We start from the raw sequence: 479,497 nt of genomic DNA, 5'->3' as shown, positions 1-479,497 counted from the left end.
TCTTTCTTTTTTTTTTTTTAAGATTTTATTTATTTATTAGAAACAGAGAGAGAGAGAGAGAGAGGCAGACACAAGCAGGCTCCATGCAGGGAACCAGATGTGGGACTTGATCCTGGGTCTCCATGATCACACCCTATGCTGAAGGCGGTGCTAAACCGCTAAGCCACCAGGGCTACCCTCATCCTTTCTTTTGATGTAACAGCCCTTTCACTGTGGCCGGAGAAGGCTAGAAGTCTGCCTACATAAGGAAGCTACACCTCCATGACTTAACCCATCAGCAAGGAATGAAGACAGAAATTGTAATTGCAAGTTGCCAGTGTCTCTCAGATTGTCCTCTGTTGATAGCCTGAAAAAGCACACCCAGCAGTAGAGATGGTTATGGGAACCCTCAAGGAAGTGCTGCCACAGCCTGAGTGAGGCTAGTCTTTTGCTTATTTTGCTCCAAGCTTGAACTTGGCTCCCTGCACAGAACCAATTAAAGAGCCCCTACCCTGACTTGGGAATGAAGCAGGAACTGCCTGGAAGGTGTCTTTTCACAGTGACCAGGCTACCCACAGTCCTCAGCAAGGCTCCTTGGGTCATCCAAGCCCTAAATGATACCCCCGCCTGAGGGCAAAGCCAACCCCCTGAAAAGAAGTCACGTGATCAGATTTGCATAATAGGAGGATGCTGTCTGAAGAATAGAGGCCAAAGGCAGGAAGGGAAAATGGGTTAAAATGGGATTGCAGGGGGCACCTGGGTGGCTCCGGAGGTTAGGTGTCTCTGCCTTTAGCTCAGGTCATGATTCTAGGGTCCTGGGATCAAGCCCTGCATCAGGATCCCTGCTCCACTGGGAGCATGCTGCTCTTCCTGCTTGTATTGGCTCTCTCTTTTCTGTGAAAAGAATAAATAAAATCTTTTTTAAAATGGGGTTGTAGGAGGCCCGAGGTAGAGCAGAGCTACTGAGGATGGAGACTAGTAAATGCAGTCCTAAGATATTTGGGAAGCTCTGGGCATCATGTGGGCCTAGGGGGGAGGAATCAAAGGCAATGTCCAGGTTTCTGGTTTAGGTAATGTGGTTGGTTAACTGTTAGAACTGTTATTCTAAGCCTTCCAACTTGGTGGCTTATAACAGTAATCTTGCAGTGTCCCTCACTTGTCAGCAGGGCAGCAGTGGGGAGGGAAGGGGGTGTCAGCTAATCTAGGTTAGGTTCCAGTGGAATGGCTCTGCTCTTCCCTTCATGGGACCAGCAGAGTACCCCAGGCATGCTATGCTCTTCTCATGGAAGCAATGACAAACCTGGACAGGTAGGGTAGGACAATGGCAAAGATGTGAGGCCTCCGAAGGCCTAGTTCAGAACTGGCATACTGCACTTCCTCCTCTGTGCCACCAGTCAAAGTCTCAGGGACAGCCAAAGTCAAATGGTGGGGATGAGGCCAGGGCAAGGGTGTGGATGCAGGGAGGGTAAGGAACTGAGGCCACTGATGCAATCTGCCACAGGCCACCACCAGATGGAGAGTGGTTCCATTCTCTGAGTTGGGAAACACGAGGGGAGAAGCAGCTGGGGGAGTGGGGAAGATGGGGAGCTTAGTCAGGACATAGTAGGTCTCAGGTACCTGAGGGATATCTGAGTGGAGACATTGAACAGACAGTTAGATACGTGACCCCCTACTCAAGAAAGAGCTCTGGACCAAAGACAATGATTTGTGAGTTATCAGCTCCCAATAGGAGTGGGCTACCTGGTGCAGAAAGGGCTCAGAGGGGGACAAATGGAGGCTACCAAAGGCCACTGGAAGGAACAAGTCAAAGATGAGGAAGAGATCATGAGAGAAGGGATTAGTGGAAGCTGATGGAAGACCCCTTCTGAGAGGCTCAACAGGATTAAATGCTACATGGGAACCTGTACCCTGGGTCAGCAGTAGGAGGCAGGTCATTGAAATATCAGCAAGAACAGACTCAGTGGAGCCTCTTGGGCCTTAGTTTTCCAGTACTTTCTAAAATTTGGCACTGTTTTTATGGTTCATTCATATTGCCGTAGGTATACCTAATTCTGTGGTTCCCAGAGGGTGGCCATGTGAACTGCTAATTTGAGGTAGTCCATAGCTCCAGCATTAGCTTGTGCTACATTCTTTTTTATAATATAATGTCATCTATTTTTGCAGAGCTGTGACATCAGCAGTTGTAGTGAGAAGCAAGTACTGCAGGGAAATCAGGGTGAAATAGAAGATAAAGACAGCATTATCCAATCCTATGCCAACATTTGAGAAGTTGGGCAGTGCTCAACAGGCACACACATCCTCTTAGTAGTTATTCTGGTTATTTAAGAATGAAGTGAAATATTATTTTCTCCTCCAACTTATGTGCATTATTTTCTTCAGATACTACTAAGTTGTTAGAACATACATATATATTAAGCTGTTTGGACCTAATTACCTATACACAGACTTGTTAGCCATTACTTTTGGCCTACAAGTTCCATGAACAAATTATTGAGATTCTAAGTGTGCTGTGTAGTGAGAACATTTGGGAACTCCTGATCTAGTTGTTTGCTTCTCACTGCTTCATCATACTCAGTAGTATGCCAACCCCACATTTTACAATCCAGGCTCCCAGTGAGTGACACTTGAGTGGAGTCGAGTTCCCTATTAATGCAAACAACACTGCACTAAACGTCCTCATCCATGGCCCTTTGGATGAGGATTTGGGGGATTCTATATGGAGGGAATTATGTGGGCTTATGTATCCAAGAGTAGGATTTCTATTATGTGTGCATAACTAGTTTGATTGGAGTGCTGGGTTCCTCCTAATGTTGGCTATGCCAATCTATGCCCCCAGCTAGAATGCACAAAGGTATCTCTAGCCCCTTATATAAAGTCCTTGGCATTTCCTCTGTGAAAACTGATTAAAGGAAACTCCATTTAGAATAAAGTGCAGAGGCCAGCAGGGGGAGCGCTCACACCCTACCGCCTGTCGATTGCAGACTCCCTAGATAGAGGAAGACCTTACCCTTGGCTACTACTTTAGCTACTGCTTTACTCTGCCAGCAGGAGGAGGAAGGCCTCTTCAGCAGCACCCCCAAGAGCCCAGCCAATGAGAGACAGCCACTACTCAGCCAATCAAAAGCCACTGTACTTCAAACTCCCAGTTTCCTCCACTGGGTTTTTGGTGTGTATCCTCCCCAACACCCCCGTTTCCTCTTTAAGAGTGGTTCTCTCCTGTGTTTTGCGGACTTACTTACGGGTTTTGTGGTAGCATAGTTGTTTCTGATTACAATTCTCTGCTATTCCCAAGTAAGCCCATTTTTCCTGATGAAATAACTGGCACTTTTATTTTTTTTAAGGTTAACACCATCCTTCTGATGTTTGCCAGTCTAATAAGTGAGGAGTGATTTGTTATTTTAATTTGCATTTCCCTCTTTACTGATGATTTTGAGCATCTCTTCATATATATACTGAGTATATATATATACTGAGCATCTCTTCATATATATATATATATATATATACACTCAGTAGACATTTGGGATTTCCTATTCAGTGACTTCCTGCTTGTGTCCTTTGTCCATTTTTCAGTTGAGCAAAGAACAGAAGGAGATTTTTTACTTTTTCTTGTGGATTTGCAGGAGTTTCTGACATTTCAAGGTATAAATCTGTGTCTTAGATGTTGCAGATCTTTTCCTCAATATGTCATATATCTTCTGCCTTTGTCCATCTTCCCTTTGTTGAGTGGAAATATTTAGTTTAAATATAATAAAATCCATTGATTTTTTTCGCCTTAGTGTCAAAGCTACTTGATCTTGTCAAAGCAGTATTACCCCACTTGCGGGCCACAGAACTATTATCTGACATTTTCTACAAAGATATCAGCCCACATTTTCTTCTGTAAGTACAGTCTTTGATTTTTGAATCGTGAGTTTCCTTTGATCTAGGTGTTTGTCAGCTGAATAAATTACATCATAACACAGAAATCCGTGAAAACTCATCAGTTTGAGGGGTAAACACTAGAGACAAGTGTTTCAGGAAAAGAAAAAACTTTTGATTTAGTACATATAATAATGAAATTCATTGTAACATAGGAAAATAGAGACAAGCTTAAATTCAAATCTGGTCTCCAATGAAACAGCACCAGAATATCTGTTCATTTTTTAAAGTTGGCAGCCACAACACAGATTTTTCTCCAAGTAAACATGGGATTTTTCTCAGAAATAAGCCTTTTTCTTTGCAAAAGTCCTGAAGAAAATATGCTTTCTTTCCAAAGATGCATTGTGTATAAATTCCAATATTTTATTTTTTTCATATAAAACTAGCAAACTAGTTTTTTATCCCACCCAGCCTAAATCTATGTTCATTAGTACTGAACTATTGAAATCATCCAGGCCTATGTATATTTTTCTAAATGAGTAGTTTTGAGAGACACCTGGGTGGCTCAGTGGTTGAGCATCTGCCTTCAGCTCAGGGTCTGATCCCCGGGGTCCTGGGATCGAGTCCCACATCAGGCTCCCTGCAGGAAGCCTGCTTCTCTCTCTGCCTAGGTCTCTGCCTCTCTCTGTGTGTGTCTCTCATGAATAAATAAATAAAATCTTTTCTAAAAAATCAGAAATTAGGGAATGAAAAAGACATTATAATTCAGGCTAATTTATTTTATCTGTCTGAAATTTTATAGATTCATCTTGGGATATGTTACCAGTTAAATAACTCTTCTGATTATATCAAAGGTAGTACAAATTCTTTGTAAGATGAGTGGAAAGCTGTTAGGAGGGAAAAGAAATATTTTGAACTATAGTCCCTAGCAGGGTAGATATCACAGAAATTTGTTTGTCAAAATTTGAAAGTGGGGAGTGATCCAGCCTCCAGTTTAATAAGTAACTGATTTAGCTGAGGTTAAGATTTTTTAAAGGCTGATTTTTGTGTTTATATCTGAAGAAAAGTTTGATGGACTTTGATGTTTAAGCAAATAGATTCTCAAGAGCCCTGAGGAGAAAAGTGCTTGTTTTCACCAGAGTATGGATATGCCTGCTGTTGATGTGTTTGTACTCACCTCAGAAACAAACTTGGGGGATGCCTGGTTGGCTCAGCGATTGAGTGTCTGCCTTCAGCTCAGGGCATGATCCTGGAGTCCTGGGATCGAGTCCCACGTCGGGCTCCCTGCATGAAGCCTGCTTCTCCCTCCGCCTGTGTCTCTGCCTCTCTGTCTCATGAATAAATAAATAAAATCTTAAAAAAAAAAAAAAAGCAAACTTGGCTTAGGAAAAAATTTTTGTATATATTTTTATTGGAGTTCGATTTGCCAACATATAGTATAACACCCAGTGCTCGTCCCGTTAAGTGCCCCCCTCAGTGCCTGTCACCCAGTCACCCCTTCCCCCCGCCCACCTCCCCTCCTACTACCGGTTTAGGAAAATTAAATGTAGGTGTGGATATCTTCCTTTTTTATGGTTTTTCTGCATTTGTGCCTTGGTGTCTGCCCTTCCCCACTCTGTGGGCATTTGAGGAAGATAATTAAATGTGTATATGTGAAAGAAAGGTCTGGAAAGATTAACTCAAGTAATCAACAATTATCTGTGAGAATGGGATTTTAAAAAAAAAAAGATTTATTTATTTATTTATTTATTTAAGAGAGAGGGAGAGAGAGAGAACTTGAGCAAGGGGGAGAGGGAGAAGCAGGCTCCCCACTGAGCAGGGAGGGCCCGACTTGAGGCTCCATCCCAGGGCCCCAGGATCATGACCTGAGCCAAAGTCAGATGCTCAGGCAGCTCAAGCGACTGAGCCACCCAGATGCCCTGTGAATAGGATTTAGAAACTGGTGTTTGGCAGGTCCCCTTTGTATTTTAATTACCTCTGTATTGTTGGGGATTTTTGGTGGGGGGTGTAGTTGATAAATTATCAAACTTTCAACCTTTCGGCTGAAAGAATTTTTTTAAAAAGAAAACAAAACAGCAATAATGGGGTATCTCAAGGTACTTAGGACTTTTAACTAGTTCTCTTAAATAATTATTGGTCAAAAAGGAAATAAAATCTTTTTTTTTAAATATGTGTAAGTTCCTTTTTTTTTTTTAAAGATTGTATTTATTTATTCATAGACACAGAGAGAGAGAGGCAGAGACACAGGCAGAGGGAGAGGGAGAAGCAGGCTCCATGCAGGGAGCAAGAAAATAGAAACATCTTCAGCAGAATCTTTGGGATTGACTCACAAGTGAATGCATATTCTTGAATGTTTTCATTAAAGAGTGAAAAGAAATTGACTCTATGTAGTGAGTACAATTGTGTGCCCCCCAAAATACAGTTAAAATTCTAACTCATAGTACCTGTGAGTGTAACCTTATTTGGAAATAAGATATTTGCAGATGTAATCAAGTTAAGATGACATCATACTAGATTAGGGCAAGTCCAAATCCAATGACCAGTGTTTTTATAAGAGGAGGGGAAGTTAGAAAGACACACAGAGGGGAGGAAGCCACATGAAGTCAGGCACAGATTGGAGAGTAGCATCTACAAGTCAAGAAGCCCCAAAGATTGCCAGCAAGCACCAGAGGGTTAGTTTGGCAAAAAATATACATGTTTTCCTAAGAAATGCTTAGTCTTACTCAAACCACTTTCTCTTTTTTATATCATTAAAATTGTAAAGGCTTTTTAATGGAGACCTTTGAAAATCCATGATAGAATGATATAATGAACCCCTATGGACCCATCACACAGCCCCCAAATCATCTACCCATGGCCCATCCTGCCCATGCACACCCCCCTGCTCATCATTTCCCCTACTTTATTATTATCTTGAAGCAATCCCAGATGTTACATCATTTCATCATTTATTTCTTTTAAGAACCAACTTTTTTACTTTTTAGATTTTTATTTATTTTGAGAGAGAGAGAGTGGAGGGGGACAGAGGGAGAGGGACAAGCAGACTCCATGCTGAGTGTGGAGTCTGACACGGGGCTCAGTCCTACAACCCTGAGATCATGACTTGACCCGAAACCAAGAGTTGGACCTCAACCAACCAAGCCACTCAGGTACCTTTCAGAAAACAGCCTTTTTGAAAAATAGCCACAATCCCATTATGAAACCAAAATTTAAAGTGATTTCCTATTATTTTCAATATTCAAATTTCCATTTGTTTGCAAATGCCATAAATATTTGTTTGAACCGGGACCCCAAAATGTGCACACACTGTGATCAGCTGATCCACCTTTTAGGGCTCCCTCTATCTGCAGGCTCTCCTTCCATCTTTTTTTTTCCCCTTGCAAATGATTCAATGCAGAAGATGGGTTGTTAGTTCCATGGGGTTTCTTATAATGTATATTTTAGTGAATGCACCCCTGGGGTGTCATTTAACATGTTCACCTGTTCACTGTCTTTCCTGTAAGTTGATAATTTTATTCCTAGAAACTTGATCACATGGAGGTGGGAACAAGAATGGAAAAACAGATCAGAACCCAGTGATATTTTGGGGGGAAGAGTCCATAGGTCTTGGAGACTTAAGTGGAAATACAAGGGTGACGAAGATGCTAAAGTGAGCTTCACTCACAGCCCCCAGCCCCACTTAGTGTCAGGGTGTAAGGATGTCCTGTGCTTTGAAGATGCTCCATCAGAGATCTTTCTTGTCTTTTCAAAAGCTTTATGTAATGTTGAGCTTTTAACATCTCTTAATGAAGTTTTGTATCCCTTCCTAAGGTCACTATCTTTGTGAATGTTGAAGTTTGAAGCCTTCTTCTCAGGGCTGTGCTCTTCCAGAAGTCCCCTAATAAAGACATTTCTTGGTGTTGTCCTCTGGTGACTGGCCAGCTCCTCTGTCTGGGTATCACTCTGGGCCTGGACTTGGAAAGGAGGCTTGCTCCTTGGCTAATTTGCTCCCAAGAACTTCACAGGTGGTGTGTAGGTGTGGACTGAAAACCTGCCTGGAAACCAGCTAGCTGTATCTTTCATTTCCTTTATTCATAGAGTTTTAAACTTTTCCTACAGGGACTTGTCTGCAACTATAATGAAGACATTTTAACATGCTTATCCCATTACTTGTCTCACTAGACTGGCTTGGGTGTCTAGCAGCTGCAGAATAGAAGTAGTGAGAGCACAGATGTTCTTGTACTTGATCTCAAAGAAAAACACTTTCAACATTTTAACACCAAGTACAATCTCTACTGCACAATCTAATATAGATACTGTATTGTTCAGGGTTCTCCAGAGAAACAAAACTAATAGGATGTATAGAGATATAGACAAGAGGAGATTTATTATTTATTTATTTATTACAGACACACAGGGAGAGAGAGAGGCAGAGACACAGGCAGAGGGAGAAGCAGGCTCCATGCAGGGAGCCCAATGTGGGACTCGATCTCCAGGATCTGGTCCCAGGCTGAAGGCAGCGCTAAACCGCTGAGCCACCCAAGCTGCCCAGAGAAGATTTAATATAGGAGTGGACTCCTAGGTCAGCCCCAGTGGTGCAGTGGTTTAGTGCCACCTGCAGCCTGGGGTGTGATCATGGAGACCTGGGATGAGTCCCGCCTCGGGCTCCCTGCATGGAGCCTGCTTCTCTCTCTACCTGTCTCTCTCTCTCTCTGAATACATAATTTTTTAAAAAAATCTTTAAAAAAAAAAAAGAATGGACTCCTATGGTTATGTAGGTCAAGAAGCCCCACCGTCAGCCACCTGCAAGCTGGAGGAGAACTAGGAAAGCTGGTGGTATAGTTCAGTCAAGTCTGAAGGCTGGAGGGTTGAAGAACTGTAATGTAAATCCCAATGTGGGTCTGAAGGCCAGAGAACCCAGAGTACCAATGTCAGAGAGCAGGAGAAGGTGGATGTCTCAGCTTAAGGAGAGAGAGTGAATTTGCCCTTCCTCCACCTTTTTGTTCTATTCCAGCACTCATTGGATTCAATGGTACCCACCCACAGTGGGGAGAGCCCTCTTTGCTTTACTAATTCACATGCTAAACTCATCTGGAAACACCTTCACAAACACACCTAGGAATAATGCTTTCGGGGGCGCCTGGGTGGCTCAGCGGTTGAGCATCTGCCTTCGGCTCAGGTTGTGATCCTGGGGTCCTGGGATCGAGTCCCACATGGGGCTTACTGCAGGGAGCCTGCTTCTTCCTCTGTCTATGTCCCTGCCTTTCTCTCTGTGTCTCTCATGAATAAATAAATAAAATACTAAAAAAAAAATAATAATAATGTTTTCAACAGCTCTCTGGGAATCCCTTACCACAGTCAAGTTGACACATTTTCCCAGATGCCCTCTCTCTCACATTCTTGAGTTTATACTAAGAGGTTTTTTTTTAAATTAATGCATATTAAATCTATAAATGATAGTTTTAAATTTTATTAATGTGCTCAAATATATTAATATATTTTTTTGAAGATTTTATTTATTTATTCATGAGAGACACACAGAGGCAGAGACACAGGCAGAGGGAGAAGGAGGCTGCCCAAGAGGAGCTCCATTCAGGACTAGATCCCGGACCCCAGGATCACAACCTGAGCCAAAGGCAGATGCTCAACCACTGAGCCACCCAGGTGCCCTATTAATCTATTTTTTTAAAAGACTTATTTGATGTAGGAGGGCATGAGTAGTGGGAAAGGGAGAGAAGCAGACTCCCTGCTGAGGGCAGAGTCTGATGCAGGCTCAATATGGGGCTTAATCCCAGGACCCTGAGATCATGACCTAAGCTGAAATCAAGGGTCAGCTGCTTATCCAACTGAGCCACCCAGGCACCCCACATATATTAGTCTATTTTATAAGGAGGTTAAGCCAATCTTGAGTTTCAGGAATAAATTTAACCTGGTCAAAATGTATTTTCATTTTTTCTATATTTTGTTAGATTTGGTTTGTAATCTATTGCTAAAATTTTTACATCTATGTTCATGAATGAGATTGAGGTGCAGTTTTCCTTTTCTAAATAGTCCTAAGTGGGGCAGTCTGGGTGGCTCAGTGGTTTAGCACTGCCTTCAGCCCAGGGTGTGATCCTGGAGACCTGGGATCAAGTCCCACGTCAGGCTTCCCGCATGGAGCCTGCTTCTCCCTCTGCCTGTGTCTCTGCCTCTCTCTCTGAGTGTCTGTCATGAATAAATAAACAAAATCTTTAAAATAAATAAATAAATAGTCCTAAGCTGTGTCCATGTTCTTATCAAGAATTTGCAAGCCTTGTAAATGAGTTCACAACTATTTTCTCTTTCACTGTCTTCCAGAAAATTTTATGTAACATTTACATTCCTTGATGAGTGGAACTTTCCCTTTTGTCTTTTTTCATTTAAAAAATTTTTTTTAATGTTTCTCCTCCTTGAGAATACTTTGCTGTTTTATAAGCATCATGCATATATATATATTTTATATTTCCAACATTATAGAAAAAGATAAATAAAATTTTAAAAAATATTTCCTTAAAACCTTCTTTTTTAAAAAAAGATTTTTTAAAAAAGATTTTATTTATTTGAGAGAGAAAGAGAGAAAGAACACAAGCAGGGGGAGAGGAAGAAGTAGGGAAACCGTCTCAGGACTCCATCCTAGGACTCCAGGATCACCACCTGAGCTGAAGGCAGATACCCAACCTACTGAGCGACCCAGGCACCCTCTTTAAAACCTTCTATCCAGTGGAAATCACACAACATTTTGATGAACATCCCTAAATGTATGAATACATGTCTAAATTTTATATAACTGGATGTACAACATGTGATTCTGTAAACTGCTTACTTCCCACAACATTATGTCACTGACACTGTCCACGTCAGGAAATACAGAACTTTATTATAAATTGTATCAGTTATTTAGTCTGAACTGTAATGTCTCCTAGTGATGACTTAAAGATTGTTTTTAAAAAGTGTGTTTTTAACGTAACAAAGCTGCAGTGAATATCCTTGTGTCCATGCATGTTCATGTTGGGGTAATGATCCCCTTGGAGTAAATCCTAGAAGAGGGATTACAAGTCCAAGGGTACACATATTTTAAATGTTTGCACATATTGCCAAATTGCCCTCCAGAAACGTTGCACAATTTGCTCCTGTCCAGGAGAGCACCTTGTTCTCTGCTTCTTCACCACTCTGACTTCTGCTAAACTTTCTTTTAAAAAACTAACCCTCCCTCTTGATATGTAAGTCATATGCCACACAATTAACCTATTTAGAGTATGCAGTTCCATGGATTTTAGTGTCTTCATGGAATTGTGCAATTAGTTTAGTTTTTACTTAAATTCCAGTTAGTTTACATACAATGCAATACTGGTTTCAGGTGTAGAATTTAGTGATTCAACACTTTCATACAACACTGAGTGCTCATCATAAGCACTCTCCTTAATCCCCATTGCCACAACCAATCCTGGAACATTTTCATCACCTGCCCAAAGAAATCCCATTCTTTATCCTTTCCCTTTTCCCCTTTTTCCCCAGCCCGTACCCTAGGAGACCACTAGTCTACTTTCTGACTGAGGATTTGCCTATTTCAGCCATTTAAAATAAATGGAATCATACAACATGTGGCCTTTTATGATGGATTTATTTCACTTAGCATACTGTTTTCAAAATGCATCCATGTTGTAGCAGGGTGAGTACTTTTTTTTTTAAGCCAAAAAAAATCTTTATCACATGTATTTACCACATTTTATTTATCCAGCTAATGGACATTTTATAAATATTTGAGTTGTTTCTACTTTCAGGCTCTTATTTGTAATGCTGCTGTGGATATTCCCACAGATTTTTGTGTGGGCGGATGCTTCATTTCTCTCGGGTATACACCCAGGAGGGGGATTGCAGGGCCACACGGTATATCCAAACATCAGTCCATGTCTGATCTTTTGAGGAGCTTCTTTCCCTTTTAATTCTTTTTTAAACTTTCTTTAAGATTGTATTTATTTGTTTGAGTGAGAGCATGAAAGGAGGAGTAGAGGGAGAAACAGACTCTCTGATGACAGGGAACCCACAGGGCTTGATCCCAGGACCCTGGGATCATGACCTGAGCCAAAGGCAGACAGTTAACCGAGTCACACAGGCACCCCTTCCTTCCCCTTCTAATTCTTAATACTGTTTATTTGTGTCCTCTCTCTCTCTCTAAAGAATTATTATGGGTAAAGATTTTTCCATTTGTCGCTGTAATTAATACTCTCAAATAACAAACTATCAGGCTTCTTTGCTTTTGTATTTCATTCATCTCTGCTCTTTATCATTTCATTCTTTATATATTTGATGGACATGTTTAATTATCCAATTTCTAACTTCTTACGTTGAAATACCTAACTCATTAATTTTCAACCTTTCCTGTTTCTTTTTTTTTTTCTTTTTTTAAATAGATTTTATTTATTTATTCATGAGAGACACACAGAGAGAGGCAGAGATACAGGCAGAGGGAGCAGCAGGCTCCCTGTGGGGAGCCTGATGTGGGACTTGATCCCAGGACCCCGGGGTCATGACCTGAAAGCAGATGTTGAACCACTGAACCACCCAGGTGCCCCAGCCTTTCCTGTTTCTTAAAAAGAAAAGTGTTAATACTCTAGCCACATGTGGCTAGTGGCTACTGTGTGAACAGCACACATGTAGAACATTGCCCAGAAGCTTCCACTAAACTGGTCTAGTTGAAAGGGTCTAGGAGCACAGCCTTAAATCTTTCAGAGTCTTAATAAAGAGTCTTAGAGTTGGTTGCATTTTTTACTTACTCTTGATCCTGTGGCCCACAAATTTGTATTTTAACAGGTATATTAGATAAATTCCTTGAGTGAGGTTCACTGACCTGTGTGGAAGTCACACATCCAAGCCCCATCTAAGCCAAGGTCCTTGGCTCCTGAGGCCCCATCCCCAGGACTAGCAGGTGTAGGGCACAGAGCATGGCCAGTGTCTATGGACCGAATGCCCCAGGCAGGGGCACCAGGAGGAGGCAGGCGCACTGCTGGGCTGGCTGTGTCAGGGGCCAAGCTGGGGCCTTGCCGGGCAGCTGGGGGCCGTGGAGGGGAGGAGGACGGAGCTTGGGGTGAGGGGTGGGGGGCGGGGGTGCCTGTCTGCAGCAGCTGGAGCTGACAGCCCCGTTCGTGCCTGCTCAGGTGAACGTGTCCTTCTCACTGTCCCTGGAGCTGCTCTCCTACCAGAAGCTGCCGGCTGACCAGATGCTGCCCGGGGTGGACATTCGGCAGCATGCCAGCGGGGAGAAAGAGATGGTGTTTACTCAGAGCCTGCTCCTGGAGTACGCCAACCACACCACTCAGGTGAGTCCCGGGCCCGCCCCACACCGAGGAGGGTGCAGCCGGGCCAGACTGTTCTCGGGGGTCAGAGGACAGACCCCGACGAGGTCTTCAGAAACAAGAGGAGCCCCGGCCCATGTCCTGAGGGCCCCGTCTGCCCTGGAAGAGGACCTTCCATGAGGTCCTTCCAAGAGGACCACACATGGAGAAAGGAGGATCATCTCTCCTTACGTACCTCAGCTCAGAAGCAGGTGAGGTACTGTAGGGTGGGAAACAGGGAAGGCTTCCTGGAGCAGGTGGCATGTGAAGTGTCCCAGCTGGAAAGTACGGGTGAGGAACAAAAAGGACTAGCCTCAGGGGTGGATTCCAGGGAAGCCAGAAGGAAGAATCCATTTGTGACCAGGCAGGCCCTCCAGCTTGGTCCTTGGGTGGCTGCTGGGGCCCAGAGGTGGGGTAGGCTGAGGCAGGGCCTGAGGGTAATGTGGGGGGACCGCCAGGAGCTAGGACCACTCAGCGCACAGATGGGGCCTGAGGCTAAGAGAAGAGGTGAGATGGGCCCCAGCAGAAGCAGGGGGCTGGGCCTTGGGGCCCCCACGGGATGGGGGAAGAGGAGGAGGAAAGAGGCCTGAGCAGGGAGCAGAAACCAGGGCTTGAACAGGGCAGGGGGTTGGGGGGAATCATTGGCCTCTTGATGGTCAAAGGCCTCATTGATCTCAAAGATGGCCACGTCCTTCACCGTCAGGGGGTGGCAGGGAGAGCAGAGGGCATCTTCTGGGCCCTTGATCTGCAGACCCCCACCAGCCTTGGTTTCAGCTGCTGGCGCCCAGCCCCCTTCTGCTCACCGAGGCGCTGCCCGTGGGCTCCCCAGAAGCTGCAGTACCTGGGGTCAGAGGGCCCCGTGTCCCTGAGACCCTGGCCTGGAGCCCAGCAGGAGTGGGCAGGGGCCCCACACCACAGGCTCTGTCCCCCTAGGTGGTGCCCCTGAGAGCCACCGTGGCCGTGCCCGAGCTGCAGCTCTCCACCAGCTGGGTGGACTTCGGGACCTGCTTGGTGAACCAGGAACGGGTCCGGGAGGTCTACCTCATGAACCTGAGCGGCTGTTGGAGCTACTGGGCTGTGCTGATGGGTAGGCTGGGCCTGCCCCCCACTTCCCGTGTAGGCTGGCACCTCGTGGGAGGCCCTGCAGAGAAGGCTGGTTCCCAAATCCCAAGTGATCCCAGGGTGGCCTTGCCTCATGGCCCTGGGCTAGACCCGAGGTGCACCCCTGGGATCCAGGGAGGGGCAGGGGGCTCTCTGGGTGGTGCATGAAGTGCCTCAGCTCCTGCGTGCTCCCTTCCCTCAGTGCAGGCCAGCAGGACCCGGACAAGGATCCTGCGGCCTTCATAATATCTATCATAATATCTCTAAACAGTGGGCTGCTGGAGGCACAACTGGTCAATGCACCCCCAACACCATCACCCTCTGGGCCCAGGTCCCCTCCCAAACCTCAGCCCCCACTCCCCATAGGAGCAATGAGCTATATGAGTCCCTTCTGGTAGTGGGACGTATGCTTGGTGAGAAGGCCTGCTTGGTGAGAAGGCTGTAGGGCCAAGCCTCCACCAGCTCGGAGACTCTGCTTCACACCCCAGTCCTAAGTTCCCAGAGCTAAGAAGCAGGTCTGCTGGGCAAGTGGCTGGACCAGACCACAAACTGAGGAACAGATGAGCTGGCACCTTAGACCTCCACTTACTCTGAACAGCTCTTGGGATGGAGGGACACCTTTCCAAAAGGGCAATATTTGATAAAATTTAAGATCCAGAGAAGAAAAAAATCCCAACTCCTAGAAAAAGAAAAATAGTAAGGCACTTCCTTAATCTGATTAAGGCTATCTACAATAAATTGATAACAAGCATCAGACTTTTTTTTTTTTAAGGATTTTATTTATTTATTCATGACAGACACAGAGAGAGAGAGAGGCAGACACACAGACAGAGGGAGAAGCAGGCTCCATGCAGGGAGCCTAATGTGGGACTCGATCCCGGGTTTCCAGGATCACACTCTGAGCTGAAGGCAGCGCTAAACTGCTGGGCCACCCAGGGCTTCCCGACTTTCTTTTTTTTATTAAATATTTTATTCATTTATTTGAGTGAGAGAGAGAGAGAGAGAGCGCACAATCGGGGTAAGGGGTAGAGGGAGAAGTAGACTCCCCACTGAGCAGGATTCTGATGCGGGACTTGATCCCAGGACCCTGGGATCATGACCTGAGCTGAAGGCAGACACTTAACCGACTGACCCACCCATGTGGCCCACAGACATCATACTTGTTGAATGCCTTCTCTAACATCAGGAGTAAGACAAGGATGCCTGCTCACACCACTTCTGTTCCATTTTATACTGGAAGAACTAGTTAAGATCTAATAAGACAAGAAAAAGAAATATAAGACATAAACATTGGAAAGGAAGAGACTATTTAATAATGCTGTGGATAGGGATCCCTGGGTGGCGCAGCGGTTTGGCGCCTGCCTTTGGCCCAGGGCGCGATCCTGGAGACCCGGGATCGAATCCCACATCGGGCTCCCGGTGCATGGAGCCTGCTTCTCCCTCCGCCTGTGTCTCTGCCTCTCTCTCTATCTCTCTGTGACTATCATAAATAAAAATAAAAAATAAAAAAAAATTAAAAATAATGCTGTGGATATAAATCTAATATACAAAAGTCAATGGCATTTCGATCTACTAGAAACTGATGGAAAATGAAATTAAAAGCAAAAACCAAAAGTAGTATTTATGATAGCTTAAAAAAATCAAGTACCCAAGGAAGAATAAAAACCATATGGGGCCCAAGAAAGAAAACTATAAAACTTTGCTGATGGGCTTTAAAGAAGGCCTAAATAAATGGAGAGATGATCTAGTATGTTCTTGGATTGGAAGACTCCGTATTGTAAATTGTTCTATAGATTCCTCCTACTCCCAGTCAGAACCCCAACATATGCTTTTCATTTTTGTTGTGCAACTTAATGAACTGGCTCTAGGGTCTACATGGAAGTGCAGAGGGCTGGGAGAAGCCTAGAAAAAAATTAGACATCCATATTTTTTTTTAATAAAAGGAACTGTAAAAAATTTTTGAGTGAAATGACAGACCAAAGAGAGAGAAGATATTTGCAACACATATAACTGACAACAGACTCATTAAGAACACATAACAGAGACACCTGGGTGGCTCAGCGGTTGAGCATCTGCCTTTGGCTCAGCGTGTGATCCTAGAATCCCGGGATCGAGTCCCACATTGGGCTTCCTGCATGGAGCCTGCTTCTCCCTCTGCCTCTCTCTCTCTGTCTCTCTCTCTCATGAATAAATAAATTCTTAAAAAAAAAAAAAAAAAGAACACATAACATCCTCCTGCAAACCTATACAAAGAACAGATAGCCTAATACAAAAATGAGCAAAAGACTTGACCAGGTATTTCAGAAAATAGGAAATCCAAGTGGCCAATAAATTTATCAAGAGATACTCAACCTCCTTAGGAATGAGAGAAACGTAAGCTTAAATGGAAGAGATAGCGTTATGCAACAAAAGATTGGGTAAGATTTCAAGTCTGAAAATGTAAAGCATTATCAAAGATGTGACACAGAAAACGTCTTTTACCTTGCCTTTGTTTTTTTTTTTTTTAATATTTTGTTTATTCGTTCATGAGGGACACATGAGAGAGGCAGAAACATAGGCAGAGGGAGAAGCAGGCTCCCTGTGGGGAGTCCAATGCAGGGACTCAATCCCGGGACCCCAGGATCATGCCCTGAGCCAAAGGCAGTTGCTCAACCACTGAGCCACCAGGCATCCCTCTTAACTTCCCTTTAAAAAGTGTAAATTGAAGCAACTCTTTTGGATGATGCATGGCCTGACATGTCAGGTTTTTTTTTTTACATGTCAGGGTTGAAGTGATATATACCCTATGACCCAGCAATCTCATTCTCAAGTAGAGCCTAGAGAAACGTGTTTCTGAGCTCCAGAACATAGTTACCAGAAAGCTCACAGAAGCTGTGTTAGTCCATTTGGACTGCTATAACAACATGCCATAGATCAGGTGGTTTATGAAAAGCAGAAATTTATTTCTCACAGCTCTGGAGGCTGGGAGTCCAAGGTGGCTGGGCGGCACCAACAGATTTGCTATCTGGAGAGGGGCTCTCCCCAGGTTGCCAAGGGCTGTCTTCTCAACTGTGCCCCCATGTGGTGGAAGGAAGAAGCCAGCCCTCAAGGACCTCTTTTAGAAGGGCATGAATCTCATTCATTTGTGCTTCACTCTCATGACACAATTACTTCCCAGAGGCCCCACCTCCTAATAACATCACCTTGGGCATTAAGTTTTCAACATGCTCTTCTTGGGGGATAAAAACATTGCTATACTTCATAGCATAGAAGTAGAATTATTCATGGCAGCACATCTCTCCCTTTTGGAGACAACCAAAATGTTTGTCACAACGAGAGTGGCTGAATAATACATTGTGGTCCATTCATAATAACGGAATTCTCTACAGCATACAAGTAAAGTTCTTACACTGCATCGGATTAATCTCAGAGTTGGAAGAAGCCAGATACAAGAATTTTTTTCTTTTTTTTTTTAATTTTTATTTATTTATGATAGTAACACAGAGAGAGAGAGAGAGAGGCAGAGACATAGGCAGAGGGAGAAGCAGGCTCCATGCACCGGGAGCCCGATGTGGGATTCGATCCCGGGTCTCCAGGATCGTGCCCTGGGCCAAAGGCAGGCGCCAAACCGCTGCGCCACCCAGGGATCCCCAGATACAAGAATTTGAACGGTGACTCCTCCTACCTGTTCAAAACCCCACAGAAGTAACCTATGTGGTCAGAAGGTGACTAGTTTCCTTGGAAGAAAGGAAGGTGGTTAGTGGGAGAGTCAGGAGGAAACCCTGAGATGCTTGCTATTAATCTTATCCATGTGGGTGATGGATTCCATGTGCTTTGTGATAATTCATAAAATGGAACATTAACTGATTTATGCATTTCTCTGCATGTTATTCAGTGAAGTTTCTAAGATTCTTTACTGGGTCCCAGGGCCTGACCCAAAGGTTTCTGGGTCTGGCTAATGGTTGAGGAGCCCTGGGCCCTATTTGGGGAAGCTCCCACACTAGCTGGGAAGGGGAGACTCACCCTAGGGGTAGTTGGGACTGTGAGCTGGATGTGGGGGCTTATTATCCTCAGGGCACTAGAGCTCAGAGGTCAGCCACGCTGGAGCCATCGGGGAAGGAACCCCCAAAGAGGAGTCTGAGATGAGTAATCCCCAAAGCCATGCTTATTTGTGAGTGGCAAAGAGAAAACTGAACGAGAAAGCTTTGGGCAATGATACAATTGGGAAAAATGATCAATATTCCTTTACATTCCATCCTTGACAGGTGCATATGATGGGGCTGAAGTCTTTGTAGCCTGCACATGAGCTGGAAGCCCACCACAGTAGCGGACGCCTGGGCAGAGGACGTGGGTGGTGTGGGCCCAGTCCTGCCCTTGCCCTCTCCCAGCCCTTACAGACACAATCACCGCCCCCCCTTCTATCCAGAGAGCTCCTCACCATGCCCAAGGTCAGCTAAGGATAGGAAGGACTCTAGGGAGACTGTTCGACCCACCCTCCTCCAGGCCTGGGTTTCTGGGCTCCCCAGACACAGTGAATTTTGACCTAGCCATCTCAAGTCCAACATGGCACCTTTATTGGAATGAATCACACACTAGGTCACCCAGGAGGGGCCATTTTTGGATCTCAAGGGCTGGCTTTGGAGCAGGACTGACCTGCCCCTCAGCTGGACTGGGCCTGGAATTCGTGGCCTGGAGTCCACAGCCCCATACCCAGCCACTCAGCTCCAACTCAGATCATCTGGGGGCCAGGCCCTCAGTTATTTAGTGGGTCTGTTTCCTCTCCTCTGCCCTGCAAAGACGCATCCTGCAAAGACACGTTGGAGAAGATGTCGAAGTCCGATTTCTGGATCATGGAATTGAGAATGGTGTTCTTTGTCACTTCGTCAGTCCCATCATCAACTACTGCTTCCTTGGTGAACAGTTCCTCAGCCATGTTCCTGAAGAAGCCATTTGAGAACAAGTCATGAGCTGCATCTTTAGGAGCTAACAAAAGCAGTAACTGCATTCCAGAGAGTGAGGCTTTTCCTTGCCTGACAGTCCCCAGCCAAGCTTTGTCATGCACTCATCAAGGACCCTCACCTCCAGGACTGGGCCTGTTCTAAATTCCCAACTGCATCCAGACCCTTCATGCTTCTGCATTTTTGGGGGTTATTCTTTCACATTTGCTGAGCACTTTTCATGTGCCAGACTTTGCACCAAGCTCTTTCTGTGGGCTTAATCCCGTCAAAAGCTCCACCACAGAGTCATGAGTCCAGTTGGAGTCCTCCTTGAGAAGCTGAGAGTTCAGGTAGGACAGGACAGGTACTCAGAGAGCTGTTCCCAGCCTGGCCGTGTGCTCTGGGCAGGAGAGCCCAGGGTATCTCCAGGGGCAGAACCCAGTCCAGACAGGTGGCCAGAGGGGGTTAAAGGAGAAAACCCAGCCCAGACTGGTCAGGACAGCCAAGAGGACAGAAGCTGGCAGAGGGCAGGCTACACATAGGAGATGTGTGGCAACATCCAAGAGAGCCGGGGAGACAGCTGTAGGCAGCCCTCGTGTCACAGGCCCATCTGGCAAATAGGCAGGGATGGACAGTGCCTGACTTACTCTCAGTGGCAAGGGCCTCACAAACCTACCTCATCTGCAGGGAGTAGTGCTCCAGGGTATCAGAGAGAGGCTGATCTTGCGTTTCTGGCAGCAGGGAGCAGAGAAACAAGGCCAGAAAGGCTGAGATGCAGCAGAGAAAGATGGGTAGGAAGGTGAGTTTCTGTTGGATGACCACCAGGGATGAGATGGCTCCAGCTGCCCAGGCCAGAGATACCAGCCCCAGACCTGTTGCCCTGGAAGGGGAGGTGAGAGTTCATCTAGGAGGCCTCCTGGGCCCAGAGGCTGGAGGAGGTAGGGTGGAAGCAGCAGCTCCCCAAACCTCACATGCTCCAGTCTCCAGCCTGTCCCGACTCACCACACGCTGGTGGAGCATTTGGCTCTCCCGTGATTCAGGGCAGGCAGTCATTTCTTCAGGGGCCTACTTCATGGATCAGGAGCAGGGGAAGCGGGAGCCACCCTGGCCAGGCGCTCCTCCCACCACCCCCCAACCCCAACCCCAGCTGCAGCTGGAGCCTCAGAGCAGCACAGACACACTCAGGCCTGCAGTGCAAGGCAGAGACTGCGATGAGACCTCTGGGTCCTGCCGTTTGCTGTCTGGCCTCCACTTGACTCTGCTGTCAGAAATAGGGCTAATGACAGCATTTGGGGGCACTTTTGTGAGGGTTAATGGGCTGATCCAGGGAAACCACTCTGCACGTGCCCATCACCAGGCGCATGGCCACTCTGAGTGCTGTGTGCATCTGGTTCCCAGGCTGTGCCCCTGCCACACCCTCACCCCGCCCCCACACCCCTGCCTGCCAGCCCACCTACCTGAGGACGGTGGGCAGGAGCTCTGCCGTGTAGATGAAGAACACTGAGGCCGAGGCCGCCAGGCTGAACTCTCCAAGCACAATCATCAAGACCATCATGGATTTCAGCTCTGTGGCCAGATAATGCGCAGCCCACCTGAGTCTGGGGTGGGGGACAAGGGACCCACCCATCTGCTCTCCCTCCATCTCTCCCAGAAGGCATCAGAACTGTCCTCCCTCACCACCTGGTCGGCTGGTCGGCAGACTCAGGCCCAGCCAGGCCAGAAGTTAGTACATCTGCATTGGGAGAGTTGCTAACCCCATGGCCCCTCAGCCCCCTTGCCTCTGCCTCCAGGCTCATTCCTGTCTTCCCCTACGCCATGGTCTGCTCATGGCCCTGCCACTGTCCCTCTTATCCTCTGCAAGGGGGACGGAAGCAGGGAAGTAAGTGTGCACAGGGGGCCAGAGGGTCCCAAGAGCCAGGATTCCCAACATTGGGCAGCCAGACACGCACATTGAGGGAAGAAAAGATCCAGGAAAGCCCATTCCTCAGACTTGGTGAAGCCCGGAGCAGGAACCCCTGCTCCCTGACTCAGAGCTGGAAGCTTGTAGCTGTTCCCTGATGAGCCTCTGCTGGCCCCTGCCCCTGCCCCACTCTGGCCCCAGCTTTTCTTGGCTCTGGGATGAAACCCCAGATCTAGTTGTACTTATTGGGGGTTCTATTCTTAGTTTTTCTCACACTTTTGAGAGATTTTTTTTTTAATTTTTATTTATTTATGATAGTCACAGAGAGAGAGAGAGGCAGAGACATAGGCGGAGGGAGAAGCAGGCTCCATGCACCGGGAGCCTGATATGGGATTCGATCCCGGGTCTCCAGGATCGCGCCCTGGGCCAAAGGCAGGCGCCAAACCGCTGCGCCACCCAGGGATCCTACTTTTGAGAGATTTAAACATTTCTGTTTGACTCAGTATAGGCCCACTTTTTACAAAAACTACCAAGCAACAGAAATTCAAGAATGCATTTGTTTCCCCATTTTGTGTTAGCCAGGCCACACTGCCAGCATCTGGGAGAGGAAGGGTCCTAGGCGAGATACACATAATTCCAGCCCTCAGAGAACAGGAGGGCTCCCCTGGAAGCAGACCCTGTACACAGCTTCCCCAGCCTGGCCCCAGCTGCTGAGGGGGCTCCTGTGGCTAGCAATTCTGAGCAAGCACTGACATCTTAATATCTGTATCCTCAGCCTGCCCTGTGACCTGGGGCATAGTCATTGTTCTAGGACTCTTTGGAATTTTGAAAATATTGCTGTGCCTGCACACCCTCTTCTCTTCCCCCTCCCCCAGTTTCCCTGTCTGGTTCTGAGCTGATGGGTACTGTGCCCTCCTGGGAAGGACAGGCCTCCATGAAAGAATGTCCCTGAGAGCTTAGCCCCCGTTACACTCAGTCTTCAGTGGGCAAGTTATTTTTTCCTGGTGACATTCCAGGTAACAGGCATCTCCCAATCAGAGGCCACAGATGAGAGGCAGGGCCTAGGATACCAGTTGAAGGACTATCTGTGGGCATCCGCTCACATTCAACCATCAGATCTGACGTGGGCTGGAAGAAGGCCACCCAAGGATTAATCCTTCTGGATAGCACCCCCTCCTCTTCCAGGTTTCTGAGAGCTTCCAGAGCCCAGTCTTGGGATTTCCCCTTGGGCAGGGCAGTGCTCCAGTGTCTGACACCAGCTCAGGAGGGCAGTAGGGCTGGGGGTGCAGGAGGCAGACTCCTAGGGCGTACGTTGGTAGGACAGGGCAGGAGGAAGGGGTCTAAGGAAGCAGGAAGGCTGGGGGTTGCCGAGGGGAGGGTGAGCCGTACCTGGGGGGAGGATGAGGATAAGCAAGCACATAAAGGAGCCTTGGAAGAGAGTCACGATCAAGCTCCATTTCCTCCCTATCTGCTCAAGGAGAAAGATGCAACACAGCCGGGCGGGCACCTCCATGAGGCCAGGAACCACTTGTGTGAGGTTGATGTTCACACCAAAATCCTTCAACTTGAGGCTCATTGTAAAATAGCTGTAACCGACAGTAAACCTGAAATAGAGCAGGAGAGGGACACTCAGAGAGAGAGAGAGAGAGAGAGAGAGAGAGAGAGAGAGAAATCAGGCCAGGAATAAAGACAGAAGCAGAGACAAGAGGAGCAGTGTGGGAACAGGAGACGGAAATAAGCCCAGAGCTCTGGGCCTGTAGTCCAGCCAGTGTCCTCGGGCCTTGCCCGTCCCCTCAGCAGAGCTCTCCATGCTCTGCTTGCAGTCCCGGCCGGCCAATCCCAGGTACTTACCACACACAGCCCATCACCAAGGTCACCTTGCGGAGGTGCCTGTTGTTATAGAAGTCCAGGACTGAGGCCTTAGTCACCTTCTTTCCGGGCAGCTGCAGCTACAGGATGAGCAGGACCAGCCAGAGGCAAGACCACAACCCCAGCTTGCTCGCTGCCCCCACCGGACCTCAAGGCCCACCCAACCCCGCAGTGCCAGCCTGGCCCCTGGCAGGGTCAAGTTTTGCTGTCACCATTCTCCTCAAGCAGTGGCCTGGGGACACCCTCTGGGCAGAGGTCCCACCAGAAAGGACGAGCGAGGAAGAGGCTCCTCCTCACCCCTGCGTGCAGGACCGAGGCCTCTTACCTTGTCCAGCAGACTTAAGGGAATGGTCTTCTCGTTCACACTGGCCGCATAGCACAGCACCCGCTTGGCTGCCTCCAGCTTGCCTTTCAGCATCAGCCACCGCGGGGACTCGGGCAGCATCCTGCACGACCCACCCGCTCTTACTCATCCTCCTAAGATGCCCCAGAGGTCTCCAGCACGACCAGACGGGGAGGTGGGAGGCCTTGACAGTGACCGGTACCTGCAAGGCGCCCCTGCCCCTGCCTGGCAGCAGCCACTCCGGGCCGCCCAGGGTCTCCGCCGGCCTGGCTGCCCCTGACCTGCAGCTGCTTCCCGCTCCCTCTTGGCGCTCTCTGCCTTGCCATCTCAGGGCACTCGGAGGGCACCACCCCCCATATCCACACGCTCTCTAAGAGCCCCATTCTCAGGGTTGGCACTGCTCCTGTTTCCTCTCTGTGTCCTAACAGCCTGGAGACCAGCAGGACCGCAGGGCCGACCCCAGGGCTGACCCCCTGCCCGGTGGACAGCAGTCCCCTCTGTCCCCCTCCTCCCCAGCCACATTGCCACTGGCTTTGACCTTGGAGTAACTCTGGTCCCTCAGTTCTTCTCGATTCTTCCTGGCTGTCAGAATCCACACAGGTGAACACTTAAAGAGCTTATTACAGCCAGGGATTGTGCCTGGGGCCCTTACTTACGAATCATCAGGTTTAATCCCTGCCCAACCCTGGACCTAGTATGATTATCCCCATTTTATTCCCAGACTCAGGGGGTCAGGGCTTGCCCAAGGTCACAGAGGCAGAGCTGGTACGGACCCCAGTGCCCTGATCAGGCACTCTTTATAAACTATGCCACTGTCCCCTGCTGACTTCTTGCACACCCACCCCCTGCCCAATCCAGGCCCGGCCTAAAGTCCATGGCCAGCCTTGTAAACATGTGCCCCTGACATGAGAGACAACTTCATTTTCTCTGCCTGTCTCTGCTCCTGCCCTTTGCGGCAGGGAATGGGGGGATGCGGGGGGCAGGGGAAGCAGACTCCCTGCCATCCTTCTCCATGGTAAGGCTGGGACACTCTCCTAAAGAAAGCCACCCAACACCCAACACCCAACTAGGGCTTTTTCAAAAAGATAAGATATTGAGCACATGCCCACTCTAAACTAGAGGAAAGAGAAAGGAGATCAAAAAAGAGAGCAGTGGAAGAAAGATTTAACAAAAATACACACAGCCCAGCAGAAGATGGAGGCAGGCTGGTGGCCACACGGCAAGGCATGGCATGTAACACCCCAGTCCTTAGATACGGGACTCCAGTTCCCTCTGTAGTTTGTTCCCAGAGCCTAGGGGAGGTCGAGGACAAACCAGGGAAGCCAAGTGGAAGTCCCCATGATGATGACAAGAGTCCCCCCTCCCAGCCCCACTTAGGAACAAAACAACCTGAGCCAGGCAGCTCCCTGACTTGAGGATCCCTCAAAGAAAAGGCTACCTGCCATCTGGTCACCTGATAGTAGTGGTTCGCAAAGTGGTCATCGGATCAGCAGCATCAGCATCACCTGGGAGCTTGTTAGAAATACAGATTCTGCTCTACTCCCAGTCCTGCTGATTGAGAATATCTGAGCGCAGGGCCTAGTCATTGATGTTTTCACCAGCCCCCATATGACTGATTCTGCTGCTCAAAGAAATCTGAGATTCATTGCCCGACAGGATAACCAGGCAGTCAGCTTCTGTTCAGTTTCCCACTAGTGTCTTAGTCACTTAGGGATGGAGGGATGCTCTTAGAGATGAAGGATGACCAAAAAAATCACCCAATAGTGGAAAACAAAATAAAGCAAGCAAACAAACAAACCAAACCCTCCTAGTGAAAAAGGGGCCAAAGTAATCAAGCAGGGAAAAAAAAAAATTACCCCAGAGGACACAAGTAATGTAGGGAACAAGAGGGGGAAAAAAAAAAAAAAAGCAAAAAAAAAAAAAAAACAAACTCTAACTTGTAGCCAAAATATTTGAGAATGTTTTTTTGCAATTTTATTGAACTTCTATACTAGAATTTCAAATGCTATTGAGAAAATAATAAAATCAGAGAATGAGGAAAAGCAGTGTAAGTGAACAGGACACGGAAATTTTGTCTCGGAATTTCAGCTGATGTCCCAAGGCTAGTAGCAATGACTGGTAACCTCACATTCTAAAGAGGGTTGTTACCACATTCAGGATAGGACCCACTAAAAACCAAAAGCCAAACAAAACAAAACAAAACAAAAAACATCCCAGCGGCCACCTCCTGCAACCATCCAGAGAGGCTAGAAATTTCCATTTTGTGGTAGTGAGACTGTCTTCTCCTCCCCAGGTTGCTCTCATCTATTCAAACCTGATTAAGGAGAAGGTCTTTGAGACAGAGAGTCTGCCCTCCCATTCTGCCTGGAGCTTACTGATTCAGAAACAAGGGGGTTGCCCTCTACTCCAGACAGTCATCTACGGGGAGAGTTAACTCAAATCCCCTCAAGTTGGAGGACCTATGCAAACCCAGAGATGGGGGGACCTCCCTCCCCTGCGTATGACCCGGCAGTAAGTTTGTGGGAGCCACCACAATGGCAGCTTGGGGGATGGGCATGATGAGAGTCTTTTTGGCCAAGTGGACCCTACTATCTTGAAATCACCCCACATGCTAGGGCAAGGAGACCTCTGCAGAGAGAGGCTATGGGGTAAACTGCTGGAGACAGCCTGGAGCATTAGAAAACACCAAGTGGACCCCTGAAGACCCACACATGGGCCCCAGAGGATCCTACAGAAGACACCGACCACCCATGACAGCGCCTGTTGCACACTTGTCTCTTTTCTCTGATGCCCTACTTCCTGCCTAGGACCTGGAAGATCAGAGCAGGTAGACAGAGGAGGAAGGGCAAAGATCAGAACACTAGCCCGACCCAGTTAGCCACCAGGGAGAAGCTGTGAACTGGATGTAAGATCAAGTTTAAAATTGGACTGGATTGGATTTTTTAATCCCTGAAAGTGAGTCCGAATTACAAAAATGAGACTTCTCTTTCAATTAAGAATGGCTATAAAGAGGAGTGCCTGGGTGGCTCAGTCAGTTAAACATCTGACTCTTGATTTCAGCTCAGGTCATGATCTTGGGGTCCTGGGAGCAAACCCCGCATCAAGCTCAGCACACAGTCTGCTTGAGATTCTCTCTCTCCCCCTCCTCCCACTTGTTTGCTCTCTCTCTCTCTCTCTCTCAAATAAATAAATAAATACAATCTTTTTGGGGAAAAAAAGAATGACTGTAAAGAGATGGAACCTGCCCAAGATATTGACAAGTGTCAGGGAAGGAACATCTGACAGGACAATTCTGCAGAAAAATGTGCCCCATTCAATGAGCCGTCTACTCACAGAAGGTAGAACTAAGAAGAAAGAGCTAAGAGTCCACAGAGTGATGGCTTTTAGGGAAGGAACTGGGGGCTGAGGGGAGCTGAAATTGTTGACTTATTTTTCACCACAGACCTTTTGCTATTCCTTACTTTAACAACATGCATCTATTGCTTTTAAAAACTTTTTAAGGTTAAGCCATGAAATGCCATTTCCTAGCTACATGGCAGAGTCATGCCACCTGGCATCAGGGAGCCCCCGGTACACACTTGGGAATGTTGACGACCGTCAAGGTGGTCCCCAGCTTTGGAATTTGGAAGGTCTTCAAGCCACCTATGTGCCCTCACTTCTTAAAGGGTAACCCCACCTCTTACAATCCATGTTGTGTATGGCAGCGCAGTGGGGAAAATTCAGAGGCTCTGGAGCCACAGAGGCTGAGCCAAATCCCAGGTCTGCCACTCTGTAGCTGTGTGGCCTTGGGCAAGTTATTTTGGTCTTCTGAAGCTTCAGTTCTCCCCTCATCCTCACCCCTTCAGCCCCCATGACATGAAAATCACATCCTTCTCTCAGTGTTGTAAAGATTAAGTGTGATGTCAAGGTGAAACCTGATCCCTTCTCCACACAGAACTGCCTGCCCCTTAATGGGGTGATTTCTGTCTCTTCTTCTCACTACCTTCTCTTCCCTCTCTCCCATCACCTGTCTTTTCCTAGCTTTGGAGTCTCAGGTTCCTGTCTGTGACCACCCCCCCCCAATTCAGAACACCACACAGCTTTCCCTGACTGCCTTTGCTGCCCAATCACGTTATTACTTCCCCTTGCCCACCTCAACTCAGCATGGTGAAAGAGTCATCTTCTAGAAGGCTCCATTTTCAGCCTCTCCTCTTTCCTCACTCCCCTGGACTCCACTGCAGCCACCTCAAGGTCAACAAGGCCAGTTGACTCTTCCCCAGCATCACCTTTCTTGCCTTCAACCCTGACTCTACCTTTCAACACCTTGCCTTCTGACTTTTCTGACTACTTTTTTGACATCTCTTCAAGTGTCTCCTCTGATGGGGATTAATGCTACGGTTCCAGAGGCTCTGCCCTGGGCTCTTTCTCATTTCATCCACATGCACTTTCTCCAAGCGAAAATTCCACCCACTCCACCCCTTCCAGGACCCTCCGGACTCCTCAGCATCCAGCCCATCAGACTCATCACTGCACACACCCTGTTTGCTCACCAGATGTAGGAGATGAGGGGGAACACGGGTGCCCCACCCACCAGAAACAGTAGCCGCCAGTGGGGAAGGATGTGGGCAAGTCCCGTCAAGAACATGACTCCCATAGAGAAAAAGCAGTGTTCCAGGATGATGGCGTGGGCCCGGTGCTGACCTACGAGCCACTCGGTGGCTGTGCAGAGGCCAAGAGGACAAAATCATGGTCAGCTTAGGATCCCCGGGGCTACCCTGCCACCCAGCCTTCTGAGATGCCCCACCCCAGCTTAGGACAGTTCAGCCTGGGTGAAGGTGCTTTTGCCCTAGGTTGACTTCTAAGCCAAGCAGAGTGCCTCTGGAACCCCAAGATATGCCTGAGGCCCATTGCCCGACCTCCCAACCATATGTATAGCCTCCAGTCCCTTCTCCACATGTCTGCTCCCTCTCAACACCTCTCGCCTGACCATGGGTCTCTCTTGCAGAGATGGCCCATTTTTGGGCACAACTCCTCACATGTGTCCTAACACATGGGGAGGCAGGGAGTCTGGGCCCCCATCTGTGTTTTCGGTGCCTCAGTGCTTTGGCTACCTAGGCCTAGGGCTCCATTGGAGAAGCCAGTTCCCTCCGACAAGCTCCAACAAGAAGTCTCTTGTCAGGGAACTCTAAGCTCACCAGGCCACAGAGGCTGAAAGCTGAATGAGTGCATGGGCACTTAGGGCTTTTGCATCCCACAGGCCTGGGATGAAATCCCAGCTCTTCCCTGTAACTGTTGTGTGGCCCTGAGCAAAGTGGTTAAACTTCGTGAGGCTCAAGTATCCTTCTCTGCTAAAGGGACAATAGAAGAGTACCTCCTGAAGACGGTGCTGTCACGAGGAAATGAGACAGTGTGTGTGTGTATATATATATATATTTAAGAGCAGCCAGGCCTTCTGAAGGGCTCAATGCATATAAGCCATGTGGGGGAACGGGGGTGGGGGGGTGGTCCTCAAGAGGAGAATGTGTAGAGTACAAGGGGGCTAGGATGGAAGATGAGGGGAGAAGGGCAGTCTGAGCAGATTCTCCAGCATCTCCAGGGCCCTGGGAGCGGAGGCTCCTCCCTCCGCGGCCGGCTTCGGACGGGGCTGCAACTCTACCAGCCCAGGGGGCTCCCCGTGGGTGGGCGCCACCCCTGCCCCACACCTGTGCCCGCGCGCCCGCGGCCTCACCCAAGCACACGCTGCTGATGGCGTAACACACCAAAGCCTGGGACACGACGAAGCGGAAGAGCAGGTACTGGTGAAAGGTGTTGACAAAGGCTGCGCCGAAGCCGAAGATGATCAGCCCCAGCAGCGACATCAGGATGGTGGGGTAGCGGCCCAGCCTGTGGGGTCCAAGTGAGGCTGCGCCAAGGGCGCCCACCGACCGCAGTGGCTGCCCAGCCCAGTCCTGGGGCGGTCCTGGGCCGTCCAGAGGCCTCCACAGTGTCGCTGCCCGCGCCCCCCCCCCCCCGCCCCCCAGTTTGAGGCTCTAGCTCTGAAGGCCCGCGAGGAGGAGCCAGGGGCTTCCAGGGACTAGAGGGAACTCCGGGACACTTACTTGTCACTTACGAACCCAAAGATGAGAGACCCTATTAGGAGGCCCGCCAGGAACATGGTCTGCACGCCTTCCATGTTCGACTCCTTGCCACACACCAAGTCAAACTGGGGGTTTTACGCGGGATTGGCTACAGGCCTCCACCCAGGGTCAGCCTCTGGGTCCAGAAACTGAGCCTACACCCCTGCCCCACCCCCTCAGGGTGGACCTTTAGGCAGAAGGGGCCTGGATAGGAAGCTAACTGCCGTGCAAAATGCCTCAGCTGTGACCTCTGCAACCCATCCTGCGTCTGGCAGACCCTGGGAATGAGGCCTGGAGAGAAGGGACCAGAGGCACAGGCCAAAATAGGGAATAGGTGGAGATCTAACTGAGCACAGGCTGGAATCACTGAAGACCCTTTTCCCAAATACGGATGTTGGGTCCCAGCCTAGAGATTCAAATTGGGCAGGTCTGTGCTGTGAAGGGCCCAGGTTACAGTTCTAGTTGAGAAACCCTGTAAGAGGTACCTGATGCAAGCCGCTTCTTTCCCTATTTTCTATCTTGTGAGAGTTCAGAGGGCAAAGCCACAACTACAGAGCAATTCCCTGGACAGATGGTAGAGCCTTTGCCTCTACACCCAAATCTATTCTAGCTTCCTGGCTAAGACAGGGGAGGCCAGGCCTAGACAGTTTCTGCCCTGGCTCTGCCTCTGCAGGGTCACCTTGAACAATTGTTCCCCTCCCGGAGCCTCAGTATTGCCACCTGTTCGGTGAGGGCACATCTCTGGGCTGTGGGGTAGCTATAAACAACTCAGGAGAATGCACACCTCATTGACGAGTGATCGCTTCTTGGTCTCAGGATAGATCCACCCATCTTGGCATGACACTGTGTAATTGAGGCCAAACTGGATAATAGAATCCAGATCCCAGGCCACGGGCAAGTACATGAGACATGTCTGGAAACTGCCATTGGGTTCTCGGGGCAGGGTCAGATTCAACTGCTCAGCTTCTGACAGGTTGGGGTCGATTGCCAGTATCCAGCTGGTATTGCAATAAGGCTTCTGGGCTGTGAACATGAAGATGTCAGCAAACATGAAGAAGGCCAGCAGGATGTTGGGGATGAAGGTGAGGACCACCAGCCTCCGCTGGAATGTGCCAAACTCCCCCACCACATGCAGGATACTGGCAAACTTGTCATCCTGCTGAGCTTCCATTGCCCTCAGTCTGCGTAACAGCATCTCCAGAGATGGGGAATGGAAGTGTTTTGGTACCTCAAGCTGGTTCGAGGTCTCGGAAGGATGGTGGTGTCTTTGCTTTACCTTGCAGTTGTTTTCTGTCGCCAACTATTGAAAGAAACGACACAGCTCAGACTCTGCTGACACCACTTCCCAGACGTCAGAGATGGGCATGGCAGCCACTAGTCGGAAATTTGGATTCTTGCCTTGATGTTCTCTGTGGTTCTCTCCTTTGTTTATGAAGTTTCTTAGTTAACATAATCTGTTCCCCATGGGCCCCACCCATCCCTAATTTTCAGTGCACTTAAGATTTTTTAAATGTTTTAGAAAATGCTATGTTTCCGTTGTCATGAATAAGTTCTGAGGAGCTTTGTCTTCCACAGCTTCCCCACAACTGAAAATCTGGTTACACAGATAAGCAGGCACTGCCAGTCTTGCAAAAGGTAAGAGAGAATCTCCAGGGAAAATTTCTCCAAGAAAACAAACACCCCACCACCACCACCACCAAATATCTGGATCAGGAGTAGCCAGAAAACTGAGGCCAAGATGGGTGGGTGACCACAGAAGTGGGGAACCAGGCCTGGAGCACCAAAATGGTAGAGGGGTGTAGAGCAACAAAGATCCTAACTGGAAAGGCAGGTAAGGGGGAGGAGGGGAGGAAGAAAGCGATACTGGCTGTAAGGATATGAAGCAGGTCAAGCAAAGGGTTTAAAATGAAAGGTTCTGAAAGTCCTAAGAAGGCAATCCATTCTGAGTCAATAGAAACAAAGACAGCTCCTGACTGCAGATGTTGGAACTGTCAGATACAGAGTATAGAACCACTATCATATAAACTTCTCAAAGACATCAAAGTTGTAATTACAAGATGAACTCACAACAAGAATAGGCAAAAAAGACATTTTTTAGAGGGAAGACACTGAACTTCTAGAAGAAATAGAAACACTGGGGAACCTAGGTGGCTCATTCAGTTGAGTGACTGACTCTTGGCTTTAGCTCAGGTCATGATCTCAGGGTTATGAGATTGAGCCTTGTGCCGGGCTCTGTGCTTAGTGTGGAGTCTGCTTGGAACTCTCTCTCCCCCTCGCCCCTGTTCTCTCCCTCTTTCTAAAATAAACAAATACATATTTTAAAAAAATGGAAACACTAAAAGGAAAAAAATATTAATCAGATTTGACACAGAGAATTACCAAACTGGAACACATAGCAGGAATGAGAAAGAGGCAGAGACTCTGGAGATATAAGGTTTACCATGCATCCTCCAACTGGAAGAGAAATGGAGAAATGGAGAAGCAAGATTTAAAGGGATAAAAACAAAGCATTTTCTAAAACTTGGAAAACATGATCCACAGACTCAGGAAGCAGCATATCCCAAGCAGTATCAATAAAAAAGAAACCTATGGCTACACACATTGTAATAAAGCTGCAGCACATCAGGGACAAAGATCTTCAAAAACATCTAGAAGACAGATCACTGACAAACAAGTGGTGTTCACACTCTTCTGTAAAGAAACAGAAGTTGAGAAGCAACAAGGAAATGAGAAAGAGTGAAAGTCTTGAGAAAAAGACAATAATAGCCAATCTAGAATTGTTGACTCAGCAAAATTATATGTCGAGAACTAGGGTAAAATAAAGATAGTTATAGCTAGTCAAAAATTAGGGAGCATTCATGTAAGAGATCTGATTAAATGGAGTTTCTAAAGAATAAGAAGGAGGAAAAGTATCTCAGGAGGACAGCCTCAGATGCAATAATGAGCAATCAAAAATGGTAAACATGTAAGTAAACTCAACTATTGATTGTATTAAATAATAAAAATCCTGTCCATTTGTGGAAAATAATAAAGATAAAATGATGGGCAACAATAATATCTGTCAGGAGGGGGACAATCTAAGCCAAAGTGTTGCTCAGAAACTCTTCTATTGGGGCATCTGGGTGGCGCAGTCAGTAAAGCGTCTGCCTAGGGCTCAGATCGAGATCCCAGGGTCCTGGGATTGAGACCCACATCAGGCACTCTGACCAGCAGGGAGCCTGCTTCCCCCTCTCCCTCTGCCTGCTGCTCCCCCTGCTTGTGCTCTCTCTTTCTCTGTTAAATAAATAAATAAAGTCTTAAAAAAAGAACCCTTTCTTTCTATTATTTGGGGTATATGACAGAGAAGGTACACTTGCATGATAGCATTTTAAGGACAACCATTCCAGTTGTCCAGTTCCATTCTCTACTATTAGAGAATAGTAGTGGGAAAACATAGACTGAAGGTAAAAACAAATACAAACCCTCAATCCAAAAGAAGCTAAGAGAAAAAATGAGAAGAAACAGAAAAAAGCAGATGACAATAATTGAGATTGGAGAAATGAGACACAGTATATTGATTATCACTAGTAAAAAGAGATGGTTGGATTGAGCCTTTTAATGATTGATTGATTTAGAGAGCAGGAGGAGGGGCAGACATAGAGGGAGAATCTCAAGCATGCTCCCCACGAGTGCAGAGCGTGATGTGGGGCTCCATCTCATAATCCTGAGATTATGATTTGAGCTGAAACCATGAGTTGGACACTTAACCAACTAAGCCACCCAGGTGCCCCACGTATTAAGCCTTTTAAAAGTTAAATTCATATATAGGGGCACCTGGGTGGCTCAGTCGGTTAAGCAGCTGCCCTTGGCTCAGGTCATGATCCTAGGGTCCTGGGATCCAGTTCCACATCGGGCTACTTGCTCCGAAGGGAGTCTGCTTGACCCTTTCTCCCTCTGCCCCTCCTCCTGCTCATGCTCTCTCTCTCTCAATTGAATAAATAAAATCTTAAAAAAAAGTTCTATTAGGCAAACATGCATCAAAGGAAAGCTTTTTTTAGCCATATTACTACTAGACAAAATAAAAAGATAAAGTATCATTCAGAATAAAGAGATTCATTATTTAAAGATAAAAGTTCAAGCACCTGGGTGACTCAGTCAGTTAAGCATCTGCCTTCACCTCAGGTCATGGTCCCAAGGTCCTGGGATGGAGGTCCCCATTGGGCTCCCTGCTTAGCAAGGAGTCTGCTTCTCCCTCTGTCCCTCACCTCACTTGTTCTCTCCCTTTCTTGCTTTCTCTAAATAAATAAATAAATAAATAAATAAAATCTTTATTAAAAAAGATAAAAATTCAGACACTAAAAATGTTAATTTTAAATATATATGAAGCTAAAACAAATGTATTCAAATATATAAAACAATAATGGGTACAACTAATAGGAGAAATTGACAGCTCCAATTTCATAATGAGAAATTTTAGTGCATCTTTTCCAAGAGGTCAAATATACAAAAACTTAGCAAAGATAAAATTATTTGAATAACACAATTAACAAGCTTTTTCTTTTTCTTTTTTTTTTTTTTAACAAGCTTTTTCTAATTACCCTTTGTAAAATTCTGCATCCAACACTAGAGAATACACATTTTTCTCATGCCTAGTTAGAGCGCTGGTAAAACTTCATCACATACCAGGCAATAATGCAAGCCTCAACAAATTTCAAAGAATAGTCAGAAATTAGCTTCTGACTCCCATGCAATTAAATTAGAAGTTGCTAACAGACGGCTTGATTTGTAATTCTTGTGAATTTTTCATGTATTTGTAATACAGTTATAGTTATTTGTCACAGTCTGCCTTCTGTCCTGAGATCTTTTGGTCTCCTAAATGATTTTTTTAAATGTTTGTATGTTAAAGTTTACTCTTTGCTTTGTAAAGTCCTAAGGGTTTTGACAAATGCAGAGGGTTGTGTATCCACTAGGACACCAGAGAATATCATACAAGAATTTCACTGCCCTAAAAAAGTTTCCTGTGTTCCACTTATTAAATCCTTCTCCCTCCTCTCACACCCCTGGCAACCCCTGGTCTTTTTACTATATATCTTACCTTTTCTAGAATGTTATATAGCTGGAATTATACAGTGTATAGATTTTCAGACTGGCTCCTTTCACTTAACAATATGCTAGGGTATTCCATAATTTTTCTTGGCTTGATAGCTCTTCAATCACTGAATAATATTCTACTGTATTCACTTTCCACAGGTTCCCCATTCACCTACTGGAGAACATCTTGGTCTTTTCCAGTGTTTGGCAATTATGAATAAAGCTGCTAAACATTTGCATGCAGGTTTTTTGTGTAAACATAGTTTTTTAATCCTTTGGGTAAATACCTAAGAACAAAGGTGCTAGATCACATGGTAAAACTATGTTTAGCTTTGTAAGGAACTGTCAAACTATCTTCCAAAGTGGCAAGCTGTACCATTTTCCAGTCCCATCAGCAATGAGTGAAAAGGCTTGTTTGCCTGCATCTTTACCAGCATTGGTGTTGTCACTTTATTGGATTTTAGTCATTTTTTTAAAAAGATAAATTTATTTATTTATTTATTTATTTATTTATTTATTTATTTATTTATTTTAGAGCAAGAATGAGTGAGAGAATGCATAAGCAGTGGAGAGGGGTAGAGGGACAGGGAGAAGCAACCTCCCTGCTGAAGAGGGAGTCCAATGTGGGATCGATCCCAGGACCCCAGGATCATGCCCTGAGTTGAAAGCAGATGCTCAACCACTTAACTACTCAGGCATCCCTCTTGCTGTATTTTTTATTGAGATTTGTATTGAACCTATAGGTCAGGTTGGGAGCAATTGACATCTTAATAATAATATTGGGTCTTCCAATCCATGAATGTGGAATATATATATATATATCTATATTTATATCTTTAAGTCTTATAAATATACATATTTATTTAAGATTAAAAAAAAACTTGTGAATACCCCAGAAGTTAAAAAAGATCATAACAGAAATTCTAATATATTTATAAATGAGTCATAATGAGTGAGTACATATTAAAAGTTGTGGGTGGTATAAAAGGTGGTACTCTGTGGGGGAATTTATAGCTTTAAGTACTTTGTAATAGAAAAAAAAACAAGGGATCCCTGGGTGGCGCAGCGGTTTGGCGCCTGCCTTTGGCCCAGGGCGCGATCCTGGAGACCCGGGATCGAGTCCCACGTCGGGCTCCCGGTGCATGGAGCCTGCTTCTCCCTCTGCCTGTGTCTCTGCCTCTCTCTCTCTCTCTCTGTGGCTATCATAAGTAAATAAAAATTTAAAAAAAAAAAAAAAAAAAGAAAAAGAAAAAAAACAAGATGCCTATAATAAAAAGTGGGGAAAAAAGAACAGTAGAATAAACCCAAATAAATAAAGGAAGAGATAATAAAGTTAAGGAAAATAAATAGAAATTTAAAAATATAATAAGAGAATCAACAAAGCCCAAAATTGTTCTTTAAGTAGATAAGTTAGACACACCCTGGTGAAATTAAACAAAAAATTTTAAAGCAGGAAGTACAATTAAGTCTTTTATATATGCAAAAAGAAATATAAATACATAGGAAGATTAAAAATACTAACTAAATGCTTACATCAACTTTATGTCAATGAATTTGAAAGATGAATTAAATTCTTATAACAGGGATCCCTGGGTGGCACAGCGGTTTAGCGCCTGCCTTTGGCCCAGGGCGCGATCCTGGAGACCCGGGATCGAATCCCATGTCGGGCTCCCGGTGCATGGAGCTTGCTTCTCCCTCTGCCTGTGTCTCTGTCTCTCTCTCTCTCTATTACTATCATAAATAAATAAAAAATTAGAAAAAAATTCTTATAACAAAATGAACCCAATAGACTCAAGAATAAATAGAAAGCCTTAAAAGTTCTACAATGATGAACAAAAAGAAAGCAGGAGCTTCTGGGTGGTTCAGTCGGTTAAGCATCCCACTCTTGATTTCAGCTCAGGTCATAATCTCGGGGTCTTGGGATCGAGCCCTGCATCAGGCTCTGTGCTCAATGGGGAGTCTGCTTGAGATTCTCTCTCCCTTTCCCTCTGCACCCCTCCCCATCTCTCTCTAAAAAAATAAAATGAAGGGATCCCTGGGTGGCGCAGCGGTTTGGCGTCTGCCTTTGGCCCAGGGCGCGATCCTGGAGACCCGGGATCGAATCCCACGTCGGGCTCCCGGTGCATGGAGCCTGCTTCTCCCTCTGCCTATGTCTCTGCCTCTCTCTCTCTCTCTCTCTTTGTGTGACTATCATAAAAAAAAAAATAAAATGAAAATAAATTATAAGAAAAAGAAAGAAAGAAATGAAAGCAGAGGTTAAGAACCTTTTCACAGAGAAAACACCAGACCCAAAATGTTCTATAGGAGGTCTACCAAACTTTTATGTAACAAATCATTCCAGTGTATACAAGTGTTTTTCAGGGAATAAGAAGAGAGAGAAACTTCCCAATCATTCTAACTTCAATAACAAAACTAGAGAACTATAGTACAACAATGGAAATTATAGATCCAGTTCATTCCTAAAAATAGATATAAAACCTCTAAGTAACAAAGTTAAAAAAATTTGATTGTGTGTAAAGAGGAAAAATATACCACAATCAAGTCAGTTTTAAACTAGGAATGCAAATAAATAAACAAACAAGCTAGGAAGGTAAAGATGGTTTACTATTAGAAAATACATAAATACTTAAATCTAATAGATTAAAAGAGAAAAGCCATATGATCATGCTTAGAGATGCAGAAAATTCATTTAATAAAATTCAACACTGATTCATGATTTTTAAATATCCTAGTAAAAATTGGAAATTCTTTGACCCAGTAAAGAGAATATACCTCCCTCCAAATATCCTAAAATGGGGAAACATTAGAATTATCCCCTTTAGGGATCCCTGGGTGGCGCAGTGGTTTCGCACCTGCCTTTGGCCCAGGGTGCGAACCTGGAGACCCGGGATCAAGTCCCACGTCGGGCTCCCGGTTCATGGAGCCTGCTTCTCCCTCTGCCTGTGTCTCTGCCTCTCTCTCTCTCTCTCTCTCTCACCGTGTCCCTATCATAAATAAATAAAAATTTTAAAAAATTATATATATATAAAAAAAGAATTATCCCCTTTAAAAATGAGAGAGAAGACAAAAGGGTCCATGGTCACCTGTTCAATATTATACTAGCACCCCGAGCCAGTGCAATGAGATAAAGAAAAATTAAAAGCATAAAGATTGGAAAGAAGAAAATAAAACCCCAAAGAATCTACAAATAATTAGAAACAATAGGAGAAATGAGCCAACTAACTGAGTATAATGTGAATATATAAAAGTCAACTACATACCTGTAAACCTAAAACCCTTTATTTTTTAAAGATTTTTTTATTCATTTGAGAGAGAGGGAGAGCACAAGCAAGAGGAGGGTCAGAAGAAGGGAGAGAAGCAGATTCCCTGCTGAGCAGGGAGCCTGATATGGGGCTCTATCCCAGGACCCTGGGATGACGCCCCCAGCTAAAGGCAGATGTTTAACCAACTGAGCCACCCAGGTGCCACATCAGTTTGTAAAAATAAACCTTTTTATTGGGAAAATGTTTGAGTTCACTTGAAATTAGAGAAATGCAAATTACAATACTAAGGTAACATTTTTTACCTATCAGATTGGCAAAAATTAAAAATTATGACAACACATTTTGTTGGTGAGACCATGAGGAAGCAAATTCCCATTGCTGATAGGAATGCAAACTGGCGCAAACCTTCTGAAGGACAATTTGGCAATACCTAATATGCAGGAGAGTTAACCCAGCTGCCCTGAGTTGCATAAATCTTGCACATTCTCATAGGACCTGCATGTGTGACTGGTCCTTGGCTGGCTTCTGGGAATTGAGCCCTGTGCTGCAAAGTGATAAGAGTATTTTGCATGCTTGGAACTTTGAACCACACAGTACTGGCCTATCTATGTGGCTTATGCCTCATCGGGAACATCTTCCTTCCTAAGGTCTGAAATTGAATAATGAAGTTCCAGTAACTGCAATTAATCAACAAGGTACTGGTTGCCTATGTGAACAACCCCCACCCTCCCACCTCCCCCCAGTAAAAACCCTCAACTCTCAGGCTCATGGAAGTTTCCCTGGCAAAAGACTTGATATATGTTGCTACTGTTCGTTGCTGGGGGAGTAAGGGTATCCTGTGTAATTCTCATGAAAGAGTACTATTGGAAGCTGGTGCCTGGTTCCCCCAGAGTCCACCCAATGCACCTTTCCCCTCTATTGACCTTGATTTGTATTCTTTAGCTGTAATACATTTTAGCTGTGATATAACAATTTCTGAGGCCTGTGAGTGCTTCTAGTGAATCTCAGAACCGGGGATGGTCTTGAAGACCACTGACACACTTGACAGAACTATATATGAACTTACTTTTTGACTCAGCAATCCCACTTCTAGGAATTTACCCTGATGATACACTTTTGACTATAAGAAATACATAGGCACAAGATTATTCACTGCAGCATTTATGGTATTGCAAAATATTAGGCACAACCTAAATGTCCATATATAGGAGAGTGGTTGAAAAAAGATGGTACATCTGTCTGATGGAATATTATGAAGCTATAAAAAAGGAGAAGGAAAATTTCTATGAACTGTTATGGAATGATTTCCAGGCCATACTGGTTAGTGAGAAAATCAATATGCTCAATAATATTTATAGTATGCTACTTTCCATATAATAAAGGGAGATTTAAGGTATATGCTCATTTGTGGAAAAAAATACAGGACAGGCAAGTCACAAGCTAATGAGACTGGTTATCTATGAAAGTGGGTGGAAAAGGGTAAATGGGAATAAAAGGATGAGGGGAAGCAATGCTTCTCTAAGTACAGCTTTTTGTATTCTGACCCTTAGAACCATACCATGTTTCACATACACTCCCCTCCTCAAATAAATAATGAAAATTAATCAGAATAAGGCAAAAATCCAAATGGCAAACCTAAGTGTTCTATAAATAAATGTCATAACCACACTGAAGGGGATGAGGAAGAAAAGAACTAGCTGAAGTAACTTTGAAAAATAATATGTTGCAGACATACTATAAAGCTGAAGGTAAGAATTTTACAAAAGAAGGGGGCACTTGGATGGTACAATGGTTGAGCACCACTGCAGCTCAGGTAGTGATCCTGGGGTACTGGGATCACCACATTGGGCTCCCTGCAGGAAGCCTGCTTCTTCCTCTGCCTATGTCTTCTGCCTCTCTCTGTGTCTTTCATGAATAAATAAATAAAATCTTTTTTTAAAAAGAATTGTATAAAAATGTATTCTAGTTAGTGCCACTATGTGTTACGGGGATATGAATTTGTAATTCTGAAGCTACTTTATATATACACTGGAGTTAGTTAAGCAAATAACTATATTGTAGATAATAAGAGCTAGGTATCTGTTAGAGAAAAAGAGTTACAGCCAAGGACAGGGGAAGACTAGAATGAAGATCATGGCATTGGATTGGAATCAAAGGTATCAGTGTGAACTCATGACTTCAGATACATATGGAGAGATAGAGATAGGCTGGATATATATCTTCTAGCCCTGCCCACTGAGATGGCCTACAAGCGGTGACATCTCATAGCAGTGATCACATCTAGTACTCAGATCTTGGTTTCTAAGTAAAAGAATGAAGGTTCTTTGAAGAAATGGTTGGTCCCAGGGCTGGAGCAGGAAAAAAGCAAGATGAGGGGGTGGGATGTTTTGTGCTGCCAGAAAGTAAGGAAGTGCCCCCTAAATGACAGGGGCATGTCAGAAAGACACAAAAGCCAACCAGAAGAAGTCCCCAACACCCAAACCTGGGACAACTTTAGCACAAAAATAGTGATAGTAATAAATTATAACACATAGATTAAATACACTGGAGTCTGTGCTGATGTAATAGTTGGAGAAAAGGGACATCTCTTCCTTACTGTACAATTCCACATTAATAATATAGAAGGAGGGTGCCCAGGTGGCTCAGTCTGTTAGATGTCTGCCTTCGGCTCAGGTCATGATCCAAGGTTGTGGGATTGAGACCCGCATCAAGCTTCCTGCTCAGTGAAGAGTCTGATTCTCCCTCTCCCCTCACCCCTGCTCGTTCTCTCTCTCTCTCTCTCAGTAAATAAAATCTTTTAAAAAATAATAATAATAATACAGAAGGAATGATGGAAATAGAAAAATCACCATTTGGCAAGCACCACAGTCATAATTGTTGCAGGCAAGAATCACTGATGGGTATATAAAACCAGAAGATGAGCATATGGAAGAAGGATATTTGCAGAGCTTCAGAGTATCTCCCTACAAGACTCTTATCGATTTCAAAGGGGAAAACAACTTTATAATGAAGAAACTTAGCAGACACCCCTTCAAACAATTGATCAATGTTAAAATCACTGGTAAAGGGTCATGTTGACATCAGGTATCCCTTGATATCATACACTGAGAAGGGTGCACCATCACTTCTTGCCCAAAATGCATAATGTTGATACAATCATGAGAAAATACCAAACAAATTTAGGGACATTCTACAAAATAACTAGTTAGAACTTTCCAAAAATGTCAAAACATGGAAGATGAAGCCTGAATTTTTCCAGATTGGAAGAGACAAGGAAGACAACTGAAGGTATTGTGGGACCAGTTCTGACACCAGGGAAGGAGTCAGGAGCAGCCCAGTCACTTGTAACCTACCAGCAAGCAGCTCCCCTGCCCAGAGATTAGGGGGTGTTGGGTGCCAATGGCTCTAGTGATTATGGCCTTCATAAGGTCTAGAATGAAGTCACAAACTTCTATTAGGTTGGGATCCTTGTCAGCTTTGGGCTCTTCATATGTACCAAGAGGAATAAAAGGAAAATTATGAAAGTACTCAGTGTGTGTCACTTACAGCAGAAACTTCATCAGAGCCCAACTTTTATGACATAATAAGCAAAATGCTTTTAAGATAGTACGTGGAAAAGTATCCCATACAGCCATAAAATCAAGCTAACAATATGCAGCTCTTCGTTGGAATGAAATCTCAGAAAATGAGCAATGTAAGTAATTGTTGTTAAACAACATGGTAGCAAATTCCTAAGTCTACTGAATCATGAATAGCATTTTTTTAAAAGATTTTATTTATTTATTCATGACAGGCACAGAGAGAAAGAGAGGGAGAGACACAGGCAGAGGGAGAAGCAGGCTCCATGCAGGGAGCCTGACATGGGACTCTATCCTGGGTCTCCAGGATCATACCCCAGGTTGAAGGCAGCGTCAAACCGCTAGGCCATCAGGGCTGCCCGTGAATAGCATTTTTAAAAAACTTCTGTCTCTATAAAATCATCAGTGACCTTCCCTCAATTTTTGTGTGTGTTTCATTTTGCTTTTTAAAATTGCAATGTCAGGGGTGCCTGGCCGGCTCAGTCGGTAGAGCATGCAATTCTCGATCTTGGGGTTGTGAGTTCAAGCCCCACATTGGGTGTAGAGCTTATTTTTTAAAAAATAATAAAAACAAATAAATAAAATTGTATTTCCAACTCATTTGTTATACAAATTTCTTAAATGGCTCACAAAGCAGGAACATAAAGAGTCTGCATATACCTGGGAAGATAGACTATAACAAGGGATGGGGATTTTCCCTTTGATTTCTTCAGGGTACAGTCCATCAGGAATAAAAACACATATTTGGAAGAGAGAATCTGGAGCTTACACCACTTTGATTTGAACATTTTTGCAAAACTAAAACACAAGCATCATTGGAATAACTTCCTCTTTGATTGTATTCTGTGATAAATGTACCAAGGATAACAGATTAATTATGTTCTTATTGCTGTTTCATTGAATTAACTATCTCTGCTTCTTTAGAACCTACCCAGTAGACTGTCTTTTCTGTAACATGAAGCCTATACACCTGTTAATTATGGAAGCTTTCTGTGGCTGGACTTTTCTCCCCTTAATTGTGTTCCCAAGAGCGTGCTTTTTTTTTTTTTTTTTTTTTTTTTTAAATCCCACAGTTTCACTTCCACCAGAAGAGTCTTCATAGGCTAATGTACTGGGGCCATTCTGGTGAATAAATGGACCCCTCTATATTGATTGGTGTTAGGAGCTTGCTTTTTGGTCATATGACTATCAGTGTTTACTATAACTGTCGGATTACTTATGCTTTTTTAGTATAATATGCAGTCCTGAAGACTCTCTTGTCCTGTACCATTTTGTACTGTACTTTAAAACGTCTTAACCTAATTTTTCATATTTATTGTAACAAAAGCTGGTTGGAGATGGTGGCAGGGAAGGTTGTCCATGTAACGGTCCAAGAATTAGTTTTTAAAACCAAACTATTCTTTATTTAAAGAGTTAGAGTTAATATTTCAAGCATTATTTCCTTTTCCTTTTAGAATTGTGATGTAAAGAATATAAATTTTTTTAAGCTTTTTTTTTTTTAATTCACTCATGAGAGACACACACACACAGAGGCAGAGACACAGGCAGAGGGAGAAGCAGGCTCCATACAGGGAGTCTGAGGTGGGACTTGATCCTGGGACTCCAGGATCACACCCTGGGCTGAAGGAGGCACTAAACCTCTGAGCCACCCAAGGATCCCCAGAATATAAATTTTAAATGAAGTTTGGGACCAAATAAAATCATTCAGGGAAATTGCATTTACTTTCAAAATTTAATTTTATGGTTCAAAAATATATCTGTGGTACAAGGTGAATTACGAAGTGATGGATGTGTTAATTGACTATATGGGGAATCATTTCACAATGTATGTGTATATCAAAGCACCATGATATACACTTTAAACATCTCATAATTTTATGTCAATTATAACTCAATAAAGCTAAAAATAAAAATATGGTTAAAAGGATTTTTATATTTCGTATATTTTACTAGAATAAAAAATGGTTCAAAAATATGTGCAAAGCCTGCATGGAAAATAATTATAAAACTTACAAAACTAAGGGGAGCTTGGGTGGCTCAGTCAGTTAAGACTCCAACTCTTGATTTCAGCTCAGGTTGCGATTTCAGGGTTATGAAATCAAGTCCCACCTGGGGCTTTGTGCTGGTTGTGGAGCCTGCTTAAGATTCTCTCTCCTGGCATCCCTGGGTGGCTCAGTGGTTTAGCGCCTGCCTTTGGCCCAGGGTGTGATCCTGGAGTCTCGGGATCGAGTCCCACGTCGGGTTCCCGGCATCTGCCTCCTCCTGTGTCTCTGCCTCTCTCTTTCTCTCTCTATGTCTATCATAAATAAATAAGTAAATCTTTAAAAAAAGATTCTCTCTCCTTCTGCCCCACCCTCCCCCTTAAAAAATAAAAACAACTGGGCAGCCTCGGTGGCTCAGGGGTTTAGCGCCGCCTTCAGCCCGGAGTGTGATCCTGGAGACCCGCCCTGGGATCGGGTCCAACGTCAGGCTCCCAGCATGGAGCCTGCTTCTCCTTCTGCCTGTGTCTCTGCTTCTCTCTCTCTCTCTCTCTCTCTCTCTCTCTCTCATGAATAAATAAATAAAATCTTAAAAAAAAAACTTATGAAAATATGTTGAAAAAGCAAAATACATGGAAAGAAAGCTAATGGTCACAGATGAAAGTTGTCAACTCTTCCCCATATTGATCTTTAGATTCAGTAGAATTCCAGTCAAAATCCAAAAGACACTTTTTGTGAAGTTTCTCAAGATGATTCCAAAATATGGAAGACTAGAAGGCATGAATACCTAAGAAAATTCTGAAGAATGATAGGGAGGAATGATTTGTCCTGCCAGATATTGAAATTTATTATAAAGTGACATTCATTAAAGGGACAGTGGTAACAGTTCAGGAATAGCTAAATAGAAAGCCCAGAAATAGATCTATGCAAACAAAAGTTTGGAAGGAAAGAGAGAGTAGCATGATGGATCAGAAATGGAAGAAATTAACACTGGAGTCCTGCCTTAGGCCATAAACAAAAATTCCAACCTTCTTAAGGACTTAAATTTCACTTTGAATAGAAAATATAAGGTATATATGTTTTACTTTTGGGTGAGGATTTTTTAACCACGACACAAAAGCTGTGCTGTTTTATGCTGACCATGAAGTTGTTAAATGATAAATCTGAATACTTAAAGATGAAAATTATAAAGTAAAAAAAACAAAACAAAACAAAACGAAGCCACAGCTGGGAGAGTATGTTTGCAAATGCATATTATTAGGGGGAATATGAGAATCAAGAATAAATAATGAGTCTCACAAATCAATAATAAAAAGACAATAGAAAACTAGATAAAAGACATGTAGTTCAGGAACAGAAAATTCCTATTGCCCACAAACATATGGACAAATGTTCAACCTCTTAATAATCAGGAAAACCTTTTAAAATCAGGAAAATGCAAATTAGGGCCATAATGAGATATTTACATAATGAGTCATTTGCTTAAGAAGACTTAGGAAGTCTGACAATACCATGTTTTAGAGAGGGTCATCTGGCAGGATTATTCACAATTTTACTTTGAAAACCAATCTCGCATTATCTTACACAGTTTAATATCTGTATACCTTATGAACCAGCAATTCTACTTCCAGGTATATACTCCGGAGAAACATGTTTATATAGGATGCAGGAATGGATACCAAAATGTTCATGATAACACACATCAAGTATGAAAAAAAAAAAGAGTATCAATGCCCATCAACAGAAGAATGGATAAAGTGTCGTGTATTTACACAATGGAATATAATATACTAATGAAAAATTAATAAATCTTAGCTACATCCATTAGGATTTGACTACTGCTGCTTTAAAGGTGGAGGGGGTCAGGAGCCAAGCAATATGGGCAGCCTGTAGAAAAGCTGGGAAAGATAAGAAAATGAATTCTCCCCTTGAGCCTCCAGAAAGGAACGCAGCCCATTTGACAGCTTGACTTCAGCCCAGTAAGAATCATTTTGGACTTCTGACCTCCAGAACTATAAGGTAACAAATTTGTGTTAAGCCACTATATTGGTGGTAACTTGTTACAGCGGCTATCAGAAACCAATACAGCATGTATGTGTGGAAGGTCGGAGGGGGTAGAGGTGGATAGAGATGTCCCGGTAGGGAGAGTTGCTCTCCCACAGGGATTTGGCTTTAAGGCCTGGAACCAGCTACACTAGCCCTCTCTTGCAGGGTCTCTTTCCATGTGCCCCTCACGGGGCCCTGCCAATCTACAAGGCTCTGGAGCACTTTCTTCCTCTACTAATCCCAAAGATCACCTGCCAGGAGGACAGCCCCCAGGCAGTTGGTTCTCAATGTACCAAAAAAAAAAAAAAAAAAGAGAGACTGAGGCCCAAAAAAGGAAAGGAAAGCCGGGAGCAGCACTTTGTCTGAGGGTGGCAAATGGCCAAGGGCCATACCTGAGAACTCACACTTCCTGTGAGGGCAGCCCGATCCTTCCCCAGACTTCTCATAGCTGAACAGGCCCCAGCAAGCTCCCGTCCACATCTGTACTGAGAACGCAGACCCACAATTGCCAGGTGTCATCATAATTGCCACCTTCCATACCCCCGCCCCAGTCCCTCCTCCCTGGAGATAGGACCACAAGCCAGAGCCAGGGCCCACCTGATCACCATCCAGCCCCAGCCAGACCCTGGGAAGCAGAACACTTGGTTCTATTGGTGACGGGGGATTAGTGTCACAATGGGACAGGGAGGTCCTTGGGGTGAGGAGGAATGGTGAGGAGCAGCATTCTATTCCAGGGGCACGTCCAGCCTCAGACCGTAGAGACAGAATGGGGCTAGGTGCTTTGGGGAGATCTCCACAGGCGCCAGCCCTAGGCCTCTGGGCAGATGGTTCTGGCACCTAGAGCACCTGCCGTCCCCATACCTTGGGGGAGGCTGTCTCACTTGCCCATCCCTGCGTCCCATGCCCAAAGGCAGGGGATGGGGAGGAGAGTCAGGGGAGCCCAGCTGCCCTCAGACTGAGAACAGAGGCAGAAGCAGAGTGGAGGCCTGAGAGTAGAGGTCTCAGATTCAGTGGTGGGAAGTTTGGGGAGCCGCCCTAGGATGATTTCTCCTTTCCCTGAAAGGAGGTAGGAGAAAGGGAGCTATGCAGAGCAAAGGGTAGGAAGAGCCTTGGTGGAGGTTGGCAAATCAGCTCACTAAAAAAAGCTGGCAGGAAGGCTGGGCACCGTAAAGCCCAGTGGAGACTGGTGGCCAGGAATTCATGGAAGAAGCCGGCCAGGGGTGTGACCCTGGCAGTGACCAGCAGTCTGGGGTGCAGGGAGCAGGAAGGCAGACAGTCAGGCTCATTGGCTGCCGTGGTTTTGCTAGCTGGGCGCAACCGGAGTGGCAGGGTTAGGGAGTAGGCTTTGGCAAGAGGGAGAGATAGTGTCTGGGTCTCAGTAGACATGGAAACTATGGCTTACATCTCTAATCGGAGCAGAGAGGCCGGAGGTGGAGAGAGAGTCCCAAAGTCAGCAGCCCAGGTGCCTCATTTAGACTGAGGATGGTACTATGGTGTGAACGTGTATCCCCCAAATTTATATATTGATATCCTAGCCCTCAACGTGATGGTATTTGGAGATGGGTCTTTGGGAGGTGATTCAGTTTAGAATGGGGTGCGTGAATTAGAGTGCTTCGTTTCTTGACTTACAAGCCAGGGATTGTTGAGATTTTGGAGGTGGGCATGTATTTTCCCAAGATGACAGCAGGAGCTGGGGTGGAAGGGGCAGCCCTTCCCTGGAAGGGAAGCAGGTAGTTTCAGGTGAATGAGGCAATGTGAGCTGGAAGTCAGGAAAAGGAGGTTTCTGCCAGAGGGAGGGGCCCCAGTGATAGAGCAGCAGCAGCAGCCAGGAGCAGGAGGCACTCAGGCCAAATGGGAAGAGCCCAGGGGCCCAGAGGAAGAGGCGGGAGACGGGCACCCTTCTGTGAAGGGCTGAAGACACAGGAGCTTCTTCTGGTTTTGTGGCAGTAGTTCGAGATGCAGAGGTGAGAGCATGGTACAGAGCCAGGTCAGGGAGAGAAGAGCAGGGCTCCCTAGGATTTGGACATTCACGTGGGGACACAGGCCACACAGTGCAGTGTCTTGGTCTCTGAGATCTCTCTGCGGAGGGCAGGCACGGAGCTGTGCCCCACCCCGGGGTGTAGTTTGGGGGTGGGGTACCGATCAGGTGTTCCCTCTTATTCTCTCCAGTCCATGGCCATCTCTCCATTGAATCATCTGATAAGATGATTCTGGTCAGCGTGTGCAGTTGAGCTCATGGTCATGATGCCCTGCCTTGTTTCTCTGCTCTTGCTTTTGCCCTCTTCCAACACATTCTACAGAGATAGGCTGACTTTTATAATACAGATCTTATCAGGGCCACTCCCTTGCTTAAAAAAAAAAAAAAAAAAGGACAATCTACTCCTCTAATTGCTCTGAGAACGAAGTTCAAAATTAAACCTGTGTGGACTGAGCGTGCCTTCTCAAGCTCCCAGAGCTCCAACTGGCTACGGCACATGCCTGTTACTGGTCTTCTCCCCAATGCACTTGTGCATCCCCTGCCTGCCTGCTCTTCATCTGACCTGGAGCTCCTTCTCCCCCCAGATACCTGTCCTTGTGGGGGGCCTTCAAGGCCAGGGAGGGGTGATTTAATAGCTGCAGATGAATTGTGTGTTTCTGGGTCCAGTATGCTCCCCAAGGTGGGGCAGTGGGTGAGTGGGACGGCAAGTGAGGCAAGCCCAGAGTGTGTAAGTCAGGGTCATGCTCCAGGACTCAGCCCTGAGATATGGGGGTGTGGGGTGGGGGTATGGGTTGACACTCCTTTCCTATCTCCTTGGACCTTGGGAGCAGACCAATACAGCCCTTTGCCTTTCACATTTGAGATTAGAATCCTTGAGAATTTGTATAGAGGGACCTATGAAATCATCCACTCTAAAATGGAAAGCCACGTAGCAGGCTCCTGTCGCTAAGGCCTGAGAGGTGAGCCCTGCGCTAGCCTCCATACAGCTAACCATAATGACTCCACTGCTAGTGTGTCTCCCAGATCGGGGCTTTTCTCTGATCAACAGTCTATGGAGAATTGCCATGGTCCAGGCTCTACTGGAAATGTCCTGGTCATGTCAGGCCCCCTTTGTCACGCTCCTCAGGGTAGGGTTAAAATCAGGCTTGCATATCTTCCCCACTCTGAGGTCTCAGGGTCTCAGCTGCTGCCTCCTGTCAGCAACTGCTAAAAGACAGACATTTCCCATTTAAACAAAACAAACCACAGGGCACTGAACACAAAGAAAAATCTTTCCCCCAACAGACCACAATCCCTAAAAAAAAAAAATTCCCGAAGACCTGCCCAAAGGCAATAAGTGAACCTTTGTATTTATGCTTGTGTCCTAACAGATCTGTTCAAGTCTCCTTATAGGAAAGGGAATCATTTTGCTTCAAAAGGATACGAGTGTCCACATTTAGAGAAAATGGCCTCTGGCTTTGAACTGGCTACTTTCCACGCAGGTTGTTTTCAAAGACAGGCTTAAGTTTAACCTGAGTGCCACACCATGCCACAAAAGACATTCAAGTGTCCCCAGTTGGTGACTTTAGCTTGGCATTCCATGATTGGGTACAAAGTAGGAAGCCAAATAGAACTTTTTCCCATCACTTCAAAGCGGAGTGTGTGAGTAATAAATACCCATGTATTTGGAAGAGGTGCTGGACACTTTCATGCCATATTCACAAAGACAGTGAAACTAGCCCATCACCTACCACCCCCTCCAGCCTCTAGAGGACAAGGTGAGTGGAAGAGAGGGTGGGAAGGTAAGACAAACTATGCAGAATGCAGTGCTGGGAGCAGGAGATGAAGAGGGGCCTGAGAGGTCAGTTGGGAGTATGTTGCTCAGATGCGGGAACAACCAGGGGTCCTGGGAGCACCAAAATGAGAGATCCACTGAAATGTCCCCATGGGAGAGCTAACTATTAGAAGCCTGCCAGGGTGCGCTCACTGATGATTAGCCAGTACAAGCTGCCAGCAGCTGCTCCCCCCTCCCCCAAGAGCCCTGCAGGAGCCAGAAGCCGAAGAGGAGGGGGAGAGGGAGGAGGGAGGCAAGGAGAGGCACACCCAACCTCCCAACCTTCTCTCTTTTCCTGCTGCTGGTCCCTGGGCCACACATTAGGTGTGAGCTGAGCATGGGGCAGGGGATGGAGGATCTTTGAAGAGAATGCAAGACTGAGCTTTGATGTGGAGGAGAGGGTGTCTTCTCTCAGCAGGATCAAATGTCTTGTGGGACCCCCTGATGTGATTTGGAGTTTGGGGCCAGAGAGTGAATGGCCAAGAAAGAATTCTTGAGATGTTTTTGGTGCAAAAAAAGGTGATTTTATTAAAGCACGGTGATAGGACCCATGGGCAGAAAGGGCTGCATTCTAAGTGTGGGGAGTGACTGATTATATAGGGTTTTTTTATCCTGTGGAGGAGAGAGGTGATGTTAGGGCTCCAGGAAATTGAGTCTATAGGTGTCTAGAGGTCTGTTTATTCTCAAGGTCGTGTTTTCTTTTTCTTTTTTTTTTAAATCAATTTATTTATTTTAGAGAGAGAGAGAGAGAGTCTCAAGCAGACTCCGTACTGAGCACAGAGCCTGATGTGGGGCTGATCTCACGATCTTGAGATCATGACTTTTTTTTTTTTAAAGATTTATTTACTTATTTATGACAGACATAAAGAGAGAGAGAGAGGCAGAGACACAGGCAGAGGGAGAAGCAGGCTCCATGCAGGGACCCCTACGTGGGACTTGATCCGGGGTCTCCAGGATCAGGCCCTGGACTGAAGGCAGCACTAAACTGCTGAGCCACCCAGGGATCCCCTGAGATCATGACTTGAGCAGAAATCAAGAGTCAGACGCCTAGCTGATGGCACCACCAGGACACCCCAAGATTGTGTTCTTGTAAATCATTAAGACAGTAAACAAACTGATGGAGTTTGATGTCCTTCAGGACTGTGATCTTTATCAGGTAACCATTTGTTTTTTTCCTTCCTTTGTTCTTGGGCATTCCTGAGTGCTTGAGAAATGTCACATATATCTCACTCCCATCTTGCAGGGGAGAGTGGTGTGCCTTGCCTTTTGTTATCTCATCATTTCCTTCCCCTGAACAATTTTGACACCTAAATCTTTAATGCTATTGAAGGCGCAAGGTCTCATCTTCTGTAGCTTCTTCCTGCTAAATAGGGATGTGGAGATGTCCCTACATATGAGTCAACACTGTTCAGCTAGGAAACGTAAGGGGAGTTTGGAAGGCAGAGACAGGGATGCCTGGGTGGCTCAGTGGTTGAGCATCTGCCTTTGGCTCAGGGCTTGATCCCAAGGCCCTGGGATTGAGTCCCACATTGGACTCCCCGCAGGGAGCCTGCTTCTCCCTCTGCCTACGTCTCTGCCTCTCTCACTATGTCTCTCATGAATAAATAAATTTTTTGTATATATTTTTTTATTGGAGTTCGATTTGCCAACATATAGCATAACACCCAGTGCTCATCCTGTCAAGTGCCCCCCTCAGTGCCAGTCATCCAGTCACCCCATCCCCCCACCAACTTTCCTTTCCCCTACCCTTTGTTCGTTTCCCAGAGTTAGGTGTCTCTCATGTTCTGTCACCCTCACTGATATTTCCCACTCATTTTCTCTCCTTTCCCCTTTATTCCTGTTCACAATTTTTTATATTCCCCAAATGAAAGAGACCATATAATGTTTGTCCTTCTCCGATTGACTTACTTCACTCAGCATAATACCCTCCAGTTCCATCCACGTTGAAGCAAATGGTGGGTATTTGTCGTTTCTAATGGCTGAGGAATATTCCATTGTATACACAGACCACATCTTCTTTATCCATTCATCTTTCGATGGACACCGAGGCTCCTTCCACAGTTTGACTACTGTGGACTTTGCTGCTAGAAACATCGGGGTGCAGGTGTCCCGGCGTTTCACTGCATCTGTATCTTTGGGGTAAATCCCCAGCAGTGCAATTGCTGGGTCGTAGGGCAGGTCTATTTTTAACTCTCTGAAGAACCTCCACACAGTTTTCCAGAGTGGCTGCACCAGTTCACATTCCCACCAACAGTGCAGGAGGGTTCCCCTTTCTCCACATCCTCTCCAACATTTGCGGTTTCCTGCCTTGTTAATTTATCCTATTCTCACTGGTGTGAGGTGGTATCTCATGGTGGTTTTGATTTGTATTTCCCTGATGGCAAGTGATGCAGAGCATTTTCTCATGTGCTTGTTGGCCATGTCCATGTCTTCCTCTGTGAGATTTCTGTTCCTGATCTTAGGGGAAAGGCTCCCAGTGCTTCCCTATTGAGAATGGTATTTGCTGTGGGCTTTTCGTAGATGGCTTTTAAGATGCTGAGGAATGTTCCCTCTATCCGTACACTCTGAAGAGTTTTGATCAGGAAGGATGCTGTGTTTTGTCAAATGCTTTCTCTGCATCTATTGAGAGGATCATATGGTTCTTGTTTTTTCTCTTGTTGATATGATCTATCACGCTGATTGCTTTAGAGTGTTGAACCAGCCTTGCATCCCGGGGATAAATCCCACTTGGTCATGGTGAATAATCTTCCTAATGTGCTGTTGGATCCTATTGGCTAGTATCTTGTTGAGAATTTTTGCATCTGTGTTCATCAGGGATATTGGTCTATAATTGTCCTTTTTGATGGGGTCTTTGTCTGGTTTTGGAATTAAGGTGATGCTGGCTTCATAGAACAAGTTTGGGAATATTCCATCCTTTTCTATCTTTCAGAACAGCTTTAGTGGAATAGGTATTGTTTCTTCTATAAACATTTGATAGAATTCCCCTAGGAAGCCATCTGGCCCTGGAGTTTTGTGTCTTCGGAGGTTTTTGATGATGGCTTCAATTTCCTCCCTGGTTATTTGCCTGTTCAGGTTTTCTATTTCTTCCTGTTCCAGTTTTGGTAGTTTGTGGTTTTCCAGAAATGTGTCCATTTCTTCTAGATTGCCTAATCTATTGGCATATAGCTGCTCATAATATGTTTTTAAAATTGTTTGTATTTCCTTGGTATTGTTGGTGATCTCTCCTTTTTCATTCGTGATTTTATAGAGTATTTCTTTTTTTTTGGTAGTCCTGTGACATTTTTATGATAATCTGGGATGTGTATACACAGCATTCTCTTTTAATAATGGCACATGTACCTCCTTGTGCTGCTGTTATGACATTCACAAAAGTACAAAGGCACATTAGTTTGTTCACTGTTGTCCTGTGAAGGAGGTACAGGTTTTATTCTAGATATACGAGTCCAGCAGAAGTGCCCCACTAGCTGTCCTGCAGTGAGAATACATAATATGACCTGAAATGGACCTTTCCATTTTGGATTTAAGTCCCCTGCTCTATCTATCTGACTTCCAATCTTTTAAATAAATCATGTCTCCTGGACTTACATGGGGTGAACTTGCAGTTATAGTTAAATCAGGCTTTGGGCCTGATACATGTGATCAGTATATTTATTAAGTAACTTATAATATAATATATAATAACTCAAAAGGTCTGAGTCCTAGAGATGGTTTTGAAGCATTCCTCATCCTGAGAAGTCCTGTTGGTAAGAGTGTAATCCAGTTTTCCTGGGCCTCTAGACTAAATTTAGAAAGCTGTTGCTTTGGAGTGCCTGAGTGGCTCAGTGCTTGAGCATCTGCCTTTGGCTCAGGTCATGATCCTGGAGTCCTAGGATCAAGCCCCTACATGGGGCTCCCTGCTTAGTGGGGAATATACTTCTCCCTCTCTCTGCATCAAATAAATAAATAAAACCTTAAAAAAAAAAAAAAAAGAAGAAGAAAGAAAGCTGTTGTTTTAAAGTATGGTTAGCTTTCTCTACCTTTCCAGAGGATTGTGGAGCCAGGTTGAATGTACAAAATATTTAATTTTTAAAGCTTGTGCTATTAGTGGAGTTATTTGCACAGTAAAACAAGGACTGTTGGGGCACCTGGGTGGCTCAGTTAGTTAAGTGTCTGCCTTTGGCTCAAGTTGTGATCCCAGGGCCTGGGATGGAGTCCCATTTCTAGTTCTCTGCTCAGCAGGGAATCTGCTTCTCCCTCGGCGCCCACCCCACCCCCCTCATGCTCTCTCTCTCAAATAAATAAATCTTAAAGAAAAACAAAACAAAACAAAACAAAACAAAAAAACCCAAGGACCATTGTTATTTTGAATGGATCGTGAAAGACCAAATCTAGGAATAATTTCTTGCAGCAAAACTTTGGTCACTTCTGTGGTTCTTTCAGTTTTACAAGAAAGGGCCTCTATCCATCCAGTGAAAGTATCAACAAACACTAGTAGGAATTCATAGCCTTTGCAAGGAGGCATTTGTGTGAAATCATGCTGTTAGTACTCTCCTGGATAAATTCCATGCCTTCAGACCGGTTTCAAAAGGGGAGGACAGGGCTGACTGTGCCATTTGGATTTACTTGTACATGAGCAATACAGGATTGGCAGACATTTTACTGTAGTTGTTAAATTTAATCCATCAAATATATTTTTAATTAAATGTTCTGAAGCACTTTGGCTCAAATGAGTAGCCTGGTGTAAACCCTGTACTACCTTACATTGGTTATTTTTGGGTCTAAAAATAATAATAAGCCAGTCCTGTGTATTTTTTTTTAATATCCTGATTCCTGGGCTAAGTGAATTTCTTGGTCTGAATAGACCGGAGTTATGTACTTTATTGGAGTTAAGACTGTAAGACTTAACATTTGTTTATTTTGTGCTGCCTGCTTGGCTACACAGTCTGTCGAACTGTTTCCTTTAGAGTCTTTTTTTTTTTTTTTTAAGATTTTATTTATTTATTCATGAGAGACACACAGAGAGGCAGAGACATAGGCAGGGGGAGAAGCAGGCTCCCTGCAGGGAGCCCAATGTGGGACTCAATCCCAGGGCCTAGGGATCAAGCCCTGAGCCAAAGGCAGATGCTCAACCACTGAGCCACCCAAGCTTCCCTGTTGCCTTTAGATTCTAAGGTCATATTCTTTTGAGGTCCTTGGAGGCGGATCATAGCTACCTCCTTAGGTAAGTGTACACCTCAAGAAGAGTAAGAATTTCAGGCCCATATTTGATTGGGGAGTTATGGCTTGATAATAATCCTCTTTCTTTCCAAATTGTCTCATGGGCATGTTGCACCAGAAAAGCATATTTAGAGTCAGTATAAACAATAATTTTGAGGCCTTTTGCCAATTGAAGAGCACAGGTAGGTATTATTAATTCAGGCTTTTGAGTAGAAGTATTCATTGGAGGCGTTTTTGCCTCAATGATTTTAGTTTAACTATAGCATATCTGACTTTTCTCTCTCCATACCCATGAAGCTACTGCCATCAGTAAACCAACAGTCGTCTATATTTTCAATAGGGGAATCTTTTATTTATTTATTTTTAAAGATTTTATTTATTTATTCATGAGAGACACAGAGAGCGAGGCAGAGACACAGGCAGAAGGAGAAGCAGACTCCCAGCGGGGAGCCTGTTGTGGGACTCCATCCCAGGGCCCTGGAATCATGACCTGAGCCAAAATCAGACTCTCAACCACTGAGCCACCCAGGCATCCCAATAGGGGAATATTTTAAATTTGATCTGCTGGAATAAATAAAATTGATAATCCCTGAGCAGTCATGTTCTAGCATAGAAGGATGATGGTCAGATGCAGGCATAAGTGTAGCCAGGTTTAGGGACGCCTGGGTAGCTCAGCAGTTGAGCGTCTGCCTTTGGCTCAGGGCATGATCCCGGAGTCAGGGGATCGAGTCCCATATCGGGCTCCCTGTGGGGAGCCTGCTTTTCCCTCTGCCTATGTCTCTCCTCTATGTGTCTCTCATGAATAAATAAAATCTCTAAAAGAAAGAAGTACAGCTAGCTTCAAATGTTGACAAGTTTAAGTACTATTTCAGGTCTGCCTAAAAGCATAGCCTGGTATTTAGTGAGTTAGCCTCCTGTCATCCATTGGTACCCTTTGGTCTCCAGAACACTTTGGACATGATGTAGAGTCATTACTGTCAAAGATTTTCCCATAGCAAGTTCAGAAGCTTCTTCTACCAGGAGGGCTATTGCAGCCACTGTTCAAAGACAAGCCAGCAACCCCTGTGCTATGTTATTGAGTTACTTTGAAAAATAGCCCATCAGTCGTGTTTCATTTCCTAATTTCAGGGCAAGAACTCCCGAAGCTCGTCCCTGTTTTTCTGCTATGTATAAAGTGAAAGGTTTTTCTAAATTTGGTAAAGCCAAAGCTGGGGCTAACAAAAGCTTTGCTTTTAATGTTTGAAAGGCTGTCTGCTGGGCTTTAGTCCAGAGTAAAGGTACTTCATCAAGGCCTTTAATTGAGTCATACAATGGTCTGGCTAAGAGCTCAAATCCAGGAATCCACAGGAGCAAAAACCTGTCCCACCTGGGAATATACAAGGGGTCCAGGATCTAATATAGCCTTTTTCCTGTCAGTAGACAGGGTACAGTGACCTGGTGTTACCTCATATCCCAAATATTGTACTTTCAGTTTAGATATTTGCACCTTATTAGGGGAGACATGGTACCCTCTGTCTGCCAGGAAACTAATTTATAGAACTGCCATTAATTTATAGAACTTGTTTTATGGAGCTAAGATTAGAATATCAACCACATTTTTTTTTAAGGATTTTATTTATTTGACACAGAGAGAGAGCACAAGTAGGCAGAGTGGCAGGCAGAGGGAGAGGGAGAAGCAGGCTCCCCACTGAGCAGGGAGCCTTGTGTGGACTTGATTCCAGGACCCTGAGATCATGACCTGAGCTGAAGGCAGATACTTAATCAACTGAGCCACCCAGTTGATAAGGCACCTTATCAACTACATATTAAACTGTAGTCCCGGGATCCCTGGGTGGCGCAGTGGTTTGGCGCCTGCCTTTGGCCCAGGGCATGATCCTGGAGACCCGGGATCGAATCCCATGTCGGGCTCCCGGTGCGTGGAGCCTGCTTCTCCCTCTGCCTATGTCTCTGCCTCTCTCTCTCTCTCTGTGACTATCATAAAATAAATTTAAAAAGATAAAAAAATAAAAAAAAAATAAACTGTAGTCCCTTGAGGCAGGGAAATATCGTGGAGGTCTTTGCTAAGCACAGCTGAACAAGTGAGGTTTGCCTCTAACTCCCTTCAGTAAGACTGTCCAAGTTCATGGAGTAGCATGTGGGAGAGGCCCATTCAAAGGCAAATAAATAGTGGCTCCCTTTACTTACTTGGAGGGATGCAAAAGAAGGTGTCTTTTTTTTAAAGAATTTATTTATTCATGAGAGACACAGAGAAAGAGGCAGAGACATAGGCAGAGGGAGAAGCAGAGGGAGAAGCAGAGGGAGAAGCAGGCTCCCTGCAGGGAGCCCCATGCAGGACTTGATCCCAGAACTCCAGGATGACGCCCTTAGCCGAAGGCAGATGTTCAACCACTGAACCACCCAGGCGTCCCAAGAAGGCATCTTTTAAGTCAAGTACTGTAAATCAGTTGCCATTACCAGGGGACCTGGGTGAGAATAGTATATGGATTTGGCACTTATGGGATGAATAGGTACAACGGCTTCATTTATAGCTCTTAGATCTTGTACCATTCAGTATTTCCCATTTGGCTTTTTTACCGGGAGAATTGGAGTGCTGTAAGGAGATTGACAAGGCTTTAAAATACCTTGTTTAGGAAACTTAGCAGTATGCAGTTGTAACCCAGCCTTTGCCTCAGGTTTTGAAGGGTACTATTTTTTATGAGGTATAGTAGTTGGGTCCTTTAAGGTCACTTTAACTGGTTGTGCTTTAAGAGCCCTTCCTGGGACATCATAATCCCAGACCTATGGGATTGACTTTCTTCCAGATATTAGAAGGGATGTCAGGATAAGGCTTTACTTCTCCAGGTTTTAAAGACACCAAGTCACCCCCTCCCTTTAAGAACAGATCTGCTTCCTAGTTTACACATGAAGTCTCGTCCAAATAATGAAGTGGGACAAAACTGAAGGACTACAAAAACATGAGTGATCAATTGACTTCTACAGGGTAGAATATTGTCTGGTGGCACATGTTAGTTTCTCTTCTCTGCCAATGATGGATCTTATGGCTGGAAAGACAAGTAAGGCCAGAATGCTGAATGAGAACAGAGCAAATGGCTCCTGTAGCAATAAGGAAATTGATAAACTCATCTTCTACATTCAGGTTAACTTGGGGCTCAAGCAGCTTGATATCAAAGCGAGCCTGACCAGCCTCAGGGCCCTGTCACACCAGATCCTCCGGTTCCTGCTCTTGGGTGGGGAGTTGGGTTCCTTTCTTCCTCTCTCTCTGGAGTTGAGGACAGTCTCTCTTCCAATGTCCTTTTTTCTGACAGACAGGACATGGCCCTGGTGGAGAGCCTTTGTTTGGACAGCCTTCACTCCAATGTCCAATTTGGCCACACCTGTAGTGCGGTGTCTTACCTGGTCCTGAGTATGATACGGACTTTTTTCTTCATGGTCCTAATTTAGGACCATGAAGTACCTGGTTGGTCCGGTGTTGTGGGGAATCTGCAAGAGCACCAACCAATAGTTGAGTCTGTACTTCAGCTCACTGGTCCTTTTCCTGCTGTAAGGCCATATCTCTATTATTAAAGACTCCAGTAGTGGGGCACCTGGGTGGCTCAGTCAGTTAAGCGTCTGCCTTAGCTTAGGTCATGATCCCAGGGTCCTGGGATGGAGCTCTGCATCAGGCTCCCTGCTCAGCAGGGAGTCTGCTTCTCCCTCTACCCCTCCCCCCTGCTTGTGCACTATCTCTCTCTCTCTCACTTGCTCACACACTCTCTCAAAAAAAATTAAAGACTCCAGTAGCTGCCTCTAATACTCAGTAGGTGGGGGTTTGAGGTCCCATTTTAGTCAGTTTTGGCATATGTGGGGCACCAACTGACTTATAAAGTGTATGGTTAGTATAGTTGTTCCCTCGGGTAAGATTGGGTCCAGATTTGTATATTTATGGATGGCTTCCATTAAACAACCCTGAAATAGAGCTGGATTCTCATTGGCTCCTTGAGTAACTTCCTGATTTTTATCAAAATGTATTGGTTTAGACAATACTTTATTTTTTCCTTCTACTAAACAGGCAATCATATGGTCTCACTTTTCCCTTTCCTGTCTATCTGCTTGGTAATTTCAGTGAGGTTCAGGATTAGAAATAGCAATGCCTCCTACCAGATAACGATCTCTATCTCTGGCTGCTAGTTCATCGGCAAATTCTCAAGTTCCTGCCCAGATATAGTTCTTTTCCTCAGGGGTGCAACAATGAGATAATATGAAGGATATATCTTTCCAGGTCAAATCAAACATAATAATTGTTAGAAGTTCCCAATAAATTTAGAAGGGTTTTCAGAATATTGTCTTATTGTTGTTTTATCTGAGCCAGGTCTGCCATGGAGAATGGGACGTGGACTTTGTGCCCGTTTCTCCATTGGCAACCTCTCCAAAAGGATGCAATCCAGATTTAGGTGGAAGTCCTAGAAGATAGGGAGTTCTGCTCCTGGTAAGTCCAGCTGGGCTAGGAGGAGAGGCATCTTGAGGTTTATAAGGAGGAGGGATAGTAATAGAGCCGGTGTTCTCTTTGTTTGGATTGGTCAGTGATTCCTCCAGTAGCCCAGATTTTTTAGGAGGAATGGGCCTACTTAGACAATCATCATCAAATATGTCCTGAGGGGAGGTTATTAAATTGATTGGTGGTTAGACACATTCTGCAAGAGGCCCTCAGGTTCAGATCCTAATTCAGGACCATGAAGGCCTGGCATAGGGTACCTCAATCCATATGCCCTGTTTTCTGCAGAAGAGATCTAATGGATAGATTGTATTGAAGTATAATGGGCCAGTTTTCCTCAATTCCTAAGGAGTACTGAGGCCATGCAATGTTATAGAAGATCAGTTTTCTCTTTCATAAATCTTGTAATACAAATTGATTCCAGTGGATTATAAGGCATCCCAAAGAATAATCCTTGGGGACTGAAGAAGATCCCATGTTCTTAGAAAAGTAGAAAAGTCCATTATCAAAAATTACCCCTTCCCATCTCCCAGGTAGTGTCCCACACAGGACATGTCAGAGGTTCCTGATGTCAGAGTGACCAGAGGCGTCCCTCTACAAAGTTGCTATGGACAGCACCTTGCCTCATAGGAGAGATACTGGCATTTCTTCCTGCTTCCCCATTGCATCCTAGGCTACGAATGGGTGCTGGTTAATGGACCAAAATGCCATGCCATGAAGAACCCACCATTTTTAATCCACGGAAAACACTAAGAAAAGTTTTACAAGGGGGAAATGACCCAATTTTGTAATTTAAGTAGTTAGTAGGGGACACTGACAGAATAAAGATAGAAATTCACCATGATCTAAGTGACATTCCAACAGGTGTGCTTCCCTAGGAAATGGTCCCCAGTTGTGTTTTAATCAAATTGGGTACTGGTTTCAGCCAGCTCTGAGCAGAGTTCTCGCAACCAAAAGCAGCTACACCAGAAATGTCTAGAGAATCACATTAGACCAATGAAGAGGAAACCTCACATGGCAGTCTTTCAACTGGCAGCCATCCTAGAGACTTCGGTGGCTGTCCTGTGCTGAAGAAAGATCACGTTGTATAAGGACAGAAACAAAGAGAAGGCATCAAGTTTTTGGGTCTTATTACCATTCTGACCAATGTACTAACTTCTAGCCAAAAGGCAATCTTTCTCCTCCCCATAGAGTAGCCACAGGCTAGAGGATTGCAGCCTCAGTAATGAATGTGAAAGTGTTCCAATAAGACAATACTCCTTGAAAAGCCCCTGAAATGAAAGTAAAGGGAGAGCAAGAAGAGGTATTCACTGGGTTTGCACAAGGCTCAGAGTCCAGATGAGAAGCCTCGAGCTGCAAACTGGGCACCAAAATGATATAATTTGGAGTTTGGGTCCAAGAGCAAGTGGACAAGAAAGAATTCTTGAGACGTTTTCAGTGCAAACAAAGGTGATTTTATTAAAGCACAGCAAGAGGACCTGTGGGCAGAAAAGGCTGAGGTCTAAGCATGAGGAATGACTGATTACATAGGGTTTCTTACCCAATGGAAGAATATGTGACATTACGGCTCCAGGAAATTGAGTCTATAGGTTTATATATAAACTATATAACTATAGTTACATGACCATTCTCCGGATTGTGCTTTTCTTGTAAAAACTGTGATCTTTTATCAGGTGACCATTTGCTTTTTCCTTCCTTCATTCTTGGGCAGTCCTGAGGGCCTGAGCAATGTCACAAATATCCCACTTTCATCTTTGGGGGAGGGGAGATGTGGAGTGTCAGTTTGTCTTTTGCCCTCTGCTTGCCTTTTATTGTCTCATTAGCCCCACCCAAGCCTGGCCCAGCCACTAGAAGGAACTACAACCTTCTCCTCATCCACAGCCTTATCTCTCACTGGCCTGGATAGATGTACACGGTAGCTTCAATTTTCTCTCCTTCTACTGCCACATCCTTGGAAAGGCTGTAAAGCATCTGCTCTGTTCTGAGCTTATCTGTTTTGAGAGCAGGGGGAGCCCAGATTGAGAAGAGCAGAGGAGCCATACTCTCACAAGAACAAGTAAAGCCCAAGATATACCTAAGATCCTACCCCAGAACTGGGCTTGGGAGTATGCTGGGGTGGGGAAGTTGATGAGAAGCAACGAGAAGAGAGAAGCCCACCCGGATGCCTAGGGACTAAGCAGCCAGTGGCTGGCATGGAGACCAGGCCAGGGTGTGCTGCCTCTATCTGTGAGGCCGGGCTTGTGGGCAGGCCCCAGGCTTTTCCAGGGGGTGTTCAGGTAGCTCGCTACTACTGCTACTCCAGCTCCAGAGACACAATCAGAAGTACGTACTGCTCACAAAAGTCACCCCTGGGCTGGAAGTGCTTTCTGAGGCCTCTGTTCCCTTTTCTGAAGGTGCTGACTCTGGAGGCCTAGAAGGAACAGGAGGCCATCACTGCCTGACCAGGAATTGAGCCCATGGCAGTATCCCTCACCACCCCTCCCCAGAGGAGGGGGATCTGGCCCCAAGCTTGTCAGATGTCGGTGGCTCCTCAGGGCCCCATATTGGCTTCCAGGCAACAATAGACACCGTGAGGTAGAGGCCTGGGCTTCAGAAAAAGCAAGTAGCTCACCGTGGGTGGGGCCCCTGGTCCAAGTCGCTGATGGTGTCCTTCAGGGGCTGGCCACGTGTCTCTGGCAGCAGGGCACAGAGTAAGCCTGCCCCAATGGGGAGGCTGCCATAGATGACCATAGGGAGGGCTGCCTGGTACTCGCCCAGCAGGATCACAAGAGGGGTAAGGATCCCTCCAATCCTTGAGAAGATGCCCATCAGCCCCATGCCCGTCTGCCTGGAGGAAAGTCAGTACAAGCTGAGCAGATCCAGCCAAGACTCCAGGCCACAGCTCCACCCCAGCTCTACCTTGGGAGAGCCCAGGCTCTCATTATGTCCCCACAGGCTCCCCAGGCTCACCCAGCCCAGTCAGCCTCTGTTCTCTGCTTCTGCACACTAACTGCTCATAGTCCAGCTGGGTGCCATGCTTCTTCCACCTCTAGGCTTTTCTGTTTGCTGCCTTCCTGCTCAGCCACCAAGTCTCAAGCAAAAGTCTGTACCTCCTGACTATCCCCTCAGCTCCCCACCTGAGTGGTGCTCTTCTCAACCATTCATTCTTAGACTTCCTCCATATTTCAGTCTTGACAAAGCCAGGGCATGACCTACTCCTATATCTGTCCTCCACTGCCTAGGATGACATGGGGATTATATCACTAGCTGCCCTGGACCCCACAAGCACTGCTGCCCCTGAGCCAGCCTCATAAGCTATCTATGGGATAGCAGTGAGGGCAGAGGCGGGATGGCCAAAATCAGGGTGTTGGGGCAGAGGAGCAGGAGCTGCCCAGCAGCCCTTACCGGATGATGGTGGGGAAGAGCTCAGCAGAGTACACGTAGGAGATGGTAAATCCAGAGGCCGTGGCAAATTTGCCCACCACGGCCAGCACGGTGACCACCACAGGCAGATCTAGTGGAGGATGCTGGTCAGCCAAGTGCAGGTAGACAGCCCCCTACCCTGGGTCCCACCCCTGCCCTGCCCTCCCAAACCCCCTGCTGCACCCAGACCCCAGGGCAGCCCTCACTCTTGGAAGGAATGCTATGGGCTTCTGGTAGCTTGCAGGGAGGTGGTTTGAGGGGTGAGGGTGTCGGAGAGCCAGGCCTGGTACCTGCTGGGACAAAGATGATGGCAATACACATGAGGCCACCCAGAACAAGACTGAGCATCTGACTCCACTTGCGGCCCAACCATTGCATCATGAAGATGCTGGAGTAGCGGGCGGGCACTTCAACAGCTCCGAAGATTAGCTGCGTCAGGTAGATATCCAGGCCAAAGTCACCGACTTGGAGGCTCAAGCCATAGTATCCCAGGCTGTCCACAAACCTACAAAGGGTCCAGGAATCCCTGTCACTGCTGGATGATGAGATACCATCGCTCGCAGGGAGAGCCTGCCAGAGAGGGAGTCACACAGCCCATCCCTGACAGTCACCATGCCCCAGCTCCTGACACACCAGAGACACATGCAGGAGCCTCAGGGAGGGGCATGGACCCTGGTGTACTCACCAGACATAGCAGAGGATCAGGGTCATCTTCCAGAGCTGGGGGTGTCTGAACAGATCCAAGGCATTGCCCGAGGGGCCTGTCTTCTCTGCAACCAGCTGGGGGGAAGATCACAGTGAGGGGCCAGGCAGAGTTCTGTGCAGGCCAGATTCAGGGGCAGGGCTGAGTTCAGCCTGTAAGAAGTACCTGGCTCAGGAGCTCTGGAGAGAGTTTCCGTTTGTTGACAGAGGCCACCTTCTGGATCACTTGTCTCGCCTCCTCTACCCTCCCCCGGGTCAGAAGCCACCGTGCTGATTCTGGCAGAGCCCTGCGTGTTGGAATGGCTGTGACATTGGAGCCCCTTACTCCCCCAGAGGTGGTCCCAGCTGTTTCAGGGCACACTGAACCCCATACCCCTTGTGCTTTGGAGTGTGCTGTGAGGTGAACGTTAGTGTTGCACTCCAACCTCAGCACAGCTAGCCGGGGAGTGGCTTGCTCCTGGGAACTACCTCCTTACCAGAAGTAGAAGAAGAGCAGCAAGACAGGTGCAGTGCCAGCCATTTGGAAATACCTCCAGTTTCGGATGCCATAGGCGAGTCCTGCCAGTGCCATCTCACCAACGGAGAAGGCGCACTGGGCCAGGACCACGGCTCGAGTCCTCCACGAGGGCCCCACCCACTCTGTAACTGTGTAAACAGATAGGCTGAGACTGGGCCAGCCCCTGCCCACCCCCTCCCTGTCACACCGTAGATCCCCCAGGGCAGCATGGGCCTCAGTCTCACTTGTGCATGGCCAGGTATGGGGGGGCAGGTACCTAACAAGCCTCCCCAAACGTGGCCAGCTCAGACCCCAAGGCCTTGCCTCATGCCTCATGGCTCAAGGCTTCAGGACCTAGACACTCACGTAGGGTCACATTGCTGAAGGTATACCCAGCGACAGCAGTGGCTACAGCAAAACGCAGGACCATGTAGAGCTCGAAGCTGGGCACAAAGGCTGTGCTCAGACCGAAGATGGCAAAGAGGAACAGCTGCACCAGGATAGTGGCCCTGCGGCCAATCCTAGAGTAACAAAGCAGGTTCATGAGGGAATCTCTTTGAGGAGAAGGAAGTAGGGGAGACCCAGCCCCACCCTGGGCTCTCTATCTGACAGAGGACATATGGCCCTGCCCTGGGAGCTCTATTTGAGGGAGAGGGGAACAGGGGCTCATCCTGGACACCAGGGAGGATCATGCGGGGTGGGAGTGGGGGAACCGTGCCAGGAACCTAGGAGCATGCCAGGTCAGGGCTGAGCTGGTCAATGTTCTTACCAGTCACAGAGAGGCCCAAAGATTAGAGACCCAGCAAGGAGCCCGGCCATGTACACAGACTGTGAGGTCTCCTTCAGGTGCTTCCGATCACAAACCAGGTTGAACTGAGGCAGACACAGGCAGATATGAACCAGGGGCCGCTGACGGCAAGTCCTACTTACAAACCTCTCAGGGCAGATGCTTGTGGTTCCCAAACTGTGTGCAAAGTCACCCCCAGGACACCAGAATAAATTCACGGAGCACAGAACAACACTTAACATTTTAAAGGGAAATATAGCAATACTCAACATCTGTCTGATATTACAAGAGCTACCAACTAAGGACAGTTCTGTTTCAACATGAGATCATGCTACATTCCTTCCAGCAATGTCATATCTATGTGAAGCTGTATTTTTGGCAGTTGTATTGACAAAAGAAGCAAGCACCATGTGGAGTGGAAAATATTCAAGGATGGAGAAGTTATGTAGCTCCCAATAGGTACATATATCCTATTAGTAGGAGATGTATTTATTTAAAAATAAAAATATTCTCTTTCAGTTTATGTGTATTATTTTTTTAAACAGCTAGTAAGTTTTTAGAACATAATTACTTAAGTTTTTTGGATCTAATTAGTTCATACATAAAACTGTTAGGTTTGTCTTTTGGGCTGAAGATGCCATGGTGAATTACTGACACAGGATACAAAGTTTGGGACTTCTGACATACCACTAATTGCTACTTCCTGACAAATGGGGCCTCTTCCCGACAGCCAGGGCACCCCTTGGACCTGCTTGGGCCTCTTCAAATTTTCTCATCTGGCTGCAAAATCTCCATGAAACTCTCATCATTCACAGGTGGGTGAGAATCCCAAGGAGCCCTCACACACTACTGGCAGAAGGAGATGGGGACAGAGGAACACACACATGGGTGCAAGTGCGTGAGGGCCCTCACTCTCATGCACACTCAGAAGTGGGGCAACCCACCTGGAGACTCACAGAGAGAACCTGACCCGTGGCCTGAGAAACTGAGTGGAGCAAATACGCGTGTCTGTATAACTCTGTACACGCCTATTGCAGGTGCACACATAGGAAGCACATGAGACTGATCCCCACCTCTGCTGATCTGCAGGCCCCTGGGGGAGTTCTGGGCCCTCTGCACACAGCTCACCTCCATGCTTCAATGTCTGTGGGGGGAACAGACACGTGAGTTCTCCTCCACAGCTTATGGAGATAGCTTCACGATGACTAATGCCTTTTGAGGGCTCATTCTATGTTGGGTAGTCTGCTAAATGCTTCACACGTGTTATCTAATTCTGACAACGATCCTTGATTTATTAGTACACCCTCCTGAGGGAGGAGAAGTAATGCACATTATCATAGGGCTCACTACTGGATGGCATTCCTTTTGTTCCAGAGAAGGACTGAAACAGAGTGAAAGCTAAGAGAATGGGGTGCCTGAGTGGCTCAGTTGGTTAAGCATCTGCCTTTGGCTCAGGTCATGATCTCAGGGTCCTGGGATTGAGTTCCACATCAGGCTCCCTGCTCAGTGGGGAGACTGCTTCTCCCTCTACCCTTTTCCCCTCCTTGTGCTCTCTCTCTCTCAAATAAATAAATAAAATCTAAAAAAATAATAATAATAAAAAGAAAGCTAAGAGGGCAGCCCGGGTGGTGCAGCAGTTTAGTGCCGCCTGCAGCCTGGGGTGTGATCCTGGAGACCTGGGATCGAATCCCACGTCGGGCTCCCACATGGAGCCTGCTTCTCCCTCTGCCTGTGTCTCTGCCTCTCTCTCTCTCTCTTTCTCTGTGTGTCTCTCATGAATAAATAAAATCTTGAAAAAGAAAGCTAAGAGAATATTTGCTGAATTAATCAGTAAATGAACTAATACAACTAGCCAACCATCATCAGTCAAAATAACTTTTAGCAAGAAATTAATCAGTCCAGGAGACATCATTGTGCTCATACTTCTGTCTCAAGAACAACTGTTAATTTTCAATAAGTGTCAAATGATTAACTGCTTGGCCCTGGGAATGAAGTGAGGCAAGACAGGGGATTTGAACTTATTCCACCCACTTCTAGTCTGTTTGGTTTTTGTGTAGCAACCACAGATTGCTTTTGGAGTTAGACACCCTTTAAAATAAATAATAAATAAAGGCCTGCTACTATCAGTCTTTGGAACCTGAACCAAGCAACTTTGTGTGACTCTGAGCCTGTTAATCCATCTGTTGCTGTCTTGGTTTCCCATGTGCAAAATGGGGATAAAATATACTACTTAGTGTTCCCCAATAGGATTAAAGGAATTAACACATGTAACATGCTTATTAGCACAGTGGCTGTCACACAGGAAGCCCTTGGTAAATGTTAGCTGAGCAGAGGGTGCACTGGCTCCATGCTTAAGAAACTCACAGCTGGTGGCAGACATCTCAGACACACTGGGCTGTAGTGCTCTGAAGGCCTGGGTGCCAATCCAAGGGAATCCCCCAAGGCTGGTGCCCCTATTCACTGGCCACCACTCACTACCTCCTTATAGTTTCTATACCCCTTATTTAAATAAATTGTCATTCTAACCCCATAAAAGCTCCTCATGCCCACTGTGCAGTCACAGAGAGCATGGCTTGGTGATATGCCAAGATGTGGTGATCGTGTTGCAGTTTGAACAGAGACAAGAGGCCTCTGCCCTTGGGATGCTAGCCATTAACCTCCCCAGCTGCAACACCCAGTGGATGGTTCTACCTGGGGCCTGCCACAGAGACATACAGAATCTCACCCCCATTCTTGGTAAACACCCATCACATCTCCTTCCTGTTACAAAAGCTTTGGTGGCTCCCTTTGGTCTCTAGGAGAGAGCCTCAATTCCTCTGCTCTGTATCTAAGATGGTTTAAAAGTCAGCTCTTGTCAGTTTCCCAACCTCTTTGTATGCCGACATTCCTTGAGCATGCCAAGCACTTTCATGCATCTAGTCCTAGAGATGGCTATTCTCTCTACTTACCCTTCCTTCCCATCCTTGCCCCTTCTTTGGTCCCAGGACAGATCACAGTATTGTTATTCACTTCAAGTCTATTTCCCTCCCTATATGTGGACAAGGCTGGGAGTCGTATTTTCTTTTACCAATGATGGGCACCCAGGAAATGCTGGGAGGTAGACTGAGAAGGAGAAATATACTCTGTTCTTTAAGAATACACAGCCTATATGGCAATGTGCTCTTTTCTTATCAAATTAGACCCATTTGAAGTTCAGTTTATGAAGCTGCTGGTTATAATAAGGAAAGTTGGGATGTCACCTCAAAGAGAGTCCCGTGGATTCGTGTTGCAGAGCCCCTCCTCATAGATGGGAAACATGTAGATCTCACACCAGGATGCCTGGGTGGCTCAGTAGTTGAGTGTCTGCCTTTGGCTCAGGGTGTGATCCCGGGGTCCTAGGATGGAGTCCCATATCGGGTTCCCCACAGGGAGCCTGCTTCTCTCTCTGCCTATGTCTCTGTCTCTCTCTATCTTGAATGAATGAATGAATGAATAAGAAATAAGAAAGAAAAAAGAAGAGAAAGAAAAAAGAAAAGAAAAGAAAAGAAAAGAAAAGAAAAGAAAAGAAAAGAAAAGAAAAGAAAAGAAAAGATCTCACACCAAAGTAGCCCTGGATGTGAAGTTGGAGTTATCATGTGATGCAGGACATAAAATACCAAAGGATGTACATTCTCTTGGGAACTGAGGTCCTTGGGAGGGTTAGAGCAGGAGAAGCATGGTAGGGAAGGGCAAGAGATCAACCACTTAACCCCAGTGCCAGCACACTCTAGGTTGATGATTAGAGACAAAGAGGGGAGCCCCAAATCCTCAGATAAGAATAAGGTGCCTCCCTCCTCTGACTGCTCCCTGTACAGTTAACACTCAGGGAGCTCTGGCTGAATAAAATGCACAACAGTACTGCACAGGGTGTGAATAGGGCTAGAGCTGTCTTCGTGCAGTCTGGAAATTTGCCTGGGCTTTAAGGATGATTATTTGGCCAGGTTGGCAGAGTTTGAGCACATGTGGAGGTAGGCACCCATAGCATCTGAGGACCAGTGGAGGCTGATCCTACCATGAGGGTGATTCTGGGGACATGGAGAGGCCAATGAGGACCAGACTGGGCTCTGTTTGGAGAGTTCCTAGGCTGCCTACACCACTGTGGGGCAGAATGAGGTGGAGGGTTAGGAGGAAGACAGACAGGACATATCTTCAGGCTGCAACAGTTCTGGGGTCACATTTTAAAAAGTGAATGCCTGGGGCACTTGTTTGGCTCAGTCAGTAGGGTGCACAACTCTTGATCTCAAGGTTGTGAGTTTGAGCCCCACATTGGGTGCAGGGATTACTTAAAAGTAAAAATATCTTTTAATAAATGTTAATGCCTCAAAACTGCATGGGATACCACTTCACACCAGTCAGAATGGCTAAAATTAACAAGTCAGGAAACGACAGATATTGGCAAGGATGTGGAGAAAGGGGAACCTTCTTATGCTATTGGTAGGAATGCAAGCTGGTGTAGCCCCTCTGGAAAACAGTATGGAGGTTCCTCAAAAAGTTGAAGATAGAGGTATCCTATGACCCAGCAAATGAACTACTGGGCATTTACCCTAAAGATACAAATGTAGTGAAATGAAGGGACACCTTTACCCCAATGTTTATAGCAGCAATGACCACAACAGCCAAATTATGGAAAGAGCCCAGATGTCCATCAACAGATAAATGGATAAAAAAGATGTGGTATATATATATATATACCAATGGAGTATTACTCAGCTATCAAAAAGAATGAAATCTTGCCATTTGCAGTGACGTGGATAGAACTAGAGGGTATTATATTAAGTGAAATAAGTCAGTCAAAGACAATTATCATATGATCTCACTCATGTGGAATTTAAGAAACAAAACAAAGGATCATAGGGGAAGAGAGGAAAAAATAAAACAAGATGAAATCAGAGAGGGAGACAAACCATAAGAGACTCTTGATCATAGGAAGCAAACTAAGTGTTGCTGGAGGGGAGAGGGTAGGGAGATGGGGTAACTAGGTGATAGACAGTGGGGCAAGTGATGTGGCATGTGATATGATGAGCACTGGGTGTTATATAAGACTGATGAATCACTGAACTCTATCTCTGAAACCAATAATATATGTTCACTAATAGAATTTAAATAATTTTTTAATTCAAAAATAATTTTTAAAAATAATAATAATTAGGGATGCCTGAGTGGCTCAGCAGTTCAGCGTCTGCCTTCGGCTTAAAGCATGATCCCAGGATCCGGGATCGAGTCCCATATTAGGCTCCTTGTGGGGAGCCTGCTTCTCCCTCTGCCTGTATCTCTGCCTCTCTCTCTCTCTCTCTGTCTCTCATGAAATAAATAAAATCTTTAAAATAATAATAATAATTAAAACATGCGAACACATTTGGTTAAAACACTGTCCTCTGAAAGCCTCTAAAAAGTAAATACTTTTTTACTCACAGGGGAAAAAAAAAAGAATGTTTAATCTCTGGACTCGATTCTCCTTTCCACAAAGGCTCAGTATTTGCCACCATCAAGGTGAGTTGTCCAGATCCTCCAGCAATGCCCACATCTCAGGATTCTGGACCATCTTTCTGTGCTCTTTCCTGCTCCTGTAGGGATCTGAATGGGAGCCCAACTTCCACAATCAGCTCATTAGGTTGCCGTGACCAAATCATCTCCCTACTTTGTGTCTCAGCCTCAGCTTCTGGGAAGCAGCAGGGTGGCCAGGATGCTTCCAGAGAGCCTTACTTGCTCTGTTGGCTGGAATGGGAATCTGTTTATTTGCCTAGATCCTTCCTAAGAAAATGAGTTTAGCAGAGCAAATGCTATTATCTGCAGGACAAGTCCTAGAGTCGGGGACATCCTTAGGCACCCTAGAGGGCAGGCAGGCATAGCCCTAGAGAGAGCAGCTGGTAGGCAGGAAACCCACATCAGACAAGCCAGAGGGCAGACAAGTGAATGGGCATACAGGAGGATAGGTAAGCAGGCTGACTGGTGCAGACTGAAAGACAAAAAGGCTAATGGAGAGACAGATGGGAACAATGGAAAGAGAGAAAGGCATAAAGACAGGAAAGCAGGAGGGGATAGGAAGAAAGGTAGGTAACTGGGCAGGCAGGCAGAGGGGAACGGACAAAAGGATGGGTAAATATGAACGGACAAATGGACAGACAGACCAGACAGAGAATATGGATAGATGGACCAACAGCCAGAGGACAAAGACAAAAGCAGGATGATTGGCAAAAACAAAAAAAAGGCACACCGATGGTCAGTCATTCAGGCTTGGGTGCTTAAGGGGAGAACACAGAAGGGGCAACACAAGCAGCTGAGGGCAGAGGGTCAGACAGCGTTGCTGACCAACCTCAAACAGGCAGACAGGCAGAAGGGCAGCCCTACCTCATTCTGTAGGGACAGGGGCCCATGTTCAGGATACTCCCAGCCTGCCTCGCAGGGCTGCGTCTCATTGAAGCGGTGGCTGAGAATGTCCTCCAGGCTGGCATTGTCAGGAGGAGGCCGGAACATGAGGCAGGGCTCAGGACTGCCTGCAGCATCCAGGGGCACACTCAGTGTCAGCTGCTCGGCAGCACTCAGGTTCAAAGCATGGTTCTTGACCCAGGCCACTGAGCAGTAGTGGGCCTCATCCTGGATCATAAAGACTTGGGCAAACATGTAGAAAGCACACAGGAAGTTGGGGATACTCAGCAGTATCAGCAGCCGTACTTGGAAGCGATTGAAGTCACCTATTTCGTCCAGGACCTGGACAAACTGAGCCATGTCTGCCGGTCAGCTTGGGGCCACCAAACAGCTCCACAGCTTGGCTTTGGGGCACTTGCTCTTGTGAGCAGTAATGACAGCTGTGTTAATATTTAATCCAGCCTTGCCTGGCCCAACCTGTCACACTTCAACTTCCTGGCTGTAGCCTGGGAAGGATGAAAAACTAGTCCACTCTGGTTTACAGAATCCAAGGATGCTTTATTGCTAGTATGATGGACAGAAACATTATAAGAAGTACCTTCTCAGGCCCAGCACAGGAACGAGCTTTAGCCAAATGTTAAATAGTGCATGAGCAGACCCCTCCAATAACAACATCCTAAACAAGTCACTCCTGGCTCAAATCCCTCCCATTACAATAGACTCCAAATTCTTTTTTTTTTTTTAATTTTTTTATTATTTATTTATGATAGTCATACAGAGAGAGAGAGGCAGAGACATAGGCAGAGGGAGAAGCAGGCTCCACGCACCGGGAGCCCAATGTGGGATTCGATCCCGGGTCTCCAGGATCGCGCCCTGGGCCAAAGGCAGGCGCCAAACCTCTGTGCCCCCCAGGGATCCCCTAGACTCCAAATTCTGAGAGTAGTTCCAACACTCAGAGGGACACAGAAGTCCCTTCTAGGGACCAGCCCACATTAGACAATGGGGGTAAGTCAGGAGAAGAGCAAGGACCCAGCCTGCATACTAACTTGGTCAGCAGCCCAATCTGGCCTCTTGATGCTGCTGATCTTATCTTTCTCCTAGGGGTCTCTGGGATGTGGTAAGGCAGCATGAAGGCCAAGAGACCTATCAAGGGCATAAATGCCTTTCCTTCTCAGTACCAAAGACAATCCAAGAGCACCCAACAATTACCAATGAGCCAAGAGTTGCATTTTGAGCCCTACTCTAATCAAGGAGGAAACCATTAACACATTCTCATGATAAGGAACACGCAAGTTGCTGAAAGGTAGCTTCAATCACAATAGGTAATTCAGTGATAACAGAGAAACACAGGACAAAGTCTCCCTCCACCACAACCTCACCTGTGGAAGCTGGAGTCAAGGTTCGGATGGGACGCCTGGTGGCTGGTAGGTCAGGATTCTTACAGGACTGGAGAATTATAGGACCTCTGAGAGGAGGAATCTCCCAAAGATTAAAAAGCCCCCATCCTTTTTACCCTGGAAGAGGTCTACTTGGAAGACCTGGAAGAGGTAGACCAAGGGCTTGGAAAGCATCTAGTTCAGTCATGGGAGATGGGGAATGTTAGGATTAAAGATGGCATTCAGGAAAAACACACATGTATGTGTGCGTGCACACACACGCACACATATTTGCCTGTGTGTGCATGGGGAAGCCTTCTCATCTGTGAATTTTGAACCATTTTAAGAGAGGCTGAGCAGTACAGGTGAAGGGAATTCAAGGAATCAAGGCCGTACAGAGCAGTTCTGGATATGACATGGCTATATCTAGCCCCTGGTCATCACAGCTGCTGGCTCCTTATTAGTCAGCCAGGATGCAGAGCAGGTCAAGGCAGGTCAGACTGTGAAGGGCAGAGGCAAGGCACCATGACCCTGCAAAAGAAGAGCACCTCCCTCTCTGCCCCATCCCAAGTTCCCTACCAGTCTCACCACTGTCCCCAGCTCTATCTTTTCTTCCTTACCCAGTTTTCTTGCATGTGTTTGTCCTCAGCATCAACCTCAATTGAACTAGCAAGAAAACAGATGCTGCTAGTGTCACTGCCCAATATGGTGTTCCCCTATTGGGAAAGAACAGAGATGGAGACAAAAGCCTGTCCTCAGTCTGAATCATCTTCTTACTCCAGTCAAGGAGAAGATTTTTGTTTCTTTGGCTCCAAGGTAGCCAAGGGAGCTGGAGCTAGTAGGCAGGAAGCTTGGGTTCTGCTACTGATTCACTGTGATCCTGAGTCTGTCCCTTGTTAAAAGAAAAAAAAGAAAATCAACTGAGTAGATTGAAAGATCTAATTGGCTTTACTCAATGATTCATGAATTGGGTAGTATCCCATCTAGCAAGTAGAAAGGAGCTCCAAGGAGCTGTACAAAGCAGAATTTTATAGGCAGAAAGGGCAGAAAACAGAAAATTTCTAGCAAAGAATGTATTGTTTCCAGTAAAGTTGCCTTCCTTTGGGGGAAGGTAGGAATCTATTAGGCAGATTACCTCACTAGTGCTGACCAGGTAATCCCATATTGACTGGTTAAAGATCACATTCCTGGGAGAGACTGAAATTACAATGAAGTCAGGTATTAAATCTCAGTTTGCTGACGTGGGGCTTAGCACAAGTGACTCCATTTTGAGCCTATTGTTTCTTTTCTTTCTTTCTTTCTTTCTTTCTTTCTTTCTTTCTTTCTTTTTTCTTTCTTTTCTTTTCTTTTTTTTTTTTTTTTTTTAACAATTCCTCCTTTTAATCAGACTCTAAGCTTAACCAAGAGATGTGATTAAAAATGTAAGGCATTAAGTGCCACTCTCAGCTACCATGCTATAGTTCTCACAGCTTTAACTTATCTTCTTTGTGACAGTCACTGGTCATGATATTTTTTGCTGAATCTCTGTAGTGTTCACAGATCAAAACTTCAGTTTCACATTTTTTTAGTTCATCTTTCTCTTTGGTCCTTTTTGACAGTCCAGTCTTAGGGAGATCATTTGTTTGGTGGTTAGTGGCTGCTAACATGCATTTACTTTTGAGAGAACACAGCATGCCAAGGAGACTACTATGATTATTGTAAGCACAATAATTCCCAATGTATGGAGTGCACTTCAGAGCCATGGTCCCCAAGACCCAAACCAATCAAAATCAAATAAGTAAAAAAAAGATCCTGTAGAAGGAGTCACCTTTTTAAGGCAAGTTGTTTGCTCAGTGATGGCGTATAACTGAGTTTTAACTTCCCCAGAAGTGCTAGTCTAGGTATAGCCTGTGGTGTTGGCCACAGCACAGTCACCTCATTGCTCAGCTAAAAGATAAAGGCTATCCTATTAGCAAGAACAACTTTGGCCATCAAGTCTAATGATCTTTGTTGGTAGCTATTGCTATGGAAGCAGATTCTATAATACTCTCCAGAGGTAAGGAGAGTTTCCTGATCATAGCCTCAGCTGAACCTATTCCTAACTAGGGGAAACAGGGACCTCCAAAGGAAGCATATCCTGAACAATGAAAGCCTCCAGGTAGGTCCTCACTAACTTGACAATGTAAATTCAGGGGAGTCAACCAGTGAGGTGTGTATTTGTGAACAGCTAGAGGCACTGCCCGGCTACACGCCAGCAATCTGGGCATCCCTAGGCCCATGGAGGATGATCACCACCACAGACAAAGATAAGTCCTGTTGGGCACAAACCACTCCTGCTAAGGCAGCACCACTGCTAGTATCATGGAGAGGTCAGAGCTTTTGATGACAAATCCAACAGTCTGCAAGGTTACCCCCCTTTCCAATGGCCAAGGAGATACAGATGATGGTGTTTTTTTTCCAGGCCAATGCTAGAGTAAGAGAAAGAAAAGAAGAAAGTGTTTCGCATTTAGTTAAACTAGGAAGTATTGATCTGGTGTCTTGGGTGGAAGCAGTCTACATTGATGTCAGCTACTTCTCTTCTTCATCGGTTTGATTTTGAGCACTTAGGTGGCCTGCAGTCCCTGGACCCTGAAAGAGCCCTTTTTAATTGAGAGATGTGGACCATGAGGTTCAATCCCTGAAGTCTGGCTGCCATCTGGGTAGTCAGGAGGACCTGTATCTATCCTCCCTCCCAAGGAGGTTCAAGTGCAGACTTTGCTCCCAGTAACTCCAAATCAGAAGGGTGGGAGAAACTGAAATGTTGGTTTGGAGAGCTGTAGCCAGATACCAGAGGAAATTAGAATTTAGTCTAGTTCACGTGTGTCTAACTAATCCTAAAGACAATTAACAGGACTAGAATCTAATATCTATATGGTACACATATAATTTTTCTCTCTACAATTACCTCCATTTTTTTTTACTAAAGATAATCACAATAAAACTAATATGCATTAAACTCAGCCTGATTGGGATCCCTGGGTGGCGCAGCGGTTTGGCGCCTGCCTTTGGCCCAGGGCACAATCCTGGAGACTCGGGATCGAATCCCACATCAGGCTCCTGGTGCATGGAGCCTGCTTCTCCCTCTGCCTGTGTCTCTGCCTCTCTCTCTCTCTCACTGTGTGCCTATCATAAATAAATAAATAAAAATTAAAAAAAAATTAAAAAAAAAACTCAGCCTGATTATTTATATAAGTGCAGTAAGAATAATGATTGGCCATATAAGCTCCTTTTACAAATTAATTAATTAATTGACTGACATCCAAGGGCCCCTATAAGCTCCTTTTAAAGACTACTTTGCTTAAACTATTTATAAGGAATTTCTATTGAACTCTTAAAAGCTTCTGAGGCAGGGCACCTGGGTGGCTCAGTTGGTTAAGCATTTGCCCTTTGACTCAGTTCATGATCCTTGGGTCCTGGGATGGAGCCCCACATCAGTGTCCTCAGTGGGGAGTCTGTTTCCCCCTCTCCCTCTGTTGTGCCCCACTGTTTGCACCCCCGTGCTCTCTCTCCCTCAGATAAATAAATAAAATCTTAAAAAACAAAAAAACTTCTGAGGCCAGAAAGCCAAGTCAAGGGCTCATGATTAGATTTTAGCTGCAATACCTATAGTTTGGGTGAATTCCTCCTTTCTTGAGGTCCCCAAAATATTTTGAGAATTCCAGGCCTTTTAAGAGATAACCTTCCTTACTCACCTGGTAAGACTGCCAGCAACCCTGTAAGTAGAGTACCTGGCTGATTTTTTCAAGGGGCTTCATTGGCTTCATAAAATCAACTTCATTTCCTTAAAGCTGTGGTCATTTCTGAGTCTATACATATCTCTCTCAAATATAACATTCCAGTCAAAGCTTTGGTAATATAGTCAATGTTTCAAATTATGTCCTGTTACAAGGAGACCAGATTCCTACTGAACTTATGCAAATAAAGAATTATATTAGTATGTTAAGAATACTCAAAAATTTCTGAATTCTGGAGGGACCAAAGAGGAAGAAAAAGTAAATGTTTCATCTTTATTTACACAGGTGTTCTTTACCAAGTAAGTCTTAGGTCGCTTAAAAGAAAAGGTTTCCTTAAATCTGGAAAAACAGAACACCAAGGACCAGCAATGTTTCAAACAAAAAGTCATAAAAAATTATAATTATCCTCCTCCATTCATTCAGACTCATGTAATTAATATCATTTTGCTTGAATCTAGTTTTTCCTTTAGTTCTGAAAATTCTAACCCAGTTCTGTTTTATGATCTTAAAGTTATCAGCAACTTGTGCTTTACAACATCCTTTCCCTGAATCTCCTTGAAGATAAAGCACTTTTTCTCACTTTTTCTTCTTTTTCCTTTTTTTAGAGAGAGAGTGCATACATGCACATGGGAATGTGGCAAGGGGAGAGAGAGAATCTCAAGCAGGCTTCAGGCTCAGTGTAGAACCCAACACATGGTCTGATCTCATGACCCGAGATCATGACCTGAGCCAAAGGCAAGAGTCAATACTTAACCAGCTGAACCACCCAGGCGCCCCAATGATGAAGCACTTTCGCGAGAACACTTTGGCAAAAGCATTTGGGTGAAGTGAAATAACTCTCTGTAAATGATAAAGACTTACAATGGCCATAAAGATCTGATGAGAGCTTATTATAATGGATCGACAAGGAAATTTGGTTATTTCTATGACATACATTTTAAGATAGTAACTATAATTACAACTGGTAACATTATACCAGGACATATAAGATTTCCAGGAATTTCACACAATTTCTGGAACACTTATATATAACTATACAAACACAACATAAAGAGGGCTTACTATTATTTCTTATTCGACAATACTTCTCATGTAATTTAACATAAAATAAACCTAATTTGTTTAACAACTCTCTTTTTATAAGTAGAGAGAGAAAAATCAATCTTTTTCTTTCTTCCTCCTTTCCTCTGTCCCTCCTTCCCTCTATCTCTATCCCTCTCTATTTCTTTTTCTTTCTTTCAAGTAACTGCACCAATGAGTGGCTTGAACCCATGATTCTTTTTTTTTTTTAATATTTTTATTTATTTATTCATGAGAGACACAGAGAGAGAGAGAGAGGGGGAGGCAGAGACACAGGCAGAGGGAGAAGCAGGCTCCATGCAGGGAGCCTGATATGGGACTCGATCCTGGGACTCCAGGATCAGGCCCTGGGCCAAAGGCAGACGCTAAACCGCTGAGCCACCAGGGAGTCCGAACCCATGATTCTGAAATGAATAATCACATGCTCCACTGACTGAGCCAGCCAAGGGCCCCAAGAACAAACCTTTTAAGATGTTCCAGAGGCCCTCTGAAATACCCCACAGTAAGTTAGAGGTTAAAAAAGACTTCATTGTGCATTTGATTTTTGGGAAGTTTGTCAGAAATATCAAAAGGTAGGCTCCGTGGTTGAGCAGATGTCTGCTTTTGGCTCAGGGTGTGATCCCAGGGTCCTGGGATCTAGTCCCGCATCAGGCTCTGTCTCTCATGAATAAATAAATAAAATCTTAAAAAAAAATAATAAAAGATTATAAAAACAGTTGGTCAAATAGGATCATAGTTCAGGGTGAAAGAATATTTAGTTATCTATTTAACCACAGTGATAATTAAAAACTTCACAGGCAAATACAGAAAGTTAAATAATTGTAAAACAAACTTTAGCTCCTTTAATAGAGAAGTCTCAGTTTTCTTAGGACTGAGAAGACTCAGTAATCAAAGATCTGATATGAAACACAAGAAATTATATCGACAAGACAAAATCTTTGTTTTCTAGGAAGATTACTTAAAGGTTAAAAAAAACTTTTATAATCACTTAAAAAGCAAAGAGTGTAGGAAAACTTTGTCCTTTTAAATTTTTTTTTTTAAGATTTTATTTCTTCATTCAAGACACAGAAAGAGGCAGAGACACAGGCAGAGAGAGAAGCAGTTTCCCTGTGGGGAGCCCAATGAGGGACTTGATCCCGGCACCCCGGGATCATATCTTGAGCCAAAGGCAGATGCCCAACTACTGAGCCACCCAGGTGCCCCTGTCCTTTTTTTTTTCTTTTTCTTTCTTTCTTTTCTTTCTTTCTTTCTTTCTTTCTTTCTTTCTTTCTTTCTTTCTTTCTTCTTTCTTTCTTTCTTTCTTTTGCTTTCTTTCTTTCTTTCTTTCTTCTCTTTCTTTCTTTCTTTCTTTTCTTTCTTTTTTTTTTTAAGATTTTATTTCAGAGAGAGAGATAGAGAGAGCATGAGCAGGGGGAGAAGCAGAGGGAGAGGGACAAGCAGACTCCCTGCTGATCCGGGAGCCTGAGGCAGGGCTCCATCCCAGGACTCTGGGATCACGACCTGAGCCAAAGACAGACGCTCAACCAATTAAGCCACCTAGGCAGCCTGAAACTTTGTCCTTTTAACAGAGATGAAACCAATTCTAACTTTATACCAATGTACTTTTAGATCCATCCCAATCTTAGTCAGTTGACCACACATAAAATTATTTTCCAAGATTTCTTTTCTATAAGCCTTCTGCCATTTTTCTTTCTTTCTTTTTTTTTTTTTTTCTCTTCTTCACATTTTGTCCTGTTTTTTCTTTCCTATTCTGGGTGACGAGGGGAGCTTAAATTTCAGGACGAAATTATTTTCTTTTCCCTCAACAAAAATTCATTTCCATTTCTCATAATTTCTCTTAGCAAAAACATACATCCTGCTTTCCTTGGATGCAGAAATTGTATAGGCCACTTTCAGGCAGCAGGTCAGGGAGAAGGGCCCACAGTGATCCCAACCCTCCGGCTAAATGCAAACAGGCCCAATAGGTGACTTGCCTCAAAATAGCCATAAGCCCTAGCTGACCAATGGGCTACTTACACTCAGACACAGGTACCAAAAAAGGGATATTCCATACATTCCCACTTTCTCACCTTCCCCCTTAACTATAGGTCCCCACTAGTGCCTTCAGGTAGACTCTGCTTTGCTCCTGTCCACTCCTCCTTTGTGAATCATTCAATAAACTACCTCCACTCTTCTGCCCCTGGTGAATTCTCTCACCATCCGCACCACCCAGCTTCCACAGGATCAGGTCGCCCCACAGAGATGTTTCCCTTATTATTTCTAGTAGTTTTAAATAATTGTGAATGGTCTGTTACTGGCAAATTTATAAATAGTTTTTATAATTTCTAGAAACACATGCTTTCTCATAGTTTATTTTTCAGTGTGACACAAAACATGTTTATCAATAGATCCAAATCTTTAATTCTTCTGTAAAAAGGAGCCAAAAGTGGATAAACCTATTTTCAGTAATGTTTTAGTATTTGATTTTATTTAGAGAGAATCTGGATATTCAATAATGAATTTGGCTTAACTCATTTAACTTGGCAAACCTTTATTAACTTATTTATTTATTTAGATTTCATTCATTTATCTGAGAGAGAAACAGAGAGTACAAGCATGGGGAGCAGCAGAGAGAAAGGGAGACCCAGGCTCCCTCAGCAGGAAACCTGATTCAGGGCTTTATCCCTAGACCCTGAGATCATGACCTGAGCTGAAGGCAGGTACTTAATCAACTGACCTATCTGGGTGCCCCCAAATAGCAAAACTTTAAAGTTTTGAGAAACCAAAATATTTTGGAAACTATCTGCTGAAAAGTTCCCTTAACAATTATGTTTAGATTACCTACAAAAACTTCACTGGACAGTAGACAAAGTCAGTCATCATATTAAGTGATTTTTCTGGCTGACAAATTTTGTAAGAAATAAATGAACTTATTTGATTAGCAAATACAGATAGAACAAAAGTATTATATTTAATGCTGATAACCGTAGAGATATGCCTGTTTTAATTAAACTAACAATCTTAAACCAGCTTTTATTTACTAAAGATTGATCCTAGATCACAGAACATGAAAAATATTTGGGTTAAGTTTTTATATTTCTAAGAGTTTTAGAAATCCTTATTTCATGTAAGTGCTTGATCTTCTTCAAGCCAATTAAATATGGCCTTTTGCAAATTAATTGTGGCAATGACATCTAGAGGTAGAAAATACCACACATCTACATAAACATATTAGACAGACACAGAGCTCTTAAAATATTCATCTTAAAAATTTAGCCATGAGTGTATGTGAACTAACTGGAATTAAAACAAAAACTTCAAAACGTTTTTTTAGCCACGAGATGGGTATAATAATGCAAAACTCACTAGCTTTTAATAGAAGAGTTGGAATAATTAGCTGCTTAGATGGTCAAAGCTCTTTCTGTTAATATTTGTGGAGAAGACACTTAAGATTTGTTTTTGTCCTTGACAAAGTGATCTCATGGAAGCTGTGGACTGTATTGGGCAAGAGTGCTTCTATAGCAGTTTGTATTTTTAAAGCCTCTCCCTTTTTAAAGTTTTTCTTCTGTTAAGAATTTCCTCCCTTAAGTTTGCATTTCAAGAAGATGGCCTAGATAAGAAGGATTCCTGGAGAAGACTTGGTAGAAATTTTACATCTCAAAGGTGGAAAGAATGCAAATTCCTCCAAGGACTTTTGCTCTGGGAGGCCAGAATTTTACAATACCTAGATATTTTTGGAGATGAATAGGCGAGGTTAATTGTTAAAAAGGACAAGTGGACCTTGAATTATTTCTAGAGCTACATTTCTGGTCTTGCAAAGATTTGTAGGTAAGTATACTTGCTTCTAATTCCTCAAATAATTGGGTTGTTGTCTGAATTATATTGAAAGACTGACACATCCACACACTATGTTGGAAGGTTCTTCTTTCTCTTTGGGTACATTTAGCTTAGAGAAGGCTTTAGAAAAAATCCTACCAAGCCCAGAATATTAGCTCCCAGTTTGGTCAAATTTTTAATTATAGAGTTATTAAATCTTTTCAAATATTTTAAGATTCAATTGAGATTTCTGGCAGTATTAAACAAGCCCATGAACCCAAGAGATGCACACAAAGGAGATACAAAAGATATTATCTTCACAAAATCTAGAGCTACTCCCAAACATCAAAAACCAAAGGCCTGATTTAGAAAGGGAAAACATGAAATTTTATTTTTGTCTACCAGGTACTACACACAGAGCTAGGCGGGGACTGACTTTGCTAAGAATTCTTTTAGCCACCTTCTGCCATTTTTCCCAGGATCCCATCTGTAGGTTTAGAGAGTATAGCTCTGGTATCCAGCAGATTTGGCCAGTTTTTCTTTTCCCTTTTTTTTTTTTTTTTTTTTTAGTATCTGATGGGCACCTGCTCCTATGTGCTGGCTGTGGGCAAGGTGCTTGACACTTCAAATATATATATATGTACTTATTTATACATATGTTTATACTTATATATTTATGTATTATTATTAATTAAAGCTAAGCCTTTGGGTCTCTCAGAACTGAACTGAACTTGGGAATTGTATGATATTTTAGTGTACCACATTAATTTTCTTGGGGTCAAAGGATGACCTAGTGTTAATGCAACCCATTCCATGACCAATCCTTCATAACATACGAGTCTTTGGGTTAGGTGGTAAGTGCTTTAGCAGCTTTTAAATGCTCAAACCATGCTCACCAATTTTTATAACATTTTGGCTTCTGAGATCCCCATTAGCAATACCCTTTTTCGACAGAAAACAAGACAAACAAATGTGTGCACCTTACCACAGCAGCAGTAACTAAGAGATATTACTGTGGCCTGGACAAGAGGAGGCCCTGTGTCCACTACCACCAATTCCCAAAGTGGAACTGGGGACTGGGGAAAGGACTGAACCAGCAGACCTCAAAGAATGGACACTATGGACTAATTCCAAACAAATGGGAAATGGCAGACTAAACTACCAGCAGTATCCCAATAAGTTTGTTACCTGGGGACAGAACCAAAGGCTGGGGTTTCCATACAAATAGGGAACTGTGGTCTAAACCAGCAGCTCCAAATGTGGGAACGACTGCAAAATCAATTTAACCATGAATTGGTTAAAGAGCAGAGCTCAGAACTGAGAGGAACTTACCCACAGCCTTTGGAAATCACGAGAAGGACAGAGAACTCAAAGGGTTTGTGAGTACCATGTGTTTCTCATGGTCTTCAAAGCTGTCCCCTCCAGTCCCACCACTTCTACCAAATCTGTTAAAAAAATAAAAATTTGACTGAGTAAATTTGAAATTCTAATTGGCTTTGGTAAATAATTCATGTATTAGCATCCCATCTAGCAAGTATAGGCATATTTCATTTTATTGTGCTTCACTGATCCTGTTCTTATTTTTATTGGTTTTTGGGGTTTTTGTTTACAAACTGAAGGTCTGTAGCAACCCTGCATTGAGCACGTCTATCAGCACCATTTTTCCAACACCATTTGTTCATGTCTTGTCTATATTTTTAAATTAAGATTATATATGTACTATTTATTTACTGTACTTTTTAAAAAAGACAATGCTAGTGCACAGTTAATAGACTACAACATAGTGTATACATAACTTTTATATGCACTGAGAAAACAACAATCCATCTGACTCCCTGTATTGTGATACTCACTTTATTGCAGTGGTCTAGAACCAAACCTGCATATCTCCAAAGTACAACCGTAGAAGGGAGCTTCAGAGATCTGTACAAAATGGAAAGCTTTTATAGGCAGAAGGGGGCAGAAAAAGGAAATTTCCAGCAGAGTGGATTATTTCTGGCAAGATCACCTTCCTTTGGGAAAAGGTGGGGGTCTACCAGGCAGATTACCTCACAACTGCTGATCACGTATTTCAGGATTGACTGGTTAAGGGTCACATTCCCAGGAGAGGCTGAAACTTCAACTATGTATTGCCTTGGTTTGCTGATGTAGACCTTAGCATACGTGACTCCATTTGGGCCTGTTTATTTGTTAACACCCTACTCCTCCTCTGGGCCTCAATTTCTCCATCTATGTAAAGGGAAAGCTTGAACTAGATGGTTTTTAAGGATTCCTCCATTTCTTGATGTGTAATACTAAAATAGATGATAAAACTCCTGACAGATGAGTGAGATGTAACCAAAGACCTTCCATAGTAGGAATTATGATTCCCAAATCTTGATATTAAGGTGCTGGATGCCACTGGCTTCACTTTACATTCCTTGTAATCTCAAATTTCTAGTTAACTTAATCCTTTTTGTAACTCCCACCCCTGATCCTAGCCACCATACCAAAGGCTCCTCATGAAGCTATAGGGCCCACAAACAGGTCTTTTCTTGGAGGAAGCCTTCCCAGGATCATTATCACTGTAGTAACCTTTCTTTAACCTGTGGCCTCACTGATGTGGGACTGTAAGTTCAATACACGCATGCACTGCTGGCCTTGGACTTCCCAATGCAGTCTAGTCACCCCTACCACCTTATGAAAGACTGTAGGATAGGACTAGGGTTGCCTCTGGCCCTTCAGGGAGAACTTATAGGCTATCTCCCTCCTCTTCTTCTCCTTATACCTGCCATCATTCAAGTGTACAACTAAGACTAAAGAGAGTGTAACAAGAGTTTTCAAGCCATCAGAGCAATTTAAGTGGAATGAACACACTCTCCTTATAGGAAGTGTTCAGGACAATCACTGGCAATCATCTGTCAATGGAGGAGAAGGTGGTGTTTGGGGATGGGGGGGTGGGGAGGGTGGAGCAGGAATAGGAAGTGGTCCTTGAAAATTCCCTATAGGAGTGTACTAGATGGTATCTCAAATCTCTCTCACATTTGAGAATTAATGATGCTAGTAAATAAAAACTGGAGGTAGGATTTCCAGTTTCTGGTCTTGTTCTAACAAGTAAAAAGCTGGACAAACTAAAAAAATCAACAAATCAACAGCTCTTCTTATAGATCCATCAGGGAAGTAAGGTCATAGAGCAAACTGCTGTCCCTAAAATTGGAGAGACAGGTAAACCAGATAATTAGAACTTACTGGAAAAGAAATTCATAAACAGAAACTTCTACAGGAACCAGTGTCAGAGTAGGAAAACCTGAATTGCAATTGACAAATTGCTGGAGGCTCAGAGTGGGTAAGTCTGAGAATTAAAAACTCTAAAGGGCCTGGGTGGCTCAGCTGGTTAAGTGTGGGTAAGTGTCTGACTTTGGCTCAGGTCATGATCCCAGGGTCCTGGGTTTGAGCCCCATGTGAGGCTTCCTGCTCAGTGGGGAGTCTGGTTCTCCCTCTCCTTTTGCCCTTCCCTGTACTCATGCTCTCTCTCTCTCAAATAAATAATTTAAAAAACCCCAAAAAACAGGGATCCCTGGGTGGCGCAGCGGTTTGGCGCCTGCCTTTGGCCCAAGGTGTGATCCTGGAGTCCCGGGATTGAGTCCCACGTCGGGCTCCTGGCATGGAGCCTGCTTCTCCCTCTGCCTGTGTCTCTGCCTCTTTCTCTCTCTCGCTGTGTCTATCATAAAAATAAATAAATAAATAAATAAATAAATAAATAAATAAATAAATCTTTAAAAAAAATAAAAATAAAAAAAATTAAAAACCCCAAAAAACAAAAACTCCACGGGGGAGAGTCCACACACTTTTGTAAGTTTACCTCCAGGAGCCCTTCCTGGTTCTCACCGTGAGTTATCCCAGAGAAGTCCTCTGTGCTTCCAGCAGTGGGAGGGGGAAAGTAACCATTTTGAAATGTGAGAGTATTCTGTACTTCTTAATAGGGCCTGCCCTCAAGAGAAACTTCTTGACCAGAGCTTAAACTATTGGGGTTCTTATCGGACTCTCACTAGCCACAAATCTAGCACCCATTAGCCTTCCACATGGTGAAAGGGAAATACCCAATTCCAGTCCTCTAGCCATCCTGTCCCACTTAAGGGAGGAGAGGAGACTGAGAAGAACTTCTGTAGTTCACAGCTGAGACACAGTCTCATTTTATTTATTTATTTTTTTTTAATTTTTTTAAAATTTTTATTTATTTATGATAGTCATACAGAGAGAGAGAGAGAGAGAGGCAGAGACACAGGCAGAGGGAGAAGCAGGCTCCATGCACCGGGAGCCTGATGTGGGATTCGATCCCGGGTCTCTAGGATCGCGCCCTGGGCCAAAGGCAGGCGCCAAACCGCTGCGCCACCCAGGGATCCCCACAGTCTCATTTTAAAACTGAGACCTAATCACAGGACCATAGAATGCTTCTTTTATCACTATAATTTATCACCACATCGCTAAAAGTCTATGTACTGGAATTCCTTTTACCCAGTACATCATGTTTGGGTCTCAAAAAAAGAAGTTACAATTCATACTGAAAGGCAAACACTCAGTTTGAAGAGACCTACCTAGTTGGCATCAGAACCAGATTCAGATATGGCAGGGACACTAGAATGTTTACACTATAAACTTTTAAAAATATATAAACATGCTAAGGACTCTAATGGAAAAAGTAGACAACATACAATAGCAGACAGGTACCGTAAGGAAAAAAATTAAAATTCTAACAACAACAACAACAGAAACATGAGTGATCAAAAACTGTGCAATGGAGGGACACCTGGGTGGCTCAGCAGCTGAGTGTCTGCCTTTGGCTCAGGTCATGATCCCGGGGTCCTGGAATTGAGTCCCGCATTGGGCTCCCTGTGAGGACCCTGCTTTTCGCTCTATGTCTCTGCCTCTCTGTGTCTCGAATGAATGAATGAATGAATGAATAAGTAAATACATAAATAAATAAAGTCTTTAAAAAAACAAACAAAAAATTGTGCAATAGAAATAATTCCTCTAACTGGGCTCATTAGACTGGACAAAGCTGATGAAAGATCCTTGAGCTTAAGAATATGTCAAGTAGGAACTTCCAAAACTCAAAAACAAAAGGGAAAAAAAGATGGGGAGGTGGGGACAGAACAGGAAATGTGAAGCAAGTACAAAGGTTGTAACATGGGCATAATGGGAAAACCAGATAGAAGAAAGAAAAGAAGAAATATTTGAAAGAATGACAGAGGGGATCCCTGGGTGGCACAGTGGTTTGGCGCCTGCCTTTGGCCCAGGGCGCGATCCTGGAGACCCGGGATCGAGTCCCACATCGGGCTCCCAGTGCATGGAGCCTGCTTCTCCCTCTGCCTGTGTCTCTGCCTCTCTCTCTCTCTCTGTGTGACTATCATAAATAAATAAAGAAAAAAAAATTAAAAAAAAAATGACAGAATTTCTCCAAATTAGTGGTCAGACACCAAACTACAGATCCAGAAAGATCAGAGAACACCAAGCAGGAGAAATGCCAGAACTACACCTGAGTATATTGTATTCAAATTGCAGAAAACCAAAGATAAAGAATAAATCTTGAAAGAAGACAGAGGGGAGGGGGAAAAAAACCCACCTCATATAGGAGCAAATATAAGAATTACATCAGAAACTTCTGACTTCTCAGAAACCATGCAAGCCATAAGAGAGTAGAATGAAATATTTAAAGTTTTGAGAGAAAAGACCACTAATCTAAAATTCTATGTCTTATGAAATTATCCTTCAAAAGTGAAGGATAAAAAAACGGAGGAAATTTGTTGCCAAGAGAACTTCTTTATAAGAAATATTAAACGAAGTTTTTCATATAGAGGGAAAATGATAAGGAGTCAGAAACTTGGAACTACATAAAGAAGAGCATCAGAGAGAGAATAAGTGAAGGTAAAACAAAGGCTTCTATTTTTCCTTTTCTCAGCTAATCTGATAACAATTTGTTCAATAATAATGATTGAAACTATAAGATTATCAATGCAAGTATGTATATATGTGTAAAAATACACTCATTGCCCTTGGGATTGTTCACCTATATATGGTGTGAACGACAATGATACAAATGATACAAAGAACAAAAGGGAGGAGTAGGATTATTTTGTTATTATGTGGTACTGATACTACCTTGGATGTTTTTTGAAAATGGACTTTGATTAATTTTAAATATATATCAAAAACCCTAGGGCAGCTACTTAAAAAAAAAAAAGTATAATTTATATACTCCTAAGAAGGGAAAGAAAATGACCATATAAACTCCACTAAAGGGGCTCATGGGTAGCTCAGTCAGTTGGGTATCTGACTTTTGGTTTTAGTTCAGGTTATGACCTCAGGGTCCTGGAACTGGCCTTGACTCTGGCTCCATGCTCAGCAGAGAGTCGGCTTGAGGATTTTCTCTCTCTAAAATAAAATAAAATAAAATAAAATAAAATAAAATAAAATAAAATAAAAATCTTAAAAAATATAAAAAGATAAAATTCTCAGTTAAAGCCACAAAACGCAGAAGGGAAGAAGACAAAAACAGGAATAAAGAACAAAGGCAAGAATAGAAAACACGTATGGTAGATACCAATCCAACCATCCAAGTAAAGACTTTAAATATTAATAGTGGTCTAATTTATCAAATAAAAAGAGATTGCCAGAGTGAAACAAAAAACAAGACTCAATTATATGTTGTCTATAAGAAAACCACTTTAAATATAAAGACACATATAGATTAAAAGTAAATGAATGGAAAAAGATATATCATACTAACCCACAATAAAGGAATAGTTGTATTAATTTCAGAAAGCAGACTTCAGAGCAAGGAAAGTCATTAGGGATGAGGAAAGCATTACATAATAATAAAGGGGTCAATACTCCAAGGAGAAAATTTTTTAAAAATTGAAGTATAATCAACATATAGGGTTATATTAGTTTCAGGAGTACAATATACTGATTCAACAATTCTATACATTACTCAGTGCTCATTAAGGTAAATTTAATCCTCTTCATCTATTTTACTCCCATTTCCTCCATCCACCTCCCCTCTGGTAGCCACTAGTTTGTTCTCTGTATGTAATATATGTTTATTTATATATTTTTAAAGACTTACTCATTTGACAGAGAGCATGCATTACAAGCAGGAGGAACTGCAGGAGAGGGAGCAGCAGACTCCCTGCCCAGCAGGGAGCCCAACTCCAGGCTTGATCCATGACACTGAAGGCAGATGCTAACTGACTGAGCTACCCAGGTGCCCCATATTCTCTGTATTTAAGAGTGGTCCTTTTTGTTGTTGTTCATCTGCTTTGTGTCTTAATTCCACATACAAATGAAATAGTATTTGTCTTTCTCTTATTTCACTCAGCATTATACTCTGTGGGATCATCCATATTTCTGCAAATGGCAAGATCTCATGCTTTTAAAAATTTTTTTAAAGATTTTATTTGAGAGAGAGAGAGAGTGTAAGCAGGGGGAGGGGGAGAGGGTGAAGCCAACTCCCTGCTGAGCAGGGAGCTGGAAGCAGGGCTCATGACTTGAGCTTAAGGCACACATTTAACCTACTGAGCCACCCAGGCACCTCAAGACCTCATGCCTTTTTATAGCTAAGTAACAGTCCATAGTATATATATATACACCACTTCTTCTTGTTCCTTTCATCTATATGGAAACTTGGGTTGCTTCCCTATCTTGGAAGTTATAATAAATATTCTTTTTTTTAAATAAATGTTCTAATAAACATAGAGTGCATGTATCTTTTCAAAATAATGTTTTCATTTTCTTTGGATATATATCCAGTTAGCAGAGTTACTGTATCATATGAGAATTCTATTTTTAATTATTTGAGGAACCTCAAAAAACTGGCTGCATCAGTTTGCATTCCCACGAACAGTGTGTGAAGATTCCTTTTTCTCCACCACCTCAACAACACTTGTTATTTGTCTCTTTGATTTTAGCCATTCTGACAGGTGTAAAGTAATAGCTCATTGTGGTTTTGATTTGCATTTCTCTAATGAGTGAGTTGAGCGTCTTTTCTCAAGTGTCTGTTGGCCATCTGTAGGTCTTTGAAAAAGTATCTATTCAGGTTCACTGTCCATTTATTTTTTTAAAGATTTTATTTATTTTTTACATGAGAGAGAGAGAGAGAGAAAGAGAGGCAGAGACATGGTCAAAGGGAGAAGCAGGTCTCCCTGCAGGGAGACCATGTGGGGCTTGATCCCAGGACCCCAGGATCACGACCTGAGCCAAAGGGCAGATGCTCAACCACTGAACCACCAGGTGACCACTGCCCATTCTTAAATAGGATTTCTTCAGTGTTAGTTGTATACATTGTATATTTTGGATATTAATCCCTTACCAAATATATCATTTGCAAATATCTTCTCCTGTTCAGTAGGTTGTCTTGTTTTGTTGATAGTTTCCCCCATGTAGAAAAGTCTTTTATTTAACTATAGTCCCAATAGCTTAATTTTGGTTTTGTTTCCCTTGCTTGAAGGAAGAGATTTAGAAAAATGTTTCCATGGCTGATGTCAAAGAAATTACTGCCTATGTTTTCCTTTGGGAGTTTTATGGTTTCAGGTCTCACATTTAGTTCTCTAATCCACTTTGAGTTTACTTTTCTGTTTGGTGTAAGAGGAGGTCTGGTTTTCACAGCACCATTTGTTAGAAGATTGTCTTTTCTCCATTGTATATTCTTGCCTTGTTTGTCATAGATTAATTGCCCATTTAAGTGTGGGTTTCTATCTAGGCTCTCTATTCTGCTCCTTAGATCTATGTCTCTATTTTTGTGCCAGAAGCATACTTTTGATTATTATAGCTTGGTAGTGTATTTTTAAATCTGGGATTATAGTACCTCCAGCTTTGTTCTTCTTTTTGGAGGTTCTTCTGTGGTTCCACATAAATCTTAGTATTATTCTAGTTCTGTGAAAAATGTTGGTATTTTGATAGGGATTGCACTAAATCTGTAGGTTGCTTTGAGTAGTATGGACATTTTAACAATATTGGTCCTTCTCATTCCTGAGCATGGATTATCTATCCATTTGTTCATGCCATCTTTAATTTCTTTCAATAATGTTCTATAGTTTTCAGAGTACAGGTCTTTCATATCCTTGCTTAAATTTATTCCTCAGCATTTTATTATTTTTGATGAAATTGTAAATGGGATTTCCTTCTTAATTTCTCTTTCGGCTACTTCATTATCAGTTAGGTTGTATGTTTCTAGGAATTTATTTCTTCTAGTCTGTCCAATTTGTTGACATATAATTTTTTATAACATTCTCTTACAATCCTTTTTATTCTGGTGGTGGTGGTGGTATTTCTTCTCTTTCATTTCTGATTTTATTTGAGTCCAAGAGGACAATTCCTAGTGTGTATTCATAAAAAACAGATGATCTAAATACATGAGACAAAAACTGATAGAACTGCAAGGAGAAATATATTAATCCACTATTATAGATAGAGACTTCAACATCCCTCTATCAGAAATGGACTGATCCAGCAGGCAGGTATTGGTAAGGACATGGTTGAAAACACCACGAATCAACTAGATCCAACTGACATTTATAGACTAACTTCATCCAACAACAGTAGAGTACACATTCTTAAGCTCACATAGAACATTTACTAAGATAGACTACATTTTGGGCCATAACTCACATTTTAAAGTTAAAAACTTAAACTTTTTTTTTTTAAGATTTTAATTATTTATTCATGAGAGACACAGAGGCAGAGACAGAGGCAGAGGGAGAAGCAGGTTCCCCACAGGGAGTGCAATGTGGGACTTGATCCCTAGACCCCAGAATCATAACCTGAGCCAAAGGCAGACGCTCAATCACTGAGCCACCCAGGTGTCCCAAAACTTAAAAAAAAAAAAAAAAAAAAAAATCATACAATGTCTTCTTTCAAACCACAATGGAATTAATCTAGAAATCAATAAGATGAAGACAGCTGAAATATCACAAAATACTTGGAGATTAAACAACATACTTCTCAAGAACACATGGACCCAAAAAGTAATCTCAAAAGTAATTTTAAAATATTTTGAATGAAATGAAAATATAACATACTACAATCAATGAGATGCCACAAAAGCAGTATTTAGAGTGAAATTTCTGGCACTGAAAAGAAGAAAAATCCAAAATCAGTAATTCTAAGCCTTAGGTAAGTAGAAAAAGGACAAATTAAATCCAAAAAAAGTAGAAAAGAAGTAAAAGAATTAGACAAATCAGTGAAATAGAAAACAGGAAAATAATAGAGAAAATCAATAAAAGCAAAAGCTGATTCTTTGAAAAGATCAATAAAATTGATAAGCCTCTAGTCAGTCTAAGAAAAAGAGAGAAAAGACAAAAATTACTAACATCAAAAATGAAAGAGTCATGATTACAGATCCAATGCACATTAAGATAATAACAAAGTAATACTATAAATAACTTTATGCTTACAGTTTTGATAACCTAGATGAAATGGACCAATTTCTTAAAGGACACAAGCTAAAGCTTACATAAGAAGAAATACACAATCTGAATAGGCCTGTATCAATTAAAGAAATTGAATCAACAATAATCTTCCAAAAAAGAAATCACAAGGCCCAAATCAATTCATTGATGAATTCTACCAAACATTTAAGAAATTATACCAATTCTCTACAATCCCTTCCAGAGGACAGAAACTGAGGAGATACTTCTTAACTCATTCTATGAAGCCAGCATTACCCTAAGAGCAAATTAAAGACACTGCAAAAAAACTAGAGAGCAAGATTTCTTATGAACAAAGATGCAAAAAACCTCAACAAAATATTAGTAAATGAAATCAAACAATGAAAAAAAAAAAAGGATTTATATCCCATGACCAAGTGGGATTTATCTCAGATATATGAACCTTGTTCAAAATGCAAAAATCAATTAATACAATCCATCACATCTACAGGCTAAAAAAGAAAAATCACATGCTGGAGAAAAAGCACCTGACAAAATTCAACACCCATTTGCTAACACTGTACTTAATGAGAAAATAGAAGCTTTTCCACTAAAATCAGGACCAAGACAAGAATATCCCCTCTCGCCACTGCTTTTCAACATCACATTAAATATCCCAACTAATGCAATACAAGAAAAGGAAATGAGGAGCACCTGGGTGACTAGTTGGTTGAGTATCCAACTCTTGATTTCGGCTCAGGGCATAATCTCAACATCAGGAGATTGAGCCCTGCATTGGGTTCTGTGCTCGGTGTGGAGTCCAGTCCACTTGAGATATTCATTCTCTTCCCCTCCCCCTACTCATGTATACTCTTTAATTGATAAATAAATCCTAAAAAAAAAGAAAAAGGAAAGGAAGGCATGTAGATTGGCAAGGAAGAAAGAAGTGGTCTTTGTTTGTAGATGACGTGATTATCCATCAGACAGACACTAGCATCTACTAGAAAACCTAAAAGAACTGAAAAAAATTAATTGACTTAATTTTAAGTGTTCCTCTCTTTCTCTGTGTTTCTCATGAATAAATTTAAAATTTTTTTAAAGATTTTATTTATTTATTCATGACAGACACAGAGAGAGAAAGAGGCAGAGACACAGGCAGAGGGAGAAGCAGGCTCCATGCAGGGAGTCTGATGTGGGACTCGATCTGGGGTCTCCAGGATCACACCCCGGGCTGAAGGTGGCGCTGGGCCCCTGGGCCACCAGGGCTGCCCTAAAAAAAAAAAAAATCTTAAAAAAAATAGACTATAAAGTTGTAGTAATCAAGAGAGTATAAAGAATAAACATATCAACGGAACAGAATATAAAGCCTAAAAATAGACTCATAGATTCAAGTGATCCTTGACCAAAGAGCAAAGGCAATTAAGACAATAGCAGAAAAACAGTGCTAGAACTGGACACGCAGAGGCAAAAAATAACTCTAGATACAGACTTTAAACTCTTCAAGAAAATTAACTCAAAATGGATCGAAGACTGCAGTCTAATATTCAAAACTATACAACTCTTAGAATATAACATAAGCAAATATCTAGATAACCTTGGGTGTGGTAAAGATTTCTTAAGATATACCACCAAAGACATGATCCATGAAAGAAATAACAGATAAGGTGGACTATATTAGGATTAAAATATGCTCTGGGGAAAAAAGGAAGACTGGAAAAAATATTTGCAAAGACATAAAAGACACACCTTGAAGATAATGGGTTCAAAATCACTGTAATAAAAGCAAACATTGCAATAAAGCCAATCAAATGACTGGTTTCCCACTGCATATAAAAGTTATGTTTACACTATGCAGTAATCCACTAAGTGTACAACAGCATTATGTTTAAACAATATACACACCTTAATTAAGAAATACTTTATTGACACACACAAAATGAGCAAATGCTGTTGAAAAAATGGTACCTGGAGGTGTGCTCAATGCAGGGTTGCCACACACTTCAATTTGCAAAAGGCTCAGTATCTGCAAAGCACAATAAAGTGAAGTGCAGTAGAATGAGGTATGCCTGTATCTAATAACGGACTTTTATACAAAATATACAAAGAACTCTTAAAACTCAACAATAAGAAAAGTCTTATTAAAAATGGGCAAAAATATAAATAAAAAAAATTAAAATGGGCAAAAGACTTGAACAGACACCCTTAAGTATACAGAAGGCAAATAAGCATATAAAAAGATGTTAGAGGTCATCTCAGTAAGGAATTGCAACTTAAAACAAGGTATCACTAAGCACCTGTTAGAATTGCCAAAGTCTTAAACACTGACACCACCAAATGGTGGCAAGGATGTAGAGCAACAGAAACTCTCCTTCACTGTGGAATGCAAAATAATAACAGCCACTTTAGAAGACAGCTGGTGGTTTCTTATAAAACTATGCTTTTACCCTACAATCCGTAATTGGGATCCTTGGCATTTACCAAAAGGAGTTAAAAACTCATATCCACACAGAACTCCCACATAGATGCTTATAGCAGCTTTATTCATAACTGTCAAAACTTGAAAGCAACCCATAGGTAAATGGATTAATAAACTCGTACATCAAACATAGAATATTCAGCACTAAAAAAGAAAAAAAAAGAGCTATTAAACCACACATACACACACACACAGAGGAGACCTTTAATTACATATTAGTAAGCAAAAGAAACCATTCTGAAAAGGCTACGTACTGCAGGAGTCTAACATGACACATAGGAAGAGGTAAAACTATATATGGAGACACTGAAAAGATGAGTGGTTGCCAAGGACTAAAAGGAAGGGAGACGGACAGGTGGAATACAGGGGATTTTAGGGTAGTGAAGCTATTTTATATAATGATGGATACATGTCACTATACATGTCTAAATCTATAGAATGTTCTACAGCCAAAAGTGAACCTGTATGTCAACTATTGTCTTTGGGTGATAATGACGTGTCAATGTAGGTTCATTGATTGAAACCAGTGTACCACTCTTGAGCAGGTTGTTGACAGTAGGGGAAGCTGTGCCTGTGTGGGGTCAAAGGGCGTATGGGAACTTTGTATAATTTCTGTTCAATTTCACTGTGAAACTAACACTGCTCTAAAAAATGAAGTCTATTTTTTTTAAAAGGGCAAAAAGTGTGGCGTAGATGAACTGATCCAAAGGAGCAATCCATGTACTGTGGCATGGAAAACTGCTAATATGAGGTACAGCTAAGGAATCAGGCCCTTGACACCTGATCTTGTTAGAGAATGGACAACGGAAAGGCTCTTTTTACTCTTGTCCTGCCACCTCCTCCAACACATACCACAAACACTTTTAAGTAACTAGCACCTCCTCTGTCCCCACAATAGTCCACTTTTTTTTAAACAAAGATTTTATTTATTTTAGAGCGAGGGACAGAGTACGTGAGTGGAGGGAGGGGCACAGGGAGAAAGAATCTCAAGTAGACTCCACTCTGTGTGGAGCCTGATGGGGTTCGACAAGGGGTCAATCTCAGGACCCTGACATTGTGACCTGAACCGAAATCAAGAGTAGGAATGCTTAACCAACTGAGCTACCCAAGTGCCCCAATCAGATTCCACTCTCACAACCTGCTTATCTTGAAATCAAATTCACGGGATCCCTGGGTGGCGCAGTGGTTTGGCGCCTGCCTTTGGCCCAGGGCGCGATCCTGGAGACCCGGGATCGAATCCCATGTTGGGCTCCCGGTGCATGGAGCCTGCTTCTCCCTCTGCCTGTGTCTCTGCCTCTCTCTCTCTCTCTGTGACTATCATAAATAAATAAAAAAAAAAAAATTAAAAAAAAAAATGAAATCCGATTCACTCAGATACAATGCTGTCAATGCCTGAGCTCTGAATTATAAGGATCCAGGAGCAGTCCCTCCCAGGAGGCCACCTTCAGGGAGATTACTTATCTGGGAGGTATAGGAATACAAAGGAGCCAGAATCTCACTTGAAACCCCACCATTTCAATATCAAAGACAAACAGGGACAAGGTCAGCCCTGCTCTGAATTTTCCAAAAGGGACCCCAACAGCTTGAGTCTGGCCTCTTTCCCCTATCCAACAGCATAAGCAGAATCAAACAGGAGGGCAGCCCCGGTTTAGCGCTGCCTGCAGCCCGGGGTGTGATCCTAGGGATCCTGGATCGAGTCCCACATCAGGCTTCCTGCATGGAGCCTGCTTCTCCCTCTGCCTGTGTCTCTGCCTCTCTCTTCGCTCTCTCATGAATAAATAAATAAATCTTAAAAAAAAAAAAAAAAAAAAAAAAAGAATCAAACAGGAAAGATCAGTACAAGGAGTCTCATGCCCTACCCTATGAAATTTCCCTGGCCATATCTTCTCTTTCCCTTTTGGGATTTCGGTTTCCCCATCTGTGCAATGGATTTAAGCTGTTCTAATAATTCGTAGATCAGTACACACAGTTTTTTTTTTTAATTTAGGTGCACTTTGGTTTTTGTCCATTCGTGTGAAAAATTAAGTTAGTAGTGACTCCTTGACCCACTCCTCACTGTTCCCCACCAGCAAGCACTGGAGTAAAGAATCCTTACACCGCCACAGACAATTTACTCTTTATTGATTAAAAATGAAGGAAACATGCAGCAAAATACAAAGTCAAAAAAAGGGAAGGGGGAGGTAAAATATTTTACATCTTCCATAATCTACCAGACATCATAGGAGAAACCTCCATTTATTGATACACCATTATTCTATCCTCAGATTATTAAATAGTATCAGCTGGCTCTAGGATTTGGTTCAAAACTTAAGCAAAAACCCCAAACAAATCCATCAGTCACTTAGAATAAGACCATACATTTCACAAATGACATTGGCACATGTTATCTTGTGCTAAATTAGTCTCTACCCCAAGGGACCTGGGGATCCTGGGGACCTAGAGACAGAGGTGCACCCTAAGCCACTGCTCCTGGAGAGAAGCAAGGTCGCTCACTAAGTCGCGTGCTGTCCAACCTGGGAAGTTTCTGTTCACGTATTTCCTCAGCATCACTGCTTAAGTCAGCACAGGGAGTCCACCATACATCACGCGGAAGAAGAAATAACACTGTGCTGGGGCTTGGTGTCTGGCTCCTAATTCCCAGCAGGGCAAAAGCTGAACTGAAAAGAAAAGAGAAAGCCCCAGCCCACTTCTATTGGCATGCCTGTTCCACTGCAGTTTAAGAGTGGCTGGCTGGAGAAACTGAACAGGGAAATGGGTTGCTGCTAACACCCAGCCTCGGCTCCAGACCACCTCCGAATAGAATGCTAGAACAGAATGATGCCATCACCCCTTGGATTTATCAATAAGTAGATGATGATAGCTTGCTTGAAACCAAAATATGGGCTCAAAGGTAAGCCACTAGTCCTGTGCCAAAGAGGATGCTATCTCTCTTTCACATCTTATTTCTACCTGCCTGCCCCCCCATTCCTCCTACTCTCGAAAGAAAGAAAGAAAGAAAGAAAGAAAGAAAGAAAGAAAGAAAGAAAGAAAGAAAGAAAGAAAGAAAAAGATAAATATTTTTCCAGCAAGCTAATCAGTCTTCTTTTCCCTCTCTAGGTTTGGCAGGCTCCTGATTTTTACCTACCCTGCTGGGACCCTGGACTTTGATCTTAGATCCTTTCATCTATTTTCCTTTCAATGGCCACCCCAAACCCATACCCCCTCCTCCTCCCCAACACCCACTCCTTACTCAGTATGCCTCTGCACCCAGGGAAGGGGAAGAAAGCTCAGGACTAAAACTACAAGCTTAGAATGAAACAAGAGTTGTGGGGAAAGCTTCCGGAGATGCTCCAAGAGAAAACTAGACAAAGCAATCTTGTTATTCACAGACCAACAGTGCTGGAAAGGGCTTTAGCAATTCTATAAGAGGCAGCTCTCCCCTTTCCGTGAGGCCAAAGCCCATCTTTGTGTGTCGTTTTAAGGCCAGATTGAGTGTCCCTTTCTTATACAAAAACTGTTCGGGCTACTTGCAGTTAGATGCTGACTGCAAAACAGTAGGAAAGAAAATCGGCCCCACCGATTACTCACATATTGCATTATGAGTGCTCTTTTTTAAACCCAAAGAATAATTTATATTATTTCTATAGAAAATCAAATGAACACTGTCTACTCATAAATCCTAAGTCAGGGCACATGTGGTTTCACTTTCCATCCTGGGTCAGGTTCAGCGCACAGAAGTGTGGACCCTCTCCAAAGGGTCAGTGCAGGAGAGGGGCGGAAGGCAGGCCTCGCTGGCCTGGTGAGTCTCCTTTATTGCTGTAGAAAGCTCAGCCTTGCATTTCCTCATGACGTGGAGGCCAGGCAAATTTTCATGGGAGGATTAAGGAGCAATTTTTCTTCAACTGAATTTTTAAGATCCGAGAATAAATTATTCCACAATGATATGAGTTGCAATTTTTCCTGTTCAAAACCACTGCTGGGGAAATTCACTTTTACACGCCATTACTTGGTGTTTTCACTAAAAACAGTCCAAAGTTCCATTCTGAAGGGTCTGATGGCTGAAGTTCGACTACAGTCAGATGTTTTGCACCAGCTGAAGTTAAGGCTAGCAACCCTTTCTGGAGGGAGTGATGAAGAGGGGTGCCTGAGAGCAGCTTCAGCAAAACGCTTAGAAACGAACAAAACAAGAACACAGTTTAGGCTGCCTCCTTCTGAGGCTGTGCTTTTTCCTAACAAAGGTTGCTAGAATTCACATCAGATTTAAAAAAAGAAAAAGAAAAAAAAATCACTAAATTAAATTCTCTGGGCTCCAGATAAACAATCAATTTTTAATTGCTACTTCAGTGGTAAAGAGATATCCCAATATGCCCACATCCTGTCAGGTGTGGGAGAACAGGCAAGATGAGGAAGCCCAATATAGCTGCTACTTTCCACCCAGCGCCACCATTGGAGTAAGGCAAGATGAGCTGACAGTTCTCCCTCCTGGGCTTGGAGGCACATTTCCTGTCTCAGATGGAGGAAGATAGGGAACATGTGCAGTTAAGTTTACTAACGGAACTCTTTGAAGGGATGCTGGCCACTGGTGATCCAACTTTTCTTTCTCTGTGGGAAAACGGGGGAATGATGGCAAGAACATAAAGAAAGACCTCTAAAGCTCCTAGCCGGGAGGTTTGTTGCTGGGTTCTTTGGCAGTAGTGGGTTTAGGCCAACAGAAGCAACAGAGATACGCATGTATGGAATCTCCTTAGGCCGCCTCTTCCAAGGCTGTGGTTTAGCTGATGCTGAGCTGGGCAAATCCTATTAGTTTACCATCATCAGGAATATCCGAGCCTTCAACACCAGATGCCTAAGAACCAAACAAAATGAGAAGCTGTGGTTATTTGTAAACAAAACTTCAGGTAGCAATTAAAACTGATATAAGGACTGTGGGAAGGAAAACAGTGGGATACAGGTCCCTGGGATACATAGAGGACACAGATGAAGTTGTCTCTTCCAGAAAAGTTGGGGGCTGAGTACAAAGCTGGAGTCAGACTGGCTAATACTCTCTCTTGAGAAGAGTCAAGGGCCTGGGGTAGGAAGCAAGCTTCCTGGGATGGAGAGAGAACGTGAGGTCACTCAAAAGGAGACATTGGCCTAGGGCCTTGGGGAAGCTAAATGAACACAATCCGCCATATTTTAATATTCTCATCACTCAGGGAATATAGAAGCTGGTCTGCAGAGGCTGCTGCTGTGTAAGAACAGTTTAATAAGAAGGAAGAGATGAGGGACGCCTGGGTGGCTCAGCGGTTGAGCGTCTGCCTTTGGCTCAGGGCATGATCCTGGAGTCCTGGGATAGAGTTCCACATCGGGGTCCCTGCATGAAGCCTGCTTCTCTCTCTGCCTATGTTTCTGCCTCTCTCTCTGTGTCTCTCATGAATAAATAAATAAAATCTTTAAAAAAAAAAAAAAAAAGAAGAGTACCAGTTTGAAAGTGACAGATCGATTTGACTGAGGTTCTTCCACAATTTTCTGCAAATTCGCTGCCACTGTAATCATACAAACAGAACATAATGAGAAACTAAGTAAGTCCACTTTCTATCATGTTTTAAAAACTTAAATGGTAGCTTAGAATGGTCTATGTTCAACCAAAATGGAAGCAGAAAGATAAATTACTCTGCAAACAAAAGTTATCTTTTAAATTCAACTCTAAGTAGCAAAAATAAATCTGGAATCATGATCAAAATAACTTTAAGATGCTGTACTAACTGGGGCAAGACACACAGGTGAAAGGGGGCACCTGGGTGGCTCAGTCGGTTACGTGTCTGCCTTCAACTCAGGTCACGATCTCAGGGTCCTGGGATCAAGCCCTGCATCTCACTGGGCTCCCTGTTCTGTGGGGAGCCTGCTTCTATCTCTCCCTCTGCCTGCCGCTCAACCTGCTTGGGTGATCTTTCTCTGTAAAATGAATAAATAAAATCTTAAAAAAAAAAAAAAAAAAAAAAAAAAAAAGACATATGAGAGGTAGGATTTGCCTACTCATGAGCCAGAAAGCCAAAAACTAGGAATGGGCAATCTGGCCTGCAGCTTCTTTCTAGTCTGGCTGTAGGCTAAGAATGGTTTAAAGACAACAGAGACAGGGACGCCTGGGTGGGTCAGTGGTTGAGTGTCTGCCTTTGGCTCAGGTCATGATCCTGGAGTCCCGGGATCGAGTTCCACATCAGGTTCCCTGCATGGAGCCTACTTCTCCCTCTGCCTACATCTCTGCCTCTCTCTCTGTCTCTCATGAATAAATTAATAAAATCTTAAAACAAACAAAAAAAAGACAACAGAGACAGTGTATGGCCCACAAAGCCTAAACTATTTACCATCTGGTTCTTTATAGAAAAATTTTGCTGACTGGCCCTACACAATGAGTTTTTCCCTTCAAATAACATGTACCCATGGCCCGACTGTGCCTTTTCTTACTTTCTGATTATTATAGAAATAAACCTCTAATGAATTTTGCTTACCTCTTAACTCTACAAGGGCTGAGCTTCACCCTCCAAAATGGATTAGATATGGCTAAGTTTAACTTGTAACACGTCATCAATTCTACTAGAGTTTCCCAGCTTTCACTTACTATCACTGGAAGTCACAAAGCAAACTCAAAAATGAGATTTTTCTATTTTTATGAGAAACTGTCTCCAATACCTATTATTTCAGTGAGGCCAAGACCATTCCAAGACCTGTGAGATCTGCTCAATGGAATCAAAGTCTGCTTCTCTAGGTCCTAAATACACAGACAAAGACACGGGGGCACAGGGCAGAGCACAAAGTAGTTACCTATTACTAAATCCCTTCCATCAACCAGGCCGGCAGAAATGAGTTCCTGAGAGACACCCTCTGCTGTATCTGCAAGGACAAAGAAGAAGGTGCTCCATTTCTTGTGCACGCATGTCACTGCTAACTCTTAGAGTGGTTGGTGGCACTGCCAAGCCCACAGTAGCTCCTAAATCCACAAAACCAAGGAGGCTGGTGGGGTCTTCCTCCCACAGAAAGGTTTCTCCAACCACTGGGCTTACCTCAAGTAGGAAATTCTCTTAGGTCTCTACCAATCAGATGACCAGTATCAGATGCTCACTGTAAAGATAACTTACAGCTGACAGTGATGCTTCAGAGGAAAGTCCCATTCTGAGGGCAGCCCTGGCCCCGAGCCACATCAGCTCTGAGATGTGATGGCGAGTATGCAACATCTCCAGGGCTAGTACACTGAAATGATTTCTTTTTTTTTTTTTTTTTTGGAATGATTTCTTTTCAAGTACATCTTGAAAGAAAAAAATTGTAATCTCTTCTCTTTGGAGATCATACCCCAAGTTTTTTGCTAAAGGCATTTTCTTTTTTATTCTGGTGGGCTTTTCTTCATATCTAGCAATTTTAGGTGCTACAATCTGATCAATGGTTGTAACAGAAATGAAAAGACAAGGACAGGGCATCCCTAACTGATCTAATCTCCAACTGACTCAGTGAGGCTGCTTCTTGAGGGCTGAGCCCTTGAAAGGAACAAGAGGACCTCTGGAGAGTGGATGAGTACACATCTGCACAGATGACCAGCGATTTGAATTAGTTTAAGATGAGACTCTTCCTGGTTTTAAACAGTGAAACAGATACACCTCTCCACATCTGCATCTGTTCTCTATCATACTCAGTCGCTGATGATACCAAAACAGCAGGAAGAATGAGCATGGCACACAGGACAAATGTACTGGCTGCTGGCCACCTCCCAAATCTGAATCCTGAGTAACAATGGCAACAAAGAAACAAGCCTCATCCCAGGGAGAAGTTCATGGCCAGAAACAATGCTTGATAGGACTCAGCTTTGGCCTGGGGAGAATAGCCGGGAAGTCTTACTTTTTCCTTGTCCTGTCATGGAGAAGGACAACCATATTCAGTGATGAGAGCGAGAACTCTGCACCCTGACAGGTGTAGATATGATTCCAGCTGTGTGAATGACAAGAAGTTACCTCCCCTATCTCTAAACCATGGTTTCAGCATCTATGCAATGGGGACATAATCTTCCTTAGGGGGCTATTCTGAGAATTTAATGAGATAGAAAGCTTAGCACAATGCCTGGCCTACTACAGCAGGTAGTAAATTACAGCTACATTCATTACTGTCTATATTATACTAGGTTTTAAAATGAGGTTAGTAGTAAATTGAATTTTTTATTTTATTCATATGTCACCCAAACCCTTTAAACCAGGAACATTTTCATCTTTTAAAAGCAAAATATATCTAAAGGACAAAAACATCACAATACATTTCATAAAATGATAAATTAGAAGTTATTTTGTTTTTAATGTTTTTGATACCTCACCTCTCCCAGGAGTGAACTCGAATCGAATATCATTTAGTTCTTTTTTTGAATTCCTACAAAAGAAAACAATGTGTAAAATAAATTTCTAGATTTATGCATATTGACTTTGCCAACATTTAATAGGAAAGAACTCAAGAAAGACCATTCTATTCCCACAGATCATATGATCTGTTCTATGAGCTCATATTTCAGGGCTCAAAGCAAACTACTAGGAGTGACCATCTAACTGTCATACAACCCTTTTAATTTATGTACTCTATTATTTATGTTCTCATAAATTACTCCGTAATTTATGTACTCTATATAATTTATGTACTCTATATTAATCAATATAAAACCTTGGTGCTAATGGGTAAAGGGAATTAAGAGTACATTTATTGTGATGAGCACCAAGTAATGAAATGAATTGCTGAATCACTGAATTGTACAACTGAAACTAATATAGCACTGTACGTTGATTACGGAAATAAATAAATAGGGAAAAAAAAACCACCAAAGCACAAACTAAGAAAAAACAAAACAAAACAAAAAGCCCTCATGAAAACAAAAACAAAAACAAAAACAAAAAGCCCTCATGCTTTTGAGGAGATTCTTATATGCCTACTCCCATCTTTAGTCCCTCTAAGATATCAAATAAACTAAGAGGAAAATGCATGAGCACAGGAAGGTATAATTAAAATGATACAGGATACGAAAGGGCTAGTATCCAAAATAATAAAAGAACTTATACAACTCAATACCAAAAAACCCCAAATAATCCAATTAAAAAATGGGCAGGATACATAAACATTTTTCCAAAGAAGACATCCAGATGGCCAACAGACACAGACACATGAAAACGTCACTCATCATTAGGGAAACACAAATCAAAATCAAATGAGATATCACCTAACTCTCATCACAATCAACAACACAAGAAACAACATGTGTTGGTGAGGACGTGGAGAAATAGAATCCTTGTACACTGTTGGTGGGAATGCAAACTGGTGCAGCCACTGTGGAAAACAGCATGGAAATTCCTCAAGAAGTTAAAAACAGAAATACCATATGATCCAGTAATCGCACAGTTGGATATTTACACAAAAAATACAAATACACTGATTCAAAGGAATACATGCACACCTTTTACTGCTGCATTATTACAATAGCCAAGATACAGAAGCAGCCCGAGTGTCCATCGACTGATGAATGATAAAGAAGATGCAGTATACACATACAATTGGATATTACTCAACCATAAGAAAGAATGAAATCTTGCCATTTGCTCCATGTGAATGGAGCCAGAGAGTATAATGCTAAAGGAAGTCACTCAAAGAAGGACAAGTATCATATGATTTCATTCACATGTGGAATTTAAGAAACAAAACAAATGAACAGAGGGGGAAAAAAAGAGATAAACCTAAAAATAGACTCTTAACTATTCAAACTGATGGTTAGCATAGGGGAGGTGGGAAGGCGGATGTGTGAAACGGGATGGGGATCAAGAGTACACTATGAACACTCAGTAATATACAGAATTGTTGAGTTATTGTATTGTACAACTGAAACACCGTAAGATAACTGGAATTAAATTATTTTAATACTGGAATTATATAGTAATAGTTAAAGAAGATCTGAGTTGTCTTAAGTGATAACTTTGTTTTATGAATAGAATGAGACCAAATTAGAATACAACAGCCATTGCTAATCTAACAAGAATGCTCTGCAATCTTAATCTAACTACCTGCAAAAGGAGAGGGTTAGAATGAGCAGATTGCCACCTATGGCACTTCCTGTGAGCAATCTGTCAGAGCCTTTCTATATGACCCCAGCAAGAACCACTGATTTAGAACATTTTCTGTAAAACAGAGAAACAGACCAATTATATCCTTAGAGGATTTTCCCTTCATCATTTTAAGAACAAGGCCTTAATATGATCTATCACAATCAGAAAGCACTCCACTCTTGGGTCAGATGATCTGAGAGCCCATGATATATGGTCAAAATTAAAGGTCTAATCTTCAGATAAGCCAACCAAGTGCTGTTCCCCTAAAAACTATTCCTCAATTACAGACCATACTCAATTACAGAACCTAAACTAGTTGTTTGGAAAAAATCATTAATGGAGAAACAGCTAAGAGAATGTGTACACTAGTTAACATCCAAGTCCTTGTGCTGTTGCTATTACTTCTTTTTTCTTTTTTTTTTAAAGATTTTATTTATTTATTTATTTTAGAAGGGGGGAGGAGCAAGAGAGAGAATGTTAAGCAGACTCCACTGAGTGTGGAGGCTGACATGGGACTTGATCTCACAGCCCTAATATCACGACCTGAGCCGAAACCAAGAGTCAGACACTCAACTGACTATGAGGACAACAGTATTGCATCCCTGCAATGCCCAGCCCTTGATACTGGACGGCAAAGAATCTTGCTGGTTACTCTCAGGCACAGACTATTAGAAAAAAGAGTCACTTTCAAAGAGAAAACAGCATATTTAGAGTATTCAAAAGGTAACCAGAAGGTGTTTACTTACCTTAATCTGAGTACTAGGCTGATTGGGATCTTGGTCTCTTGTGAGCCTGCTCCTGAAGGCAGAGTCTAAAAAAGCATCAAAAGGTATAAAGTCAGTGTATAAACTACTAAGCATGAGGTGACTAATGGTCATCAGCAGAGGAAACATCCACGTGGTAGCAATTTCTTCATCTCTCAGTGAGGACAGATCAGTTGCTGGGACATTTCTTGCTATGGTAGGATGCACTTCGAGGCAGCAATAAGAGATGTCAGCCTGAGTTAAGCACAATTAGAAAGAAAATTCTCAAACCCACATGAAATGCCATACAAGCTACATTTGTATTTTGTATTATTCAGATGCCTCTTTCCCTCTACAAGGGTGAAAAACAATATAGCTGTTTTTTTCCCTTTAAAAAATTCTGCCAGTGTATCATATAGCAATATACAAGGTAAGATCTAAACCAGCTGCCCCTTAGGAATCCACCTAGCCTGGAGGTCCCAAGTCTTTTAATGACTAAACTAATCCTCTCTGAAAAGTGTAAGGTATCCCTTGCTTCCTAGAGAATATACATTCTACTGAAGTTTTTTATAAAGTGAATCTAATCTTTCCATCAGTTTTCATAAGATAACTGTATCTTTCTGGATATGGTGGAAAGAAATGGGAAGCTTGCATTCGATAAAAAGGTGACATGAAGTCAACACCATGATTACCCAGAAGCTCTCAGAGCAGGTCTCCAAAGGCAGACCACCATCAGATTGCAAAAGAAAAAAATCAGAACTTCCATCTTTACCTCTTTCAGTCTAAAATGTTAGGGGGAAAAAATGAACTCTCTAATATTTAATAAATGAACAGACTCTGGAAACCTCACTCCAACCATGGAGCATAAGGTCACGTGATGCACACAGTATCTGGAGTTTCCAGAAGGACAACAGGGAGTGATTCACAGTGGGGTCATTATTCCCTTGACTGCTTTCAGTGTATGAGGATTTAATGATATTTGTGTGTGACAAATGATGTGCATTTATAGATATTCCATCACTTCAATAAAATCAACGCTCATAAAATTGACAAATATCTTAAAAAAAAAGAGTAATAAAAGAAAATCATGGATTGGAGATGTATTTATAATACAAGTGTAACTGAACAAAAAGGAAACAGAACTGACAATCCTAGTGTCAAGACGAACTTGGTCAGCTGCAGATGTAATACTGATCTCATAAAAAGTTGATGAGAATATCCCCAAATTTCTGATGTTTGGAATGTTTCCATCACTAACTTATCTTGCTGCTTGAAAACCTGTGTGATCCTTGAAAAGCTCTATTACCTGCATACAATGAAAACTGTGAGAAGAGAATTTCTAGTTTGTTTTAAACTCCACCACAACATCAGTTTCTGCTGTCTCCATCTACCCAGAAGGCCGACCATGAAAGTGCACTCCTGCTTTACCTGAGCAGTTTTTGCTGGCTCTGCCGGGGGTGGGGGAGAGACGGGAGTTGGTTGTGTAGGCATGTGCCCGGCTGGCTGAGGTAGATGAGCAGAAATTTGTTCTGGAACTTGGAGTAAAGTACCCACGGGATCAGTTGTTGAAAATAGCTGTAAAAAACCAGACAGTGCTGCTTTAGCTGAATGGAAAGGGAAGCAAGTCTGCTGACGGGCAAGGAGAGCCTCCCGGAGTGACATTTTCAAAGCAGTTTCTGTGTAGTGCACTGGCACACCTCTACCTCTCTTGAATATTATTTCAAATGGAAGCCAAATATTTCTACTAGGTTTTTTTGTTTATAACAACTTTTTTAAGGTGTAATTCATATCCCACTAAATTCATCCACTCTAAGTATCCAATTCAATGGTTTCTAGAAAACTTATACTTGTGCAAATATTACTACACTCTAACTTGAGAACATTTTCATCAACTCAGTTCTCTGGTGCCCATTTACATTTCACTTCTGCTGCCACACCCAGCCCTAGGCAGCCACTGATCTACATTCTGACTTCATCAGTTTGCCTTTTCTGGATCTTTCATATAAACAGAATGTATGCACTCTGTTGTATCTGGCTTATTTCACTTAGCACAGATTTTTCAAGTTCAGCCACACTAAAGCCCATATAACACTAGTTCACATATTTATTTCTAATTACATCTATTCTATTCACTTTGCCCAATAAAACAGCACCTCCAAGATACAGATTTAAGTAGTAATACTAAATTACAAAAGCTCCATTTTTCTGGGAACCTTCCATTACATAAAAAGAAAGACAATTAACCAGTGATACATTAACATATCTGACATGCTTTTCAAAACAGATGTGAAGCTTTATAACCAACACAGATATTTTATATATATATATTTAATTTTGTGTGTTTGAAATATTTTTATAAATATTAAGTATGTAATATAGGGGGAAAAAGACCGATGTTGAGTAAAAAGTCAAATTAAACATATTCAAAATTACAAATTGATGGGTAAAAATACTAAAATTTAGAGTTGAAAGAGAATAAAACTGAAAGGGCAACAAGAGAGGCTTAATAGCTGATATTATATAAACAAAATCAAGAGAAAAAGAAGTATAATTCTGTGTTCGTTTATATCACACAGAGGAAATAAAAAGTAACTCTGTAACTCTGGTTCTGGATTTTGAAAGAAAAACAGAATGTTAAGATTAATTTTGAAAATGTTAACATTGGGCAGCCCAGGTGGCTCAGCGGTTTAGCGCCGCCTTCAGCCCAGGGCCTGACCCTGGAGACCCGGCATCAAGTCCCACGTCAGGCTCCCTGCATGGAGCCTGCTTGTCCCTCTGCCTATGTCTCTGCCTCTCTCTTTCTCTCTCTCTCTGTGTGTCTCTCATGAATAAATAAAATCTTAAAAAACAACAACAAAAAGAAAATGTTAACATTAAGTATTAGCAATATTTCAAAAGAACAGTTTCCAAATTCCAGATACATAATTACCTATAATAAGAACAGAAAGGTTAAAGAAAACCAAGCAATGAACTGATATGGAGAAACTGGAACCCTGTGCAGTGCAGGTAGGAATAGAGAAGAGTGCAGCCACTGTGGAAAACAGTAAGATGATTCCTCAAAACATTAAAAATAGGGCAGCCCAGGTGGCTCAGTGGTTTAGCGCAGCCTTCAGCCCAGGGTGTGATCCTGGAGACCCGGGATCAAGTCCCATGTCAGGCTCCCTGCATGAAGCCTGCTTCTCCCTCTGCCTGTGTCCCTGCCTCTCTCTATATATATATCTCTCATGAATAAATAAAATCTTTTTTTAAATAAAAATTTATAAAAAAATAAAATAAAAATAGAATTGCTATATGACCTAGCAATTCCTTTCTGAGTACAGACCCCAAAGAACTGAAAGCAGGAACTCAAACAGATATTTATGCAGCCATGTTGAGAATGAAATTATTCACAACAGCCCAAAAGTGAAAGCAACCCAAGTGCTATCCAGTCAATGGATAAACAAATGTGGTAGATACAGACAGTGGAATATTATTCAGCCTCAAAAGGGGAGGAAGGAAGGAAATCTGACACATATTACATCGATGAACCCAGAGGACATTATGCTGGGAGAGATAAGCCAGTCACAAAAGACAAATATTATATGATTCCACTTACATGAGGTATACATAGAATAGTACAATTCAGAGATGGTAGAATGGTGGCTGCCAGGGGTTGGGGGAAGGAAAAAATGGGGTGATTGTTCACCTGGAGATGGTTGGTGGTGATGACTGCACAACAGTGTGAGTGTACTGGATGCCACTGAACTGTACTCTTAAACATGGTTAAGATGGTAACTTCCATGTTACATCTATTTCACTACAGATTTTTTTTTTTTTTTAGATTTTTTTTTTTAAAAAAGCTTTTATTTATTTGACAGAGAGAGCGCATGGGCTGGGGGGGGCAGCGCACAGAGGGAAAGAGAGAAGCTGACTTCCCACTACGCAGGGAGCCCAATACAGCTAGATCTCAGGACCCCTGGGGTTCATGACCTAAGCCTAAGGCAGATGCTTAACCCACTGAGACACTCAGTTGCTCCTTCACCCTAATTTCAAACATAACAAAGTAGTGAGGACAGAAGTGTATGAGGTGCCTGAGAGTCCATGTGGGGCTGCAATTAAGGCAAAAGGACAAGGAGATCACAAGAACAACTTTGAATTCTTTTTTTTTTTTTTTAAGATTTTATTTATTTATTCATAGAGACACACAGAGAGAGAGAGACAGAGACACAGGCAGAGGGAGAAGCAGGGTCCATGCAGAGAGCCTGATGTGGGACTTGATCCAGGGTCTCCAGGATCACACCCTGGGCTGCAGGCGGCGCTAAACCACTGTGTCACCGGGGCTGCCCACAACTTTGGATAATATGTAAAATGCCCTCTCCACTCAACTGTGGAGAAATTAAGAATTAGTCAAGACAGATTAAATTAGAGGAGAAATTAAGAATTAGTCAAGACAGATTAAATTAGAGTAAGAAATAATCTTAAATTCTCAGAAGATTACATAAAGAAGTTATTTCTTACACACACTTCATGTCTATCTCTGGTCAGCAGAGGCTACATTTGTATATGTGCTGCCGAAGGGAGCACAGCAGAGGCTACATTTGTTATCATCCTCATTCAGGGATGCAGATTGTGGTGGTAGGGGCAAGGGGGACCCAAGGAACAGAAGGGCTCCTTCTGTTCGCATTTCATTGCCCAAAGTAACTGCCATGGCCATGAGTAACGAGGGATAGGGAGATGCAATTCTACCATGAAACAAAAAAAGGAGCCAGAAATCTTAGCGAAACACAGTTCTGATAGAAGTTGTCAGATACGGGGCCTGTAAATATGCTGAAATACAGTTATTTATTTTCAGGCTTAAACAATACAATACACAAATCCTGTACATAATTGTGTGCAAAAATTTATATTGTATATTCCACAAATCAAGTGGAAAAAAATAGTACTTTTAAGCACAGGGCCAAAAACTGTGCTTGATTTAAGAGGGCGACTGATTTAAGAGGGCAAGGTATGTATCATTAAATCAAATACCGAGCTTGGAATGCAAGCTGCCAGAAGGAAGAATGTATTACAGGATGCATCCCCTGAAATGATTATTGTCTTCAGTGATGGTTATCTTCATTGTAAGGAGCATAAGGCAGGCCAACCTAACAGTTTAGCAGGATTCCCTATCACAAGAGGCAATAACTAAAGACAAGAATCTACATCATAAGAGAAACAATAGGGGGGAAAAACAAAAAGGAAAGATAGCATATGACAAATTCCTGGACTGATTAATGCAAAAAGACTACCTTTCACTTCAAGCTGCCCAAGACTTTAAGTCATAAAGTCAGGCAAGAAAGGAAGAAACAACTTTCTGGGTCTTTAGGTCAACTTTTAAAGTGAGTGCAATGGCACCAACTTACTGCAGAAATCCATTTAAACTTAGAATTGATACCCCTGATGAAATCTGAATGCTATAAATTCTCATTCCCATTTAGGCACATATAAAAAAAAAAAGTGCTTAACATTAAAGCAAAACAAAACAAAAGCACATAACCTTTAATGAATCAAAACCCACAACTACTTACCTCAGAATTTGATAATGATTCTTTCACTCTGGGAGACTAAAAGAAATACAAAAAATGCTTATTAACGTACAACTTAGGTTACTTGTAGTCAGTTCCAAACTGCACAGAATGTTGAAATGTAAGTAAACTCCATTTCATTTTGATCCATAAGTTAAGTCACTGGTAACTCTAGTGAAAGTTTTCTGGAAAAAGAAAATATCATGATACTATTGTATTTTTTGTCCAGGTAGCCTTTAATACATCAATGTCTTACAGTATTCTAAGAGTTCATAACTTGAGGTTTATAAGCAAACATAATGGGACTCAAGGCCTAAGTCCTCAGGCAGCAGGGAGGTCACATTCTTCAAAGTACAATTCTTTCTACTGATTATGAACATATTATATACATGAAATCTCACACTAAATATAAGCCTTCAAACTAATTATTCAGCACATCCTCAAAGCAGAGTAATTTGGGTTATGGGCTTTAATGGAGAACACTCTTCAGCCAAAATTGAAAAACCAGTTGTAATCTGCCATATGAAAATAGAATCTAAATTTATTTAGTAAATCAGAAGTAGTGGTTCTAGATATAGGCAACTGGAGAATACAACAACAACAAAAACCTCAACATATCTCTAAACAAATATCAATTTATGGTAAATTCTACTAAGCATAAATTTAGACTACTTAAAAGCTCAGCTTAGGTTTTTGTGAATTTTCATCACCATTTTATTAAGGAAATTCAAGATTCAAGTGATAGCTAGTAAATCACAGAGAGTATATGGCCAAATCAAAACCTTTTCTTTAAACTTAACATTTGGAAATAATTTCAAACATAGAAAAGTTATTAGAATAAGAATAGTACAAAGAACACAAGTATACCAGATTCACCCATAAAAGAATACCTTTTATTCTTATCTGCTTTACTATTTAGATGTTAATTTTCTCTTTTTAAATATATTTATTTCGCCAATCATATTTTTCCTGTACTGTTTGAGAATAAGTTGCATCTAACATAGCTGTTTTACCACTGAAGAGTCACTATGTATTTCTTAAGAACAGAGATATTCCCTTATATAACTTCATACTACTAAAGGTACCAACTTCAGTAAATTTCACAGTAATGTAAATTTTAAACATCTAGTGAAGGCATTTTCCAAATTCTCAGTATGCAGTAATTATTTTTCCCTTTGCAACTAATAGGCAATCTGTGGAGATTTGTAAGAATTGTAAACATCCTGTTCATCAAAATTCTCCCCTATACTTTGCATCCTCTGATGAACTAATCTTTATGACTGCTTTATCATGGCTATAAAATGATGATTTTCCACTCCAATACTCTTTCACACTTACCAGTCAGCACTGGTAATTTACTGTAATAATGAACTATAGTCCTTTCCCACCACTTATTTATCCACTTATTCATTTTTGGCATAGACTCATAAATCCCTATTTTTTAAAATGATTTGCAATTTATTACTGCACCTAATAATTTTGATAGTTAAATTCTCTCTAATTTGGTCAGTGGAAGCTCATTCAACTTGGCCCTTGTATTCTTTTTTTTTTTTTTTTTAAAGATTTTATTTATTTATTCATAGAGACACACAGAGAGAGAGAGAGAGAGAGAGAGAGGGAGAGAGAGAGAGAGGCAGAGGCACAGGCAGAGGGAGAAGCAGGCTCCCTGTGGAGAGCCCGACATGGGACTTGATCCAGGGTCTCCAGGATCAGGCCCTGGGCTGCAGGCGGCGCTAAACCACTGTGCCACCGGGGCTGCCCCAGCCCTTGTATTCTAAAATTATGATTTTTTAATAAAAAAACTTTTTAGACAAAAGAAGATACTCCCAATTCATCTTGAATTTTCCATATGTAAGCCCCAGGATCAGCCATTTCTCCAAGGAGTCCTAATTCTTTTAGTAGAGAATGACATTAAAGACTAAGACCTGAGCATAAATTGTGTTCACCGTTATTGTCTTCCTGATTCTCTGTATACCTGGTAATCTTTGATTAGATGCCAGATGCTGTGAATTTTACCTTGTTGCATGCTGATAATTTTGTATTGCTATAAATCTTCTTAAGCTTTGTTCTGGAATACAGTAAAGTTACTTAGAAATTGTTTAATCCTTTTGAATATTGCTTTATGAGTTGTTAGTTGGATCTGGAGCAGTGCTCAGCCTAGGATCATATGCTCCCCCACTACTTAGACCAGACCTTTCTAAGAACTCTACCCAATGTCTTGTGAATTATAGGCTTCTCCACTCTGGCTCTCTGTGAGTGTTGGATGCTGTTATCTAGTCTCAGGTGGTTTTCTCATATGTATTTCTTGAAGAGTATTCTGCTGAACACTCAAAAGGGAAGCTCTGTAGACTTCTAAGCTTCTCTCTGTGTGCAGCTATCTTCTCCATGGTACTTTACCTTATTGATTTTATCTGCCTCAGTCTCCTTGGACTCTTAGCCCTATTTCCTCAAGTCAGGAAAACATTCTTCAAGCTATAATGAAGGGAATAATCAAACAAACTGCTCCAGAACTGACATAAGTCTTAGAATGGGAAGAGTAAGAACTAAAATAGTTATTATAACTGTAACTATTACAGTTATCTTCAAGAAATAGAAACATGAAGATGTAAAAATGAACAAACACAAAATCAAACTTCTAAAATATTACAATGTCTGCAATATAAAATAGATTAAATGGGAATGACAGCAATTAGGCACTGCAGAAGAAAAAATGAACTTGAAAGCCAGCAGTAGAAAATGAAACTGAGTAAAAACAGAATTTTTAAAGAGTGAAAAAATCAGTGAACTGGCAATTTTAAGCAGCCTAGTATACAGGTTATTAGAGCCTTAAAGGTATGAAGGGCAGAAAAAAGTATTTGAAAATATAATAGCTAAAAAATGTCCCTATTTGATAAAAACTTAGAAACCCACAGATGCAAACTCAATAAATCCCAAGTACAAAAAACATGGTCAACAAACAAACCCAGGCATACCATAATCAAATTGCTCAATATCGTTCAAAAAGGAGTATCTTAAAAGCAGCCATGGTAAAAAGACATGGAACTTATAAAAGAACAAGACAAGGATGCCAGCAGACTTCTCAACAGAAACAATACAAACAAGAATTCGGGGAAACTTCTTTAAAATACTGAAAGAGGGATCCCTGGGTGGCGCAGCGGTTTGGCGCCTGCCTTTGGCCCGGGGCGCGATCCTGGAGACCCGGGATCGAATCCCACGTCGGGCTCCCGGTGCATGGAGCCTGCTTCTCCCTCTGCCTGTGTCTCTGCCTCTCTCTCTATCTCTCTGTGACTATCATAAATAAATAAAAATTAAAATAAAATACTGAAAGAAAAAAAAACCTAATTTAAGTCTATACCTACCAAACATATCTTTTCAAAACAAAGGTGAAATAAAGACATTTTCAGACCAAAAACCTCAAAGAAGTCACCACAAGTAGATCCACGCTACAAAAAAATGTGAAGGGAGGTTCTTCAGAAAAAAGAAAATGATATAAAAGATGGAAATGTGGATCTATAAGAATATTTATTATGAACATGTGCTGAATTTTGTCAAAGTTTTTTCAGAACATATGAAAGTAAGAATACGAAAATATATTTTCAGGCAGCCCGGGTGGCTCAGCGGTTTAGCGCCACCTTCAGCCCAGGGCTTGATCCTGGAGACCCGGGATGGATTCCCACATCAGGCTCCCTGCATGGGGCCTGCATTTCCCTCTGCCTGTGTCTCTGCCTCTCTCTCTCTCTCTCTCTCTGTCTCTCATGAATAAATAAAATCTTAAAAAAAAAAAAAAAAGTATGATTTTTCCTCTTGTTAGGTCTATTAGAGTCTGTCAAAGTTTTTTCAGAATGTATGAAAATAGGAATGGTATTTGTTTTCTCTTTAGGCCTATTAATATCACAAGATTTCCTAATATTGAACTATCCTTGCACCCCACCTCCTTGATTATACTGTATATTTTCAATATAATTCAATCTAGTTTTAAAAGAGTTTCCTCTTACAAACGAACTCATGTCATCAAAAATGGCTGTAACAATAACATAAGAGGGATGCCTGGATGGCTCAGCAAGTGAGCATCTGCCTTTGACCCAGGGCGTGATCCTGGAGTCCCAGGATCAAGTCCCACATCAGGTTCCTGCATGGAGCCTGCCTCTCTCTCTGCCAGTGTCTCTGTGTCTCTCATGAATAAACTAATAAAATCTTCAAGGAAAAAAAAAAGAATAACATAAGAAATACAGAAAGTTACTCATTCTGAGAACAAAGTACATAATTTTCAATGCTGTTTATACACCAGTGTGTCAGGTTATAGAAAAGCTACTATGAGTATTTCAGAACTACAAAATTTTAAATAAATTTTTCTTGCAGATAGCTAGGGGATAATAATCAGAATTGAAAATACTATAATTTATCTTCCCAAATATTACTTTTTGGCCAGAGAAAAAATTGTATCAACTCTTTCACAGGAGGCTAGAACTACAAGATTCATGTATCTCTGGCTTCCTCTGATTACTTTAAAGTAACATTACCAAAAAATCAATTTAAAGAGGAATCATATGAAAAAAGGAGAAAAGAAACCAGTCGTACATTTAATAAACTCGTATAGAAATGAATATTTATATTTGTTATCTTTTGAAGAACTTTTCAAAGTTAGACCATAATAAATTTTTGCCCATTTTCATTGACAAGGTCTTTACAAATTTAGCTCTGCAAAAAGACTAGACTCAGACTTCATCTGACAAGACCAACAAATATTCAGTGTTGATAAGCAAAGTCGTAAGTGCTATGGTAGAGCAGATCTTTGAAGCAGAGATATACCACCTACTCACCACTCATACCACAAAAAGGTTCTAGGCAGTCAAGGCTATGATGAATCTTAAACATTAATATTTCCCATATACATTTCTATTCCTGGGAATGAGTCCTATCAATCAACTTGAGGTATTAACTTTAGGCAAAAGTAATGGAAAAAAAAAATCAAAACAAGACCTTTGTCTTCACTGCTTATAGTGCGCGTATCCAGCATACACACACACACACACACACACACACACACACACACACACACACACACACCTCGCCTATCCAGGATATACCAACTAAAGAAAGGTATACTGTTCCTCTTCAGGTCAAAGGTTAGCAGTCTTCAGGGACTGTTTTTTTTGGCTTTTGAGTTCAGTGATCTCTTCTGCAATGTCTAATCAAGCCATTAATCTTATCCAGTGTATTCTCACCTCAGGCCTAGTAGGTTATATTTCTAGATTTTGCCATTTTTATATACTCTAAATATCATATTCAAAAAGATGTCAGTCTACTTTTCCATGTAGAATTAATTCCATGTAGAATTAAATGGGCTCTTACTGTTGATAACTTGAGGAAATTCTGTCACTATCTTATTTTTTATATTTTAGCTGGTTAAGCTGAACAGAACCAGAGAATATAGTATTATCTCAGAGGCTTCAGACAAAAAGAGCTCTATATTAAGCATACAGTTTAACAAGACTTACTCTGAGTTGTGAAATTGCTGCTTTCCCTTCCTCACTTTCTTCATCAAATTCATCATCACTCCACTCCCAGCCACCATCTTCTGTCTTATGAAGGCGGCCACTGGAACCTGGTACTCTCCGAACCTGTACATGGATGTCGATTATGGTAGTGTTTAATATTTGCTATATACACTATGTATATCTTTCACCCCTCACTTGCTCTCTGTGCTCCACTACCTGTCTTTACTCCAACCACTGACTTTCCCTATACTCTTGGACCCAAACATCATCCAAATCCTTATGTGAAGTCATAGGCCAAATCTTATTAATGGTTTCACATTCTGAGGTTTAAAATTTTTGTTAAAAACCTTAGCCCTCAAAATAAAACCAAGATAAAGAAGATTCTTTTTTTTTTTTTATTTTAAAAATCACAATTATACCTTCAGTTTCAAGAGTACTGTAGCTGTGTAAGTTTTTCATTTCGGCATACTCTTCTTCAATTTATATTTTTCTAAGTAATGTGTTCTAATTATTCCCCCTAGATTTTTTTGGTTTTAGGAACTATCTACTACTGGACTTCCAACTATGAAAGATGAGAACTTAATCCTATTATAAACCCCTCTGACTCTTTTCTCAAGATAAAGTGAAATTTTGGTTAAATCTATCTTTTTCAGTGTTTCCATGACATGATTATATAAATGAGATAATTAAGCCTAATTGTATAATTACCTTTCTTTCCTGTATAACTCTTGTTTCCAAGAATTAATATTTTTCTTATCTCTATGTACTTGTCATATTTAGCCTCCAATTCTCTCCCAGCTGTGTAAATCTCCTCTCACCACATCGCTATACTTTAGGTACTCATCAGGATTATCTTCTTGAGGAAGACCGTCACCCAAGCCTCCTGATCTGCTCCACCCTAGACTGGTTTCACACCAGATCTGGACTTCAGATCTCACTCTATCACCTGCCACATGACTCCCTCTTTCTCAGTTTAAGTACTTCCTCCATTAACATGGCATGTTAATTAAAGCCATGCATTTCTCAACTTTTCTTGATTCCAACCCACACTTCACTTATAGTTTGTCTGTTTTTTAAAAAAGGTCTAGGTTAGTAGAAATCACTTTCTTTCATAACATTGTATACAACTGCTTTGTTGTGACCAGACACACAGAGGAGCTACTAATGTCATTACAATTCCAATCTTGTCCATGATCTTTTCCCCTTCTCTGGAAGCTACAGGATCTTCTTTTTGCCTCTAGTATTCCAGCAATGTGCCTTAGTGCTGGCCCATTTCCATTCATTGTGCTACGTACTTGGGCTCTTTCAATCTGGAAATTCATGACTATCCTTTTTGGAAACTTCTCTTGAATTATTTCTTCAGTGACTTCCTTTCTTCTATTTTCTCCATTCTGCTTTTCTGGAACTTTTTACTCAAAGACTGAACTTTCTCAAATAATCCTCTAATGCTGCTGTCTTTTCTTTTCCTGTTCTCTATCTCTTGGCCTTTGGCTTTATTTTCTGGGAAATTTCCTCAGCTTCACCATATATCCTGTGTATTAACTATTTTCATTTCTTCTATAATGTTTCCTATTTCCAAGAGCTTTTTATTCATGGTGGTGTCAGTGTCTAAAAGCTCCTCTTTTTAAGTAATAGCTTTATTAAGATATAATTCATGTACCACATAATTGACCCATTTAAGGTACACATCATTTTTTAGTATATTCCAAGCTGTGAAACCATCTCCATAATTAAATCTAGGTCACTTTCATCACTCCTCCATACTGCAAAAAAATCCCAGACCCATTAGTAGTCACTGTCCATTTCTGTATAATACCAGTCCTGGGCAACCTCAAATCTACTTTATGTCTACACATTTGCCTATTCTGGACATTTCATATAAATAGAATCATATACTTTGTGGTCTTTTGTAACCAGTTTCTTATGATTAGCATAATGTTTTAAAGGTCCATCTATATTATGACATCTGTCAGTACTTCATTTCTTTTTATTGCTGAATAATATTCTATCTTATGGACGTGACATTTATGTATCTATTCATCCATAGATGGATAATCAGGTTGTTTTCACTTTTTAGTTATTATGAATAATGCTACTGGGAACATTCATGTACATATCTTTGTGTGTATGTTTCCAATTCTCCCACATATGCTGAGGAGTGGAATTGCTGGGTCATACGGCAGCTTTGTTTAGTTTTTTAGAAACCGCCAGACTACTTCTAAATGACTGTACCATTTCACACTTTTATCACTAGCATGTGATGGTTCCAATTTCTCTACATCTTTATCCCACTTGTTGTCTTTTTCTATTATAGTCCTCCTAATATGTCTTGATTGTTTTTTGTGTAGTGTGAAGAAAGGGCCAAATGTCACAACTCACTCTGGTAGCTACAAACAATGATTTAACAGTCTAGAATTAATTCATCAATTGTGTAACATACCTTTTCATTCTAGTAGACAGCAAACCTAGACATACTAGAGTAATTATATTTGCTGAATGAATATATCAAAGAATGCTAAAAGAAAGGATTGGAAAAAAGTGAGTAATACTAAGAAATTATTAACAAAGCATCACTTAACATATACTTTCAAAATGCAGAAGTAAGTAACCAATTTCCTAGGAAACCAGAGTTAAATCCCCATTTACCTTTTTAGCTCTTTCAGAAATAGTTGGTGCCCTCTGCAGTATTTTTTCTTGAAGAAATTCTTTATTCTGGAGAAGAAAAATAATTTTTTTTCTTACAAGTTTTACCAAACCAAAGAAACTGACACAGAAATATTCATTACAATTAAAGTAATTGTACATTACTACCACAGTTTCCCAATTTGGACAGAGCTTTAGTGTACTGAATGAACCAGGATCTATGAAAAGCTTGTTTTACCCTATATTCTTTGGGACCATGGTCCCACATTTCTAACTACGGTAAAATCCCACTTATCTGTTCTCTTTAGGAAATGAGATGTTTACTAATTCCGTAGTAAACCCTGAAATAAGAGTTCAGTATTTTTCAAAGATTATATTTATAATGGCAAAAGTTAATATGCATTGTCCCTGTTATAAATTTAACCTGATGTTTAAATTAATTTATATGAAAAATACATTTATTAATTCTAGAGCATGTATCTTAATTACCAAAAATTATACAGATAATGCCCCCAGCTTTTATTTGATCTACCATCACTTTTCCAAACATTATCATTTAAGAAAAAGCAACTTTGGGCAGTGAATCTAATTTAGGTAACTGAGGAGTATCACATGAACATAAAATCAAAAGTAAGAATTTCCTACCTTTGCTTTTTGGAAAAATTTGTGCCTTAACAGTTCTGCTGCTGTTGGCCTAAAACCAGAAAAGAATGTTTTAATAGTTAATTCAAGCGTAACTGTGGGTTTCCATCTTCAAAAATGAAAACATGATTTCTTGAGCAGCAAGAGAAAATCTCAGTGTTCTTCACTTTCCTTAACGGGCTAAAAAGCAAAAAGCAGGATAAACTAACTTGGTACAAGACACTGAGTAGAGAAGAAAACTCAAACAGAAATGCTGATTATAATTATTGTAGGTCCTTTGCAAAATTCATTAGTGAAATGTTTCTTTTGGAATCATGACTTCTTAGTGGCTTCCAAAATATTTGCTATTCTTTTCCCAAGAATATCATTTTTCAGGAAGACTAGATAATATTTACTTTAACAAGGCATAAAAATATATTTAACTTCACAAAGAGAAAGTGGACCAAATGAAGTCCTATGTCTCTTAACATATGCCTGCTTGCCATCCTTCAACTTCAAGAGACTCTAAAAGTAATGTATATATTCTCCCAAATGAATCTCAACTAAGTTTTTAACTCAAATGTACAATTGGAATAAAGGCATCATCACTGTCAAATGTACAAACTTTTAGTATGACTGAGGATAAAGAATAAACAATCCTACACTTAAGAGACTGGATCTGGTACACCGCACATCTACCACATAACCCTCTCTAAGGTTCTGTATTATCTGGTCAAGCCCCTGAAGGCAGTGGTTCTTAAACATGACTGCATTATAATAGCTAGGACTTTCAAGACAAATCCTGACATCCAGGCTATATCCTGTACCAATTAAAGCAGAATCTGTGGGGGAAAACCCATGCACTGGTAGTTTTGAAAACTCCTCGGGTGATGCTAATGGGCACTCATGCTGGAGAACCAGAGCCTCAGAGGATTACTGTACAGATTAAGAGAACAGATGTAAAAGTGTGATACAAATTCAAAGTAGACATTACCCTTCCTATTTTCTCATTCAGTCAGGATTTCATTATATTCAACAGTTTGTACAACATTGCTTTTTATGATTCATCCCTTTCTTCTAGGATCATTTCTTTCTTTCCAAAGAAAAATTTCTAGTTCTTGAAGTGATAAAATGTGGCTGGAAACTCAATTTTTGTCTGAAAAAATCTTGATTCCATAGTTATTCTTAAATAGTAGTTTGACTAGATGGAGAATTGTGGGTTAACAGTTATTTTCTCTCAGCATTGTTCCAGCATATTCTGGCCCCTAGGCCTTTTCTGTTATTACTAAGAAAGTGGCAGTCAGTCTAACCTGCTATTTTTCAGTAGGTAATCTGCCCCCGTAGCTTGCATTTAATTTAACACATGCTCTTTGCCTTTGTATCCAGTTTTGTGACCTGTGTACAAATGGAGAAAGGGAAATATTGCTTGGAATGCTGGGGGTGGGGTGGGGTGATTCTTTAATCTGAGGATATAGATATTTCATTAATTCTAGAAAATGCTCAGCCATTATTGCTTTTAATTTTGCTTCTCCCATTTTCTATCATCTCTCCTGTAAAGTCTATACATACATCTATATGTATAAACATGTGCGTGCACACACACTAAACCTTTCCATTCGATCCCCCATTCATCTTTCTTCTATATTTCCATTAACAAAAAATCTTTCTGTGTTGCATTCTGAGCAATTTCCTCAGTATACTGTAGTGTGATGAAGTTAAGAGCAGAAACTCTGTAGTTAAAACTGTATGGGTTGGAATTCTAGCTCCAACATTTATTAACTGTGTGACTTTGGGCAATGTCACATAACCTCTCTGTGACTCAGTTTCTTCATTTGTAAAACAGGAAATAACAGTGCCATCCTCATAGGTTCACTGTAAATATTAAATGAGATGATATATGTTGTGTTTATAAAAGTACTTGGTAACTTATCAGTAGTCAATAAATTACCTCTTTTTTGTTTTATTGGCTGTTCTGTTTAACAACCTACTGAAGTTGTTTTGTTTTTTTAACGTAGAAATGTTCTAAATAAGGTATAATTTTGGTTTACAAACTGGAAATAAGATGTTCTATAGCTTCTAGATATTTTTCTTTTATCTTTTTAAATAATTTTAGGCTTACAGAAGAGATACAAAGATAGTAGAGTTCCTATATACCTGTCACCAGCTTCCCTCAATGTTAACATTTTACATAACCATGGTATAATTATCAAAAAAGTTAACTAAAAATATTAACATTGCTACAGACTTTAAAACATTAATATTGGTACAATATTATAAACTACAGGCTTTATTTAGATTTCCCGAATTTTGCACTAATATCCTTTTTCTGCTCCAGGATCTAGCCATTTTACTTTTAGCCTTCATGTCTCCTTTATATCCTCCAATCTGTGAGACTTTCTCAGTCACCCCTTTCCTTACTCCTGAAGAGTGCTGTTAAGGGAGTTTATAGCACATTCCTCAATTTGGGTTTGTCTGATGTTTTCTCATTACAGACTGAAGTGAAAAATTTGGGGAAGGAATACCTCGGAGGTGATATGCCCTCTGCCTTTTATCATATCTGGGAGTATATAATCATCAGTTTGTCTTATTAGATGATGTTAAACTAGATCACTTGTGAAGGACGTGTCCGCCAGGTGTCTCCACGTTAAAGCTATTTTTCCTTTTTCATATTCTATTTATCAGAACACTAAGTCTAGTGTCAAGGGAATCTGCTAAGTTTTAAATTTTAGTTACTATCAGCTCCATTTGCTTTGCTTTTTAGTCATAGTCATATTATTCTTTTTTTATGGTTTTGATTTCCTCTATTAGGATTTTAATTATTTTAAACATACTTATAGTCTTTTCAGGTATCTTTGCATCATCCAAAGTTCTTGGAGCACTAATCCTTCTGCTTGCTGTGTCTGCTGATTCTAGTCTGCTATGTTTGCTGACTCTAGTCTGCTGTGTATTTTATAATTTCAGCTTGAGATCTATTCAGGGCATTACTTGCAGGAATCTCATCGATCTGGAATTTGGAACAATTCAAACTGTCCAGTTTTCTAATTGCTTCTGCCAGAAATAAAACTGACTTGGCAATAATTTTTTTTTATTCTTTAATTTGGTGGGTTCCTGGATAATATGGGTCATATAAATTCAGACTCTCAACTTATAGAATGTCCAGGTCAGAGGACTGGATTATTCAGGAGAGATTTGTGTTTTTGTGATGATGGTCACATATTTTTGTCTTCTGGTCTCTCCTTTTACTCAGAAGGCTGACTTGAAAAGGTGCTAGCCATAAACAGGGATCTCAGTTCAGAATCCCCATTGGCTACGGCCCAATATTTCATTTCCAGCCCCCATGTGGAAATTAGAAATCTAACCGAGCGTGTTATTAGAATGAAGAGTGTCCCAGTGAGGGTAGCTACGGGATTAGCTCATGGTATTTCTTCTCTGAGTTAGGTCTTCCTTATTATTTCTAGCACTCAAGGGCCTCCCTTTAATTGCAAGCTTATCTCTGGATTTGGTTTTGTAAATTTGACAAATTTATTCAGCATTTCTAGGTATTTGCAACAAAAGAATTGTTATTCTAGTCAATTAAGCAGAAGCAAAAGTGTTCCCTATCTTTTATTCCAATTTATTCAGAAATAGGAAAAAAGTTCTAACAGCAGAGGTTTGAACTTTGCTACCTGTTTTCTTACCCTTTTCAATATTTCCAACAGTAAATTCTGAAGCCTCATGAAATATACTAAAGACATGACTAAGGATGTCAAATAAAATATTTATTTTTGTTATCATTAGAGAAATCAAAATTTAAAAATTCTCAGTGCTAAAAAAATGAGTGAAATATATATGTGAAATAGAAAAATGAGATACAGTGGAAACAGCCCTAGCTAAGGAATCAGAAATTTTTTTTTATGAAGGTTTTATTTATTTATTCATGAGAGAGACAGAAAGAGAGGCAGAGACACAGGCAGAGAGGGAGGAGAAGCGGGCTTCATGCAAGGAGCCCAATGTGGGACTCGATCCCAGGAATCCAGGATCAGTCCCTGAGCCAGCTGTCAGGAGTTTTGGATTCAAGTCCCACCTCAATAACTGGTAGAGGTGGCTGACCTCAAAGATAAAACGCTGATTCAATGACTTCCTACATCTATTTGATTCTGTTTAATTCATAAAGATACATACCTTAGATTATCATATTTATTCACTTATTTGCCGTCCAATCTGTCTAGTGTTAACAAGTAAGTGCTTTGCATTTTTGGTCTACTCATTAAAATATCTTTCCAACAAGGCAATACATATGATTATTTGGCATTAGATATAACATTTGCTATGTGTATTTCTTTTATTATTAAAATTATAAACAGTATTAAAATAATTGCTTATGACTTTTAATACAAATTGAAAACAAGCCATCCCACTAACATGGGATTTTATTAACACAGAATTCACAACATATAAATTTAAAAAAAGTTAACCAGGGCAGCCTGGGTGGCTCAGCGGTTTAGCGCCACCTTCAGCCCAGGGCCTGATCCTGGAGTCCCGGGATCAAGTCCCACGTCAGGTCCCTGCATGGAGCCTGCTACTCCCTCTGTGTCTCTGCCTCTCTCTCTCAATCTCTCTCTCTCTCTCTGTTTCTTATGAATAAATAAATAAAATCTTAAAAAAAAATTAACCAGGAAACATGAATTTTAGAATATGCCATATACGGGATCCCTGGGTGGCGCAGCGGTTTGGCGCCTGCCTTTGGCCCAGGGCGCGATCCTGGAGACCCGGGATCGAATCCCACGTCGGGCTTCCAGTGCATGGAGCCTGCTTCTCCCTCTGCCTGTCTCTGCCTCTCTCTCTCTCTGTGACTATCATAAACAAAAATTTTTTAAAAAAATGTTAAAAAAAAAAGAATATGCCATATACTAAAAATAAGGGAGAAAGTAATTCATTCATTTCCAATCTAGTTGTAACAGTCTCTCTATATTTTTTCTAAAGTTTGTATTCAAGTAGATATAAATATATTTGAATACACACAAATAATTTACTTCACATGAATTTATGTATGTACTAGACTTCCCACAATGGTTTACAATATTAGATGAAGAGAAACATAAGCTTTAACTCATATTTTACCTTTTTTCCGGATCCTTTTGAAGGCACAATGAAATCATTTTCCTAAATGATTTTCCATATTTTTTCAGCATTTCTTTGTCTTGAACACCAGTTTCCAAAGAAGGAGGATCATTTTGTAGTGTCAGCATTAGAACCTGGAAGAATTTTCAATATAATATAAACTTCTGACAACTCAGTAAAGTATTGTGGCCAGAAGTCTTCATATAGACAGCCTCTCAACACATAAGCAGTTCACTACTGGACTAGTTATTGGAACACAGAGTTATTTGGATATTTTCCACACAAATAATATCCTACAGATAGCTGGCTTCCCAGGTGAAATGCCCACAAGGGCCCAACTGTATCAGCACTGAATGACCTTTAGTTAGAACCCTTTCTTCATGTCCTCTGTTTCCATTTTTATACTGCCAAACCATAAAAAAAAAGTTTAAATCACAACAAATATAAGAATAAAACTCAATCAAGTAATAAATAATAAAATAATAAAAATAAATAATAAATATATAAAGCCATAGCAAAATTAAAAATGTGATTTTGCTGATTTTATTTATTCATAGCTCTGTTTTAACGTGACCCCTTATAATCTGGCCTTCTCTTCCAGAACTCCTCAGCCCCTTTATCACAGAAATCACTGATGATGCCTAGGTAACAGCCTTTTTTAGTTCTCACTCCTCCTACCTTCTCTGAAGTAACTGACAATTTTGATTATTCTGTCCATCCTAAGTCTCTTCCTTCTTTTTGACTTTCATGGCAACATACTAGCTTGATGCAGGTAGGTATTAGTCATGAAGGTCATATTTATATAGTGGGATTTAGGGTGATTTTTTTATTCTGTGTGACTTTTTTATAAAAGCACAAGCCAATTTCCAAACACATAGTCAACAGTAAAGAATAAAAGGGAGCTGTAGTCAGAATTAATACATGCTTTTCAGATTCAATTTATATTTACTGAAATGATATCACTAAAGCATAGAGGTATTTCTCATTCTGAGCAAACAGGCTAACATGTATGTCTGGGCTACAATTACAGGACTCACTGCCTGCATATAAACCTCATTTCCTCCCCCAACTCCTTTTAAAAAATAAACCATTCCTTTAGCCTCAAAATAGCTTCCCACTTTACAGTTTTAAAAACTCATCCTTCTCAAATCCATTTATTCCTAGGAGCAGGCTCTGAAAAGAAACTGGGACATGAGCTAGGGTGGTATTTTGACTATGAAATTCACCTTCATTGGGGGATACTTATGATAAGGAGCCGCCCCTGTGGCCAGTTCAATTGCTGTGATCCCGAAACTCCAGATGTCAGCTTTGAAATCATAGCCTCGGACCTGTAAAGAACATAAAGATGTACATTATTTTTAAAACCCTAAAAGCACTTTAATTTAATTCAATTTATTTTTGTTAGTAATGTCTATACCCAATGTGGGGCTTGAACCCATGACCCTAAAATCAAGTGTAGAATGTCCTTCTGGCTGAGCCAGCAGGCACCTCTAAAAAGCACTTTTAAAAGGTACCTTCTAATATGTATCAAGAACCATGGAAGCATTCATAAGCTTTTTTTCTTTTTTAAGATTTATTTATTCATAATAGAGGCAGAGACACAGGCAGAGGGAGAAGCAGGCTCCACGCAAGGAGCCTGACGTGGGATTCGATCCCAGGTCTCCAGGATCACGTCCTGGGCTGAAGGCAGCGCTAAACCGCTAAGCCACCTGGGCTGCCCCATTCATAAGCTTTAAACCATGAAAATAATCTAGGTAAAAGCCAAAGGTACTTGATAACAGAAGAAAAAGGAAAAAGCAATCTGAATGAACATTCCCCAACAAAAGGGAAATTATTAAGTATGGAATATTCACTTAAATGTTATATAGTCAACTAAAAGCTATGTAAATGAATTTTATATGAAAATATGGAAAACCACTCATGATACAGCATTTATGAAGAAAAAAGAACACAAAATTCTTCACAAGTTTTGATACTTATTAGAGAAGTATATAATCTGTTTATTTTTTAGAAAAAGGATAGAACTAGAACATAATTATTAGGCAGTAGTGCTAAGTCTTTCGTTTTCCAAATTTTCTGATATGGTATTTTTTTTTTTTAATTTTTATTTATTTATGATAGTCACACACACACCGAGAGAGAGAGAGAGAGAGAGAGAGGCAGAGACATAGGCAGAGGGAGAAGCAGGCTCCATGCACCGGAAGCCCGACGTGGGATTCGATCCCGGGTCTCCAGGATCGCGCCCTGGGCCAAAGGCAGGCGCCAAACCGCTGCGCCACCCAGGGATCCCTCTGATATGGTATTATCACCTGAATTTTTATAAATGAAAAAGGATACAAGGGGTATGAATATTTTCAAAGTTGATGTGAAAATATTGCCAAATTTCTGTCCTTTTATACTGCCATAAAAACATTATAAAATTAAATATTTTCATTTTCTATTCTAAGCAACACAGAAGAAACAGGTAGGAGGAATGTATGGTTTGAGACCTGAAATTGAAGCTCCATATAATATGCTGCCTTGACATCTGGCAAAAGTAAGTGGGCCTCTAATGAACTAAATGCAAGTTCCCCTCCTCTCCCCAGTCTTCTAAGGATAAGGTCTCTTGCCCAACAACCCTGCTTATCAACTGGGCCAGGCCAGTAGCAGATTCCAGCTTGAGTAGCAGATTTCAGCTCCCTAACAGCCCTCAGAATTATTCAAACAAGCCAATCACCCTCACAAGGAATCTGGAAACCAAGAGGCACCTCACTCTCTTGATACTATAAAGGCTGTTTCCCATGGCAACTGTTTATTCACTTTCTTTCGGAGTGCAGCCCTCCGTGTGATGTGTAGTGTGCTCCTCCCTGCAGCTGTGTGTGTACGTGACTAATAAACTGCTGTCAGTCTCACCAGTCCGGTGTCAGGTGTTCAGCATCTGCAAAGTGGGAGTGCTTCCCACCAAAAGCATGAATACAGGTATTACATACAACAGAGTTAAAATTAAAAGTGAATTCAGTTCTCCATACTGACTTTGATATACTTAAAAGACATTTACGTAAAACGTCTATAGGAAGCTAGAAACCTCCATCTAGAGGCTTAGGAAATAAGACTGGCATGGATATAAGTTAGAAAACATAATAGGTGGGGGCCTCCTGGTTGGCTCAGTTAGTAGAGCATACAATTCTTGATCCTGGGGTTGTGGGTTCAAGCCCCACCTTGGGTACAGAGATCACTTAAAAATAAAAACTTTAGGTGGGGGTGCCTGGGTGGCTCAGTCAGTTAAGCATCCCAGTCTTGATTTTGGCTCAGGTGATGATCTCAGGGTCATGAGATCAAACCCTGCATTGGGCTCTGCACTGAGAGTCTGCTTATCCCTCTCCCTACCCCTCCATCCCTCTCCTGGCTCAGTCATGCTCCCTGTCTCAAATAAATAAAACCTTAAAAAAAATCTTTAGGGGGGCAGCCCCAGTGGCGCAGCAGTTTAGTGCTGCCTGCAGCCTAAGGCGTGATCCTGGAGACCCTGGATCGAGTCCCACGTCGGGCTTCCTGCATGGAGCCTGCTTCTCCCTCTGCCTGTGTCTCTGCCTCTCTCTCTCTCTCTCTCTCTCTCTGCAACTCTATGAATAAAAAAAAAAAAAATCTTTCGGGGCACCTGGCTGGCTCAGTTTGTAGAGCACACAACTCTCAATCTCAGGGTTGAGTTTAAGCCCCCCACTGCTGTGGAGCCTACTTAGAAACAAATGATTGAATGAGCGAGTGGATAAATCTTTAAAAAGAGGACACAAAAAACTAAAAAGAAAATATAATAGGTAGGAAGTAGAGATAAGACTAACTAGTGAGAGAAGAATTTAAGAACGAGGTCCAGGGAAATAAAAGGAAAGGCAGAAAAAAAGAGACACAACCTGGCTCGAGAGGTAGGGGAAGAATGAGGAAACTACACTAGGGAAGCTAAAACGTAAGTAAAGGTGGAAATGATCAACTATTTCAAATGACAAGAGAACACTGTTGACAAGGAATAAGATATAAGCACTGATTTGAGAATTAGCAGAGTTTCCGTAAGATGATTAGATGAGCAACATCCGACTGTAGTTGTTGGAGAACAAACGGGAAATGTGGTTGTGGGCAAAACTAGTCCTTCAAGAACCATAACAGTGAAACTACATGTACAAAGATTAGGTCATTTAATTTGTAACACGGAAACTATTAAACCAATCTTCATTTTATTATTCCTTAGATCATATGTGGCATAAATCTTTAGTTTCATATATCATTTGTAAAGAGCTACCGGTTTGTATTTCCCAAAGTTCCCAAAGTTAACCTTGCACTCATATCCTCTACTTTTCAAAGTTCCCATTAAGCCATTTGGCTTATACGAAAGATCTATGGTAGTACCTGCTTACGCCATCAAAAGAAATTGGAAGAGGATTTTCACTTTTACAAAAAAAGTGAAAATGACATTTGGTATTTGCTTTCTAGTCAGCTATTATAGAGGCAGTGCCCATACCGAGCAGTGAGACTGGTGTCACCCAGCTCCTTCCCAAGGAACTACACTCAGCATCAGGCCACCACAGCTTTCAACTGTGAGCATCTATGCTTTATCTCAATTTATTTCGTGTGTTCAATAGCAAGATACATTCTGTGGTATCAGAAAGGCCTAAATGAGGTTATTTTGTGGTCTGGGGATGCTATAAAATTTTTACAAATAAATTAGTGGTAATTGCTTCTTTGCTTTGTGCCATTTCAGCTTACAAAAGGTTTCACAGAATAAACTACTTTCCATCAGTAGGGGAACCTGTACACCAACCAAAAGCAGACACTACTCTGTTTTCCACCATTCTGCACAAAACCATACACCATTTAAAAAAGACAAAGTACCTGTTCCATAACTTCAGGTGCCATCCAGCAAGGAGTTCCAACAAAGGTCTTTCTCACTTTATTTCGGGTAATATCACCACCAGTTGCTAAAAAAGCACTAACCCCAAAGTCTGAAATAGATACAAGACCAAGGTATTAGAACTAACACAGATGGGTAGGAAAATGACATAGTTCTACATACAAACAACAAGACATTTTCTTTTTTCCACTGAAATTCTTGACTAAATTAAGGTCCTTCATTCCACTCTCCACCCTCACACATCACTATCTTAGTAGATTTTCCTCCTTGCTCCAATCCATTCTTATTAGCACCCTTCCAGACTAAAACTCTGTACCCATTACACAATAACTCCCAATTCTCCTTCTCCCCAGCCATTGGCAACCACCATTCTAGCTTTTTGCCTCTATGATTTTGAATACTCTAAGGACCTCATATAAGTAAAATCATACAGTATTATTTGTTTCTTGTAGCTGGGTTATTTTACTTAGCATAATGTCCTTGATGTTTATCCATCTAGTAGCATATTACAGAATTTGCTTCCTTTATAGGCCAAATACTATCCCATTGTATCAATTTTCCCAATACCACTTATTGAAGAGACTGTCCTTTCCCCATTGTATATTCTTCGCTATTTGTAAATAATACTGCTGTGATCATGCACATTTCTTTTTGAGTTAGTGTTTTCATTTTCCTTGAATACCCAGAAGTGGAATTACTAGATAATACAACAGACCTATTTTTAATTTTCTGAGGCACCTCCATATTGTTTTCCACTGGCTGCACCGATTTACATTCCCATGGACAGCACATAAGGTACTGGTTTTTCCACATCCTTGCTAATGCTTGTTGTTTCCAGTCTTTTTGGAATAGAATAACCATTCTAACAGGTGTGAGATGTTATCTCGATGTGTGTGAGGATCTCATTTGTATTTCCCTAGTAATTAATGATGTAGAACATCTTTTCAATTTATCTGTTGGCAATCTGTATGTCTTCTTTGGAGAAATGTCTATTCAGATCTTCTGCCCATTTCTTAAATGGATTTTTCAGTTTTTGATATTGGGTTGTACAAATTCTTTACGTATTTTGGATACCAGTCCCTTACCAGATATATGACTCACAAATATTTTTTCCCACTCAGTAGGATGCCTGTTCATTTTGTTGATTTTCTTTGCTGTGCAGATATTTAATTTGATACTCCTATTTGTTCATTTTTGCCTTAGTTACTTTTGCTTTTGGTGTCAGTTTCAAGACCTAGATCAAGGGGCCTGCCATCCATGTTCCCTAGGTATTTTATGATTTCATGTCTTACACTGAAGTCAATTTTTGCATATGATGTAAAATGGTGCTCTAGTTTCATTCTTTTATATGTGGTTGTTTAATCTTCCCAATATCATTTATTGAAAAGACTATCCTTTCCCCATTGTATACTTTTGACTCCTTTATGATAAATTGCTTGTTTGTGTGTGGGTTTGTATCTGGGTTTTCTAATCTGTACCACTGATCTATGTGAATGTTTTCATGCCAGTATTATATTGTTTAATTATTATAGCTTCACAAAATACTTTGAAATCAGGGAACATGATGCCTCCAGGTTTGTTCTTTCTCAACATTGCTTTGGCTCTTTGAGGTCTTTTACGGTTTAATCTCCAAATATTTGTAAATTTTCCCATTTTCTTCACATAAATTTCTAGTTTCATACCACTATAGAAAAAAATGCTTGTTTTGATTTCAGGCCTCTTAAATTTATTAAGACTTATTTTGTGGCCTAACATATGATCTGTCTTGAAAAATGTTCCATGTGTACTTGAGAAAAATGTGTATTCTGTTGCTTTGGGGATAGAATGTTTTATAAATGTATGTTAAGTCTATCTGATCTAACGTTATTGTTTATTTTTTTTTAATTTTTATTTATTTATGATAGTCACGCAGAGAGAGAGAGAGGCAGAGACATAGGCAGAGGGAGAAGCAGGCTCCATGCACCGGGAGCCCGACGTGGGATTCGATCCCGGGTCTCCAGGATCGCGCCCTGGGCCAAAGGCAGGCGCCAAACCGCTGCGCCATCCAGGGATCCCCTAACGTTATTGTTGAAAGCTGATGTTTCCTTCTTGATTTTCTGTCTAAATGATCTATCCACTGATTTAAATGGGAGTATTAAAGCCCCTTACTCTTACAGTATTACTGTTTATTTCTTCTGTTAGGTCTAATAATATTTACTTTATATAATTAGATGCTTCCATGTTGGGTGCAACAAATATTTACAGATGTTTTATCTTTTCAGACTGACCCCTTTATGAATATGTAATACCTTTCTCTATTTATGGTCTTTGTTCTAGAGTCTACTTTGTCTGATACATCTACTTGACTTGATACATACAAAAATCTGTGATTTTTGTCATTTAAATCTTCTCTTTTTCCCTAGTTCATCAAGGTAAAGGTTTGTCAATTTTGGTGATCTTTCAAAGAATCACCTCTCTACTGCTTTGCTTTGCTTTTTTTTTTTTTCCTACTGCTTTTCTAGTCTCTACTTCATTTCCTTTATCTCTTCTCCAAATTTTGTTATTTTCTTCCTTCTGTTAAGTGTTGGGTTTAGTTTTTCTAGTTCCTTAAGGCATAAAGTAAGATAGGTGGTTTGCTATCTTATTTTTTAAAGAAAGTGCCTCTAGCTATAAACTTGCCCTTTGGCAATACTTTTGCTATGACCCATAAGTTCTGATATATTGTGATTTTGTTTTCATTCATCTCTAAGTTTTTTTTAATTTCCCTTGTGAAACTTTCCTTTATCCATTGGTTGAGTGTGTGTTGTTTAATTTCTGCAAATATGTAAAATGTTTAGTCATCTGCTATTAATTTCTAACTATCCACAGCGGTCAGATAAAGTATTTTGTATCTTTTAAAGTAGTAGTATCTTTTCAATATATCTTTTAATAGTATCTTTTAAAATCTGTTGGGACTTGGGGTGCGTGGGTGGCCCAGTTGGTTAAGCAGTCAGCTCAGGTTATGATCTCATGATCCTCCTGGGATCAAGCCCAAACGTAGGGATCTACACTCAGCAAGGAGGAGTCTGCTCAGGATTCTCTCACTCCCTCTCCAACCCCCCCATGCACACTCTCTCTCTAAAATAAAGAAATAAATTTTAATAAAAATAAAATAAAATCTATTGGGACTTAATATGCAGTCTAACATGGTCTACACCATGTGTACTTGAAAAAAAGGTATATCTTAATCCTGTTGAGTTGTTAGCTTTAGGTGTGTAGTGTATTGTATTAAGTCTTTCATTTCCTTAATCCTGCCTGTTGTATCCATTTTTGTGAATGGAATATTGAAGTCTCCAACTACTAATGTGGAGCTATCTAGTTCTAGTTCTCCCTTCAGTTCTGTCAGTATTTCCTTCATATATTTTGTTGGTATGTTATTATGTGTACAAATAATAATTGTTATATCTTTTTGCTGTACTGAAACTTTATTAATAGGTAAAGTCTTTGTTTTGTAACCCTTTTTGACTTAAGGTTTATTTTCCCTGATATTAAAATAGCTACCTCTGTTCTCTTTTGGTTACTATTTGCATGGAATAACCTTTTGCCATCCTTTCACTCTCAATGTATTTGTATCTGGGATCTAAAGTGAGTCCCTTATAGACAGTATACAGTTGGATTAACTATTATGATCTGTTTTGCCAATCTCTGTCTTTTGATTGGAGAGTTAATCCATTTACATTTGAAGCAATTACTGATAAGGAAGGACTGACTTCTGTCATTGTCCTATTTGTTTCCCATATGTCTTATTGCTTTTTTGTCTCTCATTTCCTGCATTACTTTTCTGTTCAGTTGACATTTTGTTGTGAAATGCTTAGTTTTTTTTCTCATTTCTTTTTGTTTATATTCCATAACTATTTATTTTTTGGTTACTAGAAATTACATTTAGCATTCTAAAGTTATAACACTCTAATATGAATTTATACTAGCCTAGGAGATGTCTGGCTGGCTCAGTCAATACAGCCTGCAACTCTTGATCTCGGGGTCATGAGCTCAAGCCTCATGTTGGATATAGAGATCACTTAATTGAAAAAAAAAAAAAGTATTTTTTTCCAAAAAAATCTTGAATTTATAACAGCCTAACTTCAGTAACACAAAATCTCTTCTTTATAGCACTATTCCCACCCTTGCTGGTTACTCTCACAAAATTACATCTTAACACATTGTGTGCTCAAAACGATGAATTGATTAACTCTTAAGTTCATTGGTCTCTTAAGTAGCAAACGTATTTTGGATTTACAAACTAGTTAACAGTAATACTCTTTTTTTTTTTTTTTTTTTAGTAATGTAGTCATGTAGGAAAAAAGAAGTGAAGTCACAAACCACTGTTAAAATAATACGAGCTTTTATACATGCCCATGTATTTACCTTTATAAGATCTTTATTTCTTCAAACTGCATCAAGTTACTGTCTAGTATCCTTTTGTTCCACTTTGCAGGACTCCTGTGAGCACTTCTTGCAGGCATATCTATCAGAAACAAATTTCTTCAGCTTTTGTTTATCTGGCAATGTCTTGATTTATTCCTCACTTTCAAGGATAGTTTTACCAGATATAGGATTCTTAACTATGTTTTCTTTTACTGTTTGGAATACATTGGCCCACTGCCCTCTGGCCTCCAAAGTTTCCAATGAGACATCTGCTGACAGCCATATTGAGGATCCCTAGTATGTGATGAATCACTTCTATCTTCTTGCTTGTAAGATTCTTTTTCTTTGGCTTTCATAAGTTTGATTATAAAGTATCTCTGTAGATCACTTACAGCTCATCTTACTTGGAGATCACTGAGCTTCTTGGATATTTATATTCATATTTTCCATCAAGTTTCAACAGTTTACAGCCATTATTTATTCAAATATTCTCTACCCATTTCTCTCTCATCCTTCTGGAACTTCCCACATGTATATTGGTCTGCTTGATGGTGTCCAACAGGTCCCTTGAGCTCTGTTCACTTTTCTTCAATCTTTGTCCTTTCTTCCCTTAGACACTGTAATTTCCATTTTCCTGCCTTCAAATTCATCAATTCTTTTTTCAGCCAGTTCAAATCTGCATTTGCATCCTTCTAGTAAGCTTTTCACTTCATAATACAAACTACTGTACCTTTTAGCTCCAGAATCTTTTTTGTTCTTAGGTTCTTTTTCCTTATTGGTAGTTCCATTTTATCCATACTTGTTTTTTGAGTTTATTCATATCTTCCTTTAGTTTTGTTAGTAGATCTCTTATCAAAGTTTTTTCAGAGACCATTTTTATTATTCGTTTCCTTTGAATGGACTATACTTTACTGTTTCATTGAATACCCTGTGATTTTTTTTGTTGAAAATTGGACAACTGAGTCTAATGATGTGGTTCTTCTAGAAATCAGATTATCTCCCTCTCCCAAAGTTTGATGCTTTTTTTTGTTATTGTTTTTATTTTGGTTGTTATAGATTATTTCTGTGTCAAGCATCAGCCTGAAGTATAAGCAAGCTCTTCTTAGGACTTTTCTGCACCTTCTCCTGGCATATGCAATCATTTTCCAGTTTTCTCCACCAATGTAGTTATTTTTTAATGTCTGGCTCCAAAAATGGGAAGAAGAGAAAAATGAAGGGAAGGAAAAACAGGTGTTGCTCTATTAAGTCCCCTAGAGGGGAGGGAGTGCCACAAACAATGGTTGTCTGCCTCTTTATCTGTACCAATGTGATCAGAAGCAGCAATCAATGATCAGAGCACAGATCCATGATATTTGGAAGACAGGGTCCATTTTGCCCACTGTGGGTTCCAAAAGTTCTGTGTAAGTTGCTCCAAAAACAGGTGCCCAGCTGCCTGCCAGGAGACTGATGGCTGGGGGATATATAGCTCTGAGATTGACTGAAATTAACTGCAATTTATTTTCTAAGTCTTCTCCTAGATCTTACATACCTTCTGAGGAACTGCAAAATTATAGAACAGTTATATCAAACAGATTCTGCTGGTTTAGTTGTTGTCTAGCTGTGGAGAGATTCCAGGTGCTTTCCACTTCACCATCTTCCCAGAATCCTCTCTTCTTTAGTTTTTTGCCACTTGGGTTTACTTTTCTAAACAATATAGCATACTTGTGCTTGGTTTTGAACCTATATAAACGAATTCATATGCTATATATTCTATTTTAACTGTTTTCTTTCACCTTATCTTTTTATACCTTATTAATGCTTTTGAATGTAGTTGTAGTTCCATCTACATTCATCACTATATAGTATTCTAATACATATATTAACCACAATTTATTTATATTTATCCATTCTATTAATGAAGGATGTTGGACTGTTTCAAACTTTTAATGCTTATGAGCACTATGGCACATATAAGCATCATTTTCTCTAGGCCATACACCGAGAAGCCAAAGTTTTAGGGTATGCATACTTCAACTTAATATAGTGTTTGCACTAATTTATTCTCCCACTATAGGAATATGAGATTTTTCTTTGCTCTACAATGACACTAACAACTGTGGTGTCAGATGTTTTTGCCTATCAGCCAATATAACTTGGATCCCAATGTTATTTTACAAGCATACCTTGTTTTTTACTGCTTCACCTTACTTAGACTTCACAAATACTGTGTTTTTTAAAAACTGAAGGTCTATTGCAACCCTGCTTTAAACAAGTCTACTAGCACAATTTTTCCAACATTTGCTTCCTTCTTGTCTGTCACATTTTCATAACTCTTGCGATATTTCAAAATTTTTCATTATTATTGTTATTTGCTATGGTGATCTGTGATTAATGATTTTTTATGTTATTACTGTAATTGTTTTGGGGGCACCTCAAACCAGGCCCTTGTAAGATGGCAAACTTAATAAATGTTGTGTGTGTTTTAAATGCTCCACCAACCAGCCATTCTCCGATATCTTTCCCTCTCCTTCAGGCCTCCCTATCCCCTGACACACAACAATATTTAAATTAGGCCTTTTTTTCTTTAAAGATTTTATTTATTTTTTTAGGGCGCCTAGGTGGCTCAGTTGGTTAAGCACCTGCCTTCAGCTCAGGTCATGATCCCGGGGTTCTAGGATCAAACCCCGCATCAGGCTTCCTGCTCAGCAGACAGCCTGTTTCTCCTCACCCTCTGCCTGTACTCCCCTTACTGTGAGTGGTCTCTCTTTCTCTCTCAATCTCTGTCAAGTAAATAAGTAAATTAAAAAAAAAAAAAAAAGATTTTATTTCTTTTTTCAAGAGACACACAGAGAGAGAGGCAGAGACATAGGCAGAGGGAGAAGCAGGCTCCATGCAGGAAGCCCAATGTGGGACTTGAACTCGAGACCCAGGGATCACGCCTGAGCCACCCAGGTGTCCCTAAATTAGGCCAATTAAAAACCCTACAAGAGCCTCTGAGTGTTCATGTGAAAGGAAGAGTCATATAGTCTCTCTCTTTAAATCAAAAGCTAGAAATGATTAAGCTCAATAAGGAAGGCACGTTGAAAGCCAAAGTGGGCAAAAAGCTAGGCCTCTTGTACCAGTTAGGCAAGTTGTGAATGCAAAGGAAAAGTTCTTGAAGAAAATTAAAAATTCTACTCCAGTGAACATACGAATAAGAAAAGCAAAACAGCCTTATTGCTGATATGAAGAACGTCTTAGTGGTCTGGACAGAAAATGAAACCAGCCATTCCCTTATGCCAAAGCCTAATCCAGAGCAAGACCCTAATTCTCTTCAATGTTAGGAAGGCTGAGAGAGGTGAGGAAGCTGCAGAAGAAAAGCTCAAAGCCGGCAGAGGCTGGTTCATGAGGTTTAAGGAAAGAAGCCACCTCCATAATATAAAAGTGCATGGTGGAGCAGCAAGTGCTGATGTAGAAGCTGTAACAAGTTATCCAGAATATCTAACTAAGTTAATACATGAAAGTAGCTACACTAAACAACAGATTTTCAATGTAGACAAAACAGCCTTCTATTCGAAGAAGATGCCATCTTGGACTTTTTTAGCTAGAGAGGTCAATACCTAGCTTCAAAGGACATGCTGACCCTCATGTTTAGGGTTAATGCAGCTAGTGACTTTAAGCTGAAACCAATGTTCATTTACTAGTCCATAGATTCTAAGGCCCTTAAGAATAATGCATAATCTACTCTTCCTGTGCTCTGTAAATGGAAGAACAAAGCCTGAATGACAGCACGTCTGTTTACAACATAGGTTACTAAATATTTTCAGCCCACTGTTGAGATCTACTGCTTAGGGAAAAAAAAGATCCATTTCAAAATATTACTGCTCACTGGGGTGCCTGGGTGGCTCAGCTGGTTAAACATCCAACTCTTGGTTTTGACTCAAGTCATGATTTCAGGGTCATGAGATCGAGAACCATGTTGGGCTCTGCACTCAACACAGCATCAACTTTGAGATTCTCTCCCTCTCCCTCTGCCCATATGCACTCGCTCTAAAATAAAATCTTTAAAAAAATATTGACAATGACCTGGTCACCTAAGAGCTCTGAAGGAGTCGTACAATGAAATTAATATTGTTTTTATGCCTGCTAACACAGCATCCATTCTGCAGCTCATGAATCAAGGGGTAATTCTGACTTTTAAGTCTTATTACTTGGGATGCCTGGGTGGCTTAGTGGTTGAGCCTTCAGTTCAGGGCATGATCCTGGGGTCCTAGGATCTAGTCCCATATCAGGCTCCCCATGAAGAGCCTGCTTCTCCCTCTGCCTATGTCTCTGCCTCTCTGTCTCTCATGAATAAATAAAATCTTAAAAAATAAGTCTTATTATTTAATAAACACATTCTATAAGGCTAGTGATTCCTCTACTGATCTGGGCAAAATAAACTCAAAATCTTATGGAAAGAATTCACTCTTCAAGATGCCATTAAGAACATTCATGATTCATGAGAAGAGGTCAAAATATCACATTAACAGGAATTTGGAAGTAAGTGATTCCAACCCTCATGGACTTTGAGGGGTTCAAGACTTTAGTGGAGGACATAGCTACAGATGTGGTATAAATAGCAAGAGAACTAGAATTAGAAGTGGTCCCTGAATATGTGACTGAACTGCTGCAATCTTGTGATAAAACTTGAACAAATGAGGAGTTGCTTCTTATAGACGAGCAAAGAGTTTTCTAGAGATAGAATCTATTGCTGGTGAAGATGTGTGAAGATTATTGAAGTGACAACAAAGGATTTAGAATATTACATAAACCTAGTCGATAAAGCAAGATTTAAGAGGACTGCCTCCAATCTTGAAAGTTGTTCTTTTGTGGGTAAAACAGCACTGCATGCTACAGATAAATCATTTATAAAAAGAAGAGTCAACTGCTGTAGCAAATGCCATTGTTATTTTATTTTAAGAAACTGCTACAGCCACTTCAGCCATCAGCAGCTACTACCTTGATCAATGAGCAGCCATCAACATGGTGACAAGACCCTATGCCAACAAAAGGATTATGACTCACTGAGAGCTCAAAGGATGGTTGGCATGTTTTAGCAATAAAGTATTTTTAATTAAGGTATACTTTTTTTTTTTTTTTAAGAAATACTGCATTGTGCATTAAATAGGCTTTAGCATAGTGTAAACGTAACTTTTATGCACATCGGGAAACCAACAAATTCATTTGATTTGCCTTAAAGCAATATTGGTTTTACTGTGGTGGTCTGGAATCAAACCCACAATATCTCCGAGGTATGTCTGTACTAGGCACTTAACTGATTATTACTAAGGCTGAACGCCTTTTATTACATTTATGTTTTGATGTCTTCATTTGGGAAGTCTTCTCATTTTTTATCTGATTTTTCTTAATGAATTCTTCTAAATTTGAGCCCTACATCCATTATTCATGCTGCAAATATCTTCTCTATTCTGTGGTTTGTCTTTTTGCTTATTAATGATGATTAACCATTTGCCCCTCTTTCAATAAACAGAAACTGTGAATTTTATTTTATTTTTTTAAAGATTTTATTTATTCATGAGAGACACAGAGAGAGAGGCAGAGACACAGGCAGAGGGAGAAGCAGGCTCCATGCAGGGAACCCGATGTGGGACTCAATCCCAGGACCCCAGGATCATGCCCTGAGCCGAAGGCAGACACTCAACCACTGAGCCACCCAGGAGTCCCTAGAAGCTGTGAATTTTAAAAGAGCCAAATTTATCAATATTTTCTTTAATGCTAAAGCATTATGTGGCTTCATTAAAATACTTCCTAGGTTGAGACATGAAGGAAGATGTGCATCTAAATTATCCTCTAAAGCTGAAGAAGTAAGTTATGGTCTGGGTGATTATCTTCCTCCTGTCAAACACCTGACTGTCCCATTAGTGTGGGAGGGACCAAGCCAAGGCCTTCTCAGATGAGCGACTTACTCAACAATCCTGCTGTAAGGCCACTCTAGAGTCTCAGCCTGGAGGAGGGGTATTTCACCAGCATAGCCACCTCTGGCAGGCCTCGGACTTACCATATCTTATCCTCTACTGGATCTGGGCAAAGTAAACTGAAAACCTTCTGGAAAGAATTCACTATTCTAGATGCCATTGAGTGGCATAATTAATAAGATATCCTATCTTATCTCTTCGGCTCTGAATCTACCAAGTGTGCACTTGCACCTCTCAAATGCCTCCTCCTCACTGGCAAATACCCCAATCACCCCACGACAGAAGTAGCTCTGTATCACCTCTCTCACCAGATACTAAAGCATATTAATTTATAAACACAGTGAGGTTTCTTGACTACTTTTCCTTCAAAGGAAAGCAAAGACTGCTATGAGAACCCATAGAAGATGACTCCTGGGGGTAAGGAGTGATAACTGGAAGGTAATGACTAGTGGACAGAGAAAAATGTCTGAGATCAACAATGAAGGATAAATAGTGGAGGGTATCTTGAGAATCAGCAGGGATGTGCCAATATAGGCTGCTTGGCTAGACAGAGTCCAGGCACTAGAAGAGAAAACTGGCTCTGAAAACACAAAAGATAAGTAAGGTAGTTCTACCGACCATTAAATCAAAATAAAAAGAAATACTAATCATTACCTGCAATCTGTACTGAGCCATCTTCTCCAAGAAGAATATTTCCAGCTTTCACATCTCTTTAAGGAAAAAAAAAAGTTATACATTAAAAAACACCTATTCTTTGGAGTCACATAATTTAAGCAATTGTTTACTGTATTCACACAACACTGGCAATATTTAAATACTCTATTTTACATTAAGGAGAATTAAGGTCAATAGTAATTTTTTAAAAAATTTTAGTCACTTTTACTAGAATCTAAATATTAAAAACAGAAAGTTACAATAACAGATATCTTTTTACTATAAAATTCAGAAAATCCAAGATGATTAAATACTTGACTGGGATACCAATGGCCAAAGAATGTGACCCTTCATGTAACATCACCTAATTCCACTTTTTGAAATACACTGATTTTTTCTCTACATCCTAATACATGGTCAAAATTTTTAAATGGTCAGTATGGGTTAAAAACAGGGACTATTCTCTGCCTGAGGCATAAAAATAGATATAAATTATTCAAACATTCTTTTTATTTTTATTGGTAACTATTTATAATTCAAATAGGGCATGGACACATTCTTGTTATAAAAACCTAAACATCACTGAAAAGCCCTAAGTCCCTTTGACTACCATTCTGAAGCCTAGTATTCTCTTCAAAATTTTCAACTATTAACAGTCCAGTCAATAGAATATGTTCTTGTGACATATCTGGGCTCTTCTTCCAACATAAATGGTATCATGCTATCCAATCAAATCTACAACTTGTTTTTCTCATGCGACAATATGTTAGCAGTATCTGGCAAAATTTAAAACCCCTAAATCTCATGAGTAGCAAATCCACTTCTTAATAACCTAGAGAAACCCCTACATTGTACAAGGAATGTACAAGGAAACCACTACAGCATTGCTCATAATAATAAACCAAAAATGGTAACAACCTAGAAGGCCAACAGCAGCAGAAAGGTTGAACGAATTTTGTTATAGCTATAAAATGCAATAAGGTCAATCAACATGTTATACCCTGGAATACTGTCTAATACACACTACTAAGTGAACAAATCAAGTAAGAGGATAGTGCATTTTGTAGGACACCACTAATGTAAAATACACGCACACATACATACACACACACACACACACACACACACTCTTTCCACATATACCAAATGATAGCAATGAATGGTTCCTTCTTTGGAGAGGAATGGAATTGGAGTCAAGGGAAACTGTTTGAATATCTTGTGGAAATACAATAATGTATTTATTTTGCGATTAAAAATAAATATATAATTAAATAAACAAAAGAGAGCCAGTCTTTGAAGCTAGACAAGAAAGAAGAGCAAGGCTAGCTCATGGAGGAAGGCTTTGTCATGAAAAGGAACCAGGTTGTAAAAAGTACAACACTTCATCCTTTCCCTGTGTCTTTAGATATAACCATTACTTGGGGGGAGAAAAAACAACAATGGTTTCACAACTGTGTGTAGCAGGTTCACCAAACTACAGTATACAATACTTTTCCTGAATGCATACTGAAGCATAAGGTAATCATGTTACTCAGTATTCTTCACTGCTTATAAATCCAAGCAATTTACAGGACATTTCTCCCAGAAGTTGACTTAGAGTGGAGGCAGACTAAGTCTACTCTATTAACATAAAGTCTCTGACTCCAGATACTACAAGCAGGAGAAAACTGAGGAACTTCTCTTCCCTTGATGACAAAAACATCCAACTGAGTCAACCATGAACCTTTATATCATTAAGCTTATCTGAACCTTCATATCATTGAGCTTATCTGGAATGACACCAAAAACTCAAAATGTATAGTCAGTTCCTCATTTGTGTTTCTGCAGCAGCGTTAGCATAGACTACAAAAATACAATTATATTCTTGGAGCTGTCTCTTTCACCATAAGCTAAGATCTGGACCTGTACTTGAACAGATTCCTGTATCACCTGCACTTACTTAGCATTATGATTAGTATATAGGAAGCATCCCCCAGATATTCATCAAAAAGATTTAAATAAACAGACACAATCTTCCTCAAATCCTTTTCCAGGGATAAGTGGAATATTAAATTAAATGGATGAAAGTATAAATCCAACTAAATACCAAAATAAAACTGGACTATTCCCTTCTCACCATCCCAAACCTCAATTCCCACCTCCTAACTCTGCTGCAAATGTTAAGGTTATAAACTAATACACCTGCAGTCAAACAAGACAACCTAACTATTCAGTAACAGGAGATCAGTTAAACTGTGGTGTATCTATATAATGAAATACTATTCATAGGAATGAATATATAAGATAATGTGGAAAAACCACCAAACATATTAAGTGAAATAATATTATGTGTGTATATTGCAGTGTCTTTTTTTATTTTTAAGAAGAGAAAAGAATATGCATATAATGTGTTCATATTGGCATAAAATCTCTCCCAAAGGAGTCACAGGAAAATGGTAAGAAGTGATTCCCTTTACTGCCCTGGCCCCCACCCCGCCCCTGCTGTTGTTTGTGCTTTTGAAGAGTGTTAAATTATGGACGCCCCTCGGGGCCCTCCCTGTCCCCCAGGACCTCTTATATATACTAAAGTTCCCTGTTTTAAAAAAAAAAAAAAGTGATTCCCTTTAGACCAGGGTACTAGAGGTTCAGGAAAGAAACAAGATTTTTTAAAGAATATCTTATTTTTTTAGAACAGTTTTAGATTTACACAGGAAATGAGAAGATAGTGCAAAGGAGTTTCACTACACTTTACAGTTTCCACTGTTGTTAACATCTTACATTTGTATGGTACTTTTACTACATATAATGAGATCAGTACTGATGCATTAGTATTAAAGTCCACAATTTACTCAGAATTTTAAAAAGTTTTTTTATTTCATTTTTCTGTCCCAGGATTCCATTCAAGATTCTACAGTAAATCTAACTGTCTCCTTAGGTTCCTCTTTTCTGTGACCATTTTTTGACTTTCCTTGTTTTTGATGACCTTGACAGTTTTGAGGAGTAATGCTCAAATATTTTGTAGGATGTCCCTCTAGTGGAATTTTCCACAGAAGTAAAGTGCTATTTTCATCACATCATTATCAAGAGTACATGGCACCACATGATTTAGAACAGTTGATACTGACAGGACTTATTATACCATTTTGTGCTTTTTCAATTTTTAAGCCACATATGTATTATCTACTTAAAGCTTTTGGCTTTCATAAGTGAAGAGACTAATCCATTTTCAGTAGAGCCTGCACTCTGACTACTTTTCCTGATCAACAACTCAGATAATCAATTCCTGTTTCCTATTCGAAACCAAAGTACAGCGGTGCCTTGGTGGCTCAGTAGGTTGGTTAAGCATCTGACTCTTGATTTTGGCTCAGGTCATGATCTCAGGATCATGAAATCGAGCACCACACTGGCTTCCACACTTATAAGGGAGTCTGCTTGAGATTCTCTCCCTCTGCCCTTCCTCCACTCACACTTGCACATTCCCCTTCTCTCTCTAAAATAAATAAATAAATCTTTTTTAAAAAAGAAACAAACAAACCAAAGTGCAATCTGTAGAACAGCTTCCAGGAATAAAAGCAAAAGAGTAAAATGGCTCACTCACTGGACAATCAAACACACCAGCTTATCTTGGTATACAAGACAACTGATCTTTCAAGGAAAAGATTTGTAACTAAGTATATGCAAATCAATAGAGTCCTTAAGAACCCATTTTTTACCCTGCCACAAAGAATATCAAGTAACTCAGCAGTCCCAACAGTTAAATCCACCATCCACTCTTAAGTAAGAACAGTGAGTTTTGTTTTTCACAGCTTAATGCCATTTCTCACTATTGCACCAAAGTTACAAATTCCTTGTAAAATGAAAGAGTATCATAGACATGCTTGACTATTTCCTTAGTACACAGCACAAGTTACTGCCCATAACATTTGTATGACTCATCAATACGCAGTTTGTGGAAAACCTGAAAAAGTTCAAGACAAGCAATGAATCAAATGAAAGCTGGAAAATACACTAGGTTTAGGCATCTTAATCTGACTAGCCAACATTTCTGTTAGAGCTAAACTCTTTAAAGGGAAAAATATTGGCGTAGGTAGATACAGCGAGAAAAGAAGTCTAATTCAGAAACCTGTTCACCCTAGCTAAAACCTCTGAAGCCTTAGAGATTCAGCAGGAACACAGTGAAAATGTAGGAAAATTATCTGACTCGATCTACCAGGTTAACACACAAATGGACCTGAAATAAAGATGAGAAGTGGTAAAACCCACCAAAGAGATCCAGCTGCCCCCTAGTAACTCCCTAATCTGCTGAAGTCTCAGTATAGCTGAAAGCTCAGAGTGGTTGCTGCTAACATGTAAAGAGTGGTTCTCAGCCTTGGCTGCATTAGAATCACTTGGGGAGTTTTTAATAGTCCCAATGCCAATGCCTCATCTCTGACCAACTAAATAAATTTCTTGCAATGGATCCAGTAATCAGTACTTAAGTTTCCCAGATGATTCCAATAGGTAGCCAAGGTTGAGAGTCTCTGATTTAAAGTGTGAGACAGAGAAAGCATTCCACAACATGGCGAACTATGCATGGCAAACAGTCTTTCATCACTACTGCCCAGGACTTTGCTGCAAAACCCACCATTTCCCTGCTACAAAGAAGTACTGGATAAATTAGGAAGGGAAACCATCACATCGCTGAACATGAAATAAAGAAAAGGAAATCCTCAAGTTTCAGAAATGAAAGGGACACTTAAGAGCTGGAGCAGTAAGCCTTGGGAGAGAGAAGATGTACTGCTCCAAATGGCTAGGAAGCTCAAGTTTTAAAACTCACCTGCCTAAACAGAAAACATGGCACTTGACTAGTTTAAGGTTGAGAGTAGAATTGAGACCCTTTCATAAAACCAGGACCCTAAAAAGAATGGGCCACAGTGAAAGATATGTTTAGTAAAAGTAAGCTAGTATGGCCATATTAAAATAAGATGTAATTGGGGCACCTGGTTGGCTCAATCTGTTAAGCATCTGCCTTCAGCTCAAGTCATGAGCCCAGAGTCCCAGGATTGAGCCCTGCATTGAGCTCATGGGGCTCCCTGCTCAGTGGGAAGTCTCCTCCCTTTTGCCCTTTACCCCACCCATGCTATCTCTCTCTTTCTTAAGTAAATAAATAAAACCTTATTAAAAAAAAAAAAGATATAATTGTCTTTAATATAAAAGCATTTCTAGGAATGAAAAAAGCCATTATATAATTTTTAAAATAGGAATAATTCACCAGGAAGATAAGAATCCTGAAGGGGTCATTGGATTGCAGGGTTCCTTCTCACTAACCTCTGGCTTCCACTGTTCTGATAGGAAGTCAGCTCTCAATCATACACTGCTATTGATTTAGCTTGTTCTGTTCAGGCTGCTATAACAAAAATACCACAGACTGGGTGGCTTAAACAACCAACATTTATTTGTTGCAGTTCTGAGGGCTGGGAAGTCCAAGATCTAGGCAGTGGCAGATTTGGTATCTGGTGAAGGTCTACTTCCTGGTTCATAGGTGTAGGAGTGCTGACAATACTGACTCTATCTTTGGCCCTCCATTTTTGTCCAGATCTGCACAATGACCTCCCTCGGGGCCACATCCTCCAAGTTAATACATCCCCTGACCGGATGTGGGAAGAATCATTCTGATCTTCCCTAAAGTGCCACACACAGAAGGTACCATTTTAGATAACCACCCTTTGATATCACTCCTATGCTCTTCACACTATAAAAACTGTGAGTTAAGATTTGGACTGGATGAAGAATGGGGGCAGAGAATAGCTGCATAGCTGCCTGGATTGTCAGTCCATGGAATCCCCCTAATCAGTAAGTTACCCTGAATAAAACTGTACACAGTGTAGAGCAGCTGTGTAGTTTTTAGGTCTCAGAACACCTTCTCAGTGTGGAGGATACATTACTGACCCTCCTCTACCTTCTAAAAATATGTGACCATCTTTTCACTATGTCTTCACATGGCAGATGGAGCAAGGGAGTTTTCTGGGTTCTCTTTTATAAGGACAGTCACATTTATGAGGCACATTTATGTGCCACCCTTATGACTTAATCCCCTTCCAAAGGCCACCACCTAACACCATCACAATGGGGATTAGGTTTCAACATATGAATTCTGAGGAGACATAAACATTCAGTCTTTCCCACACCCCCTACAGGAGTTGTTTTCCAAATCTTGCATCTTTCAAGATCCTCTGTGTTTAGGCTTCAACAGTGTAACTATAGTGTGTCTACTCAGATCTCTCTGTATTTGTCTTCATCACCGTTCAGGATTTGGAAGTTTTGGAAGCCATTACTTCTTCCAGTATTTTTTCTGGCTCTTTTACTCATTTAACTAAATGAGAGCTGATATATATATATTTTGTGTTTGTTTGTTTTTTCAAAGTAGATGTTATGGTCATATGAAACTCAGCAGACTGAATTTCTGCCTAAACCTGATGTGAATCTATTCATTGCTTTCTAAAAAAAGACAGTGACATTAATGTGTATTTTGGGTTAATTTCCTTTAACTATACAAAATCTGTATATGTAAAGTTTTAGGATAAAGCACGTACTTTTGGGATCCCTGGGTGGCGCAGCGGTTTGGCGCCGGCCTTTGGACCAGGGCGCGATCCTGGAGACCCCGGATTGAATCCCACATCAGGTTCCCGGTGCATGGAGCCTGCCTTCTCCCTCTGCCTGTGTCTCTGCCTCTCTCTCTCTCTCTCTCTCTCTGTGACTATCATAAATAAATAAAAATTAAAAAAAAAAAAAGCATGTACTTTTATCTGTGTTCTGAAGTAAAAATTTTGATTTTTAAAATGGGGACCGGATTAAAAGATGACAACAAAGAGTATACTTAAAGAAGTAACCCCAGTGACAGATCTAAATTCTACTGAATTAGTAACAAAAAAAAAAATTCAACTAAAAAAAAAACAATTATACCAAGCTGCATGGATTAGCACAATCTTTATTTCCTAGCAGATTTTAGAAGCATACTGCCTAAATTCGGGACCCAACTATGTCACTAGGTGGGTGACTTTGGCTAATTACTTACTACTCTTTGCGTTGGTTTCCTCATCTGTAAAATGGGGATGAGAGAGTACCTACCTCATAAAATAACTATAAAGATTAAATAGGGTAACATACACGTCGCACTTAGAATACTATACAGCACATGGGTTTCAGTGTATGCTTATTATCTACACCAGAGGTGATCAAACATTTTCTTAAAGGACCAGAGAATAAATATTTTAGGCTTTGTAGGCCAGATGTTCTCTGTCACGGTTACTTTGTTTTTATGCTAAAGTAGACACAATCTGTAAATGAAAGGGCATGGCTGTTCTGTTGTGGATTTTACAAAAAAACAGACATCGGGCTGGATTTAACTGGTGGGCTATAGTTTGTCAATCCTTGATCTACATGGCTGCAGGAGATTGGTATTTTTCTCTCATAGAGTAGTTTGGCGTAAGTGACCTCAGTCCAGTATAGTGAACCCACAGAATCAGGGATGCAGGCTCCTTCTATTTCATTGTTCTACCATCTCTAAGTTCTTGCTACATTATTATCCAAGATGGCTTATCACCACATCCACATTTCATGGGAGGAAGAGGAAAATAGAGGTTATGCCACTTTCTATAAGTGGCGGTTCTCAGGACATCTGGCAATGTCTGGAGACATCTTTGGTTCTCACATTGGGTTGAGGGGGGTGCTCTTGGCATATAAGCCAGGAATGTTGCTAAATAGCTAAATATATCCTACAATGAACAGGAGCATTGTTCAGTCCAAATGTCAGCAGGACTGGGGATTGACAAAACCTATTAAGGGAACAACTCTGAAGTATTATACACTTTTTTTTCTCCTTATAGTAGCTAGAAACCAATTCATACAGTTGTATCTGGCTCTCATGGGAGGCTACAAAATGTTGCATTTCTTCTGGATGATCACATGCCTGGTAAAAATGTCATGTTTTTATAATTCAAAAAGAAGAAACACACTGGGAGCCAATTAACATTGCTAGTATCAAGGTATTTATCCATAGGGGTACTACAACCCAGCGGATGGGAATCCTGTTTTTCACGGCTCCTTTTCCTCTTGACAATAAAGGAAATACATTCCCAAATGTTTACTCTTTGGTCATACCCTTTTCTGTCATCTGTTAACACATTATTTTAATTAGAGACGAAATGACTGGATACAATTTGAGATGAAAAATCGTATTGTCTGAAGAATATGCCTTCAATGTTTCCAAGATTTCTAGTTTATTCATTACTTGTTAGTCAATTGTTCTCCTTCATAACCATAGAGAGAGATCATGTTTCTCTGTGAAGATGTAAGCTGGTTGGAAAATTTAGACAACAAACATTATTCATTTTTTCCTAGGGTAAGATACTTCTATAAATGGGCTGATTTCACTGGTATACATTTTAATTTCTTTAAAATGGTGCTATTCTCAGAATAACCTAACTAAAAATTTGTGTGTGTGTGTGTGTGTGTGTGTGTGTGTGTGTAGGAAATACCTTGCTTTTATTCCCTCCACATTATGATTATTCCTTAAAACCTCAGTTTTAGAACTTGATAGTTGTCTGATCTATAATCAGATACTTTTCCAGGCCTTTGCTTACCGATTTACTGAAGGATTAGGGTTAAGAAGGTGGTTTAAAAAAAAAAAAAAAAAGTATAACTGGGCAGCTCTGGTGGCTCAGCAGTTTAGCTCAGGATCCCGCCTTCAGTCCACAGCATGATCCTAGAGACCCGGGATCGAGTCCCGCGTCAGGCTCCCTGCATGGAGCCAGCTCCTCCCTCTACCTGTGTCTCTGCCTCTCTCTCTCTCTCTCTCTCTGTCTCTCATGAATAAATAAAATCTTAAAAAAAAAAAAAAGGTATAACTGACAAAATTGTAAAATATTTAAAGTATACAATGTGATGGTCTGATATATATATACACTGGGAAAGGATTCTCCCCATCAAATTAACACATCTATCGCCTCTCTTACTTTTTTTTTTTTTATGAGAACATTTAAGTTCTACTCTCTTAGCAGAATTTATTCATAACCGAGTTTACACCCTTTCATCAATTGCTCATTCCCTTGACCACCACCCCCCCCCAAGTCCATGGTAACCACTTTTCTACTATTTGTTTCTATGAATTCAACTTTTTATTTTTATTTTTTTTAAGATTCTACTAATAAGCAATACCATGCAGTATTTGTCATTCTCTGTCTGGCTTACTTCTCTTAGGATAATGCCTTCCAGGTTCATCTGTATTGTCAAAAAACCACAAGATTTCCTTCTTTCTTTTATGGCTGAAAAATAATCCACATCTTTATCCATTCATCCATTGATGGACACTTAGGTCATTTTCATAGCTTCGCTCTGAGACACTGATTTCACACTTCCTTTGAGTATATACCCAGAAGTGGAATTGCTGGATCATATGGTAATTCTATTTTTAATTTTTTTGAGGAACTTCCACACAGTTTCCCATAATGGCTATAGTAGTTTATGTTGCTATCACTGATATAAGAAAGTTCCCTTTTCTCCACATCCTCATCCAGGATCTGTTATCTCCTGTCTTTTTGAAAACAAATATCCTAACAGATATGAGGTACTTTACTGTGGTTCTGACTACATTTCCCCAAGGATTAGTGATGTTGAGAACATCTTCTTGTGTATTGGTTATTGGAGAAATGTCTATTTGAAGTCTTTGCCTATTTTTTGGTTAGCTTATTTGCAGTTTTCTGTCTCTGAGTTATAGGAGTTCCTTGTATATTTTGGATATTAACCCCCATCGGATAATGTGGTTTGCAAATATCTTCTCCTATTGCATAGGCTGCCTTTTCATTTTGTTGATGGTTTTCTTTGCTGTGAAGAAACTTTTTAGTTTGGTGCAGTCTCACTTGTTTAATTTTTCTTTTCTTGCCTTTGCTATTTGTGTCACATCCAAAAAATCTGTATTTCATGTATTTCTATTCTGATCTTTTTATTTACTTCCTTCTGCTAACTTGGGGCTTAGTTTATTCTTATTTTTCTTTTCTAGTTCCTTAAAGGTAGGTGATTTTTTAAGATTACCAATCTTGTGTCTTCCACCTTTTATCTGCCTTGTTTTTAACTGAGCATTTTACGTGATTACATTTTCCTCTCTTCTCAGCATATCAATTTTTTTTTAGCGGCTACCCTAGAGTTTGCTATAAACATTTACACTAATCTAAGTCCACTTTTTTTTTTCTAAGTCCACTTTTAAAGAGCACTATACAACTTCCCTGAGTTTTATTTTTTATTTATTTTTTAAAGATTTTATTTATTTATGAGAGACACACAGAGAGAGAGGCAGAGACATAGGCAGAGGGAGAAGCAGGCTCCATGCAGGAAGCTCAATGTGGGACTCGATCCCAGGATTCTGAGATCACTCCCTGAGCCCAAGGCAGATGCTCAACCGCTGAGCCACCCAGGTATCCCACCTGAGTTTTCTTTTAATCTCACATATCCTAGACATATCAACAGGAATAGATGACACACAAAAACAAAAACAGCTGCCAGAAAACCCTCCAAGCCTGCTCTCTGTGGCAAAAGGAGCAGGAAAGGGGCAACCTAGCACAAATTTAGCAAAGGATCCTATAGCTGGGGTTGCAGGCTGGCCCACAATGCCAAGAACCAGAGGCTTAAATGAAGAACCAAATGGGAAACTCCACCTCCCACCCACATACACTGCAACAGGTTAGGCCCATACTAATCACACCAGCAGCACCAAGAGCCCAGCCAGCATCTCCTAGCCCTCTACCCAGCTGCACACAGCAACCCAGGCTCAGTACTTCCTGGTCCTCCACACAGTGGCAAAGGCAACCCAGGCCCAGTTGTCTCCCAACTCCCTACTCAGTAGAGAAAGGTGGCTTAGGCAAATGCTTTCATCCCCCCAGATAATACCATAAGAGAATGAATGACAGCCCCACTGGCACCAAGTAGCCTGGCCCACAAAAGTGCTCCCAGACCCACAGGTACAGCATCTATCTCCTAGCAGCACCAGGCCTAGGGAGGTGCACTTTTGCTCTCAAGGATTATCAGCAGGGATTGAGCAGAGAACCCCAGGAGTGCCAAGTAAACAAAACAAACCAGAACAGCACTGTAAGGGCTCTAAAAGTCAAACCATCACTGGAACTACAGCCCACTAAAATCAACCAAGACTTACATACTAAACCAAACAGGGTAAATACCTACTAAAATACATATTTAAATGGGATCAAGAGTCTCCTAATACAATATCCAAAATATTCAGGATACAATTTAAAAACCACTCATCATACCAAGAACCAAGAAGAACTTTTTTTTTTTTTTTAAAGATTTTTTTTTATTTTATTTATTATTTATGTATTATAGTCACAGAGAGAGAGAGAGAGAGACAGGCAGAGACACAGGCAGAGGGAGAAGCAGGCTCCATGCACCGGGAGCCCGATGTGGGATTCGATCCCGGGTCTCCAGGATCGCGCCCTGGGCCAAAGGCAGGCGCCAAACCGCTGCGCCACCCAGGGATCCCCCAAGAAGAACTTTAATAAGAGAAGACCACTAACTGACATCAACACCGAAATGAATCAGATCTTGGAATTATCTTACAAGAATTTTAAAGCAGCCATTATAAAAATGCTTTAACATGTAATATTTGATTATCAAAACATGAAAAACAAAATCTCAGCAAAGAAATAAAAGCTATAAAAAAGAACCAAACTATCTAAACTATTACAATAACTGAAATAAAAACTTAGTGGATTCTGGAGCAGAATACAGAGGACAGAATCAGAACTTGAAAACAAATCAAGAAAATTTACTCAATCTGAACAGAGAAAAAAAAAAAAAGACAAAAATTGAGCTGAGCCTCAGGGCTTACAGTAACAATAGCAAAACAGGTAACATTTGCATGATCAAGGTCCCAGAAAAAGAGAAGGAAAAAATGGCAGAAAAAGTACCCAAAAACATAATGGCTGAAAACTCCCCAGATTTGGTGAAAGGCGAAATCCTACAAATTTGAGAAGTTTGGGAAACCCACACAGAATATACCTGAGGAAATTCACACCAAGACATCATAATTAAACTTGAGAAAACCAAAGACAGAAAAAATCTTGAAAGCAGTCATAGAAAAGTAACAATTAAAACACCAATTCAAGGACAGACTTTTCATCTGAAACCCTAGAGGCCAGAATTAAGTGGTACAGCATCTTTCAACTGCTGAGAGAAAAGCACTGTCAGTAGCAAATTCTTATATTCGGTGAGAATATCCTTCAGAATGACTGAAAAGACTGTCTGATATGAAGGAAAACCAAATCCAGGTTTTAAACAGATTGAGTAACATAGAATCCATCACCATTTGAATTCTTGTTATCTATATCCAGGGACTGAATAGATAGAGACAGCCAGGAATACCTGGACCATGAAATGATAACATAGCTTTTTACATTAAAAAAGAAAAAAAAGTGCCTTAATAAAAAGTTATTTTACAAAGAGCTTGTAATAATTTGAGAAAATACCCAAGGTCAAAACAAAACAAAATAAAACAAAAACAATAAAAGCAACTGACATTATGCATACAGTTTTGTTTTATATATTTCTGACAGGAAATTATGAATTTTTCCTGTTTTTTGTATTTTCCAATTTGACTCAAGTATTTGTTACTTTTTAAATATTTGCTAGCTGTGTAACTGGACCCTAACCACTTTAAAGAATGGGCTCAAGGAAATGATACAGCACAACTACTCCTGCAGTTTCCAAAAAAGAACAGTGTTGTCTTTTACATACCTGTGAATCTGTCCATTTTTATGCAGGTATTCCAACCCTTCCAGCACTTCTTTGAGTATTGTGGCAATGGTAGGTTCATCTAGGACTCCACTTTTGTGCTCCCCCTTTGCCACAATGTGCTTAATAATATCTAGAACAGAACCTGAAAACAGAAGACAAAATTTGCCATAAATTTTTGACTCAATATAATTCAGAGCCATTTTGAAATCAAACCACATGTAAGCCTTTTCATAAACTTAACTGTGTAGGAAAGGAAAAAATGGCAAATACAAGGAAATGCAGAAGTTTAAAGTTAATAATTTATTTTCTAAAACAGGAAGCAGCCTAACATCCAATTGCAGTGTAACACCAGCATTTCCTTTAGACTTTTTTTTTTTTTTAGATTTTTATTTATTTATTCACGAGAGACACCGAGAGAGAGGCAGAGATAGGCAGAGGGAGAAGCAGGCTCCACAAAGGGAGCCCGATGTGGGACTCGATCCCGGAACTCCAGGATCATGCCCTGAGCCAAAGGCAGACGTTCAACTACTGAGCCACCCAAGTGTCCCTCCTTTAGACTTTTAAAGTAAGAATTTGGAAAAAGTAGTAGAGGATTTTTAACCACATCTGAAGAATACCTAGGTAAACTATACCCATCAATAACACTTTAGTATATGATACCACAAAGTAATTTAGGTTTCCAACACTGGATCAGATTATGCAACATTCTACAAATAAACATAAAAATACAACTACAACACAGGTCAAATTACAGAAGAAATGCTTGGCAGGAAAAAGATCACATGTACATACAAACTACCTTAAGGGTTAAAATTATTCTTCAGGTTAATAATAATAAAATAGGTGAAGAAAAACATGAAAAGAATAAAAATGGCAGTTCTCTTTCAATAACAGCCCAGATGTATCATCACTCCCATTCTTCCCCAATCAGAAATAATGCTCTGACTAAAAATCGGGACAAAGAGAGGGAAGAGACACCTATGCAATAATTAAAATCATAGAACGTTGACTCCCATAACTAATTATTATAATCAAAACAAGTGTGCTAGAGATTGAGAAGATTTCTGGCAGAACAATGGCTCATAAAGATCACAAATCAAAACACAAACCAAAACATTGAAATTGTGCCAAGAAGTAGAATATAACATAAAGGGCACAGAAAGTATTGGAGTTCCATTTCTTGGCATAAGATCTCAATGATCAAGACTAAAGCTAAAACACACACTTGTTGAAAACCTGCCCTAGTAGGTGCTTTTATTTCGTACTTACAAGAAAAAATGTACTTCCAAATAGATGGAAAGAAGGATCTAGATGGAATCTTTCAAAATATACACATTTACTTCAGATCTCATTTGAAATCCACTAACTTGATAAACTTGATTTTTAAAAAAGGCATAAATCCAGGATGAAAATGAAAAACAAAGAAGATAAAGAAGAGAGACGACAATCATCTTTTGGAGGAAGGAAAACAAAAAGTTAACTGACTAAGCAGAGTAGAGCAATCTGCAACTCCAATGCCTGTGAAGGAGTGCTGCCAACTAGGAAACAATATCCCTATAGAGCACATTCTGCAAGGTCTACCTAAGAGGAAGTGAGAGGGGATTGAAGGAAAGTGCTGAAAACAAGAAAACTGGTTCAAAGTTCATATATCAAGGAAGAAGATACCCAGATTCCTCCCCCCTCTCTGAAAGCCAGGTCACTGCCACTCCCCAGGTCCTGCAGGAGACAGGCAATTTACTCTCTGGAGATAATGAATCAGGGAGGCTCCAGATTCCAAGTGGCATTTTAATATACATTATCACACTTTCCCTCTCTCTATTGCTGGGATTCACAAGACTGTGACTCACATAGGGAGAGCCCTAAAGGAGACATTTTGTTCTGCTTAGTTTAATCAATCACATATTAGTCCCCAAAGCAAAGTGACTATAACCAACAGGCCATATGTTTCATTCTTTTGAGAAATCCAGGCCACATAGGAACTGCTTAGTAAGAAGACATTTGTATAAATAAATGCCAACTGAATTACATATTTATAATGTAAAGAGTATCTAAAATAATGCAAAGGGAGACATTCCTAGTAGGAATTAAAAATACAATTTATCTCTTCAACAATTTGGCCATATTATATGCAAGATCTAGATCTAGGTACTATAAAATATATCAAGATACACATGGTATAACTGCTGACTTTCTGGGAACTTCCAGTCTGGTGGATCAAAAAAAAAAATGGAGCAATAGAGACGTAGAGCACATAGAAAGTTATTAGAGCTGTATTTTTGAAGAGTTTGAAGCAGGAATTCCTTTTTAAAATCTTAAAAGATTGGGGCAGCCCGGGTGGCTCAGCGGTTTAGTGCCACCTTCAGCCCAGGGCCTGATCTTGGGACCCAGGATCGAGTCCCCCATCAGGCTCCCTGCATGGAGCCTGCTTCTCCCTCTGCCTGTGTCTGTGCCTCTCTCTGTGTCTGTCATGAATAAATAAAATCTTTTTTAAAAAAAATCTTAAAAGATTGGTAAATGATTTCACATCATCAGTGATCAATAGAGAAATTAAAGCAGTGCACATCCCCAGTCTATGTCCAGGACAGACATTCTGAATAAGGTATTTAAGAAGTCCCTTTTAATATACAGTTTCTTTTCCATTTCAGTCTTCCAACAGTATAATTTTTATAGGTGGAAGGATAATTATGTCACAAAGACTTTTATTTTTAACTGAAAATCTTGGTCCTGGAAGGTACACATTTTTTCCCCTATGATTCCTCCAGCATTTTATAGCATCTAAAGTGATGATGGTGCTTACAATTGTCCTTCCTCAATTAATCAATTGCTTACAATTGTCCTTCCTAATGTAATCAAAATTACATAGAACTCTTCATATCAACTAAGAAATGTGAAAGTAAAACATGCTAAATAAAAGAAGACTGTAAAAAAAAAGAAGAAGACTGTAGATTATCACTAGATGATTCAATTAACACATAATAATGAGTAGAAATAATGAAGGAAAGTTATAACAGCACACACAGTCTTATGTCCTTGGGCACACAATCTGAAAGAAATATCCTACAGGGAAAATCAGTTCTCAAATTTTAACACATGGGATTAGTTGGCAAAATAGCTAAAAATGCAGATTTCCAGATCTTATAGACCGTCATTCCAAAGATCTAAGGTGAGCCCATGATGTATTTTAACACCCTCGACTCCCTGATAAACACTGTCCATTGATACCTAAGCATTTCTCAGAGTAAAAGAAGACTAGAAAATAAGAGGAAATGGGTACAAATTTGGAAACAAAGCAAAAAGTTAAAATGTAGACACCTATTCTAAAAGTCTATCTGATGTCTGCTTTCCTAGCCTATGGCACAAAACATTTTAAAAGCAATGCAAATCTATAACTGCACAAGAAAATTATTACTAAATATTAAAATAATATTGAAAAAGTGGCAAAACAGCTGCTGGTTAAAGACACTTGTTATGTCCCATGATTACAGCTCAAATAACTCAGCTGACATGTTCATTTCCTCAATTTATTTTATTTTATTTTGTTTTTTTTAGAAGAGTTTATTTATTCATGAGACACAGAGAGGCAGAGACAAAGGCAGAGAGAGAAGCAGGCTCCATACAAGGAGCCCAATGTGGGATTCGATCCTGGGACCCCAGGATCATACCCTGAGCCTATGGCAGATGCTCAACTGCTGAGCCACCCAGGCGCCCCTCCTCAATTTATTTTAATGAAAAAATACTCTTTGAGTCCATAATTAGCTCATTTTGGTTACTAGAATTTCTGCCAAGAAGCTTTAACCAGTACTTAGACACTGGGTTTTGTGTCTTCCTAAGCTGTGGAAGGTATCAAAGGGTACAAAATTTGCTTGGGCTGAGTATTCCATTTCAAACAGACATGCCCCTCCACTGTTGCTTGAACAACCAAAGCTGGTCACTATTATTATCAGATATTTTACCTGGGTCCTGCTTATATCAAAGAAGTTCTCATATTTTTTATGTCTTAGAAAATGACAAAGTTGAGAATGTCCCTAAACAACAAAATGCACTAAGACAGTGAATTTAAATTAGATTTCTGCATTGCCACAATTCATACCTCTGAGTCCTACAGGTAATTCTCTCTCTTCTCCTTTTAGAAGCTTTCTTAATTACTTTGATTTCTAAAACTCTTATATTGTAGTTTGGTGCTAATAAATTGCAGAAATAGCAATTTAGATCAGAACTGCTTCTCATTTCTGAAGATTAACTTCCTATGCTAATAAATTCCAATATTCGACATCAGAGTTTAATTCACACAGGAATATCACAGTTATAAGGAAGCAGTAAGAAATGACTATAATATTGACACACTGAATTAAACTTATTTTAACTATGATGTCCACCTGCTTGATAGGCATTGAGTGATAGTTCCAATTTAGTTTTCGATTTAATTAGCTTATTAAATTCTACATCAGGGCAGCCCGGGTGGCTCAGCGGTTTAGCACTGCCTTCAGCCCAGGGTGTGGTCCTGGGGACCTGGGATCGAGTCCCACGTCAGGCTCACTGCTTGGAATGGAGCCTGCTTCTCCCTCTGCCTGTGTCTCTCTCTCTCTGCGTTTCTCATGAATAAGTAAATAAAATCTTTTAAAAAATAATAATAATAGGGCAGTCCCGGTGGCGCAGTGGTTTGGCGCCGCCTGCAGCCTGGGGTGTGATCCTGGAGACCTGGGATCGAGTCCCACGTCGGGCTCCCAGCGTGGAGCCTGCTTCTTCCTCTGCCTGTGTCTCTGCCTCTCTCTGTGTCTATGAATAAATAAATAAATCTTAAAAAAATAATAATAATAATAATAAATTCTACATCAGTACAATGTTGTTAAATGAAAAATATGCTTCTGTTTTAAATATTCTGGTGAAAAAAGTTGATGTGAAAGTAGCCTAAACATAATTCTGTTAACTCTGGTTATTTACGTTATTTAATTACTCAAAGGGAGCCCCTGCTTATCAATGATCTCCTCTTCTCACTCTCTTGGCTCCAACTGTAAGCCCCCATCAGTTCACACCACACTAGTCCATCCTGCCTCTAGAACCTTCTCTGCGCAGTGTTCCCTCTATCTGGATCACTTCTCACATCTTCCCCTTGATACCACCTCCACCTCCCACTTCACCTGGCTAATTATTATTACCTATTCTTCAGGTCTCAGCTGAACATCACCTCCTGTGTTAAGCCCACTGCATCCATTCTCCCTCAATAAGGTTAAATTCTGGTACCTGTTCCCATGGCACCTGATACTTCTTCCTGGTCCTCTACAAATTTATAATTATTTAATTGTAACTTTTCTGTATTAGCTATAAGGCCCCTAAGAGCAAGGAACTAACAGTATGATTCACCAACGTATTGGTGATCTGTAAGTATTTAAAGAATGGAATTTTAATTGAGCTATAAACCTTGGCATGTTTCTCTGTATTTCAAAAACATTTTGAAGTTCTGCTTAGTTCTGGCTTTTGTTTTCTAATAAGTGCTTAATATATCTCTTCAGTTTAAATGTTTTCTCACTTCATAACTAAAACAGCAGGACTTCGTTTTCCTAAAACAAAAGATGTCAATTCTTTAATATTTTAAAAGGTTCAGATACAAGATTATGTTGACTCATAAAAATACAAGTAATTTTAAAAGAGTTAATGGCTGGAACATGTTTGAAAATTATCCTCCAGGAAATCTGCTGAGTACCAGGCTAGAAAAATTGGGCACTGTCCCAGGAAACCTAAGACAAGGAGGGGCAGAGAGGTACATTTAAAAGACACCCTGCCCAGCTATATGTCCTGCCTCTTCTAAGATCAGGATATATACTGCCTGAGAGAGAAACAGGGATTCTTTAAAAAAATACATATTCATTCTGCTTAGGAGTAGCAGAAAGGAGAGGCCAGTATACAGGTGTGGATGAAGGAATTAATAAGCAAGACAATGTATTCCTATTCATCAGAGGACTTTTTAGCAAAACATTAAAAAGTCTGTATTATATACATTTTTGTAAATTGCAAATAAAGAAAATTATGCTACAGGTGATCAATAACGAAAGATACAGTATTACCTAATATTCCCATATCTGTCCATACTGAAAGAACCATGCTTGACCACCATCTTGAAAGGTGGTTGGTGTTAGCAAGGATTCCAACCATCATATGAACAGGGCCTTTAACAAAGCCATCCAGTTTCTCCAGTGTGTCACTAATGGGATTGAAACAAAAAGGTGATTCTGGCTACACTGAAAAGCATCAAATAACAAGGGATTATTATTAATGGCTAAATTTCTTGTGCATCTACATGTCAGCACAATGATAGATGCCTAACATGTCACTTCATTTACTATACCCCAATACCCTAAAATACAGAAAGGTATCCCCATTTGACAGAAAAGTAATAGTTCAAAGAGTTTAAACAGTTTTGCCCAATGACATAAACCTGCTAAGTAGGAAAGATGGAATTTAATTCTAAAGCCTATGCTCTTTCCTTTATGGCCTCTCTGGGGAAGTAAGGTGTTAAATGAAGTATAATATTATCAATTCTAAAATGGAAAATCATGCTCCCACACAAAATACATATGCAAACAAAAACCAGGCAGCATAGTAATGGGAAGGTTGGGCAGTTCCATCACTAACTGGTCCTCCCAATCTTGCCACAAGATTCAAACCGATGCTTTAGCAAAATGTCTAATTTATTACATGACTTGGGCCTTCGGGCAACCATAACAAAATGTTCAATCTATACATGACAATGGTCTACTGTTGGCAATCAGCAATACTTACATTTCATTCTAAGGACTCAATCAGAAATAGCTATATAGATATTGCAGCATAAAGCACACCATAATTAATTATGTTAATATTGGGGACCAAAATTTTCTGTGTAGGAGAAAGAGGTTCAAGTATAATCTTAAGTTTTAAAAGTCTATAAAGTTAAACTTGAATTGGAAACATTAATTCCAGGGGATCCCTGGGTGGCTCAGCCTGCTTCTCCCTCTGCCTGTGGCTCTGCCTCTCTCTCTCTCTCTCTCTCTCTCTCTGTCTATCATGAACAAATAAATAAAATCTTTAAAACAAAAAAGTATTAATTCCAAATAATAATTTTTAATACACTGTATTTCCAAGTTCTTATCCTAAACATCCCCTCTATGATCTCTAGATACCTTTCGCCTACCAAAGAACATAACTCGTTAGAGTATTGGCTGATTCTGGGTCTGGGAAAACAATAAATGTGACCCTAGGAAATCCTGAACCAAACATAAAGTAACCAGACTTAATCGATTCATGTCAAGAGGACACAAGAGTAAGCTTAAAGGGAGACCCATTGACAAAATTTTGGACAATCTGAGCATCCAAAACATAGAGTAAAACTGACTGAAAGTCACAAATATATAAAATTCCTTGTGTCAGGCAGCCCAAGTGGCTGAGGGGTTTAGTGCTGCCTTCAGTCCAGGGCCTGATTCTGGAGACCCAGGATGGAGTCTCACATCAGGCTCCCTGCATGGAGTCCCGGAATCGAGTCCCACATCGGGCTCTCTGCATGGAGCCTGCCTCTCCCTCTGCCTGTGTCTCTGCCTCCCTCTCTCTCTCTCTCTCTCTCTCTCTGTCTCTCATGAATAAATAAAATATTAAAAAATTCCTTGTGTCTATATAATGACATTATTAAAAAATGAGAGCCTTATCCAACAGGAAAAAGGAAAAACAAAAAACAACAACAACAACAAAACCCTAATTCACCACCACCATTGGTGAATATTCAATCAACTTTTTACTCTGAAAATCAGTACTTAAAAAAAAGAATCAATTATTTATCTTGCATTTTTAGTAGGAATTACAATACAGATTAACCAAAGAACCCCAGTTAAAGAGGTAAAGTTCCAGAAGAATGCTAGTTTATAAATGTAAAAGAATGGATGCAGTAAGAAAAGTCACCATTCTGCAACCCTTGACAGAATAACTGATTCAAACAAGGATTCTGAATGTATGCTAAAATCATTAAATGAAAGACTTAGGTGGGAAACTAGATATAGTGCCAAAGTATCACCACCTCACAGATTCTCTGCTAGCTGCAAAGGGAAAAAAAGTCCACCTTTCCATGGTGAGGCCTGGCTGTCAAAACCATACACAATCAAAAAGAATGTCATCATTAAAGATATAACAAGAGAACAAACACTTCCTGGTGTGATGCACTATGAACACACAGCATCACCCACAAAACACTTTCCTCAAATTTTTAACTTAAATCTAATCAAACCTTTAGGTTCAATTTTCAATTTGCAAGAAAGAGAGAAATACGAATCAAGTTAAATGCCACCAGGAAGAATAAGCAGATAAATTCAAAATGCGGGTCATTGTACAGGACAGTTATTCTCAGACCCTTCAGACCAGAACCTTTAACAAGTTTCTGTCATGGAACAGAGGAAGCTGGAGGGAATCATCACAGATTAAGAGAAACTTAACAGTCATGACAATAAAAAAAAAAAAAAAAGTCATGACAATCAAATATAATATGTGAAATCTGTCTCAGATCATACATTAGCATCTTTAGCAGATACTATATTTTCAGTATCTCCCCAAATGCAAATGTCCATGAACACCAAACCAGAATAAAAAAAGAATATTTTTAGTAACTTTCCAGCCAATGGAAGTTAGCATTTCATTGTACTCTACTCACCTCCACTTAGCAACTTCATGACTAGCCACAGCTCATCTTTTACCACAAAAGACGTGTAGTAAGACACAATATTAGGATGATGGCACTGACTCATGGCTTGAATTTCTTTCTACGAAGACGAGAAAACACAATAATTAATTAAATGCAAGACTAAAACAATTCTAAAAGTTAGTGAATTCAGATTTGAAAGTCCTAAGACTATATTCCAACCTTTGTGAGATTTCCATGGCTCTGATCCTTTCGAGAGCAGTCAAACCAAAAAACCTCTCAGTATCCCTCAGTCTATTCTGACTGCTCATTCCACTCATAAAATCTTTGAAACCAGAAACATGCACTATTCATCACAGCCTTACATTGCACCACAGAGGCCTCCACTAGGACACATGTTTTTCTTTCACAGAGCTCTTAAAAAATTCTCTTGGGAAATCTGGTTTTACAGCCACAGAGGATAATTACTAATAAACAGAGGGTGGTTTTTGTTTTTGTTTTTCCTTGCTAGTCTTAAAGGGTCTTTATTTCTTTTTTTTTTTAATTTTTTTTTTAATTTTTATTTATTTATGATAGTCACACAGAGAGAGAGAGAGAGAGGCAGAGAGTCACAGGTAGAGGGAGAAGCAGGCTCCATGCACCGGGAGCCCGACGTGGGATTCGATCCCGGGTCTCCAGGATCGCGCCCTGGGCCAAAGGCAGGCGCCAAACCGCTGCGCCACCCAGGGATCCCCCAAAGGGTCTTTATTTCCTTTTTAAATTTTATCTGTTTCAGAAAGAAATAATGAGAGAGGGAGGGGCAAACGAAGAGGAAGAGGAAGAGAGAAAATCTCCAGCTGACTCCACATTGAGTGGAGATCAGTGACCTGAGAACATGACCTGAACACCCAAATGCCCCATTTTATTCTTTTTTTAATTTACTTTTATTATTGAAATATAGTTGACATACAATGTTGTATTGGTTTTAAGAATATAACACAGTGAGGGTCGAGAGCAGAGGCCAAACTCGGGATCTGACAAGATGGCCGGGCTGCCCCGCAGGATTATCAAGGAAACCCAGCGTTTGCTGGCAGAACCAGTTCCTGGCATTAAAGCAGAACCAGATGAGAGCAATGCCCGTTATTTTCATGTGGTCATTGCTGGCCCCCAGGATTCCCCCTTTGAGGGAGGGACTTTTAAACTGGAACTATTCCTTCCAGAAGAATACCCGATGGCAGCCCCTAAAGTACGTTTCATGACCAAAATTTATCATCCTAATGTAGACAAGTTGGGAAGAATATGTTTAGATATTTTGAAAGATAAGTGGTCCCCAGCAGTGCAGATCCGCACAGTTCTGCTATCGATCCAGGCTTTGTTAAGTGCTCCCAATCCAGATGATCCGTTAGCAAATGACGTAGCGGTGCAGTGGAAGACCAACGAAGCCCAAGCCATAGAAACAGCTAGAGCATGGACTAGGCTATATGCCATGAATAATATTTAAAATCGATCTGATCATCAAGTGTGCATCACTTCTCCTGTTCTGCCAAGACTTCTTCCTTTTTTGTTTGCATTTAATGGACACAGTCTTAGAAACATTACAGAATAAAAGCCCAGACATCTTCAGTCCTTTGGTGATTAAATGCACATTAGCAAATCTACGTCTTAACCTGATTCACTGTTGTAAAGCATGAGCAGAGGCTAGAAGTACCATCTGGATTGTTGTGAAACGTTTAAAAGCAGTGGCCCCTCTCTGCTTTTATTCATTTCCCCCATCATGGTTTAAGTATAAAGCACTGTGAATGAAGGTAGTTGTCAGGGTTAGCTGCAGGGGTGTGGGTGTTTTCCTTTATTATTATTTTTGAGGGGGAGAGGTAGTTTTATTTTAATTTTATGGGCTCCTTTCCCCCTTTTTATGGTGATCTAATTGCATCGGTTAAAAGCAGCTAACCAGTTCTTTAGAATATGCTCTCTAGCCAAGTCTAACTTTATTTAGACGCTGTAGATGGACAAGCTTGATTGTTTGAACCAAAATGGGAACATTAAACAAACATCACAGCCCTCTCTAATAACATTGTGACTTTGCTGTCAAGTGTAGAATCCTTCCTTCAAGAAAAAGCTTGTGACCATTTTGTACGGCTTGTCTGGAAACATCTGTAAATCTTATGTTTTAGTAAAATATTTTTTGTTATTCTAAAAAAAAAAAGGAATATAACGTAATTAGACAATTCCATATATTACTGCTCACCACAAGTGTAGTCACCTGATCTGTCACCATACATTATTATAATATTATTGACTATATTTCCCATACTGTACTCTTCATCTTTGTGGCTTTCATATTTTATAACTGAAAGTTTCTATCGCTTAACATCCTATATCTGTCTCGCCCATCTCCCCAGCCCACAGCAATGAGATTGTTCTCTGTATTTAATAGTCTGTTTTTCATTTGTTCACTTGTTTTGTTTCTTAGATTCCACATGTAAGGAAATCGTATGTATTTGTCTTTATCTTACTTCATTTAGTGTAATATCCTCTAGGCCCATCCATATTGTCACAAATTGCAAGATTCCATTCTTTTTATGGCCGAGTAGCATCTCACTGTTTGTGTAAAATCACATCTTTTTACCTATTCATCTAGAGATGGACACTTGTGTTGTCTCCATACCTTGACTATGGCAATAAACATAAAGGTGCAAGTATTTTTCAAATTAGTGTTTTCATTTTCTTTGGGTAAATACCCAGTACTAGAATTAATTACTGGATCATATGGTAATTCTAGTTTTAATTTTTTGAGGTGCCTCCAAACTGTTTTCTGTAGCGGTTACACCAATTTACATTCCCACCAACAGTGCACAAAGGTTCTCTTTTCTCCACATCCTTGCCAACACTTGTTATTTCTTGCCTTTCTTATTTTAGCCATTCTGACAGGTGTGAGATGATACCTCACTGTGGTTTTGGTTTTCGTTTCCCTGATGATGGGTGACGTTGAGCATCGTTTCATGTGTCTGTTGGCCATCTGGATGTCTTCTTTGGAAGAATGTCTATTCAGGGAAAGGGTGCTTTTTGGTTTATGGGTTTTGTTTTATTTTTAAAATATGGTTTCTTCCCATTTTGGTGCAATAATGAACAATTCTCATTCTAATGAGAAATATCCTGAAATAGCAAGGTCATACACTAAATCCAAAGTAAAAACCTGAGCTCCCTCTAAGCTTACTCTACTTCAGGTTATGAATTTAAATTGTTAAGTATGATATAAGGACTTATAGAACCCCGAGTGATCTGGGCCCTGCTTATCTCTCTAGTCTTTTTTTTTTTTAAGATTTTATTTATTTATTCACTAGAGACAGAGACAGAGAGAGAGGCAGAGACATAAACAGGCTTCCTGCAGGAACCCGATGCACGACTTGATCCCCGGACCTGGGATCATGCCCTGAGCCAAAGGCAGACAGACATTCAACTGCTGAGCCACCCAGGCATCCGTATCTCTCTAGTCTCAATCCTACTTCCTCATTGACCCTATCCCAATATACCGACTACAATCAGGCCACAGTAAACCTCATGTGAGCATGCTTCCTCTAATCATGGATATTTAATGCTGTTGTTCTCTCTGCCTTGATACTTCCCTCATTATTTTACCCTGGCTAAAAATGCTAATTCTTCCTTCTGATCTAACAAAAATATCATTTCCACCAGCTCTGCAAGCTAGGTGTCTCTTGGTTTCCAAACTCTCTGTGTATCTCTTTACATCATGGCACATATGTACTGGCTAGTACCTTGGGTACTTAGTGATCTGTCCCTCCCTGGTGGACTGAGAACTCCATAAAGGCAAGTACTTAAAAGTGGATCCCTAAATGCAAGCTAGTGGATATTACACACACACACACACACACACACACACACACACACACCCTGAACTATATTACTCAGTCATAAAAAACAAAGACATCTTGCCATTTTCAACAACATGGATGGACTTAGAGGGTATAATGCTAAGTGAGATAAGTCAGAGGAAGACAAATACCATATGATTTCACTCCTATCTGGAATTTAAGAAATAAAACAAAGAAAATAGACAAAATGCCAGACTCTTAAATACAGAGAACAAATTGGTGGTTGCCAGAGGGAAGTGTGTGTGTGTGTGTGTGTGTGTGTGTATGAAACAGATGAAGTGAATTAAGAGTACACTTATCATGATGAGCACCGAGTAATACACAGAATTGCTGAATCACTATACTGTACAGCTGAAACTGACGTAACACTATATGTTAACTGTACTTGAATTTTAAAAAGCCATGAAAAAAAAAGTGATTCCCTAAACACTGCAGAACATATCATATTATACTGCAATTGTTTATTTTTCTGCAGCCTTCATAAAACTTTAAGCTCAGTGAAAGTTAAGACTCTGTATTGCTGGCACTTATCACTGTGCCTGGCACACAGTACACCTTCAGTAAATATTTACTGAATGAACTAAATCCTATAGTACTTTATACAATTTTTACTTATTCAAGTACTGTACTTGCCACCCTAATGACCTTGGTATTTGTACAGTAAAAATCAATTGTATAAAAGTTGCCCATGATCTCTGATTCAAAAGCACTGCTCCATGAATGTTAGTTTTTCCTTTCTCTTCTTTTATTTGAATATTAAGTTCCTTCATAGCAAGGATTTTGTCATATGCATTTTTGCAACCTCCAAAGTCACCAGCATAGTCTTCTATGGTAAAAACTGTAAAACTAAAGTAAGCACTTCCCTATTGACATAGTCACACAAGATTAAGAGAGATACGAGAAGTATATATGAGAGGGAATATATAGGACAACATGTATTGCCAATGAGTAGTAAAGATGGTAAATATTACAAGAATTCATTGGAAAGAACAGTAATAGGTAGCAAGAAGTCCTCTAAGGGGCAGGTGGAAACCAGGTTTAGTTCTATAGGACATGGGGAAATTACAGCAGTGTAAAGTGAAAGGCACACATAATTATTAAAAAAAAATAGATTAAATATGCAAGACATATTTTAGGACGAAATGAGTAAACCTGTCTAGAGTAAGTGGTTCATGCTTTCAACAGATATCGACCAACTGCTTACTCTGTGCCAGGCACAGTGCTAGGTGTTTGTCTACAATGGTAAACCCTCAAGAAACTTACAGTCTAGTGAAGAAGTTAGACAAATATTAATTTGACAACAAACAATGATAAGCAGCTGGATAGGAGAAGTACCAGATACTACATGATTTCACTGGAGAAGAAAATTATCAGAAAATAGGACTGATAATCAAGGAAGGCTTCCTTTAAGAAGTTTTACTACACTCACACAGGAAAGGTAAGTAGGCATTATGAGTTTGACCGTTTAATCACATGGGACCATATCATAAAGGACCATGTTAACTGTATTCAAAAATTTAGGCTTCATCCTAAAAGCAAAGGGAAGGCATCAAAGGTTTAATATATATATATATTTCATAAAAATCATTATGGCTGCAAATATAGAAAATAAATGAGAGAAGACAAGAGTACATAATGTTGAAGGCTGTTGCTATGACCTGGGTGAGAGATGATGGTGGCCTGAAAAATGATAACTAGTTATTCAGTTTGGATAATCACACTGTGGTCATGTTATTGTTAGGAGAAGATGGGTGAACAGCATACGGGAACTTTCTGTATTTCTTTTGCAACTCTTCTAGAAGTTTAAAACTACCTCAAAATAGTTTTAAGAAAATATGTAGCAATATGAATGGAAAGAAAAGAAGGAATCAAGAGGTATACTGAAGAAGCAGAAACCACAGGACTTGGAGCCAACTGGATGGGGGAGGGGAGACAGAAGTTAACAATTCACACACAGAGCTGGAGTCAAACTGTCCAATGTCTTAAAAGTGAAGGTAAGGGTTTTTAGCTCTACTCTGAGAGGCGGGACCACAAAGGATCTTCTAATAGGAGACTATCAGAGAACCATCAAATTCAAAAATTGAAAGGGCCTTAAATAATTTCTTTCCTTCTCTTCTATTCCTTTAAAGGTGGGGGATGGAAAAGGGTTCCTTTATCTTAACTCCCACTGGAGTTATCCTTTTCCCTTTCCTTTGAGAAGCAAAAATGCATAAGTGCTATATTCACTCTGAATCAAATTTCCCAGTAGGCCCCCCCACATCCAAGTTAATTCTACCCCTCCTACTGAAAGCACTTTCTTGAAAGTCCTGTTACCTGATGCTGCCTGAGCTTTGATATGGACTTCTCTGTTCTCCACCTGAAGCTTTCTCAAGTGTTACTGAATGATGACTTTTCATTCTTTCCTAGAACTCACTCATCTTGGTTCCTAACACTTACTCCTGGTTTTCTAATTACTCCCAACGCAAGCAGTTTTCCTCCACTTTACACCATTCAATCAGTCTTCAAGTAATGTTAATTTACTCATTCATTCATACAGACTGAACACAATAAAGTCCCTGCCTTCATGGAATGTTCATTCTGAAACAAACAATTCTTCCATCTATAAAATATCACTGTCACTGCCTGAGTTTAGAGTCTTAACTCTTTGTGTGGCCTCATCCTTTAAACCATGGGTTACAAAAGCCACATGGGCCACGACAGAAGTAGATAAAGTTAGAAACAGACTAAGTAGATAAAGTTAGAAACAGAAAATCAGAGTGCATTCCACATAATATAATGAAGAATTGTTTTATGAGGGACGCCTGGGTGGCTCAGTGGTTGAGCATCTGACTTTGGCTCAGGGCATGCTACTGGGTCCAGGACTGAGTCCCACATCAGGCTCCCTGCATGGAGCCTGCTTCTCCCTCTATGTCTCTGCCTCTCTCTCTTTCTCTGTGTCTCTCATGAATAAATAAATAAAATCTTAAAAAAAAAAAAAAAAAAGAATTGTTTCATGAAAATGTTTCGGTTACATTTGTATTTATGAATATATACATAAAAATGAATACTTTCCTAACTCTAAATCCCTGCCTGGTAAGGTTTCTATCTCTGGTTCAAAGCATCTTCAATCCTGCTGGGCCAGAACACAAATATCTCTACAGAGGCCTCCATCTTTGTAACTAGGAGCACACCTCCTCCTACTTCCCGGTACTTAGTATCTCTCCTAGGCGCATGTGACGCTCAACCTTGTACAGGAAACAACAAACTTTTCAACTAGATTGTGAGCCTTCAGGTAGAAGGAAAGACATATTAATTAAGCCTCCTCATATTCCCTTCAGCTCTCTGTCCAATGAATCTAGTCCTAGAATCTACCAGAGAAGAGAAAAACCTCAGAACACTGCTTAGTGTGCCTGTGAGTAACATCTCTGGAAAAAATAAATGTAGTAGTAAGCTTTGACAGCTGATTTTCCCATCACACTTTTAGCAAAGGTTGTCAGACAAGAAAACATTTTGACAAGAGAAAGGAGCAATATACTGCCTCCTCACTACTAACTGTCACACAGGATACACACCTAGAACCTAGTTCACATTAGCACCCTTTCTACATTATAGCAGAGACCATTTTGAAAAAAAAAAAAAAAATTTAAAATCACAATCCCACAAGTTTGGTATGTTGATCTAATAGATTTTCTAAGATAAATGAAACGGTTTCTTATCTGGGAAACAGAGCCCTTCTCACTCAGACCTCAGGTGCCTGGCACTATAAACACCATAAAAAACACATAAAAACACCATAAAAAAAACACCATCCAGACTTCTTTATATTCCCAATGTTTCTTCAGACTTCTGTGGGATCAGGGATCCCTAGGTGGCTCAGCAGTTTAGCACCTGCCTTCGGCCCAGGGCTGCCCGAGCCAGGGCCTTTTAAAACATATTCCAGGGCCACCTGGGTGGCTCAGCAGCTAAGTGTCTGCCTTTGCTCAGGTCAGGATCCCAGAGTCCCAGGATGGAGCCCCCACATCAGGCTCCCTGCTCAGCAGAGAGTCTGCTTCTTTCTCTCCCTTTGCCCCTCCCCCTGCTTGTGCTCTCAAATAAATTGATGAAATCTTCAAAACAAATTTTTTTAAATAAAACATATTCCATTTGACCAGGTATCACAATTGCATGATACTAGTTTAAGGAAAGAGAAAAGTAAAGAAGTAAATGATAAAAACAGGAAAAAGTCCAATACGAGAAATAGGTTATAAATAAAATGTGGCTTCCCTATGCAACAGAATACTACACATACTGAAAGGCATGTTAATTCATATTTATAGACACAGAAAGAATTCGATAAATTTTTCAATGAAAACAATGATTACATTATCATAAAAATACAATTTAAATTGCACAATCTTAAAGACTATATAGCAAGTGCAAATCTCAGAATGAGAGGATTCCAACTAATTTTTTTCTATTTACCTGGATTTTTATAAATTTTACAATAAACTTTACTTAATGAGCAAATCACAATACGTTTTATAAGAAAAGTAATAAAAAATTTCAAGTTATTTCCCACTCTAACATGAATATACAGAGGAGTATATTTCTCCACATAAGAAATATGAGATGTGCGTACCAGGAGTTCATCCATGCTAGTTTGACATTTCTCAAGGTTTATCCGTTTGATTGCCACTTTCTCCTTCTTAGGGGCACAATATGCTGCTTGGACCACAGCCGTTGCTCCACTCCCTAAAGATAAATACATAAATAAGTAAATAAATAGATATATAGATAAGAACATGATATTTCTAATTCCCACACAATTTATTTTATTATTATTATTTTTTTTAATTCCCACACAATTTAAACAAGAAAATAATTCAGGGTGCCTGAGTGTCTCAATCAGTTGTGACTGACTCCTGATTTCAGCTCAGGTTCTGATCTCAGGGTCATAGGACTGAGCCCTGCATCCATGCTCAACACAGAGCCCTCTTAAGATTTCTCTCCCCCACCCCCTCACTCTCAGCTCATGCACATGCTCTCTCTAAAAAGAAAAATAGATAATAAAATAAAATAAACAAGAGAATAATTCTTATCTTGTTCCTACACTCAACAAAAGATAATACCCTAAAAAGTAGGGTGTAAGGGTGTCTGGGTGGCTCAGTGGGTTAAGCATCTGCCTTCTGCTCAAGTCATGATCCCAGAGTCTTGGGATAGAGCGAGCCCCCCCGCCCTCCCCCCCTCCCGCCGCTGCATCAGGCTCTGTGCTCAACAGACTGCCTGCTAATCTTTTAGCACACTAATGCCCTTTCCCTCTGCAGCTCCCCCTGCTTGTTCTCACTCTCTGTATCAAATAAACAAATAAAATGTTTTTTTAAATGGTGGGACAGGGCAGCTCGGGTGGCTCAGCAGTTTAGTGCCGCCTTCCGCCCAGGGCATGATCCTGGAGACCCGGGATGGAGTCCCACATCAGGCTCCCTGCATGAAGCCTGTTTCTCCCTCTGCCTCTCTCTCTCTCTGTGTGTGTGTGTGTGTCTCATGAATAAATAAATAAGATCTTAAAAAAAAAAAAAAGTAGTTAACAGGCAGAGAAAAGGAAAGCTTATCATGCCAAAAAAAATACACAGTATTGTCCTTAAATGTCCATTTCCCCCAATTTACGAGTCATATTATTATGTATTGTTACCAGAAGTAATTTCCATTTCTATCTCTGTAGAAGCCACTTTTAGGCAAACCGCCTTGAGCAATGGAATGCAGAAAGGGCCCATAGTAACCCACAGACCCACATCAAAATATCCATAGGCTCTAACTAACCAATGGGCTACTTACTTACATCTGTCTCTTTGTTTCTGTGTCTCACTCTGTGTGTGTGTATGTGTATGTTTGTCTGCCTGTCTCTCCACCTCCCACCTTCCCTCTGTCTCTCTCCTTTCCCTCCCTTTCTGTCCTGCCGCTCCTTTGCGATGTTTTCAATAAACTTCTATCTCCTCTCTCCTTTGTTCTGCCTGCACCACTGGCTTCTATCCCGTTGTTGCCCCACATTTGGGGGCCTCCATCAGACTGAGAGCAAGAAATACCACACCATCCACACCATCTTAAAACGAAATATTCAAATCTTCCAGAAGGTTTCTGGATTTCTAAGAAATTTCAGAAATTTCTTTCTAGGAAAGAAAAAAGCCTGGTAATTTTGAAATCACTTTCAAGTTACAAGTCAACTTACACGAACACGAGAATATGGTACCAAAAAAAGACAATCTTAAACATGAACTAAGAGGTTACCTTTGTTTATACAGTCTAACAGTGAAATATGTTTTAAAAAGTCAGGCTCAGACATCATGGTAATTTCCATTTACTCTTTGTAATTATCACTTACTTCAGTGTTAAAATTATTTCATTAATTATTTATTGTTCTTATATATTCTCTCAAATATTTACTTTAAAAATAAAAACATACAAGCTACAATAGCTAACACTTTGTAATACACAGTTTTCAATTTTAAAAATCTCTTCACAAAACCATAGCAAGATAACATTTCACATCCACCAGGATGGCTGTAATCAAAAAGACAGACAATAACAAGTGTTGGTAAGGATGTGGAGAAACTGGAACCCTCCTGCATTGCTGGTGGGACTACAATAACATACTTGCTTCAGAAGAGTCTGACAGTGCCTCAAAATGTTAAGCACAGATTACCACACAACCCAGCACTTCAACTCCTAGGTATATACCCAAGAAAATAAAAAAAATGTATACATAAATAATTTCACACAAACATTCACTGCAGTATTATCTGTAAAAGCCAAAAAGTGGAAACAACCCAAATGTCCATCAATTGAGGAATAGAGTAAGAAAATGTGGTATATCCATACACTGGTAATACTATTTGGCAATAAAAAGAAATGACTATTAATACATGCTATGACATGGATGAACCTTGAAAACACGCTAATAGGCCAGACACAAAAGGCCATATATGGCATTGATATACAGAACAAAGGCAAAAGAAAATAAATTGAACTTCCTTATAACTGACAGCCTATTGACAAGTACTTGAGACAGAGTGACCTTCATCAAGGAATTTAACTGCCTCAGTGTTAATACTTTGCTAGAGGCAAAAGGCAACCTTAGCTTGCCATTAGCCTGAATTCCAGGATCCTGTAAAAATCCCTTTGGAAACTTCTTCTATCTCTACCCACCCATCCAAGATATGTTAGCAGTCATCATCCAAGCATATGGCCCACTGATACACATCTGAAGAGTCTCATGACTAAGATTTTACTAGACAGCAGTAAATAACATTTTCCTAACAACAACAGCTAGCCCCTCCAGGTCCCGGAAACCTTGCTTCCAAATTCTTTACAGACTTATGCTGCCCCCCTCCCAACTTGAAAATACATAATCAGTCACTCCTCACACCACCGGTGCAGCTCTTTCTGCCCAGAGTCCTGTCCCCAGGCGTTAATAAAACCACCCTTTTTGGCACCAAAGATGTCTCAAGAATTCTTTCTTGACCATTCACTCCCAGACCCCAACATTTCACATCAGTATGACTCTATTTATGTACAATGTCCAGACCAGGCAGATCCATACATGCAGACAGTAAACTAGAGGTTGCCAGAGACTAGAGGAAGAGGGGAAGTAGGGAGTGCAGCTAATGGATATGGAGTTTCCAGAGATATGAAAATGTTCTGGAGGGATCCCTGGGTGGCGCAGCGGTTTAGGGCCTGCCTTTGGCCCAGGGCGCGATCCTGGAGACCCGGGATCGAATCCCACGTCGGGCTCCCAGTGCATGGAGCCTGCTTCTCCCTCTGCCTATGTCTCTGCCTCTCTCTCTCTCTCTGTGACTATCATAAATAAATAAAAGTTAACAAAAAAATTTAAAAAAAAAAAGTTTAAAAAGAAAAAAAAGAAAATGTTCTGGAATTAAACATTGATGATGGGGTTCCACAACTCTGTGAATACACTGAATTGCACACTTTAAAAGGGCAATTTATGTTCATAGTATGTGAATTATATCCCAATAAAGCTGTTACTAAAAACATTTCTTCAAGTAGGACGTCAGATTTCTAATAGTATAAATGTGCTACAGATTAAAATTTGAAAATAATTTACATATACAATTATATAATTCGAGAATTTGTTACATTGAAAACTTTGAAAAGTCCTTGATCAAAGCCATAGATATACAACCAGGCAACACTGACATGGATAAACCCAAATCACAATTATAACAAACTAAGCAAAAACTCTGTACAAAGCTCATGTCATGCAAAATTCAAAATGAAATCCAATATTCAAGGACACATTTGCCATTCAACAACATTATCCAATAGTGTACTTGGATTATTTTGACAATAGTTTAGGACCACTAACACATTCATTGATAAGTGATCCAATAGATTACTACTGAAATAGTTTGCAGTTTGCTTTTTTGGTGAACTCCCTTTGTTTTGCACGAGTAGGACAGAATTAGGCAGAACAGTAGTGGCTTGGCATTAACTGTTCCTTTCTCATCCTCTTTCCAAGTTCTTTCTGCATGGAATCCCTTTAGAAAACTCTAACAACTCTCTTGTCTTCAGTGAGAGGCTGCTGCCCTACTCTGGGAAGCCCCAAAGGAAGGAACCCAATCATGAAGGTCCAGATCTGTCGGCTGAGAGGCTTTCTTAAGTCACAAAAAACACAATGAGGCCTCCACAGGGTACCTTTGGTCCTAGAAAACAGATGTCTTCTAGTATGTAAATGTATTCCTCGATGTTTTATCATTTTAATTTTTGCAAATGTGCTAGCTACCTAGTGGTAGCTTTTAAACCAGTGTTTTGTTTTGTTTTTTAATATTTTATTTATTCATTCATGAGAGACACATTAGACATAGGCAGAGGGAGAAGCAGGCTCCCTATGGAGAGCCCCTTGTGGGACTCAATCCCAGGACCCTGACCTGAGCCAAAGGCAGACACCTAACCACTGAGCCACGTAGGCATCCCTTTAAACCAGTATTAAGTCAGTTACTGTATCCCTGGATGATCAAGCACTGATTATTTATTTTATATATATACAAAATCTGAAATACTAGCTTTAAGCACACTAATGTCATATCATACATAAACCAAAGCTGTGCTGGCATTAAAAACAGACAGCAATTTGGGGTTGTTATTAATTCCTAGTCATTATTAAACACAGAATTAGAGGCACCCCCGGTGGCGCAGTCTGCATCCCGGGGTGTGATCCTGGAGACCCAGGATCGAGTCCCACATCAGGAGACTGTTTCCTGCATGGAGCCTGCTTCTCCCTCTGCCTGTGTCTCTGCCTCTCTTTGCTCTCTCTGAATGAATAAATAAATAAATCTTAAATAAAAAAAATAAAATAAATAATAAAATAAAATAAAATAAAATAAAATAAAATAAAAAAATAAAATAAAATAAAATAAAATAAAATAAATAAAATAAAATAAACACAGAATTAATTTCACTAATAATGAACACTAACCCTAGGTATTATCAATCATAATTGTCTACATACTAAAGTACCTTCTTCTACACAAAAAGTCACTCATTTAATAAACAAATATCCCTAGAAACAAGATGTGATTTAACAAATTGCCAAAGTCACCAGCATCTCCCACATTTAATGATAAAGAGAGACTTGCAGGCTCCAGTTGTTCCATGCTAACAATAAATCACTTTCATTGATCTTCATGTTTTCTTCCCCAAACACCAAAACATTATTCAGCAATCAAAAAATATTTTAAAGTTGTAACATAAAGGTGTGTATGGTAATGCAGTAACTCAATACACAACACCACTAATTCAGAATACCAATCATGTTCTATCCTTCATTAGAAAAACTTTCACAGAAAATAACAATTAATAATGTGAATAAGAGGATAGGGAAGAATATCTTTATAATGTCTTTATAATCATTTTAACTATTCACCAATTTTTTTTTTTAAATTTTTATTTATTTATGATAGTCACAGAGAGAGAGAGAGAGGCGCGGAGACACAGGCAGAGGGAGAAGCAGGCTCCATGCACCGGGAGCCTGATGTGGGATTCGATCCCGGGTCTCCAGGATCGCGCCCTGGGCCAAAGGCAGGCGCCAAACCGCTGCGCCACCCAGGGATCCCTATTCACCAATTTTTAATAAGACTTTGAAAACATACGATTAGAGATACAAATTTTGGAGTCCCTGGATGGTTCAATTGGTAGAGCATGAGACTCAAACTCAGAGTCCTGAGTTGGAGCCCCACATTAGGCATGGAGCCTACTTAAAATAAAAATAAAATAAAGATTTTTATTTAAAAGATTGAGGGACATCTGGGTGGCTTAGTGGTTGAGCGGCTGCCTCTGGCTCAGCGTGATCCCAGGGTCCTGGGATTGGGTCCTGGGTCGAGCTCCTCACAGGGAGCCTGCTTCTCCCTCTGCCTAGTCTCTGCCTCTTTGTGTCCTTCATGAATAAATAAATAAAATCTTAAAAAAAAAAAAAATTGAAAGATACAAATTTTTTAAATATTCCTCTTTTTAAAGCATGTTTCTTTATGAGGAATTTTCAAACTACAAGTCATTTTCAGAGTTTCAACCATCATTTTCTTGGAGTAAAAAGAGTAAAATAGAAAAAACATCAGTATGCATGGCACATAGTAAAAGCAAATGTTATTTTGTAAAACATTTACTTCAGTATAAATACACATGCAAATTGTAAAAGAGATCTCTCAGGAATGGTTTAGTGAAAAGTATAAAAGCTACTGCTGTAATGCCCTCTACTAATGGGCTAGTAAGAATAATAATATAATGGAAAATGGAAACCAATTTCCAATAAAACATCCTAATTCAGAGTTTCAAAAACTTAACACAGCTGTGTATCCTCCATGCACCTAGGTCCCAGTTCTTCCACTCTTCTGTCCTCTCCTAGTGAGCTCTTAAAACTGCAGTCTTAACATACATGCATAAATACAGAATGCATTAAATATACAAAAATATGAGATTTTTCCTGAAATTCCTCAAATTGGGTAACTTCATCTCTCAAGACAGAAAAGGAGATGCCCAAAGGAGGACTAAAAAAATTATTGGTCTCTGACCACTTTACTAGACTCAGAAACTTAAAAAAGAAAGTTAAAAATGGATATTATTCCTGTGAGAAAAATAAATACATAAACCAAATCAGTTAAAGATAATTTCCTCCAAATTTTGGCCAGACATCATTATAGCAGATACATATTCGAAAGATTTTAAATGTTATTTAGTATGGTTTTACATTCACTAAAGAGTACCCAGACTCTTCATTTTGAAAGATGATTAAGGCACTGTCACCTGAATCAAGGAAAAATATAAGGAAATAACAATTTTGAACAACCTTTTCTCTTGTCAGCATCACACTGAAAATTAAAGCTTCTAGAACTGGTGAAACAGCTGTTAAGAATAGTCAACATCATAAAAATCATGCTATTCTCTCTATACAAAAAAAGATGAAAATAAAGACACAATGCCATATGCTTTGAGTAATTATTCACACAGCCTGATGGTTTTGTAATGAATCATCTCTGTCCCCTGTTCACTCTGGTAATCTCTCATCTCAAAGGATGGTAACTCCATCCTTCCGGATGCTCCAGCCAAAATTCTTAGAATCTTTTCACATCTAATCCAATGGCAACTCTCTAACTCCAAAACATGTTATACCCAGCAACCTGATTACTTCTCACCAACTCCAGTGCTACCTCTCTCCACTGGATAAACTCTCCTTCCAGGGGCACCTGGGTGGCTCAGTGGTTGAGAGTCTGCCTTTGGCTCAGGTCTGGATCCCAAGGTCCTGGGATAGAGTCCCACATCAGGCTCCCATCAGGGAGCCTGTGTCTCTGCCTCTCTCTCTGTCTCTCTCATGAATAAATAAAATCTAGATAAATAAATAAACTCTCCTTCCACCCTTACAAAACTATTCTCTACATAGCAGCCTGCGTTATCCCTTTAAAACACAGTCATAATAATCCTCTGCTTAAAATCCTGCAATGATTTTCATTCTCACTCAAACCAAAACCCAAGTACCCACAACGACTTACAAGACTTCATCCCATCTTATGGTCAGAACCACACAACCCCACCACCTTACTTTTCTGATCTCTTCTCCTGTGTGCCTCTTCACCCCATCTCACTGCTCCAGCCACACCTGCCTCCTATTCCTTAATCACATGAGCATGCTTCCATTCCAATTTAGAGCCTTCACCTCTCCCTCTGTCTGGAATAAGCTTCCTGCAGATAACCACAATCTTCATTTTTTTCACCTCCTTCAGGTCTTTTCTCAAATGTCTCTTCTTGGGCAGCCCCCGTGGCGCAGCGGTTTAGCGCCGCCTGCAGCCCAGGGCGTGATCCTGGAGACCCCAGATGGAGTCCCACCTCAGGCTCTCTGTATGGTGCCTGCTTCTCCCTCTGCCTGTGTCTCTGCCTCTCTCTCTCTCTCTCTCTCTCTCTCTCTGTCTCTATGAATAAATAAATAAAATCTTAAAAAAAAAAAATCAAATGTCTCTTCTTTCGCTTTCCCTGACCTATTTAAAACTCACTTCCAGGGGCGCCTGGCTGGCTCAGTGGGTGGGGCTCACTACTCTTGATTTTGGCTCACATCAAGGTCTCAGGGTTCTGGGACTGAGCCTCGCATTGGGCTCCACACTCAGTGTAGAGTCTACTTGAGACTCCCTCTTCTCCCTCCCACTCTCTCTCTAATAAATCTTTAAATTTTTTTTTAAAAAAATTCACCTCTATCCCTAGCAGTCTCCAACTCCTTTCTCTGTTTTATTTTTGTCCTTTATCACCACTAGATCATAAACTCTATAAAAGCAGGGATTTCTGTCTGCTTCACTGACATATCCCTAGCATCCAGAACAGTACCTGGAGCATAGCAGAAGTTCAATAAATATTTGCTGAAAAGACAAATCAACCGAGCAGTGACATACATTTTCAAGGAAAAAAATTACTCATTCAAGGCAGAGCAAACACAAATATGGCCCAGTCTTCACGGGCATAAGCTATGAACTCATTATTACCATCATGAGCATTAACATCTATTGAACGCTTATTCTGTGTGCCAAGTACTATACTGAGCACTTTCTTTACTTCCATTTTATTTTGTTTTTTATCTAAGACAATAATAATTACAAAAATAAGACTTAGGTCATAAACTAGTCAGGTGCAGAGTAGAGACTAGAAACCAGAACTACATGATGACTCAACACCATGCTCTTAACTGGTAAGCAACTACTTCTTTAGATTAAAGCTAACATTTATTAACTGCTTGCTATGGTTAAATTATTTACTTGTAATGTATTATTTAACTATTTTCATTTTTTAAAAAAACCACCAAGGCCAACATTTTTAGTTGCCTATCCAACATACAATTTTCCCTTCATCTTTAACAAGAGAAGTTTGATTTATTCTGTTTTAAGTACTAATGTGCCCAGCTTAAAAAGTTTTATTTCATAGCCTCTCTTGCAAATGGCCAAATTACATGGTTCTGGCCAATAAACTAGAAATGGAAGTCACTGAATAAGGCTTCCAGGAAAGAAAGTTCTTTGAAAAGGTGCCAACTCAGTCATCATGTGCCTCTGTCCTTTTGCCATATTCTTCCAGCCTGGAACACAAGAATGAGGCTAGGTGTAGAACAACTACATTACAACTATAAGAATGGCAGTTACATGTTAAGTGCAGTGAAGTAAAAACTAGGAGACTGGATGGTTAATTAGGGCATATAGGTGGCCACTCCAGTTACAGAAGGGAAAAAAGGTACCTTATTAGGACACTATAATTTGTTTTCCATTACATGCAGCCAAATGCAATCCCTAACTGATACAGCCCTATGAGGTTGTTAATCCAATGCTGGCCTTTACTGATAATATCACCATAGCTAAGTCTCCTGACCAGGGGGAGAAAATACACTAACCATTCAACATCATTCTATTGATAAAGTATGATGTCTTTCACATTTACGGAGGGGCTGGAGGTGGAATCCTGGAATCTGTACTTGAAAACCACTACTTTAGATATCAAAATGTGTGGCTAATGAACAATTAATAAAAATAATAAAGGAAAGGGAAGAGGATCCCTGGGTGGCTCAGCAGTTTAGTGCCTGCCTTCGGCCCAGGGCATGATCCTGGAGTCCCGGGATCGAGTCCCACATCGGGCTCCCTGCATGGAGCCTGCTTCTCCCTCTGCCTATCTCTCTCTCTCTTTCTGTGTCTCTCACGAATAAATAAATAAAATCTTAAAAAAAAAAAAAAAAAAAAAAGGAGAGGGAAAAGTAGAGAATAAAGCTAATTGAGTTTGTCTTCACCAAAGTGTCAAAGCTGGATAAATCACACCTTATTAAAAACAGATCTTAAATAACAATTTTCAAAACCTAATCCAAGGTAAACAGTGAGTATTTATGGAGACTTTCCAAGATGTAGGAAAATAAAAGATAAAAGGCACATGGCACAGCCCACACCAAATTGTTTTCTCTATCTGCCATCATATCATATCCTTGACAATGTCAAGGCCTTATGTAGCTATACTACCATGTCCACCATAAATCCTGAAATCCATCTAAACTTTAATAAGATCTAGAAAGAAAAAAAGGGGCAGTGATGTTCCATTAAATATTACAACAGATTCTAAGTATTTAAGTGTTATAAGATTTCAAATCATACAGTATTTCATATTTCATGGTAATACCAAAACATAAGGAGAAGAAAAAGAGATAATGAAAGTCATTATGTTAAGGAACATTCAATGCAGGGGTGCCAGCATGGCTCAGCTGGTTGAGTGAGTGGTTGAGGATCTGCCTTCAGTTAAGGTCATCATCCCAGCGTCCTGGGATGGAGCCCTACACCAAGCCCCGTATCGGGCTCCCTGCTCATTGGGGAGCCTGTTTCTCCCTCTGCCTCTGCCACTCTCCCTGCTAGTGCTGTCTCACACTCTAATATATAAATATAAAATCTTATAAACAACAACAACAAAAAAAAGGTGCATTCAATGCAAACTAAACATTTTCTCCACACAATTACACTTAATCTACATAAGAGCCCCAATGTTATAGGTAACACTACCTCCATTTTTTAGACAAAAAGCAGACACTAAAACCAGTTATATAAATTGCCTAAGATCACATAGCTAATAAAAGGAAAAGCCAGGGTTTGAATCCAGGTCAGCACAACTCTAAGACCATACTCTTCCAGCTGTTTCAACACATGTCATACAGTACAACACCTGATTATAAATTCTAATACGGTAATAATGGTTAGGATGGAGCTCAAAAACACTGAGAGGTGAATTAGTGATAGTGAAAATACTACTAACATCTTTCACAAGTAATTATACTTAAAGAACTTCAAATCTTGCCAAAGCGTGCTTCAGATGATATAATTCTTTAAAAGGAAGTCCTTTGAATTCCCAATCTGTATGCTTTTATGTTCCAGGAAGGGAATTTTTCTTTTCTCTATAGGATTTTGTCAGAAAGAGAGAAAACAAAATAGAATGTGAAAAACAACTAACCCTACAAATATTTAAGGATTTTATTTATTTTAGAGAAAGAGAGAGCGAGAGAGAGAGCGGGGATTGGGGGGGCTGGGGGGGGGTCTTGAGGAAGGGTAAGAGAGAAACCCACACAGACTGAGCTCTGAGTGCAGAGTCTGAAGCAGAGCTCCGTTCCATGACCCTGAGATCAGACCTCAGCCAGAACCAAGAGTCTGATGCTCAACAGACTGCATTCCAGGCTTCTCAACCTTACAAATATTATAGGCTAAGCAGCAGGTGAAAAAAAAAAATTACATATCAAAAAATGCAAGTACTTTGATCAGAAAGGAGGCATCAATTAACCACTGCTTTAAAATACAATTCTTTGAAAACAGAAAATTCAAATGATCCTCCAAACCTTTATTTTCTGAGCTCCAATCATTTGATTCTCAGAAAAAATTAAGTGTAATTTGAAAAATCACAAAGATTCATTTTGATGATTATAGCTTACTAGAAAACATTGTATTCCAAACATTTCAGCATGGAAGCAAATTCAGAATAAGTCTACACCACTTTGTTGAGGCTGGGTACTTATAATAAGCTATAATTCAAGGAAAAACATTTTCCCCCCTCCCTCCTGGGAGGATGGGTGAAAGAAGACACAAGGCGTGGAATGGAAGGATGTTAGGAACTTTAGTGAACTTACAAATGAGAGGGAGACATTCAAAATTTACCAAACAGGAGACACAAAAGAAAAATTCGGGGCATCTAGGTGGCTCAGTCGGTTAAGCATTTGCCTTCAGCTCAGGTCATGAACTCAGAGTCCTGGAATCGAGCCCCCTCATTGGGCTCTCCACTCAGCGGTGAGTCTGTTTCTCCCTCTTCCTCTGTGATCTCTCTCACTTTCACTCTCCCTCAAATAAATAAAATCTTTAAAAAAAATAAAAGAAGAAAAATCTATATCCAAAAGGGTCACCTTCAAAATATCTATTAGATTTTTCATTGTAAGGATATTCCCCCTAATTAATTTCACTTAAACCTTCAAAATTTCCCTTAGACCATGACCACTATCGTCCATTTAATATATAAAAACCAATCAAATTCCTACATAGAAACAAGGATACTGAATTAGGCAGCAGGAGAGTAGAACACAGGTATTCGCTGTGCCACTAATTAGCTCTACGATTTTAGACAGTCATTTTATCTTTTTATGCTTCAGTGTCTTCATCTGTGAAACAAGATGGTCATCTCATCTCACACCATACATTAAAAAATGAACTCATAATGTACTGGAGGCCAAAATTTAAGAGCTAAAACTGTTAACACTTGGAAGAAAATACGGGAAAGAAAATCTTTGTGATGTTGGATTAGTAAAGATTTCTTAGTTAAGCCATCAAAAAAGCACAATCAGTAAAAGGAAAAAGTAATAAATTAAACTTTATCAAAATTCAAAACTTTCTGGCCTTGAAAGTCACCATTAAGAAAATGAAAAGACAAGCTAGGGACCAGGATAAAAATATCTGAAATCATCTATCAGGTGAAGGACTGACCATCAAACGAACACATCATACACATACATACACACACACACACACACACACACACACCCTTTAACTTAGTAAGAAAACAACCCAGGGGCAACCCAATGGGCAAAACATTTGAATAGATATTTCACCAAAGGAGATATATGAAAAGCTAATTAATAAGCACATGACAAGATGCTCACCATCATTAGTCATTAAAGAAATGCAAAATAGAACCACCAGATACCACTTCAGACCCACCAGGATGGCTATAATCAAAGACAACAAATGCTGACAAAGATAAATAGGAACTCTCATACATGGCTGGTGGGAATGCAAAATGATTTTGAAAAGGCTTGTCAATTTCTTAAAAAGTTAATCATAAATTTACCATGTGACCCAGAAATTCCACTCAAGGAAAATGAAACATGTTCACATGGAAGATTTGATGAGTGAATGTTCATAACAGCATCATTCCAAATAGCCAAAAAGCAAAAACGACCCAATGTCCATCATGTGGTGTCCAATAAAAAGGAATAATGTATTGATATAGGCTACAACGTTGGTGAACTTCAGAAAATATTATGCCAAGTCAAAGAAACCAATGAAAGGATCACGTATTATATGATTATATTTACATGAAATACCCAGAAAAGGCAAATCTATAGAGACAGAAAGTAGATTTGTAGTTGCCTGAGGCAGGGGGTGGGAACAGGGAGTGACTGCAAATGGACATGAGGCATCTTTTTGGAATGATGGAAATGTTCTAAAATTGGATTGTGGGGATGATTGAACAACTCTGTAAATTTACAAAAAAATTATACACTTAATTATACAATTATACACTTAATACAGGTGATTTTGTGGTATATAAATTATAACCCAGTAAAATTGTTTTTACAAATGAAAAAATATCATGCTAAGTGAAAGAAGCCAAACACAAAAGACAATATGTTATTATGATGTCATGTATATTAAGTGTCCAGAAAAGGCAAATCTATAGAGACAGAAAGATTTGTGGTTGCCTGGGGTTGGGAGTGGGAACAGCGATTAACTGTTAACAAGCACAAGGATCTTACTGGGTGATGAAAATATTCTAAACCTGGATTATGCTGGCTGGGACACAGCACAGTAAATTTACTAAAAAACACTGAATTTTATACTTAAAAATGGGTGAATTTTATAGCACTAAATTATACCTCAGTAAAGTTAATTTTAAAAATAAGATGGTGGGGATCCCTGGGTGGCGCAGCGGTTTGGCGCCTGCCTTTGGCCCAGGGCGCGATCCTGGAGACCCGGGATCGAATCCCACATCAGGCTCCCGGTGCATGGAGCCTGCTTCTCCCTCCGCCTGTGTCTCTGCCTCTCTCTCTCTCTCTGTGACTATCATAAATAAATAAAAAATTTAAAAAAATAAAAATAAAAATAAATAAAAATAAAAATAAGATGGTGAAGGGCTGCCTGGGTGGCTCAGGCAGTTAAGATCTGCCTTCAGTTCAGGTCATGATCCCAGGGTCCTGGGATGGAACTCCGTGCATGGTCAGGTTCCCTTCTCAGCAAAGAGCCTGCTTCTCCCCCCTCCTTCTGCCCCTCACCTCAGCTCCTGTGCTCTTGCTCTATCTCAAATAAATAAATGAAATATTTTAAAATAAATAAATAAAAATAAGATGGTCAAATCACATTAAGTCCTTAACCTTTTACCTATGGCCCACCTTAAGATGAAAACTAACCCTATCCCTGAGGACTGAGACTCCCTTTTGCCCACTCACAGACACCCTACTTGCTTGAGGATAACAAATTAATAAATCTCTAAAATCTCTAGAACCCTAGAGCCAATAAATCTCTAAAATCTCTAGAGCCATCTTAACTACTAGGCATAAAAAAGGACCACAGAAAGATGTATACCGTACCAGAAAGGAAGGCAAAATTCCTCTTCTAAAACAATGACAGAGATCCTCCTCCTTTACTTTTCAGACATCATTTTCAAATCTCTCACTTAATTTCTTCCTCATAGGATACTGACTGAGGGACTGAGAAACCATCAAGACAGAGACCTAGCTAGCTGTCTTTAGAAACAACCGGTATATGTCGAACACCCAGCAAGGACACTGGGTATGACGTGGCATAAGGAAAAAGATGTGATTTCTTTCAGATAAAACTTAGCCCAGATTTGTTTTGAAACAAGAGGCAAAAAAAGGAAAAAAAAGATATGATAAAGTTTCCCTAAAATACAGACACACTGCAATAAACACACCTCTGAGACAGCTACAGTTTTCAGCCAGTCTTTGTCATAAAACTAATTATAGGACAGGATGCTGATCTAGCAGAGCAGACAATCTCCTTCCTCCCATACAGAGGGGTCTGCTCATGTCAGTTAGACCGAGCTTCTGTGTAGCTAAACCCACCCCCTTTTGATTTCTAAAGTCACTGGATTATTGTTGTCCAACAAATACTCCCCTCATCCCAAGCCTCCGCCCTCCCCCAATCCCTGTGCCTAAGAATTACAATCCACATTTGTGCAAGTTTTGGTCCCTGCCAACTGGTATTCCGGGCCCTCAAAACCACTCCACACACAGCAGCCAGATCCGTCAAATAATGCTGCCTCTGCCTGAAGCCCTCCAATACACTCAAAATTCTAAAATCCTTACCATGCCTGCGAAGATCCCCCTTCTCCCCTTGCCAGTTTTCCAACAGGTCCTGAAACACATCAAGCTCTTTCCCTCCTCAGGACCTTTGCACTTCCTCATCCCTCGGCAGGGAAAAACCTGCCCTGGAACCCTAAGACTGCTTTTCATCCTTCCGCGCTCCTCTTAAATGTCAACGCCTCAGAAAAGGAATTTTCCTTGAAATCACCCTAACTAGGTCTCCAGGTCACTCGCTATCAGAACATCTTGTTTGTTTCCTCCCTAGCACTTGCCAAACCTTGCAATTCCTTCTATTTGTCTAGTTATTCAATGCCTACCTCCCTGACTAGAAAGTCAGTCTCCAACAGTGGGAAGTTGTGTCTACGCAGCGCGGAGCCCGGTACCTTCAGCTGCATCTAGAGAGGATCTCCAGCTCCCCCAGCTCCACCCCGGCAACGTTTGGCACTTGGTGAGCACTTAGGTGTTGTCACACCCGCGCGGGAATGCACTAAAACCCCCTACAGACGATCCCCAAAATAGGTAGCTGTGCCCACAACCCCAACAGCCCCCTTTCTCGCACAGCCTCCTAAAGGCCTGTCCTGTGCCCGCACTTTTCTTCCCCTCCCAGACCCGTCCATCGGAGGCTCCGGTTCAAATATCTGTCACTGCCCAGATCTCCCCCGAGCCCCTCCAGCCCCTCCAACCTCAGCCCACCAGCCTCACCGGCGCGCTGCACACACCCGGAGCCTCCCCGCGCTCCCGCGGGTCCTCGCGTCCCCCCCGCCTCCCTCGGCGGCGCCAGCTCTCACCGATCACCTCCTGCAGCTCGTAATCGTCCCTGTTGATGGACCAGGGCAGGGCGCTCGAGTCCTCGGACATGACGGCGGCGCGGCTCGCGATCCTCCCTCAAACTCGCTGACCTCTCTCTCGTCTCCTCGCCGCGCCTCCCCCACCCCCACCCCCAACCGCCGCCGCCGCCGCCGCCGCTGCCGCGCCGCCGCGCCCCCACCAACCGCCTCGGGAACAGCCACGGGTCGGACGGCGTCTGGGCGCGGGGTGACCGCGCGGCAGAGCGGCGGGGGCTCGAAGCTCCGGCGGACCTCGCCCACTGCTCCCCGGCGGCCGGCACTCCTCGCCCGGCCCAGGTCCCGGCCTCGGCCTCCGCTGCAGCAGCTACAGGGTATTCGCCTGGGCCCAACCCCTCCGTCCCGCCCTCAACCCCAGCCCCACGCACGGGCCAAACTTTCCCTTCTCCCTCCACCTGCCGACACGCAGCGCGCTGACGTCACCGCGCCGGGCAGGCCCAGCCGTGGCCCCGCCTCCGGCCGCCATCTCAAGTGTGGCTGTACAGGCAACCGAGCAGGCAACCGAGCTAGCAAGAATCCCGTGAAGGTAGAAGGTGACCGTGGGAGGGAATAAATGGTTAGGGAGAAGTTCAGAGAGGGTATCGGAAAGCCAGAGGAGAGCTAAAGTAGACCAAGACAGTAGCCACACCAATCATGGCGACCGAACGACGACCGAGCGGAGGGGGCGGAGCCGTTCCTGGCGGCTGGGGCACGTTGCCGTCTCCGTCGTCTCATTGATTGGTTTGTTTGAGAAGGAATCGGAAAGGCAATGGGTGGGTGTGGACGTCAGTCAAAGTTAATCCCTCCTCCGGACTCTCGGCGCGCTTCTCAGCGCCGGGGCCGCTTCAGAATCGCCGGTGCCTTGGTCGCTTTGCCCTTCTCTGCCGGGTGATGTCACGGCGTCACCGTCACACCCTCGAGACGTGCCACCGGCTCGTCCGGGTGTGGAGAAGCTGCCCGGCGCAGCTGGGTGGGGTAGCCTTGGGGTGTGGACAACCGCCTGCTGGAATGAAAGGCCTTGAGCTGTGGGACGGAACGGAGCTGGGAGCTTGCCACTTGACGACGCTGTGTTCAAGGCGGAAGCGCTCCCCGCAGCGTCTGTCGCCGCCCCCGGGTCACGTTGTTGCGCAGGGAGGGGGCTCTCGTCCATGCTCAAGTGAGCACCTGCCTTGCGGAGCCTCGAGACGTTGGGCTTTTTCTCCTGCCGCAGCTTGGGTCCATGGGGCTCGGCGTCGTTGCAAGGGTCTTGACTTCTGTGTGACCTCACTAAACCTGAGTTTTCTTGGGTTGGCCACTCAGGTCGGTTGGGGAAACTCCTGAGGTGAAAATTGAACGCTCTTGGCAAAGTGGAAAAAAGCATCAGCGAGAACTGGGCCAGGTGCTGAGGCGGCTCCGTCTTGAAGGTCCTTGCGGCCGGCAGTGGTCCTTAAGGGAGACCGAGCTCCGCCGAGGCCCTGGGGGGCCCCGTGCTGAGCTCTGCTGGGAGGTGGGCAGCTGCCCACAGAGCAGAAGCCGACTGGGAGCGGCGGGAGGGTCTCCACCTGCTTGGTGGAAGAGGTGCCGTTGGTACCAGGCCCTGCAATCGTCCCCCGATTTCAGCGGGCGGAGACCGAAGAGAGGCCGTTTCCGGAGTTGGAAAGCAGAACACCGGCCTCGCTGTAGAAATTGGTTTCGGTCATGACCACGAACGCCTTCGCTGCCATATCTTGCCTGCCTTTTTGCAGGGAGAGGAGGGATGAGGAGCAAATATGTCAGACAGGAGCTAAACAGCTGACGGTAAAGAGTAGAGATCTCAAGGTTTGTACCAATAGAAAAATCCGTAGAGATTGTTAACCTGGGCTGGTTAGCCTGCAGGGACCAGGACAGACCTCAGAAGTTGTGTACGTTTTTGTTTGTTTGCTTGTTTTACTCCCTTGAAATTCTATGCAGGATAGTATATACTTCAGGGAGAGATTTTTTTTAAGAAATTATTATTCTTTTTAAAGATTTTATTCACTTATTCATGAGACAGAGAGAGAGAGGCAGAGGGAGAAGCAGGCTCCACGCAGGGAGCCCGACGCCGACAAGGGACTTGGTCCCGGGACTCCAGGCTCACGCCCTGGGCCGGAGGCAGGTGCTAAACCGCTGAGCCACCTGGGCTGCCCTAGGGAGAGATTTTGACCACCATGGAAAGTAGCTACTAACCTAATAGTGAAAATTAGTGTATTAATTGACCCACATTCTTGGTGGGCAGGGAGGGCCACTCTACATTCATTAATGGGTTTTCTGCCTTCTGCACACACACACACACACACACACACACACAGCTTCATGGTGTAGTTGAGCCGGGATACGCTCTGGTCATTTTATTTTGCCTGTCTTTAGAGCTTTCTTCATGTGGCCTGATAGAGGTTAAGACTCCCATGTTTTTAATAGCAGGGAATTGGTGGCTGTTTGAGCCCAGGAGCCAAACCTCAACCTCTTTCTCAACTTCTGGAGTATCTTTCATGTGAGAGTGCTGTCGTAAACACCGAGTGTACAGCGGTAAACAAAGTGACTTAGTTCCTGTTTTCATGGAGCTTATAATTTGGTAGAGAAACAGTAAACAACCAAGCAGATACATAGATAAATATGTTATAAAGCATCATGTAGAAAAGACCAGTACAGATCTCCAACTTATGATGGGGTTATGTCCCAACAAACCCATCATAAATTGAAAATACTGTGAGCACTAGCCTGGGAAAAGATCCAAATTCAAAATTTGAAGTACAAGTTTACTGAATGTGTATTAGTTTCGTACCATCATAGAGTCTAAAAATTGTAAGTCAGACCATTATGAATCAGATCCATCTGTATACTGTGCTAGAGGATACTGGAGGAGTTTGGAGAACACCCTCTATGAGAAAACAGGAAGCCAGCGGTGCAGAGAATAGTTAAAACAGGTGAAAGGGGTTTGAGGCACTTTTGAAGCTATTAAAATGATACTTTCATTCCTGTTAGGCTGCTGGTCCTAGTATATGGCTCCCTCAGTAATCTTTTGGAGGATGGGGAGTGGGAGGAGGGAGAGAAGTTAGGGTGATTCTGGAAGCCTGGTCCTAATACCAAAATTTCACCAAATCCTACCTACATTTCTTGAAAGTATGACGTATTTTCCTAGGGAGGGAGATCTTACTTTTCCAGACATTTACAAAGAAGTCCTTGTCTGAGTTTTGGTTTCTCCCAAAATCAAGCACTGAAACCAGGATTTGGATGCAAATAGTTTATTTAGGAGGTGCTAAGAGGCACTCTGATGACAGGAAGGAAAGCCATTAAAGGATGAATTAATGAGGGGTTCCTGTGTGGGCTCAGTCACACTGTGAAATGAGAAACTGGAACACACCCCCAGAATTTTCCTCCAAAGAGTCAAGGTAGCCACCCACCACATCCTTTCCCTCTTAGAGTGTTAATGCTCCTGTACTTCTACTCAGTTCAGTGCTGGGGAAACATTCTCCTAAAGTCAGAGAATGCATTCAGGCAACAGACATAGGCAATCTTCCTCATGTACTAGAATGCTCTGAAAGCAAACTCCAGAGTAAGCCCAAAGAGTATAGACAGCATCTACGACCCAAAACTTGAGAATTGCTACTTGGACTGAGAAACCTAGAGGGAAGGTATATTCATGCTTCCCCTTCTTTCTTGCCTTCGAGCAGCTTACTTGCATTGTGTTCTGCTTTTTTAGCACCTGTAGGATAGAGGAAAAAGGACTAACTTTAGGACTAGCGATGCCTTGAAGTGGTAACTACAGTTTTAATAATTCAAGTTTTATAGGCTCCTTCAATTAAATAAAAATGTTGAAGTCTAGAAATTTGTGTGTATCCTATATAAATAACCTGAATAAAGAAAAGCACAATTTTGGGACACCTGAGTGGCTCAGCAGTTAAGCATCTGCCTTCGGCCCTAGAGTCCCAGGATCGAGTCCCGCATCAGGCTTCCTACCTGGAATCTGCTTCTCTCTCTGCCTGTGTCTCTGCCTCTCTCTGCGTGTCTCTCCTGAATAAATAAATAAAATCTTTAAAAAAAAATAAAAGAAAAGCACAATTTTATGTATTTGTTATAAAGCAGTTTTCTTGGGGCATCTAGGTGGGTCAGTGGTGGAACATCTGCCTTTGGCTCAGGTCATAATCCTGGGGTCCTGGGATCAAGTCCCACAGCAGGCTCCAAGCAGGGAGGTCTATGATGTAGATCTCTGATTACGTCTCTCTGTCTCTCATGAATAAATAAATCTTTAAAAAAGTAAACCAGTTTTCTCAGCAGTTCCATGTCAGTGTCAGAACCAACTGTAGATTGCTAGAACCTGCCCCCCTCATCTTGAGTCCGTTATCACACGTTACATGTGGTATAACATTATCTGCTGTTTGGAGAGGGGACAACACTCATACCTTACGTAGTTGTACTTCCTCCCTTGTGCCTGGAACAGTACTCCACATAGGCACATATTTCAGGTGTCATGTTGAATAAATAGATGGAGCATGAGAGTACAGGAGACTTCTACAAAGTAGGAGTATGGGACCTGGTGAGAAGCTGGTATCTTGGTAAACCCAGGAAATAAATGTTCAAGAGGACAGGCACTCAGAACCTGTAAGAAATAGGTAGGTGCAAAGGTTACCGTAGGAAAAAAAAAAAAATCAGTCTGTGCAGAAAGGAGAATCTCAGCATTAAGCTGGATTCTGAGCCAGAGAGTAGTTCGAGGTTCACCCAGACTGGCACAATGCTGCCAACTTGATAAGTTCAAGCCAAATTAACCAGAAGATGGGAAATACCTCACTGAGGTGGAGCAGGTTCCTAGGGACCTGCTCCATTTCAAACATTACTCTTAAGGGTTTAATATGTCTAAAAACCTACCTCATCAGGTTGTTTATCATAGCATCATTGTAATAGGGAAAAACTGGAAACAATCTACATGTCAATAGAAGATTGGCAATTGCTTGTGTATATTAATGTGAAACATTTCAGGATACCTAAGAAAAGTGTGTGTTTTAATTAATGCTAGCTAAAATTACAACCCCAGAAGTTGGCTGGTTTAACCCAAAAGCTTATTTCTCACCTAAAGTCCCTAGTACCTCTTCATCAAGCAGAGAATCTAAGATTTTTGGCTTCTGATGTCTTGAGGCACTATCTTCTAGGGCCTCCTTGGAGTCCTCCAGTGGACTCTCAGCATTCAGCCAGCTGGTAGGCTAAGAGAAAACCACAAAAGGTGGCGAACACTGGAAATTGTGTCTGTTACTTTCTTCCATGTTGTGTTGATCAGACCTGATTATCTGACCCCAACCTAGGTCAAGGAAACCAGAACATGACTTCCTGTGTGCTCAAGGAAGAAGAAATGGGAATGGTCAGCATCTGGCCAATCTGTATTGAAACTGCTAACTTTTTTTTTTTAAATCCTTATTTATTTATGATAGTCACAGAGAGAGAGAGAGAGGCAGAGACACAGGCAGAGGGAGAAGCAGGCTCCATGCACCGGGAGCCCGATGTGGGATTCGATCCCAGGTCTCCAGGATCGTGCCCTGGGCCAAAGGCAGGCGCCAAACCGCTGCGCCACCCAGGGATCCCTGAAACTGCTAACTTTGATTGCCTCTGAGCCAGTGCTACTGACTTGCTGAGGAAGAGGAGTAAGAAGAATATGCTCTTGTACACGTTAGATTTTATAAACCCAAATATTACTTGTGTTCAAAAAAAATTTTTTAAAGAGGAGACCATGAAACTGTGGGTCATTCATACTGTAAAATATTATACAGCATTTAGAATGAAGTACATCTATGCATACTGGAATGGGATAATCTAATTAGATAAACAAGCAAGTTGTAGATAAATTAGATTTCAGCACTACTTAGTTTGGGCTACCATAACAAATTACCATAGACTGCTTGTTTAAACAGCAAATATCTTTTTCTCACAGTTCTGGAGTCTGGGAAGTCTAAGATCAAGATGCTGGCTGATCTGTTGTCTGGTGAGAGCCCTCTTCCTAGCTTGTAGGTGGCCATCTTTTCATTACATCCTTGTAGGACAGAGAGCAGGAGCAAGCCCTAATCCCATTTATGAGGGCTCCACCCTTCTGACCTAATTACCTTCAGAAAGTAATCCTAATAGCATGTTCCAGGTAAGGATTTCAGTATATGAATTTGGGGGAGATACACACATTCAGTCCATAATGTGCATGTATGCAAATGTATAGAGTAAGGTATGGGAGATGTTTGGAGGTGCAACACACATTAGTTTTATGTGTGTTGTTTTAACTATAAGAACAAAAAACAGGGACACCTGGGTGGCTCAGTGGTTGGGCGTCAGCCTTCCACTCAGGGTGTGATCCCGATCCAGGGATCAGGCCCCGCATCGGGCTCCCTGCAAGGAGCCTGCTTCTCCCTCTGTCTCCCTCCCTCCCTCTTTGTCTGTGTCTCTCATGAATAAATAAATAAATAAAATCTTAAAAAAAAAAAAAACATTCCAGTAATTTATAGCACTAACAAAGTAAATTCTTAAAGTAGTTCATTAAGATTGATTCCACATGGGCAGCCTGGGGGGCTCAGCGGTTTAGCGCTGCCTTCAGCCCAGGGCCTGATACTGGAGACCCAGGATTGAGTCCCATGTTGGGCTCCCTGCATGGAGCCTGCTTCTCCCTCTGCCTGTGTCTCTGTCTCTCTCTGTGTGTCTCTCATGAATACATAAATAAAATCTTAAAAAAAAAAAAAAAAAAGATTGATTCCACAACAGTATTTTAGGAGCTCGAAAATATAAACCCCAGCTGCATTAGTAACCAAGAAAATGCAAATTAAAACTAAAATTAGATTCCATTTCACCCTCACCAGATGGGGAAATTTTAAAAGCCAGATAATACCAAGTGTTGGCCAAGATGAAGCACAGCAGAAATTCAGACTTTGCTAGTTAGAACATCACTTGGTGCAACCTCTTTGGAAAGCAGGTTGGTATTACCTAGTAAATAGAAACTGTGCTTCCCCTGCAGTCCAACAGTTCCACTCCTTGGTATATATCCTAAGTAAACTCTTGAACATATATTCCAAGTAATATATATAAAAATATATCAGTATGCTTATAATAACTAAAGGAAGCCACCCAAATGGAATGTAAAAACATCCACAGAAAAATGTACTTATTACAGCTATTTAAAAAACTCAGATGAATCTCCAAAACAATAGAAACAAAATAACAGGAGAATACATACACTATGATTGTACTCACAAAAAGGTCGAAAGTAGGCACAGTTGAATAAGCTTTTCTGTATTCAATACCTAAGAAGAGCAAGGAAACAAAAAAATCCAGTTTGGTGATTGGCTCAAGGGAAAGGAGAGGGATGCCACCCGGATCAGGCCCACAGAAGACTTCCAAGATTTGGGTTACAAGTGCCCAATTATGGGGCCCCTGGGTGGCTCATTCGGTTAAGTGTCTGCCTTCAGCTCAGGTCATGATATCAGGATCCTGAGATCAAGTCCTGCTCCTCAGGCTCTCTGCTCAGCGAGGAGTCTGTTTGTCCCTCTCCCTCTGCCTATTCATGCTTGTGCACTCGCTCGCTCTCTCTCTGAGATAAAATCTTTCTAAAAATTTTTTTTAAAAAAGTTCAATTATTTGTATATGTTTATGTGTTCTTTTAAAGTATATTTCATAATATAAAGTTTGTTTTCTCATATCTCAGGTGGTACTAATGTTGCTGGTACCCCATAATCTGTTCTTTCAAACTGAGGGGACCTCTAACACTCTTCAACCAGGTTTCATTACGCCTCCCTTGGCCAAACCAGTCCTCTTTCCAGGGATGCCACTTTTCTCCACCTGTCCAAGTCTTCTTCTTTTTTTTTTTTTTTTTTTAAGATTTTATTCATTCATTCATTAAAGATACAGAGAGACAGGGAGAAGACATAGGCAGAGGGAAAAGCAGGCTCCATGGAGAAAGCCCGATGTGGGACTCGATCCTGGTATTTCAGGGTCATGTCCTGGGCCAAAGGCAGATGCTCAACCACTGAGCCACGCAAGCATCCCACCACCTGTACAAGTCTTGCTGGCTCTGTCAGTCTCAGCCAATGGCCCACCTTCACTCACCCCCTGCTGTGAATGCTTTGAGATTGTTCTAGGCCTAAGGGAAGTACACTTTCCACCTCACCCAAACCATTTCTGGGCACTGAGCCTACAGTGCCATGGACCTACAGTCTTCTCTTTTTGTGATTATTCTGTATTTCAAATTAGGTTGTGAGTCACCAATTAGGGGCAAGGAATACCCTCTCACTAGAAAGAAAGTAAAGGATTTTGGGGTTTGGTATTTTGTTTTGCCTTTTTGCCCACCTTAAACTCTGCCAGCATGATGATAATTTAGAAATTCGTGAAGAGCCACATTTCTCTCCTTTCTGGGAAAATTTGCAAAAAGGTACGTGCCACTTACTTCTCAACCTCAGGCAGGGATTCCAGAATCTTGGAGGGTGACTGTAATTTATAAAAGCATTTAAAAATACAGGTATCTCTCACTAAACTCAGGAACCTAATACTCATTTATCTTCTCATAACTTGGTATCCCTCCCTCTCTGAATTCAGGAACTGAATAGATGCAGACAGCCTGGAACTTAATGCCTAGTTTCCTAATATAAATTCAGATAAAAAGCCCAATAAAAACTTTATAGCAACAATTAGATTTAAGTGCTTATAATGTGCCAGACAACATGCTAAAGGATATATAGTTAGTAAAATAGCCTTGTGAGGTTTTTATGCCAGTTTTACAGATGAGGAAATAAACTCGAAGTTTGAGGAACTTGCCTCCAGAAATTCCTGGAAATGCCTAGCACAGTACCTGCCTTGTTGTAAGTGCTCAGTAAGCGATAGCTATCATTTATTACTTGGTAGGAAGAGAGCAAAAAAGTATTATGGGATGGAGGTTGCGCAGCAGTGCCTGCTGTCTGTCTGACCCAGGTCTGCTTACTCAGGAAAAAAAAAACAACAAAAAAACAAAACAGGTTTCTACCACCGTGAGCATGATGTCATTCACACCATACCACTGCTGCTGCCCTGCAGCTCATGGCACTGCCTCATTTCCTATTGCAAAATCTGATGAAGGAAATGAAGGCTTTCTCTTTGATTCTTAGTAAATTGTGAAGGTTCATTGCCTTGAGCACCCAAACTGAAAAAATGAATTAGGGTTTCATGTCTACCAAACTAGGCCCCCAACTGACTGGACATTGAGTTGGAAAATTCAGGACTTAAGAAATGGGGATGGGGTGCCTGGGTGGCTCAGATCATAAATCCAGGGTTCTGGGATTGAGCCCCATGTCAAGCTCGCAGGGAGCCTGCTTCTCCCTCTCCCTCTGCCTGCCACTCCTCCTGCTTGTGCTGACTCTGTCAAATTTAAAAATCCTTAAAAAAAAAAAAAAAAAATAGGGGAAAAAGTGCCCTATCAAATGCAGTGCCTGGACATTTGTGAACCATTCTCCATATGCACAGCTGTGAACAGTCTGCCTAAAGAGGAAATTGCCTTCCATCATCCAAAGGGACCTGGATCCCAGAACTAGTGTTAATTCCCTGGTGAAGGGCAGTGGATCATGACAGAGGGAGAGCTCCCTGCGAGTTTAGAGCAGTCTACACTCTAAGCACCCCATCTAGGAGACAGAGAAGGTGTTATTCTACTATTAACAGACTCTTCTGGTTCAGTCTTTTGGGGCTAACTTGATCTTTCTTAGGTAAGTGCTAGCCCAATTAGCCACCCCTCACTTCTTCACGCCATCTCCCATAGAGCATCTAGTTGGACATGAAGATAATACAGCCCACCTTATATAGAATTACATAAAGGTGTTCTACAGTATGCCCTGCCCAAAAATTTAATCCACCCAAATTCTAGAGAAAAAAATAGAGATTTGGTAGCATTGTGGTAACTATTACAGAATAGTTGATGTTCTCATGGGCCTTCATATGTGCCAGGTAAGCCTTGGGGAACAGCCTGAAAGCAGGGAAACAAATAGGAACTAACTCCCAAGTATTGCAAAAACACCCACTGGTCTTCAGAAAGTAAAGCTGTACAGACTATGCTGCAGCTAGGAAAAACAAAAAAAACAAAAAAACCTTAGTAAGGAGTTGTGGAATTTACTTATAAATGTGCATATGGTATGTTACTAACATTTCACCTGGCAGGGAGACCTTGGAAGGAAGCAAATTTGGAGTGCCAAGAACCCCTTGGAGTGTCCTGGAGAAGCAGGTGCATATGCAAGGGCACATACAAATATGGCATTCTTCTAGATTAAGTAAACCAGGCTGTAGGAAATGTACTGCCAGGAGAGCATGCCCACAGATTGCCTGGGGGTAAGGGAGCAGATCTTAGTGCCATCACCCCAATGTAGAAAGGATAGAAAGGAATTTGCACTCTGAATATTTGAAAAAGAGAAGTGGGCAAACCTGAGGGTAGTAGAGTAGAACCAGCAACTAGGATGCTTGCACAAAGCATCCCTGCAAAGTAGAGTGTCTTAACCTTTTAACAGGTAAAATTCAAGGGATAGACCATCAATATAATTGTCCTTGGAGGGCCCTAGTTCACCGTTGTCCTGCAGCCTTCATATCAAAAGCCATGCCTAATTCACTCAGAGCATGGTGCTCCTTCCCTACTGTAGGGATGAAACCCCACCTACCTGTGATATCCAGACCATGAGGGTCACTGCCCTAGAAAAAAGGAAGAGGAAATGAAAGTCACACTTGTGTTTTCCAACCTGCAGGGATGTGGAGAGGAGAAACAGAAGAGGGAAAGAAAGGAGGGCAGGAAGGCTTCAGGGTTCTCACTTTCCCCTATCTATCCTCCCCAATCCATCCAGATCTTGACCAGGGGAAGCTACAGAAGGCAAATATGGAGACTATGAAGAACCCAAAAACATCAGAGACTTGTGGACCACTTCCTCAGGTATGGCATGAGGGAGGCTGCCTGTAGGCTTAGGCGAAGCCTTGCACTTGGCTTTGCATCATGTCCAAAATACTGAAGGAACAATAGTGTAGCAATGATGGAGGGCAGAATCTAGGCCAGTGAAAACCAGGATAACATACCCAGTCCCTTACAGCCTATACTTGTTCTGCAGGAGATCAAAAGCTTCCCTCTTCCTCATGAAGGCATGAGGAAGTACCGTAGAGGCTTGCACAGAGAACCGAAATGAAAATCCTGCAGAGGTAGGACTTTGTGGCACAAGGCAAATGTTGGGACCATGGACTTCAGCTCTGGGTGCTTGCATCACACTCCAAAGACCAGATTAGACGCACTGCATCTCAGCCGATAATTATAGAACTCAGAAATCAGACCCAGTATTTCATGACAGAACCAGAGGACAGTACAAGGACTTGCTCACAGGGATCCAAGGCAACTCTTTCCTCCTACCACACAGATATGAGTGTGCCTTTCCTTTCCCATACTCCCAGATACCATCCTGAAAAGATGAAGGGGAAGGGGAAAGAGAAGCAGCATTTACTTAAGAGAGACCGAGTTCTAGGGTGGTGGAAGGGGAGGAGGGCTGGGGGTGGGGGTGATTCAGTGACGGGCACTGAGGGGGGCACTTGACGGGATGAGCCCTGGGTGTTATTCTGTATGTTGGTAAATTGAACACCAATAAAAAATAAATTTATTATTAAAAAAAAAAGAGAGAGAGAGAGACCGAGTTACCCCCAAAGACACTGTTTGAACGAAACTAATCCCATCTGTTATTTACTGGCAGATCTAAATCTCCCCTCCACATCCAGCAGGGCATGGGCTTATGAGAAGTGTTAGATTATAGAAAACAAGAAACTCCATTGTCTCTGCACCTCCAACTTACAGGGTGAGTAAACATGCATCCCTGCTTTAACTTTTCCTGTGCTTTATACTATAGGGCAGGCATATAGTGTCCACGTACAGTCGGCCCTTCAGTCAAGCTAGATAGACCCTGACCACTAGCAGTGCACCAGGAAATGGAGGCCTTTGTGACAGGAGCAGCAGTGATCCAAGGCAAAGCATGGGTGCCACATTCCACAGCAAAATGGACAGGACCCACAGTAGAGTGAAGAGGAGACCAGGAGCAGACATCATGGGACTGTGGTTGGATAAACTCTGCAGGGGGCTTGCAACAAACCCATTTTCTAGATTAGGACCTCCTGGTTGCTAGTGCCAGAAAACCCAACTGCATTAGGCTGCTTGCATTCCTACCACAACAATAGCAAAAATAAAAATGTTTCTTTCTGACACAAAAGTCTGAGTATAAGCAGTCCTATGCTAATAGTTCAGTGTCCTACTGCCAAGGTCCCAGGCCCTTCCCATTTTGTGTCTACCATCCTCAACTTGCAGCTCTTAGCTCCCATAATCACATTCCTACAGCATGAAGAGGGAAAGTAGAGGGCACACACTTTTCTGTTAAGGTTATGAACAAAGTTGCACATATATCTTCCTCTTCCATCCTAATGCCCAAAACAGTCACATGGCCACACCCAGGGTCTCAGTTAGCTATGCCCACAAACATGCTATGTTACAAACAACCACAAAATACCAGTGGCAGCCAACAGTAAGCATTAATTCCTTGTTCACCTGTCTACAGGTGTTTGGCTAGTCTGTGTTGGATTCAGCTGGGTATGGCTCCGTACAGCTTGGGTTCAGATCTGTTCCATATCTCTCATTCTCTTGCCACCAGCAAGCTTCCCAGGCCATGTGATCCTCATAGTAATGACTTTCATGGTAATAACAACATGCATGCCTTGGGAAGTCATGTACATAGGTTAGAAGCTATGTGGAGAAGGTTGCCTTAGAACAGGATTGGTCACCTGGCACAGGTCTGAACCGTTTTACTTACCTGTCCAGAATCAGAATGGCAAGATGAAGGTCTGAGCCCACCAATTTCCCCAGCACATTTATTTATTTAAATATTATTTATTTATTTATTTATTTTTAAGATTTTGTCTATTTATTCATTAGAATACACAGAGAGGAGAGAGAGGCAGAGGGAGAAGCAGGTTCCATGTAGGGAGCCCGAAGTGGGACTTGATCCCGGGTCTCCAGGATCACAGCCTGGGCTGAAAGCGGCGCTAAACCACTGAGCCACCCAGGCTGCCCCCTCACCAGTACATTTAAAGCCTTTGCTTGGATCATGTCTGCTAACATCCCATCCCAACATAACACAAGTCGCATACCCAAGCTCAACATCAGTGGAGCAGGAAGTATATTCTCATGAAGAGGAGAGGAGGGAGGGAATCAATGCCTTTTATTTTTTTTGAATCAATGCCTTTTAAATGATAATCTAGTCTATGGTCTTCAGCAGGGTGTTCATATTAACAAGAGGATCATGCCCATCCTTATCCCTTTTTCCCAAAGCCATGCATTCTGGCTATGGGGGAGATGGCGTCAAAGACTGACTGCTGATTATTAAGGCTTATAAACTAAGACTTAAACAGGCAAACCCACTGTTCTACCAAACTAGCTCTTTCTGGGTGATAGGACATATGGTAAGTCCTGGAATTCTAAAAATGTGAGGCCACTTGTCCCAGTTGATTTGCCATAAAAAATGTCCCTTTGATGGAAGCAGCATCCTGTGAGATAATATGGCAATGGATAAGGCATTTTGCAAGTCCATAAACTGGTGGTGCTAGAAGAAATGCTGCAGGCAGGGGAGGCATATCCATACCCATGCTATGTGTCTACTCCTATAAAGGCAAATAGCTTTCCCCAGCATGTTGAAAGGGGTTCAGTAACTGGGTGTCTGGCTGGTTCTTGTAGCACTGGTGCCATTTCTGGGCTCAACAAAGCTTCTGAATAGATAAGTGGGGCATTCAGCAGCAGTACTCAGGGAAATGTATAGCACTAAATGTCTTATATTACAGAGGAAGAACAGAACAGTCAAAAATCAATGACCTCAGCCTCCATCTTAATAAATTGAAAAAAAAAAAAAAGAGTAATTTGAACTCAAAAGGAACAGAAGAAAAGAAATAATGACCACAGTGGAAATTCAGTGAAATACTAAGCAAAAAAGAGAGTAAAATCAATGAAACTACAACTTGATTCTTTGAGGAAAAAAAAAAAGTCTCTACAATTGTTAAACTGGTAGTCAGACTGATCAGGAAAAAGTATAGAAAACACAAATTACCAAGATCAGGAATGACTGAGGTGACATCACCACAGTTTTTACAGATATTGAAAGGATAATTTAGAAATATCATGAACAACTTAAATGTCAGTAAGTTTAACAAATGAAACGAATGCATTTCTTGAAACACAAAACAAACTGCCAAATCTCATTTATGAAGAAATAGATAACCTGCATAGAGTTATTAAAATTATTTATATTTAATTATTTATATAAAATTTATTTATATATTTTTGTATTTATATAAAATTATATATAATATATATATAATTATTTACATTTATATTTATTTATATTTAAATATTTTATTTATTCATGAGAGGCACAGAGCAGTGGGGTGGGGCGAGGGGATCGATACATAGTTCAAAGGGAAAACAGACTCTTCATAGGAGTCCCCAATGTGGGACTAGATCCCCAGACCCCAGAATCATGCCCTGAGCTGCCAAAGGCAGACACTCTACTGGTGAGCCACCCAGTAATCCCCAAATTTTTAAATTTGTAGTTAAAATCCTCCCTGACACACAAAAAAAATGTTGGCAGTAGCCAGGTCAGCTTGGGGAGGGCAAGTCTATGTTGAGCCCATCACTGTCTCCTTTCCTGCTACTATGGCCACTTTGTAAATGGGTCTATTGACCAAGCACCAGAGAATCTGAGGAAGAGGCCATCTTATGTCCACAGGTTGGGTCATCTTGTCCTCCTGATTATTGAGAGTCTTATCTACAACAGAGACCCTTGGATGAACATTTATGTGGAACATGAATATCTTTATACTTTGTGGATGGCAAGAAGTCCATGTTTCACTTGACGATCTTGTTCTTTATAAATTCCTGACCAGCGGGCTAGCCTTTAAGTCACTACCGACAAGTCAGGTTAGATCTGTCATTAGCTGGATTTGCAACAGAGTACTGCTCACTGGAGAATGTCCCTTCACTACAAGCTTTTGGAACCACTCCAGAGTGGGCTGTGGCACAACACTTTTGGCTGCTTCTGGAAAAGAAGCCTGTGCTTTCTTTTCCTCCATTAACTGACCTTATCTGTTTCTCTGGAGGGCATAGGCAGAAGAATGTTGGAGGAGATGTAGTCAGGCAATGGCATTGGATACCAGGGAAATCAGATAGTTCACTATGCCTTTGGATCTGCCCAGGACATACACATTTCTATGTTATAATGGCAGGCTGATATGCCTTTCCAATTGTATGGCTCACTAGACTAAATAATACACAGTTTGTGATAAGTACTTCAGGTTGGTTGAATCTCCTCACGTCTTTATCCTTTATTACCTGTGCTTTATCCCATGCTACTGCCAGTGATAATTTGCTTATTTATGATGACACTGCATGTTATGGATTGCCAGGGCTCCATTTCACCAAAATAAGGAGATTCCATGTCCTCCTCATATACATAAGCAACTCAATTCTGGAATCCTTTATTTTTTCAACAATTTTATATATTATGCAGTGCTCACCACAGTAAGTGGAGTTACCATCTGTCACCGTATGGTTTTATTACAATATTATTGACTGTATTCCCTATATGTACTTTTCATCTCCATGACTTATTTACTTTATAACTGAACATTTGTACCTCTTAATCCTCTTCATCTATTTCACCCATCCTCCCACCCACTTCCCCTCTGGCAACCACTAGTTTGTCCTCTGCATTTATGAGTCTGTTTCTGTTTTTTGTTTGCTTTTTTATGTATATATTTTTTAGATTTCATGTATAAATGAAATTATATGGTATTTGTCTTTCTCTAGCTGATGTATTTCACTTAGCATAGTACCCTCTAGGTCTATCCATGTTGTCACAAATGGCAAGATCTCATTATTTGTTGTGTCTGAGAAATAGTCCATTGTTTATATATATTCATACTACATCTTCTTTATCCACGGAATCCTATTTAAGACCACTCCTGTTACTAATTATTGTACTAGTCAGGTCTGAAAAGGAAATAAATGGCACACTCAAAATGGATACCTTGAGAAGAATTTGGCCAAAGAGCTTTTTGCAGAGTCATGGTCAGGGGATAGGGAAACCAAAAGAAATGTGTAATAGTCCAGGATTCGCAATGTTGGGAGCAAACAGCCCTAGGCCATGACAGAGCAGGGAGACAGAAGACTATCAGAACCAGAGAAGGTAAGTGAAGGAAAGTACCAGAAAGTAGCTATCAAAGTAGCCTTTGATGGGAAGTTTGCCCTTAACAAGCTCATAAGAAGGGAGGTAAGCAAATAAATACCCTAACTTCCATCTCTTCCTACTCTCTGATCTCCTGCTGATACCTCCCACTGGCCAAGCCCAACAGAAAACCAGAGGGCAAAGGGAGCCTATTGATGTAATTCTTGAAGGTCAATACCCTGAGGCACTGAGCCTGGTAGAGAACAAGGGGAGGAGAGGTGGAGGAGGAGACAGATAACTAACTCGCATGCAACCCAAACACGTTTATTTTTTTTTTAAGATTTGATTTATTTATTCATGATAGACACATAAAGAGAGAGGCAGAGACACAGACAGAGGGAGAACCAGGCTCCCAGCAAGGAGCCCGATGTGGGACTCGATCCCAGGACCCCAGGATCACACCCTGAGCCAAAGGCAGATGCTCCATCGCTGAGCCACCCAGGCATCCCACAACCCAAACAAGTTTAAACAAGCAGGTAATGTACTGGCTCACATATCTGAGAAGTCAAGCTGTAAGGCTTGAATCAGAGCCTCAAATGAGATCATCAGTACCTGATTTTCCTCCATTCACAGGCTTCATATACAGGCAGGCTCTCCCATTGTGCTCCAGAATGGCTCCAGAAATACACAGCCTTTTTTATTCAAACACAGTGGAATCTATCAAAGGATTCATTGGTCTCATTGACTCTCGTTGGGTCACATGAAATGCCTGACCTAACAACCATAGCGCTCAGCACTGAGGAGAAGTGCTGCTTGACTTAGATCCCTGTCTGGAGTTAGGACTGAGTGAAATCGTGGCACGGAAATTCGATGACTAGGAGGAATGTTGATGTTGCATTGCCAAAACATTTGTACCCTTTATCTCTCTTCCCCAATGTATGAGGCAGATCCATAGGTACAATTTTTTGTACCTATGGATCACCAGGGAATCCTATTAAAGTACAGAATCTGATGAATTATGTCTTGAGTGGTGCCTGGGATTCCTTATTTCTAACACATGATGTCAATGCTACTGATCCAGGGACCACACTTTGAGTAGCAAGGTTCTATAGCTACATAGTCCAATATGGTAGCTACCAGCTGCGTGTGTGGCTATTGAGCATTTGAAATGTGGCTAGTTTAAGTGAAGATGTGCTATAAGTGTATATACGTGCTAGATTTTGAGGACTTAATATGAAAACTAGTTAAAAATCTCATCAATAGTTTTTATATAGAATACATGTTAAAACGATATTTTAGACATATTGGGTTAAATAAAATGTATTTTAAAGTTAATTTCACCTATTTCTTTTTAGTTTTTTAACATAGTTACTGGAGAATTTTTTTTAAAATTTTTATTTATGATAGTCACACAGAGAGAGAGAGAGGCAGAGACACAGGCAGAGGGAGAAGCAGGCTCCATGCACCGGGAGCCCGACGTGGGATTCGATCCCGAGTCTCCAGGATCGCGCCCTGAGCCAAAGGCAGGCGCCAAACCGCTGTGCCACCCAGGGATCCCCATTACTGGAGAATTTAAAAATACATGGCTTGTGGCTTGTATGTTTCTGTTGGATAGTGCTAGTCTAGAGTAAGGTAATGAAGTGCATGAGTGGTAGTTTTTAAACATGTTCATCTTCAGGGTGCCTGCGTTGCTCAAGCATCTGCCTTCAGCTTGGGTCATGATCCCAGGGTCCTAGAATAGATTTCCATTTCAGGCTGCCTGTTCAGTGGAGAGTTGGCTTGTTCCTCTCTGTCTGCTCCTCCTCCCTGCTCATTCTCTCTCTCTCTCTCTCTCTGAAATAAATAATAAAATATTTTTAAAACCCCACATTCATTTTCACTTATGGATACTCAATCAGAAGAACCTAATACAGCAGGGACCACATGAGACTTGCCTCATGGGTCCCTGCACTTGGCCCACTTCTAAGACCTCAGGACCTCAGAGTTAGGTAGTTACAGGCTATAGTAATGCATAAGTTTAGGATAGGGGTCACCTGAATGAGCCTGGTGAGGTTTGAGGAGATTCTGGGGATCCCAGAATTGCTCCCTCCCAACTAGCAGTCACTTCAACTAGCAGTCACTTCATTTCTCATTTTTTCTTTTTCTTTTTTTTTTTTTTAAGATTTAATTTATTTATTCACAACAGACACAGAGAAAGACAGAGGCAGAGACACAGGCAGAGGGAGAAGCAGGCTCCATGCAGGGAGCCTGACGTGGGACTATTTCTCATTTTTTATGCAGTTGTCTGAGGCAAAAATTACCACAGTGCTTATCAAACTTCCCTGATCTGTCCTGCACACAACCACTAGATTAATCTCTACACTCTGGTTTAGCCCTTTCCTGCACAGACACATGCACTCAGTTGTAGTCTACATTCCAAGGGCTCCCTACTGAACCCACCAACGCACCAGCCTCCTTTCTTACTTTCCCCAACTAAATTATTCCCTTACTGCTTGGATCTGTGGCCAACAATTCCACCTTTCTTTTTTTTTTTTTTTTTTTTTAATATTTACTTATTCATGAGAGACAGAGAGAGAGAGAGCGAGAGAGAGGCAGAGACACAGGCAGAGCGAGAAGCAGGCTCCATGCAGGGAGCCTGATGTGGGACTTGATCCTGGGTCTCCAGGATCACGCCCTGGGCTAAAGGCAGCGCTAAACCGCTGAGCCACCCAGGCTGCTCATATTAAAGCTTATTAAAGAGAGTGAATCCTAAGAGTTCTCATCACAAGGAAAAAAACTCTTTTTTTTTAATCTATATGAGATGATGGATGCCAACTGAACTTACTGTGGTAATCATTCACAATGCATGTAGGTCAATTCATTATGCTGTATACCTTAAACTTACATAGTGCTATGTATGCCAACTACATCTCAATGAAACGGGGGAAAAACAGGATGGAAAATTAAGCTTAATCATTGTGCAATTTTTTTTTACTTCATTTTTATGTTAAATTTTTTAAAAACTTTGATCTTGAGATAATTTTAGATTCTCAGGAAGTTGCAAGAAGAGTACAGGGTAGTTTTTGTTTTTTTTTTTTTTTTTTTTTTAATTTTTATTTTATTTATTTATGATAGGCACACAGTGAGAGAGAGAGAGAGAGGCAGAGACATAGGCAGAGGGAGAAGCAGGCTCCATGCACCGGGAGCCCGACGTGGGATTCGATCCCGGGTCTCCAGGATCGCGCCCTGGGCCAAAGGCAGGCGCCAAACCGCTGCGCCACCCAGGGATCCCCTTTTTTTTTTTTTTTTTTTTTTTTTTTTTTTTTTTTCAGGGTAGTTTTTGAACCTCTCATACAATTTCCCCCAATGGATACATCTTAAGTAACTGTGATACAATGTCAAACCAGGAACTTGACATCAGTACAATGTGTGTGTACAGTCCTTTGCCTCTTTATCACATGTGGAGACCTGTGCAACCACCAGTACAATCTGGATACAAAACTCTTACCTTCAAGATCTCCTTTGGCTACCTTTTTATAGACTACCCACTCCCAGTTCCCAGCTCCTAACACCTGATTAATCTATTCTCCATTTCTATAATTTTAGTCATTTTGAGTAGAATTTCATTTTGATTTATTGACAGTGTTTGGAGAGTATTTCTTTGTATAGATATTTATTAAGTACTCAGGATAATATTGTATGTATATAATTTATCTCAAGTTTACTTGTGTTGACATTGCCAGTTTTAATGCGGTGTCAAAAGTTTCTTCCTTTCAAGTCCCTTTACCTTTCTCTGTTGATAAATAACAGTCTTAATAGTTTCTCTACATAAATTGAGAATCACATCAGACAATGCATGAGTGTGTGGGACAGGGGACTCTACACTGGATCTGTGATCTTTTAAGGAAAGAGGAAATCATAGAGACCACAGAGTCCTCCTCCTGGTCAGCCATCACTTCATTTCTCCTATTCATTGTGCAGTTGCTTGAAGGAGAAATTCTAACCATACTTACCAACTTCCCTAATTTAGCCTGCATACAACTGCTAATGCTTTGCTTAAACCATCAGCTGTCATTTAGAAAACTCAAACGGGGAAGGAAAGCGTATTATATTAACTTATTTTTACACTTCTTCCTTCTTGATATTCCAATATTCTAATTTTTTAGTCATTTAATTTCTCTTTCAAAAATTCCCTATAGCTACTTTTTAAGGGTAGGTCTGCTGTTGACAAATTCTTATTGTTTTTCTTCATCTGAGACTGTCGTCACGTCCTTTTCATTCCTGATTCTCACTGGATATAGGATTTTGAGTTGACAGGTCTTTTCTTTCAGCACGTGGAAATCGTGCAAAAAGAAAGGAAAGGAAAGGAAAGGAAAGGAAAGGAAAGGAAAGGAAAGGAAAGGAAAGGAAAGGAAAGGAAAGGAAAGGAAAGGAAAGGAAATACTGTGTCACTTTCTTTCTCTGACCTCTGAAGCTTCCAATGGAAATTTGATGTCATTCAAATAGGGACAGTATCATTTTTCCCTGGCTGCTTTCATGATTTTTTTCTTTGTCTTTATTTTTCAGAAGTTTGACTATGATCTATCTTGGCATGGATTTGGAGGGGAGTGTCTTGTTTGGGATTTGATCAGCTTCTTGAATCTGTAGGTTTAGGTCTTTTGCTATATTTGGAAATATATTCAGCCACATTTATTTGAATACTTTTAAAATTCCACCTTCTCTCTCTACTTTGGGGATTCCAGTTGACGTGTGGAGCAAAGGCAAAGGAAATTTACATAAAATTAAATCTCCCTATGACTTACAGCTCATTAACAAGTGCTTGGGATGCAAATATTAGATGTTTTCTTAAAGTCCCACAAATTCCTGAGATACTGTTGATATTTTTTCAATCTATTCTCTGTTGTTCAGAGTGGGTGATTTCTATTATTCTATCTTCAAGTTCACTGAATCTTTCCTTTGTCCTTTCCATTTTACTACATCCAAGTGGATGAATTTACCTTCATCCAATGAAGTTTTTTTTTTCTCACTTTTTTTCAGTTTAAAATTTTCAAATTAGTCCTTCATTTCTTTTATTGCTTTATCAAGAATATTTTTTTGTTTGTTTGTTTGTTTGAAGTGTTAGTCTAGAGGGACAACGAGATGGCAGCAGAGATGGTGGAACTCCATAAGCAAAGCTTGCTGAACTAAAGCAGGAATGTCTTGCTCATGGTTTGGAGATTAAGGGAATAAAACAAGATTTTATCAACAGGCTCCAGGCATATTTTGAAAGCAAAGCCAGAGCTAGGGCTCATCTAGGAAAGCACTCAGAGATTTGGTTTGAATCTCTCTTAAATCTTCAGAAAGTCTGAAGATGATGAGAAGCTGAGAAAGAGGAAGGAACGATTTGGGAGACAGGCAACGAAGAGGAATAGGGCAGAGTGCTTTGGGATTGCCTGATGAAAAGCTCTTCACACTTTCTGTTCTTCAGTGGTTTCCATCTATGACTCTTCTTGGTCGTATATATACCTAAGTGCACAGTCCTGTGCCTGCCTCACCATGAGAGAGCATGGACCCGGGTACATCCAGGAACTCCAGCAGCAATTTCACTCATTGCTCTACCAATTTTAAGGTTGTTCTTGTGTTGTTGTTGTTGTTGTTGCTGTTTTTAGAGAGAGTGCGTGCATGTGTGTGAGGGGATGCAAGTTGCAGGGGGAGAGGGAGGGAGAACATTAAGGAGTTTCCACACTCAGCATGGAGCCCGACATGGGGCTTGATCTCAAGAGTTGGAAACTCAACTGACTGAGCCACCCAGGAGCCCTTTTTTTTAAATTATTTTTTTTTATTGGAGTTCAATTTGCCAACATATAGCATAACACCCAGTGCTCATCCCACCAAGTGCCCACCCCAGTGCCCACCACCCAGTCACCCCCACCCTCCACCCACCTCCTTTTCTACCACCCCTTGTTTGTTTCCCAGAGTTAGGAGTCTCTCATGTTCTGTCCCAGGAGCCCTTTGTATTGCTGTTTTCTAATCATTATTTTGCTTGTTCATAAAAAACAAATAGAAAACGAAGTGCATTTGTAATTGCTCATTGAAACATTTTTACAATGGCTGCTTTAAAATCCTTGTCAGGTAATTTCAACATCTGTGTCAACATCTGTGTTAGCATCAGTGAGATTGTCTTTTCTTTCTTGAGATTTTCCTGGTTCTTGGTATAAAGAATGATATTTCTGTCCTGAAAAATTTGAATACTATGAGGCTCTGGATCTTATTTCAACCTTCTGTTTTAGAAAGCCTTCTCAGTGCTCTTAGATGGAGGTCGAAGTTCAGGTTCCCCTGGGAAGTGGGGATGGGGGGGTACCTAGTTACTGCTGGGCCTCCGCTGATACCACCCTGGCTGGAGGGGAAAGGATGCCTCATTCCTTCCCCCCTTGTGGCCTCCACTGACATGATGGAGCACATGGCTGCTGGCAGTGGTGAAAATCCAGACTCTCCACTGAGCCTCTTCTGACACCACCCTGGCAGGCAGGAGAAGTCTGGGCTTGGCTGGCAGGGTATAGTTGGTATTGCAGTTTTTCTTGTCCTTTAGCTTGAGAGAGCAAGCCTTTTTTCTCCCCAGTCTGTACCAATTAATTTCTGGGTTGCTGGCTTCTCCAGTACTCAGTCAGAGCTATATGAGACAGAAAGAAAGCCCGGGGAATCGTCACCATGTCATTCTGTGGGTCCCCAGGACCCTAGCCAGTCTGTCTTTTTCTCTCCATCTTTCAGAATCTCCTTATTTTGTTTTATTATATATGAAATCCAAGGTTTAGGTTTTTTTTTTAACTGTACTTAACAGAGGGAATAGGGAAATGTGTGTTTACTCCATATTTTCTCAGAACCAAAAGTCCCCAGGGCCTTTTAGACCATTTATTCTGCATGATCTGGCACAGAGCCGCCAGTGGGACAAAGTTCCCCTGAATTGATGGTGAACTCCCCTCTCACCCACCTGCCTACCAGCACAATAGTCCAATGTGTTCTGCTCTGTGACTCTGAGTTCACCTTCTAGAATTTGAAGTCATTCTAGCCTGGTTTGAACAGGCATACTCCAGTTTTCCACCCCTTGCCACTTCTCAGCGCCACAGCCCAGAATTCTATGTCAACCAGAGGTCCTAAAGAGGTTGCTCCTGCATTGTTTGTGGGAAAGAACTGTATTCATGTCTTCCTGGCTTGGCTAAAGAGCCATGGTGCCCCTTTGCTATGAAGCAAGGCTTTCAGCGTGGCTGCCAGGGAGTCATGGCACTTCTTCCTTTGTCCAGGGTCAGTAGGTCTGGTCCTTCTGACTCGAATGCCATGCCATTCATGAAAGTCCCTTTTAAGATAAAGTTACAGAAAAAAATTTGCGCTAAAGAAAACATTTTTTTAAAAGATTTTATTTATTTATTCGTGAGAGACACACTCAGAGAGAGAGAGAGGCAGAGACACAGGCAGAGGGAGAAGCAGGCTCCACACAGGGAACCTGATGTGGGACTTGATCCTGGAACTCCAGGTACTAAACTGCTGAGCTGAGCCACCCAGGGATCCCCTGAAAGAAAATATTTTTGGTATACTTTTTTGAATCTCAAAATTAACAGATAATTTTTTAAAGCCAATTGTCAGGGCAGCCCCGGTGGCTTAGTGGTTTAGTGCCACCTTCCGCCAGGGGCGTGATCCTGGAGACCCGGGATCAAGTCCCATGTCAGGCTCCCTGTATGGAGCCTGCTTCTCCCTCTCTGTCTCGGTCAATCTCTCTCTCTCTGTCTCTCATGAATAAATAAAGATCTTTAAAAAATAAATAAAAATAAAATCAATTGTCGGAGATGAGCTTTTCAGACGTCTGAAAATATATTATCCAATTTCCCCTCCACTTCCCTGACCAGGTGAGAAAAGATTATTTTTTGTTTCAGTCATTCCTAATTAATGATTTTAAAAGACCCACCTTAGGGAGATGCAGCAAGGGAGACAGCTGTCCAAGTGGAGTAGCAACAACACTTGTACCTTTAAACTTAACGCATCTTTTAATTATCAAAAATTTTAAACACACAAGAATAAGAGAAAAGTGAACTTATTTAATAACTATTGTATGGTCTCATTTGCTTTATATATTCCTTATTTTTTTTCTCTCAATTTACTCAAGTATTTAAAAATCCCAGGTATCACTTATTTCATGTCAATATGCTTCAGATTTGGACTCTTTAAACAAATTTGGACATTTCCTTATGTAACTGCAATGCTATTATCACATCTTAAAAAATAGTGACCATTCTTTAGCATCATCGTATACCCAGATTTCCCCAAGTGTCCCAAAGATGTCTTTTTTTTTTTTTTAGGGGCAAAATATACATAAAATGTACCATCTTAGCTTTTTTTTAAGTATACAGTTCAGCAATGTTAAGTACACCTGCATTTTCCTACAACCAATCTCCAGAACATTTTTCCTTATGCAAAACTGAAACCATGTACCTGTTAAACAATGACTTTCCATTCTCTCCTCCCCTTGGGCTCTGGAAACCCCCATTCTATCTTCTCTCTATAAATTTGGCTATTTTAGATACCTCACATAATGGAATTATCTTTTTGCCACTGGTTTATTTCACTTGGCATAATGTCCTCAATGTTCATTCTTATTGCAGCATATGTTAGAATTTCATTTCTTTTTAAGCATGAATACTATTCCTGGGACCCCTGGGTGGCTCAGTCGGTTAAGTGTCTGCCTTTGGTTCATGTCATGATCTCAGAGTTCCAGGATCAAGTCCCATATCAAGCTCCCTGCTCAGCAAGGAGTCTGCGTCTCCCTCTGACCCTCCCCCATCTCGTACTTTCTCTCTCTCTCAAATAAAAATCCTTTAAAAAAAGGTTGAATAGTATTCCACTGTGTGTATACTACATTCTGCTTATCCATGCATATGTCAAGGGGTATTTAGGTTGCTTACACAGTTTTGTTGATGGGAATAACACTGCTATAAATATGCATATACATATCTCTTGAAGACCCTGCTTTCAGTTCTTTTGGGTATATACTGAGAAGTAGAATTGCTGGATCATATGATACTTCTGTCAGTTTTTTGAGAAAGTGCTGAACCATTTTTCCATAGCAACTCTAACATGTTACATTCCCACCTAGAGTGTATAGGGCTCCAAGTTTTCCACATCCTTGCTAACTCTTGTTATTTTCTGGCATTGTTTTATTGATGGTAGGCAATCTAATGGGTATGATATAGTATTGCGTGTGTGTGTTTATGTGTGTGTATGTTTGTGGTGGGGGGAGGTGTGGAGGAAGAGGGAGAGAGAATCTTAAGCAGGCTCCACACCCAGCGCAGAACCCAACAAGGGGCTGGATCTCACAACCCTGAGATCATGACCAGAGCTGAAATCAAGAGTTGGACACCTAGCCGACTGAGCCACCCAGGCATCCCTTGATGTGGTTTTGATTTGCATTTTCCTGATGATTAGGGAAGTTGAACATCTTTTCCTCTATTTATTTGCCATTTGTATATTTCCTTTGGAGAAATGTCTGTCCAAGTCCCATGTTTTAATTGTGTTATATTTCTTTTTTGTTGAGTTGTAGGAGTTCTGGATATAACCTATCAGTTTTATGACCCAAGAATGTCTTTTTACAATTGGTCTGTTTGAACCAGGATCCAGCATAGTCACCCTATATTATATATATTTTATTGTATAATCTGGAGGAAATCCTTCTCATTGTTTTCCCCTTGTCATTGACTTGTGGCAGATTTCATGTCCATAGGCATGTAGATTCTTGTCTACATGTGTAGTATTTTAACTTTGCTGCTGCCCTCCAAAATTTTCTGCTTTTGTCTTTGATAATTTCAGCAGTGAATTTCCCCTCTTGAAAAATGAGGGTTTCTCAGCCAAAGGTTCCTAGAGGACTACACTCAAGATGAGAAGAGGTGGGCAGCCCAGGTGGCTCAGTGGTTTAGCGCCGCTTCAGCCCAGGGCATGATCCTGGAGACCCAGGATCGAGTCCCACGTCGGGCTCCCTGCATGGAGCCTGCTTCTCCCTCTGCCTGTGTCTCTGCCTCTGTGTGTGTGTGTCTCATGAATAAATAAAATCTAAAGATGAGAAGAGGAAGTTTTCTTGGTATCTGGAAAACCCACCTATATGGAAGTGGGCATTGGTGGAAGGAATGTAGGAGAGCTGTGAGGTTCAGATGGGAGTGAAGTGAGCACATTCAGGTCACCAGCCCGGCCTGAACGAATGGAATTGTTTCCCATGACTCTACTGGTGTTACCCAGAGAAACCCCTCACCCAACCCCATGACCAGGAATCAACCCAAAAACTAGTAGATCCTAGGGGACTCTTTCGGGACCACACTGAGGCTCTGCTGCCCTGGGGACACTGGAGAAGGAAGTTCTGTCTCAGAGCTGCCCTGCATACATGGAGCCTTTCTAGGAGTCCCTGAGAGCACAGGGGCAAGGCTGGGGAGCCTCCAGAATTCAGGAAGCTCAGGGGTCAGGAATGGTAACAGAGAGACTATTGAGTGAAAAGCTATGGTCACTGATAATGTCTGGGCCCTCTAAAAGATCGCTAGAGCTATCTCTTAGATTAGAATTATCACTGATTTTTAAAAATAATATATTTTCTAAATTTTCTTCAGTGAATAATAAAAAATCTGTTTAAGAATAGATCAAAACCAGGGCACCTGGCTGGTTCAGTCAGTAGAGCATGCAACTCTTGATCTCGGTCAGGGTTTTAAGTTCAAATCCCATGCTAAGTGTAGAGGTAAAAATAAAATCTTTAGGGATGCCTGGGTGGCTCAGTTAGCTAAGCATCCAACTATTGATTTTGCCTGGGGTCATGATCTCTGGGTTAAAAGATCCAGCCCCATGTTGAGCTCCATGCTGGATGTGGAGCCTGCTTGAAATTCCCTCTCACCCTCTCTCTCTGCACTCCCCACACGTGTGTATGCTTGTTCTCTCTCTCTCTCTCTCTCTCTCTAAAAAAAAAAAAAAAAAAAAAAAAAAACTTAAAAAAATAAAAGTTCTAATAGATCAAAATCTTCAGGATTAACACAGATAGCTTAAGGATGACCATTATTGATAACAGAGTTCTCCAGAGATCTGTGGGCTGGAATGGAAGTTCTCCAGACTTTTCTTAGAGCCTAGAAGGGCTGGGCAAGGACCCAGAAACATGGCACAACCCAAAGGAGGCCACACCTGGCAGAGGGGAGCAGTCTCCCCAGAGTCTGGAACTGAGGCCACTATTCCTGGTTTCACCTGCAGCCCTGGTGAGGCCTGGGACCTGTGAGGAGGCCCAGCTCTCAGCAAGCCCCTGACAAACCCACTGGAGCCTACCCAAGGGGCCAATTTCTCTTACCCAGGAGAGCCTTATCCCAGGTTCCTGCTTCCAAACTCCCAGACACAAATGAAACCTGCTATTCCAAAAGTAGAGAACTCTTTATTATAAACCCAGGATGCAGAAGACAAATAACAAACATAGGCATATCTCAGCTCTTTTTGGAATTTTCACAATGCATACAAAATAGGTATGAAAGATACTTTTTTGAAATTGTTTAAAAATATTATATTCCCCCATATCAAAGTGGGGATAAGTGCACGGTTAGCAAAGTGCTTTGTCAAGATCATACAGAGAGGGGCCTCCAGTCCCTCCCCAGACCCTGAGAAAAGGTAACTTGCCCCCAGCCCTGGCTGGGTGTAAAGTAGAAAAGACACATTTTCTATTAGATTTAGGGTCCTGGGGTCTGCCCTGGGACAGAGATATGAGACCATGACATTTTCTCCCCTGAGAAGAGCTTGAAGATAACAAGCATACAGACCCCCTGGGAGGGAAGAACTGCGGCTGCAGCTTTCTTGCTATGCGAGTTCAAGCAGCTCTCTTTCTTGCTCTGGTTCGCTGAAGGCACAAATGCTGGCATGTTGGGTTCTTTCCAGAGTTTGGTTTCAATGAAGAGGGGAAAAGAGAGAAAAGGAATACAAGCATGTCCCACCTTTGTCCAAGGTTAAGCCCATCGATAGTGATTCAAACATAGCTACTGCCAGTTCTGCCCACCCTACTTGGTTGTCAAATGGAGAAACTGAGGCTTAATATGTGTGGCCAGGTCAGGGCTGCTTCCACGGTCCTCTTAGTCCCAGCTGGCTCTGGACTTCATGGTCTTGGCTGACAACCTAGCATGTGGACATGCCACTTAATAGCTACTGGTTCCACAAAGGACATGACATGCCATGTCCCAGCTAGGTACAGTGGCTACAGATGTCTGCAGACTTGGCATCTCCAGGAATGAAGAGGCAAGTGGAGCACAGCTTACCCCAACCACTGCAGGAGGAAGCAGGGGCAGAAGTGCATGTAGAGGCTGAGAGATAGACACACACCCACCCAGGGTCCCAGGGCAGTCTTCAGGGCAGGGACAGGGCCTTGGCGAGGCGAGTCCAGAACCAGGACTTGGTGCAGGGGTTGGTGTAGTCACAGACAGTGATGAACCGCAGGATACTGGGGAACTCTTTCTTCATTGCCTTGTACTTGATGGGGATCAGTCGCTTCTGATGGGCACCTGCAAGTCATGGATCAGAGCTGGCACCAGGCCCTCACTCCACAGTAGGTGGGGGATAAGTCCCCAGCCCAGGGGTTAACCACAGCTCTCCCCCCAGCTAAGCACCCCTGGCACACATTCACCCATGCAGAGGGGACACTCACGTGCACACACACACTCAGGAACCTACAGGACTTCCTTGATGCTACATCCATGGCCCTTGGTGAGGGACGGATGGCATCCCAAGGTCCTCTCTGCCCCCTGACCCCCACCTGTGGCAAAGGCAGCACTTACCTGGAGAGAGACTGAGTGCAAACTTAGTCTGGAAGTCACATTCCCTGCTTTGCAGGTAATCATCAGAGACAACCACTACCATCCGGCGGCACCTGAGGGAGAGTGGGCAGGCTGCAGGCACTGTGGCAACCTAGCATACACCACCACCTCCCCAGCCGCCCTCCAGGCCCCAGGGAATGGCCTCAGCAGGAGTCCACTGTGCCCAGGCTAGACAGGGCCCAGCTGGGAGAATCCCAGCATCTGGATCTCTTGGGCAGGGCTTTGTGTACCCACCCATTTGCCCCCTGGCCACTTAGCCAACCTCTTCTCAATGAGCTCGCTGGCAATGGACCAGACACAGGTGCCAGGCAGGACATCACGATCAGACACACACAACTTCAGCCGATAGTTTGTCTGTTCCAGCTGCCGGATCATTTCCTGAACAAACTGGATATCGCTGGGGCAGTAGCAGATGAAGGCATCAAAACGCTCAGGCATTTGCCCTGGGTGCAGAGCACAAGGGTGACATCAAAGCTCTACAGGGGAGGAGCCCCGCCAGGAACCCCCAGCCTAGGTAATCCTGGTCCTGACTATACCTATCCTGAGATGACACTAAGAGCAAGTGCCCTTCCTAGGAGAGGAAAGATGAGTGTCTCTCTCCCCACCCTGTCACCCTGGGGCCAAGCCCTGGGTTGACCATGAGGCAGACACATTTCATGAGTCTCATACCAGCTCAGAGGTAGGATTATAATTATTCTCATTTCTTAGGTGAGGAAATGGAGAGATCAATCAGAGAGATTAAGAGACTTGCCCAAGGGGCCAACAGCCTACCTGCTTTCAAAATCTGCTCTTATTTATTTATTTTTTTAAATCTATGCTCTTAACAATATCCTAGAGTTCACCTGTCACACCTGGGGAGTGAGATTGGGTCCTTACCTGAGGGATCATCAAGCATGGTGATGCCCCCTCGCTCTGGTGTCCGTGGGTCACTGCTGTCAACAGCAGGCACCTGTAAGGGCTTCTCAGACTCCTCCTGCTGCTGTTTCAGAATATACTTTTGGCAGTCCTCCTCTGTGGAGAAGAGAGGGTGTGGCAGACTCCCCAGGTTTCCCCATGCCTTTGCGCACAGTTGCGACCCATCCCTTGTTCCACCCCCTTAACTGGGTTGTGCTCCGGGGCTTTTCCAGAGCACTGGTGCCATTCACAGCTCAACAGCTCTGAAGAGCTGAGTTCCCATATGGCTCCGACCATCCCAAAGGGATGTCATTGGTGTTCTGGTCATCTGTGAAGTCATTATGGTCAGGCTTGTGTCTTTCTGTCCCTTTGTCCTGACCGCCCTTCCTAGAACGCCCGAGAGTACAACCCAAGGTCTGCTTTTTCTAGGACCCATGGCTGATGGAAGCAGGAGACCGGCATGCAAGAAGGGCTCAGGAGACCCAGTGGTTATGTGCAGTGAGGGCAGAGGCCCCGACCAAGCAAGATGCATCACTCTGTGGGCCACTGTCCTATACCTATGCGTGCATATTCTGTGCCGGTGAGCGGCAGGTAAGGGTGCATTTCCCAGGGACCTGAGGTTTCCGGGACTGTAGATTTTGCTCTACTGGAAGTAGCCCTGACATCCCCACAGAGGACCCTGATTCTGACTCCTGGCTCTACTACACGAAAGCCTCTGCCTGTTTTCCTCCGTTCTCTGCCTCTGTCCAGCCTTCCCCTCCTTTCTCAGTATCACCCCACTGGAAGAGGGAACTGGTCTCACGGGGTGGTACCCCCTCAGCAGGGTGCCTTCAGCGCCCCACCCCACCCCACCCCAGGCAGAACAGGAGGTTCTCTCCAGGGCAGGTTAGATGCTGAGGCTGGCGAAGGTCAGCCCCCTCCCCCTCATCCCCGAGGTACGAGGAACGAGGCCCGGAAGCGCGTGTCCTCACCGATGCTGGGCCCCAGCTCCACCAACACGTCGTCTCGGCCCAGCTTGGTGAGCAGCTCAAGCAGGCGGCCCACCGAGGCGCCAGGGCGTCCCTGCCAGTCGTCCAGCAGCTTGCCCGTGGGGTCGGCGTGCATCTCCAGGTGCCGGATCTCCAGGTACTCGAAGCCCATCTCCTCGGCCAGCGCGGTCCAGTCGGCCGCCACCTGCGTGCGCACGTTCAGGAACAGAGACAGGCGGCGGCGCACTCGCACGTTGAGAGCAGCCAGGGGCAGGGAGGCCTTGGGGCAGGCCGGGGAGGCGGACCCCGCGCTGGAGCCCTCGGCCGCCATGGCCCGACGCCGGGGGCCGCAGCGCTGTCTTCGGGTCGCGGCCCGCGCTTCCTCCTTCCTCCGCCGCCGCCGCCCCGCCCCCGGCCCCGCCTCGCCCCGCCCCGCCCCGCCTCGCCCCGCCGGTTTCTGTTTCCGAGAAGCCCCGCCCCGCCCCGCCCCGGCAGATGTGCGAAGGGCGGGGACCGGTGCCCCCTCGGATACGGGAACCGGGGACCTGGACCGCAATTCCTGTCCTCCGGGGGCTAGAGCCGTGGCAGGGCCGGGGGCCCGGGGGGAGGGGGCGTCATCACAGGATCCTCCCTTGGGACTTGTAGGAACTCGGGGCCCTAGTCTTTGGGAACTAGTGAAATCACATCCTTTCCGTTGGGGACCTGGGGCGTTCATACCGTACTGCCCTCGAGGATGGCGGGGAGGCGGCAAAGGAGGAGACGTCACCCCCACCCCCAACACCCATCCCTGGATCTCTGGGGAAGGCACAATCCAGAGGTGAGGTGGGAAAGAGCGATACTACCTTCTGCAGTGTGAGGCATGCCAGCCCTGCCTTTGAAAGGTGGGAAACCCTCTGGGGTTGGGGGTAACAGGGCACCCTAATCTTTGGTGTCTAGGAGAAACCCAGTAGTGTTTTCTGGGGTCTAGGGAAACACATTACCATTGGGAGTCAAGGGGGCATCTGGCCTTGCTCTTTAGGGTTGTGGGGGTGGGAGGTTGGGAAACACAGTCCTGACCTAAGGAGCTCTGGTCTTTCATTCTGTAGGTATTTATTGATCACCTACTAAATGTCCAGCATGTTGCAGTCACTCCAGATACAAGGTCCCTCCCTGCCCTGGTGGAGACTCCAGCCTAGTGTGGAGGTGGGGACTAATTAAATAAACCCAAACTACTGTAAAATTGGTAAGAAGTGCATGGTACTCTCCCTAGATAGGCGGTTTGTCACTTCTCTGCAACTTTATACATCCTCATGCCGCACCAGAGTCCGCAATTCCCTCCGTGTTCTCTAAAAGAGAGCACATTTGCATCAGGGTAAGGCTCTGGGGCCTCTAATAAACATGTAAGCCCCCCAGCTTGGGTACTGAGATCCAGGAGACACAGAGAAGACCAAGAAGGGGGAAGAGGAATTAAGAGTCCCCGCCTCCTTCCCAAGGAGGAAGCCGTTGGCAGGAAGGGGGTGGCAGTTGGAGCAGAAGGGGACTGGCAGTGTCCTCTTCTTAGGTTTGGTAGCATGTGGTGGGCATAGTTATAGAGAAAATAGACCTGGCAATGGCCGACTTTATTTCAAGATACTGAAAGAGCTACTCAGGGCTTGGGTGGCTCAGTCAGTTGAGCTTCTGACTTGGTTTCAACTCAGGGCCAGGAGGTCAAGCCCCAGAGGGGATCGTGCTCATTGTGAAACCGGCTTAAGTTTCTCTCCCTCCCCCTTTGCCACTCCCCCAGCTCTTGCACTGGAGCTCTCCCTCTCTCTCTCTCAAATAAATAGTTTATTATTTGAGAGAGGGGAGAAAGCCAGAGGGCACGAGTGGGGGGGGGGGGACTCCCCACTGAGCAAGGAGCCCTATGCAGGGCTTGATCTCCTGACCCAAGGATCATGACCTGAGCTGAAGGCAGACGCTCAACCGACTAAGCCACCCAGGCGCCCCAATATGTAAAATCTTTTTTATAAAAGGGGTGGAGAGCGCCTGGGTAGTTCAGTCGGTTGAGTGTCTGCCTTCTGCTGAGGTCATGATGTCAGGGCCTTCTAAACAGGCAGAACGTGCTTGCGGGGCGGGGGGGGGGGGGGGGAAGTGGGGGGGGGGAGATGCTCCAGGGATGGAGCCCCCGCCCCCACAGGGTTTCTTGCTGAGTGGGGAGCATGTTTCTCCCTCTCCTCTGCCTCTCCCCCAGTTTGTGCTGTCTCTGCTCTCTCTTTCTGCCAAATAAAATCCTAAAAAAATAAAAAAGATGGGCAGCCCCGGTGGCTCAGCGGTTTAGCGCCGCCTTCAGCCCGGGGCGTGATCCTGGAGACAGGGGATCGAGTCCCGCGTCGGGCTCCCTGCATGGAGCCTGCTTCTCCCTCTAACTGTGTCTCTGCCTCTCTCTATGTCTCTAACAAATAAAATCTTTTAAAAAAAAAGAAAGGAAAAGATATCGAAAGGACTGTTCAGTAGGCAGGACTGTTCGGTGGAAGGGTTTCCTGCCTGCATTTCTGGGCGGGGCTTCGGAAGGGTCTACCTCCTGGTTGGCCTCCTTAGCGCGACCTGGAGGGGAAAAGACCCCCTCCACGGAAAGGCGAGCCCTGCTTTAGGGGACTTGGTTAGAGGCCGGGCAGGGGGCACCCGAGGTACGCACGCCGCCTGCTTGGCTGAGCTGGGACGCGCGAGACTTGGAGGCGGGGCTGGGGGCGGGGCGGGGCGCCCCGGCCGAGTGGCTTCCGCGCCTGCGCGGCGGCGGTCTGTGAGCGTCTGCGCAGTTCCGGAGGGCGAAGGGCACTGCTGGGCCGCGACGCGAGATGCGGAGGCTGCAGGTGGTGCTGGGCCACCTGAGCGGCCAGCCCCCCTCGGATGGGGCGCCGGCGCCGCAGGCCGCGCGGTGCTTGGGCGGCGCTCCGCGGGGGTCGGCCGACGACGTGGTGGTGGTGCACGGGCGGCGCACGGCCATCGGCCGAGGGGGCCGCGGCGGCTTCAAGGTGAGGCCCCAGGCTCCGGGCGCCGGCGGGGAGCCCACGGGCCGGACCTGGCTGGGGCCTGGCCCCTCGAGTCGGAGGCGGCTCCGCGCGCGAGCTGTGGCCGCCGCGTCTCTGGGGTGGGCTGGGAGCGGGGCTCCTGGAACCCGGTGCGCTGCCGGGGAGCTCACGGTGTCCGCGCCTCCCGCTGCAGGACACCACCCCCGACGAGCTTCTGTCGGCTGTGATGACCGCGGTTCTGCAGGACGTCAGGCTGAGCCCCGCGCAGCTGGGGGATATCTGCGTGGGTGAGCACACTGCCCAGGCCCTGGGCTCGGCCCTCCTCGCCCTCCCAGACACCTCCTCACCCATCAGGCACCTTCCAGGTGCTTTCACGGAGGAGAATGTCTAGGAACCCCATGCGTGAATCTTTAGGCCACGTCCTACCCCTCCCGCCACCTCCAGGCACCTTCTGCCCCCCTCCCCACCCTTTCCCGCAAGCACGTTCTGCCTGTTTAGAAAGCAGCGCTCTCCGTGACATTCGGACACCCAAGCTGTTGGCACAGGGGTTTGCGGACACCGTAGGAGACAGGAGCCAGGGGTCTCTACTCACCCTGCCTGTGCCACCACAGAACAGACGGACCACCAAAAACCATGTAGTTTAGCCCCTCACGGATGGAAACACTAGGTCTTGGGAAATTTGCAGAGATTGGACCTGAATCCAGGGCCTCTTGACGTTCAGTCCAACCCTTTACCTCTACCACTACTCCTCTAGCCTGGAAACAACAGAACATGGCCAGACTCCCATCAAGTAGGTGCCACCCCTAGGTTGGGAATCACTGGTTCCACCTCTGAAATGCCATCAGGACTTGGCTGAGGATACTCAGAGCGGTGTGCATTTTCAGAAATTCATTTTCCTAAGTCGTAAGACCTGCTTGTTTGACTGCAAGCTTTGCATTGCAGTCTTCTTTTTGTGTTTCCTTTATAGGCAGGCAGCCAGGCCACTGTACCTTGATTTGGGAAAGCCGGGTGCATGGCAAGGGAGCTTGTGACTCTCGGGGACTGGGTTGATTTGTATGACCAGGATGAACTGCTGTATGACTGGCTCTTTGAAATTCCAGAGCCCCGAGGGAGCCTGCTGAGGGCATGTGTTATTGAAGAAAGTTCTGGAATGTACCCTTTCTAGTATTCACAACTCTACCTTAGTGCCTAGAACACTATCGGGCACTGAATGAAAGTTTGTTGTCCACAGGAAATGTGCTTCAGCCAGGGGCGGGAGCAATCATGGCCCGAATTGCTCAGTTTCTGAGGTAAACTTTCCTACTTCTAGCTGTGGGTTGGCCATTTTGACTCTTGGGCAGTCCTAGGCCCCAGGAAACCCAGCCTATGAGTGGAAGAGGGTCAGGTTGGACACCAGACCTGTATGCAGCCAGGATTTTTGGCACCATTCTCTTGTGGACACTACCTTTCCCCTACTTTGGCATTGTCTTTTTTTTTTCTTTTTTTTAAAGTAATCTCTATGTCCTGTGTGGAGCTTGAACTAGAACCCCGAGATCAGCTCTACCAACTGAGCCAGCCAGGTGCCCCTCCCCTACTTTGAAGGAAGGTTGCATTATCAGCGCTGAGCCAGGACAAACAGGGCCTTTGCAACTAGAGCAAAAGCTTTCTCTGGTTTGATGATTCAAAGTCAGCTTGTTGCTTTACCTTTGGTAAATATGGACTCTATCCCCTTTTGCCCAGCAATAACCAGGAGGGCACACTGAAAAGTGACTTTGAGCTTTTAAAATTTGGTAGAGCAAACTGAGATATCCAAGGCATTAGCATATCAGCAGAGACTTGGGGATGTGGCCCAACCCTGGAGTGAAGGGTAGCCCAGGAGGCGCCCTGGTAAATTTGCTGTCCTAAAACAAGGGAGGAGTTCTTAAATTACTGTCAGGTATAGGTTTAAGAACCACTTAAATCTATATACTCCCTGCTTCCTGAAGAAGAAATAATAGGAATTTTAGCCAGTGAAGGAATAGGGAAACTGACCAAACCTCTAGGGACCAGTAGAGGTTCAGACTGCTTAGCCTGAAGTTCAAGGACTCTCTCGATCTGGCTCCAGATTTAGCTTCCAGCCTTATCTAAGGTAGTAACTAGGTAGTAAGGAGGAAGGAGACCTGGGAAGGGTTACACAGGCTGCATGGACTAGGAGGGCTTGAACTAGGACCTGAGAGGCCTTCAGCAGAGCCTGACCTGGGCACTAGCTCATGGGTTGCCAACCCTGGCTGCATACCAGAATCACCAGAACATATTCACCCCCGCTGAGGTTCTGGGTCCATGGTCTGGGGAGGGCCTGGGAATTCTCTCAGGGTTTTTTGTACCCCTGGTTAGGGCAGGTTACATCAGGAGGGGTAGCCCCACCAGCTTCTAGGACTGGGACCAGTGTGGGAACCTAGGGGAACACACCCAAACAAAGGATGTTAGAATACTTGTACCTATCAGGGGTTCTTTGTCCAGCTGGACAAAGGCCTTCCAGAGAGAGTGGAAACATCAAGGGTTAGCCATATGGTTACTAGTAAGGCTGACGGTTTCTGGCCTTATGCCTGAGACTTGTTTTGTTCTGGTTCTCTGTCCCAGGAACAGATCCTGTTCTGTTTTTTGGAAGAAACGAATGTATAGTTTTCCTTTTTTTTAATCTTCAAAGGGAGAGAAAGAAGGATTCCTGTGGTCCAGCCAGCTTTCCTTGCCTTTGAGCTGTTCTTGACCTTGCTTGAGGAGAATCACAGGAGGAAACAGCATGTGTTTGTGGGGCCCTGTGGAGCAAGTGCCCGCAGAGATGGGGTCTTCCCAGTATGGATCTGGCCTGGAGTAGGGACAGGGCTACTGGTTTGTTCCCCTGGTTTTTGCACACCTTGAGGGGGCAGTCCTATTGACCAGGAGCATAGGCCTGTTTTCCATGAGAGCCTGGTAGAGGAGAGGGGGCTGACTGTGATCTCACTTTGTTTCAGTGACATCCCAGAGACTGTGCCTTTGTCCACTGTCAATAGACAGTGTTCATCTGGGCTCCAGGCATTGGCCAACATAGCTGGTAAGTTTTGGCGGGGTGGGTGCCCACTGCTACTGCCTGGCCTTGGTCCTGGCTCCATGGCTTTGGGTCAGAAAGGTCACTGTCTGCTGGGCAAGCAATAAGGATTTCTGAGAGGACTCTCTGGGGCCACAGAGTGAAGGAGAGCTCCTTGCCACTGCACTCAGCCTTTTCGGACACCTGGACCTGGGGCTGAGTCCGGTTTAGAGACCAGGAGGGGAAGACATGCCTCTGTTTCCAGAACAGGTAGACGCTGATAAAGAATGTTTATGAAATGCTTTTGTTGCAGGTGGCATCAGAAATGGGTCTTATGACATTGGCATGGCTTGTGGGTAAGAATTTCTTTCTGCCAGAGCTTACTAACTTCTAACAACAAAACTAATTGTCATGTCCTGAGTTCTCAGAGACCGTGATTACAGGTTTCTCCCCTGGCTCTTTTAGGCAGCTTAGAAGTAGCCCCCAGCTCTGAGTGCTCGGGAATTCCTCACATCTCTCAGCACTAGTAGGGAAAGGGAATTGGCTTTTAAAACCTTGCTTTCTTGGAAATTTGTCAGCCTGGAAAATGCAAGTATTTTGAGAAAATATAGCCCTTGGGTTTCCTTCTGTTGTCCTTGTTGATTTCTGATGCTAGTGAGACATTGCAGGTTTGGTTCCCTAAAGCCAGGGACAGTTGCCTAATATATAACTTGTCTGTTCATTTACGGGGCTATCAGTCCCCTTGTCCCTCTCCTTGTTACCAAGGTGGAAACTTGAAGCTGCCTGCTGGGCTCTGAGGGGCATGGTCAGATCTGTGGTTTGCTCACTGTCAGCTGTGGCTCTGTCTTCAACTGTAAAGCCACAAAAGGCGTAGTAGGCAGTGCCTCTGGGGAGGGGACAGACCCTGAGGCCCAGTCTGGTGTGGGCATCTGTTGTGGGGAGGCAGGCCCAGCCTAGGCTCTGGCAGGCTCTGTGAGGTGAGTGCCCCAGGGTTTTGACACCTTCTCTCTGCCTTTCATTTCCTCTTTGTAGCTTTTTTTTTTTTTAATATTTATTTATTTATTTATTTATTTATTTATTTATTTATTTATTTATTCATGAGAGACCCAGAGAGAGAGGCAGAGACATAGGCAGAGGGAGAAGCAGGCTCCCGGCGGGGACTGGATCCCAGGACTCTGGGATCATGCCCTGAGCCAAAGGCAGACAACCACTGAGCCACCAAGGCGTTCCCTGTAGCATTTCTTGATTGGAGTGTTGTTGGGCCGCCTCGGGGCTGTGCTGCCTAGCACTGTGTTTGTCCATAAAGCCAGAGACCACACTGCAGAGCCTTCTGCCAGGGAAGAGCCCCTGCCAGTCTCCCCTTTGATTTCTCTCATGTTCCTTACTTGAGGAGGGAGAGGTGTGGGTTACTTGAAGAGTAGGCTGGAGCCTTCAAGTTCTTTAGAGGGCACCTGAGTCCCCAGGCAGGTTAAAGATTATGTTTCTAGAGTATTGAGGGTTTGGGCCAGGACTGTCTCCTATAGGCTTTGATCATGAAGAACAGCCCAGGACATCCTGGTTGGGAGTGGGCTCTGGGGCCAGACACCTAAATTTGGATCCCTGCTGAGTGACTATGGACGAGCTACTCAGCTCTCTGGGTCTCAGTGTCCTCATTTATAAAATAGGGATAGCTACCTCAGTTCTGTTAAAGTTGATAAAACTAAATGGAGTAATAGCAGCAGCCACCACACTGGGACATAGGTCATGTGACCGACACTGTTGAAAGCTCTCTAATATCTGACAAGATTTTCAAATAGTACAGGGTATGTGAAAAGAATTCAAAATTACATGTTATTCCTTGAGGCCTTATGTTCCTGTATCCCCTTGAGGATCTTTTTTTTAAAGATTTATTTGAGAGAGAGTGAGTGAGTGAGCAGGTATATGCATGTGTGCCCCAGCTGCAGGGGAGGAGCAGGGGGAAAATGAAAGAGAAACCCAAGCAGACTCTGCACTGAGCTTGGTGCTGGCACACACAAGGAACAATGGCAGCTGTGTGCCTGAGGTGATGATCTGAGCTGAAACCCAGAGTCGGAATGTTTAACTGACTCTGCCACCCAGGCACCCTGCCTTGAAGCAGATCACAGTTTAGATTACAGCTCTAAACTGTGGTCTTGCCTTCCTCTGAGCTCCCAGCACCTCCTGGTCAGTGCAGGTCAGATGCCCTATGATCTATGGCTTTTAAGATATTTGGCTCTTCTACCCTCTGAACCTGTGGTGTCTGAGGGCAGGGCCCAGGCCTCCTGGATGTGCTTCCCCCCACTAGGCAGCTTTCCTTGGGAACTACTGATTGGCTGGCTACAGGAGCATTTGTGTTAGGGAAGCATAGCCTTGCTTGGGAGTGTGGACTATGTGGACTCCCTGGGAGTGCTTTGTCCTGGGGTGGAGGTGACCTCAGCCACCCTGCACCTCCAGCTCTGCCCTGCTGGCCAGTGCCCTGCCCAGGGTTCCCAGATGGTCTGCTGGATTTCCCAGGGCCCCCTGACTATTTCCCAGCACTTGCCAGCTGCACAGCTATCCCTTGGGGGTGCCCTGAGAGTGACTCCCTCCTCTACTGCCTCCTCAGGGTAGAGTCCATGTCCCTGGCTGACAGAGGAAACCCTGGAAATATTACTTCACGCTTGGTGGAGAAGAAGAAGGCCAGAGATTGCCTGATTCCTATGGGGTGAGTGTGTCCCCTCAGCTCCCTTCCTGGCCGGGAGCAGAAGCACAGACTTGGATCATCTTGTGGCATCTGGCCTTTGGGCTTGTTCTGCTTTGATGGGACATGGGGATGGGATCTGGCTGCTCCCGACTTCCCTTTCTTGAGGCTTCCAGGTCCTCTGCACCTCTAGGTTTCCAGCCATGGCCCAGCCTGTCATTTCCACCCTGAGGAGCCAGTCGCACAGGGAACAATGGCAGCTGTGCGCCAAAGCCTAGGAGGCTTAGAAACATGGGAGTGGAAGGGCTTTGAATTGGAACATACTAGTGAGGGAGCTTGGGCCCTCAGATGCAACATCACAGTGCCTTGCATTTGCTCAGTGCCATTGCTCTGCAGCCAACATCACTGAGCCTCTGGGCCATCCTCCCCATAAGCAGAGAGTCCTGGCTTCCCTGAATGTGAGATTGAGGCTCCTCTCAGAGAGGGGCAGTGTCCTGGTTGCATCCACATCCAGGAACCCTGTCTCCCAGGGAAGCCTCTAAAGCCAGAGCCCAGGTTGGAAGGCCTACCTGTGGCTCTGGGTTTCCAGTGTGAGGACAGGCTCTCTTCACAACAGAAAGCCTGTAGATAGCCTTCCCAGGGGCCTATGGGGACCCTGCTCTCCCCACACCAGAGTAGCTTTCCTCACGGCATAGGAGTAACCAATTAGTGTCCCCAGCTGTTCCCTCATCTGCCCCGCTGCTGGGCTGGTCTTTCTGGCATACAAGCTTCTTAGGGTCCGGCCAACCCTGCTTCCTCCCTCTCTGCCCCCACACTCCATCCTGAGTCATCTATCTCCGTGGCCTGGACTGGCCCTCCTGGTCTCTACCTACAGCTACAGGGACCCAGAGTTGGAGGCACAGCTATGCAGCCTGGCCCAGGCCCCAAGGCTGTTTGGTATGTCCCCACAGTGTGCTGGTTTTGTTTTAGGATAACTTCAGAGAATGTAGCTGAGAGATTTGGCATTTCACGGGAGAAGCAGGATACTTTTGCCCTGGCTTCCCAGCAAAAGTGAGTGCTGTTTGGGATAGGGTCTCTAAGGGGCGGGATTAAGTGGCCTCAGGTGGAGCTGCCCTTAGGCTACAGGTGGGCAGTGAGTGGTTTCCAAGCCTAACTGCAGTCTCCCTCCAGGAGGGAGAGGTGGGCAGGGACTGGGGAAGTGCTGGAAGCGCGTTGATAGCTCTTCCATGTCCTATCACTGTCTGTTTACCCTGAATGTCTCCTTAGCTGGGCTTCTTTTTCCCCATCTATTCATGAGATGTAACAAGAGTCAGGACTCTTCTCTGATTGTCTGTGGTTTGGCGATTAGATATGGCAGCCCTAGGCTTCTCTGGATAGCCTGGATCATGGGGCCTGCACTGCTGGGGACCCTGGCATCCCAGCTTCTGGACCCCTCTTGGGTCTGGGTAGCATTAGAAGACCCCCCGGGGCTCAGGCCTCTGGACATGGGCAGGCTGAGGTTGGCCAGCCCCAAATGCCCAGCGGACAGGGACAAAAGAAAGGATTGGGCTTCTCAGAGGCAGTGGTTCTTAGACCCTTGGGGTTAAGGAAGCATTTGAAAATTTGCTGAAAACTATGGAATCTTCGCCAGGGGAAATCCCTGGGCACTGACATCTTACATATAAGTGCAAGGATCATCTTAATGCTTTTGTACTGTTTAAATACTAAGATTCATTAAGTAATTTAGTGTCTATCATTTTAAATGAGTAGAACCCGGGGAATAGTTGAAATTGAGCCATTGGGATGGAACAGACAAGTTGGTAGAACCCAGCACAAATGTTCCTGGGGCTGTATGTTCAGTTTGGCCCAGAGAACTGAGCAGGCTCAGTTCCTCTTGGGTGAAGGGCTCACCACATCTAAATCTCCCCCTTCCTTCAAGGTTGGGATTGGCCAGGATTTGAAAATAGGAGGTTGATGGTGAAGAAGGCCCATGAGGCCTCAGCTTCCCACTCCCAGGCTGGGGGAGAAGGGCCCACAGCAGCCCCTTAGAGCTCCCCCAAGGCAAGCATGTCCCCCTGTTTAGCAGCCTGAGAACGTGGTGCGTCTGCCCCTGGAAGGAAGGGACCCCTGGAAGGAAGGGAACCCCAAGGGAGCCTGAGCCTGGCTGTCCATGGTGCTGGCAGGGCGGCCAGAGCCCAGAGCAAGGGCTGTTTCCAAGCTGAGATTGTGCCTGTGACCACGACGGTCCATGATGACAAGGGCGCCGAGAGGACCATCACCGTGGCCCAGGATGAGGGTATCCGCCCCAACACCACCATGGAGGGCCTGGCCAAACTGAAGCCTGCCTTCAAGCAGGGCGGCTCTACCACAGCTGGTGAGACTGGGCTGGGGGAGGGGCAGGAGGGGCTGCGTCCATCCCCCGGGTTCTCTGGGAGCCTGGAGCCCCCAGGCACGGTGAACAGGTGGACCACCTCCGCCCTGCTCCAGGGCACCCTAACCCCCGCTGTTTGCCTCTAGGAAACTCTAGTCAGGTGAGCGATGGGGCAGCTGCCCTCCTGCTGGCGCGAAGGTCCAAGGCAGAAGAGTTGGGCCTTCCCGTCCTTGGGGTCCTGAGGTCCTATGCGGTGGTTGGGGTCCCACCTGACATCATGGGCATTGGGCCAGCCTATGCCATCCCTGTAGCTTTGCAAAAAGCAGGTAAGGTGGTTCGTTCACAATCTATATCTGTATCCCACTCCTGCCTCGTGCTGTTACCAGTGGGGTGGGGGAGGTCATGTGAATGCTGCAGAGGGAAGGTGGGTCAGGCTAGCACCCCTACCCCAAGCCCTTCCTGACCTTACAGCTGGGACCCTTGTGGATTTGCCTTGAGGCCATGGATAGGATGGGCCCCTGGGGAGACAGAGTCCTACCAGGGGTCCACTGGGTCAGCTCAGGTCTTTCCCCCGTGCCCACAGGGCTGACGGTAAAGGATGTGGACATCTTTGAGATCAATGAGGCCTTTGCAAGCCAGGTAAGCTTTTCTTTCTCACTGTTGCCTGGGCCTTGGAGAGCCGAGTTGGAGCCTATGGGCACGTGGTACGGGGTGGGGGGAACTTTAGCTGATGCTCTGCCTCCTTTCAGGCTGTCTACTGTGTGGAGAAGCTAGGACTCCCCCTCGAGAAGGTGAACCCTCTGGGGGGTGCAGTGGCCTTGGGTCACCCATTGGGCTGTACTGGAGCTCGACAGGTCATCACGCTTCTCAATGAGCTGAAGCGCCGTGGGAAGAGGTAAGGCTGGCTGGCTGTGGGGGTGTTCTGTGGGGTGCCCAAGCCAGGGTAGTTGAGGGGGAAGCACACATGCACACACTCAGCTGAAGACACGGGGCCATTACCCCTGTTTTCCCTGGGGACCAGCGAGGGTGGCACCCTGGTCTGCACCAAGTACCTGCCACCCTGAGTGTGGGCTTAGGTGGGCAGTCTGGGAACCGTATGCCCAGAGATCTGGGGAGAGCTCGGTGGTGAGGCCTTGGCTGGGTGAAGGTACCAAGGGCAAACACAGTCTTGCTTCCACAGGGCGTACGGGGTGGTGTCCATGTGCATCGGGACCGGGATGGGAGCTGCTGCTGTCTTTGAATACCCTGGAAACTGAGTGAGGCCCCGGGCTAGGGGCGCTCCCTGGCTCTGCTCTGGTGGTGGCTCTGCTCATGTGGCGGCGCTGGGACTAACAAGAGCACTGGTGACACAGTACAGGAGTGGCTGAGGTACAGAGCTGCCCTCTGCCAGGTCACCCAGGCCACTGTGTAAGTCCTGGGAGTGAGGAATGCAGCAGACAGTAAATATGTATTCTCATCTTGGTGGCTACAGTTTTTCCCAACGGCCAGTTCTGGCTGTCACTGGTCTTGCCTCTGGCCCAGCTCGGTGCTTGGGCAGAGAGCGCTGTAAGGGAGTCCCTTCCGGCCCATGAGCTGCTTGGAGGTCTTCAGCATGCACCCCTGCACAGCAAACCTGTTGCTTAGCTCTGGGTCATGTTTTATTTCCAAAGCTGGAGGGCTGAGGGCAGAGCCTCAGAGCTGGTGGAGTGACATGTATCTCTCATCATAAGAGCCTCGGCCCCGGAGCCGTAGGGTGCAGGCCTTCTCTCCAAGCATACCTTCCACCACCAGCGTGGACTCATACAGCTCACTGCTCCTATAGGGAGTAGGGGTCAGTTACCAAGGGGACCCTGGGCCAGGACCTCTGGCTTACAGGCAAGGCTGGGAGGGGCTGGTACCTGGCAGTGAAGAAAACTTGGAGGGTAATGGTATTTGGGGGCGCATTGACCAGTCGTGCCTCCAGCAGCCCACTGTTTGGAGATACCCTGAAGGCTGCAAGGTCCTTATCTGGGTCCTGCTGGCCTATACCGAGGGAAGGGGGCACACAGGAGCCTGGGCAGCTCCATGCGTTCCCCCCACCCTTACCCCACCTCATCCCAGGGGTGCACCTCGAGTCTGGCCCAGGGCCATGAGGCAAGGCCACCCTGGGATCACTTGGGATTTGGGAACCAGCCTTCTCTGCAGGGCCTCCCACGAGGTGCCAGCCTACACGGGAAGTGGGGGGCAGGCCCAGCCTACCCATCAGCACAGCCCAGTAGCTCCGACAGCCGCTCAGGTTCATGAGGTAGACCTCCCGGACCCGTTCCTGGTTCACAAAGCAGGTCCCGAAGTCCACCCAGCTGGTGGAGAGCTGCAGCTCGGGCACGGCCACGGTGGCTCTCAGGGGCACCACCTAGGGGGACAGAGCCTGTGGTGTGGGGCCCCTGCCCACTCCTGCTGGGCTCCAGGCCAGGGTCTCAGGGACACGGGGCCCTCTGACCCCAGGTACTGCAGCTTCTGGGGAGCCCACGGGCAGCGCCTCGGTGAGCAGAAGGGGGCTGGGCGCCAGCAGCTGAAACCAAGGCTGGTGGGGGTCTGCAGATCAAGGGCCCAGAAGATGCCCTCTGCTCTCCCTGCCACCCCCTGATGGTGAAGGACGTGGCCATCTTTGAGATCAATGAGGCCTTTGACCATCAAGAGGCCAGTGATTCCCCCCAACCCCCTACCCTGTTCAAGCCCTGGTTTCTGCTCCCTGCTCAGGCCTCTTTCCTCCTCCTCTTCCCCCATCCTGTGGGGGCCCCAAGGCCCAGCCCCCTGCTCCTGCTGGGCCCCATCTCACCTCTTCTCTTAGCCTCAGGCCCCACCTGTGCGCTGAGTGGTCCTAGCTCCTGGCGGTCCCCCCACATCACCCTCAGGCCCTGCCTCAGCCTACCCCACCCCTGGGCCCCAGCAGCCACCCAAGGACCAAGCTGGAGGGCCTGCCTGGTCACAAATGGATTCTTCCTTCTGGCTTCCCTGGAATCCACCCCTGAGGCTAGTCCTTTTTGTTCCTCACCTGTACTTTCCAGCTGGGACACTTCACATGCCACCTGCTCCAGGAAGCCTTCCCTGTTTCCCACCCTACAGTACCTCACCTGGTTCTGAGCTGAGGTAGGTAAGGAGAGATGATCCTCCTTTCTCCATGTGTGGTCCTCTTGGAAGGACCTCATGGAAGGTCCTCTTCCAGGGCAGACAGGGCCCTCAGGACATGGGCCGGGGCTCCTCTTGTTTCTGAAGACCTCGTCGGGGTCTGTCCTCTGACCCCCGAGAACAGTCTGGCCCGGCTGCACCCTCCTCGGTGTGGGGCGGGCCCGGGACTCACCTGAGTGGTGTGGTTGGCGTACTCCAGGAGCAGGCTCTGAGTAAACACCATCTCTTTCTCCCCGCTGGCATGCTGCCGAATGTCCACCCCGGGCAGCATCTGGTCAGCCGGCAGCTTCTGGTAGGAGAGCAGCTCCAGGGACAGTGAGAAGGACACGTTCACCTGAGCAGGCATGAACGGGGCTGTCAGCTCCAGCTGCTGCAGACAGGCACTCCCGCCCCCCACCCCTCACCCCAAGCTCCGTCCTCCCCTCTACGGCCCCTAGCTGCCCGGCAAGGCCCCAGCTTGGCCCCTGACACAGCCAGCCCAGCAGTGCGCCTGCCTCCTCCTGGTGCCCCTGCCTGGGGCATTCGGGCCATAGACACTGGCCGTGCTCTGTGCCCTGCACCTACTAGTCCTGGGGATGGGGCCTCAGGAGCCAAGGACCTTGGAGGAGACCACAGGAGCCTGGGCGGCTCTGTGTGTGGCTCCATGCGCAGCCCCCGACCTTACATGCAAACCACCCCTTACCCCTTGGCAGGACCAGGGCTATGGGTATGGGATGAAGAGTATGGAGAGGTGGAGTCTGAGGAGGGGTGGCAACAGGGTGTGGGGGCTGGCTGGTCAGAGAGGGGCCAGGGAGGAGGATGCCAAGGCCTGCTTGGGCAAAGGGTGGGAGGCAGTGGTATTTGCAGAGATAAAATGCTCCCACCAAGAGTGGAGGCACAGGTGTAGGCAGGACAATGGAGAATTGAGTTTGGGTTCCAATTCTGGTCAGGACTAGATGCCTGGGTTCCTTCAGTGCACGGAGGGTCAGGGGTGGTACTGTTACGAGATGTTTTCTCTCTGAGAGCCCTGCGGCTCCCTGAGGCACTTTAAGAGGACCTTTACTTGGTGACAGTGTGTAGTTTCGTGGGCGCTCTGGTAGAAGAGGACTTTGGGCTGTGCTTTGGGGCTGTCCCTCAGTTTACCTCTGAAGAAGGGAGCAAGTGCTAAGTGAGCCGAGGGGGCCCATCCTCCTTTCTTTTGTAGATGTTTCCTCCTTCCATGGTGAGGTCCTTGGAGGAGTCTGTCACCTAGTACAGCATCTAGCACATGGTAGACACTCAGTATGCCTGTACCAAAGTGCACTTTTTGGAAGAGAGGATGTGACTGCTCACTGAAGCTCTGGAAGTGGATGACAGGAGAGTGTGCAGTGTCTGGATGCAAATGTCTGTACAAGTGCATGAGGGTAATGGGCACATGTCTGTACATGCCTGCATATGTGTGAGAGGAAGGTGACCTCTGGCCCAAGTGACTGCCTGCAGCGCACCTCCCAACTGACCAGCATATTTTCCTGGGGGTGGAGCACCAGCTGCTTGCTAGCCTTGGCAGGCTCTTCCTCACACCCTTGTTCTCGGCCAGGGCCAGGAGCTCTGCGGCTGCGGCTGGCCCCTTCTTGAGAAACAGAGAAGGGCCTGGAGACCAGGAGTTGGAAGTACTGTGGGATCTCTGTGGTGTTGGTCAGCTTCAGGTGGTGGGTGGTCATCAACTCACTCAGCACCTGGGTGGTGACAGATATTGGGGGGTGGGGCTGGGGATGCATCTCTCCCCTCCTGGAGCCCATGGCTCTGGGGTAGAGGACCCAGACCATAGGAGGCCTCATGGAGATATCTGAGGTCCAGGTAGATTGGCAGGGGGTGGGCAGCACACTCACCCCAGTACAGGGCTGCTCGGGGATGAGGTCACTGGCCTGGTGCCGGAACTCCACACCACCACCATAATCCAGCTCCATGCTTAGCCTGTCAGCAATGAGCATGGCTGGGCCCCGAGGGCCTTCTGGCAGTCCCACTTGGCTCATCTGGCCCTAGCCAGCCTTTGCCTGGGCTCACCTGCTGGCTTCTCCCAGTCCCATCCCAGCCCCAGCCTCCCAGAGCAAAGGTGCTCCCCACGAGGGGGTAATGGGAAGCCCAGGCAACTCACTGTGCGGGCCTCACGTAGCCACACAGGTCCAGCCTCAGGGGTCCTGCGGCAAAGTCCTGCAGGCGGTGCCTCCTACCTGGAAGCTCTCGTTCTGCCTGCGGAGCCCAAGCCCCATCACTGGCGGTCCCTGAGCTGATGGGGCAGCCCACCACCCAGGAGAGGCAGTGGTTGTCACCCCACTTGGGCCAGGAGGGCTCACCTCGTCATCCAAGCTCATGAAGCCCAGGGCATAGCCGACACACTCCACCTTGTGCAGGACTTCAGGGCCAAGGACCATAGGTGTGTAGGAGATGGAGATGGTGCTGCTGCCCCCCGTGGGAACCACCTGGCACAGACAGCAGCCTCATTACTGCCCCATGCCTACCCGCAGTGGACTCTTGGCAAAGCAGCTCCCAGCCCCGCCCCACTCACCACCTGCTTGGGGCTGATGCAGTACAGGTGGTCAGCGGGCACCCCATCATGCTCCCGCAGAACGACGGAGATGATCTTCTGCGAGGCTCTGTCACTGCCCTCGGCCTGTCATCAGGGAGTTGCTGAGGCTCACGAGGCTCAGGGCTCACTGGCCCCAACTCAGCAGCCAACCTGCCCTGCCCCTCCATCCCTGCTCACAGACTGGGCAGCTTCATGGCTGGAGTCTGACGTGTTAGAGGGGCTTGAGGACCAGAAGGAACTGCTGCTCTCAGGGGTCTCTGGGCACGAGAGGTCATTCCCAGCTTGGTCCCGCAGTGGGAAAGGTGGCCCATAAAACACCAGCAGCTCCAGCAGCCGGTCCTCTCTGTCTTCCGGAGTGTAGGTTTCCCAGTCCAGGCGGATGTCTGCGGCAGGGTGGTGAGGGCTGAGGTGGGGGCAGGTGAATTGTCCCTGGACACCCCCTCCCTGCAACTCCTGCCGTTGCCTATTCTCCCACACTCAGGGTAGAGGGGGGCCTCGCCCCCTCCCTAATGCCACTTCCAGACAATTCTTGAGAAACATCTACAGGTATGCCAGCTGTCTCTATCAGCCCTACCATGTGGATCACAGGAGCAGGCCTTCACATCCAAATGCACCCCTCCCAGTACTTGGGGCTCCCCCTACAGCCACCCCAGGCCCTCTGGCCCCTCTCCGTACCTGTTCCCCTCCATCCATCAGCTCCCACTGCACTCACTTCCTTCCCCAGCTGAGCTAGTCGACCCTATCATATCAACCTCTGTCTTGCCAGGATTCTCCTCTCCCTTTACCCCATCCTACCCACCTGGCAAAACCTAACCTGGAGAGCTGAACCGACCTTGGTCCCGCTGTTGTGCCTTCTGTGCTGACACCTACCTTGCCTTCCAGGCACTGGGCTGCTGGCCCAGTTCACCTCCCAAAAGCCCCCAAATCAAGATGGCCCTGAAGTCCCATCCTGACACCCCTTCTGTCAGCAGGCATTTATGCCATCCCCCTTTCCTCCCACCTCTCAGGGGCCAGCATGCCCCGTTTCCCCTCCCCTAGCTGCTTCCAGTAGCACTGAGGCAAAACCAGGTCTCCCCGCCTTGAACAAGTTTCCCTCTGCCAGACAACATTCCCAGTAGCACTTCTCCCTCCACGGCATGCTTGTAACCCTGTGCACCATCGCCTCCCCCACTGTGCTCTCAGCCACTCCCTAGCTAACATCTGACTTGTGGCTAGACCTGCGGGAGACCTGGTGAACAGGGGCACAACACTGAGCTCGTATTTCTTCAAGTTATGACCTCGGCACCTGCCTCTTACACCCACCACATCCCCTTCTCCAGGGCCACCAGTGACCTCCATCCCCCAAAGTTACGTCAAGACACAGAAATAATACATGTGATGAGCCCCGAGGACAGAAGGGAACCACCAAAAGAAAGGAAGGTAGAAGAGAAATTCCAAGTTGAAGGGCAAAGATGAGATTTAGTTCTCAAATGCATCTAAAAACAGCAGCTTAGAAGTGAAACTGCTGGAAGCACCAGATTATTCTTTTTAAGCTTTTGTTTTTCAATCTCTACACCCAATGTGGGGCTCAAACTTACAACCCCAAGATCAAGAGGTGCACACTCTGCTAAGCCCACCAGGTGCCCCTGGGGATGCCAGGAGATCATGATACAGCTGATAGAGGAGAGCAGCGAGTTCCCTGCCCCTTTCCTAACTGCCCAGACCTCATGGGCCCACGGAGCAGGGTCACAGGAGCGCTAGCACTCCCCGCTGCACATTCCGTACAGTCACCAAGGAGCTTAGAGCCCTACAGGCTGGCTCAGGCCTGGAGGTCCAGTGTCTAGAGGCCTTAAACACTCTTCCACCTCCAGACTGCCAAAGCTCTTACTGTGGCCCCGATACTCTTCCCATACGCTCCCCTAGGCCCTACTGGTCCATCATCCCTCCGGGATGCCCCTCCACAGGGGAGCCTGTGCCCTACACCATGTGATCCTCCAGCAGCTCCTCCTCAGTGCACTCAACCTGTGGGCAGCCCACAGCCCTGTCTGTACCCATATCAGCACAGGATCCTCTCAGGAGAGACCCCACTGTCCTGTTCCCCCAGCAACTTGCAGAGCACCTGGCTCTAGCTCCGGGAGTGCTGGCCGGAGGGATGAGAATGGGTGGCCCCTGCCAGTGTCTGTCCTTATGCAAAGTGAGCCTGAGAGAACAGAGCATTTGTGACCCCACAGACTGGGAGGACCCAGGGTTGGCCAAGGGCCAGTCCTGTCCTCATGCATGGAATTAGCTATCTCTGACAACCCCCAACAAGCTGGCTGCTCCTCCCTTGGCCCTCAAGGGCCTCCCTCAGTAACCACAGGCCAACTGGACTCCTGCATCATGGGCCTGTGGGCCATCAGCTTCCTGCAGCCCCGTCGTCCCTCCCAGCTTGACCCACCACAGGGCACAATGTGTCTAGAGCCCCAGTCTGTCTTGTGAGCCTCTCACCACAGGGGCTGGAGTTATTCAAGCGAAGGACCCGGGTGACTGTGTCTCCTCCGGAGACCTGGGTGCCGAACCTGGAGGCAGGAGACCAGGTTCAGCACCGCCACAACCAGCACACATGTTGCGGGCAGGGCTGCTTGACAGAGGCTGGACGGGCTCAGGCAGGGAGGAGGCCCCCAGTGATCCATCCTGAAGTCACGAAGACAGGGCAGGAGGCCTTCCCTGTGCAGTGCCTGGTGAGCTATGACCCAGGGCTGCTCGGTACCCTGCTAGCACCCACTCCCCGCACCCCCCACCCCACCCCGCCAGCTCTATACCATCACCTATATAGGACAGATCCCAGCTTGTGGTATGTGGGGCCCCAGGCCTGGCACTGACCTCAGGCCACACTGACTACTTGCTACTTTTATCCCCCCAAAGATGTGCAGAGAACATACATGTCCTCTGAGGCCTCACTCCTCCGGGGCAGCCCTGTCCTGGGGCGTTCTTGCTGGGTGGCACCAAGGCCAGTTGGAGAGCAACAAGGTCAGCATGGGCAGCCAGGCTGGAGGCCAGAGGGTTTCAAGGGTTAGAAGATGAGGCCAGTGGGGTCACCTGATGATAGGCTCCTTCTGCAACTGGTCAGTGGTATAGTAGGTGGTCCTCTGGGAGCTGATGGGGCAGCCTACCACTGCCATATGCACCGGGATGACTGCTGGTGGCAGGTCTCCCACCTATAGATGCACACCAATCCTCTGTCACTCTGGTCCCCTGCTGCCATGGCATTCCCTGGCTCCCCGTCCCCTCCATTTAAGGCTTTCCCTCCTCCAATATGACAATGTACATAGTTCATCCCCCGTACTAAACTAGGAACTCCTTGTTGGATCATCTGTTGTGATTTGTCCCTGTATCCTCCACAGTCCAGGGGACCACATGGGAACCCATGCATAGCAGGTGTCTACTTCACATTGAATGAGTGAGGGAAGGACCAATGGGAGAGCAAGGGGATGCACCAACGGCTAGGTGACAATATAGCTCTGGGAGTCTATTCCTGCTTCTCCGGTCACTGCCCCTCCAAGTCTCAAGTCCTGGCCCCAGGAGACAGCCTATCAGGTTCTCTGCCCTCCTCTGTGTGCCCAGCCTCATGGGACCCTATGGGAAAAGCCATGGAAGGTTCTGCTCACAAAGACCCCTTCTGCCTGGATCCCTGTGGTTGCTGTGGCTGCAAATGCCTGTCCCAAGCTCAAGGGCCATGTCTCCCAGCTCAGAGAGATTTGAGAGGCTGAGGGCCAGGAGGTGGAGGAGAGAGGGCCAGAGGGCAAGACCAGGCTCAGGCTATCTATTCTTACCGTGCAGATGAGGTTGTCCCAGTACTCGCCCCACATGTTGGCATAGCCTGTGATGTCGATGCTCAGCTGTTGGTGGGCCCCCAGTGTGCCCTGGGAAATGTGGGGAAAGAAGGCAGCTCCTTTCCCATGTGACAACATGCTTTCCATAAAATCTAGGGCATAACCAGAAATGGGGATTCAGGATTCCAGGGCAGGAATGAGGTCCAAACCCTCAGAAGTTAGCAAAGCACCATGCGGGACAAGCTGCTGCACAGCCTCTCCTTGGTCTGGCTAGACAGACTCTCCTCCTGGGAACCCAGAATCCAGTAGGCAGCCTCCCTCTGCTCTCAGGGGCCAGGCCCCAGCAGAAGCCCTCCCTTCTGAGCCACTACCCATCCCAAATCAAAACCAGGCCCTGTGCATGGGCTGTATGCCTTAGCCAGGAGATGGCCTCATTCCAAAAAGGGGACGCTGTCAGGCAGAGGGCCATGGCCATCTCAGAGGTCTTGCTAGAGAACACATTGAAATGGGCTCTGTGGTCAGGATCCCCTCCCTGCAGCAGGCGGCCCACAACCGGAGAAGGCCCCAGGAAACCTGGCTGTGGCCCACCCTGGGGCTCTTACTCAGCTGCTCTCGCTTGGCCAAGTGTTCTCGAATCCGAGACGTCTTCAGCAGGGCAGGGGGCATGTTGGGGCTTTACCAGACAGGACACAGAAACAGCATCAAGGCATCAGGCTGTTCCATAGAACTGAGCCACATCTCTCAGCAACTAGCATCCTCCAGGTCCCAGTGGAGGAAGGTGGCTCCCCATGTTCCTCCCAGGGGAGAGGTCAGGTCTATTCACCCCCCTCTCTGGTCTTGGCAACCTGCTACACTCCCATCACTCAAAGCACCCCAGCTACAGGCCACCCTCCAGCCCAGGGATTGCCTTCCATGAAACGCAGAGGTTGCTGGGCTAGGGACCTCTTATCCCCAGGCTCTGTGCCCTGTTGGCTCCAGACACAAATGCAGCCCAGACTCCTCATCTCTTGCTCAGCCTTCTGCAAAAGGCCATTTCCAGTCTTTCCTGCTGACAACTGCCCAGCATCGAGTGTCCACTCACTTTCCTGGAGTGGGAAAGTTAATGGCTTACAAACCATGAGTTCCCCGCCACCCACGGCAGTGGTTTTTAAGCTGGGCTCTCCTGCCTTAGTAGACTAAGTGGTGCGGTGTTTGCTATGGTGTGCTGGTAAATTGCCAATTTTTGTGGTGGAAATACTTTCCCCATGGCTGAGTTCTAGATATAGCTTTGCAGAATGCCTCCCTGCCACATCTCTGCCCACGCAGCTCCCTCTGCTGCCAGGAGCTTCTCCCTCACGCACTGGCCTGAACACTGCCTCATCTCCCAGAAGCCCTCCCCGTTGCCATGACCCCAGACTCTCCGAAAGGCCCCCTCAGAGTCTGGGAGGTGGGCAGGGGTGCCGTTTCTCTACATCACTCCATGTGTACTTGTGAAAACACACCTTTAAACAGCCTCTGGCCACCTAAGCCACACATATGCTTAGTAGGGCAAACCCACCTGGCAACTTCCTCCCTGGGAACTGCCCCTGAAAGAAACCAGACTTACAGGCTGGGTTTCTGGTTCAGGCTGTTCTGGGGGCTCCCAAAGTACTCAAACTTGAGGGTGAAAGGTGTCTGTATCGGGGAGTGATTGGTCAGGATGAGCTGGCAGTTCATGCGGGTCCTCAGAGGCACCTTCGAGCCGAAGTCAAGGCGGAGCTCCTCCAGGTGGCCCGGCCACAGCGCTGTGCTGGGAACACTGCCCCGAGCCCAGGGGCACGAAGTTAGACACCTCCCTTGGCCCTGCCCAGTGAGCCCACAAGGGGAGGACTGTGAGAGTTGCCTTTATGCTATGCTCCATCCTTAGACTGCCTCCCATTAAGCTGCCTCCCCACAGACACCTCCTCCTTGTCAGCTCATGACGCCAAGAGGGGCCTCAACCACAAACTCTCCCTGCCCAGGGGTGACTGACCTGTCCACAGGTGCTGGGCCTTGTGTGGGAAAGCCCAAGCTGTCTACAGCCCTGCCCCCTGCATCTCCTACAGCCTGGACACCATACCTCCAAGTGTGTGGGGAAAGACCACACAGAGGGCAGGGTTTGGGTGGAGAGACCTGCTCCCAGAGAGGTTACTGCGGCCTCTCTTGGCTGTAGGAATCAGCTGGGAATCTCCTGACTGACAACAACAGTGCAGTGCAGTCCTTTGTATGGTCATCTCAGCCCTTAGGCCCTGGTCCCAGCCCTGGGCTCACCTGCTGTCAGAGCCCTCCATAGAGATGGCAATAGCCACTTGCAGTCCCTGGGGCTTCCCAGAAATGCCCAGAACCAGTGGATCCGTCATGCCAGACACGGTACAAGGGAGGGCCAGATCACTCAGCTCTTCCTATAAGAAAGCCCACCAGGGGAGCATCACTACATGTAAGTCCCAGGACTGAGCCTCAGATGGTCTAGCATCTGAGCGTAGCACAGGTGGTAGCTGTGGGGCATTCAGCACAAAGGCCTTGCCCTCTGTCTAGTCTTGTCTCTGTGGAAGGGCTCCCTAGTCCCTCCAGTGAGCCGCCATCCACAGGTCCAGTCTGACATCCCAAACCCTGGCCCCTTCCTCAGGGTCCCTGGTTGAGTCTGCTCCAAATATCTGTGCACACCCCCCATGAAGGCAGACCCCTCAAAGTGGGCCTCTGGAGAAGCTGTGTACTTATTCTACTGAAGCTGTTCCCACAGAAAGCAAGTCCTTCCTGAGTGAGATCTGCTCTGGGCCTGGGGCCATCTGCCTATCACCCTAGAGCTCAGACCCAGCTGAGAACAAAGTGTACTGTCCCCAGGTTTGCCAGGGATAAATGGGACTGGGTCTGCAAGTCTCCCCAAGGAAGAAGTCTCTTATCCCACAAGAACCACAAGCAGATAGCAGCAACCCCCAACCAAGTCCTGATGGCTTTCCTGTGGGCTGTGCCAGGGAGCAGCTGTGCCCTTCTTCAGGGAAGGTGGCCACTGGCTAGCCTCTCCCCGTAGCACCCAGCACAGGCCCAGAGGGGAGGGGTGAAGCTGGTGCCGAAGCTAGACACAACCAATGAGCACTCAGGCCGGCTCCAGGCTTCCTGACCTTGTATCCCTAGAGAGCAGGCCTAACAGGAATGGGGACCCCAGACCCAAATGCAAGAAATCTCTTGCCCTCTGATAGGAGTGGGGTTTGAGGGGACCTCCGTGCTGGTACAGACAGCTACGGGGAGTCTTCTAGTCCCTCAGGCCTCCTCACCACCCTACTCACCTCAGTATGAGCAGTCAGCTCCAGGTTGAGCTGGCGCTCCTCACTGGGACCCAGTGTGCCACGTCGAGGGGAGACCTTTGCTGTGCAGACACTTGCTTGGTGCCCCAGCAGCTGGCAGACATATGGGTATGCAGGCCTGTTGTCACATGCCGGGTTCCCAGCATGGACCACACGGTGCTCAGCACTGGGGCATGCTCTGCCAGAGGCTGGCAGTCTGAGGGCCCGCAGAAGGACCAGAAGGGCTGGGCGCTCACTGGTGGGGGTAATCTACTGGGCCCTTCTCCTCACCTTCCCAACCCTCAGTGGACCTCACACCTGTCAGGAGTTGCCTGTACTGAACAAGCTGCCCTGGGAGGCCTAGGGTGATGGGAAGCAGAAGGCAGCTGCCTCTGATGCCCAGGACATGGCTCCACCTCCCATGGCACACATAATAAGCTCCACATCAGCTCTAGCTGGGCTCAAAACAGCTGTGTGGACCAGTCATGGACTACACCAGTGGGGAGCCCTAGCTGTGTGCACTCCTTCTTGGGAGGAGAAAAGGCAAGGAAAAACCAGATCAGATGTGCTGCTTCTTCAAGGAGCCCAGCATTTCTGAGCATCGTGGGGCAAGGGGCAGGCTGCGGGAGAGAGGTGAGCCTCTGTTATGGGGAGCAACAACCCTCTCCACATGGGCCTCTGGTGCTGAGGGCTGCAGACCCAGTGCCCAACAGTGCAGGCTCACTCACCTTGCTCCAGTGGAATCGGGTAGGCAGGAGAGTGCCATTGATGAGTGTAATGGTTGCCTTGGCAGGCACACCAAGGTACAGGTTCCTGACTTCCACATGGCTGTTTTGCAGGTACACATAGGGCTCCTGTACCTCAGCATACACAGGAAGGTAGCTGAAACACAAAGAAATAACAGCTACAAAACCATCCCTATTTGTAGATGACATTTTGTTCTGTGTGGAAAATCCCAAGGAATCTATATTTTAAAAACTCCTTAAAAAACAGTAACGACAGGGACACCTGGGTGGCTCAGCGGTTGAGCGCCTGGCTTTGGCCCAGGGCGTGATCCAGGAGTCCTGGGATTGAGTCCCACATCAGGCTTCCTGCATGGAGCCAGCTTCTCTCTCTGCCTGTGTCTCTGCCTCTCTCTCTGTGTCTCTCATGAATAAATAAAATCTTAAACAAACAAACAAAAAACCAGTAACAACAACTACAACAACCTCCCACAGCTAATGAATCAGAAAAGTTACAAGGTACAAAATGTGAAAACAAATTGCATTTTTTAAAAATTTTATTTATTTATTCATGAGAGACACACACACAGAGAGAGAGAGAGAGAGAGAGAGAGAGAGGGGGGCAGAGACACAGGCAGAGGAGAAGCAGGCTCCATGTAGGGACAGGGAGCCTGATGCGGGACTGGATCCCGGGACTCCAGGATCATGCCCTGGGCCAAAGGCAGGCGCTAAACCGCTGGGCCACCCACGAATCACATTTTTTATTTAACAGTGAACCTGTGGATATAGAAGTTAAAAATACAATACTATTTATAATTGCTCAGAAAAACTGAAATACTTAGATATAAATCTAATAAAACCTGTACATGAATTCAGCAAGATGTGGGATATAAGATCAATAAACAGTTCTATAAACTAGCAATGAATACTCATAAAATGAAAGTAAGAAAATCATTCCATTTCCAAAAGCATCAAAAAAGATACTTAGGAATAACTTTAAGAAAAGAAGTACAAGGTTTATACACTGAAAATGATAAAAACATCATCAAAAGAAATGAAAACAGACCTAAATAAATGGAAAGAAATTTCATGTTCACAGATAGTAAGACTTAATATGGTTAAGGTGAATATACTCCCCTCATTGACCTACAGATCCAATACACTCCCTAGTAAAATCCCAGCTGTTTGCCATAATTGATAAACTGATCCTAGAACTCATGAAAATTCTAAGGACCCCAAATAGCCGAAACAATTCTGAAAAAGAAAAACAAAGTTGGAGAGTTCATATTTCCTGATTCCAGAACTTACTACAAAGCCAGAGTAATCAAGAAAATGTGGTACTTGCAAAAGAATAATTGTATAGATCAATGGAACAGAATTGACAGCCTATAAATAAACCTTCATGCATATAGTCAATTGATTATTTTGTAAGATTTTACTTTTTTAAAGTAATCTCTACACCCAGCATGGGGCTTGAATTTACAACCCTGAGATTGAGTCACATGCTCTACTGACTGAGCCAGCCAGGCACCTCTAATTGATTCTGACAATTGATTTTGACAAGGGTGCCAAGACAAGTCAATGGATAAAGAACAGTGTTCTTTAAAAATGGTGCTGAGGGCCCCTTGGGTGGCTCAGTCCATTGAGCAACTCTTGATTTCAGCTGAGGTCATGATCTCAGGATCCTGGGATTGAGCCCAGTGGGGAGTCTGCTTGACTGCTCACATGCTCACTGCATGTGCTGCTCACAGGCTCACTCTCTCTCTCAAATAAATAAATAAATATATATTTTTTTAAATGGTGCTGGAACAACTGGTTATCTGCATAGAAAAGAATGAAGCTGGATCCCTTTCTCACACCATATACAAAAATTAGCTCAAAACAGATCAGAGACCAAACTGTATGAGCCCAGACCTCAAAACTCTTAGAAGATCTTTGTGACATGAGATTAAGTAATGGTTTTTTTAGGTATAACCTTGAAAGGACAAGATATCAAAGAGAAAAATAAAGTGGACTTCATGGAAATTATAAATTTTTATGCTTTGCAGTACATCATCAAGGAAGTGAAAAGACAATCCTCAGAATGGGAGAAAGTATTTGAAAAATCATATGTCTAGTAAGAGATTTATATCCAGAATATATAAAGAACACTTACAACTCCATAATAAAAAAAAAAGACAACCTTATTTTTAAAAAGTGGGCAAAGATCTTAATGGACAGTTCTCCAAAGAAGACAAACAAATGGCCAATAAACACATGAAAGATGCATAACATCATTTGTCATCAGGAAAAAAATAAACCAAATCCTCAATGAAATATCACTTTGCACACACTGGGATGACTACCATTGAAAGATCTCAAGGATGTGGATAAGCAGGTCAACAGGGTGGAGAAGGATGGAGAGTGGGTCAGGATTGGCCACTGTTACACTTGCACCATTATATTTTATCACATACCATTTGTGGAAAACTGTACGTAAAGAATAAAAGAGGTAAATATAAAGCTGTTCTAATGAGAATAAAAAAAGAAGAATGGATCAGATCAACTGACTAAACAGTACAAACTACTAAAAATCTCTGGCGAAGAAGGCCCTGCAGAGCTCCCCTAACAGAAGGAGGGGCCTCATGGGCAGAAGTGGGCCATAGAGAAAGGGCAGAAGAGTTAACTGAAGGCTGCTCAGAGGTGAGCGTGGCCAGTTCAGGGCTCAATGCCTGAGCTCACTGCACAGCACACTTCACACCGCACCACAACACAGCAACACACCAACACGCCAGAAGGCCAAGCTGTGGCACCCCTGCTGAGGAATGTGGGTGTGGGGCTGCCCAGAGGTCAGGGCGGATCCTGCAGTAACACTGGGACTCTCAACTATCACCTAGGGAAAACAACCAGAGAGATCCATGTCCTTTATCCCTATTTACAAATGAGGGAATGCAAAGATTTCAGTAGCTGGCCAGTGGGGGGGTCCTCTACTGTTAGCCTTGGCTGCCTTCCCCAGAAGGGCCTTCCTTCTCCTGGATGCGGGTGGCTGGGTACAGAGGGTGCTCACAGACACATGCACTTCACTCCCCGGAAGAGCAGTGCTCTCCACACCTACACCCACTTCCTCAGGAACTTAGACCGCCAGCTCCTCTTGTCAGTCGGCTTCCTCTCCCACTCCAAGACAGGAACCAGCTGCCAAGGGATTACTGAATGTTGAAGAAAATCTGAAGGAGAAGAAGCTCAACCAAATGTGAGGAAACAAAAATGAGTTTCCTCGGGGGAATCAGAGACGCTGCTGCATCCGTCAGACAATGACGGATTCCTATAAAAAGGGAACCATCTGAGAACAAAAAGCTTAAAATTAAAAAAATATGATTGCCTGGGAGGCTCACTGGTTGAGCATCTGCCTTCCGCTCAGGGTGTGATTTGGGGGTCCTGGGATGAGTCCTGCATTGGGCTCCCTGTAGGGAGCCTGCTTCTCCCTCTGTCTGTGTCTCTGCCTTGCTCTGTGTCCTCATGAATCAATAAATCAAATCTAAATAATATTAATAAAATAAAAATATGATTGTCAAAAGAAGGGCAGCCACCAAAGACCAAAGGAGTGCCCTGCAAGGCCCAAGGACATCTCCCTGAAGAAGCAGCACAAATGCCGAGATGGAAAACCTGGGGAAAATGGTGAAACTCCCACAGGACAGATCCAGCAGGCCTGCCCTGGGCCGCGGTGGCCACTGTCATTGTCTGGCCAACCTTCCCACCAGCTGCTTCTGGAGGCAGACCCTCCCCCTGGGGCACAGGCAGGAGGGGAGGGCGGCACGTGACCTGGAGAAGCCCACTCTGGAGAAAGGCAGTTTCATCCCTGCCCCCAACCCCCAAGGTTGTTAGGCTGGGAGCATGTGAGCCTGGAGCCCTAAGCAGGCCCCCTCCCCTGAAGGCCCCTGCCAATGGGGGTGGGGAGCAGAGAGGCTCACAGAGAAGGGCAGTTGGAGGTGGGGCGGGGGTGAGGGAAGGAGAAAGAGAATGAAAGAGACCCAGAAAAGCAGCCCTGGGAAAAGGCTGGACTCAGCAGGGCAGGGCTGCCCAGTTACAGGAGCCACAGGAGTCCTGTTTTGCCTGAGTTGATTGCATCCATGTCTCCATCACGTACAACTGGAAACATTCTGATTCACACTCGGTCCGTAAAGAACAGCAGAGATAGGAAAGGAAGTAGGCAGGCTTAATAAAAGGCATTCCCCACCCCCCCAAGAAGAAAGACTTCACCTTAGGATTTCAGGCCACAAGATGCCACATAGGACAGGTGAGGAAGATGCACACTGAAACCCGTGCTGGTTCCGCGGAGAAACCCTTTCAGGACCCTGGTGGTACTACCCCCCCACCCTCCCCCACCCCTTCCCCACGCCTACCCCCTTCCTCCCTCCCCTGGGAGACTGTGAGACTGTAGGGTAATGGGCACTCTCATACGCTGGAGGTGGAAATATAAAATTGCAGTCTTTTTGGAGGATAAATCAAGGAGGATAAATCTAGGAAGTAAGTGTTTTTATAACAAAATACCAAGTGTATGCAGAAATGACTATTAAACCCAGCTACATCATAAAGGATATACACAGTTTGAAAAATAATAAAAAGAAAAAAAAAAGATAAAAAGAAAAAAAAAGAAAAATAATAAAAAGAATACCTGTGTGTTATCCTCACCCAGCTTAAGAAAATGAATATTATACTTCAAAATAATTTGGGAAGGGATGAAGGATATGAATGGAACAATGTTTGCAGAGATTTGATAATTATTGAAGGTAGGTGATGGGTATGTGGGGGCTCATTGTACTATTCTATTTTTATGTACTATTCTATTTTTATATATGTAAGACATTTTCCACAAGAAAGAAAAAAAGGAAGGCAGGAAGGAAGGGAGGGAGGGAGGAAGAAAAGGAATAGCACCGATAACCTTCGAAACCTCCAGTGTGTACCTTCCCAGAAATCAGTGGTATTTGCTCATTTAAATGTGTCACGACTGGGGAGCCTCGGTGGCTCAGCAGTTGAGCACCTGCCTTCGGCTCAGGGTGTGATCCTGGGGTCCTGCGATCAAGTCCACATCAGGCTCCCTACATGGAACCTGCTGCTCCCTCTGCCTGTGTCTCTGCCTCTGTCTCTGTGTCTCTCATGAACACATAAAATCTTTAAAAAATAAATAAATGAATAAATAAGTAAGTGTAAGTAAGTCACAATTTTTGGTGCCCACTCTCCTGTTGACCATCCTTGGTTGTTCCCAGTTTTCCACAGCTGTGAACAATCTGTTGATGAGCATCCCCTGTGAGTGCCCAGCTCCCAGTGCACATGTGCCACATTTCTCGAAGGGCTGATGCTGGGTCCCAGGGAATGCACACAGCTCACTTTACTGAGTAACACAAAGTGCTGCTGAAAGTGATTGTACTAATTTATAATCCTTTACACACAAACTTGAAGGATATACCCTATGATATTACCAGTGAATTTTATCTGGCTAATGGATTTTCTTTTCTGTAACTTCCAAATTTTATAGAACAAACACATTCCAATATCTTTAAATTCTTTAATGTCTATAAGCACTTAGCGACATACAGCATCACTATATTGTGAAGAGGCATAACGTGAGCTGTACTGGCTCCCCACGGCCTGTCTTACCTCCAGGTCCCGTTTACCACCTCCAGCTCTAGGACGGTCTGCAGACGCTGGCACTGCTTGGCCTCCAAAGTGATGTTCACTCTGCACTCCCCCAGAGGGTGAATCTGGCCGCTAGAGGGCTCAATGTCGAAGGGAGACACCTGATTTAGAGGTCAATCCAGGGGAATGAGGAGAGAGGACACTTGGAATTGCAGAACTGGTGGTTGGCCCAACCAGGGTCCCCCCAAAGCTGCCCCAGCACTTCAAAGAGCTGCCAGGATGCAGGAAAAGCAAGCAGGGAGAGCAAGGGTCTCAGGAATAAGAGGACAACTGGTCTCTGGGACACTTGGGTGGCTCAGTGGTTGAACATCTGCCTGTGGCTCAGGGTGTGATTCCAGGGTTCTGGGATCAAGTCCTGCATCAGGCTCCTTGCAGGAACCCCACTTCTTCCTCTGCCTATGTCTCTGCCTCTCTGTGTTTCTCATGAATACATAAAAATCTTAAAACAACAACAACAAAACAACAAAACCCTGGTCTCTAAATAAAGGAGAGGGTCCCTACGCACTGGCCCAGATCTGAGAGGTAAAGGGCAGAGGGAGTGCCCCAGAGGACAGGGGGAGTCACACTGGGGGCAGGCTCAGTGGCTCTGAGAGGTCTGCCCAGCCCCACAAACAGGCATGAGTCAGGACCCTGAGGGCTCTAAGTAAGGAAAACCACCAAGTCACCAGATGGGGGAAGGGTGAAGCTTCCACGACCACAGCACACATACATCCCCACTGCCCACCATTGCTCACTGCAGGCTTGAACACTTAGCCTCTATACCAGGCACAGGAAGGAGAGAGGAAAGGCAAAAGCTTAGGAAGAAGAATGCACCTGGGACCGGGACTCTCTACACCCCTCTTCCTGCCCTGAGACAAAGAGCAGTGGTATGAGGGAAGGGCCCCAGGGCCCCACTCCCTGGTGAGGGTGTCATTGTACACAAGGAAAGGTCACACCCAGGGGAGATGCTATCCCCTCTTTGGTCTCTTTATTCTAGGAGGCTGAGGGTGCCAGGCACCTGCCTGGAGGGCGTCCTGCCTACCCGTGCGGGCCTGCCCTCTCCTAGCCCCCTGCCACCTCCCACCCATGCTGCCATGCTGGCCAGATCAGGTCCAGAGTGCTAGTCTTGGGCTTTGCACTCTCTTGCTTCTGACAGTTCACCTCCCTGGCACTGGTGAGATGGATGGGCTCACCTAACTCTCAGCAAAAGTGGCTCAGGTGCTCAAGTCTGGGCCCCAAACTCTGGTAGTAAAGACAAGCCCTTTTGCTTTCCTTGGCCTTTGCTCCGCTTATGTGCCCCACTGGGAGCCCTGGGGGATGTTGTAGGCCAGGACTGGGTCTCTAGGACCCTGACATATGCACATCTAACCAACCCCGGATCCCAGCACTGTTTTTTGAGAGTTCAAAAGAACAGAGTAGGGCAGCCCCAGTGGCTCAGTGGTTTAGCACCACCTTCAGCCCAGGGTGTGATCCTGGAGACCCGGAATGGAGTCCCATGTCAGGCTCCCTGCATGGAGCCTGCTCCTCCCTCTGCCTCTCTCTCTCTCTCTGTCTCTCATGAATAAATAAATAAAATCTTAAAAACAAAACAAAAGAACAGAGTACAGAGAACCATAGAGACAGGATTCAAAGCAGCTTCAATTAAGACATAAATCTTAATATACTATGAAATTGACAGTTACTTCAATTATAAAATTCTGTCATTCTTCACCATGGGAGAAAAACCCGGATTGGGAATCAGAGAACTGGGATCTAATGATTCCACCACCCACTAGCTGGGTGACCCTGAGGAAGCCATTGGCCCTCTCTGTCTCTATCTGGCAAGAAGGGTGGCTGTAGTTCCAGAGTGCCTAGGGCAGGGGACCAGGGTATGGGGAGAGGCAGGATGGGGCAGGGGGCATCTACTAGGGCATCTCTCGGTGGCCAGAGCAGTCACACTTTATTATCGATCTTGAGCTTCTGCCTAAGGTTTCATTTGAAGAAAAGCCTCCTGCTTAAGATACAGATACGACCATGTCCCTGCCCTATCTTCCATGGTTCCTGAATCCAAGTGGGTAGGCCGATGAGGCTTGATGGACAGTGCTAAACTCCAAGCCTGTGTAACAGGACACTTGGCAATGGTTCTGGGCAATGGTGTAGATAATCTGATGAAGATGGTCACAACTTCTAAGTATGATCTGAGTGCCTGGCTGGAGAAATGAGGCTGTTGCCTAAAGGACATGGTTGGTCAAGTGAAAATGCAAAGTCCTGGAGAAAGGGAACGCCCACTGGTAGAAAAGATGGGTGTGCAGCTGCACCTGTCTTTCCTGGGCTTCTGAGTATGGAAGGAGAGAGCGGCAGTGTTCTGTCCCAGACGGTAAGTGGGCAAGCAAGAGGAGGACGTTGGCAGGAAGCAGCCGGGGGGGGGGTGCTTTCACCACACAGACCTAGTCAGAGCCTCCCATGGGCAATAATGACCTAAGGCAGCTCCCAAGAGGCCACAGCTGCCATGTGTATGGAGAGTGGAGGTGGCCAGCGGTGATTTACAGCTAACCGCCAGCAGGTAGGGAGTAATTGATGTGCCACTTGCTCTAGTTTTGCTCTTAATCACACATCGTATTTAAATGTGACGATGATGATAATACTTAACCACTTTTAGTATTTTCTATTTTTATAGGAAGAAAGAAAGAGCTAGTTGAGTGGAAATGAATCTTGGTTCTGTGTTCTGAGCCCTTCAGTTTGGGCCGCAAGCCCATGCCCAAGTGCCACCTGGTGGCAGGTGCACACCCTGCAAACACAGTCCCTGGGAGGATGGGAACCTTGGGGGAGAGTGCTGAGGGCCTGACCCTCCCCCAGAGGCCTGGGAGCTTTCCACCCACTCCGCTGCCTATTTTCTTCTTATCTTCTCTATCAGGCTGCTCTGACAGAGGGAGAAACCCATGTCTTCCTTCCATATCAGATGGTGGAGAAAGGAACAGGAAAATCCAGTCCAGGGATAAGTTCTGCTGTAGAGAGGACCCCAAGTACCTCAGAGATGGGGAGAACTGGGGACACTGCTAGGCAAGAGTCACCAGGCAGGCTCTTCCTCTCCAGCCTCAATGCTCTGAAAGCACCGTGGGTAAATTGGCTCGTGGGGGGAGGGGTGGCATCCCCAGAGACTGTGGTACCCAACTTACATCCTCATGCCTCTCTTGGAGGTAGACTGGGCTCTCCTTCATGCACCACGTGGCCGGGAGCTGGCTGATGTTCTGGATCTGGATGGAGTTGGTAGCTTTCTGCCCCAGGCGCAGCAAACCAAACTGAAGGGCTGAGACACTGATGACCAGGGCGGGACCCTGACACACCCAGAGGGGCCTGTCACTGGGCTGCCATGGGAGCAAACTCTGAGCCCTACCCCTGCCACCTTTCTGGCCAACCCAGTTGCCCAGCCCCCCTGACGGCACCTTAAAGGCCGCCTCAATGTGTAACACCACTGGCGAGGGGGAGTTTTGGATTTCACACAGCAGGTCCTGGCTTACTGGGCCAGGGACGCCCCCCGTGAAGCTCAACTCAAAATCCTCCACCTCATTGGGCTCTGGAAGAGAGGAGGAGGTGAGCTGGAGAGAGGGAGGAAGGCAGTTCTCCACTCTGGCCTTCACTGACTTTTCATCCATCACATGTGCCAGGCTGCAACTGGAGCTGACCCCAGGAGCCCCTGAAACCCCTGTCTAGACCCCCTCACCTCTCAGGCCTCCCTCCCCAGCCAGCCCCAAGAGGTCACAACCCCCACCCCCACCCCGCCCTGTCCCTGAAGTACCTATGGTTCCCGCACAGGGTTCCACTTCAATGATGTGGCAGTCACTGATCTTCCCCCACAGGTATCTGATGGGGGATTTGCTGTTGTTCCACATCTGCAAGACACGCCCCGATCCCGGCTCCCAGGCACTGCCTCTGTACACACACATCTGTGCCCACCGAAGGACTGCAGGGCTGTTGGCCCCCGACGGGTCCTCCCAACACCCTTCCAGCTAATTCTTGGCCAACAGCATCAGAGGATGCTGGGGAGCTGGTAAAATGAGAGTCGTGCCCAGGCTACCATGTGTGCATACCAAGTCAGTTTCAGGAGCCCTGGGGACAGTGGCTGCCATCTGCCCTTCCAGCCACGTCCTCCCTATACTCATGTCAAGTTCAGCACACTCAGGGCCGGGGAGAGACCATAGTGTACCTTAAAATCTTTCTTTACATTTATGCCAACGTAGTTCTCCCCAGGGATGATGAGGGCATATGGTTCTAAGAGAAGCTGGAAGGGTTCCACTGAGCCTTTCACCTCGATTTCCAGGACAATCACGTCATCCACAGAGAAGGACGAATCCTTCAGGTTTTCCAATTCCAAGCTGAAGACAAACCCACTGTGAGATAAGAGCCAACACAGCCCGGAGTATGGCCCCATGTGGCCCTCCCCTCTGTCCCTTATCTGTGGTCTTATGAAAAGAAAGCACTCCCCCACCCGCAGCTCCTAAGCACCCACAAATCAGAGGCATCAGCCAACCAAACAGTGATGAATGACCACAGCTGTGACAGTACTGGGATGGGGCCCTGGCCCGCCACCTCCCAGGACAACGCAGTAATGGTGCCCAGCCTGGGGTCTCCACACGATGCTGACTGGAGACCCAGCCTGACAGTCTGTCCGGGGAAGAGCTGGTGGAGATGCCTCCAATGGGGCACAAGCTCCCCGCCTCAGTCACCACCGCCCGGGGCCCCAGGCTGGCTGCCCAGCGCGAACACTGAGTGGAGCCCGGTGAGTGGTTCCCCACTGCTGAGCCCTCCGGGCCTAGGTGCCAGGGCAAGGCAGAAGCGCTCCCTCACGTGGAAGCCTGCTGGGGGCCAGGGGCCTCATCTGCTCCTTGCTGTGGCCGTCACCGGTATCCCCCGGGGGGAGGCAGGCCCTGCTGTGCACCCCTCATAGAGGGCCCAGTCCCCACTCACCTCAGGGGCTCTGGGACTTCCTCTAGCACCATCTGGAGCACACTGTGAAAATCCCTCAGCTGCAAGACAAACACAGCACCCTGAAAACAGGCTGCGCTCCTGTCAGGCTGCTCTGGAGAAGATGGGAGCCATAGCTGGAGTTCCTTCCCTCCCTGGCCTCGCTGCCAGAGAGGTGCGGCTTCCCTGCTACCGCCCGGCCCCATCCTAAGGAAAGAGGGTGGCCTGCCAGGACGGGAGCCAGGACTCACGGTGTGGGGGCCGCTGCAGTCTCAAGACTGCCATTCTTGCCTCAGCCAGGCCTGAGTGGACAGGAAGGAGAGGATCTCGGGACCCTGATACTGCCTCTCAGCAGTGCCCCCTCCTTTTTTTAAAAATATTTTCTTTATTTATTCATGAGTGACACAGAAAGAGAGAGGCAGAGACACAGGCAGGGGGAGAAGCAGGCTCCATGCAGGGAGCCCATTGGGGGACTTGATCCCAGGCGCCTGGGATCATGACCCGAGCCAAAGCCAGATGTTCAACCGCTGAGCCACCCAGGCGTCCCTCCGCAGTGCCCCTGACCATGGGAAGCACCACACCCTCCCAGGTTGGCCCGGCCCTGGGATGCTGGCTAAAGAGGCAGAGAAGCTCTGGAGGGCCCCAGAGGACCCCCTCCCACCCAGCTCCCATTCCTCTCATGTTGCATAGAGGGCCTCGTGCTGGAGCCCACCATGTAAACCCAGCCCTTGGCACCCACACCTCACTCTCTGGGGGCTGCTAGGGGCCGAGCAGAGATGGTCCTGTCACCCACACAGTGGAAATACAGGAGACACCAGAGCCCAGGAAGCAAGCCCAGGGTCTGGGGCAGACAAGGTGCGTGCATGCTCAGGACCAGGCGGAAGAGGCTGCTTTGACCTCCAGCCCCACACTTAGCTAAGTGCTGGCCTTGGAGGATGCCAGGATCTCGTCAGGCTCAGCTGTGGCTTCAGGGTCACTACAGAACAAGGATGGTGGGTGGGGATGGGGGGTGAAAGTCACCCAATCACACGTGACTATTGGATGGCATCATGTTTACCTCATGAGGAGAAAAGGTGAGGATGAACTCATGGTCCGTGTGTGGGCCGAGAACCCCCCTTTCAGGTAGGATGGAGAAGGCCGTCTCCCTGTCAGGGTGGTACTTGAGGCTGTCCAGGCTGTAGGTTTCTCCAGGCATTAGGGACTGCAGATTGGGCTTCATGATCTGCCAGTGGAAGGCCAGCTCCACATGCCTGTGGGGGCAGTGGATGGCCCAGTTTTGCCAGGACCAGTCTTCTGCCCCCCTGCCTGGCGGGGCCCCCCTCCAGCAGTGAGCAGAAAAAGACCCAGGGACAGGAAGTGGGGGAGCACGTGGGTCACGGAGTGCACACTGGAGACCTCCTAAGGGAGCTTCCCTCTCCCCACTACAGCAGTTGCGGGTTGGAGCCACAGTGACTCAGGGAAACTGATAACTAAACACAGGGAATCAGGCTCTGTTTTTTGTTTTTGTTTTTGTTTTTGTTTTTTAATGAGAAAGAGGCAGAGACATAGGCAGAGGGAGAAGCAAGCTCCATGCAGGGAGCCCGATGCAGGACTCAATCCCAGGACCCCGGGATCACGCCCTAAGTTGAAGGCAGATGCTCCAACCACTGAGCCACCCAGGCGTCCTCATGCTCTAACTATTAAGGTGCAGCTACCCGGAAAATTTTCTGCAGTGTCTCCTACCATGTGAGAGTTCCAAAGATCTGCCCCACGGACTCCTCGCTCTACCCTCTACCAGCCTCCATCCCTCCAGCTCTGGCCTCGTGGGACAGCTCTGTCCAGGAGGGTATGTGCCCACTGGCTCCCAACAGAGCACTAACAACTCCATGGTGGTGGGGAGGCGGGACTCCCGCATGCTGCTGGTGGGGAGGGACAGCAGATGAGGACCACTCATCCCCTCAGGTGACAGAACCGTGTACAGCCTGGGGTCACCAGGGAAGCCTGGCTGGGAGGCTCCCTGAGGTCTGTGCTAGCGTAACGGCGGTGCTCCCAGGATGGGCAGGAAATAAACAGCAGCAGGACCGAACCCGCTGGTCACAATCTGTCTGATCTTGGAACTCGGGTGGCTTTCCCTCATGGGCAGGGCAAGACCTCTCTGCAAAACTATTGTGGACTGAGGATACTCCAGGATGATCTAGAACAACATTGTCCAATATGACAGACTTCAGTCATGGAAATGTCACATATCTGCTCTGTCCAAAATGACAGTCACTAGCTACACATGTGGCTAATTCTTAAAAAGTGACTGGTGCCACTGAAAAAGTGAGATTAATTTTAATTTCAACTGACTTCAATTGAAACAGTCACATGTGGCTACATGATGGACATTGCAAATCTGGATTCTTCCATCCTGTGCCCAGATTCCTTCCTGGCCCTTGGAAGGAACCTCTCCCGCTTCACTGAGAATTCTGGGCCAGGTGAGGAAGGAGAAAGGGTGCATGTTGGAGGGTCCAGCACAGGGGTCACTCACGTAGCATTTCTAATAATCAGTTGTTTTCCAGCTGTGGATCGAAGGTTCTCAGGCTCAAAGCGTATGAAGTGCTGGGCTGTTAAGTCTGTGAGCTCTCCAGGCTCCGGATGACTTTCTTCACCAGAAATATAGATCAGATCCAAAGCAACCAGCTGCCCGATTCCTGACACAGTAAGATGGTAAAGTTTCACCGGGGCTAAAATCAGGACTCTGTGGCCAAAGGTTGTCACAGGACCCATGCCACTGTCCATATGCAACTGGCCTTGATCATGACCCCAGGAATGGTACACAAGAGGGGGGCAGGGGGCCATCAGCATACAGATCCTGTACCCATACCTTCCCAGACTAAAGACATGATTTTGATAACCTGGCACATAACTGGCATGCAGTTAATGCTTGCTGGGTGAATTTGGATGGATGGATGGAAGGAAGGAAGGAAGGAAGGAAGGAAGGAAGGAAGGAAGGAAGGAAAGAGATGGATGGATGTAAGGAATGAATGAATGAATGAATGAATGAACAAACAAGGGCATCTTGGGGAAATCCAGCAGGATGGCCCTTCTAGCTCCACAGAACCTGGGGTGCCTCTGGTCATTTATATGTAAGTCTCTGGCAATTCCCCAAAGGAGACTGAGGTGAGTTTCAAAATGAAATATCAAACACTTTACCCCAGGTTTCCATCTGTCTCTCACTAGAAGGTTCCTTGGGATTGTCCCAAAGTCCACACTGGTTTGGGTCTCCAATGTCTTACCAGAGCAGCAGGCCCCATGCTAGACCCCGAGCCTGGAGGCTGCAGCACCCACTCAGTGTGCCCCCTGACACAGGGTGGGCACAGCTGTGCCACAGTCAATGCTAGAGTCAGGGTACCGGCCCACCCTGGCCCCAGGCCTGGGAGCACACACAAGCCCACCTACGGTCACCAGCTCCTTTATCTGGCAGTTGTCACACACAACGATGAAGGTCTGTTCTGCCTTTTCTAGGCTCGTTGGGAGGAACAAAACCTAGTGGAGAGAAGGGTTCCCCTGTTACCTCCCATTAAGGGGCTGACCCCTCCTCCTCTCACACCTTCTACCCTTGTTCTCACTTCTCTCCTCCCTCCCTGCTGCCTGGCACCCCCTGCCACCCCCCTCGCCTTCTCCTTAAGGCCAGTGGGTTCTGCCAAGGTTCCGGCCCAGACCAATGCAGGAAGCATGTTGAAACGGATGAAGAAAATGTTCACAGAGACTGAGATACAAACAGCTCTCAGACACATGAAAATTTGTTTAACCTCATTCACAATAGAAGAAATGTAAATGAAAACCACCCAGAAGTAGTTTTCACTCTTCTTTCTGGCAAACAACAGAAAGCCAGCAATCATAAATGTAATGACAAGATATCTGAATTTTCTTCAAAATAATCTGGAGGGGAAGGGTGGTTTGGCTGGAAGAGATGGAGGGGCATAGATGCAATGAGATTGGCCAAGAATTGATAAACGTTGATTGTGTGCTGTGGACACAAGTGAGCATTAAACTAGCCTCTCCATTTTTGTATCTGCTTTAAAATATGCATGACAATGGTTTTCTTTTTTCTTTTCTTTTCTTTTTTCTTTTCTCTTCTTTCTTCTTTCTTTCTTTCTTTCTTTCTTTCTTTCTTTCTTTCTTTCTTTCTTTCTTTCTTTCTCAGTTTTTCCTTTAGCTTTGATAACACATCATATTGGCAAGGGTGTGAGGAAACAGGCACCCTGCCATATCTGCATGGTGGGGATTTTGGCAATGCATAGCAGTTCTGGCCAGCAGAGACCCCCGAGTCAGTGAATCCTCTCCAAGGACTGTAACCTGCCGGTAGACTCATGGTTGGACAGAGTGATGTATGTAGTCGCCGAAATGGCAGAGGTCAGAAAGAATCTTCATGGCCATCAGGAGGGGACAGCTGACCTGAGTTATGGTTCACTCATGTAGTGGGATACTACACAGCTGTGACAAGTATGAGAAGGCTCTTCAGGATAGAGCAGAACAGTGAGTGGGAAGAACAGAGTACAGGTTGGGCAACGATATATGGGAAGGAAAAGGAGAAGCAAAGGAAAGAAAGCGCTCACACAGTTGTTCATCAAGCATCGGGTATCTCTGGCAGGGTGGCCAGAGACCTGGTGGGGCTGTGGCCTCCGGGTGGCTGAAGAACTTCAGTGTTTTGATTTTTAATTATGTGAATTTGTTTCTTACTTGGAAATATGACTGCATTTTATTTATTTATTTTTTATTTATTTTTAAATTTTTATTTATTTATGATAGTCACAGAGAGAGAGAGAGAGGCAGAGACACAGGCAGAGGGAGAAGCAGGCTCCATGCACCAGGAGCCCGACGTGGGATTCGATCCCGGGTCTCCAGGATCGCGCCCTGGGCCAAAGGCAGGTGCCAAACCGCTGCACCACCCAGGGATCCCTATGACTGCATTTTAAAACAAACTCCAAACAATCAACAAAATACACAAGGAATGCCAAGGGAAAAGCCTCCCCTGGACTCCTCATTGTTCCCCCAAAAGTCCTGCTGCTACTCCCCTCTTCCTTTCCGTGGGGATCACAGGAGGATGCGGTGGGGTGGGGGTGTCCTGGCCTCGGCAGGGGTGCCCAGCCTCAATTACTTAAAGCCACAGCACAAGGTACTAACGAGGCCTGGACCAGGCAAGAGGACCCAAGCCACCTCCTAGCAGCAGGTGAGGTCTGACAAAGCCCTCCAATGCCCTGAATTGGCTTCATCCCAACCCCCAAGGGCCAGGTTCTTATCAGGGATCAGATCAGCATGGACATGAACAAGATGGCATCACTCCAGGACTCCCGGACGTCCATCAGGTGCTTGAAACTGGAAAGCAGTTGATAAAAGAAGCCCTCCTTTTCACTATGGCAAGCAGCTTACATCAGTGGGCCTCAAACTTTGCTGCACATCTGCAGAGCTTTGAAAATCCTATGTCTCAGGGCAGCCTGGTTGGCTCAGCGGTTTAGCACCGCCTTCAGCCCAGGGCATGATCCTGGGGGTCCCGGGATCGAGTCCCATGTCGGGGTCCTGCATGGAGCCTGTTTCTCCCTCTGCCTGTGTCTCTGCCTTTCTCTCTCTGTGTGTGTGTCTCAGGAATAAATAAATAAATAAAAATCTTAAAAAAAAATCCTATGTCTCAGGCAAACCCCAGACCCATTAACAAAACCTCAGGACTGGCAGCCAAGCCAGTGTACATTTGCAAGTTTCTCAGGAGGCTGCAATAGGTAGCTAGGTTTGAAAACCCACTCTCTGGTTCTTGGCTCTCTACCTGCTGACATGGTGTAGTCCAAATCCCCTTCCCCAGAAACTAAACAGCTTTCACTCTTGAATGTCAGTGCCTTCTCCAAAGGCCAGCAGGGAAGGCCATATATGCTTGCAGCACCCAGTATGATTCCTAGACACAGGGGGTCAGGCGGTGGGGAGTCAGGGAGGGTGAGGGTGTGGAGCAGAAGGGCAGGGAGATATCACCGTTTCTCACAGACTATGCTGGGCACCCGTGAGCAGGTGTGATGAGCCAAAGGGACCACTAAAAGAAGCTGGTTAGGAAAGGAAAACCCCAAAGCCAGCAGATTTCAACTCTGGGAGCTTTTGCAGAGGTTCAGAGAAAGGCAAAGGAAGGAAGGCCTTCAGGTTTTGCTGGCCATATAACTGAGGAGAAAAGAGGAAAGAGGATGAAGCCACTATCATCCCCCAGGCACTGGATCTGGTGTCCAAGAGAGAGCAAAGAACCATGGGAAGATCCTGGAGGCAGCTAAGATGGGAGGGCCTCCCAGACTAACAGCATGGGCAAGCGGCATTTAGGGATCATGATGGAAAGACTAGGGCTATCTGCACTTGCTTTGTAAGAGGGGTCATGAGACAGTCAAATGAGCTCACCCTACCCAGTGTAAGAGGCCATTCTAGAATGGGAATGGATATTCAGGTCACGTAAACCAGAGGCAAATGGCCTCATGCAAGCAGTTGAGGAAATAGCCGTGACCAGCTGTGACAAGGAGAAACTGTACGTCACATCTAATTACCTACCTCCATACATATGGCCTGCCCAGGAGCCAGCTCAAACACCGAAGGTAGGATTCCAAAAGGAGGTTGCTCAACGAAGCCAATGGTTGCAACAGCCTTAAAGAAAAGCGGAGATTACACAAGAGCGTGGAAGAGGTTGTAAAATCCAGTGCTTGATGACATACTTCTCTCCTCCAAACACCTCTTTTGCTATCTGAAGGATCCTGAGGGTCAGCCAGGACACTACCAGTGAAGAAACTGAGGCTTGCCCATTCCGCAAGGACTCCCTCCACTTTCCGTGGGCATCTGAAGGCTGGCAGGGCACCAGTGAAGAGCTGAGCTCTGGTAGGAGGTGGAAGGAACAGCACTGATGCATGCTTCCAACATGAGGCAGAAGCGTGATAGGAGGCCTTGTCCAGCAGGTAGGCTCCCAAAGTATAGTCCTTTCCCCACCACAGCGCCCTGGGTGGCTGCTGCCAGCTTATGTGTCTGCCTCCATCTCTGAGCCACCCACCCACCCTGCCCAACCTCTAAGCCCCAGAGTCAGGGGTGGGGGTGGGGGAGCTGCCAAGTTGCTGGCAAAGGAAGCCATCCCTGCACCCTGGGGACACAAACCCACACCTACAGGATCCTGGCAGGTAACAGAAGGGAGTGAAACGTGTGTCTTGGCACATGCAGTCCTCTGGATCTATCACCGATTTCCCGGAGACACAGTTACAGAGAAATATTATTTGAAAAATCACAGTGTGAGCACGCAATCCATAGTGCCAGTGCTCCATTCCAGCCAACAGGCCACGGTAAATCCGGGCCCAGCACTGCACATCTTCCAATCTTTTTTTTTCTGTCTTTTTTTTTTTTTTTTTAAGATTTTCATTTTTTTAAAAGTAATCTCTATATCCAACATGGGGCCCAAACTCATGAGCTCGAGATCAAGAGTCACATGCTCTACCGACCGAGCCAGCCAGGCAGGGCCCCTCCAATTTTTCAGGAACTGGAAATGCATATTTTAGGTGAAATCTCTCTATGTTGTCTCAAAAAATGATTTTAGGGGCACCTGGGGGGCTCAGTGGTTGAGTGTCTGCCTTTGGCTCAGGGTGTGATCCTGGGGTCCTAGGATCGAGTCCCACATCGCCACAGGGAGCCTGCCTCTCCCTCTGCCTTATCTCTGCCTTTCTCTGTGTCTCCCATGAATAAATAAAATCTTTAAAAAGATTATTTAAGCACTCTACCAAATAAATATGCACACAGGATTCAGCCAAAGAGCTGCCAACTTAGGGCCTTGGCTCTATGAAAACATTTTAATGACTGAATGAATAAATGCAGTGACACTTGAGCCAGACTAGGAAGGATAAGGGAGGTGATACAACATGCCCGGGTGACACAGGTGGCATAACAAGAACTACAGTGCTGGTCTCCATACATGGTTGATATGGCAGCTGGGAGAGAGTCACACAAATCTTTTCTCTGCGTGTTTCCCCTCACAGGTGTACTCTAGGACATCCCTCATGGGATGGGGGTGGAGGGATTTCCTTTGATGGATTTGCTCTTGCTCCAGGTAGTGGTCTGTGATCACTCACCCTGAAACTTGGTGGTGGCCAGCTCTTTTTGGGCATAATGCAGAATTTGCCAACACTGAAGCCCACGTTTTTGCAGATGAATCTGGTTATCTTCATTCCCCCAATGAGGCAGTAACCACAATCCAACACTGGCGACACTGAAGCCATAAGAAAAGATGCCCAACGGAAATGACGTGTCGCTCTGAATAGTCCCTATTGCCCTTGTTCACCTGAGGTCCAGCCAGAGGTCAGAGCATCTGTGGAAGAACACAGGGCCTCCGGGCCAGCACCCAGAGCAAAGCAGATGGAAGGGGACATGCCCTGACCTCTGTACCCATATGGCAGCCACTGATCTCCATGCACTGCTGGCTAGAATGACAGGAGTCTGTGCTCACTATTGACTCGGACCTCAGCCAGGGCCACACAGCATGGTCCTGGTGGTGGTGGGTCAGAGTCCTAACCTGCAGCCTGTGCCCAGCTGAAGAGGCTTACTGCTAATGAGGGAGCCCAGCCAAAGCCAGCTTCCCCAAAGAAGCCACCCACATAGCCACAGAGGTGACATCTACTGAGGGCCCCAAGGCACCCCTTCCCCAGCTCAGTGTGACACAGGCCCCCTTGGGGATCTGGGAGCCAGTGAAGCCTGTGCTGGGGCTCACTAGGCTGCTGGGCTCCTTTCCTACTCTGTGTAATTCTGAGTCAACCTCCACTGGGAAGTCAGACAGTTGGGGCCTGACATCGGGGAAGGCTGTATGGGAACTGTTAGTCTTTGCAGGGACTCGTCAACCTGGACTTCCTGTCCAGGGAAGGCAGAGCACACACTCACGTGTCAGCACTGGGGGTGGCCTCCGGGCCTGCAAGGGGATTAGGAGTGTGTGAGCTGATTGGGTCTCCACTAAAATAAAATCATCAAAGTCTCCAAGGCAGTCGGGAAAAAACTGGACAGTGTACTGGCAGGTCATCCCAGGGGCCACCATTCCACCTTTTCCTGGGAACATCCCTGCACATGACAAAAGCAGCAGATGAGGACCTGAGGCCCCGCCAGCCACCAGGACTCACACTCCAATACGACAGATGGCAAGCAGAGACCCCATCACAGCTGGGCTGCTGCAAGGCCACACTGCTGGCAGAACTACCAGGCTGTGCAAGGGGAATGGGCTGCTAGAGCAGGAGTCCAGGTGAAAACACCAGGGCCCGGGGCAGGTGGGAGGGATATGGTCCATCTGGAAGACTTAGGTGAGGCCATGCCTGGCCTGATGGCTCAGAATTTATTTTGTGGACAGCAGAGAGCCATTTGAGCTTCTGAGCATGGCTGGGGAGGGGAAGGACAGGGCTATTCTTCAGAATATTCAGAGCTATTCTTGGAAAAAGCACTGTGTCACGGAAGCTGGAAGGCTGGCTGGGAAGCCACCACAACGAGTTAAGTGAGGAACGAGGACGGCCTGACTGGATGCAGTGGCAGCACGGAGGGTGAGCAGAGGGCAGAGAGCAGGGCCTGGAGGGGGTGACTGGAGAAGGGGGCTGGCAGGACTCAGAGACACCCCAGGACGATGGCTGGGAGGTGGGCAGGCTATTGGCAGAGCACGAGGGCCCCAGGGACTGTGAAAAGAAATGTAGGCCCAGGCTCATCTGACAGTCAGGTGGGCCTGTGCCAGGAGCAAGCCCAACATACAATTTTGAGGTGGTCCACATCCCGCGAGGCTGACTCACCCAATCCCAGAGCGAAGTACGGCGTGGAGGGCGGGATGACTCGCAGGTAGCGGCTGGTTGCGGTGGTGTTCTGCAGGGAGATCACCATCTGCCCAAAGGTCAAGGGGAGCTCTTTTAGACGGCCGCACGCATGGCCAAGTGATTTGAAACCCAGATTGACTACATAATATGGAAAGTGCTACCCACTTTAGAGGTGCCAAAGAGTGAGTCTGGGCTGGGGATGGGCACATGGGGATTTATTATGCGACCTTATGGATCATAGATTCTATTTGCAAAAACTAAAATGCAAGGTGAATGTAAGGTGGGAATAGACCTGACTTATGCTTTGTCCTCTTTAAAACCAGACCTACTGTTGAGCACCTGCCATGTGCCCCCTCAACCTCACAGTAACCAGGAAAAGGTGGGCACTATCTCTATTTTACCCCCAAAGAAGCTGAAGTTCAAAGAGGTACCCTAACTAGTAAGTAACAGTCTTGAGGTTTGAGCCCAGGACATCTGGCTCCAAAATCCTGCCACCCGGCCTCTTACTTGTTGACTTCTTCCCATGCCCCCAGTCAAGAGGTGCTGGTGGGCACCTATACGACAGGGTTGTAATTGGGCCTTCCTCGACCACTCCACCCATCCAACTCCCATTAAACCCTGCCTCTACTCTCTTCTCAGACTGGGAGATCCCGGGGGGCAAGGCCTGGAACTCACACACTGCTAACCCCCACCCCCACTCCGCACAGCACCTAACACAAAAGAGGAGCTCAGTATATGACCACATCTTTTGCTTCTTTTTTTGTGAAATATTATAGTGGATATGTAAATTTTAACAGGACAGAAGCCATGTTTCCATCACCCAGCTTAAGAAAAAAACACTAAAAATACAGATGAAACCCTACTCCAGCACCCTTACCCTCCACCAGATAACAGCTACATAAATTGGAAGTGTGTGTCTTCATACTTCTACTCATAGACATGTATTCCTAAGTCAACACTTGTACATTTTTGGCCAACACAGTATTTGCACCAGTCCATCTGCAAACCATACCCAAGTGTGGAGAGACCCATATTATGGTTTTAATTTTCATTTCTCTATTATTCATAATGATGAGTATTGTTTCATACCTTTATTTGCTATTTGGGGTTCCTCTTGTGTGAGTTGTCTGTCCATATCATTTTACCATTGTATACTTTGTCTATTCTTATTGATTTCTAGTTCTTGTTATATTCTTGGTACTAATTCTTTATAAGGTATATGCTATAAACATCTCCAAGTTTATAACTCATATTATGTTTTGATGTACAGTTTCTAAAGTTTTAATATAAAATTTATCCACAGTTTGTGCTTTCAAGAAATCTTTCTATATCTCCTATATTTTCTTCTTTAAATTTTGTTTGAGGGGTTCCTGGATGGCTCAGTCAGTTGAATGTCCAACTCTTGGTTTTGGCCCAGGTCACAATCTCAGGGCTGTGAGATCAAGCCCTTGTTGGGCTCTGCACTGAGTGTGGAGGCTGCTTAAGATTCCCTCACTCCCTCTGTGCCTCTTCTATCTCTCTCTCTCTAGAAAAATTCATAATAACAATAAAATTAAATTTCAGGGCAGCCCAGGTGGCTCAGTGGTTTAGCACTGCCTTCGGCCCAGGGTGTGATCCTGGAGACCCGGGATCGAGTCCCACGTCAGGTTCCTGCATGGAGCCTGCTTCTCCCTCTGCCTGTGTCTCTGCCCCTCTCTCTCTCTTTCTGTCTCTGTGTGTGTGTCTCTCATGAATAAATAAATAAAATCTTTAAAAAATTAAATTTCATTTGAAAATAAATAAATTTTGTTTGAGATCTTTGCTGAAAAGTACTTTGCTTAGGGTATGGAGTGAGGTAGGGATTAAATTATTTTCCATATGCCAAGCATTCTCATTTGCCTCCTCAGGTGTGCACATGTGCATGGAACAGCCGGAGCAACAACATGTGCAGCTTCCTCCATCAGGCTGCTGTTCCTTCAGACACCGAGCCAGGTGCACCCACTGCTGAGATTAACGGTCAAGGTGTTCAGGGCAGCAGCCGCTCCTCATGTCCACTGAGGCATTAAGAGAGCCTCACTCCAGCCACACAAGGCAGATCTCTGACCAGTAAAAGGCAGGAGCCAGCAGTTTATATGGCTTCTGAAGGGATGTGCCACATGAAACCGTCAATTGCGCTCAATGGCAGTCAGCTCAATAACACATTCTCAGATTGGTTCTTCCTCTTTCCATCCTCTTTCCTCACTCCTCTCCAGAGATGCAAATGGCAGCACATGCTCTCACTGCCTCAGAATCTGCTTTATGAGGCACCCATGCTATGACAGTTGGCATCAGAAGGGTTCTAAAGCAGCAGACCCTTAGGATGCAAGTCTGGAGTTGGCTTTCCCACCAGTCTGGTGGCAATCAAGACTCTAGCTGGTAGGAGGTCGGGTGTGATGACCTCGGGTATGCAGTGACATCACAACTACCATGGCTTTCACCCATGGTCAGCTGAAATGAGATGCAGGTGGAGGCCAGGAACTAGAACATGGGCTAGCTATGGTGCTTGAAACTTCTGGGGGCAGCACTAATTATGAGGACTGTAGAGTGGTTAACAGCACTGAAAGCCCCAGAGGGAAAAATGACAGGCTCAGGGCAGCGAACTGCCAATTCAAGGCCCACTGTGAAGACATGCCTTTACACTCCTGGGTTACACACAATTTGCTCCTGGCACGTTTGTGTGTGTACACATGCGTGTGTGGGCCCACATGCACTTCTTCCTCAATTTGGCTTGCCATTTTTCACCTAGTATTTCTGCACCTGTGTTCTTTTTTTTCCTTTCAAATGTCTTTTTTAAGTCACCAAAATATTAAAAGGTAAAAAAAAAAAAGAGCAAGTATATGAAGTCTACAGCCACCTGGCTTACAAGATACAGATCTCTATTCCCACCACAACCCTATAGCCTTCACATTCACAGCCTGGGTCCCATCTGTCCCCACCTCAGGACAGAGAAGCTCTCTTGCAGCTTCCAGAGGATGGGGACTGGGGGGTGTACCAATGTTCTTAAGCAAGTTTTTCATTGTCATGGCTCCTTATGTGGCTTTGAGGTCAAGGTAACATTAGGCTCTGTCTTGGTCCATTTGGGCTCCACTACAAAATGCTATAAACTGGTTGGCTTATAAAAATAGAAATTTATTTCTCACAGTTCTGGAGGTTCACAAGTCTAAGAACAAGGTGCCAGCATGGTCACATTTTGGTCAGGGCCCTCTTCCTGATTCATAGCTGGCACCTTATCATTGTGTTCTCAAAATAGTGGAAGAGGCAAAGGATTTTCTAGAACATTTTTTACAAAAGCAGTAATCCCATTCATGAAGTCCCATCCTCATGACCTAGGCACCTCCCAGAGGCTCTACCTTCTAACACCATCATCTCTGAAGGCTAGGATTTCAACATATAACTTCTGGGGGCACACATACATTCAGATAGCAGGCTCATCACATAATAATGAGGGTATGTTCCTTCTTTTTCTAGTCTCTGAAAGAGTTTATATATAATAGGGATTAGCTTAAATGGTTGGTGGTGTGGACCTGTAATGTGATCTGGGCCTAGCATTTCTTTTGCTACAAAGTTTTGTTTTGGGGGTTTATTTGTAGTTATTTTCATCAAAGTTGGACAGCCACACAGGTTACAGAGTCAAAAGTTTTGAAAATCTTTGATCTCTTCCCTTGGATCCTTCTCCTGCCATTTCCTGCAATACTTTTTCCTCCTTTAGCTGATTATTTCAGAATATGTCTCCATATGACATGTTACTTTTTTTTCATTTCTAGGCATTAATTATGGATAGATGATATACACATTCTCTCTTTCCTCTCCCATATGATATACCCTTCCTCTCTCCCATCTTCCCAAGATAAGTTATATCCTACTATTTGGTTAATATAGTAATTAATGTTTACATTATTGTCATGGTATAAATGATATTCGCAGCTGAGCATGAAATTGTCCCTTATATAATTATCTTTCCAGAGTTAATAATCAGTTGATTATTTTGTTTAATGTGTACTTATTAATAATTCAATCTCCCTGCACTTCTCTAAAAATCTCTTCCCAAGATGTTCAGGTGTATCAGGGACTCTTAATGATGTCACTTCCATAAATCAACCTCTGCTAGAGTCTTCTGGCCTCTTCTAATATGGGCTGCTTGACTGCTAGGCCTACTGCTATCACCCAGGACAACCCCTGTAGCAGTTTTAAGACATGTCTACAAGTTCTTTGATATCCTCCCACTGAGCAGTGAGATGTATACAGCCTCCCCATGAATCTGGGTCAACCTTAGTGAATCACTTGTAACCTACAGCATGCAGAGGAAACAGTGACTTTCTCTACTTGTCTACTTGGAAGGTAGCTTCCAAGGTTAGATCATACAAAGTGACACAACCTCCCCATCTTGCTTGCTAGGATATTCACTTAGAAGGTCTGATGCTCACTTTGAGCTGCCATGTACAGTCTGAATACCCTGAGGCGGCCCTTCTGTGAGGAAACCCAGGCCACAGGGAGAGTTCATGTGTAGGTGCACCATGTGTAGGTGCTCTGGTAGACACCCTCAGCTGTCTACTGACAACCAACCACTCACTATGCAAGTAAAAATGCCTCAGATAATTCCAGCTCCAGCTTTGAAGTCACCCCTCGGCACTGACTTTTTAAGGCTAAGGCCTCAAACACTGTGGAACAACCCATTCCCATTGTGCTCTGTCTGAATTTCTGATCCAAAGAATCTGGAAGCATGATAAAATGGTTGTTTTAACTAGCTAAGCTTTGGAGAAATCTGCTTTGCAGCAATAGCAACTGGAAAACTACTTAACTATTAGGAACCTGGGGATTTCTTTCACCTCTCTCCTATGTTGGATCTTTTTGTTTCCTACATACCATGCCTTCCTCCTCCTTGGTTTGCTCGCCGATAAGAGAGCATGTTCCCTAGGAGTTCCCTGAGGAAAGTGCATGGGGCATACATTTGTAAGAACTTTATAAATTTGAAAATATTTTTATACTTAAACTTTGTAGTTTAGTTGGGTAAATAACCTATGTACAAAGTCATATGCCCAACAAACGCAAGGTGTGTTTCTAACAGATATCACTATATATAATACAATTTATTTTTCTAAAGATTATTTATTTGAGACAGAGAGAGAGAGAGAGAGAGAGAGAGAGAGTGTGTGTGTGTGTGTGTGTGTGTGTGTGTGTGTGTGTGTGTGGATGAGCGGGGGAGGGGGAGAGGGAGAGGGAGAAGCAGACATCCTGCTGAGTAGGGAGCCCACCCTGGGGCTCGATTCCAGGAACCTGAGATCACAACCTGAGCCAAAAGCAGACGTTTAACCAACTGAGCCACCCAGGCGCCCCTATATAGTAAAATTTATATAACAGACTGTGGCAGAGTGTATCTTTCTCTTTGGGAGGCTTGCTCTGGGGAAGCCAGCCACTGTGCTGGGAGGAGAGGGAAGAAAATAGCTGATGTAGAGAAGCCTCCATGGGAGGCCACAGGGAAAGGAACTAAAATCTAAGGTGAAAGCCAGCATCAACCACCAGACCTGTGAATGATTTGCACTTCAGAAACTTCTATCCTCCTCTTCTGGTTAAGACTCCAAACATCACAGTAGAAATAAAAGTCTTCTGTGTCCTAACTGATCAGCAAGTAAATAGCTATTTTTATTAAGTCTTGAGACAATTTGTTACATGGCTATACCAACTGGAATACTGAATACATTGAAAGAAAATGAAAGTTGCCCCTAAAACCATGCCTGAAAGAACCATTTCAAATACTTTTTTTCTATCAAATACTCTTAACCACAAATGTTGTTCTTAAGTTCCAGAATATAATACATCTGGGATTTATGCCTTCCACTGTATAAATACTTAGAATCCTGCAACTGGACATCCACTTAGCGTGGAGATCTGATCGTGTGCCTCACTAAAAAGCCACTAGATGCAGAGACTTCCAAAAGTAGAATTTGATCCCAGAGTCTTGAGATGATTGTGGAAGAAGCAAGCCACAAGCATGGAATGGGAGGAGGCAGTGTGGGATTAGACTATAATTAGAGGCATCAGTACAAAGTCATGATTTTAAATATGTATGCAACTGTGTATGGACATATGCATGTACATGTGTGCACATACATATGCATATATATGGTTGGATCCATGCAATTGCTCTTTTTCTCCAGATCTGTCTGTTGAAAGGACCCACAAGCAAGGACACCTCAGCAGTGAAGAGTAGGTGTAGTGCTTAGACCTTTGTTTCTATATACCAAGTTTCTGTGTTCTCCACAAAAAGGAACCAGGGCTTCTTAGAAACTGATTCCAAAAACTGGAACAAAGTGAGTATAAGATGAACCTGGAACATCTTGTAATGCTTGAATGTAAGAAAGTACAAAAAAAAAAAAAAACAAAAAAAACAAGCAAACCACAAAAGAATATAGCAGACCATCTGTAAGACTCCCACTGGACAAATCTACAATAATTATAGAAGCAAAATAAATACTGACTTTTAAATGTTTTATTTAAATTCTATTAATTAACATATATTAACTTCTATTAATTAACATATATTATTGGCTTATTATGTAACACCCAGTGCTCATTACATCATGTGCCTTCCTTAATGCCCATCATTCAGTTGCTCCATCCCCCCATTTCTCCTCCAGCAACCCTTAGTTTGTCTTCTACAATTAAGAGTCTCTTTTGGTTTGTCTCCCTCTCTGATCTTGTTGTTTTATTTCTTCCTCTCTTCCCCTAAGATCCTCTGTTTTTTTTTTTTAAGATTTTTATTTATTTATTCATGAGAAACAGAGAGAGAGAGAGAGGCAGGCAGAGACACAGGCAGAGGGAGAAGCAGGCTCCATGCACGGAGCCCAACGTGGGACTCGATCCCAGGTCTCCAGGATCACGCCCTGGGCCAAAGGTGGCGCTAAACCACTGAGCCACCTGGGCTGCCCAGATCCTATGTTTTGTATCTTAAATTCCACACATGAGATTGACTTATTTCACTTAGCATAATATTTTCTAGTTCCATCCACACTGTTGCAAATGGAAGGAGTTCATTTTTTTTTGATGGCTGAGTAGTAGTCCATTACACATATATACCCCATCTTCTTTATCCATTCATCTGTCAATGGACCTCTGGGCTCTTTCCATAGCTTGGCTATTGTGGACATTGATGCTATAAACATTAGGGTGCAGATGCCCCTTTGGATCACTACATTTGTATCTTTGAGATAAGTACCCAGTAGTGCTGGGTCATAGGGAAGCTCTATTTTCAACTTTTTGAGGAAACTTCATACTGTTTTCCAGAGTGGCTGCACCAGCTGGCATTCCCACCAACAGTGTTAGAAGGTTCCCCTTCTCTGCATCCTCGCCAATGTCTGTCATTTCCTGACTTGTCAATTTTAGCCATTCTGACTGATGTGAGATGGCATCTCATTGTGGTTTTGTTCTGTATTTCCCTGATGCTGAGTGATTTTGAGCATTTTTTCATGTGACTGTTGGCCATTTAAATGTTTTCTTTGGAGAAATGCCTGTTCATGTCTTCTGCCCATTTCTTGATTGGATTATTTGTTCTTGGGTTGCTGAGCTTGATAAGTTCTTTTTAGATTTTGGATACTAGTCCTTTATCTGATGTGTCATTTGCAAACATCTTGTTCCATTCTGTATGTTGCCTTTTGGTTTTGGTGACTGTTTCCTGTTGTGCAAAAGATTTTTATCTTGATGAGGTTGCAATAGTTCTTTTTTTTACCTTTATTTCCCTTGCCTTTGGAGACATGTGTAGCAAGATGCTGCTATGGCCAAGGTCAAAGAGGTTGCTGCCTATGTTCTCCTCTAGGATTTTGATGGATTCCTGTCTCATATTTAGGTCTTTCATCCATTTTGAGTCTATTTTTGTGTATAGTGTGAGGAAATGGTCCACTTTTCATTCTTTTGCGTGTGATTGTCCAATTTTTCCAACACCATTTGTTGAAGAGACTATCTTTTCCATTGGATATTCTTTCCTGCTTTGTCAAATATTAGTTGACCATTGAGTTGAGGGTCCATTTCTGGGTTCCCTATTCTGTTCCACTGATCAATATGTCTGTTTTTGTGCCAGTACTGTTTTAATGATTATGGCTTTGTAATGTAGCTTGAAGTTCAGAATTGTGATGCCACCAGTTTTTGCTTTCTTTTTTCAACAATCCTTTGGCTACTTGGTGTTTTTTCTGGTTCTATACAAATTTTAGGATTATTTGTTCCAACTCTGTAGAATAAGGTGATGGTATTTTGATAGGGATTGCATTGAATGTATAGGTCGTTCTAGGTAGCATAGACATTTTAACTATAACTATATTTGTTCTTCTAATCCATGAGCATGGAACCTTTGTCCATTTCTTTGTGTCTTCCTCAATTTCTTTCATGAGTGTTCTATAGTTTTCTAAGTACAGATCTTTTGCCTCTTTGGTTAGTTTTATTCCTAGGTATATTTTGGTTTGGGGTGTAATTGTAAATGGGATTGACTCCTTAAATTTCTTTTTCTTCTGTCTCATTGTTAGTGTATATAAATGCAACTGATTTCTGTGCATTGATTTTATATCCTGCCACTTTACTAAATTCCTGTATGAGTTCTAGCAATTTTGGGGTTGAGTCTTTTGGGTTTTCCATATACAGTATCATGTCATCTGTGAAGAGGGAGAGTTTGACTTCTTCTTTGCCAATTCGGATGCCTTTCATTTCTTTTTGTTGTCTGATTACTGAGGCTAGGACTTCTAGTACTATGTTGAAAATAGTGGTGGGCAGCCCTGGTGGCTCAGCGGTTTAGTGCCACCTTCAGCCCAGGGCGTGATCCTGGAGACCTGGGATCAAGTCCCACGTCGGGCTCCCTGCATTGGACCTGTTTCTCCCTCTGCCTGTGTCTCTGCCTCTCTCTCTCTCTCTCTCTCTCTCTTTCTTTGTGTGTGTCTCATGAATAAATAAATAAAATCTTTAAAAAAAAGAAAATAGTGGTGATAGCAGACATTCTTGTCGTGTTCCTGACCTTAGGGGAAAAGCTCTCAGTTTTTTTCCCATTGAGAATGATGTTTGCTGTGGGCTTTTCATAGATGGCTTTTATGATATTGAGGCATGCTCCCTTTATCTCTACACTGTGAAGAGTTTTTTTTTTAATTTTTTTTTTTATTTATGATAGTCACAGAGAGAGAGAGAGAGAGAGAGAGGCAGAGACACAGGCAGAGGGAGAAGCAGGCTCCATGCACCGGGAGCCCGATGTGGGATTCGATCCCGGGTCTCCAGGATCGCGCCCTGGGCCAAAGACAGGCACCAAACCGCTGCACCACCCAGGGATCCCTACACTGTGAAGAGTTTTAATCAAGAAAGGATGCTGTACTTTGTCAAATGCTTTTTCTGCATCTATTGAGAGGCTCATGTGGCTCTTGTCCTTATTTTATTAATGTAATGCATCATATTGATTGATTTGTAGATGTTGAACCACACTTGCAGCCCAGGAATAACTCCCACTTGGTCATGGTGAATAATCCTTTTAATGTGCTGTTGGATCCTATTGGCTAGTATTTTGGTGAGAATCTTTGCATCTATGTTAATCAGTGATATTGGTCTGTAATTCTCCTTTTTGGTGGAGTCTTTGGTTTTGAGATCAAGGGAATGAGTCTGGAAATTTTCCTTTCATTTCTATTTTTTATAACAGTTTCAGAAGAATAGGTATTAATTCTTAAATGTTTGGTAGAATCCACATTTGGCCCAGGACTCTTGTTGGGAGGTTTTTGATTACTGCTTCAATCTCCTTGCTGGTCATGGGTCTCTTCGGATTTTTTATTTCTTCCTGTTTCAGTTTTGGTAGTTTATAAGTCTCTAGGAATGCATCCATTTCTTCCAGATTGCCTAATTTGTTGGTACATAGTTGCTCATAATATGTTCTTATAAGTATTTGTATTTCTTCAGTGTTGGTTGTGATCTCTCCTCTCTAGTTCATGATTTTATTTATTTGGATTCTTTCTCTTTTCTTTTGATAAGTCTGGCCAGGTGTTTATCAATCTTATTAATTCTTTCAAAGAACCAGCTCTTAGTTTTGTTGACCTATTTTACTGTTCTTTTGGTTTCTATTTCATTATTTTTCTCTAATCTTTATTAATTGTCTTCTCCTGTGTGATTTAGGTGTTATTTGCTATTCTTTCTCCAGCTCCTTTAGGTGTAAGGTTAGCTTTTGTATTTGAGACCTTTCTTGTTTTTTGAGAAAGCAAAAAAATTCCCTCTTAGGACCACCTTTGCTGCATCCCAAAGGTTTTGGACAGTGTTGCTTTCATTTTCATCTGTTTCCATGGATTTTAAAAATTCTTCTTTATTTTCCTGGTTGGCTTTAGTAGGATTCATTCTTTAGTAGGATGCTCTTTAGCCTCTTTCCAAATTTCCTCTTGTGACTGAGTTCGTTTCAAAGCATTGTGATCTGAGAATATGCAGGGAATGACCCCAATCTTTTGGTACTGGTTGAGACCTGATTCGTGACCCAGTATGTGATCTATTCTGGAGAATGTTCCAAATGCACTCAAGAAGAATGTGTTGCTTTAGGATGGAATGTTCTGAATATATCTGTGAAGTCCATCTGGTCCAGTGTGTCATTCAAAGCCCTTGTTTCCTTGTTGATCTTCTGCTTAGATTATCTGTCCATTGCAGTGAGTGGGATGTTAAAGTCCCCCACAATTATTGTATTATTATCAATGTGTTTCTTTAATTTTGTTATCAATTAGCTTATATAACTGGCTGCTCCCACGTTATGGGCATAAATATTTATAATTGTTAGACCTTCTTATTGGATAGATCCTTTAATTATGATATAGTGTCCTTCCTCATCTCTTATTAGTCTTTGGAGTTTTTGTTTGTTTTTAAAGATTTTATTTATTTATTCATCAGAGACACAGAAAGAGAGATAGGCAGAGGGAGAAGCAGATTACCTGCAAGGAGCCCATGCGGAACTCGATCCTAGATCCTGGATCAGCACCTGAGCTAAAAGGCAGACGCTCAACTGAGCCATCCAGTTGTCCCCAGTCTTTGGTTTAACATATAATTTATCTGATGTAAGAATTGCTACCACAGCTTTCTTTTGATGTCCATTAGCATAATAAATGGGTTTCCAACCCCTCATTTTAAATATGGAGTTGTCTTTGGATCTTAAATGAGTCTCTTGCAGACAGCATATCAATGGGTCTTGCTTTTTTATCCAATCTGATACCCTGTGTCTTTTGACTGGGGAAGTTAGCTCATTTACATTCAAAGTAACTATTTAAAGATATGAATTTAGTGCCATTGTATTAACTATAAAGTCACTGTTTCTGTATATTGTCTCTGTTCCTTTCTGGTCTATGTTACTTTTGGGCTCTCTTCACTTAAAGAATCCCTTTTAATATTTCTTGTAGGGCTGGTTTGGCGATGATAAATTCTTTTAGCTTCTGTTTGTCCTAGAAGCTTTTTATCTATCCTTCTATTTTTAATGAGATCCTAGTTGGATAAAGTATTCTTGGCTGTGTATTTTTCTCATTTAGCATCCTGAACATATGCTCATCCTTTCTAGCCTACCAGGTCTCTGCGGATAGGTCTGCTGTCAGCCTAGTGTTTCTACTCTTGTAGGTTATAGGCCTCTTGTCCAGAGCTGCTTTCATGATTTTCTCTTTGTCTCTGAGATTTGTAAGTTTCATCTTATATTTAAGGGTGTTGACCTATTTTTATTGATTCTGAGGGCTGTTCTCTTCCTCCTGGGCTTGGATGCCTATTTCCTTCCTCAGATTAGGGAAGTTCTCTGCTATAATTTGCTCCAATATACCTTCTGCCACCCCCACTTCCTTTTCTTCTGGGATCCCAATTATTCTAATATTGCTTCACTTTATGGTATCACTTACCTCTCTAATTCTCCCCCTTCCCTCCAGTGACCCAGTAGTTGTTTATATTTTTTCTCAGTTTCTTTATTCTCCATTATTTATTTTCTAGATCACTAATTCTCTCTTCTGCCTCATTTATCTTAGCAGTTAGAGCCTTCATTTTTATTGCATCTTATTAGTAGCCTTTCAGATTTTGACTTGATTAGATTTTAGTCTTTTTGTTTCTCCGGAAAGGTATTCTCTAGCATCTTCTATGCTTTTTTCAAGTCCCATTATTATCTTTATGATCATTATTCTGAAGTCTGGTTCTGACATCTTTCTTATGCCCAAACTGACCAGGTCCCTGTCTCTTGTTTTTGTTTTTGAGATGAGTTTTTATCTTATCATTCTATCCAGAGAAGAATAGATGGAACCAGGGAACAAAAATCTAAAATAGCAACAATGACCCAAAATAGACACTAAACAAATCAGAAGAGACTCAAAACCAAAAAGAAAGAGAGAAAGAGAGAGAGAATATAATCAACTAGGTGAACAAAATAGAACAATACACTGGATTCTGCATGTTTTTGGTCCATTTGTCTGAAAACTAGATCCTAAAATTATAACAAAAGAAAAAGTTATATGTACAAAAACTACAATGGAAGAATAGAATGTAACTGTAAAAATGAAAATTAAAAGACAAAAAAAAGGAAAAAGGGCAGCCCGGGTGGCTCAGTGGTTTAGCGCCACCTTCAGCCCAGGGCATGATCCTGGAGACCCAGGATCGGGTCCCACGTCAGGCTCTCTGCATGGAGACTGCTTCTCCCTCTGCCTGTGTCTCTACCTCTCTTTCTCTGTGTCTCTCATGAATAAATAAATATTTTTTAAAAAGAAGGAATATAAACAGAAAAGTGAACAGAACAGAGCAATACACTATATTCTGAGTGTGTTTTGGTTGGTTTGTTAGAAGAAACTACATCTCAAAATTATAAGGAAAGAAAAACATATCTACAAAAGGAAAATTAAATACATTTAAAGGATAGAATTAACTGTAAAGATGAAAATTAATGAAGACTTTAACAAAAATGAAAACAAAAAAAGGAAGAAAAAACAAACAGGGATCCCTGGGTGGCGCAGCGGTTCGGTGCGTGCCTTTGGCCCAGGGTGCGATCCTGGAGACCCGGGATCGAATCCCACATCGGGCTCCCGGTGCATGGAGCCTGCTTCTCCCTCTGCCTGTGTCTCTGCCTCTCTCTCTCTCTCTCTCTCTCTCTCTCTCTCTCTATGACTATCATAAATAAATAATAAAAAAAGGGAAGAAAAAACAAACAAACAAACAAACAAAAGCAAATATGAACAGACTGGTGAAGAGAATAGAACCATACACTAGATTCTGGGCTGTTAGAAGAAACTGAATCCCAAGATTGCAAAGAAAGAAATATATATACAATATAAAAATGAAATACAATGAAAGGGTAGAATGCAACTGTAAAAATGAAAATTAAGAAAAAAACTTTAAAAATAATTGATAAAACAAGAAATTGGTTGAAAAGGAAAGAGAATATTAAAATTGAAAGACTACAGAATCGTGAGAAAAAGAAACAAAAAACAAGAAGTCATGAATTCTACATGCTATATTCCCCTAGTGCTGGAGTTTTGCACTTCTGTGTGATTGGTAGACTTGGTCTTGACTGGATGGTCTTGCGGATCTTCTGGGGGGAAGGGCCTATTGGGCTGATTCTCTAGTGCCTGAGTCCCCAAACCCTGTAGGCTCCTGCAGGGAGGCAAAGGGGGTCTCCCCAGTTCTACCACTTGCTGGGGCCCTGCTCCGGAAGTGGGAGCAGGGAACAGTCATGCAGACTGTGCCATGGTTCACAGTTTATGGCAACCCCAAGCTGAGAGCCCACTCTCTAGCTTGCTGACTGCAGCCAGCTTCCCCTGCTCCGATGATGCTGGGGAGCTCTGCTGACTCCAATGCCTGGGTCTTCCTGTGACCTTGAGGATCCTGAGACCATACTGTCCCACCTAGGATTCCATCCTTGCTTCCCTGCCTGAGCCCTTTCAGGCAGGGATGTCTCCAACAGGAGCAGACCTCTAAAAGTTTGGATTTGTGCTCTGTGGCTCTAGCATTTTCTGGTGAGGCTGATGGGGGCTCCCGACCCACCACCCCTACCTGCTACAGTTTATCTTCCCATATATCGCCTCAGATTCACTTCGCCGCATCTCCTACCCTGCAGAAAGTGGTAGCTTTTCTATTTGTAGAGTTGCAGCTATTCTTAGATCTCCAGTGGGATTTCAGGTGTTCAGAATGATTTAATAGCTATCTAGCTGAATTCCTGGGACCAGATAAAACTAAGGTCTCCTACTCCTCTGCCATCTTCAACTCCTCTCAAAAACTGATTTTAAATGAACTCATTTTAGGCTAGGCTAACTTAACTTCTATAGGCTTAATAAAGCTTTTTCCAACCTTTATCCTTATTTTTAAGGTAATGTCATACAAGCAATGTTTAGTTGGTGTTTGTTTTTCTAACCAGTCTGATAATCCTTCTCTTTTAATTGGAGTACCTGGTCCATTTACATGTCATGCAATTGTTGCTTTTCATTCCTTCTTGCATTACTCTCCTTCCATATGGGTATCATTTTCTTCTGACTGGAAATTCCTTTGGTGCAGATCTCCTGGTGATGAATGATTATCTGGTTGTGAATTATCAGCTTTTGTCTGCAAATGTCTTCATTTTATCTTCATTTTTGAAGAATATTTTCACTAGGTTTAGAATTCTATATTGAAAGTTACTTTCTTTCACCACTTTGAAGCTTCCATTCCAAGTATTTTTTAGCTTCAATCATTTTTCTGTTAGAAGGTAGTGGGTCTTTTTTCTCTAGATGCTTAAAGTTAGGGTTTCCCCCTCCTTCTTTGGTTTAGAACAGAATTTTAGTATAACATGCCTGGGTATGATTTTCTTTTATTTTACTCTGCTGAGGGTTGTTAGCGCTTCAATCTATGGCTTGATGTCTTTGTTACTTTTATTTAGTTATCTTTTAAAGATTTTATTTATTTATCCATGAGAGACACAAAGAGAGGGAGAGAGCCAGAGACATAGACAGAGGGAGAAGCAGGCTCCCTGTGGGAGCCTGATGCAGGACTCAAACCCAGAACCCCAGGATCACAACCTGAGTCAAAGGCAGATGCTCAACCACTGAGCCACCCAGATGCCCTATTTTTTTTTTTTTAAGATTTCTTTGTTACTTTTAGATCACTGTCATCCACTACATCTTCCAACTCTGCTGCTGCCCCATCCTCTCTCTCCTCTCTTTTGGGGACTTCCAATTATGTAACAGACCTTTTGGGACCCCTGGTCCCGTACCTACTAGGTCCCATATTTTAAAATGCTACTTTCTGTATTTTTCCTTCTTTTTTTCTCTTTGTGGTTTGGTCTGGATCTCTTCTACTGAACTCTCTGCAAGTATTCTCTTCATCTGTGTCTGAATTGCTGGTAAGCCCTATTACTACTGAGTAGTTTCAGTTCTATCTATAATTCTCATTTTTTTTAGATTCTTATTCTTCAGGTTATCTAGCTATAATATTGCCATAACCGGAGATCTTCCTAATATTCATATATATATTTTTTTATTTATTTATGATAGTCACAGAGAGATAGAGAGAGAGGCAGAGACACAGGCAGAGGGAGAAGCAGGCTCCATGCACCGGGAGCCCGACGTGGGATTCGATCCCGGGTCTCCAGGATCGCGCCCTGGGCCAAAGGCAGGCGCCAAAGCGCTGCGCCACCCAGGGATCCCCTAATATTCATATATTTTTTAATGCTTGATTTTGATATTGGATTTACAAGAGTTACAGGGATGCCTGGGTGGCTCAGTGGTTGAGCATCTGCCTTCAGCTCAGGGCATGGTCCTGGAATCCTGGGATCGAGTCCCACATTGGGTTCCCCTCAAAGAACCTGCTTCTACCTCTGCCTGTGTCTCTGCCTCTCTCTGTGTGTCTCTCATGAATAAATAAATAAAAGCTTAAGAAAAAGATTTACAAGAGTTACAAAAAATAATCCAGAGAGTTCCCATATGTTCTTTACTCAGCTTCCCCTTATATTGGCATCTTCAAAACAAGAGAACTATGATCAAACCTAAGAAATTAAGTTTGCTACACTATACTAACTAAACCACAGAATCCATGTAAACTTTTCCAATTTGTCTACTAACTTCCTTTTTCCATTGCTGGATCCAATCCAAAATCTGAAATTGCATTATGTTTCCATGTCTTTTTAGTCTCCTCTGATCTGTGACAGTTCCTTAGTCTTTCCTGTTGCCCATGACCTTGAGCCTTTAATTTTTTTTTTAAAGATTCTATTTATTTGGGGGGGGGCAGAGGGAGAGGAGAGAGAATCTGAAGCAGATTCTGTGCTGAGCATAAAGCCCCACATGGGCCTCGATCCCATGACCACGAGATTACCTGAGCAGAAACCAAGAGTCAGAGGCTTAACAAATTGAGCCAACGAGGCGCCCTGATCTTGAGCCTTCTGAAGAGCACTGGTCAGTTATTTTGTGCAATGTTCTTGTAGAATGGCCTTTCGTTGTGTTTGTCTGATGTCTACTCATGATTAGATTGAGGTTATCCATTATTTGCAAGAATACCACATAAGTGATGTGCCCTTCTCAGTACATCATATTGGGGGCCTATGATATCAAAATGTCTTATTATGGGGATGTTAAAATAAATCATTTGGCCAAAGTGGTGTCTGCTAGGATTCTCTATTGTAGTTATTATTTTTCCTTTGTAATTACAAGGTATTTGGGGAGAGACTTTTCTGTTTCTATTTAAACTTTTACTCACTAATTTTAGCATCTATTAGTGTATCTTGCCTGCAAATTTATCAGTGTGATATTTAATGGTAACTTTTTTCTTTCATTCTTTCTATATTAAAAATGAGAATTCTTCTGTAATAGAGGCAGCTGATGGCTCAGTAGAGCATGCAACTCTTGATCTCAGGGTTGTAAGTTTGAGCCCCATATTGAGTGTGATTACTTAAAAACTTAAAAATTAACTTAGAATTCTTCTGTAACAGAGAGTTATCCTTTTCTCCATTTATTTATTTATTCAGATATTTCCTTATATCAGTATGAATTCATAGACATTTATTTTATTCTTTGGGTTATAATCTAATACCATTATTATTTATTTTATTGTTTCAAATGTTTCAACTTTGGCTATTGTGAGCTCTGTGTCCTCTTGAAATGCCCCCTCTTCCATCCATCCATCTATATCTTTCTCTCTCTCTTTCTCAGCACTTCTTTACACTTTATGGTACCACAGATGCTCTAGGTTCACATATCTCCCCTGTTTCAGCCCTGGAATCAACTACTTTACCAAGCAGCCCTAGTGCCTTTTATTGGGACAGTACTTAGAAACCAAGATCTGGACACTAGGTGTGCTAATTGCTATTAGAGTGTCACTATTTCTGTTCCTCTGGGTAGATAGGAAATACATGCAATTGTACTAACTTATGCATTCATATACATCTACATTTATTCCTGTACCTATCCATCTGTGTGTAAGTGTAATGCACAGTTTGAAACCACAAATCCATACTTATGCCTCCAACTACAATCCAGCATCAGAGAGTTGATTCTAGCATCCCCATTTCTTATTTGTAACTTCTTTTTGCAACAGTAAAAAATCTAATTTTCATTCATATATTTTTAAAATTTAAGATGTTTCATCAGTATCAAGTTTATTAAAAAAAACTTATGACCATAAATTTTTCTCTGAAGTGTACTAATTATGTATGATTCTTTATGTACTATTGGTGGCTTCTAGCCACAGGTACTCATTTTATGTAATCATTATGTCATACTTTAATTTTTAACATTATTGTACATATACTTCCCCATATAAACACTTTTCCTGCTTAGTAACCTTCTTTTTTTTCTGCCTCTTTGAAAATCACATTCCTCTTCTTTTTTTTTTTTTTTTTAAGAGAGAGAGAGAACTCAAGTAGGGAGAGGGGCAGAGGGGGGAGAGGGAGGGAGAGAATGTTAAGCAGGCTCCATGCTCAGCACAAAGTCTGACACAGGGCTTGATCTCACGACCCTGAAATCATGAACTGAGCCAAAATCAAGTCAGATGCTTAGCCAACTGAGTCACCCAGGCATGCTGCTTAGTAACCTTCTAAAGGAATAAATACCTTAAGCCCATTTGTGGGCTGTCATTCACTAACTTATCAAAAACCCTTTGGAAGTCATTCTCTCCCTCTCTCTCTGACTCTATGTCTCTTGTTTCTCTCTCTCTCTCTCTCTCTCTCTCACACACACACACACACACACACACACACACACAGAGTTGGATGTTTTTTGTTGTTGTCGTTGTTGTTGTTATTGTTTTTTAGTAAAATATGGCACCTTCCATTTGCTCTTGATTTATCTTATCAGGGGTAAGCAAGGCTAACAGGTAGACCTGTCTTCAAGTATTTATGTAATTCAGTCCATACATATTAACTGAGGAACTACAGTATGCCAAGCACTAATAATAAAATGATAACACAAACCTAGAAATAATTCTGTTGGGCTTACAGTCTATTGGGAAGACAAATGTAACACTGTGTCACCAAAGAGCAAGTGGTAGGAAAAGAGCCTGCAATCAGGACATTTAATCCAGTTAAGAAAGGTCAGGGTGATCTTCCAAAGAAGTGACAATGCAGCAATAGGAAAACGATGAGCAGTAGAGCACTAGGCAGAGACAGGAGGGAAGACAAGAAGGCATTCTGTGTCTACCTTGTCTATAGGCTTCCACAGTTGACACCCTCCAGTCCTGCATATAAAGGGTCTATCATATGGCCCTGGGCGTCTCTCCTTTTGCCTCCTTCCACTCTCCAATGGAAATTATTTTTACTCTCTTTCTTGGAGTCTTTGCTAGTTTCTGCAACTGTCCTTGAAACATGGTGACTAGACACAGAAGTCCAAAAAAGAATCTATCACTGTTATATTAAAGAAATAAAAACAACAACAACAAAAACTGCTTTAGCAAACAGCACATAAGACTGACATATTTGTCTGCTTTTGCCACAGGTGGTTGAGAATTCATGAAGAATGATGGATTTGCAGGGCACCTGGGTAGTTCAGTTTGTTGAGTGTCTAACTCTTGATTTCAGCCTGGGTTGTGATCACAGGGTTCTGAGATGGAGCCCAGAGTCAGGCTCAGCAGGGAGTCTGCTTGAGGATTTCTCCCTCTGCCCCATCCCCCATGTGCACATACATGCTCTTGCTCTCTCTCTAAAATAAATGAATAAATTTTTTAAAAAAGATTATGGGTTTGCAAATGCTCTTTAAAGTGTAAATTACAATTCACATGTATATGAAGGATCTGTCATGAGATCTGTCATGATTAAGCCTGGCTGTCTTTAGACCTGGTGAGCAGAGTCAGTGACTACTATGCTTGGTCTTGGTCTGATTCCCTAGGATGGTGGAGGCTAGCATGAAAATGAAGGAGACTGGGAAAAAGAAATCAGGTCAGTCTCTATATCTACTCTCCGAGGAATCACTAGATATGCTGTTAAGTGAAACAAACAAGGTACCAAGGACAGTAAGAAGGAAAGGGAACTCAAATATATCCACATATTTGCTTATGACTCCAAAAAGAAACAATAGAAGAACTCAAACTAATAAAAAATCCCTATGGGGTAAGGAGAGAGTAGCATGATATATTTCAAGGTTATTATTTGGAATTGAAGGAAAAGATATAAGATTTCACAGAAAAATAAGCTAAAGGAATTCATCACCACCAAACAGGCCTTAGAAGAAATATTAAAGGGACTTAAGTGGAAAAGAAAAAGTCATAATTAGAAATACAATTATGAAAGGAAAAATTTTATAAATAAAAGGAAAGACACAGTAAAGGCAGTGGAGTCATCACTTAAAAAGCTAGAATGAAGTAGAAAAGACAAAAGAAGTAAATCAATTATATTTTAAAAATTAGCTGAGGGGACTTGCGGAATAAAAAGATGTAAAATACAATAACATATACATAACATGTGGAGGGAGAATTAAAATGAAATTCTTTAACAATGTGTTCAAATTTAAATGATCATCAACTTAATATAGACTGCTGTATACTTAGAATGTTACATATGCGCTTCCTGATAACCACAAACCAAAAGCCTATGGTACACAAAAAAATGAAGAGAAAGGAAACACAACTTAACATCAAGGTAATTAATCACAAGGAAAGAAAACATGAGAAGAAAGGAACAGAGAACTACAAAAATAATCAGAAGACTATGAACAAAATGGCAATTAATTCATACTTACAAATAATTACTTTAAATGTAAATGGTCTAAATGCTTCAATCAAAAGATACAGAGTGACACATGGATAAAAAACAAGACCCCTCTACATACTGCCCACAAAAGACTCACTTCAGGTCTGAAGGACATACACTGAAAGCTAAGGGATGGAAAAATACATTCCATGCAAGTGGGGAGAAAAAAAGGCAGGATAGTAATACTTATATCAGGGAAAAGAGACAAAACAGGCATTACATAATGATAAAGGGATCAATGTAATAAGAGGATATAACAATTGTAAATATCTATACATCTAATGTTGGAGCACCTAAATACACAGAGGAAATCTTAATAGACATAAAGGGAGAAATTGACCATCGTACGATGATAGTAGGGGACTTAAACACCCCATCAATGGGTATACCAATGGATAGACAATCCAGTCAGAAATCAAGAGGGAAACAATGTCTTTAAATAACATATTAAAACAGATGGGCTTAACAGATATATATGGAACATTTCATTCAAAAACAACATAATACATATTGTTTTCAAGTGCACATGGAACATTCTCCAGGAAAGACCCCATTTAAGCCACAAAACAAGTCTCAATAAATTTGAGAAGATCAAAATCATATTTTTAAAAAAATTTTTTTTTATTTATTTGTGATAGTCACAGAGAGAGAGAGAGAGAGGCACAGACATAGGCAGAGGGAGAAGCAGGCTCCATGCACCGGGAGCCCGATGTGGGATTCGATCCCGGGTCTCCAGGATCGCGCCCTGGGACAAAGGCAGGCGCTAAACCGCTGCGCCACCCAGGGATCCCCAGATCAAAATCATATTAACCATCTTTTCCAACCACAACAGTGTGAAACTAGAAATCAATTACAAGAAAAAAGCTGGAAAAATCATAAACACATGGAGACTAAACAACATACTACTAAATAACCAATGGGCCAATGAAGAAATCAAAGAAGAAATTACAATGAAATTTTAATGACAAATGAAAATGAAAACACAATGGTCCAAAATCTCTGGGATGCAATGAAAGTGGTTCTAAGAGGGAAATATATAGCAATACAGGCCTACCTCAAGAAACAGGAAAAAGCTCAAATAAACCATCTACCCTTAGATATAAATGAACCAGAAAAAGAAGAACAAACAAAGCCCTAAGTTAGTATAAGGAAGAAAATAATAAAAAGCTCAAATAAACCATCTACCCTTAGATATAAATGAACTAGAAAAAGAAGAACAAACAAAGCCCTAAGTTAGTATAAGGAAGAAAATAATAAAGAAAATAATAAATAATAAAGAAAATAATAGTTCACAGTGGAACTAAATGAAATACAGACCAAAAAACAATAGACAAAATCAATGAAACCAAGATCTGGTTCTTTGAAAAAATAAAATTGATAAACCTTTCATCAGAGTCATCAGGAAAAAAAGTAAGAGAACTGAAATAAATAAAATAAAAAATTAAAGAGAAGGAACAAATGACATCCACAGAAATCCAAAAGATTATAAGAGATTATTATGAGAAATTATATGCCAACAAATTGGACAACCCAGAAGAAATGGATAAATTCCTAGAAACACATGATCTTTCAAAACTAATCAAGAAGAAATAGAAAATTTGAAAAGACTCATAACTAGTAATGAAATGGAATTGGCAATAAAAAAAACTCGAAGAAACAAAGGTCTAGGACCCAGTGGATTCATAAGTAAATTCTACTAAACATTAAAAAAAGAGTTAATACCAATCCTCAAACTATTCCAAAAATGGAAGAGGAAAGGAAATATTCCAAATACATCCTATGAGGCCAGCATTATTCTGAACCAAAACCAGACCAAGATGCTACAAAAAAAAAAAAAAAAGAAAACCACAGGCCAATATCCTTAAAATACATGGATACAAAAATCCTCAACAAAATATGAGTGAACCAAATCCAAAAGTACATTAAAAGTATCATTCACACAATCAAGTGGGACTTATTCTGGGAATACAAGGATGTATTAGAATCAAAAACTATTAGAATAAATGAATTCTGTAAAGTTGCAGGACACAAAAATAATATACAAAAATATGTTGGATTTCTATAATTAATAATGAAGTTTCAGAAAATGAAATTAACAATTTCACTTAAAATTGTACCAAAAAGAATAAAATAACTAGGAATAAACTTAACCTAGGAGATGAAAGACCTGTACTCTGAAAACTATAAGACACTGATGAAAGAAAATGAAGATGACACAAATAAATGGAAAGATATTCAATGCTCATGAGTTAGAAGAACAGTAAAACATCCATACTACCCAAAGCAATCTACAAATTCAATGCAATCCCTATCAAAATACCAACAGCATTTTTCACAGAACTAGAATAAATAATCCTAAAATTTGTATAGAACCACAAAAGACCCTGAATAATCAAAGCACTCTTGCAAAAGAAGAATAAAGCTGGCGGTATTACAATCCCAGATCTCAAGATACACTACAAAACAATAATAACGAAAACAGTATGGTGCTGGCACAAAAACAGACACATAGATCAAGAGAACAGACTAGAGAACCCAAAAATCCACCAACACTTATATGATCAATGAATCTGTGACAAAGGAGGCAAGAATATGCAATGAGGAAAAGACAATCTCTTCAATAAATGGTATTTGGAAAACTGGACAGCTACATGCAAAAGATTAAACTGGACCCTAACACTATACACAAAAATAAACTCAAAATGTGAGACCTGAAATCATAAAACACCTAAAGAAAAATAGGCAGAAAAAAAAAAAAGAAAAGAAAAATAGGCAGTAATCTCTGCCGTTAGCCTTAACAACGTTTTTCTAGATAGGTCTCCTCAGAAAAGGGAAGTAAAAGCAAAAATAAATGATAGGGATTGTATCAAAATAAAAAGCTTTTGCACAGTGAAGGAAACCATCAACAAATGAAAAGGCAACACTAAATAAGAGTACATATTTGCCAATGATGTATCTGACAAGAGGTTAGTATCCAAAGTATATAAAGAACTTATATAAGTCAACAGCAAAAATACCCTAAATAGTTCAATTAAAAAATGAGCAGAGGACCTGATCATTTTTCCACAAAAGACATCCAGATGGCTAACAGACACATGAAAGGTGCTCAACATCACTCAAAACCACAATGAGGTATTATCTCACACCTGTCAGAATGGCTAAAATCAACAACACAAGAAATAACAAGTGTTGGTGAGGATGTGGAGAAAAAGAGGAACCCTCACACACTTTTGATGGGAATGTAAATGGGTGCAGCCACTGTGAAAACCAGAATAGAAGTTCCTCAAAAAATTAAAAATAGAGCTGCCCTATGATTCAGTAATTCTACTGCTGGGTATTTATCCAGGGAAAGTGAAAACATTAATTTGAAAAGATGTATGCACCTCTAGGTTTATTACAGCATTATTTACAATGACCAAGACATGGAAGTAACCTAAATGTCTTTTGGTAGATTAATAAAGAAAATTTGGTACATATATACAACGGAATATTAGTAAGTCATAAAAAGAACAAAATCTTGCCATTTGTGATAACACAGATGGATTCAGAGGGTAGTACACTAAGTGAAATAAGTCAGGCAGAGAAAGACAAATACTATATGATTTCATTAAATGTAGAACCTAAAAAAACAATGAACAAACAAAAAAGTAGAATCAGACCTATAAATGCAGAGAATGAACTGATTGATGGTTGCTAGAGGGGAGACGGGTGGGAGAGGGGCAAAATGAGTGAAGGGGAGTGGGAGATACAGGCTTCCAGTTTGGAATGTGGGGATCCCTGGGTGGCGCAGCGGTTTAGCGCCTGTCTTTGGCCCGGGGCGCGATCCTGGAGACCCGGGATCGAATCCCACGTCGGGCTCCTGGTGCGTGGAGCCTGCCCCCCCCTCCTCTCTCTCTGTAAATGTGTTAGTTATGGAGATGAAAGGCACAGCAAGCGGAATGGAGTTAATGGTATTATAATTGTGTTGTACAGTGACAGATGGGAGCTACACTTGTGGTAAGCAGAGCATAAGGCACAGAATCATTGAATTACTGTCATTCATAGTAATGAAACTAATGTAATGGTGTGTATCAGCTCTACGTCCATAAAAGAAAAAAATGGAAAGGTAAACTCTGAGAATAGATATTGTTCAAAAAAGAACTCAAATCTATTATAGGACTAAAAAGTCTATCCATAAGCAAGGAAAAGACAGACAACCCAAGAGAAAAAATGGGTATTAATCAACAGTTCACAAAAGAGGTTATCCAAATGGCCAATAGACACATGAAAATGTGCACAATGATACCTTTCAGAATGGTTAAAGTTAAAAAGACTGAGTCCTGGTGAAGATATGGGACAACCACAAGTCTCAACCACTGTGTACAGCAACAGAAATAGTCACTTTAGGGGAAAAAAATCTAGCAGGGGGTAGAGGAGGGATCACTACCAATTAAGGAGGAATAAGAGATAATTAACCAAATGCAATGTTTGTTTTTTTTTAAATTTTTTTTTTTTATTTATGATAGTCACAGAGAGAGAGAGAGAGGCAGAGACACAGGCAGAGGGAGAAGCAGGCTCCATGCACCGGGAGCCCGATGTGGGATTCGATCCCAGGTCTCCAGGATCGCGCCCTGGGCCAAAGGCAGGCGCCAAACCGCTGCGCCACCCAGGGATCCCCAAATGCAATGTTTGAATTCTGATTCAAATACACCAAATGTAAACTGACTTTTTTTTTTTAAAGATTTTATTCATTTATTCACGAGAGACACACAGAGAGAGAGGCACAGACACAGGCAGAGGGAGAAGCAGACTCAATGCAGGGAGCCTGACATGGGATTTGATACCATGTCTCCAGGATCACAACCTGGGCTGAAGGTGGCGCTAAACCACTGAGCCACCCAGGCTGCCCCTGATTTTTTTTAAAAACAAATCCATCAGACATGGATCAATATTAGTTTTTTTTAAGCATTTCTTTATTTTTAAGATTTTTAAAAAATTTATTTATTCGTAAGAGACACAGAGAGACACAGAAACATAGACAGACGGAGAAGCAGGTTCCCTGTGGGGAGCCCGATGCAGGACTCATCCCAGGACCCCAGGATCACGCCCTGAGCTGAAGGCAGATGATCAATCACTGAGCCACTCAGGCATCCCGATATTAGTTAGTATTCATTAATGTTAATGTTAATACTCCTGGGTATGATAACTTTTATCTTGTAAAAGTCCTTGCCTGTAGACATACATACTGAATTTTTAATTAAAGAATGGTCTGATGTCTAGGCTTTTTTTAAAAAATATTTTTATTTATTTATTCATTCATGAGAGATACAGAGAGGCAGAGACACAGGCAGAGGGAGAAGCAGGCTCCCTGTGGGAACCCCATGTGGGACTTGATCCCAGACCCTGGGATGACACCCTGAGCCAAAGGCAGATGCTCAACCACTGAGCCACCCAGGCATCCCTAGGCTTTTCCTTAAAACACTCCAGTGTATGCACGTGTACATAGACACACACACAAAGAAGCAGTGGGAGTAATACGTGAAACCAGATTTGCAGAAAAAAGATAATTATTGAAGGTGGGTGATGGGCATACAAGGATTTACTGTAGTCTCTTACTCTAATTTTGTATATGGTTTTAAAATTCCATGCATGACTTAAAACATAAGGAAGCTGATGAAGGGGGTGGTGTTAGAGAGAAATAAGATTTTTTACCTCATAAACTGGCCCAATTTCATAATCCGTGAAAAATCCAATTGATGGTTTAGCCAGAAACACAGGAGTATCCACACAACTGTGGAAGGGCAAATGAGGGGAGAAAGGCTGTCAGTTTCATTTGCATGATTTGTGCAAAACAAAGACACCCAAACTGTCAAAGCTGTTCACAATATGTCATGTATTGGGTTTTGTTCCTGTTGTTAAAGCAGGTTACAAAATAATTTTCCTGTAGGACAGAATCTTTGTGAAGATATGTGCAGCTGTGTGTTTCATTTTCAATATGCACACAGGAAGCTTCCACTCTGGAAGCTTCCACACAAATATCCTAACTGGGTTTTCAATATAGGTGCTGTGTTTCTTTGCAAATATCTGTCTAATTTTTCTTGATAAAAAGACATTCTTTAATACGTGTGAATAGTTTTAAGTCCCCTGAAACCATGAACCCATGAAGCCATTCATTCTCTTCACAAGGACAGTTAATGAAATAAGCCAAAGGGGTGCTCTGAGAGAAAAATCACAATTTTAACTTATTATTTGTAATTAATCAAATTTTAAGTATTTTTATTTTTAGGTTCGTATTCCAAGACGTATGAGGGCAATGGAAAAGCACATGGTTACAGACCAAGACCAGTCAGATGTAAGCAGAGGGGCTCTGGCAGGTCAGAGGAACACAAACCCAGGCCTCTTGGGAGCCCTGAAGCCCTGCTCTGTTCTGATACTGATATCCTGCCCCCCACCCTCCCCCAAAAGTCTAGGATCCTCTATAACCCAGAGCAGACCTAGGACCTTTTGGGTTTACTTCCACAGGTCTGACTTTCTGGAAAAGACCCACCTCTCCTCCAGATCTCCACTCGGGAAGTCTCCTGTCAGCACTGGCTTCTTTGGGGGAAAGAGAAGAGACTTGCCTCCATGGGGAGTATTAGGAGGGAAAAACCGAGGGTTTTTTAGGAAGCGGTTCCGACTCTCCATCCTGACAAGCAGAAGTCGCTCCAGTTCTCTTTGGGGCACGTGTAAGTGGCTCATCCACTTTGCATTCTTGGATGGACCTGCCTTTTTTTTTAAATACACAAGAAACTGAGTCCATGAACAGGCTGGGGGACCACGTGTGCCGACCGCATGACCCACCCATCATCAATGCAAACTCTCCTCCCTATTCGCCTGTGGATCCAGGACATCCTGTGTCACACTGGCTTGCCTTCCCCTCATCATGTCCCTGTGCCCTCTGGCCACACACACCCCTGCACACAGGTCATCGCACCAACCTTGACAGTCTTGCGTTTGCCCTTTAGGGACAAGTCCCCTGTCCGGCTGTCCACGGTGTAGTTTAACTCATCTTTAACCTTAGTGAGCATCTCCTCACTGGAAGCCTTGAGCTTCTTGGTCAGGTGCTTCTTCGGGACGGAATGCTTCTCACAACTGAATGTGAGTTTGGAATATCCAGGGATGGAGACACCTGTGGCACCAAGGAATCAAACTGTGCTCCCACTGACGATGGGGACGTTTCTAAGGTGACTACATAAACCCACCAAAGCCACAGTTAGCTAGATACTTTTTCCTCAACTTTCCCATTTACTATACTAGATACAATTGCCTGTTGAGTATATAAATTACTCCTGGAACGTATTCTGTGTACTCGAAACTTAGGACTAGAATGCAGAAGTGTTTGATTGATTGTCAAGCATGGTCAAAGAACGTGAGGAGTCTTTCAATCTCTCTTTCTCTCTTGTATATACATATAGCCCATACGTGAACTTGCTGTTCAAAAAGCTCACCTGAGGAATCAAAGTTTGTACCAGCTTTTTACCCCTGTAAGATCATCCCCAAAAGGTTAAAGAACACTTGTTAGCAAGAGCACAATAAAACTGGTACCAGTATAATACCTGGTAAACCTTTGATACATGTTAACTCTATCCTTACTTATCTGCGTAAGACAGTGAATTTCCGACTCACTTAACATTAAGTGGTTTAGTTCACATGACACTTACTTCTGCTCCCTCTCTCTGGCCTGCCTTCTCTACAAGGCTCAGGCTGTCAATGGAACTCTGTTCTCATTAGCATCCTCAATTCTCTGGATCTCAGTCTTCCCACCCCAAAGCTCAGCTCCAAAGCCTCAGAGATCACCAGAGTCCCACTGACTAGGGTGGCCGGAGAGCTCATCTTTGAAATCTAGTATCACTGGGCCATCCTGATATGTGGCCATCAGGACCCACGGAGCAACTTCTTTCTATCTGTACACTGACTCTCCCAAAAGTCCATGTCCTTGTTTAAACCCACAACCCAGCTCCCACCCTACTCACTCTCAGAAGATCTTGCCTCCCACATCACAGGAAATTGGCCCGACATCACACACACATACACATCCTTCTCTGCCTCCCTACCAAGTCTGTACACCATATTCAAAGAATATAAAGGTGCTCTTTTCCTACATGGGGTATAGAAAAATCACATGGTCCATGGTCTCACTCCAGCAGGAAATTCTAATCACTTATCTGTCTTCTGTCCCTCCCTCTCTTGGTTCATTCAACTACTTTTCTAAACATTTTCGTATCTCTTGGTGTTGAGCAGCTGACAAGGGCGCAAATTCCACATTGAGGAGTTGAGAATTTTGTCTTGCAGGTGTTAGGGAGCCAGAGAGGAAGTGGCATGCTTAGAGCTGACCCTCCCAATAGTCACTATCGAAATTAAACAAAAGGCAGGAAAAGAATCAATGAAGAAATGGCAGGAAAGGTGGCCAGTGCGGTTGTGCTACTAAAGAACTTCCCTCGAATGAGAGCAGAGCCCCTAGCAGAGCAAAGAAGCCTTACCTTTAGGTGCAGAGCAAAATGGCACCGTGTCACTGTAGTAATCGTCTGGAGAGATCAAATGATGTTTCTGTAGCAACTCACTGTCCACACACCATCTGAAGATAGACTTCACTACATAGAAGGGAAAAAGGACAAAGGTGTTTTGGAGTACCTGGCTGGCTCAGTGGTTGAGCATCTGCCTTTGGCTCAGGTCATGATCCCAGAGTCCTGGGATCAAGTCCCACATTGGGCTCCCTGTGGGGAGCCTGCTTCTCCCTCTGCCTATGTCTCTGCCTCTTTCTCTGTGTCTCTCATTAATAAATACATAAAATCTTAAAAAAAAACCCACAAAAACAAAAGCAAAGGTGTTTTAAGCCAGACTAATGTTACAGGACCTGCACCCCAAACTTTTTCATTCTCCAAATCTAAATCATCTCACAGAATTCTTTCTGAGAACCGTGTGGTAATTTTGAGATTTCAGAAATTAATCAGCAAATGTTTACCAGGCACTTAAGAGAGGCCAACCATTATGTGAGGCTGTGCTGTGGTATTGTTTGAGCTAAAATATTGTGTGATTCAAGGAGAGGTCTATTGATAAAATATAATTAAGGAAAGTATGGTAGATTAAATAAATCCTTCACCCTTCTCCGTATCCATACCCTTTGCCATATGACTTTGCAGTTCCTACTATTAGAGACAGAGTGCACTTCTTCACCTTTGACTTTGGCCATGTGATGTGCTTTGACCAATGAGATGTTGGCAGGGATTTGCACAGCTGAGCCTGTCTCTTGTGCCTTTGCCATTATCACGAGAGAAGAGCTCCCTTGTCCCTGAGAAGAGCTCCTGCCTCTTCAGCCTGGACTCCAGTAAGAATCCATGTGAAGCAGACTTGAGCCCAACTTGTACCAAGGAGCCAAGTTCAGCTTAAAGCTGGCTTAGCGAGCCAAGCCCAGCTAGATCAGCCAACCCGCAGCAGACCCACTGATGCATGAGAGTGAAAATCTCACTGAATAGAGGGAGAAGTCAGTCATTAATATCCACAGCTGATGAGCCAATAAAAAGTAGCAGAAACATATTATTCAGGGTATCCAGAAGAATCAAAGAGATAAAAATGGCCACCTCTGGCAGGTGGACTAAGCTTGGAAGAGGTGACATGGAACATTTTTTTTTCCCAATAGACTTCATTTTTTTAGAGTAGTTTCAGGTTCATAGCAAAATTGAGTGGAACAGAGACGTCCCACATACCTCCTGCCCTCACACATGTATGGCCTCCCCCACCATCCACATGCCCAACCAGAGTGGAACAGATGGAGCCCACACTGACACATCATTATCATACAAAGTCTGTAATTTACATTACAGTTCACTCTTGATGTTGTTTGGACAAATTCATAGTGATATGCATGGGTGGAGGCTTTTTATATTTCATTAGAAGCTTTTCAAACTATTTGATTTTCTAAAAAACATATATATTAATACATTGATAAACATTAAAGAATAAATAAGATGAATGGAAAGCGCTGAAGTTTTCAAACTTTGCTGTTTGTCCTCTTAACCAAAATGGTGCCGGTAAGTGGCCTTGCCCTTTGGAGGTTGCCTATAACCAAGAGTGTAGATGAGGAAGGTGAAGAATATATGTTTCTCCCATAATATATATTAATTTAGGAATTTCAGGGTTTGGCTTAGTTACTGTTATAGTCAGGGTTCAGTGAAGAAAACAAATCACTCTCTCTGTATCATATATAAAGGGGTTGAATGCAGAGGATTATGGAATGAGAGACTGAAGGTCAGGGAAACTTGGTACCAACTTCAGCCAGCAGCACTGAGGCAGGGGCTTTTCAAGAAGTTATCTGGAGGGGAGCCTGGGTGGCTCGGTTGGCTAAGTGTCTGCCTTCGGCTCAGGTCATGATCCCAGAGTCCCAAGATTGAGTCCCACACTGGGCTCCCTGCTCAGCAAGGAGTCTTCTCCCTCTGCCCCTCACCCCACTCATGCTCTCTCACTGTCTCTCAAATAAATTAATAAAATCTTAAACACACACACACACACAAAGTGTTAAAAAAAAAGAAAAAGTTATCTGGAAGCTGCTTTGAAACTCAAAGCTGCTTAGTCATCTGCCCACTAATGCTTCTGAATAGTGACTTTCCCTTCCAAAGCTCACCAAGAGCTTTTCATGAGTGACCTAACATGGACCTATTGGGAAAAGTTGCATTCTGGGAAATGCCTGGCTTCTCCTTTGCAATACAGAGACCTTAACAGGGGGTGGCAAGAATACCAAGTTCTGTTCCAGCCCAGTTCCCAAGGACTTTGGTGATGTCCTATTTGAAATATTAAAAGATAAAACTTCCACACAAAGGGCAGGGGCCATGTAGGAAGATGTATCCTCTCTCTTCTGATACCATTTTCTCCACTATCCTCCCCCAGGCTCTGGGGAGTTAGGTGTCATGGCTGCAGAAGCAGGGGAAGTTTGTGTATCAGCTCTTTGGAAAGTCTCTCTCCATGTCTGGTCTGGACTATGTACCAGGTGAGCCTTGGAACACCTTGCATGGGCCTGTGACCATCCTTCTCCACCCAGGAAGAGTAGGTTTCCTGCACTGACCCTATGTTCCTGTGCGTGGCTTTGTTCCATTCCCCAAGAGATAATGTGGACAATTTATCAGCAACAGAAGGGAATTAAAGCACAAGATGTTCTCATCTTTCCCCCTCTGTCTGGAGAATTTACATGTTTTCCACCTTGTGACATTTGTCACAAATAAGAAAAGTTTCAGAGAAATATAATCACCATCAATCATCTAAGGTAAAAAAACTTTCTTGGGGGATCCCTGGGTGGCGCAGCGGTTTGGCTCCTGCCTTTGGCCCAGGGCGCGATCCTGGAGACCAGGGATCGAATCCCACGTCGGGCTCCCAGTGCATGGAGCCTGCTTCTCCCTCTGCCTGTGTCTCTGCCTCTCTCTCTCTCTCTCTGTGTGTGACTATCATAAATAAAAAAAAAAAAACAATTAAAAAAAAAAAACAACTTTCTTGGGTCACTTTGCCCCCTCCCCCCCACCCCAACCAGAAGCAGGAACCAGAGGGATATCCGTGGAACTGGATCAAGATCTCTACTTCTGCTACTTTTGAAATAAAAGAGAAAAACATCACCAGCAGAAGACTGATAAACCAGGACAGATAATGTCTGGTTGTAACAATATTATCTTGGGTAAAAAAATATAATGAAGGTCATTGAAAAAACTCTCCTGACTGAGGTCTGATTCTCAGTTCTCAGTCTTTTGCTTTACTTTCATTTAAAAACAACCAAACAATGATTTCATCCCCCTTGATCTCTGGCCGAAAGAATCCCACCCACAACAAGAACAGTATTGGACTCCCGGGACTGAGGGGATAGCAGGCAACCTCCTGGGAATCTGTTTCAACAATCTCTGCCAAATCCACAATGGAGGGAGGAGTCCTGGCAGTTACAGGACTCTGCTGTGGAGGCTGGGGAAGAGAAGATATGGAATACACACGGAATGTTCACTATCTGCCGGGCTGAGCCTCAGAGGTGACAAGCCTGACCAAGTTTTGGTCCTCACACCCAGGGCCACACCCAGAGCCACATCGTTGACACCTGCATGACACTGTGCCTATTCTGGTCAACAATCCTTCTTCCTGCTCCTGATAGAGGAAAGACAGGCTCTGACAGCAGACTCACTCAAGTTCAAATCTGGAGTCCTTCTGAGTTGTGTGAATTTAGGGAAGTTATTTGATCCTTTCTCTCAGTTTAGTCCCCACAGGTATAAAATGGAGAGAAAACCTACCTCCCAGGGTCATTGGAAGGGCTCAATGGGATAGCCTATACAAATCATCTTATACAACACCTGGTCCCTAGTAGGACCTCATTAGTGTAACGCCTTCCTAAGCCACTAATACTTCCACTTCTCCCTTCCTCAGGGCCATAGATATGCTGGGTCTCTCAACCCTAAAAGCACAGTCCCTTCTGCCTTTTGTACTGGAAAATGATGACTTTCAGGGATGCAAGAGGTTAGACCAAAGTCTCTGGGGACAAATAAAAGGAACCAGGCCTTCTTGGAGAAATGGCTGATTCCAGGTCTGGGGCAATAAGAAAAACATGGAATATTGGACCATTCCAGAAAATAAGGAAGTTATCAAAGACAATTGCTATTGTTTCAAAAGAGTTAGGAGGGAACTTGAAAAGGCTCCAACTGGCCAAAGATGGGAAAATTTGAGCATTAAAAAGATAATAAATATAACTGTAGTTATGAAATCCATGAGTTCATAATGATACTAAAAATCAACCAACAGGGTACCTGAGTGGCTCAGTCAGTTAAGCATCTGCCTTCAGCTCAGGTCATGATCCCAGGGTCCTGGGATTGAGCCCCATATCGGGCTCCATGCTCAGCAGGGAACCTGCCTCTCCCTCTCCCTCTGCTGCTCCTCCTGCCTGTGCTCTCTCTCTCTGACACAATAAATAAATAAAATCTAAAAATAAAAATAAAAAAATCAACCAACAAATCTCTTTAGTCACAACTGGAAGATCCTAGGGGAACCAACTTGTTATTTTAAAAACTGGCAAATAAGGGGAAAGAATTAATCTAGCCCATTCATACCTTGGAATAATCATAGTAGTCGCTGAAAAGTTTCTCTTTATAGAAGTATCCCAGTACCATTAACATTTTGTTGTAATTAACAACCCCTAATTAAATAATAGATCTGGGCAAAGGGAGAACATCACAGAGGGAGAGACATCAGACATCATGTACCTCCTGAAGACAGCACTCAGCACAACCTATGAAATAATCTTACCCCTTTCCCCACCAAAGAACAACCTGAACCTCATGAAGTCTCTAGAACTAATTACTGAATTGCAGGAAATGCAGGAACCAGGAGAACAGGTTAAATGACATCACAATGCTGAAATCAGCAAAATCCAGACTACAGATAACTCTACTGGAAAAACAACCCAATTTCTTTAACAAATAAATTGATCAAAGAAAGTGTTGCCATGGAAGTGGCTGACTGAGAAAAGGCTTTCCAGTGAATGCTGGTGGTGATAGAACTTGAGGAGGAAGGAGAATCGGTGAAATCTGAGGACATTTCTCCATGAATACTAATCAGTTGTAACTTAATTTGGAGAATTTAATGTAGAAAAACCCCAGCAGATGCCAACTTGACCAGGTGATCCAGGTTAATATCACCTGTGACTGCGGCAGTGAGAAGAGGGCCCCTCAACTTCTGTGGTATTGCTGCCCAGAATGAGTCTGAGTCCTGTCACAAGGAAACACAAGAGCCATCCTATGGAATGAAAGGCCATCCAGAAACCATCAAGGGAGGATTCTGTGATGACATGGAGTAAGAAGCACCAGAAATCCTCTCCCCACAACTGCACTGGCAGAAGCACTCTAAGTAACTATTTTGGAACCCTAGAGCCTAGGGAAGGCTGGTAACTTCTGGGGAAGACTTAGAGGTAAACTGCAATTAACTTCAACTCTTAGCAGAGTAGCAGCTACCCAGCCACCATGCCACTCCTATGGCAAGCATCTATGTATACGTTCCTAGTGCAACCTGCATCCAGTTTGTGGAAGCCTGGGTGAGCAAAAAGGACTCCATTGTCCAAATGCTGGGGATCCACACTCTGATTACATATTACTTCTTCTGATCACAGAGGTGTAGACAAAGAAGCCAGAAGCCATTACTGTGGTCCCGCCTCCACTGCTGCAAGCCCCTCTCCCTGCAGCATTAGTGACTTCTAGGCAATTTAAAGGGCTGGTGCCTTTTTCCTGTCATTCACCTTCCTTTTCTCCCTTTCAGGAGCCAGATATTAAAGATCAGGACATTCAAAAGCAACTGCAGATGTGGGGAAAGTCAGAACATGACTGCACGTGCCCAGGTAAAGGCTCAGAAATTACCTGAGAAGACCTTAAGTTTACAGCTCATGCTGACTCTCAGCACAGACAGCCTACAATTAAAACAAAAACAATAACGAGCACTGAGGGGGGGCACTTGACAGGATGAGCACTGGGTGTTATACTATATGTTGGCAAATCGAACTCCAATAAAAAAATACAAAAAATAATAAAAAAATAAAAATAAAATAAAACAAAAACAATAAACAAAAATGGCAAGAAGGGGAGAATCTGATTTCTTGAGTTCACACATTATTAGATTCAAATACCCGGTTTTCAATAAAAGAAAAATCACAAGAGGGGTGCCTGGGTGACTCAGTCGATAGCATGTGACTCTTGATCTCAGGGTGCAATTGGGTATAGAGTCTACTTTAAAAAAATCATAAGACATGCAAAGAAAAAAAGAAAGTGCAGCCCTCTCAAATGAGATCAACCAACCGAAACTGTCCCTGGGAAAGACCTCATTACAGATACACTCATTGAAGACCATGAAACAGCAGTCTTAAAAATGCTCACAGAACCAAAGGAAGATGTGGCCAAAGTCAAGAAACCATAGATGAACAAAATGTAAACAAAATATTCACTATCACAGAGGGTTCAAGATCAGATGTGAGCAGGTAGAAAAATCAAAATAGGACAATGGAAGTGATTGAGTCTGAGGAACAGCAACGAGAAAGATGGGAGAAAAGTGAACAGAGCTAGATGATCCATGGGATCCCATTAAACAGACCAACACACACACGTGGGAGTCCCAGAGGAGGACACAAAAAGGGACACAGAGAACACTGTGAAATAATGGCTAAAGACTTTCCAACCTGGATAAAATACATGAGTATGACTATCCAAGCAGCTCAACGAACTGTAAGAGGAACTCAGAGACTCACGCAGAAACACATTACGATCAAACTTCTAACAGACACATTGAGGGAATCTTGACCACAGCAAGAAAGAAGTCACTTATCAGTACAAGGGACCCTCAAAAAGGATGCCAACAGATTTCTAAGAACTTTGGAGGTCAGAAAGCAGTGGGCCAATGTATTCAAAATGCTAGAAGAAGAAAACTGTCAATCAAGAATCCTATATCCAGTAAAACTGTCCTTTAAAAGTAAGGAGGAAATTAAGACACTCCCAGTTAAGCAAAGCTGAGGGTGTCTGTTACCACTAGACCTGCCTGCAAGAAATGCTGAAGGGAGTACTGCAAAGTGAATTGAAAGGAAGCTAGACAATAACTTGAAGCTGTATGGAGAAATGAAGATCTCAGAAAAGGTAAATCCATGGGAAATCATGAAAGTTTTCTACAAGATTTAAGAGACCATCATTTAAAGAAAAAAAAAAAACAGTACTAGCCTAAATGCTAGTATTATAGTAACTTCAGTTTATAACTCCAAGTCTTGTTTTCTACATAATTTAAAGAAACAAAGGCATTTAAAAGAATTGTTAGTTTATATATCTAGGCACACAACATATAAAGATGTAATTCTGTCACAGCTAATTTTATGACATCGACAACCTAACATAACAGGGTGGGGATGGAGATGTAAAGAAGCAGAGTTTTTGTATGTTAAGCTGGTATAAATTCAAATTAGAGTGTGATAACTTTAGGTTGCTAAATGTAATCCCTATCACAAACTATGGCTGGTTTCTTTGTAACCACAAAGAAACCAGCCATAGAATATACACAAAAGAATTAAATTAAAAAGGAACTTAAACATTTCACACACACACACACACACACACACACAAACTCACTCAATACAAAGGAAGACAGCAATGCAGGAAATAAGAGATAAAAGATCTATAAGGCATATAGAAAAAACTGACAGAAGTCCCTCCTTATCAAAGTAATTACTTTAAAGTGTAAATAGATTAAACTTCTCAATCAAATGACAGATTGGAAGAATGGCTAAAAAGACACAATCCAACTATATGCTGCCTATAATTGACTCACTTTAGATCCAAGACACAAATAGAGTGTAAGTGAAATGATGAAAAAAGATATTCCATGCAAATAGTAACCAAAAAGTAACTGATAGTATTCCATGCAAAAACACCAAAAGGAGTAGCTATTCTAATATCAAACAAAATAGGCTTTAAAATCAAAAGATTCCAAGACACAAAGAAGGATATTATATATTAATAAGAGGTTCAATACAAGGAGATGTAATCATTACAAACATTTAGACACTTAGTGACAGGTCATCAAAATAATGAAGCAAAAATTGACAGAACTGAGGGGAGAAATAGTTCTACAATACCAATTGGAGACTTCAGTATCCCTTTTACAATAATGAATAGAAAAACCAGACAGAAGATAAGTAAGGAAACAGAGGACTTGAAAAACACAATAGACCAATTGCATCTAACAGACACAGGCATAAATCCTAAACAAAAGCAGCTTAACTTTCTTCTCCAGTGCATATGGGACATTTCCCAGATCATATGTAAGGCCACAAATTGAGTCTCAGTAGATTTTAAAGGACAAATATCATACAAAGTATCTTCTCTGACAACAATGTCAGAATTCAGTAACAAGAGGAAACTGGAAAATTCACTAAATAGTGGAAATTAGGGGATCCCTGGGTGGCGCAGCGGTTTGGCGCTTGTCTTTGGCTCAGGGCGTGATCCTGGAGACCCGGGATCGAATCCCACATCAGGCTCCCGGTGCATGGAGCCTGCTTCTCGCTCTGCCTATGTCTCTGCCTCTCTCTCTCTCTGTGACTATCATAAATAAATAAAAATTAAAAAAAATAGTGGAAATTAAACAATACACTTTTAAACAACCAATGGATCAAAGAAGAAATCACTATGGAATTAACAAATACTTAGAGAAAGTAAGTATTTCTTTGAGAAATGAGAAAACTTATAGCTATGAATACATTTGAAAACAAGAAAGATCTTAAACCAATAACCTAACTTTAGAACTTAAGGAACTCGAAGAACTCAACCCAAAGCTATGAAAGAAACAACAAAGATTAGAAAATAGAGAACAGAAAAAAAAAAAAAAACAGAGAAAATCAATGAACCTAAAAGTTAGTTCTTCAGAAAAATCAACAAAATTGATCAACTAAGAGAAAGAGAAGACCCAGATAAATTAAAATCAAACATGAAAGTGGTGATGTTACTACCAATTCCACAGAAATAAAAAGGATTCTAAGAGAGTATTAGGAACAATTCTACATCAACAAATTGGAAAACAGATAAAATGGAGAAATGCTACAAATATGAAACCTACAAAGACAAAAATCCCAGAGAAATAGAAAATCTGAATTGACCTATAACTAGTAAGGAGATTGAATCAGTAATCAAAAGTCTCCCCCACCCCCCAAAACAATGTCCTGGACCTGATGGTTTTACTGGTGAATTCTACCAAACACTTAAAGAATTAATACCAATTCTTCTTAAGTTTAAAAAAATGGAGTAGGAGGGAACACTTACTACCTCATTCTATAAGGCCAGCATTACCCTGCTACCAAAGCCAGACAGAGACACTACCAAAAAACTACAGATCAATATCTCTTATGAACCTCAGTGCAAAAATTCTCAGCAAAATACTACCAAATTGAATCTAGTAGCAGCCTATTGAATGGATTAGACACCATGACCAAGTGAGAGCTACTCTTGGAATACAAGGGTAGTTCAACATATGAAAACTGATCAAAAAAAGAAAGAAAGAAAACTGATCAGTGTGATACATCACATTAATGGAATAAAGGAGAAAATCATATGATCATCTGAACTGATGCAGAAATAACATTAAACAAAATTCAACACCCTTTCATGATAAAAAACACTAAAAAAGCTAGGACTCAGAGGAAACTACTTCAACATAATAAAAGCCACAGATGGAGAACCAATAGCAAACATCATTCTCAATGGTAAAAGACTAAAAGCTTTTCCCCCTAAGATCCAGGAATGAGGCAAGATGTCTGCTTCCACCATTTCTAGTCAGCACAACGTTGGAGGTTTGAACTAAAGAAAAAGGAATCCAAATTGGAAAGGAAGAAGTAAAATTATGTGTTTGCAGATGATATGATCTTATATGCAGAAAACTCTAAAGGTCCCACACAAAAAAAACCCTATTAGAATAAATGAATCCACAAAATAGCAGGACACTAAGTCAACACGCAAAACTCAGTTGCATTTCTATTCATTAACAATAAACAATCTGGAAAGGAAATTATGGAAACAATTCCATTTAAAATAGCATCAAAAAGAATAAAATACTTAAAAAGTTAACTAAAAAGGTGAAAGACCTTTACAATGAAAAGTACAAAACATTGCTGAAAGAAATTAAAGATGATAAAAATAAATGGAAACATATTCTATGCTCATGGATTAGAAGGCTTTTTTTTTTTTTTTAAGATTTTATTTAGGGGCACCTGGGTGGCTCAGTGGTTAAGCATCTGCCTTTGATCCCAGGGTCCTGGGATCCAGCCCGGGAGTCAGGCTCCCTGCTTAGTGGGGTGCCTGCTTCTCTCTCTCTCTCCCACTCCTCCTGCTTGTACACACACTCTATCAAATAAATAAATCTTTAAGAGATTTTAAGATCTTTAAAATCTTTAAGAAAGAGCACAAGCTAGGGGGCAGGCAGGGGGAGGAGCAGAGGAGAACCAGACTCCCCACTGAGCAGGAAGCCTGAGGTGAGGCTGGATTCCAGGACCCTGAGATCATGACCTGAGCTGAAGGCAGATGCTTAGCCGACTGAGCCACCCAGACACCACCAGTCAAATAATTTTTGACAAGGATGCCAAGAGCATTCAATGAGGAAAGAACAGTCTTTTCATCAAATGATGCTAGGGGAAATGGATATCCTCAAGCAAAAGAAAGAAGTTGGACTTTTATCTAACACCATATAAAATGTCATATCAAAATGAGTCAAAGACCTTTGCCTTTCTCTTTCTCTGATTTACTGCCCTTAGCATTATACTCTCTAGGTCTATCCAGGTTGCTGCAAATGGCAAGATCCATGCTTTTTATGGCTGAGTGATATTCCACTGTATTTAGGTACCTCTTTATCCATCCATCTATTGATGGACATTTGGGCCCTTTCATATCTTGGCTGTTGTAAATAATGCTACAATAAGCATTTGATTTCACTCATGTGGAATTTCAGAAACAAAATAAATGAACAAAGAAAAAAAGACAAATAAAAAGTGAGACTCTTAAATACAGAGAACAAACTGGTGGTTGCCAAATGGGAGGTGGGTGGGGGGATGAGTGAAATGAAGGGGATTAAGAGTACACTTAACTGTGAGTCACTGCATCACCTAGTCTGACTTCATGCCAAAGGGAGTTAAAGTAATTTCACCACTTCTAGCTCATGGACTTAATGAGGCACCTATAGTGTTACTCAATAGGAAACTATTTGCATCTTGAGATAAGTATTTCATTGTGTGCAATTGTCTTAAGTGCTGCAGCATGTCTTAGCCTCCCTGACCTGTGGTGTACGAAAAGCCAGAAGCAAACCTTCCCCCTTCACTGGAACACCAGAGATGCTTCCAAATATTTCTGCATGCCCACTAGGTGGATAGCGCTGCCCCAAGGTGAGAACTACTGAAGACACTCTAAGGTTAAGTATATCCTTCCCTACCCAAAAAACTCAAACCTATATCTCTCCTTATTTGGATAGTGTATCAGCCACCCCAAGAGTATAAATTCCATTTTGACTAAAAGGCCTCCACTTCTTACTAGCTGAGTGACCTTGAACAAGGCAGCGAAACTTATGGAGCCTTGGTTCCATCTGTATAATAAATAGAGCAGTAAGCCCTAGTGCAGAGGCAAGTGTTCTCTCCTGACTTTCCTCTGGCTCTACTCCCTTTCCTCATGGCTTGGAGAACACAGGGAGATCACTGCCTAATTTACCTGCCATAAGGTTAATATGAGCCAGGATGTGTAAAGAAATGAAGTCAGTAGGGAGAGGTTGAGTCCAGCTTTAGCATAATTATCTTTGATGACGCAAATGGAGAGGTAGCTGCTAGTCTGCCAGCAGGACATGTAGGTGGCTTTCCAGTTTTGTAATTGACAGTGTTCTTCACCCTGGCGCTTAACACCATTTACTTTTACTAAACACAAAATATGGGTCTTGGCTGTTCTGGAACATCTTGTACATTAAGATCCTTTAAGAATTTGTAGAAGCTAGTTCCATTAAGCACAAAAATATATTTACTGCAAACACTCAATTTCTTTTTTTAAAAAAAAGAGGGGTACACTTATGGTGATGAGCACTAAAATTGTTGAATCATTACATTATACACCTGAAGATAATATAACACTGAGGGTTAATTATACTTCAGTTCAAAGACCTAAAACAATAAAACTCTTAGAAGAAAATATAGGGCCAAAGCTTTACGGCATTGGATTTGACAATGATTTCTTGGATATGATACCAAGGCACAGGCAAAAATTCCAAAAATGATTTAAAAATGGGTTTGAAAGGACATGTCTCCAAAGAATATATACAAATGGCCATAAGTATGTGAAAAGATGCTCAACATCACTAATTAGCAGGGAAATGCAAATCAAAACTACAGTAAAATACCATCTCACACTCACTAGAATAGCCACTATCAAAAAAAAAAAAAAAACAGAAAATAACAAGTGTTGGCAAGGATATGGAGAAATGGAAATCCTGGTGCAATGTTGGTGGGCATGTGAAAATGTTACAGCCGCTGTGGCAAGCAGTATAGTGGTTCCTCAAAAAATTAAAAATAGAACTACTATATAACCCAGCAATTCCCCTTTTGGGTATACACCCAAAAGAATTGAAAGCAGGGTCTCAAAGAGATAACTGTACACTCTTGGTCAGAGCAGCATTATTCATGATAGCCAAACTGTGGAAGCAACCCAAGCGGCCACCAATGGATGAATGGATAAGCAAAATGTGGTAAATACAACAGAATACTACTTAGTCGTAAAAAGGAAGGAAATTCTGACACATGCTACAACATGGGTGAACCCTGAGGACATCATGTTAAGTGAAATAAGCCACGGGCAGCCCTGGGTGGCTCAGCGGTTTAGCGCCGCCTCCAGCCCGGGGTGTGATCCTGGAGTCCCGGGATCGAGTTCCACATCGTCGGATTCCCTGCATGGAGCCTGCTTCTCCCTCCGCCTGTGTCTGTGCCCCCCCCCTCTCATGAATAAATAAACAAAATTTAAAAAAAAAGAAATAAGCCAGTCACAAAGACAAATACTATATGACTCTACTTCTATGAGGTACTTAGAGTAGTCTAAATTGGACAGAGAGAAAGCAGAATGGTGATTGCCAGGGGCTGGGTAAGGGGAAAAGGAAATTATTGTTTAATGGGTACAGAGTTTTCGTCTTGCAAAATGAAAAGAGGCCCAGAGATGGAGGGTAATGATGTTCATATGATATTATGCATGTGCTTAATACCACTGATCTGTACACTTAAGTATAGGTAGGATGGTAAATTTTCTGAGTATTTTAACACAGTAAAAAAAATTGGGGGAGGGATTCTTGGGTGGCTCAGTGGCTGAGCATCTGCCTTTGGATCAGGTTGTGAAACCAGGATCCTGGGATCAAGTCCCACATCGGGCTCCCCACAGGCAGCCTGCTTCTCCCTCTGCCTATGTCTCTGCCTCTATGTGTCTCTCATGAGTAAATAAATAAAATCTTTTAAGAAAAAATTGAGGGAGAAAAGCACAACTGTCAATAATATGAAAGACAATTATGGAATGTAAAGTCACAGGAATAAAAGGCACAGCATAAGGAACGCTGTCAATGACACTGTGATAATGAGGTATAGGGACAGATGGTACCTACACTTGTGGTAAGCAGAGCATAATGTCTGAACTCATCAAATCACTAAGTTGTACACATGAAACTAATGTAATATGCGTGTCAACCGTACTCAAGAAAGAAATTTTTTAAAGAGGTTGAGAGAAAGAGGAAGGGCAGAGAGAGAAGGGTTCTCAAGCAGGCTCCAAGCCCAGCAGAGAGCCCGACACAGGGCTCTATCCCACAACCCTGAGATCATGACCTGAACCAAAATAAAGAGTCGGATGGTTAGCTGGCGGAACCACCCTGGTGCCCCAGACAAGACATTTTTTTAAAGAACATGAAAGACAAGAAAAGATAAAGGAATTCTTCCAAACTAAAGACTCAAAAAATGGGTCTTGACAATCAAATGCAACATGACTTCCTAGACAGAGTCCTGGACCAGAGAAGAGAAACAGCCACTATAGGACAGCTACTTAAATCTGAACAGGACCTGTGAATTGTAGGTTAATGTTGCACAAATGCTGATTTCTAGGCTTGAGGGGTTGTATGCTGGTTACATAGTTGAGAGTCCCTGTTTTGGAGACATGCATGTTAGACTGTTTTGTGGTAATGAAACATCACATCACATCTGCAATTTGATCTCCAAATGTTCAGAAAAAGACTAGAGAGTGGACAATGGAGCAAACATTGTAATATATCAACAGCTGGGGAATCAGGTGAAGGGCATGTTGGAAGTTCTTTATACATACCTGGAGGCACCGTGATGAAATTCTCAAGGACATGCACTTTGGCCTGTTGCATGATCCGTTCTTTCTCTGCAAGAGCCCGGGCGCGGGCCTGAATGATATGTCTCTCCAACATTTCAACTTCATCCAGTCGCTGCTTATAGACCTCCCGAATCTGGCAGGTAGACCATAAAATGCACAGAAATATGATGAAATCACAGTTTTACTCAACCCTCCCCCGTCCCCGAGCATCAGGCTTCCTGTGAAGCACAGAAGAACAGTCACAGAACTATGGAGACCATCTGGTCCAACCTAACAGATGTGAAAACTGAGACCCACAGAGGGAAATGGCTTAAAGGTCTCATAGTAAAGTCAGGAGCAGAGCCAAGCCTGAAACTCTGCCTCCTGCCTTCACAGCTGCCACCCAAACTCTGAAATAGCAAACACAAGTTAGCATACCACCCCTGGTAGACAGAGACGCACCACCCAGATGCCCTTCCAAGGAAGGCCTTACTACCTACCTAGCAGCAGGGAGTGTAATGAACAGCCTCCAGCTGTCAGTCCCCTTAAGTTTACCACAGTTGCTAGAAAGTGCTCACCTGAGACTCCCTTTAAGGGATTCCTCAGCAGTGTGGACAGCAGTCGGACTGAGCAGAGAGCATCCAAGTCAGCTGCCTTCCTCCTTGCACAGATGAGGAAGCAGTTGCCTTCCAGAGACTGGGCATGCTTCCTCAAATCTGGGCATAAATGCCTCGGTTACGATTGTGGTTTGTGATACAAAGACAGGCACCCCAGGGGATCCCTGGGTAGCGCAGTGGTTTAGCGCCTGCCTTTGGCCCAGGGCACGATCCCGGTTCTCCAGGATCGAATCCCACATCGGGCTCCCTGCATGGAGGCTGCTCCTCCCTCTGCCTGTGTCTCTGCCTCTCTCTCTCTCTCTCTCTGTGTCTATCATGAATAAATAAATAAATAAATAAATCTTAAAAAAAAAAAATCCCAGCCAAAAAAAAAAAAAAAAACAAAGACAGGCACCCCAGAAGGGGTGACTTTTAGCTTTATCATCCGTCTCCAGGGAACAATAACTTTAGCTATCTGCCCCAGTCCTTTTATTTACATATGCAATATATGTGTGTACGCACGGAGAAAACTGAGGGCGGGTAGGTGCCACAGACTAGGAGGTGCCTTCTACGTGTGTTTATATAAACGTGCGAACAGAGCGCCCGTCCGCCAGACTGTCGAACACACTGCGACCTGGACTTCGCGCTTTCCTAGCTGCACCCCCAGGGCCTGGCTCCCGGCAGGTGCCGGCACTCGTGGAGCCGCTGAGTCCTGCGGGGGCCGGCCTCTCTGCGGGAGCGTTCCGGCTCCACCACGCTGTCCGCGGACCCTGGGGAGCACCTGCGGGGAGCGCGCGGGGCTCCGGGGCCGCCTTACCCGCTGCAGCTCGTCCACGAATTCCTCGTGGCGCGCATCCTCGCTGCCGCGGGCCTTGATCAAGCTCGCGCTCAGGTCCTCGCCGACCACCTCGTTCGTGTACAAGTTGCGGAAGACGCCGGTGAGCAGGTGCGAGATGTCCTGGGTGCGCAGCGAGGTGGGGCGCAGACGCAGCAAGTGCGGCTCCGGGAGCGGCTGGGGCGTCGGGGGCCCCACGCGGCGGGCCCGGCTCCCGAAGCCGTAGTGGAAGGCCTCGGAGTAGGCTAAGGAGGGCAGCCGGGCGGACTCGCTGGGGCTGCGGACCCGGGCCACGGGCGACCTCGGCGTCCAGGTCGCTCCCCCGAGAGCGCAGGACCCGGACTCGCCCGACTGCGGGGCATCGGCTCGGCCCGTCTCCATGGCAACCGAGACGCCGCTAGCTGCTCACCGCCCTTCCGCTTCCGGCGGGGCCGCTTCCGCTCGGCCTCCCCGCGGGGCGTCCTCGGTGCCCTCGTGGCGGGCTGCTCGCGTCGCGTCTCTTGTGACGGCGAGCCTGGGGTGGTGCACGGGGAGCGTGGCCCGCAGCCCCGCCAGGCGGCCGGCTTGCAGAACCGGGTCGCTCCCTTCTCCGTCCGTCCATTCTCGGGTTCGTGAAGCGGTTGTCCGCTCCTGTCCTCCTCATTGTGTAGATTCTATTTCAGGTCTGCGCTAGGAGCTGGCGAGAGCAAAGGAGGTAGAATGCTGCTTCTGCCCTCGTTCGTGTGTGGTGTGAGAGAGGCAGACAGACCGACAGACCTAGACCCGGACGCCAGGGTTGTGAGCAGGGAGGGAATCGGAAAACGTGGTGGACTAGTGGGTGAAGCCCAAGGTTGGAAGTAAATGTCGGTGGTCACGGAGCCACGAAGCACAGGAACTTAATCATCTTACAGAGGGAGCGTGAACAGTGGCTTTTTGGACCAAGTGAAGACCAGGCAGAGTTTTTTTTTTTTTTTTTTTTTATGATAGTCACAGAGAGAGAGAGAGAGAGAGAGGCAGAGACACAGGCAGAGGGAGAAGCAGGCTCCATGCACCGGGAGCCCGACGTGGGTCTCCAGGATCGCGCCCCGGGCCAAAGGCAGGCGCCAAACCGCTGCGCCACCCGGGGATCCCTGTTTTGTTTTTTAATCACCATCATTAGTCATCAAGGAAGTGGAAATTAAAACCACAGCACGATACCACTACACACTTAGTAGAATGTCATGAAGTTAAATAAATGTACCAAATGAGTGCTGGTGACGATGTGGAGAAACCCCAATTGTCACGTTGCCATGGGGATACCAACAAGCACAGCCCGGCTGGAAAGCGGTGGTCTGGCAGTTTCTTAGAAGGTGACACACACAGCAGGCCCGCTCCTAGGTATTTTCCCAGGGGAAATGAAAACTTAGGTGCACACAAAACCCTGTACCCAAATGTTTATGGCGGCTTTATTCATCATCACCAAAACCTAGAAAAAACCCACATGTCCTAACCACTGGTTAAAGGATAAATTGTAGTACATCTGTTCAACAAATGCTCTCAGCAATAAAGAAGAAACAGAATATTGGTACATACAACAGCAGAGATGAGTATCAAATACATTATGCTGGTAGAAGAAACCATTCTCAAAAGGCTATATACATAATGATTCCATTTTTTAAGGACATTCTGGAAATGCAAAACACAAAACACATCGAGGAGCCTTGGGGGCTCAGTCTGTGAAACATCAGACTCTTGGTCCCAGCTCAGGTATTGATCTCAGGGTCATAAGTTCAAGTCCCATGTTGGCTCCATGCTATACATGGAGCCAATTTAAAACAAAATAAACACACAAAACAGAAAACCAATCAGTGGTTGCCAGGAGCTGGTTATGGAAGCTAGTGTTGGCTCCCAAGGAGCCTGAGGAAATTTTGGGGGGTGAAGGAGCTATTCTTTATTGTGGTGGTGGTTACACAACTCTGAATTTGTCAAACCTCACAGGACCATAAAGGATGTAGTTTGCTGTATACAAACTACACTCCAGTTTTTTTAAACAGTGAAGGAAAAAGAAGAGAATGAGTAGGAATAAGAGGAGGAAAAAGAGCATTCTGGGCAGAGGGAACCATTGTATAAGAATGGGGTGAGAGCAGTGCATATAGGAAGAAATGAAAGAAGTTTAGGAGTGGAATTTCAGAGTTTGAGCAGGAGGAATGAAGCTGAGAGGTGAGGGCCAGATCATAAGCAGGTTTGTAGGCAACATTTTAAAAAAATATTTTATTTATTTATTCATGAGAGAGTCAGAGAGAGAGGCAGAGACATAGGCAGAGGGAGACGCCAGCTCCTGAGATGGGACTCGATCCCAGAATCCTGGGATCATGACCTGAGCCAAAGACAGACAACCCACCATGTGGAAATAAGTGGGAACTTAAACTTTAATCTGAGTAAAGGGCCACCAAGGGTCTTCAGCGAGGCATGTGTTCTACTAAGATCACTCTGGTTGCCTCAAAAGAACAGACTGGAGGGAGGAGGCAAGAGGTGTCAGGGTGATGGATTAGGAAACTAGTGCAAAGGTTAGAAAAGAGATGGATTAGGAGCTTGGGTTGGGGGGAGGAACTGATTGGAGACCTGAATTCACAAAGCCTGCTGATTCATAATGGAAGTGAGAAGAGGAGCGCAGAATGACCCCCAAATGTCCTGTGTGTGCAACCAGGGGAGGGATGATCTCCCCTGAAATGAGAGAAAGAACCAGACTTGTCCAGGCCAGCCCCTTGACATCACATGGACTGTCATCATTGGCACACTATGGTGTCCACTTGCACCTGCTTTTTCCTCCTGGGATGAGTAGGCTTGTCTTCTCTAAACCCACTTCCTGAGATGAGCCCCAGGATGTTTGCCACTGACCTGGGCCACTTCCACTTCTTTTGGGTGGGCCTGTCTCCCTCGTCTCATCTGTCCTTTCCAGCATCTTTCCAGTCCTCAGAGAGGACCCTACTCTGGCTCTCTCCCCAACTGTCCCCTTCTCCACAGAATGAGAAGACCGAAGAGACACGCCCAGCGTCCACCCTTCAAGTACCTGGGACACAGGAATGATTTGCTCAAACATCCTGAGGCCATTGACAAGTCCTGGGCAGGCCTCTTTTTAAATCTTTCCTCTCTTAAAGCAGTGGAACAGTCTGGGGGAGTCTCCATTTTTCAGGTATTAGGAGTAGGCCAGCTGAAACCAGGGGGTCTCAGGAGCAGCTTTTGTGGGGGCTCCCAGGCCTCCTTCCCTGTCTTGGGGAGAGACAGGAGAGTGGATTCTTGCTGTCACTTTTGGCCTCCTCGTGCTGCCTCCAGATAGCCTTGGGTCAGTCACAGGGAGAGGTCTGCATCAGCCCAGGAGAAGTCTCCCGTTTTTCTGTGACCCCTCCTACCCTCTGGCTTTAGCCCCCTTGTTCTGTCCAGGCTGAGGTCTCCGGCAACCATTCAGTGCCTCCGCAGTGGCGGCCCCTCCTCTGTCCTGGTCATCCAGGGCTTCTCAACAGTCCTGCAGCCACCTCCTTTTTTTTTTTTTTTTTTTAAGATTTTATTTATTTATTCATGAGAGGCACAGAGAGAGAGAGAGAGGGAGGGACACAGGCAGAGGAAGAAGCAGGGTCCATGCAGGGAGCCCGACATGGGACCCGATCCAGGGTCTCCAGGATCACGCCCTGGGCCGAAGGGGACGCCAAACTGCTGGGCCACCGGGGCTGCCCTGCCTCCTCCTCTCTTGCCTTGCTCCTTCCTCTCCTCTGTGCCCCTTCCCCACCCGCGTGTCTCTGCCTGCTGCCAGTCTCTCTCTGTCTGATCAGCTGGATCCATCCTCCATTCTGCCTCCAGACCATGAAATGAATGGTTCAAACCCTGCACCAGAAACAAAGGGCCAAAGGGCTTGAGCCAGGTTTACATCCACTCTCCAGCTTCCTCCTCCAGGCCGACCTCTTAGCACAAAGGGAGTCCCTGGAGCCTCCTTCTTCATTTACTAACCTATTCTGCTGACTCGAATGTGTGTGTGTGTGTGTGTGTGTGTGTGTGTTTAAAACAGATGCAAGACAACCCACCATGTGGAAATAAAGTGATTTAACCACGTGCCTACTAATGAACTTCACCTTGTACATATTTTTGTATGTAACATATAGATAAGATGACAGGATTAGATAATAAGATAATATCATGGAATTAAAATTGCTTAGCCAAAGGGTATGTACTTATTATTAATATTTGAGATATTGCCACATAGCCCTCCAGAAAGATGATCTCAGAGCAGTCTCCCACCAGCATTCTGTGAGAGCAAGGCGGATATTTTTCACATGTTTTCAACCATATCCCAAGTTTTATATACAGCCCGCATCTCCCTCCAAAACTGTATTTGTGCATCCATCATATACTTGACATCTCACCTCAACAGCCTGAAGGCATCTCAAACGTATATGTCCAGAATAGAGCAGCTGCTCCTCCTCAGCCTTCCCCCATTTCAATTACTGGGAACTCCTTCCTCAGTGGCCCAGCCAAATACTCAGAGCCTTGACTCCTCTGTTTTTCTCAAGCAGCCCCCACCAGTAACTCTTGCTGGCTCTCCCATCAGAATATATCCAGCATCCTACTACTTCTCATGACCTCCACTCCTACCCCCAAGGTCTGAGCCACCACCTGCCTCACTTGGATTACTACAAGAGCCTCCTTGCCAAGCTCCCTGTTTCAAGCCTTGTCCCTCCACGATACTTCTTTCTGCAGCCAGAGTGGTTCTTTTCTTTTTTCTTGAGGGGGGGTGGGGAGGGACAGAGGGAGAGGGAGAGAGAGAATTTTAGGTAGACTCCATGTCCAGTGCAGAACCTGATGCGGAGCTCAGCCTCACAACCCTGAGATCATGACCTGAGCTGAAATCAAAAGAGTTAGATGCTGAACCAACTCTGCCACCCAGATGCCCCAGAGTGATTCTTTTAAAATATAAGTTGGATCATGTCCCTTTTTGGCTTGAAACCTTCCAAGTGCTCCCCATTCCTCCCAGTGTAAAAGTAGAAGCCCTTAGAAGGCCCAGCAGAATGTGGTCCCCATTACTCTTGTCCCCTCTCATTATCCCTCTCCCTTTGCTCCAGCCACATTGAATTCCTTGCTGGTCCTCCAACACACCAGCCATATTCCTGCCGCAGGGCCTTGGCACCGCCTGTCCCCTCTGCCTGGAATCCTTTTCACCAGGTATCTCCAAATGGCCCACTCTCTCACCTCCTGCAGAGCTTTGCTCAAATGTCATTTGCCCTGTAAGACACAAACTATTTAAAATTTAACCCTCTCCCATTCCTGAATTCCCTTACCCTACATACCTTCAATATACTATACAATTCACTTCTTACGTTTATTATAGTGTCTCTTTTCTTCCTATTAGAAGTTAAGCTCCACAAGCGCAGGAATTTGAGGTATATTTTGTTCACTGATGATTCCCAAGTCTCTAGAACACTGCCTGGCACATAGTAGGTGCCCAATAAATATTTGTTGAACAAACAAAATAGCAGAGCAGTCTCTTCTTTGCTTCATAGACTTGAGTGTGTCTCCTCCTTCAGAGGAGGGTCTGAGGGCCAGTTTCCTGACAATTTCCCCACACCAAGCACTAGACTCTTCCTGTGGGGTGGGACTGGGTGGGGGTGAGCATTGGGATTTAGTCCATGTTCAAATAAACATCACAGTTACATTCACAAGCAAGTATACCATAAAATTCCACAAATGTAATTCTGGAAAAGTAACCCCAAGTCGTCCCATATCATCCTGGGATAACCAGTGGGCCCAGACACCCTGTGGTCCATCACAGCATCCTGAAAACCCTGCATAGTCAGTACTGTCTTCATGGCATGATGTAAGCATGCACACTTGCCATAGCCACTTCCTTGGGAGAGGCCACCTTTGCTTTTCCTCCGGATGTGTCTGGATTTGGGTCCAGGACCCTCTGGGGGGGGGGATTCAGGTGGGCTTTTTTCCAGCCCTGGCAAGCATCAGGGGCATGCCCTCAGAACAAGAGCCTGAGGCTGGGCTCTGTGACCACCAGGCTCGGTAGAGGAGGCCAGGTAGGGGACATCGGTGGGGACCGTGCATGTCCATCCAGCAGGCACTTATTTGTACCAGGGAGCCAACATCTGTTATTTCAGGGAATTCTGAAGGAGACTGCAGCTCCTGACTGTGGAGGTCACAGAAATGAAGGGATTTGCTCAAGTTCTCACAGAAAGAAAGAGCACAGCCAGTTTAAACAGCCGCTCATCCTGGTGCCCTAGGACAGCCTCCAAAGACCATGGGGGTGCAGAATAAACTGCCTGCAAGTCACTTACTGGAGCTTGCCTGGGTCTGCATTTCTGGGGGAAGGGTGGGGCAGGGCCAGCCCTGAAGCACTGGGGAGCCTGACAGTCCTGAAAGTTGACATTCATAGCTTTGATCCTCCTCCTCCCCGGGCCTCTAGAGGGGGTAGTGATGAGGGAACAGGGAACAGGGAAGTAGAGGTAGGCAGGACCCTAACACCAGGTCTCACTAGGTCTTCTCTTTCTCCAATCATCCCAGAAGTCCCCTTTGCCTGCACCCAGCCTCACACACACACACCAAAGGCAGGATGGTCAGGGGATCCCTGGGTGGCTCAGCGGTTTCGCACCTGCCTTTGACCCAGGGCGCGATCCTGGAGTCCGGGGATGGAGTCCCGTGTCAGGCTCCTGGCATGGAGCCTGCTTCTCCCTCTGCCTGTGTCTCTGCCTTTCTCTCTCTCTCTCTCTCTCTCTCTCTCTCTATATATATATATATATATATATATATATATATATATATATCTCATAAATTTAAAAAAAAGAAAAAAAAGAAGGCAGGATGGTCAGCTGAGGTGGCAAGATGCCTGAAACTCTACCATAGGACAACACGGCTTTGAGCATGCGTGGCCCCTCTCTGTACACTAACTGAGCCTGCCAAAAGTTCTGTGAGTCACCAGGATCTCAGGGCATCTTGCAGAGGTAACTGAGAACTGGGCTTTGGGGAGGGTAATTAAGGCGCCTACCCAGGGCTGGGCCCACAGGGGGCCTTGCTTGTTTAGGGCAGAGGGAGCAGAAGCCAGCAACCCTGTGGTTGGGTACAGAGCCTCTTGCTGGGCCCTCCACACAAAGACGCAGTCATACTCCCTGCAGAGCCTTGCACCCAACAGAAGCAGGCGGAGTGCCTCACAGCCTGTAAGAGTGGGAGGGCCAGACAGAGGAGGTGAGGACAGTCCTGGAGTTCAGTATGAGCCACAGGGCAGGGCAGCAGCCTGGCCTCTCTGAGCAGGGCACTGCCCAGCTCTCTTTTCTGGCAGAACCTGGTCATATGTGCCAATTCTGAGTCAGCCACACCTAACAATCTCAGGCCAGGGAGGTTTCAGCTTGGGCCAGATGCCAGAAGACGACCTGTGTGGGGAGGGTTCAGGGTATGTAAAGGAAGAACCTAGCTGCAGTCCCCACCAGAGGCATCTGGGGCAGGGGGAGAAGCTGCGGTTCCACATAATGCCCTAGTTTGGAGCCTGGGGCTCAGAGCTGGGAGGTGACGTGGATAAATAGGAATGATGCTTGAATTGAAGCCAAGGCAACTGCTGGTGTCAGAATTTCTTCTCATTTCTGCCTGGGAAGAGGAATAGGGCTGGAAGAGTCCTGATGTACTGAGTAGAGGGGTTTGGAGGCCCCCAGGAAAGTCAGAGGCTCCCAGAGGGCAGGCCTGAAGACATATGTCCTAGCCTAGATGAAGAGAGAGAGAGAGAGAGAGAGAGAGAGAGAGAGAGAGAGAGATGAGGGCAGAAAAGAACCCCCTCATCCATCCTTCCCCCATCCCCCTGGCTCGGGCTCCAAAGTCAGGCCTGCCAGTGTGGACTTGCTCATTCCTGACTGGAAAGGAAACTAAGGAGGGTCTGACAGGCCTGCCAGGGCCAGAGAGCACTCCTACTGAAGAACAGGCCCACCAGAACAAGTGCCAGATAAAGAGCTAGACCCTGTATGTGGGTCAGAGAGGGGGCTCTCCGAAGTTCCTAAGCCCTGACCCAGTCTCAGTCCTCAGAACAGGAAGACCTGCTCTGTGGCTTACATCCCTACCTGGGGTATTCAAGACCACCTACACCTGATTGTACCAGAAAGAGGAAGGGTTAAAGCGAGCCAGGCTTCTCCTCCAAGAGAGGTCCAACTGACTTCTGCCAGACTTTCAGGTTGGCTTTATTGGCCCAAAAAGCCCGGGTGATTCACTGGTGGGCACCTTCATCCTGGGAGCACCCTTCATCCTGGGAGGCCTTCTGGGGGTTCTTCCAAGGGACTCTCCCAAAGGGTGGTGGGCAGCAGGATTCCTGCTGGGGGTATATGGGTACCCTATAAAGAGGGTGTCTGGGTTGCTATAGTTGAGGGGAAGCCTCCATGTAGGGGGCTAGGGGCCCCTTGTTCAGACAGCCCCTTGGAAAGCCACCCAAAGAAGGGACCCTGGAGATGTAATCCACCCCTAGGTCCTGTCCTTCCACTCTGCTGTACACATCACCGGAGATTTGCGGTGTGAGAGGCTCAAAGGTGAGTTCCCTGCACCCAGCTGCTGTAAGCTTTCCCTGCCTGCGCCCCAGCCCCCACCAAAGGCGCTTCTGGGGTCAGAAACTTCCATGGAGAGAGGAGGGGCCCCTCCTCAGGACAAGATCCAGGCGTACCTCTCTGAGGACCTCCTAACCCATGCCCGTGCACCCATTTTGCAGAAGGGAAAGCAGAGATCCGGGGAGCCACAGCTGCACGGCCGGACGCCCGGGCCCTGTTTCACAGCAGCTCTGCCGGGCGTCGAAGTTACGCGGTCCCTGTCCCAGAACGACGCCAGATTCTTCCGAGCATCACCCCAGACCCGAGAGGCGCCCACAGGTCGGGCGTGGGCCGGACCGCCCGCGGTAATGACAGGGCCCACGGCCTGCGGGCGGCGGCGGAGGAAGCGGGAGGCATCCGGCTATTTCTGGCCGGGACGCGCCCACCAGATCCCCAAGAGGGGCGGGGAGACGCGCGGGTTGGCGCGCCCCGGGGGCGGGGCGGCGTCCCGGGCCCACCCCCGCTCTCCTCCCCGCCGTCTCCTCCGGGCCCTCCGCCGCGCTCCGCTCGGCCCCGCGCGTCCCGAGGCGCCCCCGCCCGCTGCGCCCCGTCGGGCATGGACTCGGGCCGGGACTTCCTGACCCTGCACGGTGAGTTCCCGGCGGGCGGGCGGGCAGACCCTGCAGGGCCCCCCGCGGAAAGGCTCCTGGGCCTTGGGGACCCCCGCTCCTTCGGCCGCCCTCCGCCCCGCCCCGCCCCGGGCCCGCCTCTCGGCTCTTTGGTTGCATCGGGGAAATCTCGGCCCCGGACTCTCGGGGTGGGACCGCCGGGCAAGACCTTGGCGTCTCCGCGCTTGTCCCCCGGATCTGGCCGGAGGCGGGGGCGGGGGTGGGGTACGGGTGGGAAGACTTCTCTGAAGGCCACCCCCGACCCCCCGACCCCGCTGCAGGGATTCAACCTTTTTCTGGTCTCGGAGGGCTGGGCTCCACGGTCCAGCGGGCACGGAGGGCCGAGGAGGGACGGTACCGCGTCCGTGAAAAGCCAAGTTCTCCGCACCCCGCCCGCGCCCTTGGAGAGGCTCCCCAAAGCCCGGGCTTGCCTGGCCGCGTCAGGCCGCGCGGGCGTGGCGGGGTGGGGGGTGCGGGGGTGGCGGGAGGAGGTGGGAGGTGTGCGAGGTCGGCCGAGGTCGGGCTGGGCGGCAGTAACTGCCCCGCGCGGAAATCCCAGTCAGCGATGCCCAAGCTGGAAGCGGCAGCCCCATCCTCCCTCTGCGCACCCTCCTGGAGGGACTGAGCCAAGTCTCACCTGGAACTGCCTGCAGTTCCACCCTCGGTCTGGCCGAGTTCTGTCCCTCCGACCCACCACCCACCGGGTAACAGTCTGGGTGGGCTCCTTGCGGTAACGCCCTCCTCCAGGAGAAAGAGCAGCAGTGGCTTCCCACTGCAGGGCCTGGACGTCTGGCAGGTCAGGACGCCCAGCTGGTCTGGCATCTCTTCGCTCCAGCCTGGGGACTCACTCACTCGGAAGGATGTCCTGCGCTCCTGCTTCCTGAGATCATCTGCCGTGATTTTGCCTTAGGCAAATCCCTGCTTAACCATATCTCCGTGTTTTCTAGTATCCCTGGGGTTGGAGACTTCAGTGCCTACCACCTATCCATCTAAATCATACATGGAGGTATTGGGAAAGGGAAAGGCAGAGCTCTCCAGCTGCCCACTAGAGACCCCCTGGAATTCAGGGGAACAGGACATGTCCTTTTCAGACAGCCCCTAGTCAGCCGTGTGTTACCTGGTCTCCATGGCCCAAAGAGATCTTGCTCAGTGCCCAGAGCAGTTATCCTCCCACCAGTAGCTTGGGCTCCTCAAGGCAACCTCGTCCAGTTGGGTCATGGGATCCCTGCCCCTTCCAGTGCTTCCTCTTCTCTCTTCAGACCAGAGGTGTCCTTAGTGCTTTGGCCAGACTGGCAGGAATGGAGTCTGGATGGCTCAGAGGACCACAGTGGAGACCTCTCCTTTCTCTCTCCATCGTTTAATTAGTGCTGTCTCCTCTGCTGAGTGCCACCTCGTCTGTGCCTGTCTCACACTCAGATCTCCTAGAAGCCCTCTGGTTTCCTCTGAACCAGCTCATGTTGGAACGGGCTCCATCCTCAGGAGCCTCATCTGTGCCTTTGTCATCTTCCCTGGAGAGGAAGCTATGTGGAGACACTGTGGCGTGGGTCTGGCCACATTGGCCCATTCTGTTTGAGACCTGCCTCCAAATGCCTCACTCTGTCCAGCCTTTCCTGTGGGGCCGGCAGGAACCCTAAGCTCTTTCCCTGAAGGCCCTGCCACTTCTAGCCCAACACCCAGAATTACCTCCCTTAAGTGCCTTTGATCCTCCTGTAGACCAGATCAGGGAGCTCTAAGGACCTGCTGAGGAGAATTGATGGTAGGAAGGAGTGGTCATTGTGTCCTGTGCTATTCCAGGGTGTCCACACTTCCACTGGAGAGTCTGTACCTCTTGCGTATCTGCACCCAACCACGCTATCTGGCTTGGGCAGTCAGCAGACTGCTGCAGAGAGCCCCCCACCCATCTACTGGCCTGGGGGGCTATAGGGCCTCCCTAGTCATGAGATGTCTCTTACATCCTCACCCCAGATGCAGGTAGATGTGGTGTAGTAAATAGGCATAGGTTCTGGAGGCAGACTGAGTTCAAGCCTTGACTTTTTCATCTGAGATAAATTCCTTGTTTTCTTTGTGCTTCAATTTCCTCAGTGAAATAGGAGATAAGGACACTACCAACTTCATAGGCTTGCTGTGAGGACTGAATGAGGTAGTACATATGAGGCAATGGGAACAGTGCCTGGTGCTCCATCGGGCCTATATTTCTGCAGGAGGTTCAGCCACAAGTGATCATGCTCTCTGTGTTCTTGGGAGATGAAGGGGCACCATAAGGGAGTCCCTTGCTAGGAAAAATGTGCCCAGAACAGGGCTCAAGTATCAAGGGGCTCCTTCTGGTGTCTCAGAAGCCCTCAGACTGATGCTCCAGTCCCCTGGCCTCCTCCCCCTACTCCACTACCTCTGCTGTCTCCATCCTAGCCAGGCCTGTGCTAGGCTCTCCAGGAGGTCCCCAGATGTGCCCAAAAGGACACTGCTTCCCAGGCCCTCCCCTCACTGATCACAGCCACCTTCACTAACTTTACTTACACCAAATCCACCCTGCCCCACTGTAAAAACTGGCATTTGTAAAAGTGGAAGGCAGGCTGTAGGGGAGGCCTCATCTTGGACCCAGGAGACCTGAGTTCCAGTCCTCATTTTGCTTCTCTTTAGGTTGTGACCCTGAGCATGCCCCCTTGCCTCTCTGGGCCCTTTTTTTTCCCACCCATGGCATAGCAACACCCAATTTACAGGGGATGTCATGAGGGAAAAGCACAAATGGGCATAGGAGCTCTAGTTTGCAAAAAAGCCAGCACCCCCAAGAGATCATGGTTCCAGAGCCATCACAGCAAGTTGGGGTGGCCAGCCCCCTACCCATTCAATTATGTTTCAAAACTGTCTGTCTCTGGGGTTCCAGGTTCATACCCCACAGACACACACTGATCCACACTGATCTTAACATTTTGTGCCATAGGGCCACTTTGACAGTCAGAGGAAGCCTGTGGCCCCCTCCTCAACGTCATGTTTTTAAATACATAAAGTAAAATACATGAGAATTCAAAGGAAGCAAATTACATTGAGATGTGATTCTATCCATAGGTCCTTGGTGTGGGGCAGTGTGTGTGTGTAGGAGGGTGTTCTTGGTCCTCTGGATGAGAACCCTTGTGTGGTTCCTCTAAAACAGGTTCATCTTACCGTCTGCCTGCCCACCCCTAAAAGAAGAACAACTTGTTTGTGCCTGTATTTCAGCCTATCTACACTAACACACGTTCTCATGATTTATTCTCTGTGGCGTGACCTTAGGCAAGTCACTCTGCGCTTCAGTTTATTGTTAGTGTTGCTTTGCTTGGCCGAGCTAATGGCTGGCTTTGCCGGTGACTCACTGCCAGCGCTGGTGACTGGAGCAGCAGTGAGGCAAAAGGAGGCACTGTTCAGAGGCAGAGAGTAAAAGAGAGGGGTGAGTCAGGCCTCTGGGTGGCGTCCTGACCTTGGCACACAGTAGGGGCTGGGTGCATGAAAGAGAAGTTGTAACTTCCATGAAAGGTCCCACTGTTTCCCAGCGCACTGGCAGCCCAGTTTTGTATAAAGTTGCAGTGGCTCTCATCTATTTGTCAAAGCAAGCCTGCGTTAATGAACTCATTTTTAAGACCAGCCTTTTTTAAAGAGTTCCATTCGTATTTGGAAGCTTCGAGATTACCCCACTCGGGTGGAGACACTGAGAGAAGGAAACGGGTCTGCCTGTGAGGCAACAGCCAGCTGAATTACAATGAATTCGTTGAGTAATTGAGGCAAAGTATTTGGCGGCCTTGGTGGTCTGCGCCAGGCCGGTCCCCCGCTCCGTCTGACCCCGCCCCATCCTGCCCGCTTAGTCTGGGCCACCCAGGCCGCCGCCGCCGCCCCCCAGTCTCCCCTCCTCGGCTTCGTCTCGCTCACGCTTGGGGTCCTCCGCCCGCCCCTACAGGTGTTTCGAATTCGCGACTCGGGCTCCGCCCCCGCTTGGACACCGCCCCTGGCGGGGCACCGCCTCCGGAGCCGGGGTTCAGCCCCTGCCTGCCCGAACCCCGCGTTTTCAGTGAGGGACCCTCCCCCGGCTCGCCCCCGGGCCCCGGCTCGCCCCTGGCCGGTTTCCCGAGTGAGGCTCGGCCTCCACGTGGCCTCCCACTCGCGGCCGCCTCCCCCGGCTGCCCCCGCGACCTCCGGGGTCGGGGCTCCGCCCCCTGCCCGCCCTCTGGGCTCGGGCTCGCCACTCCTCCGCGTCCTGGGCTATAGATTTGTCCCGCCTCGCCTCTTGGGTTCTGGCTCCTCCTCCCACCGCCTGGAGGCCGCCCTCGCCGCAGCTCCCGGGCGCAAAGGTCCTGCCCCTCCCGGACCGGCCACGTCTCCCAGGCTCTGCCTCCGCCCCTTTCAGCCCAGATTTCTCTCCCGCCCCGTCTCTCGGGCCGAGGCCCCGCCCCTCCGGGATGGCCCCGCCCCTCCGGGCTGGCCCCGCCCCTCCCGGGCTCCGCCCCCGCCCCTGGCCCGCCTCCAGGGCGGTGGCTCCGCCCCCGCTGCCGGGGCTCTCTGGAGGCTGCGCCGTCCCGGGCCGGGCTCGGTGGCGCAGAGGCTCCGGAGGGCGTCATGCAGTGCCTGGGAATCCCGAGCCGCAGCCGCTCCAGGGAGCGTTACCTGCAGGAGGAGAGCCTCAAGGTGGCCGCGCTCAATGGGCAGAGGCTAGGTAAGGCACGCTGGGGGCTCGGAGCTCTGCGGGGAAAGCAGCTGGGGCGAGATGCAGGCTGTTCCCGAGCCCCGGGCGCCGCCTCCCATCCTTGGTTGGACCTGTTTAGTACTTCTGTGAGTGTGAGACCCACCGCGGGGCTGTGTTTGCAGGGGTGGCATGCGGGATGTGTTTAGGGGGGATTGGTTGCTCCCCTGATCTACCTGAGCCACTCCGAAGCCCCCCACCCCCTTATTACCCCTAATGCCGCCTGTTTACAGATTTCTGAGGCACTGCTAGATATATGGCCCAGTGTGTTACTGGTATGACTGTGTAGCCCAGTGAAATGATTTTCCGAGACTATGTGATCCGGTGTGATGCTGTGCAAGTGTGAGTGACAGGTGTGACAGTGGGTTGACCTGGTGTGTAACCTAGTGGTGAGCCTGCCCCTCGTGTGGTACGTGGAGCCGCTGTGTGGCAATGATGATATGTAATGCTGTGTAACCAAGTGTGTGACATTGTGACACCAATGTGGCAGTGTGCGATCCAGGGTGATGCTGTGTACTGTGTGTGACTGTGGGAGACAGACGGTGGGTGCCCCAGGTGATTGATGCTGTCCTGTGGTACAGTGTGGGTTATGTGGACTTTCTGATACTGCTCTTTGTGACATTACTCAGTGTGCCTGAGTGGTGACTTGCATAAGGTAATGTTAATGTTTCGTAGCACTAACCCTTAGGCAGGCTTCTGACTCCACCATGTAACTTCCTAGAACCTCAGTTTCCTCATCTGTAAAATGGGAATAATGATAGTGCCTTCCTCAGAGGGTTGTTGGGGGAATTAAATACCTGTGCTAAAAACAGTATTTTATTCAAATACTGACCATTAATGTGACGGTGGCTGCTATCATTATCATTGTGATGTCCTGGCACTGTATGTTGAGATGGCAGTGTGTGACTGCGTAGCTGTGTATGGCTGTGGGCTCCAGACCCAACTTGTCTCCATTGTGCATCACCTTTGGTATAGGGGCAGGACTCCTGGCACCCGCCTTGGCCTCCTCTTAGCACCTGCACACCCTCTGCCCTCCTCCACATGGCCACCTCACTGTGTGCGGCTGCCTGAGCAAGTTGGTGAGGCTACAACGTCAGCCCAGGGGCCCCTGAGGTCAGAGGCTCCGCGTCTCTATCCTTCCACAGGAGGAGAAAGTACTAAAGCTGAGTGAGTGGGGCTGAGCGAGGGGTGCCCATGGACTTTCTGGGTGCTAAGGGAGCAAGGATGGTGGGGCAGGCAGCCCAGAGGCCTCAGAAATAAATGGGCCACACAAATGAGACTCAGAGATGGGGGTGCCTGCCCAGGTTCTCTAATGGCCCAGAAAGCAGTGGCTATTATCAAGGCCCACCTTGGGGCTGAGGTACGTGTTCCGGAAGCCATGTCGGCAGCCGGGGGACTTATCTCTGCCTGACCGCAGACAAGGCCACAGCCTGGCTCCGGGACAGGATGAACATGTCATCTCCCCATGGTGTTTTCCAGAACCGGAGGGTGGGGTTCACCTACTTTCTAGCCCCCTCCCCTGCTACCATCTGTGTCATTGGCAGTGGCTTGTTCTAATGAGTGTCCCGCCTGGGGGTAGGGAGCAGGCAGGGGGTAAGGCGATGCCTTGCCTTAGGAAGGACATGGAATGTCCCAGCAGAGGCTGAGGGACTCTCTCCTAGCATCTGGGACTCCCGTCCCCTTCCTGTTGTTCCAAGTGCTAGGGACACAGCCAGCAGTTTAGGGTACCCTGCAGGAGCCCCCTTCTCTTCCACTGAACATCCCTGGCACTGAATGGGGGATGCTCACACTAAGACAGAGGGGTCTCCCAGCAGTGTGGAGAGACCTGGGACAGAGGAGGGAGGAGGCCCACAGACGCCTCTTGCCACGTTGTTCTCACCCAGTGCTAGTGGGGGAACAGAGGCACAGGGAAGGGAACTGCCTAAAGCCATGGGGCGGGGCGGGGGGGGTGGGTTGTTAGCACTGGGCTCTGTCTTTAGTGGAGGCAGGAGATTTGGGAGGTATAGAGAAGATATGGGTGGCTGAGGCCTGGGGAAGCGATCCAGAAGGTTCCATAGGTCTTGTGGCTGTGTGGGTTTGGCTGGTCGAGTAGGGGCAGTGGGGACATGGATGAAGCTGGATGGCTGATCAGGGGCTGTAGACCTGGGTTCAGAAAAGAAGAGCTTAGAGGCCTTGTCACAGGGCCCTCAGACTGGACCCACACGGTCCCTGATGTCAGCGCTCTGCTGGAGCTGAAGGACCACATGGTTTTAGTTTTTGGGACGGAATGAAGTGAGATGGCCACCTGGATCCAAAGAGAGCTGGCTGCTGGACTGCATCTGGCTCAGCTGATAGATATGAATCTAGATGCATCTATTTCTATATTATACTGATGAATCATTAAGGTGGGGAGTGGTCTCTCCTGGATCCCAGTTGATACAGGGTCTGCTTGGGGATGAGGGCTCCTGGGGGCCAAGCCCAGTGCTCCTTCAGTTCCTCCTGCTTGGTCCTGTTAGGACAGAGGGCATTGTATCTTTGGGAGTCCATGCCATAGAGACTAGCCCAGGTCTCTGAAGACAGCTGGGCAAGAGGGGCCATGCAGCCAGGGTTCTGGTTGTCACTTGGGGCCCTGGGCTGGGTCCTGCCTCAGACACTAAGAGGGCTGCAGTGTGCCTTAGGACTGTTATACCCTGAAGGTCCCAGACCCAGGACATTCAGAGACAGGGTGGGCAGGGAGAGCCTGGGGCATCCCAGCAGGCCAAACCCAGGCCACCGTGGGCTCATTGGTCTCTTCTCAAGCAGGTGGAAGTCAGGGTGGGGCAGCAGGGGTGAAGGTGGCAGGGATGGGCCCAAGGGTCCTACAGCAACCATAATGTTGACACCAAGAACTACAACTGCTGTTACCTCCAGACCTTTTCTGTTCTGCTCTGCCTAATATTTTGGTCCCAGCTTCCTTCAGATCACTTTCACCCCTAAGTGTGACCAGGAAGGGCACAAACTTTGTTTTGCAGAACCAGGCCATTTCCTAGGTGTCTGGTTCCTCAGGAATTGGATATGCTTGAATTAGCTGCTTCCCCTTGTTCCATTCTGCTGTGGATGGCAGGTCACAGTATATAAAGTGTAGCCTTGAGTGGGGGGGTGTCCTAAGGTTTGCCTGGCCTTAATTGGCAATCAGAGATGACTTCCTGGAGGAGGCAGGGCCTCCAGGATCACGTTGGAACATGGGTGAAGGTGGGAGAAGGGGACTGAGAGCTGAGGACAAGGCTGGTGGGAAGTGGGTCCCTTCTCAGAGAGGGTCCAGAGGCAAGAGGAGCTAGAACAGGGCCTGGGGCATCAGGGACACCAGAGGAAGTGGCATTTCACCAGCCCTGCCCCCTAGGTCTCCAGCACGATGAGGACCTACATGCACTGCTGAAGGGCAGCCAGCTCCTGAAGGTGAAATCCAACTCATGGCGGAGAGAGCGTTTCTACAAGTTGCAGGAAGACTGCAAGACCATCTGGCAGGAGTCCCGTAAGGTCATGCGGACCCCGGAGTCCCAGCTGTGTGAGTGTCCCTGGGGCTGCAGGGTGGGAGCAGAGCGTAGGACCTGTGCTTGCATGGGGAAGCCAATGCTGGTTGGGGCCGGGGCCAAGGAGGTCAGTCCTGGACCAGGACCACAAATAGGGAAACCCAGGCCTGTCCTGGTGGTGCCCAGGTTGGTCACACAACCAGGACCAGATACAGGGAAGCTGAAGCTGGCAGGGTTTGGCGGGCGGGTGGGGGGGCGGGGAGTTAGTTAAATCCCCCACAGGGAAATTGAGGCCTAGTCTGGGCCAGAGAGGGTAGTCATTGAGGACCAATCTCAGAGGTAGGGAGGCTGCTGGACAGTGTTGTCTGAACTCATGGGGTATCCACCCAGACAGATATGGGAAGGAGGGAAGTTGGGTAGATTAGGACTCCAGGTGTAGTGAGACCAAAAGCCAGGCCCAAAGTCCGGAGGCAGATAAGGCCCTTCCTGGTTTCAGTGGCCAGGATATGAGGTGGGGCCACAGGAGGCAGTTCCTCCCTGGGACTGGGGCCATAGCAAAGACGGAGGGTGGAGTAGCGAGAGGCCATAGCTGGGCAGTTCCCCTCAGGATGTTGGGGCTGAGGGTTTTCTGAACCCAAGGCTGAGGCCTGCAAATGGAGAACACCTCCAGCAAGGCCTCACAGAGAAAGCTGTACTGACTAGCTGCCTTTTAACCCAGTGCCCTAAAGATTTTGTAAAATGAGACGCCCACGCTACATCTTTACTTGGTGGGAAAGTTTTAGACGAACACTACCCGAAAGAACTTTCTTTGATAATGGAAGCGTTCTATTATCTGCACTGCCCAGTAGGGGTGCCGCTAGCTACCTGTGGCCATTGATCACTTGAAATGTGACTAGTGTGACTGAGGAACTGGATTCTTAGTTTTACTGAATTTTAGCTACTTTATATTTAAATAGTGCATGTAACTAGTGACTGTTGCATTGAATCATGCAGAAAGATCATTGTAGCTGGATTTCACACAAACCCGATCCCCCTTGGCTGTGATGGGTAGGGGCAGGGGCAGCCCACTGGGGAGTGTGATCAGACACAGATGACAGGCTCCGGGTGGGAAGGGGGACAGGAGGAAAGGGAGGTGCCCAGGAAGGGTTTGCTGGGTAGAAACCTGAGAAAGTATCACTGGCTGGCCCTATGGCCTGTAGCAGGGTCAGAGGGAGGCAGGACAGAAGCAGGGTCAGATGAGGATTGCTGGGCTGGGGCTTTGGGGGTGTGGGCCATGGATGTTTTCTGTGCAAGGCAGGGTAGGGTTAAAGTGGATAGAGCCCGAAGTCCTCTCACACAGCATGGGAGTGACCCAGACCTTGCCTCTGCCTGTCTGTGGCACCAGCCAGGCTGCTTCATAGGCCTCTGCCCTGATATGGGGCTTCCTGTCAGATGCTGGGGAGGAGGCAGGGGTAATGGCATAGTAGGAGTGGGCATCTTGCTCTCTGGGCTCTGGGGATTCCTGAGAGCCCCCCCACCAGGCAGGACATGTGCATGGTTCCCTGCATGTGCCCAGCACTTGATGGCAGTGGGCATGGGGGCAGAGACAAGAGCAGGGGCCCTGGGCTGGTGCAATGAGCCGCCCTCATACTGGGACAGCTGTGAGCGCCAGGGCAGGAGGGGCATTCCAGGCAGGAGACCGGTGTGAGCAAAGGTGCAGCCGCAAGAATGGGGAAGGGGTGGGAGTGAGGGCTCTGAACCTGACCAGAGGGGCCGCCGGGGTGACAGGTGCGGGGTCAGGTAGCAGGTGGATTCAGGTGAGGAATGTGGCTCTCTTCCATGTCGGAGACCCCGAGACGGCTCTCGGGCTGAGCAAACCCGTTGGCTGCTTCCCTTCCCCAGGTAAGCAGTAAGACTGTTGTCCCCAAATACATTCTACCCTTGGGGAAACTGAGGCCAGGTGAGGTGGGAGTGGAGCAACACCCCCAGTTCTCTCTGCATCTGCTCCCTGCTTGAAGTTTCCCCTGATCCTGCCACTGCTATGCTCACCCTGCACTGGCTCCCAGAGGCAGACAAGGCATTATCAGCAGTGTAGGCATCTGGACTTTCTCTCTGTGCGGGTGGGGGTGCTGGCCCGGGCGCTGCCCGGCTCATGTTTCCTCTTCCCCCTCCGAGCCAGCCCCGGGCAGGGCACAGGAGACTGGATGAAGCAGTGATGTCCCCTGCACCCCAGATGGCCCAGGGCCCAAATGGCCCCCTCTCAGAACCTGCCCAGGCTGGGTGCATGCCATACACGTGGGACTCGCAGGTGGCTCAGAGGCCTCTGGGCACTCAGGGTGCAGCAGGCTCGGGGAGGACAGGTGAGCTTGCAGCTGGAGCTGGACAGTGCTCCAGGTGAGCTTGCAGCTGGAGCTGGACAGTGCTCCAGGTGAGCTTGCAGCTGGAGCTGGACAGAGAGGAGTTCCTCTCTCCTAGTCTAGGACCCAGGACAGATGGATGTGGGTGACTCAGGACATAGGTGGGGCAGGGGCAGAGCCTAGAGCTTGATGCTGAGCAGCTTAGCATGAGCCCAGCGGGTGAGAATGGCTCCCTGGAGGAAGGGCTCCCTGGGGGCCTGCGAGAGGCAAGGTCTTGCTTGGAAGGCTTGGGTATGATAGGAAGTCTCTCTCCCAGTTCCTAAGGACAGAATGATGTACTCTCTCAGAGCCCTAAGGGATACCTCTTGGGATCCTAGAGGACGAGATTGCCTTCCCGCAGCTTTCTCGCCAAGGGGTTCCCTGAGGTCAGGACACATCCAGACCTACGCAGGGCAAGGCCCTGTCCGTGATGCAGCACAGGCACTTCTCCCTGTGCCCCCACATTCCAGGGCCAGGGCTGCTGGAGGGGGGCTCCAGGCTCCTGAATGATTGGGACAGGCGCTTGGAGGCTTGCATGGTGCAAAGTCAGGTGCGGTAAAGGAGGCTATGTGGCCTCCTATCTGTCACAGGCTCCAAGCTCCAGAACAGTCTCTCCCTATCTCTAAAAGCCCTGCCCTGCCCTAGTCCTCTCGCAGGGGCCCTACTCCCTCCAGGCTAGGAACAGCAGGACTTGGGGTCCCAGGTGTTTCTCTAGAGTCAGTCTGTCCCTCTGTCCCCCTGTCCCCCTCCCCGTGTTTCCCTGCCCACCACAGCTGTGTCTCACACTCCTCTACTTCAGTCCTTGTCCTCCTTCCTCTCTTGTGTTCCCACTTATCCATCCTCCTGCCACCCTCCTCGTCCCCAGACCCAGGCCTGAGCTCCAGCCTCGGCTCTGTGTCCCCATGTGGTACCTTGGCCACATCAGGGGCAGGGTCTGGCCTCACAGCTCTCTCTGCCACCTGTCCCTTCCTTCCAGTCTCCATTGAGGACATTCAGGAGGTGCGGAAGGGCCACCGCACGGAGGGCCTGGAGAAGTTTGCCCGGGATGTGCCCGAGGACCGCTGCTTCTCCATTGTCTTCAAGGACCAGCGCAATACACTAGACCTCATCGCCCCATCGCCAGCTGAGGCCCAGCACTGGGTGCAGGGTCTGCGTAAGATCATCCACCATTCGGGCTCCATGGACCAGAGGCAGAAGCTGCAGCAGTATCCTTTTGGTGGCAGTGGGTCCTGACCCAGCCCATGGGTGCTGACTCTGGTCATCCCCAGGGCAGCCTGGGTGTGGAAGATACCCAGCTTGGGCCATCATCCCCAAATGGCATAGGCTGCGTGGCTCCAACAACAGAGATGAATTTTCTCACAGTTCTGGAGGCCGGAGGTCTGAGGGCTGGGTGCCAGCATGGTCGGGTTCTGGTGAGAGTGGTCTTCCTGGCTTGTAAGTGGCTGTCTGCTCACTGCGTCCTCACGTGGCAGAGACACAGGGAGAGACACGAGATCTTTGGTGTCTCCTCTTATAAGGGCACTAATTCTATCACGAGGGCTTCACCTCATGACCTCATTAAGGCCCCCAAGACTCATCCCAAGATGCCATGATATTGGGAGTTAGGGCTTCAACATATTAATTTGGGAGGAACACAGTTCAGTCCTTAGCTGAAGGGAAGCAGAGAAGGTACCTGGGGTCCTGTTTGATCTACTGTGTGCAGCCCCCAATGTTCCCTCTCCTCCCCCCCATGACCAGCACAGAGTTCTGGAATGGCAGCAGCCTGCTTCAATGGGAGACTGTGTCTTGGCATTTTAATCTTGTTTCTTGGAGTTACTACATTTTTTCTCTCTGGGAATTTGGAAGGCCATGTGCCATTCTCTGGGGAGTGATTGATTTTCCCTGGGCCTCATGTGCAGGCCAGCCTGCAGGCTTAAAACTAATTCACCTCCAAATCTGGATGCACAACAACATGCTAGCCTATAATTCAAAGTGATCAGGCTTCTGGTTCATAGGATTAGGGTGGAACCGGCTCCAGCTCCTTTATTTTAATGACAGTTTTATTGACATATAATTTACATACCATGTAATTCACCTGCTTAAAGTGTACACATCAGTGCTGGTTAGTAGTAAATTCACAGGCTTATAAGTAAATTTACAACATTTTCATCACCTTAAAAAGAACCCATTAGCAGCCAGGCCACATCTCCCCATGATCCCCCTGCCCTGGACAATTGCTAATCTACTTTTTGGCTCTGTATATTTGCCTTTTTCTGAACATCTCATATAAATGGAATCGTACAGTGCTTTGTGACTGGCTTCATTCACTGAGCATGTTTTTCAGGTGCATCCGTGTTGTAGTATGACTCAGGATTTCCTGTGGTAGTATACATCAGACCTTCATTCTTTCTTATGGCTGAACAATATTCCATGGTGTGGTTATTCCACATTTTATTTATCCAGTCAGCAGTTGATGGACAGTGGGCTTTTCACTCCGGAGCTTTTATGAATCAATGCCGCTATGAACATTTGTGCAGAAGTTTTGTGTAGTCTATACCTAGAATTTATAAGTCTTAACAGTAACCGTATGTTTAACCTTTTGAGTTACTTCCAGTTTCCCAATGAGGAAATTGACGTTCCCACCAGCAGTGTAGGAGGGTTCCAACTCTTTGCATCTTTGCTAAGGCTTGTTACTATTGTTACTACTTTATGGTAGTCACCTTTGTGGGTGTGAAATGGTATCTCCTTGTGGTTTCAATTTGCATTTCCTTGATAGCCAATGATGTCAGCTATCTTTACATTTGTTTATCAGTCATTTATAGAAATATCTATCAGATACTTTGAAGAAATATCTGTCAGATCCTTTGCCCATTTTATGTTCTTTTGGTTTTTTTAATATTTTATTTTTATGTAATTTCTATAGCCAATGTGGGGCTGGACAACCCTAAGATCAGGAGTTGCATGCTTGGGCACCTGGGTGCTCACTCAGTTAGGTGTCCAATTCTGTTTTGGCTCAAGTCATGATTTCAGGATTGTGAGATCGAGCCCCACGTCTGGCTCCATGCTCAGTGGGGAGTCTGCTGGAGATTTTCTCCCTCCGCCCCGCCCCCTGCTCACACATGCGTGCTCTCTCTCTCTCTCTCTCTCTCTCTAAAATAAATTAAAAATCTAAAAAAAGAAAGAAAAAGAAATTGCATCTTCTACCCACTGAGCCAGCCAGGCACCCCTGTTAAGCTCTTTTTTAAATGGATCTGTCTTTTAAAAATTTTTATTGGTGAAAAAAAAAAAATAAAAAAATAAAAAAATAAAAAAATAAAAATTTTTATTGGTGGGAAAATCTACGTAAAATTTACCATCTTCAACTGTTTTAGTAGTGTTGAGTACATTCACATTGTCACGCCAGTCAGAACTTTCTTTGTCTTGTAAAGGTGAAATTCTATACCCACTGAACATTCTCATTCTCCCACCTCTAATCTCCACCCCCACCCCTGCCCCGCAACCACCCTCTACTTTCTATCTCTATGAATTTGAGTACCCTAGGGACCTCAGACAAGTAGAATCAGATAGTATTTGTCTTTTTTGCACCTGGCTTATTTCACTTAGCATTATGTCCTCAAGGTTCATCCGTATTATAGCCTGTGTCCAGATTTACATTATTTTTAAAGGCTGAATAATAATATTCCATTGTCTGCATGTACCATATACTGTTTTTTCATTCATCCGTTGAAGGGTGCCTGGTTTGCTTCCACCTTTTTGCTGTTTTGTGAATAATGCTGCTGTGAACATGGCTGTACAAATATCTCTTTGAGACCTTGCTTTCAGTTCTTTGGGGTATATACCTAGAAGTAGAGTTGCTGGATGACAGGGTAATTCTACTTTCAATTTTTTGAGGAACTACCATACTGTTTTCCATAGCACCTGTACTAGTGTACACTAACTTACAGTGCACAAGGGTTCCAATTTCTTCAAATCCTCAACACACTTGTTATTTTATGGATTTTTTTGTTTGATTTGGTTTGGATTTTCATTTGCATTTCTCTAATAATTAATGATGCTAAGCATATGTACTTTCCTGCATTTTCTCTGGAGAAATGTCTATTCACATCTCTGGTGCAATTGGTTTGTGTTTTTTTTTTAAAGATTTTATTTATTTATTCATGAGAGACAGAGAGGCAGAGACATAGGCGGAGGGAGAAGCAGGCTCCATGTAGGGAGCCTGATGCAGGACTCGATCCCAGGACCCCTGGATCACACCCTGAGCCAAAGGCAAACCCTCAACCACTGAGCCACCCAGGTGCCCAACCCCCCCGGTACAATTTTTAATTGGGCTATGTCTTTTGATTATTGAGTTGTGAGAGTTATTTATATATGCAAGGTACAAGTTTCATCATAATTATGCCTATAAATAATTTCTCCCATTCTGAGGGTTCTTTTCTTTTTCTTGATATCTGAAACAAGAGGGTTTAGTTTTGGTGACACCTAATTTAGCTACTTTTTGCTTTTTTTTGCTTCTGATTTTTGCTGTTATATCTAAGAAGGGTTTGCTTAACCCAAAGTCACAAATATTTGCTTTTGTTATTTTCTTCTAAACGTTTTATAGTTTTAGCTATTACATGTAGGTCTTTGATTCATTTTGAATTCATTTTTGTGTGTAGTGTGGTATGGGGGATCCAACTTCATTTTTTTCACATGTAGGTAGTTGTCCTTGCACCATTTGTTGAAAAGACTGTTCTTTCCTCATCAGTTGTCCTTACACCCTCATCAAAAATCAATTGACCATAGATACGAGGGCTTATTTTCATGACTGTCGGTTTTATTCCATTTATCTGTATGTCTGTCCTTGCACCAGTACCATATTCTGGTTACTGTAACTTTGTAAGTTTTGAAATTGGGAAGTATGAGTTCTCCAAATTTGTTCTTTTTTTTAAATAAAAAAATCTGTTTATTTATGAGAGAGAGAGAGAGAGAGAGAGAGAGAGAGAGAAGGACCAGGAGAGAGGGAGAGAGAGAGAGAGAAAGAGAGTGAGTGAGAGAGAGAGAGAGAGAAAATGAACAGGAGGGGCAGAGGGAGAGTGAGAGAGGATCTCAAGCAGACTCTATGCTGAGCATGGAGCCTGGTTCAGGATTCAATCTCATGACCTAAGATTGAGCTCTTGGCTGAAACCAAGAGCTGGACGCTTAACTGACTGCTCCACCTGAGTGCCCTTGTTCTTTTTTTGCAAGATTGTTTTGACTATTCTGGGTCCCTTGATGTTCCATGTGAATTTTAGGATCAATTTCTGCAGAGAAGCAAGCATGATTATGATAGGGGTTGTGCCGAATCTGTAGATCAATCTGGAGAGTATTCCCTATTTAACAATATCAAATCTTGTGATTTGTAAATATGGGTATCTTTCCATTTATTTAGATCTTTCTAAATTTCTTTCAACATTGTTTTGTAGTTTTCAGAGTATAAACTATACATTTAAAAAAATTTAAGTGTTTTGACTCATTTTGATGCTCTTTGCTGGAATTACTTTTTTAATTTCATTTTCTGATTATTCATGACTAGTGTATATCCAGCTGCTTTGAGGGACATACTTTGAGCCCTGTTAGTTTCCTTACTCTGTGCTTTTCAGCATTTCACAGATTTTTAAGTATTTTTTTCAAGTCTACCTCTGACTGATTTTGAGCTTTTTTAAAAGTCTAATTCTGTAAGTAGTGGCTTATCCTTGGACAATCTTGTACCCTCTGGAGGCTTCTGTTGCCCAGCCTTTGAGATCATAAAATCATCCCAGCTTGCTGAATAGTAGTCAGCATGGGAACCTCATGTTCAGCTGGACCACTTTGAATTTGATTTTTTTACCTGCAATTCTGCTATAATTATTTTTTCATGTAAATATATACATAAAATGTGGAGTTTTCTTTTAATTTTTAAAAAAGATTTAATTTATTAGAGAGTGTGTGTGTGTGCTCACATGTGTGCACGTGGGGGGGGGAGATGGGTGTGTGTGTGTGTGTGTGGAGGAAGGGGCAGAAGGAGGAGAGAGAATCTCCAGGTAGACTCCCTGCTGAGAACTCGGAGCCCAAGGCAGGTTTCAGTTTCATAAGCCTAAGATCATGACCTGAGCCAAAACCGAGTCAGACGCTTAACCAGCTAAGCCACCTAGGCACCTCAAAATGACGTTTTAAAGGCCCACAAAACAAAACTCCGATATTTGGGTTTTCCCCCAATCTCCTTTTCTGCATTTCAATTTGCCTAATGATGCATTTGCCAAAATAGTGGAGATCATACATTTGTATCCACTTTCTGTGTACCATTATGTCATAATTATTTCCCAGTGTTAGTATAGTCTCCATAAAAAGCTGTACTGACTGTGTAATATTCCCTGGAGTAGATGCCCTATAAGTTAGTGATCTATTCTTTTTGTGCTGAACATTTATTTTCAGTCTCTCACTACTATAAGTAACATTGCAAAGAACTATGTTCCTAAAACCTTTAGGTATTTAGGAGTATTTCCTTATCAATAGATTCCTAGAAGTGGAATTAGCAAGTACAATGATGTAATAGTTTCAAGCTTTAGCTGTATCTCTGCATCACATTGCCAAGGGTTGGACAATTTCCTTTGTCCAAATGGTGGATAGGAGTATCCGTGTCACCTCACCCCTACCTGCACTGAGTAGTATGCTTTTATTTATTTATTTGCTTATTTATTTATTTTTAAATTTTATTTAAATTCAGTTTGCCATCATATAGTATAACATCCAGTGCTCATCTCATCATGTGGGTAGTATGCTTTTAAATTGCTGATCTTATAGTTTAAGAAATTGCATCTCATTTGCAAATTATTAATATCTTTGATTACCAAGAACATTTGCAAAAGATCAGTTTGTGTCCTTTTCTCAATTATTAGGGTCATCCTCATGTTATCTGGATGGCTTTATTTCTACTTTACTCAACCCTCAGAATTATTTAAAGTTTATATGGTATCAGTTATGTTGTTTCCTTTGTGACCTTTAAAAACCTGCTGACTTCTAAAATCCTGCTATCAATTTTTAAAAATTGTTTTTGTTGTCTTTGTTCTTCAATTTCTGTGGAATGTACCGTGGAGTTCCTCTTTCTTGGCTTCTCCAGGTCAAGTCTGAGGGGAGAGGGGCTGGAGGTAAGGGATAAGTGGGGGCCTAAGTGCCCCAGTGTGACAGCATGATTCAGGCTTTGTTTTTGCCTGTGGTATCCTCACCTTCTGACCTGTGGCTTACAGTTTGCTGTTTCCTGTAAAATAAGTAAGTAGAAAAAAGACCTCTTAATAGGATGTAACATTTTCTCCAAAGAGGCCATCGGGTTGTGTCCCTGGAATGCTGATGTGCAGTACAGTATGCCTGGCCTGCAGGGAGCTTTGTCTATAGGTGATCTCAATCCACCTTGTTCCAGTTGACCCTGGGCTTGAAATGTGGTTCTAGCTGGGACCTTGGGGGGTACCAGGGCTCCTGGGTTCTTTCCTTACTTCTTGCCCAGCTGGATTCACTCCTGCTTGCGAAAAGCTGACAAAAACAAGGACAACAAGATGAGCTTCAAGGAGCTGCAGAACTTCCTGAAGGAACTCAACATCCAGGTGGATGACAGCTATGCCCGCAAGATCTTCAGGGTGAGGCAGGGAGTGAGGGCTGGGCCTGGGTGGCTGTGGGCCCTAGAGCCGGGTTGGGACCATGCTCTGAGCCCTGCCCACCTGGCCTTGCAGGAATGTGACCACTCCCAGACAGACTCCCTGGAGGACGATGAGATTGAGGCCTTCTACAAGATGCTGACCCAGCGGGCGGAGATTGACCGCACCTTTGCTGAGGCGGCGGGCTCTGGGGAGACACTGTCCGTGGACCAGTTAGTAAGCTTCCTGCAGCACCAGCAGCGGGAAGAGGCGGCAGGGCCTGCCCTGGCGCTCTCCCTCATTGAGCGCTATGAGCCCAGTGAGACCGGTGAGAGCCTGGCTGCGGTCCCTGGGGTCACACGGGGCTGGGAGACCCCTGGGGAGACTGCAGCCCAAGTGTAGGGAGCTGGAGGGAAGGGGGATGCCTCAGTGGGCCCCAGGGCCTCTGGTCAGAATTTGCCTGCCCCATGAAGGCAAGCAGATGGGAGACAGGGCCCCAGCATCACTACCCTTCTCCTGGTTCTTCGTCCAGGGGGGTTTGTAGGCTCCTCCCTCAGGAAATAGAGAGGAGGCTAGAAAAGCAAACCCTTTTCCTGCTTCCATCCTGGGGCCCTGTCCTGGGGAGGCTTCAGTCTGGAGGCACGGAGGAAGAGGAGGAGGAGGAGGAGGAGGAGAAGAAGGAGGAGATGATGAGGCCCCACCTTCAGGGCCCTCACAGTGTGGGGGACCGGGGAGGAGACAGGGTCCCAGTCTGATGGCTGACTCAGACATACCCCCTCCGAGGGATATCTCGACCACCAGCTGAGGATGGGGAGGCAGGGACAGCAAGGGGCTCCCCTGCCAGGGCGGCGGCGCCAGGAGGGTCTCCTGGAGGTGGCTGGCCCCAAGGGCTCTGACCGGTGCCCGGCTCCTTTGCAGCCAAGGCGCAGCGGCAGATGACCAAGGACGGCTTCCTCATGTACCTGCTGTCCGCCGACGGCAGCGCCTTCAGCCTGGCGCACCGGCGGGTCTACCAGGACATGGGCCAGCCGCTCAGCCACTACCTGATGTCCTCCTCGCACAACACCTACCTGCTGGAAGACCAGCTCACGGGGCCCAGCAGCACGGAGGCCTACATCCGGTGGGGCCCGGGAGGGGGCGGGGCCGGGCGGCGCTGGGCGGTGCTGGGGGCGGGGCCGGGCGGCGCTGGGGGCGGGGCCGGGCGTCCTGGGGGGCGGGGCCGGGCGGAGCTGGGGGCCTAGCCCGCGCGCCTACCCGCAGGGCGCTGTGCAAGGGCTGCCGCTGCCTGGAGCTCGACTGCTGGGACGGCCCCAACCAGGAGCCCATCATCTACCATGGCTACACTTTCACCTCCAAGATCCTCCTCTGCGACGTGCTCAGGGCCATCCGGGACTACGCCTTCAAGGTGGGCGCGCCCCTGGCGGGTGAGGAGGGCCGTGGTAGGGGCCGCCCCCCCTCCTAACCTGCCCTGGGGCCTCCAGGCGTCCCCGTACCCCGTCATCCTGTCCCTGGAGAACCACTGCAGCCTGGAGCAGCAGCGGGTGATGGCGCGACACCTGCGCACCATCCTGGGCCCCATGCTGTTGGACCGGCCGCTGGACGGGGTCACCACCAGTCTGCCTTCCCCTGAGGTTCGCGGTGGGCGTGGGGGCGTCCTGATGAGAGGGCAGGGGGACTGGCCGGGAGGCCAGCTGGCTGGGTCTTGACGAGCTGCTCCTCGCCTTAGCAACTGAAGGGGAAGATCTTGCTGAAGGGGAAGAAGCTTGGGGGCCTCCTGCCCCCTGGCGGGGAGGGCGGCCCTGAAGCCACTGTTGTGTCTGATGAGGATGAGGCTGCTGAGATGGAGGACGAGGCCGTGAGGAGCCGAGTGCAGCGCAAGCCCAGGGTTCGAGGGGGAGCTGCGGGGGAGGGGCAGCCCCGGGGCCTCCGCCGTCATGGGATGTTTGCCTTGCCTCAGTTCTCCGTGGCTGCCACTCAGACCCTCTGCCCCCCCCTCTCTGTCTGTCTCCCTCTCTGTCTCTCTGTGTCTGGGTTTCTGGCTCTCTCAGTGCCCACCCGCCCCAACCTCTGAATCTAACCTGGGCCTCCCCGTGGCCCCCAGGAGGACAAGCTCAGGCTAGTGAAGGAGCTCTCGGATATGGTCATTTACTGCAAGAGTGTCCACTTTGGGGGCTTCTCCAGCCCTGGCACCTCAGGGCAGGCCTTCTATGAGATGGTGTCCTTCTCTGAGAACCGCGCCCTCCGACTGCTCCAAGAATCAGGTGAGCCTCGGCCCTGCGTCCTCAGCGTGCTGGCCATCCCTCTGACCTTTTGGACTGGCCAGGGCCAGGCCTGGCTCCACCACTTGGGTCGTGGCACAGAGCTGGCACACTCCCTACCAATCCAGATGGGTGGGCATGGGGTTGGGGGTTGGGAGGGGGGGGTGCTTGGGCTCAGCAGGAGGCCTGCACTTCTGACCACCCACACCCTTTTCAGGAAACAGCTTTGTTCGCCACAATGTCAATCACCTGAGCAGGATCTACCCTGCTGGCTGGAGAACAGACTCCTCCAACTACAGTCCTGTGGAGATGTGGAACGGGGGCTGCCAGATAGGTAGGGGCTGGCAGGGGCCAGGAGGAGGCCTGCATGGGAGGGTTTCGGTCCAGAGGGCCAGGGGTCAGGAGGCTCTGGGGACCCAGCTGGGGCCGGACACGGGCTCTGGGGGCTCAGGAGCTAACCGGCCACCAGCGAGTCTGAAATCCCATTGTCAGCACCGTAGTCCTTTGAATTCTGGCACCAGGAATGGAATGTGAGGTTGGCGTGGGGGCCAGTTAGGGTGGCAGGAGGGCAGTGGGCATCGGAGTGGTGCCGGACCAAGTTTCTGCCTCCCCACGTGACTCCGAGGCCTTCACTCTACCCCGGGTAGGCTGGGCTCCAGGCCCCGCCCCCCCCCACCCCCACCCCGGGGCCAGCCCGCAGCCCGTGACTGCTCTATCCTGCCTCTAGTGGCCCTGAATTTCCAGACACCTGGCCCGGAGATGGACGTGTACCAGGGCCGCTTCCAGGACAACGGGGCCTGTGGGTATGTGCTGAAGCCTGCCTTCCTGCGAGACCTGAACTCTACCTTTAACTCACGTGCCCTGGCTCAGGGGCCCTGGTGGACCAGGAAGCGGCTTAGCATCAGGGTATGGCCAGCCACAGGAGGGATAGGAGCCTGTGGGCCTCCCTCCCTGCTACCCCTGCTGAACCCCCATCTGTCCCTTGCCCCTCAGGTCATCTCTGGACAGCAGTTGCCAAAAGTCAACAAGAATAAGAATTCAATAGTGGACCCCAAGGTGACGGTGGAGATCCATGGTGTGGGCCGCGACATGGCCAGCCGCCAGACTGCTGTCGTCACCAATAATGGTACTTGGTGGGCCTCGGTGGGGCCTGACCCCGGGAGCTGGTGGCCATGCTGTTGACATGGTACTGGTACTCCTAGGTTTCAACCCATGGTGGGACACAGAGTTCGAGTTTGAGGTGGCCGTGCCTGAGCTCGCCCTCGTGCGCTTTGTGGTGGAGGATTATGACGCATCCTCTAAGAACGACTTTATTGGCCAGAGCACCATCCCCTTGGGCAGCCTCAAGCAAGGTGTTTGTTGGGGAGAGGGGGTGACAAGTTGGAGGGGGCAGGGCCTGTTATCTCTTGGGCTAGGGCCATTATCCCTTGAAGCATCCTCATCGAGTGACTGGAACTCTCCTTGTGCTCTTTCCTGCCCATCCACTTGCCAGGATACCGCCATGTCCACCTCTTGTCAAAGAACGGAGACCAGCACCCATCTGCCACCCTCTTTGTGAAGGTGTCTCTCCAGGACTAGGTTTGGGGTTCTGGTTTTGGTGGGGGCTTCCCCAAGCAGGCCTGGCCCTCTGTCCACGTGTAGGGACAGGGCTGGTATAGCCGCTCCTGACCTCTCACTCGGAGCTAGAGGCCCCACACTGCCTTCAGCTCTACATATTGTCTGTGCTGCTGCCTCTCTAGGGGTCCCAGGAGCTGGCCTAGTCCCTGGAACTCTCCTCAATTCCGTTAGGAAAAACACTGCAGCCCTCTGCCCTCTGGCCTGGCCCTGGGTTGAGGGTTTTTATAAAAAATATAAGACTTAGTCCTGTGATCTCCTTATCTGAATGCCAGAAAATCCCTATAAAGAACACATGCGTGTGTGTGTGTGTGTGTGTGTGTGTGTGTGTGTGTGAGTGCGCTGGAGCCCCAGCACCTCTCTCTCCACCTCCCCCACACTCACACTGTGAGTACGAGGGTAGTCTGTCCCCTTGGGCAGGAAGGACCAGCAAGAATAAACCCCTCTGTGGAAGATAGTGAAGAGAGCTCAGTCCTCTGGAATGTCCCAGACTATCCCCATCAATCCCAGAGGCCCCTTCTTCCCAGAGGTGGACCAACCCAACAGAGTGATCCACACTTGAAAGTTCACACATCACACCTTGTGAGGGCTACCAGCTTTTATTGACCGAGGTGGAGGGGGTGATCTGGGAGTCTCTGACTAGGGAGTGCCAGCAGGGTCTCCCCGGGGCTCAGGTATGTGTTGAGAAGGTACCCTTGGAGGTCCCGGCCATGTGGGTAGCACCAGCAGGGGCAGGGCCTGGGATCAGAAAAAGCCAAGTTGCTTTTTCTCCTGCTGCTGCCTCCACTTGGCCATGCTATAGAATTCTTCCTTGGATTTCCCAAAGATATCTTGGAAGTCAGAGTCAGAGAGATAGAACTGGTGGGGAGAGGGTACAGGGGAAGAGTTGTCAACTGATCCCAGAATCCTAGCCCATCCACCCAGTGGTGTTATCCCAGGGCTAACGGCTCTCCTCTCCCACATCTCTCTGCCTGTTATCCCATCTGGAACTCATATCTCCCAGGTAGCCTGCCCATTGCCCACCATCTGTGGGCAGTGCCCCAGGGGCCTCCAGCTCAGTTTTAGATGATGCATCAGTGTTGGGGCAGTGAGTGGCAGGGCCTCAGGCACCCACCTCCTTGTGGGCTGGGTCCACGCCCTCTGGCAGGTCCTCAGCAGCTTGGTGCATTAGCTGCTCACGGGGCAGGCTCCCCTTGATGGTGGGTTTGGGGCTGCTGTGGTAGCTGCTGGTGCTGGTGCCACCTCCCTTGGAGTCAAGCTGCAGCTCATTTCCTGAGCCATCCTGGGAGCCCTTGAGGGTTCGTGGGGTCAAGGGGCCTGCCCTGCCATGGCTTGGCCCTCTAGACAGCTGGAAGTTGTTGAGTTCCTGCCCAGAGAGGGGATTCATGCTGGGGAGATGTGGGGAGAAGTTCCCAGAGGGAGACCACACTGAGCCCACTGGCCCCCTTCCCCCACTGCAAACCCTGCCCCCCACCAGGGCCTGGTTCCTGCCTTGCCCATTCTTCCCTTCTGGATCATGCTGACCAAGCCTAGAACCCAGGAGGAGCCTGGGGAACCCAATACTCACTGCTGTGAGCTCAAATATGGCAGGTTTTGCTCCCAGGCCACCATCCACCACCTCCTCATAGGACTGGTTGTTCTGAGGGCAAGAATCAGGGCAGGGGCAGGATGGAGGGCACCACCAGGACCCAGGAGGGGGCCTGCGGACAAGACCAGGTCTGCTCTACCCACACCGGAGGTCCCCAGACAGGGCAATACTTCCTTCCAGTTGGCTCAGGGTGGGCCCCTCTCCCTGAAGTAGGATGGGGCTGGGAGTTGAGGCCTCACTCACAGTCCACTTGTAGGGGTCCCAAGTGAAGAACCATCCAGTGAAGGTAGGAGGCTCATGGCCCTGCTTGATCACCACGATTGGCGTGGCAAGGCTCCTCCCTGCCGGGTGGGTCTTCAGGTACTCCTGGCCCCAGGTCACTGCCTCCTTCCACCCACTGGCAGCTTCTCCAAGCCACAGGAAGATCTGGGCCACAGAGGGGGCCTGGCCTTGGGCGAGTGCAGGGGCTGCCCAGAGCTGACCACTTCCTTCCCACCCCTATCCATTAAATGGTCTCATGGCCCCCAAACATCCCAGCCAACCAGGCCCACCCAGCAGGCTGGCCGCCATACACACACACCCACAGACGTGCTGGAAGGTCACAGGTATGCATGTATACATTCACTCCACAAGTATTTATTGAGCACCTATTGTGTGCCAGGCACTGTTCTAGGCACTGGAGATTCAACAATGAAAAAACGGGTAAAAATCCCTTCCTGCTCTTTATAGAGTTTTCATTTTATTGGGGAAGAAAAACAATAAGTAAAATATGTGCTATATTAGATGGAGAAAAATAAGGCAGGGAAAGAAGACTTGAAGGAGGGTGGGGATGACTATAATTTTACATTAGAATCAGGGAGAGCCTTACTGAGAAGGTGACATCAAGGAGGCCACCGTGGCTATACCAGAGCAAGTGGAGGGGGGCAGAGAGTTGAGGCCACCAGGTCACGTGGGCTGCCATAAGGGCTTTGCTTTTGTCCTGAGTGAGATGGGAACACACAAGCCTCATCACCACATTCACATGGTGTCACTGGCACTGACGTAGACACACACACAGTCACTCGCTACACAGTCACACAAAGGAATCACATACACTCGCATGGTCAGTCATTCAATCTGCAGCCACTATCACTGCCACAGTAGCCACAGGCACGTAGTCACCTGGAATCACACTGCTGTAAGGCACACAGACACAACTACAGGACGGCTCACAATTGCACTGCAGCCCCAGACACAGCCAGTCCCCTGCAGCTTCACTGTGACACAGAGGTGTCCGCGGTCATGCAGTGCACCGTCACTCACGGTGTTACTGTGTCACACACAATCACACAGGCTCACCCGCGACCTGACATGGCTAGGAACCCACAGTTCTGCACACTCAACCCCAGCTGTGGTGGGGGTGGCCGCCTCACCTCCTGCCAAGTGTCCAGTAACATGATGTCATACTTGTCCAGGTCCTCTTGGCTAAAGAACACCACTTCTGTGAGGACCAGCTGACCCATCTGGCTGGAGCACTCAAACAGTCGTGGCTGGAAGCTGGAGACATCCTCGGGAAGCCTGGCCAGTGTGGGCAGCCAGGCTGTGAGGGCTGCAGAGAGAACTGTGCCCCTCATCAGCCTGGACTGAGCTAGCCCTGAGCACAGGGCCCCTGCCCCCAGGATGGGAAACGGCTTCTGGAGCGGGAGGCCTGGACCCTCCTCTGAGCTCCACCCATCCCATAATTTACTCCAGAGGAGCCTGGCTCCTCTCTGGGCCCCAGTGTCCCCATCTGCCAGGGGTGGGAAAGCATGTTATGTGACCTGTCTAGCCATAGCCAGCTGTGACACATGCTGCCCTGGGAATTCCCCTATGAATGGGACCTGGGAAGAGGATGGCAGTCTTATTGGGACTGGGCCGTGGAGGGTGGGGAGGGAGCCTTGAGGAGGGGTGTTAAGCTGGGGCCCTGGCCACCACAGGAGGGAGGAACCCCGGTCCTGGCTGGATGCTCAGGGGACTTGCAGGGGGTACAGTGCACAAACCCAGCCCCACAGACACTCACAGTGGCTCTGACTCAGCAGCCTCCTCCCTTGAAGGCCTCACCCTGCCTTGCCTTCTGATCCACACCCTGTCCTTTAACACACTCCATGCATGCTGTTTATTGACACGTCATGTTACACACACACGCACACACACACGCGCACACACACGCACACACACACTCAGCACCATGACGCCTGGGGACTGTGGCGGGGAATGTGAGAATGGGGCTTTGCCTTCTTGCCCTCTGCCACTGGGAAGGTCCAGGACTGGCCAATGTAGGGAGCATGTTTGGCCAGAAGAGGGCGCCACAACTCTGCTGGTCCTGGCATCTTCCCAGTTACCCAGGACTGCAGAGTGAAGGGTGGGCCCACTCTTCTGAGAACCCCTGGAATGGGGAGCCAAGAGACCTCAGTTCTAGGGTGGCCTCTCCAGCTTTCTGTGTGACGCTGAAGGTAGTCACCCACCCTCTGTGGGTCTCAGTTTCCTCCTCTGTGTAAGGATAACACCCTTCTCCCAACCTTGTTACCTCTTATTGCTGGGGTAGGGAGCCCGGCCCCCCAGGGCCTCCCAGAAGCAGGGAGGCTCCTGACCCTCCAGCACCGTTTCCTTGGTCTCCCCAGAGATGGCAGCGACCACTGTCCGCGCCATCTCACGCTGGTCACCACTGCAGCCCTGGCGGACAAAGCTGGGTGAGGCCCTGAATGGGGAGGGGTCTTCACCTCCACCCCCAGGGGACTCTTGGGGACTGGGCCTGAGACACAGGAGGCCTAGGCTGATGGCAAGGCACACATGAGCAAGCAATCTCCCCTTCCCCATTCCCAGGACTGGGACCTTCTCCTGGTCCAGAGAATGGGATTGGGGACCCCAGGCTCGGGGATCATTTGTGGTTTATTTTGAAGAGCAGAGAAAACTGGACTAGGCCTCCTCTTTTTCCCAAGAGACTCGGTAAGGGTCATGCTCCTTGCTCGAGGCAGGAAAGAGGGGAGGCAACCTGGGCCTGGCCTGACTCTGACCAGTAGAGTCCCAGACCTGCCTGCCAGTCTCAACTCCCTACCCCCACACCAGGCTCCACAGGGAACACTATGGCCTTTCCCCTGCTCTGCTCCTGGCCTATCTGAGGCTGGACATGAAGTCTGCCTCCCCTGTGGAGCAGAGCCATCCCTGCCTGAGGCATAAGTCAAGTGGTCACTGTAAGAGGTACCTTTCCAAACCAGAGGTAACAGATGCTAGCTGTGACCAGCAAGAAGACGTCATTGGAGTTGAGAGCTGAGGCACGGGCCGGCACCTCCATGGTCTTGGTGTTGTAGATGTCAGTGCCTTGCACGTGGAAGAGCCTCATGGCAGATGCTGGCAGCCCCTTCCTGTTGTGCTCCATGCGCCCCTACAAGAGGGCTGGTCCTCAGGATGAGGCTGGGAGCCACCTACCTGTCCCAGTGATGGACAAACTGCCCTGGGGCCCAGCAGACTCTTGCTTAAAGCCACCACTATCTTCGAGACCTTTTGAGTATGGAGTGTGAAGACCTCGTCAGCCTAGGATAGGGAACCAGGCCCTTTCTAAATGAATCCCTCCCCCATCTCCAAGGAGTCAGGTTATGGTTCCTCTAGACCTTGAACACAGAAAATGGAGACCCCAGGCAAGGTCCCACTCCCTTCCAATTCAACTTCTTTACCTGTGCTTCTGCTTTGTGGCTGACTCTGGGGAGCAAGTGAAGAAACTCAGGCGGGGGTCACCCTTGGAGCTCCTGGGTGTCTGACAGCACCAGGAGACCGGGGGGGCGGGTAGGCTAGGTGTTGGGGCTGAAGAGAAACCTAGCCCTTACATAAGGGCTACGGGCACAGGAAGGAGCTGGGGAGTCTGCGGGAACAGCACCAAGGTGGGCCCTACCTGGAAGACCACCAGCTGGCCCTGGAGGATGGCGAGGAAGTGAGGGGGCTCGCTGCCCATGGTAACATGCTCCCGCACCAGAGCTCCATGGTACATGAGGTCCAGCTCCTCCGCGTTACAGTCCAGGGCTTTGATCTCACTTGTGGTGGCCTGGTGGCCCTGCAGGTGAGGGTGGTAAGGGCCTGGGGCAGCTCTTAGATCCCACTCTCAGATCCTCAGCTCTGGGGCTTGAAGGTGCCTACCACCCCCTCAGGCCAGCATACCTGCCACAGGTACAGAATATACTGGACGCGGCCCATCTTTTGGTATGTATAGAGGACAAGGTAGCAGTTGCCCGCATACAATTGTCCGTGATGCTTGGGGTCCATGGGTTGTCTGCATAAGTCCTGGATGCACCATACCTGGGGAACAGGGGAACAGTGGGCACAGGTGGCTCCTTCATTTGAACCAGCCCGCCCAGCTTGTGCCCAACCAGAGAGCTCTCCTCAGCCTAGGGGCAGGACTCATCTGTGCAGGCAAAGGCTCTGCTGGGCCACAGGCAGGTTAGGGGCGGGCAGGTCCTGGCACAGCTGCTTGCTGTTCAGGCCAGGGCAGAGAAAGCTGGGCAGACACAAGGCTTTGGGGCTCTTGGAAAAATTCTCTTTTCTCACGTGTCACTTAAAAAGACAAAGTTTGGGGATCCCTGGGTGGCGCAGCGGTTTGGCGCCTGCCTTTGGCCCAGGGCGCGATCCTGGAGACCCGGGATCGAATCCTACATCAGGCTCCCGGTGCATGGAGCCTGCTTCTCCCTCTGCCTATGTCTCTGCCTCCCTCTCTTTCTCTCTCTGTGACTATCATAAATAAATAAAAATTAAAAAAAAATCAAATTGCTTTAAAAAAAAAAAAGACAAAGTTTGTTCAAAGGTTTAAAGGAAAATACTTCCTTACACTAAATAGTGTGATTTTCTGTTCCTGTGGGGAGAGAGCCTGGGCTCTGGAGCCAGGCAGATCCTCATCAAATTCCAGGTAGTGAGACCTTCCAAGCTTCAGCTTTTCCCACCTGTAAAGTGGGTGTAACACCCACCTGACAATGGCAGGAAACAATGCCTGGGCATCCTGTGCCCACACAGAGCCTGACAGCTCTCTCTGGGGAAGATGTCTCCTGGACCAGAGCAACCAGAATCCAAGTACACATGCCCCTGGGTGTCCCTGTGTGATGTGCAATTGTGTGTACGTGGGGCACTTTAGTGGCCATGTGGGTCACCTGAGGGCAAAGCCCACCCCTGTGTGCCTATCTCCTCCCAGCTACGTTAATGCCCCTTACCTCCACCTGCCCAGAGGCGTCGTCCACCATCCTGAGCTGGGCCGCTAGCTCAGGCTGACTGTGCAGCTTACCCACATCCAGCCTTCCCCGAATCAATTCACCTAAGGGAGGGCGTAGGGTATCACCGGCATCCTCACCCCCGCTAACCTCGCCCAGCCCATCACTCGAGAAGGGCCTCTGGCGGCGCGCCCCACCCTGAGGCGCTTCCTGGGTGCCGCTCCTTGTCCGTCCCACTCCAACCCCCAGACCCGGCCCCGCGTCTGCAGCGCGCGTATCCCCACAACTACTCGGGCCCCGTCCCGCGCATTCCTCCCTCCCGCAGAGGTTCTGGGTGCCGCCCCGCCCGCTCTCATCCCGCGGAGGCGCTGGGTGCCGCCCCGCAGGCCCCGCCCCCGCCCCGCCCCGCCCGCAGGCCCCGCCCCGCCCCGCAGGCCCCGCCCCGCCCCGCCCCGCCCGCAGGCCCCGCCCCGCAGGCCCCGCCCCGCCCGCAGGCCCCCGCCCCGCAGGCCCCGCCCCGCTCCGGCCCCGCAGGCCCCGCCCCGCTCCGGCCCCGCCCCGGCCCCCGCCGGCCCCGCCCCCCGCCCCGCCCGCAGGCCCCCGCCCCCGCCCCGCCCTGCAGGCCCCGCCCCCGCAGGCCCCGCCCCGCTCCGGCCCCGCCCCGGCCCGCGCCCCCGCAGGCCCCGCCCCCGCAGGCCCCGCCCCGCCCTGCAGGCCCCGCCCCCCAGGCCCCTGCCTCCGGCTCACTCATCCCGTGGAGGTTCCTGTTCTCTGGCTTCCTCGTAGACCAGGCCTGGAAGAGCTGTTTGAACGCGGCCGACTCGGCGCCGTCGTTCACCACCTCCACGTTTGTGTAGGTCGGGTAGCCCTTGGCCTGGATGAAGGCCTGGGGCGGGGGCTCTGTCAGGCGTGCGGCCCGGGGCCCCCTCGCCGCTCCACCCCCAGGGCCCTGCGGCTCAGCCCAGCCCGGAGCAGCATTCGTTAACCGGGCTCATGACCCGCTTAAGAAGTTGGCTCCTCCGCTACCTACTTCTCTGAGGTCCCTGAGAACAGGCAGGGTCCCCTCAATCTGCACCTCGGGAAGGGCGGGCCATGACAACACCCCCAAACCTCAGGCAGAGCCCTGTCTCCCTCGAAAAGGAGGGGGCGCCCAGTGCAGCAGGCTTCTCGGCCTGCAAAGGGGCCTTTCACATGATTTTGGGGTGCTAACTGGTCACCCGCTCCAACTCCTATCAAGGGTCCCAGGGCAGGCTGCAAGCCCCTATGTTTCCCCTCAGACCCCTGGGCAGAGCTGTGTCTCCCTCTTAAGATGGGGGCGGGGGTAGGGGGGCGCTTTGTCTCTAGGCTCCAGACTTTGTCTCTTAGGGCTCCCAGGGCAGGATGTATCCTCCTCCTGGCCCAAGGGCACCTCCCCTTAAAGACCCCAGGAACGTGGATGGCTCCTAGCTTAGAATGGTACTGCCATTTCTTCCCTCACACCCCAGGGCAGAGCTCCCCCTTCCACCCCCAGGCAGCCCCCTTGAGCCAGGGCCCAACAGCTTCACCAGAGCCCGGCTGAAGGCGGCCTTTTTCTCTTGGACGCCAGACATGCGTCCCTGCCACACATAGATCTTGGACCCGCCCTGATCCAGGATGTAGTAGTCCTGGGAGCAAGAGAGGGACAGGTCAGGAGGTGGTGCAGGCTGGGTTGGGGTTGTGGGTGGGTGGGGATGGATGAGGTGGCTGGGGGCAGGCCGCCTCACCTCCTCTCGCAGCAGGTCTTGAGTTAGTGGGCAGGTGGCCAACTCCTGGATCACCGAGTCCTCCTCCTTCTCACAGACACTGGGGACAGGCATCCAGATGAAGGCAGCCCAGCCCCCGTGGGCCCTGCTCCAGTCCAGCCTCCTTTAGCCTCCCCGCCCCACCTCCCTGAGGCAGAAGGCATGGGGTCTGGGGCCCTGAGTTGAAGTCTTGACTTCACTGCAGCCTTGCTGTGGAGCCTCGGGTAGCTCCCTTAGGTAACCCTCCAGTGCCTTAGTTGCCCTATCTGTACAGTGGGTTTCTCAGAAGGGCAGTCATGCAAGACTACAGACTGGGCCCAAAGCCCCACGTGGCTTGGTCCAGAAAGCATGGGCCTTTCCTGGAGAGCTTTCTAGAGACATTGTTATTGAAATAATGATAGACATGCAGACCCAGGCTATTCCACCCACCCTGCCCATTCCCAGGGTCTTCTCACTGGTAGAGGCGGACACTGGCCTTCTGCAGCTGGTTAATACTCTTGTTGGGCACGGAGGCAGGCAGGTTGCCCACTCTGCAGCCCAGCACAGCTTCCATGATCCTCATGAGGTCAGTGGCTTTGACCTCGTCATCAATCACACCAATCTGTGCGCGACCACCACGCTCCCTGTCCTGGAGGCTGCAGGTCAGGGCCAGTCCCTGTAGGACAGGACCTGGCCATCAGGGCTCTCCCAGCAGGCTCCTCACCCCCCTACTGCTCAGATAGTCCTAGATCCCTCCTGTCACAACTCAGCTCCCAGAAGCTGGAGTCGGGGAGGTGTTACCGTATCCTGGCACTCAAGGATACCACCAGTGCAGGGTCTGGACTCAGCTGGCACAAAGTAGGAGCTTCTCATATTGTAGTGGAGAACCAAGCCCACCTCTTGGGGTGGCTGGAGCATGGGCATCTGGAGGATCACCCTTCTCCCTGAGCCCTGCATCCCTTACCTCTCAGGGTAGACACTGACCCGCGCCTTCTCAGAAATGCTGGTCTCAGGCCCATTCCACTGGATCATCATCTTGCCCAGGTCCAGCAGGAAGATGTCACTCTTATTAAAGCTGTTCCAAGAGAGCTCCACCTGCCAGAGCCAGGAGGGATGGCCCAGGAAACAGGGTGTCATACCACCAGCACCGAGGCGGAGGGGTACCACAGCCTATTTCCACCCACATGAGCAGAGTCCACTTGTGTGCACGAAGCTGTGAGCAACTGTGTATATGTGTGACCAGTATTGTGGAGCACAGGCATGCCTCTGTGTGACCATGTGAAACCTTGAAGGTCACTCTGTGGGCGTAGCTGTGTGCATCTCTAGGCACATGTGACTTTAGGTAATGCTGCATTTCACAGGGTGTATGTGATTATGACACTTAATGCATGTTGGTAGCTGCACAAATGTAGTTGTACATGTGTATACAACTGGGGTGTGCATATCCATTTATCCACATGTGTAGATATGTGTGCACATGCGCATGCGTATATCTACAGGGACACATCAAATGTGAACAAGTGTGTGAGCTCATGGGTGACAATGTATATATGCCTGAGTGGGGGCAGTGTGCTACCTGTGGATGAGGATAGTTCTCATCCAAACAGAGACACTCTGGGGAGTAAAAGGAGGGACTCTAATGATACTATGCAGGCAAAACCTTGCCCTGTGTGTTTTCCCTGCAGGTCCAGGGAGATAGGGTCACTGAATCTGTGGGGACAGTGAGTGAGCCTGTGTGGGGGTGTCACAGGGCTGCCATATACCATATAGACAGTAACGTGCACAAGTCAGGTGTCACCACTGACATCACAGACATCACACATCTGAATGTTCACGATACCAAATCCCTCCCAAATGGCAGCAATGTGTCTTGTTCTAAAAAGATCCCATTACTTGCCTGACAGATGGAAGTAATGGGCACTCTACAGACTAGGGTGGGCTTGGGGGGGGGGGGACAAGTGGGAGACGCTGTGTGTTCCTGTGGGTGGTAAGGATGGTGTGTATGAAGAGCATGGGGCTGTGCACCCCCCACCCCACATCATGCTACTTCCCATTGTACTGCTTACAGGGACCATCCAGGTGCACCATTCTCTGCCTCACCTCCCCAGGTTCTTCATATGCCATGGGATGGATGAGAAAACAGGGTCAGAGGAGCCATGGTAAGGTGGAGCTAGAAGCTTGGCTCTGCCTCTGCTCTCCTCTCCTCATTTAAGAGAGGTCATCTGGGAAGGCTGACAGCCCATGGTCTCCTCCCCCTGCCCTGCCTCCACCCTCCACACTTCCCTATACTGCCCTACGCACATCGCACATCCTGACCTGAGCCCAAGGATGAAGTGGCATCCCAGCAGCCCTCACCTCAGTGGCTGATACGTGCTTCCTCCCTTGGATGTGCAGCAGTCGCTGGATGTTGTACATGTTGGTCTCCACATGCTTGAGGGCAGAGGCCAGGCCACCTTTCCTGTAGCTGAGGAGGGAATGGGGTCTCCTGTAAGACTGCATGTTGCTACGTGCAGGAGTGAGCACAGTTGTGAGCACATGTGTACACATATATCTGTGTACAAGTAGGGGCATATGGGTATCTGTCCATGGAAGGATAGACCCAAGTGAGTGGAATTTGGGCAACAGCATACATGTGTGCCCATGGACACATTTGCATGTTGGTGTGCCCACCTACCGGCCCATCTCATAGGACTGGTGTGTTTTCTGCCTGTGCTCATATAAACACGTCCATCTGTATACCATATGCATGTGTGAGGCTTAACTGTACAAAACAGAAATGATCAAATATTGGCATTTTCCTATGGTTTAACCTAATCTATTGCAACTATTAATTTAATACAGATTTGAAGCAATTTACAGCCAAAGACATATTTTTCCTAGGCACAGTAACATAGAGGCAAACTCAAAACAACACTGGTATCCACTCCTGGGTATATCCCCGAGAGAAGTGAAAACCCTGTCCACACAAAGCTTGTAGACAAGATGGATGTTAACTAAACTTAGGGTGGTGATCACGTCATAATAGCTGTAAGTCAAGGGACGCCTGGGTGGCTCAGCAGTTGAGCATCTGCCTTTGGCCCAGGGTGTGTGATCCCGGAGTCTGGGGATCAAGTCCCACATCAGGCTCCTTTCGGGGAGTCTGCTTCTCCCTCTGCCTGTGTCTCTGCCTCTCTCTCTGTGTGTCTCATGAATAAATAAAATCTTTTAAAAATTAAAATACTTGTAAGTCAAACCATCATGCTGTACACCTCAAACTATACAGTGATGTATGTCAATGATATCAATAAAACTGGAAAAAAACCAACCCAAAACATGTATACAAATATTCATAACAGCATTATCCATAACAGCCCCTAAGGGTTAGCAATTCAAATATTCTGGAAGTGATTAATGCATACACAAAACGGGTTCCCACATCACGTGTTGTATAATTCCATTTATAAAAATGTCCAGAATAGGCAAGTCTATACAGAGTGAGGGACGAAAGTGTTGGGTGGGGGGAGACAGGGAGTGTTGTGAAGGGTATGGGGCTTCTTTTTGGGGTGATGGTTGCACAAGTCTGTGACTATATGAGAAGTCACTGAATTTATACACTATTTTTTTTTAAAGATTGTATTTATTTATTCATGAGACCCAGAGAGAGAGGCAGCGACACAGGCGGAGGAGAAGCAGGCTGCCTGCGGGGAGCCCGAGGCGGGCCTCGACCCGGGAACCCGGGATCACACCCTGGGCTCACGCTCAACCGCTGCGCCTCCAGGCGTCCCACATTCACACTCTAAAAGGGTCGCTATGAGACCCGTTTGTAACTCAGGAAAGGCGTCTCCCCCAGGCCCTGGAATCCGCCAGGCCTCCCAGCCACCCGCCCAGGCCCAGCACTTACAGGACGCCCGGACGGAAGTAGCTGCGGAAACAGTCGGACTCGTGGCCCTGCGCCTCCCGGTGCTGCACGGCGGCCCCGCCCAGCGCCTCCAGCAGGTGCTGCACGAAGGCGCCCGCCGAGCCCTGCGCCTCCGCGCCCGCCTCCTTCCCCACCCAGTAGTGCAGGTCGCTGGATGCCCCCTGAGTGGCCTTCAGGCTCCGGGGAACCTAAAGCACAGGTGTTTGTGGGGGGGAGGGGGAGTGGGGAGTGCGGGATGGCTTGCAGAAGACCCAGGGGTGGAGTGGACCCAGGTCCTGGATGCTCTGACCGCCTTCAAGGGACTGGGCAGGTGCCTCCACCCATAGGAGGTTCAGAATGGGGAGGGAAGGCCGAAGAAGCCTCAAAGGCGGCAGCCCCCTCATGGGATGGACTCTAGGGCAGCCAGTCTGCCTCTTCCCGACGCAGAGCCTCATCTGCATGATCAGACTCCCCAGCGGGGCCAAGCCACCCCTCAGACAGACTCCCCAAATGCTCACATGGAGGACGATGTAGCAGTGTTCCTCAAAGAAGTTCCCATAAGCCCTTTCAGGTACTGGCACCATCCTCTGGTTCTGGGAGAATGGGACACCTATTGACAACTCGGCAGGACAACTCAGCCATGACCCTCTGGGGTGGGGTGGAGGAGGGAGCTCTGAGTTGGCAGGTAGTGGGGGGAGCCCTAGTCTCAGAGACTGCTGTGTCACCATCTCTGCTGTCTGGTGGTACCCCTCACCTCAATGATCCATACGTGGAGGTCCCTGTGGCTCGCAATGGCTGGGAGGCCTTTGTTGATGTCCATCCTAGGCCAGGCGGGAATGAGGGAGGAAATGACAAAAGCTGGAGTTCTCATTCTCAGGCCCTGGCTGTCTGTGCTCTGTGCTCCAAGCAGGAACTCTCCCCACCTGCAGCTCTCCAAAGCACCAACATCATAGAACACACCTTTCATCAGAAGGGCTCTATAAATACCCAAATGCCAGCAAACCAGGACAGGTACTGCAGACACTGGCACAGAGGCTTTGCAAGCAGGGACCTGGTTTGTTGTCTGTGGTTATGCTCTTGAAAGAGGGCCAAGCTCTGTGGGCAGGGATGAGTTTTGAACACAGGGACCTCTGCAAACAGGGAGTTAGAAACAGGTATGTAGACAGACAAGATCTGCAGCTAGGGACAGCCATGGGGAACAATGACAGGTTGTGCAGACAGGCAAGAGTTCTGCTAGTAAAAGAACAGATTCTGCAGCCAGGGATAGGCTCAGCAAACAGGCTCTTGAAATGAGACTAAATCCTGTAGATTTTGTCTACAGGATTCAAAGCTGCAAACAAGCCTAGGTCTTCCAGTTAGGGGACAGGCTATGCCAAGAGAGACCACACAGGCAGAGAGTGATAGATTCTGTGGATAGAGAAAGGCTCTACATATAAGCAAGGCTCTGCAAACAGGGACGACTTCCTCAGACTGAAGAAAGAGCTGCAACAGTCACAGGTTCTCCTGACAAAAATGAGTTCTGTGGTCAAGGACCATCTGTGTGTATCGGGACAGCCTGCAAAAAGAGACACAGACTCTATCCAGGGAAATTCAGACAGGCCAGGGAAACAAGCAAAGGCCATGAACACAAAAAAGACTCAAACAGCCACAGACTTGGCAGATATGGAGGAGCTACACAGACTGGGGAAGGCTCTGTAAATTTCGGTGAGGACAAACCCTTAAGATAGGGACTCTTTGCATAAGGGACAGACTGTAGATATGGACAGGTACATAGAAAGGATAGGCTCTGCAAACAGACGAGGCAGGTTCTTTAAGCAAGCAAAGTTTCTAGGCATGGTCAGACGCTGCATCCAGGAACAGCCTTGGAAAACAGACTCAAATCCTACATACAAAGAGATGGGAAAAGCTGGGCAAACACCCATCAATTCTGCCAAGAGACCCAAACTCTGAAAAAAAAGACAGAGGCTCTGCAGACAGAGGCTCTACAGTCAGAGACTTTGCACTTTGTAAGCCTACACATGCCCTGCAAACAGACAGGTTCTGAAACAATGACAGCCTCTTCAGAGCAGGCAGGGTTTGCTGAAATGAGCTGGCAGGGAAATCAACTTTGTGTTCAAGCCCACGGGTCCTGGATCTTGAAACAGGACTGGGTCTATAGAGAGCCCAGGTTCTGCAAATAGGGACAGAGTTGATAGAGAAAGATGAATTCTGGAAAAGGATACTCTGTAAATAGGGGAAGGTTCTGCTAACAGTTATACGTAGAATTAGGAACGGAGTGTGTGGGCAGGCAGAGGCTCTGCAAACAGGGATGTGCTATGCAGAGAGACATAGCTGCTCCCAGACAGATACAGCGTCCTCTGACAGTGATAACTCTTCACAGGACTAGATCCTGCAGGCAGATATCGTTTCCATTCAGGGAAATTCAAATAGGATGTGCAAGCAGTTAAAAGCCCTAAAAAGATGTCATAGATTGTACAAATAGGGCTCAGATCCTGCAGACAGAATCAGACTCTGAAATAGGAAAAGACTCTGCAAACAGGGGCATAGTCTATGGACAGAGACACTTACTGCAGAGGAAATAGGGTCTGCTGATAGGGACAGGTACTGTAAACAAAGCTTTGCAAACAGGAGCAGTGTCTTCCGGCAGAAAGAGGTATCCCAGACAAGGACACCAGACAAGCTCCGTAGACAGGGATACGTTCTACGTGCAGGGCAGCTTCTGCCATAAAAGTCAATCTTATACATAGAGGAGTCGGGACATACTGTTTAAAAATACAGGTACAACCAATAAAAATTAATTTATTAAAAAAAATTAAAAAAATAAAAAAAATAAAAGGGCAAAAAAAAAAAAAAAAACAGGTACTGGGAGACTCAGTCGGTTAAGTGTCTGCCTTTGGCTCAGGTCATGATCTCAGGGTCCTGGGATGGAGCCCCACGTCAGGTGCCCCTGCTCAGCAGGGAGTCTGCTTGTGCCTCTCCCCCTTCTCTCAAATAAATACAATCTTAAGAAGAAAAAAAAGACACATTCTGAAAAAAGACCCTGAAAAGAGCCTCTAGACCTAGGCTCAGGAAAGAAACAGACAAAAAGAAGTTTCTGCAAACTCAGGACAGACTCTGCACACAAGGATCGTCTCTGGAGACTGTGATGGAGTCTGTAGCAAGCAACAGGCTTAGCTAACCTGAGAGGCCTGGTAAATCCAGCAGAGGCGCTCTTAAATTCTGAAACAGAGCTGAACTCTTAATACAAACAGACCTGTGAACAGACACAGGCTCTGCAAACAGTGACTTGGCTCCCCCTTCACTCAGTACTGTGGTTCTGGGTGTACCTGGGAGAGCAGCATGGACTGAGAGGTATCTGGGGAGGAAGGGGCTCTCGATCTCATTACATCAGCAGACAACTCTTGACTCCCCCCAGGCTTCCCCATAGCAGTGCTTCGGAAACCTCTGTGGGAGGTCTGGTCATTCCTTCATCTGTGGAAGTTCTTTCTTCATCTAACCTAAATCCCGCCAGCTGCAGAGTTTGCTTCTTGCTGCTGTGGGGCTCCAGATTCAGAATCACCACTCTCAGAATTTCTCTTTCCTAGAGACCTATGGTGTCGGTTCCTCTCCCCTCCCCACCCCAGTCCAGCCCCGTCTTAGCAATGGTAGGAACCCCTGAGGCTCCGCTGACCCTGCATGACTGGGGCAGAGGAGGTAGGGGGAGAGTTAGGGACTTGTAGAATCAGGGGCTTACTGTGACTTACGAAGAGTCACCTGCGTGCCTTGCACCTTTGTCCAGGGCCCCTGAGGGCGGGCTCAGGCCCCGGGGAGCTCGGAGGTCCCTACGGAATTCCAGGCCGTCTCAAAGAGGGTCACGGTGGCCTCTGGAAGCTTGGAGTGGTGAGCATGGCAGGGAGCTGCCTGGAGCGGGCTGGGTAGAGCAGGACCCTGCGGGGGCTCCCTGCTGAAGCAGAGGCCTCCAGGGGCAGGGGCCTGTCCTCTCACTTCCTGCCAGCTCCCAGCTGCCCCATAGCCCGCAGGTACTCAGTGGCAACTATCCATACCTACCCAGGGAGGGTGGAGGGACGGCGGGGCCACCATGGCTCTGAGCCCAGAACTGCTGTTGCAGTACCTGCCACGCTGTGTGACAGTGATGCGGGTGATGGGCAGCCATGGTGATCGTGTAAAGGTGATGACACCGGGGGACAGGCACAGTGACATTCAGTGGTGATGGACAGAAGCATTGTCCAGGGACAGCAGGCAGGGCACAGGTGGGTAGTGGCCAGAGGTATAAACTATGGGCTGCGGTCATGTGACAGAGTGACAGGAAGCCTGGCTGGCCACCGCACTGTGGTCACCAGTGACCCGTGGGGGACAGGAGAGTCAAACTGGAGACCAGATGGCCGGGACTGGGCAGGGTCAGCATCACCTGCAGCAGGCGGGAAGGGTGCCTCGAATCCAGGTGCAGCTTACCTTGTGGGCTCTGGGGGCCTGAGTCCCTCACCCCCACGTAAGCTGGGTTCTGGGGCTGGAGAGGGATTCTCACAGGGATCCCGGAGCACCTCTCTCTCCCCTAGGCAGTCTCCTTCTCCCTTGGGGTGGAGGGGGGGCAGGGGGCGGGGAGGGCTTCCCTTCCCAGAGGGCCCCCTCTAAACTGTCAAGCCCTCCCACCTAGAGCCCCTCCCCCCTCCTTCTGGAAGCCCCTTCCTCTTCCTGGGGGCTCACCCCCTGCAGCCCAGGACCCCCTTCTCTCCCAGACACCCAGTTCCTTCTCTGACAAATTCCCCTCCCCCTCCCCCCATGCTCCCTCCTTTCCTGGGGCCACCTCTGTCCCCACTGGGCACTCCTTCCCCCAGGTATCCCCCCTCCCCAGCCCCCTTCCTCTGCCTTCCCGGCCCCCAGCGCTCCCTACACTGTCCCAGAGGCCCCTCTCCCCAACCTCCCTGCAGCACCCCTTCCCTTCCCCAGTGCCCCCTGGCTCCCCTGGCCTCCCCTTCTCTCGCCTGGGCCCTCCTCACTGCCAGGTGCTCCCTTCCTTCTCCAGATGCCCTCTCCTTTCCTGGGCTCCTCCTCTCCCGAGGGGGGCCCCCTCTTCTGGAGCCCGGAGGTCACTTCCTCCTCCTGAGGGACCTGTGGCAGGCGGGACCCTGAGGTCACTCCGCCCGAAATGCAGGAAGTGGGGAGGGGCGCCGCCCACGGGAGTGGGGGTAGGGGGTGCGGGGCCTGGCCCCCAGGTGCTCCCACCCTGGCCCACGGAGCCTCCACCCGTACAGGATCTGCCACCTTCTCCCCATCGGTCGCCGGGGGGCGCCTGCCCTTCCTCTCCCACCGCGTGTCCACTCGCTGCCTTCCACGTTCCGATGACCCCGCGGGACACCCCAGACTCGGAGCAGACCCCAACCCCACCCCCGACCCTGGGCCCCTCACTGCCAGGCCTACCTGCTGCCAGGTGCTCTCTTCCTGGGCCAGTGGGCAGTGCCGGCTGTCCCCCAGCCCGCCCTGCTCTGTAATTCGACCCCTGCTCCACCGCCTGTGGGCTGGGCCTCAAAAGCACTCAGTCAGTCAGTCAGTTAACAAATATTGACTCAGCTCCCAGGCCGTGGTCCACAGGGCCACAGCTGGTCGGCCAGGCCTCACCTCCTGGGGACTGGCGGCCAGAAGGGCACGGAGGCCTGGGCTGCTCTAAGATGCGGGGTGTGGAATATAGGATCACTTTCCTGAGAGCCTGAGGAGCCCCTGATCTGCGACCCCCAGAAGGCCAGGCCATCCCAACAAACCTTAGGAGGCAGGAGGACCATGGCTGTTGGGATTGGGGGTGGCAATCTGGCTCCATGAGACCCCGGTCACTTCAGGAGGTGGGGGAGGTGGCCAGGGCTCCCTCTAGCATCTCTGCTATCCTGGGCGCTCCCAGTTTGGCCTTGCTGCCCAGCACCGTCCCCCCCGGGGGACTCGGATACCCATGGTGGGAGAGGCCAGCCTGGCCCTTGCAGGGAAGACACCTTTCCCACACCTCGGGCTGCTCCCTCCTTTCCTTCCTGATTGTAGGGTGGGGCAGGTGCTGAAAATAGAACATTTCAGAAACTCCAGGAACAAGGCCACCCCTTACTGTCAGCCATCTGTCTCAGTCCTAGCCACAGCCCAGCTAGTGGGGCTCCTCTCCCAGGACATACTGCTGAAGTCTGCCTTTTGGCACCGAGCCTCTTTCCCCGTGTCCAGTCCTCGTTCCTACCTACGGCTCCCTGTCACAGAGAAGGGGTGACTCCAGGAAGTCTCGGTCCACCTGCCTAGTACAACCTCCTGCCAGGACGTGACTGCATTTGACAGAACTAATCGGGCCCTGTGACTGAAGGGATGCCTGTGTCACAGGACAGTTGGTCAGTCCCCGTGTGTGTCTGAACTCCTGTGTGAGCCAATGTCTGTTCAATCCTCTGTTCCTTTTTATGACGGTGTGTGTTTGGCTCTGCTTGTGCTTGTGCAGGCCTGTTTCCTGTTTTCCTGACCGCTTTGGTCCCCAAGCTCAGCAAAATCCCGTGTCCTCACTTCTCATGTCCTCACTGCAGATCCTCCCCTCCCTGCACTCTGCTTGGCCTTTGTTCTGGAACGCCCTGGAAATGGCTCTTTCCTAGTCACCGATGCCCACTCTTGCCACAACAGGTTGTTCCCTGTGTTCATCTTACTCTCCCTCTAACCACCCAGGGACCCTGCCGACCACCCCTTCCTCTGGAAACACCTCACAGGCCAAGAGTTCTCCCCAGCTCACTGGCCACTCTGCCCTCTCAGCTGGGTCCTTGAAATGTCAGTGGCCACACAACTCAGGCCGTAGCTCCTGTTCCTTGTCTGTTTTCTTCCCAGGATGTAAATGCCAGGGAAACACCAGTCTCTTCCACACCCACTCCCTCTCCTTCTGAACGTCCACCCCCAACTCACCCTTCATCCTTCAGCTGTCGGGTCACATCTCTCCCGATGCATCTGACCTCACACTTGACATCCCCAGTCAAGCCCCTCCAAGGCCAATAAATGTTATGAATGTCCCCAAACCTGGGGGCCATCCTGGGTTCCTCTCCTTCCCTCACATGCACAGGGTGGCCACTAGCCAGTCTGGTTCATCTTGGATCCTGAACTTGGCTGGGCCTCCTTGCTCTGCTCTGGGACCCAGCCTCTCACCAGTTGGGTGGGAGCCTCTCTCTGTGTCTCCTGGTCTCTCTGGCCCCTATGTCCATCCTTGTCCATCCCCCCACAGTTGCCAAAGGGATCTCTTAACCACAAATAGATCACACCATTCCCCTTCTTCAAACCTTCCAGTGGCTTCCCTAAAATAAAGCCCCAAAGTGCCTCTCCCTCTGGCTGCATCTCCATTCACTCCCCCCATTTCCTCACTGTGCTCTAGCTATAATTTTCTCATTGTCCTTTAAGACACCAGCCTCATTCTAGTCTCTGGACTTTGTACTTGCTGTTACCTCTGCCAGAAGCCTCTCCCCGAAACCTTCCCATGCCTCTTTTTCTGCATTCTGGCCTCAGCCAGAATGACACCTGCCCAGAGGGGCCTTCCCTGACCATGTTAGCTAACACAGCATACTCCCCAGCCACCCGCCACTTTCCTCATCTTCCTACTGCTTCCAGAAGCAGATAACCTTACTGATTTGGATCTTTGTTCCAGGTGTGTGTCCCCAACTGCGGTGTGAGGTCCCTGCGAGCGGGGCCTTGCTTACTGCTGTAGCTTGCGTGTAGAATGGCGCCAGGCACACGATGGCTGCTTAATAAATATTTGTTGATAAGCTCCTGTGGCCTGCGTTCTGATCGCCTGGACCCTTTCTGAAGGGGAGGCCTGGAGTCGAGCCTTCCTGAGTCAGGTTCCAGCCCCAGTTCAAGTGCCCACTGGCTGTGTGACTCTGGGCACATTTCTCAGACTTTTTCTTGAGCTGACATGTCCTCCTGTGAGAGGGCAGGGCAGGTCACATCTTGTGAGCCGTACACCCCACCTGGTGCAATCCAGCCTCAGCTTAGTGGGGGCACAAGGACCTCTCCGAGGTCCCTCCCCAGAGTTCTCTGGGTCTCTGGAAACCAGAGACTTTGTATGTGCTCGACTGCCCGACTCCAGGATGGTGGGCATCCCCTGTGGCCTGTGATCCTCAGGGCCAAAGAAATGGCAGTGGCCCCCCACTGTGGGGCAGTCCCCGGGGGCCCAGATAAGCGCTCCGCTTTGTGTCTGGTGTGGACAATCTTCAGCTCATGGGATCACACGCATGACCCAGAGAGAGGAAACGAGGCTCAGGGTAGTGCTCCCAGGTAACCAGGGTGCTACAAGGACGAGGGGAAGCCCAGCCTCTCCCCACCTCCTCCCCTAAGCAAAAAGGGAGCTCGGCCGCCCGCTCCTCCTGCTCGGCCAGCACAGCCCTGCTCTGACCCACTCGTCCCACGGACCTCTTCCCGCCTCCGGGGACCCTGCGGCCCACCCCGCTCTCGCCCAGCGGGTTCCCAGGTTCTCTTGCCACTACTTTTTCCTTCAGGGCTGACCTGGCACCGCGCAGCCCCACGGTGACAGAGGTGGGTGTGGCCCCAGGGTCCCCGAGCCCCGCTTCTCACTTGGCCGTCCCAGCTCTCGTCTCATCAGTCCCTCGCAGGGCGCTGCCCCTCGTGGACACCAGGTCCTGCAAGGGGTGCGACCCTCCGGAGAGCAGGGGAGGAAGGCTTGGCCGGAGTCTTGGACACGTCCTGGCCCCAGGAGAGCAGCCTCGGGCCCATGTGGGCTCCCTGTGACAGGGTCCCTCGGAGGGCGCGGTGGTGGGAACCACTAGGGCCAGACGAAGAGGAGTCTGTGGCTGTGCCGTGGGGCCACCACTCTGACGGGCCTCATGAGTCCGAGGACAGCTCAAAAAAGAGCCCCAGGCCCCTGCAGACGAGGAGGTGCTGCTGCTTTGCATTCCCGCTGCTGGGGATGTGTCACCCTGGCCAGTCGTGGACCCCCTCAGTGGGGACACCGCCTGGGCCAGGACCGGGGTGGGGGGTGGCAAGGCTCGGTGAGGTTGATGGGCAGTGTGACCCAGTGCTCTCACACGAAGTGGGGGATCCACTCTGCTCCCCACCTCAAAGCAGGGAATTGTCAGCCGGGTGTGGCCCTATTAGGACCCATTCCTCACCCCTGCCTTGAGAAAGGCCCCGCCGTGCCCGTGTGGGGTTTTCTTTGGAACTTTCTGGGTTTTCTGATCTTTTAGCAATGAACACATGTGGCTGAGCTTTCAGGTAAAGCAATACATGCCATTTCCCCAAAACCCTGCCTGTGGCTCCTTTGCCATACCTGGGTGTCAGACCTGAAACACCTTGGGGGACTTTCTTTACCTCCACAGCCAGTCAGAACAGGGGTTTGCAGCCCTTCCTGAAACTTTGAGCCCCTTGGGGCACTTAAAAATGTGATGCCCGGTCTCAGGGTTTGGGGTTTAAATGGTTTGGGGTGGACTTAAGGGATCTGTTTATGTAAGAGCCTTCAAGTGATTCCAGTGGCCAGCCACAGCCAAGAATCACTGAGCTAAGGGATGGGGCTGTAATAGAAGTTTGGGATGGAAAACTCTGGAGGCCACATAACCTCCTGAGTGCTGGAGGGCCCAGTATATTCTCCTTGGAGATCAGGCTGGTGACCATGCCAGTTGGTGGCTCTGGGCCTTGAGCACGGGCAGCCCCAGCACAGGAGACCTGCCATGTGAGCATTCCAGTTTCTCCAAGGACTCAGCTACAAGCCCCCGATGCACCCCCGGTTAGCTCAACCGTCTCCCCAGGCTGGCTTTCCCCAGCCATTCCTCCCTTCTGCTCCCCTCTCGGACTTCCTGTCCATTCTTTGGTCCTGGAATACAAATATGTGCTCAAACAAGGAAACATCAGGAGGTGAAATCTCAGTAGGCCCAAGTCCCAGAGAAGTGACCTCTTGATGACGTACGTTTCCTTCCCACCTATTCGGAGGGCCTATGGACATTCACTGGGACATCTCAGCTTCAGGGGCTGCCACGATTCTCAGCTGTTTGTCTGTCTGGTTGTGGGGCCGGGCTGAGGGCAGTGCCTGGAGTAGACGTCCCACTGTGAGAACGCGGTCTTGGCCATCCTCACTCTATGCCTGGCCATGCTTCAGCTGGTAACCGCAGCATTGGGCCAGCGCGCCGCGGGCTCCGGGTTTAAGAGCGCGCTCGGCACACGAAGCGGGTGGCTCCTATGGGGTGGGGCGGGGGCTGCGGTGCTCTCGGGCTGCACGTGGAAGCCGCTGCGCAGGGAAAGCGAGCCAGGCTGCTTCTGTCTGCGGAGACACCGCCAGGGAGCCTAACATCGAGCGGGCGGGATGGTTTTCCAGCCTCCCCTGGGGTCCAGGTCGGTGGCTCCCGGGATGCTGCGCCCCTGCTCCCATCCACCCAAGCCCTGCAGAACGAAGCAGGGGCCCCAGGAGACCGAGGCGCTGGCTGAGGCTGTGCAGGTGCAGCGGATAGAGCGCGACTCAGAGCGGGAGGCGCAGGCGCCGCAGAAGCAGTCCATCCACAAGAGGGCGCAGTTTCACGTGTTTATTTTTGGCAGGAAGGAAATCATTGCAACCCTCTCGCCCCTGGAAACGTGCACATTCCACATGTAGTATTTCCCATGTAATGCTGGCTTGTTTGTCACATTCAAATGTCCAACAGAAATCCACGACTACCCAGGCACCAGAATCTCCACTACCGGGGGAGGGGGCTGGGGGGGGGGTTAGAGAAGCTCCCTGGAGAAGGAACAGAACAGACAATAGCATCAATTTTACAGTGAGATAGGTACAGAGGCAGCCAACAGATTCTGCTCAGGTAACTGCTAGCACTTCAAGCCATCCACTCCTCTGGAGCCCCGGCATGCCAGCTGTCCATCACAGCACCTTTAAAAGCGGAGGCACAAACGTCACAAGTGTTTGTCCATATAGGGCTGTGTGGTTCTAGATTTTATTAGAGAGCTGTCTTTAAAATATAGGATTGCAAAATGTTGCCAGGTTATAGATTTACAGATTTCTTTTTTATACCAGAAGTTCAAATGCTGCGACCATGACAAGTCAGTGTCATCATAGCCTCTTCACGTCTCCAAAGTCACCTCATCAAAACTGCAGTGTCTAAGGAGCTTCCCCACCAACCATCGGCTGTTGACAAGTGGTCCTCCCCCTTAGGATACAGATACACTGCTTACAAACAGCTAATGGGTGAAGCCACAGACCAATACACAGGATTCCAGAGCAACAGGAGACAGAACAGTGACAACCTCAGATGTGCCCGGGCACCACCACTCAGGCCCGGCCAGAGATGTCATCCCATCATAGGGGCCTGAGTCCACAACCCAAGGTATCTTGGCCCAGATCTTAATGTAGAAAAATACTTGTCTGGGAGACTATATTTTAACCTGGTACACAAGAAACTCAGGAGGCTGGATTTCTCTTTTGGTTAGAGTGGGGTGGTGAGATGGTATTTTGGTAACATGGGAAGCATATGGCACAGAGAAACAGCTAATAGGGTTCATCAGGTTTTAAAGCCCACAATTTAATAAAAGGTAATAATTAAAAACAATACCCGTATTTACCTTAAAAAACATAAATCCCAAACATTCATCTCATTTCTTGGCCTTATGTTAGAATTCTATTGCTTCATTTACATGTAGATGGTTAAAAATATATAGAGAGATATAGATATTCTGATTATGTACATAAAGTAGAATAAAGGGTTAAAATAAAAATGGCATTTTGGAGTATGGTCAAATAAGGTGCACAGAATCCAGAACCCTCAGGGGGTCTGTTGGCCCCCCTGAGACATTCTATGTCTGCGATGGCTGGAACCGGGCTCCATCCCCAACAGTCGTGCAATGGCGCTCACGGTTTCAGGAACTACTAGGTGCAGTGTCTGGCTCAAGCTTGCCAGTGTCTTCACTCCCTCTCTCAGAAGTGGGACACTGTTCCTAGGTTCGATTCCCCTGAAATACTCTGGAATTTCAGTCCTCTCTGCCCCCTTTTCCAGAGAAGGTCTCATGATGCCAGCAGAGAAAGGGCAGGGGGGAGGGTGAAAGGCTGTTCCCAGGACTGATTTTTGTGTGGGTTTCAACACATGACAGACACTTGACTGCAACATTCAAGACATTTAAGGCAGTGGGTTCATTAATGACTAGTTTTCCAAATCAAGGTTTAGGGCATATGCAGATCTGCCATGTAAAACTGCCGTTCCCTGTGGTCATGCCTAGCATGGGGCTGTTTCTACTGGAACTGGCATGGGGATTACTGGATTCTGCACATGCAGAATGCTGGGGCACCTGGTTACCCCTGAATACTTCTCTTCCAAATGCATGGCAGTCCACAGCTGAAAGTGCTGTTTGGGAGGACGTGATTGGCAGCTGGCTTCATTATTTTGTAAATGAAAAGAACAAAATTTTACCTCACCACCCCCCGACCCCCTCATCTCCAGACTTGTTAGTGCCAGTTGCTCCCACAGAACTCTGGCGGAGGCCCAACCCACAGAGGACTAAGGCAATGGTGCCGACATGAAAGGGTTCTTTTAAATTATTTTTAAGAGCAATACTTTATAGACTGTCTTGTCAAACGAGGAACATGGCACTGCTTAAAACAGCTCACTGGGAAAGGCTGCAAGGGAAGCCCTAGCCCAGGGAGGGCACCCTGCCTCTCCCCAGCTCAGGGCAAGGAGTTCCACATATGGACAGGTTTCCCTAACCCTGGCTCAGAAATAGGCTGTGCTTCAAGAGAGAAGTCCAGGAGCAGACCTGGGCCACATCAGTGCAGTGGCTGGTTGAGGCCAGGGGTTCTCAAGGGACAATAGTCAGCTCATCACAGTATCTGATGTTGACTGTGGTCTAGAATGAACGCCACGCCTGTGTGGTGTGCTGGCCCTTGAGTCTTTGTTCCCTTCTGGACTCCCACGGCCAGTGCCAGGGAAGGGGTACACTTGGTGCAGTCTGCAGGGGAGCGGGACACCTACTTTCCTGACCCTGTCCAAATCTGCAGCTTAGCAGTGAGCGGATTCTGAGCATAGGCACAGTGGCAAAGAACAGTGTAACAGCCGCTGGTCAATTCCATTTGGTGGCAGCGCAGTAGCAGCAAAGAAAATTCCCAAACAGCTCCGTGTGTATCCAGCTTTTGGAAAGGAAAAATTTAAAAATCAATACACAGATTTTTTTTCTCTTTAAATATCCAAGGGTTTCAGAGTTTCTTATAACTGCTCCACCCAGAACGACAACAACAAAACAAAAAACATACAGAAGTATGGCAGTAGTGTGAAAGCGGAAGTGACGATGCCACTTTTCAAGGGGGAAGTGTGACCTCAAGACAAAACTGTCACCATCCGAAATAATATAATAATATAAAAGTATCTATTGTTTCCAAAAGTGTTGAGCCACACAACCGTGGATACATTCCAAACTGGGTCAGTGATTAATGGAGACACCGCCATGGTCACCGAGACTCCTATCAGGAGCCTGTCCCTGCAGCACGCCTGTTGGGAGACAGGCTTCTATGACTCACCTCCATCCCTAGCCACCCCCCACCCCCCAGGTTCTAGAAAATTGTCATATTTGTCTTTTTTTAGAGAATCTAAGACAATAAAAGACTAAAAGATGTCTGGAAATATGTTGTGTAGAAAAATTAACTCTCAGCTTAAAATAACATTCAAAAAGGCACTTCATCCTGTAGGAAAGAGATTCTGAGTTGGGTCAGCTGCTCCCAGCTGGGATAGAAAGGGACAGGTTGTCTGCTTGGAGGGGGGTGGGGGTGGGGAACAGTTGATAGGAAGTCTCATAGATATCAAGCTTTTTTTTTTTTTCCATTTTTTTCTTTTTGGTATGTTTTACGAAAAGCAAATCCAGTAAAATGCATGTCCCTTTATGAAATCTGTTAAAAGAGTTCATTTTAAAATAGTTGTTTCTGTTCTTAAAAAATAAAACAGGTAGGTATGGCCACGTGGACCTCGTGGCCTGGAGCACAGAGTGTCCTCACTTTCCGCTCCCAGGGAGCTGAGGCTGGGTGGATCCCCGAGGCCAGAGGCTCCAGAGCGACCAGGCGGGAGGCAGGCAGAGGCCGGCGCTACCTATTGCAGAGTCTGTGCAGCATGCTGTACACGTCGTCTTCCCGGCTCAAGCCCTCAAAGAAGGGGATGAGGTCCAGCAGCTCTGTGTCCGTCATGTCATCGAACCAGGACTGCACAGGCACCTGGAAGACAGTGTGTGGAGGGGCAGCGGAACCGTAGCCAGCCCTGGGGACAGCTCCTAGCCTGGTTGGGGCCTCCGTGCTTTTAACTTTTTTTTTTTGGTAAGGAAGACAGGTATCTTAAAAACCATCACCTGCCCCCCCATCACCATCATCACCATCACCATCATCATTATCTTGTTTGTTCTCCTGTCCCAACTAAGATTGATCCAAAAAGCAATTTGGTTCAGGAGGAAGGCAAAGTTCAGTGTATTTGCCTTTTATGTCTTAATGCTAGTTTGTGTGCACTTGCTCGTTTTGATTTCTCGCCATAGGAAAGGTAGCCAGAGCACAGAAATATCTGAGAGCTAGCCTTGCTCCTTGCCAATTTCAAAAGCTCTCTCCATTGTAGCCAACCAGCTTTTTCCTCCTCACCTGGAGCCAAGAGGTTACCTGCCAGCTACTGACACGAACAGAGGGCACAGGAAAGCATCCACTTGGGGTGCCATGTGCCATGCTGCACGGCAAAGAGAAGTGGAGAGCTTCCTCCCATCCTTAGCAGTGATCAGTTACAAGCAGAAGTATAAAATTTCAAGACAGTCTGAGCGATGGGCACAGACAGAATTTTCACTTAGTTTTAGAGGGTGGGGAGAGGTGGAAATGGGTGGTAGCCAGGGGTGCAAAAGAAGAGTGAGTTGTAAAGAGAAATTTGGGAGAAACCAAAGTAGTTCAAAAGTAGTATTTTGGGCACTTTTACAAATCTAAAGACTGCTCAGAGACAAAACAATTCATTGTATAATTTAGAAATATAAACTAGGATTACCCAAAAATGACTAGTCCTAGGAGAAGGGCAGGGGATGAGGGAAAGGGTAGACTTGGACACAAGACTTCTCTAAATTCATCTCTGTTGGTAGTTTTGATGTTGGAATCATGGAAATATGTTACATAATTGAAATAAGATTAAACCATTAAGAAAAGAAAGCAATAAAAAGTGAACCTAAGAATATATAAAGTTGATGACATAACCACACAGAGAATTATTTCAAGTGATTTTAAAAAACCTAGTGTTCTGCCAGACAGTTTTCCAAAAAACCCTACGTGCATTCAATTGTCTTAGTAGTGGTGACAATATCAGTACTGCTATTTGGAAACTACTAGATGTGTACTACAGAATAAATCAAATAGGTAATGATGTTAATATATTTAGGAACTAAGTTTCAGCACAAGAGGAAGAACAAAACTGAAGAAATTAAATAAAAACTGTTATAACATTGATCTGGAAAAACCAATATGATTTTATGATTTAATTTTAATTCTACAAATATGTATACTTCAGTTCTATCCAGTATAAAGGGCTGGAAGCAAAGGCTATCTCAGGAACAATAAGAATCCACCCAAACTATCATCTCTAAATACCATTTCCATTAATAGGAAGCAGGCTCCACAAAAGTGGTTGATTCCAGGGCTGAGGCAAGAAATGGACAAGATGAGCATGGAGCATCTTGTTGCACCAGAAAAGTGGAAGCATTCAAAGACTATTGTTATATGAAAGGATGGCCGCTGTCCAAAGGTGAACACTTGAGCATACAAAAGAATAACAAATGGATTAAATTATAACAATAAAAAAAATCCATGAGTTCATAATAACACTTAAGACAAATTCACTGGCTACTTTTGGAAGTTTGCTAGAGCACCACCTCACTATCTGAAGAGTGAAGAATTAAAGAAAGAGGACCAAGACTTTACCCTGACTTCCTAGTTCAAACATTCAAAGTGAATTTAGGGTAATCAAGTAATTGATGGGGGCAAGCTTGATTAAAAAAAAAAAAAAAAAAAAAAAAAAAAAGAGTTCCAGCCAACAAATGTGCAAAGAATGGTAGAATTTAGAAATCACCATTTTGTAATTCTCAATGAAATAGTTGATGTAGGCAAGAGTATCATCAACAGCTGTTCACATTTTTAGGTGAAAGGTCGATGCAGAATTTGAAAACAGATGGAATAGGGTAACAACACTTGAATCCAAAGATCAATTCAAGATCTTTAAAAGCGGCACCTGGGTGGCTGAGTTGGCTAAGCATCTGACTCTTGATCTTGGGGTTGGTGCATTCGAGTCCAATGCTGGGCTCTCCACTGGGCGTGGAGCCTACTTAATAATAATAAATAAAGTCTTTAAAATTGGAACAACTTGACATTACAATGCATCTTGATGTGATTTCATGGTCTTGATGATAAAAAATTGAAAGATTTGAAAAACTGAACCTGCATTTAATCAAGTAACAGTGATCTAACTACTTGTTTAAAGGAAATATGGCAATTAGAAAAACACAGTAAAGCACCCCCAGGAGGCTGCAACCAGACAGATCCAGAAGAGAGGAAATTTCTACAGGACAAATAACCAGAATTTCTTCGACAAGTAAATAGGATGGAAGAAAAAGGGAGAAAGGAGGGAGAATTGCTAAGATTATACAAGAATTACTAGACACATTACTAACCAAAGCAGGGCTTGGACCTTGTTTGATTGAGTCAAACAACTGAAATGTAGGACAACATTTTGAGATGACGGGGAAAATATGAACACAGTCTGGATACTGGGTAATATTAAGAAACTGTTAGTTCTGTCACATGTGATAATGGAATTGTGATTATATTAAGAAGTAATCCTTATCTGTTAGAGACACATGACAAAATGCATTAGATTGAATTTGATTAACTCGCTAAAACAAACATGTTTAAATGTAATAAATTTGGAATGTTTACTCAAGTAATCATTGCACACTAGCTAACTGAATCTAGCTTGAACTCATTTTGTTTTAAGTGGAGCCACAGAGTTCTGGCTTCAAGGAAAGGACCCTGGGGAAGCTTCTGTTGAGTCTGAGAAGCCCAGGTTTGGGAGAAACCCTCCCCTCCAGGGCAGGCTGCCTGAGCTGTGGGCCAGTGTGGCGGGACTGAGGGCTTGGCCATCAGCAGCAGGCCTGGCTGGGTTCTCTACCCTTGGAAACAGGCCAGGAGGTGGGAGGCCATCTGTCTCTTGCTCAGAGTCATGCTGCACCCAGTAGCAGGTACTAAGGATTGCCACGTTCCAGGGAGTTTTATGTAGGAAATGTTCCCACTGCATATTTTTTAGATATCATTATGAGGTGGAAAAGCCTGGCAGGTTGTCTGAAGACCTTAACTGGGCTCCTTCTATTCATTCTTGTTTAAGAACTTCTGCTGAAGAGGTCATGCAGGCCTTCTGAGTCTATAGGAGTCATGAAGCTAGCTAGCTCCAGGAGGTTACTGATGGAACCCTTCTCAGTAACTAACATCAAAAACACCAAGATCAAAAAAAAACAAAAAAACAAAAAAACAAAAAAACAAAACAAAACAAAACAAAACAAAACAAAAAAACACCAAGATCCAGGCTCACTGAGCACTTACCCAATGCAGGCAGTGTTCTAAGGGCCTTCCATGCTCTGCCACACTGAATCCTCCAACCATCCTACGAGTCAGCAGCCCTAGAATCCCCATTTGAGGGGGAGGTAGCTAAGGCTCAGTGAGGTTAGATAACTTGGTCAGTGCCATGTAAGTCAGGGCACATGCGTGGAGCTGTATGGGGAGCTGTGTTATCCCCCCTGGGGGCTACTTACTGCATTCTCAGGATGGAAGATGTATGAGGCGGGAGAATTGTCCACAATGATCACTTTGCTCAGCTCCCGGCCCAGGCGGCTCAGGTCCTTCACGTAGTTCCCACGATGGAAGACGCATGATTCTCTGAAGAGCCGGGCCCGGAACACACCCCAGCGGTCCAGCAGGTCGGCCACGGGGTCTGCGTACTGAAAAGCAGGGTACGGTGAAGGCAAAATGCCTGAAAGAGCCCACAAACCCTAACTACAGCTCCCAGATCCGCACTGCTTTTCTAGAAAGAGATTTAAATAATTGGATGTGTGTTAGGATCCTGGTTATTTTACTCTCTGTGTGTGTTAGATATCCCCAATTCTTCCACTTCATTGTTTGTTTCTTTCTTTTTTTTTAAAAAAAGATTTTATTTATTTACTCATGAGAGACAGAGAGAGGCAGAGACACAGAAGGAGAAGCAGGTTCCCTGCGGGGAGCCTGATGTGGGACTCAATCCCAGGACCCCGGGGATCACGACTTGAGCTGAAGGCAGATGCTCAACCGCTGAGCCACCCAGGCGTCCCTTCCACTTCTTTCACCTCTCATATCCAATCTATCAGAAATTGGTTCCATCTCCGAGAGTATCTTGAGTGCAAGAGTATCTGCATCTCTATATGCATAATTGGCACTTCCCTGGTCCCGACCTGTGTAACCTCTGGCTGGGGTAGGTGTGAGCTTCCCAAAGAGCCTCCTCCTCCCACTGTCTCTGTTGCAGCCTCTGTGCCTCATTGTTGTCAGGCCACTGGAAAACACGTCCCTTCATGCCACTCCCCTGCTTATAACTCCCATTCTCGACCTGCAGCCCCTGGACTGAGGCCCTCACTCCTTGGACCTGCCATACCCTACAGGGCTGCAGCCACGTAATTTCCACCACCCCTTGGCTCCAGCCCGTCCGTCACCTGAGGTGCACTGGGTTTGACCATGGTCAGAACTTCTGTACCCATAGAACATGCTCTCCTCAGATCTCTACACGAATATCTCCCTCTGTCTCCTTCACCTTTCAGGTCTTGGTTCCCTGGCCACCCGTACATCCCTCCCTTTCTGGCTACTATTGCCTCACTCTGGTCTCCTTCATGGAGTTGCTCACCACTCCCCAGAGATTACTGGGTTTCCTCTTCCCTGGTCAGGATGTAGGCCTTATCTGTCATGCTCACCATGATGTCCCTGGCATTTTGCACAGTGCCCACCTTATGGTGGGAGCTCAGGAAATATTAGTTTCATCAAAAATGAATAAGCAGGCAGGCTTTGAATCTGGCTTGTGTGGCATGAGGCCATGCTGCCCCCCATGGGTGCTCTGGGCAGCTGGGCCAGACCAGCCCCTGATGGCCACAGGACAGTGCCCAGACACCGGCTTCAATTTCCTTGGAGCCCAGGTGTTTTATAAGAAGGAGTGTGAGCCCTGCTTGGCCCTCTCTCATGGCCTGGAGAATTTTCCCAAAGCAAGCTGACCTTGATAACTGATAAAGAAATAGAGGGATCATCCCAGAGGGAAAATTTTCATAAATGAAGATGTCTGAAAGACTGGGCCACACGGAGCAGCTGGGCTGGAGGCAAGAGGGTAGAGTTCCAAAGCCAATGTGAGGCCAGGTCTCAGCACTGAGACTGCCACAGCCAGGTCACCATGGGGCCTGGCAATTTTTCTGCTGGGGAGGCAGGATGCCCCTCTGAGGCTGGAGGTGTTGGGAAGGCCAGCAGTAGAATGCACAGCAGCCCCCAAGAGCAGAGAAATCCCAGCACACTGAAGGATGCAGGGCTCTAGGCAGCAGCTTGGACTCTGTGGGAATGTCCTCCTTTCCCCGGAGACATCAGGAGCAGGCTGTATTTCCTGCTAACCAGGTGGCCATTGCAGTTTTCAGCTGCTAAGTGAGAAGTGCCCCATGGGTGCTAGGGGGCTGACTCTAGATGGAAACAGTGATTAATTTCCACTGGTGGTGGTGTACATCCTTCCAGGGAATGCCTGAGTCTGGGGGCTCTAGGCCTTGGAGATGGATGTGGGGAAGGTCAGCTCCACAAGGCTTTGTCTCTTTTGTTCTCTGCTGCATCCCCAGTGCCCAGGACAGAGCCCAACATACCGCAGGCACTAAGTAAGTATTTGTTGGGTGAATCCATCAACAAAGGAGACCAAGATGAGGAAGCAGACATTTAAGGGCTCTGACAGCATAGGGTTTCCGTAGGCTCCTGGGCAGTGGGCCAGCATGGTGGTGCTGGCTGGGAGCTAAGCCCAGAGCCAAGAACTGGGGAGTGCCCACCTGTCCACAGAACTTGCGCATCAGGGAGGAAAGGGCTGGAAAGTTGCACCTGGGAGCTGACGCAGCTGAGCCAGGCTGGAGCAGCACTGAGAGGAGGGCTGCAGAGACAGATGGAGGCACAGGTGGGAGCAGTTGAGGAAGGGAGACTGCACAAGGATGTTTGAGTGCTGGGGACAACGCCAAGGAAGAGTGTTTCAATTCTGCCAACCTCCCCCACGACAGCAACCCCCTAACCCTACCAATTCTCCATCTACCTGCACAGGTACTATCTTCCTGTTTATTTCTTTAGTTGTTACTTCAGTCTTCTCAGCACCCCAGAGCACTGCCAGGAGAGCCATCTCCACTACAATACAATTGTACAATGGTCTTGGTGCCATTCATGGGAAAGAGTACCCACAGGGAAAACTGTCTTCCCTGAGGCTGTTTTTTTTTTTTTTTTTTTTTTTTTTTTTTAATAAGGAAAAGGAAGGTCTCGGTTTTGGATTCTCTCTCTACCAGCTCATGCTACAAGGCCTGGCAACGAGCCTGGCAGAATGTTGTGCAGGTGGGGTCCTCTCTCATTTCAGCCATGACAGAGAGATGGCCCAAACCAGGAATGCCCAGTCTGGCAAAGTGTGATGTCTGGGAACCTAAGAGTTAGAGTCCCCAGCATGCAGAGGAGAAGGCAGGTGTCCAGAGCCAGGAATTGTCGGGGGATGGGGTGGGGTGGAGCTATATGTGAGTCCTTGCAGCAGGTCTGGAGATGAGTAGACTGTTAACCTGGGCTCCCCAAAGCTCAACTCTGGGGCCAGTTTAGAGTCTCTGAGGTGCCCTCGGAGACACTGGTGGTGCCACCCATAAATGGATGACCCCCCCCCCCCCCATGCCATCAGAGTCAGGATTTGAGAGATGGTGATGGCAAGGATTTCCTCTGAGGGGTGGGAGCCTATCCTTTCTCCCTTAGGCTCAGGACACACATAATCATATGGGGGGCAGTCCTGTGAACCTGCTAGTTCCTTTAACAGTAGGAGAAGGCAAAGAAACCACTCTATGTGGTTAGAGCCAGTGTAGACACTGGGTCAAAGATGTATTATTTTGTTACCATCAATAATTATGATCATGAAACAATGAATGTCAGGAGCACTTCGATGTGACAGTGCCTGTGGGGCATATGAAGCACAGCAGTTGCTCTATGAATACTTGCTGAATATGAGTCAGGCACTATGCTAATGCCCTTTACATGCATTATATCATTTATGCCACCCTATGATGTAAAGAGAGTTGTCCCTCATTTCTAGAAGAAATGGAGTCGAGAGAAGTGAAGCCATTTGCCCAATATCAGAGGGCTCAATAGGACAGTCAGGACCCTCCTTTGGCCTGTGCATGTCAGTGAATCTTGGACACTTATCCTTTCCCAAACTTGTGTAAGCTAATGAAGGACACAAAGGCTTACGCCTCTAGTAGTGGGTTGCCAGTCAACAGAGGAGACGCAGATGCCCTTTCTCAGTTCCACCGGACACTTTTGTGATATCCTGCATGCAGCAACTTCATGGAGCATTTGTTCCCAGGGCTCCCTGTCACCATGGTAACCCAGAAGCCTTTCAGGCTGGCGCCATGCACATGGCCTGCATCAATCCCAGCTGGGGTGGGAACCTGTCACCATAGAAACCACTTCCCCCACCTTAACAGAGGGCTGCCTGACAGATAGGGGGTCGGGGTGGAGTGGCTGGAGGCACCCAGCTGGGAGGAGGATGTACCTTAGCCAAGCTGGCAGTAAAGAGCACACACTCGAAGAGCTGCCCCATCCTCTGGAGGAACTCATCCACGTGGGGCCGCTTCAGCACATACACCTGCAAAGGCAGCAAACAGCAAACTGGTCAGTCATGGCAGCTGCTGGGGGTGGCCTGGGGCCAACACCCACGTAGGAAGAATTCCTGAGAAGGTCACCACTTCCTGGCCCCAGCTCTATCTGCGGCACAGATATCTCTCTCTCTCTCTCTCTCTCTCTCTCTCTATCATCTATCACCACTATATGAGGGCTGTGTGGTCAGATGTGGCACTTAAGGCCAGACACACTTCTCCGGCAGGGCTCCTGGTCTGAGTTTGGTGTAGACACCCCTCCCAAGGGAGAAAGGGTAGCTGACCATGGTACTACGGGTCTTAGGGATTTTCAGAACCAGTGAGTGGAAGAGTTGTGCCATGTTTGCGTGGAATGACTCATCCTCTCATGTGTTTCTTGGCATACATTCTGGGTCAGGCCCTATGTGGACACAGGCCACAGTCTGGGGGCTGTCCTTTTGGAGGTCAAGGCCTGACCCACTGCCTGGCAGCACTGGGACTGCTCCTGCTGCTACCTTCTACCATTGACTGAACACCTCCCTTTTTAAAAAAATTTTTTTTTATTGGAGTTCAATTTGCCAACATATAGCATATCACCCAGTGCTCATCCCATCAAGTGCCCCCCTCAGTGCCCGTCACCCAGTTACCCCATCCCCCTGCCCACCTCCCCTTCCACTATCCCTTGTTCTTTCCCAGAGTTAGGAGTCTCTCATGTTCTGTGACCCTCACTGATATTTCCCACTCGTTTTCTCTCTTTTCCCCTTTATTCCCTTTCACTATTTTTTATATTCCCCAAATGAATGAGACCATATAATGTTTGTCCTTCTCTGATTGACTTATTTCACTGAGCATAATACCCTCCAGTGGAACACCTCCCTTGCTCAGAAGGCCTGGAGTGGGAGTGGAGGGCCCAGCAAAGCTGTAAGAGGTGCCTTCCGTGTCAGCTTGGGAAGCCATCTACTTGACACCACAAAGGTTACTCTGCTGGGGCTTGTACAGAAACAGATTACAGGGGACTTGAAGGTACCTATTCCTGGCTCCCAGCCGGCAATCAGGAGGGGCCTTCAAGCAGAGGGGGGCAAAGAGGAGGCTTTCCTAGAGTGGCTGCTGGGCTCTCTGCTCTTGACTGGGGAACCTGAACAAATCTGAGGAGACTAGGGAGATGGGAGAGAAAGCAGAGCTGGTGAGAGAAGATAGGGAAGGTGGGAGGAGGGAAGAACTAATTAAAACTTGAATAAATTCCATTTGAAATTAGCCACTTCCCTAAAATAAATCAAACTTATTAAAATTCAATTCAACTCATATTCACTGAGCCCCAGTTCTGTGCTCAGCCTGAAGAAGTTATAAAAATGAACAAAATGCAGGCCTTGCCCTTGAAGAGCTCACAGTCTAGAGCAGATACAAATAAAAACAAATCAAGATAAGCATGCATAATGGAAGTGGTAGTAGAGGGATATATTAAGGACAGTTAACCCCCTTCTCAAGGGAGGAGGTCACAGAAGGTAATATTTGGGTGAACAGGAGCTCATCAGGCTGATAAGAATGAGAAGCAAGCTTCCAGGCAGAGGAAATTGTATGAGCATGAGATTTGGTCTGAAAATACCTGGGGGTTAGAGCATGGCCAAGCCCTTCGTGATCAGCCCTCTAGAAGAGATGGGAGACAGACGTGGTTGAAGAGGAAGTATGAAAGGCAGCTTGGGAAGAGTCTATGTGGGGCTGTGAATGGCAGAGGTTGCCAGCTGTCTATCCTGTGGAGTCACAGTGGGGAATCGGGGCATTCTGTGCATTGCAGAGGAGTTCTGCAATGAGCCAAGGCCTGGTGGAAACTCGTAGCCAAGTGAAAGAGTGGGGTAAGCACCCTCTGGCTGAGGGTGTAGTGAGGGGCCAGAGGAGTAGGACAGCCTGGGGAATGGTGGTGACAACAGGGCTGGGAGGAGCTGGGAGGCGGGGTAGGGGTGAGGGCAGAGCTTGTGGCTGTAGTAGCTCCAGGCCCCCACTTTGCCCATGAGACTTCTTGATGCCAGGGAATGGGTATAGCCTGTGGTCCTCAGTCTCCTTGGGAATAGTACTTGGAAAGCAAGCTTTGCTCTATGCAAACAGCAGGAGACTGATTTGGGAACTCTGATGTTGGTGCCTCTGGCAGACAGGAAGGTCCTGGGCCCAGATGCCAGCGTCCAGGCCCGCGTCCGCGTGCAAGTAACCAAGAATAGGCCCATTGGGACCTGCACAGCCTATCCTGGATTACTTGAACGAGGCCACGGCCTTCGCCAGGGCCTTGGTCCTCCTCTTGGCGCCTGTGGCTTCATTCCCTCAGGAGAGAGAGTTTCTGACCCCAGCCCTGGGGCCCTGGAGTATCTATTGCCATATGAATCAGCACAATCTCGAGGGAAGCTGGGGGTAGCTGGAGTGGCTCCTTTGAGAATGGGCTGGCCATAGCAGGTCAGGCCCTGAAGGTCATGCTTGCAGTTGCAGGTAAGAAGGATTAATTTCTCTCCTAATTCTTGCCATGCCAGTAGGCAGCCTCTCCTTTGTCTCACTACTTTGTACCAGAAGCCAAGATAATAAATGAAGCCCTAACTGCTTCTTAGATGCTGAGTTAATTCAGCTGATGCTTTTGCAAATGTTAAATGCCCAAGTGCCTGCCTTTTGGCTCCCTGGTGGCTTTTAAAAGCATGAAGTGTGGAGACACTAGGGACAAAGTTGCCTTTCCCAGTACTGGCTTCCTGGCAAGACCTTCTGGGAGAGGAGGGAAGGGACCAGAGCATCAGGAAAAGAGACATGGGCCAGGAGGCAAAAGACTGGAAGTCTCATATTAATTCTTCCCATTATATGACCCTGAACCAACCCTTTCTCTGGCTAAGACTCCGTTTCCCCATTTGGATAATGAGGTGGCAGGGCCAGCTGATTTCCAAGGTGTCACCAATTCTGACACCCCCATACTCAAGGGCCAAAGAGACGACTGGCATCATTAAGGAAAGACATTTCTTTTGGCTCAAGCACAAGAGAGATTTTCCTTCCTGGGATAGAAACACATCAGGTCAGAGACTCTTCCCTGAAGACCCTGGGGTTGACAAGGAAGATGGTCAGACCATCCCTGTGGACCACCTGACAAAACCCCCTCTGCTCCTTAACCTCCAAGGCTACTTTTCCTACAATGTTCCAATATGTTCATAAATGAAGCTATTCCTGGGGAAGTGTCATGCAGATGAGAAAAAAATATCAGAGCAAAGATGCATGCCAATTAACTAGGGCATCTTTATTCAAATTTGTCTCATCCAAAAACACATCCTTCCCCCTTCATCCTTTGGGTTGGGATTTTGCTAAAGATTCATTAGAGAACATGATACAGGAGTGACAAGATCAGTCTGGAGTGGCTGGCATTGGAAATGGACATCTCTTCCCAAGATGCCACCATTAGTGGGTGACTTGTGACATTTTTCTGTTGCCTGCTAGGAGAGTAGCCGAAAGCATTTACAATGAGGAAGTTAATTAAATCATCAAGCTTGGCCAGTGGGGGATATGGAAACTTCTAAAAGTCTGAATCAAATCAAAGAACTATTTGAACTTGTAACCACATCTAATATCTACAAATAGATTTTAGCTTCCCTTAAAAACTCGGTGTAGAAGACATTCATCTGAGTGGGAAAAAAACCAGAAAACCATTGTATTGATTTTACAAAGCCGGCTCCCTTTTGATTCAGTCATAAAATTATTGATGAAATGGGAATTTAGAAATAAGTTTATAGGAAATGTAATTACTAAAATAATGTTAATTGCAACACAAGTTGAGCTTTGATTTCTTACCTGATGTATAGTTCCATCGATTTCAACCGGAACAATAAAATCAGCATTACTAATAGGCTAGAGAGAAAATAAATTATAATTAATAAATCTGAAAGAACAAAATAAAATTGGAACTTCAATAAGAAAAAGGCTGTCTGGGCCAATGTTTTTATTATTGGAAAAAAACAGTTCAGGCAAAGGATGTTGAAGTATGCTTTGGTTCCTTAAAATAAACACAAACAGGAAAGCACATTTTTTTTTCCTATTCTGAATACTGTTACATTTTCAGCACCTTGGTCCAACCTTTCTGTCATTTTCCTGGCCTAAATGACAAAAGGTAGGGAAGCCTACCCAGGGAATGGGTCTTCCCAGTAACCCCAGCTCTTGCCTAGAGCCCTGACAGGATGATGTGGAACCACTGCTGGCCACAAGGGGGAGGAGGTGAGAACCCAATGGTCCCAGAGAACCGTGCTACTTGGGGGAAAATGATTTGTATGGGACCCACAGATGCAGGCTGCCCTGTGATGGGCTGCTCAGCAGGAGATGCTAAGCACATGGACACAAAGCAGGGCCACAGACATGTGGGGTGAAGTAAGAGGCCACAGGCCAGGACCTCAGGCAGTCTCCTTCCCTCTGGACCTTGGCTTCTTCTCTCTACCACAGTTACAGTATTGGGTCTGATGAGTGACCCAGGGCTCCATCAGTCCTGAGCATCAGTGATTTCAGCTTTGCTGGGGACCAGCTCCTGCTCTGAGCAGCCCACCCTAGATTGCTACTGCTCTGCTCTAGGTAGCACAATGCACACCCACAAACTTCAGTGTATTTAACAACATCAATGACAACATTAATGACACTTAAAGTCCAAATACAATTCTTTGATAGTCCTTGTGCAAGTCAATGCTGGGCTTACATACAGTTCTAAATGCAATTACACAAACAAGGTGGAAACTACTCAAATGAGAATCAATTACCCTAGGATAGGGAGGAGAGCATGTAGGTGGGGGCCCCTGGGCAGGGTTGCAGAGAGGGGTGTGTGGTAGAGTCTCTGGTTAGAATCTGAACTGGGATCTGTCTTTAAGCCCATCACTGTATACACACACATCATTCTTTGATAAGCAGACTGAAAATACATAGAAAATACTAGATTGTAGAACCATTCCTAAGTACTCAGTAGAGTACCTGAGCCTTAAGATTACAGTTTATTCACTCCTGTGGTTGGAAGGTCAAGGATGAATTCAGTATTTTACAATTCGACAACTGAAATAGAAAATCATGCTAAGAAATCCCACAAGAGCACTGAGGTGGACACTTGACGGGATGAGCACTGGGTGTTTTTCTGTATGTTGGTAAGTTGAACACCAATAAAAATTAATTAAAAAAAAAAAAAAAGAAATCCCACAAGATTGAAGGAAGAAACTCCAGCAAGGCATTAGTAGATTGTGAAATTGTATTCCATAAGGTATATTAAAAGAGAAAAAGCCATTGCCCAACTCAGAGCAAGCCTGAGCCTCCATCTCTTCTCACATGCTGGTGTAAAGGAGGCTGTGCCAAGCCATAGTTTTTAGTCTGGGTCTGAGAGCCTCTGAATTATACACCTGTATATTTTCTTTTCTTTTCTTTCTTTCTTTTTAAAGATTTTATTTATTTATTCATGAGGGAGGGAGGGAGGGAGGGAGGGAGAGAGAGAGAGAGAGAGAGAGAGAGAGATAAAGGCAGAGACATAGGCAGAGGCTCAAGTATCATGCCCTGAGCTGAAGACAGACGCTCAACCACTGAGCCACCCAGGCATCCCCATACATTTTCAAGGAGTGAGGTTCACAGATTTTGGATTTTCAAAGGCCTCTGAAATGCCCAGAATGCTAAAAACCATACATTTAATAAAGGTGGTTGTCAGAGGGAAAGTGGGTGAAAGAATGGGTGAAATAAACGGGATTAAGAGTACATGCATCTTGATGAGCACGGAGAAATGTATAGAATTGTTGACTTATTATGTTGTGTATCTAAAACTAACACTGCTCCACTGGCCAGTTAGACCCCATTCCTCCTTTTACCCTTAGCCCTCAACTCCTCTCCTGTATGTAAAGTATATTTGAGTAAAAAAAAACTGAATACAATAAAGAATAAGCTGCTTGCAAATATAGGCAGGCCAGGGAGGGAAGAAATGAAGACATGCTGTTCACATAAGCTCATAGTTTAATGCCTTTGGAGGCAGGAACCCTCTGTGACCTCAGGCAGTCTGGCCAGCATTGCCCATACTCCCAGAGCTGCTTGGGAGCAAGCTGGGTAGGCTGAAATGGCAAATGGCCCCTGCTCCAAAGGGCTTTCCTCCAGAGGAATCTAAAAAGTCCTGAGCAGCTTGCCCACAGGGGAGAAAAGGCTTCCAATGCTGTTCAGAGCTAAGCTGGGACGTAAGGTCATGGCAGCCATAGGACCAATCCTGGAAGGGCCCTCAAGGTGCTGGACAAGGAGGTGGCACTTCCAGGCTTCAGTGGCCAGAGACAGGCCATTTCCCACTGCTAGAGTAAGTGTGGCACCTCCTCCACTCTCCCAAAGGACTCACAGACAACTGCCTGGCCTTGTCCTGGTAAGGAAGGCTTCTGTTCAGGGAGAAGCAGGCTCAAGGAAGGATGCTTCTGACAGAGAGGTCTTCAGGTACATTTGATGGCTCTTCTACTTCCCAATACAATGGTTAAGGAATGGCTATGGTTCATGTGAGACACATACCTCATCATGGATGATGCTTTCCACATCTCTTAGCAAAGGAAGGGGAGGAGTTGAGGGCTGAGGGTAAAAGGAGGAATGGGGTCTAACCGGCCAGTGGAGCAGTTTAATCTCCAGAAATATCCCAAGGAAAACAGGACCAAGACCCTCCTTCCTCTCCCCAACATACTAATCCTCTATTTCCAAACCTTTTTTTCCAAAGTTGCCTCTTTGAAACAACTTGTTTCATTTCAAAAAATGGAAAGGCGGTTCACAAAGTCATTTCTTAATAGTGTAGCCACAGCTGTTCCTCCACAGATGCTCTCTGGTAATGTGTAATTTTTGCTGTCATTCTAGCAGGGAGGTGGAATGAGGAAGGAGACAGAAGTAAGACTGTGTGACATCACTGCAGCCCTACCCTCTTCAGGAGGAAAGTCACGCAGGTGGATGGATACTCATTTAGTTATGAAGCTAGTAAAAAAACAACCAAAACCCAACCAGCAACCTCCTGTGAAAAAGCTTGAAATACACAGCTGAATCTGTTCAGATGCTGCAACTCTGGAAGTCTTCTTTAGAGTTGGACATCTTTTAAAAACTGCTCTGGGAAATCTTCCAAGGTAGCAGGTTGCTTGACAATTTAACAGTGCCTCTCCTGCCCCTCCCAATAAAACATACAGCACTCTTCTAGCTACCTTGACAAATACACAGTGGCGTCTTGGGGGCACTGGTGTATTGATTGCTGCTTGCCACCTGAAAAGTATTTGTAGGGGTTGGAGGCTTAGGGCTAAAGGCTTGAAAAACTCAAATCTCATAAGTAAGACATGTCTAAGTGACACTGGCAGCCCAGCATTTCCTCCAAACTAACCATGTAATATTCAACTACTTCAGTTAATGTTTACCAGAGTTAGTAAGCAACTGTTCTTGAGACTTTTTCATGAACAGTGAAGACATACACCAACAACTACAAAATGTCATCTTTTTTATTCTTCCTTTCCAATACAACTGTGACTGAATCACAAAGATCATGGATTGTTTTTGTTGATTTACCTTAAATGAACTGTGCACCAATGTTTCATCTAAGTCAATGACCACACACTTCTTTCCATAGTCAAGCACCGTCACCTCTGGAAGGAGGTATTTAGCTGGTGGCTAAAATGAAAAAAAAAATCAGTACTATTACTTTTATGTAAAAGACAAAACCAATGCCCTTATTATTGTTATCATATTATGTCTTTGAGGTTATAAATGAGACCAAACACTTAAATTCCTGATTAAGCACATCATGGAATTTTATTAAAAACAATAGGACTAAGTAGTTTGCAATGGAAGTTTTAACAAATACTGGGCCATTGTGTGAATGGTTATTTGAGGGCCTAGGCTTTGGAACCAGACAAGCCAGGGTTTGAATATCAGCTCTTTTTCTTGGCTCTAAGTTGGAATAATAATACCTACCTTGACAGGTTGTGGGGAAGTGCCCAGCATTCCACCTGGCACATATATGGTACCTGCTGCTATTATTTAAATGGGCTATACAAAAATAAATGCTCAATAGCTACTCTAACCATGCAGGCTCATTTCCTGGGGTCCTATTTTGTCTGAAATTCACTGTGGCACAAAAGTATATCTTACAGCTATACTGGAACCACACTGTTTTGTTTGTTTGTTTTAATGACTAACATTTTCAGAAACTTGAAGAGCACCTACAGACCCACCAGCAAAATGCAATCCAAACTGACTTCCAATAATAGGAAACAGAAATAAAAGTGGTTGAGGTAAAGTGCCCTGTCTTGTGTCTGCCCCACTGCAGTATTAATATTGAGCGAGCATGGCACTGTTACCCCTTGGATTCTCAGTATCTGGAAGTTCAATTTTAATCTACACGCTGTGTCTTAATCAGAAAACCTATTTATGTCTTTGTACTAGCTGACTCCAATCTTATGATAAAGAGGTTGTAAAGAGCTAATAATCTGCTAGGTATCTTCAGCCAACTTCATTCTTGATTTAGAGTTTTATTTCTTTGGGCCTTGCCTCATTCCAGAAATGATTTGGTTTACTTTGTGGTGTATTCAGTATCCAATGTTAACTAGCTAATTCTCTATCTTGGAAGGTCAAGCTCTGTTCTATTATTTAATGCAAAACAAAACGCAAAAAACTGTGTCTCTAGCCACTGAAGAGCAGACAATTTAGCATGCTAAAACAAACAAGCGAACCCAAAAACAAGAAACAAGAAAAAAATGCAATCAAGAGGTAGTCCCTTTTAAATGGATATTTCCTTTCTTTGGTGGTGGGGGGAGGTTAAAATGAACATTAGTCAAGGATCCACAGTTAATTTTGGACGACAGGGTAGGTAAATTTGCAAGTGTGATGATCATCTTGTCTGGGCTGACTGGATGAGGCTGCATGTGGGTATTCTAATTCTACAGGGGCTCTCTCCAGTGAGTGTGGGTATTTCCTTTTGTCCAACATCATCCTGAAGAAAAAGCCTTCATGGATTCCAACTCCCTTGGCTCTAATTAAAGTTCACCAAGCAGTACTCCCTCAGCCAGTACTCCAAGTAGCACTGTGAGGAGATGTGCCTTAGACACGGGGCATGGGGTTTGGGGTCCTAGAAATGACTCTGTCCTTCATTACGAATCAGCAAGCAAGCAGGTTGCTAGAAAAATTAAACTTGCAAGAAGAAGCTTTGTATCAAAAAGTGTTTTGAAAAGGCAGGGCATGATGAGCTCTGTAAGTGAACAAAATAAGGAGGATTTTAGTTACTTCTGTTATTTGGGCCATACTAGAAAAGCATGCCTGTGCCTAGAATAAAATTAGTTTTAATTTTTATTACACAATTATATAATAAAAACACATTCTCATTGTAAAGAACCCAGACATATAACAGACAACTCTTCCCTTTCCCCTGTTCTCCATTCCTCTTCCCAGATTCTCCCCCCTTTTAGTTTAGTATGCATCTGTCCAGGCCTTTCTCAATGCGTTTATATACTAAAACAACACTTTCACTTTATGTAATTGCTAGCCTGGAAAATAAGGCTCTAGAAATTCTATCCCTAGCAGATCTGAAAACATCAAAGATCTGCCAAAAGTGGCTCAGTTATTTTCCAAACCTGAGAATAAAAATTACTTTCTTAGCCTATTTAACCCATACTTTGCAAGCATTCTCTGAGCTAACAGGATGGAAAAGGCCTCACAGTACTACTGGAAGAGAGAAAAGAGGGAGAAAGGTGAGAGTCCTCTTAAGCAAGCTACTGATGTAGCATTTGTGCTGCAGAGAACAAGGCTGGGCTGGGGGCAATAGACAAGGAAGAGGTTCCATTAATCCTCAGCCTGCTTCCTAAATACATACAGCTTCTGAGCTTGGCTTTAGATTAATGCAAATTCTTCAGCCACTGGTAAGAATTCTTCTGGACAGCTCTGTCCTTGGAACATGCAAGGACGCTATATAATTGCAATAGTGCTTTATTATTTCAATTGATCTGTTCAGGTGATGCTTGAATTATTAACTAAAAATGTCCGGAGGCAAATTTTCTCTCAGGCCACCACAGAACTAGAGAAGAAGAGAAGCATTAGTTATATTAAGAAGAGCCTTTTCTATACAAACCTCTTGCTCCAAAGCACATGGAGGGCATTGCCAGGAGAGTGGAAGAGGTGGGGGTAGGGGGTGAAACCATGTGAGGGGAAGGGGGAAGGAAGGAATCTTGGCTTGCCACCCAAGGTATGGGAAGGGCCTTCATTCCAGTTTTCTTCCTTGTAGTAATAGGTCTGGAATTTCTCATCCTTGGTAGTGAACCCACAGCCATGAACAGTTAACTCTGAGGTTGTTTAGAGTACCCACCCCACTCACTCTCTTTTTGGCATAACAGATGGGGGCCAAGGCTTAGAGTCTGTACACTAGGCTTCCCAAGCCATTGAGTGGAGGGCAGAGATCCCAGGGCTTCTGTGGGAGAGGGCAATGGAAACTCTAGACTATCTTTAATTACATTCGTTTCTGCTGATGGGTTCTTCATAACATCTGGTGTAAAAAAGTATACAACTGTTTATTGAAAGGCTTAGGCAAATAGCATAGACACCTGTTAGAAAACGCATTTCTCTTCTCCCCTTTCAGCACTTTTATGGCTCAGATAGAGGTGAACCTTAGGACGGAGTGAGATTCGTGCAAGAGTGGGCACGGGTAGTCGGTTCACAGCCTCGGTAGCATTCCTCGCTGGGACCAAAGCATTTGAGTGACCACCCAATCTTCAGGTGGTTCTAAACTAGTCTCTCTGCTTTTTTTTCTTACCCTTCAATACCTGACCTTTACTGGACAGCCCATGAAGCTTCCAATAAGATGCATGGAGAGCCCCAAATCCCAGCTTGTGTTTGGGAGACAAACGAGTGGAATGTTTAACATCAAGTCCAGATAAAGATGTCATTTTCAAGAGGGGTACAAAAGCTAGATTAATCAACAGTGTTGAGACAACTGCCCTGCCACTTGGAAAAGGAAATAAAGCTGGATCACTACTTCATGCCTTACATCAACATGAATTCCAGATAGGTCACAGATTTAAATGTAGAGATAAAACCATTAAAATACTAGGAGAAAATATGGCTCACAGTCATAGAGTGGGGAGATCTTTCTAAGTATGACATAAAATTCAGGAGCCATAAGGATAAGATTAACACATCTGCCTATGTAAAATGAAACTTCTTTGTGGTCAAAATTATTATAACCAAGGCTAAAAGACATACCATAAATTTTGGGGGAAAGTCCTAATTTCCTTGAAATTAAAAGATAACATGGTATAACATCCAGAAGAAATGAATAGGGAAGAAGAAAGACATATGGATAATAAACCTGTGAAAAGATGTTCATCTTCATTCATAAAGAAAATGCAAATCAAAGCAATGAACTGATATACCATTCTTTACTTACAGATCAGCAAAGATTCAATACTCAATTATAATTTTTTATAAATTTATTTTTTATTGGTGTTCAATTTGCCAACATATAGAATAACACCCAGTGCTTATCCCATCAAGTGCCCCCCTCAGTGCCTGTCACCCAGTCACCCCCACCCCCCGCCCACCTCCCTTTCTACCACCCTTAGTTCGTTTCCCAGAGTTAGGAGTCTCTCATGTTCTGTCTCCCTTTCTGATATTTCCCACTCATTTTTTCTCCTTTCCCCTTTATTCTCTTTTACTATTTTTTATATTCCCCAAATGAATGAGACCATATAATGTTTGTCCTTCTCCTATTGACTTATTTCACTCAGCATAATACCCTCCAGTTCCATCCACGTCAAAGCAAATGGTGGGTATTTGTCATTTCTAATGGCTGAGTAATATTCCATCGTATACATAGACCACATCTTCTTTATCCATTCATCTTTCGATGGACACCGAGGCTCCTTCCACAGTTTGGTTATTGTGGACATTGCTTCTATAAACATTGGGGTGGTGTCCTGGCGTTTCACTGCATTTTTATCTTTGGGATAAATCCTCAGCAGTGCAATTGCTGGGTCATAGGGCAGATCTATTTTTAACTCTTTGAGGAACCTCCATACAGTTTTCCAGAGTGGCTGCACCATTTCACATTCCCACCAACAGTGCAAGAGGGTTCCCCTTTCTCCACATCCTCTCCAACATTTGTTTCCTTCCTTGTTAATTTTCCCCATTCTCACTGGTGTGAGGTGGTATCTCATCAATTATTATCATTTTTGGCAATCCCATACACTCCTGGTGAGAGTATAAATTAGGCTTTCAGAGGACAACGTGGCTTTAATCTATCCAAAATGTAATATATATTCTTTGATCTAGTATTTCCACAATTAGGAAGGGATCACAACAGGTACTATAATTCAAGTCCAAAAACATACATACATCGGAATATTCCTAAGAGAAGCATTTGTAATAGCCTAGAAGTAGAAACAAGGCAAATGCCATCAAGAACACATAAAACATTGAGGTAGATCATTACGCTCTAATATTTGGGAAGATGTTCAAGGTATATTGTTTAAAGCAAAAAACATCTTGCAATACTCTCATTTGTGTAAATACAGTTGTGTATAGATTTCTGGAAGGATACATAACACATATTGGAAGTGGTCATTCTAGGGAGTGGGACCATGTTGGGAGATTTTTTTTCTACTTTATTCTTTCAGTGTTTTTTAAAACTATGAGCTTGAATCATTGCTTAGTAAAAAATCAAAAGACCAAGGCTGTACATATAAACAGAGTAGAAAGAAAATGAACCAATATGGGTATGGTGGGAAGTAGAGATGAGGGGCTCCAGCTAGAACTACTCTGGGTACCCACCAACTCAGGGGTACCTTTCATCCCAGGGACTGGAAACAGCTTTTATCCCAGGGGCTGGGAACAGCTTTCAGGAGGCTACAGGCTCTGGTTTGGGAACAGCACAAGCCCGGATTTCTGGTCCTATGATATAGTACCACAAGCTCACATAGGCTTCTCAAGCAGGTTCCCCATGATCTAGAAAGGGCAGGGCTACTGTGTTTATGTGACCTGCAGCCTTGACACGTGGTGCAGATTCTGCAGGGGATCCCAAGGCTAGAATCCTGTGGCTGAGCTGGCCTCCAAATGGACTTGGGTTCAGCTGTGCATGCTAAGCAGGCAGCTGGAAATCACTCTAAGCCCATCAGTAGTAGAACTGCTTTTCTGGAGAATATCATTTAGTGATGCAAGTTACTTTAGCTAGGTTTTGTTTTTCTGCAAGAAATTTCAGAAACTCACAAGAGTTTCTAGAGTCTCATTTCTTAGGAAGGAGTCAGCGGTTTATTGATCTAACACTGCACAAAATTATACAAGGGATCTTTTTCTCTTTGGCTATTTTATTCTGGGATTTTAGAATATGTTGAATTTCTGGGGAAAGGGTCATTTTCCCTGAGTTTTGCTCTGACAAATGCTTGGTTTGGCACTTAATGAACTTTGAGCAAAACCAGTACCATAGGAGTATCACAGGTAGGGGGAAAGCTACTTTCACCTGTTTAATATAGGTAGCTTTTCAGGAAAAATCTATGTAACTACTATGTATAGTTAAAAGGACACCCCTGGTGTCAATTCCACTGGGTAGCCCGCTCAAACACCGGATAAAAAGTCCTGCTGCCTGATCCATCTTTTTGATTAAAGTTGGTTTACCTGATGAAGCCCCAACTCCAGGCATGCTGGTAAAGTTAGAACCACTCTACAAACCCCTGAAACTTGTTAATGGAGAGTTAAAGTCCTGAGAAAAATGAAATTATCAAAAAGCTGGGGGGAGGGGCAATGTATTCCAATTTGTAAGTGACACTCATTACCAAATATGGAGTCAACTTGTACTAATGAAATCCATTCCTTTCAATGTAAGATTGCTAGGTCTCTTGGATGTTCCTAGAAAATATGTGGAGAAGTCCAAGGAGAGTTAGACGAACAGATTTGACTCAAACAATCTGAATCAGAGACTCTTTATGAATTAAAGTATCAATTCATGAACATCTTTTAAAACAAGACAGGGATGTCCACTCTCACCACTGCTATTCAACATAGTTCTGGAAGTCCTCGCCTCAGCAATCAGACAACAAAAAGACATTAAAGGCATTCAAATTGGCAAAGAAGAAGTCAAACTCTCCCTCTTCGCCGATGACATGATACTCTACATAGAAAACCCAAAAGCCTCCACCCCAAGATTGCTAGAACTCATACAGCAATTTGGTAGCGTGGCAGGATACAAAATCAATGCCCGGAAATCAATGGCATTTCTATACACTAACAATGAGACTGAAGAAAGAGAAATTAAGGAGTCAATCCCATTTACAATTGCACCCAAAAGCATAAGATACCTAGGAATAAACCTAACCAAAGAGGTAAAGGATCTATACCCTAAAAACTATAGAACATTTCTGAAAGAAATTGAGGAAGACACAAAGAGATGGAAAAATATTCCATGCTCATGGATTGGCAGAATTAATATTGTGAAAACGTCAATGTTACCCTGGGCAATTTACACGTTTAATGCAATCCCTATCAAAATACCATGGACTTTCTTCAGAGAGTTAGAACAAATTATTTTAAGATTTGTGTGGAATCAGAAAAGACCCCGAATAGCCAGGGGAATTTTAAAAAAGAAAACCATAGCTGGGGGCATCACAATGCCAGATTTCAGGCTGTACTACAAAGCTGTGGTCATCATGACAGTGTGGTACTGGCACAAAAACAGACACATAGATCAATGGAACAGAACAGAGAATCCAGAAGTGGACCCTGAACTTTATGGTCAACTAATATTCGATAAAGGAGGAAAGACTATCCATTGGAAGAAAGACAGTCTCTTCAATAAATGGTGCTGGGAAAATTGGACATCCACATGCAGAAGAATGAAACTGGACCACTCTCTTTCACCATACACAACGATAAACTCAAAATGGATGAGAGATCTAAATGTGAGACAAGATTCCATCAGAATCCTAGAGGAGAACACAGGCAACACCCTTTTTGAACTTGGCTACAGTAACTTCTTGCAAGATACATCCATGAAGGCAAAAGAAACAAAAGCAAAAATGAACTACTGGGACTTCATCAAGATAAGAAGCTTTTGCACAGCAAAGGATACAGTCAACAAAACTAAAAGACAACCTACAGAATGGGAGAAGATATTTGCAAATGACCTATCAGATAAAGGGCTAGTTTCCAAAATCTATAAAGAACTTATTAAACTCAACACCAAAGAAACAAACAATCCAATCATGAAATGGGCATAAGACATGAAGAGAAATCTCACAGAGGAAGACATGGACATGGCCAATATGCACATGAGAAAATGCTCTGCATCACTTGCCATGAGGGAAATACAAATCAAAACCACAATGAGATACCACCTCACACCAGTGAGAATTGGGAAAATTAACAAGGCAGGAAACAACAAATGTTGGAGAGGATGCGGAGAAAAGGGAACCCTCTTACACTGTTGGTGGGAATGTGAACTGGTGCAGCCACTCTGGAAAACTGTGTGGAGGTTCCTCAAAGAGTTAAAAATAGACCTGCCCTACGACCCAGCAATTGCACTGTTGGGGATTTACCCCAAAGATTCAGATGCAATGAAACGCCGGGACACCTGCACCCCGATGTTTCTAGCAGCAATGTCCACAATAGCCAAACTGTGGAAGGAGCCTCGGTGTCCATCGAAAGATGAATGGATAAAGAAGCTGTGGTTTATGTATACAATGGAATATTACTCAGCAATTAGAAACGACAAATACCCACCATTTGCTTCAACGTGGATGGAACTGGAGGGTATTATGCTGAGTGCAGTAAGTCAATCGGAGAAGGACGTGTATGTTCTCATTCATTTGGGGAATATAAATAATAGTGAAAGGGAATATAAAGGAAGGGAGAAGAAATGTGTGGGAAATATCAGGAAGGGAGACAGAACATAAAGACTCCTAACTCTGGGAAACGAACTAGGGGTCGTGGAAGGGGAGGAGGGCGGAATGGGTGACGGGCACTGAGGGAGACACTTGATGGGATGAGCACTGGGTGTTATTCTGTATGTTGGTAAATTGAACACCAATAAAAATTAATTTATTAAAAAAAAATAAAAAAATAAAACCTAAATTCTAAAAAATAAAAATAAATAAATAAAATAAAATAAAATAAAATAAAATAAAATAAAATAAAATAAAATAAAACCTAAATTCTTCTCTAAGGGCACAGAGCTGTTTAAAAGGCCTTGCTTGATATGGACATCTCAAGTGCAAGTTTCTTTGGAGAGTCAGTCTGATCTGTTTCTTGTTGGCTGGCCTCAGGTGACGTGGCTCTGTTGTCAGAGCAGAAACAGTTGGGGTGGCGTATGTATGTGTATTTATGTGTGTATGTTGGAGGGGTGGGAGGCTGAACACTGGTAGCTACTCTCCCAAATTCCAGGGCTGAAAAGAGAAGCAGTGGCTCAAGGGAGTGCCCAGCTGAAACAGAGTTAGAGCAAAGCCAGCCTGTGGGAGTGGGAGTAAATCCTGCAATTTCAGGGAATGCAATGGGGGCAATTTTTTTCTCATCTCAGAGCCAGGGCCAAGTTCCCAACACTGCTGAGTAATCAGAAATGGTCTGCTCACCTGGGACAGGGCTTGCTGAGCCCACCAGGACAGAACCTGCTATACAATCCTATGTCTGGACAAAAATATGTTCTCATGGCCTATGGAGTTGGGGCTGAGGTGCTGGGGTGGGGAAGTGTGGCAGGTTGCCTTAGGTTATTAGCTTGGAGGCCCTTTGCAGAAAGAAAGGAAAGGTAAGAATTTGGGTAATAGATACTGGTTGCCCTGCTGTTCCTGAGAAAGGAAACTCTCTGTACAGAACCTCCTGCTCACAGTTTTTAAATGTAACTTCATTTTTTAACAGAATGGAGCTGTTTATACCACATGCCTAAACTCAACATATGCAAGAATGTTTAAAAAAATCTTTTATATCAGTAGGCCCAAAGATACAAGATTCCATGAATGTGTAAATAAAATTGGATAAATATACATACACTTGGTATGGGAATGACCTGCCTCTGGTCACCCTAAGGAAAAAGAAAAAAGAAATCATTGTCAGGTTTGAAGAGAAGTAAGTAGATCATATACTCAAAAGAAACTTCAAAGCACTCTTGAGTACAGCAGCCCTATGATTTCCTGTTCTCTCTACCTTAGTGGCATTTAATGAACAGGAGGAACCCAAAGATTTTCCAGTTAGGGCACTGGGCTCCACTCTACCTCCCAGATACTCCCTACCTTGACGAACCAGGCTGGGTTCCTGAGGCTCCTTAATCATGTTTATTTAAGTGGTGCCTCCCTTGCTCCCAGGAATTTAATCCTTAATTGAAAAATAGAAACAAAAGCTCATATATTACTTTGAACCATTAATCCCTTTAATAACTGGCTTATTTCTTCTTTTAAGTAGGTTTTTCCCTAAAAAGACTGAGCCTTAAGGAAATACAATATGCAGGGAAAGGAAAACAAGTTTATCAGGTTATAAGGAACCCTCTTATACTGGTTTCTTCTAGAGGACTGGGCAGAGGGGACAGGCAAGGCTCAAGAAGTTCCCTCTGAGGCCATAGATGTGGAGCTAGCATTCTTTTTAAGGGGAACAGAACCTGTACTCACAGAAAGTATTAAAAAAATTCAGGTCCCAAGGTGGGGCCTCACCCATTCCTCAGCCTTGGAATGCCAGCCATTCCAAACCTGGTTGATGAAACATTTCATTTTAGCATCATGAAGAAATGCTAATAAAATAACACAGTTTTTCCATTATTGCCACTGGGCATTTCCAGTTTCTGTATTTCTTCTTTTTTAAACAGTGGGACTGGAGGCAATGAATAGCAGCATCCTAGTCTTTGATGAAGAGATACACTGTTTCCAGTCTCCCACATATAAGGATTTGTGAACAGTATGTTCAGTATGACTGAGGGGGTCACTGGTGACAAAGGTCTCATGGGAAGGGGTCAAATCTGACTGTTGACAGATGCAGGTGGCTGGTACCTTTTGAGTTCTGCTCTGACTCTAAGCACGATTTAGCAACTTCTTGATTAACTGCAGCCCTAGTAACCACCTCTGCAGTGTAACAGCAACTACTATTTCCTCTCCAGATCATCTTGACTGCTCTTTCCTTTTTCAGGACACTTGGGGCTTGTCTTAAGGATTCTAAACTGTCCTCTGCCATTATTCAAGGCAGAGCTGTGCTGTTCTCCAACATGACGGCAGAATCAAATCAAATTCCAGTTTCTAAGAACTTCCATGGGGAAGTTCATTTCAGAAGCTCTTAAGTAATATTATATCCAACACCTGGATGTAGCAGCAGATCACTGCTCTTGGTGGGGAGACTTTAACCAAAAGCTCACAAGCCTGTTGGACCATTACAGAGTAGTTCTCAATTCTGGATCTACCAACATTCTGGGCCTGATAACTCTTTGCGTGGGAGCTGTCCTAAGCCTTGTAGGATGCTCGACAGCATCCTTGGCTCTTTTACTCACTGGATGCCAGTACAATGTCCAGTAGTGGCCATCGAAAATGTCTCCAGACATTGTCAAATATGCCCTAAGGGGCCAGAATCCTCTCCAAGTGAGAACCACTGCACTAGTGGGATGCTGCAAACCGCCCCTCCACTCAGGTGCATCTTCAGACAAGCTGAGCACATCACTGGTAAAACAAGAGGTAACAGTAAAAACAACTGAAGTGCTTGGCAAAACACAGGCTAGGACTGAAGACACTACTCTGGCCAGGTATTTGGGCTGGAAAATTACCCTGGAAAAGTTTGCATATATGTGTACCTGTGTGCATGGGGTATGCATGTATTTGCAAGTATCTAAGCAATCCCTTTTCTCTGCCCTCTCCCAGAGGTCCCAGAAGTCCTCCATGGTCCTGGCCATTGGGGTCTTTTGGGTGCTGACTTCTTCCTGCCTCTGGCCAAGGCGTCAGACCCATTTATTTGGGGCAACTGGCCTGCAGGTCCAGGTTGTAACTGTGATGGTGGTGACTGCTGCCACTTTAGGCCACTGCTGTGGAAGCATTTCTCCAGGGCAAAGTGAATATATAGGATAGAACCCCAGATGCCACCTGTTGCATTCTGCCCACAGCCTTCCCTCTGCTTCTGACATGCAGAGTTCCAAGAGGAAGGGAGCTGGAGGCCAGCAGTAGGGATGGGCCTAGAATCTGTTTCCACATCTCATGCGCCTGGGCTCTGTGTTCTAGGGGTCCTGACCAAGCTGAGTGTGAGGAAGGGTACAAGGTCCTCTTCTAGGCCTCAGTGCCCCACTTTGACCCCGGTTCTTTCTGTGGTGTCTGGTATTACAGACTGAATAGTGAAGTGTTACGCAAATCATGCATTACTCAAGAGTTAAATAGTTAATCTTTTAAAAAGCCATTTTGATAAATGTTAAGTGAAGGAAGTCCCATGAATGAACACTGAATCCAGGTGAGCTCAGTTCTGCCAGAAGAACTGCCTTCAAAGGCCTTTATGCTCTCATATATACAGCCAGCCATTCTAAGAAACCTGCCAGGGGTGCACCACCCTTGTCTCATGGCATTTCATCTACACCCAACATGGGGCTTGAACTCACAACCCTAAGATAAGAGTCGCACACTCCACTGACTGAGCCAGTCATGTACCCTGGCAAATACTATCTTTATTTTTTATTAAAGATTTTATTTATTTATTAGAGAGAGAGAGAGAGAGGCAGAGATACGGGCTGAGGGAGAAGCAGGCTCCATGCAAGGACCCCACGTGGGACTTGATCCTGGGTCTCCAGGACCATGCCCTGGGCTGAAGGTGGCGCTAAACCGCTGTGCCACCCAGGCTGCCCAAATACTATCTTTAAATAAAACTTTTACTATGATAGCAGTGATTCTTCCCTTTTATCCTCTACAAACCTCAGGTACCAACTATGGTCCTTTTGCTAATGATGATTCTCTAAAGCAATGACAGTATGAGGAAAGCTCACTGGGGGAACACATCAGAATCTGGTGCTACAAGTGGGTTTATTTATTTTTTTTTAATTTTTATTTATTTATGATAGTCACAGAGAGATAGAGAGAGAGGCAGAGACACAGGCAGAGGGAGAAGCAGGCTCCATGCACCAGGAGCCCGACGTGGGATTCGATCCCGGGTCTCCAGGATCGCGCCCTGGGCCAAAGGCAGGCGCCAAACCGCTGCGCCACCCAGGGATCCCTACAAGTGGGTTTACGATAGAATCTCATCATATAAATTCCACTAATAAATTTTTCCATACCAATGTATAATAAGGATTCATCTGTTAAGGCAAGTCATCTTTCATTATTTTTTTCCTAAATTTTCTTACCTATTCTTGGATATTATTTCTTCTACATAAATTTTAAGTCTTATCTAGAAATATAGCAGATCTCTCCATAAATAAGAGCTACCATAGCAACACATTTTAATAATTCTATTTTGGAAGTATTTGGGTTTTCTATGTAAATAATCATGTCTAATGAAAATAAAACTAATTTCCAATCCTTTTCATATTTACACCAAGTGTTTCATTTTCTTGTCTTATTGTATTAGCCAGAAACTGCCAAAGATTTTACTATGTTATTTGCTGTGTTTATTGTTTAAAGATTTTATTTTTACGTAATATCTACCCCCAACATGGGGCTTGAACCTGCAACCCCAAGACCAACAGTCACTCCCCTGACTGAGCCAGCCAGATACCCCATATTTTTATTTTTTTTATTTATTATTTTTTATTTTTTTTTGATACCCCATATTTTTAGAAGATAGTTTTTTTTAAATCATGTTTAAATGGTTTTCTTCTATATATTTGTCTGCACTGTTGTCTGCACAAAGTTTTATGACTATTATATACTTCATGTATCAGACCTATTATTATTAGAAAATGTCCCTCTTTCTCCCATTTAATGTCTTTGACCTTGAATTTTGTTTTGTCTGATATTAATATTGCCACTTTTGCTTTCTTTTTATTTGGTCTTTTTAGATTTTGCCCATCTATTTTCTACCTTTTAAAAACCACTGTATATTAGATGTTGGGTCAGTAATTGGCGCTGGTATCCAAATAATTCCAGTTCTCTTCCTAGACAGTTGGTAGGATTGCATTTCCAAGTTCCTTGAAGTTAGGTGTAGTCATATGAACTGCTTTCACCGTAAGATGTAAGTTACTTCTTAGTGAAAACTTAAAGAGCCAGTGTGACTCACCCTTTTTCCTACTGTGACAAATCAATAATGGAAGCAAGGAGATGGGGCTTTTCTCAAGTCTAGTCTATGAATGAGGATAAAACAGACTATGTAATCCAATAATGGTAGCTATGAGTTACAGGTGGCTACTGAGCCTGTGCAAGGTACTAGTGCAAAGTAAGATGTGCTATAAGTATAAAGTATAAGATTTTGAAGAATTAGTAAGATAAAAAGAATATAAATCTTATCTCACTGATAATTTTTTCTATTGATTACATGTTGAAATAATATTTTGGATATCTTTGGTTAAGTAAAACATTATTAAACTTGGTTTCACCTTTTTAAAATTAGTTTTAAAAATAAGGCTACTAGAAAAACATAAATAACATATGTGACTCACGTTATCTATTTATTAGCAAGTGCCATAGAGCAGAAAGCTTACATAATCCATGCAGCATGAGTGAAAAATATACTCTTATTGTTTTAGGCCTCTGAGGTTTGGGGGTTGTTACTACAGCATAATTGAACCCACACTGACTAGTACATCTACTCAGTAGTCATTCTTCCTTTTTCCTTTGTGAAAGTGCTCTGATTCTGTTGAGGGCAGGAATATGCCAGTCTAAATTCTTCCCCTTTCAGGCTTTCTTTGCTGCAGGAGGGTAGACGCGTGACAAAGTTCTGGCCAATCAACATACATAGAAGTCGCCTGGAGTTTTCTGTGAAAGCATTTACTTTCCACAAAAAGGACAGGCATGAGTAATGCTACTCCTCCTTCTCCTCTTCCCTTGAATGTGGATATGCTGTCTGAAGCTTATGACTTTGAGATAATAAACAACAAACATGAGGATGAAGGCAAACATGCCAAAGATGGTGGGGCAGAAAAATGGAGAGACAAGAACAGAACAAACTTGGGTCCCTGATGGCATCATCAGGCACCTAAGCCAATCCCAACAACTGCCAGACGCAGGTCTTTTATGTGAAAATATAATCCCCTATTTGTTTAAGTTATTATTTGTCAGTTTTCTTTTACTTGCTGCCAAAATTGTCCTATCTGATACAGGTCTATTCTTGGAAATAGCATACAGATGAATTTGTCAAGCCAATCTGATATAGTCTTGGTCTTTTGTTAGGAGAATTTGGTTCACTAAACTTGGTTTCATGCCTATTCTTTATGTTAGGTTTACTGTTTTTTTCTTTTTTTTCTTTTCTTAATTTTGATGGCTTGTTCACATTTCTGCCCATTTCTCCTTTTACTCCTTGTGAATTTTGAGACTCTGTTTTCATTTCTTTTTTTTTAAAGATTTATTTATTTATTTGTGTGTGTGTAAGAGAGACACAGAGAGAGAGAGAGAGAGAGAGAGAGAGAGCAAGTGAGCAAGCAGGGTGGAGGGGCAGAGGAGGAGGGAGAAAGAGAGAGAATCCCAAGCAGGCTCCATGCTCAGCACAGGCCCAACATGGGGCTCAACTGAAGATCTATTTTCTAATCGTGCTGCTTGTTGCAGTTCTATTCCTAATGCTTGTATTTATTCCTACATTTCCTATAATTACATCATAACAGAGTATCAATCTCACCCAGATTTCTTTTTTCCCTTCTTTGAATCATTATGTGTCTGAAAATGTACTTCCTTTGCCTTAATAGATAAATGATATCTTGGCCACACATAGAATTTTTGGTTTGGAATTCTCTCTCAGTAGCCTGTAGATTTTTTTTTTTCCATAGTCTTGTGGCTTTCAATATGGTTGATGAGAAGTCTGGTACTAGCATAACTTTCTTTCTTTTGAAAATATCTTGTTTTGGTAGCTTGCAAGGAGCACATACTTAGATATATGCTGTTGAAATTCTGAAAACGTAAGTGTAAAGAGAAGTCTTGCAGAACTCCTGTTACTTGCTATTAGGTCTCCTGGATGCCTCTTCCCACCCCCCTCAATTATTATCTCTATATCTCTGGTCTCAACTATAAGATATCTTTTCTACTTGCTCTTCTAGAACATTAATTCAGTTCTCAGCAGTGACCATCCTCATTCTCCTTTTTCTCAGTTTTTTTTTTACTGAATTTTAAAATTTAGACATCACAGGATTTCTTTTTTAAATTCTAAAAGTTACTTTTGTACTCAAAATTCATTTCTCGAAATATCATTTCTTGAGTTGTCTACTAAAGGTCTCTTCAGAGTGCCTGGGTGGCTCAGTAGGTTGGGCATCTGACTTCAGTTCAGGTCATGATCTTGGGGTCCTGGGACCAAGCTGCATTAGGCTTCACATTCAGTGGGGAGTCAGCTTCTCCCTCTTCCTCTGCCCCTCTCCTCACTCATGCTTTCTCTGTCTCTCTCTCTCTCTCAAATAAAACCTTAAAACAAAAAGTTCTATCTCTTCCACTAATTCTACCCCAGTAGGAGCCTCATATTCCAGTTTTTCAACTTGGACCTTCTCAGGGGCAAATGAGGGAGCAATGCCAGACCCCACAAGGAACAATGTTTTCATGGTCCAGCAGAGCCCAAATTGATAAACCACAAGGACATGAAGAAAGTCCCTGTACTAGTGGGCTCCTTTAGGGTACAAGAAGTAAAAGCAACTCAGCTTATCAGTACAGGCCTTCCAAGGACCACACACATTAAGTAGGCAGTGGCCCTTTTCAAGGGGATTCACAGCTCTTGCTGGCTGGTGGACCTCACAAGACTATCTGCTTGAAGTGTCTGTCCTAGAACTCAAAGACAAGCAGGCATTTCCCTCTGTTGGCAGTTCCCTGCTTCTCACCAAGGACTAGAGAGGATGAATCCTGTGCCTGTTCTTTCCCCTGGTGATGTCAGGAAAACTAGAGGCCTTAATACACTTTCCAGGTTCTTCAAGCAGGCTCACCTGCGTTTATCCAGAGAGAGAATTTAAATGGCCAGAGCCATGTGCTCAGGTTATCACCTTCCCAGAATCCTTTTCCTTACACTGATATATACTTTTAAAATGATTTATTTTCTAATCCCAGAAGTAATTTAAGCTTATTTTGTGAAAATTGTGAAAAGAAAAAAAAAAAGAAAAGTAAAACACAGAAAAGGGGAGAAAATCCAATATATGATCCCATCAGTCTGAGATAATCTCTTCATATTTTGGCATATACCATTCTAGTCTTATACATGCCCGTGTGTGTGTGTGTGCATGTGTGCATATGACTACATGTATACTTGTAAATATACTCCCCTACGAGTTTTTTATCCTGTACATGACATATTGTGAACATTTCCCTATGTCAGTTATATTTATGAAACATTATTTTTAACAGCTGCACATTATTTGATTGCATGGTTATTCTATTAGTTTTTTTATTGTCTATTGTTGCTCATCAGGTTGTTTACAATTCTGCAATATTAAAATCTATGCTGGACAGTACTCTATGGTTCAATCTTTGCACATCTATAATTATGTCAGTAAATAATTGCTGAGGTTTTAAGATTATATTGTCAAATTTCCCTCTAGAAAGGTGTAACCAATTAACATGGCTACCAATAACCCATTTATATCTTCTACCCTCTCCCCTTCTATCCATGCTACCCTCATCCAAATCCAAATATTATCTTTATAAATATCTTTAATAATTTGATAGATGGAAAAGGCCATCTCACTGTTTTAGTTTGCATTTCTTTGATTACTAACCATACCGAACATTTTTTCATGTTTATTGACCAATGGTATTTATTTTGCAAAATGCTTGCTCACGTCCTTTGCTCACACTGTTTGGGACATTAAGTTTGATGGGTTTTGTGTCCTCAATCTCAACTATCTTCAGAATGAATAATCTTCTTTGTCTTTTTTTTTTTACGGTTTTATTTATTTATTCATGACAGACACAGAGAGAGAGAGAGGCAGAGACACAGGCAGAGGGAGAAGCAGGCTTCCCACAGGGAGTCCGATGTGGAACTTGATCCTCGAGTCCCTTTGCCTTTTTCAGTGATTGTTACCTGAAATTCTATTTGAATGAATGCTGCAATCCTGCCTTTTTTTTTTCTTATACTTGTGTGACATCTTCTTGCTCATCCTTTTACTTTTAGCTGTTCTAGGTCACTTTGCTTAGGATACGTCCATTAGACAGCATGTGGATAGAGTTTAGTTGTGCTTTTTTTTTTAATATATTGTGAAAATCTGACTTAAATTTTGTATCTGACGGATATAAAAGAATATAAAATAAATCTGTTATTAAACAAAGTAGTTAAATCCATTTATACTTATTATTAAGTATAAATGGTTTTTTGGTATGCCTCTGTTTTTCCATTTGTCTTCCCATGCCTTTCTCTGCTACTGGTTCTTTAGCTTTCCGTTTCATGCAGCAAGACAGAATGTTATAAAAATGTGAAGTGATTCTTATAACTCTCATCAAATATGTGCTTCAGTTGCTAAATGGGAATGACTGAGATATCCTCGGAGAGTGAAGATGACTTTCTTAAGCCATTTTAGATCTGTAAGTTAATGGCTGCACACATACTATTACAGACTCTTATTCAGGATGTTCACGAAGGATGGGACAGCTGTACAGCTACTGAGGCTCTGGTGAGTGCACACCTGTCCTCTGGCACTGACCTTCTGAAGCCCACCGTTCTCCTCCACCAGGGGCGGAAGCACGCTGGGGCCGCTGGCGGGCGGGGCCTCCACATTGTAGTCACGGAAGCAGCAGAAGAAGGAGCTGAGGATTCCACGGCTTCTCTGCTTCTTTAAGCTGACGTTGCATTGGGATGCTGGAAAGAGAAACAGCACAATGGCCAACTGCAGCACGTGGTTGTCATGGTTGTCATGCAAGGTAAAAGCCCAAACGTGCAGCTGCCCCCCTAGAGCCCTGATACAAGGAGACCTACTGAGCACGAGAAGAGGAGGAGCCCCAGGAAGTTACTCTAAAGGATTGTTATTCCACATGGGATTCCTAGAGGGCCAACTGGTCGATGGAGTCAGATCCTGCTGGCCAGACAGTATTCCTCTGACCACAGCCCAGTGGGGGCTGCTGGCTCATTAACTGACCCATCCTTAGGGTCAGGCACCATCTGCATTCCTGAACCCAGCATACGGTCTTCCAACCAAGACTAAGCATGACTTCAAAACAGAGATCCTTTCAGGCAGAAGTCAGACTCTATACTCTCTGAGAAGTATTCCTCTGTGAAGGGTACCAAGAAAGAGTCACTTTGAAACCAGGTTCTTGAACACTCTAACTCCAAGACTAACTTCATTAAGAAATAAGATGTAGAAGGGAATAAGAAGATTCCTTCTTAAACTCTGTGGTTTGTCAAGAAATTGATGGGGGGGCTGGAGTCTTCCATTACACTTAAAATATAAACAGCAGATGTGGGACAGCGAACACGTGCTCTGGCTGGAGCAGGGCTGGCCTGGGAAAAGCCCATCCTCCTGAAATCCAGGGCAATCCTGTGCCGTGGACTCATTTCCCAGCCTGGACTAAGCCGCCCGAGGGAGTGATGTTATCCTTTCTGTTATCCATGTCTCAAGACGAGCTGCCACAAGTCAGAAATAAAAGGCAAAAATTAGTATAAGATGAAAAACACACCTTACGGGAGGAGAATGACAACCTGGAGGGCCAGGAGCAGTGCCCGGGAATGCAGCCAGGGCTGTCCCACCGCATACCATGTCTGGGTGGGTCAACAGTACTGAGCAGAATCCACAAAGGGCCCGTGCTCAGGGTTAATGGGAAATTACCAATGTAGGAAATCACTGAGTCCACATGATAACTGTTGGGAGTTTATCTCTTCCCAAAAGCAGTTTTGGCATGATTCCGCTTTTTGTGTGCTTGAGGGATTTGTACAGCACCTTCACTCTCAAGGGATCATAAAACTTCTGCTAAATGTCTTAGGGTACTCTTCTGCCAGCAGCAAAACCAAATGCATTTACACGGAAATTCACATGAAAAAGGAGTGAAAAATTTCTTGCCAGCAACCCCACAGGTGTGGATGGCTCCAGCCTTGGTTTGGGTGAGTGACTAAGTGTGAGTTTAAGGTCCTGATTCACTAACGAGATTTAGCACCATAAACTCCTGGAAACGCTGGCTGTTTTATCTTCCTTGAGAATGTGTGGGTACACATCACAGGGCACCAGTCTTCTCACTTGGGGCCCCCCATGGCAGGCCAGGCCAGGCCAGGCCATAGGGACCACTGGGCACAGAGGCCTTCCAAGCAGCAGAGGGCAAGGAGTGATAATGACCACTGTTTCCTGAGGGCCAGCGTCTAAATTCCAGTACTTTACAATCCTCATCTCACATAACCCTCACAACTATCCAAGGCAATCGACATTCCTGCTTCCATCTTACTGCTGAGGAAATAAACTAGGAAATGCATGTGCAAGGATCTAAACCCAAGGGGGACTGTTTCCAAAGTATGTGTTCTCTCCATGTGCCATGTTGAACAGAGTCTTGACAGACCAGGTGAGATCAATGAGGGAACATGCCAAATGGAGAGAAAACCACTGCAATAAACTCATACTTGGTATAAATGATTGCGGGGCATCTGGGTGGCTCAGTCTGTCGAGCATCTGACTCTTGATTTGGGCTCAGGTCACAATCTCAGGGTTGTGAGATGGAGCCCTGTACCAGGCTCTGTGCTGGGCGTGGAGCCAGCTTAAGATTCTCTCTCTCCCTTTCTCCCTGTGCCTCCCTACCTCTACAAAATAAATAAATAAGTAGTTAATTAAAAAAATATGTATGATTGGTTAAACTGTTTTGCTATTACTTTGAGTGCTTTGGTTGTTATGCCACACTCAAATAATTTAGTCAGAGGAAGAAATAAAACGGTCTCTTCCCTAGCTGATAGCACATTTCCCTGCAAGTAAACAAGCTATTTGTTCATGTCTCAGAGACACTGAGTAGCTAATGCTCAAGCTGGGCAGTAAAGAGCTCTGCAAAAAGCACCCCCCCTCAGATCCCATTTTCATCCTCAGGTCACATACATTTTTCCCACAACAAACTAACAAATTAACAAATTAACTTATATGCTAAAAAAACAAAACAAAACAAAACAACCCTGACCCTGGAACCAGTGAGCTACTTACAATTTCTACCATTTGATGGCTTACTCATAGAAGCCACAAACAGAACTGTGGGAGTGAGTCCCTAGGAAGGCCATCACCCCCTGATAGGAAAGTGACAGCCCACTGGGAACCTCCCTTCTGTGCACCAGGAGGTGAAGCCGCCCGAAGTGGTCTCACTTCTAAGGCTGAGGCAGGGGCTCTCTAATTTTCTAATTGCTCTTGGACTGGTCTGGTGCTCTCAAAATCAGGCTAGCAAGGGAAATGAATAGAGTTGCTTAGGACCAGCATCAGCCTTACCCTACCCTCAGCACTCATTTGGTCCTGAAAGGGCTCAAGATGCTGGCTGGCTGTCTGGGTCTTATAACCCTACTGTCTTCCCCTTACAAACTGCTTTCCAGCAATTATCCAAGGCTTGGCCAATCCAAGCCACATGACTGGCTTAGGGTTGGGCATTTGACTCAACCTGGGCCAAGGAGGGTGTGCCCCAGGATTCAGGCTACAGCCATTGGAAAGGATGTTCTCTTTTTTGCTGGTTTGCCAAGTGGGTAGGATGTAAACCTGGAGCCCCTGGTGGCTCCTTTGCCACCAAGTGAGAAGCATCTATCTGAGCATGAGACAATGCAGAGGAAAAAGTAGCTGAGACATAGAGAGGGACAGATCTCTGACAAAACCTTCTGGGGACTTGGTTTCATTAAAGCCAGATCCTCCTGGAATTTTCAGTTATATAAATTATCTGTTTCTCTGGGTTTATGTTATTTGCGCTGGAAAAGTTTATTACTGGACATGTAAGCTCCCAGGCAAGGCAGTGTAGAAACAGTGGTGAACCACACAAGGCACCATCCCCACTTCATGAGCCTCAAGTCTAGTGCAAGAGAGGCTGGACGAGCAGTTTGTGTTTTGCAATGATGGCAGCACAGGGCACTGACGGGGCCCAAAGAAGGGTGCGCGGTCCAGATTTGAGAGTGGGTAGAAGTGATTTCTTAGAAGAAGTGCTTTCTGAGCTGGGCCAATAGGTGCATAAAATTGTTGGAGGGGTCAGGGAAGTGGGGAAACAGCAACGTGCAAAGGGCCTGATGTGAAAGACAGCATGAGGTATTTGAAAAATCAGAGCAGTGGCGAGGGGGTTGGGGACATGGTTGATGATGGCCTTGTAAACCATGGTAATGAGTTTGTATTTGACTCTATGGAAATGGGGAGTGGTGTGAGCAGATCTGTACCACAAATGTCACGGTTTGACCTCTGAAACTGGAACCACTGAGCTTAAATTTTAAGTTGACTGATAGAGGCTATCGATTTGCATCAAAGAAGATACTGAATTTGCAAATCAGAGATATGGACCATTTCTGGGTACTGAATGGAAATCTCTTACTTAAAAACTGACTTTAAATACAAGTTACATGGAGATAAAAAATACACAATAAAGTAAAAAATATATATAAGTCACATGGAAAGAAAATGGGCTTTGGAGTTCTATTTGGGGTTTAAGTCTCACCCTGCCACTTGTTAGCCAGTGTGACTTCATCGACTTAAGCCACACCACTAATACAGGAATCTTCATATCTACCCTTGCAGAAAAGGCTGTTGTGTCGATGCAGCAAAAACACGCATATTTGTTCAAGAGAAAAGATCTACCAGTAGCTTAAAATATAGCAACAAAAGATTGATTGATTTTAGGTACTGATCAGTGTCTCACTGTGAACATTTATAAGTTAGCATATCCAGACAACCGTTCTTATAAAAACAGCCTGGTTTAATGAGAAAACATGGAGGCAGACCCGTTTTGGTTTTGGGTATGTGAATTCTAAACTTAGAACTTGAAGTAGCTCCTAAAAATTTTACTTCCTATCCAGTGAAGGTTTCTTTGTATAATAATCATAATCATAATCATAATAATCATAATAATGTGGGAAACTAAACAATAAAAACCAGCTGCACATGTGAAGCTTAACATTAACCCTAGTACTCAGGCCTTTTCTTGGAACCCTTATATGAAATATGGTTAGAAAGAAAGTGTTATAATTAAAAACATGAAATGTTCAGGGGAAAGTCCACCAAGGTGGACAGTGAGGTTCGGTCCTTCAGTGGTATCAAGAGGACTGGTCTAAAGAGCTATTGAACTGTGCTTATGGCAACAGAAGAAAGGTGCAAGTGGATCCATCAGGACTTGGTATGCACCAGCCAAAAGAGGGCATTTCTAGTCATCTGCTTATACTTCCTGACCTAACTGGTCCCCTTCTGCATCCAGAAACTGAAATGTTGACCCTAAACTGCCAGTGTTTCTTAATCCGTGTGATAGCTGTGTATGCACATAACAATGTGCAATTCTTGGGTTCTGACCTGGTTTAGATTAAAGATGTGGGGAGGCTCTGGTTCCATCCTGAACTCCTAGCTTCAGAGTAGGACCTCTGTGGTCTACAAAGACTCAGAGCTTCGCATATTCACCTTTGTGAATACCGCGACCCATCTGTTCTTATCTCAGATCTGACCTGGAGCTCCCGCTGCCCCACACACATCCCCACAATGAAATAAGGGGTTCACAATGAAGACCAGAGAAGCTGGAATGTAGGTGGAAATGTTTGCTACTCACTATGAATCCATCCATCCCCAATAATTCAAGTTTCTCCCCAAGCGAAGAAACTGCATCTTGGCCGCTACAGAAAACAAAGGTTTGCCTTTAATTTCCACAGTGTCAAGCCAGCCTACATGCCAGCACAGAGGCCAGACGGCCAAAAACTCAACAGAATTTCTAGGAGAAAAGTGACTTAACACGAAGTCTACTGCTAATGTGTCAAAGCACCAAAACCTGCCCTGAAAACTAGCTCCTTTCTTGTCAAGAAAGGTATTCCACAGCAGGTCTGTATCATTGAGTGTTCACAGCAGAACATTAAAAGTGTGTCCAAGCATCAGTGTGGACACCAGTGCTGTTAAGGCCTCAAAACCACATATCGGAGTTTCCCAAGGAAAAGATGCTTCTTTGCACATGGGGATGGCAGAGCACATGAAGAGACCGTGCAGCTGAATTCAAAACTATACTACAGAAAGAGCTGAACATCATTTTTTAAGGGGGGAGGGGGAGTTCCTCCCAATGGCCCAGCATTTAAATGAATGCACCCTTTCTTCTCTTGTAGGACTGGGCTGCAATCTCTGGAATGCATCCCAGGGCCGTGGTTTGGAGTGGGTGTCTAACAGGAAATTCTGGGCAGTCTATGCATACATTACATTCCTTTCCCACCCCGAAAGAGTGGTCAACAAACACAACTTTCCTCTGTTTGAATAAAACAGGGGGTGTAGGGGACTGTTGGAGTGGGGAGAGGCCAGGGCACAGACCGCACAGAGTTCAAAAGCAGATGTGGCAGCTGAGAATCCAAACATCCTTTTCTCCTAGAAAAAGGACTTAGTCACCAAAAGAGTCACCTTTTGAGATATCCAGTCAGTCCCTATTCTAGTTCCAAGTGATAAATTTCCCCTGGCAATTGCACCTGGCACTCTGAAAGAAATGCACCTTTGAAAGCTCTTTTCCTGGGGCAGCCTACAACTGGCAATGGTGAGGAATCATAGGGAGGAGCAAGGGTGGATGGCTAAAAGCTGGGCAGGAGGAATTCCAATCTCGTCCTTCCATGATGGTACTGTGTGTTTCCCTTATACACTGCTGGCTCCTAACAGCCCTCATTAGTTTGGTGCCTTGCTTGCCAGAGGCCCTTGACACGGTACTGACTGGCCTTCCCAGTGTGCAGTGCCCAGATTACACCCCATTTTCCAGTGAGGAAACAGAAACCCAGAGCACTTTTCAACTGTGCAGTGAGGGTGCTGGGGTTCAAAGCGACAAGTGCCTGACTGCTGCACTCTCAGCCTTCCCACTACCCTTCTCTGCCTCTCCCCAGTCCTCTTCTGGGTTTGGGGTTTACTTCCAGGGAGAAAATAGATATGAGGCCTTGTGCTGCCTGCCATTACTCCAAAGGTTGCACTTCTGAAAATTCCAAAGTGAGCCAAGGATACTCGTGGCAGGCCTATTAGGTAAGGCCCGACACATACCTAGGCCACTAAATTCTCCATGACTCAGGTTCCAAGAAGTGTCCCTGTGCTGGGAACACCCTCCTGGCCTCACCATGTCCCAGACCCCTGGCCAGAGGCCACACAGCTCCTAGGTAACAGGGCTGGACAGAAACCAGGTCTGTCAGAGTCTAGAATCGGAGCTCTCAGCCATCCCTGTACAGAGTCTGTTTTTCATAGCAAGAGCCCAAATAGGTAACAGAATAAAGGGTTTAAACAGAAAATGCACTTAAGAGGAAGTAAAGGTTAAAATTTTACAGTAATCAAACAAATGAACACTTAAACAGTGAAGGCCAGTTTTTTACCTATTAAATGAATAGAAATGATAGAAATAAAAACAGAGAGGCAATGGTGGTGAGGTTTTGATGGCCCAGGCCCCTTTGCTCACACGTGGCTGGTAACTCTGTAAACTGGAACAATCCATTTGAAAAGCAGAGGAGTGACATGTTGAAGACTGTGAAGTATTCATGTAAACCATGTGAATGTCCAATAGAGTAGGAATGGTTAATTAAAGTACCACATAGCAGCTGGATAGAATACTGTGCAGCCACAAGAAATACCACTATGAAGATCTGTGGAGAAGTGCCCGTGGTCACTGTCTGGTGAAGCATCTCAGACACTGCACATGCCCTATGCCTGTAACTCTGTCATGTGTTTCTGGACAAGATCTGGAACGTAGGCTCCAGGGGTACAGGCTTGGAAATCATCTTGCTCATGCTTGAGTCCCTAAGACAGAGGAGCATCTGGTATAAACAGGCTTGTTGTGACAGATATTTACTGAATGAATGAATGTATGAAAGGAAACAGAACAGTGAAAATGACTGAGATATTATTAGTAAGGAACAGCTCCTACAGTTGTTCAGAGAGAGGTCAGCTCAGGCAGCTCTACTTCCTGAGAAGCCCTCTTGCCCACAGCAAGCCTCTTCCTACAAACTGGTTTAACCTATGCCACCCACACATGGCCAACCCCCCCATCTGAGGAATCCAACTCTTAGCTTCCAGACATTTTTAGTGAAGGTAGCAATCCCTACTAATCCCTATAAAATAATTTTATAATCCCTATAAAATAATTAGTACAAATTTTCAGAGAGAGATTATATAAAATTCACCAATATGTGCAGTAGGCATGGCAATCTCTGGATCCTAGGACTAGGTTGTTATTTTTCTTTATACTTTTCTATTGTTTCCCAATTTCTACTATCTACATCATGTTAATAATGGAAAAAATGAATAAACATTAAAAATGCTTGTTTCTACTTAAAAAATATATGTGAACATTTTCCCATATCTGATACTCTTTGACAACCTTACTTTGCTTGGTTGTACTGTATTCTACTGGGTAGATGTGTACCATACCATAATTAAACTAACTTTGGACATTTATGTTATATTCTTTAAAAAGGTGTCATGACAAATACTGCAGTTGGTTTGCAACAGCAATGGTAGAACAATCTAGTTGTCCATTAACATGGGACAAAATAGAATAGGATCTCCAGTGTGGAATATTCTACAGCTGTTAAAAAGAAGGTTGCAGTTCCATCTGTACAGATACTAGCTAACACTTATGTAAGATGTGCCAGTTGCTATTTTATGCACTTTCTATATAGTGACTCATTGAATTATTTCAGTAATGTTATAATGTAAGGACTATTACTATACTCTTCATAGATGAGAAAACTAAGGCTCAGAGAAGTTAAGAAACTTGCCTGAGATGACATAGAATAAATAGAGTTTATTCAAGCACAACTACTAAGTAGTAGAGTCTGTTTAAACCAACTAATCTGTGCTTTTTAACTTCTGCTACTGATAATGGAGCACATTCTGAGAGTAAATGAGAAAAGCAAGGTCCATATGGTACATATAACATGCTACCACCAACCTTCAGCACAAAATTAAATAGATTAGCAAAATAAAAAGCACAAGCATGTGTTTATTCTTACATGTACAAAGAGTATCTCTAGAAGGATTTATAAGTAACTGGTTGCTCCATGGCGGAGAAGTGGAGGATAGAACTGGAAGGAAAGGAGAATTACTTTTTACTCTATTTCCTTTTAGTATCCTTTGAATTATGTATCACTTGTTAAAGTAATAATTCTATGTAATGTATCATGCATTATAATAAGAAACTCAAAAAATATTATGGTGAAATTAGTGTACATAATTTTATGTGCATGTCTGATTATTCCATTAGAAGAAACTCCTAGAATTGTAATTGCTAGGACCAAAGTCTCTGAAAAAATGTCAAGCCTCTTGATACCTGTGGACAATCTGCCACCTAGAGAGGTAGTGTCAATGTATGCTCCCACCTGTGGGGTGTTCCACTAAGGCTGTGCCAACATGGAGCCTTTGCCAGTCTGAAAGGTGGAAACAGCAACCCTGTCGCTTTCATGTGTATTTCTTTGACTGTCATCCAAGTTCTATAATCTCTCCTATACCTTTTGGCCATTTCTATTTCTTCTTCAGAAACTATGCTTATATATATATTTTTTTGCCTATTTTTACATTTTTTCTTTGATTTCTAAGAGTTCCTTTGTCCTATATTAGAAACATAATCCTTGGACTATTCTGTACTGGACTGTTCTGTATGTGGGAAATAGTCTGTTTTAGGCTGTTTGCTTTTGTTGATAATGGTTGTAGATGTGCAGGAGTTTTAAGTTTTTAGGGAGTCAAACCTAATGGTTTTTTAACTGATTCCTTCTCACACTAATATGATACATTATTCATTTACATTTTCTTTTAGTTCCTTTTTAGTTAAAAGTATCTTTTAAAGTAAATATTTTTTTCTATTTGGAGTTTATTTTGAACATAGTAGGATATATGCATCTACCTATTTACCCCCAAAGATTAAATATCCTAGGGGATCCCTGGGTGGTTCAGTAGTTTAGTGCCTGCCTTCGCCCGAGGGCGTGATCCTGGAGTCCCGGGATTGAGTCCTGCATCCGGCTCCCTGCATGGAGCCTGCTTCTCCCTCTGCCTCCATCTCTGTCTCTGTCTCTGTCTCTGTCTCTGTCTCTCTCTCTGTGTCTCATGAATAAATAAAATCTTAAAAAAAGATGAAATATCCTAATAATATTTATTTAAAATTCACCTTCGTACACTGATTTGGGCATTCTATTCTATTCTATTCTATTCTATTCTATTCTATTCTATCCCTTCCCATCCCACTTTATTCCACTCCATTCCCCTGCTTGTGCCCGTAATACAAAGCTTTGCTACTGTAGGTTTATTGTTTTATATTAAACAATACAAGTCCCCCTTTATTATTTTTTTCAAAAATTTCTTGGATAGTCTACCCCTTTATGCTTCCAGATGAATGTCAGAATCACTTCATCAAGTTCTAAAAAAAATACCATTGGGATTTGGTTGCATTAGGCTCATAAAATATACATTCACTAATTCTAGTTACTTCCATTAAAGTGATTAAAGGAAGGTTAAAATGAAGAAATTAAAAAATCCATTTGTTGTGCCTTATTCCCCCAAATTGTGCCAAGATTAAAAATGGTCTTGGTTATCAGCTTAAAATAGACTGTTGTAACTATAAGATGTTTTATATGACTTCCATGATAACAATAAAAAATACATATAGATGAGAGACAAAAGAAAATGAGAAAGAACTAAAAAGCATGTCACCACAAAAATGTCAATGACATACAAGACAGCTAAAAAGAAAAAAAAGAGACTAAAAGTTACAAGACAGAAAACAAAATGCTATAGTGAACCTTCCCTATCAGTAATTAGTATAAATGTTAATAGGTTAAACTTCCCAATCAAAAGACACAGAGTGGCTGACTGGATAAAAAATAAGATCCAACTATATGCTGTCTGTAAGAAACCCACTTTAGATTTAAGAATACACATAGGCTGAAAGTGACAGGATAGATAAAGACATTCCATGGAAATGGTAACCAAAAGAGAGGAGAGTGGCTATAGTTACACAGTCAAAATAGATTCTAAGTAAAAACTGTCACAAGAGGGGTGCTTGGGTGGCTCAATTGGTTAAGCATCTGCCTTTGGCTCAGGTCTTGATCCTGGAGTCCCAAGATCGAGCCCCATGTAGGGCTCCCTGCTCAGTGGAGAGTCTGCTTCTCCCGCTGCCTGTCCTTCTGTTCCTTCTCTCTCTCTCTCTCTCTCCTTCTCTCTCTCTTACTCACTGTCTCTCAAATAAATAAATAAAATCTTTAAAAAAGCTGTCACAAGAGACAAAGAAGAACGTTATCTAATGGCCAAAGGGTCAATTCACTGGAAAGACAATAACTATAAATGTGTGTGTACCCAACACCAGAGCAAGCAAGCATGGGCAGAACTGAAGCAAGAAACAGACAGTGACAAAATAATTGTAGGAGATTTCCATAATAGACACAACATTTAGAGAGAAGACAAATGAAAAAACAAGAGGACTTGAGCATCACAAGAAACCAAAGGGATCTACGAGGCATGTACAAAACACTACACCCAACAGCAGCACAGCACATATTCTTCTCAAGTGCACACAGAACATTCTCCAAGACAGATCACATGTTAAGTCACAAAACAAGTCTTAACATATTTAAGAAGACTGAAATCATACCAAATAACTTTTCCGACCATACTGGAATTAAACAAGAATTCAATAGCAGAGGGGAAATTGAAAAATTCACATATATGTGAAAATTAAACAACACACACTTGAAAAATCAATGAGTCAAAGAAGAAATCACAAATATCTGAGACAGATAAAAATGAAAACATGACACACCAAAATTTATGGGATGTAGAAAAAGTACAAAGAGGGACAGATAGAGTGGCAAATGCCTACATTAAATAAGATAAACAACCTAATTTTATACCTCAAAGAATTGGAAAAAGAAGAGAAAATCAAGCCCAAAGTTAGCAGAAGGAAGGAAGTAATAAAAATTATAACAGAAATAAAATAAAGACTAGAAAGACAATAGAAAAAAATAAATGAGACTAAGAGTTGTTTTTTGGCATAGATCAACAAAACTGACAAATCTTTAGCTAGGCTAATTAATGAAAAAAGAAGACTTCAATAAAGCAAAAAAATGAAAGAGGAGGCATTAGAACTGATGTCACAGAAATAAAAAAGATTATGACTGAATCATAAAGAAAGAGAAAATCAATAATGAGTAAGGAAACAGAATCAGTAATAAAAAATAAAAATAAAATAAATAAAAAATCTCCCAACAAAGAAAAGCCCAGGGTCAGATGGCTTCATTGAAGAATTCTATCAAACATTTAAAGAAGAATTAATGCAATCCCTCTCAAACCCATCCAAAAAATTAAAGAGGATGGAACACTTCACTCATTTCATAAGGGCAGCTTCATCTTGATACTAAAGCCAAATAAAGACCTACAAGAAAAGAAAAGCATAAACCAATAATATCCCTGATGAATACAGCTGTAAAAATCCTTAACAAAATACCAGCAAATCAAACTTAACAGCATATTAAAAGGATCATGTGCATAAGGTGGGATTTATCCATGGGTTGCAAGGATGGCTCAATATATACAAATCAGTGTGATACACCACATTAACAGAGTGAAACATAAAGACCACGTGATCTTCAATAGAGGCAGAAAGGCATTTGATAGAATTCAGCACCAACTCATAATAAAACACGAAAAAATGAGGATTAAAAAATAATCTCAATACAGTAAGTGTTTTTATAAATATAGCCCATGGTTTTGCTGTTGTTGTTATTATGTTACAGTTAAACATATCTCTCCTATGAAATGCCCCTTCCCCTCCAAAAAGCCCATAGTTAACATCATACTCCAAGTGAGAAACTGAAAGCTTTTCCTCAAGGATCAGGAACAAGGCAAAGATTCCCATTTGCCACCTTTATTCAACATAGCAGTGAAAGTCCTAGCTAGAGCAATTAGACAAGAAAAGAGGTAAAAGGCACTTAAATTATTAAGAAAAAAGCAAAACTGTCTCAATTCACAGATAATATGATCTTATATATAGAAAACCATAAAGATCCCATAAAAAACCATTAGAACTAATAAATGAATTCAGCAAAGTTGAATACAAAATTAATGTACAAAAAATCTGTTGCATTCCCATCTGCCTACAATTAACAATCCAACAATGAAAAGGAAATTAAGAAAACAATTGCATTTTCAATAGCATCCAAAAAAAGTGAAATTACTTAGGAATAAACTTAGACAAGGGAACAAAAGACATGTACACTGAAAACTACAAAATACTACTGAAAGAATTATAGAAAACACAAATAAATGCTAAGACAGCATGTGTTCATAGATTCAAAGTCTTAATGTTGTTAAAATGTTCACACTACCCATCTACAGATTCAGTGTAATCTGTATTAAAATCTCAATGGCTTTTTCTTGTTTCTTTGCAGAAATAGAAAAAAAAAACAATCCTAGAATTCATATGGAACCCAAATAGGTAAAACAATCTTGAGAAAGAAGAACAAAGCTGGAAGCCTCACATTTCCTGACTTGAAAACATTAGAAAGCTACACAACAGTATGGTGCTGGCATAAAAACCAAGAGAACAAAACAGAGAGCCCAGAAATAAACTCACATATACATAGTCAAATGATCTTCACAATCTTCAACAATGGAGTCAAGACTACAAAATGAGGAAAGGGTAGTCCCTTCAACAAATGGTATTTCTGGAAACTATATACCATCTTGTTTCTTTGCAGAAATAGAAAAAAAAAACAATCCTAGAATTCATATGGAACCCAAATAGGTAAAACAATCTTGAGAAAGAAGAACAAAGCTGGAAGCCTCACATTTCCTGACTTGAAAACATTAGAAAGCTACACAACAGTATGGTGCTGGCATAAAAACCAAGAGAACAAAACAGAGAGCCCAGAAATAAACTCACATATACATAGTCAAATGATCTTCACAATCTTCAACAATGGAGTCAAGACTACAAAATGAGGAAAGTGTAGTCCCTTCAACAAATGGTATTTCTGGAAACTATATACCATCTACATGCAAAATAATACAGTTGGGCCCTTATATTATGCCGTACACAAAATCAACTCAATATGGATTAGACTTAAACTTAAAACTTAAAATTGTAAAACTCCTTCCATAGGGAAAAACACTGATCTTGGCAATGAATTCTTGGATATTGACACCCAAAGTGTAGGCAACAAAAGCAAAAACAGACAAGTGGGACTACAGCAAACAAAAGAGTTTCCACACAGCAAAGGCAATCATCAGCAGAGTGAGAAGGCAACCTATGAAATGGGAGAAAATATTTTCAAACCATATATCTGGTAAGGGGTTAATATCAAAAATACATACAGAACTCTTATCACTTATTAGCGAAACAAAACAATCAATCTGATTTTAAAAATGGACAAAAGATTTGAAAAGACATTTCTCTTAAAGAGGACCTACAATGGCCAACATGTATATGAAAGGATACTCAACTTCACTAATCATCAAGGAAATGCAGATCAAAACCACAATGAGATAATATCTTACACCTGTAAGGATGACCATTACTTTTTTTTAAAATTTTTATTTATTTATGAGAGAGAGAGAGAGAGAGAGAGAGAGAGAGAGAGAGAGAGAGGCAGAGACATAAGCAGGCTCCATGCACCGGGAGCCCGACGTGGGACCCGATCCCAGGTCTCCAGGATCGCGCCCTGGGCCAAAGGCAGGCGCCAAACCGCTGCACCACCCAGGGATCCCCAGGATGACCATTACTTAAAACACACACACACACACACACACACACACACACACACACACACAAAGAGAAAATAACAAGTGTTGGCAAGGATGTGGAGAAACTGAACACTTGTGCACTGTTGCTGGAAATGCAAAATGGTGCAGTCCCTGTGGAAAACAATGTGGTCTCAATTAGCAGCACTGTCAGCCCCCAGAGGGCAGTGAATTCACCAGCACATGGTTACTTAGTGTCCACTATGTGTCAGATAGTGTTCTAGGTGGACAAAACTTATAAACACCGCTGCCTTCACTGAGCTTACTTATATTTCAGGGGAAGAGACAGACAGTAAATAAGCATGTATAGAGTATGTTAGGTGTTGATAAGTATTATGGATCAAAGTAAAGCAAGAAAGAGCAGAAAAAGAGGTGTGTGTGTGTGTGTGTGTGTGTGTGTATGTGTGTGATTTCAAATAGCGGATCTGGGGGAAGACCACACTGATAAGGTGACACTTGAGCAAAGACCTGAAGGAGGCAGTGGCAAGCCTTCTAGAGGAAGAGCACTCTGGGCTCTCATGCAGCCAGAGTGGATGATGCAGGTGCAAATATTCTGAGGTAGGGGGCATTCTGGCATGTTCAAAACAGCAAGGGGACCAATGTGGCTGCAACAGACTAATTGAGGAGACAGTGGTAGGAGCGGAGGTCAGTGGTGAGAGGCTAGGTCAGGTAGGGCTCTTCCTCTGATTAGGATGGGAAAGTTGAAACAGCCCATAAAAATGGCAGGCGTATGATAGAACTTAAATCTATTTAGGGACAAAGTCAGGTCCTATGGGGTTATCAGCCCTGAGGAACAGTCCTGGCTTTGGAGAACTATTACCCCTATAAGGAAGGAACTTCACAACTGATGTATCTTCTCCACTTCTTCTGTTACCCACTTTCCAATGACCTCCACACATATCCCACCCAGCAGCACTCTTTCTGTAATGTTTGCCTACCCTTACCTGTCTATCAGCACCTGCCCTCCTCCCAGGACCAGATGCATACTTTGTAGGACCTGGTGCAAAATAAAAATTCAGAGCCTCCTAGCTTAAAAAGTGAGGATTTCAAGACAGTAACAGCAGAGCATGAAACCTAGTGTGGGGCCTTCTGTGGGGTACCAGAATGCACGCCCACGAAGCGGCCCTGCTTATTTCTATTCTATCCAAGAAGATAGATGAAGGCAAGGCCCTGTGGATGAGCCCTTCCTCCCACTTCAAACACAGCCTCAGTTAGAGGTGCAGGGTGACTGACAGCAGCCCTTACTACATTCTACAAAGAGCTGAACAGGTCTGGGTAGAACAGAGAGACCAGCGCAGGACCAGCAGTGGGAGGGCAGCCTTTCATAGGGCAAGGCAGCTTCCTGAGGGGGAACCTGGGCACTCAGAGAGCCCTAACAGAAATGTTTCCTGAGTACCTCCTGTGCACTGGGCTTGAGGGAACAAGACAACGATGGATGATGTGGGCAAGTATCCATAGTAGTTGGCTAAGGCTTCCTTGGACAGAAAAGTTCCTCAGGGGAGATGGGAAGGCAGGTGGGCCTAGAAAGATGGACAGAGGGGATATGGGGGGACTTTTATATGGGACAAATGGAAAGTTACAAGGGCAGGCAGGCAGTCAGTGTGTCTGGGGGGCAACGGGGAGGCCAATTTGGCTGGTGGCAGAGGATGTCCCACCAGGTAGGACCACAGCAGGGAGGGCCCTTAATCTGAGGGCAGTGTCTGTGTGTGTGTGTGTGTGTGTGTGTGTGTGTGTGTGTGTGTATGTGTATGTGTGTGGTGGGGGTGGTGTCAGTGAATGCTCTGAGGAGGGACAGGATGAGAGCTGTGCTCTTGGAAGGCTTGTCTGGCAGTGTATGAAGGGCAGACGGCAGGCTCAGATCCTCATCTAAGCAGGAGTGAGGGCAGGGGGGCAGGAACCTACCCAAATTAGCTGGGTAGAGCCTTCCGACCATCAGCAGTGGGTCTGCCCAGATGGACAGACACAAGAGGAGGTTTAGATGCACATTTCCAAGCAAGGAACAACAAATAAGAGAACTGAACATCCCTGAGACAAAGTTCTCTGGCAGGATGCCCCAAACCACGTGCATCCCGCAGAATTCCTAATTTTAGAAACCAGACTGGAACTTGTCTGACCAAAATAAACCTGGCCCTAAATATTTACTTTTGTCATTATTTTGCAATTGTGGAGGCAGGAAGATCAACACAAGCCCAGAAGGTTTTCCAGGTTACCCACCAGGATAATTCCTCATGGTGCCCTCTCACCCTTGCTGGAAAAGCTAGTAACTACAATACAGGGGAGTCTCCAAGTAAAAGGAAAAGCTGTTGGCACTGGGTCACTCGTCCCTGTTTTTTGGTCTTTTAAATATCAACTTTGGACTTCGTAACTATTTCGAATTCCTTTTTCGCATGGATAAACAAGCCTCTCAATCGTGGGAGAGCAACCACAAGGGACAAAAGAGCAAATGGCTGGCCTAGAGAAATTTATTTTCATCACATAAACAGGACACACAGCACTCCTTCTCTCTCTCTAGGCCAAATAATCGAAACAACTTTAGCATGAATCATGATGAACTCTGAATTCTTACCTCAAGAATTTTAAGGCAAAGAAAATTTCACCTTGGATGAGTCTGAAGTGTATGGTAAGAGACCTGTCTTCCTTATGCCCAGTTTTCAAACACAGAAACTCTTCCCTGATTCATTTTAATAAGAGAAAGGTAAAATAGCAGAGTTTGTTTGTGACGTTTGGATGAAAACGGGCATCAGCTCTCATGCATATGGACAGATGTTTTCAGGTTAATTTTGAAATTTCATCATCACACGTGTCATTCCTTTCCTACGATCATAGTTTTCCTGACAGCCTAAGTAAGTGATTTAAAACTGTCTGGATTTTGTTTTGCTTTGTAAGTGTGTTGTTTCATTTAAAAAAAAATAGACAAAAGCAAGGAATACCTAGAAGGCTTGTTCCCATCAACTAGCTAACAATTTAATAATTCAGATGGAAATATGCCATTAAACGTCACTGTCGGCAGCTTATAGTTTTAACCACACATTTTTAATTTCCATAAGTGCATGACTGTATAAGAAATTTTTTTAGTTATTTGCTCCTTAACCAGGAATCTTCTAGGGTGTATAATCTTTTTAAATGGAAAAAATATTAACAAACGACCCCAGGAAACCTCTTGAGATAAAAAATGCTTAAACCACATATTTCAAAATAAACGCCACACTTTGGGGGACTGAACATGGAATAAGTAGTACCATGTGATTCTTCCTACACAGAGTTCCATTCTGCCAAGATCAGATATTTTAAGAACACATTTGAACTATCAGCTGGGATGCAGTCCTCTGGAATTCTTCATGGCATCTTTAGGGTTCCCCCAAAGAAGACCCTGGGGCTCCTTCCTCCAGGTGACTACTTCCATACCTCTAAAGGAACACCACCAGCAACATGGACAGTGACCTCAGCTTTCCTTTTCACATCCCCCACAACCAACCTGCTGCTAGGCACAGGCTCTTCTCCCATCTGCTCAGCCATCATTCTGGCCCACGCCACTACCCCACCCTCCCCGGGACCTGTGCAACAGTCTGGCTGATGACAGGTCTCTCAGCACCCACTCTTGCAGAGCAATCTCTACTGAAATGCAGATGTGGGTCCTTCCACATCTCAGGTCCTTCCATGCTCAGAGTCCCTCAGTGGCTCCACCTAGCCCAGGCTAGGTTGCTGCAGTGTAACAAGAGATGAGGTAACACCAAACAGAGTCAAGAAGGCTTGATGAACTCACCACTTGCTGTCCCTGATGGAAGGGCAGCCTTAGCTCATCTAATGCCCACAGGCTGGGACAGTCCTGCAGGCTCATGGGCTCTGAGGCTGGGCTGGGATGCAGCCTTGAAAGCAGTCCTTCTGCAGACATACTTCGATGCCCCAGGCCAGGCGGGGGCAAGGCCCTGGCTGGCAAGCAGGCTGTGCTCACAAGCCTCATTTTGCCAATCACTTGTTTGGGATATGGAATGCTCTTTCCCATAAATACCATGTGACAAAGAGTGATAAGGTGCCCATAAAAGCTAATTTAACCCATAACTCAACAGAGGTGCTTTTGTGAGGAAAAGGAGTAGCAATCTATTTAGTAAGGATTTATCTGGTACTAGATATAAGGATGTTTGCTAGCTCCTCCCATAAAATAACATCTTGATCCTCTACCTGGGCAGAGAGGGAGAATCTTTCCATGAGACAGAGCAACTGGGAACTCCCAACCAAATTCGTGTCCTGAGATCTGATTTCACTTTGGGTATCCAACTGGTCAGTTGCCCCTGCTTCAAGTACCTCAGGGTACTGTTTTTCAGGCCACTCAGTCTCAGTCTGGGGACAGACCCTGGCCTTCATGCTCCACAACACTGCAAGTCTGAAGACAGAATTCAAGAATCAAACTCAGGGTAACTTGTAGCCACTGCTAGATGTAGCTGCCCTCATTTTCATCTCCATGGGAACTCTACGGGGCTGTCCCCAGCTATCTCTCCTCTCTAAGCACAGGTCTTCATTCCCCTTGCTTGACTTGAGAAGAAGTCCCCAAGCACATGTGAACTCCGCAGAGGCAAGGGCCAAGACAACATGGCACAAAAATAAATGGCTGTCCCACGATGACCAGGAGTTGTAATGACCACTCTTATAGGAGGTATGTCTGCTTACCACACTGGGAAGGCCTCAGAAAGTTGTAACAGCGGCACATCAGCTTTAAAGTTGTACACATTGTGTGTGTGTGTGTGTATGTGTGTGTGTGTGTGTGTGTGTGTGTGTGAGTCAGTGGGTGGGTGGTGGTGGTGGTGGTGGCAGTCATAGGGGCTGGGACTGCTTTCTCACACCAGCTATATTCCAGATGCTGATGAGGCACTGAGAGCTTAAAAAGAGTTAAAGAAAGAAACATTTCTGTCCTTGGAAAACATGCATACTGACGAGTGGGAGGGGATAGACACACACACACACCCAGCTACCTATAACACCGCCTCTAAACGTGGGCATATGGACTATGGCTGGGGTCAAACAGGTCAGGCAGAACAGGCACTGGTCCCACACCCTCTCTGGGTCTCTTTCCGACTGTGAAAGAGACAGTGCCATGGGGCGTGTGCTACACTGGCCAGCCAAGCACAGACAGAGGGGTACTCCTCACATGGGAGCAGTGTATAGAATCCCAGACAGCACCTGTCCCCAACATCCTTTTCCTTAGGAGAGTCACTGAGCCGCTCCAAAGGGAAATTCTGTTAGCTGGTAAATAAAAGGCCTTGTGCTGGCCACCTCTAGAGGATGAGAGAAAAGATAAAATCATGGGTGAGAAAGTACGAGGATGGTGCTTTTGACTCCCTCTCTCTCTTGCTCCTGTCATGAGGGTTCTGGTTCACTGAGGCTCAGAGAGGCTGAGGGACCTGGATGCCAGCCCATGGCTGGTGGAGCCAGGTCCATGGGGCTCAGAAATGCAGAAGGCAGTAGGGCTCATGGGAATTGGGGCAGGGAAGAGACTAGAACTGGGCTCAACTGTTAGCGTCCCCTTAAACTTGAGCTAATCAGGCCAAAACACTTGCACCCATCCATATGGCAAGGGGAAGGCATCCACATTAAATCCCTAGTGGCTGACAGCACCACAGAGCAGGGGTGAAAGGATGGACAGTCTTGAGCCAGGCGTTGGTCTTCCCTCCCAAAAGGTCACTTGTTGAAAATACCACTGTTCATGAGGACATTTCCAAAATGAAAATGCCACTTGTGCATGGCCCTCAACCATCCACAGACCCAAGTGAGAAAGAGCCCGGGCCTCCCACACATCTCCTGCCAGGGAGCCCAACAGGGCTTGTCTCCCCCTCCACTCTGATGTTAAAGCACCAGGGCAGATGTTCACAGCCTGCGGAAACACAGCTGATATGAGGGGGAGCAAAGTTACAGCACAGCTCAAGCTGCCAATTAAAAGGAGGAGAAGACTGCTTCCTTCCTGAGCAGTTCCAGCAGCTCACACCCCTGCTTGCCGCAGCAGATAAGTCAGCTCTAGAGAGAGCGGCCCTCACGGGTGCTCAGTCTCACCAAGACCTGGCACAGGTCACACAGCACTCCATCTGCTGGAGGGAAGGTCCAGGGAGCTCAATTCTGGCCACCAAGTGGGTTTAGCCCCCAAGGCAGGGTGCTGTAGCACATGCTCAAAGACCTCAAATGGAGATATGAATTCCTGTCTTTCATCCAGAAATCATTTCTCAGGATTCAGCTAAATCCTTTCTGTCCTACAGTAGGTTGAAATTGAACGATACTCCCCATCAAAGGCAGCCACACACTGATCCCTGGAACCTGTGAAATGTTACCTCTATGGCAAAGGAAATTAGTATACTTGATTACATTAGGGATTTAGAGATGAGATTACCCTGGATTATTCAGATAGGCCCTGTATGTAATCATAAGGATGCCAAGAAATCAACGTAGGAAGTAGGAGATGTGAGAAATAACAGGAGGCTGCAGTGATGTGAGGAAGGGGTCATCAGCTAAAAAATGCAGGTGCCCCAGAAATCAGAAAAGGTCAGGAAACAGATTCCCCCCTTGAGCCTCCAGAAGGACCCAGCTTTGCCCACACCCTGACCTGAAGCCAGCAAAGCTGATTTGACTTCTGACCTCTAGAACTAGGAGGGAATATGAGTGTTATTGAAGCCTCTAGCAGAGCCTGAGAGAAGGAATCACCTCAGGGCTTCCATAACTCTCCACCCTCTTAGATGAGCTTTCTGGCTCCTGCCTGCTTTTGCCAGCTCCCTTCTCCAACCATCCTGTGGATTCTTTCACTGGGCTTACTCACTGAGGGGAATGTCTGCAAACCAAACTTCCTTCTCTGTCTCCCCTGAGGCCCTGCCAAGCACAGCTGCCAGAACCCAGGAGGGTCTCTGAGGGCAGAGACTGATGGAGAGCCCATCACCCTGAGAAAGGGGAGCCCTGGGCCTCCTTCCATTTGGTCTCTGAGGATCCTTCCTTTGCTGTAGCCTCCCACCAATCCCTGAGATTCCCCAGGACCTGGTTTTGGATTAGCAAATACATATTGTCATCAAATCCCTCTGTAAAAAAACAGTCCTCCACACCTGCCCCGCCTATTCCTATTCTGGGCTCTATCTCACACTTCACTTTTAAAATAAAGATGGAGGTGAAAACGTATTCAGAGATTCTGTCCTGTCATGTGTTAATTATTAACTTGAGGCAAAATTCTACAACTGCTTTTCCAGGGAAGGGAAAAGTTTTAAATTCTAAATTGAGGAAACTGTCTGGAATGTCCTCAGTGAGGGGGGCCTATCTTAAGGCAGACTCCTGGAAACAGCAAGGATACTCTGATCATGAGACCCTAAGTGCAGTTTCCCAAGGGTCCAGAGTCCATAGTAGAGTATCTTCTATAGAAAAGTCTAGTTTCCAAGCTTTAAAATATCAGTGGATGGTCATTTTTAAAAGGTAACTCATACAAGGACCCTAATATAAAACACTGCAAGCTGAGAAGAGCTGCTCTGTGGGGTGTGGGGGGCAAAAGGGGGCAGGAAGCACCAAATCTGATCCACTCAACCCAAGGGGGTTTCTGAGCCATCTAAAAACCACTGATATCACACATAATCTACTTGTATATTACATACAGTCTTTTAAATGACAAGTATTGCCATTGACACAAGTCCTATTACAATAAATGGTGCTCCTGCCACTTCCACAGTGTCCCTGAGGGTTCTCCTCTCAACATTCTCTAGGCCCCGTTTCTCCTTCCAGAGAGGTAGCACAGCCTGTAGGAGGGAGGGAACAGTACTTTCTTCATGGTTCTGACTGGCTAACAGCAGCCGATCACATAAAGTTCTTAATGTTTGTTGGGTGAATGACTCAAATTGTTTCCAAGCTCCAGGCACTGTCATTTATTTAAGATCCCACCTGATGCAAAAAGACAAACGAGAAACAACTCTATCATAATTGAAGAATACAATTTCTTAGCGTCACCATAAAGCAATATAAGTTTTGGTCTATTTGTTCGTGATCATATTCAAGCAAGAGAACATGGGATGGAGAACTAGTAAGAGTACATGTTACATGAAAACAGAATGTGACTAGAATGACAGAATGAAGTTAGAATCCTCTAGAAATGTGAGCTCAGATGATATCTCCCAGGAGATGCAGACCACATTTATAGGCTGAGGGTGCTCCAAGAATACATTAAACCCAAGAAGGCTTGGGAACTATTCCACATGTGTCCCTAAAGGTGGTGAGACAATCTGGGAGCAGGGTCATGGCACTAAGAAAAGACCGGGCACATGGCACAGGGGGCCACATGGACCCCAGCCCGCCTAAGCAGACAGACATAGGGACTTCCAGAGCTGGCAAAGCCTTGGCTTGATGAAGTAAGCAATGGGAGCAGACTGCACAGGGGTGGAAGGGGCTTTGACAAGTTAGACTTTGAGGAATGTCCTGATATCACATGGATTTTTGAGTTCCTTACTAAAGGTATAAAGAAATGAAGTGGTCTGCACAAAGTCAGAGTTGGTTAGAGGCTGACAGAGACTATAACTTAGAGCACCAGGCTTGATCATCATCTGTTCTCTTACTCCACAAAGCAAATATGCATGCTAAACTGAGTATACTAAGCCTATGTTCCTTCTGGAGCACCCTTCTGTACATTTCTGGTTGCTCCCTGCCTCCGCCTTTGCTTCTGCTCTCCACCTCTCCTCACTTTATAAACCTGCCAGGCCCTTGCTAGACCCTAGCCTTTTATTAACCTTTTAAGGCCCAGTTCCATGAAACTCCAAAATTCTTCCCCAAAACTCCAACCCATATTTCTCTTCCTTAATTCCCTTTTTTTAAATAAAAATTTTATTTATTTATTCATGAAAGACACAGAGAGAGAGCCAGAGACACAGGCAGAGGGAGAAGCAGGCTCCCTGTAGGGAGCCCGATGCTGGATTCGATCCCCAGAACCAGGGATCATGCCCTGAGCCGAAGGGAGACGCTCAAGCACTGAGCCACCCAGGTGCCCCTCTTCCTTAATTCCTTCCGTACCTTTGGGCACTTGCTCATCCAGTTCTTTACTCAATTTTTTACTGTCAAATACCATAGCACTGAATTTTACACTTTGCTTATCTGTGCCTTACTCAACACCGTATCCCTATTGCCTGCCTAGACACTCAAATTAAGGTTGAATGAATAAAAGAATGAAGGCTTCATCACTTACAGTTTGTCTCTAGCTGAGGACAGGAACTGTCCAACACTTCCTTTAACACTCCTTTGAAAGTTATAAATAAAAATTTGATGACTGAGGAACGCTGTGTACTAAATAGAAACATTTAATAGTAAAACTATATCTAGTAAGTACACTGTGGTCTGGCATTTGCTGTAAGGCTACATTTTCAAGCAGATGACATCAATCTAATAAATTCTAAATTTATTCACCTATACTGTGATATGATTTAGGACAATTTATCAGCAGATCATTTTCTAAATAATTACAATGAGAGTGTCTAACACTTTAGAGCAAAAGATGTGCCATAAATATTAAACAGGATACATAAATGCTTTCTTACATTTCATTTGTATATAAACCAGAGTGGAAAACTCACTTTGCATGAGTAAAATTATTCATACTCTGCTAAGCTCTATTTTAAAAGTTACGATAATTTAGTCATGAAGTGTATCTTCTCTGCCATTGGACCGTGAGCTCCTGAAGAAAAAAAAATGAGTCCTTGTTCTATCCTTCCTGCATTTGTCCTTCCCTGTACTGTGCCCTGATCTCACCCAAACATAGGACCTTAGTGCTCAGTGTCTGCTGAACAAATGAATGAACACAAAAATGGATGTGTACACTGCCCAGTCAAGTAAATGTTCCATTCTTTTCAACTCCAAAGCAATGAACATCAGCCCAGGGTCACTGGGAACCTCTCTTGACCTAGGACACTAGAGAGATGTGATGAAGTTGGATAAAAATTGTGGCATCTCATGGGTAGAAAGAAGCAAGACACCTAGGTACAATCCAAACTTTGTGACTTGTGCACCTAATATGTGGCACCTAGATGTTTCCTCTTTGGGCCTCAGTTTCTCTAACTGATCTCACTTGGCACTGCCTACCTGCCCACATTACTGTCAGGATAGTTGTGCAGAACAAACACTGTGGTTTCTGGGGAAATACTCTGTAAACTATAAAGCAACATATGTGTTTCTTAGAGTTCCCATGTCAAAGCCACTTAAGCTGGGTGGCTTAAAGCAATAGGAATTTACCGCTTCACAGTTCTGAAAGCTAGAAGTCTGAATCCAGGTACCGGCAGGGTCGTAGGTCCTCCTTAACTTGCAGGGAGAATCCTTTGCTTCTTCTAGCATCTGGTGTTTGCTGGCAACCCTTGGTGTTCCTTGGCTTGTAGATGTACCACTCCAGTATCTGCCTCTGTTTTCACATTGACGTCTTCTCCCTGTGTGCCTCTGTCTCTGTATATCTTCCCCTCTTCTTATAAGGACACAAGTCCATTGGATTAAGGGCCTATTCCACTACAATATGACCTCATCCTAACTAATTATATCTGCAATGACCCCATTTCCAAATAAGGCCATGTTCTGAGGTACTGGGGTTTAGGACTTCTCCTCATATCTTTCTATAGGACACAACTGAATCCACATCAAATGCCATGTGAATAAAAGTATCACATTTAAAAAAAACACTGAAATAACGTTAGGCTAGGTAATTCAGATGGATAACACTCCTGCTGAGAACAATGAAAAAAGCTGGAAAAATATTTTTAAAATTCTGCTAGAAATTATGGAGGATTATCAGGCAATGAAGAATAACAAAGCCAAGATTCAGAAGAAGAGAGAAATCCAGAGAGACAAGCCTGGAGTTTGGGGACACTACCTCCAAGAGTGCCTGTTTCTGGAAGAGCTGGCTAAGAGGCTGAGAGGCTGAGCAGTGCTTTGGACAGCCTTTGGAACTAGAGGATCTAAAATTAGAGTCTTATTCCCAAAGTACTACGCTCTGAGAGTAAAGGTGAACCACAAGCAGACTGGTCCTCACAGATAGAAAGGCCCTCTCAATCTCGGAGACTGGATGGCAGTGATAACAGATTGCTGATGTGCTACCGGGCCTGCCAGAAGCAAATATAAATTCTCTTGAAAGTTAAGATAACATTGCTGAAGGCCTCAGGTTATTTCTGTAAGTTTTTTATCTATGATTTGACACTCAATCAAAAATAACCAGGTATATGAGTATATAAGACAATATGAATGAATTCTGAGTAAAACAACAGGCAACTGAAACACACTTATAAGGCTAAAAATAAAAGTGCTATCAGACACAGAGCTTTTTTTTTTAAGATGCAGAATTTTTTTTTTTAAATTATGCTTAGTAAAAAAAAAAATAAAAATAAACTATGCTTAGTATGTTCAAAGATAAAACTGAAAAGTTTCTCAGAGAAATAGAGGCAAAATAAAACAAAAGAAAAAAACATATAGAAACCCTGGAACTTAAAATAACTCACATTAAGAATTCAACAGATGCAGGGCCCCAGGGTGGCACAGCTGGTTAAGTGTCTGACTCTTGGTTTCAGCTGTGGTCATGACCTGAGAGTCCTAGGATCAAGCCCCAGGTCGGGCTCCATGCTCTGCTTCGGGATTCTCTGTCTCCCTCTGCCCCCTCCCCCCACTCATTTGCACACTCTCTTTCTAGAACATGAAATGCAAGAAAGTTTCAGGACATTAAAAAGAGAATTCAATAGATAGGTTTAAGACCAGCTTAAATATAGCCAGAAAAGAAAATTAATGAACTAAATGATAGGTCCAAAGAAAATACCTAGTTTGAAATTCAGAGAGACAAAAGGATAGGAAATAAAGATGGGAGAGAGTAAGAGATACAGGGGATGAAGAAGGGATCATAGATATGCAGTTACAGCCATAGGACAGGAAGGAAAGAATTGGGCAGAAGAAATGACAGCCAAAGATTTTAAAACTGAAAAAAAGACATCAAGCACAGATCTAATATCTTAAATAGATAAACCCCACACAAGATGAATAAAAAGAAAGCTACACCTAAACACTTTACAGTAAACTGCTGCGCACCAAAGACAAAGTGAAAATCTTAAAAAGCAGCCAGTGGGGAAAAAAGACAGATTATCATTAAGGGACTTAAATTAGATGGACAGCTGATTTCTTAGTGAAAATACTGAAAGCCAAAAGGCACTGGAATATTGTCAAAGTACTAAAAGAAAATACCCAAATGTTTAAAGAACAAATAAGATCAATTTTGAATAAACTCTTAGGGAGGAAATAACACATATCTCACACAAATTCTTCCAGAGAAGAAAAAGGATGGCACTTCCAGTGCATTTTATGAGACAGACTAAACCATAGCACAGATATTACCAAAGGGTAAAATTATACACAATCCTTATCAGCAGCACAGATGTAAAAAATCGCAGACAAAATATTTGGAGATGGATCCAGCAATATATAAAAATGATAATACATCACAAGCAAATGGGTTTAATGCAGGAATACAATTTATCAAAGTCAGAAAAATAATCTGATAAAAAATTCAATATCCATTTATGATAAAATTCCTTGTGAATTAGGACTAGATAAGGACTTCCTGAATCTGACAATTGGTATTTATAAATAACTGTAGCACTCATCATACTTGGTGAAATGTTGAAAGCTTCCTGCAGAGATCAAGGACAAGACTAGGCTGCCCAAGTCACAAACTCTAACCTACATCATACTGGGAAAAAAGGAGGTATAAGAAAAGGGAGGAATCTCATTCATGGATTTTCTGACTGTGTGCATAGAAAATCCAAAAGAATCTTCAGATAAATTTCTAGAATCAACAATTATTTGGGAGATAAGGTCAGTCTGAAAATATCTTTTGTGTTTCTAAACATCTATAATAAATACTTAGGAAAGGAAAAAGATCTAAAGTCATAATTTATACTGACATCCAAATACAAAATAGGAATAAACTATGATGTGCAAGACATGTAAGACCTGTACACAGAAAATTCTAAAATGTTATTTGGAGAAATTTTAAAGTCCATAAAAAATAGAGGGATATACCATGTTCATGGTTTTGAAGATTCAATACTGTAAAGAAGTCAATTCTCCCCAAATTGGTCTATAGACTCCATGCAATCTCAGAGAAAACCACAGTAGTTTTTGTTTGTTTGTTTTATGGAAACTAGAAACAGATAAGCTGATTCTAAGAAGAAATGCAAAGAGCCAGTAACAGACTTGCTTCACTGGATACTAAAACTTACAGAGCAATAGTAACTTAAGAAAATGCAATTTTGGCAAAAGAAAAGATGAACGGACTAATGCATTAGAACAGAAGCCCTGGGGCAGCCCTGGTGGGGCGGCGGTTTGGCACCGCCTGCAGCCTGGGGTGTGATCCTGGAGACCCGGGATCGAGTCCCACGTCAGGCTCCCTGCATGGAGCCTGCTTCTCCCTCTGCCTGTGTCTCTGCCTCTCTCTCTCTCTGTGTCTATGAGTGAATAAATAAAATCTTAAAAAAAAAAAAAAAAAAAGAACAGAAGCCCTGAAACAGTTGTGGTCAGATATATATTCCCACACAGAGAGAACAATGTTGGCAGATTCCTAGAGCAACATCATTACTCTCTGTAATCCTGGACAAGGCTCATCCCCTGTCTGATCTTCAGTTTCTTCATCTCTATCTAGCATCTATAAGCTGGACTGTGTCACAAAATTCTGACTTGAAATAAAAATAGGCAGATCAATAAGCATGTCCAGTTTGCAGTGTCTCACATCCACCTGAAAGCAAGACAATCTTCTAAGAAACCATTTCCCCTCTGCTTTCTGGGAAAAAGAAAAAGCAGGGATTATGCCCTCTGTTCTGTCACCTACAGATTTTAGTCCTAAACATTCCAGGCAGTCTCAGTATAAAGGGTATAGCTTAGTGAGGTTTATACTATTTGCTCATTTAGGAGGCATACAAGGTAGAGGACAAATCAAGTAGACCTTGGTTTTAAAATACTACTTTTCATTTACATGTCTATCAAGTTTCTAATTAAACTATTTAAGCTCTTTGAATGTCAGTTATCCTTATCTGGGAAAGGACAGTTACTGTGAAGGTTAAATTGAATAATGCTTATAAAGCATTGAGGAGAGTGTGAGCACAGAGTAAGCATTTAAAAAGTAGAAGCCATGGGGATCTCTGGGTGGCTCAGTGGTTTAGCACCTGCCTTCAGCCCAGGGTGTGATCCTGGAGTCCCGGGATAGAGTTCCACATCAGGCTCCCTGCAAGGAGCCTGCTTCTCCTTCTGCCTGTGTCTCTGCCTGCCTCTCTCTCTCTCTCTTTATCTCACGAATAAATAAATAAAATCTTAAAAAAAAAAAGTAGAAGCCAAAGTGAAATAAGCGGGACAGATAAACACCCTGGTGATTTTACGCACATGTAGAATCTTAAAAATAAAACAAAAGGGGATCCCTGGGTGGCGCAGCAGTTTGGCGCCTGCCTTTGGCCCAGGGCGCGATCCTGGAGACCCGGGATCGAATCCCACGTCGGGCTCCCGGTGCATGGAGCCTGCTTCTCCCTCTGCCTGTGTCTCTGCCTCTCTCTCTATCTCTCTGTGACTATCATAAATAAATAAAAATTAAAAAAAAATAAAAATAAAAATAAAACAAATGAACAGACACACAGCAACAATAAAAAAAGAAACAGACTCATAAATACAGAGAACAGATGGAAAGTTGCCAGAGGTGAAGGGGGTAAGAGGATGGGTGAAATAGGTGAAGGGGATTAAAAGTTACAAATTTCCAGTATAACATAAATAAGTCACAGAGAAGAAAAGTACAGCATAGGGAATATGATATTGTAATAACTGTATGGTGATAGATGTTGGTTACAGTTATCATGGTGAGCACCGAGGGATGTAGAGTTGTCAAAGCACTGTGTTGCATACCTGAAGTAAATATCAACTATATTTCCATTAACAATAAAAAAATAAATAAAATTTGGAAGCTATTGTTGAAAAGATTCTAGGGCTGGGTATTAGGGCTATGGTGACGATGAAGAGAGAATAACAGAAGTAACAGTGTAGACTTGTGAGGGTTTATCACAGAGTGCCTAATGTCTGGTTAATGTTTATGAAATATTTGTGGAATGGAGAGGTTACTCATTTACTAGGCTCTCCCAAATCCTTCAAGCAGTTAAGGTCCCTTGTTTATAGTGTCAGACACCCTTTGAAATGATAACCAGATTCCTAATACATTTCTGCTTCCCATTATTACTGAAGCCTGGGCTGGTTCCCATGTCCCCAACATCACACACACACACACACACACACACACACACACACACACACACACACCTGAAGACCTGGCTTCAGCTAAGACTTTTTTCCCCACCTTAAACACATGGGTACCCTTCCTGCCTCTTATGCTCAACTCGTGTCTGGGTAGCCTGAAGCCTGGCTAACACCTAATGGATTTACCTTACCCAGAAAGTCCTAATACAAAACCTACCATCCATAAAGAAAATATTTCACAACCAATAAGAGGATAGGTACTCAAACCTGTATTCCAGAACTTACACCTGAGGCCTGAAAACATCTGCCTGGAAGGATGGTCAGGGTTGACTGCAGAGGGAGTTGGCCTCCTGTCCTCCAGGGGGAGCCACAGTACTCTCTATCCTTCCCTGCTGGGACAGTCCCATCACCTCTGGACCTCACCCCACCCCCCAAGACGCCACAGTGTACGTGCTGTCGAAGCAAGCACTCCCCCAAGCTACCCTAAATCAAAGTGCTTTAAAGTTACAAATGAATATGCTGAACTGTAATTAACTAAAGAGGTTTTCCTAATGACAGTTTTTCACTTGTAAGCATATCAGAGTCCTGCTCCTCCCTCTCTGTACAGGGTTACACCTGCTACCCAGGTGTTTGGACACCTTCCTGACTCTCGCTACTACCTCTCCTCTTGCCCTTCCTAGTAAGAGAATCTGAAACCTTTTTGGAAATCTACTAAAATGTTAAAGAAAATTTCTTGACCTGCAAAGAAATCCCTATTATTTGTCAAAGGGTCTTCTTGCTGGATGTTTGGTGCAACAAGAAGCAGGTAATTTGCACCCAAGACAAAGAAGACTGTTATTCCTTCATCCCTCAGCCCACTCTGTTCCAGGTACACAGCTCTACTTTCCTCTCACATTCTCACTGGCCCTTCTCTGTGTTGTTTCCCAGTTCTTGCTGAGTAACAAAAGGGAGGTCATCGCTCTGCAGCCTCCACTCAAGTTCTTAATGCATTGAAAATTGTTACCAGAGCAGCCCTGGTGGCGCAGTGGTTTGGCGCCGCCTGCAGCCTGGGGTGTGATCCTGGAGTCCCGGGATCGAGTCCCACATCGGGCTCCCTGCATGGAGCCTGCTTCTCCCCCTCCCTCTGCCTGTGTCTCTGCCTCTCTCTCTCTGTGTCTATGAATAAATAAATAAAATCTTAAAAAAAAAAACCTTAAAAAAAAGAAAAAAAAAAAGAAAATTGTTACCAAAAGGGACCTTCCCAAGTCTGTGAAACCCAAAGGGTACTCTACTCTGACTTATTATTCAGTCACGTCAGCAAAGCACACTGTGGAAAAGTGAACGCAGCAGTCACCATAACCACATCTCACCCTTTGCTTTGATTTCCTGAGTACAGCAATAAACTGAGTCAGCCCATGATAAACTGTTTTGAAAGAATCAAGGGAATGAAGTGATTTAAATTACCTATATGCTCACTGGAGGCTCTGTGTCTGTCCCAGCACCCATGAAAGACACAGGACAAAATCACCACCTAACAAAGCTCTATTTACAGTCATAAAGCAGGGCAGAGGGCAGGACTTTGCACACAGGCAGGGGCCTCGACCTTGGAACCAGTGGAGTTGAGAAGAGCTATACCCACCGTCTCACCTCCCCCAGACATCAGACCCCACATTCATGTGTGCTGAGCTCACACCTCTCACACAGGGCCCTAGCCCCCACCCTGTGCAGTGCAGTAATTCAGCCTCTATGTATTTGTCTAGGACAGGACAAAGGGACATCTGTTTCAGAAGCAAGCAAACTTTTTCCATGGGAATATAGCACGAAATTTTAAAAATCAAAGCCATAAAAGTAAAATATTCATTATATCCTACGACTGATTTTTCAATAATATGTTTGCTATACTATTGATGCACATTCTTTGTAAATACTATCTACTTCAAATGACTGAGAAATTTTACCAAATTACCTTTACACTGACTTTTCAGATCTCTGAATAGAAGAATGCAGTCCAGCCCTGAGAACCATAGATTCAAAGGGAATTCAGTAAGAAAAATCCTAGGGCCTTATGCAAAGTATTGTATGGTCACTCTGTGTGGCCTAGAATAGTGTTAATACTTTATTCACACTACCTCATTTAATCTTTTACAGATGGGGCACTGAAGCACGGGGAGGGTAAGTCACTTGCTTAAAGTCACATAGCTAATTAGTTGGGCTGGGATTTGAATCCTGTTCATGACTTAACCACTCTTCCCAGAATACGAAGATAATGGGAATGTGTGGTACATTCACTTTGTGGGAAATGAAAGTTTAATCTTTAATCAGCGTAAGTTTGAAATCCATTGGCGTTAGTTCCTGGGCACCACGGTCTTGAATTCCAAGCGATGGTGACTTGCTCTCCCTTCCTTCCTTTGTTCCCTCCCCACACATGGGACTTGGTGTCAAGCCCTGCTCAAGGTCACACAGCCCCAAGATCCTGATCACAGAGCCCCTGGTGGGAAGGGCCAGACTTTCCCGCTGCAGGAGGAGTTAGAGAACTCAGGTTACCCATCTAGGACTACTCCTTTCCCTCCTGCTGCTGACTGAGAGAATACCGCTACACAGGAAAAACAGGAAGCTGGTAACCAGATATGCCAGAACAACAACCCCACTGTTCAGGGCCACTGGTGAGAAGCACAGCCACTGCTGTGAGTCCCTAGGCCGCCTGCCTGGAAGGAAACAGCAGGCCTCAGGGCAGGGTTGGGCATGCCACAAGCAGTCCTGGGTTAGCAGTGCAGCTTTATTCTTCCTAACCAGCCACTCAGCCACCCTGCACAGCCCGCTCAGCCCTAGGATCTGGAAGGCAAGAAGCAGAAAAAGGAGCCCTGTTTACTGGGCACCCACCATGCCAGCGTTTGTTCAAAACCATAGCCAGTCCCACACGTGGAAGGTGGGTCATAATTTCCATGGCATCAAAGAGGCTCAGAGAGCTTGTGTGATCCGCCCAGCCAGGAACATCACAGTCAGGGACTGGAGCCTGGTCTTGTCTACCTACAAAGCGCTCAGTTCAGTGCATTTTTCGTTACCCAATGCTGTAAAATTTCTCAAACTTAACAAATAGTATCTTGATTTTTGTTTGACTAATAAAATAAAACAAAAAAACACCAAAGAATCATAGCAGTTCCTATAAAGAAAAACTTTATATAAAATTTTTAAAGGGAAAATATAAAATAGTTGCAGAATTCACAAAAACTAAACACTGGGTAAAGGCTGTATAAAACTGAAAAGAAGGGACGCCTGGGTAACTCAGCAGTTAAAGCGTCTGCCTTAGGCCCAGGGTATGATCCTGGAGTCCTGGGGTCGAGTCCTACATCGGGCTTCCTGCATGGAGCCTGCTTCTCCCACTGCCTGTGTGTCTGTCTCTGCCTCTCTCTCTCTCTCATAAATAAATAAAATCTTAAAAAAAAATAGAAAAGAAAAGCCCAACACCACCCAATGGTAATATAAACAGAAGTACTAATCTCAAACTTGGAAAAATTTCAACCTCTTTATAATCAAAGAAATGCAAAAATAAAATCAATGTATGTGAGCTATAAAATTGGCAATTAAGAACTTTTAAATGCCACTGCTGCTACAAGAATGTACTACTGTTGTAAGTATAAATTGCTACTATCCTTTTGGAAAGCAATTTGGTAATCTGTACCAAGAGTACAGATGCTTTTCATACACTCCTTTACCCAGTAATTCCATTTCCTGAGTCTATCCTAAGGGACTAATTTAAAATATGAAAAGGTTACATGCAGCATTTTCTGCATTACTTATATGTGGGGGATAAGTGGAAAGCAGCTTAAATGTCATTCTAATAAGTGCTGGTATATTCAGTCAATAAAGTATTACACAGCCATTAAAAATGACAGTAACAGAGTCTATATTAGCAAAATGGAAAAATACTGTTAAATGCAACATTAAGGAAAGGTAACTGGGATAAGGATGTAAAGTGTAATTTATGTAAAATGAGGTTATGTCAGCATGTGATATCACTTTTACAAAAAAAAAAAAAACAACAACAACAAATTACCCATAAGAGACTAAAAAGGAAAACGTCAAAAAGAGAAAAGAGGGTGTGTTACTCAAAATATTTTACAAAAGCTCTTCGGATAAGTTTATTTACATGCACTTGCCATATCTTCCACCTTCCCTGGAACATTTTTTTTTTTAAACAAAATAGAACCATATTTGGAATAGCCTTGCCTGCTGTGATGGACATTGGCCCACTTGGTGGGCACTTACCAGATGGTGAGTTTCCAGAAGTGAGCCTCAGGGGCGGCTCACAGCAGCTCTTCCTTCGTGTGGTTTCTACACAGCTTTTGTGCTGTTTTTGTGTTCTGATCCTACAAAGGTTACTTTTGTTCCATTAAGTACTGTGGTTCAGGGGATATACTGAGGGCTATGGAGGAAGACCATTCAAACGTAACAGTAAAATCCTTTTTAGGTTTCTCTTAAAATCTAAAAGAAAAAGAAAAACTGAGGACTTATTGTTTGTTTTGTACCTTATGAGCAGAGGGTTGCATTTATCACATGCAACAGTTCCTGGTTAACACTGTCTAGGCAAAAGCCCTGTATTTATGTTTTTATGCATTTTTTTCCTTTTATGCCTACAGCCCATTTCCATTCCCCTTGCTCCACAGAGAAATTTTCTAATGTGCCTGAGGTGTATCCTTATATCTCTAACAGTGTTTACAAAATGTGCAATGGGGGTTTCTGTGCACCTATTTTTAACTTATGGAAATATTAGTTTGTGCATCTCATCCTTCTTTTTTCCACTAAGTACTATGCCCTTGACATTCACTCACATTGCTCTGTGCACAGTGCTGAACTGCTGGGTAATAAATACAGTGAGGTGTGTATCCACTAGGGCACTGAATGCTGTGAACTCTCAGTCTGTCATCTCTTCACCCCCTTCCTCCTTCCTCAGCTCTGCCACTTGTCTGCACATGTGCTACATGTGGACTGCAGGGATATGGCCAAACATAATATTGAAATATCAAGTGAATATGAAAATTCTTTAGCCCTTTTATTATTTTTAAAGAAAAAATTGCACTTGATATATGTAGTTTATGAGCACGTATTTTTCCTGTATGCCAAGAAGTCTCTGTGATAGTTTTGATAATTAAAAATGTATAAATATATTCAATTCCCTTATCCTCTCTTAGAACTATTTTGAAGCAGCTGCTTTTAGAAGGGCCATAAGTGGTCACCTAAGACTCTCAAGGCCGAGGTCTGAATTCCAGAAATGTCAAAAAGCTGCTGCTGCTGTTTGATGACATGATTCTGTAATCTGGTATCTCTGAGGTCACACTTTGATCCTGAAATTGACACTCTGGGAGCCACGTATGTCTCAGCAAGTGCACACAGCAGGACAGAGTGAACGGAGGAAGGTTTTTAGCTGGGACAGGAGCAAGGGTAATGTCCCCACTGGACTCTGTACCCTGCCTGTGACCCCTACCACAATAAAAGCTATTTATGACTACAATTCTCTTTAGTCCTGTACTTGATGTTCATCAAAGCAGTTTCCCACAGACTCCTTCCTTTGCACCGCCTAATAATCACGTGCGGGACAGGGTAGGTGTTACCAACTCCTGGTTTGGAGGGAAGGTTCTGAGGCTCAGAGGGTAAAGCCACTTGCTCAAAGTCACAAAGGCAGCAAGGGGTAGGAGGGACAGTCCAGCCTTAGTTGATGTGATTCGCTCCTGCTCTTTCCCCACTACCACAGTGGGAAAGCACACCTGTGCTTTCTTTGGAAATCAGGGTTCTAAAAGCCTCTGCCTACCAAGGCTCCAATGATTCTTATCCTAGTGACTCTGTGCTCAAAAGATCATGTTTCTACCAGTCCCTCCCTCTCCTGATCCTGGTGAACCATGAAAGGAGGCAAGAGTGAAAAATGGGAGCCCCAAAGGGCCAGCTCCTCCCCTGCTTGCAGGCATCTTTTTTCAGAGCTGGAAAAGATCTTAGGAACCGTATCCGTCAGGGTTCTGGCAGGAAACAGATGGCACTCTCAAATTGGGTAATTTGAGGAGAGTTTAATAAAGGGGCCATTTATAAGGGGTAGGCAGGGAGTAGGGGAACCACACTGCAACGTTCTGGGACCAGTAGCAGTGCCACAGTTACAGCCCTAGGACCAAAGCGGTGAGGGAAGAGAGGCTACTGGAACCTTGAGACAAAGTGCCCTGCGTAAAGGGCTGTCCGCCAGAAGCCCAGACACCAGGAGGAGCCAGGAGAATCAATACTTTGGTCCCACTCCTCCTCCACTCCTGCCCCCTATCTCCTGTGGGTTTTCCTTATAGGGTAAACAACATAACAGGGGCCAGGAAGCAAGGGAGCCCATTCATATAGTCCCTACTGGTCAGCTTCCAGATCACAGGGCAGGGTGGAGAAGGCTGGAGAGAGGATCTGAGGGACAAGGAGCACAAAACACAAAAACAAACTGATCCAACCCTTTAGCCTGAAAGGTATATCACTCCCAGGGAAAGTCCTGGCCTAGAAAATGGATGGATAAGCTAAAGAGCTGGGCTGGGAACTCAATCCCTGGGTGCCAGTCCACACTCCTCCACTCTCCATTTGACCCAAGAATTCCTTTTCCTACAAGCATGGCTCAAGCCTTGAAAAATAATGGGCCTTCAAATAAGCTGGAAATGATTTATTTCCCATTTAGGGATTGTGTATTCCAAAGTTACCCCTAATCCCTACCTTGACACTACTCCGCAATAACTTTTGTTCACAACTGTGTGCTACACCTTTGACACAGGAGTCAGAATCCCCACAATATAAAGGGACCAGCTCAGAATAAAATATCTTGCAGCAGGTATAGGCATGCAAACACACATGGGTGAGAACATGTCTGCAGTTCTGTGGTGAAGTCCAGCTGTGACACAAGAGGGGAAAAGCGAAGTCCCTCCGTCCAATCTCTCCATTCAGACAACCAGGCCCCCGACCTTCAGTGAACTGGCACAGCACCCTCCCACTCTACTTACATACAGAAATAGCTGTGCATTGACCCATGAGCTCCCCAGGCCTGGAAAAGTCCTCCAGGATATTTTAAAAATCACATGTTCTTCCAAGCCTTTTAAAATTTGACTAGAGAAGTAGTTGGCTAAAAAAAAAAGAGCAAATATCGAGGTCCTTTTTGGAGGCACTGTCTGAGCTACACATTCAAAATAAAAGATCAAAATGTCATTTGACTCTAAATTTCCTTATTTATTTTATAAACCTAGTCCTCTTTATAAAACAAGACAGTCTCCCCAATTCTTTGGATAAGAGACTTAGCTCAAGAAAACCATGAAAAGATTATCAATGATAAATCTCATGCATATATTAGCATGCTACATCTATATAAAATTAAAAACACCAGACAACTCTTGTTTAGCTTCCTAATTTTTATGTCCAGTAATTCTGTCTCTAAATGTTTCCTGAGTGTCTGTGTTTGGAGCTACTGGCAGAACAAAGTTCAGTGAGATGACTCAGAGTGGCAAGTGGGGACCAAATCCCAAAGGAAGGTTCTCCCATCTTTTTCTGTCTCTTGTAGGCAGTAAGGAGGCACTGAGCACTTCCAAACAGAGAAGTGATTAGACTGCATCACGCTTTGGCAAGTTATGCTAAAAATATGAACAGGGTGGGGATCCCTGGGTGGCTCAGCGGTTTAGTGCCTGCCTTTGGCCCAGGGGTGATCTTGGAGTCCCAGGATCAAATCCCATATCAGGCTCCCTGCATGGAACCTGCTTCTCCCTCTGCCTGTGTCTCTGCCTCTCTCTCTCTCTCTCTTTCTCTCTTTCTCTCTCTCTGTGTGTCTGAATAAATAGATAAAATCTTAAAAAAAAAAGAAATATGTACAGGATGATGATGACGTGGAGACCCAGAGGCAGGAAGCCTCGTTAGGCGTCTGTTGTGATATTGCAGTCAAGATGCAAGGATGGACAGAAAAACCAGTTTTCCAGATCATAGAATGTGGAGAAGGAAGTAGCAGAGATTTGGACCAGGTCTACATGATGCAGCAGAGAGATGTGTTCTGGAATGTGGAAAGGAAGGGGACTCATGGCTAGATATGATTTCTTCACAAAAAGGGGGCTGAGCAGAAAGCTGTGAGCTGAGTGCCCAGACAAGGGTGAGCTGTGGCCTTCCTGGTGGCCTGTCTCAGAGTCTGGGGTGGAACACTGCTCTGGCCAGGGACTAGAAGGGGACGGACCTCTAAGTCCTGACAGGCTCCTCCAATCTCATCTCTGTTCCAATGAGTCAGCACTAGGGTGAACTGGTTTTCCTTTGGCATAACTCTTCACACTGTGAAGTTCTTTCTTAGCGTGAGTGAGACAAGTACCCTGGGTCCTTCACCTGCTTGAGTGTCCTCTAAGGCTTGGTAGTGTGTACCTCTCCGTCTTCTCCTGGGTGTCTGTAAAGCGGCCCAGTGAGGACCCTCCCCCAAAGGGAATTAGTGCTGAACAGCTGAAAAAAGAGCCACAACTAGCCTGACTCTGCTCAGCAAACTGGCCTTCCTCTCTGATTCAAATGAAAATGTCACATAATCAAGTTCAGAGTTAGTAAAGGGCCGTTCTGCTGGCAAGCTGACAGGCAACGAGACCACGGAGCCAACTTTACTGCCCAGAATTGTTCGCGCTCAGGAGATTTAGTGTACAGCTCTCCTGCCCTGGAGAGGCTGAAGGAGCAGTCCAGAAGCTAGCAAGTGTGTGGTACGGATCTGGCGAGGGAGGGAGTGCCACCCAATGACTTTATGTTGATACTGTTAGAGGTCACTCATGTGCTGCTTCTACGAACCAGTTGCCTGGTGGCAGTGGCTGTGGGAAGCTGGCTGGCGGACCTGGCACCAGCTGGAAGCAACTGCATGGAGTTGGCAAGAACTCTGCCCAGCAGTGGTAGTGCCCTGACCCATCGCAGCTTCTCAGCAGAAGAGGATGGATGCAGGGTGGACAAGAGAAAAGGGACAATGGGGCTTCTGTCCCAAGAGACTCTGAGCTTGTGCCCAGACTGCTATGAAGCCATCGCGTGGCCCACACTGAAAGATGTGATGGGGGTGTGACACACCCTCTGCTGTCTGCCTGCACAGCTTCGTGGTAACAGGGGTGCCCTTGCCTGGCTCTGGCATTCGACCCTTGGGACTCTGTTCTGCTCTTCATCTGCATCAGGAATCACACGAAGACCCTACAGCCACAACTGAGGAGATGGAGCAGCTTCATTCATCCAAGCTGCAGGCCTCTTCCCCACTCTCTGACCACAGGCTCTCATGTCCCGGGCTGCCAGGCAACTCTCCCCAGCTCCCTGTCCCTACCTCCAGGCAGCCTCACACCTCGGGGCTCAAAGCTATTTTGCGGCTGCAGTAGCAGCTGTAATAACAGCAACAAGGAGGCCTCTGGAGTGAGTCACTGATTCAAAGTATGTGCATGAACATTCCCTCATTTGTCCTGATAACTACCCCTCACCTCTGGGCAGCTTGGGACGGAGAGTGCAGCTAACAGCAGCTCCATTCTCCAACCATGTCCTCCTCAGGAATGCCAGCAATCTGACCAGCAGCCTTTTCCCAAGACCTTTCCTCCCTCCCTTCAGAGAACCCACACTCTCCACTCTGCCCTGGCATTACTACACTGGTGGCCCAGACTGGTGTGTGGCTCTCTAACACCCAGATAACAGGAATCACAACCTGCCCACACACACATACGCCCTCACCCCCATCTCAAAGTCTTAAACAAGTCAGGCATCCTTGCTTGGCTCTGGCATCTGACCCAGCCAAGCATCCTTGTCCAGCTCTGGCATCTGAACCTCAGGGCCTGGAGAGGCCCACCTGGGCCTGTTGCTCAACTTTAGGGTAACAGAGTTTCTTCGAACACAACTCTTGTGGTTTCAATGTGCACAGTGCCCCTACCCCTACAGTTGCGCATGGCTCTGTGCCTGAAACTCTATGATATAATGTACCAGAGAGGACCTGGGATCCATTAGCACCTGCCACAGCCACAGGTCTCTGTTGAGGAAAGAAACCAAAGTGTGTCCTATGGATAAAGGGTGACTGGGAGAAACTGGGGTGGCCTGGTGCAAGATGGCCTGACTGTGATGTTCCTTGTGAGTGGTGACTGTTTGACTCAAGACATCATCTCTTTAGGGAGTCTACGAGACACAGCAGTGGCAGCAGGGACAGCAGCCAAGGTGAGACAGTAGAGAGGGCAGTAGAAGCAAGAGGAAGAAAGAGCAAAGAGCCCAGTTTTGCAGGCCTAGAAGAATCCTTAGGGGAAGGAGCCCTGTATGACCAGTTCTTAAGTGCTGGCATGACAGTGGGTGCTTAGAGTTCCTGGTACATCCTAAATGATGAGGTATTACTGGGCCTGCTGGGAAGTACAGAGACCCTGAGTGAATGGGGTATGGGCAGATGGGACCCAGGCCTCACTTTCTCCTTGTCCCTGGGGATCTGCCCAAAGAGCTCTCATACCCTGACAAACTGGGTACACCTCCTAGAGGCTGAAAAAGCCAAAAGCCAGACTTGAATAGGAAGAATTATTACCAGAGGAACAGCTGATCTTCCAAGATACTAAATGCTGATACAGCCAATGATGGCTGCTCACCTGTCAAACGTTCCCTTGCCTCCCTTTCCAACAGAACTCTGATCTTTTCAGGGATGAGAGTGTGTGCAGCTGAAACTTCTCCCACACAGTCCCTTACACCTATGTGGCCACATGATAGACTTCTGGCCAATCAGACATAAGCTAAACCTTTAGGAAAAATCTCCTGCTTTCCTGATCTAAGGATCGCCCCTGATTTCTACTCTACTTCTTCCTGCCTCAGATGTAGCAGCCATCTGCCACCATGAGGAGGAAAGTCAGATGCCATGAACAGTGTAGGTAGGAAGGTAAGAGACTGAGTCCTTGATGATACCATGTGAGCCCTGGACTGGCTCGTTCCAGAATTCTCATTGTGTCTGAGAAACACCTGCTTACTGATTTAAGCCACTCTTGGTTGGGTTTTCTGAGTTTTGCAGCTGAATGCATCCCTCACTGATATACCTGCCTAGTCATGGAGCTGCTGGTAAATGGCGCGGCTGGGTGCCAAGCAAGGTCTGCATAATTTCAGAGCCTACCTTGCTTGTTTTCCACTGGGCAGTACTACCTCTTGCTCTCAGAACAAGGGGTCTGCAAATTAAATAAGATGCTGTTTGTAAAGTGCCGGACACATCACAGCAGATGCCCAATAATTATTAGCTACTGTTATTACTATTAGTATGAGGCCAAATAGGCTCCAAGTCACTTCAAGCTCCTCTGTGTTAGATCTATGGCCACAGTCAAGAGGGAACCGAGAAAAAGGTATCTTTCTTTCTGAGAAAAAGAGAGTAAGGAGGGGTTAGGTCCTTGGGCCTAACGCTAGGAACAAAGGAGTTATTCACTGAGATGGGCTCCCATTCCCACAGCCTGCTTGTCCCCTGGGAAGGGTAGCACAAGTACAGAATGACCCTTGCCATCATTAGTGAATCAGAAGACTTCCTCTTTGTTCCTTCAGTCTGGACCCAGCATCTCCCGAAACCAGACAAAGGCTCTGACAAGGCTCAATCAGGGGCATCAGGCATCCTGGCAAACTTATGCATTTCTCTTCCTTCCCCAGACACAGAAGTGTGTTTCCTGAAACCAAGGATATTGCTGCTTTTACAACAGAACATTGAAAATAATCCAGAAGTCTAATAACAGGTACTATTTTAAAAAGTGATGCTATGTCCACAAAAGAGAACAAATATTCCATAGTCATTAAATATGATATTCTCTAAGGGTTTTTATAATTTGGGAAAAATTCTCATGCTATGTGAAAAATAGCTGATATATTAAGTTATACATGTTATATTTCCCATGATCTCCTTATGATATTATACATATACGTATGTAAGAGAAAATTAAAAAGAAAAAGAAAAAAGTTAACAATGATTAATATCTTTAAGTTGTGGTATTATGGATGACTTTTTTATCTCTACACTTTTGTATGTTTTCTATGATTTCTTTAGCTTCTTTTATAACAAGAAAATAAGTTGAAGAAAGGGGAAAGTGTATTAATGATAGAAGTTGTGACATTGTTATTAGTATTTGGACAGGATATCTGTCTTCAAAACATGCTGTTTGCCAAGCATGCTGTTTGAAAGCAGACATTTTAGTGAAATATTTTTAAAATGGAAGACAGTCTCTGATGTGGCATTCCTCATTTCCCAGCAAAAGAAAAACATTGCCTCCCTTACTTGGGGCCTGGGTCTAGAGACACATTCTTTACCTCTTTGAGCAGCTCTGATCTGAGACCCCTATCACTGGGGTTCCCTGAGAGAAAACCCTCTTTGTAAAAGACCATCTTTGCCAAGTTCACAGAGCACACATATCTCAGATACCTGGAAAGGTGTGGCTAGGCGTTTTGATGAGGTTGGGACATGATTTCTCTCCCTAATATGATGAAAAGTGAACTGATACTAAGAGACGTGTTTTCCCTGCAGTTCAGCTCGCTGTAGCTCCATAAGCATCAAGCTTGAGTCTTTGGAACTGGCTCTAAGCCAGCCAGCAAACCACCACAACCATGGCAAACTTAACTATGGAAGTGCTCTGGCCTACCTTTCTTTCTGTTTTTCCCACCCGAGGCATTTGTGTTCCTACATCACACTTTTTCAGCCTACCATTTCTTTCCTCACATCAAATACTTAAACTCAGTGGTCTGGAAGTAACAGTATCTCCACTAGCTTTCCTTTACATGTGACATAGCAGGTATTGACCTGGACCTGGATGCTTAGAGACGGAAAGTTAATTTTTCATCATGCACCCAATGGTTCAATATATTGTCTGGGACTTTGATCAAAGATCAGAACCCATCAGAGATAATACTAAAACCATTAATGAAAACTCATGTAGTAAAAGATACTCTTTTCATCCAAAGAAATCACGTTGTTCCATACAGTTTTAAGATTCCATTTCCTTGCACTCAGGAATTGCCAGAATGCTATAAGCATTCTGTGAAGAGTCTCATTTGGATTTTTGGTATACTAATACAATGGAATGCTACTTAGAATATCAAGGATAATATTACTAAAACATGCAATCTGCATGAAACTAAAAAACTGAGTGAAAGAAGCCTTCCACAAAAAATATGTAATATTTTATTCCATTTATATGAAATTCTAGGATGCGGGGGAAAATCTAGGATGAGGGGGGAAAAGTCAAAACAGTGGTTCCTTACAGCAGAGTAAGGATTTGGATTTTCAGAATCATCTGTGACAGATGTAGAACTCTGTTTGGATTATTCAGAATCATCTGTGACAGATGTAGAACTCCCAGATTCCCATGAAGTGTTGTAAGTTTCCCCCTATAACCCCCATCTGGCTTAACAACACCATCAGTCATTTTTTCAGAATGTGAAAGTTCAACAGTTTTAAATGTTAAAACTCTGTAAAAAGCAGCATTACCACCCAGCAACAGCTCAGAGCTTTGACACTCTGAATATGGGATTTGTAATACATCTAACAGTACAATCCAGACTTGATGAAGAAAGAGTTGGCTAATAGAGTACAATAACATTCCAAGAGGAAATATTTACTCTATTTGAGCAACAACTTTTTCAAGTGGCCATAGGATCACAGACTGTTGGAACTAGAAGGGCCTTGAAGATCCTCTAATCGAACTCCTTCAAGTTGAAGCTAGGGCCTGTGCACCCCTCCAAGGGTGCATGACTGTAATAAAACCTTACAGTGAGGAGGATTGGGGCTCCCATCCAGGCTTCCTACATTTCTAGGTACCACTAAGTAACATTTATGTTAAAGCATCTGTCTCTCAGCCTTGTGCAAAGACACAACGTCTCCCACCTATCTAATGAATAAAATCCAAACCTGGTTTTTAAGGCCCTGGTCTCACCTTTCTACTTTTATTCTACACTCTCCAAATACCTGCACAGGCTCCTTTCTGCACCTGGGATACCATTTCTCCTGCTGAAGCCTTCTGTCATTGGTATTCAATATATTCCCTCCTCCATGCAGCCTTCCATGGTTCTTCTGACGTAAATATGCTGTCATTCTGAACAACCACACAACCACACCAGCTTGTCTCTTACTCTATTAGAGAAGGTATCAAATTCTGCACTCTATTATTGGTATGTTTGTTTTAGATCTTTCATTAGACTGCAAGTTTCCAGAGGACAGGGAAAATGCTTGACTCATATTAATTAATTATTCTATGGTACTTTGCTTATTAGTAGTGTTCAGGAAACTCAGAACAATTGTGCTCATAATAGATATTTCTTGTCTAAAAGACAGATTCAATGAAGGTTCAATTCACTGTGTTGCAGTAATTCTGTGTACAAAGAATTACAAACAAACTTCTTCCTCACTCATTCTCCCCAACACTTTGTTATGAGAAATTTCACATATACAACAAAGTTGTTTAAGGCCACCAAATTCTACCATTAACATTTATCTGACCGTGCTTACTTTATCACATATACATCTATACACATATCTCTTCTTATATTCATTAATCCATTTATCTTTTTTATATATTTTGAAGTAAACTACAGGTATCATTCTATTTCCTCTAAATAATTCAGGATGTGTATCATTAACGACAGTTCAAATTTCATTTTTTTTCTCTTGAGGCAAAATTTGCATTCAATGAAGTGCCCAAATCTTAAATGAATATACAGTGAGTTTACATAAATATACACACTTGGATTAAAAAAATCCTTACTCTGCTGTAAGGAACCACTGTTTTGACTTTTCCCCCCTCATCCTAGATTTTTCCCCCTCATCCTAGAATTTCATATAAATGGAATAAAATATTACATACTTTTTGTGGAAGGCTTCTTTCACTCAGTTTTTTAGTTTCATGCAGATTGCATATTTTAGTAATATTATCCTTGATATTCTAAGTAGCATTCCATTGTATTAGTATACCACTGTTTATACATCCCTTTTCCCACTGATGGGAACACATAGGCTTTATGTGTGTTTGTCAACATATATTTCAATTTCTCTTGCGTAAATAATTATGAGTAGAATTGCTAAGTCAAACAAGGACATATTTAGTTTTATAAGAAATGCCAGAGGGGCACTTGAGTGGTTCAGTTAGTTAAACATCTGATTCTTGATTTCAGTTCAGTTCTTGATCTTGGGGTTATGAGTTCAAGCCTTGCATTGGGCTCTATGCTAGGAATGGAGTGTACCAAAAAAAAGAAAGAAAGAAAAAAAGAAAAAAAAAAGAAAGAAAAAAAGAAAGAAAGAAAAAGAAAAAAGAAAAGAAAAGAAAAGCTATAGTTTTCCAAAGTGGTTACATCATTTTACATTTCTACCAACACTGAGAGCGCCAAATTGCTTGTGGGAAAGTTTCTGATGTTGAATTAGAATTTTTTATAGACACAGGGCTATTCAGATTTTCTCTTTCATCAGGTGTCAGTTTTTTTTTTAAGATTTTAAAATTTATTTGAGAGAAGGAGAGGGGGAAAGAGAAAAAAAGGAGAGAGAGTACAAGAAGGGGAGGGGCAGAGGGAGAGGGAGAAACGGACTCCCTGCTGATCAGGGAGCCTGACATGGGATCTTATTCCAGGACCCCAGGATCATGATCTGAGCCAAAGGCATATGCTTAACTGACTGAGCCACCCAGGTGCCCCCAGGTGGATGAGTTGTATTTTTCAAAGAATTTGTAGAGTTCATCAAAGTTGTTGAATTTTCTTGACATAATATTCCCCCATTAATTTTTAATGTCTATAGGATTGATAATACTTCTTTTACTCTGGTTATTGGTAATGAGCCCGCTCTCATTACCTGTGTCTCAGAAGCAGAGACACAGGAGGAGGGAGAAGCAGGCTCCATGCCGGGAGCCCGACACGGGACTCGATCCCGGGACTCCAGGATCGCACCCTGGGCCAAAGGCAGGCGCTAAACTGCTGAGCCACCCAGGGATCCCCTTATTTGGTTGTTAATAGTAGTTTGTATACTAAGACCCTAAAAATAACTATTTCCTCTAGAAGTTTTCAAGTCCCATGTCTTCATCTACTTACAGATATAGTTTTCAAAGTTGCTAATCTGAATTAATTATAGGAAGGAGCAATTTACACTTTAAATGTTCTTTAAAAAGCATGCTTTGGGTTCCACCTTTGGTAGAGCCAATAAGCTCCTACAGGACCAATTCTCCCAGAAAAAAGCTATACACTCCAGACAAAATATAGAAACAACTACCTGAGGCATTGTAGAAAGACAAAAAAAAAAAAATAGGGAGATTCAGCAGCAGGGCTGAGATATAGAAGAAGGGAAAAGACACAGATGTGTTTCTCAATTTTATGGCTTTTAGTTTGGTGGCAGGCCACTGCCTGTGCCATGCTGAGTGGTTAAAACTCCAAGAGAAAGCATGCAGTCTTTCAGAGACAGATATTGGGACCACCACAGCCTTGGAAAGTAAAGAGGGAATCCCAGAAAGCATACAGCCAGAAAGAGAAAGCCTCAAATTCTGTGTAAAAACTCTGCCCAAATCTCCTAGACAGGCGTGCATGGGGGGACTCTAAGCAACCTACGTAAGGATAAAATAATTGAACCAAGAATTGAGGTGCTGCCCAATAACCAGGGTTTGCGGTTTTAGTTCAACCAAGGTAATTGCTAGCTAAGGTAAAAACCAAAATAAACAATAACCATCCCCCCAACAATAAACCTCCTCAGAAGAATATAGTAGAATCCAGAGTCTCCCTAATGTAGTAGTACAATGCTTAAAACATAATCTGAAATTATTAAACATACAAAGAAATAGGAAAATGCAGTCCATTTTCAAGAAAAAAAAACAATCAATAACAATCCCAAGATAAACCAGATGTTGCAGTTAGCAGATAAGGATTTTATTTTATTTATTTGACAGAGAGAAAGCACAAGCAGGGAGAGTGGCAGAGGAAGAGAGAGAACCAGGCTCCCCATGGAGCAGGGAGACAAATCCAGGGCTCAATCCCAGCACCATGGCATCATGACCTGAGCTGAAAGCAGACGTTTAACTGACTGAGCCACCCAGGTGCCCCGCAGACAAGGATTTTATTTTTTTAACGAATTTTTAAAAGATTTATTTATTCATGAGAGAGAGAGAGAGAGAGAGAGGCAGAGACACAGGAGGAGGGAGAAGCAGGCTCCATGCCAGGAGCTCGACACGGAACTCGATCCCGGGACTCCAGGATCGCACCCTGGGCCAAAGGCAGGCGCTAAACCACTGAGCCATCCAGGGATCCCCTGATAAGGATTTTAAAGCAGCTATTCTAATTATGCTCAAAGGCATAAAAGAATATATGAAATATATAGAAAACCTTGGCATAGAAATAGAGACTATAAAAGAGGACCAAGTGGAAGTTCTCTAATTAAAAAATATAATATATAAAATTATAAAAAAAATCACTGGATGAACTTAAAAGAATGGAAATGATATTGTAAAGCATCAGTGATCTTGAAAACAGACCAATGGAAATTGCCTAATCTGAAGAACAGCGAGAAATAAAGATTAAAAAAAAAAAAACCACAACAGAATATCAGACCTGTAGGATAATATCAAAAAAGTCTATCATAGTGGTGAAAAGACATATGAAAAGATACCTAAGCGGGCAGCCCGGGTGGCTCAGCGGTTTAGCACCACCTTCAGCCCAGGGCATGATCCTGGACATCTGGGATGGAGTCCCATGTCAGGCTCCCTGCATGGAGCCTGCTTCTCCCTCTGCCTGTGTCTCTGCCTCTCTCTCTCTGTCTCTCATGAATAAATAAATAAAATCTTAAAGAAAAAAGAAAAAGAAAAGATACTTAAGATCACTCATGATCAGGGAAATACAAATCAAAACTACAATGAGAGATGTCTGGGTGGCTCAGTGGTTGAATATCTACCTTTGGCTCAGGGCATGATCCCAGAATTGGTATTGAGTCCTACATCGGGCTCCCCATAGGGAGCCTGCCTCTCCCCTTGCCCATGTCTCTGCCTCTCTCTGTTTATCCCTGATGAATAAATAAATAAAATCATTAAAAAATACAATGCAATATCACCTCACATCTTTCAGAATGGTTAAAATAAAAAGACACAAGAAACAAGTGTTGGCCAAGATGTGTAGGAAAAGGAACACTTTTATACTGTTGGTGGGAATGCAAACTGGTGTAGCCACTGTGGAAAACAGTATGGAGATTCCTCAAGAGGTTAAAAATAGAACTACCTACAATCCAGTAATCATACTACTGGGTGTCTACCCCAAAATACAGAAACACTAATTCAAAGGAATACATGCACCCCTATGTTTATACCAGCATTATTTACAATAGCCAAATTTTGGAAGCAGCCCAAGTGTCCATTGATAGGTGAATGAATAAAGAAGAGGTGGGATACACACACATACACACATGCACACACACACACACACATTTCAGCCATAAAAAAATAATGAAATCTTACCATTTGCAATGACATGGATGGAGCAAGAGAATGTTAAGTGAAATAAGTCAGAGAAAGACAAATACCATATTATTCCATTCATATGTAGAATTTGAGAAACAAAACAAATAAGCAAAGGAAAAATAGAGACAAACCAAGAAACAGATTCTTAACTATAGAGAACAAACTGATGGTTATAAATGGGAGGCAAGTGGGAGGATGGGTAAATAGGTGACAGGGATTAAGGAGTGCACTTTGGTGATGAGTACCAGGTGTCATATAGAAGTGCTGAATCATTATATTGTACACCTGAAACTAATATAATGTTGTATGTTAACTCTACCAGAATTAAGATATTAAATAAGTATATCATAGGTATAAGCATAGTCTCTGAAGAGAGAGAGAATGGGGCAGAAAAATATCTGAAGAAATAATAGCTGAAAACTCTCCAATTTTGGTATAAAACCTAAATTTATAGAATCAAGAAGCTCAATGAACTCTAAGCAGAATAAATAAAACCAAAGATAAAGATAAGAAAATCTTGAAAGCAGCCAGAAAAAAGGGATAAATTACATAAGGATAACAATGATCCCAGTGACCACTGACTTCTCATCAGAAAGCAAGGAAGCCAGAAGATGGTTAAAATAGCAGCTGAAAAAAAAATCCTCAACCTAGAACTCTATATCCAGTGAAAATATCTGTCAAGAATGAAGATTAAGTAAATATACAGTATATTTGTCATATCTTTCAGTCAAAGCTTTTTATTTTGCCCTAAAAGTTGGTTAGCTATGTAGCAGTCAGCACATCAATTCACAGAACCTTTAAAACACATGTTTTAAAATACACAGTAATTTATGTGCTTGCTTCAGCAGCACATATACTAAAAAGAACAGTATTTTTTTTAAAAAAAATCATGTAAACTGGAGGGAGGGTAGGGTGCAGGTGGATCAACAAAACAACCTATCTTCAGTTTTTCCCTTTATGGTAAATAGTGGGTAAGAAGCTATTTCTATGTAATCTGATCTAAGTCTGGGAATCATTTACATTCCCAAGATTTCCTGGTCTCAAAAGTCTCTTGTCCTTCCTCCTTTCCCACACGTGTGCAACTGGGCAAGTGAGGAATAGTTCAATTTACACCTCTTAACAGTATTCAGACCTAGAGACAGTATGTAGAACTATCAAAAGCTCACCTGCTAAGAGTCCAAAATGAAAGGTGGGCAACATATGAGGCACAAGAAAAGAAAACAGGCCAACATAGCCTGAAAGGACACATTCAAATTGGAGAATTAACTGCAAAAGTTTGAGACTGAGTCAATATTTGCATTAGAAAGCTCAACCTGAATTAACACATTTGTTGGACTTGCTAGTCCAGAAATAGTTCCCAAGAGGGCTCTGGAAATGTGACTTTCTCCTACACATCTGCTCTGACTTGTACGAGTTCTCTTAACACTTTTTAAAGCCGCTAAGTGTTAATTTTTGTTCAAAGAAGGATTACCAAACAACCTGTTAGCAATACAAAGATCCCCTTCATACTTGCCCTCCTTAAACCTAGAAGCATAGTTTTCCAAACTGTTAACATCCCAAGCTGACTGCCAAACACAGTTATTAACTAGAGTCTGACATCTAAACAACAGCTGTGTGCTGTCCTGCTTAAAGGACAGCCTCACACAGACAGTGACTCTCCAAAGGTCAGCTGTGTCCTGCAGCAGGAAGTCCACGCCATGGTTAGTGGCACATGCCGGTACAACGGAACAGTCTATGTTTGTCCCAATTCCCTTTCCTCCCTTTTGGCTAATCTTCATTGGTCATAAATGTTCAGCTCGCCTTGCACAGGAAGTGGGGGCCTTAACTCCATCCTGCTCACTCGCTGCAGATCTGCTCTTACACAAACTCTTTTCACTGAAGATCAGCTTAGAGTTACCACTGAAAATGGTGCTGATGACAAAGGGCCAGGAGACAAAGTAAAAACACTTGTCTCAGAAGCAAAAACATTTAAAAAATATTTACTGTCAGGTACTGTTCTAGTCCTTTCTTACAATATCCCCCATCCTCTACTCCTGTAAGAGTAATCCCTTCAGGTTACTACACAGGGAAGCTGAAGTTGCTCACACTACTTAAATGAACTGCCCATGGTCACATGGCTTTGGAGGAACACTGCCAGACTACCCAGTTCTCTTTAACTCAAGTCCAAGGGTCTTTCTACTCTGGCAACCTTCAAAAGTACAAACACCCTTCAAAATTTCAACTAGATTTTAAAAAAAGAACTTGTCATATTGATGGGATGTAGGTGGAAAGTTGATTTAAAAATTTACCTGGAGGAGTAGATGCATAGGAATAGCTAATGTCATTTTAATAATAATAATGTGGGATTTTCCTTTGCAGATATAAAAAAAATGTGTTATAAGGCTAATGCATGAAACTATGGTATTTGTTTACCCACACAGTGCCTAGCTGATAGTAAGTACTCAATAAATGTTAGGTATGATTATTATAATATGCTAAATACATTATATACTATCTTACTTAGCTCTTTTTTTTCATAGGGCCATTCTGAGGACAATTTTATTTTATTTTATTTTTTTTAATTAATTTTTATTGGTGTTCAATTTACCAACATACAGAAAAACACCCAGTGCTCATCCCGTCAAGTGTCCACCTCAGTGCCCGTCACCCATTCCCCTCCAACACCCGCCCTCCTCCCCTTCCACCACCCCTAGTTCGTTTTCTGAGGACAATTTTATTCCATATTGCATTATCAGGAAACTGAGGCACAGAGTTTAATAACTTGCTACAGGTTACAAAGTATGGACTATCTGGAATCTGAATTAAGGCTGATTTCAGAATTAAGGATGTTATTTCATGAAGAATATTAATATCAAAAGTCTCAAAGAATTCATATGTTCACCAATAGGGGGCTTAGATAAATGAAGGTGCATCCATATAAAGAATATTTCTGAACATGAGGTAAATCTATATGAAAAGATGTCTATAATACATGTCAACAGAAAAAACATTGCACCTATGCACTGCATAGGTAAGATCTCATTTTTGTTGAACAATAACCATATATGTTGAGTCATGGTTGTTTGTGAAGATACATGTGTATATACATACATTGTATACATGTATGTGCATATATTGTATAAAGTTGTATATACATACATATATACCATCCTTATTCCCTATGGATGGGATTAGGATGGGGGAAATTCTTTTCTAACACACTTTGTATTGTTTCAATCTGTTATAAGTATGCATTACTTCTGTAATAAACCAGTAAGATTTTTAAAATAGCTCACTACCTAAAAAATAAAAGATTTTTTTTTTTCAAAGGAAAACACTTCCATAAACAGGTGAAATCTTGGCTAACTGAAAGAGCAAGGGGTCCTCCCAAACAAGGAGTTCGGTACAGTCATTTCCACTGTAAAATGGCACTCCAGGCCTACAACAGAAGATAGTCTGGGCTTAAACACAGACCCATGTATACAAACAGCCATGTCCTAGCTTGTGGCTGGCCTGGTGTCCTGCACACACCTGTGTGTAGGAGTAGAAAGGCTCTTTTCTATGTAGTCATTTCTTTCAGACAGTGCAAGTCATCAAGAGTAGAGATAGAGAATTGAATGGCTGCTTAAATATGGCCACAGTAGTCCAATTCTAACGAGGCTTGGTGAGCCCAGATGTAGATTAGTCTGGACTAGGATAGGTCCCAGATTTACAATAAGGTACCTCCAGCAAGCAGTGGTGATACTGGAGAGAAGGTTATCCCTGGAAAGGAAATCTGCTACAGCCCACGTTTTCTAGGTTGACTGGTTGGCCATCCCCAGGTTGGGATAGCCTGGAACCGTAGTACCACATTCCAACATCAACCTGGGCAGTGGTGAAAATGGGAGAGCCTGGTGTGCCCACTAGTTAACTCTACTCCCTAAGGCTGGCCTTGAAACACAGTGAGTCACACCAACAGGCTTCACGTGGTGAAAAAGTGGAATCATCATCTGATGCAAGGTCTAGCTGGATGCATTTTGGATAGAATTTCCCTGAAGCTGTCTCAATAGCTAAGTGGCAAATTGTTTTCTAAATTCATCTATGAAGGGGATTTTCTCCTTCCTTCCTTCCTTTCTTCTCTTCCTCCCTTCCTGTTAAGAGATACACATCCCTCCCTCTGTCTTAGAACCTCACCTGAAACTTGGTATGACTCTGGCAGGAGACAGCCTAGTCACCTGCCAGGGGACAGGAAGGATATCCTGTGACAAGGAACCTGGGGACAGAGGACCTAGATCCAATCAAGACTTTGTGTGCTGTCCCATAACCCACCACATGGGTGATGCCTGTGCTGGCAAAAGCTTGTTGAAAGATGCAGGCTTGAATTTCCCACTGATGGGCCAAACTTTGGACCTTTTATTATTATTATTATTATTTTTTTCCTTTTATTATTTTTTAAAATAATTTTCATTTTTAGCAGAGCAGACAAAATCATATGGTTTAAATAAAATTTCTCAAAAATACTGAATTAAAAGAAAAAAGCACTACCCTGAGGTACACACTTCCAATGCTTTTAGTTTTTTAAAAAACCAAATAATACGTTAATATTGCCATTTCTTGGTTTATCTATTTATCCTTCATCTTTTAACTTTGTTATAATAATTTAGGTTTCAGCTCCTTTACACGTACATCCACCACATTTCCCCTTCCTTACGTTATTACAAGAAAGAAAAGCCAAAGAATTTACTGATTTTTTTTCTGTGTACCATTTTCTTCCTTGTAGTTAACATTTCCCTTTTTATTTCATTTGTTTAATCTTTTCTGCACTTCTATTTAAATATTTCCAAACCTTGCATGAATTAACGATAAATATTATTTTCCAAATGGCCAAATACGTCAGATAATCTATGAATTCCAAAATGGCTAAGCCTATTTTATACACATTGGGCTTCTCTGCACTGTTCTCCTGTGTTGGATTGTGTTTCTCTCTCCTTTTTTATTTATTTCCTCATTTTGCTGAAATATTTATTCTGGTTGTTTCCTAGAAAAGGATCCACAGGAAGCAAACTTTTGAGTCCTTGCAGATTTAAAAGTGTCTTTGTTCTATCTTTGTATTTGATTGAAAGTTCAGCTGAGTATAAAATTCTAGATGGAAAATTTTCCTCAGAATTGACTTTGTTCTGTTGTCTTCTAGCTTCCAGTACTGACGTTAAGAACTGTGATAGCATTCTGATTTTTATTCATTTGTTTGTGACAAGCTTTCCCCCTCCAAAGCTTTTATAATTCACTGTTTCTAGAGTTTTGAATGTTGATGACAAAATGTGTAGGCATGAATAATTTTTTTCATTTGTTGCATTTTTCTTTTTAAGCTTTTATTTTTTTAAGTCATCTCTACACCCAATGTGGGGCTTGAACTCACAACCCTGAGACCAGAAGTTGCATACTCCACTGACTAAACCAGCCAGGCACCCCTCATTCATTGCATGTTTTATTTTAATTTTTAAAAAGATTTTATTTATTTATTCATGAAAGACACAGAGAGAGAAGCAGAGACATAGGCAGAGAGAAAAGCAGGCTCCATGCAGGCTCCATGCTGTGAGACCAGATTCTGGGACCCCAGGATCATGCCCTGGGCCAAAGGCAGGCACTCAACCGCTGAGCCACCCAGGCATCCCTCATTGCGTGTTTTAATCTATAGCACCTTGACTTGATCATCAGTTCTGAAATTTCTCTTGTATTATTTCTCACATAATTTCCTTCTATTTCTGTGTTTTCTCCTTGGAATTCCTATTAGTCAAACACTGAAACTCCTGGATGTGCCACTAAAAAATTTTAAATATTATTCTTCCCCTATTTTCTTTTTTTAAAAATAAATTTATTTTTTTATTGGTGTTCAATTTGCCAACATATAGAATAACACCCAGTGCTCATCCCATCAAGTGGCCCCTCAGTGCCCATCACCCAGGAACCCCACCCCCTGCCCACCTCCCCTTCCACCACCCCTAGTTCGTTTCCCAAAGTTAGGAGTCTCCCATGTTCTGTCTCCCTTTCTGATATTTCCCACTCCTTATTTCTCCCTTCCCCTTCATTCCCTTTCACTATTTTTTATATTCCCCAAACGAATGAGACCATATAATGCTTGTCCTTCTCCAATTGATTTATTTCGCTCAGCATAATACCCTCCGGTTCCATCCACGTCGAAGCAAATGGTGGGTATTTGTCGTTTCTAATGGCTGAGTAATATTCCATTGTATAAACGGAATCTTCTTTATCCATCATCTTTCAATGGACACGGAGTCTCCTTCCAGTTTGGCTATTGTGGACATTGCTGCTATAAACATCGGAGTGCAGGTCTTCCCCTATTTTCTCTCTTCATCTTTTCATTTTACCTTTTGGAAATTCCCTGATTCTGTTTTCCAGTCCTTCTGTCATACTTAACAGGTATTTAAATTAGTTCTATATTTTAAAAAAGATTTCATTTATTTATTCATGAGAGACACAGAGACATAGAGGGAGAAGCAGGCCCCCTGTGGGGAATCTGATGTAGGACTCGATCCCAGGACCCCAGGATCATGACCTGAGAAGGCAGACACTCAACCACTGAGCCACCCAAGTACCCCATTAGTTACATTTTTAAAAAAAATTTTATTTATTTGAGAGTGAGGGCAAGCAAGAAAGAGCACACACAGAGGGAGAGGGAGAAGCAGATTTCCCGCTGAGCAGGGAGCCTGGTGTGGGGTTCCATCCCAGGATCCTGAGATCATGACCTGAGCTGAAGGCAGATGTTTAATTGACTGAGCCACTCAGGCGCCTTAAGTTAGTTACATTTTTATCTGCCAATATCTCTTCTTTTCTCAAATATGCTAATTCACTTTTTAAAAACTTTATTATGAAAAATTTCAAACTGGTATTCAAAATAATGCCTTACACATGTGTGCTTACACAGTCATTGTCCTTCCTCTACAGCACAGAGTGGTCCATATCTTCATAGGAGATATCATGTGAATAAATAAAAGTGATAGCTAGCTAAGGCCTCCCAGCTGCTGTCTGCCATCCAGCCATCAAGCTAGCATTCAGATCCCCCACATTGCTTAGGCCACAAAAAATATATATATATAAATATTTTTAAAATACTTATTTTAGAAGACCCTGAGGTAAGACTGTATATTTCAATCCAACAAAATTTTCCTGGGTCTCAGCCATTCCACAGCAGCTTCTTGCTAAGGCAAATGGAAGCCTACCAAGTACAGAGGCAGAGTCAAGGCTTTCAGCCTGGCCTGGCCCACAGCAGCAACCTCCGGTACTCTCCCTAACCGTGTATCTAAAGATCCTCAGTTTGAGCAACATCTCCAAAATGTATGGGCAACAAATGAACTATTCTGGCTCCTCCTAGGAGATGAGAATGATGTATGGCCTAAAGATGGTTCCAGAAACAAACTGGTTTTCTAGTCTCTAGAAGCGTGAGCCTTACATTGTGACAAACACCAAGCAACCTATTTAAATCAGTCCTCTTTTAAAGAATATTGCACAACTCAAACAGTGCAATCTAAAAAGTATTTTGGTAGCACGGCATATCACTTGGTAGGTTCTCATGGACTAGCATCTTCTATCCCCCAAAAGAAATAAGCCACCGGAACTTGCATTTTAGCACCCTTCTAGGGCTCTCCTGTACTTGGAATCTCAAGTATGGCACCACTGTGTCTGGAGCACCAAGAAAGGTTAACTTGGCACTATGATTACAGCAAGGTGATGCTTTGGCAACCCTATTGGTTGAGTATTTTTAGAGAAGAGTTAGAAAAACATATGATTTCAAAGATTAATTCAGATTTGCATCACTTTAGAGACTGAGGCAATCTTACTTTTAGCTTAAAAACATAACCAAGGAGTGAGAAAACACTGGCAGTATGGCTCAAATGAGAAAAAATTCATACCTCCCATTGGTGTTAGCCTGATAGTAAATGTCGAGAGATGTTTTTCCTGTTGTCAAGCCAACATGTGCCATAATGGGCATGCATGGATCTCCCGGACCCAAACTTTACAAAGCCTTAACTGCTGCCACGTCTGTCATCTATCACACCCTTCACTCCAGCACTAACACATCTTTTCAAAGCACCCTCTCCTCCACCTTTGGCTCTGCTCATCTGCGTGGTTACAGCCTGTTATGTAACTGCCACTTATCAAGAACTAAAATGCTGAACTGCTGTGTATTTCTTAAATTATGCAAAGCTTGACCTTATTGCTAGGAAATACCTGGCGTATTTTCATTGTCTTCAGGGGTCCAGGCAGCATTTTGAAGAGCTATTACCACCTTATTAGTCATTTCTCTGATCTGCACTCAAGCAACAAGGAAGGAATTGGTAACTCTTAAGGGTGATAACTGTGTTGAGCCATGAATCGTGCCTTTAGAGTCTCATTATTTCATCAGAGTTCCCATGAAACAATGATAATAACTGCAATCTCTTACTGAACACTTACTATGTGCCAAACACTGCTTCAAGTGCTTTACATGCACTCGTTATCCTCATTACCATCCTGTAAGGTAAGAATTATTTTTTTATTTTCATAATCTAATAATTTTTAAATCACTTTTATTCCCACTCTCTAGATGAGGAAACAGGCAAAAGGATGTCAAAGGTCATACTACTAGAAATGGTGGAACTGAGATACAAACCCAGGGAGGCAGTATGCTTCGTGCCTTTCCCTAATGACTATACAGACTGCCTTTCCATCTTGGCATACTGGCCCAGGGCTGCATGTGCTGGGATTTGGAGAGCTCTAGGTACATGTTTGGGTTTGGTTTACTTGGTGTCCTGTGGCACAGATAGTTGGCAGGCTGCAGAGACTGGGCATCTGCACTTCAGAAGGTGCTCAGAAATGCTCAGCAAGTGGGGTGTTTCTAACAAGAATTCCACTACACTTGATATGTTGCCAAGGTGTGCCTAAGAGTATTTTGAAAAATAATTTGGGTCCTGGGGCCAAATAGCCAAGCATGTCAAGGGAGGGCAGCTGCTGGAGCCCAGGCCAGTTTGAGCCTGAGAAGGCATGCAAACTATAGCACAGAGCTGTTGCTATCCCACATTCTGGATAGGAATCTGGTTGTGGGTTAACCCAAACCTACTCCTGACATGGGAAGCTTCAGAAAAGCATGAGTGTCTATAGGGGCAATATCAAAGAACTCAAAACAGAAAGACACAAACTCTATTTCTTAAAGGGTAATCTGAGGATCATCTATATCAACGTCATGTGAAGAGTTGTCTCTGTTTGTTTTGTTTAATGAGGAAATTCAGTCCTACTGGATCCCTACTGGATCAGAGTTTCCCTTACTGGGCTTAGAATTAGAAGTCTGGAATTTTAGAAATCTTCCCAGGTAATTCTAATATACTCTAAAAATTGATAACCATTACTTTGGATCTCTGGGGCTTCATGTCCGGGTATCAGAGAAAAACTGTATTTTATTTTATTTTATTTTTTAAAAACTTTTTATTTTATTTTATTTATTTATGATAGGCACACAGTGAGAGAGAGAGAGAGAGAGAGAGGCAGAGACACAGGCAGAGGCAGAAGCAGGCTCCATGCACCGGGAGCCCGACATGGGATTCGATCCCGGGTCTCCAGGATCGCGCCCTGGGCCAAAGGCAGGCGCTAAACCACTGCGCCACCCAGGGATCCCAAAAAACTATATTTTAAAAGCAAATTTCAATTCAACATGTAGTATTTAGGTCTGCAAATCACAGTTCTAGTCTCAGTTTTACTAACAGCTTGCTGGTTGACTATGGGGATGTCCCTTGGCCTCTCTGAAATCTTAGGCTCCTCATCAGTAAGATCACGGGACTAGGTTACTCCTAGCTCCAAATCCTGGGCTTCCACAAGTGTATCCAAGTATACTCAACACATCTAAGTGTTTATTGAAATGCAACTGGTGAGGTCCTAAAAGGGGTGGTCAGATGAGTACCTAGAGGGCCAAACATGAGTCATTATGGACTGGAGTAAGGCAACATGCCTTCAAATGAGGGGATTCTGAAATGGGATGGTCGCCCTAACACGGCATCACAGTGAGGGGACAAAGACCCAGATGTGAGGATGTCAGAAAGTGAGCTGGGAGAGAAATAAAGCATGTATAAGAAAAAGGAAATATTTGGAAATGAGCGTGGGGAAATAAGATGGTTCCATGTTAATGAAGCCCTTCAAAGTCTGAGGAGGGGATGTAGTATATGATGTAACCTACCAACAGAAGTGACAATGGAAAGTGGAATTTGGGGAATATGACTGTGTTGGCTTAGGCAGGATAGGAAGGGTGGGAGAGGGGCTAGGGCAGGCCCGAGGCTCAGCTAGGGAGAGAGATTTATGACCCAGAAACAGGCTTATTGTAGAGATGATGTGGCCTTGACCTGGATCTATGGCAATAGGAACAGGAGGGGAAGGACATGTCAATGGGAAAATATCCAAGCCCCTGGGATTGTGGGTAATTCGTAGGGGTTTTTGTTTACTTTGTTTTGCTTTTTGCTTATCTGTAGTTTCTGTCCTCTCTGTAGGGAGCAGATATTGCTCTGTGCTAAGAAAAAGAAACATACAGTTCAGCATTTCCTCTGGGAATCCAGCAGACAAAGCTCCTACCCCTTTGCAGCTCAGCCCTTCCTCTTGTCAGCCCACTTCTCTTTAGAATCCCCTATCTCATACTGTTTGCTCACACATTTGCACCCCTTTGTTCCTGCCTCCTGTCCCTTTACTAAGAGGCTTCTACAGAGCATTCCTTCTTTTCTGGATGATTCCTCTCAGGGCAAGCCAGGAAACTCCCTCTCTCTTGCAGTGGCTCTAGACCAGGCCTCTCCCAACTTTCTTCATCAAGCTTTCTCTGAGGAATTAGCCTTCTTTCTGGCCTGGAACCCAAACTCTTGGTATTTGCCTCAAAACCTTCTTTTGCAGAGTTCCCATCACCACTCTGGGGAAATGCTCCCATTCACAACGAAGACCACCGAAACTCCTGGCATCACAACTCGTACTTTCCCCAACTTCCACAACCATTTCTGATACTCTATGGCCACCTAGCCAACTTGTGTACCTTGAAACATGTCAAACTCTGAAACCCTACTTTGACCATGAACACCTGTCTTCTGGCTTCTTGGATGTTCATATTTCAACTCAATGTCCAGTCCTTAGCACTCTTTCTAATTCACTTTCCTCCCAAGCATCCTGGATTCCAAGGCCAATTACGTATATTGCCCTCATCAGTATCCTGAATTCTGTTATCCTCCAAAGCTCTACTAAGCCTTCTGTACCACCATATAACCTGGCACCAATTATGCATTCTGGTTCAGAAGAAGTGCCGTTCTACTGGGCCCTTTCAAAACCTTTGGTAGGACCCCAGTCAGCTTAGCTGCCCACATCCCATACCTCTCTCCTAAGGCCAACTCTATGAGAGAACTACTGTCCTCAAGACCCCTGTTCCACTTTTGGCAAATGTTCTTTCCTCCAATTTCACTAAGAAATTGGCAGCTATGAGTTGTGAATGTTCCCTTCTCTTTGGCTCTGAACTTCTTCATATCTCCAATCAACTTTTCCTCCCTTCTGGGAAGAAATGTCCTGCTCCTTTAAGGCTAACTTCTGTGTCTGAGTCCAGGATCTCCTGTCTTTCTAAGGGATTTACTCAACGGATTGTTCCTTCTTTCTTATAGTTTTGAGCTTTCCTTCCTTCCTGGCTGTTCTCCACCAGGCAAGAAAAATGCTTTGACACTCCCCTCCCCAACCACCCTCTCATCTTGTGACTGCCAAGCTCTTGAGAAAGTTTTGCTATTTTTGTAGAAATGATGCATGTTCATGCAAACATTTTAAACAATACAGAAGAGCAAAAAGAAAATAACTATTACCCAACATTCTACCACCCATAGATAACTGCTGTTAGAAATTTGGTGGCTGGGGTGCCTGGGTGGCTCAGTCAGTTCAGCATCTGGCTCTTGATTTTGGCTCAGGTCATGATCTCAGGGTTGTGGGATCAAGCACCAAGTGGGATGAGCGCTCAGTGGGGAATTACTTGAGATTCTCTCTTCTTCCTCTCCCTCATGCACAAGCTCTCTCTCTCAAACAAATGAATAAATCTTAAAAAAATAAATTTGGTGACTATACTTCCAAATTATTTTCTTTGTATACATTCATATGTAAAAGTATGTATTTAACACAGAAGAGACTACAGTATACATACTCTTCTGTGATTTGCTTTTTTTTAAAAAGATTTTATTTATTTATTCTTGAGAGACACAAAGAGAGAGAGAGGCACAGACACAGGGAGAAGCAGGCTCCATGCTGGGAGTCTGATGTGGGACTCGATCTCGGATCTCCAGGATTACACCCTGGGCCAAAGGCGGCACTAAAATACTGAGCCACCCGGGCTGCCCTATGATTTGCTTTTTATAACCAATAGTATTTCCCTAGCTCATTTCCATGTCAATGTCCTAAGTTTTGTAGCCATAATAGTTAGTCTAGTGAATGTGACTAACATAATTACTTCCCTGTCCCATATTGAGTTTTCAGGTGTTTTCTGTTTGTCTGTTTGTTTTCTGCTGCTATAGATAACACTGTACTGAGTATTTTTGCATTTGTGAAATTATTTATGGCAAATTCCTTTTTAAAAGTATTGTTGGATGAAATATACTCACATTTTGTTTGATATACACTACAAAACAGTCTTCCAGAAAGATGATACGAACTTCAACTCCCATCAATAGTTCTCATTTCCCTAAACCCTTCTAAACCCTGAGTTTTGTTGTGTTTAAAAATTTTACCTAATACCAAGAATGAAAAAGAGGAGAGCATTATGGATTCTATAGACATTAAAAAGAGGATAGTTTGAAAAACTTTGTTTTGAAAATGTAGAGAGACGGACAAATTCCTAGGAAAAAGGAACATGCCAAAACTTATATGAGAAGAAATGGAATATCTGAATAGTCCTACATCTATTAAGTAAATTAAATCTACATTTAAAAACTTCCCCACAAAGGAACTCCAGGATTCCTTCCCCACAAAGGAACTCAAAGGGATTCACCAATGTATTCTACTCAATTATTTAAAGAAAAAATAACACTAACCTTACACAAATTCTTTCAGAGAAAGAATAAAGAGAATAAAATTGTCCAATTTGTTTTTTGAGGCCAGCATAACCTTGATACTAAAACCTCACAAGGACACTGAAAGAAAAGAAAACCACAGGCCAATCTCTTTTGGACATGATGATAAAGTTACAGGCACGTTAATACTATAGTGGTTTATTTCCCGTTATCTTCGTAACTGAGAAAAATTCTCAATTTTAGTTAAGGGTCAATGAAAATTAAGAAGTTATATTTTTCACTAACCAAGTTGCTGGATTCTCTGAATTCTATTCATGGGCCATTTGGGGATCTGTGGACTCCAGGTTAAAAATCCCTTCACTGAAAAACCAGTGCTGGAGGCAGCCCAGGTGACTACGGAACCAGAGCTCTAGTCCAAATGTTGATCCCACCAGTTCAAAGACTTAATGAGTGCCTCTATGCGAGGGATGCCACAGGTCTTCAAACACCTTTTCAGTTGATTTCTTTTAAGATGACTCCTTTTGATTTTGCATTTCACACATTTCTTTGTTCTCCTTCCAATATGATTTTACTTTGCTTAATATAAAGGACTTGACTAAACATTTCAGTTCCTTTATTCTCAAAATAAATTCCCATGATAACGGGGTAGAATTGGCAAATCTAGCAAATCATCTCTTTGATGCTACCCAAGCTATTTGACTACATATTTGTAAATAGAACATTTTAAGCCAACATAGACTTTTACAGCCAGCACTCTACACAAAGCCAACCTGACTCCAGACCAAGCACTCACAACACCCTTTGAAAGGTCACCTGAGAGAAACATAATAGGACTGGGGCGTGACCTGGCTCCAACCTGCATATCTGGCATAGCCTGAGTTAGCACTGAGATCACAGAATCCCCTCTGGAAAGCTCAAGTTTTTTTGGATATCTTCCTGAACACTCTCCTATTGGGAAAAGAACCAATTAAATTCATTAACTGCTTCTTTACCATTCTTTGGAATTTATCTCTATGTAAAGGGGGCAATAATTTTCTAAATTTATCTTAATACAAAAAAAAATTTATCTTAATACTCAACCAAACTCCAGGATTAACATTTTTAATTATGAAGTATTTAAGCATAAGAGAAGTACAAAGAATAAATATAACCAACAACTATATATTAGGCTACCCAACTACCCAGCTCTAGCACCTCTTAAAATCTTGCTGTATTTGTCTCAAGAAATAATTCATAGAATACAAAACATTCAGTATACACCTGAAGTTGCTTATATAGCCTTCCTTGATTCCATTCCTTTTCCTCCCTCTTGGGAAATAACCACTATTATGAATTTGCTCATCATTCCAAAAGGATGTTTCTGTAGTTTTATAATATATACATGTATCCATACACTATAAACTATTTTTGCATGTTTTTGAATTTCTGTATGGTATCACACTGTAGCTAGTAGTTCCACATTATGGAATTTGCTTTTTCATTCAATGTTACATTTTAAAATTTTAGCCATGTTAACAGGTGTGGCTCCTGTTTATTCCTTTTAATTGCCTTATATGATTTCACTGTTGGCTTCCTGGGGCATCTGGCTGGCTCAGTTGATACAGCATGTGACTCTTGATCTTCAAGTACAGAGTTCAAGCCCCATGTTGGGTATAGAGCTTATAAAAAAAAATTGGCTTCCCTTTGTTTCTAGTGGTTTCTAGAAAATGAGCACCTCTTAACGGAGAACAAGTATTGTTACTTGTTCTGATGCTGCTAAGTTAAATTATCAGCAATGTATTTCACTAGGTAGTTCTAAAGTATAATTAAGCCTTTTGCCTTGTCTGTGAAACAGCCAAATCTGATTCTCTGGCAATAATACAGAGCCTACAAAATCACTAAAATCTTTTGACAAACCCCTTTCTGTCTAAAACAGTTCACATGGATTCTGTGGTTTGCCCCTCAGAACTCTGACCAATACAATGAGATTCAAACATCTTTAAGAGCCTTTCTTAGCACTCTTTCTTTCCAAAACACCTCAAAATTCCATTTTTACCTAATTACACACCTAGAATGATAAGAGTGAAACCTATCACTTCTTTCAGAATTTGAGAGAGAAAAACTAGTAGATTCTTGGCCCTTACTTTAACTTCTCTCATTTCTTACTGTTCACAGTACAGAAGTGAATATGAAGAGTGAAGAGTTAATAGTAAGACTTAAGGAAACAGAATTTGTTTTATAAATAACAGAGCATGAATTGTAAGAAAATGTGGCCTGTCAACTTGGGTGAGCCCTAGAACTTATCCTGTTAAATATGGTGCCTCTGGCAGAAGCAAGAAGCATCTTTTGGAAAAATATGGTTGCTGTTTTTCAGGATGTAAATTTTTTGAGCTTATGGTATTCTCCAAATATGACCTATGTTGTCTTTTTTTTTTTTTTATGATAGTCACAGAGAGAGAGAGAGGCAGAGACACAGGCGGAGGAAGAAGCAGGCTCCATGCACCGGGAGCCTGATGTGGGATTCGATCCCGGGTCTCCAGGATCGCGCCCTGGGCCAAAGGCAGGCGCCAAACCGCTGCGCCACCCAGGGATCCCCTACCTATGTTGTCTTTTAACAGAATCACACAGACTAGGTTTAACTTCTGGCTCCACTATTTGGTAGGTCTATATCTACATCATATAAGCAAGTTACTTAACCTCTCTGAAACTCTGTTTACACGGATATAAAATACAGATTATAATACCTACATCTAAAGGTTGTTCGAGGATGAAATGAGATATGCATGTAAAGTACTTGGCATACAGTAGGCATAAAATAAATAATAGCTTCCATGGCACTTTGTATACCTTTTCTTAGAGCAACATGCTTGAACACCTCAAATATATGGGCAGGTCTCATTCATCTGTGCATCCAGGCACCTGGTATGTGTGAACAACTCATCATGAGTGTTCAATAAATGTTTCTGAATAAAAGAATTAGAAATAATATGAATAGTAACAAGAAAAATGTTGATTAGACACTTATGTATTTTGATATGCACTATATGTATACACACATATATTACACTGTTTAATCCTCATTATAATCCTATGAAGTATTAACTACTATAAAATCAAGGCTCAGAGAGATTAGGTAACTTGTCAAATTTCACACAACTCATAATGATGAAGCTGGAATTCAAACCGAAGCCTATGCCTTTGAATGTTACACTGTTTACTGCATCCTACTCAGGCAGTACAGGAGGTGTCAAGAGAAATTGATGCTTGAGCTGGATTTTAGAGGACTAAGAATCCATCAAGCACATAAGGGAAAAGTATCCCAGTAAAGTGAATCAGTACATGTACAATGGAGCAAAAAATCACAGCATGTATGGGCTTAGCAAGTAGCTCATTACAGTGTAGAAGAGGGGTCCCTAGATAGGACACTGTAAAGGCGGTCTAGGGTCAGTCCATGAAGGGGTTATAGGCTATGAAACATTATGTTCTTATCTTGGGGCCAATGGGGTATCACAGAGAAACAGCGTTAAGCAGGCAGTAGCATGATCAGAGCTGTGCTTTAGAAATTTACCTCAAGCAGCCTCACAGAGGAAGAACTGGTATGAGAGCCCAGATAGGGGGTAGAAAGATAGAAAAGGATGTTAGCCCTTTGCTTGAGTTATCCTATCTCTGAGACTCTGATCATCTCTATATCATTTTCTAAGTGGCATGTTAACATTAGTGGCCAACACAGCTGTGATCTCTATACAAACTGGGTCACACTTTCTGGTTGAAGACTTCTTTCTCTTTTTTTTTTTTTTTTTTAAGATTTATTTATTTATTTATTTATTCATGAGAGACACAGTGAGAAAGAGGCAGAGACACAGGCAGAGGGAGAAACAGGCTCCATGCAGGGAGCCTGACGTGGGACTCAATCCTGGGACTCCAGGATCAGGCCCTGGGCTGAAGGCAGGTGCTAAACTACTGAGCCACCCAGGGATCCCTGAAGACTTCTTTCTTGGGAAAGTTTCACCTGTTTACTTACCTGGGGGAAAAAATAGAAAAAAAAATGAGGGTACCCAGTGAATGAGCTCAATCTGCCCTTTTGTTTCAGGTAGTATAAGTACTTCTCCCTGGCTCCTCCATCACAAACATCTGTGGATAGCCTGAAAGGTATCCCTCACAGGCTCTAGAGCCCAGGCCCTCTCTTCAGAGCTGGGGCTTCAGTACATTTCTCTGTTCTAGTGCTATTCTACTCCTTTGTTCTCTCAGACTCCATCAAAATAGTTACTATTTTTATACTATTGTATAACTATGGGAGACTATATTTTAAACAAAAATGCTTATTTATCTTATCTTATACTTTTATATTAGCTTTTTACAGAAGGATACTATACTCAAGATTAGAAGAAATTCTCAGACCCAAATTTAAATCTGAAAAAAAGAGAAAGATATACCATACAAAATCTGTTTCAGTAAGTTCCTAAAAAAAGACTGGAGGAAGTCATAGGTTTTGTCTTTCAGAGCCCCCCTCACTGCAAAATGCAGAGTAAATCTTCCCTGCCAGATTGTAAAATGTCTTGGTCTTCTCTTCTGCTTACATCATGACCAAAAATTTACTTCTGAGGGATGGCTGGTACCATATTAAGCTTAACACCACTTCACAATAAAGAGGTGATCAAGATTTGAGAATTCAGAATCCAGAAATAGTCCTACATATATGTAGTCAATTGATTTTTAATAAAGGTTCAAAGGCAATACAATAGAGAAAGGGTGGTCTTTTCAATAAATGAGGTGGTAACAACTGCAACATCCATATACAAACACATCTCAAGTTTTGCCCTTTAGAAGACATCAACACCTCACACCCATAGGGTAATTGCTATAAAAGACCAAAAATAACAAGTGTTGGCAAGAATGTGGAAAATTTTGAATCCTCATATACCTGGTAGGAATGTAAAATGGTATAGCTGCTATGGTATACTGTATCACTGGTCCTCAGAAAATTAAACATAGAATTACCATATGATGCAGAAATTCCACTTTTGGATATATACCCACTCACAACGACTAAAAGATGGAAGCAACCTAGTGTCCACTGACAAATGAATAAGTAAGCAAAATGTGGTGGGGCACCTGGGTGGCTCAGTGGTTGAGCATCTGCCTTTGGCTCAGGTTGTGATCCCGGGGTCCTGGTATCAAAGACCCTGCAGGGAGCCTGCTTCTGCCTGTGTCTCTGCCTCTCTCTGTGTCTCTCATGAACTAAATAAATAAATAAAATCTTTAAAAAATAAATAAAATGTGGTATGCTTTATATACTATATATACAAAAATTTATACAATATGTATAACATATACACTAGCTATAAAACATATATACATACATATACAATACTGTTGACCCCTGAAAAACATAGGTTTTTAACTGTATGAATCCACTTATACATGGATTTTTTTACAGTAATGTAAGGGTACTTTGTCTTCTTTATGATTTTCTCAATATTTTCTTTAACCTACTTTATTGTAAGAATACAGTATATAACAAATATACAAAACATGTGTTATCTGTTCATGTTATTAGTAAGCTTTCCTGTCAAGAGCAGGCTATTAACAATTTAAGTTGTGAAGTCAAAAGTTATATGAGATTTTCAACTACGTCAGGAGGTCAGTGCCCTTAACCTCTGAATTATTCAAAGGTCAACTGACTATATGTGATGGAATATTATACAGCCTTAAAAGAAAGGGAATTCTAACACATGCTACAATGTAGATCAGCCTTGAGGACATTATAGTAAGAGAAACAAGGTGGCCATAAAAAGACAAATACTGCCTGACTCCACTTAGAAGAGGTACCCAGGATAGTCAAAATCAGAGACAGAAAGTAGAATGGTGGTTGCCAAGAACTAGGGAGAAGGGGAAAGGGGAGTTACTGTTTAATGGGTACAGTTTCAGTGTTGCAGGATGAAAAGAGTTCTGGAGATGGATAGTGGCGATAGTTGCACAACAGTGTGAATATACTTAATACTACTGAATCGCACTCTTAAAAACGGTTAAGATGGTAACTTTTATGTTGTGTGTATTTCACAATTTTAAAAATTGGAAAATAAAAGATATTGCTAAGAGAATGAAAAGACAAACCAAAGACTGAGAGAAAATACTTGGCAAAACATATTCAACAAAGAATGTATATCCAGAATATATGAAAAAACTTCTAACTCAATAAAAAGAAATGAAACCATCCACAGGGAGCCTGGATGTCTCAGTCAGTTAAGCATTCAACTCTTGATTTTGGCTCAGGTCAGGATCTCAAGTTCCTGGGATGGAGCCCTGGGCAGAGCCCCACATCAAACTCTATGCTCAGTGGGGTATCTGTTTGAGGTTTTTCTCTCTCCCTTTGCCTTTGCCCCTCCCTTCATTCACTTGTGTACTCTCGCTCTCAAATAAATAAATCTTAAAAAAAAAAAAAAAAGGAAATGAAACAATCCAATTTTCTAAAATTGGGCAACAATTTGAACCAACAACTTAGCACAGAATCTATTTACATGGCACACAAGCACATAAAAAGAATCAGAATCTCAGCACTACTGGTTGTTAGGGATGGCTACAATAAAAAACTGACAGTGCTAAGTGCCAACAAGGATGCAGAACAACTGGACTGTCATACACTGCTGACGGAAATGCAAAATGGTACTACCACTCTGGAAAATAAGTTTTTTATAAAGTACAACACACACTTTTAAACTGGGGTACTTCCATACAAGTGAATGCTACCCAGCAATAAATACAAAGGAGGATACATGCAACCACCTGGATGAGTTTCAAAAGCATCAGGTTAAATGAAAAGCCAAACTCAAAAGGCTACATATTGCACGATTCCATTTAGTATAATATGTCATTCCAGAAAAGGCAAAAAACAATAGGAGAGAGAACAGATCATTGCTGGCAGCTGAGCGTAGAGGGAGGATGGCTGCAATGGGGCCCAGGGAGGATTTTGAGACTGATGTTAATATTCTCTGCCTTGACTGTGGAGGTGGTTGTATAGCTGCCTGAGTTTGTCAACATTCACAGAAATTTGTAACCTTGGGTTACACGAAGAAGACTGATTTTTATTGTATGCAAATTTGCCTCAGTATAAAAGCAAACTAAAAAACATTTCAAAAAGAAGTCAGCCCTATGGCAGTGACATAGAGTAAACCGTGGAGCAGAAAAATTACTGCTCGCCAATAACTGTTTAAACATCTGACAGTTAATAAGCCATAAGCTACTCAAATTGCACACTTATTTGATGACGGCTATGAAATATGTTTGTTCTAACCAAAACCAAAATGAATGTGTTGAGCTGTTTCCTCAACAAGAAGAAAGAAAATATGGCTCTTACTGAAGTCTATGGAATTAAGGTCAATGGTTTCTGACTTGAACATAAGTGAGCCAAATCCTTAGAACAAATTTAATGATATTCTAAGCATGGTAGCTGAGTCTTGGTCAGAATGCAGAAGATATTCTATACAATGTAAAGTACAGTATACATTCCTATTGGAACACTGACTTCTCTCTGGTACTTTCAAGCCATGTTAACAAGGTGGTGCAGCCTGTACTTCAAGATACCCTGAAATGTTTAAATGTTAAATACTAATTATGAAAAATAAGAATAGTATCAGTCATCAAATGTTAAGCCACTTCTCTTCAGTTTTTAAAATGCTTTAAGTACCAGGATTTAAAAACATTTTGGCAAATAGCCTTAATACAAATAATCACAAAGAAACCTTTCAGTTTTTAACTTGAAGCAGCTACTCAGAATCAAAATGAGCTATTACTTAGGTGATTACATAATCCTTAGCATCCATAAAGACCACTGTTTATTATGCCCTGGTTTCAGAGAACTATGCCACTAGTGTTTTCCGTCCTGATCCCAAATACAAAAATGTCCACATCCCAACCCAGTGCTATAAACAGTTCCTAAGCCTTTGCTCCATTATGTGATGTTATTTCAGAGCCATAAAGGCAAATATTTGTTTATTTTTATTTTAAATATAGCATAGAATATGCATCATCACTTTTTTGAAAATAGGAAAATATATATTAAAATATTAAAGGGAAGAAAACTATTTCAAGAAAGTAGATTTTAAAAAGAAAGGCCACTTAAAATACTGAATGTTGGGGTGTCTGGGTGGCTCAGTGGGTTAAGTATCTGCCTCAGGTTATAAGCCCAAGTTCCTGGGATCGAATTCCGCATTGGTCTCCCTGTTCAGCAGGGAGTCTGCTTCTCCCCCTTCCTCTAAGCACCCTTCCCCTCCCACTGCTCATGCTCTCTAATAAATAAATTAAATCTTTTAAAAAATGAAAATACTGAACGTTAAATGCCTGATAAATCAAGATTTAAGATCTGGAAAATAAGTTAAAAGGTATATATCATATCTTTAATATCACTCAAGAGACTCCTTACATTCCCTGACCTTGGCACCCAAACAGTACTGACAGAGCAAGTGAAAAACATATATATTAAAAATATATATGTATATTTAAATCTAAAATCATTGGTGGCCAGAGTATTTCCTGACTTCTGCCAATTCCTAGCTGAACAATGAAAATGTCCAGTAAACCCACTGGCACTGTCACATATCCCACTTCCTCTGCCCACAACATCACTAAAAGAGAAAAAGGCTTTTACCTCACTTCTGGGTATATATCCAAAGGAAACAAAATCACCATCTCAAAGAGACATCTGTCCCAGTCTCATGTTGATTGCAGCATTATTCACGATAGCCAAGACATGGAAACAACCTAAGAATCCATCAATAGAGGAATAAAGATGTGGTATATGCCTATACAAGGGAAGGTTATACAGCTATAAAAAAAAGAAGGAAATCCTTCTCTTTGTAACAACATGGATGGACTTTGAGGGCATTAGCTAAGTGAAATAAGTCAGACAGACAAAGATAAATCCTGGATGATCTCACTCATATGAGGAATCCAAAAAAAAAAAACAAACAAATTCATAGAAAAGGTAATCAGGGATCCCTGGGTGGCGCAGCGGTTTGGCGCCTGCCTTTGGCCCAGGGCGCGATCCTGGAGACCCAGGATCGAATCCCACATCAGGCTCCCGGTGCATGGAGCCTGCTTCTCCCTCCGCCTCTGCCTCCGCCTCTCTCTCTCTCTCTGTGACTATCATAAATAAATAAAAATTTAAAAAAAAAAAAAAAAAGAAAAGGTAATCAGATTTGTGGTTGCCAGACACAAGGAGTCGGGGAGGGGGACTGGGTGAAGGTGATCATAAGGAACAAGCTTGTAAACTCCCAGTTACGAGATAAATAAGCACTGGAGATATATCATACAACACGATGACTATAGTTAACACTGCCGTACGGTATATTTCAAAGTTGCTAAAAGAGTAAATCCTAAAAGCTCTTATAAGAAAAAAAGGAAGTTTTCTGTTTTGTAACTACACAAGGTGAAGGATGTCACCTAAACTTATTATAGTAATCATTTCACAGTAGGTATGTACCTAAGTCATCATGCCACATAACTTAAGCTTAAATAGTATCAGATGTCAATTATACCTCAATAAAAAAATTGGAAGGTAGATAAGTAGATAAGTAAATACATACATACCTACCTACCTCAGAATTAAACTCGAGGCTCAGTGGTCCCTCCTGAAAACCCAGTCCTGCCATTCCAAGTGGGGCTACTCTCCAACCTGGACAGGCCAGTCAAGTGCACTGTAGTGCAAGTTTCTGAAGCCCTAAAACCTCCTTCCAGAGCAGCCTAGACTTCCAGAGCAGCCTAGACTGAAAGCAGACTTTTCCAGTCACTGGCCAGCAAGCCATGTCCAGTGGTCATGAGTGCTAAATCCAGAGATACACTCCTTTGTGTTTAACCTATGAAGACATTTCTATATATTTAAATCGATGCTTTCTTGCTTGAGAAATAGTCAAAGCTATGAGTTTGAACATGCCTGCCAATCAAACAGAATATTAGATTAAAAATATATTTAAATCAGGATACTATGAACTCTGATCTAAAATTCTGGTGTTAAGACCAAAACTTATGAATGCATCTTTTTAAGATTATTTAAACAACAGTTGTCACTGAAGCCCTACTGATCTAGCCTTGATTTCATACTGAATTCATTACTATGTCTCTTTTTTAGGGGACAATCAAGATTCTCAAAGCACTAACTCACTTTGACTTTTACATTACACAATGTTGAAATAAACCTTTAAAATGACAACTTTCCAACTCCAGTCTTCCTTAAAATACTGATTTGGATCAGTCTAAAAGCTAATCAGGGGACTTCTGCTTCCAGGTACATGGAGTAGACATATTTTCTTCTTATTCTTTCCAAATATAACTAAAAACCCTGGACACTGTTTACAAAATAAACAACAGAAGACTCTGAAAGGTGGAAAGAAGATAGACCAGCTAGGGACTTTGAGACTTGAAATGACATTGCAGTGATGTTTTCTTTTTTCTAACAGCCCAGACTTAGCTGAAGAAGCTGGATAAAGCCAACACCAACAATTGTAGGCAAGAGTTCCCTCAAAAGACTATTCTTTTTTTTTTTTTTTAAGATTTTTATTTATTTATTCATGAGAGACAGAGAGAGAGAGAGAGAGAGAGAGAGGCAGAGACACAGGCAGACGGAGAAGCAGGCTCCATGCAGCGAGCCTGATGTAGAACTCAATCCCGGGTCTTCAGGATCACGCCTTGGGCCCAAGGCAGGCACTAAACCACTGAGCCACCCAGGGATCTCCAAAAGACTATTCTTTATAACCAAAGGATTGGAAAAGAGACAGCTTAGCAAGACAGAAAACTTTCAGATAATACTGCTCTACTGTAGCCAACTCCCCCCCCCCCACACACACACACAAATTGTAGTCCCAACCTCACCCGTGCCAGTAAAATCTCATGGGTACCAAGAATTCCACCCTCATTAGGGTGTAAGGAGGCTGGGGTAGTGTCAGAGAAGGCCAAGTAGGGAGCAGGGACTTTAATCCCTGACCACTGGTAAAGAGCCCCAGCCCCCCTCCACCATTCCACCTCCCAGAGGTGTCAGTGGAGACCACGTGGCCAGCTTGGACTTCCATTCCTACCTAGCAATACAGTACTCTTTGTCTCCCACTGGAGTGGTCAGAGGAGGCAAAGGAAGAGTCAGGGCTTTCCCATTACCCGGTGGTAATGAGACCGACCACTCCCACTGCAGTTCAGTGGAGACCAGATAGAAGCCAAAACTCCCTCCCTGCCCAGAAGGTTGTCAAAAGAGGCCAAGCAGAGATCCTGGACTTCTGTATCTATCTGGCATAATGAGACAGTACTCTTCCCTCTCTGCTGGAGCGGCTCAGAGAAAATCAAATAAAACAGAAGGTTTAAATAAGATCCAGAGTCTCATAACATAATATGAAAATGTCCAGGTTTCAACTGTAATTCACTTATTAAACCAAGAACCAGAAATTCTCAAATTGAATGAAAAAGGACAATCAATAGATGCCAACACCAAGATGACAGATGTTTCACTTATCTGATAAAGATTTTAAAGCAGCTATTATAAAAGCAATTATGAACACTTTAAAACAAGTGAGGAAAATAGAAAGTCTCAGAAAAAAAAAATAGAAAGCCTCAGCAAAGAAATACAATATATAAAGAAAAACTAAATGGAAGATTTAGAACTAAAAAATACAAAACTGAAATAAAAGTTCAGGGGATGAAAGATACATAGTAGCATGGAGGGAACCGGGAACAAACCAATGAACTTAAAGGCAGGACAAACAATAGAGATTATCCAATCTGGATTAATAGAAAAGAAAAAAGATAGCATTGATAAATCCGTGGACTATAGCAAAAGATTTAATATTTGTGTCATCAGAGTCCCAGAAGGAGAAGAGAAACAACAATGCTGAAAAAGTATTTCAGGAAATAATGACTGAAAACATCCCAAATTTGGCAAGAGACATGCTCTACAAATTCAAGGAGCTGAGTAAATTCCAAGCAGGATAAATCCAAAGAAACCCACACCAAGGCATGTCATAACTAAACTTCTGAAGACTAAAGATGATACAGCCACTTTGGAAGACAGTTTGGCAGTTTCTTACAAAACTAAAAATATTCTTACTCTACTACACAGCAATGGTACTCCATGCTGCTTATCCAAATGAGTTGAAAAGTTGTGTCTCCAGGAAAACCTGCACCTAGATGTTTATAGCACTTTATTTGCAACTGCTAAAACTTGGAAGTAACGGAGATGTCCTTTAGTAGGCGAATGGACAAACTATGGTGTATCTGTACAATGGAATATTATTCTGCACTAGAAAGAAACGAGCTATGAAAAGACATGGAGGAAGTTTAAATGCATATTGCTAAGTGAAAGAAGCCAATCTGAAAAGGCTACATACTATATGATTCCAACCATGTAACATTCTGTTAAAGGCAAAACTATGGAAACACTAAAAAGATCAGTAGTTGCCAGGGGTTGCAAGAAAGGAGGAATGAATAAATAGGACACGGAGGATTATTAGGGCAGTGAAGTTATTCTGTATGATATTCTAATGGTGGATACATGCCATTACACATTCGTCAAAACTCACAGAATGTAAAACACCAGGAATGAGCCATAATGGAAACTGTGGACTTGGGGTGATAACAATTGTGTCAGTGCAGATTCATAGATTATAGTAAATGTACCACTCTGGTGCAGGTATAGTAAATGTACCACTGATAGTGGGGGAAGGTTGTACCTGTATGGGGTCAGCGTTGTATGGGAACTCTAATTTCTACTCAGTTTTGCTGTGAGCCTAAAACTGCTCTTAAAAATAGCCTGTTTTTTATAAAATACATTGAGCAGAGTGAAAATGTCACATCAGAATTCGTGGGACATTGCAAAAGTAGTGTTAAGACAAAAATTTGTAGCACTACAAATGTATACGTTAGAAAAGTCTCAAATCAATAATCTAAGCTCTCCTCCAAGAACTAAGAAAAAGAGCAAAATAAACCCAAATCGAGCAGAAGGAAGGAAATAATAAAGAACAGAAATCACTGAAGTTGAGGGTGCCTGGCTAGCTCAGTTGGTTAAACATCTGCCTTTGGCTCAGGTCATGATCTCAGGGTCCTGGGGCTGAGCCTCCCGTCGGGCTCCTTGCTCAGTGGGGAGTCTGCTTCTCCTTCTTTCTCTCCCCCTCCCCTGCTCATGCTCTCTCTCAAATACATAAAGTCTTAAAAAAAAAAAAAAGAAATTACTGAAGTTGAAGACATGAAAGCAATAGAGAAAATTAATGAATCAAAGAGCTGGTTCTTTATAAAGATCAAGAAAATTGAGAAACCTCTAGCAAGAACAACAAAAATTAACAATATCAAGAATGAAATATAATGTATCATTTCAAACCCTACAGGCATCAAACAGATAATATGGGAATAATACTATGGACAAATCTACATATAAATTTGACAACTTACATGAAATGGATTAAATCTTTAAAAAAAAAAACACCTATAACTTAGCCAATAGGAACAAGATAATTTGAATCGCTCTACAACTATTAAGGAAATTGAATTTGTAGTTACAAATTCCCCCCCAAAAGAAATCTTCAGACCCAGATGATTTCACTAAAAAATTAACACCTATTTTGCATAATCTCTTCCAAAAAAAGAGAGAACATTTCCCAATTTATCTTGTGAGCCTGATGCCAAACCAGATTAAAGACAATGCAAAAAAAAAAAAAAGAAAAAAGAAAACTATAGAACAATATCACCCATGTGAATATAGATGTAAAAATACTTAACAACATATTAACAAATAGAATTCATCAATATAAAAAAGAATTATATACCTCATAAAACCATGCAGTTTATTTTAGGGATGGAAGGCTGGTTCAATATTCAAAAATCCATCAATATAATCTACCACATTAGCAGACTAAAAGACAAAAACTCACATGATCATATCAGTTGATGCACAAAAGTACATGACAAAATAACAACATTCACTCTTGGCAAAAGCTTTCAGAAAAAATAGAATACAGGGAAACTTCTTTAAACTGATAAAGATTTTCTACAAAAAATCTGCTGCTGGGGCACCTGAGTGGCTCAGTGATTGAGTGTCTGCCTTTAGCTCAGATAGTAGTGATCCTGGGGTCCTGGGATGGAGTCCCACATTGGGCTCTCTACAGGGATCCTGCTTCTCCCTCTGCCTCTGTCTCTGCCTCTCTCTGTGTTTCTCATGAATAAATAAATAAATAAATATGAAAAAAGGGGGAAAAAAGAAAAACAACAGAACTAGAACAGCTACAATAACTTTTGAAAGAGAACAAAAATTGGAGGAATCAGTCTATCCGATTTCAAGACTTAATACATAGCTACGGAAATCAAGACTGCACAGTATAGGCAGAGGTCCTAATCTATGTACAGAGGTACACAGATCAGGAGAACAAAATAAAGAACCCAGAAAGAAACCTATACAAACGTGCTAAACTGATTCTTGACAGAGATGCAAAAGAAATTCAAAAGAGGAAGGACAGACTTTCCAACAAATGTGGCTGAAGTAATTAGAGAGTCAGAGGCAAAAAACTGAACCTAAGTTTCTTACCTTACCAAAAAAAATTTTAACTCAGAATGGATTTTTTTTTTTTGCATCAGTGAAAATTCTTGCACATATACCTTTGATGACGTATGAGGACATTTCTCTAGGAGAAAAGCCCTGAAATAGAACTATACCTTTGAAGGAATCACCTATATTGTTGATGGGCTGAACCAACACCTGTTCCCTTCCATTTTTAATCATCTCCTGCCTCCCACAACAAAGGCTGGAAAAGCTGGAAACTCACTTTGTTGCAGCTAGGGGTGGCCATGTGACCCAGTTCTAGCTAAGTAAACATCAGCAAAAGTTTGCTGAGCAGTTCCTAGGAATGTTTTTTGCTTTCCAGGTAAAAGGGGTAGGCACGACTGGCACTGTCTCTTTTTTCTGCCCTGAAGGCGGCAGTGGTGTTTGGAGGGGTGGCAGCCATGTTACAACATGAAGGAAAGCCCAGACGGTCATGGTGATGTCAGTCTTGCTATCAATGAATTGCTGAGCGAAAATCAGCAGAAGCTTACCTCCAGACTATTTGTTGTTACATGAGAAAACACTCCTATTGGTTTAAGCCATAGTATAAGCCTGGTTTTCTTTTACTTGCAGCCAAATAGGTTCCTAAACAATTCAGTACTGAATTACTCTCTAAAAAGTCTGTGTTTATTTTATTCTCTAACAAAAGTCTCTAAGAGTGTCCATTTCCCAAATCTTTTATTTACTTTGAATGTTGTCAGTCATTTAAATGTTTAAACAAGCTGATGTATGCAACTATTTCACACGAAGTAGAGGATCATTTCCTACATTTATTGAACCAATTTCCTCTTCTATAACTTCTATAATTCCTTGTTCCTATCTCCCTTTTCCACTCTTCTAGTGGATCTTCTTACTAATTTATAAGAGTAAATTTCTTGAAAGCAAAGCACACTTAGCTGAACTTACCGGGAAATCTGACTCTGCATCTTTATAGTATCAACCAAATCAAACACAACTAAGAAATACATCTTCCCTGACAGGCCAGGCTGACAGTGACAATCATGACAGTCATCTCTAAGTAGTGCACCACCATGTGGCAATGCGACAAGAAGTAATTCAACTCATGCAAAACACCATAGCCCAAGCTTATTAGTACTTTTTTTTTTTTTAAACAAATCTACACTTAAAAGAAATGTTTACAGAGTAGTGGCACACCAGGCAGAGTCCTTAATGTACATCATCTCATTTAACCCTCCTATCAAATCCAAGAGCAGTATTTTTATTTGTTTCACAAAATAACTGATTAAAGTAATCATTCAAAACCAATAGTTTCTTTTCTACCACAAAAAGGTACAACATTCCAGGACCCATAAATAAAAACAAAAAGATTAAATGTTTACCTTAAATTTAACTATGTAAAATACATTGTGCCTATCTAAATATAGATCAACGTGCTTAAGCTAGAAACATTGCTGAACCTGTTTAGTGGTTAAGGAATCTGAAGCTGTTCCAAAGTTTGGCTCTCAAGTTTTTTGCCACATTGTAATTGACCTCTTTTTTTCTATTTTTTAAAATGAAAAACTGAATTGAGCACTATAATAATGCTTCAGCAAGAGGAACCTACTAGCTAGCCACTCCATCCGAGAGCAGCAAGTATTCGTCTGATCAGTTAACAATCTGCCAACCTGACACTAGAAAATAAACAAAATAAGCTGTTAAAGATAATAAAAGGTCGTCATGAAAGGCAACGTGAAGAGGTTGAATAGAACAAGCATTTGAGTATTGAGTATTTGTACATGGTTTGGATTTTGGTTTGATTGACTCTACTTTAAAAAGTCTAGCAGCTAGAGGAACAGAGAAAGTTGGGGAGGATCCTACTCCTTGACTCAGGCCGGGGGCAGCAGGAGGGCTGAAGCCCTGACAAATATTTCCTTGCTTTTATGCTGCACCTCTCCTCACATGAGCTCTCGATTCTCTCTCTGGCAAAGCACCACACAAAGCGCTCAATCCGGAGTGTGGGAGAGCACAGACATCAAACCACCTTAGTGCCTCCCACTAAACCTTCCTCAAGAGGACACACCCAGCCCAGTGCTTGCAGGCCAGGGCCCCAAGAACTGACAGCTCCCAATGGCAGGAAGGCCAGGCTACCTATGTGTTGCCCGCTTGGGCTCCAGGGAGGCAACCTGAAGCACCTTTTTTTTTTGCATAATTTTTTAGCAGTTTTAAGGCACAGGAAAATGTCTGGGGGAGTTTGGTTTCTAATTCTACGTAAAAGAAAACAAGTCTGCAGACACATAATGTTTACAGTCTACAGAAGTGCAAATGGGATGATAAAACCCCAATCTGACGGTACCTCTCGCAGTTTCTTGCATTTTCCAATGGGCTTGCCTAGTAGTCCCTGCTTAGAAAGAGACAGGGTCTTTTCTCCCACTCTACCCCCACCCCCTTCCTCAGAAAGGCTGCACACCTCACCCCTTTGGCCCAGCAAGGATAACACATGGAAAGAAATGTGATTCTTTGCCAAAGTTGGCTGTGGCCAGACGAGGCTGGATGAGGGGAGGGTGCTCTGGTGGGCTGCCCCAGACATCAGTCTGGGTGTTTGTGGAGCACACATAAAGAGAGGGAGGCAAGGCTTTAGTCACCGGAACAGACCAAGCCAGATTCTTTGGCCCTTCAAAACCTCAGGACAACTGACTAGAAGGACAGTAAGCAGGGCATATGAGAAAGGGGTATATCAAGTCTCAGAGAGGAGCAGAGACACAAAGAAAAAGAACAAGAAACAGAAGAGGGTGATGCAGTCAAATATGCTAAAATCAAACCATGCACTGCAGCACAGAGGGAAGAGACACACCTGGCACCCTAAGGGCTCCCTGAGTGCCTGTTAGAGGCGGGCCCTAAAAGACTTGCAGGCACTCCCACCAGGCTGGTGTCATTGAGACAGTACAGTCCAAAAGGGGGTAGGCTTAGGTACTGCCCATCCCCCCTTTCCTCCCCCCAGCACTTGCACCACCAACTAAACACCCAGGCACACAGCCTCGATGGTGCACACATACACAGGACACAGGCAGACACACAGGCTTCAGTCCATGGACACAACGTATTCAGCCTGCCAGCCGGGTAGTGTAGGCACACGATGCACACACACAAGCTCCCGTCAGGAGGGAACACACAAACCTTTCTGCAGGCTCACGCTCATGCAGATACACACATACCTACCCCACAGCCTCTTAGCTACATGCAAAACCTCTACAAAAGGTACATACAAAAACTCATGGCCTGGCAGAAAAACATGCACTCATAACCTCTCTGGTAGGTGCACACACACCGTCACAATCTCACTTGGCGTGTGCACACACACTCACCACCTGTCAGGTGCTTAGCATACTCAGCACCTCTCTGGGAGGCGCACACCCCCCTTAACGACCTCTCAGTCTCCTGCACACACACACCTGCCAGGGCACACACACGCGCTCACAACTTCTGCGGCGGCCGAGCGCAAACCCAAACTCGCAGGCCGTCAGGGTCGCCGCCGCCAGGTCCCAGCCCGGCCCGCGGGCGCACCCCTCCCCCAGGCCGTGCGGGCGCGCGGCGGCCAACTCCAGCGGCGGCGCGGGGAGAGCGCCGCGCCCGCCCCCGCCCCCGCGCCCGTCCGCGCCCCCGCCCGCGCCCCCGCCCGCGCCCCCGCCCGCGCCCCCGTCCGCGCCCCCGCCCGCGCCCCCGTCCGCGCCCCCGCCCCCGCGCCCCCGCCCGCGCCCCCGCTCACCTTTCTCGCTGGCGCCCCGCGCGCGGCCCTCGTCCTCCTTGGGGTTGGTCACCTGGGTGATGATGGCCGGGCCGTCCATGGGTGCGCGGCGCGGCGGCCGCCCGCCGGCCCGGCCCCCCGCAAGCCAGGCGCGCGGGGGCGCGGCGCGGGGGGCGCGCGGGGCCGCGGGCCGGGGGGGCGCTCGCCGCCGCCGCCGCCGCCGCCGCCGCCGCCTGGGCGCGCCCGCCGCCCGGCCCCGCGCTCAGGGAGAGGCGGCCCGGGCCCGCGCCCCAGCTCCCTCCGCCGCCGCCGCTGGGCTGGAGCGGCCGCCGCCGAGTCACCATGAACCCCGGAGCCGCGCCCGGGAGAGCCGCGCACGGAGAGGCGGAGCGGGAGGCCGGGCGCCGCGGGAAGCGGGAGCGGCCGAGGGGGAAGGAGCGAGCGCCGAGCGAGGGCGGGAGGGCGGGCGGGAAGGAGGGAGGGAGCGAGGGAGAGAAGGGGGGCGGGCGGGTGGGTGTGTCCCGGCCCGGGGACCGGCCTCCGCCGCCGCCGCCCGCGCTGCCCGCCGGCCCCGGGGGCGGGGGAGGGGCGCGGGGTGCGACGGGGGGTGAGTGGGGGGCGCGGGGGAGGCTCGGGCGGACGAGCGGGGACGCCGGGGGCCCGGGGGCCCGGGGGCGGGGGCGGGGGCGGGGGGAGGAGTCTGGCGGGCGCGGGCCGAGCGGGGCCGAGCGGGGGCCCGGGGCGTGCCGGCGGGGTTCGGAGGGCCGAGGAGGGGCGCACGGCCGCGGCAGCGGGCGCGGGCCCTGAGACGGGAGGTGGCCCCGCGAGGGGGCTCGGGGGAGACGCCGGGACCGAGCGGCCTGGGACGGAGGCGGTCGGCCAGCGGGCCTCGAGCACCCGTGCGGGGCGGCAGACGGGCCGCAGGGAGCGCGGGCGGCCGGACCGCCGTGGGGGGCTTCGCGACCGCCGTGGGCCCGAGAGCCTGCGAGCCGGGCGGCGGGGCCTCGAGGACCACCCTGCTGGCACGTGGGGGGTGTCGGCGTCCAGGGGGCCTGAGCAACGGGCATTTCCGGTGCTCGGCAACCGGGGCGGGGGCGGGGCGGGGCGGGGCGGGGGTGGGGGGGCCGGGGGCGGGCTGGGCCGGGCAGGGGGCAGGGACCGTGCCGCCGAAGGACAGCCAGCCGCGGTCAGGCCCGGAGCGACGGCCAGAGCGCGCGCATGACGGGAAAGGGCCCCTCGCTCAGCCGGGGAGGGTCGGAGCCCTCGCGCGCTCGCGCCGCGGCGTTCCAACTTGGAAGCTACAGCGACAGCCCTGGACGCCAGGGGGCGGGGCGGGGCGGCGGGGGCGGGGCCGCGGGGGCGGGGCCGCGGGGCGGCGGGGGCGGGGCCGCAGCGCTCGCGCGCGCTCTCCGCCAGTTAGACGCGTCGGCAAGGCTTCGTGGGCGGGCTGCCGCCTAGAGCGCGCCGGCTCCCTGCGCGGGGTTGCGCGCGCACTTCGGGCCTCGTAGGCACGTTCAGCCGCGAAGAGCCTTAGGTGATGTGGTCGGTCCCTTCTCGCGCCTTCTCGTCTCCTGGAGCCCGGAGCCGGTGGTAGCGAGGTCGCGTGCTCAGCCGGGAGAACCCGCGAACCTCCCCAAAGTTTTAAAGTCCGCTCCCGGAAAAGCCCTCAGGCCGGGGCAGCCCGCAGACCTCACCTGTTTCTGCGCCAGGTGGAGCGCAGGGAGGGTCCCGCTGCGGGAGACAGCCCAGGGACCGGGCTCCTGAGGCCAAGCAGGTGGGAACTGCTATAAATAGAGTCGGGCAAGCCCCACCGCCCCCAAATCCAAGGCCTCAGGTGACATCCTGGCTCTGTGCGTGTGGTTGGGTCCTAGTGCCAGGTGTCTGGATGTGTGTTCATGCTTGAGTACCTGCTCTTCTAACAGCACCTTTGGGACCCCCAGCGATTGCCTGAGGTGGCCGAGACAAGAAGATTTAAGTGAAGTGCCCTTTTGGTTAGGAAGGCAAGCCCTAGAGTATGTGGCCCAGGCTCTAGGAGATGCTCTGTCTAACCCTCCCAAGTGCAGACCAGATTAGGGCCCCAGGGCATCCAGGACTACACTTGTCCCTACTTCTAATGATCTTCACATTTGTTAGGAGGGCATGGCCAGCTCAGGGCCTGGTAAACTAAAATGTCCTCTGGATTCAACTTTTTGAAAACTACAGAATTCTAAGGGGTCAGAGGGACCTTCCAGAGAAAGCTGTGCAGTGAGACATGGTTCTCTTACAGTTCTTAGTATATAACCACACAAATTAGTATCCCCGCTGCCTCCTTAATGCGGCATCCCATTAGCCAGGGCAAGGTGATGAGAGCATTTGAACTCTGACCCACATGCTTGAGGTCTTGATAACTTTTAGGTTGGGGGACTTTCCAGAGGTTCTGCTCACTTAGCTGAGGCTGGGAAGGAGCTCAGAACTCAGGCAAAAGGCCAAAGAAGATAACTTTCATACACAGAGCCTCTCCTGTCCGGTCCTCCCTGAAAGAATGACTCCGTAGGACCCTCCAGTAACAAATTTCTCTTGCCTGCATCCTTCACTGTCCTCAGCTTCCTCCTGAAATGACCTCTAAAAAAAGAAAAAATTACCTTACTCAAGTTTTTGTCTCAAGCTCAGGTAAAGCAGCTTGCTATGTTTTAAGTCCTCCTTACCCTCCATATTTTGTTCATTTAAAGTTTCAGCTTATTTATTTTATAAATATTCATAGAAATTAAAGAGAAAAAACCACCACAGCCCTATCACTATCCTTAAATCAATCTATTTTTCTCTATTTCTCCCTGTCCTTGCCAATATGTTAACATAATTCTATGTAGCTATAAAAATATCATGGTTAAAGGCCGCCTGTGTGGCTCAGTCCGCTAAGCATCTGCCTTTGGCTCAGGTCGTGATCCCAAGGTGGTGGGATCTAGCGCCCCCTGCTCAGCAGGGAGCCTGCTTCTCCCTCTCTGCCACTCCCCCTGTTTATGTTCTGTCTCTCTCTCTGTCAAATAAAATCGTTTTAAAAACGTATCATGGTTAAAATTATAAAGTGAGCATTTTTCCATGCGGTAACATAATCATTTATAACTCCCATAATAAATGATTGCATAATACCTCACTGAATGAGTCTTAGATAAGGTCGTATCTTGGTTTGCTTGATAAAGCAATTCAAGAATTGCTGTTGGTTTAACTGGTTAGTAATGAGAAGAAAATACATTTATCTCAGTCTTTACACCATATCAAGATCAAATAATTAAATATAAAAATTCATAAGTAAATATAAGAAAATAAATATAGGTAAATGTTTTTCATATATCAGTTGGGAAAAGGCTAAGTGTGACAAAAATTACAAAGAAATACAGTTATTACAAAGGTTAAGATTGATAAATTTGGCTACATTTGTTCTTTCAACAAATATGTTTTAAAGATTTGAGGGAGAGTGACAGAATGAGTGGGGGGAGGAGCAGAGGGAGAAGCAGACTCCCTGTGGAGCAGGTCTACAGAGGACTCCATCCCAGGCCCCTGGGATCATGACCTGAGCCCAAGGCAGACGCTTGATACTGAGCCACCCACATGCCCTCAACAAATATTTATTGAGTGCAATGTGTCAAGTTCTGTTTTAGACAGGATCTCAGAGTTTCTGAAATGAGGATTAAGGAAGTGGGCTGTCATACTCTCACATGTCAGAGCTATGGACTGTCCCTGGGAGTAGGGGGGCTTAAAGCCTTCAAGTACGTTAGGCTCTTGAGGAA

The 479,497-nt window shown here is 44.4% G+C and overlaps 11 protein-coding genes and 1 long non-coding RNA gene across 42 annotated transcripts; 5 read left to right on the top strand and 7 right to left on the bottom strand.

Annotated features, from left to right (window-relative positions):
- Positions 1-3,075: 3,075 nt before the first annotated feature.
- LOC121479056 (deleted in lung and esophageal cancer protein 1-like) lies at positions 3,076-18,555 on the top strand. Its single transcript, XM_041734564.1, has 4 exons — positions 3,076-3,145; positions 12,993-13,154; positions 14,103-14,256; positions 18,515-18,555. The coding sequence occupies exons 2-4, from the start codon at positions 13,056-13,058 to the stop codon at positions 18,553-18,555; spliced, it is 294 nt and encodes a 97-aa protein (XP_041590498.1). The 5' UTR covers positions 3,076-3,145; positions 12,993-13,055.
- A 447-nt stretch (positions 18,556-19,002) lies between these two features.
- On the bottom strand, positions 19,003-48,373 carry SLC22A14 (solute carrier family 22 member 14). The gene is made up of 12 exons (XM_041734562.1): positions 48,299-48,373; positions 30,178-30,693; positions 29,376-29,479; positions 29,006-29,160; positions 27,828-27,996; positions 23,281-23,401; positions 22,938-23,035; positions 22,476-22,690; positions 20,851-20,866; positions 20,644-20,784; positions 19,863-20,066; positions 19,003-19,186 (listed from the first exon to the last, which is right to left on the bottom strand). Exons 1-12 carry the CDS (start codon positions 48,371-48,373, stop codon positions 19,003-19,005), a joined length of 1,998 nt encoding a protein of 665 aa, XP_041590496.1.
- Positions 48,374-60,218: 11,845 nt separating this feature from the next.
- Positions 60,219-71,213, bottom strand: SLC22A13 (solute carrier family 22 member 13). 2 transcript variants are annotated; one of them, XM_041733573.1, is made up of 11 exons: positions 70,541-71,213; positions 65,248-65,318; positions 64,157-64,351; positions 63,754-63,908; positions 63,368-63,536; positions 63,058-63,178; positions 62,875-62,969; positions 62,480-62,694; positions 62,172-62,280; positions 61,399-61,614; positions 60,219-61,197 (listed from the first exon to the last, which is right to left on the bottom strand). In XM_041733573.1, the coding sequence occupies exons 1-11, from the start codon at positions 70,916-70,918 to the stop codon at positions 61,104-61,106; spliced, it is 1,818 nt and encodes a 605-aa protein (XP_041589507.1). In that variant the 5' UTR covers positions 70,919-71,213; the 3' UTR covers positions 60,219-61,103. The 2 variants fall into 2 exon arrangements, with proteins under 2 accessions (XP_041589507.1, XP_041589508.1); XM_041733574.1 differs by lacking the exon at positions 65,248-65,318 and having other exon boundaries at positions 64,157-64,260; positions 70,541-70,981.
- Positions 71,214-95,544: 24,331 nt separating this feature from the next.
- OXSR1 (oxidative stress responsive kinase 1) lies at positions 95,545-185,600 on the bottom strand. Of its 2 annotated transcripts, XM_041733847.1 has the most exons (18): positions 185,183-185,600; positions 169,395-169,507; positions 160,941-161,049; positions 152,273-152,414; positions 139,514-139,569; positions 128,522-128,631; positions 124,891-124,992; positions 123,665-123,798; positions 118,589-118,637; positions 117,947-118,012; positions 115,301-115,423; positions 109,806-109,841; positions 105,688-105,834; positions 104,263-104,327; positions 101,752-101,804; positions 100,221-100,289; positions 98,880-98,944; positions 95,545-98,265 (listed from the first exon to the last, which is right to left on the bottom strand). In XM_041733847.1, the coding sequence occupies exons 1-18, from the start codon at positions 185,250-185,252 to the stop codon at positions 98,191-98,193; spliced, it is 1,584 nt and encodes a 527-aa protein (XP_041589781.1). In that variant the 5' UTR covers positions 185,253-185,600; the 3' UTR covers positions 95,545-98,190. The 2 variants fall into 2 exon arrangements, with proteins under 2 accessions (XP_041589781.1, XP_041589782.1); XM_041733848.1 differs by lacking the exon at positions 100,221-100,289.
- LOC121478666 (ubiquitin-conjugating enzyme E2 N-like) lies at positions 161,915-162,770 on the top strand. The gene has a single exon (XM_041733851.1). The coding sequence runs from the start codon at positions 161,950-161,952 to the stop codon at positions 162,406-162,408; it is 459 nt and encodes a 152-aa protein (XP_041589785.1). The 5' UTR covers positions 161,915-161,949; the 3' UTR covers positions 162,409-162,770.
- Positions 185,601-212,796: 27,196 nt separating the features above from the next.
- On the bottom strand, positions 212,797-217,197 carry MYD88 (MYD88 innate immune signal transduction adaptor). 2 transcript variants are annotated; one of them, XM_041733850.1, is made up of 6 exons: positions 216,098-217,197; positions 215,109-215,243; positions 214,495-214,675; positions 214,194-214,285; positions 213,746-213,920; positions 212,797-213,295 (listed from the first exon to the last, which is right to left on the bottom strand). In XM_041733850.1, exons 1-5 carry the CDS (start codon positions 216,807-216,809, stop codon positions 213,766-213,768), a joined length of 1,275 nt encoding a protein of 424 aa, XP_041589784.1. In that variant the 5' UTR covers positions 216,810-217,197; the 3' UTR covers positions 212,797-213,295; positions 213,746-213,765. The 2 variants fall into 2 exon arrangements, with proteins under 2 accessions (XP_041589784.1, XP_041589783.1); XM_041733849.1 differs by having other exon boundaries at positions 212,797-213,920; positions 216,098-217,010.
- Positions 217,198-218,849: 1,652 nt separating this feature from the next.
- On the top strand, positions 218,850-228,586 carry ACAA1 (acetyl-CoA acyltransferase 1). Of its 2 annotated transcripts, XM_041734102.1 has the most exons (12): positions 218,851-219,084; positions 219,275-219,368; positions 220,313-220,370; positions 222,051-222,130; positions 222,417-222,459; positions 224,706-224,804; positions 225,750-225,830; positions 226,943-227,133; positions 227,277-227,456; positions 227,714-227,769; positions 227,880-228,025; positions 228,311-228,586. In XM_041734102.1, the coding sequence occupies exons 1-12, from the start codon at positions 218,908-218,910 to the stop codon at positions 228,384-228,386; spliced, it is 1,281 nt and encodes a 426-aa protein (XP_041590036.1). In that variant the 5' UTR covers positions 218,851-218,907; the 3' UTR covers positions 228,387-228,586. The 2 variants fall into 2 exon arrangements, with proteins under 2 accessions (XP_041590037.1, XP_041590036.1); XM_041734103.1 differs by lacking the exon at positions 225,750-225,830 and having other exon boundaries at positions 218,850-219,084.
- On the bottom strand, positions 228,559-305,863 carry DLEC1 (DLEC1 cilia and flagella associated protein). 13 transcript variants are annotated; one of them, XM_041734101.1, is made up of 37 exons: positions 305,440-305,863; positions 304,030-304,180; positions 289,663-289,773; positions 288,121-288,311; positions 287,691-287,908; positions 286,856-286,934; positions 260,983-261,070; positions 260,099-260,272; positions 259,297-259,433; positions 257,744-257,836; positions 254,623-254,713; positions 253,716-253,878; positions 252,264-252,456; positions 251,210-251,268; positions 250,449-250,617; positions 250,041-250,134; positions 249,688-249,818; positions 249,421-249,579; positions 246,248-246,387; positions 240,620-240,773; positions 239,895-240,005; positions 238,882-239,012; positions 238,199-238,390; positions 237,216-237,286; positions 236,614-236,765; positions 235,880-235,998; positions 235,289-235,359; positions 233,000-233,205; positions 232,802-232,906; positions 232,590-232,715; positions 232,391-232,485; positions 232,125-232,209; positions 231,753-231,971; positions 230,450-230,611; positions 229,348-229,501; positions 229,008-229,131; positions 228,559-228,925 (listed from the first exon to the last, which is right to left on the bottom strand). In XM_041734101.1, the coding sequence occupies exons 1-37, from the start codon at positions 305,836-305,838 to the stop codon at positions 228,802-228,804; spliced, it is 5,241 nt and encodes a 1,746-aa protein (XP_041590035.1). In that variant the 5' UTR covers positions 305,839-305,863; the 3' UTR covers positions 228,559-228,801. The 13 variants fall into 13 exon arrangements, 11 of the variants coding, with proteins under 11 accessions (XP_041590035.1, XP_041590029.1, XP_041590030.1 ...); XM_041734095.1 differs by having other exon boundaries at positions 249,421-249,818; XM_041734096.1 differs by having other exon boundaries at positions 229,008-229,101; positions 249,421-249,818.
- Positions 305,864-312,955: 7,092 nt separating this feature from the next.
- On the top strand, positions 312,956-314,185 carry LOC121478895. Its single transcript, XR_005984606.1, has 3 exons — positions 312,956-313,618; positions 313,907-313,967; positions 314,144-314,185. It is a non-coding gene; the product is annotated as an uncharacterized LOC121478895 (long non-coding RNA).
- Positions 314,186-314,363: 178 nt separating this feature from the next.
- Positions 314,364-336,916, top strand: PLCD1 (phospholipase C delta 1). Of its 3 annotated transcripts, none has more exons than XM_041734331.1 (15): positions 314,364-314,611; positions 322,693-322,857; positions 326,174-326,402; positions 332,672-332,801; positions 332,895-333,126; positions 333,717-333,918; positions 334,059-334,203; positions 334,280-334,429; positions 334,525-334,683; positions 334,900-335,059; positions 335,274-335,390; positions 335,784-335,962; positions 336,050-336,182; positions 336,259-336,408; positions 336,549-336,916. In XM_041734331.1, exons 1-15 carry the CDS (start codon positions 314,578-314,580, stop codon positions 336,632-336,634), a joined length of 2,271 nt encoding a protein of 756 aa, XP_041590265.1. In that variant the 5' UTR covers positions 314,364-314,577; the 3' UTR covers positions 336,635-336,916. The 3 variants fall into 3 exon arrangements, with proteins under 3 accessions (XP_041590265.1, XP_041590263.1, XP_041590266.1); XM_041734329.1 differs by lacking the exon at positions 314,364-314,611 and adding an exon at positions 319,153-319,307; XM_041734332.1 differs by lacking the exon at positions 314,364-314,611 and adding an exon at positions 320,337-320,501.
- Positions 336,917-337,042: 126 nt separating this feature from the next.
- VILL (villin like) lies at positions 337,043-354,607 on the bottom strand. 9 transcript variants are annotated; one of them, XM_041734323.1, is made up of 21 exons: positions 354,497-354,577; positions 352,822-354,187; positions 349,833-349,899; positions 349,597-349,671; positions 349,082-349,287; positions 347,557-347,665; positions 346,186-346,296; positions 345,678-345,877; positions 345,205-345,283; positions 345,007-345,105; positions 344,210-344,348; positions 343,466-343,566; positions 342,426-342,563; positions 342,163-342,321; positions 341,479-341,658; positions 340,804-340,949; positions 339,671-339,815; positions 338,502-338,684; positions 338,238-338,309; positions 337,785-338,036; positions 337,043-337,528 (listed from the first exon to the last, which is right to left on the bottom strand). In XM_041734323.1, exons 3-21 carry the CDS (start codon positions 349,896-349,898, stop codon positions 337,415-337,417), a joined length of 2,574 nt encoding a protein of 857 aa, XP_041590257.1. In that variant the 5' UTR covers position 349,899; positions 352,822-354,187; positions 354,497-354,577; the 3' UTR covers positions 337,043-337,414. The 9 variants fall into 9 exon arrangements, 8 of the variants coding, with proteins under 8 accessions (XP_041590257.1, XP_041590258.1, XP_041590259.1 ...); XM_041734324.1 differs by lacking the exon at positions 352,822-354,187 and having other exon boundaries at positions 354,497-354,607; XM_041734325.1 differs by lacking the exon at positions 354,497-354,577 and having other exon boundaries at positions 353,531-354,466.
- Positions 354,608-359,581: 4,974 nt separating this feature from the next.
- CTDSPL (CTD small phosphatase like) lies at positions 359,582-475,928 on the bottom strand. 5 transcript variants are annotated; one of them, XM_041733575.1, is made up of 9 exons: positions 475,755-475,919; positions 396,636-396,790; positions 387,921-387,953; positions 378,476-378,577; positions 374,750-374,806; positions 370,864-370,956; positions 366,851-367,036; positions 363,127-363,248; positions 359,582-362,177 (listed from the first exon to the last, which is right to left on the bottom strand). In XM_041733575.1, exons 1-9 carry the CDS (start codon positions 475,831-475,833, stop codon positions 362,111-362,113), a joined length of 894 nt encoding a protein of 297 aa, XP_041589509.1. In that variant the 5' UTR covers positions 475,834-475,919; the 3' UTR covers positions 359,582-362,110. The 5 variants fall into 5 exon arrangements, with proteins under 5 accessions (XP_041589509.1, XP_041589510.1, XP_041589511.1 ...); XM_041733576.1 differs by lacking the exon at positions 387,921-387,953 and having other exon boundaries at positions 475,755-475,912; XM_041733577.1 differs by having other exon boundaries at positions 359,582-363,248; positions 475,755-475,911.
- Between the last annotated feature and the right edge of the window lie 3,569 nt (positions 475,929-479,497).

The sequence above is a fragment of the Vulpes lagopus genome, chromosome 19 (genome assembly GCF_018345385.1).
Source record: "Vulpes lagopus strain Blue_001 chromosome 19, ASM1834538v1, whole genome shotgun sequence".
NCBI classification, from domain to species: Eukaryota; Metazoa; Chordata; class Mammalia; order Carnivora; family Canidae; genus Vulpes; species Vulpes lagopus.
The sequence above is the reverse complement of the archived record's forward strand: the minus strand, read 5'-3'. Positions and strand labels throughout refer to the sequence as shown.

What these genes read in the sequence shown, in the direction of transcription:
- LOC121479056 (XM_041734564.1), top strand. Translation starts at nt 13,056, where the DNA reads ATGCTGCCCGGGGTGGACATTCGGCAGCATGCCAGCGGGGAGAAAGAG. An exon ending in ACGCCAACCACACCACTCAG is followed by an intron (nt 13,155 to 14,102) that starts GTGAGTCCCGGG and finishes CTGTCCCCCTAG; the next exon opens with GTGGTGCCCCTGAGAGCCAC. An exon ending in CTACTGGGCTGTGCTGATGG is followed by an intron (nt 14,257 to 18,514) that starts GTAGGCTGGGCC and finishes CATCCTTGACAG; the next exon opens with GTGCATATGATGGGGCTGAA.
- SLC22A14 (XM_041734562.1), bottom strand. Translation starts at nt 48,373, where the DNA reads ATGGCAATTCTCCATAGACTGTTGATCAGAGAAAAGCCCCGATCTGGG. An exon ending in CTAGCAGTGGAGTCATTATG is followed by an intron (nt 30,694 to 48,298) that starts GTTAGCTGTATG and finishes TTCTTTCAATAG; the next exon opens with TTGGCGACAGAAAACAACTG. An exon ending in CTCCTGCCCACCGTCCTCAG is followed by an intron (nt 20,067 to 20,643) that starts GTAGGTGGGCTG and finishes CTCCCCTTCCAG; the next exon opens with GGCAACAGGTCTGGGGCTGG.
- SLC22A13 (XM_041733573.1), bottom strand. Translation starts at nt 70,918, where the DNA reads ATGGCTCAGTTTGTCCAGGTCCTGGACGAAATAGGTGACTTCAATCGC. An exon ending in GGGCCTGCAGATCAGCAGAG is followed by an intron (nt 64,352 to 65,247) that starts GTGGGGATCAGT and finishes CTTTGCACACAG; the next exon opens with TTTGGGAACCACAAGCATCT. An exon ending in TTTGGGCCTCTCTGTGACTG is followed by an intron (nt 63,909 to 64,156) that starts GTAAGAACATTG and finishes TTGTTACTCTAG; the next exon opens with GATTGGCCGCAGGGCCACTA.
- LOC121478666 (XM_041733851.1), top strand. Translation starts at nt 161,950, where the DNA reads ATGGCCGGGCTGCCCCGCAGGATTATCAAGGAAACCCAGCGTTTGCTG.
- OXSR1 (XM_041733847.1), bottom strand. Translation starts at nt 185,252, where the DNA reads ATGTCCGAGGACTCGAGCGCCCTGCCCTGGTCCATCAACAGGGACGAT. An exon ending in AGCCAGCAAAAACTGCTCAG is followed by an intron (nt 104,328 to 105,687) that starts GTAAAGCAGGAG and finishes ATGCTTTTTTAG; the next exon opens with ACTCTGCCTTCAGGAGCAGG. An exon ending in GATCTGTCACTTTCAAACTG is followed by an intron (nt 98,266 to 98,879) that starts GTACTCTTCTTT and finishes TTTGGTTCTTAG; the next exon opens with GCATCTGGTGTTGAAGGCTC.
- MYD88 (XM_041733850.1), bottom strand. Translation starts at nt 216,809, where the DNA reads ATGAACGCCCCAGGTCCCCAACGGAAAGGATGTGATTTCACTAGTTCC. An exon ending in CATGCTTGATGATCCCTCAG is followed by an intron (nt 214,676 to 215,108) that starts GTAAGGACCCAA and finishes CTCTGCACCCAG; the next exon opens with GGCAAATGCCTGAGCGTTTT. An exon ending in AGCGAGCTCATTGAGAAGAG is followed by an intron (nt 214,286 to 214,494) that starts GTTGGCTAAGTG and finishes ACTCTCCCTCAG; the next exon opens with GTGCCGCCGGATGGTAGTGG.
- ACAA1 (XM_041734102.1), top strand. Translation starts at nt 218,908, where the DNA reads ATGCGGAGGCTGCAGGTGGTGCTGGGCCACCTGAGCGGCCAGCCCCCC. An exon ending in CGAATTGCTCAGTTTCTGAG is followed by an intron (nt 220,371 to 222,050) that starts GTAAACTTTCCT and finishes ACTTTGTTTCAG; the next exon opens with TGACATCCCAGAGACTGTGC. An exon ending in GACATTGGCATGGCTTGTGG is followed by an intron (nt 222,460 to 224,705) that starts GTAAGAATTTCT and finishes CTGCCTCCTCAG; the next exon opens with GGTAGAGTCCATGTCCCTGG.
- DLEC1 (XM_041734090.1), bottom strand. Translation starts at nt 305,838, where the DNA reads ATGGAGACGGGCCGAGCCGATGCCCCGCAGTCGGGCGAGTCCGGGTCC. An exon ending in TTTCATCACGGTGCCTCCAG is followed by an intron (nt 289,774 to 304,029) that starts GTATGTATAAAG and finishes CCTTCTATGTAG; the next exon opens with TGAAGTCTATCTTCAGATGG. An exon ending in GAAGTCCCAGAGCCCCTGAG is followed by an intron (nt 250,618 to 251,209) that starts GTGAGTGGGGAC and finishes GTTTGTCTTCAG; the next exon opens with CTTGGAATTGGAAAACCTGA.
- PLCD1 (XM_041734329.1), top strand. Translation starts at nt 319,211, where the DNA reads ATGCAGTGCCTGGGAATCCCGAGCCGCAGCCGCTCCAGGGAGCGTTAC. An exon ending in CCAGTCTGCCTTCCCCTGAG is followed by an intron (nt 334,430 to 334,524) that starts GTTCGCGGTGGG and finishes TCCTCGCCTTAG; the next exon opens with CAACTGAAGGGGAAGATCTT. An exon ending in CCGACTGCTCCAAGAATCAG is followed by an intron (nt 335,060 to 335,273) that starts GTGAGCCTCGGC and finishes CACCCTTTTCAG; the next exon opens with GAAACAGCTTTGTTCGCCAC.
- VILL (XM_041734321.1), bottom strand. Translation starts at nt 350,045, where the DNA reads ATGAAAGGTGTGTTCTATGATGTTGGTGCTTTGGAGAGCTGCAGGTGG. An exon ending in ATATTCTGTACCTGTGGCAG is followed by an intron (nt 342,322 to 342,425) that starts GTATGCTGGCCT and finishes CCTCACCTGCAG; the next exon opens with GGCCACCAGGCCACCACAAG. An exon ending in GTTACCTCTGGTTTGGAAAG is followed by an intron (nt 340,950 to 341,478) that starts GTACCTCTTACA and finishes TTTGTCCGCCAG; the next exon opens with GGCTGCAGTGGTGACCAGCG.
- CTDSPL (XM_041733575.1), bottom strand. Translation starts at nt 475,833, where the DNA reads ATGGACGGCCCGGCCATCATCACCCAGGTGACCAACCCCAAGGAGGAC. An exon ending in TCGATGGAACTATACATCAG is followed by an intron (nt 370,957 to 374,749) that starts GTAAGAAATCAA and finishes CTGCCTTTGCAG; the next exon opens with GTGTATGTGCTGAAGCGGCC. An exon ending in TTACTGCCAGCTTGGCTAAG is followed by an intron (nt 367,037 to 370,863) that starts GTACATCCTCCT and finishes CCTGCTTTTCAG; the next exon opens with TACGCAGACCCCGTGGCCGA.